Source organism: Odocoileus virginianus, chromosome 2 (genome assembly GCF_023699985.2).
Source record: "Odocoileus virginianus isolate 20LAN1187 ecotype Illinois chromosome 2, Ovbor_1.2, whole genome shotgun sequence".
Taxonomy (NCBI): Eukaryota; Metazoa; Chordata; class Mammalia; order Artiodactyla; family Cervidae; genus Odocoileus; species Odocoileus virginianus.
In genome coordinates, this window is record NC_069675.1 from 20,201,515 (window position 1) to 20,654,519 (window position 453,005).

Consider the following 453,005-nt stretch of genomic DNA (forward strand, 5'->3'; position numbering starts at 1 on the left):
TGCTGGGAAAAGGGCCAGCATTGTGGAAAACAGAAATAAGAGGCAGAGAAATACCAGGTCCTAATGACATAGTTTTAGTCCGGATCCAGCCATGCCTGAACATGCCTGAACATCTTTAGACTTTTCGCTGTTAGTCAATAAATTCCCTTTTTTGCCTAAGCCAGGCTTGAGTTGGTTTATACTTTTCAGAAATAAAAAATGTTCTGACTTTTGAGAGTATTGCTATCACAAAAGATTCCTAGAAGTAGCTACCTAGTCTGTATAAAAGAAAATAATGTGCTCAGGCTAGCTGTGGCTCCAGAATTTATATAAATAGGTGCTATAGTTAAATCAGAGGGAATGGATGAGGGACTTGTTTTAAAGCTGCTTTACATAATTTCCTTAAACATCTATTATTCATATCAAAGAATGGGAGGAAGAAAAGACCCAACCAACCCTCCAGGCCAGTCCCTTGGCACCACCACTGGCTCAAACTAAGTAAAGATCAATCACCAAAGTTTACAGAGCACTATAGGATCGAATCCATATCTGACTATCAGTGTTTACCAGAGGCATTTTGATAGAGTGCCCTGGATTCAACTCCTAGCTGTACAACTTACCAAGCTAAATGACCCTGGGCTGATGTCTTGAATTCTGGGATATCTAGTGTGTTTTACAAAAGTTTGCATTTGACATAAATGATATGGGCTTCCCTGGTAGCTCAGTGGTAAAGAATCCACCTGCCAATGCAGTAGAAGCCAGTTCAATCCCTGGGTCAGAAAGATCCCCTAGAGAAGGAAATGGCAACCCACTCCAGTGTTCTTGCCTGGGAAATCCCATGGATAGAGGAACCTGGCAGGCTACAATCTATGGGATTGCAAAGAGTCAGACATGACTTAGCAACTAAACAACAACAACAAATGATGTATCTGTATCCTTCTGCCACTGATCTGTTTCTCCCTTAAGCATCATAATTATGAAATACATGCTTGAGGTCCTGTGGAGCCTGTTATGCTTCATTTTCCTGTTATGCTATATTCCATTACATGGAATATGGATCTACCACAATACTTTTATTCATTTTTCAATTGAAAGACCTTAGGTTGTTTCCAAATTCTCATTCTTTTGGGACTTCCCTGGCAATATAGTGGTTAAGACTTTGCCTTTCAATGCAGTGGGTGCAGGTTCTATTCCTGGTCTGGGAGCTAAGATCCCACATACCGAATGGCCAAAAAAACCAAAACATAAAACAGAATCAATATTGTAACAAATTCAATAAAGACTTTATAAATTGTCCACATTAAAAAAAAATCTTTAAAAAACCCAACAAAAATAAATTTTCACTTTTTTAAGCAAATTTTCATTCTTATGCATACTACAGCCATAAATATTCTTATGCCTATATGCAAAAGATCATCTATGGTATATTACAAGGAATATAATTGTTGGGTTATGGACCATTGCTGAGTTATATGCAATTTGACTTTACCAGATATTGATGAGTTGTCCTCCAGAGTGGTTATATGAATTGAGACTTTCACCAGCTTTGTATTAATATAAGAGATGCTTCTCATCATTTCTAGCACTCAAACAGTCACTCAGCAAATATTTTTTAGTTATCTACTAATCTGTCCTAAGTACTGGGATTTCCTGCTCTCTTGGAGCAGTAAAATTTCCTGCTCTCTTGGAGCTTCATTTTCTTGGCAGGAGACATAATAACAAATAAAAAATGAATATATAAAGGGTCCAGAGGTGATGAGTGTCTTGTTTCCAAGGTCTTTGGGTACCAAGGACTAGTTCTTCTCCTTGGGCCCTTCTTTAACTATAGTAAGTGACTACAATGCCATCTTGAACCTTCTTTCAGAAACTGATTTTTTAAAAGTTGTCATTACCATATAATTAAAAGATGACTATTTTACATTGATGTAATGTTTTAGAATTTAGTTAGTGCTTTGGAATCCATGTTATCAGTTGACCATAATACTAGCAGCATATAAGGAAGTGGCTAAATGCCCCCATCTCTGCAGTCAAGCTGCCCAGGATCAAATCTTGGTTTCCTGGCTTATAATCATATGATCTTGAATAAGTTACTTTATCTCTTTAAGCCTCAATTTCTGTGTGAGATAATAGCGTTGACTCAGGGGTGCTTAATGTGGTGCTCAGTCAATTTTTAACACTCGACTTACTAGTGATTGATTAATAATTGAATGGGTCAATCATGTGATATTCCCATTTTACAGATGATAAAACTGAGGCCTAGAGTGGCTGAATAAACTGCCCAGACAGTAAGTGCTGGTGCCTCATGAACTCAGGTTTTCTGGCACCAGAATGATAAAGAACCCACCTGCAATACAGGAGACCTGGGTTGGATCCCTGGGTTGGGAAGATCCCCTGGAGGAGGACATGGCAACCCACTCCAGTATTCTTGCCTGGAGAATCCCCATGGACAGAGGAGCCTGGCAGGCTACAGTCCATGTGGTCGCAAAGAGTCAGACACAACTGAGTGACAAAGCACAGCATATATGTATGTATATCATGTATTCATTCAATAGTTATTTATTGAGCAGCTAAAATTGCCTGTCACTGTGCTTGAAGCTAGGGAATCTAAAATATTCCCAATGTGGTGGATCATCTTTGGGCAGGTCTGAACTTACAGCTATCTTGAGGCCAGTCTCAGTACTCTGTTTCATCTGGCATTAACTAAACTCATGAATTGAATTTTGAAGATTTTACTTACGTTTTTATGGAGGATAGAGATGAACATTACCTCACTTTAGATTGTAAATATCTTGAAAGCAAGGGTCATATTTTACCTACCAATGTACAATCAGCACTTAGCACAGTGCCCGGTATATATTCATTGACTATTTGATAAATGAACACGTCATACAGCAAAGTTTAATCTATCTTCCTCAACAACTTCTTACCAGTCTCCATAATACCTTCCCCAGCAGCTATTTCAAAATCGTTGATGAAATGGAGATGAATTGAACTGTGAAGAATCCTACCTCTCTTGAGCTTGATGGCATTCTCCCAGGTATGCGTGGCTTCCAGATTCAAGTAGTTTTCATCTGAAACCAAATATAGTGTTGTTTGGGTTACAAATATATATCTATACATGTCAAAAATTGAAAAGAAAGTGAAGTTGCTCCGTCGTGTCCGACTCTTTGCAACCCCATGCACTGTATCCTATCAGGTTCCTCTGTCCATGGGATTTTCCAGGAAAGAATACTGGAGTGGGTTGCCATTTCCTTCTCCAGGAAATCTTCCTGACCCAGGGATCAAACCCTCGTCTCCCACGTTGTAGGCAGATGTTTTACCCTCTGAGCCACCAGGGAAGTCCCAAAAAATCGGTTCAGGGAGCTAATAATTGAGTAAAAAGTAACAACAACAGAATGTATTTGTGGAGAGATAAGGAATGAACTAAGATACTACATACCGAGTGTCTGGTGAAAAGAAATGATAATAAACATTATTGGAATTCTGAGCAAGGAGAAAGGAAATAGAAGGGTGGTAATGTACCAGTCTGACTGAAAATCTATTCTAGGTCTCCTTATTGACAAACTGTGAGGTATTGGTTTTATTATTATATCTCAGAGAGTTTACTATCATTTTTTTTTTTTTTCCCTTTTTGGCCATGCCGCCCAACTTGTGGGATCTTGGCTCCTTGCCAGGGATCTAACCCAGGCTGTGTGAATGAAAGTGCAGAATCTTAACCACTGGATCACCAGGAAATTTGGAGAGTTTGCTATTATTATGTCTCAGAGAGTTTAGTATTATTGTATCTCAGAGCGTTTCCTCTGCGTAGCAGCCTGTCAACAGCTTAAGGTTTTGGAGCCTTGATCTTCATGGGCTTAGGGTCTGATGGTCCCACCTTAGTTTTTGTGTAGAAGGAGGAGGTGGGGCCCAGAGATGGAGATTCCTCATTCCTGACTTTCCTAGCACTCAGCTTTGGGGACTAACCTCTATCTGTGAAGAAAAACAGACCTTAATCTTGACCTATTCTCCCTATACCTCACTCTCTGGTGGAAAGAAAAGGCATTCTCTGTAAGTAACTTCTCTTTGACATAACTATCACAATTCTTACACTCTTTGTCTCATAACCCAACCCTTAGCCTCTACCCTCCAAATAAAAACAAATATCCCCTAAAATTTGACAGTACTTCACTCTCAAAATTACTACTTTGTTTTTAACCCAGTCCAACATTTGGGATGGAGAACATTTCTTTAGATTTAAATGGCTTCTTCTTCTTTTTAAGTTCACAGATATTCCTTTAAAGTATTACTGTAGGACTAGGAAAATAAGACATTTTGGCAAGAAAAATCAAGATTTGTGCCTGACAGCTGACTTAGCACAAAGTGGGACACTATGTTAAACCCTTCAAACCTAAAGGAAAATTTAGGCTCTTAGAGAGGCATCATGGTATGTTTCATTTTCTACGAAGCCAATTTATAAGACACCCACAGTAATACTTGTCTTTGGCCATCCAAATGCATTTGTTTATTTCTGTGACAACATGAGCTTGGCAGAACATTGAGAACTGGTGGCTGAGAAAAGAAAATTTGGTCTTCCTGCTCACAGAAGAGATTCTAAGTCATCCCTGCTAATACAGCATTGCCAAAAGGGCTTATGTATGAATCAGACATAAATGTTAAGTGGGCTGATGAGGGTGGCAGAGTTTATGAGAATTTCTGATGAAGCAGCACTAAGAGTGCCTAGCCATTATTGTGTAAGTGCAGTGCAGTCTAGAATTTGACTTGTTTGGGTCTTTTTGTTGTTATATGTTATGCTTCACTGAAGCTTGTTGCAAGTTCTCTTTTTTCCCTTTTCTATCAGAACTCCCTTGATTCATGAATGAGAATTGAGGCTTTGTGACAAGAATGTTAAATATTCCTTCAAACTACACAGACAGTTTTGTTTTATTAGCACTTGATTCCCAGAGCGTGATCCCAATTCTCCCAATTTCCTAGACACAGGTGCATTTTGGCTTTCACCATAGTCTAGTTGGCCTCCTAGGTTACTCAGTAGTAAAGAATCTCCCTGCCAAGCAGGAGACCCAGTTTCGATCAGTGAGTCGGGAAGATGCCTGGGAGAAGGAAACGGCAACCTGCTCCAGTATTCTTGCCTGAAGAATCCCATGGACAGAGGAGCCTGGCAGGCTACAGTCCAAGGGGCCACAAAGAGCTGGACACAATTGAACAACTGATCATACATTGTCTAGTTGGTATATATGCTGCCGAAGCAAGCACAACACACACTGTCTAGTTGGATCCCCTCTGAAGTATCTAGAAATCAAAACAAAAGCAGTATCAAGCAAAGATGAGATGAGTATATAGACAGTCGAGTAAAACATGTTAGGCTTACAGAATCCTTCCCCTTCCTAGGCCCAGTACTGTCTGGACAGATTAGCAAAGAAATATCAGGCCCCTGTATTTTATCTGACAATCCTAATAAGGCCTTTCATATCTCTATTTAATCCTCTGCCATCAGTGGGGGAAGAAAAACCAAAAACATCTGAGATTAGTCATCAAAACCTGGAGCAATGTTTCTCAAGGTCTGGTCCCAGATAGACTGCATTAAAATACCATGAAGAATCTGTGAGAAAAGGAGATTCCTGAGTTTCACCCTAGGCTCACAGAATCAGAAACTCCAGGTATGGGCCTGGGGATATGTAAATTTTTTTAAATCTCTATAGATAATTCTGAGGCACATCAAAGCATAACAATTATCCATGACCTCTGTGTCTTTTCTAGCAGTATATACTTAAAACATTTTTCTGCTTATGGAAAGGAGATGATAAAAGTACTGCGTGTTCACTCACTCAATTGTGTCTGACTCTTTTCAACCCTATGGACTGTAGTCCATCGGGATTCTCTGTCCATGGAATTTTCCAGGCCACAATATTGGAGTAGGTTGCCATTTCCTTTTCCAAGGCATCTTCCTGACCCAAGGAACCTGCCTCTCCTACATTGGCAGGTGGATTCTTTACCACTGAGTCACCTGGGTTTGACATTTATTAGGACCTTAATAAATATTTACCCTTAATCCCTTTTTAAAGGAACTTTGGGTTTTAGGAATAAGAATGGGTATATACCCAAGGTCCATTCCCAGTTCCCTGAGGAAAAGAAAGTCAGAGACTGCCTCTGACTATGTCCTAATCTCTACATGGGACCCTGTGCAGGCTGCTACTCCAGGCTGGCAGTCTGGAGAGACTCTCTGCAGTGAGAAGCAGAAACACCTTCAGAGTTGTTTGTGCGGGACAAACAGAATGGATCCTCAGTCAGTGTCCAGAGAAACCTGCAGTTATTTACCCCTTTTCTAAATTAGCTTTGTATCTTTCCCATCTGGATCAAAGAGTTAAAAATCAAAATTTCCCCCCAAGATTTCCTCCCCTCACTATTCCTAATTCTCATCTCTTCAATTCTCAGCGTCTTATCTGAAAGTCAGCCACCATTAACGGATGAATCTTTGCTTGTTAAGAACCTCGTGCCCGAAAAACGTAGGACGTTGCAGTCAGGATTTCGGTTTAGAAAGACTACAGGCCCCAAAATGCAATTTCACATTCCAAAAACTACCATTCCCAACATGCAATGCAGTCAGAGGTCCAAAGGAAAAGAACTGACTGGAACTTGCCAGCCTAGCTGGAAACTTTGCCTTCCCTCAGGCAGAGGAGTGATTTAGAGAAGTCCCAGAGGATATTTTTTTGCAGGAGTGGTCACTCCTTAAATCCAGGCAAGAAAGGGGAGGAGTGTGAGCCGTCCCGCCCCTTCTCCAGTAAATTTCTGCCGCTCCAGGGTTAGCGGCGGGAGTTCGAAGGGCTTGGAGCAGCGGCACACCCTGAGCTCAGCATGGTTTCGGTGACCAGAGCCGTGTTTGGAGACCTGCCCCTGGGAGCAGGGACAGTGGAGAAGTTCCAGCTGCAGTCAGACCAGCTGAGAGTGGACATCATCTCCTGGGGCTGCACCATCACAGCCCTGGAGGTCAAAGACAGGCAGGGCAGAGCCTCAGATGTGGTGCTCGGCTTTGACGAGTTGGAAGGTGGGTTGAATGCCGCCCCGGGCTGCGGACGGGCCCCAGGCCCGGCGCGCACACTGCCCCACACCAGCAGCCTGGGATGCGGCGACCGAGGGGAAGTACCGAGCTTGTGACCGCTGGGATCCGGCCGACTCAGTGTGTTGCGATCCAGTGTTAAAGACAGAGTGAACAGAAACTGCCGTAGCACTTAGCTTCCGGTTATACTTTCAGGCTTTGCCTCAATTAAAAAGTCAGTTGAGGGAAAGATAAAACTGCAGCAACTCTGGAGCGATCTTTGAACCGCCTGATCTCAGAGGGCGGGAGAGGAGACACACAGGCTGGAGCGGGTGTGGCTCCCAGCTCTTTCTCTGGCCGTTTCTGAAGAAGGGGGGAAAAAAATCAAAGACTTGCGTCTTCTACTTCCTTTCTTCTTGATCAGATTCTCTTTGAGGTCTGCTTGTTTCAGAAATGCTCCATAAGGTAAGCTCAGCGGGTGCAGAAGCTTATCTACTTTGTTCTGTGGAGTTTGGTGTCCCGCACCCCCTGGCTAATCAATAATCGTGTACTGGAAGAACATGGAAGACCAACTTGCTGTCGAGAAATGAGTCTCCTTATAACTGGGGTGGATTTTATTCTGCAGGAATCCATGACAGCTAAGAACGTGTATTAATTCATGCATTCAATCATTGTTGATTCAGTTATCTCATTCCAGGAGACAGGTCCCCACCCTCATGCAGCTTGCAGTTTAGATGTGGAGATAGACCTTAGCCAAATAATGGCATAAACAAGTAATTAAAACTGCAACTTCACTGCAGTTTCTTGGGGCAAAGGAAAATGTACATAGGGCTTGCTGTCTCTTGGCACAGTGAATAAGTAGAGAGAAAAAGAGATCGAAGGAAAGTTAGCAAAGGGCAATTGCTTGAGAATTAATTCTCTGCTCAGTGGTAAGCGTGTGGACAAAATCTGTTAGAGAGGAGGTTTGAGGTTTTCCTTTAGGTGTGTGTCTTTCTGTCTGTTTGCTTCTTCAGCAACATAGTCCAGGATGAGGTCAACAGAAAACAGAATTGGTTTTCCCTTAGCAGACTGAAATTGGCTCTTCATTTCCTTAACAAAAATGTTTTCTAAATATTCCTGGGGATTCTATTCCTTGCCCTCTGGTGGGTTGTCTTTAATTGCCTTGGAGCCTCCACAGCTTGGCTTGAAGAAGGTGTAGGTAACATTCAGCAGAATTTCTCTGGTAATTTCAGCAAGCCTATTATAGGAGACTCAGCGGTGGGAATGTGCAGGGGCTGGGAAAATCAGCTCCACTGTCCCGTTACTCTCTACATCCCTTTCAGTTTCTGGGGTGGGTGTTCCTATCTCCTGTCTTCAGAGTCAGAAGACAAGAGAGTTGACAAGTGACAAAAGAGAATGCTTTAGAATCACTTTTGCTGAGTCATCTTTCTTTTAGCATAACCATTTGCTTGGCGGAAACAGAATCACAGAGATTACTTAACTGGTGCAAAATTGCCCATGGAGTCCAAGGAGTATTGGATAGATGACCTAGAATTTCTGAGCCTATAAAGCACTGGAGATGATAAGTGGTGTCTGCTTTTATCACCTCGTTTACATCTCTGCCTTATCACCATTCAGGAGGTAGCTACCCTCCCCTCCCCTTTCCCCACTCGTACACACACTCATTTCTTAATAGTTTTAATTATTTTTTAATTAATTATATTTATTTGCTTGTTTTATTGGGTCCTAGTTGTGGCACTCGGGATCTTTGATCTCTGTTGCAGCATGCAAACTCTTAGTTGTGTCTTGTGGGGTGTATTTCCCGACCAGGGATCAAACCTGGGTCCCCTGTATTGGGAGTGGCGTCTTAGCCACCGGACCACCAGGAAAGTTCCTAATTTCAGTTCTGATATAAGTCACATGGATCTTAAAACAAAAGGCATCTTTGCACAATTCGTTCGAAAAGTGTGCCATGATGATGATATGGCACCTGAGAAGCACCAGATTCTTAGTAGGCATAGAAGTGCCAATTTTGTGAGTGCAGTAATGTTGAATACGTTGTCTCTGTGAGTCTCTGAGTTTTGTGAGAATCTAGATGAAAGAAAGTATTATCATCAAATGTTCTTAAAAGGGAGGAAAAGAAATAGATCCCCTTAGATTACAGTGATCTAGCTTTTATTGACTGTATTGCCCCCCACCCATGTTATTAACATATCTTGAGAGAGTTAAATGGCATTCTTTTGTCAGCATCCATGACTGGCACCACAAAATGCCAGGTCGAATCAAAGCATCTAAAGTATATTCTAGATACTGGGAATTCCCTGGTGGTCCAGTAGTTAGGATTGCGAGCTTCCATTCCAACTGGCAAGTGTGGGGCGGAGGGGCGGGACACAGGTTCCATCCCTGGTCGGGGAACTATATCCTGCAAGCTATGTGGCACAGCAAAATAAAGTGAAGTATTCCAGGTGCTGGATCAAGAGAAACATTTTCAACCTTATGCTGTAATTTAGATAATTTAACTGTTTACTTAAAAAGGAAAGCAAGCTATTTTGAAAAGACAAAGAAGTGTTTAGAATATCAAGTACGATATTCTGATATGTTCAGCCATCTTTAGGGATGAACTTCATATATGTCATTATGAGGGTACAGTTCAGTTCAGTTACTCAGTCTTGTCCGACTCTTTGTGACCCCAAGGACTGCAGCACACCAGGCTTCCCTGTCCATCACCAACTCCCAGAGCCTACTCAAACTCATGTCCATCGCGTCGGTGATACCATCCAACCATCTCATCCTCTGTCGTCCCCTTCTCCTTCTGCCTTCAACCTTTCCCAGCATCAGGATCTTTTCAAATGAGTCAGCTCTATGCATCAGGTGGCCAAAGTATTGGAGTTTCAGCTTCAGAATCAGTCCTTCCAATGAGCATTCAGGACTGATTTCTTTTAGGATGGACTGGTTGGATCTCCTTGCAGTCCAAAGGACTCTCAAGAGTCTTCTCCAACGCCACAGTTCAAAAGCATCATTTCTTTGGTGCTCAGCTTTCTTTATAGTCCAACTTTCACATCCATATATGACTACTGGAAAAACCATAGCTTTGACTAGGTGGACCTTTGTTGGGAAAGTAATTTCTCTGCTTTTTAATATGCTGTTTAGGTTGGTCATAGCTTTTCTTCCAAAGAGCAAGCGTCTTTTAATATCATGGCTGCAGTCACCATCTGCAGTGATTTTGGAGCACCTCCCCCCCAAAAAAAGTGTCTCACTGTTTCTATGAAGTGATGGGACCGAATGTTATGATCTTAGTTTTCTGAATGTTGAGTTTTAAGCCAACTTTTTCACTCTCCTTTTTCACTTTCATCAAGAGGCTCTTTAGTTCTTCTTCACTTTCTGCCATAAGGGTGGTGTCATCTGCATATCTGAGGTTATTGATATTTCTCCCGGCAATCTTGATTCCATCTTGTGCTTCCTCCAGCCCAGCGTTTCTCATGATGTACTCTGCATGTAAGTTAAATAAGCGGGGTGAGAACACATAGCTTTGACGTACTCCTTTCCCGATTTGGAACCAGTCTGTTGTTCTATGTCCAGTTCTAACTGTTGCTTCCTGACCTGCATACACATTTCTGAGAGGGCAGGTCAGGTGGTCTGATATTCCCATCTCTTGAAGAATTTTCCACAGTTTTTGGTGATCCACACAGTCAAAGGCTTTGGTGTAGTCAATAAAGCAAAAGTAGATGTTTTTCTGGAACTCTCTTCCTTTTTCGATGATCCAGCAGATGTTGGCAATTTGATCTCTTGTTCCTCTGCCTTTTCTCAATCCAGCTTGAACATCTGGGAATTCACGATTCATATATTGAAGCCTGGCTTGGAGAACTTTGAGCATTACTTTACTAGCATGTGAGATGAGTGCAATTGTGCAGTAGTTTGAACATTCTTTGGCATTGCCTTTCTTTGGGATTGGGATGAAAACTGACCTTTTCCAGTCCTGTGGCCAGTGCTTTTTCCAGATTTGCTGGCATATTGAGTGCAGCACTTTGACAGCATCATCTTTTAGGATTTGAAATAGCTCAACTGGAATTCTATCACCTCCACTAGCTTTTTTCATATTAATGCTTCCTAAGGCCCACTTGACTTCACATTCCAGGATGTCTGGCTGTAGGTGAGTGATCATACCATCATGGTTAGCTGGGTCATAAAGATCTTTTTTGTATAGTTCTTCTGTGTAATCTGGCCATCTCTTCTTAATATCTTCTGCTTTTGTTAGGTCTATACTATTTCTGTCCTTTATTGTGCTCATCTTTGAATGAAATGTTCCCTTGGTATCTCTAATTTTCTTGAGGAGATCTCTAGTCTTTCCCATTCTTTTGTTTCCTTTGCATTGTTATTTCTTTGCATTGATCACCGAGGAAAGCTTTAGTTATATCTCCTTGCTATTCTTTGGAACTCTGCATTCAAATGGGTATATCTTTCCTTTTCTCCTTTGCCTTTAGCTTCTCTTTTTTTCTTATTATGGGAAGGCTTTCTGATATATTCAGCCGTCTTCAGGGTTGAACTTCATATATGTCATTATGACAAGCATAATTGTCTCAATCATAATAATGTGAATGGCAGCATATTACTATTTTGATCAATTCTAGTGTATTAAAACCCGTGTTAAGAAATTGGCGACAGAAGTTGTGTTTGAGGAAGGAACTCTGGGTAGCTGTGGTTCAGGGATGGGAAGAAGGCTGGATTTTCACTGGATAATCTTTGAATGTCTGAGTAAGTATTATATAAACAAACTGAGGCAAATAGTTTAAAGCAATATGATGTGACAGAGTCAGGGTTTATCTTCACCTTACTATGTCCCCAAAATGTTTTGAGCCACAGGGAAGAGCTAAGCATGGATAATTCCATGAGACATGGTCCTTTTGTAATTTGCAGGTTAGATGTGAGCTCTCTGATTTCCCAGATAGATTATGTAAGCTACTTGGATGATGGCCACGAATGGAGGTCAGAATAGTTCACATACTCCCTAGGAAATGAGATCTTTGTTCTGTAGAATTCTAATGAGGTAAATCATATGATCTTTTAGTTATAGGCTAGAAAAATTAGTAATGCCTCCTGTGAGGTTTTTCTTCTGTCATTTTTTGTATTGAAAATTTTTTTTCTTCTTTTTTGACTTGCTGGGTCTTCGTTGTAGTGTGCAGGCTTTTCTAGTTGTGACATGCAGGCTTAGTTGCCCCTAGGCATACGGCACCTTAGTTCCCTGACCAGGGATCAAACCTATGTCCCCTGGTTTGGAAGGCTGATTCTTTACCACTGGACCACCAGGAAAGTCCCTTGAAAATATTTTAAAATGTTTTTTCATCTGCGTGTCCCACTTGCAGTCGTTATGACTTCTTTCAAAACCTTGGTGAGAATATTTGCTCATGAGCTACAGGTATAAATAATCTACCCAGATAATCAACACAATTCTTTTCCTTTCATCTTCACCTCAGTTGCCACCAACACCCAGCTATCACTGCCGTGAGAGGCATTATGAAAAGATTAGAAAAAAAATCAACTTAGTGCTTTTAGAAAACCTGAGTTTATAAGAGGTGGTGGGAGGAAAAGGGACCAGTTTAGAGGCTGCAGTTTCATATTACAGATGCCCAAGAGTATCCTTTTAGAAGCATTAAGGATTCCTAGTTTAAATTCTCTGCTTTGTCCCTTATAGCTCTGTGACCTTGGGCAAATTATTTAACCTCTCTAGAACTCTTTCCTCACCTGAAACAAATAGATAATGATTAAACATGCTATTGGCTATGATTGTGTCTGACTATATTGAACAATGAATAATTTTAATCGTCTTTACTTCCTTTGCCCCCAAATATCTTCCTTCACACTCCTCGAACATACTATTTCACTTTGTTAACACTGCACAAAATGGCATGGAGATTCATTTGGGACAACCGGTAGCGATTGTAAAACATATAAAAGATTTGGGATGTTTAAAGTGCTCGTCAATTAAACTAGTGTGGATTTTCCTCAAAAGGCCAAAAGAACGTCATTCAGGGTGTGGAGGGTTTGTCTGAGAATCCTGAGCAATTTTAAATCAGACTTTTAGGGCACTCTTGTTGAGGTTTGGGCAGTCTGAGGTTGATGTCATAGCTAGAATCCTTGGGATGTTTGAGGAGTGGAGAAGACCATACCCCGTTTATTAATGTATTCTGGCCAGTCCCTTGCCCAGAAAAAAGGGACAAACTTTTTCTCTACCCTTTACCCTACATCAGTTCAGTTCATTCATTCAGTTGTGTCCAACTCTTTGCGACACATGGACTGCAGCATGCCAGGTCTCCCTGTCCATCACCAACTCTTGGAGATTACTCAAACTCAGGCCCATTGAGTCGGTAATAGCATCAAACCATCTCATCCTCTGTTGTCCCCTTCTCCTTCTGCCTTCAACCTTTCCCAGCATCAGGATCTTTTCAAATGAGTCAGCTCTATGCATCAGGTGGCCAAAGTATTGGAGTTTCAGCTTCAGAATCAGTCCTTCCAATGAGCATTCAGGACTGATTTCTTTTAGGATGGACTGGTTGGATCTCCTTGCAGTCCAAGGGACTCTCAAGAGTCTTCTCCAACACCACAGTTCAAAAGCATCAATTCTTTGGTGCTCAACTTTCTTTATAGTCCAACTCTCCCATCCATACATGACTACTGGAAAAACCATAGCCTTGACTAGATGGACCTTTGTTGGCGAAGTAATGTAAACTGTTGGAACTTTTTAATATACTGTCTAGGTTGGTCAAAATTTTTCTTCCAAGGAGTAAGCGTCTTTTAATTTTATGGCTGCAGTCACCATCTGCAGTGATTTTGGAGCCCCCCAAAATAAAGTCTGCCACTTTTTTCAACAGTTTCTTCATCTATTTGCCGTGAAGTGATGGAACCAAATGCCATCTGAATGTTCAGCTTTAAGCCAAATTTTTCACTGTCCTTTTTCACTTTCATCAAGAGGCTCTTTAGTTCTTCACTTTCTGCCATAAGGGTGGTGTCATCTGCATATCTGAGGTTATTGATATTTCTCCCGGCAATCTTGATTCCATCTTGTGCTTCCTCCAGCTTTCTCATGATGTACTCTGCACGTAAGTTAAATAAGCAGGGTGAGAATATACAGCCTTGACGTACTCCTTTCCCAATTTGGAACCAGTCTGTAGTTCTATGTCCAGTTCTAACTGTTGCTTCCTGACCTGCATACACATTTCTCAGGAATTTCCCATTTCTTGAAGAATTTTCCACAGTTTATTGTGATCCACAAAGGCTTTGGCATAGTCACTAAAGCAAAAGTAGATGTTTTTCTGGAACTCTCTTCCTTTTTCAATGATCCAGCAGATGTTGGCAATTTGGTCTCTGATTCCTCTGCCTTTTCTAAAACCAGCTTGAACGTCTGGAAGTTCATGGTTCACATGTTGAAGCCTGGCTTGGAGAACTTTGAGCATTACTTTGCTAGCATGTGAGATGAGTGCAGTTGTGCAGTAGTTTGAACATTCTTTGGCATTGCCTTTCTTTGGGATTGGAATGAAAACTGACCTTTTCCAGTCCTGTGGCCACTGCTGAGTTTTCCAAATTTGCTGGCATATTGAGTGCAGCACTTTGACAGCATCATCTTTTAGGATTTGAAATAGCTCAACTTGAATTCCATCACCTCCACTAGCTTTTTTCATAGTGATGCTTCCTAAGGCCCACTTAACTTGACATTCCAGGATGTCTGGCTCTAGGTGAGTGATCACATCATCATGATTATCTGAGTCGTGAAGATCTCTTTTGTACAGTTCTTCTATGTATTCTTGCCACCTCTTCTTAATATCTTCTGCTTCTGTTAGCTCCATATCATTTCTGTCCTTTATTGAGCCCATCTTTGCATGAAATGTTTCCTTAGTATCTCTAATTTTCTTGAAGAGATCTCTAGTCTTTCCTTTTCTTTTGTTTTCCTCTATTTCTTTTCACTGATCAATGAGGAAGTCTTTTATCATCTCCATTTTATTCTTTGGAACTCTGCATTCAAATGGGTATATCTTTCCTTTTCGCCTTTGCTTTGGGCTTCTTTTTTTTTTTTACAGCTATTTGTAAGCCCTCCTCAGGCAGCTATTTTGATTTTTTGCAGGTCTTTTTCTTGGGATTGGTCTTGCTCCCTGTCTCCTGTACAATGTCACGAACCTCCGTCCATAGTTCATCAGGCACTCTGTCTATCAGATCTAGTCCCTTAAGTCTATTTCTCCCTTCCACTGTATAATCATAAGGGATTTGATTTAGTCATACCTGAATTGTCTAGTGGCTTTCCCTACTTTCTTCAATTGAAGTCTGAATTTGGCAATAAGATGTTCATGATCTGAGCCACAGTCATCTCCCGGTAGTGTTTTGCTGACTGTATAGAGCTTTTCCATCTTTGGCTGCAACGAATATAATCAATCTGATTTCGGTGTTGACCATCTGGTGATGTCCATGTGTAGAGTCTTCTCTTGTGTTGTTGGAAGAGGGTGTTTTCTATGACCAGTGCATTCTCTTAGCAGAACTCTGTTAGCCTTTGCCCTGCTTCATTCTGTACTCCAAGGCCAAATTTGCCTGTTACTCCAGGTGTTTCTTGACTTCCTGCTTTTGCAGGAAGGACGTCTTTATAATGAAAAGGACTTCTTTTTTGGGTGTTCTAAAAGGTCTTGTAGGTCTCCATGGAACGGTTCAACTTCAGCTTCTTCAGCATTACTGGTCGGGGCATAGACTTGGATTACTGTGATAGTGAATGGTTTGCCTTGGAGACAGACAGAGATCATTCTGTTGTTTTTTGAGACTGCATGCAAGTACTGCATTTCGGACTCTTTTGTTGAGTATGATGGCTACTCCATTTCTTCTGAGGGATTCTTGCCCATAGTAGTAGATATAATGGTCATCTGAGTTAAATTCACCCATTCCAGTCCATTTTGGTTTGCTGATTCCTAAAATGTCAGTGTTCACTCTTGCCATCTCTTGTTTGACCACTTCCAGTTTGCCTTGATTCATGGACCTGATGTTCCAGGTTTCTATGCAATATTTCTCTTTGCAGCATCTGACCTTGCTTCCATCACCTGTCACATTCACACCTGGGTGTTGCTTTTGCTTTGGCTCCATCTCTTCATTCTTTCTGGAGTCATTTCTCCACTCTTCTCCAGTAGCATGTTGGGCACCTACTGATCTGGGGTGTTCATCTTTCAGTGTTCTATGTTTTTGTCTTTTCATACTGCTGATGGGGTTCTCAAGGCAAAAATACTGAATGGTTTGCCATTCCCTTCTCCAGTGGACCACGTTTTGTCAGACCTCTCCACCATGACCAATCCATCTTGGGTGGCCCTACGTGGCATGGCTCATAGTTTCATTGAGTTAGACAGGGCTGTGGTCCATGTCATTAGATTGGTTAGTTTTCTGTGACTGTGGCTTTCAGTCTGTCTGCCCTCTGATGGAGAAGGATAGAGGCTTATGGAAGCCTCCTGATGGTAGAAACTGACTGAGGAAACTGAGTTTTGTTTTGGTGGGCGGGGCCATGCCCAGTAAATCTTTAATCCAATTTTCTGTTGATGGGTGGAGCTGTGTTCCCTCCCTGCTATCTACCTGTGGCCAAACATCAGTTACTGACTAGATTAAACCAGCATTCTTGGCTTGACCTAGAAACTGCCCTTTTTCATGGAAAATAGTATTTTCTGCATTTCAGAAACAAGCTTCTTAGCCCTATTCAGACTTTGGGGGACTGTCACTTTTTGTAATTTGGATTTGATTTAAAAGCTTAGTAATAGGGACTTATGTGGTGGTCCAGTGGTTAAGAATCCACCTTCCAATGCATGAGACTTGGGTTCTGGTCAGGGAGCTAAGATCCCACATGCCAACGGGCGACTAAGCCCAAGGATCTCAAGGAGAGGCTCTTGTGCTGCGACTAGAGAAAGCCTGTGTGCTGCAACAAAAAGTTGCTGTGCTTTTTCTTACAAAGACCCAGTGAAGTAAAAAAAACACTTAGTAACGTAGGAAGTAATATAAAATCCATTTGTTCTGAGGAGTTTCTCAGAGACCGTTAGATGCAGTCATTTCTGCTATCCTTACCATTTAATCCTTAAAAACTCTTCATCTAAACCAAGGGTTGAAAAGTGTGGGCTTATTAATTGTTGCTAGAAAGTTGTCCCTTCTGAGAGAATTCTTGCAAGTCCATGATGCAGCTTGCTGTTGAATTTATCCTTGTCTCTGATGCCAAGCATGTGGCTGGCAACGAGTAGGGGCTTGGTGTACACCAGCTGAATGAATCAAGGTAGGAGTCAAAAGGAGATGTAGCTAAATGATTTTTGAGCAGAAGTCCTGCTTTTCACATTTCGAGCTCCTGGAAAGCAAATGAAATTTGTTCCACATTATATGTCATCAGGGAAAGGGAAATTAAAACAACATTGAGACCTATTAGAATGGCCAAAGCCCAGAACACTGACAACACCAAATGCTGGCAAGCACATGGAGCAACAGGAACTGTCATTCGTTGCTGGGAATACAAAATGGTATAGCTACTTTAGGAGATTGTTGGCAGTTTCTTGCAAGATTAAACATACTCTTATCATATGGTCCAGCAGTCACATTCCTTGCTTTTACTCAAGGGAGTTAAAAATATATGTCCATACAAAAACCTGCATATGAATATTTGTAGTAGCTTTATCCATAATTGCCAAAACTTGGAAGCAACCAAGATGCCCTTTTATAGGTGAATGGATAAGTAAACTGTGGTACATCCAGACAACGGAATATTATGCTGTACTAGAAAGAAATCAGTTCACAAAAATATATGGAGCAACCTTAAATGGCATGTTATTAAGTGAAAGAAGCCCGTTTGAAAAGCGTATGCACACATATACTCAAATATTAAAGGGAATACGCAGATCTACATAGGAGGGAATTCCCTGGCATTCCAGTGGTTAGGACTGTGAGTTTCCACTGCAGGAGGAACTCAGTTGATCCTCGGCCAGGGAACTGGTGGGGCTTCCCTTGTAGCTCAGTTGGTAAAGAATCTACCTGCAATGCAAGAGACCTGAGTTCGATTCCTCGGTTGGGAAAATCCCCTAGAGAAGGCAATGGCAACCCACTCCAGTATTCTTGCCTGGAGAATCCCACGGCCAGAGGAATTTGGCAGGCTACAGTTCATGGGGTCGCAAGAGTCGGACACAACTTAGCGACTAAACCACCACCACCACCACCACCACCAGGGAACTGGGATCCTGCGAGCCATGTTACGTGGCCAAAACAACAAGCAAAAAAAAATAAATAAACAATATAGATATACATACAAATATAAATGGTGGACTTCCCTGGTGGTCCAGTGGTTAAGCATCTGCCTGTCAATGAAGGGGACATAGGTTCAGTTCCTCACCTGGGAAGGTTCCACATGCTGTGGGACAAGTAAATCAGAGCACCACAACTGCTGGAGCCTGCATGCCCTGGAGCCCAGCTCCCATGCTCCTCAACAGGAGGAGCCACTGCCGTGAGAAGCTTGTGCACTGCAGCTAGCGAGTAGCTCGTGTGCAGCAACAAAGACCCAGCGCAGCCAAAAAAAAAAAAAGAATATTAACAGTGGTTCTCTCTAGTGAGAAGATCAGGATGATTTCAGTTTCTTCTCTGAGCTTTAGTCTTTTAAAATGTTTGTAAAGAATATGAGTTACTTTTGGAAAGGGGAAGGGTCATATGTAAAGAACACCAATTTTCCCTGCTTCCATGCACACATGGTATGCCCATGTTGTTGATACTTACAGCTGCCCTCAGAAGGAAGTGGTGGGCAGCAGTGTGAGCCTCATCTTTGGTTTGAGGTTTTAAAATCACTGTCATCCCATATCCTTGCAGGGTACCTCCAAAAGCAGCCCTACTTTGGAGCTGTGGTTGGCAGGGTGGCCAACCGAATTGCCAAAGGAACGTTCATGTTGGATGGGAAGGAGTATAAACTGGCCATTAACAACGGGCCCAACAGCCTGCATGGAGGAGTCAAAGGGTTTGACAAGGTGAGCTGAAGTCATTTCACAGTGTCCTCACCTGGCAGACTTCACTGAGTACCTTCAAGCATGCCTTGCCTTTGCCAGGCACAGCCCTAGGCCCTAGAGTCAATGCGTGATAGGGTGATCCAGGAAAGAGGCTGCTCATGGTTTGGGCCTGGGGGGACGCAGATTGCTGACTGTGTTCCAGCACCCAGCTGTCTCTAGCTAATCTGACTATAGTAGGCAGGGGAGCCCCTGACTGAAAGGATGACAACCTTTGACTTAGGAAAGACAGGAAACGAACGCCTGTCTCACAGTTTTGGGATCAGAGAGTTGACTTTAGGCAGAACAGAAAAGTGGATTAAAGACAATATGTACCACTTCCTGCACAAATCATTTGCATATATTATCTCCCACTCTTATTAGAACCCCGTATTATCACCAGATGAGAAATCTGAGGCCCTGAAAGGCCACACAACTCATAAGTTGGGCTGCCTGACCCAAAGCCCTCATTCCTATACTACAATTGCTGGTGTCTGCCATAGTCACTGGCATACCCCCAACCCAACATCCCCCTAGTATCGGTCTATAAGCTCTTCCCCAAACCCCGACTGGCATGTATTGTGCTGCCATATCCAGGCCACCCTTCCAGTGAAGGGTCTCATGCCTCAAAATGACGTCAGATTCTCCCCAGTTCTCCCTTTCCACATCAGCTCCCATCCTGTAAGTGAATTCCTGGAAAAGCAGGTTAGGAAAACAAATTGATCAGACAGCTTCTCCCTGAGGTGGGAATGCCTGGCTTCCTGTTCTTTCCTAGTTGTGTGGGAGTCTGCAGGTTAAGCTCAGTGATTCTCTTACTAGTCTAATTTCAGAGAGGTAATTTTGGTAGTTAGCTTTCCTTTAAATTATACCACCCAGGTTATTTCCTAGAGAAAAGCCAGAGAAGACAGAAACATATATGGCATATTAACAATCACAATTTCTTCTTTTCTACCTCTTAACCACCAGCTATCCTGATGAAGGAAGTTGGTCACTCTCTGTTTCCCCTGTTCTATCAGCTTCCTGTCTGTGGCTTAGAACCAGACAGCCCCGTTACTTCCCCTTTCCTCCATGATGAAACTCCTCATGCCAGAGATGGCTGAAGGCAGAGGATGGCTTCTGTCCTGGCAATATTAGGGCAGAGGGTCTCTGGAATATGCCAGGTCCATGGGCAAACCCCAACCAGAGGAAGTTAGCTTCAGCTCTGTTTGGCCAGGGGTCTTCAGAGGAGCCTCAGCACCTTGTTCTAGCTTGTTCCTGCGGCCTCTGTTCCACATGGAGTTTTCTGTGGTGTTAAGTACAGGGCACGCCCTGTAGGAACAAACACATGAAGATAGTGAGTGTTTATATCCTTCTCTGCCGTGTGTTTACTGAGCCTCTTCTGTGAACCAGGGAGCATAATAGGATGGAGATTGCTGATACTCCAGTATAGTGAGTATCATGTAGTAAGTTACATGAATAACAGTTATAGGCAATGAGCCCCATAATATAGATGCCAGAAGTGTGCTACAGGAACTGGTATTAATGGCAGCTAGGGAGGTTGGAGTTGAATTGTTCTTCAAGAAAAGATAACATGTCATTTAATAAGTGGATATTTGAGAGAGTGGCTGTGCAACAGCTCACAGAGGGTGGGGAAAGACTTGGAATATAATCATGAAGCCATTGAAAGCTTTAGGACACTAGGTTTTCATGGAGCAACATGAGCAGTATCACATGAACTTCGTTTTCAGTTTTGTTTGATCTCAACAATTACTGCATAATTGTCAGTTTGCAGGTAATTGTTTTCTTATTTATACCAACACATTTTTTTAACAATGAAATTTGAATAACCTGACAGGACTAGAAATGGTGTAAGTAGGCCAAGAGAAAAAAATTTGGAAGTTTTCAGGAAAATTTGGAAACTACTGAATCAGGGAAATCCTCCTGTGAATAGGAATTGTATTTTCCACTTTATCTGATGATATTGACTTACACAAAAATCTTTCCATTGTATCCTTTCTCTAAAGGAGAAAAACTAGGTAGCAAGTTAAGACCATTTTATTTCAGATATTTTATTTATAAAATTTCCCATTTGGGGGATTCCTTTTTCGTTCAGTTCAGTTCAGTTCAGTCTCTCAGTCATATCTGACACTTTGCAACCCAATGGACTGCAGCACGCCAGGCTTCCCTGTCCGTCACCAACTCCCGGAGCTTGCTCAAACTCATGTCCATCGAGTCGGTGATGCCATCCAACCATCTCATCCTCTGTTGTCCCCTTCTCCTGCCTTCAATCTTTCCCAGCATCAGGGTCTTTTCCAATGTGTCAGTTCTTCACATCAGGTGCCCAAAGTATTGGAGTTTCAGTTTCAGCATCTGTCCTTCCAATGAATATTCAGGACTGAGTTCCTTTAGGATTGACTTTAATTGACCTTTTTCTTTAATCACACATATACCAGGTTTTATATTTTAAGTGTCTCAAAAGTTCACCATTTCCAGGAGATAATTAGGGTGTAAAATTAATTTTTTACCAAGGTCACTGAATTTGTTTCAAATACCAGCTGCTTTCACTGTAGGTGAAGGCAGAGACCTCCCTTCCTACCGGGCTTCACTTCCTGGCAAATGTAGTGTCAGTGAGAGATGCAGGCCATGTCAGGAGTGGGTAGGCAGAGCCTGGGCTCATGGGCCACTCTTATGGCCCACACAAGTTACTGTCTCCCAAGTCTATTTGGAATGACAGTGTTTGGTCTCAACTCTGCTGTTGAAAATGAAGATTGGCATAAAATATTCACTGAAAGTAAAGGTGTGGAATAGTGTAGACTGTCGGGCTAAGTTTGAACCCTAGCTCTGTCACTCATTACATGTATGACTTTAAACAAGATTTTTTTCCCTTTAAATAACTGCATCAAGTGTGAAAGGGTTCTACTCCATCCTCTAGAATGTGGGAGGTAGAGTTAACACTGCCCACTTTAAGGGCAAGTTAACACCACTGAACTCAGTTTGCTAATCTGTAAAATGGGGGTAATGATATTAGTTGTACCCATATGAAATTACGAGTGCACAACTGTTTTGACCTACAAAAATGGTAATTTTAGTTGGTTCAGCCAAATCCTTATCAAATGGTTTGTGTAAAGCACCAGGTCAGTGGCTAATGAGCACCCAACAAATGAAGGTCTCATGTCAGCAAAGGTCCCCTTTACTAGTGATCCCAGGGCTCCCCAAAGGGACTGGAGGTCTCTGGCTACCTCATCCTCTGATGGTGTAGAATAAGGAGTCAGGTTCTAGGATTAGACCACTTGATTGAAATCCAGCGTTTTACTAGCTGTGTGGCCTGGAACAAGCAGTTTATCCTTTCTGAGCTTCTGCTCTCTCATCTTTAAAAGAGGATAATGGTACCCACTTTAAGTCAGTCCTGAGACAGAAAAGATAGTGTGTGTGATGTTTCTAGTGAGTCCCTGGGCTCATAATGGGCACTCGATAAGGCACAGAAGATTACGTACAAATTTCAGGTGTATAACATAGTGATTCATAATTTTTAAAGATTACATTCCATTTAAAGTTATTATAGGCTCTTCCCTGATGGTTCAGTAGTAAGACCCAGGTTCAATCCCTGGTGCTGAAATATCCCACATGCTGCAGAGCTACTAAGCGCGTGTACCACAACTACTGAGCTTGTGCTCTGGAGCCTGGGAACCACAGCTACTGAAGCCCGCACCCCTAGAGCCCATGCTCTGCCACAAGAGAAGCCCCCGCAATGAGAAGCCCACACATTGCAACTAGAGAGTAGCCCCTACTCGCTGCAACTGTAGAAAAGCCCGTGCAACAATGAAGACCCAGTGCAGCCAAAAAAAAAAAATTAACCTCTTCTCTAAATCAAAGTTACTATAAGTGAAAGTGAAAGTCGCTCAGCCATGTCCAACTCTTTGTGACCCCATGGACTATACAGTCCTTGGAATTCTCCAGGCCAGAATAGTGGAGTGGGTAGCATTTCCCTTCTCCAGGGGATCTCCCCAACCCAGGGATCAAACCCAGGTCTCCCACATTGCAGGCGGATTCTTTACCAGCTGAGCCACAAGGGAAGCTATTGGCTATATTCCCCATGCTGTACAATATATCCTTGTAGGTTATTTATTTTATACATAGATGTTTGTACGTTTAATCCTCTATCCTTACAGTAACCCCAGTGGCAACACCAGTTTGTTCTACCTGAGAGTCTGCTCCTGTTTTGTTATCCTCACTAGTTTTACTTTTTAGGTTCCAAGCTGTCCTTAAATGTTGCAATGTGGCATTTAGCTCAGCACTGGAGTGACTAAGTAGCTTTGAAAACACTTTCTTCCAGGTCCTCTGGACCCCTCGGGTGCTGTCAAATGGTGTTGAGTTCTCACGGGTCAGTCCAGATGGTGAGGAAGGCTACCCTGGAGAGTTAAAAGTCTGGGTGACGTACACGCTGGATGGCGGCGAGCTCGTGGTCAACTATCGAGCACAGGCCAGTCAGACCACCCCGGTCAATCTGACCAATCATTCTTACTTCAACCTGGCCGGCCAGGTAAGTGAACTTGCCTCTGCTCACCTGCTGTAGTGTGAAGAGTCACTTGCCTCTCCTCTCTTGCATTGAGCTTTGTGGAATGACCTGGGGGTGGGGGGTGGGGGGCTGTGACTGAAGAGACTAACCCATTATGGAATTACTCTGGAGATGGGGTCACCCTTGGAGTGAAGAACAGCACCCAGCAAAGCATCTGACTCATAGTAGCTGCTCAACAAATGGAAATTATAGGGAAGGGAGTACACTGAGTAGCTTGTGCTGCCCACATGTTCAGACAGGTAAAACTAGCAATTTCAAGAACTCCTTCTCATCTGGGACTTCCCAGGTGGTCCAGTGGCTAAGACTCTGAGCTCCCAAAGCAGGGGTCCCAGGTTCGATCCCTGGTCAGGGAACTAGATCCCACATGCTGAAACTAATAAGAGTTCATATGCTGCGACTAACAGTTTGCATGCCACAACTGAAGATCCTCCAGGCTCAGCCAAATAAATAAATAAAAATATTTAAAAAAAAAAGAATTCCCTCTCCTCTGTGACAAGGGCTTACATTTGCTTCCCCTGTTTCACTCCTCTCCCTCCCCTAAAAATTACTTCTAAGTAAGGCATTTTCCACATTGGATCCTTGGAAGTGTACTTAGCCCAGTCCCTTTTAGGAAATGCTGTCAGTATCGGGGTGCTCCCACTGTACAAACCCACCTGAAGAGTGCTGTGAAGACACTGAGAGACCCTCTTAGGTAATTCCTTCTAAACTACCTCATTCCTCCCAACCGTACGTAATATTTTAGCTTATTGAGGAAGCTGTTACATGACACAGAATAAAAGGCTTAGCTAAACTCTAGATTCTGTCTATGACTTTCTCTTCATCTGAGAAGCTCATCATTGTTCACTATACTTGAATCACTTTGGCATGATTTCCTACCACAAGGTGATGTTCACAGCCAGCTAGTAATACCTTACATTTTTATACTTTTTCGGAGTTTGCTGGTGATATGCTGATTTTTTTCTAGAATCTTTTCAAATAGCATGAGCTAATTTGTTCTTACATAATTTCCAAAGCTCTTCCTTTGAAAATAAGAAAGATGGTTCTTCACTTGCTCATTCCTTATGTTCAAGAACCATCCTTCTTGAGATCTTAAACCAAAAAAAAATAATAATAATAAGACAAACATGCACAAGCCATAAAAGACTGCAGTCATAAGCATAAAACCCCATTTTAAAAAATAAGTTCAGAAAGAAACTTCACAGAAATAACACAGAATATTAATGGTATTATGTGGGTAGCAGATCATGGTGGTTTTTCACTGTTTTCCACATTTTGTAACCAAGGGGGTGGTCTAAAGGAATAGATTGAGAAATAGAGAAATTAGGTGTGAAGTATTACATCTGCCTGTGTGTTCCAATGAAGGACACAAAATGGGGACGTAAGGTTCACTAAGGCTCTTTCTGTTTACCCGAGAGGAGGACCCTCCTGACCAGAATTTTCCACCCTTCCAATACTACAAGGACTTGGGAGGGACAGGTATTTCTAATTTTTTTTTTTTCCCTGAGGCTGGATAGTCTCCCAGATCACAGACCCCCACACAGAAAAGTGGTCAGGGTGAACTCCCTTGCATGTGCTGTCTATGTAAGTACAGCTCAGATCCACAGCCAGTAGCTTCAGGAGTGGGGGTGGGTGAGGGCCACCAGCCTTTAGAGCAGACACTAAGAGTTGCTGGGCAGTTAATCAGCCTGGGGTCAAGGGGTCTCTCTGAATTTTCAGAACATCTCTTGCCCCACCAGAAAAGTATTATCGTGTGTTTTAAACCCTCCCCAGGAAAAATAGCTCAAAACCTAATATTTAAAGCAGTCAACTCATCATATATATTTTCTGTTTGTCTTTTAAATTTAACAAGCAAAGTTTTATCCTACTTGGGGGGTCAAGCTTTGACTCATCACTTCTAAGTTTGAGTGTTGAAGGCCTAGAGACAGGAAAGCATGGTGTTTTTCAAAGAATGGAAAAGGTAAGAAGATTGTAGATTAGTTGAGGGTTTTTTTCTTTTTTTTTCTTTTTTTGGCTGTTCCTTTCTTATCTAACGCAAAAGTGGGTGAACTTTTTTTAAAAAACAAAACAAAACTGAAACTTTGCCTTAAGAGCTATGAAAGCAGGCCTGGGGCAATTTGAGATGAAAAGCAATAGTTATGGTTCTGGTATGTCTTTGTAGGTATGTTATCAAGGACCCAAATTCTTCCTTCATTCCATTCTGCTTTTTCAGTGTTATGGTTTTTGTCTTCAGGCTTATCCCTTCATAATTACAAAATGGTTGCCACAGCTCCACGAGTCACCTTTTCATATAGTCACATCCAGAGATTTTTAGAAAAGAACCTACTCTTTTTTTTCATAACTCTAATGTTCCATTTTTAAGAAGAAGCAAAACTTTTTCCAGAAGCTCCTCAACAGACTTTCCTCACATTTTGTTGGCCAGAGTGTGTCTTATGCTCTGCTTAACCCAATCACCAGCAAGGGAATTAGACAAATCAAAGTTTGCTCTCTGGGGCCCAAGTGGGGGTCCTATCCCTCAATATATCCTCATTATAGGATGAATCAACTAGTCAGTATTCTGCCAGGGGAGAAGGAGGGTGTTTGCTAATAATGGAGTTAGATGGCTTTTGGGTAGGAACCAACAGTGTCTCTCTTGCTAGAGGTGATTAGAGTTGAATTAAGGTGGTGGTCATGGCAATGCACAAAAAGGTCTTTAATGCCCCCATCCAAGCCATAGTGCACTCAAAATGGTTAATATTTTTAATACAAATAGTAGCAATCAAACAAAGTTAACAAAAGCAAACACTGAACTCAGAGATGGGCCTCAGTTCTGTTTGTGACTCAGCATTCCTTGCCAAGATTTCATCAGCCTGGAAAAGAAAATAATCCAACAGTAATATTCCACTAGAGGAGACATTGCATTATTCCAAGTCAGAGAGTCATAAACTGAAAAGCATGCTTTCTTTACTGAAGGAGTGTTACTGCTGTTTAGTGACTCAACAATTAAGAGAGTGGGTGCCTAGTTAGGGTTCCTTTCTTTCTCCTCCTAGACTTCTTCTCAACATCTTGGACTCAATGTATTGGTCTGTGATTTTCATATGGAATCATTTTCTTCCTGCTCTAGTGTTAAAAAAAAAAGTAAAAGGAAATTCCTAAGGCACTCTATTCATAATAGTAAAAAAAAAAGAAAAAATCAAAGCAACTCAAAAGTCTATTAACAGGAGAACAGGTAAACAAGTGATATATTCATACAGTGGAATACTACTCAACCTTGAGGTGAGCATTGAACAAATAATTAGAGCCAAAGAAAGAGTCCCAAATTCTCTTCCTCAGTCCGAGGGGCCTCATAGCCTGAGGCGTGAGACGATGACACAGGGAGAGTCACACAGGAGAGGGACCCTTCTAGGCTGTAACAGCTATAGGCAGCGATGCAGGCCACTACCATCTTGGACCTGCCTTCCCGGGTCAGGTCAGGGGTGAAAGAAGTGGCTAAGAAGGTGTAGGCAGAGGCCCCTGCTCCGGCTTGGTCTCCCACCCACTCCTACCCCTGACCACTGGGACAACCCAAGAGAATCCTAGTTCCTCAGAAACAGGAGCCTCTTGGTGGTGTAAATAAACTGGTCTCTGTCGTGTGTAGACATCGATTCTCATGGCCTCTAAAATCTTGGCCTTTCTCCTCAGGATGACTCCATTTGACTTTGCGGCTGAGGCCATCTCACCATAGGGTCTGTTTTCAGTTTATCCCCAGGGCGCACTGCCTCTCTCTGCCTACAGGAAACTACAGGAAACTGCAGAGCCTTCAATTTGCCTCAGCTCAGGGTTTCTCAGCCTCAACACTGTTGACATTTTGGGCCAGATAATTCCTCGATGTGGGGGTGGGGAGGCTCTCCTGGGTGTGGTCAGCTGTTTGACAGGATCCAGGGCCTCTTCCCAGAACTACTTCCCCAGGAGCATGACTATCCCTGGTCGTGACAATCAAACATGTCTCAGGACACCTGTGGGGCAAAATCATCCCCAGCTGAAAACAACTGGTGTGGTTTACTTTTGAGCATTCACTCAGCAAAGCCCTCAGCTGCTTTCCATCCCACATCTTTTGCTGGGAAGCTCTAAAACACTGCTGTTAGGGCTGTGGTGCTCAGTGGTCAAGAATCCGCCTGCCAACGCCTCAGACACAGGTTCGATCCCTGACCGGGGAAGATCCCACATGGTGCAGAGAACTGAGCCTGTGCACCACAGCTATTGAGCTCGTGCTCTAGAGCCTCGGAACCACAGTCCTGAGCCTGTGCGCCACAACTGCTGAGGCCCGTGCGCCCTGGAGCCTGTGCTCTGTGACAGGAGAAGCCACAGCAGTGAGAAGCGCTCGCACCGCAACTGAAGAGTAGCCCAGCTCTCTGAAACTCGAGAAAAGCCTGTGCAGCAGTAAAGACCCAGCGCAGCCATAAATAAATAAATGAAACTTTTTTAATTAACTAAAAAATACTGCTATTAAAATATAATCCTTCTTTTTAGAAGCATATATGTGTATTTTCCAGTTTGCAAGCACATTTGACTAAACTGTTCCCCACGAGAACCCTGGACAGAATGGGGGTGTCAGCCCAGTCTTATGCTGAAGGAAGTGAGATTCCAGGAGGTTTAGTGACTTCCCTGGGCCACTCACTGGGAGCCAGGATTAGACCCCGGGCCTTTCTGACCACTAACTAACACTTCATGTACCAGCCTTGGACTCTGCCAAGAGGGCAGGCTGTCTTTATGGAGGAGCTGGGACCCCAGTTCTGACTCCCAGTCTTCTGCTATGTGGCAGGGAGTGGGGGACTTCTGGGTGGGAACTAGGCCAGAGAATTGGTGACATGGCCCACCCCTAGTGAGCCTACAGGCAATGCTTTGAACACCCAGCACCTGTGTTACAGGTCACTGACTCTTGCTCTTCTCTTTGCCTGGGATGTGAGGAGAGTAGAAGAAACCCCTCTGCTAATAAGTGAAAGCCCTAAAGGCTTGCAAACCACCATTGTCTGTCTGACTTTTCACTTTTATCATTCCATTCAGAGAAGTCATGCTGGGGTCACCCTTGAAAGCTTCTTTCAGATGTATCGGTTACTATTTTGAGCCCCTACCTACCTAACTTAAATGAACATATTAGTCATCCTCATCGGTCAAATGACATTTCTAAAGTTTTCGTCAATACTTGAAATCATTTCTGCAAGAGCAGTTGTAAAGCAGATATATAAGACTGAGCATTAAATCTTCATTTCTTTCTCTACTTTTTCTCTCCCAGGGTTCCCCAAATATATATGACCATGAAGTCACTATAGAAGCTGATGCTTTTTTGCCTGTGAATGAAGTCCTGATTCCTACAGGTTGGTGAATTTAAACCTTTTATAGGAATGCAGAGCTGGGGTGCAATGTGAGAAACATTAAAACTTCATTTCCCTAAATTTATTTCCCCTGTTGGCCTGACACAATGCCCATAGTTGCCATGATTAGTCATTTATTTTGGGTAAGGTTGGGAGACCATGTACTTAGACAATCAAACCATGACAATTTTGAGAGAGAAGGAATGCTGTTAATAATTAAGCCAGGGCAACAGGCATATGCTGAGATAGTCCCAAACAAACTGGGTCAGATGGTCATCCCAGCTGAGCCTTAGACTTCAGAAGATCTCCACTAAAGTGTCAATCTGTTATTTCTTAGCATCTTAGCAGAGGGGAATTTACCTAAGTATTACCCTACAAATGCAGGACCCTGATAGAACATGTCATGGTTTTTGACAGAAGAAGAAAAGGGTGGGATGGCTTGCACCTTGAGTAGGACAAATGCGGGTATATCACCTCTGAAACACAGGGGAGTGGCATAGAGGAAGGAGTCCTGCCTATCAGAAGGGAAGGTGAGGTGTTGCCAGAGAGGAATTTCATGGGTGTGTGTGTGTGTGTATCTGTGTGTTTGTGCATCTCCTGGGTTAACTGAATTGAGGTCACCTTGGTTATTATTATTTGGGATCAAAAGTACCTTGGTTCAGTAGGCAAATCCATAGAGATCGAGAGTTGATTAGTGGTTTCCCAGGGGTTAGGGACAGAGGAGATGGGGAGGTATAATGAGTATGAGATTTCTTTGGGGATGAAAATTCTGGAATTGGATAGTGGTGATGGTTGCACAACCTTATAAATACACTAAGCATTGCTGAACTGTGCACTTTGAAATGGTATGTGAGTTATCTCAGTTTAAAAAAAGAAAGAAGGAATCTTGGTTCATGTGTTATCTCCAGGATTGATGGGTGTAATTTTGTACTAGATCATATGTGTACCCCCATCTGGCTCCAGGGGACAGATGGATGACAACAAGATGACTTGCAGGGGTACTGTTATTTGTGGCAGGTTATAGAAATTAACTTGGAGTAATTACCCCCAAAGCAGTATATATATATTCTTATTGGGATTTTGTTAAAATCAGAGATAAGGTGAATGTTAAAAGCATCATCAAAGAAATCTAAAATAAAAGTAGAGGATGAAGGGAAGGCAGAGCAGAAGTCTCGAAAGACAAATGCTTTCTTCATCAGCTTCCCTGATTACAATTTTTTAGCATCACAGAGTTGAATATTTTCCTGGCTCCAGGGTTTTTTTATATTTACCTTGGTCTGATAACATGTGTTATCTGATATGGACATGGCTCAATAGGTAGATGCAGAATTATTGCATTGGAACTCTTATATTGTGAGCTGCAAGGGAAAAATAGTGGCAGCTACTGTTGTGTGACTGACAAGAAAATGAGGTAAGCAGCTTACAAGCGAGGTGATGAAATAAGGGCATATTTCTTTCTGTATATTTATAAAATTTTATGCTATCCTACTTAGTTTTGATCAGATGAAAATCACAAAAAAATGCATAATTCATGCTAGGTAAAGATTATTTGTCATGATTGTAAGAGATAATTGTGGCAAAGCACAATACAACTTAACATGTAATCTAATTGACCACGTAAAACTCACATTCATCACAGTTCTGCACTGTAAGTAGCTTTAGGTCAAATTCTCCCCTCTGTACTAATCCTGGACACCTGTGAAGCTGAGTAGGCTGTAAAAGCTCTGAACTTTCAGGAGGCAAGAGCCCAGGCTCCAGTCTTGGCTTGGCTATTGACTGGCTACGGGACCTTCAGTGCATGTATAATACTTTAATATTTAAAGTCTCTAGACTCCATTTTTTTTTTTTTTTGCAAATAAGATGTTGAACTCAATCAGGGTTCATAAATTTTTATAAATCATACCCATAAATTTTATTTTTAAAAATTAGGGAGATATATCTCAGGTTGTTCAACTTTTCATTTTGCCAAGGCTAGAAAGCTATTACAAATACAGAGCTATTAAAATTAATTGGGAATATATGCATATTATATATATATATTTTTTTCCATTTATTTTTATTAGTTGGAGGCTAATTACTTTACATCATTACAGTAGTTTTTGTCATACATTGAAATGAATTAGCCATGGATTTACATGTATTCCCCATCCCGGTCCCCCCTCCCACCTCCCTCTCCACCCGATCCCTCTGGGTCTTCCCAGTGCACCAGGCCCGAGCACTTGTCTCATGCACCCAACCTGGGCTGGTGATCTGTTTCACCCTAGATAATATACATGTTTCAATGCTGTTCTCTTGAAACATCCCACCCTCGCCTTCTCCCAGAGTCCACAAGTCTGTTCTATACATCTGAGTCTCTTTTTCTGTTTTGCATATAGGGTTATCGTTACCATCTTTCTAAATTCCATATATATGTGTTAGTATACTGTAATGGTCTTTATCTTTCTGGCTTACTTCACTCTGTATAATGGGCTCCAGTTTCATCCATCTCATTAGAACTGATTCAAATGAATTCTTTTTAATGGCTGAGTAATATTCCATGGTGTATATGTACCACAGCTTCCTCATCCATTCGTCTGCTGATGGGCATCTAGGTTGCTTCCAAGTTCTGGCTATTATAAACAGTGCTGCGATGAACATTGGGGTGCACGTGTCTCTTTCAGATCTGGTTTCCTTGGCGTGTATGCCCAGAAGTGGGATTGCTGGGTCATATGGCAGTTCTATTTCCAGCTTTTTAAGAAATCTCCACACTGTTTTCCATAGCGGCTGTACTAATTTGCATTTCCACCAACAGTGTAAGAGGGTTCCCTTTTCTCCACACCCTCTCCAGCATTTATTGCTTGTAGACTTTTGGATAGCAGCCATCCTGACTGGCGTGTAATGGTACCTCATTGTGGTTTTGATTTGCATTTCTCTGATAATGAGTGATGTTGAGCATCTTTTCATGTGTTTGTTAGCCATCTGCATATTATATTTTGATTTAAAAAATTTAACTGATTGGGATAATAATAAGAAGCAGAGTTAAATAGGATACATTAAAAAAAAAGCTACCATTCATAGTCACCGTTTTTCATAAAAGAAAGTATATTAATACCACAAAAATGGGAAAAATTTAATCTTGGAATAAAGAAGGACCTTTTAAATTGAATTTATCTTACTTTGTAAAAGAGTGTGACAACTGATTATCTAAATCTATCTTAGTTTTCTGTGGACCAGTGAAAATTTTATCATGTATTCATGATTGCCTGTGCACTCAGTTGCTTCAGTTGTGTCCAACTCTTTGTGACCCCATGGACTGTAGCTCACCAGGCTCCTCTGCCCATGGAGGAGCAAGAATTTCCTCGAAAGAATACTGGAGTGGGTTGCCATGCCTTCCTCCAGGGGATCTTCCCTACCCAGGGAGCAGACTTGTGTCTCCTGCATTGGCAGGCAGATTCTTTACCGCTGAGCCACCGAGGAAGCCCCATACTCACGATTTAAGAACCAACAATTGGTCTATAAAGTCACTTGTCAACCCTTACATTCTGTAATTCTATAAGGCTCTTAGTATAACATTTTAGTGCCATCTTCACATCCTTCAAATTCTTTAGAACTCTATTACATAAATAAGTTGCAACAAACTTCAGAGCTCTTGAAAAATTTATAATTTTCTTTTACATAGCCATACTTTAGCTGGTCCCTCATAGATTATATCTGTTTGCCCAGTGGCACTTAAACTGAAATTATAGGGACTTTTTTTCCTTCCTTCTTTCTCAGAAATGCTTAAGAAACAACTATTGTTCCTTTGGAACTTCCTCCAGAAAGGGCAGTAACTTCTATTCTCCTCCTCAGTGATGTAAGATTTCACATGTCTGGCCAACTTTCAGCCAAGAAGAAATCTGTAGGAGCTCAGATTACATCTCTTTTTTAAACTTTTTATTTTATATTAGAGTATAGCCAATTAACAATGTTGTGATAGTTTCATATGGACAGCAAAGTAACTCAGAATACATATAAATGTATCCATTCTCCCTTATCTGACTCTTAACATTACCCAAAAGCCCACAGGCAAGTGGCTTAACTGAGGCCAGTCCAGAATCATTTGGTCATTCAGAAATGCCTCCCCAATTTTGGTAATGATGGTGGATTTTGAGGCTCTGTTTACCTGGCTCTGAAGATGATGGACTTCAAAGGGTGAAGATTAAAAATTTCATGATAGTTTCTGCTTTTGTTGTGGGAGTTTGTTATATGGTTTAAACATTCACTGAAATATGTTTCTTCTTAGAAAAAAATTTTTCTTGCCCAATATGTGCTTTTATTTATTTTTTTTCCCACTTATTTTTATTAGTTGGAGGCTAATTACTTTACAGTATTGTAGTGGTTTTTGCCATACACTGACATGAATCAGCCATGGATTTACATGTATTCCCCATCCCGATCCCCCCTCCCACCTCCCTCCCCACCCCATCCCTCTGGGTCTTCCCAGTGCACCAGCCCCGTGTGCTTTTATTGTACCATGAAAAAAAAAAAAAAAAGCCTCCCCAGTGTAGCTGGGCTCACCAGAAATTGACTGGTGGAGGAGTCAGCCAGAATATTATCCACTAACCTGGAAAATAATGTCAAGATAGATGTAATTCCCAGATAGAAGAGATGAGAATGAAATAAATCTTGGAAGGGCGTGTAGAATTTTGCCAGGTAGTGAGAAGGAGAAAGACGTTTTGGATGGAGATGAACAAGAATGGGCAGTGCAGGAAACAGCAAGACCGTCCCCAGGGAAGTGCTCGGCTTCTGAAGCGTTCAGGGCATGCTTTTGGTGGCAGAAAATTATGGATGGATCAATAGAGGTGTGTGGGGGCCAGGTCAGATCTGCACCAGGCTCTGGTACGGCTGCAATCCTGGGTTGGCCCTGGATGACCCTAGGCTTGCCTGGGGTTCAAGGTCAGTCTACCCAGGGCAGATTCACACGTGTACCAGGTATTCAGCCAGAACTGGGCTGCACTGAACCCCAAGCCCACTTCCTTGAGACAGGCTACAAGAAACCTGTTAGACCAGCCGCACTCATTAAGAGTTCTGGGAACTGATATACAGTAACTAGAGACGGCAGTTGTGTTGAGTCAAAGGAAGATACTGTCTACCTGAGAGATGAGGTGAGGGTTTATGATAATCATGGCTGGCATTTCAGAGAGCCCTTTATAAATAAAGAGTCCATACCACAACCCTATAACCAGGTTCTGCTCATTTTTCTTATTTAATGGAGGTGGGAACTGTAACACAAGGAGTTTGAGTCACGTACTGGGGCACTCAGTTAAAGAGCAGTGAAAGGCTGGGGTTCAAACCCAGGCAGTCTGGTATTAGAACTGAGGCTCTTAACTAGACCTGTATTCTGCAGGTGGTTAGATGTCAAAAAACCTTCTGGGAGATGGGAAAGGAAGAAAAGAGAGGGGAAAAAAAGAAAAGTAAATGAATTTCTTGACTATATAGACAGACAGGATCACCATACAGGCAAGAAACAGAAAGCTAGGAACTAAATAAACAAAGCTTTGGATGGTTGTCAGTTCTCATTCTTCTGCCACCTTTTGTACAGGTGGCCTCCCCGCTTCTCTCACTATTTTCCTTCCCGTTTCTCCTTTTTCTCAGTCTATTTCTGCTTTTCTGCAAAGAAAACAGAAAACAAGTTTGTTCAAAATATTTACAAAGAAAAAAGGGAGAGAGACAAAGATAGAGGCCAAGTCTCCATCTTTTGTGGCTGTTAATTTATATTTGTTTTTTACCTCTTTCATGAAAGCTGTAACCTGAGCTCTAAAGGGAAATGCTGATGCAGATCTAAACTTTGGGGGTGTTTTACCTTGGTTACAGACCCTCGGTAAGTAACTTTTCAGGTAATGGAAAAACCCGTTGTATGAGAAAGTAACACCTCTTACTGTACAGTAGTTGTAATACTATGGCTGAGCTGCTCAGTAAAAAGGAACTTTCCCCCCATGTGTGTTTGGGGTAGAAGTAAAGTCCTGTCTTCCATTTTGTTTTCTCAGTCTTACTGATTGGGTGTTATTACAGAGAGAGGAAAGGAATACCCTGACAGAGAATTTCAGGGAACCAAAGCAAGCATACTATGATGAGATCCCCTCATCGTAAACTTATAGCCGTGTTTATTTTTTTTTTTCTAATTTTATTTTTGGCTCCACTGGGTTTTCGTTGCTGCTTGAGGGCTTTATTCTAGCCGCAGAGTCTGTGCTTCTCATTGCAGTGGCTCCTCTTGTTGCAGAGAAAGAGCTCTAGGGCACAAGGGCTTCAGTAGTTGCGGCGCACAGGCTTAGTTGCCCCACGGCCTATGGAATCTTCCTAGACCAGGAATCAAACCCGTGTCCCTTGCATTGGCAGGCGGATTCTTAACCACTGGACCACCAGGGAAGTCCTATAGCTGCCTTTAGACCTCTGCTACAGGCAGGGCGCAAGGACCTCCAGCAACCTTGGGCAGCTGTTCTACTCCTGCCTTTCTTCCTGGTGACAGTTTTGGGAGGACATATAAAATGTCTTCAGCCCTTTCTGTCAATAAAGCATGGAAGACAACAGCCAGCACTATGTGGCCTCTTCATTCTTCCCCTTTCTCTGCTCTGGTAGAAGGCTGTCCTTTTCCTCAAAGCACACCAGAAATGCCCCAGCAAGTGTGAGGCCTGGTCCTTGCTCACAGGCACCTCTCTCCTGCACCAACAGGTCTCTGCAAGGCTGAGAGCTCATTTCACCTGTGGACCAGGAGCAAAGCTGCAGCTCAGCTGTCAACGCTGGGTTTGCATATCAGCAGTTCGTGGAGCTTAGCTTCTTCTGAGCAGCTGTTTTTCTCCACTTAAAAAAAAAATGTGCAGCCCATATAGCATTTGCTACTGCTTAGGATGGGCACATACTCTGTTACCTGAGGCATCTTCAGCTATTCTTGAGAATGTTTTCTATGTTGTCATCAGGGCTGTCCCTGCAGTTTCCCAGAGGTGAAACTCCTAGAAACCGTTTACCAGGAAACACAGGTGGAAGTCCACAGAGACCCAGCACTGACAGGTCAGATATTTAGCTTCAGGGCTTGAATCTAGTATCCTGCCCTGTGGCAACAGGAGGAAACCGGTCCTTGGTGCCCTGCTTAGGTTCTGAGCCCGCTGAATGTGAGCAGGTGAGAAAATTCAGTCCTTCTTTTCTCCAGGGATTAATTCATTCCCAGGGCTGTAAATATTATATTTCATCCTTTTGCCTTACAGAACTGTGAGACTTGGAGGCGATCTGGGCCACCTGCCCAGAAAGACTTTATGATGCATACAACACAGTGCAGAACTAAGCATGTGTCTTATAGGCATTTAGAGCACACAGCTTTTTTTTTTTTCTTCTTCTAATTTTGCTATTCTTTACTCGTAGTTGTAGATAAGGAATTAAGTTAACAAAGTGAATGATTTGATTTGCCTCTTAAAGTAACATTAGTAAAGACTCTTCTTCTTCTCTTCCTTGAGATGAGATACTTTTCATTTTTATAAAATGAAATCCACCCTGTCCCCCAGCCCATCTGTGTTCACTTGCGGTTCTCACTGCTCTCCATTTTTGAAAGCTCCTTCTAAAATTACATGAAAGCAACCCCATTTTGACAAAATTAGAACTGGTAGGAAAGGCTTACCACGAGGCTGCAGAGACAAGCTCAGCAAGACGTTTGTATTTTATTTCAACCTCTCTGGGTTCAACCTACAATTCAGTTGATTTTATAATTACTTCCCTAGGGGAGGTCTAAGTCTCTGACCTGGAGAAATAACAAATTCCAAAGTAGTCTCCTGGTTCAAAGATAGTGCAAATGAAGACTGTTTTGATCTACGTGTTTTAATCTTTGCAGAGCTTCTTACAGAAAACTCCTTTGGACTTCATATAATTCTAAAGTAATGGGTATACTGTTAGTTTCAACCCTCCATCAATAGGTTTCCTCTTACCTTTTCATACTACCTCCCAACCCCGCTCAATATCATCGTCAGGTCCTACTGATTTTTTTTAATAAGGCTTAATCTTTTTTAGAGAAGTTTTAGGTTCACAGCAAAATTGAACAGAAAAATACAGATATTTTCCATACCCTCTACTCTGACATATGCATGTTACTGTTGTTTAGTCGCTAAGTTGTGTCCAACTTATTCATCCCTGAATATTCATTGGAAGGATTGATGTTGAAGCTGAAACTCCAATACTTTGGCCATCTGATGTGAAGAACTGACTCCTTGGAAAAGACCCTGATGCTGGGAAAGATTGAAGGCAGGAGGAGAAGGGGACGACAGAGGATAAGATGGTTGGATGGCATCACTGACTCGATGGACATGAGTTTGAGCAAGCTCTGGGAGTTGGTGATGGACAGGGAAGCCTGGCATGCTGCAGTCCATGGGGTCACAAAGAGTCAGACACGACTGAGCGACTGAAGTATGTCCAACTCTCTTGCGACCCCATGGACTGTATTGCGCCAGGTTCCCCAGTCCATGGAATTTCCCAGGCAAGAATACTGGAGCGGGTTGCGTCTCCTGCATTGGCAGGTGGATTCTTTACCACTGAGCCATCAGAGAAGCCCCACATATGCATAGCCTCCCCATTATCAACATCCTCCACCAGGATGGTGCATTTATTATAATTGATAAACCTACACTGACACATCTTTATCACCCAACGTTCACAATTTACATTAGGGTTCACTTTTTTTTTTTTGGCTGTGCCATGCATCTTGCAGGATCTTAGTTCCTGCAGTGGAAGCAGATTCCTAATCACTGAACCACCAGGGAATTCCCTAGGATTCACTCTTCATGTGGTGTATTCAGTGGGTTTGGACAAAGGTATAATGACATGTATCCATCATTATGGTATCATACAGAGTATACTCTAAAAATCCTCTGGACACAGTATTAGTTCCAACCATCCATCAGTATGCTTCCTCTTTACTTTTCAGTCCCTCCCCCCACCTATCCCCATATTGTTAGTCACTAGGTCCTGATGATTTTTTAAAACTTTTATTCATTTATGGTTGTGCTGAGTCTTACTTGCTCCACACAGGCTTTCTCTAGTTGCCGAGAGGGGGGCTGCTCTCTAGCTGCAGTGCGCAGGCTGCTCGTTACAGTGGCTTCTCCTGTTGTGCAGCGTGAGCTCTAGGGCATGAGAGCTTCAGTAGTTGTGGCTCCTGGGTTCAGTATTTGTAGGACATGGGCCTAGTTGCCTTGCTGCATGTGGGATCTTCCCGGACCAGGAACTGAACCCGTTTCCCCTGCATTGGCCCACCAGGGAAGTTCCAAGGTCTTGATGATTTTTAACAACAAAGTATTTCTTGAACCCGTCTCCTCAATATGTGTTGCTGAGTCCTGGTGTAGGCTATCTTTCTTCTCTAGATCAGTGCCTGGCTTATATTACAAACTTCATAAATTGGGATCAGTGAAAGAACAAATGAATGAGGACAACAGTTCTTTAACCAGGGGGTGAAAAATCTCTCTAGATTGGTCCCCATCTAGTTACTAAAGTTATCTAGCCAAAATGCAAATCTTACTTTATAATACTTTGCAGTTTAAAAAAGTTTTACATGGCTCCCAGGCCGGACACCAGCTGCTTCCCCGGTGCCTCACTCACGCTTCGCGCTGTTTCACTACCTCCCTCCCAACCACAGGGACCAGCTGATAACCCTTCCTTGCTGCACAGACCCCCCACTCTCTACAAGTCTCCCACTTCCTCCTTAGAAATATTTCCCCTACTTCCTGGAAACAGTGGATTCTTTGTTGCTCTGGGGGTTTTGTAATGACATAATCTGTTTCAGAGTTTATGTGCCCAGGCTTATTTTCCTCTCCATTAAGCCTATGTCTAACTTCAGATATTCTATCAGGGTTTAGTAGTTATAGATCCAAAGTAGGGAGCTAGACGGGAGTTTCAGGTTGGGTTTCTTTGGCTTGAAGCTAGAAAACTTATCTATGCTAAACAGAAAAGTGAAACCAAGAAGTAGCCACCCTGCACATAACTATCAATTACTCCTTCCTTTCCCCATCCCTGTGGCTCAGATGGTAAAGAATCTGCCCGCAATGCAGTGGACCTGAGTTCGATCCCTGGGTCAGGAAGATCGCCTGGGGAAGGGGTAGACTACCCACTCCAGTATTCCTGGGCCTCCCTGTAAGTGGAAAGCCAGAGCATGGTGTTCTGTCTGTTAGCCTCAGCTGTGCAGTTCCGGAGACTCGCCCCTCCAGGTCCAAGTCTGTCCCCCAAGTTTCTCCTCCCATGCCCTGTCACCAGATGACATCACGTACTTGGTGCCAGGTACAATACAGCCCTGGGGAAGGTAAAAGGCTGAGCAAATTAGGCATACCCAGGCTGTATGGAGAACATACAGCTATGGACATAGCAGAGGTCGCATCCCCAAAGAAAGAACGTGAAAGTGAAGTCACTGAGTCATGTTCTGAGTGTTCGCACTCTCTGCCGCCCCATGGACTGTAGCCCACCAGGCTCCTCTGTACATGGAATTTTCCAGGCAAGAGTACTGGAGTGGGTTGCCATTTCTTCCTCCAGGGTATCTTCCCGACCCAGGTATCGAACCCGGGTCTCCCGCAATTCAGGCAGACGCTTTACTGTCAGGACTTCCCTGGTGGCTCAGATGGTAAAGTGTCTGCCTACAATGCGGGAGACCCAGGTTCAATCCCTGGGTCGGGAAGATCTCCTGGAGAGGGAAATGGTAACCCACTCCAGTATTCTTGCCTGGAAGATCCCATGGATGGAGAAGCCTGGTAGGCTACAGTCCATGGGGTGGCAAAGAGTTGGACACGACTGAGCGACTTCACTTTCACTTTACTGTCAGAGTCTCCAGGGAAGCCCCTAAATAAGGCTACAGTTAAGAAAGTACTTGAATGACAATGAAGGAGTAACACTGGTGCATCGGGTCTTATAGACTGTTATTTACCCTAGAGCTGCTTTGTCTATGACAGATCCCCCCTAGAGGGTACTCAAAGAAGTTCAACAGTAGAAACTCCAAGGACCTCTCCTAGCAGCAACAATACCCCCTGAGGGGATGTGTTACTGAATCCCACTCTATAAAATGGCCCAGGAACAACTTTATGAGATCCAGAATAACTCCCAAAGCTACTCGTGTTCCCTGCTAGAAAATATCACTGCTACAAGATTGGCAAGCATGAGCCAGCATGGTGGAAATTTGGCAGGAAGAAAGCTCAGAAATAGCGCTTGGCCAGACATTGTATAACTCCCCTGGAAAGTTCAGACTAACATCAAGTTAATTTGTCAGAAGGGGGGGGTTTGCTAGAACGCTGACTAACACCCTTTGAAAGCTGATGGTTTAACAGCCACCCCTCTGCCCTCGGAGGTCTGGACAGAGGCCTGGCTCTCGTTTATAGCTGGCGCATAGCAGTCCTTAAAGGTCATTCTGAAGGGGATGAGAGGTAGCTGTGGATCTGAGGCTAACTCAAGCGAGTTCTCAGAGCAGACTTGTGTTCAGTTCAGCTAACATTGGTAGAACTCCTGTGGACTGCTGCGTGCTGCCTGGGGTGCTAGCCAGAGAAACAGGATCTGTGCTCTTGAGAACGCTCACAGGGAGTGGAGACTCTGAGGTAGTCAGGGCAGTGGTAGCGGTGATGCCCATGGAACTAAGGGACCACAGAGGTGGGGTTGGAAGAGGCGTTCTGGATATCACCCTGAGCTTTGAGAAGTGTGTCTGTGAGGGTCTAGCAACAAGGAGATAAGGGTACTAAGCACAAAATGTGGGAGTGGGGGGTGGACTGTTAAGTCAAAAGCTACAGAGACAGTTTGGGCAGGGTGGAGGCTAGGGTGAGGCAATTTTATGGTGCAAAATGTAAGGCAGCACTCACTCTCATGGCCATGAAGGTGCAGGGTCAGCACCCGAGAAGGAGTGTCTCCTTAAGTTTTGAACCCTGGGTCCTTGATTGCCTCACCCTGGTCCCAGCCTGGTAGTTGAATATAGTCACCATGGGCATTCTGTGCCATCCTAAGGAGCTAGGATTTTATCTTTCAATCCTGGAAGACTTTGAGGCATTTAAGTCAGGGGATGGACCTAGCAAGACTGGCATTTTATAAATATCACCCCAGCCACTGTCAGGAGTGGGGCTTGACTAGAGACAGAGTCTGAGGTAGAGTCTATTTCAGTAGTCCAAGCAAGAAATAAGGATGACCGGAAGAAGACGTCAGATGGGAGAAGTGTGGTCTTATAATATTTAAGAGGTAAAAGTCAGGAAACCTGAATGACATGTGGTAGATGAGGAAGCAGGAAGGCTATAGGATGGTGTCTGGGTTTCTAGGGCAGCTCCCGGGCAGCAGAAATGGAGATATTAAGAGATATTAAGTAGCACAAGATAGAGGAGGAGGAACTGGCACAGGGCTGGAATGAAGGAAGGGAGGGGCTGGGGGAACTGTGGATTTCGTCTCAGGGATATTTGAGGTTAAGATGCCCGGGGGGCAACCAGGTGGGGATGTCCAGCAAGGAGTTGGGCGAATGGATAGGTTAGGAGAGAAATGAGAGCAGGAGTGCAATTCAGCACGTGTTTTGTAGATTAAGCCATATGGATTTCCCAGGGAGGAGCCACAGACTGAGATGGTCAAGGGGTCTGAGGGCTGAACCCAGGGGAACTGGAGGCCACCACCAAATTTATTTAAAGTGCAAGAAAGACTGACACTAATGGCATTGAGGAAGATGGTCAGAGGAAGAAGGCGAAAAAAAGAGAAAACGTACCCAGCAGTCTTGGAGTGCCCAGCCACGTCAGTTCCCAGAGAGGTCCTGGGAAACCTGGGCGGCATGCCTGGGCCGTAGTGACTGTCACTGCTGCACTGTTTCTCAGAGTGTGAGGAGAGAAGGCAGACTGACAGCTGGTGAGTAACTGGAAATGAAGCGAGAGGGTCAGGGAATGTAGGCCAATGAGTGGTTCCCAGCTAAGACAACGTCTAGATACGGCATCTCGGGACTGCCTTAGAGAGTCTCATTCATTTGCTCGAATGTAGAGCCAAGGAATCTGAACTTGTAAAAGCTGCCTAAGTGAGCTCAGGAAGCCCCTGGTGTTGAATCTCGAAAAGAGGGAAGAGGATGCCTCCCTAAGATGGAAATGCAGGATCAAGGAAGAGGAGGGCTTTGGTGGGAGAGGAGCAGAGCTGACTGAAGAGGAGTGAAATGTTTGCAAGTGCTGCTGAGAATCCAGGAGAGGACAGCGACTGTGAAATTGTGGTGGGTTCAGTTGTTTTTCATTTCTCTCAGTAGCTGGAGTCAGAAGCAGAGAAGGGAGATTGTGGATGACCCCTTGTTGCATTTTGTCAGGAAGGAAGAGCAGGAGGAGGGGACAGGGCGTAAGGCCGGACAGCGAGCGTGTTACTGACCGAGTGGCTCAGGTCATAGAGAGTGGGCCCGGGCAGGTGACAAAGGATGTGAGCGCCCTGACGGATACCTTGAAGACCAGGGGAACGTCGGTGCTCGGGAGGAGAGCGGGTCTAGCAGGAAGGCAGTGGGTGAACTTCAGCGCAAATCCCCAGACACCATCCGGATGAAAGTCTGGGGTGGAAAAATCCTTTGCATGAACAGGCCTCACACGGGCCCATCTGTGAAGTGTAAAATTGCCTTCTCACCTGAAAAATGTCATGTGACGGTGTTCGGCATTTTCTGCTTTAGATGGCATGGAATATCCAGAAGCAGTGCCCTCCCCCACTGTAAGTCAAGATCAAAAAGTTCTCAGTGGGGAAAAAAGAAAAAAAAAAAAAAAAGCAGCAGCATAAAGCTGCAAACTCAAAGCAATGGCAAAGGAAAGAGAAAAAAACCTGCGGCAGAGACAAGCTTTGAGGTTGTGTGATCTATGAAAATTTATAGAAATGTTACCTTAAAAAAAAATCCCAAGGTGCTTAACTTGCCAACCACTGGAATGAAGTCCAAATTCACCACCGAGGCTGTTACTTTTAATTATCATTCTCTTTATGTCATTTCCTAAAATAATAACGGGCATTGTAGAGATGATTCGTCAGGATGGCTTAATTAGGTGTCAGATGAGTAGCTGTGCCCACAGGCCCCATTACGGCTGGCTTCCTTATGCAGATTTGGTTGACTGTTCTGAACCCAACTGAAGGCACAGACATCACTGGAGCAGCTTGGGCTGGAAGGCACAGCTGGGCTATCCCCGTGGAGACCAGACTCCAGGTCTTCCTCTGGCCCCACCTTTTTTTCTTTTTCTTTTGGAGACGGGAGCACAGCACACATGAGCCCGGGTCTCTCTTAGATGGTTTCCACATCCCTGCCTTTCACCTTTAAAGTGCACATGAATCACCTGGTGGACTTGTCGATGACTCTGACTTGGTGTGGGTGGAGCCTGTTTCTGACAAGCACCAGGTGATGCCTGTGCTGATGGTCCCTGGTCCGTGCTTTGAGTAGCTGTTGAAAAGTCTCTACACAACTCTGTGTAACCTCCTGTAACTTTTGTTGCTTTCCCCACCCTGGGATCTATTTCTGCTTTGACTCCTCTTCTCAACAATCCCGAGTCCTCCTGCTACCCCTTAGCTATCTCTATACCCCACTCTGCTCCAGCACTTCACACGTCAATGCTTTTTAAAAAAGAAAAAAAAATTATTTATTGTTGGCTGCGCTGGGTCTTCATTGCTGCCCGCAGGCTCTCTCTAGTTGTGGTGAGCAGGGGCTACGCTCTCGCTGCGATGTGTGGTGCCTTCTTCTGTTGTGGGGCATGGGCTCTAGAGCACGCAGGCTTCGGTAGTTGTGGTGGATGGGCTTTGTTGCCCTGCAGCACGTGCAATCTTCCTGGACCAGGGATCCTGCCTTGCAAGGTGAATTCTCAACCACTGGACCACCAGGGAAGACCCTGGGCCTCTCTTACAAAAATCCTTTCTTTGTATCTCATTCTGGAAAGAACTGTCTCAATCAATGGCTTCCTTAGGTAAGACAAGCTGAGATATTTATTTAAAAAAGAAGAAAGAGTTTACCAGATATCACAGGGTGCCCCCGAAGGGAACAACTTTCTGCATTGTGTTTGTCACATGGGCCATTGTACCTATAGCCCTGGAATGTCCCAGCTGGACAGGACCTTATCTTCTCCAGCCACCACTCACCTGTCGAATATTTGAATCTCAGAACTGTTGGCTTTGCTGATACTGGACAGGATGCTCACTGCCCATCCTGGGCCAGCATGTCAGAAAGGCCTTCCTGATATTGAGCTGAAATCTGTCTACCTAGGGCTGGCCCCCACCTGGCTTAGTTCTGGGCCTTGGGTCCCTAAAGAGCAGGCTCATAACTTTAGCAGGCAGCTGTCTGTCCTGTTACCTCAAAGTCATTTCTTCTTGAGGCGGAACATCCTCAGGTCATCCTGTGATGCCTCTGCTGCAAACAGTAACAAGAACTGTCAACACCTCATTACAGTCTTTACGTAACTTCCATCGAACTGACTGCCAACCACATCCTTAAAGTCATTTTCACACCTACTGTGGCCTAGCTACATCTCTCCTTGGTCGGTGGTTCAGTCGCTAAATCGTGTCTGACTCTTTGCAACCCCATGGACTGTAGCCTGTCAGGCTCCTCTGTCCATGAGATTCCCCAGGGAAGAATACTGGAGTGGGTTGCTGTTTCCTTCTCCAGGGGATCTTCCCGACCCAGGGATCAAACCCATGTCTCCTGCATCACAAGCAGATTCTTTACTGCTGAACCACCAGGGAAGCCCACATCTCTCCCTTAGTCAGTAATAATTGTACTAACTAGACTTAAACTTTATGAGAGTTAGGATAATATGATGGTTAAGAACCACCTGCTCTGGAACCGTACTGCCTGGGTATGCAGCACTGTACAAAGAACCATGTATTAACTGTTCTTAATCCTCATGACAACTTCATGAGGGAGGGGCTGCAGTGTCCCAGTTTCACTAGTGGGGAAATAGAACTTCAGATTGTTTTGTACCTAGGATTAAGAGTTATAATCTAAACCTAGGTGGTATCCTTTGGTTTGGGTTTTTATTTTTCAGACACATGCAGGACTCTGTCTGTTCTTGTTGTCCATAAATTTCATCTTGTAATCAGTGCTTTACCCCCCACTTTATACTTTCTTCTGGATTCCTGGTTTTGTTATCCCAAGCCTATCTGCCTTCCAGCTTCATGCTCTCTGTCATCGTTTGAGAAAAATACCTCCTGTATCTTCATCTAGATTAGCCACAGATCAGAGGCCATTTGATGACTCCCTGCAGACTCTGCTCACTGAAGCCCGGATGCTTCATCCCTCCAAGCTCCCTGAGCCACAGGCCATGTGACCCAATCTGAGAAGCCAGTGGTTTATATTTGAATGCAACTGCGTTTGGTTCCTGGGGCGCGTGCTTCCTCTTTCCTTTTATGTCTCCACTCCAGAATTCTTCTGCAGGACAGAGAACTGCTCCCAGATTTGTAGCGCGTGAGATTATCCTTGTGGGCAGGGCCAGGTGCAAAGACAAAATAGAACTCCGGGTATGTAGAGTACACTGTCGCAGAGAGGATAATGACCACCTCTTGCAGGCAGTGAGACCGGAGCGGCTGGCCCTGTGTTTCAAGGCTGCCTGCCTCCAACTCCACTAGTACAAACACAGAACTTCTGTGTTCAAACTAAGCCAAAGGAGGCTGAGCAGCTATAATGGAACCAACATTTCTGTGTCGGAGGAGCTTGGGGCAGCAGATTCAGGATGAGGGAGACAGGCATGTGCCTTGAAACTTAGATGGTATGTTTGTGTGGGGTGATTTGTGAGAAGGCGAAGCACTAATGGAGGTCAGAGGGGCTAAATCCCCCACATAAAGCCGTTTCTTGTCACAGCCACTGGGTCACCTGACCAGAAAAACCGGACTGGTTTCTCCCCTCTCCTTCACAGGTTCTGTTCTCTGACCTAGGCTGTTCGCGTAATTTGGCTCTCTGTGTTCAGTGACTGTTTTCCATGGTGTAAGAACATCAGCCCACCTGTCCCTGCTGCTCTTGTTGGCTTCCTGTGCACCATGACTCTGGAAGCCTTGTGATTCTTGGGGGAGAGCAGAAGGCCAGGGGTTTCCTGTGAGCCTGGGCTTCCTGGTCCCCCTTTGTAGTTGGAGCCTCTGAAGCAGCAGAACAAGCATGCGGGAAAATTCTTCTGCTCCAATGTGTTCAACTTTTGAAATCCTCAAGCAAACCCCAAACACTGTATCTCTGTGTGGTCAGGTAGAAGGGCTGTCCCTCTCATGTCAGAGCAGTTAAGGGCCGGAGTCCAGTGGACGCAGGAGGGTTTGGGAAGGTATTCTTGACCTTCCTTTCAAGACCACCTTCCCAAACCCTCCTGGATCAATATCCTCTGACCCTGGAAATGCACCTGCTCCAGAGCAGTAGGTCCCCCCCATGGGGCCATGAAACTTACGGGGCAGGCAAGGGAGCCCCAGCCAGAGAAATGGACTCAATTCACTGGCCTTAGTGAATTGAGTTCTTGGTACGACCATGAATGGCTATTTAAAAGGGCTGATTTTGACTCATCACGATCAGAAAAACACAGGAGTTAACACAGACTCAAACCTTGACTGCTTAGACTTCAATTCTCACCAGCTCCGTGATGCTGAACAATGTACTTTACCTCTGTGGGCCTTATGTGTAAAGTGGAGGTAATAACTGGACCTACCTCATTGGTTGTGAAGATTTAATGAGGTAATGTGCATAAAGTGCATAGAACAGTTCCTGGAATTTAGTTAAGAGTTTATTAAGTATTAGCTATTATTATGACCACCATGCAGAGAAGGCAATGGCGACCCACTCCAGTATTCTTGCCTGGAGAATCCCACGGACGGGAGCCTGGTGGGCTACCATCTCTGGGGTCGCAAAGAGTTGGACATGACTGACGTGACTTAGCAGCAGCAGCAGCATGACCACCACCATCATCATCATTGTCACCGTTTACTGTGTGTTTAATATGTACCAGACACTGAGCTAAGCATATATACATGCCTTAGCTCATTGAATTACCCTTTGAAATAGGCGTTATGCTTCAGTTAAGCCTCATTTGGAAAAAATGGGCATTTGGAGGGGTCAGGTAACCGCACAAAGTTAAACGGGTAAGTCATTGGTAGAGTCAACATTTCTAGCCAAGTTTCCCTAACTCCAAAGTCTATGCTGTTATTGCCCTTGGCTATGGTCCCTAATAGCAACTGTACTACTACTCCACCATTTTTTTATAGCAAAGAAAGCCAGGATTAAATCCAGGCCTTTCTGACTCTAAAATCCATTCTGACATCTATTGAGTTTTCCCAACAAGTGAACAGGATGCTTCTGAAGCTGGTAATAATAATTGGTGATGATGACTCTGATATATCCTGTGACCAAGAGGACAATTTGCTTAATCAGCTGTCATGGGGGCAATTTCCATTTTCTCAGATACATCATTTTCCTGCAGTTTCTTTGGGCTGTTGACTTGCTCACATTAAGACTAGCTTCTGTGTCCTTTCACATATTAGCTGTCCATGCTGCAAGAATATGGAGGAGTCATAAACAGGCCTCCTGGAAGGAGGCCCTGGTGTATTGCGCAAGGTCTTTACAACATTGCTACAGGAGGAATCTGCCAGGAGACACTCAGTCTGCATTTCTTAACTAAACACCTCAGGTTATGGGACTGCAACATTTCAAAGGTGCATTTTAGCGTCAGAGGGCAGCTTATTTTGTGACAAGTAGTGGGATAAGCAGAAAATACTCACCAGGCTATATAGATCAGGGATTCTTAACCAGGCATGTATCACTGGACTTTGGAGGTTCTAAGAACATTGTGTGTGTGTACATTTTCTTGCAGAGAGAGCCCATAACTTTTAGAATATTCTCAAAGGAGCCCATGATTCAGAAACACTTTAAAAATCCATTGTTTTAGATTTAAAAATCACTAAGAGAGAAAGTTTCAAAAAAGAAATCTTTTTTAATGAAAATGCCAGTGCTCTCTGGAGGAAGTAGTGTACTTTACTTTAGTATTGATAACTTAAAGACCATAATAAATGATTGTTCTGTTCTCTGTATTTCTGGAGTGTGTGTGTGTGACAGACAGAGCGCTAACTATATGCCAGGTGCTGGCCAAGAAATACAACCCCCTTCATGGCATTCTCTCACTTAAACATCACAGCACCTGGGGATTTCCCTGCCAGTCCAGTGGTTGGGATTCTGTGCTTTCACTGCCGAGGGCATGGGTTTCATCCCTGATTGGGGAACTAAGATCCTGCAACTGCATGGTTCAGACAAAAACAAACAGACAAACAAAAAGAGAACAAAAAAAAATCACAGTATCTGTATTTGGTAGATAACACTATTAGCACCATTTTATAAGTGGGAAAATTGAATTTTACAGAGGAAAAGAAATTTATGAAGGTCAGTTGGTAAGTCTGTCTAAATCCTAAGATCTTACGTGGATTCATAAGTAAGTGTATAGGACAAATCATAGAAAATAATTTTTGAATAACATACTTAATTTTTTTTTTACTATTTATTTTTCAAAGGAGAAAAAATTATTAGAGAAAACTTCTTTCCACCTACCCCTCCCCAAAAGATTTTTCTAGAATGTCTATGCTAGACATTTTCTGTTTTCTCAAAATGGTTTTTTTTTCAAAATGGTTTTTAATTGTTATTGTAAACAGGAGTTACTTGTGCTAAGGACTGTCTGGAGGGATTCTAGTTTTCATTCTGCACTTATGTTGCTGGGCTGTGTGAGATAAGTTAGAAAGGGGACCTGCCAAAAAGGAGAAGGCTAAAAAATGAATAAACATGAAGACCCAGTGACTCCTGCAGTGACTATCTGTTTATCTTCTCAGAGTCAGGCACTAGGGCCACCAGGTAGTAAAAAGAGTTATTTCAGATGATGGGAAATTAAAAGCATTGCATTAAAATTCACCCCAGGTGAATTTTCTCAGTCAGTTACTGAGAAGAGTATTCATGTCCAGATGTTACACAGAACATCATTTCAGTAGTCAGTGTTTAGTCAGAAGTTCATAAGGACTAATTTACCTTCTGCTCTGTTTCTTAAGTCTTTTGTCCCCAAAATTGTCAGAGCTAGGAGCCCATAGTATATGTGTAACATAACTAACTGTCTTGCCTTCACCCCAAACAGGGACAACAAGAGTCCATCCCTGTGACAGATTTAATGCCTTGTGGCAGAGATCTGGAATGTTAGAGAATCTTGTTTTCAATAATCAGATATACCTCATCTTCTTGCAAGAATGAGGAGCTGTAGTGGCCAGAGTGACGCTCATGTGACCACTCTTGTCATTCACAGGTGACGGTAGTCTGACGCCTTTGTCATTAGCCAGTTCTGACTTACCTTTCCAGATTAGCCTCATGCCACACCTTTGGAAAACCTTTCCTGACCTTGCTGGCTGCACGAGGCTGCTGCTGCCAGCTCCGTCAGGGTCCTGTGAACACCATACTCACTGCATCTGTCATACTCTCCTGTGAGGTTTTATTTTTTTGTCTGTCTCTTTCATCAGATTCTAAGTCCCATGAGGTCGGTTGTGGTTTTGTTTTAGTTTAATTAATTCACTAATTTGGCTGCCTTGGATCTTAGTTGAAGCACTTGAGATCTTCCTTGGGTCATGCAAGATCTTCTCTTGTGGCTCTCAGATTCTCTAGCTGTGGCATGTGAGGTCAGTGGTTTCAGCATGCAGGCTTAGTTGCTCCGCAGCATCTAGGATCTTAGTTCCCTGACCAGGGATTGAACCCACACATTACAAGGTAGATTCTTAACCACTGGACCACCAGGGAAGACCCCCTGAGGTCAGATTAATGCCTGGTACATAAAAGATACTCAAAAAACGGTGAGCTAACAAATTTATATTTGTTTGTTCCCTGTCCAAAAGTAATTGCAAGGGTTAGTGTTCTTAAGGCAGAATCATCTAAAGGGACTTCTGACTATGTAAAGATAGCAGGGAGGGGTAAATTCACCTCCTGTCAGGACTTGTCAAATGCTAAGAGGTGAAAACATCCCAAGGTGGTATACTAGTTATCTATTGCTATATAACACTTTATTATCTCTCACTGTGGTCAGGAATTTAGACAGGGCATATCTTGTCTCTGCATATTGATGTCTAGGACCTCTGTTGGAAGATGAGAGAGCCAGGATGGGAATCACCAGAAGGCTCATTCGCTTGCCTGTCTGGCAGTTGATGCTGACTGTTGGTTGGAGGCTATCAGCCAAAATACCCCTTTCGACATGGCTTTTTGATGCAACTTGAGTTTCCTTAAAACTTGGCAGCTAGGTTCAAGAGCAGATGTTCTGAGGCAGAGAGGACCAAGCCAAAGCCACTCTGTATTTATAACCTGGCCTCAGAAATCACATAGCATCACTTGTGCCACATTCTATTGGTTAAGGCAGTTACAGAGGTCCATCCAGGCTTAAGGGAGGAAACAAGACTCCACCTCTCAGTGAAGGAGTGTCAACATCACATTGTAAGCAGAGCCTGTGGGATGGATCTGTCCTGGAGTGGCCATCTTTGAAAAATGCAGTATGCCACAAGCAGTCATGGGGAAAAGGCCAAGTTCCTATAAGAATCCCTCATTTGAGAGAAGAGATGTGAATCAAGACAGATGAGTTTCACGAAGGGTGAGTTTTTCCTTTACTTCCAGAGAGCAGGTAATTATAACTCTATCAGGAATGCAGATAGAGGAAGGCTTAAGGCCTTATGACAGAGATCTGGAATAATAGAGAGCCCCATTTTCACTGCTCCGGTCCACATCATCTTCTTGCAAGGATGACGCAGCTGTAGCTGCTACAGTGACACCCCCATGAGCAATCCTTGTTGAGCTACTCTATAGACTTGACCTTATTCCTGGCTCACTGTCACTCCAACAACACTCTTGCCATAATTCTTAATTATTTTATTATCCGTATTGATGATCCCTTGACCTTTCAGCTTCTTGACATCCTCTTGCAATGATCTTGTCCTCCAAGCCTTGCAGCTACTCACTCCTATGGTCTGTGGGTTATACCCCTGACTTTGTCACTACCTCTTATTGATGCCTCCTGTTATCATAATTTAAGATGTCTGTTTCAGCTTCAGGAATTCTTCAGTGCCACAAGAACTTGTAGTCACTTGATCCTACCACCCTTTCACTGTTCCTCACCTCCTTCCCTACTCCCTACTAAGATCAAAAGCCCCTTATTAGGATCACCCCTTTTCATATGCTCTCAACGCCCTTGCCCTCTCTTTTTCTTTGTGCTCTCCTAACAAAGCCCAACCCTAAATAGTCCTACCCCTCCATACGCTTTACAGTTGCCACCATAAAGCTAGTCTCACTCAGAATTCATGACCTCAAGTGGGTCATGCAACCTCAAGTGGGTCCTTAGTTGGGCCTGCAATCAGACTTTCCCTGCAATGGGGAAACAGAAGTACTGCCTCAGGCCACTCCCCTGTCCCAGAGCTATAACTCCATATCTTTGGGTCAGAGCCCAGCATCTGCAAGGCATTGCTGCTCAGACCTTAGCACACACCCACCCTTATTCAGGATAGTAAGAAATCCTCATCAGAAAACAGCTTCTTGGGGACTTTCCTTGGTGGTCCAGTGGTTAAGATTTCACGCTTCAAATGCAGGGGACGCAGGTTCGATCCCTGGTTGGGGCACTCAGATCCCACATGTCTTTGGAGTGTGGCCCAAAGAAAAAGAAAACAGCTTCTCTCTGCTGACACCATAGCTTTCTGGTGGCTTCAAAACCGAAGTCTGGTGATGTGACATCCTCTCTGAAGGCACCCTCTTCATTTCCGCTTCATTTTCTGTACACTCAGCGTTGCTGATAGAGCTATTTTGACATCTCCTTCTATTCTTAGCACCAGAGCAGGAACTCACATATGCAGATAAACACAAATTAAAAGAACTGCACATTCGTTTTCCAAATTCTTAGAAAAATCAAGAGTATTGGGGGGTTAAGGGTGGGCGGGGTTGTGGCCAAGTCCATCCAAGGGGAGGTGAAAAGTGCCTGAGTAGGGGCCTAGAGACTCTGACACGATGGAGACATGTCACCTTGGGCAAATCCCCTTAGCTGTCTGGGTCCCAACCTCATCTGCAAAGTGAGGGAACTAGATGAGGTAATTCCTAAGGTTCTTTCTGAATCTTTCATTCTGACTTTGTCACAGGATGCTACAACATTCACAGTTTCCCCTGTTTTCTTGTCTGTTTACTTGATTCATTCATCAGGTTTTCAATCAAGTAAAGGCTCTGCTTAATGCTCAGAAGATACAAAAGTCAGTAGGACACATACAGTCCCTGCACTTTAGGGGCTCACATACCCCATAGATATATAGCTTGATATAATCCTAGAGTTATGCCTTAATGTGATGAATGTTTGGGGAAAAGTATGTTCAAAGTAGGATGAACAAAGTAAAAAAGGGGGTTTGTTCTAGCTGTGGGTGATGTATTCCCTCACAGAGGAAACAGTATTGGAGAATAAGCATTCTTAAATAACATAGTGCACTTTGCCAGAATGGCGTGGGGGCAGAAAGCTCACTCCAGTTATAAGAAAGAGTCCAAAGACAAAGTGAATCTGGGAGACAGATACTAAAGTTTTCATATGCCTGACCACTAAGTACATGAGGGAGTGTGTCAGGGCATAAGGCTGGGAAAGATTCGATTGGAACCTTCTCTTTTTCTTCTCATTTAGCAAAAATCTCATTTTAGGATTATCCCCATTGTCTAATTTTTGAGTCAGGACTTCTCTGCTATTCTTAAATTCTTACCCTCTCTATTCTCTGCTTGTGTTATATATATATATATTCCCTGAAATTGGGCCCATTTATTTATTCCATCTTCCTGAAAAAGTTCAAGCATATCATTTATCAAATATTTCCATGTAATGTGTAGGGCAACAAATAATAGCAGCTTTGTTTTACAGAGAGAAAACCTAAAGTAAACACTGATTTGTAGATTGCACAATATCAGGTTAACAGACATGAAAGATGCCCTGGGGTGCTTCCTTCATGAAAATTCCATGACTTTCTTTTTTCTTTAAACTCAAGAAAAGTAAATAATCTTGACTGACCCAAGCAGTCGCATTAGGATTATCTTAAAAGGGCTAGATTTTGAGTCAAATATGGCTTTAAGAAAGCACTAAATATTGTGAGCACCATTTAAAGTTAGGAAAGAAAGCAAAACATAAGTGATCACTCAGAATATGTGTTGGTAAGATTAAAATCTTGTTGAACCCATGAAAGCAGCTGCTTTTCCCCAGTCTAACTGCTGTCTTTTTTAAAGTCGGTGTGGGAGGTGGTTGGTCACCCAGACTTCAGAGGACAGAAGTTACACCCCGCTGTGGTCACTACTACCCAGGATTTGACGTTAGAGATCCAACAGGTTCAGCCATCAGAGCTGCTCAAGGTTTAGAGGACTTGACTGAACTCAGTGTGGATGTTTGTGAAGTAAGCTCTTTATATTGTGTCTCTAGCACCATCTACTGGGAAAAAAATGCCATTATGAGAATTACATTAGAAAGTGTCAGAAACCCAACTCAGGAAGCAGAGGAGAAAGGGGAGGAAGGAGTTCAGAAGATTCTAAGAAACAGAGAATTGAGTATATTATGTTGAAGTTTCTTGTATATAGATGTAACCACTAAAACAAAAATACAAACTTTCTAAATTATTAGGAACACAAACACAGACCATATTGTAAAAGATTTTTTTTTAACAAAGCAACTAGAATTCATAAACACATATGATAAAATACAGTGACAAAAGAACACTTAGAACATACATATGTCATCTTAATGCATGTGGGCTAAGTTGCTTCATTCATGTCCAACTCTTTGTGACCCTATGGACTGTAGCCCTACCAGGCTCCTCAGTCCATGGAATTCTCCAGGCAAGAATATTGGAGTGAGTTGCCATGCCCTCCTCGAGGGGATCTTATGTCCAATCTAAGTCTCTTATGTCTCCTGCATTGTCAGTCAGGTTCTTTACCACCAGTGCCATCTGGGAAGTCCATGTCATCTTAATAGCCCCTATTAAAGTCTCAGATTAAATCACACCAAAAACCCCAACAGAATGACATATACAAACCAAGTGATTAACTTGGTTTGAAAGGTTCAAAATATGAGCACTCGAAAGCAAACCAAGCAAGCGAAAGCCCAAGTAGCAGAGGGTCTCAATCTGAATATCAGGAAAGACCGATTTCAGGACAGAAAGCATTCGATTCCACAAAGGAAGACACTTGGAAATGATAAAGGATGCAGTTCACAATGAAAGTTCACCCCAAAATGACTGTATCTCAGACCATGAAGAAAACCTCTAGCAGTTTCACAAAATACAATGCAGCTAATATTGACTTAGAAATGGTTTAAGTCTTAATAATTCTTGGATCAAAAGAGAAGTCAGGGGACTTCACTGGTGGCCCAGTGGTTAAGACTCCACGCTTCCAATTCAAGAGCCGCGGGTTAGATCCCTGGTCAGGTAACTAAGATCCCACATGCTGAGTGGTGTGGCCAAAAAAAAAAAAGGAAGTAAAAAAAAATTTTTTTTAAAGGAAGCCCAACCCCAGAACTAGGGATATCAGAAAAATAATTATGTATAATGGAAATGTATACATAATACATAGGACTATATAGTAAATAAATAGTATAATATTATAATTATCTATAATGAAATGCCTACATGTGATATAATTAAAGTAATACTCAGAAAAATTTAGCACTACTTATATGTTAATTAAAACTTGTGAAATCAAATGAATTAGGCATATAATACAAGATATTTGAAAAAGAATTTAAAAATAAATCCAAGAGAACAAAAGAAAAATTAACAAAAATAAAAGAAAGTATAATTTTGAAAAGAATCAGAAAAGGTAGTACTCATAAATTCAAGAGCCACTTCATTGAGGGGGAAAATAACTCAATAAAATAAATGTAACAGTAGATAACCTATTCAGTCCACAGAATTAGATATGAGCATAGGCAAATAACCACAGACCGATGGAACTGAAAGGATCATAAATTATTTCTTTCCTCAACTCTTTGAAAATAAACATGAGAGTAAGATAGATGAAATGGATAATTTTCTAGGAAAATATATATATTTGCAATTGTGAGCCCCAAAAGAAATTTTAAATAGATAATCAGAGAAAAATACGAGTGCAGTGGAGTTGTCTATGAAATACAGGCATACATTTAGCAACAGCCTCCAAGATAAACTGAATGAAGAGATCAAGGTGGATACAGGCTGTGTTTTGTGGATATGCACTTAGATGCTTGGGTATTCTTGTAGCATCTCTGGAAGGTACGTGAGAAACAAGTGACTGTGGTTGCTTCTGTTGAGAGAAGTTGGGTCTGTGGGGAATGGGAGAGAGAGAACTTCTTTACACTACAGAGTATTACTTTGTACCTTTTACGTTTGTCATCTTTTAAACTGATTACATGTGTACATATTACCTACTGAAGAATTTTTTTTGGAAAAGTAGAACCAAGACAAAGGAAATAAATGCTTTTAAAAGATGTTTTTTTTTAAAAAAAAAGATGTTTTCAAGAACACTACTTAACTTTTCCTAAAGCTGACTCTGGTAAGAGAAAGATTCTCTTGGTTGAACATGGACACGAGACTTTAGAATGGTCTTGGCCAGGCCTCCATGTCTCTCTCAGATGCTTTGGACCCCAGGTACCCTTGCAGCTCTGTGTGAACTTAAAGACCCTAATTCCTCACACATCAGGAAGAATACATTTCTGAGCAGAAGCTCTGAGTTAAAAAAAGAATACCCTCTTTTCACCCAAAGGCAGGACATCCCTGTTACTTAGTATTTAGGAACTCACAGAAGCAGAACCAAATGCTTTAAATGGCTAAAAGTCAGTTCTCTGTTTACCTATTCAATTTTTCTTAATGGTAAGATCCATGTTCCTAATTTTTCTTAGCCTCTAAGATTCTAGCTCCACTTTGCATAGTATGTCTCTTAAAAAACAGACAAAACCAAGTTCCTAAAACATCTCCAACTGACCACATGAAAGGAAAAATGACTCACATCCTGAAAGAATATGTTAAACATCTAATGTCTGTACTTACCTCTAAAATATATTATAAAGTTCTGGGACAATACAAAACTTTTAAAAGGACTAAACTGGATCATTGTGTAAGGTTCTATCCCTTTCCGCTTTCCCTCTCAAGAAAGATTGGCCAGATTGCTTGGCCTGCTGCAGAGGGACCTAGGATTCCTTGTATTTGGGGAAAGAGCCTAGGACCAGGGGCTTCTCACTACTGAGACATACTTCTAGGGTAAGATGGCAAACACCTCTGCTGTTATCTGTTCCTAGGGTTTTCTAGCTGAGCTGCTCAGATCCTGTACTGGCTTCACTCTAGCTTATATATATTTGTATTTGTAAATTTTTATTTACACATTTTTGGTTGTGCTGGGTCTTCGTTGCTGCACACAGGCTTTCTCTAGTGGTGGCCTTGCATTGGCAGGTGGTTTCTTAACCACTGGACCACCAGGGAAGTCCCTACATATATGTATTTTATGTTGTGTACATTTGACCTTTGAACAATGCAGAGGTTAGGGGCACTAATCCTCCATGCAGCCGAAAATCCACCTATAACTTGACAGCTGGCCTTCCAAATCCAAGTATTCGACCAGTCAAGGACAGTGTGGTACTGTAATAGTTTTGAAAAAAATCCACACATAAGTGGAACACACATTTCAAACCCATGTTTTTCAAGGGTCAACTATATATGTATATTTATTTTATGTGTGTGTTTGTTTATTGAGCTCCTTTCTGAATATTAACAATAAATTCTGCAGGAATGGGGTAGGGGTTGAACGTCAGTGATTTAGTCCAAGTTATCCATGGCACTGATGAAAAACCCCAGGCCCAGAGAAGTGATTTCATCTAATTTAGCTTAATCTCTTTCCTTATCTGAGGCAGGTTCCACCCTACTACTACTATTAGTACTACTGCTTCTGCGGCTATTACTGATATGACAAACACACACAGATCACCTTGTACGTAAGCTGTTTTTCTCCACATCAGTTATTCTTCAACCTTCTTCACCCATTCAGCCTACTATGATCTCACCTCAGGTCTCAGCTCAACCGCTAAACTTTCATCCATGAAATCTCCCCAGTCTGCCACATCGAAGCCAGCCCATTCGCTCTGCCCGTCTTCTTTCTTACAGCCATACCTCTGCTGAAGCACTCTGCACTCTATGGTTAGGAGCTGCTTATATGTCCATGTCCTCCTTCAGCCTGAAAGCAGCTGAGAAAGATGTTCCATGTCTCATCTGGGTGGCATCTCTGCCCATCAGAGTGCCTGCATACAGTAGGTGTTGATCAATCAAAAGAGTGACTGAGTGAATGGCACCTAGCCCGTTGCTTTGCTTTGACACATTCCAGGAACATGCCTGTGGGGGAAGGCTTCCCCCACATTCCCTCAGCTTTCTTAACGGAGCTAAAGTCAAAATATTTGTGTACCTTGTTTGAGATGGCTCGGCCTAACATCTAAAGAACAGACCTGAAAGTTGGGAAAAGAATGAAAGGTAATAAAGCAAAATGGCACAATGTTCAGAAGAATGTAAAATCCATGTTACAGTCTTTTGGCAAACCCTGTCTAGAGGATTGTCTATTGAGAAATTCACTCTTTCCCTTGGATCTCTAGAAAATTCACTCACAAGATTATTCTGATTCCTCTTTTCTACCCTTGAAGCCCAGACTTCTCCTTCGGTGGTTTTAGTAGAGCAGAAGATGGGGTAAACTATTTTCACATATTTTATCAACTCTGAAATGCCATTGATTGTACATTTCACCGTTATTTTACATTATTGTTGTTATTTAGTCACTCAGTTGTATCCAACTCTTTTGCAACCCTGTGGACTGTAGCCAGGCTGCCCTGTCGATGAGATTTCCCAGACAAGAATACTAGAGTGGGTTGCTGTTTTCTGTCTCCAAGGGGTCTTCCTGATCCAGGGATCGAACCCAAGTCTCCTGTATTTCTGGTGGATTCTTTACTGCTGAGCCACTGGGGAAGCCCTTATTTTACATACTATGAAATAAACAAAAAAATCTCTGCCAGTTAAAACATGACATGATATGATTTCAGAGATTTTAAAATGTGAAAGTATCTTATAATAAATTGATGAGATGTGTATATTAACATCACAGGTTGTTTTTTGGACAATATCAAAAGCTTTGTGGATCTCAGTCTCATCTGTTACATGAGTGGTTTGGAAACGACGAGCTCTGAAAACCCTTCTGGTCCCAACATCCTTGAGTTCTATGATGCCACGAAGGGATGTTCTTGACTGGGCATCATTTGTTGTGTAATAACCACCAAGATGGGGCTTCCATCCAGATTTCTTCTGTACTTTTCACTTTAAAAGTTGAGGGTCTTCACACTGCAGTGTCCTCCCCAGGACTGGTCCCTCCCACCCACATCATCGTAAAGAGGCTTCAGAATGTCTCACCTTGATAAGAACAAATGTACCCATTAGAGGTTGAGGAATCTGGCTTACACACTGGAAGCGGGCAGTGCTTGCCAACTAAAATGCCTTCAAGAGTCACTCCTAGGGAAACAAAGCTTTGACTCTAAAACTGGCTAATAGTAGAGTGATCATACATCCTGGTTTGCCCCAGACTGTCCTGGTTAACTCATTTGTCCCAGCGTTGTTATTAACAGTTCCCCCTACAGTTCAAGTATAAAGACTGATCAGGGACGTGACTGGGGAAGAGTAGTTACCAGTGTCACTTTGGCTAATAATGGCACCAAAAGGTTTGAAAATCACTAGTCTCAGGGCCATTGTTAGCATCTGGTTAGCCAGTACTAGGTGCTGATGCTTGGATATGAGCCCTGGGGTATCTCAGAATTAAAGCAAGAAATGTCAACAAGATAACTGACTCAAAAGTTAGGACAACCTTTATCCACCTTATCCTTTAATGAAAATTAAGTGCTTCCTTGATTTCTGTACTTTTTTCCACACTTGAATGATTCTGAATTTTATCATCTTGCAATCAGTAACACCTTACAATTAAGGAAATCTAATAATTTATTCTTCTTAAGATCTGACTCCCTCCTCCTTTACAAATTGAAATTGAGGCTTGGAGGGTAGAACCAGTAGGGTCTTTAGGGTATAAAGATTTTATTCCAGCATTTATCACTCTTTTTTTCTGCTTCTTCCCACCAGGAGAAATTGCTTCAGTGCAAGGAACTGCCTTTGACCTGAGGAAGCCAGTGGAGCTTGGAAAACACCTGCAGGAGTTCCACGTGAATGGCTTTGACCACAATTTCTGTTTGAAGGGATCTAAAGAAAAGCGTTTCTGTGCACGGTAGGTACTTTTCATTTGCTGCCTCTGTTGGGAAGAGATCCTAACTCCTAGTCAAGGAGCTTTTCCTCTGGCCCTATTAATGCCAGTTACTGTGCTGTGGGGGACTAGCTCCCACAACTCAAGTGTCTTTTCAAAGCTCTTATTCCACGGGTGACTGCATCCCCGCCCCCCCGACCTATCTGCCTTTATCCCTGCCTGGCATTCTGTCTCTTTGGTTCCTCTCTCCCCATCTCTGCCCCATCTCTCAGGCCTTTGTATTTTTTCCTGTTAGAAGCTCCAGTTCCTCCTGCTAAAGTCACCTCTGCTTTCCTTGAACTTCCGGAGGCCTTCGTCCTTCCTTGACTCCTCTGCTGCCTTGCATGGAAGGCTGGAGGGTACGTTTCCCGTCTAGTGCTCACCACCCCCGGCCTGTCTGATAGGCATCTGTGTCCACACTGTCCTTCTCACTAAATTCCAAGCACTTCACGTCATCTCATCTTTGTGAATCCCCCCCCTACCTTGACACCTAACACCGTGCTTGGCACTAGCACATAATCAATACATGTTTGTAGAGTGGACAGACCTTAAATAAAGCAGAGAAAATGACTGACGCTCTAACAGAAACAGAAAGAACTTCAAAAGCCTTCCCTCCCTCACAGCCCCAGCACCAACCCCGGCTGTGTTCCTCTATCTGTGCCTCCTGTTCACATCTCTCTTCAGACGGCCTCCACCTGAGGAGACCTCTCGCCGCTCCTGCCTTCTCTTGCTGTTCAATCTCTGGCCTTTCTCTTTCTAAACATCTTTCCCTGAACCTCACTGTGGGATGTTTTACCTTGATAAGGCTATGAGAGACCTAGCCTTATGTACATGCCTTTGGTCCCAAATACAAGACCAAGTAGGAACTCTCTCCTCTGTAGAGGCTTTTCTTTTTTTTAAAAAGGGAACAGTCTAGCAGTCTATTCTGGGGGGATAGCTGACTAAGGAGCCCCCTGCCTGCTCTAGCCCCAGGGCGGCAGGTAGTTTAACTTAGAAAAGCATCTCTTCTCTTTCAAAAGACATAATTGGTTGTCTTGTCAGACCAAGCAGAGAGCTCCAGCTCCTTATGAGAAATTATTCCAGTCTCCCCCCAGAGCCCTAAAACTGCCTCTGTCCAACCTGGCTCCCCTCACACACACAAACGTATCTGACCAGGGGTCACGTTTGCCTTCCCCAGGGAAGCCAGGCTCAGAGTGGGAGGGTGCTACTGCAGATCTTCAAAACCACCTACTTAACGCCTCCTCTGAGAGGCTGCGAGAATCTCCTACCGTGCTCTTCTCATCTTTGTCTCTTCCGTATCCTGCCTGGCTGCGTGGCTGGGTCTGACTCCCATCTCAAAGCTGCTTCCCAGCTTCCCCTGTCTGCTTTTTCACCCTGGACCTACATATACATGGTCTGGCTTTATCTCTAGGGTCTATCATGCTGGAAGCGGGCGGGTCCTGGAAGTGTACACCACCCAACCTGGGGTCCAGTTTTACACGGGCAACTTCCTGGATGGCACGCTGAAGGGCAAGAGTGGAGCAGTCTACCCCAAGCACTCCGGGTTCTGCCTTGAGACTCAGAGCTGGCCTGATGCAGTCAATCAGGTAAGTCCACAAGCCAGCTTGTTAGAGTGGTGGTATGTCCAGGGTCATACCAGATGACAGAGATCACAACACTCAAGTCAGATCTGTATGATTCAAAAGTCTGTGTGTGTTCTCTTCTCCAAGTCAAGATAAACAGGAAATTCTTAGCCATGTTACTAACATGGCATTCACGTGTTAAAAAAAAACTTTATTTTGTACCTTCAAAGCCTTTATTCAGTTTAACCTTTCTCCTTATCAATATTTACTCATTTTATACAACCACACTGTTAAGATGATCCTCCAAATCTTTTCATCCTTTCGCTTCCTCCTTTCTTTTCCAGCTATTGCCTAGAGTAATGCTCCTCAACATTCAAGCCCATAATAAGACACTTGCAGCCTGTACCAGGATGTAAATCAACCCCTCTTCCTTCATTAAAAAAGTCTTGCTCTGACAAAGTGTGTTTAGTGATGTGGTTGATTTTCATCCTGGTTCAAGTTCTTTATCTCACTGCAAACCAATAATAAATGGTTCTTATCCTGGTTCACATTAGAACTGGTCTAGAGACCAGTCTAGAAGCCATCCTGAATGGTTAAGGGTGAAACCTGGGTTGGCAAGGTGTAACCTGTATTGTTTTCCTCTTCACAGCCCCACTTTTCTCCTGTGTTGCTGAAGCCTGGTGAGGAGTATGACCATACCACTTGGTTCAAGTTTTCTGTGGCTTAAGAAAATGTAGATATATGACCTGCTCCAGGGCCAGGCTGGGAGCCCCTTTAGCAGCCTGACTCTCCTATGAAGAGATGAGCTAAAGATTTAGAGGCTTTCAAAGTGATTCTGTGATTTAAAATCATACAAATGGTAGCAGTCAGGGTGGTCAAGTCTGAATATTGATTTCCTTCTCAAAGACTGGCTCCAGGCCAGGTCTAATGACCAGCTCTCCTCTCTGTGAAGTGAAAAGGGACCCAACCACCTATGTCACCCGTCATCTCAGCCTTGATCCTAGCCCAGAAGTGGCACCTGGGCTCCATATGTTGGCTCCATCTGTCCATTCTGCCTCTTTCTTTTCTACTTTCCACCCTTTCTTTCTTTGATCCTACTCAATCCTTTTTTTCCCCTCCTTCTCTAGCTCACATCATCTTGCTCTATGCATCCTATGGAGTTTTCAGGTCACTTAGCTCATTCAGCCTGCTGGCAGAGGGACCCTGTCTGCCTCAATAAGGCAACAAATGATGGAGACATGAGTCAACTAAGGCTTAGAGGGGATAAATGACTCACCTAAAGACACTGAACGAGGAAAACTTTTAACCAAGACTCTAAGTCGGGTTATTTGCCTGAAACGTGCAAATTCAAGTCCCCTTCTTTGTCTCCACTCCAGTCTTCAGGAGCATCCCTAGCATCAACTCATGGGCACAGAGGAGTCTAATCCTTACTGTTAGCCAGCCTTTCTTCCAAAATTCACTTTTATAAAAAGAAGCGTGAGTCTGTTTGAGCTTTACAGATGATGTGATTTAAGGTGCAAGATCAAAATGTCCAGAAAGTATCTGTAAATTTGATTCTCTGCCTTCACAGTTAACTGAGAAGGCCAGTTCAGCCCAGGCGTAGGAAGGGTCACTGGAGACAGGAGCTGTGTTAGTGTGAGGAGAGGACCTTGGCCGAGAGAACTGCAGATTGCACTGGAGAGCACCTGTGTTATGTAGATCAGCCTGGGCTTCCCACCTTTCCTAACTGAATCATCAGTGGTGGGTTTGGGTTGGTGGCTTTTAAAGAAATGTATCTTATACTATTATACACTGATAATCAGTTTAAATAAAATAAAAATCTGTACCTTCAAAAAACTCCCAGTTTCTTCATTCTGTCAGGCATGAGCCTTTGGGAAATGGATCAAATATAAACCGTGTGTTCTGGATTCTACTATGCTCTCCAGTCCCAGCCCTAGCTGGGAATACGATCTACTAGCAGCCTGTGCACCTTCCTACATGCTTCCCCTTTCTCCTTGCTGTTGTTCAGTTGCTCAGCCAAGTTGGACTCTCTGGGCCCATGGACTGTAGCACACCAGGCTACAGTATCCTCTGTAAGAGTATGGTGTCCTCCACTAGCTCCTGGAGTTTGCTCAGATTCATGTCCATTGAGTCAGTGATGCTATCTAATCATCTCATCCTCTGCCACCCCTTGAAGATACTGTTTAATTTTTAGTTCACTTTGACATGAATTTTCTGAGCACTTAACAGTTCTCTCCTGGGTCTTTTAAGCAGTTCAAGAGGTGATGTCCAAGATATAGTATGTTCCTTAGGAACATCACAAATCTCTTTGGGGAAAACAAGACTAATAGTAACAACTAGATGATGTAGAATTGCACTATGACAGAGCTGGGAGCCCTGACCACTGACTTTGCTCCTGGCTTTTACTACATGGGCAAACAATCTAATTTCCCTTGGCCTGTTTTTTCACCTCTGAGGCAAAGGGAATAGACTGTAATTATCTGGAGGATGAGTATAAGTCTGCAGGCAGAAACTAAAGCTGGCCACTAGTACAAGTAATGTGAGGTGGTGAAAACAAACCATGGTATTATTTGGTATGGAAAACACCATATATTATAGAATTATTAAACACTTGTTGAAAATATAAATATCTACTCAAATGCAACCCCCACCAAGAGTAAGTCTCCAGGTCCCCAGAAGTCCGTGCCTTCTTTACCATACACCCCCCTACCCACGACCAAACTAGTACTGTATTATTCTGAGCTCTGATCTTTCATAGGTGAGCTTATTATTGATTTCAGTTCAATGATCTATGGATTCCTTTGTTTCAAATTCATGACACAAGTTCTTATCACTGACTGAGATTTTCATTTTTCCAGTTCCCACCCATTTTGCCTAACAAGGTAAGATTTAACATTAAATAATTTGCACAATCATTGCTATAAAGTCTAAGATGCATGCTATGGATGTTGAACTGTTGTGACTGTTAGGTGACCAATGACAAGTTCAGTCTCCGAAGACTAAAGGAAACTAACTAGCATCAATGAATAAATGGGTCATTTGCAAAAAGTAGAACATGAGAAACTACCAGCAGAAAACAGAAAGCACAGCATATACCCTGTTCCCTAGCCAGTTCCCATCACCAGTTATAACTGATAACTGTTTAAAATGAAACAGTGGAATCAGAAATTTGCAATGGGCTTTTTCTAAGTATTTGGCTGCTCCAGGTCTTAGTTGCATGCAGCATGTGGGATCTTTGATCTTTGTTGGGGCATGTGAACTCCTAGTTGTGGCATGTGGGATCTAGTTCCCTGGGCTATTTGGAGAGTTTGGACAGGACAGGAATCCTTTTCCAATCAAGGAATTTTTATCTTCTCCTTTTAAGTTCCAGCTTCTCAAATTCAATTACTCAAATCATAATGAAAGTCTCAGATGATCTGGGTAGCACTGCCAGCTATGGTTAAGTGAGGTCAGCAAACTCTCTTCTTAAAAAAGCAACTATAATGTAGAAAAAAAACTGAGACAAAACAAGTTTGTCACTCTGGCAACTAACCCAAAACATACAAGACATGTTTGTTTGAAAAACTGCTGAACTTTGAGTAGAAACTGTAAGATTGTGGCATCCTTGCCTGGGGCTGCTCCCATTCCCTTTACTTCCCCAGCTCACTTGCAGTGGAGCTTCTGCCAGAGCAAAACAGAGCATGAAGACCAGGAGACTGCTACTGCTATGGTTTCAGGGATGGGAGGGTTCTCTCAGTTTGGAGTGGCAGGTGATATCCATACCCAACTGCTTTGTTAATAAAAATAATGATCTTGGTGCTCTATAAGCAGGGAGGCTAATGGCTCTACTAGCCTGAGGTTGCAACTGTGGTTGGAACAAGCACACCCCTGGGTGATCAGAGGCTTCACATGCACAGCAAAGACCAGAGGGGGTCAAGCTATTCACACCCACACTCCTGGCCAACTCTGATACGGCAGGCACATGCAAAGGAAATTAAAAGGACTTAGCAAAAACGAAAACAGATTTGAAAAAATGTCTAAACACTGAATCCACGCCCTACCTTCACACAGATCCATCAGCAGAGGACAACTGGTGTTGAAATGTGTGAGCACTACTACCCAGTTGCTGACCACTGAGCCAGCTATGCAGACGCAGGGCAACCCCTACAAAGCTGAGCTTAAAAATAAACACAAGAATGTTCTTTTAGAAATAGCCAAAATACTGAATAGAGATTATAAAAAAAGAACCAAGCAAAATTCTGAGGTTGAAAGGTACAATAACAAATAACAGTTCCAACTACAGAGGCTCAGAAGCAGATTAAAGATGGCAGGGGAAAAAAATAAATGAACCTGAAGACAGACAAATTTGAAAGCAAGAGGAAAAAAAGTCTCATCGCTACAGGAGACCACCAATACAATTAACATCTGACCTTTTGCCTGCAGCAGAGGGCAGGAGGCAGTAAAGGGCACAATCAATGTGCTTAAACTCCCAAATTACCCTTCAAATGCAAAAGTGGGACAAAAACATTTCCAGATAAAGAATCAGAAAACTCACTGCTAGCAGAACTACTTACAAGAAATACTAGAGGAAGTCTTCCTTTAATGCTGCAAGGGAATTAAGACAGTAACTCAAAGCCATGGAAAGAAATGAAAAATACCAGAAACAGTAAATTTTCTCATCTTTTCTTTAAAAGACAGAAGGTTGTATGAGGCAATAATTAAACACCATGTTACCGAGTTTGTAACACGTAATGTGGCACAGGGAGAGAAGTTTGGGAAAAGAAAATATACTGGAGCAAAATTTTGGGGTTTTACCAGACTATTAATCTGAAGGAGATTGTGATAAATTAAGATCCAGCTGTATAGTCAAAGCTATGGTTTTTCCAGTAGTCATGTATGATGTGAGAGTTGGACCATAAAGAAAGCTGAGTGCTGAAGAATTGATGCTTTTGAACTGTGGTGTTGGGAGAAGACTCTTGAGAGTCCCTTGGACTGCAAGGAGATCCAACCAGTCAATCTTAAAGGAAGTCAGTCCTGAATATTCCTTGGAAGGACTGATGCTAAAGCGGAAACTCCAATACTTTGGCCTCCTGATTCGAAGAACTGACTCACTGGAAAAGACCCTGATGCTAGGAAAGATTGAAGGCAGGAGAAGGGAACAACAGAGGATGAGATGGTTGGACGGCATCACTAATTTGATGGACCTGAGTTTGAGCAAGATCTGGGAGATGGTAAAGGACAGGGAAGCCTGGTGTGCTGCAGTTCATGGGGTCACAAAGAGTCGGACGCAACTTTGTGACTGAACAGTAACAAGATACAACCACTCAGGAGATAACTAAAAAATAGTTTTAAAAAATCAAGAGGAATTTGAATAGTACACTAAAATAACATTTAATACAAAATGGTAAAAAGACAGGAGACATACAGAAAACAACAAACCCCAAACGTAAACCCAACCATACCAGTAAGTCTATCTGTAGATGGCTTAAACAAACCAAAAGGCAGTTTGTTAAGACTGAATTAAAAGTCAAGATCTAGCGACTAACTACAGTTGACCTTTGAAGTAGCCCACCACCGTGACCACCAAGTCAAAAACCCACATGTAACTACACTCATCTGCATCTGTGGTTCTACACCTGCAAATCATGTAGGTATATAGAATCTACTGAAAACATATCCGTGTGTAAGTGGGCCGTGTTGGTCAAGTGCTAGTCACTCAGTCATGTCTGACTCTTTGTGACTCCATGCACTGTAGGCCCACCAGGCTGCTCTGTCCATGGAGTTCTCCAGGCAAAAATACTGGAGTGGGTTGCCATTTCCTTCTCCAGGGGATCTTCCTGACCCAGGGATTGAACCTGAGTCTCCCGCATTGCAGGCAGACTCTACTGATTGAGCCACCAGGGAAGACCATGCTGGTCAAACTGTGCTATTTAAGGGTCAACTGTATATGCACCAATAAGCTGAAAGTAAATAGATGAAAAAGATATACCATAAACACAGTAACCATAAAATAGGTAAAGTGGCTATATTAATATCAGAAAAAAAAAGACTTTAAAACAAGCAGATATTTGAGATAAAGACTAGAGATATTTGACAATAAAAACAATCAACACATCACAAAGCTATAACAATTATAAGTGTATATGCAGTAGAGCCTTAGATGCTTTGAAGCAATTATTGTGACCAAGGGCCACGTTTGGAGTTCAGTTCAGTTGCTCAGTTGTGTCCGACACTTTGCAACCCCATGAATCACAGCATGCCAGGCCTCCCTGTCCATCACAAACTCCTGGAGTTTACTCAAACTCATGCCCATCAAGTCAGTGATGCCATCCAGCCATCTCATCCTCTGTAGTTCCCTTCTCTTGCCCCCAATCCCTCCCAGCATCAGGGTCTTTATCAATGAGTCAGCTCTTCACATGAGGTGGCCCGAGTATTGGAGTTTCAGCTTCAGCATAAGTCCTTCCAATGAACTTAGTGTTGGACAAAATCCAAACAGTTCTGATAAATACCCCTTCAAATTCCTTGAACAGAATGTTACCTTTTTAAAAAATAAGTATTTCTCTTGAGCACAGTGACCTCTAGTGGTACTAATATAAACTTTTTCATAGAAAGGTTCCATTCCATAGGGTCAGTTGGTTAAAGGATCCTAGAGGATGTATTGTTGAGTGCTACTCTTTTTAATATCTATTATGATAATAGCAGTAAGCCAGGCCAGTCTGTCTAATGTTATAGTGAAATAGGAGCTAGCTAGAACTAACCCCTTCAGCAGTAGTTTTTAGTTGTGGCTGTATATTAGAATCACTAAGGGAGATTTTTTAGAATATTAATGCCCAAGCTACCCTCAGCAATTTTGATTTCATTACACTGTTTTTAAATCTCCCTGGGTGATCCTGATTTGTAACTAGGGATGAGAACCACTGGCCCTAGCATAAAGTAAAAGCTTTCCTCATAGTAATGAGTCTCCACATTCACTAATATTATTAGTGCATTAGTGTGCTTAGCTAGAATTTACTCTCTAGCTTCAGGAAGCACTTCAAGATTGAGTCAGAGAAACAATCTTCCCAGGCCAAAAGTATGTCTTGTTAAGACCCCAGCAACCAGACTGACAATCCTGGCACCATTATGTTGAAGACTAAATAGTTAGAGAAATGTCGGGGAAGATCTCACAGGCCTTGCATCATGGCCCCCGAAAAAAAGAGGTAAGTGTAAATCAGGGATTTGCAAACATTTTCTGTAAAGGGCAAGAGAGGAAGTATTTTAAGCTTTGTGGCACTTAATCTGTTGCAATTACTCAACTCAGCCACTGTAACACAAAATGTCACAGGGTACCCACTCTTAGGCAAAGAACTCATAACTTGTTACAGAGGCCCAGGCACTCTGGTGATGGTCCTCCCGACAATGACCAAGGCAAACAGACATATCTCCCTTTACCTCTGCCACATCGATTATATTTCTTTACAGCTAGATTTTTTGATCCTTGGCAGTGAAAAGGATTCATTTTCTAGAACCCAGATTTCTTGAAGGTATGTTATTAACCAAGATAAAAAGTCTTTTAATAGGATCACATCCAGCCTTCTTCAAGCTTCAGTCACTTAGATTCCCAGGGAATCTAGAGGTGGATAAGACATAAACTTAGGCATCTGACTGTCATAAGAAATGGATGATTTGACCTTCCTTATGTAGGTTAGGCGGATTCACCTGGGCTCACCATTCTTGAAGAGAGGAGGGTAAGTGATTTTGAACCCTTCCTAGCAGAGAATTTTCTGCACAGAAATTTGCTACTCTTTCTGAGCAGAACTCTCAGCCTCTCAGTGTTAACCCAGATGAGCCACAAACCTTGCAGTAGAATTGCAGAGTAGAGCTGGGCCTTGTAAACAGCAGCCTAAGGATCTACATCCCCTGCAAGCAGATGCAGGCAGAAGTCTGATAGGCTATTAAACTGAAAATATGGCTTTTAATTGAAATGGTGGTTAATTATAAAGACAGTTCTAATTTTGTTTGGTTTAACAGATTAGAATTCATGCACTCATCCATGAATTCACTCATCAGATGTTTTAAGTGTTAATAAGCACTAGGCAGTGAAGCAACAGAACAAGGTACCTGCGGTCACAATGTGCCTTGCGACAGCATACCTGCAGAGAAGTAAACCGGCATCCTAGTGTTCTCCTATAGAGATCAGTGTGCTAAGAGCAAGGGAACCTAAACCAGACTTGAATACATGACAATTTACAGAAGTTGGGGGAAAAACATGTATGTTACCATGAAATTAAACTATGCTGAGATACCATGTTTCAACACAAGATTGGTAAAAATCAACAACGTTGACGGCCCATCATGTGGCTACACGTGTACCAAATGGGCAATGTTAGAGAGAAATAGGCTCTCCTATACGTTTCCACCAGGGCAAACAGTACCAGCAAAAATATAAATGCACAGACCCTCTGACCCAGCAATTCAACATCTAGGAATTATCCTAGATACATACACAGGGTCACACATGTGACATACTGAGTAAGGTTATTCACTGCAGCACTGTAATAGTAATTAGAAACAACTCTCACATTCATGAATAGAAAACTGATTAAATTGCTATTACTTGTAGCTCAAAAACTCCAAGGAAAACAGGGAGTCCCTTTCAAGGCATACAAAGTCCTACACAATCTATAATCCTACATTCTCCTTCCTAAACCCATCTCTTCCCACTCTTCCCTCTGTTCACTGCCTCTAGCCTCCAACTACTTTAGGCCTTTGCTGTACTGTGCCCCAGAAGTTGGTGTGGCTTACTCTCACTTGCTCAAATGTCACCATCAGAGGCCTCTTTAGACCAGTCCTTACACAAATGCAACCAATCCCCTATCCTTTTGTATCATTATTCTCTGTATCATTTATTACCCACCTGGTGTTTGTTCATCTCCCTTCCAGAACTTTAACTCAATGAAGATAAAAGACTGTTCACTTCTATACTCCAAAGCTAACAGCACCTGGCACACTGAAGGAGCACGTAAGTTTAATGCACAAATTATCCCACACCCAAGCAATAGTAGTGCCATTTTTACTTATGTAAAAGATCTCCAAGGCCAGTCCAGGTTGGATGCATGAGACAAGTGCTCGGGGCTGGTGCACTGGGATGACCCAGAGGGATGGGATGGGGAGGGAGGCGGGAGGGGGGATCGGGATGGGGAACACATGTAAATCCATGGCTGATTCATGTCAATGTATGGCAAAAACCACTACAATATTGTAAAGTAATTAGCCTCCAACTAATAAAAATAATTGGGGGGGGGGGAGATCTCTAAGATATTAAATGAGAAAAACAAAGCTTATGTATTTGGGTTAAGAGAAAAAAGGAGGGGCTCCTTGATGGCTCATTAGTAAAGAACCCACCTGCCAATGCAAGGAACATGGGTTCAATCCCTAATCCAGGAAGATCCCAAATGCAGCGGGGCAACTAAGCCCATTGCTACAACTACTAAGCCTGCACTCTTGAGGCGCCACAATGAGAAAGCCACTGCAACGAGAAGCTCATGTACTGCAACTAAAGCCCTGACTTCCCACAACCAGAGAAGGCCGGACTGCAGCAACCAAGACCTAGCACAGCCATAAATAAATAATCTTTTTTAAAAAGAAACAAGGAAAGTGGGACTTCCCTGGCAGTCCAGTGGTTAGGACTCAGAGCTTTCACAGCCAGCTACCAGGTTCAATTCATGATTGGGCAAATGAGATTCCACAAACCACAGTGCAGCCAAAAAAAAGGAAAAAGTATCTATGTACAAATGACAACAATGGTTGCTTTTGGGGAGGTAACTGGGTGGTTCAGAGTCAGGGGTAGAGCCTTCTTGCTATATACACCAAATCAAAAAGTGACATGAAATGGCAAATAGGTTGGGCCAGCAGCCTGTGGGGAATGGGAAAAGCATCAGCTTTGGCAACTGGCCTTGAGGGCTCATTATTTGGCTACATTCTGTGTTCTAGAATTACCCTTCTATGCAGCATCTTTTCCCCATTAGGTCTGGAAAGAAAATAACCAAGTTATTAACGCCAACACCAGCCAAGACCCCAGCATTTCTTTCTACTTTTAACCATGCCTTCATCACATCTTCCCAGCTATAAAATTACATAAACATCTTCTAGTTATTCAACCCTCCCCTATAAAGGTCTCCAAGCAATTAATTGCTCAGAGCCAGATCTAGTGAATTCTTTGCTACTGTCCTTCATTGAAAACGGTCAACATGTCAGCTTTACAGCTTTCAATTCCTACTTAGTTTACTATATCCTGGAAAACACTCAACTTCAAAATAGGCTACACAATGATGAAAATCACAATACCACACTATCATTCATTTAATCTAGTCACAAATTGCTATTATTTCAAGAACCGAGCCCCTCAGTTTCTTCTCTCTCAACAGAGGGGACATGGCAAAACACAGCACTTCACTTTGCCTTGATACTATCTCAGTTCAAAGCCTGAAGAACTAAAGTGAAGTCCTGTCATGCTTTACTTACCTCTACACCTAGGAGAGAGTGCCAACTAAGGTTCTATGTCCAGAGCAGTGTCTGACATGTTCAATCAGCTACCAGGTTAATAATGCCAGGTTAATAATGGAGATAAATATGAACCAACACTTTTCAAATCAATCACACATTTAGCAGTCCCAACCTTGAATTTGTTTTTTTTTTTTAAAAAGGTGCACTGTGCCAGCCAGTTCAAGATGAATACCAAATGTGGGTACTGAGTTGTCATGGCTACAAAAAAGGTGTTGACCTACATACCCTGTACTCCCTTTCCTGCAAGTGTAAACAGAATTTTCTGTGCTTATTAAATTCATTTTTTGCCCCTAACCCCTCTTCCGTATTTTTATCCTCTCACAACTAATCTCTAGGATGCTGCTAGTAATCCATCCCAAAGCTACAGAATTAATGATTCCTACTCTGGGCTCAGAACTCCCAATTCCACAAATTGAGTATCAGGACTGTTTATTCTCTGCAGATTTATTATTGAGTAAACTTATCTTTATATATATACAGAACAAGTAAAGCTGACCCAAGTGCAACAAACAAGCCTGCTGATTACACATAGCTTTACAGCAACCATGTAACGCAGCCAGTTGTCAAAATTCCAAAAACAAAAGCATCCAAACTTTGAACATACTAATGATCATTCAAACCAGCAAATATATGAGGCAGATCAGTATTCCCAACTGTAATGCTATCCAGTAATAGTTTGAAAGTGTCAGAAACAAGGACAGATAGCCGTGCCATCAGCACTAAAAAATTTGTTTTGCACCAAGGGTAGAGAATACATGAAAAAGCTTGACCAGAAAATTCAAAATTAACTGTCACTGCCCTATGATGCTTCAAGTCCAAATAAACAATCTACTGGTGCTAATATTCTAAAGTCTAAGGTCAGATGCTGCGAAAAAGTAACTACAGTGAGGTGTTGCTAAATATAGGTTGAATTTACAGAACTGCTTTAGTCTCATTAACATTTCTGATTGACATCATTAATTACTTTAATTACTTTGCACCAGCCTGGCAAAATAAGATGAAGTATGTTGGTTTTCAGGAACTGAAGAAACCTAACTTGGGAATTAATATCTCTGCTCAGAATAAGGCAATTCATTTGAAGAGACAGAGGAGACTATCTAGGCTGGATAATTTTGCAAAGCTGGTTTACATCAAGGTTTTGTTTCAAATTCAGACAATTCCTCTAACATGCAAAAGTTTTGATATAAAATTTCTTTAAAACAAAAGAACATTGAGTGTAACTTTCTAGAGTGGAGAGTTCTAACGTGATACTACCCCATCGAACAGCCTGAAAACCTCTAGTAGGCTTTTGCAAAATCCAACTTCTCCAGCATCAAGTCCAGCTACTTCTTACTTAGTTCCTGGTGTGTTCACTTATAGCAAGTCAGTGGTCCCTACAGCCCGACATAAGAAATTAGCCTTACTGCTAACATCTAAGAATACCAACTCTAACAGAACATAGGGACTTGTCATGATGCATCCATGCTGTTTACGGAGACCCAACTCAAGTTCTTACCATCTGACCCAAAGCTCTACAAGTAAAAAGGAATTTTCCAAGTGTGTGTATATATATATATATATATATATTTGTTAATTATGTTTAAGATTTATCATTAAACTTTAAATGTAGGTCTGTATGAATATGGTTAATATCAAGTTTGACTCCTGAAGCATACCAAATTAAGGAGTATTAATATTGAACACAAATCAAAAATCTAATTAGAAACATTTTATTTTAAATGTGCCAAATAAAAATCCACATTTTCAGACCATAGGATGTTAATACATTCAACAAAAATTTGTATTATCTTACTGCTGTAAATTACAGAGTAATAGTCCAGATCCATTTTGATTAGATGGTTGAAACACCCTCCCTAAGTTACACTTTACAGACATCACAAATCCCTTATAATAATGTAAACAAAATAACTTTTCCCTAAAAGGTGAACTTGAGTACTTCAGTCCACTCTTTCAGGACTTGCACTTCTTCTCGGACTTCCTGATGGGGAACGACTAAAAAGAAAAAAACATTTAAGTTTGGAACCAATTAGTGTCTAACAACCTCTTCTTGCATGTATGTCAGAGTGAAACCAAGTTAAGAAATGCTAAGGTGGCCAAAGGGTAGTAAATTCCTATAGCAGAAGTCTAAAATAAAACAAACCCTGTAAGGTTTAACAGCCTCTTCACTAATCTTACAAAACTTAGGTAAAGATAATTATTTGCTTTTTGGAGATTTGGGGGAGGGGGGGGTCATCTTAAGAAACTCTATTTAGTAGTTTAACATATAGCACCAATTCTCCAAAGAGCTCATGGAAGTAGGCAGTAAGCAAAATTCTGCAGAGGCCACACTTGACAGTTAACGTATGGCAACAAATTAGCTTACCTTCTTTTTGGAGATGGAGATCTGGACTTTGATCGGCTGTCAAAACATGAAAAGGTTGTGTTTTATTTTTGTGTGAAAAGTACTATCCAACCCCTTCAGTTACAATACAATGAAATGAACCCCCAAAGTGTCCTGAGCTTAAACTATACTGCAATTAAACTGGAAACAAAAACTCTACCATTTTTTTTTTCTTGCCAGAAGTCAATCTTCTAACACTTGTTCTTCATAAAATAATCTTTCATACTCTAAGCACAATGCTCCATACATCTATCAAATCCAACACAGGTCTCTTAATACAACCCCCAATTCACCAAGTTTTCTTTATAGCTTGGACATGACATAAACCCAAATTCACCAACTTTTCACTATAGCTTGACATGCCCCTGCCTACAAAGTCAGCCAGAACAGGCCTCGTATAAAGGAAGTTATAAAGTTTGGTTTACTAATAAGATAACTGTGCTCCTCCCTCAACTTACTTCTAAGCTCATAGCTAACAAATTCCAACAATTCAAAAACACTTTGAACTCTGGATATTGGTGCCACATAACTCAAAGAGCATCAGTGAGATTTTTACTTTACCTGCTTCGAGGCCGTGAAAGAGACCTGGATCTTGATCTCGACCTGGACCGGGATCTTAATAGAAACAAACACATTTATACCAATTAGTCCACAGGAGTAATTTCCTTAAACACCTTCTGAGTACCTTTGGCTAGGAAGAGGCTAAAACTGACCAAGATGCCCTATCAGTCTAAGACTGGACAAATACTTGGAACTACCATTTCAAAAATCTATCCCGAGTTTCTGTACAGACGTACAATATTCTTAAACAGAGTGTTGTATCCAAGGGAAATTTATGGTATTTGAGAAAACTGGTGTTAAAAGAATCCTATCAACCTCCTGAATGGAAACTTCGTTTCTTTAGGCGTTAAGTTCAGTGAAAACTCCTATGATTGGGTAGAGCTCTGTTCATGGATCAACAAACTATTATGGTTCAGGACCATCAATCTGTCAATGCAAACCAAATGAGGCTGACATATACATCTTTAGGTCCTGCGACCAAGTTAAATGCATTTATCTATAAGTTCAGGTTTTTCAACTGGAAAAGTTTTTGAATTCTGGCATTTATAAAGACTGTGCCGTTACTGAGTAGCAATAATTCTCAGTAGCATTCCCTACCACTGACATGAGCAGCATTGTCAATTCCTTTTATTATCTAGAATGTGATCCATTTCCATAACCTTTAAAAACAAATGCTGAGGTCTAATTTGATTTTTAACTTCTCAAATTTCAGTGTCTAAACCAAATATCTGGTCAAACAAGCCACATTCAATGTATGTGTATATTACCCTAAATTTTCCATGGTCTCAACCTTCAAAAAAAGAAAAACTAATTTGCTTCTGAATCTCTTCCTTGTTCTAATGGGCCTTATCAGGGACCAAGTAACTATCATCTTTTAGTGCTGTTATCATTTGTCTATAAACTGACTTATAGGTATATGAGAGTAGATCTCAACAGATATAAACTGACTCCAGAAGTTTTCAACATGTTTACCCAGAGTGCTCACTGGAATGATTTGAAGATTTAAGCCTTAGACCCCCCTCCATCACCTCTGTAGCGCCCTTAAAATCTTTAGTTGGCTTTTCTTCATTTGGACATGTTCATAGTGAACTTTTTTTTCCCCAAATATCTTCTGAAGCATTCCATTTTGATTGGGTCCGTAAGATACTCCACCGCTGTCATTAAGACGGGACAATCCAAATACAAATAAGGGGGAAAAAAGGTGCTACATACTGGAAATACCTCGATCCTTTTATAGAACCAGACCTAGATCGTCTGAGTGAAGCTGATCTTGATCTACGAAGAGACACAGATCTTGATCGCCGAGGAGATGCTGATCTTGACCTAGACATTAAATCAAAGTAATTTCAATGTGATTCCAATTAAACTTCACCACTTCTTACCAGTTAAGTTTAAACAAGATCTCTCACCTCCTTCCCCTGCTCCTGCTGCGTGAGCGAGAGTATCGTCTACCTCTGGATCTCGAATGTGATCTAGACCGTGACCTATTTTTCAAGTCAGAAAAAAATATAATATTAGATGGCAACTCCTTTTAGAGTCGGTGTGCCTCTGCTGAAACCAAATCTCAAACTATTTAAATTTAGTGTCTCATTTGGAAATAAACTCTGGGCCTATTAGTTGTCGTTTTTTTTTTTTTTTAAACTACCTAAAAAAAGATTTGTTAAAAGCTCAATTACATTTTAGATTAACATAATATAAAACACTGTAATGTGTATTTAAAATAAACCTTGCAAGTTTGCAGGTCGACCCTCTTTGGCCCATGGTCTAGTAGATCTAGACGATCTAGAAGTATCTATAGCCGATCGCTGCATCTAGATGTTTTCTTCAATCTACACGACGATCAAACTGACAGCCAAATGAGCCAGGTGAGGCTTGATTGACGCAAGAAGATTTTTCTAGTTGGGAATGTGGTCAATCTGGTGTTCCTCTTTCTAAACCGGAGGGGCCCCCAATTGTAAGCCAAATTTACTGTTACGGCGATCACCGTCTCAAATTTTCTGCCCTTTAAAGAATAAGGTGAAGCTAGGTGTAGATGACTCGAGGGGATCTGGCCTCTTATGCTGATCACCTCAAGGTCTAGGAGGATCTTAATTGTCGGATTTGCAAGGCGCCTCAGCATGATATCATAAGGCTCGTGACATTCTGAATCAAGGCGACTGACTCAAACGAAGAAACCTGAAAGGTTTTGACCAGGTTGATTATTAATACATTAACATTTCTTTAATTAAACAAAAATTGTAAAATACACCTGTAACAATTAACATTCAAGTTTACAGAAAAATACGTTTGTGCCTTGCTAATAAAAAAATTACTTGATTAACTAGTACACTAACCATTCCTTTATTAAAATAAATACCTGCTTCTTCTTCGGCGGCTATAGCGATGACAATCATAAGCATAATGTCCCTTTTCGCCACACTCATAGCATCTATCATTGGGATCAAAGGGACGTCGGGCAGGTGGTCTATCAAATCGAGATCTCCGAGGCATGCCTGTTGATAGTTCAACTCTCACTCGGGAACCACAAATAACTCTACAAAAAATAACAATAAAACTGTAATGCTTAAAAAAAAAGTAAGCTCTGTACTTAGAACTTTCCAACCACTCTTTGCCCTCAGAAGCTCCAGCTGTATCTTTTTTTTCCCATTTATTTTTATTAGTTGGAGGCTAATTACTTTACAATATTGTAGTGGTTTTTGCCATACATTGACATGAATCAGCCATGGATTTACATGTATTCCCCATCCCTATCCCCAGCTATATCTTTATAAGTCCTTCAAACTTCACTTTTGCTTTCAGTTCCTGTCTTCATAAAATGATCAGCTAATTATTTAAAAACTCCTCCAGACTACAGAATTCAAGCCTGGCACAGGAACATTCTCACCAAGATCTCACTTACTTTCCATCCAGGCCTCGAACTGCATCTTCTGCATCTCTAGGGTCTTCAAATTCCACAAAGGCAAATCCTGGAGGATTTCTGGCAATCCATACAGTTCTCAAAGGCCCATAATAACTGAAAGCCCTTTCTAGCTCTCCTTTGCCAGCACCAGTTCCCAGGTTACCAACATACACCTTGGTTTCTGTTTAAAAAACGCAAAGAAAAGAGCGCACGTTATGCAAATAATCTGGCCTAAGTTTGAATTCTTTGCTTAAGTCCATCTTTAACAGTGCAAAACATACTTAGTACTCTATCAAGGACTAAATTTAGTCTTATTTCTGAAAAGCTAAGCGTACGAACCAAGTTCTTAACATTCAATGGGGGGGGGGGGGGGGGTTGGGGGCCCCGCGGGAAACCTCCAAATACGAGCACAGCAGCGTGGTAGAATACTCCGAGGCGTGGGGCGGAGTCCGCCCCGGTCCCGCCCCCGAGTCCCGGCAGCCCCAGGCACGCTGAGAGCGCGCGGGCCGCCGGCGGCAGCGGCGTCCTCGGTGAGCGGGCCGCAGCGGAAGGCGGACCGGGAGCGGGGCTGCGCCGACTCCCGTACTCTGCAGCAAGCGCCCCAGGCGCAGGCTCGCCCGGGACTCCAGCTCCCCGCCCCAGAAGCCATAAACCGTGCTCGGAAAAGCCAAAACAGAAAAACCAGCCGCCAGACTTAAAGATCACGCTTCCATTCCCACTCAACAACCCGACCATTTGACGAGAATGCTCAGCTCGAAGCTGCCAGTTTTCTAAGTCTTAAATTCATCCTTTCTTTTACTGCTGCGACCACATCTGTCAGCTAAAGTGGCGGGAAAGCACCAAAGAAATGCGCCACCATGCTCGTCAATGTGCGCAAAATGGCAGCCGAGGGGGGGGGGTGGGGGACGGGCGGGCAGGCGGGCAGCTCGAAGAAGGGCAACAACAACAGTGACTGAGGGCCTGGCTCGGGCTGGGCGGGAGACTAAAATGCCCAAGAACTTAAAGATACCCGCCAGAGACCTACCCCAGCCACCCGCTGTCCTCCTGCGATACCCCGCCGCCGCTGCCTCCAGCTTCGTATGGTGTGCGCCGAAGCCGCCATTACGCACGCGGAATAACCGTCTCCCAACCGCCGCGCCAACCTCACGACCTCTAATACTCACTACACCCACAGCAACCTCCCTTACTGGCCCTCAGCCTCTTACCTCCTCCGTACCGCCCATAGCGCGACATGATGACCGGCCTGCGAGCTGGGCTCTTTCAGCTCGCAGCGCCCAGAGAACGACGAACACAAAACCAACAAAACCGCCTCACACCCCAACGGTCCCGGCGGCACTACGAGGAAGCGCCTGGGTTCGCGCTTATATATGCGGCAGCTGGGTTTCGTTGCGCATGCGTCATCTCGACGTTCTGCGCGGCACAAAGGAGCTGGGCGGAAACAGCAGAGAAGCGGTGCGGAGGGAACTGATGGGGTTGAGACGCGAATCCTGGGCGGAGGGATACGTTTCCATGGCAACGCGGCGATCCAGTCTGTAAACCCTTGGCCCTTCCCCACGTTGTCCTGCCCCCTCCCCTCCCCCTTTTCCCTGGGTCCTACTCATTTTCCTTCCCTCAGTCTCCTCCCCCCCGCCTTCATTTACGCCCCCTCGCATCTTGGGACCCTTAGCTGTGGTAATCTTTCAGATGCTCTAGACAGGCCTCATGAAAGGTTGTAAGGTTTAACCGCCGATGTTGCTGCCGTCTCCGCCTTTCTGCTGGGGGACCTGACCTCGACTGCTACTCATTGATCTTTGTGGCTCCTCAGAGGTAATCGGGAGCTTGGGCCAGGGTGAGAACCCGCTAAACCCCCACGTTCTGAGTAGTGGTCCTCAAAACCACCATGGGCCTCGAAAGGGGTGACGCCCCCAAGGGACCGCCAGCCCTGAATCGACCCTTCTGCCCCTTCGGAACCGGCCACCAGTTTTCCCCAACACCGTTCTCGGAGTTAGGGGGACAAAGAAGTAGAGGGTCCCCCCTCCCACCTCCTTTTATTGAAATCGTGACATAACCCTAAATCCTTAAATCATTTGTGGTAGTGGCAATTCTGAAATCATTTGCATTTGACGCACAAAGTGATATCTGTGCTTCCTTTCTAGTGCTTTCTGCTTTGCACTGTAGTACCACATCTCATCCACTAATACTGTATCCTGAGGATGAGGAGTTTCTTAAGTCGTCTCTGAGTAAGCAGTCTTGCTGCTCAGTCATTCTGTATATCAAATAAGTGAAAATCTTTTCTTTGTTAGAATCGCTTGAAAAATGCAGTTTCAATTTTATACAATGTATTTGCCAGACACCAGCTCTGTAAATACAGATTTCACTTTTACCATCCATTTAAAAAAAGGCATTGCACCGTAAATACTTGGAATACATGAGTTGGAAATGTTCCACAAAACAAGAGGAAATTCTCAGGTATTTTTTTTTTCTTTTTTCATTTGCTGTAACTTCACTTGGTATGTATAGATGTGGGATACACAGTACAGGAGGAAGGGGACTTAGTTAAATTAGCATGTATTCAGGTAAATAAAAAATGAATTCTTTCGGAGTAATGCTAAGAATTTACATTATTTCCATAACTTTTCAAATTATGGAAGGAATTAGTCTTATTTTTTTGTTGTTATCTACTTAACAGAGATCTTCTTAAAAGGATTAAACAAAACCAATCCTTTACATGCTCATTTATATACACTTTAAATAGAAAGAGCATAGGTACAAAGCATAGGTAATTTAAAAAAATAGTGCTTATTATACTGCATAGTTTCTCATAGACTTCAATAAATATTTTGGGGGCTCTGAATACAAAGTCTACTGTACAAAAGAATTTTTGAGCAAATAACCATGTAAACAGTATGAAAAGAAGCAACTGTCCAACTTACGACAAACTGATTTCAAGCACATTAAAGGGAAAGGGATAAACCTGGACTGGCTTGCCTGAGTCTGTAACTTAAGTCTCTCTCATTAAAGGAGGGACAATTCTAGGCTGGGCTTTGCTAACCTCATTGCCATGAAAAAATAATAGTACTGTGTACTCCTTTTGTACCCTGTTATATTGAAAACTTTCTCTCTAAGAACAATTCTTTTCACTAAATATCAGTCCAATTAGGGAGATTTTTTTTTGTACAGTTCTTTTATTCCTACTGATTGTTTTTAAATCAGTTTCACATAAATTTTTGCCTGTAGAATTCTGTATTAATTTAAGGTCAAATTCCCAGTTGCAATTTGAATGTGAAAGTTAATTCAATTCAACAAATATTCTAATATTTCCTATATGACTTTTTTAAATCTTAAGTTTCTGTTGTTAAATATTAATATTATTAGTTTAATGAAGGGAGGGGTAATTCTTTTGAAAGCTGCAGCTTTCAAAATGTATCTACATTCCCTCGATTCAGTATTTCCAGAGAAACATTAGAGAAATATTCACCTTTTCTAATGGAAGGAAATATGAAAAGAGGATTTAATGTTGACTGCCTATAATAAAATGAAACAAAACAAAGGAATTAACAGCAACAAAAAAGAAATATTCACCTTTTATCTATCTTTATTTTTAGTTTCACTTTTAAGTCATTGTCATCATTTTATTTGGATGTGAAAACTTTAAAACAAGAAAAACAGTTTTAGACCTTTTGCTGCATGTATTACTTTTTAGTAAGAGATAATCTTTATTTTAGAATAGTATTACCAAAAATGGCTCCCCTCCTGCCCCCCCTCAAGGCTTTCAGGATGTTAGTTCCCCCACCAGGGATTGAGCCTGGGCCCTCAAGAGTGAAAATGCAAAGTCCTAACCACTGGACCTCTGGGGAATTTCCCCAACACTAGTCATTTAATATATTTTTATGTATGTTCTGTGTATGTTTGTCCTGAGATAAATCCAAACAACTGTGTTCAACTACAACTTCCCTTTTTCAATATTTCATACTCTGCTATTCCCTCTGGAATATCTTAAAATTCTGGGAAGAAACAATTATTAGAGGCAGGCTTATAAGTCTTTCATACTGTATAAAGAAATTAACTTCTCATTAGCTAAGTACTGGACAGCAGTTAGTACTGAAGTGTATAGGAGGGAGAGGGGAACAACAGTTAAAGAGCCACAAATGCTTTGACCCAACTCTAAGGTGTAAACTCGGAAGAGGGAAGTTGTGATTTAAGAGTGCCCCACTGATACAAATACTCCTAAATGGATGGTTTCGGCATTTGGAGCAATCCAGGAAGAGTGAGGCTCTCTGAGGAATGCCTATTGTGTTAAAAAGTGTGAAACTATTAACTGTCATCAAGCCCTAAACCAATCACTTGTGTTGTTCCTTCTTTAAGGAAGACTATTAATGAAAGTGACTCGATCAGCTTAATGTCGTAATTAGAGCTAGACTAGCTTAGACTTAGAGTTTAGCACTTAGCACTATCTAAAAATTTAATATGATCTGGGCCCTTGGACAAAATGGAAATTTCCTCAAAGCCGGGTACAAAACTCTGAAACATGGTGCTGGCCATCCTTCAGTGGCCACTCGTAAGATGTCTCTCTTAACTCAATGACTGCAGGAAGAGCAGTTGTCACTTTTCTTCTTTGACTCAATGCACATAGAGAAAAATCATCTGACACATATGACATGCAAAAACTCAAAAGAAAGGTTTTTCATGAAAAGTAAATCCCCAGGAATCCCAAAATCACACCCTGAAACCTTCTTAAAGGTTCTATACAAAGGTATTTGCCTATGGAATGGGGAGATATGTATTTGTGAGCAATGTGGAAATTGTCACTTTTATCACCAAATTTAGCCTTGGAGGCTAATTTCTATGAGATTAGGTATACCTTAAAAAAATTACATATATATAGGGAATTATCTGGTGGTCCTGTGGTTAGGACTTTCTCTTCCATTGCTGGGTTCGATCCCTGATTGGGGAACCAAGCTCCTGCAAACAGCACAGTCAAAAACATAAAATGAAACATTAAAAAAAAAAAAATTTAGGGACTTCCCTGATGGTCCAGTGGCTAAGACTCCTCGCTCCCATTGCAGGGGGCCCAGTTGGATCCCTGGTCAGGGAACTAGATCCCACTTGCCTCAGTTTAGTGTTCAAATGCCACAACTAAAAGATCCTGCATGCTGCATTTAGGTGCAGGGAAATAAATTTTTTAAAAACTTTTTAAAATGGATAGAATCTATTTCAAAACATATGGCAAATGGATGCATATGGTATAACTCTCAAATAATTAAAGTAAGATTGTATATGAAAGAAATGCCTTGAAATTAAGAGATAAGAGGACTTCTCTACCAGATCACTAGTCTAACCACCTCATTTTTCAAATGAGACTAAACCTAGAATTGCAGCATGATGAGTGCAGTGGTTCCCAAATCCTACTACAAAGACAGTCAGTCTGTCTGAGCTTGAATGAAAATTTCTCTGGTCTCAGAAAAATATAAACTATTGCCAACCACTCTTTCTTGGGAAAAACCATCCTTTATTTATTATGTCTTTTTTTCTGTTAAAATATTCCTCCCATCATTTTTTAAAGTGAAAGAATGCTAAGAACTTTTTAAAAAAATCTCATGTGTTTTCTTGATAGAAACAGTGTGTCCTCTCTGTCCCCCAATTTTTTCAGACCTATCTAGTTCTCCAAATTCAAGGATCCAGAATTTCTCATAAAGAACAAATCATGACTTGACCCAATAAAAAATAGAGAAAAAATCAGACAGTAAGAAATCAAAGTAAAAGCAGAAAAAATGCCTGTCCTTAATAAAAATGCAAATTAAAACTGCATCCTATTTCTATCAGGAGTGCAGTGAAATTGCCACTTACACACACTAATGGGAATGTGAAATAATACATTTGAGGAGGTCAATTTGGCAATGTGTTTTAAAATTATTAAGTTACATGTATGTTTTGGACTAGTAATCTTACTTCCTGAAATTAATCATAGATGCTCATAAAGATTTATCTGGAAAAATGTTGGTAAGATATTATCTTTTCAAAAGTTGGAAATAATTTGAAAATCAAACATAAAGCATTGGTTAAATGTTGTTGTTCAGTTGCTAAGTCTCGTCTGACTCTTTGTGACCCCAAGGACACAAGGCTTCCCTGTCCTTCACCATCTTTCAGAGTGTGCTCAGATTCATGTTCATTGAGTTGGTAATGCTATCTAATCATCTCATCCTTTGTTGCCCACTTCTCCTTTTGCTTTAAGTTCTTTCCCAGCATCTGGATCTTTGCCGGTGTCAGCTCTTTGCATCAGGTGGCCAAACTATTTGGAGCTTTAGCTTCAGCATCAGTCTTTCCAGTGAATATTCAGTATTGATTTCCTTTAGGATTGACTGCTTTAATCTTGCAGTCCAAGGGACTCTCAGGGGTCTTCTCCAGTACTACAGTTTGAAAGCATCAATTCTTCAGCGATCAGCCTTCTTTATGGTCCAACTCTCACATCTGTACATGACTGCTGGAAAAACCATAACTTTGACTAGATTCACCTTTGTCAGCAAAGTGATGTCTTTGCTTTTTTAATACACTGTCTAGGTTTATCATGGCTTTTCTTCCAAGGAGCAAGTGTCTTTTAATTTCATGGCCACCATCACTGTCTGCAGTGATTTTGGAGACCAAGAAAATAAAATCTGTCACTGTTTCCAGTTTTTCTCCATCTGTTTGTTATGAAGTTGATATGACCAGATTCCATGATCTTAGTTTCCTGAATGTTGAGTTTTAGGTCAGCCTTTTTACTCTCCTCTTTCATCTTCATCAAGAGATTCTTTAGTTTCTTTTCACCTGCTGCCATTAGAGTGGTGTCATCTGTATATCTGAGGTTGTTGATATTTCTCCTGGCAGTCTTTCTGGGTTTTTTTTTAATTGGCACTGCTAGGTCTTTGTTGCTGTGCAAGGACTTTCTCTAGTTGCCATGAGTGAGGTCTACTCTCTAGTTTCAGTGTGCAGTCTTCTCATTACAACAGCTTCTCTGTTCAACTTCAGGTTTCTCGTCATTAGTGGTTGGGGCATACACTTGGATTACTGTGGTATTGATGGTTTGCCTTGGAAAAAGACAGAATGATCTCTGTTTAGGTACTGCATTTCAGACTCTTGTTGATTACGAGGGCTACTCCATTTCTTCTAAGGGATTCTTGCTCAAAGTAATAGATACAATGGTCATCTGTATTAAATTCTCCCGTTCCCGTCCATTTTAGTTCACTGATTCCTAAGATGTCAATGTTTCACTCTTACCATCTCCTGCTTGACCATGTCCAATATACCTTGATTCATAGACCTAATGTTCCAGGTTCCTGTGCAGTATTGTTCTTGACAGCATTGTACTTTACTTTCATTACCAGACACATCCACAACTGAGCATTGTATCCACTTTAGCCCAGTTGCTTCATTCTTTCTGAAGCTATTAATAATTGCCCTCTGCTCTTCCCTAGTAGCATATGGGACACCTTCCAATCAGGGGGCTCATCTTTTGGTGTCATATCTTTCTGCCTTATCATACTGTTCATGAAGTTTTAGTGGCAAGAATACTGGAGTGGTTTGCCATTCCCTCCTCCAGTGGACCACGTTTTATCAGAACTCTCTACTATGACGTGTCCATCTTGGGTGGCCCTATATGGCATAGCTCATAACTTCATCGAGTTATGCTATCCAGTTCACCACAACAAGGCTGTGATCCATGAAGGGGTGATTAAATGTTATGGCACATAAATTGGTTACATATATTATGACCATTAAGAACCACATGGTAGAATTCTCCAATGTCAGAAAAATGTTAATGGTATGTAATTAAGTAAAAAAAGCAGATTTGAAAATGATATGCATGCACAGAATAATTCTGGTTTTATGAAAATAAACTATATTAATAAAGTAATTTAAGTTTTCTTATTTTTCTGCATTTTACAATTTCCTATACTTTTTCTTTTTAAATTGAGAGGCTTGGAGACAAAGGAGTTCCAAGTTTGAACTGAGAATCACTGTTTAGTAGTTGTGTTAATTGGAACATCTGGCTCTACTTGTCATTCTAGGTTCGAGATTTTGCAAAAGAAAACATGGGTTTTAATGATGCTGTCTGTGGGTGAGTGGTATCATGAATGTAGTTTCTGTGGTTTTGGTTATTTAAAAAATTTTTTCTGTTATGACCTGAATTGCTTCTAGTAAAAAATTGAATGTAATCTAAATATAAATAAATAGAAATATTTTAAGTGGAAGTCATAATGGAGGAATTAAACAGGATAGTTAATCTAGGGAGAATCTTGTGTTAGTATGTAACCTCCCACACTGTTAACTGTGGTTGCCTCTGGGAAGTGAAATTTGGTTGAAGGTAGAAAAGGGCCTTCATCATTTAACTGTACAGTGAGGTCTTCTGTATTGTTTGCAGGTTTTGTGTTTTTGTAAACAAATATAGTACTTTTGTAATAATGCTTCAACATTACAACGTGCCCTTCTCCCCCAATCTCTATGCAATTTACTCAACGTTATCTTCCTTCATAGCTCTTCTAACCTCTAACCTCTTCATTTACTCTGTGTGAGTTTATCACAGTGTGAGATCCACAAGGGCAGCGACAGCGACTTTGTTTCACTCCCTGATGCATTCTTATTGTCTGGCATTGTGCCTGGCTTGTACAGCACTACATTCTCAATATTTGTAGAATTAATTCTACTGAGAAACTATTTCACATGGTTGTTGCTCAATTAATATTTACAAAGCATTTCCCTTGTGGCTCAGCTGGTAAAGAATCCTCCTGCAATGTGGGAGACCTGGGTTTGATTCCCTGGGTTGGGAAGATCCCCTGGAGAAGGGAAAGGCTTACCCATTCCAGTATTCTGTCCTTGAGAATTCCATGGACTGTATATCCCATGGGGTCGCAAAGAGTTGGACACAACTGAGAGACTTTCACATTGCATTATCACATTGCATAGATAGATATTTAGGTTCCAAATCTGAACCTCTGATTCTCTTAGTCCATAGAGATTTCTTTTGCACCACACTGCCTTCCTAGAAGTAACTTGTTTTGTCTTTTTCTCAACTCTTTGAGAGTTGTAGTGAAACATTTATTTTACATTATAAAAATCTGCCTGTGAAACCTGCAGATTGCTACCATTTTCCTGTGGGGCACTATTGGTATTTAAAGCAACAACAACAATAGAAACTCTACTATATTCTAGAATGGTTCTTTTTTTAAAATCATTTTAAATTGAAGTGTAGTTGATATACAATATTATATAGGGAAAAGGTGTACAATGTAGTGATTCACAGTTTTTAAAGTTAAGCTTCATTTATAATTATTGTAAAACTGTATTGTATATTTCCCATGTTGTACAGTACATCCTTGTAGTTTATTTTATACCTTATAGTTTATACCTCTTAATCGCCTACTCCTATAATGCCCCCCTGCCTTTTCTCTCTTCACTGGTAACCACTAGTTTGTTCTCAGTATCTATGAATCTGCTTCTTGTTTGTTGTTTTCACTAGTTTGTTGTATTTTTTAGATTCCACATATAAGTGACAGCTTATGGTATTTGTCTTGCCATGTCTGACATGTCACTTAACATTATGCCCTCTAAGTCCATCCATGTTGCTGCAGATGCAAAATTTCATTCTTTTTTATGGCTGGTAGTATTCCAATGTGTATAAATATATTATATACATATGCGTGCATGCTCAGTTGCTCATTTGTGTCCAACTTTTTGTGACCCCATGGAGTGTAGCCCACCAGGTTTCTCTGTCCATGGAATTTTCCAGGCAAGAATACTGAAGTGGATTGCCATTTCCTACTTCAAGGGATCTTTCCTACCCAGGAATCAAACCGAGGTCTCCCACATTGCAGGCATATGCTTTACCATCTGAGCCATCAAGGAAGCCTATATATACATACATATATATCATATCTTGTTTATCCATTCATCTATTGATGGACACTTACGTTGCTTCTTTATCTTAGCAATTGTAGATAATGCTGCTTTGAAAATTGGGGTGCATGTATCTTTTTGAATTATTATTTTTGGTTTTTTCTAGTGTATACCCAGGAGTGAAATTGCTGGATCATATGGTAGTTCTATTTTTAGTTTTTTTGAGAAACCTCAAGGCTGTTTTCCATAGTGGCTGCACTAATTTACATTCCCGCCAGGGTTCCCATTTCTTTTTTTTCTTAATATATATATTTTATTGAATATACTTACAATGTTACAGGTGCACAGCAGGGTGGTTCAGTTGTACATACACACATATATTATTTTTCAAATTATTTTCCATTAAAGGTTATTACAAGATATTGACTGTAGTTTCCTGTGCTATACACTAAACTTTTGTTGCTTGTTGCATATCTATTTTTTTAATTAGAATTTATCATTCTATTCATACTAAGTCAAACAAGTGGATCAAGATGACATAAATTTTTTAGGCAAAAATTCATAAGTTTTCTAAAATATATATATTACACATATTTATATATATATATGTATACAAATATTTTTCTACTATGCTTGAGAAAGAACATCAAAGAAAAGAAGAGATGGAGAAATTGGAAAACTTAAACTAAATGAAATGGGAGCACTGAATATGAAATAGAAATAGTGAAGCTAGATAAAAGTAAAATATCATCATATAGTCCAGTTGTTTTTAAACATGGCTGCTCATTAGAAATATATCTGGAGCTTTGGAGGAAGAAAAAGCAATATATGGGCATTTGTATTTTTCAAAAAATTCAAAGATAATTCTGATATGCATCTGGATTTTAAAAAATGATTACAGGTTTTTCTATTAAATGGTAGCTTTGGTGATGTAGAATGATGTTTACCAGCTTTCACAATCCAAAAGGATGATTATAATTGCAAGCCATAATGGGGGCCTGATTAACCTAACAATAAAAAGTAATCATATACAGTTTGGGGGGGGGTCAAGCAGAGTGATGTAGTAAGTGGAAGTGCATACATGCACATGTTTTCATCTACCCAGCCAGTCTATGTCTTTTGGTTGGTGCATTTAATCCATTTACATTTAAGATAATTATTGATATGTATGATTCTATTACTATTTTAATTGGGTTTATTTTATGTAAGTCTTTTTCTTCTCTTGTGCTTCCTGTTTTAGCATTTGTCATAAAGCTGGTTGGATGGTGCTGAATTCTCTTAGTTTTTGCTTGTCTGGAAAGCTTTTGATTGCTCCATCAAATCTGAATGGAGAATAGCCAGACAAAAAGCATGGAGCCAGAGTCTGTCCAGCCAACTCTTGCTGGGTAGAGTATTCTTGGTTGTAGTTTCTTCCCTTTCATCACTAAATATATTGTGCCATTCCCTCTGGTTTGTAGAGTTTGTTGAGAAATCAGCTGATAACTTGATGGGAGTTCCCTTGTATGTTATTTGTTATTTTTCCCTTGTTGCTTTTAACATTTTATCTTTATCTTTAATTTTTGTCAGTGTGATTATTATGTGTTTCAGTGTGTTCCTTCTTGGGTTTATCCTGCCTGGGACTGTCTGTGCTTCTTGGACTTAGTTGACTATTTCCATTGCCATGTGAGGAAAGTTTTCAGCTAGTATCTCTTCATATATTTTCTCAGGTCCTTTCTCACTCTCTTTTCCCTCTGGGACTCCTATAATACGAATGTTGGTGTGCTTAATGTTGTCCCAGAAATCTCTTAGGCTGTCTTCATTTTTTTTGTTGTTCTTTTTCCTATGTTCTGTTCTGTGGCAGTGATTTCCACCATTCTTTTCTCCAGGTCATTTATCCATTCTTCTGCCTCAGTTATTCTGCTATTGATTCCTCCTAGTGTAGTATTCATCTCTGTTTATTTAGTCTTTAGTTCTTCTAGGTCTTTTATAAGCATTTCTTGCATCTTCTCCGTTGTTTCCCCAAGATCCTGGATCATCTTCACTATCATTATTCTGAATTCTTTTTCTGGAGGGCTGCCTATCTCCACTTCATTTAGTTGTTTTTCTGGGGTTTTGTCTTGTCCCCTCATGTGGGACGTAACTTTCTGCTTTTTCATCTCGATTCTCTCCCTGTAACGTGGTTTTTGTTGTAGCTGCTTTGGCATTGTGTCTCTTCTTACTTTTTCTGTCTGCCCTCTTATGGAGGAGGCTAAGAGACTTGAGTAAGCTTCCTGATAATAGGGACTGATGGGAAAACTGGGTATTGCTGTGGTGGGCAGGGCCTTGCTCAGTTCAGTTCAGTTGCTCAGTCGTGTCCGACTCTTTGCAACCCCATGAACCGCAGCATGCCAGGCCGCCCTGTCCATCACCAACTCCCAGAGTCCACCCAAACCCATGTCCATTGAGTCAGTGATGCCATCCAACCATCTCATCCTCTGTCATCCCCTTCTCCACCTGCCCTCAATCTTTCCCAGCATCAGGGTCTTTTCAAGTGAGTCAGCTCTTCACATCACGTAGCCAAAGTATTGGAGTTTCAGCTTCAACATCAGTCCTTCCAATGAACACCCAGGACTGATCTTTAGGATGGACTGGTTGGCTCTCCTTGCAGTCCAAGGGACTCTCAAGAGTCTTCTCCAACACCACAGTTCAAAAGCATCAATTCTTTGGTGCTCAGCTTTCTTTATAGTCGAACTCTCACATCCATACATGACCACTGGAAAAACAATAGCCTTGACTAGACGGACTTTGTTGGCAAAGTAATGTCTCTGCGTTTTAATATACTCTCTAGGTTGGTCATAACTTTCTTTCCAGGGAGTAAGCATCTTTTAATTTCATGGGTGCAATCACCGTCTGCAGTGATTTTGGAATCCAGAAAAATAAAGTCAGTCACTGTTTCCACTGTTTCGCCATCTATTTGCCATGAAGTGATGGGACCGGATGCCATGGTCTTAGTTTTCTGAATGTTGAGCTTTAAGCCAGCTTTTTCACTCTCCTCTTTCACTTTCAAGAGGCTCTTTAGTTCTTCATCACTTTATGCCATAAGGGTGGTGTCATCTGCACATCTGAGGTTATTGCTGTTTCTCCTGGCAATCTTGATTCCAGCTTGTGCTTCCTCCAGCCCAGCATTTCTCATGATGTACTCTGCATATAAGTTAAGTAAGTGGGGTGACCATATACAGCCTTGACGTACTCCTTTTCCTATTTGGAACCAGTCTGTTGTTCCATGTCCAGTTCTAACTGTTGCTTCCTGACCTGCATACAGATTTCTCAAGAGGCAGGTCAGGTGGTCTGGTATTCCCACCTCTTTCAGAATTTTCCACAGTTTATTGTGATCCACACAGTGAAAGACTTTGGCATAGTCAATAAAGCAGAAATAGATGTTTTTCTGGAACTCTGTTGCTTTTTTGATGATCCACTGGATGTTGGTAATTTGGTCTCTGGTTCCTCTGCCTTTTCTAAAACCAGCTTCAACACAGCTTTAATCCAATTATCTGCTGATGGGTTAGGTTGCATTCCCTCCCTGTTAGTTGTTTGGCCTGAGGCTACCTAACCCCGGAGTCTAGGAGCTCTAGGGTTAGTGGCCACCTCCAAGAGGGCTTACGCTAAGGGGGATCTTCCTAGACTGCTGCTACCAGTGCCCCCGTCCCTGTGATGAGCCCCTGTCAATTCATGCCTCCGCAGGAGACCCTCCAACACTATCAGGTAGTCTTGGTTCAGTCTCCTTTAAGGTCACTGCTCCTTTCCTCTGGGTTTTGATGTGGGCAAGATTTTGTTTGTGACTTCCAAGGCTGGAGTCTCTGTTTCCCCCAGTCCTATGGAAGTCCTATAATCAAATCCTGTTGGCCTTCAAGTTCAGATTTCTTGGGAATTCCCAGTCCCGTTTTTGGATCCCTCAGCTGGGAAGCCTGACTCAGGGTTCAGAACCTTCACAACAGTGGGAGAATTTCTTTGGTACTGTTATTCTCCAGTTTGTGGGTCACTCACCTGGTAGGTCTGAAATTTGATTTTATGGTGAATGTGTCCCTGCTATCATCTCACTGAGGCTTCTTCTTTGTCTTTGGACGTGGGGTATCTTTTTTTGGTGGGTTCCAGCACCCTCCTGTCAATGGTTGTTCAATAGCTAGTTGCGATTTTGGTGCTCTTGCAGGAGAAGATGAGTGCATGTCCTACTCCACCAACTTGAACAGGGTTCCCTTTTCTTTACATCCTCGCCAGCATTTCTCATTTATGTACTTTTTGATGATAGCCATTCTGACAAATCAAATGTGGTTTTGATTTGCATTTCCCTGATGGCTAATGATGTTTAGCATCTTTTCATGTGTGTATATTGGCCATCTGCATTTCCTTTCTGGAAAATTATCTATTCATATCTTCTGTCCATTTTTAAAATTAGGCTGTTTGAGTTGTTTTTTTTTTTTTTTTGAGATGTTGAGTTGTATGAACTCTTTTATATATGTGGAATATTAACCCCTTATCAGTCATGTCACTTGTAAATATTTTCTGACATTCAGTAAGCTGTCTTTTAGTATTGTCAGTGATTTCCTATACTGTGCAAAAGCTTTTACATTTAATTAGGTTCCATTTGTTTATTTTTGCTTTTATTTCCTTTGCTCTTGGAGATAGCTCCAAAAAAATACTGCTACAATTTATGTCAAAGAGTGTTCTGCCTATGTTTTCTTCTAGGAGTTTTATGGTATCTGGTCTTATTTAGGTATTTAGGTCTTTAATCCATTTTCAATTTATTTTTGTATATGATATAAGAATATTCTAATTTCATTCTTTTACATGTGGCTGTCCAGTTTTTCCAGCACCACTTATTGAAGAGACTGCCTTTTCTCCTTTGTGTATTCTTCCTCCTTTGTCATAGATTAATTGACAGTAAGTGCACAGGTTTATTTCTGTGTTCTCTATTCTATTCTCCATTGATCTATGTATCTGTTTTTGAGACAGTGCCATACTGTTTTATTTTTAAATTTTATTATTTGTCTTTTTATTTATTTTGGCTGTGCTCATTGCTGCATGTGGACTTCCTCTAGTTGTGGCGAGCAGGGGCTGCTCTCTAGTTTGTGGTGCATGGGCTTTTCATTGCAGTGGCTTCTCTTGTTGCAGAGCGTGGGCTCTAGAGTGTGGGCTTAGAAGTTGTGATGCGTGGGCTTAGTTGCCCCACAGCAGGTGGAGTCTTCCTGGACCAGGGATCAAATGCATGTCCCCTGCATTGGCAGGCAGATTCCTAACCACTGGACCACAAAGGATGTACAGTACCATACTGTTTTGATGACTGTATCTTTGTAGTATAGTCTGAAGTTGGGGGTGTGATTCTTCCAGCTTTGTTCTTCTTAAGATTGTTTTGGCTATTTGGGATCTTTTGTGTCTCCATTCAAATTTTAAAATTATTTGTTCTAAAAAATTTTTTTGTTCTATTTCTGTGAAAAATGCCATAAGTATTTTGATAGGGATAGTACTTGAATCTATAGATTGCCTTGGGTAATGTGGTCATTTTAGCAGTATTAATTCTTCCAATCCAAGAACACAGTATATCTTTCCATCAGTTTGTGTTGTCTTCAATTTCTTTTATCAGTCTTACAGTTTTCTGAGTAGAGAGATACAAATAAACCCTTCTTAGTAGATTTATTCCTAGGTATTTTATTCTTTTTAATACAGTGGTAAATGGGAATGTTTTTTTTAATTTCTCTTTCTGATAGTTCATTGTTACCATTTAGAAATGCAGCAGATTTCTGTATATTAATTTTGTATCCTTCAGCTTTACTGAATTCATTGATGATCTTTGGTAATTTTCTGGTGGCATCTTTAAGATTTTCTATGTCTAGTATTATGTCATCTGCAAACAGTGACAGTTTTACTTCTTCCTTTCCAATTTGAATTCCTTTTATTTCTTTTTCTTCTCTGATTGCCATGGCTAGGATTTCCAAAACTATGTTGAATAAAAGTAGTGAGACTGGGCATCCTTGTCTTGTTCCTGATCTTAGAGTAAATGCTTTCAGCTTTTCACCATGGAGTATGATGTTAGCTGTAGATTTGTCATAATGGCCTTTATATGTTTATGCTATTGCCAGGTATCTAGTATTGGATTTGTTTCTCTGGAGAACTAATATAGTGTATTACACCATAAACAATTTTCCAAGTCATTAAATATTCTATAATCTTATAGTATTTGCATAGATTTCAATTGTATGGGTATCCTCTGTTATAAGAAATTTAGATTATTTTCATTTTCATATTACAAATAATGCTGAAGTGTATACAACTTGTGTAGATGCACATCCCTGACTATTTCTTTAGAATAATTCCACAAATGAAATTAAAGTCAGAGTATTAAAAAATATAAAAGTTTTAAAGCATGTTGCCAAATAACTCTCCAAAAGGGTTATAGCCATTTATATACCTCCCTAATTAACCTACAAGGGTATTTGATTCTCTACTTTCATTAATATTGGATGTTATATTTTTAACTTGCCAAATTTGTTTTTTTTATGGATTTTTTTTCATTTGTATTTTGTTGATTTACAGTGAAATTGAACATTATGCTCACTGACAATTTGTTTCTGTCCTTTGCTAATTTTTTTGTTGGAGTGTTTCTTCTATCTAATTGATTCATGGCAATTCTTGCTATATTAAGAACTTCAGTTATTTGTATTCATTGAAATTTTTCAGACTCTTATAGATTTTTTTCAGAACCATACATTTTTAATTTATATATTCTTGACATAAAACATTGTGTGAGTTTATGGTTTACAACAAGTTGATCTGATGTATTTGGATATTGTAGTATGATTACCGCTGTAGAGTTAGCTAACATGTCTGTATCATGGTACATGATTATCATCTCTGCTTTGTGGTGAGAACAGTTAAGATCTAGTCTCTCAGACACTTAGAAATTTATAACACAATACTGTTGACTATAATCACTATGCTGTGCACTAGATTTCCAAGATTTATTTATCTACTAGTTACAAGTTTATACTCAGACATTTCTCCAGTTTCCCTATCTCCCAGCCTCTGATAACCACCATTCTACTCTCTGTTGCTGCAAGTTTAGCTTTTTCTTTTTATAAAAAAGTTTTAAAATGAAGTATATACAGTGTTGTGCTAATTTCTGTTATGTACCAAAGGAATTCAGTCCATAGGGTCACACAGAGTCGGACGCAAATGAAGCAATTTAGCATGCATGCACACAGCATATATGTGTGTGTGTGTGTGTTTATATATATTTATGTATATATGGCTTGTAGCCCGTCAGTCTCCTCTGTCCATGGGATTCTCTAGGCAAGAATACTGGAGTGGGTTGCTGTGCTCTCCTCCAGGGGGTCTTCCCAACCCAGGGGTTGAACCCAAGTCTCTTATGTCTCCTACACTGGCAGGTAGATTCTTTACCACTAGCACCACTTGGGAAGCCTATACATGTGTATGTGTATATATGTATACCTACATACATTTATATACGTATTTATATTAGTTTTTTTTTCCCCACTATGGTTTATCTCAGGATGTTGATTATAGTTCCCTGTGCTATACAGTAGGACCTTGTTTCTCCATCCTGTGTGTAATAGTTTGCCTCTGCAAACCCCAGACTCCCAGTCCATTCCCCCCCCTCAACTTCCCATCTTCTCCTTGGCAACCACAGTCTCTTCTCTATGTCTGTGAAGACTCTTACAGTTTTAACAGCAATTGATTATTTCATTCTGAATTTATCTTAGTAGATGTAAATCAAAAACTGTCATAGTCATATGATATTCATTTAGTTTAATGAATAAGACGCAGGCACTGTACTCTGTGATGAAGACAGATATGAAAGATGTGCTCAGAGCTGAGCCTTTTAGACAAATGTGTAATTAACTTAGCTTTCCAATGAATAGTGATAATAGTTGCTAATACTGAAGCATAACTAAACCTTAAGGTTTAAAAACAAGCAATTTAAGTAGAATAGTATCTTTGAGGCTGTCATCTCCCTTTATTTATTTTTTTAATATTTAACGTATTTTCCCTCTGTTTTCTCTCCCCACTATATAAAAATCTGTATCCCTTCTGCTTTTCTCTTTCTTTACCTTTGATTATTCTGTTTCATTTTCCCCTCCTGTCATTTAACATATAAAAATACAAAATTAAAGTACATTTTAATCTGTTTATAATTGTTGTAAAACATTGTGAAAATTACTATTGAAGCATTTTGCTTGCAGTTTCTTTTTTTTGGCAGTTTCTATTTTTAAGATTAGATTAATTGGACCTATTGTATTATTAGGAATATATAAAGTAGCTAGTTGTTTGGAATTGGTTTTCCATTGTGCTCACATCCACCCCACCTTCCTACCAAGATATTATAGTAATGTGATAAAAACTTGCATTTGAGCTTTTTTCCTAATTGCAGCAATGCAAGGAAATCTTTCTAATTTACACAGCACTTTCCATTCCAAAGTCTTATATAACTAACCATAATATTTTATCAAGACCTAGTTTTCTGTGAAAATATATGCAAGTACAGCAGTGGTACTAAGAATAACAGGTGTTGGATTTTTAATTCTCATAATCTGTATTCTTTGGTGTGGACAATTTACCCTTTCCTTTAGTCTTAACTAGAAATATATGTAAATACATTTCTCTTTCCAGCCAGATTCTTGCCCCCAAGGTCTTCCTACAGAGAATTCATTATCTTTGTTCAGCAGTCATTGTACATTTCTACAACACAAATACACAAAAGAATGATCTTATGAAAATGATAGATTGGAGGGATGGTTCACAAAGGACCTCTTTGGTTTACAAAGGATTTGCTTCACGGTTTTCTAAAAGAGCATGTTTTCTTTAGTATGTTCCAAATGATTTTAACTTTTCAGAAATTCATCTTCTAGGTAAATAAAATTATCTTTTTTTCTCCCCTTTGTCTGACATAGATGAGAATATCTTGATACTGAACCTCACAGCTCTAAGTCTGCCTCCATTATAACAGCAAGATTTCAGGCCGTGGAAGAAGTGACCCCAGTTAGGAGATCAGGAGCTACCCTCATCTAAGGCCACATCTCTCTACTTCAGATACTTCACATCTCTAAAGTAGGGAAACGAATATGTCGCTTACTTTGAATAAAAGAGACGATGTGGAGCATGGGTTTACATCATTTAGTAAGGGAGAAGATAAGGAGGACAAGTTTGAAGATGCCTATGAAATTATCCCTGCAGCAGCAACAATGGATCTAGTATCTTCCTTGGAAGAATGCACAACAGGATTGTATTTATTTTTAAATAACAGATTCTCTGATGCCATACATCTCATTTATCCATGGTCAAAAAACAGCATATACCATGCTCTAATCTATAGCATCCTTATGGTTGTCAAGGCCTTCTTAACTTTTGATCCACAGGATGTAGAGATTGGGATGACTGCCACAAAGGAAGCTTTGAGAGTCTGTAACAATTTCCGAAGAAAATCTAGGGTGCTAAGTTTTTCTCGTCTAGTTAGCAAGCAGGGAATAAAGGCTATTAAAGAAGAGGAATTGCATGCAGAAGTCTGCTATGCTGAGTGTTTGATGTTGAAATCCACTGTAACATTTATACAGGATGACAGTATGTTTAGTTTTCTTAAAAGTGGGATCAACATTGGGTTAAGTTACCAAATATACAAAGACTGTCAACAAGTATTAACACAGATACCTGATTACCAAAGCAAAACCTACGGACACCTGGTTGGAGGCATAAAATTTGGACTTGGAATACTCAACTTGTTATTATCACTTGTGCCACCAAGGACACTTAAAATACTCAATGTTGTTGGATATTCTGGCGATAGAGAGGTAGGCTTGACTTTGCTTCATGAGAGTGCATCTGAATCCCATATAAATAATATATTTAGTGTTTTGGTTCTACTGTTTAATTACACTTATCTCTCCATAGCTTTTGGTGTTGAAAAGAATGATAGTTCTGCTGTGGAGAATCTCTTCCTAATCTACCTTCAGAAATTTCCAAACTGTGTCATACTTAAATTTTTTCATGCACGTTTTAGTATGCTGAAAGGGTATTTTAAACATGCCCAGTTAACATTAGAGGAGTGCATTTTTATTCAGAACGAATGGAAGCAGGTTCAACACCTCTGTTACTGGGAACTCATGTGGTGCCACATTTTTCTGCTGGAATGGAAGCAGGCTTACCACTATGCCCATGTGCTGTTTCAAAACAGCAGGTGGTCCAAATCAGTATATTCTTTCGCCAAAGCTTCCTTACTGGCTGTGCTTCCTCCTGATTTTGCGAAATCAGTAAGTGAGGACATGAGCTCTCTCTTTCTAAGCGTGGATAGCCTGAGAATCAGAATTTTAGGAACTTCTGTGCCGATAGAAAAATTTGTTGCTGAGAAGGGTCAGCGCTATGCGACAACTGCAGGCTGGTTTACAGCACAGCCCATCCTGGAATTTATGTATGCCTGGAGTGGCTTCCGAGTCATAAGCAAGGAACTAGAGCTTATTTCAGCCTGGCTATCAATCATTGACAAAGGAGAAGAACTTTTACAAGAAACTCCAAATAAAGAGTATGTCATAGATGACATAAGCTTATTAAATTTACTGAAAGGTCTGTGTCTGAAATACTTAGGAAAATATTCGATGGCTGAGTACTACTTTAGTCATGTCATTCAAATGGAGAAATTGTTAAAATATGACCACTATTTGGTGCCATATTCTTACTATGAACTGGGAATTCTATACTATCTAAAAGGAGATTATACCAGTGCAACAAAAACCCTAGAAAACATAAAAAATTACAAAGACTATTCCATGGAAGCCAGATTACAGTTTAGGGCTCACATAGCCCTTGAACAAATAGCTAAAGAAAAAGTGATTTAAACACAAGTGTGGTTTTGTTTTTTTTATGAGTGAAGTGTCTACTATCATCTTGATAATTAACAGGTAGAAAAATAATTTCTTTATGGAAGAAATCCAAGAAGAGGCAACTGCTAAGAGTCTGACTAGTAACAAGGAAGAAAGGAATTGGCCATTACTTTTTCCTCTTCCCTCCACCATACCTATAAAATGGAATGTTTTAGACTGGCAAATGGAGTGATGCATATTCTTGAAAAAGAAAAGGTAAATGATGTACATTTTATTTATTTATTTATTTTATTTTATTTTTAAAATTTTAATTGGAGGCTAATTACTTTACAGTATTGTAGTGGTTTTTGCCATACATTGACATGAATCAGCCATGGGTGTACATGTGTCTCCCATCCTGAACCCCCCCCCCCACCTCCTTCCCCATCCCATCCCTCAGGGTCATCCCAGTGCACCAGCCCTGAGTGTCCTGTCTCATGCATTGAACCTTGACTGGCGATCTATTTCACATATGGTAATACACATATTTCAATGCTATTCTCTCAAATCATCCCACCCTCACCTTCTCCCACAGAGTCCAAAAGTCTGTTCTTTACATCTGTGTCTCTTTTGCTGTCTTGCATATAGGATCATTGTTACCGTCTTTCTAAATTCCATATATATGCATTAATATACTGTATTGGTGTTATTTCTGATTCACTTCACTCTGTATAATAGGCTCCAGTTTTATCCCCCTCATTAGGACTGATCCAAATGTGATCTTTTTAATAGCCGAGTAATATTCCATTGTGTATATGTACCACAGCTTTCTTATCCATTTGTTTACCAAAGGACATCTAGGTTGCTTTCATGTTCTAGCTATTGTAAACAGTGCTGCGATGAACATTGGGGTACATGTGTCTCTTTCAATTCTGGTTTCCTCTGTGTGTATGCCCAGTAGTGGGATTGCTGGGTCGTATGGCAGTTCTATTTCCAGTTTTTTAAGGAATCTCCACACTGTTCTCCATAGTGGCTGTACTAGTTTGCATTCCCACCAGCAGTGTAAGAGGGTCCCCTTTTCTCCACACCCTCTCCAGCATTTATTGTTTGTAGACTTTTTGATAGCAGCCATTCTGACCGGCATGAGATGTTACCTCATTGTGGTTTTGATTTGCATTTCTCTGATATTGAGTGATGTTGAGCATCTTTTCATGTGTTTGTTAGCCATCTGTATGTCTTCTTTGGAGAAATTTCTGTTTAGTTCTTTGGCCCATTTTTTGATTGGGTTGTTTATTTTTCTGGAATTGAGCTGCAGGAGGTGCGTGTATATTTTTGAGATTAATTCTTTGTCAGTTGCTTTGTTTGCTATTATTTTCTCCCATTGTGAAGGCTGTCTTTTCACCTTGCTTATAGTTTCCTTCATTGTGCAAAAGCTTTTAAGTTTCATTAGGTCCCATTTGTTTATTTTTGCTTTTATTTCTGTTACTCGGGGAATCCTGCTATGATTTATGTCAGAGAGTGTTTTGCCGATGTTTTCCTCTAGGAGTTTTATAGTTTCTGGTCTTACATTTAGATCTTTAATCCGTTTTGAGTTTATTTTTGTGTATGGTGTTAGAAAGTGTTCTAGTTTCATTCTTTTACAGGTGGTTGACCAGTTTTCCCAGCACCACTTGTTAAAGAGATTGTCTTTTCTCCATTGTATATTCTTGCCTTCTTTGTAAAGATAAGGTGTCCATAGGTGCATGGATTTATCTCTGGGCCTTCTATTTCGTTCCATTGATCTATGTTTCTGTCTTTCTGCCAGTACCATACTGTCTTGATGACTTTGCTTTGTAGCATAGCCTGAAGTCAGGCAGGTTGATTCCTCCAGTTCCATTCTTCTTTCTCAAGATTGCTTTGGCTATTCGAGGTTTTTGGTAATTCCATACAAATTGTGCAATTATTTGTTCTAATTCTCTGAAAAATACTACTGGTAGCTTGATAGGGATTGCATTGAATCTATAGATTGCTTTGGGTAGTATACTCATTTTCACTATATTGATTCTTCCAATCCATGAACATGGTATTTTCTCCATCTGGTTGTGTCATCTTTGATTTCTTTCATCAGTGTTTTATAGTTTTCTATATATAGGTCTTTTGTTTCTTTAGTAGATTTATTCCTAAGTATTTTATTCTTTTGGTTGCAATGGTGAATAGAATTGTTTCCTTAATTTCTCTTTCTGTTTTCTCATTGTGAGTGTATAGGAATACACTAATTTCTTTGTATTAATTTTATATCCTGCAACTTTACTGTATGCACTGATTAGCTCTAGTAATTTTCTGGTGGAGTCTTTAGGGTTTTCTATGTAGAGGATCATGTCATCTGCAAACAGTGAGTTTTACTTCTTTTTTTTTCCAATCTGGATTCCTTTTATTTCTTTCTCTGCTCTGATTGCTGTGGCCAAAACTTCCAAAACTATGTTGAATAGCAGTGGTGAAAGTGGGCTCCCTTGTCTTGTTCCTGACTTTAGGGAAATGCTTTCAATTTTTCACCATTGAGGATAATGTTTCCTGTGGATTTATCATATATGGCTTTTATTATGTTGAGGTATGTCCCTTCTGTGCCTGCTTTCTGGAGGGTTTTTTTTATCAAAAATGGGTGTTGAATTTTGTCAAAGGCTTTCTCTGCACCTATTGAGATAATCATGTGGTTTTTATCTTTTAATTTGTAAATGTGGTGTATCACATTGGTTGATTGGCGAATATTGAAGAATCCTTGCATCCCTGGGATAAAGCCCACTTCTTCATGATGTATGATGTTTTTAATATGTTGTTGGATTCTGTTTGCTAGAATTTTGTTGAGGATTTTTGCATCTGTGTTCATTTGTGATATTGGCCTGTAGTTTTCTTTTTTTGTGGCATCTTTGTCTGGTTTTGGTATTAGGGTGATGGTGGCCTCATAGAATGAGTTTGGAAGTTGACCTTCCTCTGCAAGTTTCTGGAAGAGTTTGAGTAGGATAGGTGTTAGCTCTTCTCTAAATTTTGGTAGAATTCAGCTGTGAAGCTGTCTGGTCCTGGGCTTTTGTTTGTTGGAAGATTTCTGATTACTGTTTTGATTTCTGTGCTTGTGATGTGTCTGTTAAGATTTTCTATTTCTTCCTGGTCTAGTTCTGGAAAGTTATACTTTTCTAAGAATTTGTCCATTTCTTCCAAGTTGTCTGTTTTATTGGCATATAGTTGCTGATAGTAGTCTCTTATGATCCTTTGTATTTCTGTGTTGTCTGTTGTAATTTGTCCATTTTCATTCTTAATTTTGTTGATTTGATTCTTCTCCCTTTGTTTCTTGATGAGTTTGGCTAATGGTTTTTCTATTTTATTTATCTTCTCAAAGAACCAGCTTTTAGCTTTGTTGATTTTTGCTATGGTCTCTTTTGTTTCTTTTGCTCTTATTTCTGCCCTAACTTTTGTGATTTCTTTCCTTCCACTAACCCTGGGGTTCTTCATTTCTTCCTTTTCTAGTTGCTTTAGGTGTAGAGTTAGGTTATTTATTTGATTTCTCTCCTGTTTCTTGAGGTAGGCTTGTATTGCTATGAACCTTCCCCTTAGCACTGCTTTTACTGAATCCCATAGGTTTTGGGTTGTTGTGTTTTCATTTTCATTCATTTCTATGCATATTTTGATTTCTTCTGTGATTTGTTGGTTATTCAGAAGTGTGTTGTTTAGCCTCCATATGTTTGTATTTTTAATAGTTTTTTTCCTGTAATTGACATTTAATCTTACGGCATTGTGATCAGAAAAGATGCTTGAGATGATTTCAAGTTTCTTGCATTTACTAAGGCTAGATTTATGGCCCAGGATATGATCTATCCTGGAGAACGTTCCATGTGCACTTGAGAAAAAGGTGAAATTCATTGTTTTAGGGTGAAATGTCATATAGATATCAATTAGGTCTAACCCGTCCATTGTATCATTTAAAGTTTGTGTTTCCTTGCTAATTTTCTGTTTAGTTGATCTATCTATAGATGTGAGTGGGATATTAAAGTCTCCCACTATTATTGTGTTACTGTTAATTTCCCCTTTCATATTTGTTAGCATTTGCCTTACATATTGTGGTGCTCCTATGTTGGGTGCGTATATATTTATAATTGTTATATCTTCTTCTTTGATGGATCCTTTGATCATTATGTAGTGTCCTTTGTCTCTTTTAATGGCCTTTATTTCAAAGTTTTATTTTATCTGATATGAGTATTGCTACACCTGCTTTCTTTTGGTCTCCATTTGCATGAAATATCTTTATCCAGCCCTTCACTTTCAGTCTGTATGTGTCCCTAGGTTTGAGGTGGGTCTCTTGTAGGCATCATATATAGGGGTCTTGTTTTTGTATCCATTCAGTCAGTCTTTGTCTTTTGGTTGGGGCATTCAACCCATTTACATTTAAGGTAGTTATTGATAAATATGGTCCCATTGCCATTTGCTTTGTTGTTTTGGGGTCACGTTTGTACGACCTTTCTGTGTTTCCTGTCTAGAAAAGATCCTTTAGCATTTGTTGGAGAGCTGGTTTGGTGGTGCTGAATTCTCTGAGCTTTTGCTTGTCGGTAAAGCTTTTGAATTCTCCTTCATATTTGAATGAGATCCTTGCTCAGTACAGTAATCTGGGTTGTAGGTTTTTCTCTTTCATCATTTTAAGTGTGTCCAGCCATTCCCTTCTGGCTTGAAGAGTTACTGTTGAAAGATAAGCTGTTATCCTTGTGGGTTATTTATTGTTTTTCCCTTGCTGCTTTTAATATTTGTTCTTTGTGTTTGATCTTTGTTAATTTGATTAATATGTGTCTTGGGCGTTTTGCCTTGGGTTTATCCTGTTTGGGACTCTCTGGGTTTCTTGGACTTGGGTGATTATTTCCTTCCCCATTTTAGGGAAGTTTTCAGCTATTATCTCCTCGAGTATTTTCTCATGGCCTTTCTTTTTGTCTTCTTCTTCTGGGATTCCTATGATTCGAATGTTGGGGCATTTACCATTGTCCCAGAGGTCTCTGAGGTTGTCCTCATTTTTTTAATTCTTTTTTCTTTTTTCCTCTCTGCTTCATTTATTTCCACCATTCTATCTTCCACCTCACTTATCCTGTCTTCTGCCTCAGTTATTGTACTGTTGGTTCCCTCCAGAGTGCTTTCTCAGTTATTGGATTATTCATTATTGATTGACTCTTTTTTATTTCTTCTAGGTCTTTGTTAAACATTTCTTGCATTTTCTCAATCCTTGTCTCCAGACTATTTATCTGTAATTCCATTTTGTTTTCAAATTTTTGGATCATTTTTACTATCATTACTCTGAATTCTTTGTCAGATAGACTCCCTATCTTCTCCTCTTTTGTTTGGTTTGGTGGGCTTTTATCATGTTCCTTTACCTGCTGAATATTTCTCTGCCTTTTCATCTTGTTTAGGTTGCTGTGTTTGGGGTGGCCTTTCTGTATGCTGGAAGTTTGTGGTTCCTCTTTATTGTGGAGGTTCCTCCTTGTGGGTGGGGTTGGCCGAGTGGCTTGTCAAGGTTTCATGGCTAGGGAAGCTTGTGTCAATGTTATGGTGGGTGGGGCTGCATCTCTTCTCTCTGGAGTGCAATGGAGTGTCCAGTAGTGAGTTTTGAGATGTCTGTGGGTTTGGTGTGACTTTTGGCCGCCTGTATTTTTGTGCTCAGGGTTATGTTCCTGCTTTGTTGGAGAATTAGCTTGGTATGTTTGCTCTTAAACTTGTTGGCTCTTGGGTGGAGCTTGGTTTCAGTGTAGGTATGGAGGCTTTTGTTTGAGCTCTTGTCGATTGTTGGTCCCTAGAGTCAGGAGTTTTTTGGTGTGCTCGAGTTTTGGATTTAGGCCTCCAGCCTCTGGCTTTCAGTCTTATTCTTATAGTAGCCTCAAGACTTCTCCATTCATACAGCACCGATGATAAAACATCGAGGTTAATGGTGAAAAGATTCTCAGTGAGGGACTCCCAGAGAGGTTCACAGAGTTGCATGAAGAAGAGAAGAGGGAGGAGGGAGATAGAGGTGACCAGGATGAGAAAAGGGGGAGCCCAAAGGGGAGAGAGCAGTCTAGCCAGTAATCAATTCCCTATTTGCTCTCCACAGTCTGGAACACTCAAGAGAGGTTCATGGAGTTCCATACAGAAGAGAAGAGGGAGGAACAAGATAGAGGAGACCAGGAGGAGAGGAGAAAGGGTCAAAAGGAGAGAGACCAATCTAGCCAGAGATCAGTTCCCTAAGTTTTCTCCACAGCCTGGAACACCCAAAGAGATTCACAGAGTTAAGTAGAAAAGAGAAGGGGGAGGGAGGAGATAGAGGTGATCTGGGGGGAAAAAAGGAAAGTCAAAAGGGGAGAGAGCAATCAAGCCAGTAATCACACTCCTTAGTAAAAACGGGTACTGAAGATTTGATTCTTAAAGGTACATAATTGATAACAAATACCAAAAAGCAAAGATTAAAAATCTAGTGTAGAGGTTAGAATCTCAAAAATACAATATTAAAAAAAACAAAAATAATCGCAAAAGTTATGTAAAAAAATATGAAATTTGCTTTAAAAATAGGGTATTTTTTTTTCAAGGTAATAGTAGGTTTTAAAAATGAAAGTTAAAGGAGTAATAAAGAACTTTAAAAAGTTAGAAAATTATAATAGTAAAATATATCTAGGAATTTATCTGGCACTGTTGAGGGCAGTATGTGGTCAGTTCAGTTCCATATAGTTCCTTGTTCCACCTTATACCTCTCAAGGTGTATAGGTCCCTTCCAATGTAGCCAGTGCTAATTACAGGGTTTTAATCTGTTGCACCCATCACTTTTAAAGCTGTTCCCTCTTTGTTTATTTTGGCCTCCTCTGTTTGCAAGTCTCTTCAGCATCTAACTTCCGCCCTGACACAAGGAGGGAAGGTGGTCACTTATTTAGGCTCACTCGTTCAGTTGTGCTGCGGGGAGGGAGGAACACTGCAAATGAACGTCACTGGCGTGTGTGGGGAGCGCTTGCAGTGTCTGGGCCACACTGGGTTTGCCTCCGCTCACAGCGTGTGTGCTTTCCTGGTCTACACTGCTCAGGCTCCAGGTTGCTCTGCAGGAACTGTCTAAAGAGGGCCCTGGATTGTGTGCACTTCCCAGGTCTAGGCTGCTCAGGTTCAGGTTCTTGGGTATTCCACAAAGGCACAGACGGCTGGGCCTGGGTTTTGTGCCCTTCCCAGGTCCAAGTAGCTCCAGGGACCGGGTGCTTGGCGAGTGCACTCTCCCCAGGTGGGCGGCGCGTCTTATCACCTCCCCGTCCTGGCCTGGGTTTCCCGGGTGCGCAGCGGGAGCGCTGTCTCAGGTGTGCTGTGTCTCCTCTGGGGAGCTGACCTCTGGCTGCGACCCTCCTGGTGGATGTCAACTGTCCAGGACCCCAGGAAGACTTGGTTAGCAACTGGGAGCCTGCTGGCAGTTTGGTAGGGGATGCCATCTCAGGGGCCTAGTTTGCCCCTTGCCTTCTGGCTCTGACTGTGACCCGCCTGCCTCCCTGCCTCTGGCGGGGGATGGGCCGGTCCGCTGTCAGCTAGCTGTCCTCTGGTATTCACTCAGTCCTTTGTTCTGTGAGCGGCCCGGCAGTGCCTTGATGCTACTGCTAAGTCGCTTCAGTTGTGTCCAACTCTGTGCAACCCCATAGAGTGCAGCCCACCAGGCTCCCCCATCCCTGGGATTCTCCAGGCAAGAACACTGGAGTGGGTTGCCATTTCCTTTTCATGCATGAAAAGTGAAAAGGGGAAGTGAAAGGGAAAGTGAAGTCGCTCAGTCGTGTCTGACTCTTTGTGACCCCATGAATCACAGCACACCAGGCCTCCCTGTCCATCACCAACTCCTGGAGTTTACTCAAACTCATATCCATCGAGTCGGTGATGCCATCCAGCCATCTCATCCTCTGTCATCCCCTTCTCCTTGTGCCCCCAATCCCTCCCAGCATCAGGGTCTTTTCCAATGAGTCAGCTCTTTGCATGAGGTGGCCAAAGTATTGGAGTTTCAGCTTCAGCATCAGTCCTTCCAATGAACACCCAGGACTGATCTTTAGGATGGACTGGTTGGATTTCCTTGTAGTCCAAGGGACTCTCAAGAGTCTTCTCCAACGCCACGGTTCAAAAGCATCAATTTTCGGCGCTCAGCTTTCTTTACAGTCCAACTCTCACATCCATACATGACCACTGGAGAAACCATAGCCTTGACTAGACGGACCTATGTTGGCAAAGTAATGTCTCTCCTTTTTAATATGCTATCTGCTGCTCCTAAGTCACTTCAGTCGTGTCCGACTCTGTGTGACCCCATATACGGCAGCCCAGCAGACTCCCCCGTCCCTGGGATTCTCCAGGCAAGAATGCTGGAGTGTTTGCTATGTCCTTCTCCAATGCATGAAAGTGAAAAGTGAAAGTGAAGTTGCTCAGTCGTGTCTGACTCTTCGTGACCCCATAGGCTGCAGCCTACCAGGCCCCTCCATCCATGGGAGTTTCCAGGCAAGAGTACTGGAGTGGGTTGCCATTGCCTTCTCCATAATATGCTATCTAGGTTGGTCATAACTTTCCTTCCAAGGAGTAGGTGTCTTTTAGTTTGATGGCTTCAATCACCATCTACAGTGATTTTGGAACCCAATAAAATAAAGTCTGACACTGTTTCCACTGTCTCCCCATCTTTTTCCCATGAAGTGATGGGACCAGATGCCATGATCTTAGTTTTCTGAATGTTGAGCTTTAAGCCAACTTTTTCTCTTCTTTTTCTCCTCTTTCACTTTCATCAAGAGGCTTTTTAGTTCCTCTTCACCTTCTGCCATAAGGGTGGTGTCATCTGCATATTTGAGGTTATTGATATTTCTCCCGGCAATCTTGATTCCAGCTTGTGCTTCTTCCAGCCCAGCGTTTCTCATGATGTACTCTGCATATAAGTTAAATAAGCAGGGTGACAATATACAGCCTTGACGTACTCCTTTTCCTATTTGGAACCAGTCTGCTGTTCCATGTCTAATTCTAACTGTTGTTTCTTGACCTGCAAACAGATTTCTGAGGAGACAGGTCAGGTGGTCTGGTATTCCCATCTCTTTCAGAATTTTCCACAATTCATTGTGATCCACACAGTGAAAGACTTTGGCATAGTCAATAAAGCAGAAATAGATGTTTTTCTGGAACTCTCTTGCTTTTTCAATGATCCAGTGGATGTTGGCAATTTGATCTCTGGTTCCTCTGCCTTTTCTAAAACCAGCTTGAACATCTGGAAGTTCACAGTTCACGTATTGCTGAAGCCTGGCTTAGAGAATTTTGAGCATTACTTTACTAGCGTGTGAGATGAGTGCAATTGTGCAGTAGTTTGAGCATTCTTTGGGATTGCCTTTCTTTGGAATTAGAATGAAAACTGACCTTTTCCAGTCCTGTGGCCACTGCTGAGTTTTCCAAATTTGCTGGCATGAGTGCACAACTTTCACAGCATCATCTTTCAGGATTTGAAATAGCTCAACTGGAATTCCATCACCTCACTAGCTTTGTTCATAGTGATGCTTTCTAAGGCCCACTTGACTTCACATTCCGGGATGTCTGGCTCTAGGTGAGTGATCACACCATTGTGATTATCTGGGTCATGAAGATCTTTTTTGTACAGTTCTTCTGTGTATTCTTGCCACCTTTTCTTAATATCTTCTGCTTCAGTTAGGTCCATACCATTTCATTCCTTTATCGAACCCATCTTTGCATGAAATGTTCCCTTGGTATCTCTAATTTTCTTGAAGAGGTCTCTAGTCTTTCCCATTCTGTTGTTTTCCTCTATTTGTGTGCATTGATCACTGAGGAAGGCTTTCTTATCTCTCCTTGCTATTCTTTGGAACTCTGCATTCAAGTAGGAATATCTTTCCTTTTCTCCTTTGCGTTTCACTTCTCTTCTTTTCACAGCTATTTGTAAGGCCTCCTCAGACAACCACTTTGCCTTTTTGCATTTCTTTTCCGTGGGGATGGTCTTGATCCCTGTCTCCTGTACAGTGTCACGAACCTCCATCCATAGTTCATCAGGCACTCTGTCTATCAGATCTAATCCCTTAAGTCTATTTCTCACTTCCACTGTATAGTCATAAGGGATTTGATTTAGGTCATACCTGAATGGTCTAGTGGTTTTCCCTACTTTCTTCAATTTTTTTTTTTTTTTACCATTTAAATGCTTTTTACTATTTGTAAATATCATTCAATGCCATCAACAGGATAATCTCTCTTCTTTCCAGATCTCATTTTCTCCATAACAGGTTTCCATGACAACTTATATTTAAATTTTTATAAATTTCTAATATATTTTTAAGGATACAATTCATAAGTATAAAATATAAACTTATTTACCAAGTTAACCTGAACAATTTAGACTGCTCAAATATGTATTTACATCATAAATTAAAAGCAACAGAGGAGGGGGAAATGCCAACCAAAACGAAAGGCAAAAATACAATGTTGTAAAATTCAATTACCTAGTTCCTATCACTGTTGTTTCAGTGGGCCACTTTAGACTATATAAGTTAGAAGTAAAACAAATCTACTATATAATCAAGTTACTCCCCTCAATACTGGGAAAGGATAAGGACAATGATGAAACAAGTATAACAAATTGAAAACAGAATTTGCACAGTTAAAATTGTTCATCTCAAGTACATCAATAAAAGATGAACTAATGTAAAATGAAAAAGGGTTTATAAAAGTTAAATACTTCTATTAAGAACGACATCAGTAAGACCACAGCTGAAACAAACCCCTTGATAATTGATTTTATGTCTCCTAGAATCATGTCCATGAAAAATATAATTTCATCCAGTGACCTCCCAATGTAATTCTATTTACCAAAGTAGTCAGATAATATTGTCGGTCAATCATCTGAACTATAAGTGTCCATAAAAAATATTAAATCACATGTAGATAGAATGGTGACTTCTGAGTACTCTTTTTTAAGCGACCCTTAATAATTTGAAAAGGAATTTTTCTGAAGACAAGTCCCAAAAATGTTAGCCAATCCGGGCGGCTCTGGACGAGTAGGGTTCCTCGAAGAGAGCCCACATGCGGGGCTGCAGCCTCCTCCAGCGGCCAGACTTGCCGTCGGGGCCCCCCAGGCCCGCGGCGTCCTCGATGCCCAGCCTCTTGGCCGCCAGGTCCTCGTCGTCGCCGGGGTCGCCGCCGAGGAGGTCGGGGGCCTCGAAGATGTCGAGCGCCTCCTCGGCGTCGCGGTGCTGCCGGTAGGTCATCCAGCAGCAGGGCTCCACGTCGGTCTCGTCGATGCCCCAGAAGGCCAGCTCCTCCTCGAAGAGCGGCCCGCACACGTCGGCCGGGCAGTGCAGCTTGCCGGTGCGGTAGTAGTTGAGCACGTAAGCGAAGACGCCCGGGTGCCGGTCGAAGAAGAACTCGCGGCCGCCCCCGGCGGGGTGGTCGCCGCCGCGGGCGCTGCAGTTGCGCGCGCCGCCCTCCAGGCAGCCGCCCGGCTCGGGGGACCGCGGGGGCGGCCGCGGCGGCGGCGAGCGCGCAGGGGGCGGCGGCTGCAGCGGGTCGCCCTGGGGCTCGGAGGCGGCGAGCAGGGCCAGGCGCGTCCCGGGCAGGCTCTTGAGTGTCCTGCGGTAGGTTTCGTGCCGGGTGCCCCCGACATTGAGGATCACCCTCTCGTTGCTCTCGATCTTGCCCATCTCTGTGCCTCAGACATGACTTAAGGAGACCGAGAGGAAAGTGCTGCTGCTCCGGCGTCCGAGCGAACGAGGGGCTCGGGGCAGCCCGACTGAGTCCCGACGCCCAGCCCAGCCGCCCCGCGCCAACGAGAAACTACTTGGCGTCTTCCGGGTGCAGGTGGTTGGGCCGCTGCCCCGGGGGCCGAGCTCTCGGAGACAGCGCCCGCCGGCCTCGCGCCGCGCCGCCCGCCCTCATTCCGCGAGCGGCGGGCGCGCCCCGCGCCGACCTCGGCGCCCAGAGGCAGCATCGCGCGGGGCTGGGCGGACCATGGAGCGCGGGGCGGGCCCCGCCGGCGCGCCGCGACCCCGCCGGCAGCGGCCGCCGCGCCGCCCACCCGAGGCCGGGGGGCTCATCCGCCCGCAGGCGAGCCCGCCCTCCCGCTCGCGCGGACCGCAGGTCTCCTTCCGCCCCTCAGGCGGCCGCGGCCGGAGCCGCCCCTCCGCGCCTCTCGCCGCCGGCCTCTGCCACTTTCTTCCATTTAAGTCTGAATTTGGCAATTAAGATGTTCATGATCTGAGCCACAGTCAGCTCCCTGTCCTGTTTTTGCTGACTGTATAAAGCTTCTCCGTCTTTGGCTGCAAAGAATATAATCAGTCTGATTTCGAATACCCAATTGTGGATGTGACTGGTGATAGAAGCAAGGTCCGATGCTGTAAAGAGCAATACTGAGTAGGAACCTGGAATGTTAGGTCCATGAATCAAGGCAAATTGGAAGTGGTCAAACAGGAGATGGCAAGAGTGAATTTCGACATTCTAGGAATCAGCTAACTAAAATGGACTGGAATGGGTGAATTTAACTCAGATGACCATTATATCTACTACTGTGGGCAGGAATCCCTTAGAAGAAATGGAGTAGCCATCATGGGCAACAAGAGTCTGAAATGCAGTACTTGGATGCAATCTCAAAAATGACAGAATGATCTCTGTTCATTTCCAAGGCAAACCATTCAGTATCACGGTATGCCCCAACCAGTTATGCTGACGAAGCTGAAGTTGAACGGTTCTATGAAGACCTATAAGACCTTTTAGAACTAACACCCCAAAAAGACGTCCTTTTCATTATAGGCGGCTGGAATGCAAAAGTAAGAAGTCAAAAAACACCTGGAGTAACAGACAATTTGGCCTTTGAGTACGGAATGAAGCAGGGCAAAGGCTAATAGAGTTTTTGCCAAGAGAACAGACTGGTCATAGCAAACACCTTTCAACAACACAAGAGAAGGCAGTGCCTTAGGTTAGAGCTTTTTGCAGGAAACTTCTCTCTCTGTATTCCCCCCCGCCCCCCCCCCGCCCCCCCCCCTCTGGCTATCCCACGGTTTGGGTTGCTGTCTCACGTTAGCTCCCTCAGATTGCTCATTCAGGCCCCGTCCTAAGCAGAGCAGCCCGTGCCTCCCGGTTCAGCCCCAGCTTGCTGGTGGCGGGATGTGAGCGTCCGGGCTACTTCTCCTCTGGGAGTTGGAGATAGGCGCGTAATCTGTGGGTTTTATTTTATTTATTTTTTCTCCCAGTTATGTTGCCCTCTGAGATTCGAGAACTCCCCACAGACCCGCCAGTGAGAAGGTTTCCTGGTGTTTGGAAACTTCTCTTTTAAGTCTCCCTCCCCAGGACAGGTATCTGTCCCTAACTCTTTTGTCTCTTTTTATCTATTAAATTTTGTCCTACCTCCTTTTGAAGACAATGAGCTGCCTTTCTGGGTGCCTGGTGTCCTCCGCCAGCGTTCAGAAGTTGTTTTGTGGTATTTGCTCAGCGTTCAAATGATCTTTCGATGAATTTGTGGGGGAGAAAGTGGTCTCCCCATCCTATTCCTGCACCATCTTCTGACTCCATGATGTACATTTTAAACATACTGGCTCTCTTATATGTAATGAATTTACCAATTAAATTAGACAACATTTTTGAAAAGAAATATTTTTTTAAACATCTCACTGAATAATATAGACAGCTCACAAATAAAATAGGGGAAGTAGCTATACTGGGAATCCCAGTGCCCTGTAAATGTTTTTTTTTTTAATTATTAAAGAAAGAAAAAAGACTTTAAGATCTTATGACATTTCAAAACAATGACGTACTGAATAGCATAGACTCTTTTTTTTTTTTTTTTAGCATAGACTCTTGAATGGTCTTCCCTTGTACACGATTCTTTTTTTTCATTTATTTTTATTTTATTTTTATTTTTTTTAAATTTTTTAATTTTTTAATTTTTTTATTTTTTCCATTTATTTTTATTAGTTGGAGGCTAATTACTCTCCATCATTACAGTAGTTTTTGTCATATATTGAAATGAATTAGCCATGGATTTACATGTATTCCCCATCCCGGTCCCCCCTCCCACCTCCCTCCCCACCCGATCCCTCTGGGTCTTCCCAGTGCACCAGGCCCGAGCACTTGTCTCATGTATCCAACCTGGGCTGGTGATCTGTTTCACCCTAGATAATATACATGTTTTGATGCTGTTCTCTTGAAACATCCCACCCTTGCCTTCTCCCACAGAGTCCACAATTCTGTTCTATACATCTGAGTCTCTTTTTCTGTTTTGCATATAGGGTTATCATTACCATCTTTCTAAATTCCATATATATGTGTTAGTATACTGTAATGGTCTTTATCTTTCTGGCTTACTTCGCTCTGTATAATGGGCTCCAGTTTCATCCATCTCATTAGAACTGATTCAAATGAATTCTTTTTAATGGCTGAGTAATATTCCATGGTGTATATGTACCACAGCTTCCTCATCCATTCGTCTGCTGATGGGCATCTAGGTTGCTTCCATGTCCTGGCTATTATAAACAGTGCTGCGATGAACATTGGGGTGCACGTGTCTCTTTCAGATCTGGTTTCCTTGGCGTGTATGCCCAGAAGTGGGATTGCTGGGTCATATGGCAGTTCTATTTCCAGCTTTTTAAGAAATCTCCACACTGTTTTCCATAGTGGCTGTACTAATTTGCATTCCCACCAACAGTGTAAGAGGGTTCCCTTTTCTCCACACCCTCTCCAGCATTTATTGCTTGTAGACTTTTGGATAGCAGCCATCCTGACTGGTGTGTAATGGTACCTCATTGTGGTTTTGATTTGCATTTCTCTGATAATGAGTGATGTTGAGCATCTTTTCATGTGTTTTTTTGCCATCTGTATGTCTTCCTTGGAGAAATGTCTGCTTAGTTCTTCGGCCCATTTTTTTGATTGGGTCATTTATTTTTCTGGAGTTGAGCTGGAGGAGTTGCTTGTATATTTTTGAGATTAATCCTTTTTTGCTTCGTTTGCTATTTTCTCCCAATCTGAGGGCTGTCTTTTCACCTTGCTTATAGTTTCCTTTGTTGTGCAAAAGCTTTTAAGTTTCATTAGGTCCCATTTGTTTATTTTTGCTTTTGTTTCTAAAATTCTGGGATGTGGGTCATAGAGGATCCTGCTGTGATTTATGTCGGAGAGTGTTTTGCCTATGTTCTCCTCTAGAAGTTTTATAGTTTCTGGTCTTACATTTAGATCTTTAATCCATTTTGAGTTTATTTTTGTGTATGGTGTTAGAAAGGTACACGATTCTTTTTGCTGGTTTTTTATACCCAAGATGATATCTTCCCCTGTGTGATCAGTGCTGTAGTTTATCCTTTTTCATTAGGAAGCTCGAATATGGGCCTGTAATTTGCCACAAAATAGGGAAGAAAGAGGCCTCCCTTCCACACACACATAAACCTTCTGAAAATAATTGGAGGACAAGAGGATAAATTCACTGGATAGAAAAAAAGAAGAGACTAGGTTGTTTGAGGGAGAGTTTAGTTACTGCATAGCCTCTCTTTAGTTGCCCTCCATAAGGTATAATTCCGCTGAAGATCAGCTTTTCCACATCATTAAGCCAGTTGCATCTACGCTGCTGCCACTGTTCATGAGCTACACTAAGAGTAAACAGCAGCTGTAGGAATGGGGCTTCTTATGGTTTTGCCTGCTTTAAGGATAAAATCCTAACTTCCAAAATATCATATTTGACTGAGTATATCCTTCTTGCAGTTACCCTTGGAGACAGAATTTGCTGGGAGAGTTTAGTTTGCTAGAACACATGGATTAAACACATTAACTTAGTACTTTGGGTGTCCAGACAGCCAACTGGAGCACAATGGGAAACTGGTGTTTTAGAATACTTACTTTGAAAAGCATGTTCCTCACTAACTAAAAATAGACTTTTAGGTGACAAATTATACTTGAGTTATTCCCTGTTATTTAATTAGTATGATGCAGTGGTTAAGAGGAAGGCTTCGACCTGACTGCCCGGGTTTGTAACCTCCCTCTGTCACTAGCTAGCTGTGTGGCCTTGGGCTTTTGTGCCTCAGTTTTTCGTTAGCTGTAAAATAAGGATAATGGTTTATATGCTCATTAAGATTGAGTTAATAGCATTTTTATTATTACTACTGCTACTATTAGTAAGGATAGTAATACACTGTAGTCTTCAGTGGAGCAGGTTTAAATTACTTTCTTGAAAAAAGCAAAGGTCCCTTTGTTACCTGCTTTGCCAATTTAAAATTTGACCTGTCAATTTGCTTTTTCTGTTCTTAGTTTATCTTGGTCCATTATGAAGTAAGTAACTCTTTGCTTAAATTATGGTTTTATGTTTTTTCCCCAGATTTCCCCAAAGAACAGCAAATTTATTAATTGGCTAAACGAATTTATGCTGAGTGCCTGTTATATGCAGGCATTGAACAAGGTACTGAGAATATAAAGATAAAACAGGCTCTCTCTCCTGGGGATTTTATTAGGGAGATAAACTAGATAAGGATTTTGTTGGGGTGGAAACACTTGAAACAGTTGTTTAAACAGAAAGAAGTTTATTTGTCCCAAATAAAATAAATAGAAAGATAGGTAGTTCAGGTTTGCTGTGGATCTTTTTCTTTCTTTTATCTTTCTGTGTGGCATGTAGCTCTTATGTTTATCTCCTCGGTGCAGAGTGGCTACTGCACATCCAGGCAGGCTGGAGGAGAAATGATTAAAGGATCAAAAAGGTTTTCTCCTCCTTAGGAGAATTTTCTGTATTATTTTGGAAGGGACAGCTTTCTTAGGTACTTCCGTGTATGTCTCACTGGCCAGGAGTATTCCTGTGGTCACTTTTACCATCATGGGAGGCTGAAGATTTTTATCTTTCAAGCCTCATTAGGAGGTTGTGGGAAAGGTTTGTTAAATGAACCAACCTACAGTAACTGCCAAAATATAAATGTGAATAACAACAAGCTATAAAATGGTATCAGAGGGCACAGTTGAAAAGGGGGCACGGTGACAATGAGCTCTTGAAATCACCTGGAGAAGTCTGTATGGAGATCCAACTAGAAACCCTGCAACTGGCATTTCCTTGACATTGCTACCCACCGTCCTGGTTCTGGCCTTTAACTGGCCCAACGGTTGACTAGACACATTGAGACTGATCCTCACCAAACTCGCAAGAGATTAAGGTATAATGTACTCTGCTAATTTATTCATTTATCATTAGGGACTATTCCAGAGTCAAAAACTCAAACTTCCTATAGGAATCAGGCAAGAAATGTTAAAGATATGAATCAGCCAAGTGTGTAAAATAGTAAAAGTGGTGGAAACTAGTAAAGAAGAGAGAAAACTATCTGAAGGCTTTCAAATTAAAAGACAAGATTTAGGGACCTCCCTGGTGGTCCAGTGGTTAAGACTGCCAAGTTTCCAGTGCAGAGGGCGTGGGTTTAATCCCTGGCCAAGGAAGTAAGGTCCCATGTGCCATGTGGCACAGCCAAACGAGCAGAGAATGTGAGAGAAGGGATATCAACTGGGGATGAGAGGCTCCAGGGGGAACAAGGGTAAGAGTTGACCAAGGAAAGGAAAGGCCACACCCTCTGAACTCAGTGAGGACAAGATACAGGAGAGGGCCTGTCTGAGAACTTGTGTAGGTAATGGGCTGGGTTCAGTTTGCTAGAAGTCAGTGATTTGTATCAGCAAATCTGGTAATGAGCCTTTAGTTAGGAGACTAAAGGGAGAGGGCAGAGAAGGGAGGGAAGTGGCCCTGTTTCACTCAGGGCTTTAAAGGGGCTAACTTGAGGGGTAAGCTTGAGGCTAGCAACTACCTGTAGAATTTTATGTATATAAAACAGAGGCCAAAGTCTTTCATTCTGCAATATAGATAGTAGGCTTAAAATGCAAATGATGCATTGTCACAAATATCTCTTTGGGGTGGGTTTTTATGAATTCAAATATTTTCCTTCACATTACAATAATAATTGCTATTTATATTAGTTCTTTGTAGATTTATAGAGGACTTAGAGGTTAGATTAGATTTTGTAGATTAGATGGCAAAATCTTATCTACAAAAGCCACCTTAATATCATAAGCCAATCATTCAGTGAGTGAAGGTTTGGGTAAGGATTATTTGAAATGATGACATTGGAAACAATACACTTCAAGGATTATATGGAACTCAAATCCCAAGTTGTGAGGGAAAAAACTGGTTAACTGTTGGTGTTTCCTGTATTGTTTGACAGTCCTCTAACTCAGTTTTTTAAAATCTGCATTTGCAGATTTGCAGGAACTCCAGATTTACCACCTTGCACCATTTTTCAGGATCATAGTCTGGAAAAATTCTGGACCATGCCAGAAGCCAACTAAGTACATGACCACAGATTTGTGATGGAAGCAAGTCCCTTGCACTTTAACATGTGGGCATTAATTCAGCCCTATCCAGGGCTTTTCTTTCCAGCTTCTGTACCCCCTCAGTTCAGTTCAGTCACTCAGTCGTGTCTGACTCTTTGCAACCCCATGAGCCACAGCACACCAGGCCTCCCTGTCCATTACCAACTCCCAGAGTCCACCCAAACCCATGTCCATTGTGTCGGTGATGCCATCCAACCATCTCATCCTCTGTTGTCCCCTTCTCCTCCTGCCCTCAATCTTTCCGAGCATCAGGGTCTTTTCAAATGAGTCAGCTCTTTGCGTCAGGTGGCCAAAATATTGGAGTTTCAGCTTCAATGTCAGTCCCTCCAATGAACACTGAGGACTGATCTCCTTTAGGATGGACTGTTTGGATCTCCTTGTAGTCCCAGGGACTGTCAAGAGTCTTCTCTAACACCACAGTTCAAAAGCATCAATTCTTTGGTGCTCAGCTTTCTTCACAGTCTGACTCTCACATTCATACGTGACTACTGGAAAAAACCATTGCATTGACTAGATGGACCTTCGTTGGCAAAGTAATGTCTCTGCTTTTTAATATGCTCTCTAGGTTGGTCATAACTTTCCTTCCAAGGAGTAAGCGTCTTTTAATTTCATGGCTTCAGTCACCATCTGCAGTGATTTTGGAGCCCAGAAAAATACAGTCAGTCACTGTTATCTATTCCCATGAAGTGATGGGACCAGATGCCATGATCTTAGTTTTCTGAATGTTGAGCTTTAAGCCAACTTTTTCACTCTCCTCTTTCACTTTCATCAAGAGGCTCTTTAGTTCTTCACTCTCTGCCGTAAGGGTGGTGTCATCTGCATATTTGAGGTTATTGATATTTCTCCCGGCAATCTTGATTCCAGCTTGTGCTTCCTCCAGCCCAGGGTTTCTCATGATGTACTCTGCAGATAAGTTAAATAAGCAGGGTGACAATATACAGCCTTGACGTACTCCTTTTCCTATTTGGAACTAGTCTGTTGTTCCATGTCCAGTTCTAACTGTTGCTTCCTGACCTGCACACAGGTTTCTCAAGAGGCAGGTCAGGTGGTTTGGTATTCCCATCTCTTTCAGAATTTTCCACAGTTTATTGTGATCCACACAGTCAAAGGCTTTGGCATCAGGACTGCAGCAAAGACACATCTCAAGATTAGGCATCTTAACTGCCTTAACTGCCTTACCACAGGGCAAACAAGAAATACATTGGTTCTGTTTCTCTTCCCGAAGGCAATGTCACCTCACACTTCTGGAGTTTTAGGATTTACACGAAGGATTGATTCATGGCAAAATTGGAATTCCATTTTTATTACAGAGGAGGAGGTGACACAAGTCTTCTTAAAATTTTTATTTTAAAATGTCCATCAGTAATGGCAGTTAATGGGGGGACCCTAGTGAACAAAGAAGCTTATTATTATTACAGAAAAAGTCTTATCCCCTGCCCACACCCTGCACCCTGCTTTTATCATCCCAGGTCTCCGGACTCTCAGACTTCGAGGTGTGACAAAGCCACGGACTACAAAACAGAGAATTCTGGGGGAAGGAAGTGACGACATGGAGCAAAGCACGCTGGGCTCGGGCGGGTTCACCTCTAGCGATTCCTTCCTCTCAGCGTGGTTGCAGAGAACGGAGCGCTGCTAGGAGCTTTAATTGGTATTTTTCTCATTTTTAGGACTACACGTTAAGTATTACCTGGTTTGAGTACAGTTCTGAGTATCATGCGGCTGTGGGTCTCGGCTGCTGTCGCTTAGTTTACGCATGTCTGAACGAGTTTTTAAGATGAAATTGTCACATATCCGGGGGCCTCTCCGGATCTAGCGAAAACCTAGAGGGACTGAGAGGGACTGGGTGGATCACAGAGGAGTTTTCTTTTTTCAGTTTTGGTTAATAGTGGTGTGGAGTGAGCTCCTTTGATGGAAGGAGAGCTGAGTTAAAACGTTGGAGCATCTGCGGACTCGAGGTCGAAGCCAACGTCAAGGCGGTCTGGAATTGAGATTGGGAGGTGAGATACAAGTGTGCCAGGTGAATTACTCCAGACGCGTCCCCGCGGCAACTCGTGGTCCCGTGGCTTTCAGACTGAATAGTAAAATTTAACTTTTTCTGATATGGAACGTGATGCAAATCGCTGGTATTCTCTACCTCTAGAATGGAGATTAGGGGTAAGACATTTCCTCGGGGGAACATATGTATTAATACTAACTGGTGGTTGTTTTAGATCTAGCCAGCTGGCAGCCATGAATGAATGGATGAAGAAAAGCCCCTTAGAATGGCAAGATTACACTTACAAAGCGGTTAGCGTAACAGCCAGTGACAAGGAGTACAAAGGATGGGTTTTAACCACAGACCCAGTCTCTGCCAAGTGAGTACCAGTCCTGCTTCCCTGAAATCACCCCTTTGCACTGCCTATATGTTAATAGCCATACTAAAGAAAAGAGAAAAAAAGAAAAGTGAAGTCACTCAGTCATGTCTGACTCTTTGCAACCCCATGGACTGTAGCCCACCAGGCTCCTCAGTCCATGGAATTCTCCAGGCAAGAGTACTGGAGCGGGTTGCCATTTCCTTCTCCAGGGGATCTTCCCGACCCAGGGACTGAACCCTGGTCTCCCACATTGCAGGCAGACGCTTTACTGTCTGAGCCACTAGGGAAGCCCTATCCATACTAAGAAAGCAGATAAATAAATGAAAAGCTGATTATTCTCATATAAGTACTTAATTTCCTTTGAGCCTAAATACTGTCAAACTATAGATTTCTGTCAGACCAGCCCAGTTTGTAGAAATGGGACACTCCTTTTAATTACATCTTATTGGAGAATTTCAAATATACAGAATTGTGAAGAGAGTAATATAATAAACACTAATCTTATTCTGCCTTCCAAATATTTTAAAGCCTGTTACTAACTTTTGTTCATAAATCCTTAAATAGATCTCTTAGCAGATTAGGACTCTTTCATAAATGTAACCATGTACCATTATAACCACCTAACAAAAGTAATAGTAACTTTAATATTAGCTAATTCCTAGTTTGAGTTCAGGTTTTCCTGATTGTTTCCAAAGTATATTTTTAATGTTGTCCTATCAACTTTTTGATATGTCTCTTACGAATCTTAATCTGTAACTTGGTACTTGCTTTATGGTTTTCCATGTTATTTTTTCTTGAAGAAATGGAGTCATTTGTCTTCGAATTGAACACACTCTGAATTTAGCTCATTGCATTATCATGGTGTAGTTTAACATGTTCTTTTATCGTTTGTATTTCTTATAAACTGGTATTCATATCTAGAGGTTTGATTAGGATCAGAATTATTTTTTGCAAGGTTACTTTAAAGTAATGATACACTCACACTTTATTTTGGAGTGATTTTAGATTTACAGAAAAATTACAAGGAAAGTACAGAGAGAACCTGTGTATTTAACTTCCCTAATACTAACAGTTTACACAACTGTCAAACACTTGTCAGAACTAAAAATTTTCACTAAGTAAACTACAGTCATTTGGATTTTACCAGTTTTTCCACTGATGGCCTTTTTGTGGATTCCAAGCCAAGAATTTTCTGTTCTAGAATTCAATCCAAGGTCCCACACTACATTTAATCACTGTGTCTCCTTAGTCTCCTCTGACATGTGACAGTTTCTCAGTCCTTTTTAAATTGTTTTTCATCATCCTGACACTTTTGAAGAGTTTTGATGAGGTATTTAATAGAATATCTCTCAATTTGGGTCTGTATGATGTTTTCTCATTGACTGGGATTATAGGTTTTTGGGGACAGTACCACAGAAATGAAATTCTATCATGTCACATTGCATCATATCATATCACATATATTATATTTTAGTTAGGGTTTTTGCATTTGTATTCATAAGTGAGATTAGCTTATAATTTTATTTTTTAATCCTGTCCTCTGCTTTTGGTAGCAAGATTATATTAGCCTCATTAAATGAGTTATGGCATAATCTCCCTTTTATAGTCCTTAGGAGAATTGGGTTGGTTGGATTGGAAATGTTTGATTCTTGAAAATTTTATAGAATTTTGTGGTAAAATTGGGCCTTTCCCCCTCTCAACCCCTGCCAACTCCACCCCCCAACCCCCACCCCCATCATGGGAAGATTTTAAACTGGTTATTTCAGTTTTTTTTTTTTTTTTTTTAATTTTATTTATTTATTTATTCCATTTATTTTTATTAGTTGGAGGCTAATTACTTTACAACATTGCAGTGGTTTTTGTCATACATTGAAATGAATTAGCCATGGATTTACATGTATTCCCCATCCCGGTCCCCCCCCCACCTCCCTCTCCACCTGATCCCTCTGGGTCTTCCCAGTGCACCAGGCCCGAGCACTTGTCTCATGCATCCAACCTGGGCTGGTGATCTGTTTCACCCTAGATAATATACATGTTTCGATGCTGTTCTCTTGAAACATCCCACCCTCGCCTTCTCCCACAGAGTCCACAATTCTGTTCTATATATCTGAGTCTCTTTTTCTGTTTTGCATATAGGGTTATCATTACCATCTTTCTAAATTCCATATATATGTGTTAGTATACTGTAATGGTCTTTATCTTTCTGGCTTACTTTGCTCTGTATAATGGGCTCCAGTTTCATCCATCTCATTAGAACTGATTCAAATGAATTCTTTTTAATGGCTGAGTAATATTCCATGGTGTATATGTACCACAGCTTCCTCATCCATTCATCTGCTGATGGGCATCTAGGTTGCTTCCATGTCCTGGCTATTATAAACAGTGCTGCGATGAACATTGGGGTGCATGTGTCTCTTTCAGATCTGGTTTCCTTGGTGTGTATGCCCAGAAGTGGGATTGCTGGGTCACATGGCAGTTCTATTTCCCGCTTTTTAAGAAATCTCCACACTGTTTTCCATAGTGGCTGTACTCATTTGCATTCCCACCAACAGTGTAAGAGGGTTCCCTTTTCTCCACACCCTCTCCAGCATTTATTGCTTGTAGACTTTTGGATAGCAGCCATCCTGACTGGCGTGTAATGGTACCTCATTGTGGTTTTGATTTGCATTTCTCTGATAATGAGTGATGTTGAGCATCTTTTCATGTGTTTTTTTTGCCATCTGTATGTCTTCCTTGGAGAAATGTCTGTTTAGTTCTTTGGCCCATTTTTTGATTGGGTCATTTATTTTTCTGGAGTTGAGCTGGAGGAGTTGCTTGTATATTTTTGAGATTAATCCTTTGTCTGTTGCTTCGTTTGCTATTTTCTCCCAATCTGAGGGCTGTCTTTTCACCTTGCTTATAGTTTCCTTTGTTGTGCAAAAGCTTTTAAGTTTCATTAGGTCCCATTTGTTTATTTTTGCTTTTGTTTCTAAAATTCTGGGATGTGGGTCATAGAGGATCCTGCTGCAGGTTTTTTTTTTTTTTTTTTAAGGTTATAGGGCTACTTACATCCTGTCTCTCTCTTTTTGAGTCAGTAGTAGAAATTCATATTTTCTAGGAAGTTTTCTAAGTGTCAAAATTACTGGTTTAAACGTTTTTAATATTTTATACTATTAATTTTTGCTACCTTATTCCTAATACTATTTATGTGTGCCTTCTTTCTCTTTTTATTAATCTTGCCTGAGTTTTCTGAAATTTATATACACTTTTCAAAGAACCAGCTTTTGGCTTTGATGATCCTCTTACTGACTTGACTCTTTTGTTTTCTGTTTCATTAATTTTGTGCTGTGTTATTTTCTTTGGTCTGCTCTGAAGGGGAGTTATTCAGTTGTTTCCTAACTTTAAAAGTTAAATCTGTACCCTCTCTTCTCTCCTAATACATATTAAAACATTCATAACTTTTAAAGTAATGCTTTAACTACATCCCACAATGATTAGCTGGACAAAAGGTTTAGATGTTTAGGACCCTCAGAGAATTCAGATGGAACAAGTGAAAACATTTGGTGGTGCAAATATTAATTTAAAACAGAGAACATTCCCTATTGTTCTAGTGACCTGATGGGGTTGATGCCTTCATTTCATTGCTTCCCTAGTTTTATGGGCCTTTAGGTTTTTCTTTTACAACTGTGCTCTGAACTTACTTTTCCTCCAAAGTATTGTCCTCGTGAACTTCCTTGAAGATGGCAGCATGTCTGTGACTGGAATTATGGGACATGCTGTACAGACTGTTGAAATTGTGAATGAAGGGGACCATAGCGTGAGAGAGAAGCTGATGCATCTGTTCATGTCTGGAGACTGCAAAGCATACAGCCCTGAGGATCTGGAAAAGAGGAAGAACAGCCTGAAGAAATGGCTGGAGAAGAATCACATCCCCATCACTGAACAAAGAGATTCACGAAAGACTCTTTGTGTGGCTGGGGTCTTGACCATAGACCCACCATATGGTCCAGAAAATTGCAACAGTTCTAATGAGATTATTTTGTCACGTGTTCAGGATCTTATTCAAGGATATCTGGAAGCTCCCCAATGAGAGGCTAAGAACTGTGGATGCACTGATTGAAATAAGATTTCATGTTTTTGAAAGTTCTTTGTTGTTTTAGGTAAAATCAAAGATGGGCATTATTGGTACTAATAAGTGAACTGGGGAAGGATGACATCTCAGACAAAATTAACTTGGGGACAACAGAATTACAAGAATCTCTTCTTTTGATGGAAATACACCTCCATTTCTGTTAGGCAAGAAATGTATTTGGAAAAGATGCAACATGTTAGATTCAATATAAAATGCTAAGGTAAAATCATAGTCTTGTTAACACTGCTTATTCTAACTAGATGTGTCTTTTTTTTTTTTAATTTTTATTGAGTTATAGTTAACATACCATACAATTCACTAGCTTTACTTGCACAGTTCAGTGACTTTTGATGTATTTACAGTGTTGTGCAACTATCACTACAGGCATAGAGGTTTTTTTTTTTTTGGTGGTGGTGTTTTTTTTTTTTTTGGTGGTTTCATGATGTGTGGGATCTTAGTTCCCCACCCAGGGATTGAACTGTCACCCCCTGCATTGGAAGTGTGGAATCTTAACCACTGGACCACTAGGGAAGTCCCTAGATGTGTCTTTTTTAAAAATGTCTGTTAAAAAAAATTTTTTTTTAGCATAATGATGAAACAGCTTTTGAGTTAAAATATATGCCTTTTTTGGTTGAAACATGAAAGTTTTGGTAAAATCTTAACACATAAGCCTTGTAACTCTCAAAGTCTTAAAAGTGAACACTGGCTAATACATCTGAGGAAAAAGGAAAGTGTGACTAGTATTCTGGCTGCTGAGGGGCTGTAAGGGACCGGTCTCAGCGTCTGGTTTCCCTGGTAACTAATGAGGCAACCTGACGTCAATTCTTGAATAAATGGTAGCCTCCTCCCTGCCAGGTAAGTGAGGACTGCCGCCAGGTTACGCCCACTATCCGCCACACACGGTGGAGGTGTGGCTCTGGGACAGTGCTTCGGACATGTAAGATCCCTGTGTCCAATAAGCTGTTAATGTCTTTGTTGCTGTCTCTGGGCTCTTTCTGGTCCCAAGGCTGGACATCCACAAGGCTTGTAGCCCAACAATTCATAAAACAGCCAGGAGGCTAAGGGTACTCGTGTGACCACTGAGATGTAAGGACGGGGAATGAATAGTTGTCGGGGGTCAGGTGGAATCTCAGGGTGGCCGTCCACTAGCATGTGGAGCCCTGTGGCAGTTGATTACCCATGAAAGATGGTTTCTGTCTTTTATTGCATTGATGATATCCTGTTAAACTCAGTCTCTTAACAGTTTATAGAGCAGTCCTGTGCCCGTGGCTCACCTGACTTGACTGCAGGGGGATGGCTGGTGAACATAGACACAACACAAGGATCTGAACTACCTACAAAGGACAAGCATACCCCTAACCCACCACCCCTAAACAATTACAGGCTTTAGGGATATTAACTTAGGATATGAATTGGAATTGGACATGGCCAGTTACCTGGAAGAGTTTGGTTCAGGTCTGTGCAATGACAGAATAATCACAGTACCCTTGAGCTTCTGCTCCCAGCTACGGAAGGGACAATGCAGTGATGCAGTGTGCTTGAACAGCAATTATATGTAGTCTATGAAGTATTTATTGTAACAGGTGAGAGACATTATAAAAGGCCTACTCAAGTTGTTGAGCAATGCAAAAAACCACTATTTAGGATCTAGAACAGCTGTGCATGACATACAGCACCCCTGTGGACATAATAGTGGCCAAGGAATCCACTGGCCATAAAGTTCAGATATGGGCTAGTGAAAATGACACCCTGGCATTTCTACCCACCCTATGACCCCACGGCGGCCAGGTTAGTTGTAAGGATGAGTGGATTACTTCAACAACCAAGATAGGAAATATCTCTACTTATGGGCCCAGGAGGCTAACTCCAGCCTAGGAACTGTAACTGAACATCCCAGGAACAATTGTGCCAGTGCTTATGCCGTGTTAACCCAGAGGCAACTAGTCAGCACCATCCGAGTTCAACTGTTTACCCCCAAAGGGACCATTGTCGACTACCGGTCAGGACAATAACTCACTTTTGCGCTTGCCATAATTTCTGCCCTCAGGAGTGTATTATAAAAGAAATGGCTCTGGAATTGGCAGGTAAGTCCCCTGTGGTTTGGGTAAGTCCCCTGCGGTTTGGGTAAGTCCCCTGTGGGGAATAGGATTAGAAAGGACAGATTTCACCTGTTTTACACCTGCCCCACCTGAGACTACTAAGGTCTCAGGCCCTTACTGGAGGAAGGCACCATTTATTATATTAACCTTACAATCTATTCTACCACCTTGCCTGTATTTGGCACAGTCTGTGGGGACTGAGGGTAGCTGGGTGGGATGAGGGTAGATTTGGCTGATGGTCGCGATTTCCCCTGTATCGTGCCTTTTAAACATCTTGCGTTTCACACTAGTCTGCTCACAGATTGGGAGGCATCAGTGGCCTCTTTGTGAAAAGAATTTGATTGCTGGGTCTACAGGAAGATGTCCTCCTCGGGACCTCCATGAAAAATGGACCCAGTAAGTGCCTGGCTCCAAGTTTACCCACGTCTTACACTGTTGATACTCTTCAGCTGCTGTTGTCTGTATTGCACTTGTTGTATTGGGTGGCAGTGCACCTCTACATACCTGACCCCAGGAATAGCACATAAGAGGGGCAGACTTAAGAGGGTAAGGGTTGTGAAGTGTATGGCCAGGTCACTCGGGATGGCTGCTCTTTTGCTGTCTGTACATCCTCTGCTTGATGAGTCCCTGCTGCACCTACACTGTGTTGGAACAAATGTGCTCACCCTTGCCCCAGCCAGTGAGTGTTCTAATCCTTGGGCCAGAATGGCTCCACCTGCTAGTTTATTAAAGGGAAACATCTGCCCTCATGATGGTTGTTAACCTGAGGGGCTGTAAGGGATGGGTCTCAGCTGCTGGTTTCCCTGGTAACTGAGCCAATGTGATGTCAATTCCCCCTGTAAAAGGTAGTCTTTCCCTCCTGCGAAGACCGCCGCCACCACCACTGTCCTGCTCGCCAACTTTTTTGTCTGCCACGTGATGGGTTGTTGCTCCAGGACTTTTCTTCAGGTGTGTAAGCTCCCCCATCTAAAACCAATGATATCTATGTCACTGTTTCTGGTCTCCCCCTCTGGACTGACTTGGCACCTGAAAGCCTTGCAGGCCTGTAGATGCAGCCCAACTGGAACTTTCCAGGGGAATGTCTGCAATGACTCCAGGGTTCCCGCATCGGGCTAGAACCCAAGAATGGGTTAGCACACTTCAGGCACTCAGCAGAATCCAGCCCGCTGCCTCTGTTTATTGAAGTTTTATTGGAGCACAGCCATACCCACCACTTTGTGTATTGTCTGTGGCTGTTGTTGAACCACAGTGGCAGAGTTGAGTATTGACAGAAATGATACGGATTGTATTTACAGAAAAATATGGCCGTTTACAGAAAAGCTTGCCCCAGGAGAGCCTTGAACTAGCATGGTCTGCCAGGGGTCAGGGAGGGCTTATGTCCCATCCGTACAAAAGGAATCTTGTGCCTTTTGGGAGAAATACTTTAAACTACTTGGGTTTTAGGGAGTTTTTGAAAGCACTTTGATAACACAGCTAAGTTATTTTCCTGCATAATTGTCTAATATTAACAGGATTTAACCAAGTGCTTTTTGTACTTTTGCAAACATCAGAATCAGCTGGAGGGCTTGCTAACACAGCTGGGAGTAGGACCCAGCAGTGGATTCTGACCTAGTAGGGGGCCAGGAGCTTACATTTGTAACAAACTCCCAGATGGTGGTAGCTACTTGTCCCAGATTACCCTTGCAAAAGCAGTTTAGAAGCCTGGGGGAACAGAAAGGCCTTCCCTCACAACTGTGGAGTTCCAGAATCCTAAAAGTGAAATTTATCACATAGCCTTTCCCCTTCAAACCCTCAGATGTCTTTGGGCATCGGATAGGGGAAGGGGAATAAGAACAAGTTGAAAGGACTCTGACAAAATGAGGGAGGTTTTGAAAAAAAGACATGTAGGAAATTATCCACAGTGTTGGTCAGGAGTGAACCTTGGCCCAGGGGCAGGTGCACTGGTGTTGGTAGACTTATTTGCTGTCAGACTAATGAGCTGGGGGCAGACTTTCTTGGCAGCTGAGTCCTCTGCTTTGTTTGAAAATTGACCTTGTGAGCCAAACCTGAGGATACGTGATTTGGCCCTGCCATGGAAACCTCCCTGCTTAGGGAGTTGGGCCAGCCAGTTCCTCAGCTCAAATTCCCCCTGAGAGTTTAAGCCGCCTGTTTCTCATCCCTCTCCTGGTTCCAGATTCCCAGAGGGAGATCCTCCCCAAAGCCTGCTCCAGGGCAGTCTTTGAACACAACTGGTGTCAAGAATATTTTTCAGAACAAAAGGTTTTCAGGACTTCGAGTAGCTTTTGATCTTGGAGCAAACTTTCCTCTGTATCTTGCTATCAAGATCTTGTATACAAACCTCTGCCCAGTATCTTGCTATCCATTGTTCACTTGATTTCCTAAATCTCTCCTAAATGTTACAGCTGAAATACACCCCCCCCATGAATTGTTTTCAATAAAATGAATGAAATTTTAAACATTCACAATTGTTTTCAGAACCAGAAGTTTTATGATGCCTCTTGGAGTAGATTCTAGAATGCTAGAGTGAAAGCTAAGGATTACTATAAATTTGGGGAGAAATCAGAGCAGTGAAGGACTATATTTACACGTGTTTAATTGCATTCACTGCCAAATACAATTGGTTAAAAAAAAAAACTACTTTGACGAAGGAATAACATACAAAAAACGACATATTTAATGTATACAGCTTGATGAGTCAGAGATAAGCATATAGCCATGAAACCATCACCACAGTCTGTGCCATAAACACATCCATCACCTCCAGCTTGTCCTGCCTTCATTGTTACACCACTGGTTTTCGTTTTTCAGACATTAAAGGATTTCTTTATTAAAAATTATACTGTTATCAGACATGCTTTTTTACTTTTGCATACAACGTATTTATTTTTTGTTTCTGTAGCTTTCATGATTTAAAGACAACATTGTACTGTGTTGATGGACTAAAACCTACTAAACATTTTCTTTTGACATTTGTTCTTTTTGCTATCGTAGTTCATGGTGCAAAGAATGTCTTCACACGTCTTCACTGCTGTTATCAACAGCTGGTGCTTAGAGGGAACTTCTGGTGGTGCAGTGCTACTCTGTTGGTCTGTGCTTCCAGTGCAGGGGGCACAGGTTCGATCCCTGGTGAGGGAACTAGATCCCGTGTGCCGTAACTAAGACCGGGTGCAGCCAGATGCTAAAAAAAACCTCCAAAACTAGTGCTTAGAAATGAAAGTACAATGCTCTTTAAATAGTCTGTGCCACTTGACATCAACAAGAACAATAATGTGTATACACATTTCATTACACCCTTAGACTATTAGTATTTTGTTTAATTTTTATGACTGAACATAAGATGGTGTTTTACAGTTGCTTTACTTTGTGTTTATTAACATTTTTCCATGTGTTTCCAGTATGGGTACTCTTTGAATCATATCTTAATTTTTTTTCTTTAAATCTTCATTTTCAAAAAGTTATTTCTCCCATATTCTCCTTACCATAACTTTGTGTTTATTTTTACTCACATGGCTGTATATTAATATGTTAATAAGCAACTGTTAATTGTACATGCATTGGTTCTAACTTATTTTGACATTATTTTAGAGTTACAGAAAATATGCGAGAACAGGACAAAGAACTGTCCTATATCCTTTATCCAGCAAATGTTAACATCTTACCACATTTGCATTTTCTATGCATGTGTTCATTTCTTCCTGAGCAATTAAAACTGTGGATACAATGGAAATGTGAGAACATTTTATTAACCATGGTACAGTTATCAAAACTAATATTCATACAGTAGTATAATTTAATACAGACATTATCTAGATTTTGCCTATTGCTCAGTGTTCACTATATCAAAAAAAGACTTTTTATTTGGATCATGCCCTTTAGTTTCCTTTACTCTGGAGTAATTCCTCAATCTTTCTTTGACTTTCATGACATTGACATTTTTGAATATTGGCCAGTTATTTTGTGCAATATCCCTCAATTTGGGTTTGTCTGTTTCCCAGCGATCCATATCAGTGTGCATTTTTGGGACAGGAAGGCCCTGGAGGTGACAGTGTATTCTTCTCAGTGCATCAGGAGGCATACTGTGCTGATTTGGCCCATGTTTGTGATGTTAACTGTGATTACTTGGTTAGGTGGTGTCTGTCAGATTTTTCCACTGTTAAGTCACTTTCTCTTTTGTAATAAAAGGCATCTTCATATATATTTCTAAAAACTTCATTGAGATATTAACATATAAAATTCATCCACCTCAAGGCATAATTCAGTGATTCTTTATTTTGGTAAATTTACAGAGTTGTGCAGCCGTCATCACAATCTAATTTTTTAAACATTTCCATTGTCACCACAAGACCCTCTGTCTCATTTGCAGTAGATTCCCATTCGCACCCTCCACCCCAGGCAATCACTAATCTACTTTCTGTATGTATAGATTTGATTTTGGGGGGTATATTTCCTTTAAATGGAATCATATAACATATAGCCTATGTCCGACTGGCTCCATTTAAATTTACTTTGGTTAGAGAACGAGATCCTGCATGCCACAACTAAGACCTGGAGTAGCCAAATAAAACATTTTTTAAAAATAACTTGACTCACTTGTATAATATTTAAGACTATATCTATGTGTTGATGAACCACAACTTATTAAAATATTCCCCTAAATCTTGAATTTGATCTCCGTATTGTATCAGTGGCTTCTTTTTATTACTGAATAATATTCCATTGTGAATATACTTATATTTTGCTTATTGGATATTTGGATTGTTTCCAGTTTGGGGCAGTTATGAATAATGTTGCTGTGAACATTTGTGGCAAGTCTGTGTGTGGGCATATATTTTCATATTTCTTGGGTGAAATACCTAGGAGTGGAGTTGCTGGGTTACATGACAACTAACATTTTAGGAAACTGTCACACTATTTTCCAACATGACTGCACCATTTTACATTCCATAGTACCTGATTAAAATAAATTGGTTATATTGAAATTATGAGTATAAATGTGAGAGGAATTTCTGTAACCCCAGTATGGGTTTCAGATTAGCCATGTAGCACGTCAGTTATAAAGTGGACAATCGGCCTTCTTGTTAACTAATCAGATTGCATGCTTCGATTAATCCAGTCTTAGCCATGCTTACTGTAGAAAAGGATAGTATAAAGGTTTATGGGCTAGAAATAATGGGGACAGCTGGAGCTTAAATGGGAAAGAGCACAGGTGAATTTCAGAGACAGAAGAGTGGCATTAAGAGAAATGTCTATAATTACAAGTTGTTTAATGCTGGGTCTGTACTTAGTGGATTAGTTCCCTCACATGGGTAGTCCCTCGGTGCCCATGGTATAGCACGGCCTCTGACTGTAAAGACATCTGTCTTTTAAAGTACACAACACATTTTTGACATTCAGTCTGGTCATCTTACTAATAATAAGTCCTAAGACAAAACTGATTTTTTTTTTTTCTGGCTCAAACTATGGGAGGAGGATTACTGAACATAGAAATTATAGTTCTGATTAGGCTTCATGTTAGATTTAAACATTTTACAGTCACACACCTGTAGTGCTGTATACTCCCAGCCCCCCTTTTATTAACCCAATTTGTGTTCTAGCTTATTGGCCAAAGTCTACTAGATTGGACTCTGTTCAGAAAGATAAGGGTGCATGTGTTCGTGTTTTAAACACCTTAATGTGGACCTAAGTATGAAAACTTAACTTTTGCAGTGGAAAGTGTTAGCAGTGTTAGTATCACATACAATTATATTAACTATAACATTTTCAAAAAGCATGTCTTGACTTTTCACATTTTCAAAATAAATGACTTAAAAAAATTTTTTTATGGTAGAACATCTTTTTAAAGGAAAAGTATCCCTGCCTATCTGTGCATGACTTTGCCATTTTTACATACATTTACCTCAATTTCTCAAGTACTATGTATTTTTAATGATATACTCTTAAGCTCCTAGTCACACAGTACATGTTTATTAGAGTTGATTTGGCAGAGATTTTGCTTTTGGTTAGTCCAAGTATATTTACATTTTTAAAGACAACTATGGGCATACTTTCTGACTAATAACTAATAGACTTTATAAGCAGTTACCTATCTCATTTTGTTTAGAATGGTTTTCTTTACCTTGGCACTGGCATTTTGAATGGGTGATTTTTTTTTTTTTTTTTTTTGGTTCAGGTGTCCTGTGCATGTAGGATATTTAGCAGCATCCTTGGCTTTTAACCACTAGTTGCCAAGGATACTCTTTCCCCCTTCATATGTGACATCTCCAAATATTGCCAGGTGTCCCCTGGTGAGCAAAATTGCCCCAAGTTGAGAACCACAGATTTTAAAATAAAAACTACATTTTCTTCCATGAGGAAACTTCTTTCGTTTTTGTACATATATTTGTTATAATTAACCAATCTCTCTGGACAAATAAAGTCTTACAAGAGAAGTATCTGTTAACCTTTTTTTTTTTCTTCTGTTAACCTTTCAATTACACATTTGAAACCCAAGAATGGAATGAGACAAAACTTACTAAAAGCAGAGTCTCATGAAGTAAATGAGTCTTTTTGGTTAAGTTAGCTTGTCTTTTAATTGTTGTAGAAAAAACAGCTAAGGATAGTCTCTTGATTAAAATCATTGAACATAAAAGAAAACTCCTTCAGGTCATTTTTGGTAAAAGGTAGGTTGGAGGGAGGCAGCAGTAACTTCATTTTCTACATAAGGAATAATTTTTAAAAACTTCGCTATTTTGAAATGCTTCTGTTGAAAATGTTAGATTATTATATGCTTTGCCATTTTAAGCAATATTGTAACGTGTCAGGGTCATCATCCTAAACACTGCTTCTCACTGTTGGTAGTTGTGGGATTGGGCTGAATTTCCAAAGCCACCCCTGAGTAGTTGCTTTTCCAAACAAACCCCTCTTGTGCTGGCTTTTGCTGCCATTTGTTTCTTTCCTAAAACACTGAAATAGAGGTGAAAAAACCCAGTCCATTCCAAGGCATCCTCTTCCCAGCTATCTCACTGGGGCACTGTTTTCTGGCTTGTTTACCAAGCAGCTGGTTAGAACTGATTTGGGAATAGAGCTGGGTGGCTCAAGTCGGGCATGGATGGGCAAAGAGGCCAAACTGGGAAACAGTTCACATTTGGGCTGCTGTCCTGTGTATTTATGAAACATTGATTCTACTCTTTCCTAATGATTCACACACACAGCTTCAGTTCCCCAAAAGAACTCTTTTCTGCTCTTTGGTGCAACAAATTATGAAAACAGAGATTTTAAAGCGCCTTAAGGATCAATGACTGGCTGCAAGTCATATTTAAGACCAGGCTTTTGATAAACCTTTTGAATGGTAACTTAGAAATGGCAAGAAAAAGTTTCTCCGTGTTAATGACCCATTGTGGTTAACTGTTCACACTGTCATTGCAGTTTTAGACATGGATGAAGCCTGTCACTCTAGAAGGATCTGAAACTATTGCAGTGATAAAAAATTGTACTCATTGTTTAAGGCACTCTGTACCGTGGCACTCAAATATTGACTGACACAGATTCACAATCAAGCTCTAATTTCTGAAAACAATATAGCTCACCTTGTACATATTAAGCAAATATCTCCCTGCATTTGGGGGAAAATAAACCCTAGAAATTATGCTTAATTCTAGCATGATTTAGGAGGAAAGAGGCAGCCTCTGCCCAGGCTTGTTCAAGCATAATAATGGCAGTGTGACCATACTCTCCCGTCCCTGGGAACCCCCTGGAATCCATTATTTATGTAGTTACCGCTATAAGTGAGTGACCCCTATAAGACACCCTCAGAGTGTGAAGCCCAAACTCAGGAGCTCTCGTCCAGCAACCGAGACCACAGCAGAGTGCTATCCCCTCAGAGCCAGCCTGGGCTGCATCTGAAAATCACACCCTCAGTCCTAACTTGCTTACATTTGCTGTATTTTAATTTTACAAAGTACTTTTGTTACTGACTAGGGTTCTTGGCCTCCTTAATCAGTAGAAGTTGACAAGAGGCCAAACTTGGGCAAGGCTTTTGGGGGCTCCTACTGCAGCAGGAGGGAACAGAAACAAGTAGGTTCCCTTGCTCACTCCGAGGAGGGGTGAGCTGGCTCCTTAAATGGGGTGAGGGCAGGGGTGGATGCAGGGGTTAGGCCAGAGGGATGGCGTAGGTGGTCTGCCCACACACCCTTGGCAGTGCTGTGTGGGTTTTTGCTCTTTTTGTATCTTGTTCATAAGTTGCCCCACTGTCCATTTATGTAGTTATTTTTAGTCCCTTACATATATATATATATTTTTTTTTTTCTTTCTTTTTTTGGTTATTTTGTTGCTCCAGGAGACGTTTGCCTAGGTGCAAGCACTGCAGCAAAGAGCCCCAGACCCTAGCCTATAAGTCACTTTCACAAGGTCTTATTTTATGACAACCTCTCAGGGACATTTACACACCATTGCCTAGAAACAGAAATCTTCATGTCTACAGATCCAGTCTGCATGCTTTGATATAGGAAACTGCTCAGATAACAGAATGGGGAGGATAAAGACTAAAGTTCATTACTTGTCAGGGAGTTTGAGTTGTAACATTCAGATATGGAACTCCAAAAGGAAGAAGACAAAGCTAATGTTTTATCAACCTGACCACATCCCGAAGTGTTGAGCTATTTCCATGTTGGACAAAACAGCAGTGTGGCCTAATTTTGTAGCAAGAATTTCATTTAATATTGTTCCCAAATGAGATTCCTGTAAAACGAGTATTTGAGAAATCATTTACAGACTTCTCCATAAAATTAACATTAAAAGCTGACCATCTTATTAGTGCTTGGAAATCCAGTTTCACCTTGAGATACTACTGCATCCTGACTTGAATCACAAAGAATCCAATTTCATTTCTTATTTCAAAATTGTAATGATGAGCTTAAGAAATTTAGTTTGAGGTGAGGATTTTCTTATGAATGCCTTCAGTTAAGGCTTTCCAAACTTTTTCAGTCTGGCACATCTAGAGATCAATAGGATTTATGGGTTTTTTTTTTTTTTTATATAGTTAATTGTTTCAAATTACAGCAAAGTGATTCAGTTATACATATATTGAATATACTTCTTCATTCTTTTTATTACAAGATATTGAATATAGTTCCCTGTGCCATACAGCAGGTCCTTGTTAACCTATTTTATACATAGTAGTATGTACATGTTAATCCCAAAATCTTAATTTCTTTCCCATCTCTCTACCTCCCACCCTGCTATACCCTTTGATAACCATAAGTTTTCTATGCTTGTGAGTCTATTTCTGTTTTGTAAAGAAGTTTGAATCACTTTTTTTTTTTAGATTATACATAAGTGATATCATATATGCCAGGGGCCCCCAACCTCCAGGATTTAATTCCTGATGATCTAAGGTGGGGCTGATATGCTTGAATCATCCCCAAACCATTCCCCCCAGTCAAGTCTGTGGAAAAGTTGTCTTCCATCAAACTGGTTCCTAGTGCCAAAAAGGTTGGGGACCACTGATATATGTGACCATTTGGACAGTCTAGGAGGTTTCCTGCAAACTTAAAATAATAGCTTGAAAGGTGAACATCCTTCACTGAGGTGTTTTTGTTGAGTCAGTGTGAATTCTGTCTGTAGTGGGAAACCTGCAGTAACTCTACCTGAGGGCTACACATACAAGAATACATCTTCCACTCATTTCTTCTTGGACACTGAAAACTATCTAGCCAAGGTAAATGTATTCATATTTTTTTCAAAATGCGAGTGCCACATTAACCTAAGTGGTGACTGAAAATAAGCACTCTCATAGAAGGTATTTTTATGGCTGTAAATTTGACACTAGCAAGGCAACTTTCTCCATGAACCTGAACCATGCCAACTATGTTCTGAGAATACCATTAAAATTCCCCTTCCGGTAATGTGACATGTGGCCCTTAGATCCGAGCGAGTTCAAAAGACAGAGTAAGACTCATAAATGGAAAACCCAAAAGAGAATGAAAACACCCAGGTTGTTCTGCTTTTAAGAATAAGAGTGTTACTGATAAAACCAGCTCACATTTTAATAACAAATAACTCAACTTTTTTTAAGCTGAATTTTAATGAGTAAAAATAAATCCCTCACAAATGAAGTTTACATAATGACCTATGGCTGAAAATGAAGTTCTAATTTTTCTTGCTCACATGATTTTTTCCCTTCTCTGTTCTGATTTCTCTCAGTTGAGCTTTTATGACAGAAAAAAAACAACTGGTATTTCTCCTCATGCCCCCTTATCTCACTCTAATAAAAAGCAGGAAAAAATACAGAGATTAAAACAACTGTATTAAACGTTCACTTTTGTGTTATCAGATGCATTTCATTCATTCCAGGGCAGTCAGAGAGAAAAAAAAACAGGCAGTTGGTTTTTAAGCTGTTTCACATTGACACTCCCAACTGTGCCAGGAGTGCCCACTGCTTGGTTAGCAATACTCAGTCTGGAAAATGGCCCCAAAGGTGTGCGTGGCTGCAGCTGACTCAGCAGAGCCTGCCCTGGTGGGCTCCTTCCCCAGGGCAGCCCCCACGCGCTGCAGCTGGATGTAGAAGGGCTGGTATCAGTTCCCAGCTGAGCAAGCAGGCGAGGAGCGAGCACTCGCCGCGACAGGTCTTTACTGTGTGGTGACAAGTTTCACAATCATGCTGATGATCCGTGACCCTCGAGGACAGGTGCACAGATCTATGCTTGGGTTTTTTATCTTATCCTGGAGGAGCTGGTCAAGTTCACAACGAAGTTCCTTTACTAATTCAGCCACCTAAAATGAAAGTTGCAATGTAAGCAGTGCTTGGACCACCAGGGGAGGAAATGTGGTTAAAGGAAATTCTCCAGTTGTGATGATCATTGTTCTAGGTCTCTGCTATTAATTCCACGGGGGGAGAAAGAAACACTTTTTTCCTTGTAAAAGTGCTTCTAAAGTTTCTTGGTGCAATTATAGGAACATACAGCTCTGTAGTGTACTAACTGGGGGGCCATTATAAAAAGGCCCCTCTGTCACATCTCAAAGAAAAGATTAAATCCAGAAATGGCTTTTATGCGGTGTTCTGCATGTTAAAGCTTGGTCAGCTTTTACAATTAGCTCCGAGAGGAGAATCAGGAAAATGGAGAATTAAAAATGGTGGACATTAAACCAAAAAATCTCTTTAACTTTGGAATTTTTATGCATTGGTTGGTGAGGAGGTGGGGTGCGAGGCAGCACCACATTGCTTGTGTGATGCAGTGCCACTGTGGATGTCTTACCAACATCTGTCTGGCTCCTCCTCCACCATGTGGCGGCCCTGGAGTAGACACTCTGATCTAATCACATAGGCTCATGCCATGCACCAGAGTGAACGGTTCAGGGGATTCAGGCCTTAGAGGCCATGACATTCTTCAGTGACAGGAACTGGTTTAGAAGAAGAGGTGTGCATTCAGGAAAGCAGCATTCCGTCTCCACTTTGGGGCAGTATGTGCTGCATGGACATGAGGCAGTAGCTACAGCCATCCTATACCAGGGGCCAGTCAGGCTTTTCTCGTTAAACAGTTGAATCAAACCAACCCTGCCTGGCCCTCCTGACCTGTACTGTCCCATGTGGCTAATCTCATGGCACATGAAATGTGCCTGGTCTAAACTGAGATGTACTGTGATTATAAAATACATACCAGATTTTGAAGACTTAGTATGAAAAAGAATATAAAAATCTCAATTTTTTATATTGATTACATGATATAATGAAAACTTTTTAATGTTTTATGCTATATAAAATACATTAAAATTAATTTCACCTATTTACTTTTTTAAAATGTGGCTACTAGAAAAATTATTAGGTATGTGCACATATATTTTTCCTAGACAGTGCTGCTTTAGACTTTAAAGGGAATTCATTGGTGTATTTCACTGTAATGTTTGAATTGGTATTTCTGCCCCCTGCAATAGAAGATTAGAAGATTTCCAACAGATGCAAATGTTAAAATTTTTTCTTGAATATACTCTCCCTTAAATGTTTTCTCGAGACTCCATATACTAATTTGATACCTGAGAATAAAAACATTTAGACCCATTATCTTTTTTTTTTAATGGTGGCTGTGGAATCAGGGTAATTTTTACTTACTTCTGCTCATCTGTGTTTTCTTTGAATCTGCACGTCTGTTACAGAAAGCTCCGACAGCTCACTCACGGCTTCTGTCCTCTCGCACCACTGCCCTGGGCTCTCCCTCCCAGTGCACGTCTTCAGCCCTCACCACGGCTCCACCCTGGCCGTGCTGCAGCCTCAGTCTTGCTCAGTGTCCCCTGCACACGCGTCATTCACTCTAACTCAGCCCTGTCGTCCTTGTTCCCTGAATGAATGAATGCCCTGTACTCCACATTACCAGAGCCCCATCCCTTACCTGATGGGAAGCGGCTGCAAAGCGGATCCAACCATCATCCAAGGAAACAACAAACTCTCCCTTTTGGAGCTGCACATTCACCTGGCCTCCTCCAAACAAGACCAGTGGGTACACAGACACCATGCTGCAGTCTCGGATGAACACGCGACTCGTTTTGATCTTCTCGTGGTACACCAGGTAGGGACTGTCAAAGTGTCTGACCTGGAACATGACAGTGATGTCACTGCGACATATGCAGAATCCCACCAGCCCCGGGGATTTACCTGTCACCTGTCCAGTGACCCCCCAGATGACCGCCAGCCTGTAACTTCCCCTCAGCTCTAGCCTTGTACTTGCAGCTGCCTACTGGATGTCTGCACCTGGACAGCTAACAAGTATCTTGGACTGCTTATGTTTAAGGGAACTCTCCATTTTCCCATGCTTGTCGGGTTCACTATCTCAGTGAGTGAGACTGCCATTCACCCAGTTGCTCAAGCCCCAAATTTAGAAGCATCCTTGATTGCTTTCTCTCCCTCCCTCTAGCTCTATCATCACTAAGTCCTGATGGTTCTATTTTCAAAATACACAATGAACTGACATAGTCTCTCCACTTCTACAGTCACCACCTTGTGCAAACCATCATCTCATGCAGACCACTGCAGTGGCTTCCTATGTACTTGCCCCTTTGCATCCTCACAGTTTCTTTTCCATACGGCGGCCACAGTGACCTTTTAAAAACCAGGTAGGGCTCAAAACCCTCCAGAGATTTCCCAAGGATAAAATCTTAGATCTTTACTGTGGACTACAAGGTCCTACACAACCTGATCCCTGCCTGCTTATCCCAACTCTTCTGGCACCGCCACTCCTAACCTTCCCCCTCATTTGCACTGGTTGTCTTCTTGCATTTGCCGGAACACACCAAATGTGCGCTCATCTCATGGTCTTTGCATTTATTTCCCCGGCTTGGAATGTTTTCTTTTTAGATACCTGCATGACTTGCCCTTTACTTCATTTAGGACCTGTCCAATTATTTCTCCTCAGAGTTCTTTCCTGACCACACTATATAAAACAGCTCCTCTTCAGAGGGGGAGGGATAAATTAGGAATATGAGATTAATAGATACCACTGTATATAAAAGATAACAAGGATTTACTGTACAACACAGAGAATTATAGTCAATATATGTAGTAACCTATAACATAAATGAATCTGAAGGTATATACCTTATTTACAGTATTGTGTTAATTTCAACTATAGTTAAAAAAAACCCCTCTCCTGTCACTCTCAATCTCTTATGGTTTTATTTTCTAACATCTGTCATTAACCTGAGATTGTTTACTTATTTCTTGCCTTACAGAACATAAGCTCCCTGAGGGCAGAGACCGTGTCTCCCTAGCTCATCTGCTGTCCTTCATGGCCTACAACAGTGCCTGGCACAAAGGTGGTGGCAGGTACTGATTGGATGCATGGATGACTTAGATTTACTGCAGAAATGTCATGGTAATCTCAGGAGAGGAGTGGAGATAATTTGGGCCCCTGGTTGCTAAGTACACATGCAGTGGAGAGGGCAGATGATCTCCTAGTCCTCAGACTCTTCTGAGCTTAAGGAGATTTTTTCATGCTTTGTTGACACTTCATTTAGTAGTTCCAGGGGTTGACCAGCCCTCACACTTCAAACTCTCTTCATTCTCTTTTCCTCCATCTCTTTATCAAGATGAACCTTTGCTGAACATCTGCCTTCATGCTGGAGAGGCACTGTGCTAGACACTGAGAATGTGGAAATAAATAAAATTCAATTCCTGTCTTCAGGAATTTCAAAAGTCTATGAATGAGACATACCATAAACCATAAAAGAATGTGATAAATGCAACAGTAGAAGAATGCTTACTATACAGTGGTGGAACAGGAGGAAGGAGCAACTTGGAGAAGAGCACTGGACTTGAAGGATAAGGAACCTGCTGGGGAATGAGAATGCCACTCCAGGCACAGAGAACAGTGCGTCCTGTGTCACGGCTCTGGGAGATACTGTCGGTGGTCTGGTGTTGCCTGGCGCATAAAGAATGACAGAGGGACCTGGGGCGGGGGGACGTGGTCTAAGAAGGGGCGAGATGTGAAAGGTTATAGGAGAGTTTACAGTAGACTCCACATACAAAGAGACTCCACAGATGAAGAGTTTTAAACAACGGTATGACATGAACAAAGGTGTGTTTTGCAAAGGTGGGCTTCCCTGGTGACTCAGGTGGTAAAGAATCTGCCTGCAGTGCAGGAGACCTGGGGTCCAAAAGACCCCTGGAGAAGGGAATGGCAGCCCACTCCAGTATTCTTGCCTGGAGAATTCCATGGACAGAGGAGCCTGGTGGGCTAAGAGCCTGCGGTCCAAGAGGCCGCAAAGAGGTGGACATGACTGAGTGACTAACACTCATGACAGGGTCAGAGGTGTGCTTTGTAGAGGTGACTCTGGAAGCAGCAGTATAAAGGGTTAGAGAGCAAGCACCAGAAGTAAGATGAGAACTTCAGGCAAGAGACAGATGTCTGGGGTCTGAGCTGAGGAAATGGCAGCAGGGACAAGAGAAGTGGGCAAATCTGAGATATGTCAGAAAGGTGGAATTGTTGGGACCTGGTGACCAATTAGATTAGCATCAGGAGAAAAGAAGCAGGGTTTATGTGACTCCAGGGTTCCAATTTGGTGCCATTTCACCAAGAAGAGGGAACAGACAGGAGTGAATTCAGAGATAATGAGTTTGGTTTTGCAGGTTTTGAGTTTGAGGCAACAAAAAGGCACCCAGATGGTGATTTCTAGCAAGAAGTCAGAGAAAAAACCAAGGATGGGAGACATCTGGAGTTTGTGTCAACATGTAGGTGGCAGTTAGAACTATGATGGTGTGCTCTGGTGGTTCAGGAAGATTATGTGCCCTGCAGTATGAACATAAGGACAGGGACAGAACCATGATTTCAGAGCAAGGGAGGAGAATCTAGTAAAGGAGCTATAAGGGGATGATCAGAGAGACAGAAGTGATATTTCAGAAGCAAAAAACATTAAAAATAGTGTCAAGAGGTAGGGAGGTCAGCAGTGTCATATACTACATGAGTCAAGAATGATCAGAAGCCGGAAATTTGTTCCCAAGATTTGACAACTTTCAAGTTATTCATGACTTCTGATGAATTTAGTGGGGTGATGGGGGCAGAAGCCGCCCAGCAAGAGGCTGAAGGAAGAGTGAGAGCTGAGAAGGCTGGATCAGAGTATAGGTCAAGGCCTCTTAAGGCACAGGATGGAGGCACAGGATTACATCACAACCTCTTAAGTCACTTCTGCAAAGAAATAATTTTGTATCTGAAAGCAGGCTTAATAGTTCAATTTCTAGCACATCTGTGCTTATTCAACCTTTCCCAAGTCAGCACCTAAGGACAGCAAGTGATAGAACAAAGTGTGGTGAATTAAGGGACTGTTTCTCACCCCAGGACCTGCCACATGTAAAAACAGCTGACCCTTGAACAAACAGGCTTTGAACCATGTGGATCCACTTACACTCAGATCTTTTCGTAGCTAGTACTACAGTACTACACAATCTGTGTTGGTTGAATCTGTGGACTTGCAAGCTGACTGTAAGTTTACCCAGCCATCCTGACCTGATAGTTCACCGATGAAGGGTGAATGTGTACATATCCATCATTCTTAGTGACAAACTTCAACTCATCTGATTTTGGCTGCATTCTGACAGCTCCAGTACTGGTCTTCTGAAATTTCCCCTCTGGGCTTTTCACCTAAACAATACATAGTTATAAGAAAAAATATATATATGTATTTCCATTGTAGGGTATATTCAGACACAAAACCAATCTTGTTTGAATGCCTTTGCTGCGTCTTCCCTCTTTAGTTTCCCTTTGAAAGCAGTATAAGCATGCTTGCTTTGTTTCTTTTAACCATGAAGAAGTGTGGATATGAGTGCAGTAGTCCTGGGTGACTGTACTGCACACCAGCCACATGGGGGAGACCATGCTGATGTTCCAGGTGTGCCCTGAGGATCGGGGAAAGAGATCCTGCTGGCAACACTGGCCAGGAATCCGCTGACACTTCCAGTACCAGCCCAATACTTCCAAATGAATTTTTCAAAACAGTAAAAAAAAAAAAAAAAAAGAAAAGAAAACTCTATGAATGAATAGATTGTTTCACTTGAAACAACTGAAAAGCTTATGTGCACACACGTACCCCATATTTACTGTAGAAAGTAACAGTACTGTGTAACACAGGGAACAATATTCAATATCTTATAATAACCTATAATGGAAAATAGTCTGAAAAAATATATATAACTGAATCATTGTTCTAAAACACACTACTGTTAATCAACTACACTTCAGTAAAATATACATATATACACTAGGAAAAATCTCTCATATTCTCATGATTAAGAAATAACTATTTGAGAAACACTTTAGTTTTCTATTAGATTTTTATAATATAGAAATGGAGGTAAATGATATAAGATATATACCAAAACTAATATAGGATCATTTTCCATATTTTCCTAAAACATAATTCTAAATTAGCACCTCACTGTAATGACATATAATAATTTAACCAATAAATTCCCTATTATTAGAGTTTTAGATCATTCATTCTAGTGCTGTTTATAATTGCAAACATTCTCCCAGCTGTATCTTTACATAAATATGCAATTATTTTCTAATAATAAATCCTTAGAAACAAAACTGCTATCTAGAAAGGGTGTATCAATTTATACTCTTACCAAGAGTAGAAACATTCATTTAAAAAAATTGTCAAATCACAATCACCCAAAGTCCACAGTTTATGTTAGGGTTCACTTTTGTTGTTGTATATTCCAAGGGTTTGGACAAGTGTGATACGTATCTATCATTATGGTATCATGCACAGTATTTTTACTGCCCTAAAAATCTTCTGTGTTCTGCTTATTCATCCCATCCACCCCTGATGTTTTGTCTCCACTGCTTTTACTTTAAAAAAAATCATTTGGAGAAGTTGAAAATGGTTTCAAAAGCATGCAAGCACTAAGCAAAACTGAGCCATAAATGAATTGACAGATGTCAACTGAGTATATAACAAAAAGTTAAATGAGATGTGCTTCAGTACTCTAACAAATTCACATTCTAAGTTTGACAGGGACGAGATGATCAAACCTCAAATAAAAGTCCAACAGTCCATTCAGGAATGGTTTCCAGAAGAGATCACAGATGTCCCATGGCAAAGCACTGACTTAATTTTGTTCTTATCTAATTTTAGTCCAGAGTAGACGGCATAATGGGAGTTGTAGCAGAATCAAATTTCGACCTAACCCTAGGTTAGTTATGCACAGACTGGCTGACAGTGACATTTATGCCCATTTTGATTTCTGGAATGTCATGTCAGAAGGATTAAAAAGGCACCTTCTTTTATATAATGAATGTGTTCTTGAAGAGTCTATATCTAAACACATTTGGGGAATTGAAGGGTTGGAAATATAAACAAAGTCTAAAAGGCTGTGTGTGTGTATCTTTAGATGATTAATGTGAGTGTCTTAACTTATGTCTCTTGGCTACAAATCCAACAAACAAGAAGTGGGAGGACCAGGAAAACATTGTTACCTGCACTACGTTTGGATACAGAGCAGCACACAGCATTGCTGATATCAACTTGGGGTTCTCAGCGTTTGAGTTTGCCTGTGAGAGAAATACAGCGTTAATCTTATAAATAATGTGGCTATTTCCGACTGTGCCTTGGAATTTACTATTATATTTCTTTTGATTTCTATCTTAAAAGCATCTGAAAAATGGACTACATTCACAGAGGATCCATTCCAAGAAGCCCACAATTACTTTCAAGATCTCTGCAAAGCAGTTATAAAGACAGTGTTCCTAAGGATCAGTGGAGAGAAAGATTCTGGTTTGTGAAATTTCCAGAAAGTATTAACTGCACTAAGAGTGACATCAGGTTCATCTTGAATTGTTCTTCCTATAGTTAAATATAAAACTATCCTTGGTTTGAAAAAGGCTGGTCTAATTAAGAAGACATTACTGGAAAGTCTGCTCTATCTCTGATGGGCTCACCAAAAATAAATGTAAATAAAAAACAGAAGCAACAAGAAGCAGAAAAACCCTTGTTTTTATGAGTGTTAGTTGACATTTGTGGAAAGAAGAAAATCAAGAATGCCACTAACCTATTGCTCCTAGGGCTTAAGTGAAGAAGGCCTACAGGTATTCCTCGGGTAATAGACTAAGTATATGATCATGAAAGAGAAATAAGAGCTAGCTGCATACATTTTACCTCTTCTCCTGTGGCATCCAATATACCATCTCCTCCTCCTTGGGCCCTTTTCTCAATTTCCCTTGCTCGGAGTCCCTCCTTAACAAAGCCTATGTCCGATAACAGTTCAGTGAACTGTCGTTTCAGGCTTGCCATTTCCTGAAACAAGTGGAGAAAGTCTTTAAGCAGAGACACTGACACATTAAAGGCAAGAATGACTACAAAAATGAATTACTTCAGTGGACAGTGGACTCATGGGTTTACCAGGCAAGTATGAAGAATATCTTGTCTGTTCATTCCCAGAAGGGCAGTTTTCACTTCAGACAGAGTAAAACTGTTACACAGAAATTCACAAAGTTCAGAAAATCCAAAGATCATTTAATTGTAAATTATGTTTTAAAAAAAAATTGGATTTTGCACAGGTCTGATTTTTTTCTGGCAACACTTAGGACAGCCAGAAATGTGGTTTACTGTGTTTGGAACCCTACTCAAGGTGCTGTGACCCTGTTCATTTTTCCTACTTTCTTTCTGCTGGGGTCCTTATAGTGCCTTCTCTGAGCTTAAAGTGGTTGGCATTCTCTCTCAATGGATGCAGAATACCCACCTCAGAAACCTTCCCTTTCTCTTACCCTGTGGACTTGCTGGCTCACATTTTCCCCTGGGAATAGGAATACTATTAAGTGGTTTAGATTTACACACCCATTCTGTAGCTGAGCACAAGTGTGAGAATGAAAAACACAAACCTCTTTTTGGCTTCTGTTCAAATACTGGCTATCAGACAACACAAAAGCAGATGACGCCAATCAAAAGGAATGGAGAGCTAAGCGATGGTACTCTGTCTCTGATGACAGTTTAAGTGTTTTCTTGGATTGTCTCAAGTACAGATGGGTAACACAGCAAAAATACAACTGGGATTCAAATATCCCAGAGTTCTTTTTCTTTTTTAATCTTAGTTGTTGTTGTTGTTTCAGTTTTACTTATTTACTCATTTTTTTACTTTCTGATATTGTATTGGTTTTGCCATACATTGACATGAATCCGCCATGGGTGTACATGTGTATTTCATGACAAGCTTTCATTAATATCTTATTAAACTAATCCTATACTCTAAGCTGGAATGTAGTGAAAAGAGGTAATGGATGAACCTCATAGATCACTGAAAAATCTAAATACAGCCTAAGGAAAAAGATTACATTTAGTAAATATATATATAAATATAAAAGATTATTTTTTACACTTAAAAGTCTTAAGGACTCAAGGAAATATTTATTATTGCACTTTACATATAAAATACCTTTAGACCAGTGGTTCTCAACCCTTGCAGCATATGAGAATGACTTGTTGAATTCACAACAAGAATAAACAGATAGATGCTCAGGCCCTACCCCTAGAGATTCAGATGTAACTGGCCTGGGATGGAATTTGGGCATTTTGCATTTTTTTTTAAGCTTCCTCAGGTGAATCTAATGTGTGGCCATGACTGAAAATCACTGCTTTTGTTATACTTAGATTAAAGCCAGAGCCTCTGTCTTCTCCACATGTCTCTTTGTAGTATACCTAAAGACAGAGAAGGAGAAGGCAAATACTGGGATGGTTTTGAGGTCTCTTATGTCACTGTCAATAAACAAACTCATTCATTCATGCATTCAATGAACTTTACCAGGCATCAACTATGTTCTAAGTACTCTTCTAGGCACTGGGGATATAGAACTGAAGAAAACATAAAATGTCTGCTCTGACAGTTCTTATGGGGTAGAGAGGTAACTAGTTGTCAGGTATGAACATTAGTTTTGTGTTCTATTCCAAAACATCATCTAATATGGAAAGAAAGTCCTTCCACCTCCCTACCCTCAAAATTTGAGTGAAATGGAGGCTCTATAAATACATACACCGTTATTATTCTGGATTTTCATGCTACTATGGAAAGGGGCCCAAAATATTGTCACAACAGAAGACAGAGCCCTGTCTATTATTACACAGAAGATAATAAACCTTTCTCATGTACTCGTTATTGACATAGTAGCCTCTGATGGACAAAAGAATTAATAAAGAAAATCTGGTTCACTATTTGTTCTTTGGTTTTAGGGAGAAGGTATGGGGCTTGGGGATGGTCATAGATCCCTTGAGACTCGATGAAAGCTATGTTCTCTTTGTCCAGGATAGTGCACATATGTGTAAGGGCATGACTTTGCAAACAATTTCAGAGGGTTATGGATCCAGGTTAAGGATGTTTGGTATCATCACTGAAAAAAGTGACTTCTAGTAAGCAGTAATCTTCAGAATGGCTACATTCCCATAGCCTCCATGTAAGTTAAACACAGATTCACTGAGAAGAGGAAAAACGGGTGAATTGAAAGGTTCAGCACAGAAGGCCTGATGTCATAGGCCAGGAGTCCGTTTTACACAGCTGGTGAAGCCAAGCATATTCCAAAAATAATATTTTCAATATCCAGGTAGGACAAGCAAGATAAAGTTGCAGCACCCCCTGGTGCACTACTACAGTAAATGAATGAAAACAAATTTCCACAGAAACAACTCACCTGAAGAACTCTTCCTGACAAGAAGTTTTGTCTGCAGTAATTATAACTTGCACGCATACCTTCTTTCATACTTAGTTGCCATCCCTAAATTTTGGAGAAAATCAAAATGTTATTCTGTCTTTAGTGCCAACTCTGGTAATAAACCTCAGCTATTAGCTTATATACTTACCTTATATGCTCGTAGAAGGGCCAGATAATCACTGTTTGCAAACGCAAATTCTAGCTTTTTCTGGTTAGCTTCCTCTTTTTTGTCCCAGGGAGATACCTAAAGGAAGAAAGCCAGGTTTGAAGGACACATTTTATCCAAGGTTTCAAGTGGCACTTTGCTACCACTGAAGTCAGGTGCTTGGGAAGTGCTTTGTGTGGGTCACAGTACAAAGTGGGTGACTGGTTAAAAGTAATTATGGTGGTTAAGTGCCAAGCCAACAGTCCTAATTGTCTGTGTGAGTCCGTCTGCCCACTCAAAATAACCTCTATTGGATCTTTTACTTCCTAGTGGCAAGATGTCAAAGAGCTACTCACTCTAAAAGCTACATCTAAAACCCAAGATTCTGTTAACTCTGTGATATCTCCATTTTACAGACTCTTTTTCATCTTTTATACTTAAGTCTCCCCTATTTCTATAGCCATAATTCATGCTTTTTCCTCTGAAAAATACAGGTTCTCCTTTTCCCTAGAAATTAGTGACATTAACTGAGAACTTAATTTTCACTGCCTTCTTTCACTATAATATACACATGTATCAATATAAGGTACACATGTATCAATACTAAAGATACCAGCATGTTACACTGAGGCCCTAGTATCACACTGAAAGTCATTCTAAACCAACTATGGTGCTTCTTTATAAATTTGTATATCTGCACACCTTTATAGCTAACAATAATATTAAAATTTTATTTATTTCTACTTGAAAATAAAATTTCTTCTGTTTTAGGAAGGCTAGTGGGGAAAGGATTACATTTGGGAATTAACATTATGCTTACAGAACCCAGCAAAGGACAGGTGTTCAGTTTTGGCTAAGGGTGACACCAGTATTTCTAATAAACAATTTCTATATTCCAGTAAAAGAAAACAGCCAATGAGAGGTTATTTAGATTATGTGAGAATAGGCAGTGGAGGTCTTGCTCACATCAATACTGACTGTATGTTGCTGAGTAAGCTACATCACCTAGTCTGGTCCTTGGTTTTGTTATCTGTTGTTAAATGAAGGGGCTGAACTAAGATCTTTTTGTAGATCTGTGAGTTTACAATTCCATGAAGTATAACATTAAAACTGAAAAAATTATTACATCTATCTATTCCCCTATCTATCTGAGATAAGCCCTGGTGAAAATAAAGGCAGAGTGACACTCTACGCAATAACAGCTGAATATTCATTCTCAAGTCTACATGGGATACTTTCCAGGACAGAGCATATGCTTAGCCATAAAACAAAGATCATAATAAGTTTTAAAAGACTAAAATAATAAAAAGTATATTCTCTGACCACAACAGAATGAAATTAGAAGTCAATAACAGGAAAAAATTGGGAAACTCATAGATGCCATGGACATTAAACAACACATGCCTAAATAACCAATGAGTCATAGAAGAACTGAAAAGGAAAATTAGAAAATACTTGAAATGAATGAAAATGAAGACACAACATACCAAAACTTATGGGATGCAGCTAAAGCCGTCCGTAGAAGAAAATTTATAGCTGTATATGTCTATATTAAAAAAGAAGAAAGATCTCAAATCAATAACCTAACCTTTCACTTTAAGACACTGGGAAATGAACTAAAACTGAAACAAATGGAAGAAAATAAATCACAGAAATTAATAAAATAGAGAACAGAAAAACAGTAGGGAAAAATCAATGAAATCAAAAGCCGGTTCTCTGAAAAGATCAACAAAATAGGCAAGCTGATCAAGAAGAAGAGAGAAGGCTCAAATTACTAGAATCAGAAATGAAGAGGGACATTACTACCAAGCTCTCAGAAATAAAAAGGACTATAAAATACTATGAATGTATATTAATAAGTTAGGTAATTTAGCTGAAATGGACAAATTCCTAGAAAAATGAAAATGACTCAAAAAGAAACAGATAATCTGAATACACCTATAACAAGTGAAGAAGCTGAATTATTAAAAAAACTAACCACAAAGAAAAGCCCAGGTGACTTCACCACTGAATTATACCAAGCATTTAAAGTATTAATTCCTCACAAAATCTTAAAAAAAAAAAAAAAAAACGGTTGGCAAGAACACTTCCCAAATTACTATGTGGCCAGTATTACTCTGACAGCAAAGCCAGATAAAGACATCACAAGGAAGGAATACTACAGACCAGCATCTCTCATAAATATGATGTAAAAATCCTCAAAACACTAACAAAGAACAAAGTTGGAGGACTCATACTTCCTGATTTCAAAACTTACTACAAAACTATTCGAGTTTTGTATTTTGAATCAAGACAGTGTGAAACTGGCATAAGTAGACATATAATTCAATGGAATAGAATTGAGAATTCAGAAATAAAACCATGTATTTATGGTTAATTGATTTTTTACAAGATGCAAAGACCATCCAATGGGGAAAGAATAGCCTTTTTAACAAATGGTGATGGGACAACTGGATAGTTGAAGAATGAAGTTGGACTCTTACTTCACATTATGTACAAAAGCTAACTCAAAATGGAGCAAAAACCATAATGTAAGAGCTAAAACTACAGAACTTTTAGGAAAAAATATACAGATACATTTTCATTACTCTGGATTTGGCAATGAATTTTTAACCATTACAGCAACAGTTTGAGCAACAAAAAACTAAATAAACTGGAACTCATAAAAATAAAAAATTTTGTATTTCAAAGAACAGATCAAGAAAGTGAAAAAGGCAAACCACAGTACAGGAGAAAACATTTGCACATCACATATCTCTTAAGGAACTTATATCCAGAATATATAAAGAATGCTTAGAATTCAATAATAAAAGGACAAATAACCCAATTAAAAAATGGGCAAACTATCTGAATAGACATTTCTTGTCAGATATACAAATGGACAAGAAGATAATGAAAAGGTGTTTAATATCATTAGCCATTAAAGAAATACAGATCAAAGACCACAAATTCACAGCATGTAGGATAGTTAAAAGAAAAAAGTCAGATAATAGTGTTAGTAAGGATGTGGAGAAATTACAATCCTTATAAAATGCTGGTGGAGTGTAAAATGCAAATACTCTAGAAGAGTCTAGAAGTTCCTCAGAAAAGTTAAATAAACAGCTAGTATTTGACCAAATTATTTTACTCCTAGGTCTTACACCTAAGACAAATGAAAACATGTTCACATAAAAACACGTACATGGAAGTTTATAGCCAAAGGTGGAAACAATCCCAAATGTCCTTCAAGTGCTGCATGGATAAACGCAATGTGGCACCCCCATACAAAGGAATATTACTTGGCCATAAAAGGAATGAAGTTTTGATATATGCTATAACATAGATGAATCTTAAATGCATTATGCTAAGTGAAGAAGAAGTATATTGTTTCATTAATATGAGATGTCCAGTAAGAGGCAAATCTATGAACACAGAAAGCCAGCTGGTGGTTGCCTGGAGATGGAGGAGATGGGGAGATTGGAGGGAAATAGGAGAGTGACAAATAAGCTTTTTTATGAAGTGATAAAAACATTCTAAAACTGACTAGGGTGATGACTGCACAATGCTAAAAACTACAGTGCACTTTAAATGGGTGAATTATATTTCAATAAAGCTGATAAAATTGTAATCCAATGTATTTATTGTTTTTTAAAATCATGCAGGGACACTTATTTTTTTATTTTACTATAATGGGCAAGTAAAGGAGATACAGAAAAAGCACATTTAGATGATTTAAATAAGCTGGATCTCTAGTTCTTAATCTACTTGGGGCATGGATTTCTTTGAAGATCTGATAAAAGTTTCAAACATGGTGTCTTGAAAGAGTCACACAGAATACACTCAGAAGAAAAATTTTAAGAAGTTCACATAACCCTGAAACACTCCCATGGTTCCCTTAGACACTTATGGACTCCAGCTGAGATGAATGCTGTTTACTTACAAAAGGGGACTTAAAAGCTAAGCTGGCAGCAATGGTGAGAGCAGGATCCAAACATCGGAAGATAGACCCAAACAGCATTAGTTTGCCGATTCTCACATCTACAGGCAGAGAGGCCAAGTGATACCCTAGAGGGGTCAGTGTTTCGTCTGGAGTTAATGCTCCCAAGTCTCGTAATCGTATTTTTGAGGCACGGAGAGAATCAGTGTGCGGGGGTTCAATGAGCCGAGAGAACACAGACTGGAGATTTTGAGTGCTAAACATCTCTAAAATTTTAATTCTGAAAGAAGAAAACAAAACAGTTTGTCAATTTTATTTCTGGTGGGATGACATAAAGAAGTAAGCTTCTGCCATGAATGAAAACAATTTATAATTTCCCAAAGATATGCTTTTATAAACCAAACAATGCCAGTTTAAATAAAAAAAACAAAAACCCTCTTATGTCTTGTACTTCTCATAGCAATAAACTGCAGAAACACTTTCAGGTTCTGAAATTTACTGAGATTCAGAATATATTTCTCTCTATAAACTTCCAAAATACTTCACTCTGTAACAGTGGATTCAAATCACAAAATAACATTGAAATGATCCACCTACTCTTTCCCACATCTGAAATTGCACAGTAATTGTTTATGAAATTAATGTGCATTGTGTCCTGCCTGTGGCAGCTCTTGAAAAGCTGTTTTTAAATTATGAATTTAGGTAATTTTCAAAAGAGAAAAATTTAATATGTAAAAAGTTCATTTCACTTATAATTCCTTTACATTTTTACTAATGTAACAGAGGGACCTCAAAATACACCAATTGGATAAAAGAAGAGCATAATATCTTTGTACAAGCAACTTTTTTCCCTTTGGGGTAACATACTATGGGCATTCTCCCTCAAAATAATGACTCGGTCAAAGGGCATGGATAGCTTTAGAGTTCTTATATAATGCTATGCAAATTTTCAGAAAGGCTGAACCAAAGGTTTTCCAGCTTCAGTAACATCGAGTTTAATCATTCATTCACTACATTCTATTTTATGATATTTGTTCTTGTTTGTTCACCAGGTAAATAATGGTGTTTCAAGTTGCTTTTGTTCACTTTGTTCTAATTGATAATGAGGGTGCAGATTTTCCCCTGTGATGATTTAATATTGGTGCTGCCCTAGCAGAAATTTCTTGGTAAGTTAGATTACTTTCTTGACTTATAAGTGTTGTTCTTCAGCGCTATTTTAAGGCCATCCTCTGCAATGCAAGAGATCTTAATGTGAAGCAATATGGTAAAGGCAACACTGAAGAGCTCTTTGCAAATGAATGAGTTCATCCAAGTGCACGTTTAGCAAAACATCTCGTACTAAAAAAAAGAAAACATGGAACGTAGGGTGAGAAACACTGGGACCTTTCGGAAGCAGGACACGAGGACCAACGTGTACCTCAGACAGAGCTGTTCCAAAGGCACTCTTTGTATTTCTGGTAGCTGCTGCTTTAGAAGTTGGTGATTGAAGTGATGGCTGGTGAATAAATGGAAGCAGACCCCAGACGCTACACGACCTGCTCGACCTTTTCTTTGCAGGGCATTGGCTTGAGAGACAAAAGTATCCTCTAAACTTTCCATCCCTTTGCTGGCATCATATCTATAAAGTAAAGGAAAAGGTAAAAAGCAGTTACTTTATAAAAATGTGGCCAAGATTTTATTTGGCATGGACAGATCAGATGAACCACTCTACTTCTGTTGAAGGACAGTGTCCTGCGTGTTCTGGGATAGTTGAGTGCTAAGTGTTAATTTAAATGGCTTCTTTAGTATGTACCACATTCAGTTTTTTTATTCAACTTTAAAAAAAATTATTTTTCATTTATTTTTGACAAATAAAAATTATATATATTTAAGGGGTACAATGGGACGTTTTGATATATGCACACTTCATGAAATGACTACCAATCTTCTGGTAATTAACATATCCATCACCTCCCGTACCAATTCTTTTTCATTCAAGTATACGTAAAGCATATGAATGAAAAAAGAAAAATAATTATTTCTAAGGTAAAATTTTAAACTTCACCTCTCTTTGGGGGGGAATGTAAGATTCATGTTCCTAGCTATAGAAACACGCATATATCTACAGAGTTTGCATAAAGATTTTTTCAAACAGTAGTCTACATAGCTTAATAACATTAGCCTTTAACAGCTGTGTTGCTCCAATTGAGGCATCTTTAGCCCCTCTTTTACATCACCGAAAAAGGATACCTCTTTTCTTTCATTTTCCCAGAATCAATGACATAGACAACATCATCGATGGTTATGGATGTCTCAGCAATGTTGGTGGAAATTATAATCTTAGTTACACCCGTAGAAGGTTTTACAAACACAGCCTGCTGCTCTTCACTGGATAAAGATGAATGAAGTGGGTGAATAACACATCTAAAAAAATAAAAATAAAAACAAAAACATATTGAGTGTTCTAGCCCAAAACACTGAAATCAGGTTATAATGGGTGGATTTCTATTAAAGCAATATGACTCCCAAAACGAGCAGCTTCTCTACAACCTGTCCTCAAGATCCAAGTCTTCTAAGTGAAAAGGCTTTTCCTAACCCTTACAAAGTACTTACTGAGTTCTGTGAACTAAAAACCTTGCATCAACTTGGGAAAAACTGGAGTGTAATTCAGTAGTAAATAATAAGAATAAATAGTTGATATTCTACAAGTAACCCAAGCCCAGCACACACTAACCAAACAAGAATTTTTTTTCCTTGCGCTTAATTCCAGAGAGAGACAGAGACAGTCATGTATGCTAAGAAACTTCATTCTTCTATTTCTAGGGGGTGTTCATCTGTCAAGTAGTCATCCCCTTAGGTATGAAGATACACCCAGTGTCTTCTGCTATTGGAAGAGGAACCACTGAAAATCATTTTTTCTCAAAATGGCAGCATTTCTTTGTTGTTATTATTACACTGGCTGCTTTAATCCCTGGTATCTGGCAACTGAAATAGCAGTTGACCACTGAACAATCCAGGGATTAGGGGGAGCCACTCCTCTGTGCAGTCAAAAACCCACATATAATTTACAATCAGTCCTTTGTTACGTGGCTCCTCTCTACCTACGGCTCTGCATCCGTGGATTTAACCAACTACAGGCCATGCAGTTCTACAGTATCCACCACTGACAAAAAAATCCATGTATAAATGACCCGTGCAGTTGAAACCTATATTGTTCCAGGGTTAACTGTACATGCAATTTTGCTGAGATACTATGCTAAGTGAAGAGAAACATTTTTCTATAATGGAATAGAGATATGAGTTGACTTCCTGGAACAAACTGCTTTGTCTATTCCCAGCTGGCATAAGCAAACATATTCTTGAGGAGTGACACCTGGGTCTAAAGAGGGTGATGATAGTCAAAGAGATCTTTCTGGTAATTCATTTTCACATATAACTGCAACAGATGATTAAGAATATAAAAAGCAATTACTTACCGATTACTACGTCTATTGTTGAAAAGAGAATTAGACTGGAGCTGTTCATATAGCATTTTGATTTCTGCTAGTCCCGGTAAAAATACAAGTATAGCACCTGGGTATATAAAAACAGTTGGACCATAAAAAAGGCTGAGCCCTGAAGAATTGATGCTTTTGAATTGTGGTGCTGGAGAAGACTCTTGAGAGTCCTTTGGACTGCAAGGAGATCAAACCAGTCAGTCCTAAAGGAAATCAACCCTGAACATTCACTGGAAGGACTGATGCTAAAACTGAAACTCCAATAATTTGGCCACCTGATGAGAAGAGCCAACTCACTGGAAAAGAACCTGATGCTGGGAAATATTGAAGGCAAAAGGAGAAGGGGACAATAGAGGATGATATGGTTAGATAGCATCACAGACTCAATGGACATGAACTTGAGCAAACTCCAAAATATAGTGAGGGACAGGGAAGCCTGGCTTGCTGCAGTCCATGGGGTTGCAAAGAGCCAGACACAACTTAGTGACTGAACAACAATGTATAAAAAGAATCAATCTGATAGATGCAAAAAAGAAAAAACTATCATAGATTATAATTTTAAATGAAAAATGTAATAATCTGAGACTTTTTCACCATCAATTTTCTCTTCTTTGTAAAGTGAAAGTCACTCAGTCGTGTCTGACTCTTGTGACCCCTATGGACTGTAGCCTGCCAGGCTCCTCTGTCCATGGAATTTTCTAGGCAAGAGTAATGGAGTGGGTTGCTGTTTCCTACTCCATGTCTTTGTAACGTCCCCAGGGAATTAAGTGGAAAACAAACTTTTAAAATGTGTTTTCTGACTTAATAACTAAAAAATGGATGAGGTATTGTTATCTTTCTAAAACAGAAAAAAATATGACATATAGAAAAATATAACACCTTACATTACATAAGAATCATTAGTAAAGCTCATTAAACATACTTTTTCAATGCACTGGCTCTGACATTCTCTTTCTATAGACAGAGTTATCCTTCTAATCTTATAAGACAGGAAGACTCTTCTCTACATTACTAAGTAAAATCCATAAACAGTTCACTGTAAATGAGAAAAAGGAGCCATAACTGGCCAACCAATCTGGTAATCTAAATTCAGATATGTGTTGAAGAGGCCATACAGAAACTAACCGTGCCATAATAATGGCCTATGGGTTTTAAAAGTTTACATTAAAGGTAATAAACAGCGATAACTGGCTGCAGTGTATGTATGTGTCAAGAGCAGTCGCTCAGCAGCAGACACCTTTGTGCCTCATTCAGAAGAGACTGACCCTTCCACTGCCCCTCCTTCAATCCCACAGATACTGGGGACCTTTGTCAGCTCTGTCCTAGGTACAACGGAAGGTAAAACAAAGATCTGCCCACAAGGGACTCATGATCAATTATTTATCATGCTTATTCTCCCCACAAAATAAATAAGGAAACTAAATTATTACAAAAATTGAACTCTGAAGTGAGGAAAAAAGACATGTGGTCTCCAACTGTCAAGTCTTCATGTGACTCAAACACTCACTACTAGATTCCCATTTAGCCAGGGACTCCCAGATGGTGCAGTGGTAAAGAATCTGCCTGCCAACGAAGGAGATGCAAGAGATGTGGGTTTGATCCCTGGTTGGGAAGATGCCCTGGAGGAGGAAATGGCAACCCACTCCATTATTCTTGCCAGGAAAATTCCACAGACAGAGGAGCCTGGTGGGCTTCAGTTCAGGGGTTGCAAAGAGCAAAGAGCGATTGAGCAGGCATGCAAAGAGGCAAATGAGTACTGAATATGTACACACCTAGGCCTTCTTTTCAGCCTTCTTCCTTTTGCACTTTGTATTGTTAATGTCCTTTTACTCAAGTGGGTAAAAGGTAAAATTTCCCCCTGAAAAACCTAATAAAGAACTTTACAGCAACTGGGGATGGAAAGGTGAAGAAAACTGGGGTGAGGGCTCCAGGAAGACAGGATGTCCCCACAAACCCCACTGTCTCAGGAAGGAGGGTCCCTGCCCTTGGCCAGTTCACACTTAAGTGAAGACAAGCAGCAATTACCTGGAGGGTAGGAGTGCTTTCCATCCACAATCCACTCTAACAAGGCCTCGATTAATTCAAGATTAACCTTTTCAAAGTCCATAATGGACATTGTTTTGATGACTGATTTGCTAACTCCTGCAAGAAAGGTAAAAATAATAAAGATATTAAGTTTTATACCTTATTGAAGAAAATATGCCTGGGAACTAGGTGTATCTTGATTTAATAACACAGATGTTCACAGTGAATGCACTGAAATGAACTTTTTTCCTTCAGTCTCTCAGCAAGTACAGGCTCACTAGAAGCACTTTTTTGCCTGAACAGTGACCTGAAGAGCAGGCTCCTGGCCCTGCTTCAAAAGGCCAGAGAGGCAACTTTTCACTGTCTTCCTTCCTTCCCCTTTTATCTATCATACATCTATTGAGAGTTTAAGTTTAAGAAACAAGATTCAAAGTCAAATGTATTTCAGAAAACCCTTCCAGATTTAATCAAGTCGTGAGTCGTATCAGACAAAAGTCCAGTTAACAGTAACTGTAAAAATCAAAGCACAGAGACCACAGCTTTCAGCATCATTTTTATAACAGTGATTTTTAACATTTAGATTCCTTTGAGAAAATCATAAAAGTTACGAATCTTCCCTGAAAAATACATGTGATTTTAATGGCTTCACCAACACCTCTGAAGTCTACCCACAGACCCTCAGGTTAAGGGTCTACAATCTCCTTCTAATTCATATGAATCCTAGTAAAAGACATAGTTCCTTATGTTGTACTATAAGCCTCAGTTGCTCTTAAAAACAAACAGCAGGGACTTCCCTTGTGGTCCAGTGGCTAAGACTCTGCGCTCCCAATGCATGGAGCCTGGGTTCCATCCCTGGTCAGGGAACTACACCCCACAAGCCATAACTAAGAGTTTACATGTAGCAACTATAACAGAACAAATGAACAGCATTACCTGGGGGAGACTAACTCTCCAAAGACAGCTGCCCTTTCCTGTAGGTCTTTCTAATGACCCATCACCTGAAACAATCTAACCACAGCAAAATAACTGTAGCTGGTATCAAGGAAGGGAAGCTTCCTACATTCTGCGGAAAAGCTTGAGGAAAGGCAAAAGCCATTTTTAAACAATGCTGTTCTAACAGTGAACCGTATGTCGGTAAAAAATCAAACAAAGGAAGAAACAGGCTACAAGCAAAGATGTGGATGGTGTGGAAGGCAGAGCAGGAATCATTTTTATTTGCCAAGATTCCAAATAGCCAGACTTTTCCAAAAGGAGAACCAGTTATCTGAAAGAAAAAGGGAAACAAACTTTTTTTTAATTAAAAAAAAAAAAGTTCAGCAGGGCTTACTAATCAATTATATATTTTAAAAGACTTATATTCTCTTTCAACTAGCAAAAGTTTTAAAAATTGAGTTGGGAACAACATTTAATTTTCTGAAAGGTGAAACAAAGCACTGAGATCAACTAGATAGAAGTCATTGTTTCAGAGGGAGAAGGAGACTAAGAGAAGCTAAGAGATCTGCCCAGCATCACACAGAAAACAGCAGCAGAGCCAGGTTCCCCAAACCTCAGATCCTTAGAAAAGACTTCTCAGAGGCACTTTTTGAACTTCTGTGTCCCTATCTGGACATGAGAAGGACTCCGACTTAGATCCAGTCATAATTCTTAAAGAAAACTCTGGAATTTCAAAAGAGAAACCAAATAGATTCCTGTTAACTCATTTAACAGAATAAGGAAATGGGAATTGTCAGCTGGTCTGAAGTACAGAAAGAACACAAACATTTGAGTCAGACATTCTCATCAGAACCACAAATCTGCACTAACTGACAGGGCACTATGCTGTTGATTTGTATTGTCTTATTTAACCTCCTAAATAACCACATTTTATAGATAAGGCAACGAGCAATAGAGAGGATGAAGAACTTGCATCTAACTGGTTTTATGACAGCCTGGGGAGTTAAGTCCAGGTCTGTAAGATACAAGTCTATACTCTTAACCTTGCTTACCAGGATGTTGGGAAGATGAAGTGAAATGTTTGGGAGCTATGTGTATCTTCCTGAGCAGCAGAACAAATGGCTAATGCCCTAGTTCCTTTATGATCACCATTTCCCATGCAGGACTGAGTCTGGTGGAAGGAGGAAAAGGAAAAACTTATTTGCCTTTTCTGCTATGGAAGTAGCAAGGATCTGAGGCCCTTACACCTTGAAAGGTAAACAGTTTTGTTTTTTTTTTTGGAAGGACCAAGAGGAGTTGGGGAGCAGCTGAGACCTGTCTAGGCTTTAAAAAGAAAGCAAAAGTAGTCATCTTAGGATTTCTATGGATTCAGCCCAGCTGAACATATGGAAGGCTATCTAGGAACAAAGTTGGGTGGGATCCAGAATGGGAGGAGAGAGCGCCTCATAACACAGGTAAAAGCGCTCAGCACAGGGTGAACCCTAAAAAAAGACTTTTTAGGCCCATTTTAGGTCATTTTCCAGGCCCACTGAATAATGCTAAAACTAGTAGGTGAAATTTTGAGGATATTTAAATAGTTTCAAATCTTTCTCCACAACTGACTCATCAAACCTACCAAGGGAATAAACTACACAAAGAAGAAACACAGGCATCATCTTAACCAGTTGGTCAAAGTTAACACTGCCAATAACGAGACAAGCCAACATCACATGCTCCTGATGGGATGCGCTGAGAACAAGGTTCAACATGATTTCTGTGGTTTTCTAACCAAAAACATGTAACCTAAAATTAACCATCAGGCAACATTAGACAAATCCAAATGAAGGGACATTCTACAAAATGCTTGGCCCAAACTCTTTAAAAATGTAAATCATAAAAGAAAAATAAAGGCTGGCAAATTTTTCCAGATCAAAAGAAACTAAAGACACATGATGACTGAATGCAGTATGTAATCCTGGGTTGGATACTGTACCATTTAAAAAACAGCAATAAAGGACATTATTGAAATAACTGACAAAGTGAGAATATGAATTATGGATTAAACAGAAGTACTGTATTGTGTTAAATGTTTTCATTTTGATCATGTCCTATTGCTGTGGGGTTTTTCTTTTGGCCGTACCGCAAGGCTTGCAGGATCTTAGTTCCCTGACCAAGCATGGAACCAGGACCAGTGATTGAATCTGGCCCTGGAGGCGGTTCTGCTAAGTCCTAACCTTTGGAATGCCAGGGAATTCCCGTGTCCTATTGTTATGTAAGAGGATGTCCTTGTTCCTAGAAAATATATACTGAAATATTAGGGGTTAAGGAACATCATATCTGCAATTTACCCCCAAAACATTCAGGAAAAATACATGTACATGAACACAGAGCAAATGAGGCCAAATGTTCATAACTGGTGAATCAGGGTAAAAGATATAGGAGAGTTCATTGCAGTTCAGCAAACTTTTAATTCTAAGTTTGAAATCACATCAAAATACAAAGTTACAAAATACTCAAGAATATAATTTATGGTTTACCATCTCCTCATTTTTCTATAATGAACACATTTCTTTCATAATCAGAAAAAACCCACTGGTAAATATAAATAATAATGACTTTAATATGTATTGGAACTGTTATTTTTCTATTATTCTGATGAATTAAAGACAAGATAACTATGAAACAAGAGCTACATTTTTCTTTTTCTGGTTATCTTTGGCATAACTGTAAAATTCCCCCAGGAAGCACATTACCTTGATAGCGGGCAAGGAGCTGTTTGAAATCTAACTGCTGATCTGGTACCGCATCTTTGACAGAATCCTGATCCTGGAGGTGCAGGGAGAGACGCAGGTCCTCCTCCACCTCCTCAAACGCGGTTCTGCTGCGCCTGGCCTTGAGCTTCTCCTTTGACATCTGTTTCATGGAGCGGGCATATGGGCTCCCATCCTGCAACACATACCTGAGCAAGGACAACAAGGGAACGTGTGGATATGGATGTGGGTCTGTTGGTGAGGAATGACAACATTCACCTGTTTCACACCTCATTTAGCACATTGTTGCTCTGCTGCTGCCCAATTCACGGGCTATTCTTCCACCAGTCTAGGATTCCATCATGCCCTACTGCTGGTGGAGAACACATTGGAATGCTTTGGCTCTGCTTTAAGATAATTTTGGGGTTAGTGAGTTTGGAAAAGTGAGAGAAAAAAGACAGGGAAACTAGGTGAAGGATGATTTCTGCAGAGGTTCACATTCAGTGGAAATGGGATAGAGCCCACAACACAACTTTAATGAGCTCCCTAAGTATGATTATTGCACTAGGAAGTTTGAGAACCACTGATCTAGGGTTGTTAGCCTGAGAATATTGCATCATTAAATAAGCAAAGAATTAGGAGGGGGCTTATGAGAAACAGAAAGAGCAGAGAGAAGGAAAAGAATTCTGGTTGCGTTTAAAGCGTCAGATGTGACAGGTGTTTTCATTCTGGAGTTCAGAGGTCAGGAATGAGTTCAGAGGTCAGGAATGAAGACACTGATCTGGGGGTTCCTGGCACAGCAGCAACAGCTGAAATCACGTCAGTCTGAGAAGAAACAGTGCAAGAACAAAACTCTGGGAATCTTAATGCCAAGGAGTAGGCAGAGAAAGCGAGGTTTTTCAAAAAGCAGCAATCAGCTGGTATCCAACAGACATTATCATCTTCTATATAGTACCAAACTTAAACAGACATCTTAACATCCACATGTACTGCAAACTCCTTGAAGGTAGAATGATAATAACAGCTAACACAAATATATAATTATGCATCACCGACTTGATGGACATGAGTTTGAGTAAACTCCAGGAGTTGGTGATGGACAGGGAGGCCTGGCGTGCTGCGATTCATGGGGTCGCAAAGAGTCGGACACAACTGAGTGACTGAACTGAACTGAATACATAATATATTGCCTGTGAAGTCAAACAATTTGAATAGTAAATATCTGCTGAAAGAAGAAAGCAAAATGCTCAAATTGAAAAATTAGAAGGAAAAACAACACATTTATCAGTATCTGGGCACAATGAGGTAAAATAGTGATTTTGTTTTCAAGGACTTTTATCAAACCTTAATAAATAATATCTTCCTTACCTTGTCACAGCAATTGCATCTTCCAGAAAAAACTGATCAACAGGAAATGTACGACCTACAAAAACAAGAAGACAGAACAAGTAAGAATACCCATTCAACTATCTTGAAATTGTTTATATATGTAAAATTCTCCTAAAATGAAGGCTGGCACAATAAGGTACTATTTGCTCTGTGGTCTTGAAAGTATCCAAAAATGCTTTTGATGATAAAAATTGGAAGGAGTAGATTCCCGTTAACAAATAAAACAAGTATATAGTTGGAGAAATGATCATTTGCTAATAAGATGTTTTTTACCTCTTTAAAAAAAATCTGTTATACCTTTTCACCCCCTACCTCCTTTCTCACAGGGGACCTTATAACAGTCAAAAATTGTAGTCTAGATCAAGAATATAACTTCATCTTTAAATCTATTGTTGATATCCTCTATAATGAGAACAAGTAGTACTATTATCAGTGCTTCCAAATTGTTCCTTTAGCAATCAACTGCAGAAGGATAAGCCAAAAGCCCAAGGTGATAAATTAATCCCACAATGAGACTGAAAGCACCAAAGAAGACACAGACCACCCAGCTTCACTTACTCCCAGGGTGGGCAGCATCCAAAAATTTAGCAGAATTCATCAGTGAACAAATATGCCATACACAGATACAACTTTCCTCTTTATGACAGATTACCGTTATAAATTCACATTTTGATATTAAACACAACAGAATGCTAGAAATCCAATCACCTAGACTTTTAAAGCACATATAAATTAAAATCTCACAGCAAATGAATATAACATTACCTCTTTATTAATTTCATTATATGGTTATGATTTTGTTATAAACAAATCATTCTTCTCTAGAAGAAGGTATAAATACTTATTCATTTATGTCTCAAATGAACTTTAAAATAATTGTATTTGTTTATCAGGATAATACTTATTTAATGATGCATTTTAATCACCTGGTATAGTGATAACTGGGCAGGAATTAAAATATTCTGAAAAGAGCTCAGCGTTTAAGGTTGCACTCATCAAAATAACTTGAAGAGTTGGTCTCTGCAACACAATGTCTTTCAAAACTAGCAGTAAGAAGTCACTAGAGGAAATAAAAGAAACACCTGAGGATCAAACAAATTTAATATATGAAAATTAATAAACTTTGACATATTTCAAGTAAGTATAATATCTATGTGAAAAAAACTTACAACACTCTGAGAAAGATGTATCATGTTTCTAGATGTAAAGACTTAATGCTATCAATTTCCCATCAAATAAACTAAAATATGTGTAGTACCAATTAAAATACCAACAGGATTTATCATTACATTTGATAATTCTACCTCTTGATATCTATATGTACATAAAGAAGCATACACAATGATTTTCATTATAGCATAGTTTGTAATAGTAAATCAATGGAAACTACTGAAATGTCTATCAATCAAAAAATTATTAAGACAGTATCATCCATTCTAAGGAAAAATATGAGGCAGGTAAAAGGAATAAAGTAGAACTCTAGATACAGACATGAAAACATCTCTAAGACATACTGTTAGTGGAGAAAGAACTCACGCTGTAGAACACTATGTGCCACAGAACAGCAATGGCCTAAATGGTCTCCCCAGCCCTTGACCCCTTGAAATCTATTCTCAATATGGCAGACCAATAATTCTGCTCAAATGTAAACAGGACTGTTCCACTCTTCTGCTCAACATCCTTCAAATGACTTACCAAAGTTCTTACTAATGAGGCCCCAGAATCTGCAGCCCCACTACTCATTTCCTGTCACTCTTCTTGTTCACTTAGCTTCAGCCACAATATTCTCCTTGATGTCTTTGAGACATGGATCTCAGGTCCCTTGCATGTGTTATTAATGTGCCTAGAAAGGGCTTCTCCCAGATACTCACAGAGGTAAGCTCACTCTGTCACTTTCTTCAAATCTTGACTCAAAATGTGCCTTTTCAGCGAGGCCTTCCCTGGCCACCATGTTTAAAATTGCAAATGCTCTCATCTCTTGCATTTCATATTACCATCTCTCTTCTGAGCACTTAACAAACATACTTTATATTTTACTTCTTTATCTTGCTTAATGTTGGGCTTTCTCACTAGAATACAAGCTCTATGAGGACAGGGATTTTGGTTATTTTGTTCTACAAGATACTACTTTAGTACCTAGACCAATGCCTGGGATATAGCAGGTGCTCAATAAATGCTTATTGATTTACTAAATGAATATATAATTTGTAAAAGAAAAAAAGGTCATGAAACAAAAGTACCTATTTCTGACAAAGCAAGCATATATGTTAATATTTATCACCAATCTGACTGCTGTAGTTTTCTCTACAGCAGTCTACAGGGATGCTTTGAGAGTGTTTCAGAGGACTTTTGCTTTCTCTATATTGTTCAATTTTTCATAAGAGTATCGGTTGGCCAAAAACTTAATTTGGGTTTTTGGCCAACCCAATAATTTATGGTATATCCATATATTAGAATTTCCTCATGCAGTTATTAATAATAATTTCAAAGACAGTTCATGCCATTAAATATTAGATCAAAAGCAGCACACACTATATAATCCCAATAGTGTTTATGGACACACATCTCTTTCCTAACTCCCAATATACTCCCAGAAGAAAACAGACCAAATTCTAACATGTAATTAGCCATTCTACAAGGGAAGATTTTCTTGACTTTTTAGATATTGCCTAAATGTGTTAAAATAATGTTGTCTCTATGATCAAAAAATTTATTAAAATTTTTAAACATAATTTTTCTCTATTCAACCTTTTACCTTATTTCTTAACTGATCTTAGTTCCTAGAATTTGCTATTTTCTGCCTTTTTCAGTCACTTATTCCCTACTTTTTGTTATAGTTCCCCTACTTTTTCTTATAATTTGAACAGTCCATTCCCATAGACTGGTACTGGTATTTGTAAATTCTCAAATCTCCCTTCTCCAGTGTGTTATTTATCTTTATTTGGATGTGAAAATATTGAGTTTTTAACTGCTAATATTCTATTTGTCATTGTGTGTGCTAAGTCGCTTCAGCTGTGTCCAACTCTTTACAACCCTAAGAACTGTAGCACCGCCAGGCTCCTTGGTCCATGGGATTCTCCAGACAAGAATACTGGAGGGGGCTGCCCTGCCCTCCTCTAGGGGAATCTTCCTGAACAGGGACTGAACCCCGACTCCTGCACTGCAGGCAGACTCTTTGCTGCCGAACCGCTAGGGTAGCCCCTGTATGTCATTAAGCTTTTGTGAGAATCCTTCTCTGAGAGCACCACTGCAGCCAGGGACCAGGTCCAGTGCTAGCCTCCAGTTCCTTTGAGTTTGTGGAAGCAAAAATGTTATAAAACCCAGAGCTAGTTTTTATGTTCAAAATAACTTCCCCCAAAATTTAAAAATTTATTTTTAGAATATGATCATTTAAATAGTATTATTTTGGTAGAATGCTTTGATTCCTTCTTCAGAGTTGTTCAGTGATTCTTAATTCTTTTTTCCAATGTTCATTTTACCATTTACCATTTACTTTTCCCCCCTGTTCTTGGAGTGGCTACAAAAAGATGATTTGCCCCTCAAACATAAGATTTTCAGTGCTTTCTATACAGCTACTTAAAATGTATCATTGTTTTGTTCTAGGACTTCTTTTTATTATTCTTTATTTAAAACAATGTTTTGGCTACACCATGCAGCTTACAGGATCTCAGTGCGTGTGTGCATGTGTGTGTTCAGTCGTGTTTGACTCTTTGTGACCCCTATGGACTGCTGACCAGGGATCAAAACTGGGGACCCAGCAATGAAAGGACTGAGTACTAACCACTGGATTGCCAGGAATTCCCTGATCTATTCTTTTTATATAAAAATCCTTTTCTTTAGTTTCAAATTTCTTTGTATTTCCTATTTATAACTAGATCAGTGTTATTTACTTTTTCTAACAGTCTACTGGTTGCATGTCCTCCCTGTTCAGTTCTTGAAAACTTTTTATCAGCAGTAGCTGGGACCTCTTTTTCACATGTGTTTCTTTCCCCTTTTTAGTTTTTACGATGATCTATTTCTGCTTCTCTGTCAGCCCATGAACTTTACTTAGACTTTTCTTCTTCTCAAGATACTTACAATAGTATAGTTCTTTTGTCAAAAGCCTCATTATTTTCACAGGATCATCTTTTTTTCCACTACTTTACTGCTTTAGAGCATGATCTACATGACAAGATTGCCAGGAGAAATATCAACAACCTCAGACATGGCAATGATACCAATCTAATGACAGAAAGTGAAGAAGAACTAAAGAGCCTCTTCAGTTCAGTTCAGTCACTCAGTTGTGTCTGACTTTGCAACCCCATGGACTGTAGCATGCCAGGCTTCCCTGTCCATCACCAACTCCCAAAACTTGTTCAAACTCATGTCCATCAAATTGGTGATGCCATCCAACCATCTCATCCTCTCTTGTCCCCCTCTCCTGCCTTCAATCTTTCCCAGCATCAGGGTCTTTCCCAATGAGTCAGTTCTTCACATCAGGTGGCCAAAGTTTTAGAGTTTCAGTTTCAGAATCAGTCCTTCCAATGAATATTCAGGACTGATTTCCTTTAGGATTGACTGGTTGGATCTTGCAGTTCAAGGGACTCTCAAGAATCTTCCCCAACACCACAGTTCAAAAGCATCAATTCACTGTAGCTCAGCTTTTCTTATGGTCCAACTCTCACATCCATACATGACTACTGGAAAAACCATAGCTTTGATTAAATGGACCTCTGTTGGTAAAGTAATGTCTCTGCTTTTTAACATGACTGTCTAGGTTTGTCATAGCTTTTCTTCCAAGGAGCAAGCATCTTTTAATTTCATGGCTGTAGCCAGCATCTGCAGTGATGTTGGAGCCCCCCAAAATAAAGCCTCTCACTGTTTCCACTGTTTCCCCATCTATTTGCCATGAAGTGATGGGACTGGGTGCCATGATCTTAGTTTTCTGAATGTTGAGTTTTAAGCCAACTTTTTTACTCTCTTTCACTTTTATCAAGAGGCTCTTTAGTTCTTTGCTTTCTGCCATTAAGGTAGTGTCACCTGCATATCTGTTATTGAAATTTCTCCCAGCAATCTTGATTCCAGCTTGTGCTTCATCCAGCCCAGCGTTTCTCATGAGGCATTTCTGCATAGAGTTAAATAAGCAGGGTGACAACATACAGCCTTGACATACTCCTTTCCCAATTTGGAACCAGTCTGATGTTCCATGTCTAGTTCTAACTGTTGCTTCTTGACCTGCATATAGATTTCTCAGGAGGCAGGTAAGGTGGTCTGGTATACCCATCTCTTGAAGAATTTTTCCAGTTTGTTGTGATCCATACAGTCAAAGGCTTTTGTGTAGTCAATAAAGCAGATGTTTTTCTGGAATCCTCTTGCTTTTTTGATATTCCAATGGATGTTGGCAATTTGATCTCTGGTTCCTCTGCCTTTTCTAAATCCAGCTTGACATCTAGAAGTTCATGGTTCACGTATTGTTGAAGCCTGGCTTGGAGAATTTTGAGCATTACTTTGCTAGTGTGTGAGATGAGTGCAACTGTGTGGTACTTTGAACATTCTTTGGCATTGCCTTTCTTTGGGAGTGGAATGAAAACTGACCTTTTCCAGTCCCGTGGCCACTGCTGAGTTTTCCAAATTTGCTGGCATATTGAGTGCAGCACTTTCACAGTATCATCTTTTAGGATTTTAAACAGCTCAACTGGAATTCCATCACCACCTAGCTTTGTTTGTAGTGATGCTTCCTAAGGCCCACTTGACTTTGCATTCCAGGATGTCTGGCTCTAGGTGAGTGATCACACCATCGTGATTATCTGGGTCATGAAGATCTTTTTTGTATAGTTCTGTGTATTCTTGCCACTTCTTCTTAACATCTGCTTCTGTTAGGTTCATACCATTTCTGTCCTTTATTGTGCCCATCTTTGCATGAAACGTTCCCTTGGTATCTCTAATTTTCTTGAAGAGATCTCTAGTCTTTCCCATTTGTTGTTTTCCTCTGTTTCTTTGCACTGATCACTGAGGAAGTCTTTCTTCTCTCTCCTTGCTATTCTTTGGCACTCTGCACTCAAATGAGTATATCTTTCCTTTTCCCCCTTGCCTATTTGTAAGGCCTCCTCAGACAACCATTTTACCTTTTTGCATTTCTTTTTCTTGGGGATGGCCTTGAACACTCCCTCCTGTACAATGTCACAAGCCTCCGTCCATAGTTCTTCAGGCACTCTATCAGATCTAATCCCTTGAATCTATTTATCACTTCCACAGTATAAATGTAAGGCATTTGATTTAGGTCATACCTGAATGGTCTTGTTTTTCCCTACTTTCTTCAATTTAAGTCTGAATGAGGTTGAAAGAAGAGAAAAAGAAAGCTGGCTTAAAACTCAACATTCAAAAAACTAAGATCATGGCATCTGGTCCCATCACTTCATGGAAAATAGATGGGGCAAAATTGAAAGCAGTGACAGATTTCCTCTTCTTGGGCTCTAAAATCATTGCGGACAGTGACTGCAACCATGAAATTAAAAGACACCTGCTCCTTGGAAGAAAAGCTATGACAAACCTAGACAGCATGTTAAAAAGCAAAGACATCACTTTGCCGACAAAGGTCCATATAGTCAAAGTTTTGGTTTTTCCAGACATCATGTATGGATGTGGCTGTTGGACCATAAGAAAGGCTGAGCGCTGAAGAATCGATGCCTTTGAATTGTGTTGCTGGAGAAGATTCTTGAGAGTCCCTTGGACGGCAGGGAGATCAAACCAGTCAGTCCTAAGCGAAGTCAACCCCGAAAATTCATTGGAAGGACTGATTCTGAAGCTGAAACTCCAATACTCTGGCCACCTGATGAGAACAGCTGACTCACTGGAGAAGACCCTGATGCTGGGAAAGACTGAAGGCAGGAGAAAAGGGCGGCAGAGGATGAGACGGCTGGAGAGCATCAGTGACTCGGTGGACACGGACCTAAACAAACTCCAGGAGGCAGTGAGGGACAGGGGAGCCTGGCGTGCTGTAGCCCATGGGGTTGCGGGGAGTGGACACAGCTTAGCGACTGAAAAACGACGACTACGTGACAAACTGTGATTAATGCCATCTATTTACCTGGTCCTTCCTTTAAAATACTGAGAAGTTTTATTTTGTATTTCTGCCTTTAATGACTTACTTCCGTTAAAGTAAAATCCAAATGCTTTATTATTCACAGTGCATGGTTTCCTGCCCGCCCCCCCCCAACTTTTTTAGCTGTCACCTTTCCTCTCATTTCACTACATACCAACTTCACTGGCTTTCCCCCAGTTTTTAAACTCATGAAGCCTTTTACTACTGCAGAGTCTTTGCAAATGCCTGTCTTGCCTTCTTATGTCTCATGAGACTTCTTTCCATACTTCTGTTTTTCATTTAAATGTAATTTCTTCAGAGATTTAATCTCGACCATATCAAGGCTCTCTCCCCCCAAACACAGCTTCCTGTTTATTCCTTTACGGTGCTTATTCCAATTTGTAGTTTTTTACTTATTTATTTACCTGCTCATTATGTGTTTTTCCTGGCAGACCATAAGAGATCAAGGGGAACCATAAGTTTGTTCACTATAGTATCCCCAGCAATTAATACGCCACCTGGCACTTAATGCAGGCTGAATAAATATATGAACGAATATCAGAACTGAATGGGCTTCCCAGGTGGTGCCAGTGGTAAAGAACCTGGCTACCAATGCAGGAGATGTAAGAAACATGGGTTCGATCCCTGGGTTGGGAAGGTCCCCTTGGAAAAGGGCATGGCAACCCACTCCAGTATTCTTGCCTGGAGACTCCCATGGACAGAGGAGCCTGCCAGGCTACAGTGCATGGGGTTGCAAAGGGCTGGAAACGACTGAAGCAACTTAGTACTTAGCATATCAGGACTGAATGACTGACCAAATGAATAAAGAAGGAAGGACATACTGACTAATCCATCAGCTGCAACATGACCCACGACATTCCTGTTAATAAGTACAGTGCCCAGCTCAGCAAGGTGCTTCTTATTAAATGATGTCCATCTAACAGGATGACTCTTCCAGTGATGAACATGTGCTGCCTAGCATTTTCCGTGTCACAGACCCTGGAGACCAGGAAAGCAGTTCCTCTTCTTTAACTTAGGCCTTCTCTGTGGTAACTACCATTACTAGCCCTAAGGAACTGAACTGGAAGCAGAACAAAATTCTTTCAGCCTTGTCTCCATTCTATGTATGTGGGTGCTCATTTGGAAAATCTTTGTTTTACCTTTCTTCTGTCCTCTCATGAACTTCATCAACAATGATATGGGTGACTCCCTGTAGAGCTGTGTCTCCCTCCAGCCTTCTTAGCAGCACTCCTGTGGTGCAGTATAACAATCTGGTGGCTGAGGACTTACACGTAAAAGGGCACAGAAAACGTTAATGACATTTTTGGAAAAAGGAAACACTTTCCCAGCAAAGCCATTTTTAATGGGTAGGGATAAGAATAGTGAACACACCAGCAGCTCCATTTAACATAAACCAAGAGACTAAATGCACAGTTTCTTGCTGGCAATGACATCAAAAGCTTTCCCACTTCAGATGAAAATTTAGAAAGCATTTAAAAATTATTATAAAACATAAAGATAACAGTGAATGATGAAACAAATTCTGAATTTATTCATTCTATATTTGATTAAATGGATGAAGTCCCAGTCTTAGGAATAAGGCAGCACTTACTAGATCACTTCTGCCAACAAAGAACAGAAGGTCTTTATGGAGGAAATTAAGTATAGCCCAATAACAGTTTAAACCAAAATATGTCTAAAAGGACTTCAGCCCTGTTAAAGTATATATACCAACTTGCCTGTGAATCTCCAGACACCAACGGCTCTTTGTACTTGAAAAATTTAAACTTCTGTCATCAGGAAGTTCGAAGAGCATACAAACCTTGACACTTTCTAACCGGATCTGGTATCCCACGGTCAGACCCACTCTTTCTGCCCTTTCTTTAGCAACGCGCTCGGCAACAGAGATGGCAGAGATTCGTCGGGGTTGGGTACAGATGATGTTAGCCACCTTCTCAGGTGGTCCACTCAGAGAGTCATCCAGAATAAACTGTGGAATCTGTGTGGTTTTCCCACATCTGTATGTCAAAAAGATGTAGGACAAGTAAGTACTAAAATGAGGGTTTTCAAGTGCTACTTAACTGAAGAAGCAATCATATGCAATGAGGAAGGTTAAGAAAGCTAGTCAGAATAAAAGTTGGTCAGCTTCATCTATCTTCCAAACCTACCTACTGACTTATTACCTACAGCTGATATCTCCTAGGAATTTGCACGAAGATTAACAGAGCAATCAAATAACAGTTTATTATTATTTGTAAAAGTGGGAGTATTGAATAAAGAGTAGCTTAAGGTCTATAAATGCCTCCAGGAATGTCAACTCTACATATGAATCCTAGAGAAACAGGAGTATTATCTTATGATCATTAAAATACTTTGTTTCTCCCATTGGTGTGGCATTGCTTCACTATAAATAGACTGAAGTTAAAAAGACAAGAAACTGGAAGATACAAAGTTACTATTATATCTGTGAGTCTGGGCACAAATTAAATTGAAAACCCTTACACAGAAATGGCAACCCACTCCAGTATTCTCACCTGGAGAATCCCATGGACAGAGGAGCCTGGCAGGTTACAGTCCATGGCGTCGCAAGAGTCGGACACGACTTAGTGACTAAACCACCAAATACAGAATTAAATTAAGCCTGCAGCTTGTCCCTGATAAACAGGTTTGGATAACATATGGAGAGTGTGAACCAGAAACAGTAAGATACCCAAAGCTGTTCTTAAACAAAAGCTTTAAGGAATTCAGAATAAATTTAGAAGATGAAGAGTTTCAAGCTAAATGGTCTGGAACTATTCTTTACATTTCTTTACATTTTAAAATGGGTCTTGTGCTCGCTTCGGCAGCACATATACTAAAATTGGAACGATACAGAGATTAGCATGGCCCCTGCACAAGGATGACACGCAAATTCGTGAAGCGTTCCATATTTTTACAGATGTACAGAACAGACTTGTGGACTCTCTGGGAGAAGGCGAGGGTGGGATGTTTCAAGAGAACATCATCGAAACATGTATATTACCTAGGGTGAAACAGATCACCAGCCCAGGTTGGATGCATAAGACAAGTGCTTGGACCTGGTGCACTGGGAAGACCCAGAGGGATTGGGTGGAGAGGGAGGTGGGAGGGGGGATCGGGATGGGGAATACATGTAAATCCATGGCTAATTCACGTCAATGTATGACAAAACACACTACAATATTATAAAGTAATTAGCCTCCAACTAATAAAAATAAATGGAAAAAAAAAGAATAAAAAAAAATAAATAAAACAGGTCTTGTTAAAAGCCTTCGGCTAGGCATTTTGCCTTAAACTGACTCAAGGCAGAGGTGTACAAGGTCTATAAATTCCCAAATTTTGAGTTTTGTTTGTTTTGAATTGGTTACAATTGCCACCGCATTTGCCTCTGGGAGATATTACTTAGTATTTGACAGGAAAAAGCACAAATAACACCAGCTACTGTTTTTTTCTTTTTTAAAGAAGAACTAGTTGAGGTAGCCAGGGCACACACCATATTCACAGACGAAAGCTGCGTTACAAATAAATTACATTCTTACCCAGTCATACCACTTATAACAAGCACTTGGTGCTTGCTCAACAATTTAAGAATGTTTTCTCTTTCTTCCCAAGCAGGGAGCAACTGTCTTTCTTGTAGAACTGACTGGAACTGTCTGGAGGCCTAATAAAACAAAAATAAGACATCAGTTTGGTTACTCTGAATAACCTTTCATGAAGCTCTGAATGTGGAATCTCAAAGTTAGACATACCTTTTCTGTCCTTTCTTCATCAATTTGCTTAGTGACAGAAAGTGAAGATTTGTTGGGGGTGGGATGCTGGTCAGAAGGCTGTTCAGATAATCTACCAGAACAAGCTGTGGAATCTGTGTGGCTTTCCTACGTCTGAATAAACTCAAGGATCTTAGAAAAAACCCCTCTTACCTAGCACCTATCCAGCTCTTTTTGTAATAATCTCTACACCAGCACTATTCAACAGAATTTTCTGTGCTGATCGTAACGTTCTACATTTGCATTGTCCAATATAGCAACCTCTGGCTACATGTGGCTATTGAGCATTTAAATAACATCAAGGAACTGAAATTTTTATTATACTTAATTTTAATTAAACTTTAAATAGCTACACATGGCTAGAGGCTACCACATAGAACAGTGCAGCTCTACACAGCATCAGATTTTTATCCAAATCACCAACAGTTAAGAGGACTCACTAAAGGGTTTTCGGCCAATCACCACATCTATATAACCCTTTGACATCTAATGGCCAATGCTATAAATGTTGTACTGTAGGTCAAAATTGTGGATATTGTATTTTTGACTAATGTAAGGAATTTATATTAACATATATATTATCTGTATATAATTTAATCATATAAATTTACCACTGTAAACACACTACTCAAGCTGAATGGGTAATTTTAAATTTCTACCATCTTATTATTTATGATATGATTTTTTAATTCAATTTGACACTCTATGGGTGTCGCAGCATATATGTACTTGTGTTAATACTGTGTCAAAAATCAGAATCATAGAACTTTAAAGTTGGAAGGGCTCTTAGACAGCATCTAATCCAATCCCCAAACTGGTTTAAGTAACTCATCTTTATCCTACATCCAACTCTACCGTAACAGTTCACTTAATGAACTCTTTTAAAATAATCTCCATGTGAATGAGGTAAAACAATATGAACTTTGGAAACAGAGAGAATTAGCTGGAAACCTTGTGTTGCCACTTAGCAGCTACGTGACCCTGGATAAATGACTTATCCTGAGAGTCCCTCCTCATCCTTTTCTGCATTGGTATTTCTAATGTAAATCACAGTACTAATTTTTCTTTCACTTATCAGATTTCTATCACAGTATCAAAGCCACATGATTCTCAGAATATTTGGTATATACATGTTGCATTTTCATCAGCCATCAGATTTTCCAAAATTAGTTAGAACATGCATCCAAGTTTGTGGTGGCATGCAGAAACTTTGACCAATCAGAGTAAAAGACTGAAAATATACTATGGAGAGTAGCCAAGGCTTCCTAATTCCTAATCCCTTCATCCATACATTAGGGAGGCAGTACTAGCCATTCTCTTAGAATACCCTACCTGTTTTATTCGGAACTGCTTGCAGATTTTGACATTTTCAGCGTGTACTGATTTTGCCTGCCAGTCATATCTTTTGGAAATCTTTTTCTTAAGGTTGACATAGCTCTCATCCTCCACCATCACTGGTGCTGGACCTTCATCCTCATCTGTCTCCTCCTCAGGCTCTGATTCTTTTTCAACTTGAAGGGGATAAAAGGACACGTTTTCGATACGGAGCCCTTTCTTTAGCAAAGGGGGAAAGTCACTATCTAACAAAGTAACAACAACAAAATCATAAAATGGAGAAAAAGTTAAAGCTCGAATAAAACAAATTCATTCATTTCCACACTACTACTTCTACTGCTAAAGAATTTAAAATGCATCTTCAAATAAACTTATAATCAAATATAAATGGCTTTGCTTAAACCAAATTAAGAACAAAGAAGAGAAAATCATGGCATGCCTTGTTAATTAAGGAATTAAATATTTGCAGGTGTCCCTAAATTTCCATGACACAAAATAACCCAAATGACTATCAAATGATTAATCAATCAATAAAATGTGGTATGGCCATATAATGGAATATTACTCAGTAATAAAAAGGAATGAAGTACTGATACATGCTACAACATGGATGAACCTGGAAAACATTATGTATGCTAAGTGAAAGACACCCATTACAAAAAGCCATGTATTTACAGCATGATTTCATTTCCATGAAATGTCCAGAATAGGCAAATCCATAGAGACAGAATGTAGACTCATGGTTTTTAGGGCTTGGGGAAGGGGAGAAATGAGGAGTGACTTGCTAACATGTATGGAGTTTCTTTATGGGGTGATGAAAATGTCCCAGAATTAAACAGTGGTCATGGATGTGAAATTCTGTGATATACTAAAATTCACTTCAAAAGGGTGAATTTCATGGTATGTAAATTATATATTAATAAAGCTGTTATCCCCCATCAAAATCCATGACACATAGTTTGTCATTTCTTAAGGAGTCCCATATGCCAGAACTAGCTGCAAGCTGGGAGTAAGTAAGGGGCAGGTGAGTGAACCCAGCCAGCTGTCTAGCATCCACATCTTGGTGGTTTCACTGTTCTCTACCTGTTGGTGTCTATCTGGGAACTCTTGGGAAATAATAAAAACTTGTTTCTCTGAATCCTATGGTGAACTTTGAAAGGGGGATAACTTCTGTAGAGCACATCTGGATCTGGAGAAAGCCACAGGCTTGTACAAACATTTCTCTATTTGAGGATTTAGAGATTCATAAAGACAGCCCTGCCCTGATCAATTTTGGGGGTCTACCATGCTAAAAGCAGGAGGATATGGACAGTGGTCCAGAAGGAGAAGTATCTCTAAAAACTCATTTGAAAGTAATCCTATAGACAGTATCAGAAGTAATCACATGAAACCAAATGGATTAAATGAAGATTTTCTGAAAGGATGCTTTAAGGTTCTTCCAGCCCTCACCTGCTAAAATGAGCTTATATACATCACTATAAACTTATGATTGATTCAGTGAGCTGGAATACAGTGACACAACTGGGCCTTACAATGAAAGTCAGGTCACAGTTCAGGGGATTCTCATTCCTTTTTGCCCTTAAACTGAAGAGAATGACTTGCCCAAGATCACTGGAGATCCCAGATCAGCCCTCAAAACTTCTGATTTCTTTAATCCATCATTCCAAATGCCCCACTCCACAACACCCTCCACCTGGTCAGTGCCTTACGTACCTTCTGGAATTTGATTCGAAAAAAATGAATTACTTGGAATCACTGGTTTACGACAGACAGGATTATTTAGTCTGATTCCAGGTGATACTGGGAGAAAGTTCACAGGAGGGACACTGTACTTGTGATGGGTATTTGTTAGTAACTTGGTTATTTCTGATTCTTCCTCTAAAAGAGTTATCAAAGAATATACAACAGGTTCTGAAGTTTCTGCAAATGTCAAGGCTTTGCCATAAAGGAACTCAGAAATATGTAAACGACAAGCCAGAGGTAGATTCTCATTGGTGGAATAAAATGCCAAAAGGGGAGCTTGGTAGGGGTATTTGTGGTCTTTAGAAAATCGAATTTCAAGTTCATATAAAAAGGATGCATCTTCATTAGCATTTAGATGAGAATCATCTACATTTCTTTCAACTCTTCCGACAATTTGATTTGGGGGCACTTCATGTTTAAATTTGCACCTTGATCCAAATTTACAATTTCCTTTGAGGTAAAATTTGCAGACTTCAAGTGAAGCCTCCTGTATATTTTCGGTACTTTCCTTTTGCTTGAGTTTGCAGAATTTACTTGTCAAATACTCCAGTTCTAATCCAATGGTCCAGACTCTGTTTTGAATTCTTTCTATAAATTTTTCTCCACAGATTGACTTGAGAGCAAATGCCTCTTCCTGTCGCTGTTCCACACACTCATCCAAGCTTATGTGCGCAACTGCCTCAGATATCTTCATCCTCTCTCCAAACGTCTCGGAAAAGCACTGGGTGAGCAGGTGTTCCAGTGATGCCCCCACGTCTCCATCGCAAATCCTCAGCGCTGCCTGACAGTGTTCAGTGTGGAAACCATACCTGCCACGTGTGAAACATGACCAAAAAAGACTAATATCAAAAAGTAATATCAAACCACAGAAGAGAAATTCATTTAAATACATGTACGTGGGGCTTCCCTGGTGGCTCAGTGGTAAAGAATCCACCTGCCAATGCAGGAGACATGAGTTCGATCCCTGATCCACTTAGATCCCACATGTTGGGGAGCAACTTAGCCCGTGTGCCACAACTATCGAGCCTGTGCTCTAGAGCCCAGGAGCCACGACGACTGAGCCCATAAGCCCTAGAGCCCATGCTCCATAACAAGAGAAGCCACTTCAGTGAGAAGCCCATGCACTGCAACCAGAGTAGCTTCCGCTTCGCCACAACTAGAGAAAAGCCCACATAGCAATGAAGACCCAGCACAGCCAAAAATAAGTAAATAAATAAAACCATTAAAAAAAACCATACATGTGATGATATAAGTATAGACAGGCAGGGTCTGTATCCTGAAGAAGTCTCCCTGATAATACTAAGTCCTCTTTCATCTACCTATCCTAAAAGAGAGGCCACTGAGACTATCAAGTACTGCTAGGACCCACACCACAGTAAAGTATTACCGCTAGGACCCACGCCACAGGAGAGCGTTACCCCTGGACCGCTGGGACCCACGCCACAGGAGAGTACTCAGGAAGAGGTAGTTGGGGTTACAATATGACTGTGTTTCCTTCAATTCTCCCACAAGTGATGAAAGCAAACCTGGAAAGTCTGTGCACTGCAAATGCTGACACTGTAAATTCCGGCCTGTGCGGCTCCACCAGACCTGAGCCAGTGCATTCCAAAGGATCAGAGTCAGGAACTAGGGAAGCTTCTCGTCCAGGTGACCAGTATTGCTCGTCATCATAATCAGGCTCATCATCTTCTTCTTCCCCAGAAACACCTCTTCTGGCAAAAGTAACATTTTCATATATCATATATTAATTTCTACTTGCTTCAAAGAAAAAATTGGTAAGGGTCTAAGAATTCACGGAACCAAACCACACAGGATCCTGACCACTATTGAGTCACTGATTTAATTCTTTATTGACCTAATAACATATATTGGCAATTAATAGCATGTATTACGTGCCAGGCACTATGTTAAATGTTTTATATGTACTATCTCTTTGAAAATTTTCACAACAACCCAGCCAGATACTACTGGAATCTCCATTTTTTTCTTTCCCAGATGATCAACTAAAACTTAAAGAGACAATTAATAACTAAAGGTTACACCGTAAAGGACAACTAGTTGCTGAATAATTGTTCTTGTTTTTCTCTTGGCTCACTTTCAACTAGTTACATAGCCACAACACGATAGTACTGACACAGTATTCCAAAGATACACAGGACCCTCACATTTTATCTTCCTCAATATAATAATTTATTCAAATATAATAATTTACTCAGATCCAGCATCTGCATCTTGTTCCTGCAGGTCTCGGAGAAGAGCTTTCACTTTTTCTTGATTCTCAGAAGTCATATGTAGAGTCTGCAGGGGCACTTTGGCTTCGGGCTTCCATTTGGGGCGTGCATCCCCTTTTCTCACGCTACTGTTACTAGGTCTGCAAAGGACACAAGAACAAAATTACACACTTATTTGTTATCAGAATTTTTACACTCTCCTCAAGGTCTCCATACATACACAACATGATTGGATTGTCATGTATCTTATAAAAGGGGACATGAATGTGGAGAGAGCCTCCATTTTCTACAGTATTTACTCAACTTCATTATATTCTAAACACTGGGAAAAAGCCTGATCAAATTCTTCATCATTAAATCTTGCTTCACCAACTCAAGAATCTTCTGGGGAAAGCAATGCTGTGATGACTCCTGCACCAGTGGACTTTCACAAGAAATATGCTATGTACAAAGAGTATATATTTCACTCTATTTGAGGTACTTAATCTGAAAACAACTAAGAGTCCTATCTTGTGACTATTAGGCCCTATTTTTTGAAATATTTATTTAAATTTTTTACTTCCTGGTTACAAATATAATAATACACGTTTACTGTAGAAAAGTAGAGAATAAAGAACAGAAAACATCTTAACTAATATCATTCCTTTTCACATACATTTTTTATAAAATTATCCAGCATATGTAATTTTTTATAATCTGCTTTATTTCCTTATTAAAATCAAACTGGCATTTCCCCCAAATTAAACATTTTCCTACAACTTAATTTTTAAATTTAAACACAGAGGGACTAGAATTTATTTCACTATTCACTAATCTCATTTTTGGAATTTAGAGTTTTTTAGGGACACTTTTTAATATTTAAAAAAATAATGGATTCTAAAGTTTACCTTTACTCACTAAGTTTCTTTTCTTTTTTTCACTCGGCATGTTTCATTATAAATTTTTACAAATCTAGGGAAATGGTAGAAACTTCTCTGTACTGAAAATCCAACATATTACTAAGACTTTGAAAAGAACCACACATAAATGAATAAACAAAAGAAAAGAACCACACATTTACACTCTCTCAACCGGGTAGCAAAGGAGAAAATAGAAGAGACTGGGATTTTTAACCACATAATTACAACTGCTAAAAGAAATGTTATCCAAAATTCATCATTTCTGCCTTTTGTTTCAAAGAATTGTTAATCTATAAAAATGTATAGCATTTATTAAGATTCACCAATAACTGTTAACACCTGCCATACTTATATGCACACACACATTTACACCCTTCTCTTATTTCCTCTCTATATGCACACATATATATGCATATATATATAAATGTTCCCCCATATAGACACATGCATGTTCTCAACCATCTGAATGTAAGCTGCTGACAGCATATTCACTCATAAATACTTCTGCATGTTATTTCCTAAGAACAGAGACAAACTTTTATATAACCATAATACTATTATCACTCACAAGACATCAATATTTTATATTGATCTCATCTAACATATCATTTAATTTTATATTGGTATCATCACATCATGGCAAACATGGAGAAACAAAGGAAACAGTGACAGATTTTATTTTTTTGGACCAAAATCACTGCAGATGGTGACTGCAGCCATGAAATTAAAAGACACTTGCTCCTTGGAAGAAAAGCTATGGCCAACCTAGACAACATACTAAAAAGCAGAGATGTTACTTTGCCAACAAAGGTCCGTCTAGTCAAAGCTATGGTTTTTCCAGTAGTTATGTATGGATGTGAGAGTTGGACCATAAAGAAAGCTGAGCACTGAAGAATTGATGCTTTTGAACTGTGGTGTTGGAGAAGACTCTTGAGAGTCCCTTGGACTGCAAGGAGATCAAATGAGACAATCCTAAACGAAATCAGTCCTGAATATTCACTGGAAGGACTGATGCTGAAGCTAAAACTCCAATACTTTGGGCCACCTGATGTGAAGAACTGATTCATTGGAAAAGATCCTGATGCTGGGAAAGACTGAAGGCAGGAGGAGAAGGGAATGACAGAGGATGAGATGGTTGGATGGCATCACCGACTCAATGAACATGAGTTTGAGCAAGCTCTGGGAGTTGGTGATGGACAGGGAAGCCTGGTGTGCTGCAGTTCATGGGGTTGCAAAGAGTCAGACAAGACTGAGCAACTGAACTGAACTGATATTCAAAGTTCCTAATTGCCTCAAATCACATCTACATATTTTCTTATTATCTAGTTAAAAATGACATTAAGTTATCTGTTTTTCAAACTCCTTTAATTTACTTCCCTATTTCCTGATATTGACTTTTTTTTTTTTGATGCACTCAGGCCAGTTTTTTTGTAGAATTCTCATAATTTGGATTTATCTGTTTCTTCATGATAAGTGAAAAAAAGGGGTGGGGGGTGGGGGAGACCTTCCATATGCTATTTCATCTACCACTTATTCGTAAACCTCGAGACTTTGCCTTCCTTCCTGTTACTAAGGATGAACCATTCTTGATCCTAAAAGTCAGTCCCTCTGTTTGTATATTGTATCTCAATTTGTTCATTCTCCTCAAGGAAATCATTCCAGCACTTATCCCCCTCTTTACATCATCAGTTCTTCATTCTCTTTTGAATCACTTCCACCAGCATACATACACGCTATGTAACATCTACCATATTAAAAAAAAAAAAAATCTTCCCTTTGACTTTATATTCCCCTCAAGGTATTGTCCTATCCATCTTCCCACCCCTGCCCTTTACAGTAAAACTCCCCAAAAGTGTTCTCTAAATCATGTCTTTGTCGCCACTTTTTATATTCTCTCTGAAACACACTCTATACCAACTATACTATACCAAACAGCTCTTGTCTACCCACATTGCCAAATCCAATGGACAACAGTCAGAACACATTTTCCTTTTCTTTTGGCCATGCTGCACGGCTGGTAGGATCTTAGCTTCCAACCAGGGATTAAACCTGGGGCCCTAGCAATGAAAGTGCCAAGTCCTAACCACTGAACCACCAAGGGAACTGCCATTTTTCTTGACCTACTAGAAGCATTTTTTTAATACAACTTGTATATCCCTTTAAAGTATCCAATCCAATCTGATTGGATAACCCCCTTTAAAACACCTTCCTTCCTTCCTTCCATCTGACTTCCAGAAATCAGCTTTTAGTTTTCCTTCTACTTCACTGGCAACTTCTCAATCTACTTTGTCTGATTCTCCTAACCTTTCAACCCTAAATCCTAGAGTGCCCAAGGGCTCAAAATTCAAACCTCTTCTCTATATCCTATCTCATTTAGTCTCATAGCTTTAAATTGTACTTACTCAGAAGGAACTCATACATTTACTTCTCTAGTCGAGATCTTGCTCTTGAACTCCAGACATATTATTAAACTGTCTAGGACACTGCCACTGGGAGAGTACCTTCTAACTGGTCTTCCTGCTTCCACTCATGTCCCCTTGCAGTCGATTCTCCACAGCACACTGAGGCAGGGCTGCTGAGTATGGACGCACAGACTGCACACTATGCAAAGGGTCCTGAAGCAGAGCAGGAGGGGACAGCAAGAGCTGAAATCCAATGTGTTCTCTGCTTGCCAAGACATGCATTCTGGAGCTATAACTGACCAGAGAAAGGGGCATTTTCTAATTCACATTCACCATTTTCTAATTCACATAAAAGGAAATAATTAATGGCAGTAACTCTGGCCAGAGTGATTGATGACTGATACTCTCACCTCAAACCCTTCAATGGCTTCCCATCTTACTCAAAGCAAAAGCCAAAGTCCTTATAATAGCTTTTCAGCCATGGTACACAACTTGGCTCAATCTACTTCAAAATGCTGACAAACCTCAAGGTTGGTGCTTGAAAGAAGCTTTTCAGGTAGATAAGGTGCATCTGCAGAGTACATTTTGCAAAATGCTGGGCTGGATGAATCACAAGCTTGAATCAAGATTGCTGGGAGAAATATCAACAACCTCACATATGCATATGATAACACTCTAATGCAGAAAGTGAGGAGGAACTAAAGAGTCTTTTGATGAGGGTGAAAGAGGAGAGTGAGAAAGCAAGCTTAAACCCAACATTCAAAAAACTAAGATCATGGCATCTGGTCCCATCACTTCATGGCAAATAGATGGGGAAAAAGTAGAAACAGTGGCATTTTATTTTCTTGGGCTGCAAAATCACTGCAGATGGTGACTACAGCCATGAAATTAAAAGAGCTTGCTCCTTGGAAGGAAAGCTATGACAAACCTAGACAGTGTATTAAAAAGCAAAGACATCACTCTGCTGACAAACATCTGTATAGTCAAAGCTATGATTTTGCCAGTAGTCAAGTACGGACATGAGAGTTGGGCCATAAAGAAGTCTGAGCACCAAAGAATTGATGCTTTCAAACTATGGTGCTAGAGAAGACTCTTGAGAGTCCCTTGAACAGCAAGGAGACTACATCAGTCAATCCTAAAGGAAATTAACCCTGAATATTCATTGGAAGGACTGATGCTGAAGCTGAAGCTTCAATGCTCTGGCCACCTGATGCGACGAGCTGACTCATTGGAAAAGATCCTGACGCTGGGAAAGACTGAAGGCAAGAGGAGAAGGGGATGACAGAGGATGAGATGGTTGGATGGTATCACTGACTCAGTGGACATGAGTTTGAGCAAATTCCAGGAGATAGTGAAGGAAGGGCAGTCTGGCATGCTGCAGTCCATGCGGTCACAAAAAGTTGGACACGCTTAGCAACTGGACAACAACAAGGTATATCTGAACATGAGATGACTGACATAAACAGAACAGATGTTTTGGCTTTCCTTGTCCCTTTCATGGTGGCAGCAGAGGTGGTCTTTTGAGAAGGTGTCAGATATCTGTGAGAATATATATCTGCCCCATAGAGAATTTCTGTAGAATTCAATTCCATTATTTAAAATAGTTTTTCTACCAAACAGCCCCAGGCTGAAGATTGACACAGGAACTAGACTAGCTATTCTGCAACTATCTTAAGACAACTTTGTGAACTGTGCTTTAATTTTCAAAGGTTATGTTAAAATCTCAATTCTTTTGATTAAAGATTATACGTTCCAAAGCATCCTTTTAAAAACTTGAATTTTGGGAATACTCTGGCTGTCCAGTGGTTAGAACTCTGCGCTTTCACTGAAGAGGGCCCAGGTTTGATCTTTGGTAAGGGAACTAAGCCATACAGCAAGCCACACAGGTTGGCCAAAAAGCCAACTAAACAAATAACCACACACAACGAAGAAAACCCCTTGGTTTTATGTGCTTAGTTCTTCTACAATAAAACATTTTAGTAACTAAATCTGATCCTGTTGACAGAAAACAGATCAACGCATTCCTAAGGATCAGGGAGTTTATTGCAAAGGGCATGGGCGAGTTTTGAAGAACTGCTGGTTACAGAGATGACTGCATTTGTCAAATTTTAGGGTGAGCTTTACTGAATGTAAATTACACTTCAATAAACATGATTTTTAAAACTCAAAAACAAAACAAAATCCTTACACTGGCCTATAAGATTCTACACAGCACAGTCTGATGAATCTAACTGCCTAACACTTCTTACCCATCCATGCTAGCCACATGGCTTCCTTTTCATACCCTAAATCTTCTTAAAACTCCTGCCTCAGGAACTGTTTTCACTTGCTATTCTGTCTCAAACATTCTTCGCTTAGATAGATTCATGGCTTACTCCTTCACTTCTTTTGTGTCCTGGCTCAAACGACACATCAAGAGAGAAGTCTTCTCTGGTCACTCCACAGAAAGGAGCAACCATTTACCAGCAATCCAGTCTGGCATTTTCTATTCCTTTGCCCTTTTCTCCATAGTACTTACCACTATTATGACACCTTTGTTTACAGTTTTTATATCTCAAACCTCCTTCTACAAACACCAGGACAATATTTTATTCGTTGTTGTGATCCTGGTCACTAAAAGACTGTCTGGCTCACAGTAGGCACTAAGTCAATATTTCCTGCGTGAATGAACATCTAAGACCCTAAGAACCTATAAAGAAAGTGTTTTCAGAAAGAATGGAGCTGCATCTAACTCAGCAGTTAGATTCTTAGGTCAGCAGCTAATGTGAAAATATAGCTTTAAATTATTCTGGAAGATTTCTTAAAAAGGAATCAAGTTTGAGACTGATATATTATCTTTCAGTATGTCCAAAAATTACCATTTTTCATTTAGAATGGAAAAAAAAATGTAGATTCTCTGGTTGTATTCCAAGTGAAGTATTTGGTTATGGTACAGACTATGTATAAGAAATATGTATCTAAGAAATACACATTAATATCACATACTCAGTGCATCAAGAAGCTTAAACTATATAAAGCACTTGGACACTGAGACTGACAGGAATGAGCACCTTCCTCTCTCATTATCCTGCTCATGATGGAGCTCAGATTCATTCAGTGGCAAGTTTAACTACTTAAATACCATTTGTTCTTCTTTATCTTTTTTTCCTGAATGCATACAATTGAATTCATTTAAATTAAAAGCCAGGTATGATGCAGTTAAACTTCAGCACTCACCTATATTTCTAACCAATATTTAGTTGGTAATTATTCCCACAAGAGTGTGTGTATGCCTGTGTTTATATACATAACTCTAAAGAAGTCTCACTATCTCTAAAAATTTAAGTAAACATCTTAAAGTGCAATTTGAAAAACAATGAGATGCATAACATGCAGTAGAAAATCTTTACTTTCATTAAACATGTATTAGAATTATTGGAATTTATGCAGAGTACATCACGTGAAATGCTGGGCTGGATGAATCATAATCTGAAATCAAGATTGCCAGGAGAAACATCAACAACCTCAGATAGGCAGATGATATTACTCTTAATGGCAGAAAGCTAAGAGAAACTAAAGAGCCTCTGGATGAGGGTGAAAGAGGAGAATGAAAAAGCTGGCTTGAAACTCAACATTAAAAAAACTAAAGTCATGGCATCTGGTCCTATCACTTCACGGCAAATAGAAGGGGAAATAGTGGAAGGAGAGATAGATTTTATTTTCTTGGGCTCCAAAATCACTGAGGACTGAAAGTAAAAGACGCTTGCTCCTTGGAAGGAAAGCTATGACAAACCTAGAGAGTGTATTAAAAACAGAGACATCACTTTGTTGACAAAGGTGGTCATATACAGATGTGAGATTTGGATCATAAAGAAGGCTGAGTGCCAAAGAATTGATGCTTTCAAAATGTGGTGCTGGAGGTAACTCTTGAGAGTCCCTTGGACTGTAAGGAGACCAAATCAGTTAATCCTAAAGGAAATCAACCTTGAATATTCATTAGAAGGACTGATGGTGAAACTCTAATGCTTGGCCACCTGATGTGAAGAGGTGACTCACTGGAAAAGATGCCGATGCTGGGAAAGGTTGAAAGCAAAAGGAGAAGGGGCAGCAAAGGATGAGATGGTTAGGTAGCATCACCGACTCAAAGGACATGAATTTGAGCAAACCCTGGGAGATAGTGGAGGACAGAAGAGCCTGGTGTGCTGCAGTCCATGAGGTTGTCAAGAGTTGGACATGACTTAAGTGACTGAACAACAACAAAACAACGTTCACTAATGAAAAGTTGACTATGAGAGAAGCCTGGGTATGATATCTATCTCTGGTCATCACATTAAGCTTCAGTAAATATTTGGTTGATCGGTTGGAAAATAGATAATTCATCAACTAAGCAGAAGGGATACAGCCAGATCTCATTTGGGGACCTTCAAACTACAATGCCTAAGAAATACTTAATATAATTTTCAATTACCCTCACCATTTCCAATATTTACTTTTCTGTAATATTGATTACAATAACAATATTACACTCAATTTACAGTGTCATATGGAAGTTAAAGTTAAGCTCAGATTTCAATGCTCACCCCTCTCCCAAAGGTGTTATTTACCATCATGCTTTTAAAAAAATTCACAAAGCGGGGGACTGCAGGGCTTTAAAATAAGAAGAAGAGTAACTTAGCCAGAATTACTTGGCATTTTCCCTCTTTGTCTTAATAACCATCTTTTGTCTCATACATTAGGAATTGGTACTGTTTTCATATTGGAACATTCAATGAGTATAATAACCTGGATGAATGCCTTGATTCACTGAAGATACAAAAGTCATCGCCATCGTCCCAGATTCTACTTGATGCCTTTCTATTGCCACCAATACCACCGCCACTGCTGCCGCCCCCGTGAGATTTACTAGCATGGCTCCTGCCTCCTCTTCCTCCTCTGGAAGACCCTTTTCCACCTCCTTTCCCTGGCTTGCCTTTCCTTCTTACTGAAGAACTCATTTTCACCTGCAAGAGAAAAAAGTAATACAGACATCAGAAAACCAGATAGGTATAATAATTCTTTTTCAAAGTTAAGGATATAGCCTACTTTAAAGAAGAAAAAGGAAAACACACTCAAAGGGCCAGTTTAGAAGACGCATGAACACCCTGCTTCACAAAAGATTAATAAGCACATCTTCCCAGGACTAATATTTAATAAGTTTCTCTGACACAAGTTTCTTAACCAGGAGGTGCATCAGAAACACATGGAGAAGTTTTCAAATCACACATGGGGTGTGTAGGGTCCCATGCTACATTCTAATTTGGTTAGGTCTGGCATGGGGTTTAAAAACCCTAGAAGAGATGTTTCGTGTATTTAATATATGATTTGATAAATAAAATTTATATTTACATATATATTTTTAGAAACAGCTCTGGCTAAGAGATTGTGCCTGGAGGGGAGTAAAAGTGTAAAACTCTTGTATGCGATCCAAGTTAAGAAGCTATCAGCTTAAAGTAGAATGTTATAAGATGTCTTACATTAGCCTCATGGTAAAAAACAAACAAATTACACATTAAAAATCTATAGCAAGAAAGAAACTATAAAAGAATAAAAAAATTTTTTTCATCTATAGTAGATATACAAAAGATGAGGAGGAAAAAAAATCAAAGCATACCACTATAGAAAATCATCAAATCATAAAGGAAGACAGCAAGAGAGAAACAAAGAAACAAAAGATCTTTAAAATGCCCAGGAAACAACAATATGGCAGTAAGTCCTTACATCAATAATTACTTTAAATGTAAATGGACTAAATTCTCCCATCAAAATACATAAAATAGTTGAATGGATAAAAAAATAAGACTCAACTACATGCAGCCTGCAAGAGAACTGCTTCAGCTGCAAAGACACACAGACTGAAAGTGAAGGGATGTAAAAGATAGTAAATGCACATGGAAAGGAAAAGAGCAGGGGTAGCTATACTCAGACAAAATAACCTTTAAGTCAAACACTGTAACAAGAGACAAAGATCATTATACAAGGGTAAAGGGGTCAATTCATCAAGGGAATCTAATGATTATAAACATTTATGCTCCCAATATCAGAGCATCTAAATATATAAAGCAAATATTAACATAATTGAGAGGAAATAGCCAGCAATACAACAATAATAGGAGACTTTAATATCACATTTTCAACAATGGTCCAATCATCCAGAAAGGTAATCATCCAATAAAAGAAAAATTCGACTTGAACTACAATAGACATACACAGAACATTCCATTCAAAGCCACATGAAATATTTTTCAGGATATATCATATGTTAGGCCATAAAACAAGTCTTGACAAATTTAAGAAGAATGAGAACAAATCAAACATCTTTTGTGATAACAATGGTATAAAACTAGAAATCAATAAAAGAAGGAAAACTGGAAAATTCATAAACATATGGAAATTAAATAACATGCTCCTGAACAACCAGTGGGTCAAAGACAAAATCAAAAGGAAATTTTAAAATATCCTCAAACAACTAAAAATGAAAACACAACATACCAAAAATTATGGGATGCAGCAAAAGGAGTTCTAAGAGGGAAGTTTATCACAATAAAAGTCTATGTTAAGAAAAAGAAATGATCTCAAATAAACAACCTAGATTTACATCTTAAGGAACCAGAAAAAAAGAACAAACTAAGCTCAAACTAAGTCAACTAACTACACCCAAACTAAGTTCAAAGTTAGTAGTATGCATAACAGGAACACCAGAAGGATAGGAGAGAGAGAAAGAAAAGAACAGAAAAAATATTTAAAGAAATAATGAAAGAAGACTTATCAAATTTATTGAAAGACAATAACCTACACATACAGGAAGCTCTAAGGACTTCAAATAGGATAAACCCAGAGATCCATAAATAGACACAATACATAAAAATGCTAAAAGTTAAAGGCAAGAAGTCTTGAAAGCATTTAGAGAAAAACAACTTGTCACTTACAGATATAAATCCAGTAAGATGTACTTTACAAAAAAATACTATAGGAATTTGTTTAAGCTGAAGAAAGTGACCCTAGATGGTAATCTGAACTCACACAGACAAAAAAAGGAGCACCCGTAAAGGTAAAGGTAACTATGTAAATACAAAACAAAATCAACCCCCTCAAAACCTACCAAACAGTGTATATCCATATTTTCTTCTTTCTTCACATAACTGATTTAAAAAGCAACCATATAAAATAATATGTATATGATATAATAGTGGGTTTGTGATATGCAAAAATGTAATGTATTTGCTGTAACAGAACAAAGCAGGTTGGAGGGAGCATAGATGGACTGGGTTAATAACTATAACAATGTACAGTTGGGGATGCAACCTAAGGTTTCACTGACAGATGAATGGATAAAGAAAACATGGTAGATATACACAATAGAATATTACTCAGTCATAAAAAAGAATGAAATAATGCCATTAGCAACAATATAGATGGACCTAGAGATTATCATACTAAATGAAGTAACTTAGACAAAGACAAATATCGTATGATATTGCTTACATGTGGAATCTTTACTGCAAAAAGGAGGGGAAAGGCATATAGCTATATGAGAGTAACATTTCTATATATTACCAAAATTGAGTTCGTATAAATGTGAAGTTGACTCTGATATGTTAAGAGGTATACGACAAAATCCTTGAGCAGTCACTAAAAAGTAAGCCAAAAATTAAAAAAAAAAAAACACTAAAGAAATTAAAATACTGCATTAGGAAATATTTATTGAATAATTTAATGCAAAAGAAAACAATAAAGTAGGAACAGTGAAACAAAATAGACATGAGATATATTGACAACTAAAAGTGGAATAGAAAAAATAAATCCCCCATACCAATAACAATATTAAATGTGAATGACACAATCCAATCAAAAGACAAATTATTAGTGAGTAAAAACAAGATCCAAGTATATGCTGTCTATCACTTTAAATTCAAAGATACAAATAAATGAAAAGTATAAGGATGGAAAAAGAGAAATCATGCAAACAGAAACCACAAGAAAGCTGCAGCAACTACGCTAATATCAAACAAAATAGACTTTAAAGCAAAAAAAATCTTGTTAGTGATAAAGAAGAACATTTCATAAAGATAAGAGAGTCAATCCATGAGGAAGATGTAACAATTATAAATATTCTGTACCTAGTAACAGAGCACCAAAACACATCAACCAACAACTGACAGAAATGAACAGAGAAATACACAACATATAACAGCAGGAAACTGCAATACCCACATTCAGCTATGGTAAAAAAAACTACACAGAAGATCAATAAGGAAACAGAAGACTTGAAACATAGTAAAAGCCAACTTGACCTAAGAGACCTACAGAACATTCTACCCAACAAAAAATATACATTTTTCTTATGTGGACAAGGAAAATTTTCCAGGATAGACAATATACTAGCCTATAAAACAAACCTTAATAAATTCAAAAAGACAAAAATTTAAAAAGTATGTTTTGCAACCAAACTAAAATGAAATTTGAAATCAAAAGCAGAGAAATAACTGGGAAACACAAATATGTAGAAATTGAACTAGGTCTCTTGATATTCCTTTCTTCAAAATCCCAAATAATTATACATATTTATTGTTTCTTTGATGTTTATCTCCCACCCCCACCCCCTTCTCAGAAAGCTCTCTGAAGGCAAGGAGTATATCCATGTTGATTACCACTGTACCTCTAACAGTGTATAGCATATAAGAGGAATTCAATATGTATTTGAGGAATGGCTGAGGGTTGAATAAATGATATGAGAATAGACAGCCATTCATTTATTTATTCATTCCACAAATACTTATTGAACACTTATTAAGTGCTAGATTCTAGGGATACAACAGCAAAGACAACAAAATTCTTGCCTCATGAAGCTCATCCTCTAGAGATTAAGATGACAATAAACAAATATACAATATTAATTAAGGGCTATGAAGAAAAGAAACTGAGTCTTTTTTCAGATAGAGTGGTCAGGTAAAAGTGATCATCTTTCTGAGATCATATTTGAGCAGACATGTGAACATGCAGAAAATGAGTCATGAAATATTTGTAAAAAGAACATTCTAAGCAGAAGCAATAGTAGGTGAAAAGGGTCCAAGTCCAGAATAACATCTTCAATGCAGTGGGCTGAACAGTGAGGAGTCTTGTGGGTCTGCAACACAGTAAGCAAAGGAGATGTGGTCAGAGAGCAGAGATGTCCATATAAGCCCTGGGAAGAACTTTGAATTTTATACTAAATATAATAGAAAGTCAATAGAGAGCAAAGGCAAAAGCCTGGTATGACTGACTTCGGTTCTAAAACAATTACTCTAGCTGCTATGTGAAGAATAAAACAACTGTAGGGAGGTGAGGAGAAACTACTCAGTTGTTCAGGTAGGAGATAAAAAACAAAACTAACCGAGGAGTTGGACTACAGAGGGAACAAGTAGAGTTGAAAAGTGGCCATACAGTCTCAATGCATTTTAATGGTAGATGAATTTTAATGGTAGTCTAGAATTACTGTAAAATTTGAGGGCCTAGCTTAACTAGGTGAATAGAGGTTCTGTGTTCAGCCATGTGATCAGAATGGGAATGTGAAGTGAAGTGAAGTCGCTCAGTCGTGTCCTACTCTTTGCAACCCCATGGACTGTAGCCTACCAGGCTCCTCCGTCCATGAAATGTTCCAGGCAACAGTACTGGAGTGGGTTGCTATTTCCTTCTCCAGGGGATCTTCTCGACCCAGGGATCGAATCTGGGTCTCCTGCACTGTGGGCAGACATTTTACCATCTGAGCCACCAGGGAATGGACAGGAAAAGATATAGGGAGTGTCACAAGTTCAGAATGGATGTTACACTGGAGATGCCTTCTAGACATTCAAATGGAGATGTGTAGAACATAGCTGGAAATATAAGTCTGCATGGAGGGGAAAGATTAAGGTTATTTCAGTTAATTCTGTAAAACTCCTAGACGGTAAATATTATTTTCTGTATTTTATAGAGGAGGAAACTAGAGTACAGATAAATTACACGACTTGTCCAATATCACTACTATAGAAGCAAAGCCTGGAGCTAGGGTGTGAAATAATCCCTTTGACCCCAAAGCTGAAATTCTTTCCCCCATACTTCCCTCTTACCGCCAAACATGTACTTTGTATCTTCAATTCAAAATTTAATGTTAAGCCAGCCCCACTTTGACTTGTGCCTGGGCCTTAATTTATAAAGGTGACTGAGTGCTGACACAGAGAGATTAATACCATCAAAAGAAAAAGTTTAATGTTACTTACAGCTCTCCTAAAAAGGAGAGGTCTGTCTGCCTCCGTAGGTCATGCCAGGGAAGCACCTGTGTCAGGAGCAGGCAGAAAGGAGTAAGGAGAAGGCCACCCCTCAGCCTTTCTTGGTTTTTCCAAAGGAAAGAAGAGGCCAGGCAGGGAAAACAGCTTAGGACTGGCTACTTTGAGTAATTCCCATAGGCTCTAAGGTCTAGGGCTTGTCCCTAGTTGCCTGGTACTTGGCCCTGGACTGATTGAGGGCAGGTGAACTACAGGCTTGGTAGTTAGACAAAGGAGGTTGTTGGAGGTAAGGCGGGCAGGATTGATTGGTGTGCATTTGAAAGGCATGCTGTCAGATTAATCGTTAATTAGCCAGTCCTGGGAATGGCAGTTTTTCCCTGGTCAGGCAGGCCCCATAAGACGCCAAAACATCAGAAATCCATTTAGCCTGGGAAGATCTCAACTATTTTTATTCACACGAGAACCTAAGTTTGGCTACCAGAAACAGAATCACCAAGATGGGCGCTGAAAACTGACCACAAACCATTCCCCTCCCAGGCAAATCTCTGACTGAACCCACATATTCAGCTCCTTGCAGATACCCAGACCTGGTACCTTTCTTCCAGCATACACCGTAGCCAATCCTCTCCCCAAACAGCCACCAACGGGAGATGGAGCTAAGACACAGGAAACGAGCCCGAGGCCCTCCAATTCAACCCTTTATCTCGCAGAATTCAGCTCCCCGGCCTCAGATGTACACCCCTCAGCCGTCGACCCAGGCCAGGCCTGGTCGCAGGCCTAGGATCCTGCTGCTCCAGACTCACCGGCCCTTGCCAGACAGGGTAGATCCCACCAGGCCGGCAGTCTCCTCAGACCCTGCCCACTGCGGGAGAGGCTGACGGTGGAAAGGTCCGCACACTGACCACCAGGGAGACGCGCGGACCACGCACACGGACATACATCCCTCGTCCGCGGAAGGGGCGACTGTCCCGGGGTTGGAGCGCTGCTTCCCGGGCCACCTGTTCGGACGTGGCGCCCAGCGGCCAAGGGCCCTGCCTGGGCGCTGCCACCCACCCGGACCTTACCTGGAGCGGCTCCGCAACGGCCCAGCTACAGCGGCACAGCCCGGGCGCCTTCTGATTGGCTCAACCTCGGACCCCTATTCGCTTCCGGGTGAGAGGTGCCTGGTCGCCCTAGCAACCATGTCGCACCCGGCGCTGAGCTACTGCTTCCGTCCCTGCAGGCCACGGAGCTGGCGGCCCAGGGGGAATCGCAGAGTCCAGAAAATCTGTCCCGCAGCCCTGTGTCAAGTGAGTGCCCCATCCTCTCAACGTCTCTTAAGTAGAACTCGCAGTGAGCCGGCCCCTGGCAACTCCAGTAGGGATGAGACAGATTTCCTGAGCCACGGGTGGGATGGGGGTGCAGAGAGAGCCCCAGGAGCGGGAATCTGGAGACCTGCATTCTAGCTCTCATTCGGCCGTCGATTCGCTGTTGTGACACATTAGGCCAGTGCCAGCGTACTGCCAGTCTGCACCTCTTAGGTTCCCTTCTAGCTCTTAACATTCCAAAGTTTCGGGTGTGGAACCATTTAAGGGCAATTGACACACACACACACTATAGTAGGGATAGACCAACACACACAGACAGACGCACACACACACACTACAGTAGGGATAGACCAACACACACAGACACACACACACACTACAGTAGGGATAGACCAACACACACTACAGTAGGGATAGACCAACACACACTACAGTAGGGATAGACCAAGCGTGTTGTGGGGGCTCTAGGGATAGACCCAGAGAAGGCAATGGCAACCCACTCCAGTACTCTTGCCTGGAAACTCCCATGGAGGAAGTCCATGGGGTCGCAAAGAGTCAGACACAACTGAGCACTCTCATTTTCACTTTTCACTTTCATGCATTGGAGAAGGAAATGTCAACCCACTCCAGCGTTCTTGCCTGGAGAATCCCAAGGATGGAGGAGCCTGGTGGGCTGCCATCTATGGGGTTGCACAGAGTCAGACACGACTGAAGCGACTTAGCAGCAGCAGCAGCAGCAGGGATAGACCACACACACACACATATACAAACTACAGTAGGGATAGACCAAGAGTGTTGTGGGGGGTCCTAGAAGAGTCTGGGGATGAGGGGAGATATGAAAGATTTGTCAGGTGATCTCTGTTTTCCTTTATGCCTCTTTCTGGGAAAAATGTTCAACCTTGTATTCCAGTTCACTACTTTTCAATGGTATTCATTCTGCTCTTCAGCCCTTCTAAAGAGGTTTATTTCAACAGTTCAGTTCAGTCACTCAGTCGTGTCCGACTCTTTGTGACCCCATGGACTGCAGCACACCAGGCCTCCCTGACTATCACCAACACCATCATCAACACCTGGAGTTTACCCAAACCCATGTCCATCGAGTTGATGATGCCATCCAACCATCTCATCCTGTGTCATCCCTTCTCCTCCTGCCTTTAATCTTTCCCAGCATCAGGGTCTTTTCAAATGAATCAGCTCTTCACATCAGATGGCCAGAGTATTGGAGTTTCAGCTTCAACATCAGTCCTTTCAATGAACACTCAGGACTGATCTCCTTTAGGATGGACTGGTTGGATCTCCTTACAGACCAAGGGACTCTCAAGAGTCTTCTCCAACACCACAGTTCAAAAGCATCAATTCTTTGGTGCTCAGCTTTCTTTATAGTCCAACTCTCACATCAATACATGACTACTGGAAAAACCATAGCCTTGACTAGATGGATCTTTATTGGCAAAGTAATGTCTCTGCTTTTCAATATGCTGTCTAGGTTAGTCATAACTTTCCTCCCAAGGAGTAAGTGTCTTTTAATATCATGGCTGCAGTCACCATCTGCAGTGATTTTGGAGCCAAAAAAATAAAGTCAGCCACTGTTTCCACTGTTTCGCCATCTATTTGCCATGAAGTGATGGGACCAGATGCCATGATCTTAGTTTTCTGAATGTTGGGCTTTAAGCCAACTTTTTCACTCTCCTCCTTCACTTTCATCAAGAGGCTTTTTAGTTCCTCTTCACTTTCTGCCATAAGGGATACCAGTGCTCCCTTGGTATCTCTAATTTTCTTGAAGAGATCTCTAGTCTTTCCCATTCTATTGTTTTCCTGTATTTCTTTGCACTGATCACTGAGGAAGGCTTTCTTATCTCTCCTTGCTATTCTTTGGAACTCTGCATTTAAATGGGTATATCTTTCCTTTTCTCCTTTGCTTTTTGCTTCTCTTCTTTTCACAGTTAAATTATTCATTTCCTAAATTGTTAATTATTTTTCATAAGTGTCTACGCCTTTCTCAAGGCTGCTGGACTCTCCCTTTCTGATGATGTTTAAGTCTTCTGTCTATTTTGTTTATTAACTCTGTTTCCTCAGAGGGGATGAGCTTCCAGTCTTAACTGGCACTCAGGTTAGTATTCCAGTTGAAAACATCAGTTCTCTTGTCCGACCCATAGAGATTCTGATTCAGCAGTGTGTAGTAGGGCCTAGCAACTTGTAAAGCATCCTAAGTGATTCTAATGCATGGGCCACACTTTGAGTAACATTCTAATAGGCTGTTGTTCTAGAAGTTATAGTTTACTTATCATCTCCAATATATGTTTTCTTCAGTATTGGAAAAAATTATTTTCTAATATTTTAATCGACTAAATGTCCCACAGCTTGAGGCATAGATTCCATTCCACCCACTACCCCCCAGTCCTGTGGTTTTCTTTTTTCATTTTTTACCTGTCTTCATTCCAATCTCATTCTGTTTGGACCCTACTCCTTCCCCCGCCTCGTCTCACTCACTATCTTTTTTTCTATTCCTACTGCCAGTTCTGAGATTGCTCACTCTACCTTATGTCTGTGAAATAATCCATAGATCATATACCCAAGAGAAATAAAAACATATGCCCATACAAAAAATTATACATGAATGTTTATAGTAGCATTATTCATTCTAGCCAAAACTGGAAACACTCAACTGACCATCAACTGATGAATGAATAAATAAACAAAATATGTTATTTTTGTACCATGGACTATTCAGCAATAACAAGTGATAAAATACTAATACATGCTGCAACATGGATGAAACTTGAAGCTGAGTAAAAGAAGCTACTCACAAAGGACCACATATTGTATGATTCCATTTCTATGAACTGTCTGGATTATACCAGTACATAGAGACAGATTGTAGATTATTGTTTGCCAGGGTCTGGGGGTGGGGTTGGGTAGGTTTTAGGGTAATAGAGAGCAACTGATAATATGTACAGGATTTCTTTTGAGAGTGATTAAAATATTCTAAAATTAGATTGTGGTGACAGTTATACAACTTGAGTATGCGAAAACAAATGAGTTTTGTATACTTTTAAAAAGTAATTTTTGTGGTATGTGAATATATATTAATAAAGCTGTTAAACAAATAAAAATAGATCATCTAGACAAAATTATTTATTTCCCCAGAACCCTACACTCGACTATCGAAATGCCAAGTAAACATGAATATAAATTGAGTCTATTTGGTTGGCTCTTCCAGCAAATTTGTTATAGGTCTTATAACATAAAAATGTTTAAGCTTGAGACTTCCCTTATGGTCCACTGATTAATACTTCACCTTCCAATGCAGGGGGTGTGGGTTTGATCCCTGATTGGGAAGCTAAGATCCCACATGCCTCTCAGCCAAAGAACCAAAACATAAACCAGAAACAATCTTGTAACAAATTCAATAAAGACTTTAACAGTTGTCCATATCAAAGAATAAAAAACTTAAAAAGATATTTGTTTATGTGATTTTTCTTAAATCTTTTAAAACAGCTCCTGAAGTATTTAAGATAAACTTTATATTTCCAAATGGAGACAAGTATGGTAAGCATACATTTCAATTACTTTTTTCTATATAGATTAAAATTAAATAGCTTAAGAGTGCAAAACTGAGACTGTCACACTTGATAAAAGTACTGTTGACATATTGACTCCATTAAATAAAATCACACAGAAATACTAATGGAGAGAAAAAAAGATACTAATGGAGGAACAGATTTTAAATCTTAAACTCTAAAGTTCAGTATAGACAGTGTGCCTTGGAAACCTATGGGAGGGCCATAGCCATGTGTCAGTCTTCCAGGTCCTTGAGTCTCAATGATTTAAAGGTCCATGGAGCGCCTCATCTTGGTGCTAGGAAAGCAGAGAGACCCACTGTGATGCAGTTCTGATTAAGGTTGAACATACTTTAATACTTAGTCAAACAGGGTTCCCGTTTATAATCTTCAGTATTTCTCTCTCACTTAGATGGGGACTGTACAAGAACATCTTCTGGAGTCATTGAGAGAAATGGAATAGGTATTCATACCACTCCGAATGGGATTGTCTACACAGGAAGCTGGAAAAATGACAAGGTATTATTATTGTTTTGAATATTGACAGTGGATAAGTAACTCGGTTGGTTAAATGATTCCTGGCATTTCACCATTTCAAAAAACGTGTATGAGTAGACCATGTAATAAAAATAACAAATTATTATATTAATATATATGAATATAAGGAATAGTATGAAACTCATTCAGAGAGCTAATTGTCATCATCTTTCTCATTTCCTATTCGTTGAACAAACTAAACTCATTACATAATTTTCTCATTTAATCCTCATAGCAGCCTAATGAGTTCGATACCATTCATATTGCTGTTTTACAATTGAGGGAAATTCGGCCAGATTTCTTGCCCAGCTAGTAAGTGATGAAACAAAAATATGTTCTTGGGTCTGCTTGAATACAAATTTCTGTCCTTAACTTCTTTGTGCCATTTCTGGGCTAACTAAACTGGTTGGCCTTTAAGATTTTTGATATATTCAAGGTATCTTGAGGAGCCCTGTTGTTATCATTATGGACCTCCAAGATGTTCAAGTGCTCCAGCTCAGAAACACTGTGTCAGCTTCACAGAGACAGACATACGAAGGACAATGATAAAAATGTTGTCTTATTTTTGTGGAAATAAAGGGTGATACAATGTTAGATTAAATAATAACTAAGTGGATGACAGACATATGTGTATACTTTTTAGAAATATACTAATGAAACTGAAGATTAGTTACTGAGGTCATTTCCTCTGTTACAAACAGATGAATGGTTTTGGAAAACTTGAGCATTTTTCAGGAGCAGTATATGAAGGACACTTTAAGGACAATATGTTTCATGGACTGGGAACTTATACATTCCCAACTGGGGCAAAGTACACTGGAAATTTCAATGAAAACAGGTGAGTTTAAAATAAAAAGTCACTGTAGTCTAAGAGATATTTCTCAGGCATATTTGCCTAAAAATTTAGTTAATGCTAAATTTCTTTTATAATGTATTTAGTTAAAATATACTTATATTTTAGAAGAATTGTTGGATTATCATTTTAGGGAAAAATGTTATGAGAGAGGCTAAGGCCATCATGAGCCTCCAAAACATATCATTCCTAGTGATAATCTATTAGATTTTTCATTTATTTCCTCTGACTTCTTTATTCCTATGGAACTTTTTGCAGTCATATTGGAAATGGAAAGTTTGTTGCAATTATTGAGAAAATTTAGGCCAAAAATTATTTTCGCTTGAAATATCTCGACAAGGTTTTTTTATAGTTTTAAATTTTATTTTATATTTTCTTCCAGTTTGAGATGTAATTCACATACAGCACTGTATCAATTCAAGGTATACAGCATAATGATTTGATTTACATATATCATGAAGTGATTACCACAATAAAATAATAAAAAAAATTTTTCTCTTGTGATGAGAACTAAGGATTTACTCTCTTAACTTTTATATATAACATACAAAAGTGTTAATTATATTTATCATCTTATACATTACATTCCTAATACTTTATTTATCTTGTATCTGGAAGTTTATACCATTTGACCACCTTCATCCAAATCTTCACCCCCGCCCTCACACATCTTTATAAACTTAATCCTCACACCAACTACTATGTCATCCAGAGGTTTCATGTTCATTTATAACTACTCCCTTATTATTTCCAGAATTAAAAATGCAACCTAATTGTTATGAAGTGGTTGATACATATTGAGGCGGGAAGGAAAAGGTTCATCTATTCTATTGCCAAGTCTGTGATGACAACATAAAAACTTTTCCCACTGATATTAATAAAGGGAGAAAACTCTAACCCATGGGATAAAGGTCTGTTTGGTTCTGTGAAGCGCATTTTCACCACTCCAGAGTCCAGAAAACACTAGCATAGAGCATAGCATCTCACACATAGTTGAAGATCAATAAACATTTGTTGAATAAATGAACTAATTAAGTCAGATAACCAATATAAACTTTTCATTTTGTGACTGTTTTGGTTTTGTCTAAACTAAGCATATGTAATCCTAAAATCTTAAAATACATAAAAATTTGTATAATGACAATATTTGTTTGGAATAGTAGTATTTTTTTTTTTTTGTAGGATATAAAAACAGGATGTCAGGTTTTAAATCAAAGTTTGAAAGCAGAATGATATAATTCTTCAGACATAGTATATAATATACTGGACAGTCTTATACCTGGACTGTAAATTTCTAGTCTTGTTAATGAACACACTTATTTTTTACTGTTGCAGGGTGGAAGGCGAAGGACAATATACTGATATCCAAGGACTAGAATGGTGCGGTAACTTTCATTTCACAGCTGCTCCAGGCCTGAGGCTAAAGCTCCATATGTAGATAGCCTGCATTAAAGTTATAATGTGGTAATTGCAGCTTTTACTTGTAAGGAAAACAATCTGTCATCTGAAATAACTTCATACACTATCTAGTTACTTTTGCCAATAAAACCATCAGTCATTTACACCTTTTTGAACTTTCTTTTGATCATCTTATAATTAATTTAAAATATTTTATGTGGGGACTTCCCTGGTAGTCCAGTGGTTAAAACTCCGTGCTTCTACTGTAGGTGGCGCAGGTTTGATCCCTGGTCAGGGAACTAAGATAGTACATGCCAAAAAAAAGAAAAGAAAAAAAAAAGAAATTATATGATTCAATTGAGAGTTTGTTTGTTCATTTTAATTTAAACTATGCAGATCTTGACAAAGTCAGTTTCCAATCCTGTACCTGAATTTTGTCATCTTTAAAAAGTATATCTATGTCTTAAAGGAAACTATCAAGGAATGAAAAGACAGTTCACAGAATGGGAGAAAATACTTGCAAATCATATATCTGATAAAGGTTTAGTTTTCAAAATATATACAGAACTCATATATAAATATACATAAATAAAAAGACAGCCCAATTTAAATACGGACAAAGGATTTGAATAGGCATTTTTTCAAAGAAGATATACAAATGTCTAATAAGCAAACAAAAAGATAATCAGCATCATTATTTTTTAGGGAAATTCAAAGCAAACCCACAATAAGATACCATTTCTCAATCACTAGTATAGCTATGTTAAAAACACATAATAATAAAGGTTGGTCTGGTGGGAATGAAAAATGGTACAGGACTGTGAAAAAGTTTCTCAAAAAGTTGATATATAATTATCATATGTTCCAGCAATTCCTAAGTATGCACGTTAAGAGAATTGACATGTATACAAATGTTTATAACAGCTTCATTCATATCAGCCCAATACTGAAAACCCAGGTGTCCCTCAACTGATAAATGGATAAATAAAATGTGACATATCTGTACAGTGGAATATTTTTCAGCCATAAAAAGGAATGAAGTACTGACATATGATATAGCATAAACCAGCCTTGAAAACATCATGCTAAGTGAAAGAAGCCAGTCACAAAAGGCCACATATAATACTTTTATGTGAAGTATCCAGAATAATTAAATTCATAGAGACAGGAAGTAAATTAGTAGTTGCAAGGGAGGGAGGAATTGGGAGGCATTGGGTTTCTCCTTGGGGTGATGCAAATGTTCTAGAATTAGTAGTTGTACAACTTGTAAATGCAAAAAACCCCTGAATTGTTCATATTAATATTAAAAGGGTAAATTTTATGTATGTTGTATGTAAGGAAGCCACCCCAAATGTGCCACCCCAAAATGTGTCTCTTTGGCATGAGTATTAATTTAGGGAGATTTATTTTTAAGAAACAAGTCTTAAAAGTCTTTCTTTTAAGTCCTAAAGTCTTTCTTTTCATCTGCCCTTTAACTGCCTAAAGAATTTAGATAAAGCATCTATTGCCAGAATAGAGGTATCACCAGAGATATCTGCAAAGGATTTAGGCTAGGTGTGGTGGAGGAAACTCAGCAAGACCCAGACATTTAGAGTCCACTCTGTCTCATTGTCTCACCCTGGCCCAACAAACAGTTGTTTACCAAACATTTGCTTTTCCAACTTACTTGAATTGCCTTCCTTTGAAGTCCCAAACCATTACCCTCAACATCCTGTTTTGTCTTTAGCTGAAAGTGGTTTTTAAGGTCAGGGCTTTGACCATTTTAGTGAGCTATTCGGTATTCCCGATTCTCTCCCATGTTATTAAACTTTTGGTTTTCTCCTGTTAATCTATTTCATGTCAAATTTACTGTATTTCTTAGACCAGCCAGAGAATCCAGCAGGGTAGAGGAAAATGTATTTCTCCTTGACATAGATGAATTATATCTCATTTTTTTAAGAAGTAGATCAGTGTGGGCTCACATATTCTCTGCCTAGGAAGCGCCTTTACTTTGAGATAAAGTAATTTTAAAATTGCCAAAGCAGTACATGACAGCTACCTATTAAAAATTACAATAGGCTTTACTACTGGGAACCCCACTCAGTGTTCTGTGGTGACCTCGATGGAAGGCTCTCCAAAGGAGAGGGGCTGTATGGATAAGCAGAGCTAATTCACTTTGCTGTACTGCAGAAACTCACATAACGTCGTAAAGCAACTGTACTCTACTAAAAATTTCAGCAAAGATGAGCATTTTTGCTGAAACTATTTCTGTAAAACTGACTCCTCCAAAATGGTGTATGGAACAGATAACTGCTATAATATACTTCTTTCCTCAACTTCTTGTGAAAATTTGTATTTCCTCAATAACTCATTGCCCAACTCTTATTTTTAGTTGTACTATTATAAATTTGGGTTGAAATGTCTTTTAAAATGTTGAAATTAAATGGCATTTTTATAGAAATCACAATAACTTTGTATTTAATTTAAAAGACCCTATTTATAAGTGTTCAAAAGATACATTTAAAAAATTAGACAATTTTGGATATGTTGCTTAGCATTAACTTGGTATGATTTTAGAGTTAAATATTTTTATTCATTGAAATTTGTAAGATGAATACTGGACAAGTTAAGATAAGCTGAGAGGATGTTTTCAGAGACCAGGACATACAATGCAAATTCAAAAGTTCTGGAAAATACAGAAAAATATCTGTTTTACTGCAAACTAAAATTTCCCTAATACTTTTCTTCAAATTATTTAAGGTAGCAAGATATATACTTTGCTTTTAAAAATGTTTAACTTTTAATGGTATAAGAGTAACTTTCAATGCTCAAGTCTCCAGTTTTCAAAGATACTAAAAGCATTCACCTTAAACAGTTTTCTTTCTTTTACTCTGTGAAACTAAAAGCAGTTCAGTTATTTGATTAGTTGATGCTAGAATTTGACCTGGAGCTTATATAATTAGAAGAGACACTAGTTTTCCTCATTTAAAAGCCTAGTTAGCATATGACAGTCTCGTTTCCGGGGAAGTCAAACCTCTACTGCTTCTTTTTATAACCTTTAAGTTAATTCAGAATCCAGATACGCCTTGATCTGATGATGATATAACCACGGCAAGCAACATGGGGTAAGTAGTGCTTTTATATGCTTTGAGAGGCATTGAGAGGGCAAATATTTTCATAAGAGAAGAAATCTCATAAATCTTTACTAATGTAGGTTCAAAATATGCTAACTTTATTTAAGGAAGTCATTTAAAGAAATTACTATTTATTCAAAGTTATAACAATTTGTAAAATAGTCATCTTCTTGCTTAATTTTTATATGATGTCACAATCTGCCTTTGCAGGTTGTCAACTAAAAAATGTTTGGACTGAAGAGTTTGCTTATTTACATATTTAGTTGAAGCTGACTTAAAATTTGAGAGCAATCTTAAAGAAAGGATGACTGACTGCCTATTTTACAAGGCAGCTAAATCCAATATGTATATGCCTCTTTAGGATTAAGAATGAAAAAGAAAAAAGATTAGAAATGGAGGGAGGTTAATTCATCCTTTGTAACATAGAAAAGGGATAGAGGATTCTCAGTGTTTACTCCTTTATGTGCAGAAAAATATGTGCTAATTAATTATGTAGGGACATTAGTGAAAATTCTAAAGCCTTTACAGGAACTTGGGGAATATGATAAGAAAAATTAGGTTTCACTTGAAAGCTTTCTTAAGTGAGAATAGGAATCCCACTATAATTAGTTTTTTACATGCTGAAACAATAATATTCTGAAAAATATAGAAATTTGTCTTTGTATAAATTTTGTCTTTTTTATATCTCCTTTTAATACAAAATTATTGGCTGCAAATTGTGTAGCCATTTAAAGGCACTTCTGAAGGCTTTAGCATAAACAATCAGAATTTATATGAAAGAACTTTTTGGACATACTTTCTACTAAATAGTTTCCATGAATTGAATAAACATCTACATTTTTGCTAATACCATGGGCTCCAAAATTCAATCAAAACCTCAGAGGCTTTTGAAAGAAAGATGATCATACTATTGCTAACTTTTCATACAAATACAAAGGTTAATAGATAAGTGCCTTGTACGAATTTCACATACATTTGATTGATTTGGTTTGGGACAGAATTGATGAGACTCCTGAATTCTCTTTATTTCCCTTCTTTCCTCTCTCTCTTTCCTTCTCTCTTCCTCTGTCCTCTTTTATTTAATGAAGGGAGTTCACCTTTTTGAGGGTCAAGGATCACTCTAAGAATTTTTAGAAACCAGCCCACCCTCTCTGCAAAGAAATGTAAAATCACACAAATTTTGCATATAATTTCAGAAGACTTATAGATGGCCTGAAATACAATCTGTGGACACCCTGAGTTAAGGACCTTTGATTTTGAAATTTAAGACTAGAGTATGAGTTGCTCGACATTTTTCTTAGCTTCTGGGCTTTTATAAAATGTAAGAATCTTTTAAATGAATAATTCCTGCTAATCTTCCCTCAGGGACAATGTTGAAGATGTTGATTCTCCCACTGACTAGCTCCCAACACACACACACACACACACACACACACACACACAAACACCTTACATGAGAGTGAAACACAGTTTATTGGATATCTATAGTTTTGACAATCATATTACTGCTGCTTATCCCCACTGACTTGATTAATCACTTCTGCTTTCGAGAGTGCTAGGAATCACCTTGGGAATCATGGAAGAAAAAAATCCTCATTATTTTATTTCATTTATTGCTCTCAGTGCCCCACATAAGATGAACTAAACCATAAATTGCAAAAGATTACACAGGACACGCTTCTGACTTGTAGGTTCATGGTTATTTTGTTATCGGCTCCTGCCCTTATTGAGAAAAGAGAGATTGGAAGGTTTTAGTACCAATTTCAATCTTCCTCAATAATCAGGAAAATAAAAAGAGAAAATAGCAGCTGATTAAATGCTCAAATGTGTCCATTCAAGGAGATCTCTAGAATGTATCTCCTTATAATGAAGAAGTAGCTATTTAGGATTTGGGGGAGGGGAGTGTTATTTATCTGAAAGCTATTAGAGAATACAATGCCCTTATATGGCTCTATGTTAGCCTTTTCCATTTTAGGGGAGCTATGCTGGCATGGTTTTAGTGAGCAATGAAGAGGCAAATAGTAGGAAATTCTTATACTGTTTAGAAAACCTCCTCCTCCTCTTAAATTTTCTCTGGATTTCTCATGGAGTGTGTGCATGGGTAGACTGGGTGAAAACGGTGCATAAGGATGGGCAAAGGGATAACCGAGGAGAAGTAGAAGAACCTTACGTTATAAAATACCTTCCATCTGCTATTTACTATAACACTTGGGCAAAGGGTGAACAATGGGATAGAAGGTTTGGTTGCATTCTTTTCCGAGATGCTCTTCAATATTCTTTCCTTACCTCCTAGAGGGTCAGTCAGAGTACCCCCAATTGACATCTGGGGAAAAACAAAGGTTAAGTCTCTGTCAAAATTGTGGAGCCAATAAATTCATTATTACAGCATATTCAGCCTCCTTTTAGTTTCCTAGTGTAAGAGAGTGTAATTTTAAAAATTCTTTCCACTTATGGATCAGGGAATTATTCTTTTTCCAACTTTTTTTTTCTTTTGTCCTGGGCAAAGCATACATTTAGCTCATACAGTAACCTTTGAAATATTGCTTCTGTCTGTGCCCTCCTTTCCATTCTAATAGTCACTTCCCTAATTCAGGCCATCATTGCCTTTTACTTGGATTATTAAAGGTGCCCGTCTTAGCCTCTTTGCAGCCGGTCTTTCCTCTGCAGTCAAAATTGTCATCTTCTTACTGAGGACATGTAATCTCAGAGGCTTTCAGTAACTCCTTATTCTCTCCACATCAGATCAGACTCCCAAGAAGATATTCACTGCCCTTTACCTGTCCCTAATCCACCTATCCAGCCTTACCTTCTACTCTACCAGTGATACTCCCTGGAACCCCTAAATCCTCTGATGCATTGCAACTGTCCACCTCTGACCCTTCACTGATCCCCTTTGTACCATTTCTACATACTGTTCACAGTCAAGCTCATAACCTGTCTTCTTTGTGACACTTTCTTTAATCCCCATGACCAGAACTCATCTTTTCTCCTCTGCAAGTTTTAGGTACTTATACTTTTCTTACTGCATTTTTCCAATCCATCATATGCTATAGTTATATGTATGTTTCATCTTTCCTACTAGTCTGTAAACTCCCTGAAGGAGGAACTATGTCATCTTTATATTCCCTCCCAAGATCTGGCACAATGCCTTTTACATAGTATGGGTTAAATGTTTTCTGAGTTGAAATGAACTCTACTTTTCCTATAATATGCAAAAAAGCTAAAATTTAATTTTAGCCAAAATTCCTTTTTCTCTCTCCAGTAGAATGGTCCCATTTTCCAAGTTCCTTCTGAGGAGCTCAAATGAATGTACAGTATCCAAGGTATGGGTGATGCAAGAGAGAAAGGGTAAAAGCAACTGGAGGGATACCCTAGAGGCTTTTGAATAGTAGAAAATTTTGTTGATATGAGGAAAGCACACATAGGATCAAAGGAAATGTAATGACACTTTTAAGAATTAAAAATGGTTCTTGGTTCAAGACAACTTTTTAAAGGACCAGCATATAAGTAAGGTTGGGCTCAAACCTAAATAATAGTGGCTTACATAAGCTAGAAGCTCATTTCTCTCTTACGTTAAAAAAAGAAGGTCCATAGATAGGCAATCCAGAGCTATTCCATCAATTCCTTGGTGTGAGAGACCAAGATTCCTTCCATCTTGCTCTTCTGCCACCCTTGGTGTCTCACCTCTTGGTACAGAAGGTTGCTAGGAGTCCATCTGTCTCATTTGTGTGTTCAGCCAGCAGGAAGAAGGAATGGGAAGAAAAAGACGTGCTGTCTCTTTTAAGGAGACTTCCCAGAAGTCACTCACACTATTTCTACTTGTAACTCATGAGTAGAATCTATCCCCATGGTTACAACTGCCTGTGAAGGATAATGGGGAATACAGTTTTGTTTTGTTTTGCTTTCTTAATAGGTTTCTTAGAAAACAGGGAACGTGGTTACTGGGTGGCAATTAGTGACTGACAGAGCCGGTAAGGCCATCCATTTCCTCTCATATTCATTCCTTTAGGACAAAGAACAGCATTTGTACAAAAAAAGAATCTTTTAAGAAGAATTTTCTGTGAAGTTAAAGGGAAAGAAAGAACAAGCCAAGCTGGGAATAAACATAGATTCACTTAGAATAAAGGCCAGGGACCTTGACAAAATGATAAAGGTGATTCAGTAAGCCCACTCCTGTATCCTGGTCCCTGCCCCCTCAGCCTTCACTCACCTTGATCTTCACTTCTGAACTGTGAGGTGACTATTATTACTACTGTGCCAATTATACCAGTTAAGAAACCGAAAGTCCAGAGATTCAGAGACTTGGCCAAACTGCCCAAGAGGCTTCAGATAATGAAAAATATAAATAAAACACACAGCTGGCTTGGAGTCTGCTGTCCTACTCACAAAACTATATAATTCATAGAGTGTTCTCCAAAAGCATTTATACCTACTTTTGACTAGATCACCTGACTTAGCCCCAACAGAAAAACCTATTACAAACCTACTTCACTTGTCACTTGATGTTGGTCATTTCATTTAATGTCGGATACTTAATGAAAAACCTCTAGATTTTTGGCTTTCATTATTTTCAGGTCAGATGAACTGCTTTGAATTCTTTTGATTCAGCAAAACTCCCTAAGCCATGTTAGAGTACTCCAACTACATTTCTAAATACATAAGAATTAATTTTTATTAGTCACTCAGATACAGATACCAAGGTCGTTGTGCCTACTTAACACCAAGTGACTTAAAAATTAAAAGTCTAAGAGGAACAAGGACTTTTGCATTTTACTTTATGTATTTTTAACTATTAGAAATTTTAAACAATCGCATATATATCAAAACTTTTAGTTATGAAATTATAAGATAAAAGGATGGTAGAAATTACAAGGTACCTGTCATTATCAATGACATTTTATTTTTTGTAGAACCTATAAAGAAATCAAGAAGGCTTCACAAAATATGGTGTAATGTCTACAGGTGGAGACAGGCCACAAGGTGAGTGAAAACTGCAAAGAATTTGTTATTAGTAAGAACATGGATAAACTGAGAACCCAGTTTAAACATACTTGAACTTTACTTAGTTTAAACCAATGCTTGTACTTCATTCTTGAAGTACAAATATTACAAATTGTTTTGAAAAATTTTGTAACCCTTCTTTATTTAAAAACAAATGAATATATTATGGGATTCCTTTATTAATTAGCAATCACAGCTAATAGCCACATCATAAACCAGCCATATGACATCAAACTTTTACTGCATTTATGAATGTTTACTCACCGTATTGAGATAATAATAGGGGCTTCCCTGGTGGCTCAGATGGTAAAGAATCTGCCTGCAATGTGGGAGACCTGTGTTCGATCCCTGGGTTGGGAAGATTACCTGGAGGAGGCCATGGCAACCCACTCCAGTATTCTTGCCTAGAGAATCCCCATGTTCAGAGGAGCCTGGCGGGCTGCAGTCCATAGTGTCACAGAGTTGGACCTGACTGAGTGACTAAGTACACTTTAATGCTTACTCACAGTATTGAGATAATAATGGCTATGTTTTGAGTTCTATTTTAGATGTTTTTGAAGAGTGCAAAAAAAAAACCCTTAACTTTACATTCAGCTAAATTTACTGTCTACTTTCTACTAGACTTTGTGGTATAATAGCTATGTGGGATTAGTAAGTCTTATACTTATTTTAAAGTTGAAGAAACATTGGTTTATAAAGATTAGTAAGGTTCCAGGGTCACAAAACCAAATAAGAAACAGAGCTAGAATTTGAAGCTAGATGTTTAATGCACTTAAAGTCCCATAGTTCAAAGTATTATTTTTAAATTTAAAATCTAAAAAGTGCACATTATAAAACAAACACTTGTTCAAGATAGAAGAGTATAAGTAAAATGTGTAAGTCCATCTGACCCTTACCCATCCCTCTTTTCAAGAGTAACCACTGTTAGTAGTTTGGTGTAAACCCTTCCATCTCTTTCCTTTTATCCTATGTACTTTTCATTGTATCACACTTCTAGTCTACATAAAAACATCAAAGAATAGAGGAAGTTGAATTTACCATATATCTTTACTAGTATGAACACCTATCTTTAAATAATAACTGAAGATCTCATTCAGCTAACATTTAGTTTTCTAACTATAGAGACCCAAAGAACAGAACTCACTCTTTTCTAGGAACTCATCATCTAGTGCAGTGTTCTTAGCTTGATTTTGAGAGTAAATACGGACTCTTTTGAGAGTCTGATATGAGCTCTGAACCTTCTCCCCAGAAGAAAATAGATCTGCATAAAATTTTGCTTATAATTCAGGTGATTCATGGATACTCTGAGAGTATGCAGACCCCTGATCTTGTAGAAGCAAGATACTTAAATTAGTAATTTAACATAGATAAATACTATAGTAGAAGTATGGACAAAACACTAAGGCAGCACAGAAAAGCAAGGACTTTACTGAGACATGTCAAGGAAGGGAAGAGTGATACTTGTACTGAATCTTAAAGAACACAAGGAGTTTGACAGCCAGCCCAGAGTAGGGGAAGGATGTCCACTGAGGAAACAACACTTGCAGATCCTACAAGCTAGAAAGGACAGGGAACCACAAAATTGTTTTTGTGTCAGGAGCCCAGTTTGTATATGAAAGGGATGAAAGATGAGTTTGCAGAGCTAGATAGAGGTCAGATCATGATGGGGTTTGTCTATTGTATTAGGATGTTTGAATATTAGGAGTCAATGGAGGATTCTGAGCAAGAATTTCATCATTGTAGGTTAGAGCCTACAGTTAATGCACGACTAAATAAATGATCCTGGGAATACTCATGTGGATGATAGAATAAGCTATAAGAAAAAGATAAGACCACTTGATTCAGATTTTTTGAGGGATCATTGATGAAATAAGATGCTATTGAAAAGATACATTGTAAAAATCAAATGGAATTGAGTAGACGGTCACTGTTTTTACAAAGGAGAGACTGCAGCTCTGAGACTGTATTTGTGAGATAAAACTCAAAATTTGGGCAGTCCACCTGCCCCCTCACTGCAGTGAATCCCATGTACAGTCAAGCCAAGTGTCAGTCCCTCGGGGTCAGGGGTCACTCCTGGTCTGTCACACCCTCCTGTCCTCCACCATCCTCCAGTGACTCCTGATGGGCCATTTGGTTTTCTGAGGAAAGAGAGGAGGAAAGAGAAAGAGGGTACAGTAGGTCAGGTTTTCAATTTTTTTCAACACCGAGTATGTATTACTTTTGGAGAAGGAAATGGCAACCCACTCCAGTGTTCTTGCCTGGAGAATCCCAGGGATGGGGGAGCCTGGTGGGCTGCCGTCTATGGGGTCGCACAGAGTCGGACACGACTGAAGCAACTTAGCAGCAGCAGCATGTATCACTTTTACAGTTATTTTTTAATTTTGTTATTTATTTATTTAGCTGCACAGGTCTTCGTTGTGTTGCAGGAGCTCTCTAGCTGTGGTGCGCAGGCTTAGTCACTCTGAGGCATGTGGGGTCTTCCCAGACCAGGGATTGAACCAGTGTCCCCTGCATTGCAAGGCAGATTCTTAACCACTAGACCACGCAGGAAGTCCCTGTAATTTTTTTTTAAAGTAATGTGGCAGAAAGCCAGGCCTACAAACAGTGTCATAGCCCGTTTGTTTCTATTTGGTTGTACTTCACCTGATGTACCTACCACAATATCCAGTATTAGTCTCAGCTGGTTTTTGGCAGTGGCTTCGTAATTGAAGTAAGAATCTAAAGTCTCAAAGATATGTCACCTGATAAGTATTTATTACTCATTAAAAAATATTACTTGTCAGATGTTGTAAAGGCTTCGAAGACTAGACTTGTACATGTATTATATATGCTATTTTGTGTGTATGATGTATCATAAGAACTTTTTAAAATACAAGAAGCATTTGGTCTTTGCCAAAGGGTAGTGCTCTGAAAGATTTCTCAGTCTACATGTATAGTGAACTTTTATTAAAACAAAATTTACAATTTACATATATATTGTATATAGATATAAAATTGATTTTCCCAGTCTGCCTTTCTAGCTCATTATTTTATTTTAAATGTCTCCTTGCTGTTAATAAAAATAAATAAGTTACTGTGTTGTTTTCCTTTTCCCCAGCTGTGTTGAGGTATAACTGATAAATAAAATGGTAAGATACTTAAAGTGTGCAATGTGATGACTTGATACATTTAAACATTGGGAAAGGATTCCCCTCCTCTATTGGCAGGGACATTTAAGCTGTATTCTTTTAGTAAATTTCGGTTATACAGTCCAGTCTTATCAACTATGAGTGTGAGCGCTTAGTTGCTCAGTCGTGTCCAGCTCTTTGCAGCCCCATGGACTGTAGCCTGCCAGGTTCCTCTGTCTGAGGAACTTTCCAGGCAAGAACACTGGAGTGGGTAGCCATTCCCTACTCCAGGGGATTTTCCTGACCCAGGGGTTGAACCCATATTTCTTGCATCTCCTACACTGGCGTGCCTGTGTGCTAAGTTGCCTCATTCGTGTCCAACTCTGTGCGACCCTATGGACTGTAGCCTGCCAGGTCCCACTGTCCATGGGATTCTCCAGGCAAGAATACTGGAGTGGATTGCCATACCCTCTTTGAGGAGATCTTCCCAACCCAAGGATTGAACCCATGTCTCCTATGTCTCCTATATTGGCAGGCAGGTTCTCTACCACTAATGCTACCTGGGAATCCCCTTATCAACTATAGTCACCATGTTATGCATTAAATCTTCAGACCTTATTTTACTTATAACTGAGAGTTTGTACCCTTTTACCATCCTCTCCCTATTGTTTTCTTTAGGGAAAGAAGTTAATCACTATATGAACATTCTCTGGAATTTAATAATTAAATTAAACTCAAATTTGACTCCAGTGTCCATTGCAAAGTTCTCAAACCTTTCATATCAGAGGAATATGAACAAATGACATAAATGTCATATCTCTAAAACTCAAGCTAATTTTGCATGCCTCTCTGTGAAACATCTGAACACTTAAAAATATATAATAATTTAAAAAATTGCTTACCATTGAGTAAAACTGCTTCTATAAAGAGATCGTCTATGTTAGCTGAGGCTTGCAGTCTAGCACTCTAGTTTGGTAGGAATTGGATACTCACCAAGTGCAATGGCTATGAATAAGAAACAGTCCCTGCATTGGCGGAGCTTATAGTATCATGTGGAAACAGAGACTCCTGCCTATAATCCCAACAGGAAGAGACACTAATAACATGGTATGAGAATGCAGTGAAAGAAAGAAAGTCAAGCCAGTGAAGTCACTCAGTTATGTCCAGCGCTTTGCGACCCCACGGACTGTAAGCTACTACGCTCCTCCGTCCATGGGATTTTCCAGGCAAGAGTACTCAAGTGGGTTGCCATTTCCTCCTCCAGAGGATCTTCCCAACCCAGGGATCGAACCCAGGTCTCCCGCACTGTAGGTAGATGCTTTACCATCTGAGCCACCAGGGAAGACAAGGGAATACCTAATGATGGCTTGGAGGACCAGGGCAGGCTCACAGAAAAGGAGGGGCTTGAGCTGAGCCTTGAAGGATGAGAAGCATTTCATTAGGTAAGGAAAGATATTTGAGGCATAGAAGATGGAAGGATACACAGGCAAATGTTTGATAAAATGCATGAACTGTGATCATCTATACATCTGCATCATATATACTAACTACTACCAAGTTTTATTTGAAATACTATGAAATAGGAAATGAATCAAGTAAGTTCAGCTAGTCCAGTCATTAACTGTTACAAGTAGCAAAATCATATCAACTAATGTCTAACTGGCTACAGAGACACATTGGGAGTAACCCTCAGGCCTAAAATTAAGGTCCCACAGGCAAAGTTGGATCCAGAGACATGCGGCCAGCTTAAAATCTGACAGTCAAATGGGTTTTCTTTCATTATTCAACTTCAGAAGAGAAAAGAGGCTGATTCTTCCCTGGAGATAGAGTATAAGGGCAGTACTCAGCCTCCTGTCCAGGATGAAGAGCAGTTCAGCTCTGGCCTCATATTGGCTACACCGCTTAGCAAAATCAAAATCCTACAGGAAAACCAGACTCACCCTTCTAAGAAGGCTTTTCAGCAACCACTTGTTGCTACTCAAGCCATCGCCCCCACCGCAAACATAGACACATACATACACATTCTCAGGGTGCTGACAGAAGCATTCTTTTCACTCACACAAGATATTTTTTCATGAAATAATACCTGATAAATATGGTTTTCTCCCTTTCACACTTCCAGGCTCTTTCAGCACTTCTGAGAGATAAGTGCATGCATAGCTCCTGAATCTAAAAGCTCTAAGCCCATTTTCAGGCCCAATATTGCCAAGCAATTGATCGCTGGGGACTCCCTCCTTCTCCATGGCTGGGTTCAGGTTGCTGCCGTGCATCAAGCTCTCAATTGTGGCTCATGAAGTGGTCATCGGAGCCTGCACAGTGCTTACCTGTGTGAGCTTGGTGCTCCGGACTGCAGAAGAAGCTTAACACACAGTCCCTACCTTTAAAGACCAATGAATCTAGACTCCTTGGGAGGATCCAAGTTTGCTGCTTCTTTCATCTCTATCAATTTTAGGTGAGAGCCTCCAGCTATGTCCTAGGCAAAACTGCAAAGGATAGTGATAATCACTACTAGAAATAATCATACTAGAGGATGAGCTAATCAGACTCTCCGAGAGGGTAACTAATTTTCTCAAGGTCAATCAGCTATTTAAATCATCAAGCTAGGATTTGAGTCCAGAAGCACCATATGTCAAAGCTCAGATTCCCCATCTCCATTCCCTGCTGGCACCTAGCTTGGCTCTCAGTATTGCTCTCAGCTGGTGAAAGTGGTAACTGACAACAGAGTAAATAAAGCCTGTTTTTTAAAAAATCTCTCAGGATCCAAAGGAATAAAGTCACAATGTTGGTGATAGGTTAGTATATTTGGGTGAAGGGCCTGACCTGACAGTCTTTTTATTCCACTTTATGAGGCCCACCTCACTGAGATAAAAATGGTATTATCAAATAACATAATTACCATATTTGCATAAGAAATTGGAACTCTGTAGTGAACCATTTTATTATTTCTGTCAAAATAAGAGTTTATGAATTGGTCAAGTCACTTAATCATGAACTCAATTTATTTGTGAAGTGACAGGGTTTGGCTGGATGGTCTCTGGGTCTTCTTTTAGTTCTGACCATCTTTATCACACATGCTGAACCTTTCATTTACATTGCAAGTTGTTCTGGTTGGGTATGGTTTGGTTTGATTTTTCTAAACCATGATACTGGTTCATTTATTTACTTCACACCTATGTATTTGGGGTCTATGCTGTGCTAGACCCTGTTTCAGACCTTGGGGAATGCAGAGTGAATAAAAATGTCCAAGCCCTCATGATGTGGAGGTGATGGGCCAAGAAGATCAAAGAGCAAGCAAATAAACAGGCAGCATTGTCGTTTGATGGTAAATGCTGTGGAGGAAGCTGAAGCAATGGAAAGGATACAGGCTTTGAAAATGTGACCTGTTCTTACATGTGTGGTCAGGGAGTTGACATTTAAACAGAGACCAGAAACCTTAGAACTTTTTTATTCTTAATGAATGATTGTGGGCTATTGCAAATTTGACCAGACCTTGAAGCTGTCAAAATTCTGATAGGAGCAAAATGGCCCTGGTGGAGGTGTGTGAGTCTGAGTTTCAACTTTGCCTTTACACTCACATCCTGTGGGCCCCAGGATTTTCACAAATGAGCTTTTCTTGCTTCTGTGATTCTAAATATTCTATATTAAAATTTTAATGGCTTTTCAAAAGTACTGCATCTACTTATATATGTAATTTTTGCCAATGAGGGTTACGGTATTAGCAGTAAGTTCAAAAGGGTGTTAAAACTGAATTTATAAGATTTTTAAGAAGCAGGAATTTGATTTGCATGTAAACTTTGCATCTAGATTTAGAGTATTTCTTTCCTCAGCTTCATAAACCACAGGCTTAGAGGAAGAACCTAAGCTTAAGGATGTGTGAGAAGTTAAAGATTCAAGGAGTAGTCTAGAAATACTGCTTTCAAAGCGATGGGTGTAGTTTTTTTTTTTTTTCTGGATTCATTTTCTACCTACCGGCTCATTCACTGCCCATCTCATATTTGTTTTGGAGACCTGGAGCATAGATCCCCAAGAAGATGAGTGGTAGACATTATAGACCAACAGCAGGTCCTTGAGTTTTAAGAGGAAAGAGGTAGACAAACCCCAGGAAGTGAGGTTTCTAAGGTACATCTCAAAATGAGTAGAGGAAGAAAAGGATTAACTTGGTCTCTAAATCCCAAACATTTGAATCTAATATACGTAACAAAGGCTAAGCCATTACAGATCATCTTGTTTTAACTCCATCACACCGAAAATGCCCATTAAGACTAAGACAGAACATTAAATCTCCTTGTTCTACTCTCTCAGCCTGGGTTTCCTGTGACCAAATTCTTTCTCCCTTAATCTTTATATCCATGACTATTGATTACCAGATTGTTAGGTAATTAATAAGTAATTATTAATAATTAATAACACCTAATTAATTACAGGAGGATTGTGTGCTAAATACTTAATATTGACAATGTCTAGGAGGTTTATCATCTTAGTCTCAACAAAGTTTTATTGAGCTGATAGTCTATGTAAGAATATAAAACAGGCACCAACAATACAAAAAGATGGAAAAACTAGCCTCTTTTCTCAAGAAGTTTGTTTATGAGATTATATACATAAGTTATATTCAGCAGAAAATCATAGTTTTGGTTCCAATTGAGTTCTACAGATTTTCCAAGAAAGGGATAATTTCCTATTGGACTGAAGGTGAAAGCCCAGAAAGGTATTGGGCTTGAGTTAGACTTTGGGGAATGAGTAAGGATTTGACAATTGGAGTAGGATGAGGAAGGGCATACCAGGCTATAGAGAAGAAAAGAGACAAGACAGGAATACAAGTGATGAGTAAGAGTTAGGAGGCTGGAATACCTTCTATGTATCAGAAAAAATGTTGGAGAGGAAGGTCTGGGACACTGGAAGACCTTGAGGTTCACTGTCTATTTTAACAAGGAGAGAGCTATTCAAGAGCATGAACAAGGGCAAGAGATGATCAAAGTGATATTTAAAGAAAAATAATCTAGTACAAGTATAGAGTGTTGATAAACTAATGAGGATGTTACTATAGATGTTTGAGAACAAAGCAGTCAGGTTGAATCAAAGAAGTGATATAGAAACAAAGGAGAAAATGTAAGAAACCATATAAAGGAAGACTCAAAGATTTCACTACGGTAGATCATAGGATGAGAGGAAAATCATTCCAAGGGCTTAAGTCTGGGTCAATAGTGGCAATTGTGACAGAGCCTGGGAAATGAAATCTGAAGTGGGTACCTGGATAGGCTGAAGATGACCAATGTGATTTAACCAGCTTGAATTTGAGGTAACCTTGGAACAGCCAAGTGGAAATTTTCATTGAAAAGAAGTTCAAGATATATAAAAAGGATATTCATTTAGCAGAAAAAAAGATCAGAAAGACAGTTTTGTTTCCTTCTCTCGAAATACAGACCTGAATACTGAAAAGACAGCTAAAACTGCATAGTGGAAGAACTAGAAATTAGAAGATTGTGAAATGTTTAGCATCACTTTAGTTTGGGTACAATGCATCTTTTGGTTTTTGATTTTTAAATTGAACAAAAGGACAGTTATGAAAGGCTCTGGACTGGGTGCTGGGAAGGAAGGCCCCTGGTTGCCATATCATCATGTTGCTGAGTAACATTTGGAGATGCCCTGCTAGATTTTAGAGCTGCAAGGACTCTGAGAGCCTCTGAATGATAGAGGCGAGGACATGGAAGCCTGGAGAGGGTTCCTGGCTTTTTCATGGCCGCACAGTGAATGAGAAGTCAGGATCAGACCTCAGTCCAGTGTTCCTTCTTTCCCCCAACACTGCTGGTCAATGCGTGTACATTCCCAACTCTTTAGGGAACATTTTTACATAGTTCTATGGTAGGAAGCCAGATGAAGATGTTCACAGATTATATCATCAAAAAGCAAAACGGGGACCTCCCTGGTGGTCCAGTGGTTAAGACTTTGCACTTCCAATGTGGGGCAGGGGTTGTAGGGTGGGGCACAGGTTCAGTCCCTGGTTGGGGAACTAAGAACCCACAGGCTGTGCAGTGCAACCAAATTTTTAAAAAGCAAAATGGATGCCTTAAGAAGAGTGCTAAATACATAGCAGTGAAGGCAGGAAGTGATGGGGCGAGGGAAAAACATGCATGTGCCCTGTTAGATCAACTCACCTTCAGTTAAGGGAATCATTTTCAAATGACATCAGAACAAGATGAATCTACATAATCTACACAGGGAATGATTTCCCTTCGTACATTTAAGGAGCCCTAGATTCTAATGAGGTTTAGTATCTTTCCATACTTATTTTTAAAGGTTCTGAAGAACTGGATTGCTATCCAACTACCTGGGATATGAGAAGTATGTAATTCAGTTGGGAGGCAGGAGCATTTATATATTTTATTTACTTATTCCTGTCCTAACTTTTTCCAAAAAGGAAACTTAAATAGTGCAGTATGAAGTTTAGTTATCAAAATGCAGCATCTCAGCAAAACCAGCCCCAATGTGCCTCATGTATTCTGGTCCCTTTATGGAATGTTTTTAGGCCTTTTTTCTTTTCTTCTTTTTTTCAGTTGCACCATTGAGTGGTTTGCAGGATCTTAGCTCCCTGACCAAGGACTGAACCTGTGCCCAGTAAAAGCACAGAGTCCTAACCAGGGAATTCCCCAGGGCTTTTATCCTTGTGCCAAACTTACCAGATGTGGGAAGAAATTATCCATTGATTGGGTTCAGTATGCCTTAGCTCTGAGGAGGACATGTATGAAATAGAAATTCATTTCAAAAATTTAAAAAGAAACTATGGAACTAATGCTGGCATTCCATTTGTTATCAATTATATCTAGGTTATGCTGCTGGACTCTAATAAGAACAGATTACTGGATGACCCTTGCCCTAGGCAGGGTAGATGACAGTTGAGATTGGCCAAGTCAGGCTCATAAAGAGTGTCAGTCATGCTCTGCCCTCTGAAGGGTTTCCCCTGTCCATGGCGCCCGGGCTCTGGGCGGCTCTTCTACTGAGGTCATAGATGTGCAGGATCGTCTATGATTTCCAAGCCCTGCGGTTCCCTGGGAGGCGGTGAGCAGTTAGTCTTTCTGAAGATCGTATTTTACTCTAGTCTCATTTTTAGCACTTCAGAAAACGCCAAAGGCAGATCCAAATTAGATGTCATTTCATCTGAACTATGAAAAAGAATTCTCCCAGGAATAGCAGCAGTAACCTGGTTTCCACTCTCACCTAAAATAGGTTGTTGTGGTAACTGATGCTCTATTTTACAAAGCACTGCTAACTCCGCGTGTGATTCAGGTCTAGTGAGTCCTGCCACTGCCTCTGCTTTGGAAGGAAGAATACTTCTGAGGACTAGTTAAGGATTTACCCTCTGTAATTTAGGGCCATCCCTAGGGCTGGAGGGAGCGCTCGCGGGAGCTCAGCGCTCCTTCACTGCACAATTCTCCCAGGAGCCTCTCCTGCCCTTCACTGTCTTGCCTCTCTTCCAGTCAGGACTGACCTAGTGAAAATATAGCAACAGTCCATTTTCTTTTGAAGGAAGTATTTACCTGGTATTCGGGTAATACCGTGCCCTCTGCCTCTTGCAGAGTGTCTCTGGGAGGCCCTTAACTTCCACTCAGATGAATCCAGGGAGAGAACCTGTTTAAAAGGTTGAAATTAAAGTGAGTCAAACCAGGATAAGAAAAGAGATGGAAGAAAAGAAAACATCTGTGTGGAAAAGAAAACATCTTCCACGCCAGACCCATAGCCCCTGAAGCATCCAGGCTTGCAAAATCAGATTCTAACACCTTTTTATTTTTGCCAATCAATGAGTCAGAAGAGTTTCTGGAAGTATTACAAGCTTTTGATAAGTTTTTCTCTCTTAAATGAAGCATTCTTAAAATAATTATCTCTAGCCATTGGATATTTTCGTGTGTAATGACATGCTGATAATATTTCTTTTTCTGACTGAGTTGACAAATAGCAACTCAAGCAAATTATCTTGACTGATATTGGTAGATAGAACAAAAACAAATTAATGTGTCTGTGGAGTGGAGGTGGGAGGACCTTTGGTTTCCACACTCAGAGAAAAAGAACCTCTGTCTGCTTTATGAGCTACAGGACTGCCCACTCTCTGCGCTTTGTCCCTCTTCTCACTGGTTCTGAGCACTCTGAGGTTGCTGGCAACCATGGGGTATAATTAGTTATAATTATAAGAGTTATGATTAGTTTCGGTACAGGGCCATTTGTTAGGAAATTCTATCTACTCTCTCTTGGCTCCTCAAGCCCAATGGTGGATGCAGTGAAACTTGGCTCAATAAAATAAAATTGGAATTTTTTTCTAACAAAAATCACCTCCAGGCTAAACTCTTTCCATATTGATCACTGATTATTTTTGCTTATGTGAAGCCCATGTGGTAAACAGTATGTTTCTCTTGTAGTCTATTAGATGAGAATTCAACTCACTTCCACAAAATATTTGGTGAGCACAAGCTCAGAATGGGGCAAGGAGCTGGCGATACAAAAATGAATAAAATACACTCTCTGCTTATGGTCTGGTGAGGGAACTAGCATTCAGGCAGTTAAAGGATGTGACAATGGCCTTGTGACCTTCTTCAGTGGCAGGGGTCATCCAGTTTCTAGAAACATCTATATCTGACAAAAGGTCAAGTAAGAAGCTGACTTGAGGACCAAGAACTTTTTCAAAATAAGACTACTTATTGTTTGAGTTGTCTGCTGACAGATCCCTGTTACTTTAATTTATTGCTTTTGCATAAATTGCAGTGTATTCAAGGATGATTTGGTTATATATATTTGCGGGAAGTGGGTATAAAAAGTTACATTATCACTAAAGCATCCTCATTTTAAACCTGTGTGCATATACTTATGCATTGTGAAATTTGTCTTATCTCTTTATTTTGCTTCTTAGGGTCACACTGTGCTCTTTGTTTTTTTTTTGTTGGATTTTTTTTTTGCATTATATTGGTTAATGAATTATATCAATAGATTTCTAAGCATCAAGATATTTTTATAACCAAAAACCACTAATCATACTGTTGTATTTTTGTTTTCTAATATTTTATTTAGAATATTTGTATATATAGGCTATCCTAGAGTAGATTTGGTATCAGAACCTCATAGAATAGATTTAGTGACTTGTACATATCTTATTTTGGGGTATGGATTAAATGACACAATCATTGTTATTTATAGACATTTCCTGTTATATTATCCTGTGTGATTTCTTATTTGGAGGTTGATATTCAACCTCCCCCTTTCAATATCTTCTATAAATAGTTGCTGTAATTGATTTTATAAAGCAAATTTCAATGGTCTATGTTTTCCTTAAAAATTATCCATTTCATTTCGCTTTAAAAGTTATTGGTAATAAAATGCACATAGAATTTTATTAATTATATTTCATAGCCTCTGAATCAGTGGTTACATCCTATTTTTTTGTTCTACTTTGTATTCTTTCTCTTTCTCTCAATCTCCATATCTCTTATTAAACTTAAAACTTTTCTCATTTTATAATTTATTCAGTCTTTTTTTTTTCAAATAGATATCACACCACATGTAAGAACTGATAAACTTTTTTTTTTCCATTTGTTTTTATTAGTTGGAGGCTAATTACTTTACAATATTGTAGTGGTTTTTGCCATACATTGACATGAATCAGCCATGGATTTACATGTGTTCCCCATCCTGAACCCCCCTCCCACCTCTCTCCCCATCCCATCCCTCTGGGTCTTCCCAGTGCACCAGCCCCGAGCACTTGTCTCATGCATCCAACCTGGGCTGGTGACCTGTTTCACCCTTGATAGTATACTTGTTTCAATGCTGTTCTCTCAGAACATCCCACCCTCGCCTTCTCCCACAGAGTCTAAAAGTCTGTTCTGTACATCTGTGTCTCTTTTTCTGTTTTGCATGTAGGGTTATTGTTACCATCTTTTTAAATTCCATATATACGCATTAGTATACTGTATTGGTCTTTATCTTTCTGGCTTACTTCACTCTGTATAATGGGCTGCAGTTTCATCCACCTCATTAGAACTGATTCAAATGAATTCTTTTTAATGGCTGAGTAATATTCCATGGTGTATATGTACCACAGCTTCCTTATCCATTTGTCTGCTGATGGGCATCTAGGTTGCTTCCATGCGGCTAGAGACCAGCTCCCCAGAACTGATATACTTTTAATGACAGTAAAAGTGATTTTTGATACAATAGTGGTTTGGAATCCTGTCACATGAGCAGTTTATTTAAAGATAGAAAGTAATAGAAAAAGTAATGGTCCTACTTGGAACTACTTCCCTAATCGTTCAGAGCTACAGTTTCCTTCTGTATAAAATGGATGGTAAAGTGTGCTGCCCACTGCACAGCATGGCTACAATCATCTGGTGAGATAATGTAGGTGAGAGCGTTTTGGAGACTATGATGCAGGTACGAAAAAGGTCATGAAATATGTCATTTCATGAAACATGTTGCTTTTAGGCTGTATAGAAAAAACAACCCCTTTCATAATTTTTTTTAAAGTACTTTTCTATATCACGAAGTTCATATAGACTTTCCTCTTTGAAAACATTAGCAAGATTTGTCCTGATGAAGTACTTTAGTTTCAGGGGAAAATATTTCCTCATCAACCTCCCCACAACATAAAGAGTTCTCATTCTACTAAATTAGAAATGTGCACTAAAGACCCATTCAATAAAGGACACTGGAATGGAAATTAACTCAAGTCTACTTTCAATTAATTTCAATTCCCCAAAGTGCAAAACTTTCCTTTTCTGTCACAGTGGTAATTGGAAAGTAATAGACAATCCTAGGTTTTTGTGGTCTTACGCCTGCACTGGTGTGTGGGGTATACATTCTAGGTCAGTCTGGGGGAGGGCCAGGAGATTTTCCGGTATTCTTTCTGCTTCTATTAACTTTATTAATGCTGTTAATCTTATTACTTGAGTTAATTTTATAAAAATCTGGCTATAACTTTTTAGATGAATGTTTCAACGTTCCTATATCTCTATTGTGATCATTTTAGAACCTTTTTTTAAAGCATCAGAAACCCATTTTAAAAGAAATTTCTTCCCCCAAAGTTATAGTATGTAAATTAGATGAGAACAGAGAGACTCTGCTTCAAGGGATGGGAACGGGGGCCCAGGACTCCACCAGCTTGGTGGCTTTCTCTTTGCTCCCAGGGCAGGCTCAAAAGACCCAAGGGCTTCAAAGTAGAGACTTAAAACCATTGTTCTATGTAATGATCAGACATGGTTTAGAGACAAACAGGATTTTCTAAAAACTTATCAGTGTTTTCTCAAGGGTCTTCCAAGGCCCAGATGGATGTTATTAGAGGCTAGCATCACTCTTTGGGCTTCCCTGATAGCTCAGTTGAAACTCCAATACTTTGGCCACCTCATGCGAAGAGTTGACTCATTGGAAAAGACCCTGATGCTGGGAGGGATTGGGGGCAGGAGGAGAAGGGGACGACAGAGGATGAGGTGGCTGGATAGCATCACCAACTCAATGGACATGAGTTTGAAGTAAACTCCAGGAGTTGGTGATGGACAGGGAGGCCTGGAGTGCTGCGATTCACCGGGTCACAAAGAGTCGGACATGACTGAGTGACTGAACTGAACTGAACTGTTAGCTCAGTTGGTAAAGAATCTGCCTGCAATGCAGGAGACCGCTTTGATTCCTGGGTTGGGAAGTTCCCCTGGAGAAGGGCATGGCGACCCACTCCAGTATTCTTGGGCTTCCCTGGTGGCTCAGAGAGTAAAGAACCCACCTGCAATGCAGGAGACCTGGGTTAGATCCCTGGGTTGGGAAGATCCCCTAGAGGAGGGCATGGCAACCCACTCCGATATTCTTGCCTGGAGAATCCCCAGGGACAGAGGAGCCTGGCGGGCTACAGTCCATGAGGGCGCAAAGAGTCAGACACGACTAAGCACAGCATAGCACAGGCAGTGATTCAAGGATTATGAAGGACAAAGTAAAGGATTACTGGGCTCAGAGAGTGAGGGATGCCCACAGACAAAGAAGAAAAGTACAAGTAAGATCTCAAAGGAATTTCATAATGTTGTATAGCTCTTCCCAGAAAAAGTCTACTTTTCTACATAATACTGTTATTTTCCCTTTTAAGATGTATCTTTCAAAATATGTTACTCACTAATATGATCATACTCTTCAAATTAGCAATTTTCTTCTATAAACCTAGCCTAAAAATGCCTTAAATGAGAGGGGAAAAAAATCTATATTCTTTTTTATATTAGCTATAATTTTTTGTTAACTATAATGACAAATAAAAAATGATCCTAATATTCAATAATTTAGAAAGGAAAAGACAACAATGACATAATTCCTCAAACAACTATTTTTCAGTAATTAAATATCATGACTGCAAAACTATTTGGAGAAATCTAGGAATTGAATCCACCAGTTCTAAAGTCACAGAGACCTATTCTAGTTCTGGCTCCCTCTGCCATATCTTATCTGTGATTCCTGGTATATCATTACCTCATTTTCCCAAGCCTCAATATGCTCATCTGTAAAATGGAGATAATGATCCACACTGAACAGGATCAGTGTGAGGATTCAATTAGATGTGACAATATAAAGAAAACATGAAGACGGTGCTACAACCATAGCAGCTGTTCAAAAAATGTAGATACTTATCCTCATCAATAGATTTGTTAATAAACTTAAGGAAATGCATGATGTCCTAAGAAAATACAAATTATAAAATTAAGCTTAAAAGTTGAGTAGACCAATTACCTTTTAAGAAATTGAATTGGGTTTAAGGATGTGTCTACTTTTTAAAAAAGGCATTAAGACCAAATGTTTTCATAGCTATGCTATACTGTCTTTCGATGAACAGACAATTCCAATTTAATTGAAACATTTCTAGATTATAGGACAAGATAAAAAACCTCTCTAATTCATTTTAAGAAGCTAGGATAATGTGAATGTCCCTCTGCCATAGAATAAAAAATAAAAAAAAGCAATTAATCTTCCACAGATCAAAATCACTCATGAATATAGATGCAAAAATATCTAAATATTAACAAATAGGATCCAGCAGAGTGCCAATAAAACTATCTCCTATGACCAAGCAAATATTCCAGGAATGTGAGGATGATTCAACATCAGAGAATCAGTATAATTTATTATGACAAAGGAGAAAAAGGCAAGTCTATCAATAGCTGCTAAAAGATGGATAAAATACAGTAGCCATTCCTTTTAAGAAATTTTGGTAAAACAAGGCTAAAGTTACTTAAAATATGATATACATTATTTACCAAAGGTAGTAAATATGATTATAAATGACTTTAAAGTCATTTACATTAAAATAAGAAGATGAATAATAATATCCACTGTCACTGTTATTAGCAAACATTATTCTAGAGGCTCTAGCAAATACAATATCATTCAACTGTGAAATAACCAGTGTAAAACTTGAAAACAAGAATTAAAATCATCTAGAAATATTTATTTTAAAATCTTCTATAATTAATAAAGGAATTTAATAAGATGGCTGAGAACAAAATAAATATTTAAAAAAGAGAGAGAAACACCAGCTAGAGAGAATTGGAAATTGAAAAATGCCATTTGCAGTAGCAATAAAAACTATACACTACTTAAGAATAAATGAGTCTTACTTATTAAATTCCTAAGTATATAAAAGCACCAATATATATGGCTCTATATACCAAGATGTTTGTTGTAGCATTGTTTACAGTGACAAAATAATGGAAATAAAGGGAATGCCCATTGATAAAAGAACAATTAAAACAGATTATTCCTACCATGGATGTTACTCAGTCATTATCAGTGATTTGCTAGATTTATATCAATTAACTTCGAAAGATTGCCATGATATATGAAGTGAGAGGGATGATGCAGAGAGGAAGAGTATGAACCTACAATGACAACCCCTGCCTTACCTGTATATTCTGTATATACATTTGAATGTGGCTCTATGAAGATAGAGAAAGAAATCAAGAATTTCAGCAGATTGTTAACACTGACTGGGTCTAAGGAGGGACACTTGTACCTCTACCCAAATAACCACAATAAAAACAACTTGAATAATGAAGGTCCAATTTGTAAAAGAAAGAAAAATACTTAATACAGGTAAAAAAGTAGATATAAAATTATAGGCTCCATTAACAATCAGGTAAAATATTCAAGAGAAAAGTGATAGACCAGCAATAAAATCAAGTGATCAATAAGTGGAGGCATCATAGCTGTTTTTTTCCCTCAGTATTTTCTAAAATTTTTATAAGGTGGTTTGGTTGCTTTCATAATTAAATAAATAAAATTTCTAATTTATTTTCTAGTAAACACATACTAGAAATCAGTAACTATTTGTACACTTGTGAACTTGATGATGTCTTACCTCTGAAAATGCATAAATTTACATTTTACCTATGACAGATGGCAGTTTGGGGGGTTGTTTTTAGTTAGATTCAGATTAGATCAACAAATCCTCTGGAATTAATTATCCATAAAAAATCCCATTAAAATATGGCTTCACATATTTTAATACTTTTTCCCCCAAATAGTAACAGAAATCACCTCTAACAACTATTTTCAAAGCTGTGTGGTTTTAAGCAGATGACTTATCTTCCCCTCTCCATGCCTTAGTTGCTTCTCCAATAAATGAAGAAGTTGAATCAGATAATTTTCTCAGTGTCTTTTGGCTCTAACTTTCTGTGATTTAATTATATTCATCATGGAATTCATTAAATATCAAATGATTATTTGCTAAGGAGCAGAAATTTTTCATCTTAGTAATGTTTATATCAGCTATGAAAGAGATTCAGATAGCTAGGGAAGATGCCTTATCTTGATATAATTTCCATGCTCACATGAAAAATGTACAAGATTCCAAAGAGCATATGGCCTTCACTTTGGGCCTTTCTTTAGATCCCTCATTTATAATTGTGCAGCTATTGACCAATGCTTTTTCATCCATTTGTGCCTTCCAGACTGTCAATTTATCATTCTGCTTCACAGACCTTAATATATGCATGAAACACTAATTTCTACTTTGAGGTATAAATTATATAGGATAAAAGGCACTCAGTCAAAATACACATTTTGATGAGTTTTGACAAATTTATGCATCTGGACAACCACTACCATAATTAAGCAATAGAATATTTTTATCTACCTAAAAAGTTCCCTGTGCTTCTTCCCAGTTAAACTCCCACCTCCTGCCCTAGGTAAACATTGATCTGCATTTTATCACCAGAAATTAGATGTGCCTTTTCTAGAGCAGTGAACAAAGTTGTAACTTATGCTTTCTCAATCTGGGATAGTGTTGATATATTTTTATTATTTCAATTAGGTTTCTTAATTGCAAAGCAATAGGAAATAATTGGCTGATTTACTCAGCAAAGGACTTTGTTAAAAGGATATGGACAGCTCATAAAATCTCTGGGAGACTGGAGAACCCAGTTTGGGATTATGCATCCAGCAGCAATGCTCCAAATCATGTAGTACAGCTGTTCTGGTGAGGAAAGCAGCAGCTGGAGTTACCTAAACTGTCTATACTAGATCATGGTCACCACTACCACCCTTGTTGATGCTGCTGCTGCTTGTCTTAAAAATCATTTCTATTTCTAAGAAAGTAGGAAGTATATCAAGTATATCTGCCTCAGGAAATCCTTCTGCAACTGCCAGCACCAATTGAGATGGGTATATCAAAATGTTACCACATGTCCATCATGCCTTAGCTGCAAGGGAGGCTAGGAGAACCTGGCACTTTCAGCTTCCACATAAGGGGAGGCCTCTGATCAAGCTGCATAAGGTTGGGGAATTCCCCAATCATTGAAAAGGGTTAAGATTCTAGATGGGATAAAAAGAGGGCCAGTGTCCACAATACTATTTTTACTTGTTAGATTGCATTCTGAACTGGCAGTTTCATGTCCAAAGATCACAACAGCCAGGCCACATTTGACTAGCATCTCCTGATGTAAAGAAGTCTACAGATGGCGAAAGTGGGGCAAGGCCATCAAGGAACTTACTATTTAATGAAATAGAAACAGATATATTAGCCTTCATGCTTGCTCAAGTTAATTTCCCCAAACTATACTCTGCTAATAAAATTAATAAGTTTAAGTTAATTGGTTGATCCCCAACAGAATTCAGTATATTAAAAACTACCATAATTTTAACTAATGAAATTCATACTTGTTGACAAAATATTTACCTTTGAGTTTTAAGCTAAATATGTGCTCAATATTTTCACTCTTCTGAACCTGCACATAACACCTGTTGCTTCTGTGTTTGTTTCAATTTTTTAAAGTTAGCACATAAAATTAAGTCCAGTCACTTCACCTGTTCCCTTACTCTTGATTTCAACTGACAGGTCTGGGGACGAGGGGATGGCCTGATCCAGGGATGATGAAGATGCAATGTTGAATAAGCTGGAGGAGAGAAGCAACAGGCACCATGGAAAAGACTAAAACCAAGCAAGGTTAGATTTTTCCTACGTCTTGCTTAAGGCTCAGGATTTAAGAAATATAGGTTGTAAGCTTGTCTTGCCCTTATCTCATAAAATAATAATATGTTAACTTGACTATTCTTATTTCACTATCATAACAGAATGACCAGGAAGAGCACAGACACAGTATTGGGGAAACAGGAAATGCTACATGTATATCTATAATTTGAGTAGTTTCTTACTTTTCTTAGCAATAATTTTAGGACTGCCTCAGAATGACCTTCTGAAAAGGGTCAAGATATATACTGAACTAACAGACATCCAATGCCTTCTAGGCTGACCTAGAAACATGAGGGCTTCCTCTTTTAAACTTTACCACACAGAATCAACCATATAAAAGTAGGGTCTGTTATCATCTTCAGTTGATAGGTAAAGAAACAGTCATAGAGAAGTGAGGCTATAGCTAGAAAATGTCAGAGTTTGATCTGGGACCCTGGTCTCTGTCCCCAGGTTCTGGTTCTTGCCATTATACCAGGCTGTTGGGACATAGCATGAAATAGGTTAAGTAAATCCACTCAAGCTTGTAAGGGGGATTGGTAATCTCAAACCATCTGGATTTTATAGAGACTGCCTTTGGTGTGTAGAAGACCTGAGCTGAAGTTATATATTATTTATAAACTTCACATACTGAGGCTGATTCCTCTAAGGAAGGCTTTCCTGTACCTGAATGTCCTAGGAGAACAATGTACACATCTATACATCCAAATATTTGCAGCTGGGGATTTTATCTATAAACTGCTTGATTCATACAATGTGATACAAAGGAGATGTGGCTAAAATGGATAAGCAAAGGGCTGCGTGTGAGGTGTACATTTTATGCAATTTACCTCGTTCTCAGGGCTGAGGTTCTGACAGGTACATTCTAGGCTAATCTTTTTCCTCCCTAGTGCAAATGGTTTTCATCACCTACTACTTTCTTTGTGTTTGACCTGTCTCTAGTGTTGACAATACTGTTTTCTTTCTGCCTGCATCCTTCCAAGACCCTTTGTATTGGAATTTCCTTCCATCAACCCTCTTGCCCAGGAGGACAGCAAAATTCCTTTAGCTGATCTGGGCAGGACAGAGGGCGGAGCTCTGAAGTTTAGCAAGGATCAGAGGCAGAAGAAGTAAGGAATGTTTTTACACAGGCCTCCTGAGAACAACAGAGTGACCACTGAATAAATGACTTCCTGACTGGGACTAGCCCCTCAGATAAACTTGACTCAGTCCCAAGAATAAGACAGACCCTTTTTTTTTGGCCCTGCCATGCAGCTTGTGGGATCTTAGTTCCTTGACCAGGGATCGAACTTGTGTCCCCTGCAATGGAAGCACAGAGTCTTAACCACTGGACCACCAGGGAAGTCTGAAAGAGACCCTTCATGGGCATTCCCTTCTGGCTAATGAATGATCATTTATCATTCAGTTTGATTGAGAAACTTCCCCACCTTGGTAGCACATGATTTTCTACTACAAGAGATATATCAGGCAGATATGGTTTGATCATTAGAATGTAATATAAAATAACCTATGCCAACTTATCTTCTGTCTCTGTTGAATTATTGGCTTCTTAACATGCAAGTACAGATTTAGTATCCTGTAAGTCCCCTCATTCCCTGCATGTGAAGAGAATAGGGACAGAATGAATTGTGTTGATTAAACTGAGCTCTTTTCCCTACAGGAGATAATGAACATAAGCCAATGAATAATCCTTCTGCACAGATTTACCAGGTAAAAACATAGATTGTTTTAAACTCTTTTACGTATCACAATGATGACTGTTCTTTATGTACACATTGTTTTTAGCACTCACAAAAGCTTCTACATGTATCATTGTGTTTGTTCACTTAAGACTGTGAGATAAGCAGGGTTAAGAGTACCATTCACATTGTACTCTGGTGAAAACTGATGACTGAAGGACAGCTTACACAGTTTATAAAATACAGCACCACCACTCCCACATCGATGATGCTTTTCTTTTTGTCACCATCATTCTGGTCATTACCCTGTGTAATAACATTTCCATCAGAAGGAGAGAGCAAGGTCTGGTTTTTTTAGTCTCTTTTAGTGGGGAGAATTGAGAATAAAAGGGGGTTAACACTGCAGATGTTCATATATGATAACAGAAAAAAGTTAAGCTCTTTTAACAATGGGAATAATTTGATTTACGAGGAGATAAATGTTCTGCCAACTTTTATGTAATATGTTTGCAATGACAGTCACTTTGGCTCTCTACATAGTATTTCTTTGGCTTCTATCCACCAACTGTAATTTAAAGTAAATTTCTGTCGTTAAAAATCATAGAGTTCATTCTGACATAATATGTAACGTGAAAACAGCTTGGGCTAGGGAAACCCATGCTACTCTCTAGACTTAAGGCATTGTTATTTGGAATACTTGAGAAGGAAGAAAGAACTGACAAGGTTAGGTGGGGTTTGGGAGAAAGGGTGATTTCAAAGTTGGCTCTTGAGGTTTTAAGCCCTGGTATACCAGACCACCTTACCGGTCTCCTGAGAAATCTGTATGCAGGGCAAGAAGCAACATTTATAATCAGACATGGAACAATGGACTGGTTCAAAACTGGGAAGGAGTACATCAAGGCTGTTTATTGGCACCCTGCTTATTTAACTTATATGTCGAGTACATCATGCAAAATGCTAGTCTGGATGACTCACAGATAGAATCAAGATTGCCAGGAGAAATATCAACAACCTCAGATATGTAGATGATACCACTCTAATGGTAGAAAGCGAAGAGGAACTAAAGAACCTCTTGGTGAGTGTGAAAGAGGAGAATGAAAAAGCTGGTTTAAAACACAACATTCAAAAAAATAAACAAATAAATAAATAAAACACAACATTCAAAAAACTAAGATCATGGCATCTGGTCCCATCATTTCATGCAAATAGATGGGGAAAAAGTGGAAACAGAGACATTTTATTTTCTTGGCTCCAAAATCACTGAGGATGGTGAATGCAAACTTGAAATTAAAAGATGCTTGCTCTTTGGAAGAGAAGCTACAACAAACTTAGCATATTAAAAATCAGAGACTTGGCTTTGCCAACGAAGGTCTCTATAGTCAAAGTTATGATTTTTCCCGTAGTCATGTACAGATGTGATAGTTAGACCATAAAGAAGGTTGAGCACCAAAGAATCAATGCTTTCAAATTGTGGTGCTGGAGAAGACTCTTGAGATCCCCTTGGACAGCAAGGAGATATAAAGGAAATCAACCCTGAATATTCACTGGAAGGACTGATGCTGAAGCTGTAATACTTTGGCCACCTGCTATGGATAGCTGACTCATTGGAAAAGATTCTGATGCTGGGAAAAATTGAGGGCTGGAGAAGAAGGGGGATGGCATCATGACTCAATGGTCATGAGTTTGAGCAAACTCCAGGAAATGGTGAAGGACAGAGAAGCCTGGTGTGCTGCAGTCCATGGGGTTGCAAAGAATCAGACATGACTTACCGACTGAACAACAACAGCTAGGAAAAGGGGGCATCCATGGTGGTTCAGTGGTAAAGAATCTGCCTGCCAATGCAGAAGACGCAGGTTCTATCTCTGGGTCAGGAAGATCCCCTGGAGAAAGAAATGGCAATCCACTCTAGTATTCTTGCGTAGGAAATCCCACAGTCCAGAGGAGCCTGGTGGGCTATTGTCCATGGGGTCGCAAAAGAGTCGGACATGACTGAGTGATGAAATAGCAACTATAAAAAATAGTGGTCTCCCAAATAGAGATACAGGAATCCAGAGGAGCAGGTAGTTTGGGGAAATGTAATTTAAATTTGTTTACTTTGAGTAACAGTAAAATGAAAATAACAACTAGTTAGTTCCCAAAAATATCATGTAAGAGATCTCTGCTGAGGGCCCAATTAGGGCAAACCAGCACAAGATAATGAAAACATTGTAATCATGTTGCTCTTAGAACCAGACCAGCAAACAGAGAGGCTGAAGAAAATAGCCTCATTTCAACTTAATGCATATTTATTGAGCAGTTACTATGTGCAAAGTCTACTGCTTGGGACTTGAATGGGAGACGAAACAGATATTCTTACTGATTTTAAAGTGTCCTGAAAAACATACAAGAAATACAAGGTATGCTGTTTGGAAGAATTTCAACAGAGGTATTGATAAAATTCTGTGGAATATGAAAAAGGGATGAATTAATTTTAACTGAAGGATTTGATCAGGCATGTAAGAACGAGTTAATCATTTGGTAAGTGGATGTGGGGAAGGGTAATTTTAGGCAGAGGGACTAGCCTGAACAATGGTTTGGAAACAGGAAGTGAATCTTCCTTCAGTGCTCATCTGAGGCTTCACTTGTCTGTCCAAGACCTCCCTGCCCACCTCCCCCCTGTTAATGCCTGACCTGTGTATGGCATTTGAATGAGTGTGACTATCTCTTTAAACTCAGGTATGATTTAAAGTCTATTACAGATTTTATGTAGGTCACTCCCTGAATGTTAGCTAAATATAGCTGCAGTGGGGATGGCCTCATTCTCTTATTGTATACATCCAAGTACATCTGTTCACGAAGGAACAAATGAAGCAGTGGAAGTGAACTTGCTCCATGTGACCTTTGTGATGCTGTGATTATAACCCCGTCCTTGTTTTAAAAGAATGTCTCCTAAACCCCAGTCTGTTTACTCCAAGCAACATTTAACCAAAAGAAGATGAAGGAGGAGAAATAAAGAAGAGGACAAGGAAGGAGGGATACAGAGAGAGATTAACTATAATAGATATAATCTATACTTAAAAGGGAGAGCAAGATATGAAAGGTAAAGGAAAATGTGACATTTCAGACATTTTCTATCTCCTTATTTTCTCAACAGACCTCCCAATCCCTACCTGACATTATAGTAAATATTAACTTGTTTATTATTTTTCAGTTGTCTGTCTCCTTTTCTAGAATGTAAGCTCCATGGGCAGGGATTAGCACATTTTGGTCTTTGTTATATTCTCAGAACAAAGTATAGTGCCTGGAATATAATACATATTCAATAAATATTAGTTGAATGAATGAATGGATCTCATGAGATGTGTATATTGCTTTAAGCCAAGGGGTCTGATGTAGTCATTTTAGTTTGGTGCTAAATGGTATTTGGAAAACTGTCTGGTTCTTTGCAAAAAAAGAAGAGATCTTTGCTTCATACTCTAATCAAAATAAACTCAAAAGTGAAATAAAGCATTAAATATTTTTAAAAACCATAGAAGTTTAGAATTAGTGAATATTTATTTTGTCTCTGGATGTCTTTTTAGGAAAAAAAGCACTAGAAAATATCTTTTTAAGAAAAAAAAAGCACTGGAAAAAAATCACAAAGGGAAAGGTTAGTGAGTACATCACATCCCAATTAAAAATTTTCCTAATGTAAAAATAGTTTCAACAAATTCAGAGACAAATAACAAAAACTGGAAAATTTCCTACAAAAATATTACAGAGCTTTAATGATATATAAATAATTCATAGAATCAATAAATAGGAAAATTCTGAAACCCTGACAGAATATGGGTGAAGAACACAAACAATTTACCAAAACAAAATTGCAGATGGCTAATAAATAGAAGGAAAGGTTGAAGCTCAAAGAAACAATGATTAAAACAAGGAGTATTATTTTTTGACTAATTTAATTCAAATGCAGTAAAAGTGTTAAAATGTTCGTAGCCTGATTGGCTTCCAGTTCTTTGGATGAACATAACCTTGGTAAGAATATCGTACTGTGACCTAAATCAGGTCACAGACGTCAACAGTAGAATGAGCACTATCATCTCCCAGTTCACTCCAGGTAGAATTACTGTGGACCAGGTGAATCAGCGGACACCCTGACTGCTCCTTAGCTTAGTACACTCCCTTTTATTTGCATCCAAATCTATCCCTCTCCTCTTTGTCCATTGTCCATAACCCCCTCAAAGTCCACCCCAATCTCTTTTCCAGAGTCCACTGTGTTGATTCAGCCAAGTGATTACTTCATTTGGAATATATATTTAAAATTATGATTTCAGTAACATGAGAAGTGAGGAGGGTTGAGGGTCCCCCAGTTAAGGCAACAGATGTGGTAACAGCACAATTTAGTTCTAGTGCACCCTCACACTAATGACTTGAACTCCAGCCATGTTTTTGGCTCATGTGTAGCCTTAGGAATGTAGACACTTTAACTTCTATCATTTATATTACTTATGTTTCATATGTCTTGTCTAAGACGTGATTTTCCAAATACACTAATTTAGGACATTGCATGTCATACAGTATGTTTCCAAGAATATATACAACCATATTATTATAACTTTTCAAGCCCTCTGGTCAAATATATTTTGTATAATTATTAATTAATTGAATACATTCCAATATGGTATATTTTCCTTTGGGTCAATACTACCTAACATCCTTTGACTCAGTAATTTCATATTTAAGAATTATCCAAAGGAAATAACTGAAATATATACAAAGCTTTAAGTAAAAAAGCATTATATTTCAATGCATTATCTTATATAGAAAAATCATAAATAACAAATTTACAACAAGGGTGAATGAGTAGGTAAACTCTGGCACACTTGTAGGATGGAATATTATATAGCCATTAAAATGTACACTTAGACAAACATTTGAAGGCTGAGGGAAAGGACTTATAAGAATGTTATGCAGAAGGAAAGAGAAAGGAGGGCAGAATCAAAATATACTTTTATGTGATTTCAACACTATAAATATGCATGCGTGTGTGCTTAGTCGTGTCGGACTCTTTGAGACATGATGGACCATAGCCCGCCAGACTCCTCTGGCATTTTTCAGGTAAGAATACTGGAGTGGGTTGCCATTTCCTACTCCAAGGGATCTTCCCGACCCAGGGATCAAACCCATTTCTCTTACATCTCCTGCATTGGCAGGTGAATTCTTTACCACCATGCTACCTAGGAAGCCAAAGCCAATGCTACTAATACTTGCATTTATATTTATGGCACAAAATAGAAGGAAATATACCAAAATGTTAATGGTTATATTAAAGTATTGAGATTTGGGGTGACTCTCTTTTTTTCTTTTTCTCTGTTAATAAAAATATTAATAATTTAAGAAAATGGGTTATATGCCCAAAGAAACTCTAACTGTAAAACTATGGGAACCAGTCCTACAGTAATAGGTTTCATCATCAAAATTTCCATTGAATCTTTTCTAGGATTTATAAGCCCTGTTTAAGCCTCAGTCTCTTTTTACCATCGAGGCATGTTCTTCTAACTTCAGAGAAGCTATCTCTGCTAGACCTGTGTTGCATCCAGGGATAGATAAGATAAATTTCCACCACACCAGGCTTCCTATCAGCCTCAGTGTTGCCTGGTAAGAATAACTTTAAGGATCAACTTCTGCAGGAAGTGTAGAGGAGTAGATTTGGGAAATTTACTCTTGACTGTTCAAATGACTCACTTTGTGTTTTAAATCACTGCAATAAGTTAATTGCAATGGGTTAATCCATTGCATTGGATTAACAGAGGCTAAAAATTAGGGAGTGGCAGCTGGCAGAAAGACCCCATTTCTTCTGTAGCAACCCTGATTTAGGGGGAAGCCAAAGCAATTACCCTGGCATTCTTGTCATTATGGGCTACTTCAAAATACCCGAGCTTCTGTTCCTGTAGAACTTTTAGTCAGGTGTCACAGGAATTTGGCACACCTTGTGGAGATTTCTCAAATCTTGATCTTTAAAACTTTGCAGAGTTCTCAAAGCACAGGCCCATTCCCTGCTTTTCTGACCTTAATAATGAGACAGAAGGGAAGGAGAAGTTTGTGTAAAAGACAAGTTGGAACAACTTGCTTAATTTATGAAAATTTAGTTTAAGGGATCTTTGGTGAAAAAAAAAAATTTGGAAGACAATGACTAAAATTCATCTTGAGAAGAGTTAAGAGCCAAGAAAGTAGAGGAAATTGAGAAACAAAAATTAAGAGCAGGAAATAGGAAGAATTCGGACTCCCCTCCCCTATTTCTTTGAGCCTAAGAAGCCCTCTGTGGTACCGTAGGCTTCCAAGTACAAGAGTTCCCTGAACCTGCCTCCAGTGGGAGCCCGCCTCCAGCGGCAGGATGGAGGGATCATAACCTCTCTAGAGCAGCTTCACGAAAAAATCAACGAGATGAGGAACGTGTTCAACTCGCTGGAGAACAAGGTAGACACCCATTTCTAATCCTGGGGGTGGGCTGTGGGCTGTCAAATAAGAAAGCGGGAGACAGAGCAGAGCAAATAAGTCCACGTCTTCAGAGTATTTTTTTTTTACTTACAAAGGAATGGCCAGTTGGTACCAGAAAACCAGTCTGCAGTAGCTAAAGGTTTTCAAAATCTCCCAAGCAACTTAAAAGTGACCTGTAGTCTCAGGTGTGTGACTGTACTCACTATGTATGGCATCCCCTGCCTGATCAATGGTCATGAACCTGTTTATAAAGCAGTAGTGTTACTTCAGTGGCAGGTATTGAAGGAGCTCAAAGTAGCATATGGAAAGAAAATGGGTGCTTCCTAGCTCAAAATGGTTTCAGAATTCCCAAAGTCCCTATATAACCTGGCTGTTAGTGAAATGTATTGATAGCTCTTAATATTTGAGAACTTAGGTTCTACAGGTGAAGAGAATCCTGCTGCTTCCTTTTGCCTCTGGGCAAAACGCCACACATCCACCTAGGGGAGTAGTGAAAATGAAACCTATTTCTGTTGGAAAGTGGTTCCCTTTTTTTTTCCAAGCAGGAATCATGAGTGAATGTTAGGTTTCCTTCCTTCAATTTTAAAACATGCCTACATTTTGCTTTGATATCACATGGCCATCGACTTCATTTTGCTCACAGAAGATGAATTTGTATAATGAAAATTACCAGATCAAATGTAGTTGATCTGGTGATTTAACCTAACATGACAACTGAATTAGGACATGTGCTAAAACCCATCACAGACATATCAAAATTAAAAATGACTGGAATGAAATACAGATTGCTCATGTTGTTTCCCAGTCTTTCAGCTCCAAACACCTGAGATGTCATGCTTTTTTTCCTCGGAATGATCTCCTTGATTCCTCTTACTTTCCCCTCCTCCAAGCCCTCTGTGAAGCACAGAGACCCACAAGCCATATATTTTGAAAATATGGTGCAGAAGAGTAATTCATTTTATACTTTGAGATGTCACACAAGTTGGAACCATTTGGAAAGGGTGTTTAAGGCTCCTAAAAAGTTCTGTTTCAAAAAGCAATCTGGAGTAAGCATTTCTATACCTAGCAGAATGTTAAGATCATAAAAATCATGTAAGTAATGTTATTATTACCTTATTGTTATTATCTTAACCTTTTGTTTGTTGAAAATGCTTTTTTCAATGACTCAATAAATAAAACTGAAATTTAGAAGTGCTCCATTTTCTCCACATTTCTGTTTGTGCTTAGCTTTCTGATTTACCACTTCAAGGGGGAAAAGAATTAAAATTTCTTGAACACTTTTTACATACCAAGCATATGCTGTGGTAGGTACCTTACCTACATTTATTCACTTAATTCTCAAGACAGTCCTGTGAAATATTATCCTAGCTATATTATGGATGAGGAAATTGCTACAAAGAGGTTAACCAACTTGCCTGAGGTTTTAGTACTTGTAGCAGAGTTGCTAGGATTTATACCCTACCTGACTCCAAAATTGACACCTTTTCATGGTTGGAAGTTGACAATAAAAATCCAAGTGTGCATTCCTACAAGACCAGGCTTGACGGCTGAAGATGCTTCTCATTACTATCAAAGTGCTGAGTTTCTACCAGCACTAGGTTTTCCTGCCCCTGGAAACACCATAATCTCCTTTTTCATGATATCATCCAAGAATATTAAAAAAACTTCTTCCCTTTCAAAGAAATATTCAAATATGCTTAATCATTACTCTTTTTATCATTTTATTTTTTTAAGGAAAAAAATAACTGAATTTCTTCAACATCATTTCTTGCATGGAATCCAAAGAGTTACTGATCAACACTGTCTTTCACATGCATAGGTTGCTTTGAAAATAAATCTCTTTTTAATCAAAGGTGTTCAAATAAATAGTAAGTTGTAGGAACACTTGCAAACAATAAATTGGTTGCTTTTTTTATCACTATCAAGCTTCAGGGTGAGTGATATAAAGAAGACCCACTTTTCCCTAGACATATGGGACCAAGGTTGCCTTAAGTTGTGTACAAAATCGTCTTCTAGTAAATGAGTTCTGTACATGTTCAAGAGCCTGGTTTTGCAAACAAAAGAAACATCCAAGGGATCAGAGATTCCATTCATAATAATTTATAGCAAATTGAATTAACTCTTTGTGTATTATTTAGTTGCAGGCTCTAGCCTCTGAACTCAAAACTGGCTTCACAGAAGCAATGCAAGAACTGTCAAGAATTCAACATGGAGAATATGCTTTGGAAGAGAAGGTTAAGAGCTGCAGATGTTCCATGGAAGAGAAAGTTACTGAGATGAAGAATTCATTGAACTATTTTAAGGTAGGTCCTTCTTCTATTTCCTTCCTAAAGATTTCTGGTCATCTTAACAGAAGTAAAAAAAAAAAAAAAACCAAACAAACAACAACAAAAAAACTTGCCTTTTTGCCTAGCAACCAAATACAAGAATTTTCCTCTGGCCCATTCACTAACTTTCATGAAAAAATATCATGTTTTACTTGGTTGGATCTCTATGTTAAAATTAGAAGCTACAATAGAAGTAAAGTTTTCATCTCTCATTCATTCATTTAATATGTATTAAAAGTTTTCTGTGTACTAAATATTATGTTATATACTTTAACTTCATATACTAGATTAAAGACATATCAATTCTTATTTTTTAGGAAGAGCTGAGCAATGCCATGTCAATGATCCAGGCCATCACTTCCAAACAAGAAGAGATGCAACAGAAAATCGAACAGCTTCAACAGGAAAAGCGAAGAGAATCTCGAAAAGTTAAAGCCAAGTGAGTGTCTGACCAAAAAACTGACCAAACGCAAGTGTATAAGCAATGGCTCATAGACAGGCACCAGGAATACCTTTCCTTCTGTTGGTGGACAGCTGGCCACTGGGCTCCATGAATCAGCATGTGATAGAGATTATGCAGCACAAAAATGAACGGTGGGACCTCCCTGGCAGTCCAGTAAAGACTCCATGTTTACAATGCAGGGTGCAAAGGTTCAATTCCTGGTGGGGGAAATAAGAACAGTAGCAGAAAAAACACTTAATATAACTGGAAGTTAAACGAAAATATGAAGTGGCATGCAGAATTTAACTGTAAAAACGTAAAATAACAACTAGAAAGTGAAAGTGTGAGTCACTCAGTCACGTCTGACTCTTTGTGACCCCATGGACTGTAGCCCACCAGGCCCCTCTGTCCATAGAATTCTCCAGGCAAGAATACTGGAGTGGGTTGCTATTTCCTTCTCCAGGGGATTTTCCCGACCCAGGGATTGAATCTGGGTCTCCCACATTGCAGGCAGACTCATTACCAACTGAGCCACCAGGAAAATAACAACTAGAAAGATATATTTAAATTATGATTTTTGTGCTAAGATAATGGGGTCACCAGTGATTTTATTAGATTTCTGAAATTTCTCTAATACTATTATTATTTCACTTTGACCATTGAAAATAAATTTATGTTAAACAATATCCCAACCAGGCTGAATTAAGTAAAGCTGCACCACTAAGGAGACATAATCTTCATTGTTACATGTTTTGATATGATCAAATTTAAAATATAACTAATATTTGTGTGACCCTGGAGAATGGTTCAGTGTTTTCAGTAGAGTACCTGCTCCTTCCTGCTACTCTTGTATTGCTTTGTGAAGAGAATGTAAATTATCCCAAGAAATTGTTCCCGCTGTAAACTCTGTAACAGGGAAGCTAGTAACAGAAAAATAAGAATACAGATATTATAATTAGAAGGTGAATTGTAGGTATTTGGTGATGAGTTGCATTGAATCATATGAATTGCTAGTATTCAACTGTGTTTAATTTACAAAAACTGCAATTTTGTATGGTTCAGAAATTTTCTTGACCTATTCTGAACTGACTCTTTTCTTACCCCATCATGTAGTAAGAGCCTTTTTTCTTTTCTTTTTTTAGGAAAACTCAGAAAGAAGAACATGGATCACAGGCTGGACCTGCTCAAGCACAAGGAAGTCCTTTCCGTTCCATCAACATCCCTGAGCCTGTTCTTCCAAGTGAAGACTTTACAAACCTTTTGCCTTCTCAGGCCTATGAAAAAGGTACAGTTCACATATCATATTGAATTAGCCAAGTAGTTCTCCCTTGGTTCCTAGGACTTCAGTAACATTGAGAATAGGCTTACAGCCTCCATCTTTATTAGATGAAAATAATGTATCGCTCAGGATGTTTTGCTTTTGTAATTGGAATGTAAAAGAATTCAGAGGATCTAAGAGATGGAGAGAGTCTGCCCAAATTTAAAAGATTTTCTTTTGAGGGAAAATAATAATCTGGGTATTCTAAGTTTCAAATGGGTTGGAAAAAACTTACTATACAATAATACTATACCAGCTATAGTAGAAAAAAAATTTTTTTAATTATTCACTCTAATAAATTGTTTTATTTTCTACATTACTTCTCAATCCTTACCTCTCTGCACAGATGGAAAATTGTGTTCTTTTTTTTTTTCAACAAAGTTTTCACGGATATGAGAAAGTTATATCTGCCCTAACAGGCAGGCATTGATGTCAGTGATAACCTAATTCTGTACTCTCCTTTCTCTGGAAAACTGATCTGGTGGTGTTTGTGGGCTGAAACAGCCATAGCCACATCACTGAAAATAATTAGAAAATATCTGTATGTAGCAGTCCTGAAGAAAATGGCTTTCCAAGAGATGTTGCTAAGCATGTTCACTTACATGTTTGCTATATCTTTGTACCCTCAACAATGTTTAGCAAGTACCTCATATGCAGGAGCATGAATGGAATACCAACATTGTTTGGATAAATTTTCCTATGATTTTTTGGTCTCATGTTGAAAGTCTCCAAAAGAGACTCAATAACTTCTAGACTGACTGTAATCTCCTCAAGAGCAGGACTGGTGGTTTTCCACCCTTATGGCTTAAGAAACAATGTAACTCATATATTCAAAGATAATAAATCTGCTTTGGATAATTTAAAAATCTTAATCAAGGGGCTTTTAAGTGGTGTTAACTTCAAAAGTACAGATTTGCTTTTTTATTTTTTACCCATTTTAGAGACTCAATAGGTGCAGCCTGGGAAGACTCACTTGATCAATCTAGGAAATGGGTTCATCACAGGTGGCTCTACATTTTTTGCTCCACGGCATAAAAAGCACAGCATAAAATGAAGATGTTGTTAGGGAAGAATGTAGAATGGGCTTGGAAGGTAAAAGTCAGATCAGAGTCAAATCTGGGACAGCTGACCATATGCACAAGATAAAAGATTAAAAGTTGTATTTGCCCAGATGCATGGCAAATTCTCCTTCTTTCATTATTATATAGGCATGGCTTATATAATATAGTCTATTCTATTGAGTTGCTATACAAATTTGGGAATAATATGGCATAGTAAGACATTCTAGATATGATTGGTGGTAGTTTATGTTAAAACTTGAGGTCAAAGGACCAAACTTTCAGAAGGGGTTGGCTTACCCATTATAAAATGGTGCCATTGTTATCCACTGACCCCAAATTCAGTATCTTAAAATAGCAAACATTCATTATATCACAGTTTCTCTGAGTTAGGAATCTTTGCACAGAGTAGCTGAGTGCCTCTGGCTCAAGGTCTCTCATGAGGTTGCCGTCAAGGTGTTGGCCACCCGCTACCCTTCCTTCTCTCCATCCATTCATCTATACTTTCATCCATCCATTCGCCTCAAGCATTGATTTAGGTGGTGGGATATCATAATGAACAACAAGAATTTCTAACCCTCAAGGACCTCTTGTTCTGAAGGAAGCAGACAATGAACAAGACAAAATATGTAGTATGTTAGACAGTGATCAGAAGACAAATAAGGAAACACAGGTATAATTTTAGAGAAGGTACCAGGTAAAGACCTGAAGGAAGTGAGAAAGTAGGTTTATGGATATCAGAGTGGGGGAAAGGGACCAGTCCCAAGGTCCTGGTAGGAACATCACTGATATGCTCAAGAAATTGCATAAGACCAATGGGGCTAAAAGCAAAATAAACAGGGAAACAATAGGAGATGGGTTTTTTAAAAAAAGAAAGAAAAAAAAACCCAGCAGGCAGGGGAGGGGGCAGATATTTCAGGGCCTTAAGATCATTCTAAGATCTTGGGTCTTTGCACAGAAATGAGGAGCTGTTGGAGGGCTAAGCAGAGGCTTGACAGGGTCTGACTTACATTTTAAAATCATCCTTCTGGCTCTGTTTAGCATTACCATCCGCACCATAATAGTTACATAATCATTTAGCTCTTGCTGTGTGCAGTTTAGAAATATTATCTTATTTAATTCTTACTGCTATCTATGAGTTAAGTACTAGTTATATCTTTGTAGAAATGAGAGACTAGTACTTGCCACACCCTATTGTAATGCTTTTTTACTGCTCTGGCTTCCCCAGTAGAGGGTAAGCTCTGTGAGCGTATCCCAGTCCTTAGTTCATAGAAGGTGCCAGTCCAAGTTAGTGGGATGAGTATTGATTGAAAGCTTTCCTTCATCTGCAGCGCAAGAGACCAGATCCATGCACGTAGGAGACAGCAATGTGAAGGGAATAATGGGTCCTGGTAAGTGGCTCTTCTTCAAGTTCTCTTTTCTTTAACAGTCTCACCCTATCCCTTCTTCTACCTTTCCTGCTTCTATGCCCTCAGTCCCAAACCAGGCGTGAAAGAACTCAGGCAAGATAAAGCACTGTGTTTACTAAGATTCCAACATGTATGCTGGAGTAGGTCAGCAACTCAGTTAAACCTGGAGAGAAAGGGAAGGGAAGTTGAAGACAAAACCAGTCTTCTCAGTTCCTTCAGGCTTGCTTCAGTTACCACTGAACTAACACTTGCTGAGAACTCACAAGTGCAGGTGGAATGACATTTAAGCTTTCTGTGGACCACACATCTTATAGTTTATGTATTTAAAAGTTATCTAGGAGATAATTCACCAGAATCTTATAAATTATTTCATCTCCCCTCCCTCCCTTCCTCCTGCCCTTTGGAAATATACCATCATCAGGGCCAAGGAGGACAAATTCCAAAATACGATGCTGTCTTTGGTACCCTTCTTCCTGCTGTTTCTGTGTGTTCTCCCCAGGTGTGCTCACCTGAAAGGAAGAAATATGAAGAATCAATACATATGACTATAAATTAGTTTTGTTATTATATTTTATAAAAATAAATAATTTATAAATTAATTTATATTTTATTTTATAAAATTTATTTTTAAAAGTCATTCAGAAAAAAAAAAAAATAAAAGTCATTCAGTACAGTCTGTGTGCCAACAGTCAAGTATATAGACCAGAAACAGAGAAAGGTGATCCTTTGTAACTGTGGAGACTTTTAATTCTTAACTGATATGTTTAACCCTCAAAGGATAGTTGTACCTAAGCAAAGGCATAATATTTTTGAGTTAGTAACAAATATAATTTTAAAAAAATCAGAACTTGATGGCAGATGTTATTTTTCAGGAATGACCCCAACTCCAGAAGCAGAAGAAAACCTCAAGCCTTGCCTCTCAGCTGATATCCAACCCAAGAGTCATCTCCCACCTGGTGTGTGGAGGCAGCCTAAGGATACTAAAGACTGGGGTGAAGAATACGTCACAAAAGACCACCCAGATAAACTCAAGGAAGTGGGCCAGGGCAGACATAGCTCCTTGGAAAATGTTTTATGTGAAACTTCCTTAGCTGGTAAGTCCCAAGGGGCAATGTAGGCTGAAAATGCAAAGAACAAGAAATTTAAGGGCTTGAATCCTTGGAATTTAGATGCAGTGGGCCTATGAGACCACTGAACCTCTGGTTTCCTTTTGAGATGAACAAACTGAAGTCTTTAGTGGTAAAGGGACTCACCTGAGGTCATACGGCCAACTGGGACTAACACTTTGATTCTGGGTATCTGTGACACTTAGTATTGTACCGCTCTGGAAAAAAAGGCATGAGGTTAGTGGAGAAGAAGGCAGAATTTTGTGATGGATTTATTCAGTGATATGGAATGTTCAACGTATGAATCTTGTATCAGGGGTTCACCACCAAAAAGTCAAATACTGCAATGAGGTCTGATTTTCCTTTCCTTCTTTTTTCCTTTTTCCCTCTTTCCTTTCTTTCTTCGAATGATGAATCATCACTGAGCACTTAGCATATGTCTGACAATGGCATTACCCTCCAACTGTTGTTTTTAATTAATTAATTTTAATTGGAGGCTAGTTACTTTACAATATTGTAGTGGTTTTTGCCATACATTGACATGAATCAGCCATGGGTGTACATGTGTCTCCCATCCCGAAGCCCCTCCCACCTCCCTCCCCATCCCATCCCTCTGGGTCATCCCAGTGCACCAGCCCTGAGTGTCCTGACTCATGCACTGAACCTGGACTGGCGATCTATTTCACATATGGTAACATACACATTTCAATGCTATTCTCTCAAATCATCCCACCCTCACCTTCTCCCACAGAGTTCAAAAGTCTGTTCTTTACATCTGTGACTCTTTTGCTGTCTCCATATAGGGTCATCACTAAAATTCCATATATATGCATTAATATACTGTATTGGTGTTTTTATTTCTGACTTACTTCACTCTGTATAATAGGCTCCAGTTTCATCCACCTCATTAGAACTGATTCAAATGTGTTCTTTTTAATAGCTGAGTAATATTTCATTGTGTATATGTATCACAGCTTTCCTATCCATTTGTCTGCCAAAGGACATCTAGGTTGCTTTCATGTTCTAGCTATTGTAAATAGTGCTGCGATGAACACTGGGGTACATGTGTCTCTTTCAATTCTAGTTTCCTCTGTGTGTATGCCCAGTAGTGGGATTGCTGGGTCACATGGCAGTTCTATTTACAGTTTTTAAAGGAATCTCCACATTGTTCTCCATAGTGGCTGTATTAGTTTGCATTCCCACCGACAGTGTAAGAGGGTCCCCTTTTCTCCACACCCTCTCCAGCATTTATTGTTTGTAGACTTTTTGATAGCAGCCATTCTGACCGGCATGAGATGTTACCTCATTGTGGATTTGATTTGCATTTCTCTGATAATGAGTGATGTTGAGCATCTTTTCATGTGTTTGTTAGCCATCTGTATGTCTTCTTTGGAGAAATTTCTGTTTAGTTCTTTGGCCCATTTTTTGATTGGGTCGTTTATTTTTCTGGAATTCAGCTGCATGAGCTGCTTGTATATTTTTGAGATTAATTCTTTGTCAGTTGCTTTGTTTGCTATTATTTTCTCCCATTGTGAAGGCTGTCTTTTCACCTTGCTTATAGTTTCCTTTGTTGTGCAAAAGCTTTTAAGTTTAATTAGCTCCCATTTGTTTATTTTTGCTTTTATTTCCATTACTCTGGGAGGTGGGTCATAGAGGATCCTGCTATGATTTACATCAGAGAGTGTTTTGCCAATGTTTTCCTCTAGGAGTTTTATAGTTTCTGGTCTTACATTTAGATCTTTAATCCATTTTGAGTTTATTTTTGTGTATGGTGTTATAAAGTGTTCTAGTTTCATTTTTTTACAGGTGGTTGACCAGTTTTCCCAGCACCACTTGCTAAAGAGATTGTCTTTTCTCCATTGTATATTCTTGTCTCCTTTGTCAAAGGTGTCCATAGATGCATGGATTTATCTCTGGGCTTTCTATTTTGTTGCATTGATCTGTATTTCTGTTTTTGTGCCAGTACCATACTGTCTTGATGACTGTAGCTTTGTAGTATAGTCTGAAGTCAGGCAGGTTGATTCCTCCAGTTCCATTCTTCTTTCTCAAGATTGCTTTGGCTATTCAAGGTTTTTTGTATTTCCATACAAATTGTGAAATTATTTGTTCTACTTCTCTGAAAAATACCATTGGTAGCTTGATAGGGATTGCATTGAATCTAGAGATTGCTTTGGGTAGTATACTCATTTTCACGAAATTGATTCTTCTGATCCATGAACATGGTACACTTCTCCATCTATTTGTGTCATCTTTGATTTCTTTAATCAGTGTTTTATAGTTTTCTATATATAGGTCTTTTGTTTCTTTAGGTTCCCTCCAATTGTTTTATAGGAGGTAATTTTAAATTTTTTATTATCAAATACATGAAAACTGAATAACACTAAAAGGTTTATTGTGAAAATCAGTAGCACCCACTTTAAATTCTTTAGACATCTTTTTTTTCTGGTGCTTGCTTCCATGTTTTAAAAAGAGTTTATGCAGCTTTTTTTTTTTTTTTCTATTAGTACATTGCGTGCATGCTAAGTTGCTTTAGTCATATCCAACTCTTTGCGACATATGGACTATAGCCCACCAGGCTCCTCTGCCCATGGGATTCTCCAGGCAAGAGTACTGGAGTGGGTTTCTGTGCCTCCTCCAGGGGATCTTCCCAACCAAGAGATTGAACCTGCATCCTTATGTCTCCTGCATTGGCAGGTGGGTTATTTACCACTAGCACCACCTGGAGATACACAGACATGTATAATATGAGAACTATATTGGGTTGGCCAAAAAGTTCTTTTGGTTTTTCCATAACGTCTTAGGGAAAAACCCAAAATAACTTTTTGGCCAACCCAACATTAATATTTCTAATAATAGGAATATTACCTCATAAAGTTCTCTCATATACCTTTTCAGGCAATACCCACCCACAGAACCACTACTCTGACTTCTGTCACTGTAAATCAGTTGTGTCTGTTCTTAACTCCATAAAAATGGAATATTACAATATGTTGTTTTTTCATGTCTGGCCTCTTTCTCTCAACATAATGTTGCATGTAATTCATTCAGTAATTTATTCCTTTTTATTAATCATATTGAATGAATTTACCATAATTTGTCCACTCTCTTATTGCTAGAAATTGGATTGTTTCCAATTTAGGGCTACTATGAATAAAACTGCTATGAGTATTCTTGCACAAGTCTTTTTTTTTAATGTATGCCCTCATTTCTCTTGAGTGTATACCTAGGAGTGGAATCTTTGGATTATGGGATAGGATTATGTTTAACTTTAAAACACCAGCAGTTTACCAAAGTGGTTGGAATATTTTATACTTTTACCAGCAATGTATGAAACTTTCCAGTTGTTTTACATTCTTCTCAGTATTTAGTATGATCAGCCTTTTTCATTTGAACCATTCTGTGGGTGTGTCCTGTGTCATATTGCAGTTTTAATTTGCACTGCCCTGAGGACTAATGATGTTGAGCATCTTTTCATATGCTTGTTGACTATTTGTATAATTTCATTTATGAAGTACCTATTTAAGTCCTTTGTCCAGTGTTTAAATTGGGCTATCTTTCTATTCCCTATGAGTAGGGTTTCTTAATATATTTTGAATATGAGTTCTCTGTAAGATATATGTGTTGAGAATATTTTATTCTATTCTCTCCCCTGCCTTTTCACTTTCTTGGTAGTCTTTTGATAACAGATATTTTTAATTTTAATGAAGTTCAATTTATCAATTTTAAATGTTTAAAATAGCTTGTGACTTATGTGCCCTTGCAAGATATTTTTGCCAATTCTAAGGTTATCGAGATATTCTAGTATGTTTTCTTATTAAGATCTTTATAGTTTTAGTATTCACATTTAGGTCTATGACTCATATTGAATAAATTTTACTGTGTATTCATTTTTTTTCCCATATGGCAATCCAGTTGCTTCAGCTCCATTTATTGAAAATGCCTTCCTATTCTCATTGAAATGAGTAGGAAAAGCCAAGTCATCACTTATATGTGGGTCTAACTCTAGACTCTAAGGCTTCCCAGGTAGTTCAGTGGTAAAGCATCTGCTTGCCAATGCAGGAGATGCTGGAGACATGGGTTTGCTCCCTGGGTCTGAAAGATCCCTTGGAGAGGATAATGGCAACCCACTCCAGTAGTCTTGCTTGGGAAATCCCATGGACAGAGGAGTCTGGTGTGCTACAGTCTATGGGGTTGCAAAAGAGCTGGCCATGACTTAGGGACTAAACAACAAACTCTACTCTGTATTCTTTTAGTCTGATTAGGAGAGAATTGACATCTTGACAGTACTGATATTCCAGTTGAAGAACATGGTATATGACTCCTTTTGCATAGGTCTTCTTTAATTTTTTTTAGCAATGTAACAAAGTCTATCATTGACATTTTTTTAAAACAGTACTTGCCGTAGAGACCTCTGTCATCCTACTCCATTCTGACTCACTGCACTGCTGCCCTTCTGGGACTTCTCAGTCTTCCTGTGAATTCCCTTAAAATTTATCCTATGTTAGCTTCCTATTCGGGTTTTGTAGAGTTGTTTTTGTTTTGTTTTGTTTTGCATATCCTTCTCAGTTTCTTGGTTTACTACTTGTTTTGAAGGAACACATAGCCTGGTAGGTTCCACATAATTCATTGGCTATTTAGATGAATATAAAGTCACTTTCCATTATCATTTTGAAGCAATTGTTCCACTGTCTTCTAAATTCTAATGTTGCCAGTGAAAAATCCAATATCATCTAATCCCCAGTCCTTTGTATATTACCTGATTCTTCTCTCTGGTAACTTTTAGGATCTTCTCTTTACCTTTGGTGTGCTAAATTTTCACAGTGATGTGGTATATTTTACAGTGATGTGAGAGTTTTTTTTATTAATTATACTGAATGCAAATGGGCCCTTTCCTCTGGAAATACATGTCCTGGTATTTTTTGTGTTATTAATTTGATAATATCTTCTCATTCATTTTCTTTCTTTTCTCTGAAACTTCTACTAGTTTGATATTGGATCTCCTGGACTGATTTTCTCTATTACTGCCTTTCTTGGTGGGGAGGGAAATGGAGGCAGGTGCACAGATTTCCTTGACTTTGTCTTCTTTTTTAAAAAGTCAAAAAGTTTCTTCTTTTTTTCCTGGATTGTTTTTTAAAAATAGGATCCTGTAATTATTAAATGGGCAGAATATTTTTGGTAACTCTTTGAGGATATTAATTGTAAGATTTTTTTTTAAAGGTTTCTTTTTTTTCCTGCATTGTCTCTATTTATGGTTCCTCCTTTTAAAAATGTGTGTATACTTTTTTCTTCTCTTTCTTTTATGATGTAAGATTGATTCAAGTATCTGAGGGTTCTTAGCTAATTATTCATGTCCAGGAAAAAAGCCCTAAATAAAAAGAAACCTAAAAATCCTGGGTTGGTCAGGCTGATCAATAAGTGGGCTTCTTATCTGCTAATCAGGTAGCAAATTACTGTTTTGATAGGTGACCTCTGTATGTCAGTGTTTGTAGATCTTTTTCACTTGGGCAGCTCATTCCTCCAGTGGAAGATCCTCTGGTCTCCAGTCTGAACAGTATAAGTCTGGCTGCTGGCACTCTGGGACCTGCTGGCACTCTGGGACCTGCAGGCAAAGAGGCTGAGAGGAGTCTCACTATTTTGTATGTGAGCCTTCTCTGAGTCCCTTTGTTTTCATTTTAGCATTTCAACTCTGCTCCCTACTATGTCTGATGTTGTTAGTTCAGATGGGCTTCTCTAGCTTGTCTCATTTCCCCTAGGGTGGAATTGAGGAAGCCATCCAGCATGGGGATAGGGAACTGAAGGTTCAGCTTCATTGAGTGTAGACTGTTTCTCCTGCTTACAGCATTGCCTCTTACTTGTACTCTCTGTGATGCCTTGGTATCTCCAATCCTTGAGCCTTTCTGCTTCTCAGCCAATTTCCCATCCACAGATGAAAACACTGAAGTAAATGGCTTGGTACCCTTTGCTCTGCTGAATTAATGACCATGCCTCCACTCTGCTTTCCATCTTCCAGAAATTTGCTGGTGTCTCTATTGCTTTCAATACCTTTTTATTGCTTTCTATCATTTAACAGGGTCTCAGGGAACAGTGGTTAACAAAAATTCCCTCCTTGGTTTGTTTTTAAAGCTAAAAGACAGACTGTGGCTCTAGAACTGCTTGAATCAGAAAGAAAATATGTCATTAACATCTCTCTGATCCTGAAGATCAAGGCAACATTCCAGGGGTCAGATGGAAAGAGGAATTCTAAAGAGAGAAGGTACCCATGTATTCATTGCCTTTGCTTTTCAGATTGATTAAAATTTAAGGTAAGTTGTTTACTGTTTCCACTTTGGGAATTCTGGTACTTATCAAGAGCATAGACTTGGAAAAGAGAATAGTCAGTGACTGCAGGTAACTGCTGGCAGGTCTCAACTTTTGACTTCCAGCAGATAAGAAAATGAGTGGAGTCTCTGGGGCTTTCAGTGGCTCTGGCATGTCTGTTAAGAATTTAAAGGGGAAAAGTGCAACAGAGAGGGAGGTATTCCTGTCTGTTGCCATCTGCATATTCCACTGGAAATCCTGGAAGAACCCCTGGAACCACTTCTCATGGGAGCACAGGGAATGGATGGGAATGGAGATCTGAAGTGGCCATTAGATAAATGATACAGGGCTTAACGTGGCCGTGAACTTGGACTTTTCTTATTATTTGTTCAGGAAATCCTGGTTAAGGTATGAGTCGCATGTGAGTGTAGTCATGTTGTGGGGGCAGAGCTTCCATCAGGCCTCTGATGTGTTATAGCAACTTGCTAGTCCCCAGGTTACCACACCCCTCCCTCTATATCTGTTCCCAAACTTCAGATTTTCCCTGCTTCCCTCTCTGCTGAGAGAAAGCAGGAAGGAGAAACTTACGATTTGGTGGGGAACGACTACTGTCATAAAGATGTAATAATCCAGATCAACTGAGGAAAAGGCCAAGCCAAATAAATGAGAAGTCTGGATGATGGATGACTAGAGACAAACACAGCATTACCACTTTAAGTATTCGACCAGGTGATATGCACTGATGGTTCATGAAGTTGTGGGAAGCCTAAACTATATTTTCCAGATCCTTATCACCCCCACCCCCAATTTTGCTTGGCTTTGCAGCTGTCAGCAATAAACCCAATCACCAAAACACAATGTTCCTCCATCGAAGCGACTGATGTGAGAAAATGTTCCATGACAAACCCACAATTGCTTCACTACTTGCAAGAATTATTTCACTGCAAAATCGAGATAAATAGAAAGCTGTAAGGAGCCGGAAAGGGTAACATGACACTGAAAGCTGTGAACAGTAGAAGCTCTGGACTGGGTCTTACTTTCTGTGGGCACCTAGATCCTTGCTGGCTCTTCCTTCCCCATCTGGCCACTTGATTCCCCTCCTTCACCCCATCCAACTTGTCTGAACCTCCTAGATTACCCCTTCAGCCCTCCAAGAAGTCTCTCTGGCCTCTTGCTGTTTTGCTGGTGCCGAAGGTTCACTCAGTTCACATTAAAACCCAACTAAAACCCAGTCTACCTTTTGATGCGGCTTTGCCTCCACATCTATGAGTCTAAGCCAGCAGCATCTCTTTCTAGCCTCTGAAAATGTGGGGATGGGGTAAGGAGAGTGAAAGAGAGGATTGTTTGTTCCAGCATACAGTAATCAGGCTTCATGCTTGGGTACTTCATTTACTTCGTGAAATCTTCACAAGAACCTGTGAATCCTACCTGATAGATGAAGAAACTCAGGTCCAGTGAGGTTTGAAGTCACATAACCAACTGAAGCCAGAGCTCAAACCCAGGCCTGTCTTGTGCTCTTTCAACATCACACTGCTGCTCGAAGGACCACTGATTTCAAAGAAACCACCTTGACTGACAGCAGTACGCCAGGTGCCTCAACCAGAAGCTGACTTTGTCTCTTTCTGCTTCATAAATCAGGCTTCTCCTTGCTGCGCATTTGTCCTTACTTCAGATCTCAGCTGACCCGTCAAACGGGAATGTTTTTAGTTCATAGAAGCTCTTTTCTGCTTGACATCTCTCCTACTTCTCATGACCCATTACTAAGGAAGAAGTGGGCCTTCCCCCAAATCCTGAGATGAAAAATAAAACTATCATTAAAACTATCTTCCTCAAGAAAGTAAGATAATGGTTATTTCTCATACCCATGATGATGCTATTTATGTTAGTTATCTGCTAAGCTGATCCTCTTTTCTGTTTTCATTGCCCAAGAAGAGAAAAGCTCCAACTCAGTAATCTTAGTGCTAATATGAAATCTCTGGTTCTGAGCTTTGCTGTGCTTAGTCACTCAGTCAAGTCCTATTCTTTGCGACCCCACGAACTGTAGCCTGCCAGGTTCCTTTGTTCATGCAGATTCTCCAGGCAAGAATACTGGAGTGGGTTGCCATGCCCTCCTCCAGGGGCTCTTCCCCCACCCAGGGATCGAACCCAGGTCTCCTGCATTGCAGGTGATTCTTTACCGCCTGAACCACCAGGGAAGCTCCTCTGAGCTTTGCAATGTCACCCTTTTCCTACTGTTGTTGAGTCGCTAAGTCATGTCTGACTCTTTGTGACACCATGGACTGTAGCCCGCCAGGCTCCTCTGTCCATGGGATTTCCCAGGCAAGAGTACTGGTTGCCATTTCCTTCTTCAGGGGATCTTCCAGACTCAGGGATCAAAGCCGAGTCTCTTGCACCTTCTGCGTTGGCAGATGGATTCTTTACCGCTAAGCCACCAGGGAAGCCCTACTCTTTTCCTACCTGAGGTTAGAGCTTCATCCTCCTCAATTCACGGTGTTTCTTTTTTCCTAAGCTTTCTGAAGCCTCCATGTGTAGCCTCTTTATTTAAATAGATCAGCGGAATGAAATACAGAACAGAATGAAATTATTCCTCTTCTCTATTGGCGTTTTCCCTCCCATGCAAAGATGAAAATTACCTTATGAACATTTACCTTTCCCATCACAAACCACAAGCCTTCTGCATTTTCTGCCCTCATTGAAAAGTCACCTGGGGGTGAAAACAGCACCCACAAGTACAAACCTGATGCTCAAACCCGAGGTTGCCACATCTTCTCAAACCTATAAAATAAAACTTCAGGTTTTCCCTAGAAAAACATGAAGTGCTCAGGAGTCTCTGCAGGCTGCTTCCAGCCAGCCCTGCCCCTGGCTGAAATTGCCGGCTGCTGCAGGAGCAAGGCTGCCAGTGGAAATCTGAGGGGAAAGTGTGGGCTGTTGTCCACTGGTAGAAGGATCACAGATGTTGGAGTTCTTGGCTTTTTCTGGTATGTTTCACCCACACAGAGCCACCACCTCAGGCCTGAATAGTCCTGCCTGAACCCTTGTCGGGAGGGTTAAAGTCAGCCCCACAGGATTTGCCAGTTATCCTTTAAAGCTGAACCCCAGGGCCACATCCTCCAAAAGCTCAACCAACAGTATGCTTCAGATCACCACTAGGTGGCACATGTTTTTATTATCATCAATGCCTCATGTGCAGCTGAAGCTCAGGAGTTGTTTTGACCTAGGTTACTAATTTAAAACTATAACTGAATGTTCATTGATTGCTTTTAGTTTATTTCCCTTGTTGCTTAAGTACTGTCTTGCAGGAGTTGAAATTTGAAGGCTTTAGAAAGAATAAACTTCTCATGTTGCCATAATCTCACCCCTGGTAAGGAACAGAAAATAAATTGAGCACTTAACATTTTGTCCTAATGAAAAAGTTGTTTCTGGGAGTCAGGTCAGGCTCCAGGCAAAATAGTGAAATAGGTTAAGTGTGTCTATACTTCTCGCTTCTTTCTCCCTCTGCTCCTCATTTCCTGGCTCACCTCCTCGACACTCTACCCTAATTTCAAATATTATCCTTATTAAATTAAAAAAAAAAAACTTAAAGCCTGTTTTCAATATTTGGTACAGAAAGTGAAAAGTGAAAGTGAAAGTTGTTCAGTCATGTCAAACTCTTTGTGATCCCATGGACTGTATAGGCCCATTCCAGGGCCAGATTACTGATTCCAGGCCAGAATACTAGAGTAGGTAGCCTTTCCCTTCTCCAGGGGATCTTCCCAACCCAGGGATCAAAACAGGTCTTCCACATTGCAGGCAGGTTCTTTACTAGCTGAGCCACAAGGGAAGCCCAAGAATACTGCAGTGGGTAGCCTATCCCTTCTTCAGCAGATCTTCCTGACCCAGGAATCCAACCAGGGTCTCCTGCTTTGCAGGCAGATTCTTTACCAACTGAGCTATCAGGGAAGCCATTAGCACAGAATCCACCTTAAATCATCGCTCTTCATGTAACTTACATGCTACCATGAAACTTAATGAGTGTATTAGCCTTTTGTGATCCCCATCCTAAAACCTTACACTGTCACTCCAGTGGACTGTCCACAAGACACCTGGACTCCAGCCGAGTTACCAACTGTCCAAGTCTGCAAGGACAATGGTCATAGTGTAACAGAAGACAGCTTTCTTGAAAGAAAGGATAGGATAGGACAAAAAAGGAAGGAAAAAAGGACAGGAAGGAAGGAGAGAAAAAGAAGAGATAAATCAAGACATTTTATACCAGCCTACACTGACCACCCATCACAATCTCAGATCTCACCACTGTGCCCTAACATCTCGCAGTGTCGCACCAGGAATATTGCCCGTAGTCACTGTCAGCGTCTGCGTGGGGAGAAATCTTTCATGTCTAGGTCTTTGGCGGGTGTAGTGTTTCACTCTTTCAATGTGATCAGCTCTGCTTTCCTCCATCGGCTTTATGGTTTCTCCCAGTTAGATTGTCTCCTAGCCATGCCTCCAAATTCCCTCTGATGTGGACAGGGATTACTTAGGTTTTCTGAGCCTATTATATGAGCCCTAGCACAGATCAGGAGGCCTCTCCTCCTGTGCTTAGGGATCAGTGGGCTTCGCATACATGGAGACTCAAGACACAGGGACTGGAGGGGTTGGCAGACTGGAGTAGAAGGAATCCTTGTCCCTTTTCATGGGAGGCTGGCATTTGTGTGTCTACTCTGAGCTGCAACCACAGGGGAATTTTCTTTGCTTGGAGATGGGCTGAAAACTCCTCCTTCCAAACTGGTGTTCTTCCTACTGTTCTCAACAGAGGTCTACTTGTTTGGGGGTGGCAAAGCACCCCAACTGTCCAAAGTACCCCAACTCATTTACTCTTGGTAGACCCTTGGGGAGATATCCAAATAAGTCAGTCTCTCAGCAAACGACAGCAGGCCAACACTTTCATCTCTTTTAAACTTGTAGTCCTGGCAGCTCTCGCCTTTTGAGACAGAGCCACATTCTGCCTATGGAATGTATTCTCTGCTTTTCCTTTACTATGGCTCGCCCTTGAGTTCTTTTCTGCATAAAGCCAAGAACTCTTACTTGGTGGCCTGTCCCAGGAACCTGCCTGAGACCTGGGACATGACCATCCTCTCCTGCTTCATTTTCCTGCAACCTCTTTACAAAGGATATTAATAAATCTACTTCTTACCTGAAACAGAAGAATCAAGAAAACCAACCAAATTAACATGAAAAACCTTGTGGTCTTGAAAGCACAGGGGAACTTACTTTCAGTTCCCCCAAATTACCAAGCTGGAGCAGACATCCTTGCTGTAGTCCAGCAAGGCTCTATTCCTGTTTCTTCCTTCCTCACTCCTCAGGCCTCTGCTCACCCCGCTTCTCCATCCAATCCACCTTCTCCCTCCTCCCATGATTCTCTTTCTGATTCTCCTCTCCATCCCATCCTCCTCTGACTTCTCTCTTCTTTCCTTCATTTCCTCTGAAATAAATGAGACACACGGAGATAGAAGGCAGAGGGTGGGAGAGCAGAGGGGGGCTCAGCAAAACTGGGACTAGCAGGCCAGACCTACTCTGTAGCCTCCTTGGGCAAGACTCCATCCATTCCCAGATTCCTCTTAGAAACTGAAGGAAAGGGGGAAAGTAACATTTTTATGCCCTCATCCCCTGAACTTTCAGTTGCCAGGTTTAAACGAAACTTCCTCCTTCTCTAAGTGCAGTTGGTAGCTATGAATGACCAAGTGCCACCTTAGTGCTGTCATCTGCAACAGGAATTAGAATAGATGATTTGCACATCAGGTGGGAAGAACTTTAAAACATTGAAAAAGACTTCCCTTAAAATTTTACTGTCATCTAAATAAGAGTGTACCGTTTTGCTTTGAAAAGGTCACTCAAGTGAAGTGCTCTTTACTAGTTCAATACACATTTGAACAGGAATCATCAGTAAAGGGGTCTTGCTGTGGTCTGAGGTTACCTGCTGTGAGGTTGACAGTGACAAACTTTTTTTTGAATACTAAAGGCAGACCTGTGACGCAAAGTGTTTTGAGTGACTGGGAAAACTGGACTTGTTTCCATCTGTTCGTGAAGAGCCTTTTCTTCTCTACACCTGGTTTTTGTGATCCTGTCTCTATTCTGTTTCAAGCCTCTTCCCTGGCTCTTTACGGTACATTGTCCAGCAGCACCTGGATTTGCTTCACGCTCTGCAGGAAAGGGTCTTGAAGTGGCCACGCCAAGGAGTCCTTGGAGATTTATTCCTTAAGTTAACAAATGATGAGGTAAGTTTTTTTCTTAATCCTTTATAACCTTGAATTACATGCATCTGTGTCTTCCCTGTCCATTTCTCTTAATGGAGAATCTAGAATCGGTGGATTTCAGAGTCCGAGGAGATCTAGTCTAACCTCCTTGTTCTACAGATAATGAAATAAAGTTCAGAAAAAAAATCATGGTTGAAATTACCCAGCTTTCTAGACATCTGTAGATCTGTGGCTAGAACCCAAGTCTTTTAACTTCCAGTTCATCATTTTTCTGCTGAACTATAACTGCCCACATTGAATATGATGTGTATATGTGTGTATATATATATACATGCACATATATATTCATCCATACATATAAAATACATATATGAGCATTTGTATATGTGTATATGCTTTCACACAATTTCATTTCTTAAATATTTTTAAAAATGTGATGGGTAGCTATTTGTCTAGAATGTTTTTTGTTTTCACTTTCTTAGAGAAAGGATTCTAAGTTTTTAAATCTCTGTAATGTTCTTTAAAAAATATATGATTTAGGTCACAAGCTGCAAACTCAAATGCCTACAGGGCCAGCAGATGACATTAGTAAGTAGAAGTGAGCTGAATGTAATTCAATGTAGGAATACTACTGGGAAGTGAGCTTAAGTGGAGCACATATGCTTTGCTATAAGGAATAGCTGCTCATCTTTATCCACTTATTATGCAGGAAAAAAGGACTAGAGTTGCCAGATATGGTATTTTAAGAGAAGTGGAAAGTCCAGACTTTTGTGTGAAATTTTATTTTTAAAATAATGCATGGGTTAATTGAAATTGGTCTGCAAGTCAGATTTTACCTTCAGTTGACCTCTGTATATGAATGATTCATAATACAAGTTTACAAATTATTTACTTGTATAGAGTGGATGTAATGCCATCCCTCTAAACTCACTTTTACTCATTTGTATTCAATGTGCTTTCTTGAGCTGAGAATTGTTATACCTATGGGAAAATAACTTTGAGAGGTGAGAACTGTTTTCCTGAGGGGATATTCCATAGGTGAATAAGAAATTAGTGGAAAAAGTCAAGAATTCCAGATCTAAACCCTCTGAGGTGAGTTGGAAAAAGTTCCTCATTTGGATGTAGATGACTGAAGCAGAGAGTAATTAAAAAGCAAAATTTGCATTTTTATCATTTAACTGTTTAAAATATTTTTTCAACTTACATGGCACCTTCTTTCTGCTTTGGTTTATCATTTCACTTTCATTAAAGCAGGGATACTGAGTTTTGGTTTCCAAGTCCATAGGACTATTTTCCTTAAAACCAAAAAGATTTCTTAAAAGGTGAAATAAAAAACAAAACAAATATTACTAAACACATTTAGTGAATGATTAAAATAATCTCTGCAAAGTACTCCTTTAGATATGCATGAGTCCGCCTGCCAATGCAGGAGACGCAAGAGATGTGAGTTTGATCCCTGGGACAAGAAGATCCCCTGATGTAGGAAACGGCAACCCACTCCAATATTCTTGCCTGGGAAATCCCATGGACAGAGGAGCCTGGTGGGCTATAGTGCATGGGCTCCCAAAGAACTGACCATGACTGAGCAACTGAGCACACACAAGCATAAACATACTAATTATTATCATTCCTGTCTCCAAGTTCTTACCATGACTTTTTCTGTTTGTTTTCAAGAATAATTTTTTGGATTATTATGTTGCTTACCTGAGGGACTTGCCTGAATGCATCTCTTTGGTTCATGTGGTTGTTCTGAAGGAGGTAAGTTAACTCTCTATGTTTGCATTCTCCTTTGGTTACTTGTGTGACTACATTATGTTGCTCACCTTTCCAGAAAACACAGCACATGCACTCTGAGCTTGCTCTCCAGGCTGCGGAATGGCTTGAACAAAGCCACTGACTCTCCTCCCTGGGGTTCAAAGAGCCACTCAAGGATCAGTGCCATTGCTTTGGTCTTTGCCCTTCTTTACTGAACTTCTGTTCCATTCCACTGGAAATACAAAGTAAACAAATATTCTAACCAGAGATCCTCAGGCTGCAGTTTGCAACCTTAATGGGTTTGGGGCTTTATAGACTTAGACATATTAATCTGAATATTAAATTCATGTCATATTGTGTCTGTCATTTTATAAGATTATAAAATGGCTCTAGTCATGTTGCTTTAAGTATTGCTACTGCAGTGATATATTAGACGCTAAATAAGCACATATACATCTAAAGCAATTCTAGTTATTTTAGGTCAATAGAAAAGTACTATATCAGAAGCTCTAAAGCTAAGAGTTAATTAAGTCTCACAAGAGGATGAGAGGCTCTCTTAACTTTCTACTTCAACCTCTGACTGTTCTCAACCCAGTATAATACCTACCACATATTAGCACTCAGAAAATATTGAGTCAGCCTAAAATTTCATGGGGGTTTTTCCATAAGATGTTACAGAAAAACCCAAATGAACTTTTTGACCAACCTAATATTTGAGAAAGGAGAAAGGAAAGGAAGGGACATGAAGAAAGTCCAGCATGTTTCCTGTTGCCAACCGGTTTCTCCCTTCTTCATTCTCATGAGGTTCAAAGCACTTTTAATGCCTGTTGGTAAAAACATTGTACAGATTACTTGCTGAAGAACCTTAACAAATTTAGTCCACTTAAGTCTAATTTATTGAGTGCTCACTTTGCTAAGATGGTGTTGGCGGGTGGGGAGGAAGAGGGGGTGGTTTGGACACAGGTAGATTCTAAAGAAGAATATGACACGCTCCTTGTTAGCAAAGAGGTGTCTTCTTGAGCATGTCCCTGAATAAGTAGCCTCTCCAATGACAGATCAATGTTTCATGACACTCTCAATGAAGAAAATGCTCTAGTAAATCCTTGCTACTCTAGTAGAACTGACCTCAGTTTTGCAGCCAGAACTGGAGGCACCCTGAAGACTGACTCCAACTTTCTTTCATTCAGGGTGATGAAGAGATTAAGTCTGACATCTACACATTGTTTTTTCATATAGTCCAGCGCATCCCTGAATATCTGATACATCTACAGGTAGGCATGGCTGGTCAAGCCACCAAACTGATTTTCATGCTAAACAGTTATTTTGGGCTTCCAATGAAAAGACACCATAAAGGGTCAAGGAATCATTAATATTTCTAAAAAGTGTTTGAATGATTTAGATTTTTATGATTACCCTATCTCCACCTTGTGGTATGAGCTAAAATCTCATCCTCAAAAGTTTTTGGCTCAGGATGCCCAAAAGGAAATTCTATCTTTATTTACCAGCAATTCATACCTATGCTGATCCAGGATCTTTCTATGGCACCTCCTGCCAGATACTGGGAACCTCTTCAGTTCCTTCCATCTTGGTTCCACAGCCATCTAAATTCACCTCCACTCCCAGCCCTATCCCTTGGGTATCTAAGAAATATCTATACAACCTCCTCACTTAGCTGCTATTCTGACTACTTTCTTTTGACTTGTGTCCAAGGATCTACCATACTTTGCTTATGTCTTGTGTCATGAAGAAGCATGGAGAAGCTGATGAGCTGACATCATCACACCATTTTCCTATAGGCTTATAGCATCTTAGAGGCAGTATGGTTGAGAGAGACTCATCAACACCCCTACCAGTCCCTCTTCTTCGTACTACCCACCTGTTCTGGTTTAATTGCTGACTGATTTTTCTAAGCAATTCAGTGAAAGTATCTCAGAATTGCTTGGAATTTGTCTCAGGTAGAAGTAGCCCAGTATTAATAATAAAAAGACTTTCAACTGTATATGGCTTTATATCTTGAAATCATTCATGATAATTATCTAATTTAATCTTCAACTATCCCATGAAACTGGTATCATTATTAACACTTTAGATAGTGGAGAGACAAAGAAGTAATTTGCCCAAGTTATTTGGTTGGTGAAAAAAATATAGGCTTGAAACACAGGTCCTGCAAGCAGTGTGTAAATAAGCAAATAAGAACCTAGAATCTACTCTCTGGCTTGAGTTCAAATCCTAGCTTTGATCTTCATTAGATGTGTGACCCAGTGAAGATTATTTAACTTCACTGTACCTTGATTTCCTTCTTTGTTAAATAGAGGTAATAATGGTACCTATCTAACTGGGTTTGGGCAAAAGTTAAATGAGAAAATGATGTAAATGACTTGGTGCTTGGCAATGGGAAGCACTCAGTAACTGTTCAGTTCAATTCAGTTCAGTCGCTCAGTAGTGTCCAACTCTTTGCAACCCCATGGACTGCAGCATGCCAGGCCTCCCTGTCTATCATCAACTCCCGGAGTTTACTCAAACTCATGTTCATTGAGTTGGTGATGCCATCCAACCATCTTATCCTCTCTCGTCTCCTTCTCCTCCTGCCTTCAATCTTTCCCAGCATCAGAGTCTTTTCAATGAGTCAGTTCTTTGCATTGGGTGGCCAAAAATATTGGAGTTTCAGCATCAGTCCTTCCAATGAACACTAAGGATTGATCTTTAGGATGGACTGGTTGGATCTCCTTGCAGTCCAAGGGACTCTCAAGAGTCTTCTCCAATACCACAGTTCAAAAGCGTCAATTCTTCGGTGCTCAGCTTTCTTTATAGTCCAACTCTCACATCCATACGTGACTACTGGAAAAACCATAGCCTTGACTAGATGGACCTTTGTTGGCAAAGTAATGTCTCTGCTTTTTAATATGCTGTCTAAGTTGGTCATAACTTTTCTTCCAAGGAGTAAGCATCTTTTAATTTCATGGCTGCAGTCACCATCTGCAGTGATTTTGGAGCCCCCCAAAGTAAAGTCTGTCACTGTTCCCACTGTTTCCCCATCTATTTGCCATGAAATGGTGGGAACAGATGCCATGATCTTTGTTTTCTGAATGTTGAGCTTTAAGCCAAATTTTTCACTCTCCACTTTCACTTTCATTCAAAAGGCTCTTTAGTTCTTCGCTTTCTGTCATAAGGGTGGTGTCATCTGCATATCTGAGGTTATCGATATTTCTCCCTGCAATCTTGATTCCAGCTTGTGCTTCATCCAGCCCAGCATTTCTCATGATGTAGTCTGCATATAGGTTAAATAAGCAGGGTGACAATATACAACCTTGACATACTCCTTTTCCTATTTGGAACCAGTCTGTTGTTCCATGTCCAGTTCTAACTGCTGCTTCCTGACCTGCATACAGGTTTCTCAAGAGGAAGGTCAGGTGGTCTGGTGTTCCCATCTCTTGAAGAATTTTCCACAGTTTGTGGTGATCCACCCAGACAAAGGCTTTGGCATAGTCAATAAAGCAGAAATAGATGTTTTTCTGGAACTCTCTTGCTTTTTTTGATGCTCCAGCAGATGTTGCAATTTGATCTCTCCTTCCTCTGCCTTTTCGAAAACCAGCTTGGACATCTGGAAGTTCACGGTTCATGTACTGTTGAAGCCTGGCTTGGAGAACTTTGGGCATTGGTTTACTAGCGTGTGAAAGAAATGCAATTGTGTGGTAGTTTGAGCATTCTGTGGCATTGCCTTTCTTTGGGATTGGAATGAAACCTGACTTTTTCCAGTGCTGAGTTTTCCAAATTTGCTGACATATTGAGTGCAGCACTTTCACAGCAACATCTTTGAGGATTTGAAATAGCTCAACTGGAATTCCATCACCTCCACTAGCTTTGTTCGTTGTGATGCTTCCTAAGCCCCACTTGACTTTGCATTCCAGAATGTCTGGCTCTAGGTGAGTAATCATACCATTGTGATTATCTGGGTCATGAAGATCTTTTTTGTATAGTTCTTCAGTAACTGTTAGCTTTCCCAAACCCAACCAGCATTCATGTTCCACTACAGCACAGCAGGCATTGTAATGGGAGGGGGTGCTAGGCCAGGCTTGATCATAATGTCTCCCTACTTCCAGCCCTGATGCCTGACATTCTCACCATTGGTTAGAGACAATAATTGTTAGAATGGCTCCATTACTTCAGAGATCTAATTAGTAGATCCTTCTAATTTTCCACATGTTCAAATTCAACTCAAACAGGAGCAAAAATGACTGTTATTTTCCCGAGATGCGATGGACAAAGGGAACAAGTTTGACTTTTCAGTTTGTAATTAAATTGGCCATTGTTTTGAGTAAGTGGCTACCAAACTCTCACAGCATATCAAGGCAAGGTACACAAGAGACAAAACAACTTTCCATTCTAACTCTGCAATGCTGCTTCCTTTCTTTCTTCCATCCAGAATGTCCTGAAGTTTACAGAGCAGGAACACCCTGACTATTACCTACTTCTGGTGTGTGTTCAGCGCCTGCGAGTATTTATCTCACACTACACCCTGCTGTTTCAGTGCAATGAGGATTTGCTTATTCAGAAACGGAAAAAGCTCAAGAAGTAAGGTTCTGACGGTGAAGTTTAGAGGGTTGACCAAAGGTTTCTGAGAACAGGGATACACATGGTCAATGTGAGTGTCTGTTACAAGTAACCAGATTGTATGTAAAGTAGCGGAAATGTAGTGGTGGAGGCAGAAGAGAAGAGAGAAGCGAATAGAAGAGAGGTGGCCAGGCTGGCTACAGGGGGGAGGTACTTACTAGCTGGTAGAACTTACTTTAGAAAAATAAGCAAGTTTGCTCTAATGTTTATGCGGAGCTTCTATTATCTCATGTTGCTAACCATCTCAAAAATAGTTATTTTGCTAAACTTGCCTGGTTTAAAATTGCAGTTTAAAGGCCAAAATCTGATTTCTTTCATTAACTCAAGAAATATTTATTGAGCACCTATGGTATATCATGGAGAAGGAAATGGCAACCCACTCCAGTGTTCTTGCCTGGAGAATCCCAGAGACGGGGGAGCCTGGTGGGCTGCCGTCTATGGGGTCGCGCAGAGTCGGACACGACTGAAGCCACTTAGTAGCATGGTATATCAAATACTGTTCTGAAAACTGAATACACTGCAAAGAACAAATCAGTCAAAAATTGTTGCCACATGCAGCTTACTTTTTAGATCTGGAGAGCCAGGTAATAAATAAGATAGATGGTTTTAAGTGCTATGGATAAAAATAAAACAAATAAGGGAGAGGGTAGTGGTTGAACAGATTTCACACTAAGAAGAAATAGGGAGGACTGAAGAAAATCTGGTCTTCAAAGGGAGCAGAAGCAACTCATAACAAAGCTTCCTAATAACCTGGAGTTTTTTCAACCTCATCTCAATCCAATGAGGAAAACAGAATCATTTCTACCAGTGCTTCACATTAAAAGAAGATGCTATCCTCCAAGTCAGGGCTCCTCTAATGGATGACACCTCCCCATACTCCCCCTACCCCCAAACTCAGTTCAGCCAATTGATCAGCATCCCTACTCCCACCCAGCAGTCAGCTTGCACTCTAATATACCAGCAACCTAGTCTGTAGAGCGCCTGGGGAGAGCGAGAACCTCACAGCTGAGATTCACCTGAGAAACTGTACTTTGCTTGGTATAATCTATACATTCAGAGTTGATTTTCCACTGAGAATTATTACCTCCACTCTGTTAGGTCATCCATGGCGAAGCTGTACAAAGGGCTGGCTTCCCAGTGTGCAAACGCCGGGCAAGACGCTTCTCCCACTGCAGGCCCTGAGGTTGTCCGTGACAGTGGGATCCACTCAGAAGAGATGCTGCAACCCTACCCTTCTGCTCCCAGTTCCGGCCCTGCTGTCACGTAAGCACCCGTTGTTGTGGAAAGGTTCATGACAACGCCCTCGCGTCCCAGGCAGTCTGTATGGGGTAGCAGGCCAGTCTGTGTGGGTTAGCAAACCAGCTTGGAGTAGGAGTATGATTTACAGGGCTCCTTCCTCCCACTCCCATCAGGTCTATATGTGGCAGGCAGACGGCTGACCCAATGTCTGGATCCCAGAGGAAGGCACTCATGCTAAGGAGCAGGCCTAGAGGCTGGAGGTTACTCCCAACAAGGTTACCACACGTAACCACCCCCACCTACAGCATGTGTCTCTCAGGTTTTGCGCAATGATAAGAGTGGAAGGGAGTGCCATAAGATGACAGGAAGGCATTTTATAGCTCTCAGAAGAGTGGGGCTTTAATGTCTCCAAGAGATACAGTGGGAAAAAAGGCTATCCCAGCCAGGGGTCAGAGGAAGTCTGGGCTCTGAGGATGAGACACTGGTCTGAGATGATGCAGAATATCGATTAGCATCTCCCAATTTTCCTTGAAGCTGCTTCAGAAATAGACTTCATAACCTCTGTTCTTCACTTACAACAGCTTCTCTGAAAGCTGTTCTGGGTCGTGAATGGATGTGATCATTGTTAAAGTCTCTGCACACAACCTTTTCAAACACTAAACTGGTTTTTTCATTTAGCAAACTTCTTGATGATCTTTAGGGTAAGGATTAGGCCACATATCTGGAACTCATTTTACCTCTGAAGGATAAGTGGACTTAGGCCACCTCTGAAACTAGGACTTCTGGAAGGATCAGGGAAACCAAAACTCAAAATTCCAAATCCCCACTTTACCAAATATAGACAATTCTCCCCAAATAATTCCTCCGACTATAATTTCTGCTTTGGGTTTTATTAAGGAAAAATTAGAAATCATGCAAAAAGCTACTTTTCTAATATTGTAATGAAGAGAGAAGCAGTTGAGCTTATTTTATTTTTTAATCACTAGTTTTTAGAATGCAAATTACAATCATGGAAGGAGCAACTGATCAATAACTCAAATCCTGTTTGCTTTTTGCCTTCATCTCTTGAATTGAGAACACTTAGCAGTAAGAGATGGTGGAGAAGGAAATGGCAACCCACACCAGTATTCTTGCCTGGAGAATCCCATGGACAGAGGAGCCTGGTAGGCTACAGTCCATAGGGTCGCAAAGAGTTGGATACAACTGAAGTGGCTTAGCACAGCATAGCACATCAGTGAGAGATGAAGTGCAAATGTGCAGTCAGGAGGGTGAAATTTCATAATCATTCTGAAAATCTGAGACATTAATCTTTCTATACATAAAGTCTAGGATGATTTTCCTACTATAGAGAAAATCCTAGAAGACCTGTAGAGAGAGTACACCACACAGAAAAAAATACCTTTCCTGGGAGGGGAGAGAGACAGGAGATGGAATTTTTTTTGTGGACCACTTCAGCTTTTTTTCACTTCTGTTAAGACAACGATAAAACTATCTTCTTTGAAGTTAAGACTTATGCTGCCCCAAAATGAAATCCCTAGAGGTTACACCCAGAAAAACATGGCTGCCATGGCACTCTGTTGGGAAAATAACCAGAAAAGAAACCCAAGTCTTCCAAGTTAAAAGAGAATGCAAGTCAACATTCCATTTTACTATATTTTCACCTTTGTAAATGTGACACCTAATTTTTAACTTAAGACCATCAGACAAAATAGTGTTAGTTTATTTCTGCACTCTTTATGCATTTTTTGTGGTAAAATTTAGTATAAATAAATAAGCTAACACAACAACTAGTTTGGGTCAGTGTGCAGTAGTCCACTCTTATCTGTCTGGCAATTAAATTCCAGCAGAACTAGCAAGTCACATCCAATCTGATGCGTATGCTATCCAAGTATCCAGTGTGAATTATTCTTTATCCACGATTAAACAAAAAAATAACTCTCCATGAAATCGGGCATATTCAGAGTGAAAAACTTTTCATTTTGGTAATGTTCTTGTGGATGGAAGTTTGAGACGACTTATATAGTATGCTTTATAGCCACAGGGAATTTTTTAGTTTATTATGAAAATGTCAAATATATACAAAAGCAAAATGTCCAGTGAACCCCACATACCATCATCCAGATGTTTTTTACTTCATCCAGATGTTTTTTTTACTGCTTACTTCATCTGGGAATTTAATTGCTCTTAAGCAGGAAGATCCTTGAGTTGAACAAAAGTTGTTTCCATGATTTTCTATGACTCTGCTAGGACAAAAAAGGGAGAGAAGAGAGAAAAAGATGTGCCTTGGGGCCTTGACACATGGTGGAGAGGGTCAGCGCTGAGCATCCTTGGCCTACCAGCCATCTCTACACAGTGCCTCTGGGCTCAGACGGGTACTTCCAGGATCCTCTTCACAGACGGTTATTTTCACTCTCCCACTTGGGGGACCAGGGCTCCTGGGGACTCCTTAATTTGACAATCCTGTGGCGCTTGATAGGTAACACACAGAGGCGCCTGGGAGGGCCGGAGAAGAGGGAGCAGACAGTTTGCATCTAACCGGTATCTGGTAGGCACTGTGTGGTTCCTGGCCTCGCGCTGCTCGGGGACAGGCGCGCACTAATACACCGTAAGCACACCTCTTTTGTATTGTCTCCCCTTTAAAGACATTTGATGCCCCCAGTGAAGAAAAGCCAACAGCAGCAAAGCTTGATGGAGAGCATGCAGCCCGGGAAGCCCAGTGACTGGGAGATGGAGGGCAGAAAGCACGAGAGGCCCGAAAGCCTCCTGGCGCCTGCGCAGTTCTGTGCCGCTGAGCAGGACGTGAAGGCGCTCGCCGGGCCCCTGCAGGCCATCCCGGAGATGGACTTCGAGCCGTCTCCGGCGGAGCAGCTGGGCAACGTGGAGCGCTCCCTGCGCGCCCCGGCCGAGCTCCTGCCCGACGCCCGCAGCTACGTGCCCGCGGCCTACGAGGAGTTTGAGTATGGCGGCGAAATCTTCGCGCTGCCCGCGCCCTACGACGAGGAGCCCTTCCAGGCTCCGGCCCTCTTCGAGAACTGCTCGCCCGCCTCTTCCGAGTCCAGCCTGGACATCTGCTTCCTGCGGCCCGTCAGCTTCGCCATGGAGGCCGAGCGGCCCGAGCACCCGCTGCAGCCGCTGCCCAAGAGCGCCACGTCACCGGCGGGCAGCAGCGGCGCCTACAAGCTGGAGGCGGCAGCGCAGGCGCACAAGGCCAAGCCGCTGAGCCGCTCGCTCAAGGAGTTCCCGCGCGCGCCGCCGCCCGAGGGCGTGGCCCCGCGCCTCTACAGCACGCGCAGCAGCAGCGGCGGCCGCGCGCCGCTCAAGGCCGAGCGCGCCGCGCAGGCGCACGGCCCAGCCGCCTCCGCTCGCGGCGCGCCCCGGACCTTCTTTCCCCAACAGAGGTCCCAAAGCGAAAAGCAGACCTATTTGGAAGTAAGGAGGGTAAAGTAAAACCAACCCCAAACCCACAGCGCTGGCAACCCCGGGCCTAGATCTCCAGGGGTGCAGCCTGGGCTCACCTAGCGTGGAGGGGAACGCAGGATGGCCAGGCGGGGGCAGCAGAAGACGCTGAGAGCCCGTGTTACTTACAGGCTTGTCCGTCAGTGGTCCTCGGAGGAAAGTGTTAGCTCTCATTCTTCAGGGCCAGGACGCAGGAGCATGCCATACCTGTGTATGTGTATGATGACAAAAAGACTAGGAATCCTTAGACCTGCTTAAAACACCCCCCGCCCACCACCACCAAGTTAAAAGAGTTACAGGTGTTCTCTGCTTTCCTGCTTAAGCTGTGGCACCTCCCAGATGCAGTTCATATGCAAAACACTTCACAGAAGTCCCAGGGGCTGTGTCTTCTTTGCCTATTAAACGCACCCCTTATTGTTCAAAATATCGAGCCCTGTGTGCTAGCCTACTGTACTTCCTGACCTGCACCCTTGTTTATAGCTAGGGAGGAGGCAAGTTGCCCTTTCCCCCTGAGGATTCCTGAAAAGTTCATTTCCACTTGCTTTCCTTTTGCCTGGAAAAGGGTGTCATGGTACTTTGCAGACTCCAGTTGGACGAAGACAGCACCAAACTGTCCAGAAAGCATTGACTCACAAACACCTTCTTTGGCCTCTATATGGATGTTTGGTATTTTGATGTTTGATCTTGACATCTGCAAACCTTGGGACATTTAAAGAAGTGTTTAAATACATATTCGTGAAAGGACTAATAGTTCCTGAATAAACAGTGTCTTCGCTAGTGATTGGAACGAAGGCAATTTCTGATTAGGTAGAGAGTAGCAGAGTGGCTCTGAGCTGCGCCCCTGTTTAACATTTTAGAAGCAGGGTTAGGATTTACAGGGCAGCACAAGGTGATTGAAACACCTTGAAAATGACAGTCCAGGACTGCCCTTCACTAAGTGTCTCTTACATCCAGCACTAGGGATCCTCTGCCTCCAGGAGAAATGATTTTCCAACAGGAGTGAGGGCCCTGCATTCCACCTGTTCCTATTTCTAAAGGAGTGGGAAGAGGTTGAAGATCACTGATTCCATTCATTTTTCAGCAAATCCTGACTGCCTGCCTCACCCCAGGCTCTGTGCTAAGCGTTGAGGGTTCAGAAATAAACGACATCCAGTCTCTGCCTTCCAAGGCCACTGGCTTAGCCCTGAAGGAGACACATAAACAGAATTATAATAAACCATGGGAGCACATCAGTGGGTCTCTATTTCAACCCTCAGAGAAGTTTCAGATAGTTTGAATGTCTGTATTCAATTTTAAAAGCTGCTTAGCTATTGGCTAAGTGAAGACTGGTGTAGGAAAATATAAAGAAGAAAGCTCAGGGGCCTTAAAAAAAGAAAAAGGCAGGAGTGAGTCTTCTTTTGAATACTTCCCCAGCTGGGAGTGGTGGATATTAAGCCAGAGGAACATGAAGAACCTTGGAGTTTCTAGCCCATCTGGACTCCAGAAATCAAAGTCTGTGTCTGGCTCCTGAAAGGCAGAAATACCTTAGTGTGCCCAGCTAAGGTTGCTGAGGGGCCCTGCCTGGGATTCTCAGATTTCCTTCTGCCTCTAATTTTCAACTCTGAACTTTATACTGTTTTACTAGGTAAAATTTCTTAGATAAATCAAAGTTAGGCATGTGTCAAAGTTTAAAAATTTAGGGACTTGTCTGGCAGTTCAGTGGTTGAGACTCCGTGCTTCCAATGCAGGGGAGGGGTGGTGGTGGCATGAATTTGATGAGTTTGATCCATGGTCAGGAAACTAGGATCTCACATGTTGCACAGCATGGCCAAAAAAAAAAAAAAAAAAAAGTGGATGAGACAATGAAAGAGATATATATATATTTTTAAAGTTTATTAACAAAGGAAGTAGAAAATACTAGTGCCAACTCAAAGTGACTTTGAATGGGCAGAGATATACATCCAAAATCTTTTAACTCCTATAGTATAAGCTCCAAAGAATGCTTTTATTTCATATGCTCATACAAATCTCTTTTTGTTGATGTGTGAAAAATTGGGAGCTCACCAAATGGTTTCGCCAGGCTAAAACCAGAGTGAGATGGGGTTTTAGTTGCAAAAGATGAGCCCTTCAAAAGCCACATCTGTGAAGATATCAGCACTTTCCTGATGAGGTGTGCAAAGCTCCTAGGGTTCCATCTCCTCAGATATACTGTGTATTTACCATCCTTGCCCTCAGAGCCAGCCAAACCCTAGTCCTTAGTGTTCTGTCTCTAAGAGTCAAGAAAGAAGACAATATGCTTTAGTGGCAAGAGCACCTGACTGGGAGTCAGGAGACCTGTGTTCTAATCCTGACTCTGCTACCAAATAGCTGTGTGCTTCTGGACAATTCATTTGGCTTTTCTGCCTCCAGTTTTCTCATCTGTGAAATAAGACAATCCATATCTTACCTACCTCACAGAGTTGTTGTGAGGATAAGGCCAAATAAGATAAAGTTTGTGAATATGCTTTGTAAAGTGTGAAATGCTACACAAATGCAAGATTTTACCAAGATCATGATTCTACAGAAAGATTTTCCTTCAACTGTTAGTAGATTTAGTTCATAAAAAGTCCCTAAAAAGCCCACTTCTCAAGATATGGTCCTGGCACGAGTAGTAAATGCTTTACCTGTGAGCTTGTTATAGATGCAGAATTTGGGCTCCACCCGTGACCAACTGAATCAAAATCTGCGTATTAGCAAGATTCCCAGGTGATTCATGTAAACATTAAGTGCAGGTGGGCAAGAATATATCCTAAACTGCTGGTTTTTCTCATCTGTGTGCAAAAAGATTAGCTAGGCCTAACTTCAGAGATTCTGATTCAGATAGTCTGGTTTAGGGCTCAGGAGCCTACGTTTAAACGAAAGCCCCAGTTGATCCTATAGCCCCAGGACCACACTTTCAAAAATGCTACACTCAGCCATCAAAATGTTGATCTCTATTATTTAGTTATGAATCTTAGTAGAATCCCAACAAATCCCTAGATCTAGTGTCTTAATTAGCCCAGGTTTGCTTTAGTTGGAATAGTTGCCTGTCATTAGTCTTTTGGGGTGGGAGAGGAAAGTGAGAGGTTAAAAAAAATTGTCCCATAGTCAGGATCAACGTTAACTTTGGAAAAGAGTAAAAATACACCCCTCTTTTGTATTTCCAGGAGATGCATTTAGAAGATGCCACCAGATTCTGTCCAAAGGAAGAAAGAGAAAGCGAACAAACATCTTTCAGCGATCAAAACCCCAGGCAAGACCAGAAAGGGGGCTTTCGCAGCTCCTTCCGCAAGCTCTTTAAAAAGAAGTGAGTAGCCCTTGACAAGACAGCACTGTAACTCATTTCCCTGTGGGCTAAGTCCTGAGGTTTTAACAGTGACAAGTAGCCTGGTCTTACACAGCGGCTGCAAGCTCAGTGCCTGTACCCAGTAGCCACAGTTCCTGCCAGGTGAAGATATTTCTCACTGTGACCTCCTAGAGTAAAAGCAACTCGGCTCTGTCCTCTGCCGCCTCTGTCTTTTAGCCCCGCCTCCTTGTTCCCAGAGTCCCGTGTCCTGGGAGGAGTGGGCAGAGGAGGTCTCCTGGGAAATCCCCATGGGCGCGAGGAGTGGGGTCCCCTATCGGGGTTGGGTGTAATGGGTGGGAGGTTTTCTCAGGCATCGCAGCTCTTCCGCCTGTAGGGGCCTGTAGTTATCCTGGTTGCTAGTGCATATCTGGGGCACATCTGCCTGTGTTTTCCCTAGCACAAATGATTGGATGAATTTGGCTTGGGTCCTACTTAAAAAATCACTTTAATGGAGTTTCCGTACTCCATAGGAGGCAAAAGCAAGGCATTTCTTTCCTGTGGTCCTTCTAAGAGTCTCAGCCCTTGCTGTGTGATATCACCCACTTGTCATTTTGGTCAGCACTTACAAGCACTGTCTCACAGAGTGGGAGGCATTGGCCAAATGCCAGCATGAAACTAAGATGAAAGCACTGAATGTTAGCGTTTGGCAGTGGAGGGGTCTCCAAGCCAGCCATCACCCCGCTGGGAGACTACTGTCTCTTTCTCCACCCGTCCTCAGGCCTGTTGTCTCCCCCTTAGAGAGAGTTGTTGCCTGGTGCTTAGCTTCCCTTGTTAGAGGAGGTTCTCACAGTGAGCCTTAAACAGCAAGTGTTCCTATTTTAGTGGATGGAAAAGTTAAAGGCACTGTTGCTGACTTCCTAGAGTTTGGAGTTCCTGTGTGAGAAAACACAGGGAAATCACTTTCTCCCAATTTAGATAGTGGTCTTGATGGAAGAATTGGGGGCAGGCTTGGACTGAGGATTTTTGTGGTTGGTTTGTTTAATTCTCTACTAGAGGGAAGGTAGTACGGAGATTACTAGGTCTCTCTGATCACTGGTCCCACCTTTTGTTACTGGAAGAAGAGGGAAGGGGGACCAGCAATCCTGCAGAGAGAGCCCTATTCCTATTCTAGCCCTTTCAGTTTTGGTAGAGTAGCCCAGGCATGCGTGACTGCTGGGGCCCCTTGATTTAGGGGTAATGAGCTGAGAATTGAATCTCTTTCTAGGACCATAGATTTAGATCTTTTCTGACCTAGCACCTCCTGACAATTATGACAGTGGAGAGACTGGAGACAGATAGTTCTCCAGCCTGACTTTGGAATGCAGGTTTCTGAATCCTGCTAAGAACTCCAGACTCCTAAGACCACTGCTTGAACCTTTTATTTTTACTTATTTTTAAACCACAGTATTTCCCATGAAAACAGTCACTTTTTGCCATTTACAATGACTGCCTGCTGCCTGTTGGCAAGCACTGAGTATGGATCTGTCACTGGTTTCTTTGCACTTTCCCGTTTTTTCAGCGAGATGTAAGAAAACACTCTGCCTGTTCCCTGAGGCCAAGGGAGTGAACTTGCCTGCCCTGTATCCAAGGGACACAACCAGGAGCAGTGGATAAGAGAGGAACTTACTTAAAACGCAGCTGCCTAGAACTGGGGCTGGCTGCCCCACGAGGCCGTGGATTCTCCTAAGGAGGATTTGGGTGACCCTGGTCAGGGAGGCTGTGAAAGGGAACCCACACCGGGTGGGAGATCACTGCCACCTGAGTGCTTTCTAGCTCGAGATTTGCTTTATCTGTATTTTAATTTTGTTGTAGATCAGTCTGGGAGATCACATCTTTTTAATGCTTGAAACAAGAAATCGGTGTGGCCTGGGACCCATCATTTTAATGACCACGTAGAAGGCCAGATTTTATCTTTCTATAGCCTCCCACAGCCGTTGGTTCAGTGCCAAGGACTTGCTGTGGACTCTTCAAATTTTCATGTTGGATAATTACTTTCAGCCCTCTGGCAGATTTTTGGGATCCTTTCTGGAGGGTCAAACGGATGCCCCGAGTCCCTACTTTTATCATAGACAGGTCCCTCCTGCCTCAGTCCAGTTGCTGCCACCACTTCTGGCGCTGCCTTTGTATTTAAAGTCTGAAGTGTTATACGGATGGAAGTAAAGGCGGAGCCATGTGGTTGTTGCTCCCTCTGGTCGGTTTTCTGGCTTTTTGCATCTTATGTAGGACTGTGAGCACGGCTGTGTGATACTTGCTTGTCGCCTTGCATCCGGGGTGCTGTGGTGGGCACCCTGGAGGCTTGGCTCGGGGTAAAGAAGCAGCTTGAGTAGCTTCTCCTGAGTATTTTCATCCAGGAACCTTGCAAAGTTTGTTCCATTTTGCTAAAGTAGAGACAAAGGGCAGGGAGGTCCCGGCAGAGTGCAGAAAGGTCAGCGGCTCTCAACTCAGATGAGAACACTCGACTCTTCTCATGAATGAAGCGTTCTTTGCCATCCACAGGTACTGTGTGAGACGCTTGTCTAGGAGTCGTGAGTGACTTGGTTGGTCCCAGCTGTTACGTAGGAACTCGCAGACTGAAGCCAGGCATACGGACAGACACAGGGAGGAAGCAGATAGGAGAAACCCATCCTCCTGCCCTGTGTCTTGAGGTCAGGCTGGCAGCAAGCCCTGTGACTTCAAAACATGCTTCATCCTGGGTTCTGAAGTCAGGGGTCCAAAACGGATCAGCGCCAGAACGGCGGCCTGTGTCACAGCCGGGGCTCACTGCCTGCCTCCCCACAGCCCTCTGGAGGCGCGTTCCTGTCTACACTGACACACTTTTTGTATCCATAGGGGCTTGTTTGGCTGGTGGCCCCACACACCCAGAATGCTGCTTCGGGATGAAGTTAGGCATGGAGCCAGATGCAACAGAAAACCTGGGAAAGGGTTCTCTTCCCTCTGAGGCTGGGAGGGCCGAATGCTCATACCCACAAGGATTCAAAAGGGAGAGTCAAGTTGACATCATAAAAAAAAAAATCCTGAAAAATGCCCAAGATATCTGTGGGAGAGGATGATGCTCTGACCGTTTCTATCTCAGGCACATTCGTCCTGGGTAGATACCAGGTCACATGTCCTTGAGAGCTGCCCAGAATTGGTCAAAATAAAGACGACATATCTTAAAGTTGGAAAGCGTTAAGTGATTTTAAAAATTTTAAATGAGGATTCTTAGAAGCCAGGAACAGAACAGACCTCATGTGATAGGTTGATGCTGGACTGAATCCTTGTTCCCCTGCCTTTGAGCAGGATGGAAGGTAGACCATCCCATTGTACAAGCATTGACCTGGAAGCTTTCAAAAACTTAAATCTAGACTGTCCTGAAGTCTGAGACCGGTGCTACTTCATCCCTGTGTGTGAATCTTACACTTAGGCCAGTACGTGGTCTTGGCTGGGGCTGTGCGTGGGGGAAGAGGGTTCTGTAAGACACCGCAGGGGCAGGGATGTACATGCTGGTTTTATCCTCAACTCTCGTGGGAGTGGAAGACAAAGAATATGGCGTCCAAATGATTAATTCTACTTCCTCACCCGTTTCTTCCTCTTTAGCACTTTGTAATTTACATGCCTCAGAGGGTCTCTTTCCCAGTCAGCAGCCTCCCTGTACCAATCCCATGGAAATCTCTTCTTTCTTTAATCACACACTGCAGAGAGAGCACTTCCACAGAGTCCCATATGATTGAGTGTCAGTGAGTCCGCTTTTATGATGTCTTGCCTTTGCCATCTGCCCAGCTTCGACTGTGGAGCAGACCATGTCATAGAAAGCATGGCTACTAAAGAATCCATTGATCACTGTACCCTCACGTTCTTCTCTACCTCCTTAGAGCCCGCCTCAACTTCTTCCTCCATTCTTAGCCACTTTGGGATTCTCTCTCATTTCCCATTTTAATTCCCTATATAAGTTGAAAATAGAAGGAGCTGGTTGAAGAGAAAACATTTTCTTAAACTTGATTATAGATGTTACTCAGTAGGTCATTTGAGATCATCCCTAAGTTAAGGGTCTTCGGTGTTCTAGGTTCTGTCAGCAGAAGCTTAAGCTGCAAATGTAAGAGTGACCCAGCTACAAGGTTTAGTGCCTAGAACATAGTAACCCCTTTACAAATCAGCATTAAATGAGTGCGCGTTTGTCACCCTGTTGATCGTCAGGACCAACTGACGTGGCCGACAGGATGGGTGCTCCCCTGCCCCCTTTCTTCTCCGTCTGCGTGTTCCTGAAGCTTTCAAGGCAGACAGTCTTTCCAGTCAGAAAAGCAACCCTTCTTAGTTCAGAGACTCCGGCACCGCTGATTCCAGCCCTCCTCTTTTCCCCAGCTCCAAATAAACTTTATGGCTGAATATAGCAAATTGATATGTGCATGACCTACCCAATTTGTGATTTTTTTGGTCTCTGTCAGTTGAGTGGAAGGAAAATTGGCGACAGGTGTGTTCCCCTCCCATCAGACATTTAGATGGCTGTGTCAGAATGTCCTGGCAGCCGTCCTAATCTTGCCCAGCAAGCGTTTGCCTGCCTGGCCCTTCTGTGTGTTTCTCTGCAGTCAGTCAGAATGGCCCCAGCGACTCAAAAGCCATTTCTGTTTTATAGAGAAAGGGGATAAAAGCAAATCCACTAGCTTTTCACCTAGATTCCACAGGTTATTTTTCAGTAATTCAGGCATGCATTACTCTAGAACCTGACAACCACACATTCACAAGGGTCCAGGAGTTGAGGTGTTCATATACCATGTAAGCATTAGAAAGAAATCAGCTAAAGATATCTTTAAAAGGGTGAAAATTAGCTTCTAGTCATGGCTACAAATAGAATACTACTTAAAAATGATTAGCAAGTTACCATTTAGTTAATTGTTAGTTAATGTCAAGAAATGCAGAGCCATTCACACACCTGCAGACAGAAAGGTGGTTGGTGAGAAGAGCAGTTAAAAAAGAAAAATACTAAGCTGAGTTTGTGGACTTTGGAAACTAGACAGGGCGATTTTGGCATTTGTTTCAGAAATGGGAACTCAACTGGTGAAGATTTCTGTGGTCCTTGGGGCTGGTGGTGACATCAGAGCTTTCCCATTTCCAGGTAAACATGAAACAGTTGCATGTTGGAAACATCAAAGTATGACATGGTGGGTTTTGGAGAGATCAGATGTAGCTAAGAGGGGAAATGGGAGGCAAACATTTTAAGTTTTGATGAATGTTTTCTGATGAGAAACTATCATGTGGGGAAACAATTTAGAAGAAACAGCAGCCAGATTCAAATCTTGCTTCCTACTTCCTGTCCCCTCGCCCCCCAATGCTTTAGGCATTCTTAGTCTTCTGGTTAACAGAAGATATGGGGAAAGAATGACATGGTCAAAAATCTGTCTTCCTAACAGTTGGGGCACAAGTGCACCAACCCGGGATGCGTTGAACTGGAGGTAGCGGGGAGTTCTGAGAGAAAGCCTGGAGCTTTAGGGTGAGGCCTGAGGAGGTGGTTTCAGGGGAGAATTGCAGGCGGCTTCTGAAAAGGAAAGAGACTTTCACCCCAGCCAGCCATCATCTTACTTAATGAACACCCAGATGTACTGGGGTTGAGGAGAGAAAGTTCTTCCTCTATGGACTGGAATATAGTGAAAAAGGGCTCCATACTGACCAGATGGAGGAAGTGTGGTAGACAGCTAAGGCCTTCATCTGTGAAACCAAATAACAGTCAGAGTTAAAAAAAAAAAATCCAATCAGTCATCAGGTTTCTAGACATCAGAATTTTAGTCTTTGTGTGGATCCAGATTCTTTCCTTAAATAAGGTAAAGGAATGTTTGCATTCTGCCCAATGATTTCAGTAAATGATAGAGTCATAATTAACTTATAGCAACAGTGAGGACATTCATAGTGTTATCTACGATAGTGAAAGAATGTATCCTTCTTTTGTGGATAGTGGAAGCATGCCTGACTCTGCCTCGGCATATGGAGAACTTGCTCAGTTGTGTAGGAGTTTTGGACAAAGAACTTCATGTCTGATGTCACTGTCATACACCTTGCATGAGGTCTTTTGATATTGCTTCTTAGTCGCTGGGCTAGTTTTTACCCATTCTAGCTCAGAGCTGAAGCTAGCCAAAGGGCCCCAGCCTAGCTTATTAGAGGTTATTTCCAGAAAGCCTCCTCCCTCTAGGGACTTCTGACATGAACAAACTGGAGAAGGTGCAGAGCTGGAATGGATTACCCAACTGGCTTAACCAAGAGAAAGGAAGAATACACTCTCGACTGGGGACTCAATTGGACTGTTTTGAGTTGTTGCTCTTGATTGGGCTTGGTCTCCTATGTGGTGGTTGAGATAATAGAATTTCCTTAATCTTATTACTGTACTAATTTCTGCATTCTACCAAATGTAGCATATATGTGTGGTTGGCTTCAATAAATTTTTCATTTAAAAATGAAAACAAGCAAAAGCAAGAGTTTGTAATGTAATGCCCAGATTAAGTAAAGGCCCTTGATAGCCTTGGTTGAGAGCAATGAATTCTATCCCTTAAAATCTAAGGGCCTTCTTAATTTGTGTAGTAGTTCCTTGATTGAATTGAAAATAGGATTTGTTGAATTTTCTAATCCTTTCTCCCCCATTGACAATGCTATTACACGATTTCTTACACTGTCATACACAATTGTCACAAGTGTCCCCATAAAGCACTAGAAAGGTAAACTCTTTACGTGCACTGCAGCTCTTAATTACACATGTCCTGAGTCATGAAATTCAAGGGAAGTTAAAATTATTCCAGATCTAGGAGGCAACTGTTTTACAAATGCAAAACAATTTGGTTAGATAAAATATTTGAAAACAATTAAAACCAAATCAACCTGTACTTTATCTGTGTGCTGAGATTTTAGGTCCAGTGGATCAGAATACAGGGAAAAAACTAATGAGAATCCCTCAATGGATCCTTCACCCACCAAACAAGATTTCTTCAGAAACCGACTTGCTCTTGCAAATGAGCTTGACCAAGGAACAGCTGTGTAAAACATACTTAAAGTTGTATTGTCAAGTGGTAAGATGAGGATAAAAAGCTTGTATATATCTGTGTAGGAATATATATATATATATATTGATGTATAAATCCCTGAGGAAAACTAATATAAATACTTACATATGAAACTAAATCAACATACAAGACATTGAAGAGATGAAGATTAGTCTGTGGTTGAGAGCTGGCTCTTTGAACAACACTTGGGACAAGGGAAATGAAGACTTTTCACAGCATTACAAAAACACAATAAATTTGGAGGAAAATAAATGCTTGTAAGAAAACTTCTACTTTGAAGTCATTCCCCCAGTATAATATTGAGCATGTTCATATTTAACATGGATGTGAAGTTTATGCTTCAGAGGTATTTAGCTTATTCATTTCGTCTTAGACTAGTATACACCATGCTAGGGGCCAGTTCTGTCATGGCATATATCTTCAAAAAACCCCAAGGCAACACCTAACATCCCTTAAGGCACAGCATCAGTTAACACAATTGTATTACGTGTTGCAAATACGAGTTGTGGAAAATTTGTGCTTAAACCATGACACAGAAGGTTCACAGCTTAAAGACATGTTGATATGCAAATAGGAAAAGACCTTAAGAGTAGTATTCCTCTTGTTTTATGGTTATGAAAACCAGTGCAGGGAATAATAATTCCTCTAGAAACCGGGTGTTCAAAAAAACATTTTCCCTCATGTGGGTTGTGGGTTTTGCTGTGGATGGGAAAAAGTCCAGAGTCTATGTTTTATTAAATACTCAGGATTCAAAGATCTACCAGTGATCCCGAGTGTCACTCATACTCATGACCACGTGGACTGAGAAGAAAGCATTGATTTAGCCTCATTGTCTTAAAAGACGTTCTTCAGTCTGTAAAGGTAGCAACAACGTCTATACTTTACTGGCTCACACACAGTGGTTGCTATAAACACCAAGTCAGAATGAAAGCTTAGGGCTAGCATTACCTTATTCTGTTTTCCAGAAGTAAGTTGAAAAGAAAGTTCTTACAGTACAGGCAGAAGAATTATTGCAATGAGGCTTGCCTGGCTATGGGGACATAAAATGTGCTCTATTTCCACACAGATATGGCCCAGATGGTCCTTGACATGCCTAGACTTCGGAATCATAATAGAAAACAATTAGATTTAAACAATCTGTCTCTATTTCTAGGCAGTTCTCTGTAATTTGGGGCATAGGTTCCTACTATTCATCGAGAATCTTGGTACTGCAGCTGACTTCTCCAGAGGGCTGTTCCTCTAGTGATGTACTGTTTGATAAAGTAGGGGAAGTTTCACTTGTAAGTCTTACAAGTTTTCTTCTCCTTGTCTGATGACTAATCAGGAACTCATCTATTAGCATCTTGAATAAAAGGAGTCTGGAACAGTCACAGGATAACTGCCAGCTTTTTGGAGTTTCTGATATTTAATTTGAAGCCAAGCTTTTCATTTTTCTGAAATTAATGAACTCCTTTGAAATTAGATGTCTATTATCAGGCCACAGATGTTTTTGGGGGTCAGTGCTTAAAAGCATAGTGTGAAATCGACTGGACACGAAAAGTGAAACAGCAGACATAAGCTCGTAAATAAAATATTAAAAACAAAATTTCTTTCCCCTTCATATTGTTTATTATAGAAATGATCAATTAGTGGGAAGGTTTCAGAAATATCACACACCTCCCAAATTTTCATTTTGATAACATCCTTTGAAAAATCTTAATGCTACATTTGTAGCACAACTCCACTTAGTTGTATTTTAGGAACGTAACCTATAAAAACTAATCATAATGTTGCTGCTCTCTGGGTCTCAATCACCTGATATCTGGATTTTTTCCTGGTAGCTTTCCTCCTGCTCCCATCAATCTCACAGGTCTCTGACATCTCATTCCGAAATATTGCCTGTGTGAAACTCTTTGACTGTCTTATTTGTCTACAGTCAAATTCCAAACTCCTTGACTTGACATTCAGTCTCTCTCCCTCCAGTACAGCTCCGGTTTTTTTCTCTGGCTCCTCTCTCCCTGTTTGCTGTCAGGGTGACCTACTGTACCTCAGCTAAGCTGGGCTCTAATTATTTCCTGGCAAGCCATGCACCTTGCTCAGTTTCACTCCTGCTTCATGTCTTTACTCTGGCCTCCTTCTCTGCTAATCTTTAAGACCCAAATCTAAGCCTCATCTTTCTGTGGCCTCTTGTGGTGCAACTTGTCTATCTTTCGATGGGTATGTCTTGTCTTCCCAACAAGAATGTAAGACGCTGCACGGGCAGGAACTATACCAGAGCTTTTGAAATTCTTTCCACCTCTGGAATAGTAGGTGCTCAGTAAATGGCTGATATCAACATTAATGGGGGTGCTCTAAAAGAGACCACAGAAATTAATTTCTACTCATAATTTGTCAAAGAGTTTCAGGGTTGTCACTTTAATTTCCTGTCTTTTTAAAAAGAAAAATATCAATCACAAAGGAAATAAAATACAGTTGTCATCAGAAGCAGGTAAAGGCACCACTACCGCTTTCACAGTATCTGCATTAGAAAACATCTCTCCATTAAAGAAACAGTTTGCTGCTCTTCCAGGCTGTACTGGCTGATTTCATCATCTTTATAGGTAGCACTGTAAACTGAGGAAGGAGACATGATCTTTAATAATATTGATTAATGCTATTTAACTGATGTCACCCTAGGGATGAGGTCAGGGTGGGGAAGACTTGGGAACTGCTAAAATTTGTTGCCTCCAGTCCTCTGGAGAAGCATGGTTTACAAAGGAGACCACTGACAGCTTCTGCAAGTGTTTGGGTGGATTAGCAGAAAGAAGCACTCCACCAAAAATGAAGTGGGTATTTCTGCCCAGGCTGGGAGTGGCTACTAGTTCCTTCTGCATTCTTGTGAGGTCTGTATAGAACCCCAGGCAAGGATTGTCCTGCTTTTCTGATTCCAGAACTGGAACCTCATAGAACCAGGAGTTTATGGACTAACTTTCTGGGGTTCCATGTGGTGGGTTATTTCATCATAGTTTAAACTTCTTGAAATTACTGTCTCTTGCTTGCTCAAGGAAAACCCTTTGAAAAGTGTTTCTATAGCACCTCCTGTCATAATCACTCACCTCCTTCACATCTGTACGAATATATTATCTTCCCTATGAGGGCACTTAGAAAATTGAAGATTCCTGGATAACATTTCAGTTCCACTCTATTGTAATTAATCAGAGTGGGGCCCTTGAGTCTGCATTTTAAATGCACTCAGGTGATTCTTTGGCCCACTGAAATTTGAGAGCCACTACTTCAATTCAATAAATTGATTGAGTCAGTATATAAACCACAAAACTCAGTTTCTAAACACAGATTGACTTTTAGGACAGAATAAAGGATTATACTTACCTTGAGTTACAGAAAACTGATAGTTCATGAAAACCCAAATGAATCTTTTTGAATTATTTAATTTACCATCTGTCCTCTACTATCATTTGATTAAAAATATATACATGATCAGTGTTCTTTCTAAGAAACTGGTAAAATTGTATATTCTGAATAATCTATTGCATGCACTTAGAAACATGATAAAATGAATGTCTTACATTAAGTGGTATAGTAAAATTAAGTCTAGTTTTCAGACTAGATTTTCTCTTGAAATATCACCATACTAAACTTCCTTCCTGAGGCTAAAACAGGGATGCTCTGGGAACACTGGGGAGTCTCATACCCTGAGAGCTAATTTGATTTAACGATGTACATTCCCCACTCATCCTAGGAGCATCTTAATATCTGTGCAGAGGCCAGTGAGTCTCGCATGGTAGAGAGGGGTTGAGGGAAAAAAGGGTGAGACAGTTTTTGAAAAAGGAAATAGATTAAAAGAAGGTTGAGAAAACTGATGGGAGAGACACTTCTATATTTTAAGGGAAAAGTTTAGAAATTGATGTGTGACACTAAATTTTAGACACATAAGAACGAAAGAATGTGCTGTAAGCACTGCTGAAAGTACTTTTTTGGGAAATTATCAGACATTTGAAATAGTATTTTTGTACTTAAGCCAAACAACTTGCTTCCCAAAATTTATTGTTGCTTTCAAAGAGCTTAGTGCATAATCTTTAATAAGTTATCAAATGTGTTAAATATCCTTTTAGAGATATTTTTATTCCTTCTTCTTGTTTCATTCCTTTCAGAGATAGTAGCATTCAGTGCTCCTAATCCTTAGCAGGAAGACTGGATGTGTGTGTTTCTTCCTCACGTATATAAACCTGTTCATCTGAAGGTTGTGCTATCTACTGTAAAGGGCTGGTGTGGGTCCCATCTGCGTTTCTAAGTGGTCTGTTTCCACTTAGCGCTAGAGCCCATTTCCTCTTCTCATTATCATATTTTCCTTTACCACTGGGGCAAACCCTTTAGCATACAAACACGCTTTTATTTCTCTCATTTTACAAAAGAAACTTGATTGCTCTAACTCTGTCTCAGTTCTCAGGCTTCCTTTGATGTAAAACCTGAAAGAGGAAACCCTTCCTTTCCTCCCATTCCATAGCACTCCCCTGACTGCTTCTGTCAAGGGCGCTGGTGAATTTCACCCTTGCTAAACGAATTCTGTCATTTTATTCCCCATGTCAAATAGCACTGGACATGCTGATCACTCCCTTCTTCAGAAATTCCTTCCGTACCGGGCCTCAAGGACACAACGGGCTCCCCATTCTCACCTCCGTTCCTTCCTGGTCTGTGTGGTGGTTCCTCCTCTCTCCTCTTTCATGTTACGATGCCCGAGGGCTCTCTGCTTAAATTTCTTCTTTTTCCAGTCTGTGCTCTCTTCTTTGGTGATCTTATCTGGTTTGTTGCCTTTACTATATAATGTTTATGAGAGTGACTCCCAATTTTATATCTCCAACCGTGAACTCTCTCTGACTCCAGACTCACATTTCCACCTGTCTCCTGGGCACTTCTCAGATTCTTCTGTATTTATTGAAGCCCAAGCCTGTTTCAGCTGAATCTTCCCCACTTCAGTTATTGATAACTTTGTCCTTCCAATTGCTCAGGCCCCAAATCTGGAAGTCTTCCTTGACAATTCTGTCTCTTAAACCCAACATCAAGTCTGTCAGCAATTTAGCTGTCGTCAGCAATGTATCAGGACTCCGATCTCTCCTCACTGCTTCCTCTGCCATCACCCTGGCCAATCTGCTGTCTCCTGGGCTAGCTGCCCTATTCCCCCTCATAACCTCGAATTACTCTCAACACTGCACCCAGAATGACAGCCAGGGTGTTGTTAATATGTACATCTGATCACATCGAACCCTCTAAGGGCTCTGTTTCTCTCAAACAGAAACGAAAGCCATTACGAAGGGTCCGGACCCCCTTAAGCCTCTGACAGCATCTCCTGTTCACTCATATTCATCTTCTCCAGACACAAGTAGCCTTGCCATTCCTCAGATATATTAAGCATGCTTCTGTCTCCACACTTTTGAATTGGCTGCTCCTTGTGATTTGGCGTTATTCTTTCCCTAGGTACTTGCATGTCTCATTTCTGCACCTCCTTCAAGGCTTTACTCAGTGTCCCCTCCTGCACGAGGCTGACTCTCCCCACACCGGTCAAGTTTCACTTCCCCTGCCTCTGCTTGTCATCTTGTCTGGCCTTTGTTCATAGCAGTTACAACATTTTTACACATATCTGTTCTTACGTTCTGTTCTTGTCTACGTTTCCTCACTAGATTATTAGTCCCATGATGATACGGATTTTTGTCTGTTTTGTTCATTGCTATATTCCTAGCATCAAAACTGTACCAGATACAATAAATATTTGTTTAATGTTGAATAGTCAGATGGGCCCTTATCAAATGTTTATAACTAAGGTCACTCAAAACCAATTTAAGTGACAGAGAACATCAAAGAAGCTGTATGGTGTGTAATTAAATTATGGGAACTTCAGGATGAAATCAGACTCTTAACAGATATCTAAAAACAGGCAAACTCTGAAGATATATCCCCCATGACTTTAGTTACTATTAAACATTCTGTGAAAGGCACTGGGTTTTAGACCTCTTACCTTTAAAGCTCACAGTAGTCCCAGGTAGGTCTACTAACCTTATGTACTGAGAAACAGAGACTCAGATTATTTATATATCTTCTCCAAAGTCACACATCTAATGGGTCATGGAACCAGAATATGAACACAGAAATCTGACTCCAAAGCACGTGCCTGTTGTACTCCACCAACAGTGATTTTTTTCCTTTTCTAGATGAGTCATGATGGTAGAGAAACTAGCTTCTAAAAATGGACTGTAGCTTTCTTTCTTGTCTCCAATGACAGTCAAAAGTCCTAAAATAGTAGAATGGCTATAAGGCAAAGTCCTCCTTGCCATCTGCATCTATCTGCAAAAATGGTCTCTGCTGAACCCTAGAGGCTCAAGTGCCCTTGAATCCGTGATGAGCTAGTGACTAAGTAAAAAGGCAAAATACCTGGTTAAAATTCAAAAGAAGTGGTGTTTCAAAAGCAAATCTGAAATCAGGTCTGACTAATCAATATTAATGTTATCTTCCTATAGCTATTAAATTGATTACCTAGAATATACCCAATAATACATATTTGGATTTCACAGTGGACTACAAATGGAATTTGTACAAATTAATGATTTTGGGTCTTTAAACCAGGGGTTAAAAACAAACAAAAAAACCCCAGTGAATTTTGACTGTTCTGGAAAGCAGTCCTCCAAATACCAGGAATTAGTTGCTTCAATTTTAAATGAGGGCATTAGCTCTCTCAGGCTCAAGAGTTTTCGCATTCTGCAGCTCACCGTGAATGGCCTCACATTTGCATAATCCTTTACAGTGTGCGGCTGTAAGCTGTGTCTTTTCCTGCCAAGCCTACGAAGAATTGCCGAATGTCAGTCTGCCATGTTCCAGCAGGTCTCAGCAAAACCTGCCTTTCGAGGAACTGTGGTATCTTAAAACTTCTTTCAGGGAATACAGATGCCTCAGCCCTCCCCCTGTAACTTATCCAAGTAGTACCCAAGGTCACTAAAGCACTAATTTTCATCCTGGTGTCCTCCCACTCACTCTATGCATAGCGTGTGCAACAGGAGGGAGTATTCAACTTCTTTTATAATACTGTGATACAGAGAAAAACACCTCAGAGCCAGAGCATGATTAAGAGCAAACCATTTCTATAGAGTATGAGCTAAAATGAGAGTCACTGATGACATTAAAATGTTGCTCTCTAAAATAAACACATGCAAAAATAATACACGTGTGGGCTATGTAAGGCATTTTTCTTTATTATTTTTCGGTTTATCTTAGTAATGCCAGAAAAATAACAGCCATTATTTTCACTTTAAATGCAAACCAAATACTGCCGCACACAAGAGTACAAAGATCACCTATGAACATGGTTAGGTACAAAGGCCGTATTAGATGTGTAGACCGCACTTTGTTTTTACATCAGAGTAAGACTGACAGAGCAATTTTTTGGACAATTATTTTAGCAAATAACCGTGCTACTAAACAAAGGCAAATACACACATATATACACAAACATGTTTCAACTAAAGTTATTCATGTCACTTTGACAAACGAAGGCTTCTTCTCTGGTGGGTTTCACCAGATATTTGCACCCCAGAGTCCCCTGCCCTGATCCCGCCCCCAAATGCTGACTTGATCTGAAGAAAAAAACTAGAGATGTTCTTAATTAAAGGCACATTTGGCAGCTACTGAAAAGTGGCATGCATCTGGCACAGGTGCGCTCTCCCTAAAGCCACACATGTGACTTCCATCTGCTATGCATCTTGTTTCTTTGAGTGGTAGTCCAATGTGATCCACCTTTAGCTAACTTGCTCTGTAATTCTGCAGCAATTGGCTACTTAATGCACTATTTTCATTAAAGGCAAAAGGGAAATTTGCTCACAGTTGACAGAAAATGCACTTTACGGTGTCAAAAATGGAAAATAAGGCATGAAATTTACAAAACAAGTTACAAGTGCTTTTGTTGTTCAGATTTATCATATAGACTTCATGCTTTTCTTTAACTAGAGCTCAAAAGATTTCATTGGCTCATGTATAAAGGATTATGAAATGATTTTAAAAGTAATGAGATGCTTCAAAAGAAAAATATTGAATAAATAAACTAAGTCACCACTTTCCCTTATAAATAATTTTACTGCATAATTCTTTCAGCCAAACTGGTATTAACCCTGTGATGCTTATTTTACTGGTAAAGATTAATGTGCAACTCCATAGGACCTACACTTGTACAACAGTCATACAATATAGGTTAAAAGATAAGTGAACCTACCTATAGCAGCAGAAAACCAAGAAATAAATGGTTTATTTTTTCTTTCTGAATCTGGAGGGGAAAAAAATAGGTTTTCCTTAATATGTATAACACTAATAAATTGGAATTATCCCCCCTATTTGCATTCTCTGTTTTGCTGAGCCACTTAAAACTCTCAATTTAAGCTGTCATTAAAAGACAAACGATGAGGTACATGATTAAAGGGAGCTAAATTTGAGAATTAAGACAAGATAGTGATCACAGATAGCAACTAACTTTTGATTTAATTTTTAATGTAGGGAAAAACACATTAAGGAATTTGGAACCACAATGTAGCCTCCAACTGAAAAAGTACGGTTCACTACACTGTTCTGTTAATTGTAGTATAATTAGGGTGGCATGCTCTTCCCTAAATTTAGATTTACTAAACCATTCTTGAGTTGTTAGAGCGTAGTAGCCTACTGAACACATAATCTGATATCCAACAACGTTTAATTAAACTTTTGACGTTTATACATTTCCTGATAATTTGTAGTCTTAAAATACATTTGGAGATGCAGAAAGAGTAAATAACCTTTCAATAAATTTAGAAACATATACTTTATTTGTTCCTGTTTTTAAAAGTACTTAGATGTGAAAAGCCTCCCTTTCTATTATATTGGTTATTGGCCCATGTAGGTAAATTCAGCCCTGAAATATTTTCATTTTGTTGATCCAAAGATAATGAAACAAGAGCATTTCCATTTCTAAAAGAAATGTTCCATGTTTTGGAATGTGGTTTAGGAAAGTCATGCTGCACTGACTGTCTTGTAATGTCCTGAATTCAAAAGCAGAATTTTGTGGTGATGCATTTATCTTCTCAGCCACTTCTTGTCCCTGGATTAAGTAGATTTCAGTTACTACAAAGAGTAAATCTGCCAGTGAGTTAATGCTTCACATGTGAAGAAGGCAAGGATACAGTTTTCTCACCACTGTTTAAGGGCATCCAGTTGAAATTTTTCTAATCAGTTACCACTGCAGAAAATATTTTGACCCCACTTTTACACTTCAGAGTACAAGTATCCTCTATCCACAATGCATATACAGCTGATGCACAGTGAAGCGGTCGCCTAGAACCACCAGGGTAAAAGAATACTTCCCTTTGGAAGAAGTATGATTAGAACTTCAAATCTGAGTTTTTCTTCTTTATGCAATCAGGCAGGTTGAAAAGAGGTCATTACCTTATTAGAAGGCTAACACACTGGCCAGAGGGATACTGAATGGGCTCCAATGTGACTTTTCTCAGGTTCTCATTTGGAGTTAGGGTTGGGGTAATTAAAGAGAAGTGTGCATAAGACACATAAAGGGAAATCCTAGGGATGATGAGGCTGGTCTAATAAAAAGTCATGGAAATTCTGGAATGTGTATTATGATTAATTGTAGCAGCACTAGTAAGTAGGCTTAGATAAATACTTGTTGAATGAATGGTCTTATGGACGCTTTGCAAACAAGAGTGGATTTGAAATAAATTTTGGGGGAGACTTTTGAAAGGAGACATTTCATAAAAGTGGCTACCCTGATAGGAATGGTACAAATATTAAAAACAAAAGATTCAACTCTAACAAATAAATAAGAAAGGATATGACAGGATGGATTGCTTAATGATGATGCAACCAACATTCTGGTCTTAAAGGACTATATTGTACTACTGTGATGTACATTTAATGCTCTAATAAATATCACAGAAAATTATTAAAGTACTAGGTTTCCACCATGATGCAGCACTTCTAAAAATGCCTCTAATGGCATGGTTAACAGAACTGCTGAAATGTTACTTCATTATTCAGAGGACACATGCAGATACAGATGAACTGATGACTCTCTAAGGATGGAATACTGCACACTTCACAGATATTATAGTGGAGATTAATAACATTTTTTCTCTTCAACAAGTTGCATGCATATCAGTCACAGTATTTGTTAGACTCAGAAGGTCAGTACATAGGTTTAATGAATAATCCATATTATGATATTAATGATGTAGGTAGATGTTCTATTACGAATAGTTCTGATAGAGCAAAGACCTCAGGCAAGGTAGAATGTTTAATATAAACTTTAACAAACTGTAATACATGTTACCTAGGAAATTTAAAACCTTACAAAGCTCTGCTTAAAAGATACCCATCCTATTCTAACCAAATATTTTCCTACATGCCAAACTGCAACTTTAGATCATTCTTTTAAGAGGAATACATACATCCAGAACTAGAAACCAAGGCGTACCACAATACGTGCTTTTATGCTTAGTGTGTGTGTGTGTGTGTGTGTGTGTGTGTGTGTGTATGTATGTGTGTGTTTCAACTGAAAGAAATAAGAATCAACCATTTTCTCCATATAATAATTTAATATATGCCAGCCAAACAAAGTATTTGTATCTTTATTCAATTAAATTAAAACAGACCTGCCAGGTATATTATATAACATTCACTATATACACATGATTTAGGCAATGCAAGGTAATTCTAGATATGCTGATCACTCAACTATTAGTCAAACATGACTGGTGTCAGCGACGCCCAACAAGCGCTCCTTTCCCACCGGGTGACTGCATCTCCACAGTACGGTTAGAGGGACATCTACAAGCCATGACATGGATTACCAGTAAACTTCTGTGGGAAAAGGGGGGAAATGACAGTCTAGCATAAAGATTAACAGTCTCCTAAATGTAAATCATATGCTTGACAGTTACATTTTTAGAAGAGTTCTTCTGTCATTGTTACAAAACTTCTCATTTGAAGGCAACACCACCACATTCTGTTTGTGTAGGGAGGGTGGGTAGGGCGATGCTCTTAAAATTGGCATAATTATTCTTAAAAAAAAAAAAAAAAGTACCTCTTTGGTGAAGCCTCGGTACCCACTCACTTCACTGTGATAATCTGTAAACAGGACCGCAGGATGGTGCTGGCCTTGACTCCAACAAGGGCGGGTACCACGGCCTTTCCTCACAGTCCTCTGAATGAGTTTTAAGGAAATATTCTAAAGTAGGACGAGTAAAAGCAAAGGAAAACAAAGGAGGATTTGAAGATCCCTGTTTAAGATTTCTTTTTAAAAAGTGCATAAGATTTTGAATTACAAAAACTGTCACCATGTGGGCCTGCTGGACACTAGACTGTTTTCCATCCCTTTAATGATAAGATCACTTCACAAAAAGAGGACTCCTGCCTACTGGCTGGCAAAAGTTTCCTTTACTTGATTTTCAGGTGAAATCAGTTGTCCACTTCCTCTAGATCAATCTTTCCATATTCACTTTATAATTATGTCCGTGTTAAAATTCATTGTCTTATGACTGCATCTTGAAGTAGAGTCGTTAGTGTTTGGAGTTCTCATTTTAACTCCTCAGTGCTGGCACGTTCAGTGCATCCATCGCCAGCAATGGATCTGGGGCTAGGAAAACGTACATCCTGGTCCAGAGGAACTCAGGAAGAATGGGCATTCTCCAACAGTGGTGGTCCATCTCTGTGCATGGACGGGTGGGTGTGCTCCCTTTTGTAAGTTTTTGGAGGGAGTTTAGGGATATGCTGAGAAGTGCTTTGTCGTGGAGGAACAGGCGGCCCAGCAATGGAATGGAGGTCCACGTCTTGTGTCAATGGCGGTGACGGCAGATGCCTTCTTGTTCCGTGAGGAGAAGGTGTTTGAGGAGGAGGTGGGGTAAAGGGGGAGGGGCTGTTTGGGAAGAAGGCATTACTATGGTCACTTTTTTTGCCCAAAGGGGGAGGTTGGAGATGTAGTGGTGAGCTTGAGAAAACATCAGGTGTCCTCACGGGTTCTCGTGGAGGTAATAAGGGAGGGCTTTCAGGAGGGTCTGATATAGAGGTCCGGTCTGATATTGAATACCGTGGTGAATAGGCTTTTGATGTGGGTTGCCTGGGAGGAATTGCTGGGGGGCTGTCCAAATGCTTAGACATCATCTAACATAAATGGAAAAAAAAGACATTTATTAACAACATATGTAGCACCATGAATATGCTAAGAATTAAGCTGGGTTTTCAAATATGTTATTGGAAGAACTCTAGGTGGGGATCAGGGAGCTTTGCCATATGCTTTAAATTGAAAGTTATGGCAGTTCATTCATTAAAAAAAGTATTTTTCCTTCAATGTTAAGTTTTTATTTTTCTCAAAATTTTGTTGTTTGCTGCTGCTTACCTCTCATTCAATCTAATATAAGATCATTTCAACTTAGCACGTTACCTATCAATTTTACAATGTTAAATTTACTGTAATAGCATCTCATGGTATTCTGCAAAGAGTTTTGCCTTGCCCAGGTGCTCTGCTCTCTGGACACCTTGAGACCACTGAATCATGTTAACAGTTGGCAAAGAAAGAAATTTAAACAGGTAGGGGAAAAAAATAGCTATTATGAGCTGTTAAGGTCTCTTCTAACCTGGAATTTTCATGAAAATCCCACTTAAAAGCCTGTCAGATTCACCTGTTACAGGCTTAGATATGTAACATTTAGCACTGAGATAAAATTTCATTTAAAACATGCCTTCATATAAAGCTTCAGATCTCTTTCCTTATGTCTATGTTTTTAAAGAACAGATTGAGACTACATTACTCTTAAATTATAGGTTAAACTTGTGTTTTGGGGGTTTTTTTTGACAGTACCCATATTTAGATTTACAAGTATTTTGAAAACCTACCAGAAAACTGTTTTCAGAAGAAAGGAAATAAAGATTACTGCATGGTAAATCCATACTTAATTCTGGTTTACACTCTACTAAGCCCCAATACCCTGAGTATTAACCTCATTCAGTTAGAACTCAATGAGAGATGAGCACTTGATTATAATGGAACTGCAATGATTCCAGTCTCCAGATAACCAGATATTCTACTTTACCTTAGATGGTGAAGATTCCGCTGGGGCAGACTCTGGCCGTCTTCGTGGAGGAACAGGAGGGGGGACAGGCACTTCATCAGTGCTCTTGGTTAAACTTATAGATGATACTGAAGCAGATCCTGTAGATGATACAATTTTGAAAAGTTCACAGGAATTTTATTTCATCAATCCTGCTTATATTTATTAAAAGAAATGTACAGAAGTATCAAAAGCAGTTCAATAAAGCAACAACCAACAGTACTTCCTTTATTAAAGCAAACTGCTATAAAAGCATGCAGAAATTTCTTAGCAGAGTTTTCAGAAAAAAAGCTGCCTAAATTATTCTGTTGTTATACTTCTTGAACAAAATAACATTTCTATTGTTAATCTATTACTGGAATTTTCTGGGAGAGAGCAAACTATTAAAAACTTTTGGAATGGTAACTTTTGTTAACCTTTTATGATGGGCTCATTTCCCGTGGCCCCCCCCCCGACTGTATTAGTACAGAATTTCCTTGCCTTCACTGGATAGTCTTTGGGAATACTTTCTGGTCTTAACCACTCTCTCCAATGTCTCTCCCTGCCGTCCTTTTAAAGGACATCAGGGAGAGACTCTATTGTCCCGGGGCGGGATCTCTTCAGTTTGCTTAGGTATCAGCTCTTCTTGGTGGGGAAGCAAAGTCAGGTTCATCACACTCTAATCCAGAATTTTTCATTGTGATGAACACATTTTAAATGACTGAGGCTGTGTGGATAATAAAAACAGAAATTACACTAGAACCTAATGAACCTGATTTAGGAGTAAATTGATGAATTGGCACTAAAAAAGGTAAGTAAAAGCCTCTAATTGTAACCTATCTTATAAACATTTATGATAAGGGCTTAATATAGGCATACAAATAACTACACTTTGAAAAACATTAATGTAAGTTAACCTGTACATCAGCACAATGAAAAAGATGTGAAAAAACACTTAAATGATCATTCAAAATTGTATTTGGCAGGTTTTCTTTCCTTTAAACACTGACAGTTTTAATTTTGTTAATTAAATGTTATAACAAGATAGAACTTAGAGTACTTTGTGTATTGATATTATTTAAATGAGCAACATTCTGATCACCTACCTTTCTTCTTATGAGACTATGTAAGTTAGCTTATAAAACTGTTTTCCATGGTATACATTCTGAAATCATTTGTATGAAGGGCAGCAAAAAACAATCTATTGGCTTAAAATTTAAGGGATAGTTGGTGAATTGTTAGTTTACTTTAAAAACAAATACTTACATTGGAACTTTATTTTGCTTATTAGTGATGAATATTTAGGTTATATAATACAGATAGTCACAGTGATAAGACAGCTGTTCTAAAGTCAAATAACAGTTATTTGCCTACAGCCTGTGCTTTCCCCAGCCTAAGAGTATTTTGTGACTTAGACACTGCATGTAGCTGCCAACATTCTCATATGCGCATGCATGCTCTTGCTTTTTTTTTAAGTTGGGCATTAGAACTCCAGAGTTGGAAATGAGAAATGGTTAAATGTGGAAGCCACCCATATAATAATGTTCTTTCAAAAGAGAAGAAAGGTTTTACAAAAAGCATGAGAATTATATAAGTTTAAGCAAATCATTTATGATCAAAAGACAGTACAAGTGAAGGCCTCACTTCTAAGATGCTGCAAAGCAAGGCACCAATGCTGCCAGACCCAAGACGAGTTTTAGCAGGAAAGGTTACATTTGGTTTAATTTTTAAAGCCAAAGCAAAAATTATGAGTCTTAAACCAAATATACTAACTTGGGCCATGGGGCAGTGTAACTTGGATAAAGACGGTATCGCTGCCTGTGAAAGGAAACAAGAAAAAGTAGATTTTTTTCTTTCATAAATATATTCAACTCATCTGTAAAAATTTATTTATAATAGAAATGTTATTTCTGTCATTCTAGTTTTAAAGAATGATAGAACACCTTAGCAAAAGCTCATTACTACTTACTTTTGAGAAAAAGAATTAAATTGCATTAACATCATTGGGAATTTTGAAGATTTGTTTTAGGTTCACTACTTGATGTCATAATAATTAAATGAAAAAGCATTCATGAGAAAACTATAATATCCTTCTATTTTAGTGGAAGACTTCCAAAAAATGTATAAACCCAATTTGAGCAAATAATTCAGTTGGACATACAGAAATATGTCATTCAATAAGGATTATTTTGAAAACCCAAACTTGTGAAAATAAGTAGTAAATAATGAATTTATGTTATAAAAGTTGAGAAATAAAAGGGAATTTCTTACCATTATTGTCAGTAGTAGTATATATATACCTTAGAAATGTTCGTGGGGCATGTGTTCATCACAAAATAACTATAGCTTTGGATATTACAAACAAGCTGAAAGTGATATAGCTTTTTTCCTTCTATATTTTTAAACACTTAAAATATCATTAAATATTTTTGGTGCTTAGACACATTATTTATGCAGGAAACTGATAATTTTTGAATATCTAATTTCAACAATGCTCATTCTTTTAAGAAAAAAATTGAAAATCATAAAATGCAAAGCCCTGAGAGCGTTAAAGTAGAAAAACTGAGACAAAAGCTAGAGGATCTATACTGGTTCTAAATCAATACAGTCGTTTAGGTTACACTGCCTCATATCACCAACATACTGAACAGATCATTAAGAGGCTAAAGCAATAACTCTAGCATGAGACTGAGCTGATTAATTCAGGTTTCTCTCTCTCATTTTTGCACAACAAACAATCACTCAAACAATTAGGGCTGTTGCTTTTCCTAGCTTCTTTGGTCAGAACAAGCATAATTTTACGTCATAGGTTTAGTTGGCAGAACCATTCACTTGACTGCTTATATAGATACAGTGTTTTTGTTTCCCAGACAGCCCTGATTTCAAATAACATATAGTACTACCTCCTTTCGGTTACTGAGGGTAGCAATCCAGCTAATCCTAATAAGTTAGCTAATCCTAATAAGTTAGTATTAAAATTCATTTTTATACTTTTGACATTAAGTAATGCTGCTGCTGTGTCAAAGATTCTTTTCACTACAAATGAGATTCTCTTCACTAACATAACAGGGGTTTAAAGGGAGTATCTGCCCCAGTGCTTGCTACTTATGTATTTTCCACTTTTTTGGAAAGGAAATAAGTATGCTTTCTGGAGATAAGTGTCAAGAACATGGTTGTATACTTAGTAAAATATAAGAGTAAAATCAAAACATAAGCTAATGACAGCTACCAACTGCAGGCTTTTAGAAGGAATGATTACACTTACATACACATACTTGTGCACACAGTTGTAGGCTGGGCTTTGGTCTAATGTGTATACAGCAAAGGCCTAGATTTATGTGTGAACTTGGGGCACTTTTCTGATTTGTCACTTCAAACTAATTGCTTAGTCTTACTGCTTGGAAAATGCTATTAAAAAATTCTTTGAGAACTATTTGTCACTTCAAACTAATTGCTTAGTCTTACTGCTTGGAAAATGCTATTAAAAAATTCTTTGAGAACTATACATTATAAATCTCAAGAAATATATACTAGGAATTCTTGTCAGCTAGGTACTGAACAAATTTATTGACAGTGACTTAGGGCTGAAATCCAGTTAATCAAAAAGTAGCATAAATTGGTAAAGTACAAATCCCAGACAACAGATCAGTGGTTTCTCCATTGTGCCTGCACGTTAGGCCCTGCTGGAAGGTTTTTAAAAATATTGATGCCCACATGCCAATGCTGGTCTAATACAAGCATGGACTGAGCATATAGGTATTTTTTTTAAAGCTCTTCAGGGGATTATAACTTTCAGTCAGGGTTGAAACCACTGTTGGAAGATAACCTCCAATTTATAACTGAGTCATTCTGAGAAGAAAAATAAGCATTTTCCTATAGAAAAAAATTATATAAATCATGGATAATTTCTTAAATTCACAAAAGCCTGTTAAATGCAAATGTATGAGATCAGAAACTAATCACCTACAACAATTTGCTACAAAGAAAAGCTTTGCATTCCAGCTTGAAATATATCTTTTCTTGTTAAAGCCTTCCCTACTAAGGGATGGGATAAAGCTCATCTGTAGCACACAGACCAGGCCAGACCCTTTTATCACCAGGCAGCCTTCAATAGCAAGGTACCAAGAGCACTTCATCCTCCTCCCTCCATGCTAGAGCCACAGAGAGAAAGCTGGTGGCCTTTCCCCTTTTCCCGGCCACCGTCATCATCACCTGAGAGGTGGACCTGGTGAGCGCAAGGTGTGGAGCAGGGCTCTGAATGTGAGGCCACGTGTAGCAGCACCAGAGGGGCCAGTTTCCTTCCCTCTCTGTCTTCACCACAAAGTTTTCTCTGACCATTCCTGCCCGTTCTGTGGTCATCTTCGTGTGAACTTCTACTGCATTTATATCTTCACTCATTTAGCATTTTGTCAATAAACTAAAACTTATACATCTTCTCTGCAATCTTACTGAGAGATGAAAAAAATCATAGTACAAACAGAATCAAAGCATTTAACCTTTGTTAAGCATTTAACTATGAGTTTCTTTTATTATGATTATTTTTTTAAATCTCTCAGTAAGGTTGCAAGCCATACCAGAGAAGATGTGTCCAAGCTTACTTAGCAAGAAATGAGATATTGACAGATGTTGGCTGAAGAAATTAATCTTTGTTTTTAAAGTAAATTATTTTGGAGAAAAAAAACTAAAAAAAAAAAAAAAAAAAAAAAAGTAAAACAACTATTATAACCGATCAAAAAATTCTAGTCAAATTCTACCTCTTGAAAAACCTAAGCAATGTCTTTGCTTTGCAATGCCTTTGCTTCGCAGTGCCTTTCTGCCTCTTCGTACTGAGTATGACCAGATGACTTAAAAATGTAGGTGCAGCAGCTCTTTCCTGCCAGGCCCTGAGGACAGCAAGGAAGTAGGCATTCGCTCCAGTGGCAACACAATGAGTACCAGTTGGATGTGCTGGTGACCACTGGGCCCTCCCCCCATTAATACTAGCAGATCTGTTAAGCAGAGTGGGGTCAAAAGCAGATGAGGACCTTTACTATCCATAGATGAACTTTAAGGAGGGGATTAACTGATCTTACAGATAGTTTTGTATTATACTGGCTTTCTTAACTTCAAAACCTGTTATTTTCAATTTTTACTAAGAACAAAAGGAATAGTAACAGGGGTTTCCTTTTTTCACAAAGGAAGAGAAACTGAAAAAATCCTCAGGGATAAGATTACAAAGCCTAATTCTTGCTACAGTGGTTTCTTCATTTGTCCAGCTATTTTAAGTTAATATTACTCCACTGCCACATATGAGAAAACAATGATCCAGAACACTGGATTCCAAAATGACTCTTTTTTCCCTGTTTGACTAATCATTTAAAGATTCAGCACTAGTAGGGAATGAAATATGTTTATCTCCTGTTTCTCCACATCTTTCATTTTTAGCTACTTCAATAAGAAAAACAGAATTTTCAGTTGATGGCTTTCAGGCAATTTCAATAATTCACGCATGTGGGAATCTTTATAACACAGATCATAGCCATCTGCTTGAGGAATAAAACCTCTTCAAACAGTTAAATGGGTCATAATAAATAATAATTTTAAGTCAGGTATACTGTAAAATGTGCTGGTTTTATATTATCACTTAATTTAGGAAGTTGGTGAGTTGGGGAAATGGTAATATTTTACCTGGTTTTACTTGAACTTATAAAAAATATCTGATAGCCTACTAGTAACACAACATGATTTTGTAATCTTCAGTAGCCAAATAAACCCAAGATGTAGTAATTCTTAAAACAAACACCGTTTATGTGGTAGAAAAGATAAGACAAACTAATGGGTAACTACAAATATATATTCAACACAGGAATAAATAGGTAGTATTCTGGACCAAATCTCAAAATAATAGAACTCCAGAGAGTAATTTTTTTTAAACAGATTTTTCTGAATTGGAAAAAATCTTAAAAATCTAGTTTAATCCACAGAAGGCACCCAGAAACTGTTTTATCTAAAATCAGAAGGCTCACTAGCAGATTGAAATGACAAACTAGGAGTCAGGAATCCTATGTTAGTGCTTAACTAGCTCCCCAACAATGTCAGGCTGCCTCTCAGTACTGGATTCTATTACGTTTAATATTAGGGGAGAACTTGAACTATACAATGAGCTAAGACAGCCAGTGGAAAGAGCATGTGGAAGTGGTTGTGAAAGGGTTAAAAGAAACTGCATTCAAATTCTGATTTAGTAATGAATAAATGAAAAAAAGTTCTGAGATCTTAGTAGAGCTTTAAAGCTCAATATGAAATTGATTAAAAAAAATTAATGGTAACAGTGAAGGTAGCCTCTCAAAGGGCTAGGCTGGGCTGTACAGTTTGGTACCCACTGGCCACATGTGGTTATTAAGTGCTTGCATGTGGCTAGTCCAAATTGAGATCTGCGGTAAGTATAAAATATATATTGCATTTTGAAGCTTTAGGACAAAAACTGAGATTGTAAAATATCTCAGTAAATTGTAACACTGATTTCATGTTTAAATGACAACATTTTGTATATACTGGGTTAAATAAAATATATTATCGAAACTAATTTCACTTAATTTTTGCATTTTAAAAATGTAGAAAGAACATTTAAAAGTCACATATGGGGCTCATATCATAAATATTTCTATTGGATAGCACTGATTTATAAACAGAAAAGGATGAGCAACAGTGTGCAATCTGTGAGAGCTGATTGGCTGGGCTTGAAAGCACAGGAGTTTATTAGTAGGCACTATACAGGATGCTGTTGACTGAACACGGGTTAAGTAGAAGTGTGAATTTGATACATTGTAAAATTAGAAACTACAAGATTTGGTGAGAAAGAAATCATGTACTGAGCAGTTTCAAATATAATTTTGGAGGAAACATTTAAGGCATCAGATTGATTAGTCCATGCAGTTTTAGCAGTTATCTTCGTTTCCTCTGGAAGTCAGAGAGGCATTTTAAATTCGCCAATTGAAAACAAATGCACAAATGAAATTTCAATTACAAATTTAATCACCAGGCCTACCAGCAAAGTGTACTACATTAAAGAGGGCTGTTCTAATTTATTTTATACTTTTATAATAATATATTTTGAAATGGTATGTGGTTTATATCTACAAATTTACCAAAAAATATATATATAAGTATATATATACACACACAGATTCTTTTTTACCTCTAGTACATATAACACTAACAGTTACTTAAAGCACTTAAAACTTGAACACCTACTTGAGTGAAAAGGGCTTGAATGATCAGAATCAAATACGCTGCAAACATCTGTGGTACTAGAAGCACCAGAAGCAGGAGGAGGTGTTAACGGTGTTCTTGGAGAATTTGGTGCAGATGCTGTACTTTCTGTTTCACTTTCAGGGATCCTACTATAACTAATTTTCCTTGGCTCTTGCTGCAGAGGTGTGGGATGTCTCATAGTACCTGGTCTTGGGTTTGATGGACGAACACCAGGAGATTTTAGGGGATAGTTGTACTTTTTTGGCTGTAGACATATCAAAAGAAACACAATACTTACAACGCCGTTAATGGAAAAGAAGGTTTTTCTATAAATGCCTGGTAGAATTCGATTAATATCCAGGAAAACCATAAACCACTAATACTGATTCAAATCAAAGTATCCAAGTTAAGTGTTAACACCCCATTTCCATAAAGCCTTGGCTATCTAAATTAGTAGGGAATGAATTTCTTTAAATAACTGAATTTTAATCCTATAAATACCAGAGTATTTGTTATTTCAATATTTCTGATGGAAATCTTTCTAAGATACAGTGAACATTTTTCTGGCTTTTAAAATGGACTGTGTGAAACTAATTTAATCTTGGGAGGAAAGCCAGGACCATTGTTTTGAACTATGATACCTTACTATGCTGTAATACAGTGATGCCATCAGGATTATTTACAAATGCATTTTGTAAATGCTATTTACAAATGCATTAAATTGCTTGAGTTCTCACCTGTTTATGCTAGTTTTATGGCTTTTTTTTCTTACAGAGTGATTGTTTCTCAATGACTGTCAGTATGTTTCACTGGAGCAGACTATATGTAGCTATTTTCAATTTTCTGTTTTTAATCTGTCTTTTGAAATTGTTTTAGGCCTTGAGAAATTTTCTTATAGAGTAACTTCATTAAGCTTTAGTTCACAGACATTATGAGATTTGAAGCCATTTATGTTTACTTCTTGGTTCCTAACTTTCTTATGAATAAGAGAGATTATATTCAGAACAGTGAAATGATGATATTGTACATAAATTTGGTCAGGCACTTACAAGTAATAGGAAAGAATGGAAACTTTATTTCCCCCTCCAAAAAGTATCATGCCAAACCTGTTATTTTTACAGCTAATGATTCATAGTTAAAATTCTCATGTCATTACTTTCAAAAAAGTTGTAAGTACATATATTTACTATAAGTGAATAAATCAAATTCCCTGCCCTTAAAATAAATAATGAATAACATTTTTCTTTGTCAAACAAAACAAAAATTTGTACATTTGCCCAACTTCTTCATCTACTGTATTAGGATTTTATTCACGTTAATGTTAGTGCTCATTTACTTGGAACTAAGTGGACTAATCCTGAGTATATTTATTAAGGATTTATCCACTATTTTTATCCATTACACGTGCACTTCATCCCTGAATGCCTTTATAGAAAACTATAAACCACCAGATAGATGTAGATAACAACTGCAAAAAATATTTAAATGTAAAGGAAATAATATGAATGCTTACAAATCTTGGAAGAGGCTTAGGGTTTCGTGGTTCTATTTCTAGGGATTTGTTGAAAAGATAATCCGTAAATTCTTTTTCCATGCTACTTCCCATTGGATTCAAGTTTTCAAAAAACCTCTAAAATAAATGCAAAGAAATAAAATATTATTAATGTTAAATAATTTAAATTCAGTTTAAAAGTCATGAAAATAACTTAAAACATTTTAACACAAGAAAATTGGAAATATTTAAAGTTTTATTTTCCTTTTTCTCTTCTATGAAATAAACCCGACTCTTATCAGGTAGCTATAAACTTAATCAGAAATATGTATCTTTAAAGAATTCAACTTACTTTGATATCTGACTCTACTCGTAAACAATAAGGCTGATTTTGGTACTGCTGGATCTCGCCTGTTATTTCTGCTACTTTCCTCCTTTTGCTAAAGTTTATAAGCTCTTTTCCATGCCGTTTTAGGACCTCAGGGTTGCCTTCTTCTGTTTTCAAGATATTAGTTAGATAAATTCCTGGAAGATATAATGAAATTATTTCAAGGATAAAAATGGAAACAGCTAGTTTTTTTCTTTTTCAGTAATTATATTACACTGTACCATTTCAATCATCATAACCAAAGAATTAAAGCACAAATTTCCACTCTATGAAAAACAACAGGCTAAGTAAATATCAGAGAAAGGGAGACCAAGTTTAAGAAAATTAATAGATTTACAGGAAGAATAATTAATTTTCCATCTCCCAATCGTAATGTTATTTGACATATGTCATGATTTTGTTAATGGAACTTTAAGAATAACCCATCACTTGACGCATATTTTTGGCAAAAGAGGAAAATGTTAACTTCAGAGTATCATATTTTCTGCATAATTAGCTCTTGGAGCCCTCAAGAGGTTATTAGGATTTGTAATTCAGAGGTGGTACTGTTTGGATAGGCTTACTCATGAAAATGTGAAAGGATATAGAATCCTATCAAGGATAGGACTGCATATAATTTATGTATATTCTGGTCTTCAGTACTTCTAGAATTATGGCAACCAAGTAAGGAGTTCCTGTTTCTGCATCACTGCAGGCTGTGCAATGCATAAGGAGGAGAATGAACAGAAAAGCAGGCTTTTTAGTTCCTTTCTGTTCTAGCATAAAGGTTTTGGAGCCAGCTCTGCTGCTTTCTATTTTCGTGATCTTGTACAAGTTGCTTAACCTCTGTGTGCCTTGGTTTACTCAACTGGGAAATGAGGATAGCAGGGTTGCTGTGAGAAACATCATGAGTAAATTTATGTACAGACTTAGAATAGGGCCTGACAAAAGTAGATGCTTAATTATCTATGGTTGTGACTGTTGATGCTGTTGTTGCTATTCTTACCCTATCCTCTTATGTCTGCCTTTCCTCTCGAGTACTGACTATGATGCGTGGGGGGAAAAGTGTGTGAGTATGAGTTCCTGCTCTCAGTACACATGTACTGAGCCTCTGCTCTATGCCAAGCACTGCTTTAGGTGCTGCAGATACAAAGATGAACCAGACACACAGTTCCTCCCTCAGGAGCTCAGAGCTCTGAATGTGGGCTACTGCAGTCCGATTTGCTAAGTGCTGTATTAATTAGTACTAAAGCATAAGATGCTATGAGAGCACAAACAAGGTGTGCCTAACTCTGCCCTGAGCTGCTGGGAGAGAAAAAGTCACCACGGAATAAAATATGTTTAAAGTGAGTCTCAAAAAATGAACAGAAGCTTAATAAGTAGAGTAAGATAGCGGGGTGTTCTAAGCAAGGCAGCCATATGTTTGAAGACATTGGTCTGTAGTGAAGCTGGAAGGCATACTCAGAATTGGCTAGACTTTAGGGATTTGGTGTGTGGGGTGGAGGAAGAGCGGCAGGAAATGAGGACAGGTATAGGCAAGAGGTTAGTAGTTCTAATCCCTTCTCCGCAGCTATACGTTAGGTATTAGGTACCGGATGAGAAGAATGAACAAAGTAACAGGCATTTTCATTCTAATCAGAGATTAGTGGTTCTAAATGAGTTTGTGGTAGAGGAACTTCATGGCCTGTGGGATTCTAGTTCCCCAACCAGGGGTAGAACTTAGGTCCTTCACTGTGAGGGAAGCAGAGTCCTAACCACTGGACCACCAGCGAATTCCTGAAGCAAAACTTTTAAATACTAGAATTTTTGGTTATCTTCTTTGAAAGATTAAATGACTCAAAACCAAAGTGAACAAGTTTGCAATAATGAAATATGATAGATACCAGTGCTTGTCTGGTTCTAGAAAGTATTCAGTTATTAAGTGTATTGGTTACTTGGTTATTTCTCAGCATGACCATATGTTCTAATAAGTCCAGGCTCTTTTATTTTTCATATCTCCTATCACTGACTCCTTTACTTGTAGTCAGTTATATTCTCCTCTACACTAAGTCACTCCTGTATTCTTGTCTGGAGAATCCATGGACAGAGGAGCTTGGCAGGCTACAGTCCATGGGGTCACAAAGAGTTGGACACGACTGAAGTGAGTTAGCATGCACTACACTTAGTTGCAGTGATCCACTTAGCTCAGTGTTCAGTCTGATAAACATCCATGACAGTACACATGATTGATGACAGCCAAAATTAACTTTCCATATTCCATACTGGTCACAAATTGATGGCCCAATTGTGAAGAGTTTGTGGGTCAGGAAGAGCGCCCTCCCCCCTGTTTTTTAATTAAAGAGCTTAGATTTTATCCACTAATTAATTAGGAGATTATAGCATCTTCACATTCTAGAACGATTTCTCTGGAGTTAAGAAGGAGTTAAGACTAGAAGCAGGAAGCTCAGTAGTCCTCGGTGAGATGATGAGGATCCACAGGGATAGACTGGAGCGCATAAATATTTAAGAGGTAGAGTCCATAAGAACTGGTTAACTGGTTTGGGCAGAGTTTGGCACAGTGAGAATGAAGACTCTCAACTTTGTGCCTGAGGGTCTAACTGGGTAATGGTATAATGACTGACCTGGGGAACATGTGGATAAGAAGTTATGGGATATTGTAGGTGTTAAAAGTATACTTGAATTAAGTTGTGAAAATGCTTACAAGTAGCATTTTGAGAGAGTTCAGAATAAAATTTGGAAATTATTTTATGACGAATAAATTGCTAGTTAAAAGGAGAACAAATGATTAAAGACATGGTGTTCAAATTTTGTTGATCATAAACTATCAGTAAAAAATGTTTAAGCATGCATGTTTTTTTATATATGTGTATACATATATATGATAGAAAATGTACTGCACATATATATATATGACTTGAATATTATAAACTCTTAAGGCCTATTTTTTTTTTTAAAGATCATTTTACATACCTGCTCTGAAGTCAGCTGTTGTAGGGTGAGGAAAAGCAGAGCATTATGACAAATAATGAAGAGGGGTGAGGTTTCTGGGAAAAAGTGGCTGCTCAGGGTTCCCACAGCACTTTGCTGATGCTCTGACTTACGTGTTTCTACAATACAGTGGTATATTTACTACACAGCACTGTAACTTATTTTCCTGCTCTTTCAAGGGAGCTTATTGAGGATAAGACTATGTTTTACTTGTCCCTCTCTTCTCAACACCTAGTCCTGGTTCTGGTACATATAGGCATTCAACTGATGTTTCTGAATGAATAAAAGCAGCACATTATTTCAGAACAGAAATGAAAGCACTTGCAAACTAGAGCAGGATACAAGAGACATACAGTCAATTCTAAAATGGCAGGAAAGCAAGAGTGGAGATGAAGCAAACTGACCAGAAAGCGGGAGGACATGCAATTAAAGCTCTGTGAGAGGCGAGAGCAGAGCCGAGGCTGTCGGCTTGGAGTTTCGCTTAGAGAGGTGAGACTTGGTTGAGGTGGGAATCTACTGCACATCCTATTACCTGAGAGGAAATGTTAGTCTGCCCATATACATGGCATTCTATCTGTGAGTAGAACCTTTTAGTGTCTGGAGAAAAATTGGGATATAGCCCCGTAGCCTGGCATAACCTTGGAAAGAGAAACTGCCTGATTTTTATCATTCTGTAAATAGTGCAATGCCAGCCCAAAAAAACTGAGTAACAATTCTGATAAGACGATAAAGAAAGTGTTGGGTAGATACTACCCTTGACCCTCTTAATAGAGGGGAAATATCTAGTAACAGGGACCACAGGATATCACGAGTAGCATGACTGTTAAGTTCAGCAAGTGTACTGAAAGACTATGTATATTTCATCTTTTTTCTAAGCACCTGACATAGTTCCTGATACTTAGGTACTCAAGAAACATTTGTAGATAGGTTGAATGAAATGAACATCAGACCTAAGGTCCTTCTTAGGTTCCTTTGTATGAACTGGCATCAGTTACCACACTTAAAAGTAAATGCACAGACTTCATTGTTTTATCAGAAAGAGAAAATAAATGAACTCAACAATTTTATCAAGAATTTATGGGGAAAAAAATCCTCAGAAGACAGAATAAATTAATAATGATAAAAGGTCATAAATGACATAAAACTATAAAATCAGGGAGAATAATTATGTTTCAGCTTTGTTTTGAAGAAAAACTCAGTATGTAAAACAAACAGTAAAAATAGAAATGGAAAAATATATTGCAGATAGGAGCAAATTCAAAAGTGTCATTTTAATAGAATGCTAGTACTTTAAAATACTTAAATGAGACAACTGTGTAGCAAAAAAAAAAAAACTGAAACAGAAAGAAAATTAAGGAAGAAATGAAAATGTTATTATAGAATTACATGATACAAAAGATTCTAGGCCCGGATGGCTTTTCTGTTGGAATATTTCAAAGTTTAAAGGCTAGATCATTTCATGACATCCTGGAATAAAATAATATGGAAAGCTACTAAACCTTTGTTACAAAGTAAATATAACCATAATAACAAAAGCTGATAAATATAGGACAAGAAGAGAAACTACAGAGCAATCTCATTTACAAAGATGGCTGCAAAAATCCTAAATAAAATGATAATGCATAGATTCATTTGTATATTTAACAGATTAATCCACCATGAACAAATAAGGCTTAATGTAAGTAAACAGAAAGTTTCAGTATTAGCAAACTTGTAATTTTAATTTGTTAAACAAGAAAAATCATTTGCTCTCACATAGCAAATTACTTAGAACAGTAAATGTATATTGCCAATAAAAAAGCAGTAGAAAACTATAAAGAGAAATTTTCTAAACACAGTAAACAGTATTGAATCATGCAAACAGCAAAATTATAATGTATTCCTGCTGAAATGGAGATTAAAACAGAATTTCTTATTTTTATTATCATTTAACCTTTGTTTAGGAAGTTATGACTAATGCTATAAGGCTTAACACAGAAATAAATTCAAAGGAAGAGCCTCTATTATTATTCTAGATGATTAAATATTTAGAAAATCCCCTGAAATGAGTAATTCCTGGAATTAAGGGAAATTGACTATTAAAAAATAAATACTATTCACAATTAAAAATACCTAAGGAAAAAACTAAATATCATATATGTACATCCTTTCCAAATTAATTGATAGATCATTCCAACTGTATTTTGGGGAATCACCCCCTCATTCCCAGGTTCATTTGAAAAAATGAAGAGACAAAATTGGCAAAAAAAATACTGAAGAACAAAGACAAGCCAGCTTTACCATATATGACAATATTTTAAATATAAAGCAGAATTCTGGGGGTTTTTTGGCCCTGCTGCATTGGCTTCTGATCTCAGTTCTTCCACCAGGGATGGAACCCTGGGGCCCTGGCGGTGCAGCTCCACGTCCTGACCTCTGGATTGCCAAGGAATCCCCTAAAGCAGGATTCCTTATCCTTGGTACTACTGACCTTTCAAACTGGATATTCTTTGTTGTGGAGGGCTGTCCTGTGCACTGAAGAATGTTAACAATATTCCTATCCTCTACTGACTATACTGAACAATAAAATGTCTCTAGATAATGCTAAATGTTTCTTGGAGGGCAAAAACCGCCCTGGCTGAGAATCATTGATTATAAAGTGCCAGTCATTAAGACTAGGGCACAAGGATAAGAAGTTAATGGGATGGACCTAGAGATTATCATACTAAGTGAAGTAAGTCAGACAGAGAATGACAAGTATCATATGATATCATTCATATGCGGAACCTAATTTTAAAAAAGATACAAATGAACTTATTGACAAAACAGAAACAGACATATAGATATTGAAAACAAACTTAGAAATGCTGGAGGGAGGGATAAATCAGGAGCTTGGGATGAACATGTACACATTACTATATATGATAGATAAGCAACAAGGACCTACTGTATAGCACAGGGAACGCTACTTAATATTCTGTGATAACCTATATGACAAAAGGATCTAAAAAAAAATGAATATATGTGCATGGATATAACAGATTCACTTTGTTGTATACCTGAAACTAACATGACACTGTAAATCAACTCTACTTCAATAAAATTAAAATAATATAAAAAGAAGTTAATGGGAAATATATTTTTTTAAAGAAGGGGGTACAATGTGTAAACGGGAATAAAGAAAACTTATTCAATAAACCAGGGTCAACAGATAAAGAATTGGTGGAGAAATAAATTTGAGTATTTCATGATATCTAAAAAAGATTTCAACTTGATTAAACAGTTAAATATAATTTTATAGGTCAAGTCATAAAGCTAGGAGAAAATATGACTGAATATTAAATTTCTAAATTCGAAGAACTTCCTAGGGTTAGAAACAATAGATATCATAATGGGGAAAATGAACAGATTATAGAATTTTTAAAAAACTGTATTTCAAAGAATAAAAACTAAAAGGCAGATTGGTAAAAATATCTAGCTCAAGATATATCCAGCTAGATATAAATTATCTAGCTAAATTGGCTTTACAGCTCAAGAAAATATTCTCAAATGCATAAAATAAGCATAAATATGAAGATATTTGTTATAACATTATTTAGGAAAGCAAAAAAGATAGACACAACACACACGTCAGGTCATAGGGTAATGGTTAAATAAACTGTCATAACAACTTTAAAGGACGTCATGTAGCCATGAGAAATGGTAATTATGAAGACTAATAAAACACCATACATTTGGGACATGCTAAGTGAAAAAAGTAAACAATGTGTACATGTCACACAGTTACAACTATATACAATATGTATAGGACAAAGGTTAAAAGTAAATATAAAAATGGTTATTAGAAAGCCTGAACAAAGATGTTAACTGAAAAAATATCAGGGCATAACAATGTTACATGCAATATAACTTAAAACTATATAGAAAATATACAAATAGAGATGAAGGAAAGGCTAGAAGAAAATATACCACATACTAAAAAGATTAAACAGCACCTATGTAATTGAGGTCATAATTTTTGTAAGTATTTAGAGGAAGAATCACCAGAGCATACATACCAGCAGAGCAAAGAAACCAGTGTGAAAGATACTGAAGATATAAAATGCAGGAAATAAATGATGGAATAAGACAGAGAAACCTATCAGAAGGGAGAAGATTCAGATGGTCGGTAGGTTTCAGTCTTTACAGAAAGAAAAGGCACTACTTCCCTCTTGTGCAGAAGAGAGGGAAAAAGAGTAGGTAAAATTTTGATGTGTAGAACGTGTGGGCCCTAAGGCACATGATTTTTAGCCATGTGAAAAAAACTGTATATAAGAAGCATGGTTATAAATATGGGTAAATATGGCCATGCCTCTTCTGCAGAGTATCTGGTTTACTGTAAGTCAATAAAAAAGACTTCTATGAATATTAAAACAGAAGTAAGCATTATATAATACTGAATGGCTGCCCATTATGGAAATAAAAAGTAGAATGTACATATTGGGCTTGATCTTAAAGTCTTCACAGAGAAAAATTCTAAGGGAATTCAGGTGCTAAATATTTGTTAAGTATTTTCAACTGGTATATTAGACATGTATATACTCAGTCACTTAATGAAAAATTGTCTTAGATACATGATAAAAATTTAAGAAGAAATGCTCACCAAAGAAAGGCACACATGGTGGATTAATAGACCTGAGTTTTGCCAAATATTTCTTATAGTGATCTTCACTTAGTTCATGAGCTTCTTCTAAAATTTTCTTTTGGCGACTTGGTATTTGCTACAAGAAAAAAAATATTTAGGGAATGTAAGTTTAGAAAAGGAATCACAGATTTTGCCCCCAAATGCCAGGCTTACAGCAAAGAAGCCCACACACAACAGTATCAGTTTGACTCTAAGAATGGTAACACTGCTTCAAAGAGACTATCTTCATAGACCCTAGTACAATCTTAAAGAAAAAGCATGTGTATGTGAGAGAAATCTAGTTTATCTTGCCATTCCTCAATTATCTGAGCATTTTTATTATACATTATATTACAAATCAGATGCTGAAATCTTTTTCTTCTAACTTAGGCTAGGACCTGTGAATGTATTTTAATGAGGTTGCCTAATTAAAAAAAGAGCACACCAATTCAATAAAAAATTTAGAAAATTACATCATTTTGGCTGTTACTGAAAAGATAGATGTGTCTCTCAAAAATTAAAGATCATAATTGTTAAAATCCTGATCCTTAGAATGGGGAGTGGAAGTTTATTTAAAAAAACACCTATGCAAACCTACCTCGAACGTGTGGTCTAGTCTGTAAACAGGGGAGGAGTTCATAGCACTGACAACCTCAAGAACACCGTTGAAGTTGTTGAGCTCTTGGAACACTTGTAGAATCTCAATTATTCGACTCACCACGGCTACTCTTTCTTCTAAGTTTTCAGTTTCTACAATACATCTGGGAATCAAAGACAAAAAGTGAATTAAAATATTTGTAGTTTTCCCAACAAAGGTGTGATTTAAAGAATTTACCAAATAAAATGGAGTGACAGCAGCTATAGTGTAACAATAGAGAGTCTGTATTCAGGGTGGCAGGTAAATAGGTGAACAGAAGAGAAGGAAATGCTTTCAGTCAGGCATGCTGCCCTTCTCGTTTTCCAAACCGAATCAGTCAGTCGTTTTTCCTACTATATTTCGTGGGTTCTCCAGCACTGGAGTTCTCCCAAGTGGCTCAGCAGGTAAAGAATCTGCCTCCCAATGCAGGAGATGTGGGAGACCCGGGTTCGATCCCTGAATGGGGAAGATCCCCTGGAGTAGGAAATGGCAACTCACTACAGTATTCTTGCTAGGAAAATTCCATGGACAGAGGAGCCTGGTGGGCTACAGTCCATGGGGTTGCAAAGAGTCAGACAGGAGTGGGTATGAGCAAAATCAATCTATCATTTTGTTGAATGGATGCTGGTCTTCAGGATGTGGGTGTGTTCTAGGGAAATTTATTCTCAAATTTGTAATTCTCTGACTCTTATTCTTCATCTAATTGTAAGATTTTAGTGATTAATGCTCAATTTCTTTGATATGTAGGAATAATTGGCTACATTTCTAAGAACAGCTCTTGAGATAAGCACTATAATGTTAAAAAGTGACTTTTACAATTAAGCACAAAATTTTAAAAATCAGAAAGAATAAAGAAATCAGTTTTGAAAACAAAAGCTCTTTATATTTAAATACGAAGAATCCTTGGAAAGTATATATATCCAAGTAAAAAGAAGCTATGCTCAAAAAAAGAATTCCTCAGTGAGCATTTATTCTCTATTTCTAATATTTGAGAGAATTTTTCATCTACTACTCACTTATCAGTAAAGAAAGTATTTTAAACTTGGTTTTCAATGGCTGTTCTGTCCTGTCTGACTTTTTGCAACCCCGTAGACTACAGCCCGCTGGGCTCCTCTGTCCATGGAGTTCTCCAGGCAAGAATACTGGAGTGAGTAGCCATTCCCTTCTCCAGAGGTTTTCAATAATGTAATATTAAACAAATCAATCTAAGAAAAAATAAAATATACATATGGAAAAAATAAATATAAACCAATATTAAATATTAACAAAAATGTAAAGTTGCAGGTTATACTACTCTCTGATGAGGCTGATCTAACACTATAAAAAAAAACACTGCAAAATTATCAAAATAAACTTGTCTTATTATCAAATTAAACATGTTTATGCATTAAAACATTAGCTAGATGTCTATAAATATATCATCTATTGGCTAACTAGTTATCTGGACATTTTAAAAGGTATGATACAAGTATATTTACATCTTTTAAAAAACTATTTTAGTTGATATTAACTAGGTATACAAAATGAGATCACCTATGGAGATTTTGTAAAAACCAGGTAAGTCTGGGGTGATTTATTGAGAAATGATTTCAATTCTAATGCACATCTATGGCCAAACCACTGTGGCAAGTGAACAAGAACGTCCTCCATTGAAAAGGCAGAAACTGGAACTCTTATACAATGATAACGGTGAGAATGCAAAATGATGTAGTTGCTATAGAAAACAGTACGGAGGTTCCTCAACAACAACAAAAATTCAAAAATAGAACTTTCCTATGATCAGCAATCCTGCTTCTAGGTATTTATCCAAAAATATTGCAATCAATATCTCAAAGAGATATTAGCACTCCCATGTTCATTCCAACACTGTCCACAATAGCCAAATACAGAAACAACCTGAATGTCCATCTACAGATGAAAGGATAAAGAAAACAAGAAATACACATACAATAGAATATTATTCAGTCTTAGAAAAAAAGGAAATCCCAAAATGAACGCTGAGGACATTATGCTATGTGAAATAAGCGAGTGGCAGAAGGACAACTACTGCATGCTTCTATGTACATGAGGTATCTAAAACAGTAAAAAGAAAACAAAAAACTTATAGAAGCAAAGAATAAGATGATGGTTCCCAGGGGCAGGTAGGCAGGAAAATGGGGAGTGTATAAATTTTCATGCTGATTAGCACTTATTTATACAAGATAAATAAGTTCTAGAGATCTGCTGTATAACATTATGCCTATAGATAACAATACTGTATTTATACATTGAAAAAATCTTACCACAATTAAAAAAACAACAAGAGAAAGGAAAAAGAAAAGGAAATGGCTGCCTTCTCAGTAATCTATTGAAAATAGGACAGAGATGGAAATTGTCTGTAGGTCTTATGAGTTCTGTTTCCTCTTTACAGACATAACTTTTAACTATTATGATGGAAAAGAGCCTTTGCAATTGAAGTATAGTTACTTGATTGATAAAGAAGAAATCAGGAAGCAACACTGAGAGGGCAAACTCCAAAGTTTTATTTTTTAGAGGCTAAGAAGTAATAATATAAATAAAAGGAAGTCCTAACTTTCAAAGGATTTATTTCTCTTTAGGAATTGCTTTCTGGTCTTTATCCACACTATAGCTCCAGTCATTCCCTTATGTTACTGGTCTCTTGTTCTGATAATGCCAATATGATCTGTGCAAACTTCACATCACCCTTATAAAACATGGGTCAAGATCATAAAAAACATGTCCAATACATAAAACTCTTATTTCCAGTTCCAATTAAAAAACTGTATTGAAATCTGGACTCCTGACATGAAAAGAAGTTATGCTTCCTTACTCCTCAGGGACCCTGGTTAAAAGTATATAAGTTCTAGCAGTCTCTAGAAATGGCCCTAAGAGTAAACAGCAAGTAAAGAAACATCTATTCAGGAAATATACAATTCAGTAAGAGAGGCAAGAGTCTGCTTCCTCAGAGAATCTTGAAGAGGTGGGGGGTGGAGGCACACAGCCTAGACAGCCAAAAACACAGAGCTCCCTATCTCCTTTGACATCTAAAATGTCAAGATTCACTGGGGAAGAAAAAACAGGGAATGGTAACCTGCCTGTAAGACAGACCTGATATGTCAGATTTAACAACAACGAGATTTCAAAATAGATATTCTGAATTTATTCATAGAACTAAAGGGAAGTATGATTTAAAAAGTAAAGGGGGGAGCTGATGACAGTGTGCATCATCAATAGGAGTGTCCTAAAAAACACAGGAATTGTAGAAGAAACCAAACAGAAACTTTGGATTTGAAAAATATGATAATTAAATATGAAAATTAAAATAAAAATGTTACTAGAGGGACTCAATAGTCAGTTTGAACTGGCAGAAGAAATAAATAGTTAAACTTATAGGGGTATTGTTTTTCACAAATGAAGACAAAGTAAAGATTTTCCCTTATAAACAAAAACTAAGAGAATTGTTGCTAACAGACCCACCATATAAGAAGTGCTAACTTAAGTTCTTCAAGCCAAAGGCAAGTAACCCCAGATAACAGTGTGAATCCACACAAAGAACACTGGTAAAGGTAATTATTTAATTATAAGAAACAATATAAATGCCTGTTTTTTCCTCATTGTTTTTTTAAACTGATTTTAAAAAACAACTGGATAAAATAATATGCATGTAATGTATTGTTGGGTTTATAACACATAGAAATGTTAATGTATGTGAAATACATTGCCAATAAGACAGCAAAGCTGTGAAGGGCCAAGAAAATAATACCAAGTGGTAGTCAAACAACAATTATAACAATGCACTGTTAGATCCACAGTTACAGTTATCTATAATTATGATCGTTAATTATATGTAATGCATATTACAATACCACAAAAGGGGAGGAGTGAATAGAGCTATAGAGGAGTAACATTTTTATATATCAGGTATAATCTGAAACTAATTCTGTTACAATGCATGTGGCAAACCTAAAAGGCAATCATTAAAAAAAAAAAAAACACTTAAAATGCTGTTTTAGAAAAACATTCACTAATTGTCAAAGAAAGGCAGAACAGAAGAACAACAACAACAGACACAGGAGACATGGAAATAGAACTGCAGTGAAATTTATCACATAACTGTCATGAAATTAAGAAGACCAATAACACTTACTTCTCAAACCACAGAGTGAGATTAGTGGTATGCCGGATCATTTTCAGAAGATTAGGAGAATTAATTTCTTTGTCTTCTTTTGTCCACACACTTCCAACTAATTCTGATGGCTGTACAGCTCTAAAATCATCAAGACATAATTCTACATCATATTTTCCCCTCTAGTATATTGTTTTATCAAGTAAATGAGATAAAAGGTTTATGAAAACAAGGTAAAACAAAAGCATTATAGTTTTGCATTCTTTCTATTGATTTAAAAAAATTTTGTATGCATGTACCTGTGTACTCTTTTTATTGCTTTAGAGCAGTATTTTGCTTTGGGCATGGGTGGGATTTCTTCACAGTGTCTTTCCCAGCACTTATAAATATTATCTAACAAATGAGGGAAAGAAAGTAGTTTGGGATAATTCTTTTAAATAATGATATAATAATTGAGGGTATAGAAATTGCTTCAATTTATAAATCTTTTTTCCCCCCACCTCTTCAAGGAAGGGGAAAAACTCTCTTAGGAAGAGTCCTGGGAAAGAAAAACAAAAGGTTCTAACACTGATTTTGGGAATAGTGATGATCTTTGGTGGGAAAGCTATACATTTAGTTTCCCTTTCCATTTAGTTAAAAAAATAAACAGTTTGAAATCTAAAAAGTCTAAATTTAAAACTAGAAACAGGCATGTTTTTTGAGATTAGTAGCTATATCAATATATGAAAACTAAAAAAGGTTAAATGGCCGTGCCTTATGTTCATAATGACAATGGTGCTATCTAACTCACTGAGCCCTTACTCTGTGCAGGGCAATGTGCTAAATGCTATAAATATATGGACTATTTTAAACCTTGCACAACAGCTCTAGGAGTAGGTACCATCATTAACTCCATTTACTCTGGAGGAAACTAAGTAGCAGAGGAGTAAGTCACAGAAGAAGATTAAAGTTGCCCGGGGATACGAAGTTAGCAAATGAATTTAGCAGATTCACTAACTAGGGTGACTGCATAAAGAGAGAAGCTGTAAACCCAGACAGAGCAAAGGGGATCGAGGAGTAAACGAAGAGGCATCTTCTGTACAGAAGGCCTTATTACAAGACACTTGGTGTACTATCTCATTTATGTCTTAACAATAATCCTACATGCCAGAAATCAGATTTCATTTTGAAAGTTAACTCATTTGAAATGACTTTTCAGCTTGAACATCAAATTACATACCGATATAGATCTGATTCAAGTAAAGTAAGTTGTCGAGCAATTTCTATTGGATGTAAGGTGAGCAGGTCAAAAGTCTCAATGTGCCCAGGTCTGCTTATATGCCACTCAACTGTGGGAGGTGAACTCTGAAACGTAATATTATGACCTGGTCCATTGTCTCTTGCAATTTTTTTCCTTTGGATTATTTTAGTGATGGATTCAACCCATTTTTTCATTGCTTTACCTGAAATAACATTATATGAAAAGTAACATTTAAATATTTTACTCAATATTTAAAAAAATAGTTTAAAATCATATAAATGATACCTGAATATATCTTTGTTATAAAAAGTTCAAACAACCAAAATTTAAAAATGAAGTTCCCCTTTACCATTTCCCTGTTTCCTATCCCAGTCTCATTTTTCTTCATGTGGCTAACCATTTGTTAATAGTTTGGTATATATTTTTCCACATCCTTTTAAAATAAAATGAGAAAGCAATTTATTTGCAGAAAATTTTCACTTCTATTGTTCTAGACTTCAGTTCAAAATATTATTTTATAATCCTCTCCAAAAAAGATATGTTACACAAATAAGATTTATAATGATAGATCATACAACATTAGCTGTGAATCTAACAAACTACATTTTATAAACCAAACAGTGCCAGAGCACTGATTCCTTCCTTTTGTGTTTTTTTCACGTGGCTTTGTTTTGCACTAGGCATGAAAGTGCTATTATTTAATCCTTTATTTTTAGATTCTCATTTAAAGTGTACAGTGGAAATAGAAACAAGTTTGTTAAGGACATCTTTAGAACTAAAAGGGGAACTAGAGATCATCAATCATAGCTCATCGTGTTACTGAAGTCTAAAGAATCAAAATTATTTCACCCAGTCATTTATCTAACAAGTGGCAGTGTTCAGAAGAGAACTCTTACTTCTCAGGTCTTAGTTCAATACGCTCTGCTGACTCTCTAATATGTTATGCACTATTTACCTGTTTCTCAGTCAACCTCCATTGTGGTGTTACTACAACAGTTCCTAATTGTCCTCTGGTACACATACTTTCAGATGTGTACAAACAGCATAAATTGAGACTCCTTCTATCCAATTCCAAAATAATCAGTAAGTTGATTTACTAAACGAAAATTCACTAGATCAACAGGATCATTATTAAACAATTTGTAGGTCAAAAACGTTTGATGAAAAAATTTTGACTTTTCCAGTTGGTTATGCTGGCATTATTATAAATACCTCTAAACTACAGTGAGTAGTGATGTTAGTTGATGGTTACCATACTTTTGTTACATATAAAACTAAGGCACTTAAAAAAAAGAAACATACCTCTTACGGTTCCAATAAATTCCTCCATTCGCTGCAAAAGATCTGCATCTCTTTCAAAGTCATAGAAGTGGTGCTCTACCCAGTGCCGACATACATTTAACACTCTATGGTATTAACACATAAGAAGAATTAATTATACGGGAACTCTAAACATTATCACAATGAGAGGTATAAATGAAAACACAGTAACTCAACAAATGAAATACAGATGACCCTTGAATAACAGGGTTTGAACTGCGTGGCTGAATTTATAGTTTTTTTTCTCCCACTAAATCTATACCACAGTACTACACTCTAGGCAGGTAGTTCAATCTGTGGATGTAGAACCAAGGATTTAGAGGGCTGACTGTAAGACTGGATTTTCTACTCTGCCGATGGTCAGTGTCCCTAACCCCCAGGGTGTTCCAGAGTCAACTTTAATCTTGTAAGTGGCTTACCACCTTCAAAATTCCATTTTAATCAACACTTATACAGTAATTTCTGATAATTTCTCTTTACTTCACTCATTTTACATGTTACTTCCTCCATGCTTGGGAAAGATCTTATTTAACTCTGAAACAAAAGTTCAACAAAGACTTATTTACTTATTTATTTTAACGCTTACCGCAACTGCACAGGCTGTATATATTCTTTTCTAAATCTTTTTAGTTCTGCACTCAAGGGTTGATCTCCATTCTCTAAAGCTATGCAATCAGCTTCTGTTGGCTCAGGCTCTGGAATTTCAAACCTAACATAAAACAGGACAAACTAATGAAAAGATCAATTATATCAAAGTATGCAAACAGAAAACTACAAATCTTTTCACTAGTCAGCACAATTAAGAGAGCACTGTAAAAATTACTAAGGATATACACAACAGTGAAAACAAGTGAGGTATCTATAATGTAAATACTAATTTTTAAGAAAGAAATGAATACTTGCCAGGATAAATGAAACTAACTAGAAATGTAATAAGGAATAAAGAATATATGCAATGCCTAGAAAATAGGTATGATTATAAAGTTAAGGGAATGATATTAATTTTGGGCTTGTGTAATTACTCTAAGCCAACATAAACTTTTTTAATGGTAAATTTTGAAAAGTTGAGTGCTCTTTGGTTAGAAACATTTTTCTTAATTATAGTACTTGTTCACTCCATTCTCCTCAACATGTAGTATATTTAAAAAATTCTATTTAGAACATTTAAATCATTAAAAATTCAAGTCCCAGAGCCTAAATTCTACATTTTTATAGTTCTTTAACATGGTTAATTCTATAAATTTGAAATTTCACATACTGAGTTTCCATGTAAAAAATATGCCTATTTTTATATTTAAATAATCAAAGCTAACATAGCAATATAAAACAAATGTTCTTTCAAAATATTTTCTTCTTAAAGTATTCTTGAACTAGAATGTAAAGCTCATTCAAACTATTTCTATATCTTAGCTCAATCTCATTAAAAAAAAAAGAACAAAGAAGTTAAACATTTAAAAATGACAGACCTTTCTATTATAAGACTCAGTAGTTCTTGAGGTTTACAAAAGGATCTATATGTTGTAAGAAATGTCCGGACAAAATTGGGATCTATGAAGAAAAAGGAAAAATATCTTATTAAAATCTTGTATGAAGAATGATTAAAATTATTACTTACATTTCCAAAAGAGAGTAAAGAGTCAACTTTTAAAGTCCCAAAGTGTTTTGACCACACAGGGTGCTTTGGACTTTGTAATCAATTGCTAGCTTTAGTTTTTTACTATATTAGTGGCAAAATCATTGACACTAAAATTTTACATCAACTTGTTTCTTGACCTCTGCACACTCTGACTAGCTGATATTAAGCTCATTATTGACTGCAGGAATGCAAAGGGGAGAAAGGCAGAGCACAGAAACAAGTCTCGACGTGCTGCCTGGATCTCAGCGCATCATCAGGTGGTTTCTCTCTCAGAAACACAAAGGCCACGTAATAACCCATTACTTTTTCCTGCCATCCAGACTAATTTATCTAGGATTAGTTATCTAGATTCCTTTAAATCATGTCAACAGAGCATTCAACTGGAGATTAGATCTTGTAATGTCATTGATTAAGTTAAATAGTTTCTAAATTGTTTTATTTGCTAGAGGTCTTAATTAAAACTGCTAAAAGATGCTTACAAATAAACACCTGTAAGTTATTAAAACTATTACAGGTATGAGAATATGTTGATTTGGCTCTATTTACAACTTTTAATTGCTTGCACTGCAAGTAGACACAATGAGGGGGTTTTCCTGGTGGCTAAAGGTCGGACAAGACTGAGCAAGCCTATACACAGACTCAATTAGAATTTCACCGTAAGACCATGAATCTTCAACTGCTTCCACGAAAAGGACCTACTTTTCATTCATACTTCCATGAGAGGACCTACTTTTCATTCATACTTCCATGAGAGGACCTACTTTTCATTCATACTTCCATGAGAGGACCTACTTTTCATTCTTCATAAAGAGGAAGCTGACTGAGTGTGATCACCTCTCCAGACCTGCCTATTCCAGTCTCAGAGAGTATTCTCCCAACCCCTGGAGAAAGGCTGCTCTCACCAGCACAAGAGGCCTGGTGGCTGGGGGACAACTTCCCATAATGGGGGGAAAACCACTCACCAGTCACTGTAACGCACATTTCATCAAGGTCCACATTTAGGTGTTAAGAGTCTTTAAAAAGGAGGAGGGGAGAATTCATTAACTTGCATTTTTTATTGGGAGTATCCTTTTCCTATTTCACATCACTATGGAATGGTAAGGTCTAATTTAATGATAAATTTATTGAGAGTGGCAACTAAATTTATTTTTGTCAGGCTACATACTGTGGATTCTTTATAAGAAATACTATGTCTTTTATTAGCATAGGATGTAGCAAGAATCAGAATTTATTTGCATGGAAAACCTCTATTTAGTCTGATTTTTGTCTGATTAAGAATCACCCTAAATTTAGCCTGAAAGTAAAATAACTATATTAATTTCCCACCTGCTAAAATAAAATTCATGGATTTATAATAAAAATCTACTTCCAATATACTGGTATATGTGGTCGTCAAGATAATGAACTGATTTAAATATCAGACAACCCTGAATTTAAGATTATAATACTTTAAAGAAAAATTTGCACAATAAAATATATTCATTTTAAATCCCCTCTTCTCCTTTAGCTTCATACCTTCTGAGGCTAGAGTGGGTTACTGATAAAAGTAATTTAAACAGATACAATCCTTTAGTAATTTCCTCTCTGTTGGTATTTTATTGTCTGTCTTCAGTTACAGAGTTCCTCAAACGTTAAAGACTAATGTCTCAACCAGAAGAAAAGATTTTAAAACAGAAGGCTGTACAAGATTTTAAAACAGAGATTTATATCGGTTTCATCACAATCCTCCCTTCCAAGAATCTTCTTCCTGTTCTGCAAATCTATATGTAAGGTGAGGCTACTCAAAACATCATGTATTTAGGAAGCAAAAGCAGTGGCCACCGCAGAGATACTGAGCCAGACCTTAGTACAGAGCGCTCCAAACATCCCTGAGCTGTCAACATTAAGGGCGACCTCTCCCTTTTTTAAAACAAAAGTTTAGTCTAAAAGTCTAAAATCAATATCCAGGTCCATTTCTTCTCAAATTCCACCTAAGTCAGGCTAAAAATTTGTGGGATATCAAAGCTACTTTTAAGTTGAAAAACGATAAAAGCAAGCTCTAAGTAAATTAAAGTATGTTTTAAGAAAGTTGGCTATTTTTTAAAGGCAAACTATTTTAAAACAGCCTTTTCAGCTTATACTAAAGCTTCTGGCCATTTCAGTACTTTACTAACTAATGAAAATTCTGGGAAAGTCATGGTGTGTCCCACTGCCACGTCAGTCAAAAGGGATCACGTCAGTTCCTGATGTCTGTTACGTAATGAATTCAAAGAGCATTCACATCATTCATTCCATGTCATTTCTGTGAAGTGAGCAGGGTTGCTGCTGTTTGTCCCTTTCTACATAGGAGAGAGGTAACTGAGAGTTATCTAAAGTCACACAGTGGAGTGACAGAAATGGAATTGGAATCTGGATGGTGTGTTTTCTGATGTATTGCTTTTTTCTGCCACATCACATAACCTCCCTGGATTAAAGGATTTTGTTAAGGTTTCCAAAGCTGTGAGATCTAACTATAAAGAATGAATTCACGAGTTATATAGTCACTATAGAAATTTACATAAATTATTAATTCAGAATAAAGCTGTAAACTGCTAATCTTGGTTAAAGGCACTGAAGTCATTGAAAAATTAGCAGTCTAATTGTGATTCTGTAATTCTTGTTAAGCCTTCTTCCAGATTTTAGGAAGGAGCAGCTGTACCTTCCTGTACACTGTACTCAGAAGAGGAGTTTTTCGAGCTGGCGGTGAAATAAACACTCCCACAAACATCACTGTTGTATTAACTTCTGAAGTGACTCAAGTTTAAGTTGTTTTTAGCCTGATTAGAAATTAGAGCAGACTTGCCAAAAGAAAAAACCAGCAGAAGCTAAAAATAAACCAAGAAAATCTGGCCAAAGTTTAAGTACTTTCAAAAAATATCTTAAAGGCCACATATATCCCCAGGCTTGAATTAATTCCAGCTCTATTTTTAGTCGTAAGCCATAGAAAACTGCTAATGAATGAAAAAACTTATATTAAAGAAGGACATAACATCTCTACTTGAAATTTTAACACAAAATATCACATTCCAGATGCTGTTTTTATTTCTATTGATTTCCCTATTTCAGGGATAGTAACACATATAATGCTACACTAACCACTGGAAACCTTTATCTTACTGATGATAGGAAAGCCCAAGATAATCACTAGATACTTAAAAAACACCCATCAATAAGGACAGGTTATGTAATTTTGTAGAAAAACAAAGTACCTACTTCACATTTATCAGACAATGATAGAAGTTAAGTTTTACACTGCCTCTGATGGTTGTAGAGCAACAGTTATCTCCCTATATTACAAAGTGATGTTTCAGGGACAGATGGAAGGCAAATGCATTAAAAATACAAAAGCCATGCTATGCTGATTTGGTTTTAACACATAAGCACAAATATTTGTGGAGAAAATGAAAATCCACTATTTTGATATTCTCCTCTTTTTGTTTCTTGCTAGTGGATGTAATTCCACAAACTTCTTTCTCAAACAACATGAGCAATGGTAGAAATGTCCTCTGTGGTTTTTCTTCATTTCAGGTAACACTCTTTTCTCCTTGACTCAAAGCCCTGTGCTAAGATTTCTCTCCGGCTCTGCTTCCCTTCCCTCTGTCCACCCAGCCTCTCAGTATGTACAAATTATCTTCCAAGTTTACCACCATGTCCCTTGTCTAGGTTCAAGTTATTTCAAATAAGATACTTCCTATTTTCTGCTGGTCTTTAGCTGCCTGTCTCCCTCACTCTAAAGCTATTTCATAATGTTTTATTGTAATTCAAGATTTCTTGAAAATCTTAGGAAATCAGAATGTATTTACTATAATGTTCAGAATACAGCATATTACATTTGAGGTGAAAAACTTAATCCTTTTTTTCAACACATTTTTATTGGCAAGGTCAATACATTTTTATTGGCAAGGTCAATACATTTATGAAATATTTGTTACATAGAGTTATTTATGTAAACACCCCTCCCCCAACCACCATAGTGAAACACTGTTAATCAGGATGTCTGTTCATGTGATAATTCTCCCTTTAATACAGCCATTTAAAATGCCACAAGAAACAATAAGCTCCTCAACAAGGATTTATAAACAATCACTCTTGAATTCCTTAAAAAAGGAAACAGACGCTATGCTGACGCACAAACACTTAAAAAAAATCAGAGTTTAAAAATAGTACAGCACTGCCCTATAGATCAAAAATTGTTCAAAAGTTTTTTTTTAAGAGTTAAAACACCCAAACGGAGCTTATATAGAACACAAACTTCAAAGAGATCTAAAGCAGTTTTTTTTTTTTTTTTTTACAAATTTTCTATGAGGGCCTAGGATAGCAGTAAGTATTTTAAAGAAAAATATGAATTGGCTTAAGTTTTTTAAATACCATTTTCTTTAAAACCAAAGTACACCGTGCAGGGGAAACACCTTGTTCCCACACTTTAAAATGAAAAGTTCTTGCTTTTACATAATGTCAGATCTAATAGAGACCCCCTCCCTCAAAGTCATCTCATTTCTCTAAAAAAGACTATCAAAACCAGACACACCATCTCCAAACATTTCTTTACACATGTTTCAACGTCTCAATAATGAATTTATACTAAATTATTTCCTGTAACTCTGGAATAGAACTGAAATTCCTACTTTCATCTCCTCCTCTTTATGCATATTCCTTTGTGTTTTCTCACTGTAAATAAAAGTCTCTTCATATCCTTGCCAGGTCCAGAATGATACATCTAACAAGACTATTTACCCCCACACCATTTCGGATGAATTCTGAAGTTCTGATGTAGTTAGCAAATTACTGTTATGCCCAGAAACACTGGATCTGCAGCACCATATATTAGATTCTACATAAGACTCTGTTGTAATCTTTTGAGCAACAATTAAGCACTTTCCAATTCACCTAAATTTACACAGCAAGTAACACCAATAGATTGGATTTTGTTAAAAACTAAAATTATAATGACCAACATCTAACTATAAACTAAAATCTATGCATTAAAATAGAAGTTATCCATAGTTAGAATTTATTACCTATCTCAATAAGAAAAAACAGTACTTCTGACTGTATCTTCATAGTAGACCTGTGTTTGCCCAGAAGTGAAGAGCCATTTATATTTCTGGCAATTCAAACCAAGCAAGTAATTCTATTTTTACTGTTCAATATACATAATAAAAATTATATTATAATCTAAAAATGAAAAAAAAAATCACCTTGTATGAGTCAGTGTAACATGACAGAAAATAAACTCTATATTTAAGAGTCAAGAAACCTGATTTCTCATACTCTTTCCTGCAATTAACTGATATGATTTCTGGCAAATCACATAACCTTCAAGGCCTTGGGTTTGGGTCTATAAAGTGAACGACTGATCATTTGAGATCGATAGCTCTGTTTTATAAATTACTGTAGAACACCTGAGTGGTCAAGTTGACTGAAGCCACAGTGAAGTCTGAATTAAGAAAGGTTAAACAAGTTTTCTGTTTTTTGATGACAATGTCTGACCAACCTATAATCTAAAAAATGTCTGTAAGTAGTGCTTATTAGCTACTGGATTTTTCTCATGTATTACAGCCAATGTCTTTTATTACAATTCTACACAACATAATAAAAATATGCAATCTAACTTTTAGCTTCTGTTTCAGTGCAAGCCACAACTTACACTGTATGTTCTGATAAAAAAATACCTGTCAAACAACCAAACCAAAATTAAATAGAGCAGACCAACAGTTCTTAAACAGTTAATCCATTATCACTGTGTGAGGCCTCACAGTCCAATTAAGCTGGGAAAGGCCTTAAAAAGTAGCTGCTTGCATGTTTTACAAGTTCGTACATGGTCTATTAAAAACACATTCTATGTTGCCAGTAATACATTTATCATAGACCTTACAGAAGTCGAATAAGCTAGTAACTAATACTTATTGGTATATATGGTAAACCACAGTTCATGAAAGCTGCTTGTGGATTTCAGTTACACTAGTAACATATTTATGATGTAAGTTAAAATATTCTATTAAACTTCAAAATAAAACAGAAAAGAAAAATGTCCAAAAAAAACTTAGCTATAATACTCTAAACCCAACACTGGCTTTTTATTCCTCAAGAAATTAATGAAAGGAATTTTTAAAAAACTTTAACATTTTAAAAAAGTAAAAAGATCTTGTCAATTTAAATTTGGATACACTTAACTTTGCAAAGTTCTATAAATCTAAAAAGCTGAGTGCATATTAATTAGAAGTAAAACTATTTAAGTTATTCTATTCAAAAGCTAAAGATGAATATAAATGAGGGTGACTACCAAAAGTAACTAATAAAACACCATAGCAAATGTACTATGTCTATAGATTTGGTGAGAACTGTGTATATTAAGGAGAAAACTGCCAAGACTAAAGAAAAACTATCAGCTATGCTTGTTAAGTTTTGTTTGTTTTAAAGTATCCTCATTCAAAAAATAAATAAAAGAATAGGTCTCTAGAAAAGAAATATTTAATTGTAGCACCATAACTACTTAATAATAATAAGTTAGTTCTGTGAAATAAAGCAAGCAGTAAATAATATTTTTATCACGAACAGTACTGCTTTAAGGAAAACAATTATATTAAAAAATTTGAAATTTGAAAATATTTTCTAAATCAAATACCACTCGACTTGATGGGAAACACTAGTGGGTCTTTAGCGCCTGCGGCTTTTACGTTCTACAGAAGAAAAGAGCAGAGCTGCTGTCTCACAAACACAGTGAAAATCGAAGGGTTAATTATTCTCTCAACAGTCTAAGGACCCAAAACAAAGGTGTTTAAAATAAGATGATGAATACTTTAGAATGTTTAGGCTAAAAATTTCTGTGAATCTTCTAAGATCCAAAAATCAGAATAATGTGGCAAGAAGAACAATTTGAACTTTCATATCCCTAAAAATCCCTTAAGAAGGACCAAAGAAATAACTGTTTTGCAACCATAAATTTCTGGTAATTGAACAAGATAGCTTTTAAGCTGTACTCTAGATCTTAAAGAAGTTGATGGTGATCAGCTAAATAGATGGGTCATATTTACTACTGAAATTGCACCTATCAAAATTAGTTTCACATGTAAAAAAAGATGACAGAATAATGTATTTATTTTTCATGCAAAATTCTAGGCAGCTTATTTAAATTTTCTATACTTGGGTTTATTTTTTATTTTTGTGTCAATAAAATGAATACACTGACTACATAAGTTTCTAAGTGAAAAATCAATAGTAAAATTGATTAATTAATAAAGTCAATTTTACTAAAAAGAGTAAAAATCCCAGAGTCTTTTTTTGTTATAGTCAACATGTTTCAGTTACTGCCTGCTACTACCAAATGGCATACGCTTAAAGAGCCTAAACTGCTTTTAAAATTGCCTCTGGGGGAAGAAAAAAACACTATTATTTTACAAGGGAAAAGATTAGCAAAAGAACTACCATAGAGGCCAAATAAAAACTAAAAACAAAACACGGGCTTATTTATCCCAGACATGTGGAGATAATGAAAGAGATCATATTTATAACATGCTTTGGGATCACAGAAACAAAATTATAATTTTACTTTTTTGCAAGGTGGCCCTGATAGTTTCCAGGCCACATGAGTAGTTCTGACCAGGTATTTAATAAATTAAACAGATTAATAGTGTTGAATACCATTCATCTTTATTACAGTGGATTATAGTTAACGGATATTCTTAAAAGTTTAATTGAACTGGTGCCAGAATAGTTTCCAGACAGAACTGAGAGCCCATTTGAAGAACTTTATTTATTTTTTTGAAGAACTTTAAAAGCTGGAGAAATTTCCCCAGAAAGACACGTATCCTAGAGACAGAAATATATTTAAGCAAAAAGTCTGGAGATGGAGGTTAACTTATACATTCAATTATTTTAAGACTAGCACTTGTAAGAGTTAAGTTTGGTTTTATATATCTTTGTAATAAAAGCATTCTTTGAAAATAAGTTTATAAAGAGCTTTCACCTATAGTATTTCATTTATTCTTTCCAACAATATTCCAAGATAGCTGTTGTGATGTTGGTTTTTGAGATGAAAACTAAGCTACTTCTGAAACCTTAAGGAACTGTGATGGAGTGAGGGTGTGAATCTAAATATAGTGCTCTTTCCACAGTATTTTATAGTCCTCAAAATTCCTACTATGTAGGGAAGCTGAAGAAAACTGGAGTATCATCTGTTACTTTATTAGAAGAAATAAAATTAAAGAATTGACCATTACATTTGTTCCTTACCTCCCAAATATTATATGTGATTCAGTCCACTTAGAGACAAACATGTCTCAACACTCTAGGAAACCTCCAAACCCCTATGTTTATCTCTAAAAATTGCCATAATAAGGTAAATTGTTTTCTAAATAATATCAGTTGTAAAAAATCCTGAAAATTTAAAAGACTCCAGGATTGCTAAATTTAATAAATTTTAGGAATGGAAATTAAGAAAAAGCAATGCTGTATATATTTGTACTACTGGTACAGTTTTGGTAATGGATACATAACATGTATTAGAATTTTTACTAATTTTATAACGACAGTAATGAAAGAGAAAAAAAGAGGTAAAGGAGTAAAAAAATTTTTTAGATCCTAATGATGACTGGTTTATCACTAGTTTCAGTCTTATTTTTGCCACTGGCTAACTGGGTAAATTTAGCCCAGTGACTTTATTTATAACTCTGATTGTAAAGTTAAAAATAACATATGTAAATGTGGTAGAAAAATTATAAAATTTCAAAGAATTATAAAGTGGCAGTATTTTTAGTCAAAGGAAAATGAGCTCTGATAATGCGGAGGTCTTTTGTTGTCAGTTTGCTTTCTATTTTCGGCACAATGACCTGTGTGACAAAGAAAAATCAGCTTGAAGGAGGAGAATAAAAGTGACAGGCAAGTTCATACTTCTTACCTGCATACATGTGGTATGTGAGCCTCTCTATAAGTTTAATAACGGTTCCTGCCTTGATAATTGGAATTCCGGCTTTGGGCTGCACGTTTTCTTCAAATATGATATTTTCTTCAGAGTCAGGCTCTGCAAATCTGTACACGTCAGCACTAGGGAGCCTCATCTGCTCCTCCTTTTCTTCCTGCAGCATGGTCACATCAAGCATTCTTTCCAGGGTACTCCGGTACTGTAAAGATATCAACGCTGCCATCCAATTGTTCTTCTCTTCAGCTGACTTGGCAGAAAATATAACACTATTTTCATCTTTTAAAATTATTTCAAAAGCATGCTTGTACTCACTGGTGTCATCTTTGTCATTAATTTGTACCTTTCTCATAAAAAACTTTTCTTTAAGACGATACTCTGCATTGCTAGCACCAGGTAGTCTTGGCTGCCCATGATTCGATTTACAGCAAATCATTAAGCCATCAAAGAGAAATATGTGTCTCTCATGTTTGGCTCCTACACGTGTAAGAGTTCCTTCCATTACAAATTCATTGCAGCACTGTCCAGTGTCTTTTCCTCCCAACCATCAATATTCTTCTGAATCTCGTTCATTTTCTTGATTGCTAGTTGTTTCCCCTTCATTTGCTGACTATAAAACCGACATGCAGATTCACTGGGATAAAGGAAAAAAACACTGTTAGTACAAAGATGACAGGGAATCTATAATTCATGAATATAAACGACAGTGCTAAAGTATATTTTTAAAAGTTGCACTGTGACGGTTTTCACTGATTCTCCAGATATATTAGTGTTACAGAGTTGCACAATTTTGGAAACTAAAGCAACACATTAGAGACATTTTTTTAGTGCTCTAAAAAGAACAACTGACTACTGACAAAAATCTACCCTATATATTTAGCTACAGAATGATTATTTCTACCATGGCTACTAAATATTTAGAATGACAAGTATTACAAAGTAGCCCAATACAGTGAAAAAAAAGTAAGAGATTAAAAAATTTATCTAGAAATGCTTAAGTAGACAATACCTAAAGCTAAAAACCATGCACTTACTATAATTAGGAAACTGGAAGCGTATTATCTGAATTAATGCCTCGAGTTACATAATCCCTAAAATAAAGGCCACTACTAATTTTACTTTGACAGAACAATGTTGTTGACATAAATCTACCCAATACATTTGCTCTATCTCTCCTTTAGCTTACCAGTTGACTCTCAGCAGGTCTTGTCTGGGAGTATGCAAGGAAAATGCACAAATATGAAAGGTTTTTCAAACAATAACAAATTCTCTTGGCTTTGATGTCACTTCCTCTGAAAGACCAAGCTTGTCACTAAAAGTATTTTCTTCATTGTTTACTTGAGGAGGGACCAGGGATCCCTGAATTTATACCACAGTATTAAGGGTGAAAAGGAGGATTATTTTTAAAAAAAGTGAAAATATTCACCTCAGTCTTCGTTTTGCAAGACTTTTAGAACATATTTTTTCCATACCACTCTGAACATTAAGCAAAGCTGTTATTGCTTGTTTCAAACATTCTTTGTCTTCTTGATCCTCACTCTTTTCTTCTAACTGCTGCAAAGTTAAAAATGACAAATCTGAATTAACAGAACATTTCTGGACAAAAATAAAACCCATTTTATTGACTAAGATAACACTGACTCAACTCTTTCTGCCGCAATTAAAATATTAGTGTGTCATAAAATATATTATTTTCAAAAGTCTTTTTCTTCTATATGTATTACTATCTGTATGCAGCTGGAACCTAGTTTTCCTAGATTTTGAGTAAAACTAGTAAAATATATGTCAGTGGAACTCAAGCACATTTTTAATTACTGGCTAAAGAGTTTACATGTGCCAGCAGAAAAATAAAGTAGAAACAGTGTTAAAAGATGTCACACCTTCTGACAGGCAGTAATGTGCATTTTCTCAGACAAATATTACTGAAAAGAAATGAGGAATATAAATTATCTTTTTAACTATCACAGGTCTTGGAACAGCAGTAGACACATGGGTGAGTTTTTTTTTTTTTAAGTTGTGTAATTTGGTCTTAGATTTCTGATTGCCACGTTGCTGTTGTCAGCAATGGAATGCTTAACAAAGATAAATATACAGAAAAGGATGCAACATGGTATAAAGCCAGTTGAAGATACAAGGCCTAAGATCAAAATTTGACTCTTACTTTCTGTGTGAACTTAGGGCAAGTTATTTGACTGAGTCCTACTTTTCCTATCTGTCAAATGAGGCTTATAAAAAACCTGCTTTGCTTATTTTATGGGGTTGCTATTAAAAATCAAAGCACTCGGAAAAAAACCAAAGTCCTTTATGAAATAGTAATGTAAAATATTAGTGTAAGCTGCTTTCCTATATAGTGTAACTACAGAATCAACATTAGTATCATGAAGAACTTTGTCATTATTCACATGTGAAGATTTTGAGTAAAACTAGGAAGGAATATATATGTTAGTGGAACTCAAGCACATTTTCAAATACTAGCTAAAGATGCTACATGTGCCAGACAGAAAGTCTGTACTTAACAGGGATTGAGTCATTAATAATTACTAATAATAAATATGACAAGGTGGTGGTAATTCAAGAAAGCAATTAACTGAGGTATAAGTGACAATAATTCAGTAACCTTATAAATCTGTGGCTACCAAAGAAGAAAAGTTAATAAATAACATTTATTAACAGAGTTTTCATGCAACATTTAAGAACACTTACTCTCTATCATAAATGAAAAAGGCTTGAGAAATAAAACCATAAAAAATTCAAAGTAATTTAAAAAAGGAAACATAGTCCCCAAACCATTTTTATAAAAATAATTTACTTAAAATATCTTAATACTCAAATATTCCAGAAGTAACAAATATAAAACATCAGGTCTTATTATTCAAATTTCTTATATCCATTATTTAAAATTCACTGAGGCATAATTCGCCCTCTCTGGAAATTTAGTCTCATTTGTGTTAAATAAAACAAAAATCTAATAACAAAATTTCCAACATAAAAAGGGTTGTGGAGGAGACAGTTTGTAAAGGATAAGAGACTTAAAAATAGATACATTAAAAAAATGCAAATACGTTTTATTCATAGTGTTTCTCTTCACTATGGTCAGCTATATCTATATTAAAGAAAGCCAACGGCCAAGTTTTCATGAAGATAACTAGGTTTTTTCTTAAGTGTAGGCTGAAGGCTGGATTCTGGGTGATCTTTTAAAGTATCTTCCATCTCTATGGGGCTTCCCTTGTGGCTCAGCTGGTAAAGAATCTGCCTGTAATGCTGGAGACCTGAGTTCAATCCCTGGGTTGGGAAAATCCCCTGGAGAAGGGAAAGGCTACCCACTCCAGTATTCTGGCCTGGAGAATTCCATGGACTATACAGTCTATGTGGGCGCAAAGAGTCAGACACTGAGCAACTTTCACTTTCCATCTCTCTTGAGTCTAAACTATTTACCTCTCCTATTGCAGAATTTTTGGAGATAAATAAAATATTACCATAAATTTTTATCAAGTTTAGGCGTCAAAGGCAGCAAACAATCTAACACTGAAAAAGTAACATTCAAAGAAAGGGCAACATTCTAGATGATGTAATGAAAGTACTACTAAAGAGTGAACTACTTCATTGAATTGTTTCAGAATTTAATCATTCAATATTCAAGTCATTATGATATAAGGCAAAAAAAAAAAAAAAGTTGACACTAACAGAATATTAGGCTTCTCAGGTGGTGCTAGTGGTAAAGAACCTGCCTGCCAGTGTAGGAGAGGTAAGAGACATGGGTTCGATCCCTGGGGTCAAGGGATGCCCTGGAGAAGAAAATGGCATCCCGCTCCAGTATTTTTGCCTGGAGAATCCCATGGACAGAGGAGCCTGGAAGGCTACAGTCCATAGGGCTACAGTCAGACACCACTGAAGCAACTTAGCACGCAATAGAATATTAGAGTCCTTTATAGTCTATCCTTTGATTTTTTAATATCATTAATTCAGGCAAAAATATCAGAAGTCATACAAGACACACAATTGTAACACACATAAAAAGAACTTTCAAGGTAACAGATCCATTTAGACATGCATTTGACTTTCAATTCTAAAAAGTGTTTTAAATTTCTGAGTCATGTTATCTACCATTCACTATAGCATTTCACGGGGCTTTCCTGGTGGCTCAGATGGTAAGGAATCTGCCTGCAATGCGGGAGACCTGCGTTTGATCCCTGATTGGGAAGATCCTTTGGAGGAGGGCATGGCAATCTACTCAAGTATTCTTGCCTGGAGAATCCCATGGACAGAGAAGCCTGACAGGCTACAGTCCACCGGGTTGCAAAGAGTCGGACACGACTGAGTGACTAAGCACAGCACAGCATTTCACATACAGAATATACTGGTATAGCAAAAATATTTTTAATTTATTTTAAAAGCACAAATGCAAAGTCTTTGAAAAAACATGAAACTTTACTGATGAAATAATTTTTAAATGTAATATTTACCCTTATAGCATTAGTCGAGCATATAAAACAAATTTCAATGTAATAAATGACTTTTCTGATAAGCATTCTTTGCTTCTTTTACTTAACATAGCTGATTTAAACTTGGCATTGGTGAAGAATAATTCAAGTTAACTATCACCAAAGGGGTAGCTTATTGTTGCTACAGAAATAAAGCAAGGGCAATTAGTATGTAAATGAAACTTTACAAAGCAGCATCTTCTTGTTACCAAAGTGATATCCATGCTTTTCATGGGGGCCTATTTAATAACATTATCTAACAGGAACAATTTAATTTTACAAATGCTGTTCACTAAACAGTTTTAAAAATTATCAAGTCCTGATGATATATTGCCATATATGAGAATATACTTAACCTTATCCAGAGAATCATATTCTAAAGCACAATGGTAACTCATAATGATCTATAGAGATGACAAAATTTACATTTTCCAAAAGAAAGGAGTCACTTTCACCAGTGATTTGGGGTGGGGAGGAATCCTTTAGAAGTAAGTAGAAAGAGCAGCAGTCAACATGGTATATTGTGTGCCCAAAGGAAATCCTGAGAAATTGAGCACTGAAGAATTGATGCTCTTGAACTGTGGTGTTGGAGATGGCTCTTGAGAGTCTCTTGGACTGCAAGGAGATCAAACCAGTCAATCCTAAAGGAAATCAGTCCTGAATATTCATTGGAAGGACTGATGTTGAAGCTGAAACTCTTAATACTTTGGCCACCTGATGCGAAGAACTGACTCATTGAAAAAGACCCTAATGCTGGAAAAGATTGAAGGTGGGAGGAGAAGGGGATGACAGAGGATGAGATGGTTGGATGGCATCACCGACTTGATGGACATGAGTTTGAGTAACATCCAGGAGTTGGTCATGGACAGGGAAGCCTGGCATGCTGCAGTCCATGGGGTCGCAAAGAGTCAGACACAACTGAGCAACTGAACTGAACTGAACTAGGAGGCTATACACTGGAAAAAGATAATTAACAATTGGTTTATACATAAAAAAATAAAGTGTTGAACCTGACACAATTTTATAAGTCCAACTAATTCACAATCAAATAATGCCTTCTCTTTTGAAAAAACAAACTTGAATCTATATGCTTTCATTTCTAGAAATTAGTTTTCTCTAACACAAAATAATATAAAACGAAGGAACTGCCAATTACTTGATGATGGAGGCAGGCAGGACCAGAACCCAGGAGTCTCAACTCTCAGCCCTTTTCAATACACTATCCAGAGAACTGAAAAGACTGTAAATACCTGTTTAAAAAATATTCATCAAATAAAACTTATTCCATTCAAATGGTAAATTACAATGCATAGGATGACAAAATAGGTCATCGAGGAATAAACACTGTAGTATAACTAAACTGCTGTTTAGTTCAGTTAAACCTGAAACTTACACACTATTGGAAATCAGCTGCACTTTTATAATTTTTTAAAAATATATACTAATATAATTAAGATTTGGAAAATAAAGGTTTATCTTTATCTTAAATATTATATATACATATAAGATTTCATCACAAAATGTGAGACAGAAGCAAAGATGGGAATCATGAAGTAAATTTCATAACAGGAAGTTCCTTCCCTTCCCCCCAGAAATTATTTTTTGAGTTAAAGTAATTTCAAATATGCAGATAATTCTACAATACATAAAATTTCAACCAGTATATGATTTTAATGATATTAACAAAATTTGATCTTTTTTACTTAACCCTCATTTTCTCCCAAGACAAGTGAAGAGATGACCATTTTCAACATGGTATCTATTACATGAAATAAATAATGTAACAGTAAAATAGTATAATTCTTCCACAATTGTAATTTAAATGAAATAGCATCTTTATTAAACTAGTCAATGGTTGAAAATATAAAAAGGAAATCTTAAAATATAAATTATAACATGACATAGTTCACTATTAGGAAATAAAAGCAAAATGCTCAAAGTTTTTGAGGAAAGTCACAAGTTTTATTAAGATAATTAAATGGTCTTTTTTTCTACATTTTTAGAAACTATTTAGAATATTAACAGTAGCTGATTGGAAAAAGACTCAAAAGGGCAGTCTACAGAAGACTTCTAGTAAAAGTTCCAATCAGAATTAATTTAACAAATATTTAACTAACCATCTATCATTCATGAAAGAAAGTGAAAGCTGATCAGTTTTGTCTGACTCTTTTTGACCCCATGGACTGTAGCCTGCTAGGCTCCTCTGTCCATGGGGATTCTCCAGGCAGAAATACTGGAGTGGGTAGCCTTTCCCTTCTCCAGGGGAATCTTCCCAACCCAGGGATCGAACCCAGGTCTCCCACATTGCAGGTGGATTCTTTACCAGCTGAGCCATAAGGGAAACCCAAGAATACTGGAGTAGGTAGCCTATCCCTTCTACAGGTGATCTTCCCGACCCAGGAACCAGGGTCTCCAGCACTGCAGGAGGATTCTTTACCAGCTGAGCTACCAGGGAAGCTGCTATCATTCATAAGTAATAAAAATATGATAATGAGCAAGCAAAATCTGGGCACTGCTGTTAGAGCTTAGAGTGTTAAAGAGAAGACAAATGAACAACAAAATGATATAATGGGGAAACATAGGGCACTCTGTAAATATACAGCAAGAATCCCTAACCTAATAAAGGGACAGAAGAATACAGCAAAGAAGGCTTCCAGAAAGAAATGACTATAAAATTTGAAGGATAAGAATGGTTTAGCCATGGGGCAACAGAGGTACAAAAAAATGTATTAGGCAGAGGAAATAGCTTGTTAATTCAAAGAGTTATGTAGGGCCAACGTTGAGAGAAATGAACTGAAGAGTAGAACTTGGTGAGTGGGAAGGGGTTAGGGGTGGACAGAAGTGATGGGTCAAGATGCTGGAGAAGTCAAAAATAACCAAGCCAGGACTGTAACCCTTATTAGGAACTTGAACATTAACCTGGGTAATGGGGAGCCATTAAGGATTTTAAGCTAGTGGCTGATGCTATCAAATCTGCATTTTAGAAAGATGGCTTTGGTTTGGTTATCTAGTCAACAGCAAATTGGGGGATGGGGTGGGGATGAGGCTAAATGGAGATTTGTTGATGAGATGATCATGTCTCTCAGAGTGTTGAGAAGAAATGAACAGAAGATGAAATCAAAAGATCCTTTTCAAGAATGAAAAGGACTTATTTGGTCACTAGGGGGCTTTTCTGATGGCCCAGCGGGTAAAGAATCTGCCTGCAATGCGGGAGACACAGGAGAGAGGAGACACTGGTTCAATCCCTGGATCTTGAATATCCCCTGGAGGCAGCAATGGCAACCCACTCCAGTATTCTTGCCTGGAAAATCCTATGGAGAGAGGAGCCTGATGGGCTATAGTCCATGGGGTCACAAAGAGTTGGACACGACTGAGCAACTAACACACACACACACACACACACACAAGTGGATGTAATGTGGAAAATGATAGAGAAGAGTTGAGGACTTCCAGGTCTCTATTTTGAGTAACCAAATGGATAGTGGGACCACTTCACTGAGTGAATGAACACAGAAAGAGTGGTTTTGCTGGGAAAGATGAGGAGTTTTCAAGAAAGTGAATTTGATTTGCTTACACAATAAATAAGCACAGCTGTTCAAAAGATAGGTGGACAATAAACAGCCTGCTGGTGCTGCTGCTAAGTCACTTCAGTCGTGTCCGACTCTGTGCGACCCCATAGACAGCCTACACTACCCCATTTCCTTTTTCATACCCCTCTCTTCATTTAATCTCTTTAATCTTACTGAAATCAGCATAAATTCCTGATTTTCTTCATGCTACTAAAAGTAACCTTTGGATTGACACATTTATTATCTGACAGCAAAGGGGTCACCGCTTTTTCTAGGTAAACTTCATGAGTAAATGATGAGATGGGAGTCGGGGAGGGGAAGGGTGTGACAGGGTTCAGGACATACTATTCCCCAATCTGGCACCTTGGTATACTGAATACTTTAAAAGTTGAAGAAGTCTGAGAAAATAGCATAAGGGAAAGAAAAGGCCAGTGATCTTCCCAGTTCTGTTTTCTCAAGTTCCTTCAGTTCAAAATACTCATTATGTAAGGTTCCTGTGTCAAGTAAAACTTACATTAAATAAATCTGTATGCTTTTCTCCTGTTAATTTTTGTCAATTTCCTTTTCAGACCAGCCAGAGACTCTAAAAGGGTTGAGGAAAAAACTGTCCTCCCCTACTTGGGAGGAAATAATTTGAAAAAATAAAAAGCATATGGTATTGGAGAATAGTACAGCTTGTTAATTGTATCTCAATAAAGGTGTTTCTTTAAAAAGTAATAATTTAGTACTTTTAGCTAACTATATGCTCTTCAATTTTCTGTATATCTATTAAAGTGAAAGTGTTAGTCGCGTAGTCATGTCTGACTCTTTGCGACCCCACAGCCTGTAGCCCGCCAGGCTTCTCTGTCCATGGAATTCTCCAGGCAAGAATACTAGAGTGTGTAGCCATTCCCTTCTCCAGTGAATCTTCCCAACAGAGGGATCGATCCCGATCTCCCAAACTGCAGGCAGATTCTTTGCCATCTGAGCCACCAGGGAAGCCCATATACCTATTAAAATGGGCTTTAAATGGTCTTAGCCATCAGACTGATGGTAAGTTCAGTTTCCAGTCTGACACATGCAGTTATCAAGGAAAGACATGGCAAGATTTTATGGTTTTGAAAAAGTAAATGGCAACTCTTCTTAATGCTCATGGTAACCTAAATGAGAAGGGAATCTAAAAAGAGGGGACATATGTGTATGTGTAGCTGATTCACTTTGCTGTGCAGCAGAAGCTAACACAACACTGAAAAGCAACTATACTCCAATAAGATTAATTTAAAAATAAAAAATAAAATGTAATTAAAAGAACCTGTAAAACGTAAAAAATAATTTTTTAATTAAAAAATTTTAAAATGAAAGTGACTATACATCGGTATGCATTGGTCCAAAAAAAAAGTAAACGGATTCATTAAAATATCTATAGCATTTTCCTTAAGATTTCGCTAAATTGGTTTTATTCATCCCCTTTTGTCTTTCTTTGCTGTCCAGACAAATGGAAAATTACAATTAATACAAACATTAAGAATATAATAAGTGTTAAAAACTGTCTATGAAAAAGTTTTTCAGTATTTCTGAACAAAAGAATGATAGAGACAGATGATAAAAGTATTATTATCTATTAGTAAAATAATTACCAGTTAAATATTATAGTATTAGAAATTCTGAAAACTTTTTAAAACAGCAAAGCACTTAATGAAAGAAAAGATCTTACAACTTAAAAAAAGAAGAAAGAAACTGAAATATAACTGAAAGGCCAAAATGCTGGTGAATAATGTTACCAAGCTCCTTTCATTCTGACTTAAAACCAATTTTTTGTAATAAGGCCAAATTTATTTTTATTTTTAGCTTAAAGAAGGAGAGAGTTTGGTGAATTTCCTATTAAAAAAGGGGGATAAAACTGAATATAGTATTTATTTGATGAAGTCATAACACAACAGCAAAAAAAGAAAAACAAGGAGATCTACTTCCAAGTGTCACTATTATGCTTTCAGACTGAAGTGATCTTAGATAACTGTAAAAAGTTTTTAGAATCCCTGCTAATCAGATAAAGTTTGTGCAATGTTCTGGTATGGGGATATTTTAAGCCCAAGCATGTTACCTAGGTGAGGGAAAGGTAAAGGACGATTTAACAACTGTGCTTGTGCCTGGTCGCTCAGCCCTGTCCTGCTCTGTGACCCCGCTGACTGTAGCCTGCCAGGCTCCTCTGTCCATGGGGATTCTCCAGGCCAGAATACTGGAGTGGGTTGCCATGCCCTTCCCAGGGGATCTTCCCAACTCAGGGAACGAACCCAGGTCTCCCACATTCCAAGTGGATTGTTTACCATCTGAGTCACCAGGGAAGCCCAAGAATACTGGCGTGGGTAGCCTGTCCCTTTTCCAGGGGAACTTTCTGACCCAGGAATCAAACTGGGATCTCCTACACTGCAGGCAGATTCTTTACCAGCTGAGCTACCAGGGAAGCCCCCCCAAAAACCGATGCAACCGATTTTTAAACATGCCCAATATTCAAATTGTATTTTAAACAGGATTTAGCTATTTTTATCTTTAAATTTAGTAGAATACATTTTCTCATGTTAGTGGCTCTCTTGCCTACCTGTGGAATCTGAGTTGCAGCCCTTCACTGTATCCCCTCCTATTGTCACAGATAACAAAGCCACAACAAATACTGAAGTAGAGCTAAAAAAATGCAAGAACTTCTAGTAATGGTGGTGCAGTAGTCTTGAGAACCATCTGCAGATAACAATTATTCAATCTAAGCAAAAAATTAAAAATATTTATAGGCACTGGAAAACATCTAAAAGAGAGCATAAGCCAGAAGTACTATTGCTCTTAAAAAGTTACAATTAGAAAGTGCACAGTTGTGGGATTAGGGTTTACCCCCAACCTCCCATGATGACAGTGAGGAAGAATGAAAGGAAGAGTTACAGGCTAGAGATGAAAGACAGAAGAATATAAGAGGAAATGAAGGGGGAGATCTGGAAGTGAATGAACTACAGAAGGTTGAGACACAAAATCTGAGAATAAATTCTACCCAAACATCTGGCTGACTGCTAAACTCTGAATGCATGAAGAGACTCCAGTGAAGTAATGTGGCAGAGACCAAAAAGAAATCTACTTTTGAAAGACAGTGCTATAATGGATAAAGTTCTGAGTTTCTTAAACTGAGTTTATTTCTCAAATGTACATAGCTCAAACAGCAGAAAGCTGAAGTCTTACTGTTTAAGGTAACAGGAAACAGAGCTTGAGTCTGGTAGAGTGAATGGAAATTAAGGGGGAATCTCTAGGTGTAAGGGAACCAGAGACTATACCCCCAAATCTCAACATTATCTCTGCCCAAACATTTAGTCTGTCAAGTCATACTCATGTAGGGCAGACGGGAGAGAATTAGGCTAAAAGAGCAGCATATGGAAATCCTAAAACGTGAACAGAGATATCAGCTGCTACGCAACACAGCAGACAAATTTGCATTTGAGTCCTAGGTGGCACAGTGGTAGAGAACCCACCTATCAGTGAAGGAGATGTGGGTTCAATCCCTGGGTCGGGAATATCTATGGAGTAGGAAATGGCAACCCACTCCAGTATTCTTGACAGGAAAATTCCATGGACAGTGGAGTCTAGTGGGCTACAGTCCATGGGGCTGTAAGGAGTCAGACATGACTGAGCATGCACACACACAAATCAGAAGTTAACCGCCCACGAGAGTAAAAACCCGACAATCCAAAACAAAGCAAAACCCAAATCCACAAATGGAACCCCAACAATCCTCAACACAACAGAATCCAGAGTTGTTAGCCAGCAAAAATACTGGGAAAATGTGACCCATATTTGAGGGAAAAACCCAGTTAGTAGAAACTGGCTCCATGTGGCCCAGATGTTGGGAAGACCTCAAAGTAGTTTTTGTGACCATATTCAAAGAATTAAAGGAAAACATGGTCTTCTTGAGGGCTCAGATAGGGAGTCTCTGGAAACTATAAAACAAAATCCAAATGGAAATTCTAGAGTAAGTATAATGACTAATAATTCTATTGACAGAGCAATAGAAATTACCACTTTGAAGAACAAAAAACAAAATCATTTAAGAAAAATGAATAGTCTCAGAGATGTATGAGACAACATGAAGTAGTTCTACACACATTGAAACTGGCATTCCAGAAAGAGGAGAAATGAGAAAAATGGCAGAAAAAGGAATAATGTAAAAGCAATTAAAAATCTTAAACATGAAAGGATTTTGAAACTTTAAAACAGGAAATTAACCCTAAAGAATGTTAGGATCATCTATTTATGAAATAAAATACCTTTCAAAACCATCGCTCTGTTCTTATCAGAGAGAAAAATCACCAAAACTATAAATGTTCCTCATAGCAGTTTAGTTGATTTAAAATTTTAAAACTAGAGTAAAACATTAATCAGCTGTTTGTTTATAATGGTTTCTGAATTATACTATCTTATGTTTAACTTTAGTCATCAACATCTGTGGTCAGATATACCATTTAGCTCAATGCTTTGAGTCCATGGTTTCTGGAAAAGAATTTCTAAATTTAGAAAGCTAGTTCAAAGGAATGGAAGCTAGACAGACCTCTTCTGGGCTTATTTTTGTGATACCCAGAGAGACGCTATGCTTTCTAAATCTCCTCTTATTACTGGTATTAAACATTGGCTTATGGGCAGTATAAAAAAAAATGGTCTGAAGCATACAGCAACCAGATGGAGAACACTGAAAAAAACTACATAAGAAATAACCTAGAGCAGAAGATGTTTGTTACTTTCCCGCTCCCCAAATGAAAAAGCAACAAACCAAAGCTATTAACAAATGCACACACGGTGTCTGTAGCAGGGGGTCTGCAGAGCATATTTCTTTACAAGAGTTTCTGGCGCACTATGTGAAGGTCACTAAAGGGTATTTAAAGTGAATGATGTAGCACAATTTATATCTGCCTTTTCCATTTGTTTTATATTATATCCTGAAAAAGAAAAAAAAAATACTCTGGGAGGAAAAGTATCTCCTACTTTTAACACCCCTCAGTTCCTAAGTTTTCTACTCATTGCACCATTCAGATCTAAGTTCTCACCTTTAATCCCTTCCCACAGTTCTGTACTTAAGCATTTGGGACTATAATTTTGGTAATATTTATGATGTTAAAGGGAAAAGTTAAGAACTATTCAAGTCAGTACACAAAAATCGAGGAATATTAGGAAATTAAATGTTAATATGTAACACAGGAAGCATCTAATCATGTGAGCATTCAGATTACAATCTTTAGTGTCTCTTATTTTCTAAAGTAAAACTTGTGACCAAGACAAGCACTGCACTATTATTAACGAATTAACATCCACTGCAATATTTACTATTCTATTGGTTCTTAATCTTATCTAAAAGCAGAGGGTTGTTATGACATGTTAAAATTAAACCTGGAAATGTTTTCTCTCAATTATTTTGCTAGTCTTGCACTTTTTATTATCAGTGAAACCTAAGAAAAGAATGGAGGTTTTTAAGTGTTAAATTTTATATTATTTTTTCATTTAAGGGAAACCATACATGATAACTCCAACCTCAGTTATGTACATTAGTCTTACTCAGATGATTGTTAGTAATTCTGTATCCCTGTGAGTTTTTACTATTTGAAAAATACTGCAATTGCTGGCTTTTCACTAAATTGGTGTCGGACTGAAATTAAATTTTAAAGTCTAAAATCATGAAGCAATGATTAATTGGCCTATGCAAAAAATATATTTTTATGGGTTTAAGCAAGTCAGTATATACTGGAGAATCAGAAAAACAAAAATGGGTATAATTTTTTTACAGTATACCAAAAACTGAAAGTAATGGGTTGAACTGTGTTCCCTCCAAAGTCCTAACCCCTGGTACCTGTGAACATGATGTTATTTGAAAATTGTATCTTTGCAGATATAATCAAGCTGAGATGAGGTCACACTGGATTACGGTAGGCCCTATATCCACTAACTTGGTATTGTATGAAAAAGGAAGGAGAGATTTGAATGCAGAGGAAACAGACAAGAATGTGAAGATGTAAAGAAAGAAGACTGAGGCAAAGATTGAAGTGAGGGGATCTATAAGCCAAAGGATGCCAAGGGTTACTGGGATACACCAGAAGCTAAAGAAAAGGCAGGAAGGATTCTTCCCTAGAGCCTTTAGAAAGAGCATGGCCCTGCCGACACCCAGAACTATGAAAGAATACATTTCTGTTGTTTTTAAGCCACTCAGTCTGTGGAAACGAGTACACTAATGCACAAGTTGCAATACAGATTTGAACTGGCTTTTGAAATTAAGGGAGACGATTTATATCTCCTAGGTTACATGTATCCAGTGCATTGGGAAAAGAATAGGTAATTCTCTAGGGAACTGATTTGCTCAAAATCATCCTGGATAATTTTTCCTAACATTTGTCTGAGCTTACCTTAAGAGGATAAAACAATATATTTAAAGAACAAAGAAAAGGTTACTATTGTTGCTGAACTGAACAATGTGCTGATTTGGTAAACTTCAAAATACTTAGCCCCAAGAAACAACTCTAAATTTGTTTAATAAAGCAAATTAAACTTCACATAGAAAAATCACATTACTAGAGCAATAAGGTTTTCAAAAGGACACAAAGGAAGTTGTTGTTGATTTTAAATGAATTTTAATGTGAAAAAGTTAATTAAAGGTTTCAAAGACTTGACTACTAACTTGAGGGGGGCGGGTAAGGGAGTTACTTCTTTTTTCCAGTTTCAGTGGCATTAAAGTCATACTATCAATAACTAAACTTTTATCCTCTGAATTTGTAAAGTTCAAGGCATTCTAAATTTCCAAAGTAAATGTAATTATATACAACTGACAGGTTAACTATTCCTAAAACATAAATTCTAAGGAAAACTTACCTTATTTTTGCTATTCATCTTGTAACAAGCATTTATTAAATGTCTAAATGCCAAACACTGCTAGGCAAGAGAATTCAAAGATACATAGGGTTTAGCTCCATTCTGACGACAAGGCAGACAATAAAAATGAGACATGTTCTATAGAGATATGAAGAAAATAAAGCAGCTTAGTCAAAGGGTCAGCCTAGAGAATGAAGGGAAACTTCATAGAGAATCAACATTTGAACAAATTCTTATAAGCAGGAATTTCTCAGATAAAATGGTAGGGGATGGTAGAGAAAGAAGAGAAATTCCAGGGAAATAGAAAAAAAGATAAGGAATTCTAAACAGACTTGACATTTCCAGGGCTGCTTGGAAATTTTTTTATGGCTAAACCATAAGGTAAATAACACCAAGTATTGAGAGATGAGGCTGAAGAAAAGTTAAAGAATTTAGACTTTGAGTCCCAGTTCAAAAGGACACTAAATGCACTTTTCAAACCAAGAGTTCCATGAGATACAAGACCTTATAGGAAACTGCTACAGTAACCCAGGAAAGACATGCTGAGGGTCTGGCCTAAGGCCATGTCAGTGCAACAGGGGAACAGACTGGATTTCAGACTCATTTCTGGAATCAAACCATGATGCTCTGCAAATAAGGGAGAGAGAAGAATCAAAAATGGCACTGAGGCTTCTGGTGAAGGGATCTGAGCTGATCAACAAAGAAATGGAATACAAATTCGGGCAGGCAGGAGAGAGAGCTAATTGGTGAAAGACGAAGGGAGTAAAATGTTAGTTTAAGCTGAAGATACCTACAAGACAAGAAGAAAAGTCTCCAGTAATGACAATACTCGGTATTTATATTTTTACTGTATCTTAAATACTTTTACATACACTCTCCTGGTTGACAGAACAACCCAGTGAGATAAGCATTTCACAGATAAGAAAACCAAGGCTCAGAAGATGAGGTGACTTGTTGCAGGCAACTCAGCTAGTTGGCTACCAGTCTAGAACCAGAAAAGAAACATCAGACTCCTATCTAGTCCAGTGAACCTTCAGAGGTCACTCCATGCCATAGATAAATTATTCCAACTGTCAATGATGTCTTAAGATTTTGCTGTTCCCTGCTGATATTATATAATCATTGTTGAGCCCAAAATCACCAAGTCCACGTTGGAACTTGGAGTTCTGACAATACCCAGATTAAAAAAATTTAGTTAGTGAGAATCATGTTGTTGGAAAAAAATCTTAAGACTATTAAGTGTTAGAAGGTCTTTCAGTTATTCTGATGGAAGAATTCTATGATACTTTCCCAAAGTAACCGCCAGAAAAACATTACATTTTTTAAGGGTTTCATGGCCTACTTGGGTTTCCCTGGTGGCTTGGCAGTAAAGAATCTGACTGCCAATGCAGGAGATGCAGGTTCAACTGCTGGCTCAGGAAGATCCCCCAGAGAAGGAAATGGCAATCCACTCCAGTATTCTTGCCTGGGAAATCCCATGGACAGAGGAGTCCATGGAGTCACAAAGAGTTGGATACGTCTTAGTAACTAAACAACAAATGGCCTAATTAATTTTGGAATTAACTGCTTTAGATAGTTTTATATAGATTGCTTTATTGCACAATTTTACAAAGGCTTTAATATTCTAACATATACTGAACATTTCTAGGAGTGTAATTAAGGGTACTGTTTTTCCAAAATGTACGTGACCACTGAACACGTGGCATCTTAGTTCACTAACCAGGGACTGAACCCAGGCCCTCAGCAGTGAGAGCAGGGAGTCCTGACCCCTGGACCACCAAGGCATTCCCTCCCCTAGACCGTTAGAGTACCTTACAGGACTAGCAGTCCATGAAATACACTTTGGAAATACTGCGCAATAAGATCATTTAAGCAACATACCAACAAATCGAAATCAAAGACAGTAAACACAAGTAGTACTTTAGTGCTGAGGGAAGGCAGAATAAAAAGGAGTGATGACAATTTGTGGAAATTAATTGGGCAAAATTTCCTGCCCAATATACTGTTAATATTGCAATGAAATTTAGGCAGTAATACAAACAAGGAATACAGGTGTTTACCAGTAGAAATCTTTTAAATTGCTGATAGATGCAATTATAAAACAAAAAATTCAATACCATAACTTAAAAAAATTTTAAATTTAATTGCCTATATTTGGGGGAGTAAATAATTTATTTCTCTTATACTATTAAGATAACTTCATTACAGTCTCAGGTAAAAAAAAAATCCCATTATTAGAGATGCCATTATGAAGAAAGGTCTATATAATAAACTTCTGTGCAAATGACCCATTTTGAGACTATGGTTTGTCATTCTTTACAAAGAATGATTTTATACACCAAGTGCTTCTTCTTGATTATCCTCTTAAAATAATCATCCTATACTACTAAAGACCATAACTTGTATTCTGTTTGCAGCCTAGAACAGAGAGCTAAGAGCTTCATAACTCTGCCTGGTGATTAAGTTCTTCAGCTTCCTCAGTCCTTTCCTGATTCAAACTGCCCTGCTTAAGAAATCTAACTGAACTCCAAGTTCCCACAATGTAGAGACACCTGGGAAGGATGAGAGTTCCTTCAGTTTACTAAATTTAGAGGCTTTCTATTCATTCATTGATTCATTATAGAAAGCCCATTTCTTCATGTACTCCTGCAAACTATAAATCTGATTTCCAGTAATACATGCTCCATAACAACATGATATTAAATACAATTTTTCTTTAATGAAACATTCTTTTAAAAGCTAAAGAACAGGGGTTTCTAAACTCATAGTCCTAAAAAAAAAAAAAAGCTAAAGAAATAATAATAGTATTAATGCATATCATATTTTGTCTTCATGGGGCTAGTTCATTAAAGATAAATAAAATATCTTTATTATCTCATTCATTATTTAAAATTTTTGAGAAAACTTGATGTTTTTTTAGGATATATTATCCATAATCCAAAGCAGACATCATTAGTTACTTAAGATATTTAAAAGTAAATCACTAAGTTACACTATTGAACTATACAAACTAATGTTCCCCCTTTCCCTAGTTAATTTCAGTGAATAGGAAAAGGGGGAAAAAAGCAAAATCCTTTCTGTCAGTACTTTTTAAATTGAGCATTCTGATCTATAATCAAATGGGAAATTTTTTACTAGGATTACTATAGTTTACTGTATCTAAACTAATAATAAAGTAGTTTTTATAGACATAGTTCCAAACTTAAGCTTCGAAAATTAGGTGATTAATCTTCTCCATTATTTTGGCATTATCCAACATGTGGTCCCTTATCTAAGTCCCTGAATTTGCTGAGGTCCCAAGATGGAGACAAGGATGCACAAATCCAAGATTGTTTCCAAACAACTGGCCATGAAAGCAAGAAGTACACAAGATAAAAATATCTGATGACTGCTTTAAAATTCATAATTAAAACTGGAGAAAATATGCCACTCTTTTGTAAATTCATATATATTTGCTGAACTAGAAAAAAGAAAACAGATATAGACATATTCATGAGCACTCACATAATGGTTCACAAAAAAACTGGTAAAAAACTGTATCACACTTGAATATTTTATAAGTAGAAAAAAGAGTTTTCTTACCTTCAGAAGTTCGAAGTAATGTAGACAGTGGTAAACGGGGGCTAGAAGTAGCCTGGGTAAAACATATTGAACAGCTTCTTTGAAACCTTCGCCTATTGACTAGAAAACAAAGTGATTTAATTTTTAAGTTTACTTTCCAGGCATCTTATATCTTGATCTAAAAATTACTATACCTGCAAATAGAGTGCTGCTCCAGGCTTTGATAACTGACTAAGGAAACGATCATGAAAACCAGGTCGTAGAATATCTCGAGCATATGATTCATATGGATCAAATGCCAGTTCCTTAGAAAATAAAAAAGGTAAAACATAAATAATCTTTCTCTACAGTAAAGAATAAATAACCCACCTCCATAAACACAGAAAGATTGTATTATGAGCACTTCTATCACTGCACAATTACATATTTCTTTTAAAGCCTCAAAGCAAAATTACATAGCTATTAATTTTACTAGAGTAAACCTAATATTCTCAAGTAAGAAAGAAAATGATTTTTTTCTGATGAGTAATGGGATTCTAGCATGTTATGACACCTCCCATGAAAGGATTCTAGTAGAGTATTATGAACAAACATATATGGGGATTTGGGATCTGGAAAATGAAATTTAGCCTGAATAATAAAAAGCATAGATATCTATAACCAGATAAAGTATAAAAATTTAGAATACTTATGCCAAGCATTTATTTTCTCATGATTACTTCTTAGAGGTAGACTTACTTTCACATCCTGCAAACTGAAAGTAAATTGTTTATATCACCTAAAATCCACTGTTACAGTTTTCACAAAACAATTAAATAATTTAATTCAAATTGCCAAAAAATTTTACCATCATCAATCATTAATAAACTAAACAATTCTAAAGGTTATAATCTACTAGTTCTGGTGAATCCTGAAGAAAAAAAGTGAGTAGGTATTGTGATTTTTCTCAGGAGGTAGGATCTCCACTCTCCTCCATCCTGTGCCCTATTCCAGGTAAAAATAAAAATACAAAACCTCCAACCTATTATGAAAATAGTGTTGTAGAGTCTAGCAAGAGCTCAATTTTATGAAGGGTAATTCTAGAAAGAGGAGGAAGAGGACATCTAGTGGAGGACTGCAAAAGAAGTTAGGAGTGAATGACAGAAAATATGATATTTAACTTACCCTGCTATTTCTCAGACTTATTTTTTTAAGGAAAAAAATATATATACACACATATAGGTCTTTTATCTAGCAACTATATTGAACCTACCTACCAGTTATAACACTATACATTTTTCTTGGATTTGCTATGTAGACAATTATGCTGATTACAAATAGAACACTTTTATTTCTTCTTTTCCTGTCTTTTGGCTAGTATCTCTATTAGAGTGCTCAATATAAGTAGTGAGTGGCATTTTCCTACAGCTTAGTCATTAAATATATCTTCTATAGGTTTCTGATAGATATCCTTTACTAGATTAAGAAAGGTCCCTTCTATTCCTACTTTGGCCAACATTTTAGTTTTCAATTAGCAATAATAGTGCCTCGGATAAACCTCATTGGCTACGATACTGCCACTGCGCAAAGCTTGGCCAACATTTTAAAGAAATTTCTGAATGACTTTAACTTTCTATGCTTTTTCTTATTTGTTGAGATTTTAATGTTAATGTGAAATATTAATTTTTTAAAAACTTCAACCATAAGATATATCATAAAATATATCCTAAGATATATTATACTGGACACAGTGTTTTAGAGTATAAAGAGGTTCATTTTTTTCTTATATTATTCTTTCCCAGTTTTAATAATATATGTATATAATCCTAAAACCGAGTCACTTTTCATGTCTCTATTTTTGATCTTCCTTATGAATCTATTTTAATATTTTGTTAACAAAAATCTTGCATATGTTTATGGGCTTACTTCTGAATACCTCGTGGTTTTAAGACTCATCCACCATATTCACCTGACCTCTTGCCAACCAACTACCACTTCTTCAAGCAGCTTGACAACTTTTTGCAGGGAAAATATACTTCTACAATCAGCAGGAGACAAAAAATACTTTTCAAGAGTTCATGGAATCCTGAGGCATGGGTTTTTATGCTACAGGAATACACAAACTTATTTCTCATTGGCAAAAATGTACTCATTGTAATGGTTCCTATTTTGGTGAATAAAGATGTGCCTGAGCCTAGTTATAATGATTTAAAATTCATGGTCCGAAACAGCAATTAACGTTTGCACCAACCTAGTATTTCTGAGTCTCTGTTTTGGGTGTATGTCTTATAAGTGCTTCCCTGGTAGCTCAGCTGGTAAAGAATCCGCCTGCAATGCAGGAGGACCCTGGTTCGATTCCTGGTTTGGGAAGATCCGCTAGAGAAGGGACGGGCTGCCTACTCCAGTCTTCTTGGGCCCCCCTGGTGGCTCAGCTGGTAAAGAATCCGCCTGCAATGCAGGAGGACCCTGGTTCGATTCCTGGTTTGGGAAGATCCCCTAGAGAAGGGACAGGCTGCCCACTCCAGTCTTCCTGGGCCCCCCTGGTGGCTCAGCTGGTAAGAATCCACCCGCGATGCGGGAGACCTGGGTTTGATCTCTAGGTGGCTACCCACTCCAGTATTCCGGCCTGGAGAATTCCTTGGACTATATAGTCCATAGGGTTGCGCAGAGTCGGACACAACTCGAGTGACTTTCACTTTCACTTATAAGCTGCATAAAACAGACCTTAAGAAAATTAAGTACTTTCTTTAAATAGGCAAGTTTCAGCAGTTCGCGCATACTGAGTTACTGATGTAGTAGCGTGACGTAGTTGGATTTACTTGTATCATACTCTCTGTATCTGTCTTCCACATCTGCTGATACAGAAGGCTAACTGTACTATACCATTTTATATGAAGTTACTTGAGCATCCACAGATTCTGATATTGGAAAGGGGATTCCTGAAACCAATTCCCCATGAATACTGAAGGATGACTGTATTTTGTTTTCATTATCACTGCTTTCTTTGCTTCATTATTTTTTCCTATTATCATAGAAATGATTAAAAATTGTTTCTATATTTTTGTGCACTGTTATAGGTAGTATTTCTATTATTTGGTGATTTTCCTAAATGTTTTAAAAATCAAATACAGTTTGCTATTATTTATAATTTTTTTTTTCTAAACTTTAAAGAGAGTTTAAAGTTGTTTAAACTTTACATTCTCTGTCGCTGGTACCAGGTTTTCCCTGATAGCTCAGCTGGTAAAGAATCTGCCTGCAATGCAGGAGACTCCGGTTTAATTCCTGAGTCAGGAAAATCCCCTGGAGAAGGGATAGGCTACCCACTCCAGTATTCTTGGGCTTCCCTGGTGGCTCAGCTGGTAAAGAATCCACCTGCAATGTGGGAGACCTCGGTTCAACCCCTGGGTTGGGAAGATCCCCTGGAGAAGGGAATGGCTACCCACTCCAGTATTCTTGCCTGGAGAATTACATGGACAGAGGAGCCTGGTGGGCTACAGTCTATGGGGTCGCAAAGAGTTGGACATGACTAAGTGACTTTCACTTTGATGGGTTTTCACTTTCAAACTTGTTTAGTTTTTCTTATCCTCTGAAGGTAAGCCCGTATTATGCACTGAGAAGTTTAGTTCACTCTTCAAGTTAAAAAAAAAAAAAGTTTGGTTTTAAAAATATGCAATAGCTTATAAAATTTACTACTATGTTTCCTACCATTAGTTTTTGTATTCCTTGAGTTTTCTCTGAGTAGAACTTTCCCTCTGGCTGAAGAACATCCTTGTTTTTGAGTCATGTATATTCCTTTTTTCACTTTATGACTTTTATGTAGTTAAAGCAACACTGAGGGGCTGTAGTGAAGCTTAAACTCAGCATTATTATTTTGTCTGAAAGTCTTAATTTGTTTTATAAACTCAACCCTGAGTTATAATAAAAGATATAGTTGATTTTAGAATGAGAACAAAGCAAGAGCTAGAAATTTCAGAATGACAATCAATGCTAACTTGTATATTTTAGCAGCTGAAGTATCACGAAGGTTACCATTTTTCTACCCCTATGATCATCATCTAAGCCTTAGACTTGATTTTCCTATTCTAAATAATAATGCACTTGTTTAGTTGCTAAGTCATGTCTGACTCTTTTGCGACCACATACACTGTAGCCCACCAGGCTCCTCTGTCCATGGGAGTTCCCAGGCAAGAATACTGGAGTGGGCTGCCATTCCCTTCTCCAGAGGGTCTTCCTGACCTGGGGACTGAACCCAGGTCTCCTGCAGTGGCAGGCAGATTCTTTATCACCATTCCACTAGGTCATGGACTTCATTTTCTCTTTCTAAATAATAATGCACAGTTATCACATATTAAATAGCTGTATGAAGGTTGCTAGCTAAATATTTCAGGTAGGTTATTTAATTTTCACAAAATCCTGAGTCCTATTATTATCCTTATTTTACAAATATAGATAGGGAGGTTTAGAGATGTGAAGTAAATTGCCCATGGTTACATATAACTAATAAGTAGAAGAGTTTATTTATTTATTTTTTTTTCATGATTAAGAAGTTGAATATTTTATTATTAAATTGTTTATTCTCCTGCAAGGCTGTTGCTTCACTGTATAAAAATAGCACCAGCAAACACAGTATATTGCAAAGTTAAGACAGTAATATTCTTCACTGGACACTATACAACTAACAAACTTTTCTCCACTGCCAGTTATTTCTAGTGGGAAGATCATTTTGACCCAAATCCAAGGATAGCTGTAAGCAAGTTACAATGTCATATAAGGTATAAGATAACCATGTTATCCTTGAATTACATAATTTTTATAATTAGTTTTATCAGAGATAATTTCAGGAATTCTGAATATTATAGCTGGAGCCTAGCCTAAAAAATCACAGGATGCTGTGGAAAAGATACACAGTGTTTATCTGAAAGCATTAGAAAGTTAAGGGGTATTTTCTTCAGGAAACATTGTTACAAGTAGTTTCTTTTGCTAAAAGTTGCTTTTTAAATATCTATCCACCACTAATTTAAGACAACTATGCTAGATTAAGTTGTTTCAAAGTAGTTTATTTAGGGGTTCCATTTTCATTCCTCAATAGATTTTATGTATTTTTCATATGCTTCTTCACTCATTAGTTCATCTAGTTCTGAAGGGTTACTGAATGTCATCTTGATCAGCCAACCATCTTCATAACAAGACTTGTTGACAAGTCCTGGATTTTCTGCTAGAGCTTTATTAATTTCCGTTACTTCTCCTGATAGAGGGGAATAGAGTTCACTAGCAGCTTTCACACTTTCCAAAGCACCAAACTCCTCTTGTTTGTTCAACTTTGTCCCAACTTCAGGCAGACTACAGTAAACAACATCTCCCAAAGCTTCCTGTGCCAAATTGCTGATTCCCACTGTTCCAACACCGTTTTCTGTTGTTACCCATTCGTGTTTTTCTGTGAATTTCCGCACCGACAGCAGAGCAGGGCCGGTGCGCAGTGCCCGGACGGCGCCCGCCCGCAGTCCCCGGGGCCGCGGCGAGCAGGGCGCGCAGGCTGCCGACCGCGGCCCGCACGCTCCGCACCGCTTGCAGCGCCCTGTTCGCGCGGGTGCAGAGGGTCTCCGCGCGGCTCCTAGAGCACCCAGGCGGCGAGGGCAGTAGAAGAGTTTAGATTGAAACATAAGCAGCCTGACCCCAAGCCCAAGTTCTGTGGCCTCTTCATTGCTAAGACAGCCAATTAAGTGTGAGCTGTGGGATCTGAAAACAGCTTTGGGATCTGCTTGTTTTTATAATGGAAAAGATTACTTTTTCTAAGTTTTATGAAATAATGGCAACAAATGCTGACGGTGACCCTTTGAGGAAGGGGCAATACCGCTGAGTAGCCAGCAGTTAATGTCTATGTTAGCTGTAAATAAGAATTCAGATTCCAGTTTTTACTCAAATGCATTTGAATTAAATCTAGGCCTTTGAACTGCATTTAGGCCTTCTAAATTCAGAAATTTTGGGTGTATAATTAAAGTACTTACCTCTGCTAAGTCTTCAAAGCAGCTTCCTACTAATGGATGGGGACTGCCTTCATCTGTCATTTCCACAGTATCTTCTATATGGCCCAGTAATTTTACACTAAGTTCATGTATATCTACTATACGACTAAATATGTTTTCTACATCCTGTTGGAAAGAAAAACATATTAATTCAGTTAGGTTGTATAATAAAAAAATTATTTTGAGCCAATAAGTCATTTTATAATCATGAAATTTTAAATGGCAGATATAGCGAAAAATTTTAACAACTTTACAAATACAAGTAAAAGACAAGGAATTCCTTTTGCAATGAAGTACAATTTGTAGGTACATTGCTCTAGGTCACTGGTTCTCAAACTTTCTGGTCTCAAGGTTCCTTCATACTCTTAAAAATTATTAAAAACTCTATTTGTTTACTATATTAGAAATTATTTACTATTGCCATTTACTACACTTACCATTTTAGACATTAAAACCAAGAAAATTATAAAACATTTAATTCATTTGAAAACAACAATAAATAGCACTTTTATGAAAAGTAGCTAGTTTCTCTAAAACAACCAAAAATCTTAGTGAGGAGAATGGTACTGCTTTACATTTTCTTTTTTTTTTTTTTTCGCTTTACATTTTCTAACACAATCTCTAATACCTAGCTTAATGGCAGATAGCTGGCTTTTCATGTATATTTCTGCATTCTATCTGTTGTGATACACTGCTTTGGTTAAAGCATATGAGGAAAATCTAACTTTAAAAGACATGTAGTTGGAAAAGAGAGGACTATTTTAATAGTCTATTCAAATAATTATAGATACTCTCCTTTTCCTGCATAGCTATTTTTATGGAGATACAAGTTACATGTCATAAAATTCACTCTTAAAGTATACTATTCAACGGTTTTCACATATTCACAAACTATTCAATCGTTACTACCATCAAATTCTAGAAAATCATCATCCCCCCCTAAAAAAACTGTATCCATTAGCAGCACTCTCCATTCTTCCCTTGCACACCCACTTCCAGTCTCCGGCAACTACTGATCCACTTTTTATCTCTATGGATTTGCCTACTCTGGACATTGCATATATATGGAGTGATTATCTTTTTACAGTATTACACAAGTCAATACGTAGCTTCTTAAAGGTTAGTTGCAAGGTAGAATCTGAAATTATATAAACTTTGTATTGTTAAAATCCACTGGTCTATTTTGAACTTTGAATGGATGTTTTGCCCAAGTGTGATTTTGTAGTGGAATTGCTAGGTAGTATGAGTAAACTCCGGGAGTTGGTGATAGACAGGGAGGCCTGGCGTGTTGCGATTCATGGGGTTGCAAAGAGTCGGACATGACTGAGCGACTGAACTGAACTGAACTGATGGCTAATTTATGGTTAATGTTAAATGAAATTACCAAATTATTTTCCTAACTATTTAAACCAGCTTATATTCTCACAGGTAATGTGGGAATTTTACATTTCCCAAAAGCAGTTGCTCCACATTCTTTTCAACATCCAGTATTGTCAGTCTTTTTAATTCTAGCTTTTCTAATGAGTATCCAGTAGTGTCTCATAATGCTCTTAATTTGCATTTTCCTTATGACTATTAAGATGTGTGGGAGTTTGGCTCAGATGCAAGAGACCCGGGATCCCTGGGTCAGGAAGATCCCCTGGAGAAGGGAATGGCAACCCTCTCCAGTATTCGTGCTTGGGAAATCCCATGGACAGAAGAGCCTGGCAGGCTACAGTCCATGGGGTCACAAAGAGTCGGACACAACTAAATGATTAACACCATGACTACTGATGTTGGTCATCCTTTGACATGCTTTCTGATCACTGTTGTATCTTCTTTTATAAAGTATTCAAATTTTTTGCCCATTTAAAAGTATCAAGCTGTTTTTCTCATTACTGAATTGCTGAAGTTCTTTATATATTCTGAATACAATCCTTTGTTAGATTTATGTATTTGAAATAGCTTCCACCAATATGTGGCTTATGTTCTTATTTTTCTGACAATGCTTTTTGAAGAGCAAAAGTTTTTTTTGTCTTAATGCAGTCTAGCTTATTAATTTTTAATTTTATAGTTCTTGATTTTTTTGTGTCCTAAGAATATCTTTGCCTACTCTTTATCTCTCTCTTTTTAAACAACTTCATTAAAATATTATTTATAGGCAATGCAAGTCATCCATTGAAAGTAAACAATTAAATGGTTTTTACTATATTTACAGATTTGTACAACTCATAATTTACTCCTTTATTTTTTAATGTTCACTCATTGTCATAACAATGACTGAACATCAGTCTCAGCCTCTGTTGTGAGCACCACACCTCCATCAGTTATCCATGACTATGTAGGTACAGTTTTAGAAATTACTAGGATGCAACTTCCTTAGACAATCTCAGCTATTCTTCCTTAGTACTTCTCCAGGACCCAGTCAGGTTGGTTTGATTACTACTGTAAGATCAGTAATCCCTTCTCTAACTTTCAGTCATTGGCTCCTTCCTTTGCGCTCCCCAAAATACTGCTGTCATACTTCTGTCATGGTAATTAGCACACAGCACATCAGCACACACTTCTGTCATGGGAATTCGTACTGTATTGCAATTTAAAGTCAACATCTCTGTCTTGACTAGACTGTACTTGAGAAAAGTAAACAGCTTTTGATTTATCTTTGAATCTCCACTGCCAAGTATGGCCTCTAACAATATAGGCAGCACTGATGCAGTGTTCGTTCAATGATGCAAATGAGTCAAACACAGAAATCTTCCACCTAAACAAGAGGCTTTATTCTCTGGAATTCGTGGAAGATTCTGTGAATTCATTTATACTTACATAATCAGTCTAGCTTAGATTTTGTCTTTTAATTTCTGGTGTTTAATTTATCAAAACTGCTGTAGCAGGAGGAGGGGAGAGAGGCTCAACAGGGAGCAGATATATGTATAATTATGGCTGATCTGTATTGCTGTGCGGCAAAAACCAACATAACATCGTAAAGCAATTGTCCTCGAAATTAAAAAATAAATTAAAACTGTTGTAGGAACTTCATTTGTGACCATAATCATGATAAATTAAACCCTACAACTTTTAAAAAATGAACCAATTAGCAGTCATGAACTATACAAATTCAAATTTGAGTGGTCATGTAAAATTAACAACACATGAAATGACATACATTCACACAATGATACTTACATTAGCTGAAAACAATTTTGAATTGGAGACAAAGGGCTCTCTAAAAACTTTTATAATTAAATTAAGTTCCCTTATGTATTGTCGAATTTCTGCCATAAATGCTTTTACCAAGTCATAATAAGTCTGCTCTCCTGAGGTGGAAGGCTCTTCATCCGTTAAAGATAATATATTTATATCTTCCACATCTTGATGAAACATATCCATCAATACCTGCATAGTCAGAGATATAAAAAATTACAATAAAATATGAATCTATAGTCAAATGTGAAGTTAAACAAAATCTGCTATTTGAACACAGTTCTTACATGACAGTAAACAGACACACAATGACCTCTCCTTGGACAGAATGCTACTTGCTCCCTCGGCAGCTTCTCCGAGACAGAATCTTACATCAGGCATCACAAACTGCCTCTTCTAAGTTCTCTGTCAATACTAGTATCTGTCTGTCTCTCTTGTTAATCTACTATTTCTAATTTGTTGCCAAATCTTGTCTTGGATTTCTGTTAGTTTCCTCTGTTTCATACCCTTGGCATCACCATTTCATTCCAGAGCCTCACATAACTCATGTTTAAATAACGCCCAGGTTTCTTGGTGATTGATCAAAATAAGTCCCATTTTTTCCCCAAGAAGTCTACTACTACTACTACTACACTTGCTAAACCTCATCTTTTCCCTCCGGAGAACTTCTACATCATTATCCCTATAACAGTAAAATAAGATTTTACACCTTGTATCACTTTCTGCTTGTTTCACAAATGTAAGTACCCTTTTATCAAATCTACAACCTTATTTTATACTTCTCTTGCATGTCTTCTCTGTGAGCTACATACATACTCAGAAATATTTTATCAATTCATTTAAAAGTATCAAATATTTTATATTCATTTACTCTTTTAAAATACTTATTCATTAAAAAATAAAAAATTTGCAATCCTTCAGGTCAGGTGATTTTCACATTCTGAAAGAACAATAAATACTAAAATATATTTAACTGGATTCAGTAATCAGAAAGAATATTTCAAATCAATAACAGAAAAAAGGGGATAAAATACTTTATTAGAAAATATTTTCTTTTCTGAAAGATCATTTTTATTAAATAAAAATACTGAGGTAGTATAGTGCAATTACTTAGACTTAGATCTGGAGTTCAACTCTAGGCTTTGAAACTTCTCAGAAAATTCTGAACCAATTTCTTTATCTCTGTGAACTTCAGTTTCCCTTTTATAAAATGTACATAAGAGTATCTATTTTAGAGGGATATCTTAGGGACCAAATGAGATAAGTCGCACACATGCTCAACTTTCAATAAATGTTTGCTCTTACATTATCAGAGTAAAACCATACTAGCAGTATCTAAAGAAAATTAGGCACTGAAATAAAACTATCAAGAGTTTAGTATTTGTACATTTTCAAAAATTGTTTTCAAATAAATCCATAATCTTCTAGTTCTTCCAATCCAAATAAAAACTTAAGAAGTTCACTAATAAGAGATGAATTACTGTTATTAATCCTACATGCAGCAATATAAAAAGAAAACCTACATGACATATTTAAACATATTTTAGTACTCTAGATTACTAAAAGTATAACCTAACAGACAATATACAATTCTATTCTGTCTGAGTAGTATGTTAGCACCCAGTAAGTCACAAATAAAAATATAAGAACAGAACATATAGATCAGTATCTTACCTTATCAGCACACATTGCCACTTTAATATCTTGTTTTGTAATCTCATAATGCCGTATATTTCGCACATAATTCCCCACCAGCTTTAAAATGTCTGCAGAAATGTATTCTAATACTGCTACTATGTAAACAGAAACCTGGTGGTCAATTTTATAACCTAGGACCTCCTGAAAAATTAAAAGAAAAGCACGTTTAAAATTATTTACTATAAATTTGACAAACTGATTTTTTTTAAATGTGTACAGTTGAGCTTAACTTTTAGTAAGGCCTGTGATTATCAACAACATTTAATTATAAAGTGGTACATCTATGAATAATATACATATTGCTATTTGAAACTGTAAGATAAGAAAAGGTAAGGCAAAATTACCTATGATCATGTAAAATACTTAAGAAGTACAGATAACTATAGAGATAATCCCTCAACTAGGAAGGGAAGCCCAAGTCTGTGGGAGGGGAAAATGCTCATTGTTATCTAATTCAGAATACCCAGAATTAATAATGACAAACAAATTTCCTTTCCTTTAATTGGTATCTGGGAATATCTACTATCCTTATACCTCTTATCCTTCTAGCCAAAGGAACCTGGACTTCCTAAAAACCTAGTGGTGCATTCCTGGTATCTAAGTTGTTTCTATGGAAAAACAATTCCTATTGTGTCCTGCTGGACAACAGTGGTTATTAAGGGCACATTATAGTACCACTATCCAATTTCAAAGAGAGTATGGCTTTTGTGGGCCTGATCAATTCACATAGGAAAATAGGTTCTATTTTCTAAACAATCCAATTAAGAAAAAACTTCAAAATAAGTTTATGTATTTTATAATAACCTTAAATGGAGTACAATCTACAAAAACACTGACTCACTATGTTGTTCACCTGACACTAATATAACATTATAAATCAACTATAAGAGAATCATAAAGAAGTGCAACAACTAATAGCTTAGTAATTTGTGTAAGTTGCACTTAACATCCTCAGACCAGTTAGTAAGATACAGGCAGATATTTCTGTTTAAACAATAAAGGACAAAACATAACTTTTTGATAGTCTTAATCATACAAGTGTCCAGCCAGACTTGAATTTCCTAACACTATCACTTAGAGCTCTGTGAACTTGGACAAAAAGTTACTTAACCACTTTCTGCTCAGTTTACCTCATCTACAAAGTGGGGATGATAATAATTAACCCTGTTGAATAATAAAACTTAGACATGATGTATAAAAGTATTAGCATTTTGCTTATATTATAGTAAAAAATTATTGACATCAGAAGTATTATTAAGGTTTTAATTATTCTAATACCCATATTTTTGATGTGAGAGCTAATCAATAATGTCATTAAATAAAATGAAAATAACATTATTAAAGTTTCCAGCAGTTATTTTTTCTATTAGTTCTGGAGAGATTCAACTGACTGACTAGACTAATATAAATGACAAGTAAGACTAGATAGTAGGGCTTCCCTGGTAGTTCAGCAGGTTCAAAATCTGCCTGTAATGCAGGAGACCCCAGTTTGATTCCTGGGTCAGGAAGATGCCCCAGAGAAGGGATAGGCTACCCACTCTGGTAGTTTTGGGCTTCCCTGGTGGCACAGACGGTAAAGAATCTGCCTGCAATGTGGGAGACCTGGGTTCGATCCCTGAGTTGGGAAGATCCCCGGGAGGAGGAAATGGTGACCCACTCCAATATTCTTGCTGAGAGAATCCCTATGGACAAAGGAGCCTGGCGGGCCACACTGCAGTCCAAGGGGTTGCAAAGAGTCGGACATGACTGAGCGACTAAGCGCAGCAAGACTAGATAGTATAGGTGATCTTTATGGAATTTTTGTTCAAAGATGACACATGGCCCTATGGCAATCTTACAGAGGTCCCTACACTTCTAATGATGTGAAGGATTAAAATCTGAAGGATTTATAGGGACAAGTATGTCTAGCCAATAGAAAAAGGAGCTTTGCAAACTCTTTGAGGTTCTGGTAACATCTGAGATCAACAAAATTCATAATTATAACTTTCTTAGTCCTTTCAATTTGATGATAACTGTGGGTATGAAACTACTTTAAATCATGTTGCTGAACATATACTTTCCTATTATATTATCCCTCCCCATGACATAAACTCCTGAAAAACTAAAATGAGAGAATGTCACTCTTCAGTTGACTCTATTATCCATAAAATATATTCCTTGTGCTTAAAAATCATGGGTTTTATTTTGCTTTTAAGAGGCAAGAAGGTAGTATTTCAGCTTTACCTTTAACAAAGGATGGATTTTTTCTACTGGGAGAGATAAAGGGTTTCTTCGCTTCCTCTTTTCAATAGCCGATTGGGCATCAGCTATTGCCCACTTATCAATTGGATGAGGGAAACTTTTTTGAACACGTTCCTTGGAAAATAGGAAAATAACAACTAAGCAACAAATATAGTAAAAAGTGTTCTTCACTTATAATTTACTTTTAAAATCAAAGAATACCAAAAGCAGGTGTTTTACATGTGGTATAATTTATACTACAAACATACCTAAACTAAGAGACAACTATAACTGCCAAAGTACTAGTTTCTTAATTAGGCAATAGAGCCTAAATGCTCCTTCTATTAACTGGGGGAAATCACATTCTGAATTTCTACTTCACCATGATAAAGCTGATAATAAGAATGAGCAGAAGGTATTTAAAACATTATTACATAAAATTTCAAGGAACAAGATCTAAGTTCAAAAAGCAAATATATAAAATTCAATTTTCATTTGTCCTTTCTTTCAACATCAATTATAATCTAAAATACCATTTTACACTTGAAATTTCTAAGAACTGTTTTTCTTTATCCATCATGCAAAGAGGTACTTGATTTCAAAACTATTTGTAAAGCATGGAAATCAAGGTTTACATTAGTAACAGCCAACTTTAATACACTGTAGTTTTATCATTAGAGTTTGCATCTTCCACAGGTCATTAATTTTCATCACGATACTTCATTTTAATGTCTAGCACTCATCTGGTTACAATTTCCATTGAAAGTTAAAGAACTCATGTTAATGTAAAAGCTGAATTTCCTGACTTTAGTAAACTAATATAATTCATTTCAAACAAAAGGCACTTTCAACCTCTTAAGTTTCTAAAATCCACTTTCAGGATACCATAATTACAACCAGTAGAGGTCACTATTACATAATTTTAACATGTATTTTGAATTGTTCCATATTTAGCGAGTAATATGTAAAAATTATTAGGTAAAATTATAATAAATGTAAATTGAAAGTCCTAGCAATTGCTATTGAAGAGATCACTATGTGATATTTTGTAGGAAAAAGGACACAGTAATTCCATGACATGTTATGAACAAATTTATGAACTGAAAATAGTTTAACCCACTCAAGCTTAATAAATTTTCTCTTCATCTGTGCTCAAGGCAAAGTCAGCTGTCAAATGTAAGAAGTGATCATTTTAATTCTAATGAAAAAAATTACTGTAGTTAAAAATGGAGTTAACAAACATTTTCAAATGTCTAGTTGAAAAGCTATTTGCTAGGATACTATAACCTATATAATAAAGGCAATACAAAGGCCCAAAATACTGGGGGAGTTTGGCAAGTGAAAAAGAAATAATAAAGGAATGAGGAAAAGGGTGAAAAGGAACATTCAAAACAAGAATTCTTTTCCTTTTTTCCAAGTCACTATTATACACTTGCTCATCCAAAAATTACGATTATGAGATTTTAGACTAACTTTACCATAATTCTCAATTAAAAATTTCATATTGATGGGTTTAACCCATGGTTAACTGAATAGGTATAGGTATAACCATGATTACAAACCTTATAATAGTATAACCCCATAGCTCACTGGCAGGCATGGGGGTGGGCAAACTTCAGTGCATAGTAAGAAATAATAAATTCTTAATACATTGGAGAAGGAAATGGCAACCCACTCCAGTACTCTTGCCTAGAAAATCCCATTGACGGAGGAGCCTGGTGCAGGCTACTGTCCATGGGGTCGCAAAGAGTCGGACACGACTGAGCGACATCACTTTCTTTCTTTAATACATTTTACATCACACCCTTGTAATCACATACATAGTAAACTGAAACAAAGTTTCTTAAAACAAAACTTTCTTTTACTATAGGCAATGCGCTGATTTTTCCTATTCATTTATAAAAATTTAGTTGGGCATAAGGGGTGATGACCTAGAGTCTAAAAAGCACTGATATATAGTGGTGGTAGAAAGCTGTGTAATAGAACAGAAGCTGAACTCAACCTACCAATTCTAAATACACTTAACATACATCTTTGGGAAAAAAAACTACTGGTAGAATTACAGAGGCAAACAGTAGAAGAGAAAGAAAACACAACAGCAATCCCTTCTCACCTCAATCTTATCCACCTAATTCCAAGTTTATCTACTGTCTTGAGAAAGAAGGGGAAGGAAAGTCAGGAATGATAAAAGAGAAAGCAAGAAAGGGAAAATAATAATGATGAAGAAAACATTTTTAACTTATTTATTAGTGTATTACTGGACTGTTTATTTGAGAAGTATTACCAAAGATCATGGGAAAGACTGATAGGGTCAAAAAGATGCCTTGATTGTGAAAAAGGCCAGACTGGAAGAAATACTTTATCTCTTGTAGTGGAAAATTTAATTATAATTCTAGAGAAAAGTAAAATTTCTTTTTACAATTATCTTATATAATTTAAGGTAAAGAAGCCCAAGGAGAAATGGTCAATAAAAGATCCATGAATTAAAGTCTATTACTCTGCCACTTTCAAGATTAACAATTTTGCTTTAAAATTTGAGACTCTCCACTTTGACATTTAGTGGCCTTGGGAAAACTAAAATATAAAGAGCTAGGTTCACAATTCAGCTCTGTCTCTTATTAGCAGAACCTGTCTTTTCCTTTACATAATAAAGGTGTCTAGATAGATAATCTTGAAGATTAATTCCAATACAAACACTCTAGGCTCTATAAAAATTCCTATATCTGCACTTGAGTGCAAATATTCAGACCCAGAGGCATTTTAAAGTGCTATTAATAAAGGCTTAGAATGTGGAGGAGAATTTTTTTTTTTTCTGCCTAGAAAGGTAGAAAATAATGAGCAATCACTTTGGAAATCTAATTGTGAGTGACAAACTTATTAGAAACTACAAAGATTCTTTAGGAATGAAGGAAAAGGAAAAAAGTTGAAAAAAAAATGAAAGGAAAAGGAAAGCCAACTTTTAAAATTTAAGGATATAGTTCACAGGGTAAAAAGAAAGTCTAAGATGAAGGAAAAAGAAATAAAAGGGATCCAAATTGGGAAAAAAGTATTGTCACTGTTTGGCAATGACATCATACTATACACAGAAAATCCTAAAGATGCTGCGAGAAAACTACTACAGTTCATCAACGAATTCGGTAAAATTGCAGGGTACAAAATTAATACACAGAAAGCTATTGCATTTCTATACACTAATGACAAAAAATCAGAAATAACAATTAAGGAAACACCCCATTTATCATTGCATCAGAAAGAATAAAATACCTAGGAATAAACCTATCGAAGGAGGCAAAAGGCCTGTTATTTTGAAAACTGTAAGACGCTGATGAGAGAAATCAAAGAGGACACAAACAGATGGAAAGATATTCCGTGCTCTTGGATCAGAAGAATCAATACTGTCAAAAGACCATACAACCCAAGGCAATCTACAGGATTCAATGCAATCCCTATCAAATTACCAATGCCATTTTTCACAGAACTAGAACAAAAAAAAAGTTTTAATTTGTATGGAAATACAAAAGATCTCGAATAGTCAAAGCAATCTTGAGAAAGAAAAACAAATCTAGAGGAATCAGTCTCCCTGACTTCAGACTATACTACATAGTTACAGTCATCCAAACAATAATGGTACTGCCACAAAAACAGAAATATAGATCAATGAATCAGGATAGAAAGTCCAGATAAAAACCCACTCACCTATGGTCAGTTAATCTATGACATCCTGCTTTTGGAACTATGTTACCTTAAGAATCTTAAATTCTAACAACTTTGTCTCTAATCCCAATGTATTCTTCTATTTCTATCAGGTATTCTAGTGTTATCAGCTCTCTGATCTTATTGGGAAATCCCTGTTCCTCCATGTTTTTCCAATCTACCTGCCCCTCTCCTAACTGACAGAGAGTTTATTGGAATGTATGCCCTAAAGTTTAGACTTTCTGATTTAGCGTCTTGGCTTCACTACTTACTAGCTATAACCATGGGCAACTTACTTAGCCTCTCTATGCTCCAGTTTCCACATTAATTCATTCAACCTATATTTCCCGAGTGCCTTCTCAGCGCCAGACATCGTTCTAGGTGCTGGGGATTTGGTAGTGAATAAGAACTTATATTCTGGACTTTATACTCTAATACAGGAAAAACAGTACCATCTTCATGGGGTTATTACTTTAAATGAAATATAAACATAGAAGTGTTTAGAGCAATATGATACTATAGCAAGCACTCAAAAATCAGCTGTTACTAAATTTCTTTTTTTTACCCTTATCCAATTTGATTCTCTGATGCTCTTTTCAGCTGAGCTTCCTACTGGATTTAACTATGTATCAATCCCTAACTGCCTCAGGAGAACAGAGTGGGGGTACACGGAGATACACCTCCTTCCCAGTCACTATGCGCCACAAAATCATTATTACATTCTAGTGTGTTGTGTCCTGAAAAAGGTTGTAAAGCACTGCTATTACTAATTTCCACAATCCTCTTGCCCTGCTGTTCTGTCATTGTATAGCCATGGTGAAATACCATACAACTCAGCTGTCTTTTTTGAGCCCACACAAGTACCACAAAAGCAATGTCAGAAATGCAAAGATTTGTACACTATACGTTCAAGGTCTTCAAAGTCAAATGGCCTGACATCATTGCCAGAAAACTCCTTTTGTATTTCCAGCTCTGCCTCCCATTTCCTATCGTTGGTACTTCACACCTTCTCTCTTCTCTTCTCAGACTTGACTCCTTAAGAACTCAATTTAGGTGGCTCTTCTTCTGAGAATCCAAACTTAAGCCCCAAAGTCTGTATTATTAGTTTGCTTTTTGTTTTTTTTATTGTTTCCCACATACCCTTTACTCACAAGACATCACATTATGTTATTGCCCATACATCTACCTGTATCTCCACTAATCTACAAGCCATAAAAAGACAGGAGCCATGTCATCTTTGTGACATCTTCCTTCCTAGATTTTTGATGTTTCCCTCCATTCCAATTGGTGGGGAGGGGTTCACTTCCTATCTAAAAATACACAGAGCACTGAAGATCAAAGGATTGGCTGAAATGCTTTTGAAATGATCACTGACTTTAAAAAACAACAAGAAGAAAAAAAAACACTTCGACATATTCCACTCTTAAAGGTATATCTGTCATTCTAGCATCAAGAAGTAGTATTTAGAGGTCAATAAAAGTTGACTTTAGATTAAAAGCAAATAATGGAATACTTTGATGCAAAAACATATATAAGCTAGCAGACACTCAATACCAAGTTAAAAGAAATCTAGTCATCATTTTAAAAATACCATAGAGACATTGTGTGGAACTGAAAAGCAAACATCTCCCCTCTTCATTGATATTACAAAAAACACACATATTAGATATAAGGCAAAATTGATCATACCTCTACATCTGAAGCACTTCGGGGCTGAGCTTGGCATAGCATATTTAATAGTTGCAAAATTAATTCTTCAACATACTGAAGAGCATCATCACTAGACTCAAGGGTTGGATGAACTTGCCCCTGAACCTAGAGACAAAAAGAAATTAAAATAAAGTTTGTTTAATCTGATTAAATAAACAAAGCAAATAATTTTTACAAGTGTGGTGTTTGTATTCAAGAAAATAGTCTGGCTTGCAAATACAGATTTGAATGTTATTACCCTAGCCTGAAATTCTTAACCTTTTTTCTTGTCACATGCACCATACATGCTTATTGACATGTTTCTAGAGATTCAGATACTTAATTACAAAATTTCAGAATTTTTTTCTTAAACCATGCCTATCCTAGAGTGTGGGAATACTGAGAGGGAGGGACAGGCTGAGCCAGAGATACACGATGCAGTTTACATGGATTCTGTTAAGAACCAGTGGTAGGTAGAACACTGGCTCAATACAGTGCTTGGGCAAAATCTACCTCCTACATGTCCCTTGTTTAACTCTATCTTTCCTACCAAATCGTAACACTCAAGAGGCCTATATCTTATTTTTTTTCAACAAAATAACTCCAGCAATTAGCACTGTACAGGGCACATAACACAAGCTAATAAATGTCTTGAATACAAAGTCACCCTGTATTCAAAGGACACAAAATGGGCACTTTTGACAATGAGAGACTGTCCATGCTTCAGGAAGATAACTTGGTGGTCACTTATTCATAAATGCCCAGCAATCTTTACCTTCATTTTCCTCAACCATTTCATTGAAGGCATCTCAGCCACCGCTGTTTGTAAAACTTAAATTTTCATAACCAGCAAGACAGTCTTTACTTGCATCCCTTTGTCACTCATTATGGGTCAAAACCACTCCCTACTTTTAAAAATGGCAGCAAAATAAAATTCAGAAGACAAACAATACATGTTTCAAAAATGCTCAAGTCTTCAGAGAATGGTAGAACTCTCACTGGATTAAAGTAGACAGTACTCACCAACCAAGAGCATTTAGTATGGTCTGTCTTACTATACACACTCCATTAGCTGAGGGCTCGACAGACTCAGAGTATGGACAGATTTTTTTTTTTTATCAAGAGTACCATATAATGAATTTTTTAAACATATATTAAGTACACAGATATGTATATAAACATATATATGCACTTATACTTTTTAAAGAAAAATATTTTAGAAGCAAATAACATTACAACAATTCAAAACTGTGTGAAGAGTGCTACATCAACTATGAATAATAATTGTTTATTATTTTACAGGTAAAGAAACTGAGTCCCCCAAGGCGTAAATCATTTGCCCAAGAACTTTTTGTCACCTTTGGTATAGCAGTTACCAACCTGACAACAACTGATCTGTTTACAGATCTCTCACTCTATTAGATGACTGAATGCTTGTGCAGTTAAAATAATGGATGGAGTACAGACCAGAACCCAGATGTTTTTCAGCTTTCTATTCACCAGCCAAAACAAACTTTGTAAATGGATTCCTCTTCAACACTAAGCATGATTTTAAAAAACTTTTTTTAAAACAACACAAATGGAACTTTTGACGACAGTTTTACTTTTATACACAGAACTGCATACCCTCATTGGTTTAAACTGTTTTTGTAGACACCCTTTACCTTCAAGGTTGACTCATCTATCTTGAACAGTGCGCCCTAACATCATGATAGGATTTTTTTGGTGTTGGGGGGGGCTCAATTTTTCATTTTTTAAACTCTCTCTTCTTATCAGTGACACACAATCCCATCTGCTTCTTTTATTTCTCTCTTTCTTTTTCTATTTGTTTCTTACAGAGTTACATATTTTCCTTCACCCCTCAAATGCGGAGCCCATTCTTATCTGTCTGCTCCCTCCTTCTGTTCTTTCCCCTAACTAATCTCATTTACTTCCAAATTTTTATCACCTACATGGAAAGTTCAAGTGTTAGTCATTTAGTCATGTCTGATTCTTTGCAACCCCATGGACTAATGACTCCAAATCTGATTTTTCTCCTCAGTTTTAGACCCATACACCAAATTCTGGGCTAGATATCTGCACCTACCCTACCAAAATCTGTACTATGACATGGGGGATGGGGAGAGGAACTTATTATAAAAGTTGAACAAGAAAAACTATCTTACACATAGAACTATATCTCACAAATGAAAAACAACATAGACAGGCCCTAGTTTCACTAAGATAGTCCTGGAAAATTCACTATAATTGGGGTTACATTCCTATTCAAGGCTCCAGCATCACATAAAATATAGCTACACATTTATAAAACCACAGAATTTTAGAAGTAAAAGGGACTATAGATGTTATTTCACACAGTCCTTCTATTTAGCAGATGATAAAAAGGAGACACCCACAACCTCATAGCTAACTAGCAATGCTGAACCTGGGCCTCCTGGTATCTAGGGCAAAGCTCTTTCCACTAAACCATAGACTGTCAAACCTTGGAGGCCTATGGGGAGTGTCTAGTAGCTCAATCAGCATAAGGAATAGAATGTCCATGAAATGTATCTATTTATATAGTGGGTTTCTATATAAAACTTGGCTTTGAATAGTGGTCATACTTTAAGTAACACCAGCATACCATAAATGTAAATGCAGCACTATGAATCTTATGATCTGAACAGGTAAAATCATCTTACCCATTCAAAATGGGTAAAATGATCTTCGATTACACAAAGGAACTCATGTATTATGTAATATTATAAATATACTAAAAATCTGACATAAACCTAAATTGCTAGAGGTAAGAAATATTAAGATTAAAATATTTAATCAACAATCATTCTAATTAAGTTTAAAAAAACACCCAAGCCCTTTGAAAAAGTGATTTAGGTACCTCAAAACACATTTTAGAAAGTGTTCAAGAAAATGTAAATCGGTCAGATTACATTTTTTAAAATGCTGTTTTTCAAGGAGCCCCTTGGAAATTATATAATTCTTCATTAATACAGCTCCATCTTTAGCGGCTCTTCAGCTTACACTTTATGCTGAAGCAATTCATACTATCTGCAGTGTGTGAAACATGGCATGCAGTTTTCACTCACACTGTTCTCCACAGCCATCATTCATTCTCTTGCCCTTTTGTCTACCTATTTGATTTTCAAAACCCAGATCTCATCTCATTTGGGAAGACTTCTTTGCTTCTTGTCTCTTTCTAAGGCAGTAATTTACTCATTCATTTAACTGATTTATTGAACCTATTAAATACCAGCCTGGATACATAGAGATTAATCAAAAATTGCCCCTGGTCTATGGGCCTTATACTCTGCTCTGTGCTAATCCTTGTACTAGGTATCACATTTTTGTTACTGGGTTTGTCCTACTGAATTATAATTACTTGTTCCCTTGTAAATTTCCTCTACTGACGCTCCCATTAGGCAAGGCCTTGTTTGTCTACTTACAGAATCATTTTCTCTGTTTTTCACACTAAACCTCTGACATTCAGGGAACACTCAAAGCCTCTGTGTTATAGGTATAAAAGTAAAAAAATATCTTTTTCTCAGAATTAAGAGTGAAAAGGGGTGGTAGTGAAAGCTACAGAGTATGGTTGATTTCAGGAACATAAAACTTTAAAGCAGAAATCATTCAATATAAAGGCAGTCAGAACTAAAATCATTTACTATGTAGAATCAATTCAACTGTATTTAGTTACTGTGCTGAAATGCTAATGTTTTTTAAAAAAACACCCCAACCATGATACTGCTTGTAATTCAGTCACATATAGTTAAAATATTAAGTTTGACACATTGTATGATACATGAAATCTTAGAAATTAAAATTCAAATGGTTTTATTCACTGATGGTTGAACTGAATTGAACTGAAAGTTGCTCAGTCGTGTCCGGTGTCTGATTCTTTGCGACCCCATGGACTATGCAGTCCATGAAATTCTCCAGGCCAGAATACTGTAGTGGGTAGCCTTTCCCTTCTCCAGGGGATCTTCCCACTGATGGTTACTAAGAGTCAAATAAAACCTATCAGGTAAATATATCAAACAAAGGATTAGGGTTAAATAGAAAAGAATGCATGATGTGAACTGTTCATCTAAATTTCTAGAGACTAACCTTTATCATATCTTAAATCTGTCAAATTAGGATCATAAAGTTCATTTACACAGAGACTAATAAATTACTTTTATTCCTTAAAAATGAAACAATACTTCAAAAACCTCTGACTGAAAAACAATGGCAATGATAAATGTTTAAAGATAAGCAGAGCACCAATTCCTGAAATACAGAGTTTGCTTTTTATTATTTCAAAGATGCTGTTAAAGAGATTTCTTTAATGAGCAGGCAGAAGTAGCATTTCCTATATAGATAGGATTAAAAAAAAAACAAAACACTTCTCTTCCATGAGATAGCAGTTACAGCTAAAGTGTTTCATTCCATCTAAATGGTACTCAAATGAATCTAAATGGTACTCAAATGATACAAGACTACAGAAAATGTTACACTGCCAAATTTTATGACAGCCTTCAGAAGCTATCTACAACTGATATTCACTAAAGGTGTGAGTGAGAGTGTACTTACAATATGCATATTTATCAGTGTGTGGAGGGGGCATTGAAAGAATGAAGAAAAATGTTCTTTCTCCCCCTAAACTGGGACTCATTCATAAAATTTTTACTGGAAGTCTACTGTGTGTAAGATGCTATTTTAAATGTCAGAGATCAACAGTGAACAAGATACACAAAATTGCTCTTACTGAGCTTATATTTTAATAAGAGGGATCCAGCCATTTGCTTTTATTTTTTAAAAACAGGATCTTCACCAGCCCAGGTTGGATGCATGAGACAAGTGCTCAGGGCTGGTGCACTGGGAAGACCCAGAGAGACTGGATGGGGAGGGAGGTGGGAGGGGGGATCAGGATGGGGAACACATGTAAATGCATGGCTGGTTCATGCCAATGTATGGCAAAACCACTACAATATTGTAAATTAATTAGCCTCCAACTAATAAAAATAAATGAAAAAATAAAAATAAAAACAGGATCTTATTTTGAACCCCAATCTACTGAAATGAGACATCAACTATACATAAATAAATAAAAGAATTTTTTTCTTTATTCTTTTAATGCCACCCCCCATACATAGGTAAGTATGTGATGCATATTGTAACTGATCTCACACACACACCTTTAGTGAGTATCAGCTATAGATAGCTTCTGAAGGCTCTCATAAAATCTGGCGGTGGAACCTTTTCTGTATAAATAAATAAATACACAAATATATATTTGTACTTTAGTTACTGTAACTAAAGTATATGCAACAGTCTTTAAGTATATCTAAGCTTTCCTATGAATATGCATTATTATCCAATTATGTACATGAAATAAGTCTACCTACATACAACTAATGAACCTCCCATAAGCACATAAGTGGTGGTTAATTCAGAAATACCATTATTATTAATCTTTCCTCCAATAAAGCCAGGTCCATGTCCTATCTGTACTACATGCTTTATAGGTAGGTTGACAATCACTGTTCCTATCACTGCCTTTCCATGAGAGTGCCTTTCAAATCACAAGCATTCACAAATCAACTTTTGAAACTCAATTCATTAAGTGGGAACTGGCAACATACCCAGATGGTAGTTTGAGTTTTTCTTCTTAAAATAACTTTTTACAATCTTACTGAAGTTTTTCATTTAAAATTTTCCCTATACAAATATATGAAATGTTCCTCAAAAGGAACAGAATCAAGAGAAATGTGAATTAAAGAATATTTTACTAGCAAAAATTAAATGATCAATATCACCTATTGTTGACAGGAATGTTCAGAAAAGATTATTCTATTACCTTGCTGGCAGAAGTGCTGATAACAGCTTTTTGAAAAGTAATCCAGCAACCACTATCAAAATTAAAAATAAATTCTATGGCCCAGCAAACACACCCCTGGGGATTTATCTTAACCAAATAAAAGAATATACATAACAGGATTTTATTTCAACACTGTTCACAGTGGCAAAAACTGGAAAGCAAACATCCATCAGTAAGCGAATATTTGAATAAAGTATGCAATACTACTGTTATGGGCTTAATTGTGTCCCGTAAAAATTCATACCAGGAGTCCTAATTCCTACTACTTCAGAATGTGACTATACTTGGAAGCTGGGTCTTTATTAGGGTGGGCCTAATCCAATATGACTAGTGGTCTTTTAAGAAGAGGAAGTTTAGATACAGATACACACAGAGGGAAGACCATGTGAAGATACAAGGAGAAGACCTTCCACAAGCCAAGAAGAGACACCTCAGAAGAAATCCACTCTGTTAACACCTGGATCTTGGACTTCAAGCCTTCAGAATTATAATAAAATACATTTCTGTTGTTTAAGCTACCCCATGTATGGTACTTTGTTATGGTCACCCCGGTCAACTAATACAACTATGTAGTCATTAATAAATCAGAGCTCTGCCATTAAACAGATTTCCATAAAGTATTCTTGAATAAGACAGAAAACTTCAAAGTACAGAAACATTCAAAAAATCATACACACTTCCAAATGTGTTATATACATTTATACATGAACATGACAACATAGAGAAAAATATGGAATAATATAACCTAGGTTATTAACATGGGTTGGAGGGACCTGGCAGAGCAGGAATGTGGATGAAAGGAAAAAAGGAGGAAGAATGAATAAACTACCTCTTCCTCTCAAAGAGAACAAAAAAAAAACTATACTGAAAAGATCAAATTGATGTAGCTCTGTAATACTTATGTATACATAAAATTCAGATTAAAATTTTTTCATTTTATTTTTAATTTGAATAAAAATTTCATGATTGCTTTTCTGCTGTGTGTACATGAGTGACGAAGAAGACAATATGCAATGTCCTTTCCCACAGAAAATAACTAAGCACATCAAATTCCAAACATGTCAAGTGCCAAGTTTATATCATCTATCATTTATTTTGCTTTAAAAAGAAGTATGACCTTTCTAAAATTTTTTTAAATTACTGTGATAACAGCATTCCCACCAATAAAACAAAGAACTGACCCAAGGAAAGAATCTCTGATGTATATTTTAGTTCTTCTTCAAGCATTTTCTTAATCTTCATGCTCAAGAGCCTTTCAAAGGTAAGAAATCCCTTATTAGTGAGGTCCTGATACAGGTAGTCGCTCTTTATAAAACTCCCATCGTTTTCACCCTACTGTTCCTACTCATTCCATCTTACTTTAAAAGTTATGATTCCATTCCAAGAGGCATCGTTAAAGCTAGAAGAGCAAATCATAATACATGTGTCTGTTGTCTATTCTCTGACATTTTCCCCCAAAATACCACAGATGGCAGTTTGTGACTTGAATACCTAACAAAACACACCAATTCAGTGCCTATAATCTCTATGCATCAGATTCTAACATCTGGTGAATCAACAGCAGGGTTAACTTTTTTCCAAATTCAGTCTTGTTCAAACAGATCAGGTTCCTTGATGCACAATCGCTAAGCTGATCTGACAAGATGAACTAAAGACATTTCTTCATATTTATGCTTTCATTTCTAGAAGATGAAATGGTCAATGTCATCTGCGAATTCTTGATATTTTTGTAAATTTTATTCATTTTCTGACCTTCTGAGTAAAGAAGGCTAGATCTCAAATTAGATGATGCACACATGTATACATTCAACAGATACTGTGCTAGAAACTAGGAATAAGATAGACGTAGTTCCTGCCTTCACAGAGATTTTAAGTACAAGAGAGAAACAAAACATTAAACAGTCACAAGAGTAACTACTTTCGTAAGAGACAGAGCAGTGAAGAAGTTAAGTGTGGGCCTAAACTGTCTAACTGAAGAAAGTGGGAAAAACCACTAGACCATTCAGGTATGACCAAAATCAAATCCCTTATGACTATACAGTGGAAGTGAGAAATAGATTTAAGTGACTAGATCTGACAGACAGAGTGCCTGATGAACTATGGACGGAGGTTTGTGACACTGTACAGGAGACAGGAATCAAGACCATCCCCAAGAAAAAAAAAATGCAAAAAACCAAAATGGCTGTCTGAGGAGGCCTTACAAATAGCTGTGAAAGAAAAGGAAAGATATACCCATTTGAATGAAGAATTCCAAAGACTAGCAAGGAGAGATAAGAAAGCCTTCATCAGCAATCAATGCAAAGAAACAGAGGAAAACAACAGAATGGGAAAGACTAGAGATCTCTTCAAGAAAATTAGAGATACCAAGGGAATATTTCATGAAAAGATGGGCTCAATAAAGAACAGAAATGGTATGGACCTAACAGAAGCAGAAGATATTAAGAAGAGGTGGCAAGAATACACAGAGGAACTATACAAAAAAAATCTTCGCAACCCAGATAATCACAATGGTATGATCACCCACACTCACCTAGAGCCAGACATCCTGGAATGCAAAGTCAGGTGGGCCTTAGGAAGCATCACTAAGAACAAAGCTAGTGGAGGTGATGGAATTCCAGTTGAGCTATTTCAAATCCTCAAAGATGATGCTGTGAAAGTGCTGTACTCAATATGTCAGCAAATTTGGAAAACTCAGCAGTGACCACAGGACTGGAAAAGATCAGTTTTCACTCCAATCCCAAAGAAAGGCAATGCCAAAGAATGCTCAAACTACCACATACTGCACTTAAAACTGCACTCATCTCACACGCTAGTAAAGTAATGCTCAAAATTCTCCAAGCAGGCTTCAGCAATACATGAACTGTGAACTTCCAGATGTTCAAGCTGGGTTTAGAAAAGACAGAGGAACCAGAGATCAAATTGTCAACATCTGCTGGATCATTGAAAAAGCAAGAGAGTTCCAGAAAAACATCTATTTCTGCTTTATTGACCACGCCAAAGCCTTTGACTGTGTGGATCACAATAAACTGTGGAAAATTCTGAAGGAGATGGGAATACCAGACCACATGACCTGCCTCTTGAAAAATCTGTATGCAGGTCAGGAAGCAACAGTTAGGACAGGACATGGAACAGACTGGTTCCAAATAGGAAAAGGAGTATGTCAAGGCTGTATATTGTCACCCTGCTTATTTAACTTATATGCAGAGTACATCATGAGAAACGCTGGGCTGGAGGAAGCACAAGCTGGCATCAAGATTGCCAAGAGAAATATCAATAACCTCAGATGTGCAGATGGCACCACCCTTACGGCAGAAAGTGAAGAAGAACTAAAGAGCCTCTAGATGAAAGTGGAAGAGGAGAGTGAAAAAGTTGGCTTAAAGCTCAACATTCAGAAAACTAAGATCATGGCATCTGGTCCCATCACTTCATGGCAAATAGATGGGGATACAGTGGAAACAGTTGCTGACTTTATTTTTTGGGGCTCCAAAATCACTGCAGATGGTGATTGCAGCCATGAAATTAAAAAGCTAGTGATAATTTGTCTTTGTTTATTTGGGGCTCCTAATCACCATAGCAATTCTGTAAGAGAGCCACCTTTTTAACTCCCTTTTCCTTGGCCTCAGTTCAGTTCAGTTCAGTCGCTCAGCCGTGTCCGACTCCTTGCAACCCCATGAACCACAGCACACCCTGTCCATCACAAACTCCCAGAGTCCATCCAAATCCCTGTCCATTGAGTCGGTGATGCCATCTAACCATCTCATCCTCTGTCATTCCCTTCTCCTCCTGCCCTCAACCTTTCCCAGCATCAGGGTCTTTTCCAATGAGTCAGCTCTTCGAATCAGGTGGCCAAAGTACTGGAGTTTCAGCTTCAACACCAGTCCTACCAATGAGCACCCAGGACTTATCTCCTTTAGGATGGACTGGTTGGATCTCCCTGCAGTCCAAGGGACTCTCAAGAGTCTTCTCCAATACCACAGTTCAAAAGCATCAATTCTTCAATGCTCAGCTTTCTTTATAGTTCAACTCTCACATCCATACATGACTACTGGAAAAAACATAGCCTTGACTAGACAGACCTTTGTTGGAAAAGTAATGTCTCTGCTTTTTAATACGCTGTCTAGGTTGGTCATAACTTTCCTTCCAAGGAGTAAGCGTCTTATAATTTCATGGGTGCAATCACCATCTGCAGTGATTTTGGAGCCCCAAAAAATAAAGTCAGCCACGGTTTCCACTGTATCCCCATCTATTTGCCATGACGTGATGGGACCGGGAGCCATGATCTTCGTTTTCTGAATGTTGAGCTTTAAGCCAACTTTTTCACTTTCCTCTTTCACTTTCATCTAGAGGCTCTTTAGTTCTTCTTCACTTTCTGCCATAAGGGTGGTATCATCTGCAGATCTGATGTTATTGATATTTCTCTTGGCAATCTTGATTCCAGCTTGTGCTTCCTCCAGCCCAGCGTTTCTCATGATGTACTCTGCGTATAAGTTAAATAAACAGGGTGACAATATACAGCCTTGACGTACTCCTTTTCCTATTTGGAACCAGTCTGTTGGTCCATGTTTAGTTCTAACTGTTGCTTCCTGACCTGCTCCTTGGCCTACCACTCAGTAAAATGGTGTTATTAGTGAGCACCAAATATCGTCTAGTAATATAACTTCCTGAAAATGTGTAGTTTAAAATCCCTTTTAAGTGAAGCATATTAAGTGCATCAACCAATAAAAAAGTACTTTTGAGGAAAAACATTGAGTATTCCTGACTGGTAGTTTGTTTCAGTAATCTAGATTTAAATTAAACATATAGAATAGCGATTGTCTACTTCTGTTATATTTTCCTAAGATGGACTGATCGCCTATGTGGTCAGGTCCTAGTAAACTATTGTAGCAATAATATTTAGTGTTTTGCGAAGGGGAGGCACTCTATAGCAAAGTACCAGCAATTCAAATGACTTGTTGCCACTGCCATTTCCACCAATACAGGACCAGGTCAGAGTCTGCCAATAAGTTGGTAGGTAAATGTTTCTGATTGCAATGCCAATGCCAAGCCAATATAGGCAATTCAGCTCAGGGATTCCTACTTTCACATTCAAAACCAGAAATCTGTTTTGCTGGTAGATTTTTACTAAATTAAGATCATTTAACACAATATCTAATTTATTTGGAGAAGAGTGGAGAAATAGCTCCACAAAGAAGAGGCTGAGCCAAAGCAAAAAGAACGCCCAATTGTGGATGTGACTGGTGACGGAAGTAAAGTCTGATGCTGTAAAGAACAATATTGCCTAGGAACCTGGAATGTTCTGTCCATGAATCAAGGTAAACTGGAAGTGGGCAAACAGGAAATGGCAAGAGTGAACATCAACATTTTAGGAATCAGTGAACTAAAACAGACCCGAACGGGCGAATTTAATTCAGATGATCATTCCATCTACTACTGTGGGCAAGAATCCCTTTTAAGAAACGGAATAGCATACAAAGTCAACAAAAGAGTCTGAAATGCATTATTTGGGTGCAATCTCAAAAATGACAGAATGATCTCTGTTCATTTCCAAGGCAAACCGTTCAATATCACAGTAATCCAAGCCTATGTCCCAACCACTAATGCTGACTAAGCTGAAGTTGAACAGTTCTATGAAGACATAGAAGATCTTCTAAAACTAACACCAAAAAAAAAAGACGTCCTTTTCATCATAGGGGACTGGAATGCAAAAGTAGGAAGTCAAGAGATACCTGGAGCAAAAGGCAAGTTTGGTCTTGGAGTACAAAATGAAGCAGGTCAAAGGCTAACAGAGTTTTGCCAGGAAAACGCAAAACACCCTCAGCCAACAACACAAGAGATGACTTTACACATGACCATCACGAGATGGTCAATACAGAAGTCAGATTGCTTATACACTTTGGAGCCGAAGATGGAGAAGCTCTATACAGTCAGCAAAAACAAGACCGGGAGCTGACTGTGACTCAGATCTTGAACTCCTTATTGCAAAAATCAGACTTAAATTGAAGAAAGTTGGGAAAAGCACTAGACCATTCAGGTATGACCTGAATCAAATCCCTTACAATTATACAGTGGAAGTGACAAATAGATCCAAGGGATTTGATCTGATAGACAGAGTGTGTCACGAACTATAGACTGAGGTTAGAGACACTGTACAGGAGGCAGTGATCAAGACCATCTCCAAGAAAAAGAAATGCAAAAAGGCAAAATGGTTGTCTGAGGAGGTCTTACAAATAGTGGAAAAAAGAAGAGAAGCGAAAGGCAAAGGAGAAAAGATACACCCATTTGAGCAGAGTGCCAAAGAATAGCAAGGAGAGATTAAAAAAAGACTTCCTCAGTGATCAGTGCAAAGAAATAGAGGAAAACAACAGAATGGGAAAGACTAGAGATCTCTTCAAGAAAATTAGAGATACCAAGGGAACATTTCATGCAAAGATAGGCACAATAAAGGACAAAAATGGTATGGACCTAACAGAAGCAGAAGATATTAAGAAGAGGTGACAAGAATATACAGAAGAACTATACAAAAAAGGTCTTAATGACTGAGATAACCATGATGGTGTGATCACTCACCTCGAGCCAGACATCCTGGAATGGAAAGTCAAGTGGGCCTTAGGAAGCATCACTACAAAGCTAGGGTGATGACAGAATTCCAGCTGAGCGATTTCAAATCCTCAAAGATGATGCTGTGAAAGTGCTGCACTCAACATGCCAGCAAATTTGGAAAACTCAGCAGTGGCCACAGGACGGAAAAGATCAGTTTTCATTCCAATCACAAAGAAAGGCAATGTCAAAGAATGTTCAAACTACCGCACAACTGCAGTCATCTCACATGTTGCAAAGTAATTTTCAAAATTCTCCAAGCTAGGCTTCAATAGTACATGAACCATGAACTTCTAGATGTTCAATCTGGATTTACAAAAGGCAGAAGAACCAGAGATCAAACTGCCAATATCTGCTGGATCACAGAAAGCAAGAGAATTCCAGAAAAACACCTACTTCTGCTTCATTGACTACACTAGAGCCTTTGACTGTGTGGTTCACAATCTGTGGAAAATTCTTCAAGAGATAGGAATATCAGACCACCCTACTTGCTTCCTGAGAAATCGGTATGCAGGTTAAGAAGCAACAGTTGGAATCAGACATGGAACAACTGACTGGTTCCAAAGTGGGAAAGGAGTACATCAAGGCTGTATATTCTCATCCTATTTATTTAACTTCTATGCAGAGTACATCATGCGAAATGCTGGGCTGCATAAAGCACAAGTCAGAATGAAGATTGCTGGGAGAAATATCAATAACCTCAGATATGCAGATGAAACCACCCTTATGGCAGAAAGCGAAGAAAAACTAAAGAGTCTCTTGATGAAAGTCAAAGAGGAGAGTGAAAAGGCTGGCTTAAAACTCAGCATTCAAAAAGCTAAGACCATGGCATCCAGTTCCATCACTTCATGGTAAACTGATGGAAAAACAATGGAAACAGTGACAGACTTTTCTTAGGCTCCAGAATCACTGCAAGTGGTGACTACAGCCATGAAATTAAGACACCTCCTCCTTGGAAGAAAAGCTATGACAAACCTAGACAGCATATTAAAAAGCAGAGATATTACTTTGCCGACAAAGGTCCATCTAGTCAAAGCTATGGTTTTTCCAGCAGTCATGTATGGATGTGAGAGTTGGACCATAAAGAAAGCTGAGTGCCGAAGAACTGATGCTTTTGAACTGTGGTGTTGGAGAAGACTCTTGAGAGTCCCTTGGATTACAAAGAAATCAAACCAGTCCATCCTAAAAGAAATCAACCCTGAATATTCACTGGAAGGACTGATGCTGAAGCTGAAGTTCCAATACTTTGGCCACCTGATGCAAAGAACCGAGTCATTAGAAAAATTGCTGATGCTGGGAAAGATTGGAGGCAGGAGGAGAAGGGAACGATAAGAGGATGAGATGGATGAATTGGATGGCATCACCAACTCAACGGACATGAGTCTGTGCAAGCTCCAGGAGTTGGTGACGGAGGGAAACCGAGCCTGCTGCAGTCCATGGGGTCTCAAAGAGCTGGACAGAACAGAGCGACTGATCTGAACTGAATTTATTTGCTATGAAGTTGGAGGTAACAGCAAGCACGAAAGCCCAATACAGGAGACTGTTCAGAGAAACAAATAGCAAGCAGAGCCGGCAGAGGGTCTAGAGATGAGCTCAGAGAGGTAGGAGGTGGCCAGATCACTTAACGACTTTTGAGGGTGATGAAGCAGCAATTAGGTTTCTACAAGGGTACACTGCAACTTTAAGTTCAGGAAAAAGAAAGTTCATTGTCATGGTTTTAGATTTCATATTGCAAATAAGAAACTTGTAGGGTCTGATGTCAAAGAAAAACATAATATCTGAAAAACCTTTTCCCTTCCCAACTATTTATAGCTATGAGGCTGTATATTCTTTATACAGTTCAAATAAAACAGCATATCAGAACCGACTGAATACAGAGAATCTGTTCCTTCTTTTTCTAATTTTTTATTTTTTGGCCTTGCCATGCAACATGCAGGCTCTCAGTCCCCTGGCCAGGGACTGAGCCTGTGTGCCATGCAGTACAAGTAGTCTCAATCACTGGACTACCAGAAACTCTGTTTCTTTTATGAAGTCAGATATTGAGATTTGCAAAAATGTAAAAAATGACACTAAATTTTTTGTTTGGGGAAATACAGTTACTTTACAAAAAGTTTTATTGTTAATATGTAAGGAGTTCACTATTTTAAAATAATTTTAAGTGTTTTACTTTTTAAATATAAATTCATGGGCATAACTCATATACAAAGTGCTCTTTGAGAACCTCAATAATCATTTAAGAGTGTAAAGGAATTATCAGATCAAAAACTTAAGAACTACTGATGTATTCGTCAAAGATGTCCTGGAGTAGCATTCCCCAATCATCATTAATAACTTTTGAGGACTTCTTATCAGGCTAACTATAGAAGATCTGTTTACAAATAATTCAGTCAGCCACACACATCATCCTGTTCACCCTCCAAAACCCCAAATCATAAACCTGTTAGTCCTATGACTTTCACAACTTTTAGAAGCGAGAGGCAAGCTTCCAAGAGAAATCTACACTGAACCACAATACTTAACACAAGTAAAAGTAAAGCTGCCCTGGTTAAAGAGAGCGTGGTATCCCCTACCTCTAGTTCATCAATCCCTTCAGTTACCATGAAGGTCCCTCTAAAGTACTACCTGCTGCTGCTGCTAAATTGCTTTAGTCGTGTCTGACTCTGTGCGACCCCATGGACGGCAGCCCACCAGACTCTGCCATCCCTGGGATTCTCCAGGCAAGAACATTGGAGTGGGTTGCCATTTCCTTGTCCAATGCATGAAAGTGAAAAGTGAAAGTGAAGTCGCTCAGTCGCGTCCGAGTCCGACTCTTCGAGACCCCATGGACTGCAGCCTACCAGGCTCCTCCATCCATGGGATTTTCCAGGCAAGAGTACTGGAGTGGGGTGCTACTGTCTAGAATCACACAAAACACAGTTTTTAAAATCTTTATTTTAAACTGCTGCTCAAATGTGCTACTTACAAAGTTTCAAAAACGTTTTGTCATTGTTTCAAAATGATCATGTTCAAACTCACCCTCCAGTGGACACTCTTCCTATCCAAGTACTAACCAGGCCTGACCCTGCTTAGCTTCCGAGATCAGACGAGATTGGGAGCGTTCAGGGTGGTATGGCCATAGACCAAAAGACACTCTTAAGTCGCTCAGTCCTATCCGACTCTACGACTCCACAGTCCATGGAATTCTCCAGGCCAGAATACTGGAGTGGGTTGCCTTTCCCTTCTCCAGGGGATCTTCCCGACCCAGGGATCAATCCCAGGTCTCAGATGTACAGTACTACTATTTATGTGTGTGTGTGCGTGCAAACTCAATCGTGTCCAACTCTTTGTGACCCTCCTGGATGGTAGCCTGCTAGGTTCCTCTGTCCATGGAATTGCCCATGCAAGAATACTGGAGTGGGCTGCCATTTCCTACTTCAAGGGATCTTCCTGACCCTGGGATTGAACCACGTCTCTTGTGTCTCTGCTTTGGCAGGTGGATTCTTAACTACTGCTCCACCTGGGAAGTCCATTAGCATCTATACCTATGGAGAAACACAAAGTTGTTTAAATCTCATAACAACTCTCAGACTCATGAGAATGTCTAAGGATTCTTAATAAATTACTTGAGGACTGGTAGGTGAGTGGAGTTCATCTAAAAAGGCTTCCTGGAGAAAGAGACACTATGATTAGGCAAGCAGGAAAGTCAGTTCAGTTATAAAGGGCTAGAATGAGGCATGTTTCCTAGATTATATGAACTAACAACCAGGCAGTGTGTGGCTCTTAAATACCTGAATTCTGCAGCCCACATTCAAAAGTTTTTATCTGAAACAGTGAAATAACTCTCTTTTCTTGAATTTGGGGCAGAAGTACATCTCCTACTTTAGTAATAAGTTCCCTACTCTACACAAAATTTGAAAGATGAAAATAAGCCCAAAGACTTAATTGGAATACTTGTTTCTAAGACAAAAATTATTTCAGTTCCACATAAACTGAGATTGACATAGGACAGGACTGTTTCACAGTTCAAAGAAGACAGAATTCATTAAGAGTTTTAACAGTGAAGCATAAAAATTATTTTAGCAACATTACAGCATAGTTGGAATAGGCCACTGGCTGTATAGAAGCCTAGGCAGGAGCAGACCAAGGGCAGTCAGTCAGCAGTGCTTTCACAATCTATTTTTAGTGTTTAACAGTGCTTTCTACACATCTCACAGTTGGTGTCTAAAAAACTAGATGTTTATATAAAGCTACCTATTTGGCTAAGCAAACTCCTATGAAAGAAACAACACAGATTAACTATTTTGGGCAAAAAGTAAAAAAAAAAAAGATTGCTTTATTAAGAGTGAAGGGCTAAATGATGGCTCAATTGGTAAAGAATCTGCCTGCAATGAGGGAGACCTGGGTTCGATCCCTGGGTTGGAAAGATTCCCTGGAGAAGAGAAAGGTTACCCACTCCAGTATTCTGGCCTGGAGAATTCCATGGACTGTAAAAGTCCATGGGGTCACAAGGAGTCGGACACGACTGAGTGACTTTCACTTTAAACGAAAAAAAGAGACTTTAGTATTTTTGTAATTATTAAAAGGAACATTTATTAGCCTATATCTTAGACTGGTGAAAGCAAGACTGTCTCTTCCCTTACACAGACTTTGGCCAGGAAGATTTTTAAAGGGGGCACATGGGGAGGAGTTGGAGAGGGAGGGCAGATAGATTTATACTTTTCCTATTACATGTCCTTTTCTCATCACTCCTTCTGAATTTTCTACTAGGTGTAGCATGTCTCCAGGAAATAATTAACTTGCCTACCATACTGTTTTACATAAGTTTATTCATGAAATTCTGTCCCACATTTCACTGTCCCACCTATCTTCTTCCTCATATGCTTCCTTTGTTTAAAAACAGAAAAGACACCCATAAAGGGAAATGTACTCTTTATACAAGATTTCAGTAATGCAAAATGAATAAGTTCTGGAGATCTAATATATAATATGATGACTATAGTCAATAATACTGTATCATATTCTTGTAATTTGTTGAGAGCACATCTTAAGTGTTCTCACAACACAAAAAGAGGATAACTATGTAAGCTGGTGGAAATGTTAATTAGCTTGACTGTGGTAATCATTTACAATGTAAATATATATCAAAATATCACACTGTATACCTTAAAAGTATATACAAGTTTTCTAAGTTATACCTTAATAAAGCTGAGAGAAAAATTAAAAAAAAAAAACACCTATAAATCATACTTTTTAAAGCCAAATTATCTGCCAGGCTAGCACAGAATCAATTTTTAAGTCATTCCAAAAATATTACGCTTTTTATTATCTAAAGAAATGCTGCCAAGGAGATCTGTATTTGAAAATCACTAAAAATATATCAGCTGAAATAAATTTTTACTTTCCTTCAGAAAAGAATTATCAGAAATAAATTTACTAAGAACTATCTAGAAGTGTGTTCAGTTATGCACGACTCTTAAGAACCCCATGGACTGCAGTCCACCAGGCTCCTCTGTCCATGAGATTTTCCAGGCAAGGATACTGGAGTGGGTTGCCATTTCCTTCTCCAAAGAACTACCTATACCTACCATTAATTAACTATGTAATCTTGGATTAAGTGATTTAATTAATTTCTATCTGGGCAAAGAGAAGAGGAATTAATTGGATGATCTGTAAAGCTCCTTTTAAGTTCTAACATTCTTTGATTGTAAGATTATTTTCTTAAGTCCAAATAACTGTGAGGATCTGAAGGAAGACAGCCCTAGGAAGAAAAGTATATGTATGCATGAATTTTAAAAGGAACCAAATAATTGAGGCACTAACCATGGCTAAATAGTATAAGAAACTTTGTATACGGAAATTGCATGCGCAAACAAGAGAGGGTAAATCTAAATTTTATCTAGTAGACAAGTAGAAACTGCCACTTATCAGCATTTCTCTAATATTTTGTGATAGTTAACAGGGATCATTAAGGCAGAGGGTCAGGAACCAACAGCATCCGCATCACTTATCAATGCTTAATAATGTTTGAGAACTGATCTAAGGCACAAGCCTGAAGCAAACCCCTGAAACATTAATGATGAACCCATGATTAGAAAAGTTCAAGTACTAAACATTTTCACTTTCTGAAAATTAAAAGTTTATATAAGCTTTAACTATTCTATATTAATCACAATATTGTAAGAATGCTCTGGTTCATAAAGTGGGAGGAATATTTGCAGTTCATTTATCTGATAAGGAATCTGTATTCAGGATATATAAAGATTTCTCACAAATTAACAACAAAAACAAAGAACCCAATTAACAAATGGGAAATGAATCTGAATAAACATTTCTTCAAAAAAGATATACAAATGACCAGTATGCACAAGAAAGGAGGTCTAACATTATTACTTTAGGAAATGCAAATAAAAGCCACAATGAGGTATCACTTCATTTCCACTAGAATGGCTAGAATCAAGAAGATAATTAAGTACTGGTGTGGCTGTGAAGGAACCGGAACCCCCACACACTGTGGGTGGGAATATACCATGGTGCCGCCACTTAGGAAAGCGGTCTGGTGGCTCCTCAAACAGGTAAACATGAACTTTACCACATGCCCCAGCAATTCCACTCTGAGAGAAATGAAAATACTACATCTACACAAGAAACATTTAAACACGTGCTTATAGCAACATTATTCTTAATAGCCAAAAGATGTAAAAAACCTGAATGTCCATGTACTGTTTTGTTGCTGCTAGTCACCAAGTTGTGTCAAACTCTTCTGTGACCCCATGGATTGTAGCCCTTCTGTACACGGGATTTCCCAGGCAAGAATACTGGAGTGGGGAGCCATTTCCTTCTCCAGGGGATCTTCCCGACCAAGGGATCGAACCCATGCCTCCTGCGCTGGTACACGGATCCTTTACCGCTGAGTTCACCAGGAAAGCCCACCCATGTACTGACACATAAAATGTACCATTATCCATACAAGCTTCCCTGGTGGCTCAGATGGTAAAGAATCCGCCTGCAATGCAGAAGACCCAGGTTTGATCCCCGAGTTGGGAAGGTCGCCTGGAGAAGGAAATGGCAGCCCACTCCAGTATTCTTGCCTTGAGAATCCCATGGGCGGAGGGGTCCATGGGGTTGCAAAGAGTCAGATGCAACTAAGTGACTGACATACACAGATACACATATCCATACAATGGGCTAATAACTGGCTATAAAAAGGAACGAAATACTGATGCATACTATAACACAGATGAACCTAAAACATTCTGCTAAGTGAAACACATATTATATGATTCCATGTATATGAATGCCAGAATATGCAGATTTATAGAGACAAAGTAGATCAATGGTTGCCTGGGGCTGGGGAGGGGTACGACAGAAGGAATCAAGGTTTCTTTTTGAGGTGATGAAAAGGATTAATAATTAAATGTAGTGATGGTTGCACAATTCTGTGAATATACTAAAACCCACTAAATTATACACTTTAAATGGCAGACTATATAATACACAAATTACACCTCAGAGTTCCTATCAAAGAAAAAAACAGAAAATGAATAAAATCAAGAAAATATAAACAAAAACATATATTTTCATTGCAGGAGTTAATTTCAGTAGTATGGCTAAAACAACTGAACAATTACATAATACAGAAAACAACTTTACATGTAGCATTATGTGAATTCTAACAGCTTTCTGGACACTAATCCTAACTAACCTGATTTGAATTATACTTTATTTATTTAGAAATTATTAACAAAATCTGTTCCAAATGTTGAAACTTCTGACAAAGCAACATTTATATTAAGGATATAAGGCTATTTTTTAAATATATGCTTTTAAAAACCAGAGTATGTCTCCTTCATAAAATGTTCAACTAATTTCTTACTTTTAACTACCAGCAGCACAAAAGAAACAGGAGTTCTCAAATTATGAGCACAGAACTCAAGAGCTTTCCCAGAAGGCACACAAGTACCACCGTAATTCTACTCACCGCCTTTGGGAAAAAACTTAGTGATCTGTCAATATATTGAATTTCTGTTTAAGATTTTTTTTTTAAAGTACTGCTTCTATTTTTAAAAAGGAAGAAGAGTTCATTATTGAGTCAAAAGATTAGGCTATGTAGATTCTGGTGAGTTGAGACTGGTGGGATGGAGGAAGAGAAAAAAAGAGATTTTCCCTTTTATTTCACATGCATCTGTATTATTTTAATTTTAACTTGAATAGTGAATGATTATTACTATTTAAAAGAGAAAATCCCACAGTGATTCACAAGGAAAGTCTCAATCTTTTAAGTTCTTTTTTTATTTTTAAGAAGGCTATAAAATCAATATGAAGATGGCCATAGTTATCAGTATATTCATTATTAAATGTTAACCATTAAAAAACTTAAAAAAAAACTTGTATTTTAAAATAATTTTATTTTTAAACCTGTACTTTTGCTGTAACCAAACTATCCAGACTAAAGAGCTTAGTATTTTGAGTTGCTAAAAAGCATAACATACTCAACCTCTGAAAAAGAAACCACAGAAGAAATGTTTTGGCTTATGCAGGATATTTCTGTTCCTAAGTGGTGACTAGATGAAAAAATTAGGAGTTACTTAACGGTAGAACAACAAAATACATTCTGTAAAAAGCTGGGTCCTTTAATACTTTAATCATTCTAAAAGGTAGAATTCACTCCATATACTATAACTATTAATAAGGTATCAATAAGAGTATTGTTATGCTTTTATCAACTTAATAATCGTTCAACCTAAATCCTAATAGAAGACAAAAACCTAAAAAAGCAAAAGCAAACTAGAATTGGTTTATTATACAGATCTGAAGATACTTCTGGGTACTTAAACTTTTCCTACCCTGCAAAGTTTTGAACTTTCTCAGGTAAAACGCTAATGTAACACAGATAACTTAAAATACAGTCACATAGAGAGATTTCACTGCATTCAAGTCTTGGTAGTTTTCCAGCATATACATTAAAGACTGAAATATTTGACTCAAAATTTCAAATAGGGTCAATGGAATGAAAAATTACTTTGGCTAATAGAATCTGAAAATATAAAGTACCCTGGCTTAGAGGGGGGTATTAGATAAATGTAAAAAAAAAATTTTTTTTTACTTCACTTTAAAGGTCTTTACTTAAAAAGACCTTCTTTTTAAGAATTAGTTTAGCTATAGCTGCTATGGAGAATTAAGTAAAGCTGTCATCACCATCTAAAAAGTAGTAGTTTCATTATGAAATAATTTTACTAAAACTTCCTAGTAATTCCTATTTAAGGCTAACAATACAATATTTCTGGGGAAAAATTTTTTTCACACACAAAAAATCATACACAAATGGAAGAGAAGATTTTCTAAATAGACTGGCTTGAATGCAGTCAGAGAAAAACACCACCTTACCTAGATTAGAAAAACAATTAAAATGACAGAAAATTTCTCATCAAAAACCACGGAAGTCAGAGGAAGTCACAATAATATTCTTTAGGTGCTAGATGAAAAAAGCTACCAACCCAGAATCCTATATTGGTGAAAATACTGTTCTGGAATGAAGAGGAAATCAAAACATTCTCAAATGAAACAAAATTAAGACAATTTGTTGCCAATAGATCCACCCTAAAAGAGTGGCTTAAAGAAGTTGTCTAATCAGAAGGCAAACAATGAAGGAGGAATTTCAGAACATCAGGAAGGAAGGAAGAACATGATGAAGAAATTATTGGGTAAGTACAACAGGCTTTCCTTCTCTTCTTCATTTTTCCAATTATGTTTGATGGTTGAAGCAAAACTATAACAATGTCTCATGTGGTTCTAAATGTAGGTAGAGGATATATTAAGGCAATCACCTTATACAGAGCCACATAAAGGAAGGGAGATAAGTTTCTCTATGCTTCAGTCAAACAGATAAAGTAACACCAATAAGCTGTGATAAGTTATACACAATTAACCCTTGAACGATGTGAGTCTGATCTGCCTGGTTCCACTTATAGGGGGGCTATCTTTCAACAGTAAATATTGGGAGCTTCCTTGGTGGTCCAGTGATTAAGAATCAGCCTCCAAGGCAGGCCACATCAGTTCATTCCCCGGTCTGGGAGGACCCCACGCGCCATGGGGAACTAAATAAGCCCCTGAGCCCGAGCTCTATAGCATGCAAGCTGCAACTACTGAACATGCACGCGCAGAGCCTGCGCTCCACGACAAGAAACGCTGCTGGAATGAGAAGCCTGCACAAGGCCACAAAAAGTGGCCCTGGCTGGCCATACACAACTAGACAAAGACTTCACACAGCAACAAAGGCCCAGAGAGTCAAAAGTAATTTTTAAAAATAAACTTAAAAAAAAAAAGTAAATGCCATAGTACTACATAGTTCATGGCTGACTGAAGCTGGAGATTCAGCACAACAGTGAAGACTGTGGGCTAACTGTAAGTTATGCACAGATTAACCCCCCACCTTGTTCAAGGGTTGACTGTATACATCATGTAATACTCAGAGCCACCATACAAAAAGCTATACAAAGAGATACACAAAAGCACAGAAAATAAATAAAAATGGAATTCTAATAAATGCTCAAGTAAACCCAGGAAAAAGAAAACAGAAAGGAAAAGCTGAACAAACAGAAAACAGTATCTAAAATGGCAGGCTAAGTCATAACACAGCAATAATCACAATGCATGAAGATGGTCACAGCAATTAAAAGCGGAGATTTGCAGAGTGGATTTTAAAAAAAAGTGACCTAACCAGGTACTATCTAATGATAGTGACTTCCAATATAATAATATAAGTAGATAAAAAGTAAAAGAACAGAGAAAGAAGCATTAATCAAAGGAAAGCAGAAGTGGCAACATTAATATCAGATAAAGTAGACTTGGAACAAAGCTAGTGGAGGTGATGGAATTCCAGTTGAGCGATTTCAAACCCTAAAAGATGATGCTGTGAAAGTGCTGCACTCAACATGCCAGCAAATTTAGAAAACTCAGCAGTGGCCACAGGACTGGAAAAGGATTGCATTCCAATCCCAAAGAAAGGCAATGTCAAAGAATGTTCAAACTACCACACAACTGTACTTATCTCACACAATAGCAAAGTAGTGCTCAAAATTCTCCAAGCGAGGCTTCAACAGTACGTGAACCGAGAACTTCCAGATGTTCAAGCTGGATTTAGAAAAAGCAGAGGAACCAGAGATCAAATTGCCAACATCTGTTGGATCACAGAAAAAGCAAGACAATTCCAGAAAAACATCTACTTCTGCTTCATTGACTATGCTAAAGCCTTTGACGGTGTGGATCACAACAAACTGGAAAATTCTTCAAGAGATGGGAATATCAGACCACCCTACTTGCTTCCTGAGAAATCTGTATGCAGGTTAAGAAACAACAGTTAGAATCGGACATGGAACAACCGACTGGTTCCAAACTGGGAAAGGAGTACGTCAAGGCTGAATATTCTCATCCTATTTATTTAACTTCTATTCAGTGTACATCATGTAAAATGGTGGGCTGGATGAAGCACAAACAGGAATCAAGATTTCTGGGAGAAATATCAATAACCTCAGATATGCAGATAACACTACCCTTAAGGCTGAAAGTGAAGAGGAACTAAAGATCCTCTTGATGAAAGTGAAAAAGAGTGAAAAAGCTGGCTTAAAACTCAACATTCAAAAAGCGAAGACCACAGCATCTGGTCCCATCACTTCATGGCAAATAGATGGGGAAACAATGGAGACAGTGAGAGACTTTATTTTCTTGGGCTCCAAAATCACTGCAGAGGGTGACTGCAGCCATGAAATTAAAAGATGCCTGCTCCTTTGAAGAAAAGCTATGACAAACCTAGACAGCATAGTAAAAAGCAGAGACATTACTTTGCTGACAAAGGTCTGTATAGTCAAAGCTATGGTTTTTCCAGTAGTCTTGTATGGATGTGAGAGTTGGACCATAAAGAAAGCTGAGTGCTGAAGAATCAATGCTTTTGAACTGTGGTGTTGGAGGAGACTCCTTGAGAGTCCCTTGGACTGCAAGGAGATCCAACTAGTCAATCCTAAAGGAAATCAGTCCTGAATATTCACTGGAAAGACTGATGCTGAAGCTTCAATACTTTGGCCACCTAATGCAAAGAACTGACTCACTGGAAAAGACCCTCATGCTGGGAAAGATTGGAGGCAGGAGAAGAAGGGGGAGACAGAGGATGAGATGGTTGGATGGCATCACCGACTCAATGGACACAAGTCTAAGCAAGTTCCAGGAGTTGGTGATGGACAGAAAAGCCTGCATGCTGCAGTTCATCGGGTTGCAAAGAGTCAGACATGACTGAGCAACTGAACTGAACTGACTGAACTGAACTGAAAGTAGACTTCAAAGCAAGGAAATCACTGGACAGAGGGACATTACACAAAGTTAAAAAGGTCAGTCCATCAGGAAGACACAGCAATCCCAAATGTGTCGCCACCAAACAACACAGTTCTCAAATGTAAGCAAAAACTGATAGAACTGAAAGGAGAATACACAAACCCACAGTTACAGTGGACCAATTCAACACCTCTCTCTAAACAATCAGTGCAACTATACAGAAAATCACAAAGAATTTAAAAGAACTCAACAATACCATCAGTCAACAAGAATTAATCAACATTTATAAAACACTCCATACAAGAAGAGAGGAATACACATTATTATCCAGTGCCTAAGCAACACAAAATAAGATAGGATATATCTTGGACGACAAATCAAATCTGAACAAACTGGAAAGAATTGACATCATTAAGAATACGTTCTCTGGTCACAATAGAAACAAACTAGAAATCAATAACAGAGGGTTAACAGGAAAGTCTTCTTGGAAACTTTAACACTTAACACTTGGAAACTTTAACAATACACTTTTATGTAAATAATCTATGGATCAAAGAGGAATTCTCAAAAGAAATTTAAAAACACAAAAATAGAACTGAAGGAGGGACTTCCCTGGTGGTCCCATGGCTAAGACTCTGATTCCCAATGCATGAGGCCTGGATTTGATCCCTGGTCAGGGAACTAAATCCCACATGCTGCAACTAAGAACTGGCACAGCCAAATAAATCCAAAAAATGGGTGAAAGACCTAAATAGACATTACTCCCAAGAAGACATACAGATAACCTACAAACACAAAGAAAGATGCTTAACATTACTCATTATTACAGAAATGAAAATCAAAACTACAATGAGGTATTACCTTATACTGTCAGAATGGTCATCATCAAAAAATCCACAAATAATAAGTGCTGGAGAAGGTGTGGAGAAAAGGGAACCCAAATGCTCTGTGGGTGGGAATGTAATTGATACAACCACTATGGAGAACAGTACAGAGGTTCTTTAAAAAAATTAAAACTAGAACTATCATGACCCAGCAATCCCACTAAAGTGCATATACCCTGAGAAAACTGTAATTCAAAAAGACTCATGTACCCCAATGTTTACTGCAGCAACGTTTACAACAGCCAGGAGATGGAAGCAACCTAAACATCCATCGGCAGATGAAAGAATAAAGCAGTTGTGGTACATATATACAATGGAATATTACTGAGCCATAAAAAAGGAATGAAATTAGGGAATTTATAGTGCTATGGACGGGCCTAGAGTCTGTCACACACGGTGAAGTGAGTCAGAAAAGGAAAAACAAGTATCATATATTAATGTCTATGTATGGAATCTAGAAAGATAGTACAGATGAGCTTGTTTGCAGGGCAAAGTAGACACACGGGTGTAGAGAAAAGACAAGTGGACAGCAGGGGAAAGGAAGGGTGAGATGAACCGGGTGAGTAAGACTGATTACATACACACTACCGTGTGCAGAGAGACAGCAGTGGGAAGCTGCTGTGATAACACAGGGAGCTCTGCGAAGCGCTCTGGGATGACTCGAGGGGTGGGGTGGGGAGGGAGCGTCACGAGGGAAGGGACATGTGTACACACAGCTGATCCACTTCGTTGTAGAGCAGAAACTACCACTGTATAGCAATTATGCTCCACTAAAAGAATAAATAAAAGCTATAAACAAATTTTTTAAAAAAAGAACTACAGGAAAATGAAAATACTGTGAGGCATAGGTAAAATATATTAAAATCTGTGAGGTATAGGTAAAATAGTGCTGAGAAAGAAATTTACAGCAATTTTAAAAAAAGGAAAAACTCAAATCAATAATCTCTCAACCTCTAGAATCCCTCTGCAAAAAAAAAACAAAAGTAAAGAAAGAAAAAGGAAAAATAATAAAAATATGAGCAGAAATCAATAAAACTGAAAAGGGAAAAAGAGGGAGGCTCAACAAAACAGCTGGTTCTTTTAAGAGATCAAAAATTGAAGCACATAGCAAGACAAAGGAAAAAAAAGAGAGAGAGAGAAGATACAAATTACCAACATAGTGAATAAATCAGGAATGAAATGTGAATGTGTCTACACACCTGCAATTACCAAAAAAAAAAAAAACAAAAGAAAAAATAAGGGAACACTATGAATAACTCTTCACAAACAATTGACAATTTAGAAGGAACGAACCAATTTCTCATAAAACAACAAAAACTACAACTTACCCAACTTTACTTATGAAGTTAATAATTTGGACAGTCTTACACCTACTAAATAAAATGAATCTATAAATTCAAAACATTCAAAAAACTCTCCAGATCCAGATGGTTTCACTGAAAATTGTAGCAAACTTTAAAGAAGAATTAACATCAATTTTCCACAATCTTTTCTAGAAACAGAACTGACAGGAACATTTTCAAATTCATTCTATTAAGCTAGTAACACCCTGATTTAAAAAACAAACAAACATAAACACAGTACACAGTATAAAAAAAGAAAAACTACAGATCAACATTCTTCATAAGTACAGATCTTTAACAAAGTATTAGCAAGTCAAATTTGGAAATATACAGCAAGAATCATCCATTATGATCAAAGCAGAGTTTGTTCCAGGGATTCAGGTCTAGACCAATATTATAAAACTAACCAATATGATCCACCACATTAAAAAGCTAAAGAAAAAAACCACATAATTCAACTCAATTGAGGTTAAAAAAAAAACACAGTATTTGACAAAACTCTTCACCCATTCACGGGGAAAAAGTATCTCTCAGAGAAAGAGAAACAGAATGGAACTTCTTCAACTGGATAAGCAGCATCTACAAAAGCCTACACGTAACATGTAACATGCACTTGAGAAAGACTGAGCTGGCGCTGCTGTCTGGCAGCTGAGTCACACCAGCTCTTTGCAAGCCGCTGGGCTGCAACCCCCAGGCTGCTCTGTCCGTGGCATCTCCCGGGCAGGAGCACTGGGAAGCGTGGACATGGCAGGCACTCAGTGAATCCAACTCTTTGCAACCCCTGGACTACAGCCCGCCAGGCTCCTCTGTCCATGGGATTCTCCAGGCAAGAATACTAGAGTAGGTTGCCATTTCCTTCTCCAGGGGATCTTCCCAACCCAGGGATCAACCCGCCTCTCCTGCAATGCAGGCAGATCCTCTACCGCTGTGACGATTAGGGAAGCCCAAAGACTGAATACTTTCCCCCTAAAACTGGGGGGGAAAGACAAAATGTCCAATCAACATATTCATTAAACACAGTGCTGAAAGTTTTTGCCAATGCAATAAAATAAGAAAAGGAGATTTAAAAAACATAAATTTGAAAGGAGAAAATAAAACTGTCTCTATTGTCAATTAAATGATTATGGAGGTAGAAAATTGCAAAGAATCTACAAAACAAAACAAAAAAACAACAAATAGTGAGTTCAGTAAGTTCATGGGATACAAGACAAACACACAGAAAAAATCCACGATACTTTCAATGAACACATGAACATAAAACATAAAATAACCCAAACACCCGAAACATTAGGTGCAAATCTAACAAAACAAGCACAAGACTTGCATCCTAAAAATGGCACAATGCTGATGAAGGAAACCAAAGATCTAAAAACAAGCAGAGAGACATTCTATGTTAATGGAATGGGAGATTCAACAATCAATGAGAATGTCAATTCTTCTACTCCCTAATATTAATACAAGGGTTTAACATAGTTCCTACCAATATCCCAAGCAGGATTTTTCTGTAGATAATGACAAGATTATTGTAAAATTTATATGAAAAGGAAAAGGAACTAGAATTACTAAAACAATTTTGGAAAAGAATAAAATGGAAGGAAATATCCTACCCAATTTCAAGACTTATTTTACAGCTATAGTAGTAAAAACTGTGTAGTACTGGCAGAGAGAGAGAAACACATGGATTAAAAGAGAGAACCCAGAAATAGATCCACAGAAATATGCACAATTTTTAGCAAAAGTACAAAAGCAATTCAGTGGAGGGACTACTTTTCCAACAAATGGTGCTGAAGCAAATGGACATGTGTAGGCAAAAAAAAAAAATGAACTTCAACTTAAGTCTCATATCTTAGGCAAAAATAACTCAAAATGTATCTTAGACTTAAAGGTAAAATGTAAAACTATAGAGCTTCTATGAAAAAATACACAAGAAAAATTTGAGGATCTATTGATATGCAAAGATTACTTAAGACCTGACACCAACCCACTAAAGGAAAATACTGATAAATTGAACATCAAAACTTAAAAACTTCTGCTCTAGGAAAGAGCCTAGAAAGTGGATAAGAAGGTAATGTAAGAAGTGGGCAAAATATTTCCAAGCCACAGGCCCAACAAAGGATTAGTATCCAAAATATATATAAAGAACTCTTAAAACTCAACAGTAAAAGAGTAAATAATCCAATTAGAAAATGGGTAAGAGACAGGAAGAAACACTGCACTCATATATGATATGACATATACACAAGTTTTTGTTACAAGTGTTTACAAAACAAAAAGACAGAAAATGACCTCAATGGTTCTCAGTAAGGGACAAGTTAGCTTTTGGACCCGCCATGTGCAGTGGAACCATCGCCAAGATGCAGATTTTCATGAAGACCCTGACAAGGAAGTCCATCACTCCCAAAGTCAAAACCTCAGATGCAATAGAAAATGTAAAGGCCGAGATCCAAGATAACGAAGGAATTCCTCCTGATCAGCAAAGACTGACCTTTGCTGGCAAGCAACCGGACAATGGATGTACTTTGGCTACAACATGCAAAAGGAGTCCACTCTTTACCTTAATGTTTAAACTTTGTGGTGGTGCTAAGAAAAGAAAAGGAAGAAGTCTTATATCACTCCCAAGAAGAGCAAGCATAAGAGAAAGAAGGTTTAAGCTGGCTGTTCTGAAATACTATGTCATGGATGACAATGGCAGAAATCAGTCACCTTCCTCAGGAGTGCCCTACTGAAGAATGTGGCACCGGAGTTTTTATGGCAAGCCACTTACACAGGCATTATTGTGGCAAATGCTGTCTGACCTATTGTTTCAACAAACCAGAAGGCAAGTAATTCCATATTGGTTAATAAAAGACAGAGACACTAGTTTGATAAATTACAGTACAACTAAATAGTAGTATACAGCCACAGAAAATAAAGGTGATAACCTTAACTGCTATGGTCTCCAAAATATATTTGTCCAGGGGGTTGGGCGGGGAGCAGGGACAAGGGTACTAAAAAAAGGGTGTGCTCCCCAAAAGAAAAAAATCTCTACACAAGAAACTTGTAAACTGTCTGCCCCTAGGTAGGTTGTAAGAACAATAGAGCAGATTAATGAGATGGAAGATTTTTACTGTCTAGTCTTTTGAGCTTTAAATTTTGTGACTGTGTTCTAAAAGTTAAAGTAACTTTTATAAAGTGTTCAGTTTTTTAATTTAAAAAATGAAATAGGATACTTTTCATATTTGTTATATTAACACTGAAAAATACATTAACTATAAAAAATGTAAATACGAAGAACATTTTTAAAAATTAACAAAGACTGAAATGAGTTTTTAAATTAATTGTATTTTCAAGAATTTGCTACTAGAGATTACTAAATCTTGATGAATTTAATGGCAAACATGTAAGTGTAAGAACGTAAAGTAGCAACAAAATTAAGAACACTTTAGTATACAATATAAAACAAGGGTGTTATGTAAATTTGTTATTAATTGTTGAAATGCTCGTGTGTGTTAGTCGTTCAGGCCTGTCCAACTCTAAGCCCCCCAGGCGCCTCTGTCCGTGGAATTCTCCAGGCAAGAATACTAACCGTGCTTGTGCGCAGCCCCTAAATTGTGTTCGACTCTGCAATCCCCGCGATTGTAGTCCCACCAGGCCCCTCCGTCCGCGGGATTCTCCAGGCAAGAATACTGGAGTGGGTTGCTATTTCCTTCTCCAGGGGATCTTCCTGACCCAGGGATCAAACCCTGGTCTCCTGCTTTGCAGACAGATTCTTTACCGTCTGAGCCACCAGTTGAAATGTTAAGGTAGAAAAGACTTTTTAATGGAAGTTACCTTTTCAAAAGTATTTCAAACTTATAAACTCACTGCTATTCCTAGAGATTATTTGTTTGATGCTAGAGATTATTTGTTTGATGCTGAGGACACATTTTCCGACAAATAAGTGGAGATTAGGGCGTCCCTGGTGGTCCAGTAGTTAAGAGTCTGCCTGCCAGTGGAAGGGACATGGGTTCAGAAGACTCCACATGCTGTGAGGTAACTAACCCCACGTGCCACAACTATGAGTCAACACTCCAAAGCCCACAAGCTGCAACTACTGAGCCCACGTGCGACAACTACTGAAGCCTGTGCTCCGCAAGAGACGTCACCGCGGTGAGACGCCCGAGCCCTGCAACTAGAGAAGCCACCACTCACTGCAGACAGAGACAGTCTGCATGCAGCAAAGACCCACTGCAGCCAAAAATAAAAAAATTAAAAAAAGATTAAATCTTAAGAATCTCAGAAAAGTCTTCTTAAATTATAAAATGAAAGTTCTAAAGTAGAACTCTGAATTCTCGAAGATGAAAGCAGAAAATTCTGTGGTTTTTGAAGGAAGAAAGAAAGGAAAGCAGGAGGAAGGAGGAAGGAATAAGAGCATATTACTTCCCTTTCTCATTATAAAGTGACCTCAGTCAAAATTTTCAACTATGTAAATGTCATCTTTGATATCAGTGTCTCACCTTCCTCTCACTATTCCTTGTTAGGCGGTCCTACATATACTCCAATGCAACACCTTCCCACAAAGCCTTGCCCCCCTCCAAAATACACTACATGTACTTAACCCACTGTCCCAGCCGCCACCTACTAAGACTCTCAATCTCTCATGAATTGAGAGAGATCGAACCCAGGTCTCCCGCGTTGCAAGTAGATTCTTTACCAGCTGAGCTACAAGAACGACTTTTTACTTACGAATTTTAAAAACCAAATATTAGAACACAATTTAAACCAAGTACAAATTATCTGTATTATGAAGTCAAGTGGGCCTTAGGAAGCATTATTACAAACAAAGCTAATGGAGGTGATGGAATTCCAGCTGAGCTATTTAAAATCTAAAAATGATGCTGTTAAAGTGCTGCACTCGGTATGTCAGCAAACTGGGAAAAAGCAGCAGTGTCACAGGACTGGAAAAGGTCCATTTTCATTCCAATTGTAAAGAAGGACAAGACCAAAGAATGTTCAGACTACCAAAGAATGTTCAAATGTTCAAATGTACAACTGCTTACTTCACATGCTAGCAAGGGTATGCTCAAAATCCTTCAGGCTAGGCTTCAATAGTATGTGAACCAAGAACTTCCAGATGTATAAACTGGGCTTAGAAAAGGCAGACACACCAGAGATCAAATTGCCAACAATTGATCATAATTGATCAATTGTTGGATCATAAAGAAAGCAAGGGAATTCCAGAAAAACATCTACTTCTGCTTCATTGACTATGCTAAAGCCTTTGACTGTGTGGATTACAATAAACTGTGAAAAATTCTTAAAGAGATGGGAATACCAGACCATCTTAACCATCTGTTGAGAAACCTGTATGTTAGTCAAGAAGCAACACTTAGAACCTTACATGGAACAACTGACTGGTTCAAAATTGGAAAGGAGTATGACATGGCTGTATATTGTCACCCTGCTTATTTAACTTATATGCAGTGTGTATCATGCAAAATGCTGTGCTGGATGAATCACAAGCTGGAATGAAGACTGCAGGAGAAACATTAACAACCTCAGATATGCAGATAAACCACTCTTAATGGCAGAAAATGAAGAGGAATTAAAGAGCCTCTTGATGAGGGTGAAAGAGAACAGTGAAAAAAGATGGCTTGAAACTCAACATTCAAAAAACTAGGATCATGGCAACTGGTCCCATCACTTCCTGACAATTAGAAGAGGAAAAAGTGGAAACAGTGACATGGTTTGTTTACTTGAGCTCAAAAACCACTGCTGACAGTGACTGCAGTCATGAAACTAAAAGACGCTTGCTCCTTGGAAGGAAACTATAACAAACCTAGGCAGCATATTAAAAAGCAAAGACATCACTTAGCCGACAAAGGTCCATAAAGTCAAAGCTATGGTTTTTCCAGTAGTCATATAGAGTATAAGAGATGGACCATAAAGAAGGCTGAACAGCAAAGAATTAATACTTTTGAACTATGGTGCTGGAGAAAACTCTTGAGAGTCCCCTGGACTGTAAGGAGATCAAACCAGTCAATCTTAAAGGAAATCAATCCTGAGATATTCACTAGAAGGACTGATGCTGAAGCTGAAGCCCCAGTTTTTGGGCTACCTGATGGGGAGGGCCGACTCATTGGAAAAGACGCTGATTGAAAGATTGAAGATTGAAGGCAAAAGGAGAAGAGGGCAACAGAGGATGAGATGTTAGATAATAGTAAAGGATAGGGAAGCCTCGCACACTGCAGTCCATGGGGTCGCAAAGAGTCAAACATGACTTTAGCAACTGAACAACAAATTATTTTTTGTAGAAAGAAGAAAACTTGATTTTACATAGAACAATGGACAAATATCAGGATATAAATCTGAATCTTACTCTATTACTGTTATGTCACATTGACAATTTTCACAAATTTTTACAAGAGTGTACCAGTACAGAGCCAAGCTGTACAGAGTGAGAGAGGTTTTGTTATTTGTTTGGCTGTTTTTTAGCTCCTGGAGCTCAAGGAAATCTCTGTCAAAACACTGTGGAAATACAAGTTAAGTCAAAGAGACTTCAGTGATTACACACACCAAGGAATACTTTGTTTGAAAAAAAAAACAACAGCTTTGGAAAGTCATTCAACAAACATACTAATGCAGCCTTCAACAATCAAAAACAAAACCAAATAAAAACAAACAATAGAACAGCAAGTCCTGGGAAAAGGGAAGAATTTACTTTCAATAGTTACATACTATTCAAATGCCCAGTTTAAGAAAAAAAAAAAAATTACATAGCATACAAAAAAAAAAAAAAACCAAGACAGAATGGCACATTCAAAAGAACAAAATTAACTGAAAGAAACTGGCTAAAGAAGCCCAGACATCAGACTAACTTGATAAAAACTTTAAAACTGACTTGAATATGCTCAAAATGCTTTTTTAAAAAAGTAAACAGGGTCTAAGGGACCTGCAGGATAACAAGCAGACCAAAACATGCATTGTGGGAATCTCAGAAGGGGAAGAGACAGAAAGGGACAGAAAGAATAAGTAAAGAAGTAATGGCTGCAGTCCATGGCGTTGCAAAGACTCGGACACGACTGAGCAACTTCACTCACTTTTGAACATTCTTTGGCATTGCCTTTCTTTGGGACTGGAATGAAAACTGACCTTTTCCAGTCCTGTGGCCACTGCTGAGTTTTCCAAATCTGCTGGCATATTGAGTACAGGACTTTCACAGCATCATCTTTTAGGATTTGAAATAGTTCAACTGGAATTCCCTTCCCATACAAGGAGTCCTTAATAAGGTCAGCAACTTATTTCTTACTAGAAACCATGGATGCCCAAATACAGTAGGATGCATATTTAAGTGCCGAGAGAAAAAAATTGTCAACCAAGAATTTTGCATCTGACAAAACTGTCCTTCAAAATTAGGTACAATTTAAGATGTTGTCAGATAAACAAAAGCTAAGGGAGTTCAATATCATAAGACCTGCCCTACAAGAAATGCTAAAGATAGTCCTTCGAGTTGAGATTAAAGGACACTAAACAGCAACTCAAAGTCATATGATGAAATAAAGGTCTCTAGTATAGGTAAATAACACCGGCAAATAAACAAACGGGCATTACTATATATATATATATATATATATATATATATATATATATGGTTTCTAACTCCATTTTGTATTTCCTATAGAATTTCAAAAGACAAATGCATAAAAAATAATTATAAACCCATGAGACTGGATACACAATGTATAAAGATATAATCTGTGACAACAACAATATAAGGGGGTAAGACTGAGCTGTATAGGAGCAGAGCTTTCATATGCTACTGAAGTTAAGTTCGTATCAGTGCAAACTATATTGCTATAAACTTAGGGAGTTAAATGTAATTCACAAGGATTACCACAAAGAACATTTCTAAAAAAATGCACACAAAAGAAAATCAAAATGGTTCACTATAATAAAATGGGGGTGGGGGAGAAGAAGAAACCAGTATGTGATGGAGGAAATGAGCAACAAAAAAGGTATAAGATTTCACAACAACACAGAAGCAAAATGATGGCAGAGGTCCTTCCTTATCAGTCACTTTTGTTGCCAGGCTCTTCTCACTACTTTAAATTTAATTGGGTTAAACTTTCTAATCAAAGCCAGAGATTGGCAGGACTGATTTAAAAACATAAGCGAAAAGAATCTGAAAAAGAATATGTGTGTTTGTGAGCTTCTTCACTCTCCTCCTTCACTCTCAAGAAGTTCTTAATTCCACTTCACCTTCTGCCATTTAGAGTGGTATCATCAGCGTATCTGAGGTTGCTGATATTTCTCCTGGCATCTTGATTCCAGCTTGTGATTCATCCAGCCCATCATTTTGCATGATGTACTCTGCACAGAAGTTAAACAAACAGGGTGACAATACACAGGCGTGTCATATTCCTTTCCCAATTTTGAACCAGTCAGTTGTTCCATATAAGGTTCTAAGTGTTGCTTCTTGACCAGCATACAGGTTTCTTAGGAGACAGGCAAAGTAGTCCACTTTCCTCTCTAAGAATTTTCCACAGTTTGTTGTGATCCACAGTCAAAGGCTTTAGCACAGTCAACGAAGCACATGTTTTTCTAGAAATCTTTTGCCTTCTCTATGAGCCAATGAATGTTAGCAACTTGAACTCTGGTTCCTCTGCCTTTTCTAAACCCAGCTTGGACATCTGGAAGCTCTCAGTTAATGTAATGCTGAAGCCCAGCTTGAAGGATTTTGAGAATACCCTTGCTAGCATGTGAAATGAGTACAACTGTACAGCAGTTTGAACATTCTTTGGCATTGCCCTTCTTTGGGATTGGAATGAAAACTGATCCCATGGACTAGTCTGCCAGGCTCCTCTGTCCATGGAATTCTCCAGGTAAGAATACTGGACTGGCTTGCCTTCCCCCTCTCCATGGGATCTTCCTGACCCAGGGATCGAACCTGGGTCTCCTGCATTGTAGGCAGATTCTTTACCATCTGAGCCACCAGGGAAGCCATATGTAGACACACACACTCACACACACACACACACACACACAGAATAAAACTATTTTTATTTGCAGATGACAATCCTATATACAGAAAAATTCCAAAGAATCCACAAGAAAGATACCAAAGCTAGTAAATTAATTCAGCAAAGTTGCAGAATAAAACCAACACACAAAAAGCAGTTGGGTTTCAAGATAAACTGAACTTTATTAAAGTTTAAAGCTTTTGTGCAAATGACATTATCAAGAAACTGAAAGTAGAGTTTTGGTTGTATTTGAATAAAAGAAAATATTTACAAGTCATACAGCCAATAAGGAGCTAACATCAAGAAGATTACAATGATGCCCTAAAATTTAACAAGAACTCAAACCACATAGGTTTTAAAAATGGTAATGGACTTGAACAGACATTTGCCAAAGAAAATATACAAGTGGCCAACAAGCACATGAAAAGATGGCCAATATTATTAATCATTAGGGAAATGTAAGCCAAAATACAAAGAGGTATCATTTCACATAAACTAGGATAGTAATTAAAAAAAAAAAACAGAAAATAACAAGGGTAAGAGAGGCTATGGAAAAATTGGAACCTTTGTGCACTGCTAGTAGGAATGTAAAAACGGTGTGAGTCCTGCAGAAAGCAGTATAATTCCTCAAAAAGTTAAACACAGTTAAACATACAAACCAAATGTTAAACATATAAACGTTAAATAAGCTAAACATACAAACCAAATGACCCAGCGATTCCACTTCTAGGTGTATACCCAAAAGAACTGAAAACAGGAACTCAAACAAATACTTGTATACCAATGTTCACTGAAGCATTCCTTACAGTAGCCAAAAGACAGAAACAACTCAATGTCCATCAACAGATGAATGAATAAACTAAATGGGGGTACACACACAAATTATATATTATCTATTTATAATATTTTTATATTATATTTATACTAATAAATATGTTAATAGGTAATGGAGTATTATTCAGCCTTAAAAAGGAATTAAATTCTGACACATGCTACACCATGGATGAATCTTAAAACATTGTATTAACTAAAATAAATCAGATACAGAAGGACAAATATTATATGACTCACCTTACATTAAATACCTCGAACAGGCAAATTCATAGAGACAGAAAGTAGATTAGAGGTTATGGGGGCTGAGGGAGGAGGAAGTTAGGAGTTATTGCTTAATATGTACAGAGTTTCTGTTTGAGGTGATGAAAAGTTTTGGAAATAGACAAGTGGTGACAGTTGCACAATCTTGTGAACGTAGCTACTGGCACTGAATTATACACTTAGAAATGGTCAAAATGGCTAATTTGTGTTTTTTATATATACATGTGGATATATATATATATAAAATATTCTAGCACAATAAGAAAAAAGTTATTAATTATATGTAAAGAAGTCAGAATCCTATCAGTCCTTAAAACAGCTGTGAATGCAATTAGCAGTAAGTGCATTCCATTACAAACTACTGAGCCATACATAGAAATCAATTCACTTGCAAATGGTTTAGATTATAATAAAATAGAAGATGGGACTTATCTATATAAAAAGGGAAAATTTTGTTTCAGGAATTATAAAAGAATAACTAGAATTTAAGTCAGCTTATTCCAAAAGTCTCTGTTAATTTAAAACAACTTTTTTTTTTTAATTCGAAGACTTGTTTTATTTTTAAAATTTAAAATTTTAAAATTCATATTTTTTTAACCCTGAATCAAACTTTCTATAAACGAGAGTCAGAGTGTTTTAATACATATGGAAAGATAACAGATTTCTTTTTATCACCAGATACAAGTTTCATAAAAGCTATAATTGAGGTATTAGTTTTCAATTGTCTAGAATGTCTGTCATATAGTACTCAACAAATCTGGTGAATAAAACCAAACCAGTCAAAATCAGCTTCCCTTATAGCTCAGTCAGCAAAGAATATGCCTGTAATGCAGGAAACATGGGTTCTTTTCCTGGCTTGGGAAGATCCCCTGGAGAAGGAAATGGCAACCCACTCCAGTATTCTTGCCTGGAAAATCCCATGGACAGAGGAGCCTGGTGGGCTACAGTCCATGGGGTGGCAAGAGTCGGACATGACTTAGCGACTAAATCACCATCACCAGTCAAAATCAGCAGGAAAGCAACACTAAGGAAACTCTTTTCAAAATCATCTTCCCATTATAAATTTAAAATATCTACCTTAAAAATAACATCTGAGTAATTCAGGGTCCATAAAACTAAAACTTAAAATTATTTCTTTTCTCTGGTATATGCCTCCATCCCCAACTCCAACAGGTGATTTCCAGAATCTGACTTTCTACATACCCTCTTTCTCGGATCTGTGCTTGTCTACCTGAAGTAGCCCAGCCCAGAAAGCAAAGTCCACACCACTCATCCTCGTAACTGGGTGGCTGGCCTACTCAAGGTACCCCTGAAGTGCTCGAAGTACTCCTGATTCACTAGTTCATAGTGTAGGTATCATTCGCATGTTTTCTTTCATCTTGATTGCTTTGTCATTTGGTACATTAAGGTTGAATATGAAATCAACTTGAATAGGAAATGCAAACTTTATTTGATAACTACTAAAGCAAACCACGGGTTTCCCCGGTGGCTCAGTGGTAAGAATTTGCCTGCCAATGCAGAAGATGTGGGTTTGATCCCTGGGTCAGGAAGATCCCTTGGAGGAGGAAATGGCAATGCAGACCAGTATTCTCACCTGGGAAATCCCATGGACAGAGAAGCATGGTGGGCTATTGTTCACAGAGTTGCAAAAGAATCAGACACAACTTAGCAACTAAACAACAACAACAAAGCAAACTCTGTACGATTAATGACAATTAAGTTATGAGTTTTGGAACTCATCCTAAGGTATCTTTAAAAAAAAGAGAAAGCATAAGGAGCTTAGGGGGAACAAATTACCACTTTGAGTGGGGGGGGGGGGGGGGAGAATACTGTAATTCAATTGTCCTGAATCAGGCAATTTATAGCCACAGAGACGACCATGGCTGGCTATGAGAATCAGCCTCTCAGATCTCTGACTCCAGGGAAAAATAACTGACTCCGGGCCCCAGCTGCTGCACTCTGAAATCCATCACTTTGTACGGAGGCTGTGCTTCTCACTGGCTGCTCCCAGTAAAGAGCACCACAGGCATACATTGAGGTGGCCCTGATCTTAGAAGATGAGAAATTTCTGTGATAGGTAACTTTTGCTCAAGAACTTCTGAGGTCTCACGTTAAATTTCCTTAGAACTATGATACTTTCACCCAAAGTTCCTTCCTTCCTTACCTTTCTCCTTCACTTGGAGTCAGACTTGCATCAGTATTATGATTGATGACTCTCCTTGCCTCCTTCCTCATTTTCTCTCACAAGCACTTCTAATAAACTTCTTGCATGCTTAACCCCATCCTGGCATCTGCTTCTCCCTTGAAGCATTGCATGTTTTTTTTTTTTTTTATTTAGCCATTTAAAAAATTATTTCTAAAGCATTACGTTTGCTTCCCTATTTGCTAAAATAGGATACACCAAACATGACAATTCCAATGCCTTTGTCTGCTAAAGATCTCAACTAAGACCCACCTAACTCATTAGTAACTATATTCTTAAAAGGACAAGATCAGAACTACATACAATTCAACACGTGTACTGAGCACCTGCTATACATGAGAAACATGCTAAGCACTGGAGGGAATACAAAGGTGAGTTGGTTCCTATCTTGCTCTCAAATAACTCCCAATATAGAAGAGAGAAGCCAAATATACAAACTTGAAAGGGCAGATTTTCATTAAGTACTAAAATTGACACATAAAATACAAAAGAAATTAATGGTGGTGGTTTAGTCACTAAGTCGTGTCCGACTCTTGCGACCCCATGGACTATAGCCTTCCAGGTTCCTCTGTCCATGGGATTCTCCAGGCAAGAATACTGGGGTGGGTTGCCATTTCCTTCTCCAATGTATTAAAGAAATTAATAGATTCATTCTACTTAGGGGATGGAATTGTAGTAGAAAGCCTTTGTAGAGGAGACAGCATTTGAAACGTACACTGAAAGACAGAATCTTCAGGTTGTACCTGCCTATAATTAATAAGGACAGTCCAATAAAGATGCCTTCCATGCTTACATACTTGGCTACCCTCAATGTGTAAATTCCTCCCATCACAATTCTCTCACACCGTGTTACTCCCAGAATACTGATGGTTTCTTAGTTCCACTCCAAAGGTGCTCCTCCTCCCAGTATTTCCCCTTTCATCACTATAGCCACTAAGACTCCTAAGCCAGAATCCTGGGAATCAACTTTGAATCCTCTCTCACTACCCCGTCGTTCAACCACCAATCTACTTTTAAAGCTAAAATCTGCCCACTCTTCTTTACCCCACAGCTACTGCTCTAGTCAAGAACACCACTATCCCTTCTAAGAACTGCAGCAAAAGTCCCCTAACCTGCCTTCTTGCCTACAGTTCTACAGTCATTTAATCCATGATCCACAAAGCAGAGATCCTTTACAATTCATATCTAATTATTAATACCTGGTTTAAAACTCTTCAATAGTTCCTCACCGCTCACAAGATAAAATGCAATAATTTCATTCACAAGAGCTGACCCCACACTTCAGGCTGAATAGACTCCAGCTACTCAGAATCCCTAAGATGCTGAGCTCCCCTGGGACTCCAGTGACTCTTTGCAACACCAACCCTTGGAAGACACATCCTCCTCATCCTCACCTAGTCAACGCTCACTTCCACTAAAATGTCACTTCCTTCACTCCCAAACATAAGCACACTAGAAGAGTCTCCTAGCTTCCTATTGCCATCCCAAGATCATTTCTTCTCAGCCTTTTCCTTTATGATCTATGCCGTCTTTCCATTAACTATTACCTTCAAGATGGAGAAGGAAATGGCAATCCACTCCAGTATTCTTGTTTGGAGAATCCCATGGACAGAGGAGCCTGACAGGCTACAGTCCATGGGGTCGCAAGAGTCAGACACAACTTAGCGACTAAACCACCACCACCACCACCACCTTTAAAATCATTACTGTTTCATGCAGCAGTGTAGTTTCGTCAAATGCAAGTCTATGCAGAACCCCAATATGTAAAACAGCTAAGTTTCTCAGTCTAACACAAAGGGTTTCAAAGCCCTCTTCATTTTGCCTCCTTCTCCCCTAAAACAGTTATTCTCTAAAATCTAAGGTGCAGGAGACAATTAGAACACCATTGTTTTGTATCATGCTGCCTACTCAAAGGAAGCAACACAGTACAGTGGAAAGACTTGTGTCTGAAGCTAAACAAGACTTAAGTTCAAATCTTGGTTCTATTACAAGATTTTGAGCAATTTGCCTCTCTGAGGATCCATTTCCTCAACTAAAAAACTCAGCTGTAAAAATTACTACCTTGAAAAGTCAATGGGTGGAACAGAGATAAATATGTAAAGTACCAAGCATAGTGCCTAGAACACTAGCACAAAGCAGAAACTAAAAAAAAAAAAAACCATCTGCTATGGCTTACCCAGGAATATAGGTTAACATTCAAAGTCAATCAATGTGATTTACCATACTATTTACAGAATAAAGGAGGAAAAGCTTATGATTATTTTAAAAGACATAGAAAAACAATTTGACAAAACTCAATATCCACTTTAACTTCAGAAAACCCCAAAAACTCTCAGAAAACTAAAAGTGGAAGGGAAAACCTCTATCTGATAAACAGCATCAATGGAAACTAACAAATAACATCGCCCTTAGTGGTGAAATAAGACACACTTTTTCCTTAAGACGGCAGGGATGACCACTTTCACTACTTTGATTCAACACTGTAATGGAAGTCCTAGTTAATAAAATAAGAAAAAGAAATAAATAAAATATCAGACTGTCTCTATTTGCAGATGACTTAATTATGTAGAAAATTCTATGGAGCGGCCTTCCTATCAGTTCAGGGTTAAGACTCTATGTTTCCAATGCAGTGGTGTGGGTTGGATCCCTGGTCAGGAACTAAGATACCACATGCTCCAGGGAATGGCCCCCAAAAATCAAAATTCTATAAAATGTTTAAAACAACTATGAGCAAGGTCAAAGAATACAGGATCAATATACAAAAATCAGCTACATGTTTCTATTTAATTCAGATATATGATCTTTATTAAACAACTTTTTGAGTTTCATACTGCCTTTCTTTTTCATGCATTTTTAGCATACCAAAGGACTCACTGATGCTTATTTAAGGACTTCCAATTGATAACAATATAAAATTTCTGAAATTCCCTCTCTCTTTTCCCTTAGAAGTCTCTTTCTTTTCATCTCCCATTTTGGACTAAATTCTCTCTAGGCCTGAGCACATCTGTCTCCCTGCAATTTCTCTTTATTGCTCTCCAATTTTTCACCTATTGTTTATATACCCATTAACAAATAACTGGAAAATAAAAAACTTTAAAACAATTTACAATAACATCAAAAAACAAAATATTTCAGATGAAACTTAACCAAAGACATGTAAGACTTTTAACTCAAAGTGTTTCTGAGAGAAATTTAAAAGTCTAAATAAATGGAGACATATACCACATTCATGAATCCAAAGACTTGCTATAGTTAAGATGCCAATTCTATCCTGTTATCTACAGAATAAATGAAATTACAATTAAAATCTCACCAAGATTTTTGGTAGAAATTGACAAGATGGTTCAAAATTTGTACTGAAATACAAAATCTAGAAACAATAAAATAATTATTTTAAAAGAAGGAGGACTTGCACTACCTAACTTTAAGACTTACTATAAATCTACAGTAATCAATAGTGTGGAATTGGGGGAAAGATAAACAAGACATCAATGGACTAAAAGAGTCTAAAATATATACAAATTTACTTTATATACTACATATTTAAATATACATTTACATAAATATATAATATACATTCAATTTAATTTTCACAGAAACAACACAATCCAACAGGGAGAGGAAAGTATCTTCAACAAACAGTTCTGAAATAACTAGATATAAGCATAAAAAAGAAATCTCAATTCCTACCTCATATCATATAGAATTAATTTGAAATGGATTACAGGTCATGTAAAAGCTAAAACTATAAAGCTTTTAGAAAATAGCCTTGGGACCATGTGTTCATGACTTGGTGGTAGGCAAGAGGTTCTGAGACAAGAGCACAGTGACTTTAAAAGAAAAAAACCTGATAGACTTGACTCCATCAATATTAAAAACTTCTGTTTATCAAAAAACACCATTAGGAAAATGACTAGACAAGCCACAGACCAGAAGAAAATATTCATGAAACATATATCTGATACAGGACAGTTAACCACGATATACAAAGAACTCTTAAACTCAATACTATAAAGAAAAACAGCCCAAATTTTTAAATGGGCAAAAGATTCACACAGACACTACACAAGAGAAGACACACGAATAACCTATAAGAACATGAGTGCTCAATATCATTAGTCACCAGAATAATAGAAATTAAAACCATGATGAGATACCACTACACACCCATCGAAATTACTAAAATTAAAGACTAATAACATCAAATATTGGCAAGAATGTAGAGCAACTGCAACTCTCATCCACTGCTGGTGGGAACATGAAATGGTACAACCATTTTGAGAAAGAGTCTAGAAGTTTCTTATAAACCTAACAGACATTTACTCTATGAGCCATTTCTCCTGGTATTTACCCAAGAGAAATGAAAACATTTCTACAACACAAGCTATAAGTAAGAACATTCATGGCAGCTTTATTCTCAACAGCCCCACACTGGAAACCTCTCAGGTGTCCATCCATTTAATAAACTTTGACATATTCATATGACAGGAAAAAAAAGACTGAATTCTTCATTAAACACAACCTCAAAAGCCTCACCCAAAATATATACTGTACAATTCTATTTATATGGGATCTACAACACATAAGATTCATCTATGGTGATAAAAGATCTGAAGAGCAGTTGCTTCTGGAGGCTGGGGGCAAGAATTGACTGAGAAGGCACAGGAGGAAAATTTCAGGAGTGCTGGTAATGTCCCATATCCTGGCAGAGGCTTGGGTTGTATTCATTTGCCAAAACTCATTAAATCATACAATTAACATTTGTGTATTTCACTGTACATAAATTTTACCTGAAAAACAAAAAGAACTGTAAACAAAGAGTGAACTCTAAGTTAATGATATGCAAGTTGACGTGTTTAAGGGTAAAGTGTACTGATGTCTACAACTTACTTTGAAATCCTTCAAAATGTTAAGATGGATTGGGAGATGAATAGGTATGTGATAAAGCAAACAGTAAAATAGTTGCAAATTATAGAATCCAGGTGGGTATATGAGTATTTACTATGCAACTCTTTGAACTTTTCTGTATATCTGAAATTTTTCATAATAAAATGTTGGATACAAAACTTGATTACAAGACAAATAAATATATTCTAAAATGAAGGGCAAAGTTTTTTTCTATTCCAGCTATAGTTGTAATGAAAAAATATAGAGAGTAGTTGCCACTTATTATTTGGTTGGAGCATCGTCACTACTGTGATGTCTGGATCTCTCTGCCACTGCTTTCTTCCTCTCCACTACAACACACATCATAATCCTTGTGGAATCCATCCTCATCCATGCGTGCAATCCACCATTCAACACACCAGTTCAGAGCCCCTGTCTCATCTTCTTCAGTTCTAGAATCTTAAAACTCCCAAAAGTAATTATCACCATCTCTAATCATAATTCCTTATCTGCTCCCCTTACCCTCCTCTTACAACTCATTACGATTTCTAATCCATGGAGCTCTCATTTACACCTCCATTATCTTATAGCTTAACTTTCAATCTTCTGAAATATCCCTGTTTTCTTCATCTCTACTGCAGCCACAAGCAACCAGTAATCCTTCTTTACCCCTTTACCTGACTGATGGGTGCTGCAGGAAGAAAATCTCACAACCAGCAGGCCAATGAATGCTCTTCAAACCTACAATGCTCTCCACACTCCGCACTGCTCGGCAATCCTCTCTAATTCACTGATTGGCTCCTTCTCCCGACTCCACAGCAGCAATTCCAAAACTTAAGCTCCTTACTCATTTCTCTTTCCTCGCTCTATGTAAAGGATCTTGTCTTCCATCATAAAAATTGAGGCTACCAAGCATGAGCTCCCTGCTTCTCAACCTACAAACCCATTTTACATATTTTTGGTGAGGCTTTTGAGGTTGTGTTTAATGAAGAATTCAGTCTTTTTTTTCCTGTCATAGTTAGATTTACTACTATTTTTCAGGTACTTTATTTGACTTTCCTATAGCCTGACACAGTTAATGACACTTTCCTTGAAACTCATCCACTCTCAGCTTCCCGGACACTAGGGTCTTATTCCTTCTACCTGACTCTTTCCTTCTTAACCTCCTTCACTCACTCCTTGCCCTTTGCTCTTTCCCTACACCCTATTGTTCATTTTATTCCTCCAGTTCTGATGCTAGCCTCATTTCATTCTTACTTCTAATCATTTTCAGTGGGTGGCCTCATTCACTTTTTGAAAAACGCCTTCTTTGAGGTACAATTAACACACAATAAATTGCAAATATCTGAGCTATATAATGCGTTAAATTTTAATACGCTCCTGAGGAGGCTCACTGGTAAAGAATCTGCCTTCTAATGCAGAAGTTGTAGGAGACACAGGTTTGATCCCTGGGTTGGGAAATCCCCTGAAGGAAGAAATAGCAACCCACTTCAGCATTCTTTGCCTGAAAAAGTTCTTGGACAGAGAAGTCTGGTGGGCTACAGCCCACCGGGTCAAAAAGACATGACTGAGCACAGGCAAGAATGCATGCATATGCTCCTGAAACTGTTACTACAATCAAAAAGACAAATGAACATAAATGCCTCTCTCCCAAACAACTACTGACTTGTTTTCTGTCACTGTAGATGCATTTTTCTATAATTTTACAGTATATACTATGGTGTTTTGGGCAGTAAGGGGTGTTACCAGCTTAGTTATTTTGAGCAACGTTGTCTCATATATCAATAGTTCATTCCTTTTTACTGCTGAGAAGTATTCCAATGTATGGCTATATCACAATTTGTTTATACATTCACCTGCTGATGGACATCTGGACTGTTTCCACTTTTTGCTGAACAGAACTGCCATGAGCATTCATGTGTAACTCTTAATGGATAGCTTCCTCTATCTCATGGCCCCACCCACACACCTAGAAGTCCCAAATCTGTTTCACCAGATACCAACAACCAATTGCCAGTCCTACAAGTCCACCTGGATAACCAGAAGGGACTTTAACAAGTTCAAAACTCATCTTATAATGCTACTCCTTCCACCCCAACAGGTACTCCTGCTACATTCTCTATCCTGAATAAAGGCACTCAAACCAGAAATGTAAGAGTCCTCCTATGCTTACCACTTACCCCAATCACTGTGAGTTACTAGATCCCGTCAATTTTGCCTTTTAAACATCTCTCAACTATATAAAATCCATCTCCACACTTTCATCCTAATTCAAATGCACCCTTAATTCAAATATATATCATCTCCTGGCTGGACTATTAAACTAGCTTTCTAACTTTTCTCCTTACCTTTGGTCTCATTCTTCTGCAATCCATTTTCTATTCCATGGCCAAAGTGGATTTTCTAAAATCAAAATCTGATGTTATTCCCCTATTTAAGGTTCCTCAATGACATCTATCCCCTCAAAATAAAAATAATTCTCCTTAGCTTAACATTTAAAAATTCTCTATAAACTATTTTTCCCTCCAAACTCATCCTCTGCCACTTCTCATCATGTTAGAACTTAGTCATTTCTGGATAATGTCAATTCTCTTTTCATCCTTACTGCTGAGGGCAATATTTGGTCTGCAGTAGGCACGACAGACTTATGCAATAGATAAGATAGGACTTTAACAGATGGGATGCATTGAGACCTTCTGGGAATTTTCAGGAAGAGGTAGTCCTGTCTGGCTGAAGCATAAAGTATATGAAAGACTATGGTAGGCAATCCATTCAGAAAAGCAGGATGAAGCCAGATCACTGATCGACATCAAGTCTATTTCAAAGAATACACACTTCATTCTACGCCCTCAAAAGACATCGATGGTTCTGAACAAATGTGTGACATATTCAGAAGTGTGCTATAACTTCTGAAATCTGAAAAACAGGTGAAGTGGGGGCAGTGAACTCAGTTAAGAGGCTATAGCAGTAGCCTGGGAAAGTGGACCCAAGCGTAGCTGGAGTAGGAGGGGATTGATTAAATGAACACGTCAAGGGAAATGACCCTACAAGCTCCTCCTGGGTATGGACAGTCAGAGGTGACACCAAAGTCTTGAGCCAGTCAAATGAAATAATACAGCTATGAAGAGAAAAAAATTTTTTAAATAGTAAGTGGAAGGGAGGAAGCTGATGGTTTTGCTTGGCTATTCCCTACCCACTCATTCAAATTTAAGTGCCAACTAAGGTGCCAGACACTGTATACATGGAGGATGAAATGAGGGTAAAATAGCATCCCCGTTCCCAAGGATCATCCAATCTAATTTGGGTGGTGAACTTAAATAGGAAAAAAATAGGAATTGTTAAGTGCCTGGCTAGGGTCGTGTCTGACTCTTTGCGACCCTGTGGACTGTAGCCCATGAGGCTCCTCCGTCCATGGGATTCTCCAGGCAAGAATACTGGAGTGGGTTACTATTTCCTTCTCCAGGGGACCTTCCCGACCCAGGGATCGAACCCAGGTCTCCTGAATTGCAGGCAGATGCTTTAACCGCTGAGCCACCAGGGAAGCTCTGCTAAAAAGAACAGTCAGACTAAAAGAAAGACTATCCAATTCAGGCCTGAGGATCTGAGAACAGATCTGAGGTCCAGTGAGCCCAGAGGATGAGCAGTGTTAGGCCAGGCCAAACGCAGTCCAGGTGAAGAAAAGAACATATCCAAAGAACCCCAGGCTAGATAACACAAATTGATGCATTTGCAAACTACAATAAGCCTAAAGGAAGATACAGAGGTATTCACATGAAATATCTAACTTGTCTTTGGTGGCTTAAAATCATCTTTAGTGGGTATCTTAAGTGGGAATTGGAAGAAATCTCACACATCAACTAGATTGTGTACATTTGCACCCCCTCCCATCACTTCTACTGCCATGCAAGGGTATCTCTGCTTAAAGTCAAGGCAGGGTTATGTAAATAAGCAAAGAGAACTGGTGGGGACTGTGGTCAATCAGAGACAGATGGGCAGCCATTTACTCAGCTCCAGCAGCTCACTGCCCTGCTTGAATGCTGGCCCACTGTGGAGATCTTCCCATTCTCCAAGAAAGTTCAAGATTCAGATTTCATGTAGTAACACCCACTTAAAAACACTGGCAATTCCATAAAAACAAAACAACACTATACCAGCCAAACAAAATGTTCCTGCGGACAGATTTCAGCAAAGGCCACCTGTGTGGCAGAGGTAGGCCTGGTCTGCTAACTCCTACGACGTTCATCTCACTACTTCATGGGACCCTCAGCTGATAGGGTTTCATGGTGATTCCCCTGGGATAGGAGTTGCTTGCTTCCAAGCAAAACAGTCCCAAACTGATAGTGTTTTATGAGTTCTTTTATATGTTTTCAATAATTTTTCTGTCTCCTCCCCACCCCACCCCCACCGTGGTCAGGATACCTGCTTCTGGAATCACGGAGACTTCCTACTCCTCAACTACTACAAGCTAAGATGGCAAGCTCGCAGGTAAAGCGAAAGTAAACAGAGTGAGAGCCGACAGGATTTCTAATGAATAAAGTCCGTAAGGCATATGGCACACCATTACTTTTCTTAGAAAACAGTATCAGAGATGTCTGTGACTAATCAGACACCTGAACAAAAAAAGTCAGTAAGTTGCATGTGAAATATACCAGCAGAGTCTGCTAACAAACCAAACAGCTTCCACTGTAAGATATCAAGAGAGGGAGAACAGGACAAAAGGGAAAGTAAAAGCTGCTGGCCTCTGAGAAATATCAAACACTTTTTAAAAGCATAAATGTTTAGGAGAAAGGGTACCCTATAATATCAAACCTGAGTGAAGAGCAAAATTATTTTTTAACCAGATCCCATGAAACATTTTTTGAGAAACGACGATTTAGATACGTATTAAAAGAGTAAAGCTACCCCTGTATTTATAAGGTAAAAGGAAAACAAAAATACTGACAGGCTTTATTAATATATTCATACAGACATCAGTTGCTGACGTTTTAATGTATCTATTAAGTCACAACATTGCTTTAGAAGCTTTGAAAATGTAACATTTCGTAATTATACTAAAACGTGTAAAAGTACAGATCACGGAGTATATAACTTTCGATAACAATGTGGCAAGCTCGAAGAAACAGAACTGCTACAATTTCTAATCAACAAACCGAATGACAGAACCAAGGTTTTGAGAGAAAGAGAGAGAGAGAGAGAGAGAGAGAGAGACGTGGGAGTGGGGGTGGGGGAAAGAACGGGAGGGAGGGAGGAAGGAAGAAAGAAAGAAGGAAAGAAAACAGTGGCATGTGCACCCGCCCCTGTAAATCGGAGGAATGGGGGAATTCAGGAGAATGAAAAGTGATTATGGAGGGCGAGCAAAGCAGGCCATCCATGTTCCTGCTGGCAGGCGAGCTCTGCAATTACTCAGGGCAAGCGTTATGGCCAGAGCATTCGTGAACCCACTAGGACGAACATACTGGACACCTAAAACCGGACGCTGACAGCAGCTCCGAGAAAGCACAGAGAAGCGGCCTGCTTTGACCTCCAATGAAAACTGAGGCTCCTCCAACTCTCGTCTTTGAATCAGGGGCAGGGCAAGCTCTCAGCGGTTGGATTCTTCGGACAAACTCTCCCTGGCTCCCTGCGGCCTTCCCACACGCCACACGGGGTGACTGTCAACACCGAGAGCCAACGAGTGCGGGGGAACCTCTCGGGGTGTGCCGTCCCTTCTGGGAGGCGGTGAGACCGGGAAGAAAGACGGCCCCGCGCGCCCCGCCTCCCCAGCCCTTCCCCGACCCGGGCCCGGTGCTCCTGCCCAGGCTGCAGCCGGGGAGCGGGGTCTCCTGCGCGCCTCACCTTTTTCAGCGCAGGCACCAGCAACCCCCGCCACTTGGGCGCGTTCTCCTCGCTGAAAAACTCGTACGGCAGCTGCTGCGCCTGCATGGTGCCCCCGGGGCGCCTCCGGGCGGGGAGAGGGGCGGCGGCGGCCGGGCCGGGGAGCCGCGAGAGGGTGAGCTCGCAGCGCGGAACAGGGCCGCGGTGCCACCGGACGGCCCGGCCCCCTTGGGGCGCCGAGCGGCCGGGCTAGCCCCGGAGAGGGGGCTGGGGGGCGAGGCCCGCGCCCGGCCACCCACCCGACACAGGCACCAGCCGCGGAGAGCGAACGCAGCCCGGAGGCGGCGGCGGCGGCATCCCGCACCACCGCCCCGGGGCCGGGCCCCCTACCCCTCCCCGGCCCGCCGGCGCCGCCCTGGGTTGCCCTCCGCCGCGGTCGCCGCCCGCCCGCCCGCCGGGACTGCGCTCCAGAGCCCGGCCTGGCCCCGCGGCGGAGCCGGCGGCTGGGGGAGGGCTGTGGAGGGACGCTCCGGCCGCCGCGCCCGCTCCCCGCGGCCGGGACCCCGAAACGCTGGCGACCCGGGGCGGGGCGGAGCTGGGCGCGGGGTCTAGCGGGGGAGGGGAAAGGCCCGAGGTCGTCGTTGGGGAATCTGGCTGCCCTGAGATGCCGCCGCGGCCGCCGCCGACGCCGGTGTAGCGCTCGAGCTTCCTACTAGCGAACTGAACCTGCTCGCTACTGAGCATGCGCCGCCGGGCAGGGCCGGTTCGCTCCGGGTTTTCCGGCTCCCCAGCGAAGGAGGAGGGAAAGCGCCAACGAGGGAAGCGCCGGCCTGTGGCTGCGCCCCCGAGGGCTGCAGGGGGAGGAGCGACAGGGCCCGGAGCAGTCGAACCCCGAGCCGAGTGGGGCCTGCGGGGTGGGGCGTGAGCTACGGTGTGGCTGCCCGCATTGTGTGGTTGGACCGAGAGGGATCCCACCCCTCTCCTCGAGTCCCTGGGCCTTTCGTTTCGGAAAGGGGTGTGTATTTGTACTTTGTTCCCGAACATGAAGATAAGGACTGCCCAGAGCGTGCAATATATAGTAAACAGACTGGACAAAAGATAGGGGACTTTCTCACGAAGCCTACTTCTTAACATTTCTCGGGTAATAGAAGTGATCGCAGTGTTTCCAGTCGTTCTTTCCACCTCACCAAGAATAAAATGTGTACGTGTAACTGATCTTGTGTGTTTTTAAATTCCACATGTTCATCTTTCAAACCCCTTTCAAATATGAACTCCAATAACCACTTACCTCCAGTGGAAATTGACACCTCTCCTGCTCCCAGATCCCAGAACACTTTACTCAGGCCCCTCTAAGGGTATTTGGTTTATCGTGTTTTGTATCGCTGCAAGTCTTTTTCAACTAGATAAGGAACTCCTGGAAGGTATGGGGCTCTACACAGAATAGGCACGCAATGTTTGTGGCATGCTAAAAGAGCATTATCTATAAACTGTTCCTCCGTCCCAGGGATGCAGGTGTTTGCTTTTAACAGAAGCACGGCTGCCTGGCGCTGCATGGTTTACCAGTAGCACTTTTTTTTTTTTTTTAGCATAATCTCATTTAATCCTCATAGCAATCCTATTGTTTTTGCTTCACAGTTTAGGGAACTAGGCTGAGTTTAATTTGATATTGTACCCTGCTATTTCAGAGAATGATAACCAGAATCACATAGATGAGAAACGTTTAAGCAGTGGTTCTTAATCTCTACCAAACCTCTTTGAGAATCTCATAAAAGTCTTGAGTCCTTTAAAAATGTACATATGATTTACATTCAAACATTCTCCACACTTTCAAAGCTTTCAGAATGACATTTTGAAAATCATCCATAAGACCACTGGGTAGGAAGAGGTAAAGTACCCACAGCTGAGAGGGTTTAGGGGCAGGAGAAAGGGTTTGGGGAAAAAACAGGAGAGCCACTTAAAAATCTCCAATGATATGGGGGAAAAACAAACAAACATGATGTGTGATCTGGTTTAGTGTGATTCTAAACGAATGAATTAAGATCAAGCCCCTGCCATAAATTATTCCATGGCTTCCTACTGCTCTTAGAATACTTTTCAAACTTCTTACCATGACCCACAAAACCTGCATCTGGCTCCTGTTTACATTCTAAACCTTTTCTCACCGTTCTCAACGTTGGCTCACCACATTCCAGTCACTCTGGCCTGCTGTCTATTCCTAGAAAACACCATCTCCTTCCTGCCTTAGGGGCTTTGATTTCCCTCAGCCTTTAACTGTTCCCCCATTCTGCTCCCAACTGTTCACCTGGCTGGTTATAAACGTCATCACCTCCTAAAGGCCTTCTGTGGTCACACTAAGTAGTTCCCACCTATATTTTCTCCCTTAAGTCTTGGCTTATTTATTAATATTTCTTCACTAGGATAAATTCTGGCCTTTAGTTATTTTTTCGGTGTTGGTCTTCCCCTCTCCCCTATCTGAAATGTAAACTCCAAAAACAACAATCTTACGAATTCACTCTAGCTCATCATAGTATCCCAAGGAACTACAGTAGTTGGCATATAGTAGGTTCTCAGTAAGAGGGAATGAAAGTTGAATGGAGGAAACTTCCAGGAAGACTATGTGATCAGAGTTGGCCCAAGAAACGGGTGATCTTCGGGAGTATGCAAGTAAAAACCGTATATTCGCTCACTCGGGACTATGGGGAGGGATAAGAGGTGGGACTTGATAACTTCCACGGTCCCCTTCAACTGCGAGTCTCAGATTTGACTGAAGAGGTAAACAAGCCTAGAAACAGGGATTACAGCCCGGGTGGGCATGTTTAGCGTCCGGGGCAGGTTTTCACTAGCAGGGACGTTTTGGCTGCAGACTGACAGTAGATAGCTGGAGAGAAACTGCAGAGAAGAGTCTCAGCCCTCCGCAGCTGAGAGACCTAAGGGAAGTGGTGTGGGGATCGGCGCTGCTAAGGTCAAGGAACAATCGAGTCCCACTACATCGTCTGCTTATATCTCTTGAGCCAAATCAAGATCTATGGACATGCTGTGAGAGAAGACAACCGTGGTGGACTCAGAAACTTGCTAGTGTAGACGCGAAAGCCCCGTAAACCCCTTAGCGGTAACCTCTGACAGACGACCCTCGGCGCAGTCGCAGAGGTTGAGTTCTCGGCCCTCTTAGACTCTAAAGAGCCAGGAGCCAGAGCGGACGTGACGCACGGGGGCGCATCCAGGCAGACTAGCCGAGACCCGAAGGTGGAGGTCCAGGCAGGCTAGCCGAGTTCTGAGAGCGTTGAGTCAGGACAGGGGCGGGGAAGGAGGCGGGGAGGACTTTTGGCCAGCGGCGCGCCCCCTGCAGGTGGGAGTACAGCACTGCGCGCTTTGCCTGGCGGCCCAACGCAAGGCAGCCAACAGTGCTCCCCGCCTGGGTGCAACCGCAATGATCTTCCTGAAACAAACTTCAGATCCAGTTCCTCTCCCATTCAAGAGCCTCCACAGCCATCCCAGAATGAAGTCCAAAGTCCTTAGTTTGGTGTTCATGGCCTTGCACAATCAGGCCTACTTATCTTTCCCTGTATATCTCTCTCTAAAGATGAACTACTAATGCCTCCTATAAACCCATTCTATCTCTTGTTTCTTGCCTATTCTGTTCCACCTGCCAGAAACCTGCCCTTAACCATTTTCCTCCAATCCCACCACAGCATTACCCCACCTCCCCAAGACACATTCACTTTGAAACTCTTATCCAGGCTGCAGACACCAGCTCTATATGCTACCTTCTCTCAGAAGTCTTTCAGCCCCCACTTAGGATTCCTCACCTGAAACTTCAGAGTCCAACAGGCATAAGAAACAGCAGTTTCATCCATCAATAGAGTTAAGATCTTCTCTTCCAGCTGTATATGCTATCTTCATGTGTCCCCTCCACGTTTCTTCCCAATCTCCACTTTCAATTCCATTTTTCCAAATACTGTCTTGAGAAAATATCTCAGAGAAAGTAGTGGCTGATAAAGCCATTGGATACCCATCCTCTATCACTTTCAGTAAATATTTTGATTCTCTGTCTCCCTCCCTACTTGCCTCTCTCTTGCAAAGAGGCAGGGAACAATGCAGGTACAATTAGAATAAATGATCAAAGGTCTCCAAGATAAATGGGGCTATTCCTGGCACTTTTTTTTTTTTTTCAGGATTCTTTCAGAGTCCAATTTTTGGCAAAGCTCTCTTTCCAGTTGATTCAAGTTGTAATGGCTCCTCAAGCCAATTGCACCCCTAGCCAATACAACTTTAATCCAATTCCCAACAGTTTGTCATGGAACTTGAACTGGTTTTAAAGTATATGTGGAACAGAAAAACATTTTTCCTCTGTATAAGAGCAGAATAGGGGAAACTGACTTACCAGATAGGAAGACATTGCATAGCCAGAGTAATTAAAACAATGTGGTACCAGAACATGAACAGACAACGCAACCAATGGATCCATAGAAGGTCAAATATATTGAAACTTAATTCATAACACAGCAAGCCTTGCAGATGAGTGAGGAAAGGATATACTTTTCAGTAAATAAAATATGCACAATTGATAAATATATATATATATATATATATAAAGAAATGAAATTACATACCTAACTCACACCCTGCACAAAACAACCCCATGTGGATAAAAGACTTAAATGTGAAAAACAAAATTATAAAATTATGAGAGGAAAATAAAGAATATCTTTATGAACTCAAAGTAGGAAAATATTTCTCAATACACACACAACACAAATCACAAAGGAAAATAATGATAAATTTAATTTTATTAAAATTAAAAACCTCTGTAAATTAAAATAAGGCATAAGAAAACTAAAAGGACAAGTCATTAAGTAAGAGAAAGTAGTTGCAACTCATATAACCAAAAGAGAATTAGTATCCAAGACAGGTGGTTTACTTTAGAGGAAATGATGGTTAGATGTTCACCTCACGAGTAATCAGAGAAAAGTAAGTTAAAACCACAATAAAATATTATTTCACACTCATTGAATTAGCAAAAACTTAGAAGTTGAGCAAAACTTAAAATTGTCATCCACTCCCATGTGAAAAATAAATGATTACAACCAGCTTATATAGCTATTTCTTTTTTTGACATGTAAATATGGGCATGACCTATATAAACTCTGGCATAGATTTGGAATACGTATCCCAGAAAAGTTCCTCACTGTATCATTTCGTATAGCATGAACAGTAGAATGGGGCTTCCCTGGTGGCTTAGTGGTAAAGAATCTGCCTGCAAGGCAGGAGACGTGACTTCGATCCCTGGGTCAGGAAGATTCCCTGGAGAAGGAAATGGCAACACACTCCAGTATTCTTACTTGGGAAATCCCATAGACAGAGGAGCCTGGCAGGCTACAGTCCATGGGGCCACAAAAGTTTCAGATACAAGTTAGCAGCTAAACAGCAACAACAACAAACAGTAGAATGGGCAAATAAACTGTAGAATACTATAGGGCAGCAAAAATGAATGAACTACAGTTTATAATCCTCCAAAATTCATTGAATCCCAATCTCCAGTATGAAGGTATTTGGAGATTGGGTTTTGGGGAAAGGGTTAGGACATGAGGGTGGAGCCCTCATAAATGAGGTCAGTGCCCATGTAACAAACCGCAGAGAAAGCTCCCTTCCCTCCCACCATGTGAGGACAAGAGAGAAGACAGTTCTAACCAGGAAGTGGGCTTTCAGCAGACCCTGAATCTGAAGATGTCCTTCCAGCCTCAAGAACTGTGAGAAACAAATTCTTGCTGTTTATAAGCCATCCAGTCTATGATATTCTGTTATAATCGCCCAAAAGAGCTAAGACACATATCAATATAGGTGAATTGTTTAAAAATAATACTGATAATATATAAATGTGCCATGAACCTCCAAAGGAAAAAAGAAAAACAGAGCAAAAAAACCCTGAGCAAGACAGGAACCTTCCCTCTATATGATTCATTATATAAAGTGCAACAACAATGACAAAATCAACAAGTAGAACTGCCTTGCATGTAATTTATTGTAATACCCAACCTTTAAGATGGCCCTATGAGCCTTACTAGGCTTCCCTGGTAGCTCAGCTGCTAAAGAATCTGCCTACAATGCAGGAGACCCCGGTTTGATTCCTGGGTTTGGAAGATCCCCTGGAGAAGGGACACATTGCCCACTGCAATACTTGTGGGCTTCCCGAGTGGCTCAGTAAAGAGTCCACCTGCAATGCAGGAGACCTGGGTTCAATCTCTCGGTCAGGAAGATCCCCTGGAGGAGGGCATGGCAACCTACTCCAGTTCTCTTGCCCGGAGAATTCCCTGGACAAGAGGAGCCTGGAGGGGCTACAGTCCTTACAGTCTCAAAGAGTTGGACATGACTGAGCGGCTAAACACACACATACATATGTATGATTTTCCCAGTAGTCACATATGGATGTGAGAGTTGGACTATAAAGAAAGCTGAGCATCAAAGAATTTATGCTTTTGAACTATGGTGTTGGAGAAGACTCTTGAGAGTCCCCTAGACTACAAGGAGATCCAACCAGTCAATCCTAAAGGAAGTCAACCCTGACTATTCATTGGAAGGACTGATGCTGAAGCTGAAATTCCAATAGTTTGGCCACCTGATGGGAAGAACCGACTCATCTGAAAAGACCCTGATGCTGGGAAAGATTGAAGGTGGGAGGAGAGGGGATGACAGAGGATGAGATGGTTGGATGGCATCACAGACTTGATGGACATGAGTTTGAATAGGCTCCGGGAGTTGGTGATGGACAGGGAAGCCTGGCGTGCTGAAGTCCATGGGGTCACAAAGAGTCAGACATGACTGAGCGACTGAACTGAACTGATGAGCCTTACTTCCTGGTATTCACGCCCCAGTATAGACACCACTCCCATGTTGAATAGACAACTGTGTGCAATAGCCACCTGCAGAAATAGGATTTTGCAGAAATCATGTGTGTGGCTTCTGAGGCTAAGTCTTAGAAGACATGATCACTTGAGTGTCTCTCTCTCCCCCAGATCTCTCATCCTGGGGGAAATCACTGCCATGTTGTGAAGACTCTCAAGCAATCCTCTAGGAAAAGCTCTCACTTACAGAAACTGAGGCCTCCTGACATCAGACTCAGGATGGAGGCTTGGACCATCTTGGAAATAGATCTCTTACTCCCAGTAAAGTCTTCAGATGAGTGAAATCTCGTTAATATCTTGACTCCAATCTTTTGAGAGATTCTGAGCCAGAAACACTGAGATAACCCATTTCAAAGTCCTTAACTGTCAGGAACTATGAGATAATAAATGCATGTTGTTTTAAGCCACTAATTTTTGGGGTAATGGGTTATGCAGCATTAGAAAATTAATATTTTATGGATTCATAAACAAGTGGCAAAATTATAACAAAATATTAAAATAATAATAAACTCCTAATGGTGGTTGTGAAAGATGTATGTATATGGAGAGATCTTTAGGATGTATTGTAAATTTTAGGAGAAAAATATTAATAAAAAGTATTTGCAGCTGGGAAGGTTTCATACAAGGTTCTAATGAGATACTGGTAATGTTCTATTTCTAACCTGAGTAGTAGGTACACCTCTCTTTATCTTATTATTTTAAAATTTAAATGCATACACTCTTTGTTGTTATGTTACAAACATACACTACACACAGAGGAGGGATTGATGGCTATGATAGACCAGTAGAGAGAGAGCACAGTGGCTTCACAGACAATTCTGAACTGACTGACAGTCTCAGAAATGCACTTAAGAAATAAAATCAACTTGCTTTTGTTTTAATTTTTTGGCCACATCTTGCAGCCTGTGAGATCCTAATTTCCCAACCAGAGACTAACGCCCCAACCGCACCCCCCCCCACCGCCCCACTGCTTTGGAAGGCAAAATCCAAACCCCAGGACCATCAGGGAAGCCCAAAATCTACCTGCTCTTAGTAATAGATCAGAGTTGGAAAAGGCTAGTTTTCCACAAGATCACAGTTGAAAGACAAACCATATGAAGCGTCTGTACTGACTACAAGTTTCCTTTTACTGCTCCTCTGCCGAGCAGCAACAGGCTACATCTCCAAGGTTTCATAGTCTCAGCTACCAAGGGTTGGAAAGACAATTGAAGAATAACAGATACATTTTGGTTTGAACTCAGGTCAGCCAACTCAAGTCCTTTATTGCTGTCTGTTGCCTTAAGCAAGTTACTTATTATCTATTAAAACAACTTGTATAATTTGTGTCCAGAGGAAATAACCTCATCAGTCAAGCACCCATTGTATAAGAAGTTCAATATCTTTTTTTTTTTTTAAGATTTGCTTATTTAATTTTGGTTGCACTGAGTCTTCATTGCTGTGAGAGATCTTTCTCTAGTTGCAGGGAGTGGGGGCTACTCTTCATTATGCAGGTTTCTCATTGCAGTGGTTTCTCTTGTTGCAGAGCAAGGTCTCTAGGTGCATGAGGCTTCAGTACTTGCAGCCTGAGGGCTCAGGAGTTGTGGCACATGGGCTTAGCTGCTCCAAGGCACGTGGAATCTTCCCAGATCAGGGATGAGCCTGTGTCTCCTCATTGGCAGGAGGATTCTTAGTCACTGTATCACCAGGGAAATCCAGAAGTTCGATATCTGAATATAAATAACCATGATATGTATTTCAAACGTTAATTTAAAAATTTTTAAAAAATACTTTGCATTTAAAAACCCAAGGAAGTAATACATCCACATGATTCATGAAATGTCTTTTCCACCATCAGCTATAGTGCTTCCCTCCAGTCTCCTAGCAGATAACCATTTTTAGTAGTTACTTATATATTCCTCCTGAGTTTGTTGATGCAAACACAAATATAATATTTTAATAGAAAAGTTTCAAAACCAGGAAAAAATTCCCAAATATCTTTCATGCAGACTCACCAATTTTAACATTTTGCTTCATTTACTATATCATTTCCTTTCTGTCTCTCTCTCTGTCCTAGTTTCATTATATATACCTACACTGTGTGTGCATAGTATTTCTTCAGAATTACTTGAGACCATTTTGTACACATCATCCCCCTCTTCCCCAACCATTTTTCATTGAGTCAGTGTGCATTTCCTAAGAACAAAGACTGGTTGCACAATCATAGTGAAATCATTAAATTCAGAAAGTTAACATAGATACAATGCTATCATCTAATCTATAGATTTTCTTAAAATTTCACCAAGTGTCCTTACAATGTTCTTTACAGAGATGGTTTTTCCTGGTCTAGGGTCCAGTGCAGGACCATATACTGCATTTGGATTTTGTGTCTGTTTAGTTCTGGAATGGCTCCTCAGTCTTTGTCTTTGATGGTATTGCCTTGTCTTTTATGGTATTGCCATTTCTACAGCTGATAGGCCATTTTGTCGTACATTTCCCTCAGTTTGGGTTTGTCTGATATTCTCCCATGGTAAGATTCAGGTTTTTGCCTTTTGGATATGAAAAGCAAATATGTGTGGTGTCTATCATTCTGAGTGTGTCACGGCATGGGGACATAATGACAGTTTGTCCTGTCATTCGTGGTACTAATTTTGATTACTTGGTTAAGGTGGAGTAACCAAGTTTCCCCAATATAAAGTTATTTTCACTCTTTGTAATTAGTAACACGTACAAATATATGTTCTTTTTAAAAATAGCTTTGAATGCATGCATGCCAAGTCGCTTCAGTCATGTCCAACGCTTTGCCAGCCAGTGAACTGCAGCCCACCAGTCTCCTCTGTCCATGGGATTCTCCAGGCAAGAATACTTGAGTGGGTTGCCATGCTTTCCTCGGGGGAATCTTCCCAGCCCAGGGATCAAACCCAGTGTCTCCTGGGGCTCCTGACTTACAGGCACATTCTTTACTACTGAGCCACCAGGGAAGCCCCAGAACAGCTTTATTGAGACATAATTCCTACACTTTGCAGCTCACCATTGAAAGCTTTCAAATCAATGTTTTTGTTTGTTTGTTTGTTATATTTACAGTTATTCAACCACCACCACAATCAATTCTGGAATACTTTTTATCACCCCAAGAGAAACTTCATGTTCGTTAGCAGTCATTCCCCTCTTCTCCCCTACCTCCACAGCTCAGAGCGACCAATAATCTACTTTCAGCCTCCATAGATTTGACCATTTCATAGAGTTCAATAAATATAATCATACAAAATATGGTCTTCTGATTGGCTTCTTTCACTTAGACTTAGCATAATGTCTTCAAGTTTCCTTCATGTTAAGCATATATCAGTATTTCATTTCCTTTTATTATTGAATAATAGTCCATGGTATGGATATGTTATTCATCCATTCATCAGCTGATGAACATTTGGATTATTTCTACTTTTTGACTATACTGAATAATGCTATTATGAACATTCATGTACAACTTTTTGTGCAAACTTATGTTTTCATTTCTCCTCAGTATGTATCTAGGAGTAGAATTGTTGGGGCATGTGGTAACCCTATGTTTAATCTTTTGAAGAACTATCAGGCTGTTTTTCAAAGTGGTGACACCATTTTATTGAATACATTTCAACCAGTAATGTGTAAAATTTACAATTTGTCTATAACCTCATCAATATCTTATTATTGTGTATCTTTTTTACTGTAAGCATCCTAGTAGATATGGCATGCTAGCATGCTAAGTCGCTTCAGTTTTGTCCAAGTCTTTGTGACCCTATAGACTGTAGCCCTCCAGGCTCCTCTGTCCATGGGATTCTCCAGGCAAGAATACTGGAGTGGGTTGCCCTTTCCCTCTCCAGGGGATCTTCTCAGTCCAGGGATCAAACCTGTGGTTTTTCTGCCTCCTGCATTGGCAGATGGGTTCTTTACCACTAGCGCCACCTGGGAAGTCCCAGTAGATGTGGAGTGATATGTCACTGTTCTTTTGATTTGCATTTTGCTGATGGCTAATGATGTTGAGTATCTTTTTATGTGCTTTTTGGCCTTTCGTATATCTTCTTCGCAGAGATCTCTGTTCACATCCTCTGTTCATTCTTTAATTGTGTTGTCTTTTTATTATTGAGCCATTAAGTGTTCTCTATATATTCTGGATACAAGTCCCTTATCAAATCCATGATTTGCAAATATTTTCTCCCATTCTATCATTTGTCTTTTTACTTTACTGATGTGTCCTTTACGGACCAAAAAATTATAATTCAATTAAGTCTAATTTATCTATTTTTGTTGTTGCTGCTTGTGATTTTGGTGTAATATCTAAAAAAGGCTTTGCCTAATCCAAGGTCATGAAGATTTCCCCCTATATTTTCTCCTGAGTTATAGCTTCATTTCTTAGATTTAGGTTTATGATCATTTTGAGTTAATTTTTGTGTATGGTGTGAAGAAGGAGTCCAATTTTATTCTTTGCAGATGAATATCCAGTTGTCCCAGCATGATTTATTGAAAAGACTATTTTTTCCCCATCAGACTGTCCTGATGTCATTGTTGTTGTTTAGTCGCTCAGTTGTGTCTAACTCATTTGCAGCCCCATGAACAGTAGCCCACCAGGCTCCTCCATCCAAGAAATTTCCCAGACAAGAATACTGGAATGGGTTGCCATTTCCTTCTCCAGGGGATCTTCCCAACCCACACAGCGAACCTGCATCTCCTGCATTGGTAGGTAGATTCTTTACCACTGAGCCACCAGGAAAGCTCAAGAATACTGGAGTCGGTTGCCATTTCTTTCTCCAGAAGATCTTCCTGACCCGGGGATCCAACCCACGTTTCCTGCACTGGCAGCTGGGTTCTTTACCACTAAGCCACCAGGGAAGCCTTCTTAATGTCATTACTGAAAATTAATTGACATAAATGTCAGGGTTTATTTTGGGACTCTGAATTCCATTCCATCAAACTATTTAAGTTTATGTCAGTGCTATATTGTCTTGATTACTGTACTTTGTAGTAAGTTTTAAAATAAGGAAGTATGAGTTCTTCAACTTTGTTCTTCTTCTGAAAGATGGTTTTGGCTATTCTGAGTCCCTTGTGATTCTATACGAATTTTATGATCAACTTTTCAATTTCTGCAAAAAGGATACTTGGATTTTGATAGGGTTTGCATTGAATCTATAGAATAGTTTAGTAAGTATTGCCATCTTAACAATATTGACTCTGCTGCTTCATGAACATGAGCTGTCTTTCCATTTATATAATTTAAAAATTCTTTTAATAATGTTTTATAGTTTTCACAGTTTGTACTTCTTTTCTTAGATGTATTCCTAAATATTTTATTCTCTTTGACTCTACTGTAAAGTTTTTTTATTATTGTCAGATTGCTAATTGGTGGTATATAGAAATACAATTGATTTTTTAAAATTTATTTTGTAGCTTGAAACAGTGCTAAATTCCTTTAGTATGTCAAAAAATATATACTCTTACATTCCCATTTTATTAACAAATTATAGCAAATACTGTTTTGCACCTTTTTTCTGCATTTAATAATTTATCTTAAAAATTTCTCCAAATCCACACATAAAGAGCACTTTCATGTTTTTATAGCATACATATAATTCTATTAAATGGATATATAATAATTTATCTTATTAATCTTCTGAGGGACATTTGGCTTTTGGGGGGGGACATTTGCTTCTTTTCCCTAACATTTGATTACAAACAGTGGTGGAATAAGTAAAATTATTTTGCTTGTATTCAAATATATCTGAGTATAAATTCCCTGCAGAAGGATTTCTGGGTAAACAGGAACGTATATTTGCAATTTTGATAAATATTGACAAACTAGAGGGCTGATTATTTAATGTTCTCAATGTCTTTGGGGGTGCTAATTAGGAGTGATGTAGTAATAATAAGACAAAGGAGAAAATTGTAGTTACCTAATAGTTAATATTCCTATCATGTTAGTATCCATAAGGACTATGAAACAATGTTTTGAGTTTCTCTGAAGTCATACCTTATACTTTGAGGTGGTAATGCCTTCTGAACTAAATAAGACAAGTGATTTTTTAAATACTATTGTCTTATTGTATGCTCATTCTATAAAGTGTGTAGCTTAATTACAACATATAAATTTATTACACAAGTAAGCCACTGTCAGTTCTTCATATATCAGGGTTGTTACCCTACTGAGAGCTTAGATGATCTGCCAGACTACTAGAGTGACCCAAGATTTTATTAGATAAACACATATGATCTACAAAGTACTTGTTTTCTTCAAGAATGTATGTAAAGAAAATGTTAGAACAAATCAGCCCAATTGGTCAGTTGGCATTTCTTAAAAACTGATATTGTTTATAGGTTTTACATCCATATCATTTTTTTAAATTAAAAAAAACTGTAAGGACTCAGCACATAATTTGTTTTGTAGCTAACACTGATGCTAACTTGCAGGAGAGACATGGAGATGCTGTGTGTCTCAGATGCCCCTTCAAGAAGGAACTTCTTCAGACTTCCCTGGCAGTCCAGTCCAGTGGTTAAGACTGCCCTTCCACTCCAGGGTGTATGGGTTCAACTGTATGGGTTCTGGTTGGGGAACTAGGATCCCATATGCTGCATAGTGTGCCCACCACCCCCCACCCCACCCCAAAAAAGAAGAAAAAAAGGACTCCCTCTAAGGCCTGTGAAGTTAACTGACAGTATCTAGCTGTTAACTCCTTCAAGTCTCCTTCAGCTTTTGAGCTAAGGTCATCCTCTACTTGAGGTAGCCTCAATTAATGGCTCAGCAAGAGAGTGGAACAAAGGATTGGCAATCTCCACCCAACGAAGAGCTCCCTAAAGGGCAGTCTTTGCTCTGGAGCTCCCCATTGCAATGACTGAGCTGTTGGCAGATCTGCACTGCGGTCTGAGGGCTTCTTTACCCAGACCCTCCTTTTTCCTTTCAGATGTTACTTCTCAGTAAGCCTCCTGTACTCTTAACTTCATCTCAGTTTCTGCTTCCCAGTAGACCAAACTGATACATTTGTATAGGAAATTATTTTAAAGGACATCAACTGATATTTTAAATCCTGATACATCCATAGAAGCTGTTGAAATTAACTGATTTCAGGAATTCATCAATAATTTTCCAAACTGACTACTTTCTTGTAATATGTACAGAAACCGATATAGCTCTGAAGCTCTAAGAGCTTGCAGTTTACCCTAATTTTGATCAGGTTCCTTAAGCAGAGTTTACTTATGAAAAATACAGCTAAAGCATCCAAACTTCCTCACATCTATTCTTCCTTGACAACTTCTGACAGAGAAAAAATAAAGAGAAAAATTTCTTCATTTTTTGGCCAATAGACTACTAGCAACTCTGAAAAAAGAAAGAAAGAAATACAAAAACAAAACTGAAAAAAGAAAGAAAGAAATACAAAAACAAAATAACATATCCCGTCAACCCTTGTGCAACAGTTGATTTCCCTAAATCTTTGAAAACTACTTATACATGCATGATTTATGAAGACAATGCCAGGAAAACAGTTTCATAAGGGTTATATTAAAACTTTCTCTCCCTGAGGCAGAAGAACTGCTGCTTCAGAATTGTTTTCCTCTTAACCTCCTTTGTGTAAAAACAAAAAAGTTTGCCTTGATTTACAGTGTGTATAGTTTTTATTTTCTTAACTCTAATGTAGAAGTTAAAACAGTAAAACCTAGGGATGGAAAACAACAGTGACAACTAATGAAGAACTGAATTTTGATTTGCTCAGCTGATCAGGCAAAAATAGGTTTTCTTACGACTGAGATTGCAGGGGAGACAATCCTCATGAAGTATTCTGTTATAATATTCCTTTCGGTTGTTCATTAATTTTAGTTAGGAGAATGTGGAACATATTCTGAAGGTGAAACAGAGAAGAAAAGAACTGAAATGGAACCCGAGTGCTGAATAGTTCTGGCTCAGTTCTTGTACGGCTGTTCCTGGTTCTTGTTAACTTTTATTGTCATTTGGAATTGAACTTTAAAATTACATTTCTACTTGACTATTGCTGAGTAAAAGAAAAAGTTTTTTTTTTTTTTTAACATAGTTGTCTTCAATCTTGGTCCCTTGTTTAACTCTTTCATTTGTCCCAGTACTTTTCCTTTTAAAACTCAGTGACTTTGATTCTGTTTATAATCATTTTGTATGCAGACCATGATGATTTTGCCTCCAGGCTTTTCATTAAAGTGGGTGGAGAGGGATCCAGGCAACTCCTGGACCCCATAACCACTCTGCCTTGACCAAGACTGAGAATGCTGCCACCGGTGATGTTGAATCCTGCTGAATCAAGATGTCATCTGCCAAATTCATGAGAAGCTGCTACTATATCCGCGGGCCCCAGAACCTCAGCATCTCTGCTACAGGGGACCCCAACAAAGCAGACGCTCTGTACACTGCCTTTCTCCACAGAGGGCTCAGTTCCAGGTCAAAGCCTCACACGAGTGCTTCTGTTTAATGGAAACCAAATCACATCTTGAGCACTCACCACAAGAGAGCCTGGGAAACAGCTGTTGATCTTCCACGTGTGCGTTCATTCTAGAGCATACCAATATGCAGTATCTCCTACAGTATTCTTTTTTTAACTAATTTTATTTATTTATTTTTGGCTGTACCGGGTCTTCATTGCTACGCAGGCTTTTTTCCAGTTGCGACTGGAGGGGTTACTCTAGCTGCAGCGTGCAGACTTCTCATTGCGGCAGCTTCCCTCGCGTGGAGCACAGGCTCTGGGTTGTATGGGCTTCAGTAGTTGTGGTTCCCCGGCTCTAGAGCACAGGCTCAATAGTTGTGCACACGCTTAGTTGCTCCATAGCATGTGGGACCTTTCCGGATCAGGGATCAAACCCATGTCTCCTGCATTGGTAGGAAGATTCTTTACCAGACAAGCCCTCCTACAGGGTTCTTTAGCATAGCTAGAAAGTCTCTTTCAACTTCTTTTCTTTTAAAATTGTGATAAAATACACATACATAAAATTTACTATTTACAGTTCAGTGGTGTTAAGTATACTCACATTATTGTGCGACCAATCTCCAGAACTCTCTCATCTTATAAAACAGAAACTCTGCACAAATTAAATAACTACTCCTCATTTTCCCCTTTCCCTCAGTGCCTGTCAACTGTCATTGGACTTTCTGTTTCTATGAGGTTGACTTCTCTAGTTAACTTACATAAGTAGAATCATACAGTATTTATCTTTTTGTGACTGGCTTAGTTCACAGAGCATAATGAATTCAACATTCATCCATGTTGTAGCATGTATCAGAATATTTTTTCCTGTTAAAAGTTGAACAGTATTCCATTGTATGTATATACTGTGTTTTGTTTATTCATTCATCTGTTAGCAGACACGTGGGTCCCTTCTACCTGTTATTGTGAATGATGTTTTTATGAACATGGATGTGGAGATATGTTTTTGTGATCCTTCTTTCAATTATTTTGATATATACCCTTCCTTCTATTTTCTTCCATCTAAGAGTTTTAAAATGGCAAGAGATGCTGAATCTGATCAATTTTTCAATTTCTATAACAGGTTATATTTTTTAAGAAGTCACAACATTATGTCCAATTCCACGCACTTGACACCTTTTCCATTGAGTTTGTATCATCTCTCCTTGAACCTGGAAAGATCTTTTGATTGCCTGGACAAATTGAGTATGCCAGAAGCAATACTATATTACTTGTGAAACTGGATCATAAAATTTCCATACTTTTACTTTCTTCTCTTGGGATGTTCATTTTTGGAATCTTTCAGCCAGGCTATGAGAAACTTTGGATTTACCCATGGAGAAAGTACCTGGAGAGGCATGCATCGATTTTCCACCTAACAGTCCAGCTTAGGTCCCAGCCAAGAGCCAGCAGCAGGTGCTAAACAAAGGAGTAAGGATACCTTCAGATGACTCCGCCCCTCAGTCATGAAGTCATCCCCGGCTTCAAGTCTCCTCTGTCAGTCTCTAGACATTGTGTAGCAGAGACAAAGGGTCTCTGTTACGCTCTGCCCTGATTACTGACCCTCAGAATCCAGGAGTGTAACAAAACGGTTTCATGACACAAAGTTTGCGGTGGTTTGTTACACAGCAATAGATAACTGACACCGTATCTTGTGATATGGTTATTTGGTTATTTTTCTTTCACTTGTTGATGTAATATTTAAGTACTCATATATTTTAGAATAAACTCTTCCTGCTCATGTTGTATTAGTCTGTTAATAAACTTCTGGATTTAGTTTGCTAATGTGAGGGAGATAAAAAGATGATTATTTTAAAACAAAATTGGCTTTCTAAGGGGAAAGGCAACATAATTCATACCAGAAGTGGAAATATTCATACTGCTCCCTTGTATTTTCAGGAAAGTCTCCTACTATCTTTTCTTCTTTCCTTATTTAGCTTAAATTCCATAATTACCACTCTGATTACTCCCTTGAAAGTACTTTGCATTGCCTTGCCTCTCTGTTTTTTCCATACTTGCCTTGCAAAAAGTCTGGCCTCAGATAATCCCAACCATCTACTAGTTGCGTGTCCGCACATGCGCACTTGCACAGTGCTATAGACCCATACAGTTGCCTAGCAGGCATCACCTTCATTTCAGGACCACAAGCCTCCAAAGGACACTGACTATCACTGGGAAGTCTACTGAATCCCTTTTAAATTCTATACAGCCATCTTCAGAGCACCTAATTTCCACCATTCCCTCTTTACTTACACTTTATTTCTCCCACCCATTTCCACTTCTCTTTCGCTCTTAATTTTGACTTTTATTAACAAAATCAAAATCATCAACCCAGAGCTCCCTCATCTTGCCATATCCTTTTCCTACCTCTGAATGCACAGACCTCACTCTTACCACCTCCTCTCAAACTAGGCTGGTTACGGCTGAAGAAAATGAGCACTTTAAGAGCGTTTCTAATCTCCCAGATTCCTTACTTATATTTTAGTTTATGAAGCGGGTGTGAGTATCCCCACTTTTCCGAGGAGAGAGTTGAGATCCAGCTTCCTTGAGCACGTTGCCCTCTGTCACCCAGTGCAAAGCAGTCAGCTGACTCCAAGGTCAGCGCTTGTCACTCCGTCCCAGTTTCCTCACGCCAAGGACTGGGTGTGAGCTGCTGTTTCAGATTTATCTTTTGGAAAAATGAGACTGTTCAAGAGAGGAAAGTTCCAACAGCTTCATTCTTTAATCTCTTGAAGGACACCAGTGTGTGAGGCTGCTGTCAGGTCCAGCCGGGGCTACCAGCAGGCTCTGACTTGAAGAGGTCCCCTTGCTCAATCCCATTCTTGTTCTTCAGCATTTTGTTTTGAGGAGGTAAATATGACCATTAGTCATGATTCAACTCCTACTTCTAAAACTTAGTACGAGAAAAATGAATCCTTGGCCTGAGTTCATGAGCCCAAAAGCAGGTTTCCAAGTTGGTGGTCTCTGCAGGGATCACTCTCTACCTGGGCACCTTAAATGCTCTAAAAAATAAGACCAGCACTAAGTCTTCCAAAAATGAGACCCGTGCTAAATCAATTTAGCATGCGATAACACCCTCAGAAGGAGAAAAAAAAAATGCTATTTTCTACAATTTTACAAATGTTTTCAATTTTGAAATATTAGGACATTTTCTTAAAGTCAAAGAAGTAAATATGTATGCATCGGTGCATTTTGGAATATCTTTAATTATGTGTTTCTGTCATTATATAATTATCATGGAATGCAGGTGAGCCAAAGACTGGACACGATTCTCCCCAGGGCTCTCAACCTGTCACATCTGATCTGGGCTTCTGTTCTTTTTTTTTATTTTAATATTTTCGTTCTTTATTTTTGGCTGGGTCAGGTCTTGGTTGCCTCATGTAGGATCTTCTGTTGTGGCCCACAGGCTTCTCTCTCATTGCAGCACGTACATAGCTGTTCTGAGGCCCATGGGACCTTAATTCCCCAACCAGGGATCAAACTCTTTTACCCTGCATTTCAAGGCAGATTCTTAACCACTGGACTGCCAGGGAAGTCCTTGGGCTTTTATTTTAAAGGCAGCAGCCCAGCTGTGTGTAATTAGTTGCTCAGTCGTGTTTGGTTCTTTTCCACCCCATGGACTGTAGCCTTCCAGGCTTCTTTCCATGGAATTCCCCAGGCAAGAATACTGGAGTGGCTTCCTATTTCCTTCTCCAGGGGCTCTTCCTGACCCAGGGATCAAACCCATGTCTCGTGCCCCTCCTGAATTGGCAGGTGGATTCTCTACCACTGAGCCAACCGGGAAGCCCCTTGGGAATTCCAAAGTTCCTTGGAGGTGCGAGCTAAGGAGCTGGATACTGCAGACCAAGAACAGTGGGTCTACACTGGAGGGCTTTGTTTGGTCGGTCCTCCGTTCCTAGCTCTATAACCTTCGCTATGACAAAGGGTGATAAATGAGCATCCTGCTATGGTATAAGAGTGTGACGTAGTAGGAGGTGGAGGTAAAAATTCATGAAATCGCTTGTGGTAAAAAAATCCACCAAGCATGTGGTAAAAATTCACAAAAAAAAGTGTTTCCCAGAACTGCATCATTTTGGCCTTACCAGTTTTGCTGAAAGTAATATTTATAATACACTTGCAACATAAGGAAATATGAAAGCAAGTCCAATTTCTCTGGGTCATTTATTTCTTTCCCACTGACAGACAGGCTCTGCTTTCAAGATGCCCAGAACTTCACTTCACCCTGGCTGTCTCTATGATTTATCTCCCTATTCCTTACCCAAGTCTTACTTCCCTAGTTCATTACCACCTAACTCCAAATCCCCGTTTCCTCAGAGATTCTGATTTCACTGAATCATGTAGTCTTCCATTTGTCTGCCCAGTCTCCTTCCCTACTTCTGCCAGTGAGAGTTTTCCCTTGGAGAACCACCCTCCCTGCATTGCATACACGTTAAGATGATCTGCTCTTCCTTGGTTGAAAGGATCTTTATTATGAAATTCACATAAAAAGCTAGAAACTGTAGAGATGATCTTTCTTTCCCCCATACATTTACTTTTTATGGAATTTGTTAATATTACAGAGTTCTTGCACTGCCAAACCATGCCTGAGAATTCAAAGAAAGAAATTTGAATTTCAATGGGCAGCCTCATCCAACCATTATACAGGAAATTAAAACTTGATTCATGTTGATAACATCACAACCTTTTAAAAAGTTACAAGGGTTGGAATTTTTAAATCTCTTGCAGGTCTTCAGATTTCTAGGACAGTATGCCATGAAATAACAGTTCCACACAGTCAACTCAGTTCACTACTCAATAATATAACCCCCAACAAAATTTCACCGGGAAAAAAAATGCATACTTTTTAGGGGAAATATGTGGCTCAAAGTCGAAGAGATTATTTGCTAAGATTTTTGGTTCCCAAATGAAGACTTCAGTTTAACCAAGAATCCCTTGTTTCTCAATCATCCAACCTCTCCCTGGCTGGCTCATTCACCCAAACACATCAGAATGTAGGCATCTTGCCTGCCACTTCAAATCATGCCAACATTGTTGCCCAGATGCGGTTGGCAGGTCCTGTCAGGTGATACCATAACCCTCCAAGAGAGTGTGACTCCTGCATAGACACTTTTATCAAAACTGAACTCCTAGAAGAAAATGCCCCCACATCAGGATAGTTCTACCCACTGATTTGCTTCACTCCTGCCAGTAGAAAGTCTGCAGTGCCTGCATTTGGCAGAGGGATTTATTGTCGAGAAATCCAGACTCTGCATCAGATGGTTCCAGGCCACTTTGAAGGATTTTTATTGAATCAAACATGCAAAACTAGGAAATTATCAGACTGTCTCATTAAATGGAAAGACTTTTCAGTAATCTTGGGTAACTTCCTCACGTCCTTTTGCACAACCAAACATAACTGGATAGTTTAAGTTGTAATTATTAAAACCAGCGTTCGACATCACCTGTCTTTCATCCCTGAATCTCAAAATAAATAATGTAAAGACATACCAGCGGGTTGATAGCAAAACTACTCTGGGCAATCACTGCATCTGTGTGCCTGTTCAGTCACCAAGTCATGTGTGACTCTTGTGACTCCACAGACTGTAGCCTGCTAGGCACCTCTGTCCATGGGCTTTTCCAGGCAAGAACGCTGGAGAGGGTTGCCATTTCCTTCTCCAAAGGATCATCCTGATGCAGGGATCAAACTTGAGCCTCCTGCATTGGCAGGTAGATTCTTTACCACTGAGCCTCCTGGGAAGCCCAATTACTGCATCTACAGAATGTCTAATACCTTCAACATTTGGACACATGTGTATTGGGAATCCTTGTCAAACATCATGCAAAGATCTGGGAATCTTAAATGGATTTTAGGTTGAGGCTCTGCTCACACTGCTTTGGACTTGTAAGGACAGGTCAGTGAATCCCTTAACCTGAGAAGAAAACATACTCTTTCTACCTCAGTTTTCTATACTATTTAGACCTGATCTAGAGGAGGCTTTAGCAGCTCCTGAAGTGGAGCCCCTACATTTACTGGCCTTTACATCAAAGCCTACTTGGTTCCACTCTAGGGGCTGGCAAATTCATGAGACAGTTCACAGTTCCAATGTAGATTTCAGGTTACTTAACCAAGCAATATGCTCTAAGAACTTATTCCAAGTCAAAGTTAAAAAAAAAAAAGAAAAGGTCTTAATATGGAACATGGGAAAAACACTAACTGAATTAAAAATTACTAAAAGAAAAAAGATTATATCTGCCCCCACCCCTTTTCTCATTTGCTGGACCCAAGTTTGGTTGAATTTAATTTGTGGTTACCTCAAAAGACAACCAAAAGTTGAAATGATAAATGAGAGAGAGAGAGAGAGAGAGAGAGAGAGTGAAGTTGCTCAGTAGTGTCCGACTCTTTGCAATCCCATGGACTGTAGCCTACCAGGCTCCTCCATCCATGGAATTTTCCAGGCAAGAATACTGGAGTGGGTTGCCATTTCCTTCTCGAGGGGATCTTCCCAACCCAGGGATTGAACCCGGGTCTCCCGCATTGCAGGCAGATGCTTTACTGTCTGATAAATCAGAGCTCTAGGCAGATTCTCTGAACCAATTAATTCTTCTGAGGTCCACATGTTCTAGGAAGTCTAAAGAAGCCACAGAGTATTCCTCAGGGATGGAGCATGGGACAGGTTAATTCAAGTCATTTAGATCTTCACCGTGTACAGAAAATTAGAACCCAGATGGCTGGCTTTCTGCAGGATTTCTGATAGACATCCAGTAGAGGTGCTTTCAGGTTTCACATCGACACTTAATAGCTGCAACCTTCTTATCCAGAAGCTGGGATTCACCTGAAGTCCACATGACCCACAATGAGCACAGCAGATCCGAGATAGTCAACCCGTATGGAAGGCTCAATATTTCTAGCTTCCTCCATGCTTAGCAGTGGACTACAGGGATGGGAACTGTGTATCACTGCGTATTTCTGGCGGCCCTTGTGGTGTTTTCCTTGTTGTGCTCAAGAGAGAGAGGTGTTTTCCTTTGAGGACCCTTCAAATGATGCCCATTACAGCTCCAACTCCATTTATTTCTCAGAATGACCTCAAGACTGGAATGGAGAATCTATAAAGGAGATAAATGTGGGATCCACCGAAACTGCATTGATTATAAAGAGAGTTGGTAGCAAAGAAAGATTTTTTTTTCCCTGACCAAGTCTCCCTTAATCTACCTTACTATTGCACAAAATTTTACAAGAGTGGCTTATGGTTTTACATCTAGAAAGAAAGTGACAAGTTATTTATTTACTTATTTATTTCTGTAGGGTAAAACAATTCTTAGCCCCCTATTTAAAGCAGAGTGGCTGCAGCAGCACTGACTCTTTAAACCTTTCTTACAACATTTCTTGTTCACATTCTTTTAAAATCTATATTGCTAAGATGCTAAGATAAGCAACTTTCTTAGAAAAAGAAATCCCTTATGCAATGTTATAAAAATAGTTTTCACTAGAGATGTTGTCTCTGTATAGCTATTTTCTGATTTCAGAGCTGCAGTATGTAGTCATTTCTTCCAGCCAAACTTCTCTAGGCTTTATAACACTCTGCCATTAGGCCCACAGAAAATGCTTAGTTCAAAATCCTAATTTTATAACTGATGCAGACAGAGCCTAAAGAAAAGGCAAGTTCTTGCTCAAGGTCAAACAGGTCTGTTAACAGTGGACTTAGAAATAGAATCCTTGGTCCTGAAGTGCTCCTAAAATTTAGATGTGATCTTGCCTGGCATTTCAGGGAAGGCCTGCCCTTTACAGATCTCGAGATTCTAGGACCAAATAACAATGTGAACAGTATCTGGATTTAGTCAAGAAAGATGTTGGTAATTTCTTCCATTCTGATTCACTTTTTTTCCCTTTTAACTATTTGTTTTAAAAACCTTTTGTGTGTATGTGTGAATAATCCGCTCCTTAACAACCTATCATCCTACTGTTTACAGCCATAGTTCTCAAAGTATGATTCTGGAGCAAGCATCACATGAAAGCTTGATAAAAAAGCCAATTCTTGGAAACCTAAACTGCTAAATCCTGGGGACGGCATCCAGCAACCTGTGTTTTAACAAGCATCTAGGTGATTCTGTTGCACACTGACATTTGAGAACTGATTTAGATAATCCCTGATTTGATTAACTGTAACATTGGGGTTGCAATATGGTCAATTTCCATCATTCATTGAAAATTTATTATCTGACATTCTTCTTTTTTATTGAGATATAATTGACAAATAACATCAGTATATTATGACATGCTGATTTAATATTTACATTGCAGTATGATTACATAAATATATACATATATATAGCAATATAGTGTTAGCTAACACCTCCATCAGGTCACATAATTATATCCTGATTGTAGTGAGAACATTTAAAGTCTAAACATTTAAAGTCTAAACTTAGCAGCTCTGAAATATATAATACAGTATTGCTCACTATAATCACAATGCTGTATACCACATCTTCAGAACTTATTTTCTAACTGCAAATTTGTACCCTTTGACCAACATCTTCCCTATTCCCCGATCCCCTGCCCCTGGTAACTACCATTCTACAATGTCTTAAGGAGTTCAGCTTTTTTAGCTTCCTCACGTAAGTGACATCATATGTTGTAGTATTTGTCTTTCTCTGACTTATGTCACTTAGCATAATTCCCTCAAGGCTCTCCACGTTGTCACAAATGGTAGGATTTCCTTCTTTCTTATGGCTGAATATGTCTCTGTATGCATACACCACATCTTCTTTATCCATTCATCCATTGACAGACACTTAGATTGTTTTCATATCTTGGCTATTGTGAATAATGATGCAATAAACATGAGCAAGCAGATACCTCTTTTGATATTCTGCTTTCATTTCTTCTGAATATATACCCAGAAGTGAAATTGCTGGATCATATGACAGTTGTATTTTCAATTTTTTGAAGAAATTTCACATCGTTTGCCATAGTGGCTGCACCAAGTTACATTCCCACAAACAGTGCACAAGGGTTCCCTTTGCTCCACATCCTCACCACACTTGTTATCTCTTGTCTGTTTGGTGATAGCCATTTTAACAGGTGTGAGGTGACAGCTCATTGTGGTTTTCGTTTTGCGTTTCTCTGATGATTGGTGATGTTGAACATCTTGTCTTATACTTGTTGGCTATTTGTATGTCTTTGGGAAAATGTCTATTCAGTTCCTCTGCCCATTTAAATGGGATTTTTGTTGCTGTTACTGAGTTCTGTGAGTTTGGATATGAATCACTTATCAGATATATGGTCTGCAAATATTTTCTCCCATTCCTTAAGCTGCTTTTTCATTTTATTGATTGTTTGGCTGGCATTCTTCTACTAATCTTTCCTTTGCTTTGGCCTGAATTTCTCTTTTTTTTTCTGTCCCAACCCCCAAGACTATGGATTCACAGACTTTGGAAATTCAGTGTGCTAAAATCAGTTAGAGTTACCATTCTTTTCAATGTTCAAATAATCCCTTATTTACCTGATGTAATGCTCTTCAAACTGTTCCTGAGTTCTTTCCACCTGGCTTCAGAAGTTGCTGAAAGCATCCTTGCCATCTGACACAGAAAGATCAATAATTCTTGAGTGTTCATTTGCCCGTTTTAATACTGAATCCTGAGGGCAGGAACAAAGTCCGCTGTGTAGTGTCTATCCAAAGGGAACTGGTATCTAAATAGCGTTCTACACATTAAATGTATTTGAGCAAGGTAAATGAGTTTGGCCATTATTTCAGAATGGATAAAAGGCTGTTCAAAATCCATGATTCTTAGACTAGGATGATTCAGAGTAGGTGTAAATTGCAGTGCTTTGTGATAACTTTAGGTTAATTAATTTGACTCTGAGGTCTGATCCTTAACAGATAAAAGAGATACTTATTCATAATTGACAAGCTCATGCTAGAGATAGTAAGAAGAGGTGTTTGTTTTCAGTCTTTAGTTGGCGTGGTTTTTAGAATCCATGCAATACAACACATACATAGTTACTTAAAATATCTCAATGCTTGTCAGAGTAAATGAAGCATAAAATTAATTTGCAAATTCAATACAGTTATTTAAAATGATTAATATTTTAATGCTTACCAGAATAACCTAAACATAAAAAATAATTTGCAAAGACAATCATATTTTACACGTATTAAATGATTACTGTGAGCCAAGCACTATATCAGGTGCTGAACACCTGATATTAAATCACTTTTTGTGTGGCTCTCTGATGGTCCAGCAGATAAGAATGCACCTACCCATGCAGGGGACACAGGTTCAATCCCTGCTCTGGGAAGACGCGTGCCTTGGAGCAGCTAAGCCCAAGCGCCACAACTATTGACCCTGTGCTCTGGAGCCCAGAACTGCAGCTTCTGAGCCCACGTATACCCTAGAGCCAGTGCTCTGTGATAGGAGGAGCCACCACGATGAGAAGCCCACCCTCTCCACAGCTAGAGAAAGCTGCGGCACAGCAACAAAGACCTAGAGCAGCCAATAAATAAATAATTTTTAAAAATCACTTACTGCTTGCAAAACCCCTATAGGATAGGTATTTTTATTATTCCAGTCTTACTGATGACTAAACCGAGGCAGCGGAAAGACTAGTCTCTTACTCCAGGTCACACTGGAAAGTAGTGTCAGCAGCCCATGCTCTTATCCACCACATTGTAACACCTTTCTAAATTTGTACTAGTAAATATAATTAATTAAAGAGCTTGCTCTATGATTAACTTATTAGTTTATATTTTCAGGGAGAGAACAGAAGCAATGGGATATTGTGGCAAGAGCCCAGGAATTTTGACTATCAAGACCTGAGAGTCAGTTCCAACTACAACTCAGGTACTACCTTGGGTGAAACTGTTCTGAGCTTCAGTTTCTTCATCTATAAATTAAGTCTAATAATAACTTCTCTTCCTACCTCATAGGCATGAATATTAGATAACATAATAGGTATGAAAGTGCTTTGAAAGGTAGATATATAATCTTAACAATATAAAAAATCTTTTAAAAATTTGTAAAATGAATTCACATCGCAGTTTAATATTCTAGACTCTTTAATTATTTCCTTTTAAAGTTTATTTAGGACTGCATTTTTCAAACTGGCTATTTTCTTTTCTTCCTCATAATCATTTCTATACTGGACTTATTAAAAATTTTATACTATTATGTAAATAAAGTGTCTTTTATATGCTTCTCCCAAGGGCAGGTTTTAACTTCTTCCCCTGTTTCAATTTTATCTGCAATACACAGGCAACATAATCTGTTGCTCTGGTGGCTCAAGTACTTGTGTTTTGCATATTTCATACAAGAAAACAGAGAAAAAAGAGAAGTAGGCCAGATGGGATTCTCTTTCCAGGCAGAGAACTAAAAAAATTTGCATGACCATGATCTCTTCTATAGACAACAGATACTTGTTTTCAGGACTGGCAATTGGTCACAGGGTGACAACCCATCCCCAAATTCCTGAGGCAGCCCTGGGTTTACAATCTGAGGTTCTTAAACAGTTCTCAAGATGCAATTATTTCCAAATTTAATCATCCTCCAGAAAATAGCTAATTAAAAATAATCATATAAAACAGCAGGCCTTTTCTCCAAAATTAAACACATAATTTCTTTTACTGACTATTTAGACAAGTCTTGCAAAAGCTCAGCCACCTGTTTGGAGGGGTGGGGAGGGGATGGTGAGGAGGTGTGAGAGTTCCTAGGAGGTGACTGTTCTTGGCAGCCACCTCCACCCAGTCCTTCCTGGAATCTGTCATTGTCAGCTTCTGCTAAGATATGACTCTGTACTTGGTAGGTGAAAATAGCCAAGGAATTTTTTTTTTTAACCTCTTTTCGAATCCCTTTTCCATACTCTTGTTTATATTCTTTAGATGACACAATTACAATAAAGTTCCCAAAACAGTGTATGGCACAGAGAATGGGTTCAACAAATGCCATCCCCTCCCCCCCTCTTTCTCTACCGCCCCATTTCCCCAGGCTTTGCCCTACTCCTGGGGAAGTTGGGTGTGGTTCCCAGAAATTTTGGTTGGGGTTTACATTTTAGTTTGCACTGATGAGTTAGCATATCCTTGAGGCCTTTATCAGTAGAAATCCAAGCAGAATTTTTTTTCTCAAAATTTAAACCCCACTAAATAGAATGCCACAGAGTAAAATTAAGTGTGCAGGGGAGTATTTTTCTAAAACCAGAAAGTTCTCAAGAACTCATGAGTATAAGGGAAATACTTGCGAAAGCAATAGAGCAATCCTCCCTTTACTGAGGGGATATCTTCTAAGACCCCCAGTAGTCTGAAATCACAGTATTACCAAACCCTATGACGGCTCAGTTGGTAAAGAATCTGTCTGCAGTGTGGGAGCCTTGGGTTCCATCCCTCGGTTGGGAAGATCCCCTGGAAAAGGGCATGGCAACCCACTCCAGTATTCTTGCTTGGACGATCCCATGGAGAGAGGTGCCTGGGGGGCTACAGTCCATGGGGTCGCAAAGAATCAGACATTGTAGACTATACATATTTACCTCTGATAAAGTTTAATTTATAAATTAGGGACAGTAAGAGATGAACAAAAATAACTAATAATAAAAGAATAATTATAATAATAAACTGAAATTAAAGTTTAGTAAATGTGGTCTCTCTCTCTCTCTCTCTCTCAAAATATGTTATTGTACAAATTTAAAGCCTTTTCCATCTTTACGAACCACTTACTATGCACTGTTGGCTTCCGAGGAGGTGATAGTGGTAAAGAACCTGCCTGCCAATGCAGGAGCCGTAACAGATGCGGGTTCAGTCCCTGGGTTGGGAAGAACCCCTGGAAGAGGGCCTGGCAACCCACTCCAGTATTCTTGCCTGCAGAATCCTGTGGACAGAGGAGCCTGGCAGGTTATAGTCCATAGGGTTACAGAGTCAAACGACTAAAGCAACTTAACAGGCACCCACCATGCACGAAGGCTTCCCCCATAGTTCAGTTGGTAAAGAATCTGCCTGCAATGCAGGAGACCTCACTTTGATTCCTGGGTCAGGAAGAACCCCTGGAGAAGGGATAGGCTACCCATACCAATATTCTTGGGCTTCCCTTGTGGCTCAGCTGGTAAAGAATCCACCTGCAGTGTGGGAGACCTGGGTTCAATCCCTGGGTTGGGAAGATTCTCTGGAGAAGGAAAAGGCTACCCACTCCAGTATTCTGGCCTGGAGAATTCCATTAACTGTGTAGTCCATGGTGTTACAAAAAGTCAGACGTGACTGCACAACTTTCATTTTCACCATGCACTGTGGCCATAACTTTTGCAAGTTTGAGATGAAACAGCAAAGCTAGCATGAATTTGTTTTCTTTTTTCAGAATTTCAGATGGAAGATTAACTCTTACTGCAGATCTTAGCACTGAAAGGACAGGTTTTTTTCTTTCCTTATTAAGTGGAGAACTATCATCTTTTAACTTAGAGAAAACACTCTGCAGCTTTTCTTTGGTATATCCAAATTGTCAGCATCACTACTCTTATACTTTGAGGCTATTACTAAATAAGTGTGACTTAAATTCAAGCACTGGGATACTTCACAGCCAAGTTGATGACCGAGATCACTACTAGGTGATTATCAGGCAGAGACACAATGGACAAGGGGATGAATCGTGTCCTGGGTGGGACAGAGCAGGTGGGCACAAGATTTCATCCCACCACTCAGAACAGTGACAATTTATTTCTGGAATTTTCCATTCAGCTTTTCATACCAATGTTAACTTCAGGTGACTGAAGTCTCAGAAAGCAAAACTGTGGATAATGGGGGACTATACTTTGAGGTTGAGATTAACATTCTCTGCTAGTTCAGTTTCTTTCCTGATGAATGTTATTCAATAGCTAGAGCAAAAAAACAAAAACAAAACATAGTGGAAAATATTTTAAGATTTTCTTCAGAGTTGTGGATTTTTCATGCTGACGTCCCCTGAGTGCTGAGGAGGTGAGCTCTGGTTACTTAAAAAAACTCCTGAATTCTTGAAGCAGTATATATGTGTGTGTGTATATATATACACACACACTTATACATTTGGCCATGCCACGTGGCATGTGGGAATCTCAGTTCACCTGCCCAGGGTCTGAACTCACACCTCCTGCAATAGAAGCACGGAGTTTTAATCACTGGACCGTCAGGGATGTCTTGAGTTCTTGAAACAGTCTTTCACTGTACCATTTTATTTTGTAATGTATCACGACTCTTATTTTTTTAAATTTTATTTTCAATTTAAAACATTTTCACTGGTTTTATTTTTATTTCATCATATTGTTTCATAGAACTCAGTGCAGGAATACTAGACATAAAGTTCCATGAGTTTTGACAGTTGTATGTACCTGTGTGGACAAACAATGCTGTCTGCCATTTCAGGAAACAAAGAATGCTGCTTGCCATTCAGGTAAACAACAAATTATGCCCTGTATCAAGTCATCAGCCACTGCAGTCCCCCCAGTTAGCATCCTGAGGGGATTTCAGGATGAACACAGACTAACCACTGGCTCCAGACAGTTAAAATGCATATCAAAGCAATAATTGAAAACTCTGACTCCTGTGGCTTTCCATGCATAGAAAAGTACTAAAATCATTAACTTGAGATGTCAACTCAAGACCAGCTTTTGGGTGTGTGTGGGATTAGCAGCAATCTTTTGCTGTTTGACTGCATATTTGTTTCTGTTTTTTTCCAGGAAAAATTCCTATATATTCCGGCTCCTCCCTTACATCTTCGCAGCAATTCCTCAGAATTATGTGAGAGGCTGCTTCTTGGGCTGTATAGTCCTCAGGAATGTCCCCAAATAAAACATAATTCTCAACTTTTCAGTTGTGCATCTTTTTCAGTTGGCACCTGTGTAACACCAATCAAGATATAGGGCATTTTCATCACTCTGGAAAGTTCCATTGTGCCCTTTTTCAATCAATCTTCACTCCAGCCTAACTTCAAGTAACCACTGTTAGGATTTCTATTACCATAGGTTAGATAGATATACTTGCTTTGAACCAATGTAAATGGAATTGTGCAATATGTACTCTCCTTTTTGTGTCTGGATTCTTTTGCTCAACATAATGCCATGGAAATGACAACTCTCTTGCTTGCATTGTTCATGTATCATAGTTTGCTTCCTTTTTACTTTTTAAAAAATTGTGGTAAAATTTACCATTTAACTATTTTTAAGCATGCAATTCAGTACATTCACAGTGTGATGTGGTCTTGCCAGGCGGCTCAGTGGTAAAGAATTTGCCAGCTGATGTAGGGGACACAGGTTTGATCCCTGGGTCCAGAAGATTTCCTGAAGGAAGAAATAGCAACCCACTCCAGTATTCTTGCCTGGAAAAATCTCATGGACAGAGGAGCCTGGTGGGCTACATGCCATAGGTTCACAAAGAGTCAGACATGAATGAGCACGCACACACACATGTGATGAAACCATCACCGCCCTCTATTTCCAGAAGTTTTTCAACAACCCAAACTGAAACTCTATATCCATTAAATAATAACTCCCTATTCCCCAGTCTCTATTAGTAACCACTATTCTACTTTCTGCATTAATTTGTCTATTCTAGGTACCTCATTTAAGTGGATCCCAGTCATTATATGACTTTTTAAATATCGCAAACAATTATGCCTTTAAATAAAAACCTGCATATGTACACATATGAAAAAAGTTGGAAATTGAATTTTCTAACATGTCTAAAAATCTTACAAAGGAAGAGTTTCAGTAGGTTTTAAATATACTTGTTAAAAATAAGAATTTGACAATGTCCAATTAATTTCTAAGAATAGCTGTTGACTTTAGGAAAAATGGAAAACTTTCCTAACCAGATTCAACAAAACACTTACATAATTGCTAGTAGGACTGAAAAATAAGTACTATGGTTTAGCAAACTTAAGTACAGTCGCTCAGTTGTGTCTGACTCTTTGCGACCCCATGGACTATAGCCTGCCAGGTTCCTTTGTCCAGGGGATTTTCCAGGCAAGAATACTGGAGTGGGTTGCCATTTCCTTCTCCTTAGTAAGCTTAGCCAATAATGTATTGTATTTAAAACATACTGTTTTGAAGTAGTTTTTAGCTTTGACAGAATTTAAAGAACATATTAGGAAAAAATGAACACAGAACTAGACTTTGTTTCATTGCAAAGTGTTAAATAAAAAGTTACATTGTGGGGAGTTCCTTGATGGTCCTGTGGCTAGGACACCATACTTTCACTGCTGAGGGCCTAGGTTCAATCCCTGGCTGGGTAACTAAAATCCTATAATCCGTGTGGTCAAAAAAACCAAAAAATAAAAACAAAACAACTGTGGCATATTCAAATATATTGCTCTTATTAATTATATTATCATCCCTAATAATATTTTTCGTAAGAGCAAAATTTTTGTGTCAATAATAGCTGAAATAAATATTTTCTACTGTATCTGATTTAGCTTGGTGTTTATATGTGTATTGTTAAAAGTTGGTAAATATAGATATATTAGGAGTAAATGCTAAAGCTTTTTTAACTCATATATTAAAAATACTATTTAATGTATAATTGATAAAAATTATTAATGAGATATTTTACATTCTCTTTTTTCATAGCATCTTTTAAAATCCAGAGCATATTCTACACTTAAGTACCTTTCAGTTAGAAAGAGCCACATCTCAAGGGCTCACATTATGGTACTTTATTGGACAGGATAGCTCTAGAGAGCTTTAGTTATTCTTTAACTTCCTAGTTCTCAATGTCATTCCTAACTTTGTCTGTTTCATTCTGGACTAGACTGTTGAAAACAGGCAAATGTAAGATATTTTTCCAGCAATTTTTCAAAAGAAACAACAAAAATCAGGAAGAAACAATCTGTTGAGAATAGTATATCCCTATGTATGTGTGAGTTAAAAGTCTAGAGTTTTTCGATCTTTGCATTTAGAATTTCATCCTTACTTCTTCACCAAGTAGAACCTACACTAGGAAAATCTCAGTCTGGGTGCAGTAACTTCTATTTACCCATTTCCAAAGTAGGATTTTAGAGAGAACCCTTCTACACTGTTGGTGGAAATGTAAATTGATGCAGCCACTATGGAAAACAGCTATTGAGAAACTATTGGTTTCTGAATAAACTAAAAAGAGTTGCTATATGATCTAATAACCCCACTCCCAGGTATATATTTGGATAAAACTATAGTTCAAAAAGCTACAGGCACCCCTATGTTCATAGCAGCACTGTTTACAATAGCCAAGACATGGAAACAACATAAATGTCTATCAACAGATGAATGGATAAAGAAGTTGTGGTACATATCTATAATGGAATACTACTCAGTCATAAAAAAGAAATAACGCCATTTACAGCTGCATGAATGGACCTAGAGATTATTATACTAAGCAATGCAAGTCAGAAAGAGAAAGACAACTCTCATGATATTGCTTATATGTGGAATCTAAAATATGACACAAATCAATCTATCTATGAAACAGAAACAGAACCAGGGGCATTGAGAATAGATTTGTGGTTGCCAAGAGTGTGGGGTGTAAAAGAGGGTTGGACTGGGAATTTGGGATTGAGAGACGCAAACTGGTATACCTAGAATGGATAAGCAACACGGTCCTACAGTATAGCTCAGTATCCTGTGATAAAACATAATGGAAAAGAATATGGAGAAGAGTGTATATATGTATACATAGATATATAAAGCGGAGTCACTGCTATACAGTGGCAATTAACAAAACATTGTAATTCAACTATACTTCAATAAAATACAAAAAACAGGACACATGAATTTATCTATGAAATAGACTCACAGACATAGAAAACAGGCTTGTGGTTGCCAGGAGGCAGTGAATGATTTGCAAACTATCACATAGATAAAGGACAAACAACAAAATCCTACTGTATAGCACAGGAAACTATATTTAATATCCTGTAATAAATCATTCTGGAAAAGAAAAAAAGTTGGATTTTAGGTAAATATGTTTTTAACCAGAATTATGGTATTTTAGCCACCACTCACCGCTATTGATGTGTCTCAGTTTAATCAGGTGAGTGGCAGGTACTCGTTTTAACAATTTATCACCTGGACCACGTGGTCCCTGTCAAGGTTGTATATGGTATTTAAACAAGGCAGATACAATCTAATGTAGCCTTATTCTCACGCTTAAGGTAAATGTAGTAGATAATGTCTAAGAAAGCCAATTATGAAGCTAATTTCTATAAACATAGCTCAGGCAAATAAAGGCCTCAGGTAAGAACTCACCTTGAAGTTAGCCAGAAGAGGTACAGACCCAAGAAGTTGATACAAATTGGCTTGGTTGATGCAAACACAGGCTACAGATGAATCATTCCTATTTGTTTATTAAGCCTGAAAGGACAGTAGAAGATTTAGGCTCTGGTTTTACTTTTATCTATGAGATTTACTATTGTTAAGCAAAAATTATAGAAAACTGTTCATTGTGAAGTCAGTTGTGCATTTTAGAGCTTTTAGAGAGTATCATGGTTCCCTAGACCAGTCTCCTGCATTTAGAGCTGAAGAAACTGAGGCCTGAGGTGTGTGGTTTGGAGCTGATTCCCAGGTATTTTCACTTCCTACCCAGTGCTCTCCCACCAAGCAACTGAAGGCCTGCAACGAGCAACATTCAAAGGAAAACACTCAAGTGGCAATAACACATGAAAAGCTTATAATTTTTTAAAAAGCTCATAATTAAAGGAAATACACATGAAAAACCAGAAGATATCATTCTTCATTTAACAGTTTGGCAAAGATACAAACTTAGAACAAGGCTTTTGAGACTTTCGAGAAATGGAAACAATTACTCAGCTGACTCATGCCTGAAATTTCACAAGTAGAGATTTATTCCTTTGGCTTAAACTTTTGCCTTGTTAAATGTTGAAAAAGAAGTAAAATGTTATGCTTTACTAACTACTGATACCCCAAGAAGAACGACTCCTTCAAATCCTTTCCTGGGAACAGATTAGGGTAAGGGAAAAAGCAAAGCTGCCGTAAGTCTGGGTACCTTATGAGGGCAAAGGTGATTGTGTACAAAAGTTCTGGAGACAGAGGCAAATGGTCTTTCTCATAGTTTACTGATGGCTGCCTCTGATAACACGTTGAATCGCTGAGGAGATAGGTTCAAGATGTTAGAGTTGTTTGAAGAAGAGCTCCCAGGAGGAAAAAAAAATATTTGATCTTTTCCTCTCACTCTTTATTGCTGGCATTTTGGCTTGGGGTTTATTTGGGAGCCTTCTTCTTTTTTGCTTTTTCAAAATGTAATTTAAACAGAGAGGTTCTGTGTCTTAGAGATGCTCACTAGAAGCTGGAGATGAATGGTGAAGTTATCACTTCTAAAGTTGTTTACTTACCCAGGTCTGCCAAAGGAAGACTGTAGTAGGCTCACAGCAATGCTGCTAGATAACTGGGTGTCTTCTGGCCACATATCCAAATGGCAAAAATGGAAAACAAAAAGGCTGCTGTCTTAGTTCCTTTAGATTTATGATTCTTGAATAATATTTTTATACAAACCTTGCCTCATTCCAAAATGTGCCTGAGGCAGCTTGAAAACTACTAACCACTAAATTCAACCCGGGATTCCCACTTGCAGACTGTGTGCGATTAGCTGCTCAGTCATGTCTGACGCTGCAACCCCATGGACTGCAGCCCACCAGGCTCCTCTGTCCTTGGGGATTCTCCAGGTAAGAATATCAGAATGGGTTCCCATGCCCTCCTCTAAGGGATCTTCCCGACCCAGGGATTGAACCCAGGTCTCTCACATTGCAGGCAGATTCTTTTACAGATTGAGCCACCAGGAAAGAGTTTGCCAAAGGTCTATAGGTTTTGAGGTTTTTGTTTGCTTCGATTCTTTCATTATGCTATTTCATAGCAGATCAAGCAACTAAGTTTACTAGTATCATGAACACTTTTATATTTGGGTGATAGTTTATTGTTTACAAAGGATTTTAAAATCCTATTTCACTTGACTCTCTCAACAATCTTGTAAGCTAAGGAGGCAGGGTCTTATCAGTTGGCAGGTGAGGAAACTGAAAATGAATGACTTCTAACTTCAAAGTTGCTAAGTGGCAGGTAGAACTAAGATTTAAGCCCAGGCTATCATCCCAAGCCTCTTGTTCTCACACTGTCTCTCAATAAAAGCGAAGGGGAAAAAAAAAAAAGCATTCTTCATTCCATTTAGGGTGATGAATCCCTGCCAGCTTTGTTGTGTGAAATTGTTCCCCAGCTCTTCCTGCCTCAGGCAAGACCCTGAATATGTTTTTCTTGTTGTCTTCTTCTCTGGTCCCCTTTGGCACCATGGGCCCCCTTGCTGAGTTCATCACTCCACAGGCATCATCTGGTCTCTGCTGGGACCCTAGCAGCAGAGCAAGCAGGCTGCCCATCGAGATCTAAGGACCCCTTTTCTGTAGAAAAGAGATGTAGCCAAGACACACCTGCCCAGACAGAGAGCACACTGCCCCCAGCCTCCCTTGCTCCTGGTTGAGTTGACAAATCTCCAACCGATGGAACAAGAGTAAGGGTGATGTGGGAAAGTTCCATCTCTCTTACTCAAGAGGAAATTCCTGGTCTTGGACTTGCCCTCCTCACCCTTCCTTTTGGCTTACTTGGTGATGATGAGCCTGACCTTGAAATCTACATGTAAAGGAGGTCAGAGCTCCCACCAACACAGGTTCCTGAGTGTTTCTGCGGAGCAGAACTGTGCGCTCATTTGGAATCCCCAGCTTGGACTGTTATGTGACAGAGTAGCCAACTTCAAAGCAGTTTGAACCACTGGATTTTAGAGTCTCCTTGTTAATAGATGTTATGTTTTCACTCCAGTGAAGGCACTTTGGCTATTATCCCTTGACTGGTCTTCCCTTAATTGCTTCATCATATCTATATGAAAGCTCTTTTTCACTGTACATCGATACCAGGCTATAATGTTTAATGAGACACTGCAGACAATTTGGGGACAAAGCAAGGGATCGCTGTGAGACACCAGCCTAGCAGATCAGTCTTCTTCAGTGCCCACATCAGCCCCACCTTGCTTTGGTTTATTGCTTTCCCTTCTAGGCTCCACCCTGTAATGAAAGCACTTTGAGCCTTTCTTTATCTGATGGAAGGATAGTCAATAGTGGAATATCAATTTCCTTTATGGGAAATCTTCTTCTCCCGGATAGAGGGCAAAACTCAATGGCAAATAGTGTGATGTCAGTGTATTTCTCAATGTCTGGGTTATTTAGTCATAAATTACACCCCTTACCCTGGAGAAGGGAATGGCTAGCCACTCCAGTACTCTTGCCTGGAGAATCCTATGGACAGAGGAGCCTGGCGGGCTACAGTCCACGGCGTTACCCCTTATGAGATCCATGTCAGCCTAAACTAAATCCAGTCTGTTCTTTTGCAGTCTATCTCCATTAATAGTTCAAACATTCTGAGGTCCAATCTCACATGAAGTTAACCTTGTTACACTTTGTTTTGACATTTTGCTTTTTCTGAACTCTGAAGCTATTTATTTCCACTTTGTGAATAATAAAATATACCAGAATGACTTGGAGATAATTTGGTACAATTCTTATGTTCTGTTTTTTAGAAGCTATCATACTTCTGTTGGCTCAAGTCCATCCCAAACCAAGAAATCCATCCATCACTCTAATATACTCCTTGTAAGCACCCTGCACTTAAGCTCTAAATAGATTTTAAAAATTTAATAAATTTTAATATGAGTTTAATAAAATCGAAGGGTAGTACCATCAGAAATGGGTAATACCAATTTCTTTCCTAGGTGGAGAAATTGTCTCAGCGGACAAACCCCAGGACTGTTTCACTGCTCTTGGCTAACTAACACGGGACTTGTTGACACAATCTGCTAAAGAGAGAGGTGTGCTGAGGACAGGCTAGAAAGACAAGACAAGAAAGCGTGCAGCCTCAAGTTAGACTCTTTTCCTGACCTCACCCCTCAGATAATTTACTCCTGTTCAGAAAGAGTGGGTGAGCTAAGGTGGAAGAAAAGGTGGAGGCTCACTCTCCAGTCTCTCAAAAGATTGTAGATGCTACTTGAGGGATCAAGAAAGGAACACAGGGAGAGGAAGAAAATGGTTTCTCAAATATCAGATATTTTCACCTTTACCCTTCAATATGCTGTTGTGCTTTCTAAGAAGAGAAATTATGATAGACTTCAGGTTCTCTGCATGAGTAGCTTCAAAGAAATCTGAGGTGATAAAAGAGAACTGGAGGGGAAGCCACAGCAGATGAGAGATTTCAGCAGGTCTGTGTGGATTGTGTGTGTGTGCGCAGTTGTGTCTGACTCTTTGCGAGCCCACGGACTGTAGCCCATGGGCTCCTCTGTCCATGGAATTCTCCAGGCAAGAGTACTGGAGTGCCATTTCCTCCTCCAGGGGATCTTCCCAGCCCAGGGACTGAACCCTGGTCCCCTGCGTCTCCTGCACTGAAGGCAGATTCTTTACCACTGAGCCACCAGAGAAGCCCCTGGTCTATGCAAGACAGCAAATGGATGGAGAGAGGCTAAATATAATATGGAAAGAGTTACAGCATGGAGTATGGACAAGTGGGATACAGCTCTGGAGAAAGCAGAATATGCCTTGAAGAACCTAGGGGAGATGGCTTGGAAATGCCAGGTAGGAAGAGGAAGTAAGATAGGGAGCTGGAGAGACCAGAATCCATTCCCATCTGCATGACGGACAGACAGCCCTGCCCACCTGCCTCCTGGGTTCCACACTGCCACACCTGGCAACAAGTGTTTCTCTCTCCACCCAACTCTGATATGAAGTAGCGGGTCCCTCTAATGGAATGGCTTCGTAATAATAGAACAAAGCCCCCCGCCCCCCAGTGTTGGCATTAGGAGCTCCAGCCTGGTACCCAGCTGTTTGCCTTTAAGAGAAGCCATCAACAACTTTGCTTGCATAGGCAGATTTATGAGAAAAACTCAGAAGAGACCATGATGGAAATGAATTTAGACGCAAGAGAAAGAAAGTGTGACAGAAAGGTTATGAGACACAGAGGATTAATCCAAGTGGCCCAACACCTGACTCAAAAGGGAAAACAGAGAAAAGAAAATGATAAAAACAAATAATATAAGCATTTTCTGGCTCTGAAAGACATGACGGAAGGAAGAAGAGAGGGAGGGAAGGAGGAAGGAAACTCACACCTGAATTCCACTTCATAAAAATTCTGAAAACTAAACATATAGAGGGGTGCTAAAAACTTGGAAAGAATAGAGAAAACGGACTCAAGGCAAAGCAAAATCAGGTAATATGTGAAGAAATGAAAATCAAATCTACCTGGTATTTCTTGCCAGTGTGATTGGATGCTAGAATACCGAGAAACAATGCCTTTAAAATTAAGAGGGAAAATTTTTTGTTTTTCTTGGCTGCACTGTGTAACATGTTGGATCTTAGTTCTCTGACCAGGGATTGAACCCATGTCCCCTGCATTGGGAGCATGGAGTCTTAACCTCGGGACCACCAGGAAGTTTATGGGAAGATATTTCTAATGCAGAATTCTATACACACCTAAGATGTTAATCAAATGAGAGTTAAGAAAAATTTTTTTTGCATGCTAACACTTAGGAAAAAAGGGAATATAGTCATACCTTTCTATTCCGATGTGCTGTGAGCAGTACTATGCGGTCCTCCATGGTACTCCTGGTAAGATCACCCCACCTTTAACTTTCACTCTCTCCAAAGCAGGTGTGGGAGGTTAAAATTGCCGCAAACTTTCCCCTTCCACTCTTTTCCTTCCCCTCCTTTTCTTTCATTTAGGAAACATTGATTGCAGGCGGCCAGCAGAGTCAAGGCGGAGGACAGAGCAGAAGTGAACTCAAAGGGATCCTCATCTTATTCAGAGTCCAAGTCCGAGTTCTCACAGTGGTCCCCACGGCCTGCCTTGACTGCATATTGTATTTGAACTTTTAGAATTAGTCTACAGAGAGGAACAGGAAACAAGAGTTCTGCAATGCTAACTGCAGAACACTGCAGAACAAAGCGGTCAACCCCAATGCTGCAAATTACAGCAAACAGAAGTTAAATAGAGGGAGGAGAGATGATGGTTTGATAAACGTCTCGCACCTTATGAACTGAGAGTAGTTGACTGATTAAAAAATCAATTAAAGGTCTGAAGGTGTCATCCAACAGAGGAACTAAATCATACTGAATCTATTTGGAAGGGAAAGAAGGTGGAAATGAGGAGTCAAAGTGATCAAAATCTTCAGTCAACAGACAAAAACAATAATAGCAATTCAGCTTAAAATCAATACTTTAGTGTTGAATAATGCCACATGGGGTTAACTTTTATTACTACTTTATAAGTTCCTTAACAAAGGCATGGATACTATGAACTTGTGTTAAAGCACCGTGGTGCTCTCTTCAAAGGGGGCGCCGAGCTCAGCAGCCTTCTGCTGCTCACGCGTCTGGTTTCCCCGCCACAGTGAACCTGGGCTGGCCCGGGACTCGCTTTAACCAGCAGAAAGTGCAGAAGTGACAGTCTACCTCTTCTGGGCCGAGGCTTTAGGAAGGCCTGGTAACTTGTGTTCTTGTGTATTTTGCAGCCTTGAGCAAGTGTGTATTAATAGAAGGCCTGCTGGAGGCATTTTGTGGAGAGCACAGCAGGAGAAAGGGCCTGGTGTTACAGGGTGGAGAGAGAGGCCCACCTGAGCCCAGCCTCCCAGCCAGACCTGTGAGTGGAACCATCTGGAGGGTCTAGCCCCACCGCTGTCTGACTGCAGCAGTCAGATGCCCCACAGGAAACCAGTGAAATCGCCATTCTGCCGGGCTCCAGCTCACCCACAGGACTGAGATAGTAACATGGCTTTTGTTTTTAGCCGCTAAGTTTTGGGGTGGTTTGTTAGGCAGCAAAAGATAACTGAGACAGGCACGTTTAATCTTCTTCTCTCAGGTCCCCCACTTCCTGCTTAAGTTCCAGAATATTAATCCCAAAATTCCAAGAACTGAAGAGAGGGAGAGGGTGAGGAGGAGAGATAGGAGGACAGACGGGAAAGCTGGATGCACAGTTGTTGCAGGGGAGGAGTGGAAGCCAAAAGGCCCCCGAGGTGGGGAGTCAGGGGATCCTTATACTCGCAAATGTCCAAATTCAAATTTAAAGGTTTCGTGTGTGTGTGTGTGCCACTGCTATTAAATAGCCCGTCTGCCCTCTCATTTTCTTTCAATGCTTTGTAAAGACCACGACCCACAAAGTGCTTTGTGCATGCGTGCTCAGTTGCTTCAGCTGTGTCCAGCTCTTTGCGACCCCAAGGCCATATCCTGCCAGACTCCTCTATCCATGGGATTCTCCAGGCAAGAATACTGGAGTGGGTTGCCATGCCCTTTTCCAGGGACTGAACCTGCAATTCCTGCTTTGCAGGCAGATTTTTTATTGCTGAGTCACTGGGGAGGCCCATAAATTGATTTATACAAGCTGAATTTTTTGTAAAAATTAAGGAGCTGATTTATTTCTGGACACCTCCTAGGAAAAAAAAAAATCAGAATTCCAAGGAGAAGCCTTATTCAGCCCCCACTCCCTGTGATTCACTCAACCCAGGGATTTGCCTTAAGCATCAAATGATGAATAGACATGACCTGTACTGCTCCTTAGCAGAAGATTCTAGGAGCACTGCAAGCTTCCCCCAGGCCTACTGTTCCCGTGTCCTCTTGGTCAGAAGGGCACAGCCCCTATGGGAGCTTCTCCTTTAGCCTGGATCCCTGAACCAGGAGATAAAGGAGTCCATTATCAACCCACCACCTGGAGCAGACCAAAACAGCCAAACTATAGCCACCAACCAATAACATGAGCAGGAAATAAATATTTAGTGCTGTAAGCTACTAATAAGCTGGAGAATCCCATGGACAGAGAAGCCTGGTGGGCTACAGTCCACGGGGTCGCAAAGCGTCGGACACCACTGAGCGACTTCATTTTCACTTTCCCTTTCATGAAGATACAATCATATATGCAGGGACTTGAATGCTTACCATCCATGTGTTCCTCATGAAGCAAAACAACTGTATAATTATGCATATATATTTATGTGTACATGTATAAAATATAATGGAATAATATATATGTACATTTATTCCATTATATATACATTTTTTATTGGAATATAATTGCTTTACAATGTTGTGTTAGTTTCTGCTATACAACGCAGTGAATCAGTTATACATAAACATATACCCCTCCTTCTTGGATTGCCCTCCCCCACCTCCGTCTCATTATAGTTTATCCTACCGAAGTGAAAAGAAAGAAACCTCTTTCCTGTTGGTGAGAGTTTGTGCTGTGCTGTGCTTAGTCGCTCAGTCGTGTCCGACTCCTTGCCACCCCGTGGCCTCCTCTGTCCATGGGGATTCTCCAGGCAAGAATACTGGAGCGGGTCGCTACGCCCTCCTCCAGGGGCTCTTCCCAACCCAGGGATTGAACCCAGACCTCCCGCATTGAAGGCAGATTCTTTACCATCTGAGCCTCCAGGGAAGCCCAGCAATACTGCAGTGGGTAGCCTATCCCTTCTCCAGGGGGTCTTCCTGATCCAGGAATTGGACTGGGGGTCTCTGCATTGCAGGTGGATTCTTCCCCAGCTATGCTACCAGGGAAGCCCAGTGAGACTGTAGGAAAATAAAACATGTAAGTTCATTGATTTCTGGAGTTTAGTGAAGCCTATCAAAAATCCTAAAAACTTTCCCCCTCCACCGCTCCCGACCATCCAGCAAGTGTAGAGCCTTAACCACTGGACCATCATGGAAGTCCTGTTCCCACCTTTTGATTCAGCGATTTCATCTGCAGTAATTTATTGGAAGGAAATCAGTGTAATGTAGGCAAAGATATGTTACATGTAATAGTGATAACCAGAAACAACCTAATGTACACACTAGGCATTAACTATAATGTAATTTAAAAAATTATCACTTTGAATAGTTCATGAGTGTTTCACAAAATGTTTAAAAGATATAAAAGTCTATAGAGTGAAAATAAAATCAACCTTTTCCCATCCCTATCTTCCTGCCACTGAATTTCTTTCTTGAAGACAATTTATACCAGTTTCCCTTTCAATCTTTCCAGAGATATTCTTCCATAATATTACATATAATAATATATATGCCTATATTTTTATTTCTTTTGTGGTATCTTACTATCCACACTGTTCTGCCCTTGGCTTTTTACCGTAATTCTTCAATCTGAAGAATACAGTTGTTCAAGATGAGCACATAGAGAGCTACATATAAACAACCACAGAGTATTTCTTTGATATGAACCCCTTAATTTATTTAGTCATTTTGAGAAGATCATGTTTGTGGGAGATTTGTAGAAGAACATTTAATAACATGCATAGATGTTCATGCTTTATTTAAGGCAAAAATAAATAAATAAATAAATAAATAAATAAAGCAGCAGATTACAAAGTGGTTGAGAGCTATAGCCTACAAATCTACAAATAGTCTATTCCAAAAGCTCAGGACACATACACATATTCACATGAAAGCCTGGCATTTGCCATTACGAATTCCTGGCATAACACAACCACTGTGCCCTTTGTCCTAGTGAGTTGGTCTTTGTAACCAGGGAAACAGCCCTGGTTCATGATCTGAAGAAATATTGGAGAGATAGTCCAGCTAAAGATAACAAACAGGGTTACATTGTCCTGTGGGTACGTGGTGATCTCTCTTTTCCCTGGTTTTATGACTTTGACAATCAGCAGTTTGTTATCATCCACATTGTTTGTAGGTTTTTGAAAGTGGTGACAGGTACATAGGTAACCTCCATATAGAACTTGTATGATAATCTTCATTCTCATTACTTTTTCTGGATGGCTGCACATAGATATCATATGGGACATTTCTTTTTATTTTTAATTGGAGTATGCTACAGTCAGCACAGCAGGTAGGGATTGAAAGTGGTCGACGCACAGCTTGGGGCAAAGAAATTAGAGACAGAATTAAAGTTTTAAAGATGGGACTGGT

General features: G+C 39.1%; 7 protein-coding genes, 1 long non-coding RNA gene, 1 other non-coding gene and 3 pseudogenes across 40 annotated transcripts; 7 read left to right on the top strand and 5 right to left on the bottom strand.

Moving 5' to 3' along the window:
* The first annotated feature begins 6,577 nt into the window (after positions 1 to 6,577).
* On the top strand, positions 6,578 to 72,410 carry GALM (galactose mutarotase). 5 transcript variants are annotated; one of them, XM_070477091.1, is made up of 9 exons: positions 6,578 to 7,018; positions 18,830 to 18,984; positions 23,312 to 23,518; positions 28,803 to 28,884; positions 58,960 to 59,101; positions 60,528 to 60,702; positions 63,537 to 63,560; positions 69,580 to 69,658; positions 71,343 to 72,410. In XM_070477091.1, the coding sequence occupies exons 1-9, from the start codon at positions 6,829 to 6,831 to the stop codon at positions 71,528 to 71,530; spliced, it is 1,242 nt and encodes a 413-aa protein (XP_070333192.1). In that variant the 5' UTR covers positions 6,578 to 6,828; the 3' UTR covers positions 71,531 to 72,410. The 5 variants fall into 5 exon arrangements, with proteins under 5 accessions (XP_070333192.1, XP_070333198.1, XP_070333209.1 ...); XM_070477097.1 differs by lacking the exon at positions 71,343 to 72,410 and adding an exon at positions 70,081 to 70,287 and having other exon boundaries at positions 6,580 to 7,018; XM_070477112.1 differs by lacking the exon at positions 6,578 to 7,018 and adding an exon at positions 7,179 to 7,474.
* Positions 72,411 to 72,895: 485 nt separating this feature from the next.
* Positions 72,896 to 78,380, bottom strand: SRSF7 (serine and arginine rich splicing factor 7). Of its 3 annotated transcripts, none has more exons than XM_070477134.1 (8): positions 78,248 to 78,380; positions 77,043 to 77,223; positions 76,500 to 76,676; positions 75,553 to 75,627; positions 75,389 to 75,466; positions 74,144 to 74,197; positions 73,565 to 73,600; positions 72,896 to 73,194 (listed from the first exon to the last, which is right to left on the bottom strand). In XM_070477134.1, exons 1-8 carry the CDS (start codon positions 78,273 to 78,275, stop codon positions 73,140 to 73,142), a joined length of 684 nt encoding a protein of 227 aa, XP_070333235.1. In that variant the 5' UTR covers positions 78,276 to 78,380; the 3' UTR covers positions 72,896 to 73,139. The 3 variants fall into 3 exon arrangements, with proteins under 3 accessions (XP_070333235.1, XP_070333228.1, XP_070333220.1); XM_070477127.1 differs by having other exon boundaries at positions 75,365 to 75,466; positions 78,248 to 78,379; XM_070477119.1 differs by having other exon boundaries at positions 75,356 to 75,466; positions 78,248 to 78,379.
* Positions 78,381 to 78,407: 27 nt separating this feature from the next.
* Positions 78,408 to 123,726, top strand: GEMIN6 (gem nuclear organelle associated protein 6). Of its 9 annotated transcripts, none has more exons than XR_011491418.1 (4): positions 78,482 to 78,570; positions 78,726 to 78,848; positions 95,813 to 97,987; positions 117,523 to 117,984. XR_011491418.1 is itself a non-coding variant. In XM_070477076.1 (4 exons), exons 3-4 carry the CDS (start codon positions 118,283 to 118,285, stop codon positions 122,474 to 122,476), a joined length of 501 nt encoding a protein of 166 aa, XP_070333177.1. In that variant the 5' UTR covers positions 78,577 to 78,848; positions 117,523 to 118,050; positions 118,264 to 118,282; the 3' UTR covers positions 122,477 to 123,726. The 9 variants fall into 9 exon arrangements, 2 of the variants coding, with proteins under 2 accessions (XP_070333177.1, XP_070333183.1); XR_011491420.1 differs by lacking the exon at positions 78,482 to 78,570 and adding an exon at positions 79,325 to 79,490 and having other exon boundaries at positions 78,577 to 78,848; XR_011491421.1 differs by lacking the exon at positions 78,482 to 78,570 and adding an exon at positions 85,067 to 85,116 and having other exon boundaries at positions 78,577 to 78,848.
* An 11,155-nt stretch (positions 123,727 to 134,881) lies between these two features.
* Positions 134,882 to 191,258, bottom strand: DHX57 (DExH-box helicase 57). Of its 6 annotated transcripts, none has more exons than XM_020913757.2 (24): positions 191,167 to 191,258; positions 184,605 to 184,822; positions 176,524 to 176,682; positions 175,838 to 176,020; positions 174,282 to 175,120; positions 172,566 to 172,744; positions 171,006 to 171,127; positions 169,271 to 169,466; positions 168,609 to 168,733; positions 161,315 to 161,448; positions 160,368 to 160,422; positions 159,003 to 159,208; positions 155,338 to 155,454; positions 153,292 to 153,388; positions 152,066 to 152,239; positions 151,254 to 151,454; positions 149,840 to 150,116; positions 145,924 to 146,019; positions 145,755 to 145,838; positions 143,236 to 143,373; positions 142,557 to 142,631; positions 140,583 to 140,717; positions 136,977 to 137,177; positions 134,882 to 135,366 (listed from the first exon to the last, which is right to left on the bottom strand). In XM_020913757.2, exons 2-24 carry the CDS (start codon positions 184,814 to 184,816, stop codon positions 135,223 to 135,225), a joined length of 4,149 nt encoding a protein of 1,382 aa, XP_020769416.2. In that variant the 5' UTR covers positions 184,817 to 184,822; positions 191,167 to 191,258; the 3' UTR covers positions 134,882 to 135,222. The 6 variants fall into 6 exon arrangements, 4 of the variants coding, with proteins under 4 accessions (XP_020769416.2, XP_020769414.2, XP_020769415.2 ...); XM_020913755.2 differs by having other exon boundaries at positions 175,838 to 176,023; XM_020913756.2 differs by lacking the exon at positions 191,167 to 191,258 and adding an exon at positions 190,906 to 191,155 and having other exon boundaries at positions 175,838 to 176,023.
* On the top strand, positions 137,066 to 149,527 carry LOC110150707 (uncharacterized). The gene is made up of 3 exons (XR_002317843.2): positions 137,066 to 137,153; positions 138,313 to 138,406; positions 142,732 to 149,527. It is a non-coding gene; the product is annotated as an uncharacterized lncRNA (long non-coding RNA).
* On the top strand, positions 170,279 to 170,382 carry LOC139031569 (U6 spliceosomal RNA). The gene has a single exon (XR_011484057.1). It is a non-coding gene; the product is annotated as a U6 spliceosomal RNA (small nuclear RNA).
* Positions 190,753 to 197,923, top strand: MORN2 (MORN repeat containing 2). Its single transcript, XM_020913753.2, has 7 exons — positions 190,753 to 190,923; positions 191,011 to 191,199; positions 191,262 to 191,391; positions 194,908 to 194,958; positions 195,382 to 195,488; positions 196,208 to 196,344; positions 197,695 to 197,923. Exons 1-7 carry the CDS (start codon positions 190,753 to 190,755, stop codon positions 197,795 to 197,797), a joined length of 888 nt encoding a protein of 295 aa, XP_020769412.2. The 3' UTR covers positions 197,798 to 197,923.
* A 2,630-nt stretch (positions 197,924 to 200,553) lies between these two features.
* On the top strand, positions 200,554 to 316,184 carry ARHGEF33 (Rho guanine nucleotide exchange factor 33). 13 transcript variants are annotated; one of them, XM_070477020.1, is made up of 20 exons: positions 200,556 to 200,861; positions 205,781 to 205,850; positions 225,315 to 225,422; positions 227,107 to 227,156; positions 233,426 to 233,569; positions 235,729 to 235,893; positions 236,235 to 236,356; positions 237,502 to 237,644; positions 240,067 to 240,126; positions 241,017 to 241,238; positions 247,374 to 247,503; positions 253,666 to 253,798; positions 255,452 to 255,535; positions 256,720 to 256,803; positions 259,956 to 260,104; positions 261,242 to 261,406; positions 264,025 to 264,820; positions 268,003 to 268,142; positions 273,175 to 273,249; positions 275,028 to 275,114. In XM_070477020.1, exons 3-19 carry the CDS (start codon positions 225,398 to 225,400, stop codon positions 273,224 to 273,226), a joined length of 2,664 nt encoding a protein of 887 aa, XP_070333121.1. In that variant the 5' UTR covers positions 200,556 to 200,861; positions 205,781 to 205,850; positions 225,315 to 225,397; the 3' UTR covers positions 273,227 to 273,249; positions 275,028 to 275,114. The 13 variants fall into 13 exon arrangements, with proteins under 13 accessions (XP_070333115.1, XP_070333111.1, XP_070333113.1 ...); XM_070477037.1 differs by having other exon boundaries at positions 275,021 to 275,093; XM_070477028.1 differs by lacking the exon at positions 275,028 to 275,114 and adding an exon at positions 274,318 to 274,643.
* SOS1 (SOS Ras/Rac guanine nucleotide exchange factor 1) lies at positions 282,374 to 409,982 on the bottom strand. The gene is given in 24 exon segments (XM_070477008.1): positions 282,374 to 287,335; positions 288,265 to 288,383; positions 290,035 to 290,079; positions 295,492 to 295,756; positions 297,005 to 297,121; positions 297,336 to 297,508; positions 304,960 to 305,077; positions 305,579 to 305,741; positions 309,765 to 309,884; positions 310,963 to 311,185; positions 312,286 to 312,389; positions 312,890 to 313,012; positions 313,770 to 313,851; positions 322,854 to 323,414; positions 323,417 to 323,508; positions 324,301 to 324,428; positions 341,368 to 341,466; positions 341,541 to 341,651; positions 347,331 to 347,474; positions 350,511 to 350,720; positions 352,203 to 352,367; positions 354,450 to 354,581; positions 359,829 to 359,954; positions 409,808 to 409,982. Coding segments are annotated over 24 exon segments (3,999 nt in total). The 5' UTR covers positions 409,895 to 409,982; the 3' UTR covers positions 282,374 to 286,843.
* Positions 342,787 to 342,917, bottom strand: LOC139031782 (U4 spliceosomal RNA; annotated as a pseudogene).
* Positions 346,362 to 347,026, bottom strand: LOC110144107 (glycine cleavage system H protein, mitochondrial pseudogene; annotated as a pseudogene).
* On the top strand, positions 389,164 to 389,635 carry LOC110144108 (ubiquitin-ribosomal protein eS31 fusion protein-like; annotated as a pseudogene).
* Positions 409,983 to 453,005: the final 43,023 nt, after the last annotated feature.

Coding starts and splice junctions, on each gene's coding strand:
- ARHGEF33 (XM_070477009.1), top strand. CDS start 225,398: ATGGAAAAGACTAAAACCAAGCAAG. Junction 237,645..240,066: donor TTCTCAGGCCTATGAAAAAG/GTACAGTTCACA, acceptor CTTCATCTGCAG/CGCAAGAGACCAGATCCATG. Junction 264,821..268,002: donor CCTATTTGGAAGTAAGGAGG/GTAAAGTAAAAC, acceptor TTGTATTTCCAG/GAGATGCATTTAGAAGATGC.
- GEMIN6 (XM_070477076.1), top strand. CDS start 118,283: ATGAATGAATGGATGAAGAAAAGCCCCTTAGAATGGCAAGATTACACT. Junction 118,408..122,100: donor ACAGACCCAGTCTCTGCCAA/GTGAGTACCAGT, acceptor TTTCCTCCAAAG/TATTGTCCTCGTGAACTTCC.
- DHX57 (XM_020913755.2), bottom strand. CDS start 184,816: ATGAGTTCTTCAGTAAGAAGGAAAGGCAAGCCAGGGAAAGGAGGTGGA. Junction 151,455..152,065: donor GGGAAAATGAAAGAAAAGAG/GTATCCTTTTTC, acceptor TTTACTTTATAG/ATATGATGCCAGCAAAGGGA. Junction 150,117..151,253: donor TTGGAACAGCTCTGTCTGAG/GTACACGTTGGT, acceptor TTCTTCTTTCAG/AATTAAAATTTTAGAGATGT.
- MORN2 (XM_020913753.2), top strand. CDS start 190,753: ATGGAGCTAAGACACAGGAAACGAGCCCGAGGCCCTCCAATTCAACCC. Junction 194,959..195,381: donor TCCAAATGGAGACAAGTATG/GTAAGCATACAT, acceptor TCTCTCACTTAG/ATGGGGACTGTACAAGAACA. Junction 195,489..196,207: donor GAAGCTGGAAAAATGACAAG/GTATTATTATTG, acceptor TGTTACAAACAG/ATGAATGGTTTTGGAAAACT.
- SRSF7 (XM_070477119.1), bottom strand. CDS start 78,275: ATGTCGCGCTATGGGCGGTACGGAGGAG. Junction 77,224..78,247: donor CTATGGGCGGTACGGAGGAG/GTAAGAGGCTGA, acceptor TTTTTTAAACAG/AAACCAAGGTGTATGTTGGT. Junction 76,677..77,042: donor GTTCGAGGCCTGGATGGAAA/GTAAGTGAGATC, acceptor TATTTTTTGTAG/AGTTATTTGTGGTTCCCGAG.
- GALM (XM_070477091.1), top strand. CDS start 6,829: ATGGTTTCGGTGACCAGAGCCGTGTTTGGAGACCTGCCCCTGGGAGCA. Junction 59,102..60,527: donor GAAAAGCGTTTCTGTGCACG/GTAGGTACTTTT, acceptor CTTTATCTCTAG/GGTCTATCATGCTGGAAGCG. Junction 69,659..71,342: donor CTGGCACACTGAAGGAGCAC/GTAAGTTTAATG, acceptor TTTTTTAAAAAG/GTGCACTGTGCCAGCCAGTT.